The sequence below is a fragment of the Triturus cristatus genome, chromosome 8 (genome assembly GCF_964204655.1).
Source record: "Triturus cristatus chromosome 8, aTriCri1.1, whole genome shotgun sequence".
In the NCBI taxonomy this organism is placed as follows: Eukaryota; Metazoa; Chordata; class Amphibia; order Caudata; family Salamandridae; genus Triturus; species Triturus cristatus.
In genome coordinates, this window is record NC_140591.1 from 1,432,687,323 (window position 1) to 1,433,176,641 (window position 489,319).

At 45.6% G+C, this 489,319-nt stretch overlaps 1 protein-coding gene across 3 annotated transcripts; it reads right to left on the reverse strand.

Annotated features, from left to right (window-relative positions):
- Nucleotides 1-16,593: 16,593 nt before the first annotated feature.
- Nucleotides 16,594-411,466, reverse strand: ANKRD42 (ankyrin repeat domain 42). Of its 3 annotated transcripts, none has more exons than XM_085620564.1 (12): nucleotides 411,288-411,466; nucleotides 271,521-271,681; nucleotides 239,152-239,259; nucleotides 233,044-233,163; nucleotides 209,975-210,110; nucleotides 173,645-173,845; nucleotides 130,738-130,863; nucleotides 118,182-118,287; nucleotides 98,726-98,895; nucleotides 70,049-70,175; nucleotides 48,618-48,759; nucleotides 16,594-17,033 (listed from the first exon to the last, which is right to left on the reverse strand). In XM_085620564.1, the coding sequence occupies exons 1-12, from the start codon at nucleotides 411,313-411,315 to the stop codon at nucleotides 16,932-16,934; spliced, it is 1,527 nt and encodes a 508-aa protein (XP_085476690.1). In that variant the 5' UTR covers nucleotides 411,316-411,466; the 3' UTR covers nucleotides 16,594-16,931. The 3 variants fall into 3 exon arrangements, with proteins under 3 accessions (XP_085476690.1, XP_085476692.1, XP_085476691.1); XM_085620566.1 differs by lacking the exon at nucleotides 411,288-411,466 and adding an exon at nucleotides 282,184-282,271; XM_085620565.1 differs by having other exon boundaries at nucleotides 16,620-17,033; nucleotides 48,642-48,759.
- Nucleotides 411,467-489,319: the final 77,853 nt, after the last annotated feature.

A 489,319-nucleotide genomic window follows, 5' to 3' on the forward strand; every position in this document is an offset into this window, starting at 1 on the left:
GATGGGGCGGCATCACAACAGTCTCCCCTGATAATGGAAAAGCGAATTGCTGAATCATAGCTGCCCAATAGTAATAAACTAAATTAGGGACTGACCACCCGCCACGATCTTGCGGGAGGGAAGTCCATTTAGTGGCCCTTCTTGGTTTACGATATGCCCATAAAAACCTTTGACAAACCCTTTGAGCTTTTATTAAAGTGGAGTTAGAGATTAATAATGGGATAGATCTAAATAGATATAAAAATTTAGGAAGGACAAACATTTTAAGGACATTACAACGTCCATATAGAGAGAGGTGGAGATGATTCAGCCTTTCTAACTTGTTATGAAGCAGATCAATAACAGGAGAGTAATTCAAATCCGGAATCAGTTCAACCTCGGCCGAAATCTGAACGCCCAGATATGTTGCCTGTGAGCTAATAGGGACCTGGGAAGTTGGCATAGCCGATGTTTGGACAATTTGTGTTTTTGCAATATTTAACTTATAGCCCGAAATTGAGCAAAATTGAACTGCTAAAGTCTCAACTGCCGGGAAGGAGCCAGCGACACTATCTGTTAATATTACTATGTCGTCGGCGTATGCCAATGTCTTATATGCAATACCGTGAACTGAAATTGGAGAGATATTTTGTGATTTTTCTATCTGAGAAAGAAAAGGATCGATAAATAGAGCAAAAAGTAGAGGAGAGCAGGGGCATCCTTGTCTGGTGCCCCTACTGATGGAAAAAAAACCTGACTCATTACCCGAGATATGTATTTTAGCAATTGGGGAGATGTATAAGGTTTGTAAAGCCTTAATAAATTCCGGCGACAGACCCTTCCAGTGTAGTACGGCCCACAGATACCCCCAGGAGACCCTGTCGAACGCCTTCTCGGCGTCCAGCAGGATCAACCCGAGGGGAGAGTTTGACACTTTGGCCCAATCTAGAACGGCTTTAACCCGCCTGATGTGGTCGGTCGCGTCTCTGCCGGAAATAAACCCGTGCTGACGGATAGAAACTAAAGGAGAAATTATTTGTGCTAACCGAGAAGCTAAAATCCTTGAGTAAATTTTGCTATCTGTATTTATGAGTGCTATAGGCCGATATGATGCGGGATTAAGTTCGCCCTTACCCTTTTTCTTAAATAATACTATTGTGGATTGTCGCCAGGAGTCGGGGATGACCCCCATCTGGGCAAGTTGAAAAACTTCTAGTAGCTGACGCTTAAATAGATATGAGAACATCTTATAAAATTCAAGGTGGATAAGATCAGGGCCGGCTGCTTTGCCGTTGGAAAGAGATTTTATAGCAGCCTCAGCTTCTTCCCAACTAATGGGTTCTGCGAGAATTAGATTCTGATCGGTAGTAACCTTCTGGGTATCAAGAGATTAAAAAAATTGCGGTAAAGAGGTTTGTTGCTGCTCAGCTATGTTTAACTCCTCAGTATATAAGTTCGAATAAAAATCGACAAAAATATTTAGAACAGCTCTGGGTGAATCCTGAGTTATACCAAAATGGTCGTTGACCCGAAGAATTTGACTAGTGATGGCCCTTTGTTGCAGACGTTTAGCTAGGACTCTTCCGGCAGCTTCCCCCACCTCATACATTGAGGATCGAAATTAAAAATATTTAGCTGCAATGTCCTCATATAGAGGATCCAGAAAGTTAGCTTTGGCTAAGGCAACCGCTTTCTGACTAATTGTTAGATCCTGACCCCGGCGAATGTTAGTGCTTAAATCAAACTCAGCCTGTTGAAGTGCTACTACTCTTTTTTTAAGAGATTGTTGCTCGGTTACCCATCGATAGGATGCAATTCTTTTGGTTTCGCCGCGTAAAGCGGCTTTAAAGGTATCCCAGACTATGCTGGCTGATGAAGTGGGGCTATTAATTTAAAAAAACTCTGGGATCCAATGCGGCCAAATAAGCCCCGTAGATGCTTATTGCTTCTAAGTGCTATTTTTACTTTTAATCTTTAAAAATTCATAACTCCACTTCCACTTATTGGATTTTTGCCATTTTGCTCTTGTTTTTTTTTGAGAACCAATTTTATTTATTTTTAGACATGGTAACGAAAACCATTAATTTAGCACAGTACAATTGGATCGACAAGTCCCACTCAATTGAAAGATTAACCTTGTTCTGCGTGACCCCATAAAATCATACATGGTACGGACATTTTGTAGGCTACAAAAATTTAAGCGAATCTATGATGATACAACGCGTATCATCACAACGCGGTATGTTACATTGCGATCTTGACAACGCAAGTCATTACATCGACTTGTGTTGGAGGGCGCTGGATTTAGGAATAGTGTGAATTACTATTCCAACTCCAGTCTACGTACAGTAGGGAAGGTGTTGGAATAGTAATTCACATTATTCCTTAGTCTAGAGCGCCCTCAAGTGCAAGTCGGTGCAACGACTTGCGTTGTCAAAACCACGATGTAACCGCGTTGTAATGGTTGCGTGGTAAAGGATGTTTCCCATTTAAGCCAGAGTCCCCAACCATTTGCCCCACACTCTACAGTATTTCTTTGGGCATCCCCGCGCTTCCCACATAGGTTTTTCCTGTGTAGCACACCAGTCTACTCCCTCCCGCCATTTCCTGAGGGCATAGCGAAGTAGGACGTTTTCCAGTTGGCGGCTATGTCCCTCTTAGCTACAACCATAGCCGTGTTAAAAAAAACAGCTTCTCGTTTCTGGAACCATCCAGCCCATCTGTGATCCCCAGGAACGTATGCCATGGGTCATGGGGAGCTTCCCAACCCAAGACGTCCCTGAGTTCCTCTTCAATCCCCCCTCAGAATCCTGCCAGTTGGGGACATGCCCAGACCATATGGAAGAAATCCGCCTGGTCTGGTCTGCAGCTCGTACAGGAGGCGGATGGACAGAGGCCTGCCCTGTGAAGGCGTGCAGGGGTTAAGTAGGCGGCGTGCAAGTAGTACAGTTGAATCAGACAGAGTCTAGCAATGTAGTGACCGTCTTAGGCGCCATTGGTGCATCCCTCCAATCCTCTTCCTCCAGTGGACCCACCCATTCCTCCCATTGGCTTCTGAGCTGGTCTAGTGTGGATGGGGTGTTGTTGGTTAATGTACGGTAAATACGAGAGATACCCCCCCTTCCCCAGGTTCCCCAGCATAATCTGCGCCTCGGGTGGGTTGTATTCTGGTACTGCTGTGCCGTCCGATATGTGCAAGTGGAGAGCATGACGCAGCTGCAGGTACTTGTAGAATTGTGACAGGTGTAGGGAATACCTGGCTTGTAAATCCTGGAAGGAGCGTATGTGGCCGCTGGCCCACACATCCCCGAGCTGCGAGATCCCTATATGGTCCCAAGGCCGAAATCCCTTCAGCCCACTAACCTCCCCAAGCCAAGTACCGTGCCAGAGAGGATTGTGTTGGGTTAACTTATGTGTCCATTGGGTGTGGCGCAGTGATGCCCGCCAGGCCAGAAGCACGGTGTGTGTCAGCCCCGGTAAAGTGTAAGGTATGGACCCTCTGTACATCATAGATTGAATTCGGGGTAGGCCTAGCTCACTCAGCTCGAGCTCAGACCATCCCCCGTTGAACCTATCATGCAATGTGAGGAGGCGGGTCGCCAACTAATATAAATATAAATTGGTCATCCTCATGCCCCCATCGAAGGGCGGGATCCAGCAGCGGCTTAGAGCTATGTGGAGTCTCCCACCACCCAGAGGAATTTGGTGACTGTGCTGTCGAGCTCCCGAAACCAAGCCCGCGGGAAGCAGAAGGGGGTGTTTTGAAGGACCTAGAGGAATCTGGGGAGAATCATCATTTTAAACAGGGGGACCCGCCCCAGGGGATTAAGGGTGAGCGCCTGCCATTTGCAGAGGTCTTCCTTTGCCTTTTTCACTAGCAGAGTTATGTTGAGGGACCAGGCGAGGTCGGGAAGCAGGGCAACCCAGATCCCTAAGTATTTGAATGATTGTCGCCTGAGGGGTATTGCGGATTGCCAGTCGTAGCAATCCCTCGCTAAATGTAGGGGGACCAGGACTGAGCTACTGAGGTTAAGTCAAAGGCTGGAGGCCTGCCCAAAGGCATGTAGTATCCGGAGACATTGAGGGCTGGATAAAGCAGGCTCCGCAAGGAAAATTAAAACATCATCTGCGTACAGGGTAATTTTGTCCGCTTCTGAGTAGGGCCACTCCCATCCCTGGATGCGGTCCTCCGACCGTATCAGGCTCGCCAGGGGCTCCATCGCCAAGGTGAAGAGGAGGGGCAAGAGGGGGCATCCCTGCCTCGTTCCTCTACGAATAGGGAATGCATCTGATAGTACCCCGTTAACTAGTACCCGTGCTTGGGGCCGGGCGTAGAGAACCTTCACCAGGTTGTGAAAGTGTGCGCCGAAACCCATCTCCACCAGCATGTCGCCCAGGTACTGCCAGTCCACAGAATCAAAGGCCTTCTCGAAATCGACGAGAAGTGCCAAATAAGGGGTGAGCAAATGGCGGTGTGCTAAGGCCAGATGGAGACGACGGAGGCAGTGTCTAGCCCATTGGTCGGGGTGGACCTGTTTGGTGAGGTGGGGCTTCATCCGCTGGGCAAGAATTGTAGCGAATAATTTAACCTCAGTAGTTATGAGAGAAATTGGGCGGTAGTCCGCACATCGGGGTGATGGGGTTGTGTTTTAGGGAGAACGACAATAGTGGCCATGTCTGTCTTTGGCAGAAAGAAGCCTTTCTCTAGAGCCTCGTCAAAAAGATCTGCGAGGTGTGGGATAGGAGTCTCCTGTATGCAGCGTAAAATTCCTGCGGTAGCCCGTCCGGACCTTGGGTCTTGCCCGATGACGTATGTGCTATTGCTTCATTAATTTCCTCATGGGTGTTGGGGAGGTCCAAGTCAGCTGACTCGGCAGCGCTAAGGCGAGGGAGGTTGATACGGCCTGTGCCAAGCAAGTCAGAGAGGGAAGTTTCGGGGTTCTGCGCAGAATAAAGCTTGCGATAGTAGGAGGCAAAGGCTCGGGCCATTGCCAAAGGCGATCGGTGTGCTAGGCCATCCAGGTCCACAATCTCCGGAATAATGTGGTTGGCCTTAGGTATGTAGCTAATCTATGCAGGATCGTCCCATTTTCGTTGCCCCATCCGTACACCCGGGCTATAGATGATCTCCAGAAGAGCTTATCGGCCTCCAGGGAGAGTTGTTTGATTTCGGCCCGGAGGCGTGTGAGTTGCCTCTCTTGGGAGGCGTGCGAGTTGCCTCTCTCGGTCGTCAGAAGGAGATTGCTCAAGGAGCAGCTCTTGAGCCTCCTGCAGGATAATCTGATGTGTCTGGGCTTGTCGCTGAAGTTTAAATTGGCCCTTGGCGAAGCCTCTGATGGTTGCTTTGTCTGCTTCCCAGAGTAGGATTCATCACGTGATTTGGTAAATAGCGCGTCCTGAGGAGACGCCGTACCGGGTGTTTTAAATAAGAGGACCGCGTTCACTTTCAGGGGCGGAATGAGACAAGGCTCACCACGTTGAATTTATGTGGTAAGACCGTCGCAATTTGGAAATAAGGACCGGGCGGTTTAAGATTTGAAGTCACATTTGCCTCTCGATTGAATCTAGCGAGCGCTGATCATTAGCGGAAAAGATAGTCACACAGAGTGGATACAGTCTGGTAGTAGGGTGTGCATGTTGTAGAGTTCCTAAAAATGGGAATATGGCATGCTTGAGAAGGGAAGACACCGATGTATGGGTCTGTTGGCCTGGAGTTGTCCCAGGGGAAAAGGGGCATATGTGACCATTAAGGGGAGTGAGTGGTTGAAGCGACCTGTTTTTCATTTTGTGTGACATATGTTCACATAAGGAGGTGTTAAAACTTGTTTGTGCCTTACAGAATAATGACAACATAAGTGTCTTTTTAAGAAACAGGGCTACTCAGAAGGTATAGCTCCTGTGTGACGAGGTGGATAGCTGGTACGAGGGGCCTTGGCTATTACGGGGTAATTATTAATTTTATGTTGGTTTGCAAATAAGGTTATACAGTGGGAATGGTTAGCATTCTTTGATTTTTGTTCTGGCTGGAAGTGGTCTCTCTTTTTTTTAAAGACACCCCCTCACCCCCCCCCCTCTTTTCATCTACACAGTCACTGGTTGTTCTTATCAAGGGTCCAGATAAGGTGGACGAAGTCCTCGTGCCCTGATGAAATTGCCACTACAATAGACAGGCAATGAAACATGTCGGCCCAACATAATTTGGTCTGCTAACATGCAGTATGTTTTTAGTTTGAATAAGCCCACGAGTTGTGAATAAAGTGGTCTGCTGGTGACTGTGGGTATACTTCAATTTTAATTGTACGGGGTTGAAGTGTGTGATGCCGTCACATATTTTCACCAAGTTCACTGGTTTTCTGGACACCATTTTGTTTTGTTTTCGTTTTTTACAAGGTAGCGACCTATGATGATAAACGTGGGCATAACTGGTGATATTTAACCAGCAAGCTCACTGTGGTGGTGCGCACATGAGGTGCTACCTTGTTTTTGCACTTTTTTTTCACAATTTTACACACGGTTGTGTTATATATAATGTATGAGGTATTTCTTTGGGAAACCGGTGACTGTTGACTTTTGGTTTGGTTCTTTTAAAATAAAATATACGGCTATTGTGAGGAGGGACAATTCTCCAAAACCAGTGAAGGGAGATTGTTGAGGAAGAAAATAAACTTCCATTCCCACTCTCAGAGTAAACATAAAGAATTGACGTGATGCCAGATTAGGTCCTTTTTGTTATATTGGATGCTTCCCAGAGGGTACCCGGAGAGGGTGCTTAGCCGCTGTTGGCGAGGAAATACTGCTGGAGTTCCGTCCCAACCGTCTTTTTAAACTCATTTTCTTGGAGGAACCAAGCGTTCATCCGCCATGTTGGGCGTGTCGACGGAGGAGGATCCCCAATACTGAGAAGTACTGGTGAGTGGTCGGAGATGCCCCTGGGAAGTATACAGATGTCTTTAATCGTATGTCAGTCAGTACAGGGGACGAATATAGCATCTATACGCCCCTGAGTGTGGTGTGCCGCTGATGTGTGTGTGAGTAAACTGCCTGCTTTGAGGGTGCCAGATTCTCCAGGCATCGCACAGGCCCAGGGAGTCAGCCAAGTTCATTAATTGTTTGGCGTGGGCAATTCTGGAAGTGGATGGCGAGCCTGTGGTATCGACGTGGGGGTTAGGAACCCCAATAGAATCGTCCCCGACTACTCTGGTGCCCAGAGGCAGGGAGCTGTGGAGGTCAGTGGTGCGTTCCAAAGTCGTTGTGAGCATCGATGGGTGTGAATAGATGGAGACAAGGTTGAGGGGGTTCCCGCCCAACATCCCGCACAGAGCCACATATTCTCCCTGGGGGTCATGAGTGACCTGTGTGAGCACAAAAGGAAGATTACGCCTTAAAAGGATCGCCACCCCCCAGGATTCCCGGGCAAACCCTGAATGCCATACTCTATCATACCCGTACCGTGCCGGGAATGCGGGAATGGTTCCCCACCAGGTGAGTCTCCTGGAGCAGGAGTACCTCAAAAACAGGCGTTTGGCATAGCGGAAGGAAGTTCCCAGAACAGTTGTGCAGGTCATGGTGGCTGCTGGCGGAAGCGAAGTTTCCCCGCACCTTGGCTAGCAGTGGGCGCATATGGGGTTTGGCGCGGGCGGGGACAGCGATTATAACTGCGCTTTGCAAGCGGTACGTGGGAATATCAGTGTGCATTAAAAAGGCTGGTGAGGAAACACATCAAACGAACATCAATAATGGGACAACGGTCCCAACCCCCCTCCCACCACCCTATACTCCAAGAACAGAAGCATCTGTCGTTCCAACTGCGTCAAAATAGGAACCAAACTAAAACTCTCAAGTTGGGTTGCGTGGAGGACCCCTCCTTATAGACAGATGTTCAGTATCTCTGCAGAGAAACAGAGTGGAGCAATAACTCTGCCATGGCGCCTTCGTTGCTAGGTCGCTGAAGACGTGTCCTCAGATGGGGCTGTGGAAATCCCATGTTCGTCGGGGTGCTACAGGACTGGTCGTTAGGAAGGCCACGGTACAGTTCCATGCGGCTTGTAGAGACAGATCTTCGTGTTGTGCAGGTGGTGCTCCATGGCGCGCAGTTCATCAGCGCGGGCGGGTTCTCCGCCAGCACAGCCTCAGGAAAGCCGCTTGCCTGCACCCCAATTTCGCTGTTGAACAAAGCATCGATTATACATCAAACTGAGAGGCAGCGCCGACCTCCCTGATCAAGATCCCTCTTTCCATGGGTTGTCAGATTATTGGGCTACAGGACAAGTCTTAGTCCACGGCTGCCAAGTCCCGCTGTCCCAGTGGGAGAGGTTCCCCTGAGAAGCCGCTGGTTGAGTGGTGTCTGTGGTGAAATGAGGATCACGGGGGGGGCTAGGAGAGCCTCCGGGCCCGTGGGCTGCCAGGCTCTACGATTTGGGTGCCTCTGTGGGACTGACGCCCTCTGAGGGACTGTGTACGCCTTCAGCACTGCTGCCTGGGGGATCGAGGCTGCATGGATTGAGGGCCCGTAGGCGCGGGAGAGGAGTTCCGCCTGGTTCCAAGGACACGCTCTTCCGTCAAGCCTGGGGCTTAGTATAATCGGGAAATATCATGGTGGTGTGACTTTGGAACTTAAGGGGTCCTAGGGATCGCGCCTCATGCAGGATTGCATCCCTGTCCTTAAAGTTGAGGATCCAGGCTATGATGGGGTGGTGTGGGGCTCCAGGTGGTGGCTTGGCTTAGGAGCAAGGGACCACCGTGAACCATGCGGAGAGCATGTCCTTGGGCATCCAGGAGGAGAACCAGGATTCAATGAAGGTGGACATCTCGACACCCTCAGGGAAGCCCACCAAGCGAAGATTGTTGCGGTGTGAGCGGTTCTCTGCAGTTTCGGCACGCCTGTGGAGCTCCTTGGTATGGGACTGCAAGTGAGCCACCTGTTCTTTTAATTGGTGGATGTCGTCCTCAGCCGTGGAGAGGCGAGATTCGGCCTCCGTGATGTGTGCAGTGGCGTTGCGTAGGTCCTGCTGAATAAGGGACACGTCCACCCTGACCTCACCAATCTTTCTCTCCACTGAGGCCTGGGAAGCGCTGATTGCCTGCAGGATAGCGGCTAAGTCTTTACCCTGGAGAGGGGGGCCACCTTCGCCCTGCCCTGTGGGCTCATGGTCAGCTGTGGTGAATTGGTCAATCTTCGTTTGTGTATGGGTGGCCGAGTATTTAGAGCCCTGGTCTTTCCCCATGGCGGGCAATGAGGGGCGCACTAGCGGAGGGTCAGAGGCAGGCCAGATCTGATGTGATCCCTGTAGGCAGTGGCCGGTTGGGTGCCCCTGGCTACGAATCAAAAGTCCACCAGGGTCTGAGGACACGAACCCTGGAATGGGCACCTCTTCAGAAGTTGCAGCCGGTTGGTCAGTTGTGTGTGGGTACCTCCCAGGGCAAGTGACAGTGATCGGTGCTGAGGGTGAGCGGTGGGGAAACCTCTACATCTGTGTGCCAGGGTACGGGCCAGGATTGATGCAAGTCTGGCAGCGCGGGCCCAGGTGATCGACGGCCGGTAAGGCCCGGAGGAGGCACCGCAGGAGTGGGTGAAGAGGGAATGGTGGAGGGGCCCTCACCCAGGACCCCACGCTGCTCTATGAATGCAGCTGGTTCAGCCCCCCCAGCAAGCAGCCCACATTGCACAGGGAGTGCTGCTCCCCCTGAGTCCCAGCATCTCCCGCCGCCACCACTGCACTCACCGGGTATCACAGGAGCTGATGGACTCTCGCGAACCGCTGGGGCTGCGCCCGATGGGTTGGGGCACCACCGGTCAGCAGCCACGCTCTGGATCTGGCTGGGCTGGTGGGAGAGGGGGGAGCCAGAGACACCACAGATGATCTTTCCCTCTGCTGCCCGAAATGGCGGCCGAAACTGCAGTCTCGCCGCGGCGCGGCCCGTGGTCAGGCCCCCGTGGGGTCAGGCTTCACACCATCCGTCAGGCCTGGAGTCGGAGCAGGACCGCGGTGTCCAGGTCCCAGTCTTGGCACCGGTCGGGCCGTGGGAAATGGTCCAAATTTGGTAGTGTGCTTCCAGGTGATTGATGGCTGGCAAAGCCCAGAGGAGACACCGCAGGAGCAGGAGAGGGGCAATGGTGGAGGGGGCCCTCGATGGATGCAGCCGGTTCCACCCCCCAGCGGGCAACCCACAGTATACAGGGAGCACACTCACAAAGTGTTGCAGGAGCCACAGGAATCCCGTTCAGGATCTGGTAAAGCCGGCAAGAGGGGGGGCGGCGTGACTTCGCTACTCGAAATGGCGACCGAAACCACAGTCCCGCTGCAGCGCGGCCCACGGCCAGAACCCCATGGCATTAAGCTACCCCAAGCACAGGAGCTCTGTCAATGGCTATGTATCACACCTTCGACCCTCAGCCCGAGAGGGGCCTGTCACGGATCCCACAGGCTCCTCCCGTGGATGGCCAGCGAGCCACCGGGTCACCCGGCACCTCTGAGGGTCACTCCAACCGATGTTTAGCTGCCAGGCGGGGGGCAGGATAGGGGAGCTCCAGCTGAGGCCCGCAACACCTGCGATCCCAGGATCCCACTGGGAGAGAAGGCCTCCTTCATGTGCCGTGGAAGCGGCCAACCCGCCAGGCCACGAGGGAGCGGCAGCAGGTCCACTGCGCTTGAATGCTGCCTCGTGTTGTCGGATCTCTGGTCCCCACATTAATCCCTGGCCACCGGTTGCTCGGATACGGATCGCGGTCCCCCGTTGGTGAAGCAGGCTAGTGCATCGCGGTCTGGAGAGCGGGTGCCGCCATTGGAAGAGCAGTGGCAGCGCGATGACCCGGCTGGTGCAGGAATGGGGGCTTTTGAGGGGAATTGACGCCGTGGGTATATGCCCTCAGTTGTAGCACGGTGTTGGCTACCGGAATGGAGGATGGATGGCTGCCGGTACTAGTGGATTGAGGCGCAAATGACGGAGGGGTCCGGAGCACTCTTACAGTGCGACCGTCATCTTGACGCACCAAGCCACGCCCCTTTGGTCTTGTTTTATTTATAAAATCATAATCTATTTGTAAAAACGAGTGTGGAGTCTTTTTGTAGTGTTTTCAATGTGCTACTGTTTGAAGTGTTGCACAAATACTTTACACATTGCCTCTTAAATTAAGCCTGACTGCTCTGTGCCAAGCTACCAGAGGGTGAGCACAGATTAATTTATGGTGTGTATCCATCTTACCGTGACTAGGATTGTGGTTCCTGTATGGACAGGGTGCATACGTCTGCCAACCAGAAACCCAATTTCTAACATTGGTAATCAGCGGTGAGGATAGGACTTGTGTTTGTGCAGTGCAATACCGTGACTTGGTGTACACTACTACTCCATATCTATACCAATTCGAATCAATTCTCCCTAACTGACATCTTTGATTTTTCCAAAAGTCTTTTTGCCTAATTCCCATTTTTTCTACAATGCCTGTGGCCTTGTCTGGCAAGATGGAATTCAAACTGGGCAATCTGGAGAGCTACAGAGTGGTCCAGTTCAAGGGTTTCTGCCAGGATAAGAGGTTGTTCATGAAGGGGAGTGCCAAGAAGGCAGAGCTTCAAACAGCCTTTAGGGCATGGGCAGAAGCCCAACAGACCAATCCAGAGGATGAGCAGGAAGGGTCAGAGTCTGAGGAGGAATCAGAACAGGACCTGTCTGGAGGGCTTGCCATTCAGCCTACTGGTGGGAGGAATGGGGGCAACATCCTACCAGGGCTGGAAGTCCATCCAAGAACAGACTGTAGTGTGTCTTCTAGAAACCGGTCTCCAGAGCAGCTGAAGAACAGGAGGGAGGAGAGGAAGCTAAAATTAGAGCTTGCCAAGATTGAAAAACAGCTAAAACTTGCCAATTTGGAAAAGGAGTAAGCTCTAGAGGGAAAAAAGGTCGGCAATAGAGGACAGGAGGATGGCCCATGAGTTGACCCTGAGAGTGTTGGACGTCAGAGCCGTGCAAGTGGAGTCCAGCAGTAGTGGTGGCAGTGTGCCTACAGTGTCGACTGCAGAAGGGAGAGTTCACATCCCAAAGGATTTGGTACCCAGTTTTGCTGTGTTGAATGACAAAGACAAGTGGCTCTCAACTTATGAGGGGGCTCTAAGGGTGTGCAAGGTTCCTGAGGAGTCCTGGGGGTAGTCTATAGGGATACATGCCCACAGTGGGGATTGACACCCTCCTTACACTTGAGATAGAAGATCAGACCCAGTACGCCCCCATGAAGGCCATTTTACTTAATTAGTTTTGGTGGACCCCAAAGAGGTATAGACAGAATTTCAGGAGCAGCCACAAAACTTCCTCCCAAACATGGGTAGATTTCCTTGACTATGAAAGCAAGGCACTGAAGGGATGGGTGAGGGGCATCAAGGTTGATGATTATTCTGGGCTGTACAACTAACATTTAAAGGAGCACATGCTATGTACTTGTTTTCCAAAGCTGCGCCAAAACCTAGTGGCTAGCAAGCTGACTGACCCAGGAAGCTCGTTGAGGAGGAAAACATTTGGGTCAGCACCAGATTGTCCACTCAAGGGCTCCAAAAAAACTCACAGGGAAAGTGTCCCATTCTGAATCTGCCCACCAGAAGAAGTGCTTCCCTGACAAGTGGCAGCCAAAAAATCCAAATAGTATGAGTGTTTTGAGTATGGGCACAACAAGGGGGACCCCAATTGCCCAACAGGGAACAACCTCCCACTGAAGGTAAGACAACAGGGATGGCTACCATAGTGTTTGGGGAGTTTGTCCCAGTAAGTGGGGGGAGTTAAGTGATTACCATAGTGTCCCTGGGTGACGGTGAGATGGCTCCTAAAATGCACATGCCCTCAAATACTGAAAAGTATTGGCAATGGGTTACCGTCAATGGGCAAGGTGTTGAGTTTCTGAGACACACAGATGCCAGCATGACTATGGTAAGGAGTCAACTGGTGGCCGCAGAGCAACTTATACCTAATACATTCCACCAGGTTGTTGTGGCTGACAACCGGGAGGGTCACTATCCAGTGGCCCCAGTTCCATTTGTGTGGGGGTGGTGGGGGCTGGGGGGTGAGGGGGTCTCCGGTCTTCTGAAAGTTGCAGTGAGCCCTGCCATGCCTGTAGATTGTTTGTTAGGTAATGACCTTGAGCAAACTACCTGGAAGGAAATGGAGCTTAAGGCACACCTGGAAATATTAGGGTTGCCTACGTGGATATGTGCGACGACCGGGTCCATAGCTGCCTGGGAAGGGAGTCAAGGAGGGCTGGAGCTTGGAAAAATAGCTCAGCCAGCTACCATAAGAGGAAAAGGCAAGAGGTTTGGGAAACCACCCCCTGAATATGTCCCAGCTGAGATGGTCGCCTGGAGCCCACTGAGGAAGAAATGGTCTCTCTTGGTGACCTGCCAGAGCTTGCTGGATGGCAACTGGAAGGAGGACCCACTGAGAAGGGGTTCTGTAAGGTACAGAAAGAGTGCCCAATCCTGGAGGACATGAGGCAACAAGTCGAAGCCGAGGCAGCAGGTGATGCCTGATGGGAATCACCACAGTTACTGGGAGGGAAACCCCCTGCATAGTGAGCCAAAGGCTCCTGTGCATGGGGCTACAAGGGCCCTGGTGGTGCACCAATGATACAGGGCCTTCCTATTGGAGCTGGCTCACGAAATACCCCTGGCAGTACATCTGGGCCAAGACAAGACCTTTGCCAGGCTTGTCCTCCACTTTTATTGGCCTAGGATGAAGATTTCCTCGGATGCATTCTGTAAGACTTTTTTAACCTGCCAGGCCAGTGGGAAGACGGGGCAGAGGCTGAAGTCCCCCCTTAATCCCTTGCTTGTCAGGGGCACCTCCTTTGAAAAGGTGAGTATTGACATTGTTGGGCCTATTTATCCACAAACAGCCTCTGGCTGAAGGTTTATCCTTGTCAGAATCACTAACCTGAGATATCCTGAACCCAGCAGGAACGATGTTAGTGCTTGTCCTACCACACCCCTCACTGCGATGCAGACCGCATTTCTGCCGGCCCCTGTCACAATGGGGGAATGGGACAAAATAATAAAGAAAAAAAGATCTGGTCCGTTGGCTTCCTAGACACCCTCCCTCGTCTGTGGTTGCCAGGTAGGCGTCACCCTTGACGTAATACCAGGTGGGCGTGGAGGATATAAACAGAATTACCCACAGATCATCACACCTAATGCAAGGCCTCTGATAATCCATGGCTGTTCCAGAAAGTGAACTGAATAATGTGTCTGAGGGTTTTATTTTTATACCTGGTTCCTCCTTTATTGTAGGCTTGGTTTCTAGAAGATTCCCTTTGAAATATCTGAAGTTTCCTAGTTCCTGTGCCCTGCCTCCATGCTGGCTGCATGAACAATGGAGGGATGATAAGTCCTTTGTCTGAGGGCAGAGCATAGCCTATTCCATTGCAAGTGAGGCTGTGCCCAGCTCCGCCCCTCTCCCCCGCATGCTGCCAGTTGATGGCCCATCCAGGTACACTAAATCCCTATATGTGTGGCTCTCTGGAAGGAATAAACAAAGTCCAACTGCCAACTACACACAGTCATGTGACCTAGGACTGACTGCAGGCACCAAATTGGTAGGGTAGGAGAATGCCAACTTTCTAAAAGTATAATTTTCAGAATATTAACTAAAAATCAGGCTTTACCATTATTGAGGATTTGTATTACAGTTTTTCAGACACCAACCATGGCATACTAACCTGTTCCTAATCAAAGGTTAGCACTTTTTAAATGTAATAAGACAGCCCAATGTTATCCTATGGGAGAGGTGGGCCTCGCAGTAGTGAAAAACAAATTTAGGAGATTTTCATGGCAGAACATGTAAATCTTAAAAGTATTTTTTCAACCTTTTAATTACAATGCACCCTGTCCTATGGGCAACATAGACCCTAACTTAGAGGTGACTTATGAGCAATAAAAGGGAAGTTTGACAAGGGAGTTATTTTTCAAAATTGAATTGGCAGTTTAAAACTGCATTTAGTCTGCAATGGCAGGCCTGGGACATATTTGCAGGGGCTACTGAGGTGGGTGGCACAATCAACGCTGCAGGCCCACTAGCAGCATTTAATTTACAGGCCCTGGGTATATGGTATACTACTGTACATGTGACTTATAAGTAAACTGAAATGCCAATTTTACCATGTTTAAGGTCGTGAGCACAAGCACTTTAGCACTGGTAAAGTAAACAGATTCCTAAGGTCAACAAAAATGAATTTCAGCAAAAAGTGGAGGGCAAAGGCAAAAAGTCTTGGGGAAGACCACCCTAAGGCTGACCGGTCTAAATGTATATATTTTTCTATTATTTTTCTGAAATGCTGAAGCTGGCGAGACAGCTCTAGGCCAGACATAAAAATAGATTCTTGCTAATCCTCAAACACACTGAAATGTATGCCTTGCCTAACCAACTGCATGTAGTCTGTGCCTTTGTGGGCTGTAAGGGGCAGGAACGTAAAAGACTTGTGATACTTTTTAATTATTTATAAATTAATACTTTTAAAAGGGCAACAGTCATGAGGGTACTAGCTTGACACCATTCCAAGAGAAAAAGACTAGTCGTTGTTTTAACCCCTTGCATGTGCGGCAAATTCCGCCATGGTACGAGGGGGGGCGGGGCTGTGTGTGGCGCCCAGGTACTCAGAACGGGTCCCGGCCGTCATAAATCATGGTGGGCGTGTGCTCATGGCGGCTGGGAGCCATCCAAACTCTGCCCAGTAATTAATTCGCCCGCACAGGCGGGAAATTAGCCGCGCGTGGGCGGAGCGGCAACAATCGGACGGCTCCCGGCTGTCATGAGCACACGACTACCGTGACTCATGACGGCCGGGAGCCGTCATGAGCATGGAAGTGGTTAAGAGTTTGCTCAAAATTGAATGTATTTATTTGTAACTTGACTTTTTTTTTGCCTTTGTTTACTTTAATTATTACTCAGGGATTGTTAACAGAGATCCAGAACACATTTTAAAGTGGTGTTCTATTTATAATTGCTGTTTTAAGTGTGTACACATAAGGGTTAAAAAAAATACTGGCTTTGGGTGATTTCGCTAATTCTTGTACCGGCTGGAACATTAAAGTGACGGTGATGCCGGTGGAAAACAGACCAGGTGTAAACCTAGGTGCAACATGTAAATGCCAATGTAAACCCCAACAGTGATTTTCCAATTTTCCCAATGTTATGAGCTTTAAAATTCACCATATGTCTGATTTTTTAAATCATTTCACGGGGAGTTGACATACTTCCAGTACTTTACGATTTCACTGGTCCTATGCCACAATGTTTACCCGACATTCCTTAGGATTTAACTAAAATACATCCTTCTAAGGTGCCTTCAAGTTATGTAAAGTTTTGGCAGCCATTAGTGATGCACCATTTGCCACCCATTTTTCCGAAAATGAAACTGCCGCAAAAACACCCCAAACTCAAATAGTGACACTGTTATAAGTGCCTAGGCCTATTTTTTACTCCTAGTGCAAACCTTGTTAAAGAGACGAAACCACCATAGAAGGAGTACTTTTTTGTGACCACAGATTCCGCCGGGTTGCATTGACGTCCTGGGTAAAAGATTTTAGATAAACGGCGTTAGATGCTAAACTTACTTTCTAAACAGCACTGCAATTCAGTCAAACACAATAATAGGAAATATTTGATTTATTTAAGTCAATGGTGTACATTACATTTTTTCATGTGATACTACCACTATAAAGAGGCTTAAAAAAACGTCAGTTTTAAAACATTTACATTTTTTTAAAACTTATCAAATGCAAAACATTGCCGTAAAAAACATTAAAAGAAATATCTGTATATATTATTTAAAATGCAAATTTAACATGACCAACGTAGGAAAGTAGATATTTTCTAATTTAGAAACCACAGGTGAGAACCGGAACTTTAACAGAAGCAGAGGCCCAGAATCTATATGAATCGATCAATATTTTAAGGCAAATTTTCAAAAGGTCTTCAACGTCCTTTTATTTTTCTGTGACTCTTCTCACAAACACACCTCCAGGGATGACTTGCTGCTTTTTCTTCGGTTTCTTCTTTTCCTTGGGGGAATCTAGTGCTCTCGCTCCCTATTAAAACAAAGAAAAGAATGATATAGCATATGGTAAGCTATGTTTTTGTCTGTTCACATGGAGGACTGAATTGTCTTTAAATGCCTGTGTGAGGTTGAATTTTACATTGCGCGAAACAGCTCTAGCTGTCTGGTAAGAATTGTTGCCACCTCTAAACAAACCACACTAGAACACTAACCTTACCCCACTACGTACTACACAAAACAACACAAAATATGCAAAATCACATATAGGTAGGATTGGGTGAGAAAATAAGCTAGGGCACCACAGTGGCCCACATTAAGAACTGGGTTGTGAGAAAAATGTTCCACATCCCTGAATCGAACAGTTCCGGGCTTTTTAAGACATGCACTGTGGGCGGAGCATAAGGGGGGGCGGGAATATTCAGAGGATTGGGTCAGTGGGCAGAGTCAGAGGTGTGGCTAGAAAGAGCAAAACATCCCAATTTTTAGTATGTTTGGCATTTCACTGACAGCTTATAATGTTATTTAATGCAACCAATAGATACACGTGTATTTGAGGTTTAATAGATGAGTTATTGACATTAAAATACATTTACAATGTGGGATACGTATTCAATCACAGAATGTCCCAAATACGCATATAGGTGGAATCATAAGCCATTTGTGTCCGAGCCATGCAGTTTCTTTCATTAGCACTTCTCCTCCCTCTTTCTAACCATTTCTGAACATAACATTTGGCTTTAGATTCAATGACAGGAAGCCCCACGTGTTGGGGAGCACTGTTGATGACATCATTCTGTGCCCCACGGTCAATGCAAAATTGTATTTATGTGTTTTTACATGCTTCACGCAACATGTCATGAAGCCAGCATTAGATGCCTCTTAGTTTCCTGTTATTGTATCTAGACCTAGCACTCTAAAACAACCCAGACCTGTTGGTTTTGCAGATGCTTTTAGCAGTATCAGATGAATGAGATACAACTATTTTATGAGTAGTTTGTGTAATTACCACTCAAGTTAGATAGCAATCAGAATTGCAAATGCATAATTTCTGAAATTATGAGACTCAAACATTGGTAGAGCCAAAAATAGGTAGTGGTCCTCAGATTATTTCAATCAGTTATTTTCTCCCCTACAGGCTACTATCCTCTGCAATCACTATTAGGCACCTTCCTCCTTTGTCTCTCCATGAGCACTGTAGGTGTCTAGGAATACCACCCACCAGAGACTGCATGAGAGAAGTTCAAACATGAATGGCAAAGTATCCTAGTCTGCAAATGTTTTCCACATAATTATAACTCTGCCGTGTTTGCCACATAAAGCACCATCTGCTTCATAAGCTGATGGTTTTACCTAAAAATGTGTTTGTATCTCAAATGGATCAAAACAATGTGACTTGTGTTGCTGTGAAGTGGAGGGCCCTTTACAAAGGTTGACTGGTCACGTTCTCAGGGCTGCTATTAATGAGGCGAAAGCTTTGCAGAGACTGTTCGTATGTGTAAAAATGTCAAAATAACAAAGTATCAGAAAATGTACCACATTAAGCTGCAGTCTTTCTTTGCTGCATAATTTAGTCAACACTGCAACATCATTTTGCCCTCCATTACTGCGTAATTGCAGCGGCCCAAAAGCAGGCAGCACATGTTAAAAGTGCTTGCTGCTTGAAGCAAAGAGACACCGTGAAGTTTGAGAACTTAGGGACATATTTACGGGAATGGTGGTGCAACGCATCAAGTTATTTTGCTGTGCTGCCCTGCGTCACAGGGAAAGGGCAAAAATGCACCGTCTTTATCCAAGACGGTGCATTCCTGCCCTTTCCAAGTGTGCTGGTGCCGTTTCGTCTGCCTAGCGCCAACGCAGGCACCCTTGCACCATGGTGCAAGGGTACCTCCGTTGCATGCAGCATTGTTTTTGTGCACAAAAGCAAACCTGAGAGGCTTTTTCCTCTTTGTATGAGTGCTGTACATATAGAAAGAGGAAAACAGGGAGAAATAAAGATTTTTCTCCTTGTTGTGCCTCCCTTGGGGAGGCGTAAGATTTTGAATCAGTCCCAGGTTTACAAGTCCTTGTAAATCTGGGAATGCATAAAAAACGTGAGAGTTGAGTGGGAACACCCACTGCAACGCCTCCCTTGTGCAGAGTAAGTCAAAGCAGCAATTTGTGCTGTGTTGCATTACTCCATATTTATGAAACCATTCAAAGCCATGCAAAGTGGCTTTGCGTGGCTTCATAAATATGACTTGCAGATTTGTGACGTGCATTTACCACGTTCCGTGGTGCAAGCATGACGCAAGGCCCTTGCAAACATGCCCCTTAGTCTGGTGTGCATGCAAATCCTGCATTGCCAATCCCTGGTGAGTTGCATTAATACTGCTGGAACAAGGCCAATGGAGGCACCTATGTGTGAGGCGGACTGGCCTCAAGGGTCCTGTGACCTCAGTGACAAAGTCACTGCTGTTCTAGTGTGTGCTGCTTCGTAGGCCTACCCGCAAGACTGTAGGTGAACTTCAGTATGGATTGTGATGGACAGGCCTTCAAGGTTAACCCATACTGGCCACCGGTAGGGTCCACTTGCTGGTGCTTAGAGACCAGGGCTTCTATGGTCTAGTATGGCCTTCTAAGGTTTAGTAGGGGAATGTGCTCCCTCAGGAGAGTGGTCTGGTGGACTGGTCATGAAGCCCGATTCCCCAGTTCCAGATTTTGTAGCTCTGGCCGTAGTGCCACATCCTATCCTCCTTGAGCACCCTTCTGTCCCACTGAGAGACACTTGCACTGCCTTCAACTACAACCCAATTCTGCCCCATTATAAACACCTGGCTGTGACTCAATTCAAATTACGCACTGCCTGAAAAAAGTAACAACATCCTGGAAAAAGCAAACACTCATAGGCACAGGAAGATTATGTAAAGCGTGTGAAATATAAGCAGGAACGACATGGCTACTTTAGTTTTTACACTCCTTGTTTAGAAATCAATTAGTTTTTTTTGCCTCAAACGTTGAGGACATGAAAACTGAGCTCTTAGTGTACACAGGTGTGCCTTTGGTGTACTCGTGGACAGCAAGGAAGGGCATAAGCAGGGCTCAGAATATTAGGGATTCTTGAGGAAAATCTGATCTGACTCACAGAAACCCACAGGGCTCCTCCACATTCATGTAAGCCAGCTAGCTGCTCAAACATCGACATTATGTATTCAAGTGTCCTGCTAACTATACCTTTTGAACTGTCTGGCTTGCTAACTCTCCTACCCACAAAAAACTTGAAAGAGCTCTTGAGGGTAAAAGGCAAAACTATATTTTCATTTGGGAATTGAAGGATACATCCAACTTTATTTTTTGTGGTGACACAATCGTATATTAGTTAGGCTGTAATGCATTGCTAAAACAAAATCACAAACCTAAGAGGTCACAAAGGCAAGACCTATTGGCTTTGCCAATGCTTGTTTAGATATCGCATTTGCTAAATGGGGCACTTTTAATTTGGTGCCAGACAGGGCCAAACTGGGAACCCAAAGCAGCCCTGGCAAATTTGTGTCCATCCCCTGCACAGTGTGATGTATGCGAACGCAGCAAGCAAGCCTGATGGCTGCAAAAGGGACACAGGGAGAGGGTGTTCTCTCCCCTAGAAAAGTTTGGAAAAAATTACATAAATGGTGCATTCTACAACAGATTGTATTATGTATTCCATTGTATTAGCTTTTAGAGAACAGTAAATGATGACCTTACGGTGCACCAGGATACGACAATCTTGTTGGGGCCCTTCAAGGATTCCCTCACTATCACCCTCCAACAGCGCCCCTCATCTCTCCACTGCCCCTCTCTCACATGTATTTAAATTGTTTTATAGTGCCTGTCATACCAGTGAGGAACTTGGAGCACTTTACATCATGCACACATACAGAGACAATTAATCATACGTGTGTAATTCAATGTTTAGAAAATGTTTACAAGACAAAAGGGGCTATAAGGTGTTAGGATTCACATGCCATCAATTCTGGTTGGCATTTTTTAAAGATCTGGAACACAACCCGAGGGTTCAAAATGTAACACAGTAGTTGGATTTTCTAATAAGAATGTATTTCTTCCCAAATAAACCAATTTTAGCAGTATTAGGATAATGAATGACTGGGGAAAAAACATAATTTCCAAACCCTCACCATGCAATTTGCATGCAGCTCTCTGTGACAAAAGCAGTAACCCACTGAGCTTTGCCCATTAAATACAGTTCTGTGATTTGTATGGTACAGGTTCTTTGCAGCAGGCATTTTAACCCTCTGCACTACAATGGATGGGTCAAAACTGGCAATAGACAATACTCCAATCTGTCTCCAACAGGAAGATCAACCACCAGAGATATAAATCTTGACTCTTTTATTGTCGCCTGAAATCTGCTGGGCTTACAAGGAATCCTGCAGTGATTTTTGCGTTTTTGAGAGTGAGAAGTGAGTCATTGTGCTGGACAGCCCTGTGGGTTTTGTTACTGGGGGTCGGTTTTGCAGCCTCCAGTAATAAAATCAGCCTCCCTTCCGATGCCCAGCACACCAACCCGGCCTTGGATCCAGGGCTTATTTGTTTTCTCAGTCAGACCCTGGATGGGGTTCACAAGGGGCTCTGATGCTCGGGTGTCACAGAAATGGACACCTCGTGCTGCTTTTATGTTATATCCTTAGAAAAGGGTAAACAGTATTTTCAAAAAGACCACATCCCTGAACATAGACAGAGAAGCAGTACACATTTTATAAAATATAATACGGAAAACAGCAGATAAGACATTAAACATTTTCCACATTTATTTTTAAAAAGCGCCAAGGTTTGAGCACAGTGTACCACGAATTCCACATGAAGTCCTCTTCCTTTCCGTGTGGTATTGTCAGTCTGGGTGAGCTGGAAAATAAAGGGCAGATGAGGTCAAGGGTGGGGCCACCAATGCGTCCTAATGTGTCCATTGTATTGGTCACAGTGGGGGCAGGTGGGTGGCCTCCTCACTAAATGAGGTGTAAATTACTTCACAGCCGGGCCCATCAGAGGTAGCTGGTTTTCGTGCTGATTGATTGCTCCTCCAGTGCACCATGGCTCCTACAGTGTTGCTGGGCAGGTCCCTGCCCACAGATACAGTGGGGAAGGGGGAGGAGGTCCTGGCAACTGCAGAGGCCTTCTTCGCTATGCTGCACACCGGCCTGGATGATCCTGTAGTTTTTTGTTTTTTTTTAACTCGGAGCATTCCTGTCGTCCTGGGACGCATTTTTGAAATGAAGAAGTAGGGGAACGGACTTTGTTAAATTAACTAAGTAGGGGCACGCCGTGCCCTTCCGTTCCCGCCCACTTCGACCACTGCCTATATGCCAGTCCGACCCTGACTACATATAACATTTATAAAATGGCTGTGAGTCTGTGGCGGCCGGCACTGGGAAGAGTGGCGAGGCAGAGGGGTTGGGAGTCGACAGGTTACGGGTGTGGTAAAATTAAATTAAAAAACACTTACCTTGCGCTCACTGCATTGCCGACTCGGTGAGCGCAAGGTAAGTGGCTTTACCTAATTTATTTTACCTCTCCTGTCGCCCATCAACTTCCACATCCCCACCCCACCCCATGCCCTTACTTGTGCCGGTTGCCACTGCTGTGAGTCATTCCTCTTTGGTCACTGGCATATTGTGTTGAACCCCCCACTTTGGGAAATTGCGCAATGGGCTTTTTGGATCAGTCCCTGGCATTTCGCAGACATGAATCTTTTAATCTTCTACTTCGGGGGGGGTGGGGGGGGAAATTTGGGAAGGTTGGAGCATGCTTTACTATCTCAGCTTCGCCAGCACTTCTATATCCCCTCTCATCTCTCCCTGCTTTTGATGCCCCTGGACACGTGTTTTGTTTTGTTGAAGAGTCACTGGCTTTCGTAACTGCTTTTGTTGCTAAGGATGCCACAATGTTCGTACCTCAAAAGGCCAATGATTTTCAGCAACCAATACTGAAGAGATCCTCACCTCTGGCCTGCACTTCCACAGATTTTAATCAATACTACCAGGCACTCCTTTCTTTGCAGACAGCCCGGCTTCTGTGACTGCTGTGATTACCAAGAATGCCCAAAAGATCCCCACTATAAAGCTACATTTGGTTTCCATTAGAGGAACAATCTTTGCTTTGTCTAGCAACCACCCATGGCACCAGATGCTTTATAGGTCGAATCCTACCAGACAGCAGCAAAGACATATTAAGGACATGCTCAAAGCTTCCCATTGCTTACCATTGATTTTGTGTTTTGTAACTTACATTTGCTTGCTTTCTATTTACTGGCTTTTTTTGTTTTAAGCTGCCCAGCATGTCTTTGTCCCCCTCATGGAACAACGCCTATTTACCACCTCTCTGATTGGCTCCTTGTATTCTTCAATGAGTGCTCGGTTTCTGGGAACTCTTTATTTCTCTTTTGTGACTCACTCCACAAGAGTATATTTTTTTAGTTGTCTCACTTCTATGCTAGATCAGGAGGCAGTAAACAAGTTTTATTTCTTTGAAAAGGTTTCCCGCCTTCTGTCTTTCTGCTTGACTGATTTTCTCTGACACTACCAGTTCATCAATGTTGCACGTCTGTGAGGAAAAGGTTTCTGTATATTAGCATGGTTAATTTGGTCAAAGCTCTTTACTAATAGCTTAACTAACAATCCTCTTCGTTAATTTCACATCCATGCCATAGGTATAGGGGAGTGTGGGAGTGTGCTGAAGCACCCCCAAGATAACCAAGCAGGAGTTCAGAAGTGAATGAGCAATAAACAAGCCTTTAGATTTTTTTTTTTAATCTTGTCACTTTTGCTGCACATTTAAAGACAGAGGTCAAATGTTAGGCTCAATCTTCCAAGAGAGGTTGGCGTTTACTTTTCTTTCTCTAACTGCAAAGTGAGAGAATGTATGTGACAATCTTGCTGGGCACTAGTGGTGTGAAAGAAAATGCTGTAGGATGTTATTTTACTATAGCACACAACAAAACTTAAATGCCAAATATTTCAGAATGTATCAGAATTAGAAATGCACAAATGCTCTCCAACCCCGACGCCGGAAACAATGACTTCACTCCCTCGCAAGACCTCTGCGACTCCCTCGCAGCCTTCTTCCACGACAAGATCGCAAACATTCACAACAGCTTCGGCCCACCAACCACGAACCCCACCACCGAACCGATGCCCCCCACCGCCACCCTCCGCACCTGGACCCCAGTCAGCACCGAAGACACAACACGCACAATGAACACCATCCACTCCGGATCCCCTACGGACCCCTGCCCACACCACATCTTCAACACGGCTGACCACATCATCGCACCCCACCTCCGCGACATCATCAACGCCTCCTTCAACACCGCCACCTTCCCAGAGTGGTGGAAACACGCCGAGATCAGTGCCCTGCTGAAGAAACCAACTGCAGACCCCTCCGACCTCAAGAACTACCGCCCCATCTCGCTCCTCCCGTTTCCTGCCAAAGTCATCGAGAAGACCGTCAACAGACAGCTAGCCGCCTTCCTCGAGACCAACGGATCCCTCGACCACTCGCAATCCGGCTTCCGAGCCAACCACAGCACAGAGACCGCCCTCATCGCAGCCACAGACGACATCAGATCCCTAATGGACAACTGGGAAACTGCGGCCCTCATCCTCCTGGACCTCTCCGCAGCGTTCGACACTGTCTGCCACCGCACCCTGGTACAGCGCCTGAACAACACCGGCATCCAGGAGAAGGCCCTGGAGTGGATCACCTCATTCCTCGCCGGAAGAACCCAGAGAGTCTGCCTTCCCCCGTTCCGGTCAGCGGCCACCGGAGTCATCTGCGGCGTTCCACAAGGGTCATCGCTCAGCCCCACCCTCTTCAACGTCTACATGAGCCCCCTCGCAACCATCGCACGTCAACACAACCTCAAGATCATCACCTACGACTACGACACCCAGCTGATCCTCTCCCTCACCAGCGACCCGGACGCCGCCAGAGCCAGCCTACACGAAGGGATGAAAGACGTCGCCGAATGGATGAAGAACAGCCGCCTAAAACTGAACTCAGACAAGACGGAGGTCCTCATCCTGGGATCATCACCCTCCACCTGGGACGACTCCTGGTGGCCCCCCGCCCTGGGAGCCACCCCCAAGCCAACGGACCACGCACGCAACCTAGGCTTCATCCTGGACTCCTCCCTCTCGATGACCAGACAAGTCAACGCCGTCTCGTCTTCATGCTTCAACACCCTGCGCATGCTTCGAAAGATCTTTCGGTGGATCCCCACCGAGACCAGGAAGACGGTCACCCAGGCCCTCGTCACCAGTCGGCTGGACTACGGGAACGCCCTTTACGCCGGCACCGCCGCCAAACTCCAGAAGAAACTCCAACGGATCCAGAACGCCTCAGCACGACTCATCCTGGACATCCCCCGACACAGCCACATCTCCGGACACCTGAGAGACCTGCACTGGCTCCCCGTCAACAAAAGAATCACGTTCTGACTCCTCACCCACGCACACAAGGCCCTCCACGACCTGGGCCCCAAGTTCCTCAACAGCCGCCTGACCTTCCACAAGCCCACCCGCCAGCTCCGCTCCGCCAGCCTCGCTCTCGCCACCGTCCCCCGCATCCGCAGAGCCACCTCCGGAGGAAGATCCTTCTCCTACCTGGCAGCCAAGACATGGAACTCCCTCCCCATCCACCTCCGGACAACACAAGACCATCTCGCCTTCAGGAAGCAACTCAAGACCTGGCTGTTCGAGCAGTAGCATTCCGCCCCCCTCCCTCCCCCCCCCCCCCCCCCCAGCGCCTTGAGACCCTCCGGGTGAGCAGTGCGCTATACAAATGCCTATGATTGATTGATTGACAAATGAAGCACATTTTTTGTATTTCTGAAGTGTGGTGGAAACAAATATTTTAATATGATCTAAACAATCACTACACTAGATGATGCCAATTTCAGCGCATTATCATTTGTGCACTGTACAGTTTTATCAGTAAAACTGTATGTCTGTTCAAATGGAAGGGTAATTTCAATTGAGAATGTGCTGTTTGTAATGGCAGAGCACTACCACACCATGCAAACTCCACTCTGCACCACTCAACTCCAATCTAAACCACTCTACATCACTCCACGCCAATCTATGCCCCTCCACTTTACAACAGTCAATGGCACTGTACTCAAAATCTACACCACTCCATGCTATTTTGCTCTACTCTACAACACTCTACTCTACTCCACTCCATGACACTGCACTCTACTCTGATGTTCCATAACACACTATTCCACTCAGCTCCACTCTATGCCACTCCATGCCACTCCACAGTATGACACTACTCCATTCTATGCCACTCCACTCTATGCCCTTCCACTCTATGACACTCTCCTCCAATCTACCCCATTCGGTTCTACTCCACACCATGCCACACCACTCCACTCCACTCTACAACACCCCACACTGACACTCCATGCCAATTCACTCTACACCACACCATTCTACAACACTTTACTTCAGTCTATGCTACTTCACAACACTCTTCTCCAGGCTACAACAATACCCTCTACTACAATTCACTCCACACTACTCCAATCTACGCCACTCTTCTCCTCTCCTCTCCACGCCACTGTACTCCACTCCTCTACGACATTGCACTCCACTCTACAACTTTCCACTCCACTCTCCTCTATGCCACTAAACTTTGGCCATGCTGAACAGCAGCCACGCTGGTGTACAATATGGCTAAAATACATTGGCAAAGCCAATAGTACTCATATATGTGAGTCCCATTGGCTTTGCCAATGCCTGTCTTCTACTGCAGCCAGAATGCAACTGATTTTCAGCAGCCAATCGCCGAAAATTCCATAGCTTTTTAATGTAAATTTAACTATATTGGTTTCAAACAGAGACCTCAGGGGTCAACAAGATAGCTCAATTAGACTTGCTTTGCTGATGCTGTGTGATCACCTCTTTTGGTTTTTCTTCTGCATGATGCTTTTCAAATCCAACACTGATGACTAGTCAACTAGAAAGTCTATTTTTTTTAGTTTCACAATAGCCACTTGTTAGAATGGGGAACCTCTGGTTGGCACAGGTAAGCACTTGTGACAAGCAGTGGTCCCTTCTTCTATTCAGGGCGAGAGAATTACCCCTTCAGAACAACCCCTGCTCACCCTATAGGTAGTGTGGCGCGAGCAGTCAGGGCTAACCTTCAGGGCGCTAGTCAGTTAAGCATTTATGATCACACACAGTAAACCACAATGATCCCCCACAAATGGACACCAGGCGTAAGTTGTATCAAAAATACGGATGCTTTATATAAAAGATTCTTGGTTACGCAGGCATGTACAAGACCATCAATAACGGTTGTGAAATGGAAGCCACAAGATGATAATTAGGCACTGTTCTTTTCTTTGGTAACTTATTTGATCACGAGCGCTTCGCAGGGCTCGGTTGAGTCGGTCCAGTCACGATGATGCGCAATGCACCCGGGATACAGTGATACGGGGAAATCAGAACGTTGCGGACCCCGAGTCCGATAGAGTTCACTGTACCTGGGAACGTGCGATGTGCTTGGACGAGTCGTCAGGGGAGATGCAGGTTCTGCACCTCGCGGGTCTCCGGATCAAGAATTCAGCGGGCGGCTCTCGGTAGACAGGTGCGGCCCAGGGCCTCCGACACGGACTGTGCAGGAGGTCACTGCGGAGGGCGGCACGGTCAGACTCAGGCTGGGAGGTGAAGCGGGGCGGCCGGATACGTTACGACGTACGGGCGGCCGTCCGAGGCTTGATTTCACTTCCCAATTAGAAATCCGGCGGGAGGGCGAGAGGGCACCAGGCACGCTCCAGTGGCAGGCAGGTGACAGGGAAGCGGGGCGGCCAGCCTCGATGGGTCCAGAGCGACTCAGGTAGAGCGGGGCTCTCGGCGAGGGGAGGCGGCCAGGCTTCTGGGTGTCACGGCCCTAGGAGGGGTGGCAAGGTGCGCAGAGCACTCCGGCGGGAGAAAGCACACGGCTCGAGTTCTCAGACGAGCGGAGACACGGTGAACCCACTGGTCCTGGGGTTCAGTTCAGGGGGCAAGCTCTTCTTCCAAGCCCTTGGAGATAGTTGAAAAACAAAGTGCAAAAGTCTCTTTCAGTCTTTTTCCTCTCCTTCCTCAGCAAGGCACCTACTGCAGGCCAGTCCCTCAGGTCAGGGAAAGTTACTCCTCCTTCAGCTTCTTCCAGGTCCTTCTAGTCGGGCGGAGTTCCTTCGTGGTTCAATCTGGATCTGATTTCTTAGGAGCCAGTCTCCTACTTTTATACAGGGATTCTTTTGTTCTTTAGCGCCAGGGGGCCTGGGCCTGGCTCAGTCCAGTCTTGGAGCACTCTGTTGTGGTGACTCGGCTTGTTCCTTTCAGCAGCAGGGCAGAGACATCAGCCGCTCCACAGGGGGCGGCGCCGGCTTTGTGGTGGCAGAGCACAGGTCTATTCAAGAGTCAGGGTGTACTCCTCCCACCCATCCTGGTGTAATCTCTCTACCCACCACCTGGCAGCCAACCTGTCTCCTGGAATCCCCCAGCCCTGCTCCTGTACTGTTGCTAGGCAGAACACACACCCACGGCAGAGGCGGACTGAGATGGTCAGGCACGCAAAGGCTAACTTTCTAAAAGTAGCATTTGCAAACCCAGGATATTAAAATAACCTTTCCTAAAAGATGTATTTTATTATCCCGAGTTCAGGCATACTAAACATGACTTTCTACCATGCTCTCTGAGTCCACTGGGGTCACAGCGTGTAGCGATCCCAGCAGCCCATTCTGGCCTATGGAGAGCAGGTAGCCTTCAATAGTGAAAAACGAAAATGGCTGTAATTCACTATTAAGACATGCCACACACATCAGGGCATGTCCTACCTTATGCCTACAATGCACCCTGCGCTTAGGCCTACCAGAGGGGTGACTAACATGTAGTTAAGGGAAGGTTTAGGGACTGGCAAGTGGGGACACTTGCTCAGTCAGCGCGATGGTACCAGACCGCGCGCAGGTTCTGCGGTGGCAGACCCTAGACACATTTTACCCCGCTGCTTCGGTGGGTGGCACAACCAGTGCTGCAAGCCCACTAGCAGCATTTGGATATACAAGCCCTTGGCACCCCTGGTGCACTCTACTAGGGACTGATAGTAAACCAAATAAACCAAATGTGGAAGTCAATTCACATAACACATTTTACCATAGGGAGCACTTGCACTGTGGCACTGGATGGCAGTGGCACAGTGCCCTGAGCAGCTAACACCAACACAAAACACATTGAGGCACAGACAAAAATGGAAGGGTGACCCACGCCAATGGTGCCAGGTCTAACACGTGTCCCCTCCAGCTGAAAAGTGGGGAGAACTACCCTACCCCAGGGAGTTCTGCATCACTAAGGCGGAAAAACCTGGACAGACCGTCAGCATTGGCGTGATCTGTGCCAGGGCGATGCTCCACCGTAAAGTCCATACCCTGTAGGGAGATGGACCACCTCAATAGTTTTGGGTTCTCACCCCTCATTTGCATCAACCATCTGAGGGGCCTGTGGTCGGTCTGAACCCGGAAGTGAGACCCAAACAAGTAGGGTCTTAGCTTCTTCAGCGCCCAGACCACAGCAAATGCTTCTCGTTCTATCGCACTCCACCTTTGTTCCCGGGGAAGTAGCCTCCTGCTAATAAAGGCTACGGGTTGGTCAAAGCCCTCCTCAGTGATCTGTGAGAGAACAGCCCCTACACCATGCTCTGATGCATCCGTCTGCACCAGGAACTCTTTGGAGAAGTCAGGAGCCAAGAGCACGGGCGCCGTGCACATGGCAGTTTTCAGGGTGTCGAAGGCTTTCTGACAGGTGTCAGTCCATATCACTTTCCTGGGCTGCTTCTTCGAAGTCAGCTCTGTCAAGGGGGCAACGATGCTGCCATACCCCTTGACAAACCTCCTGTAGTACCCTGTGAGTCCTAAAAAGGCCCTCACCTCCGTCTGGGTCTTTGGGGGCTCCCAAGCCAGGATGGTTTCAACTTTGGGTTGGAGGGGCGCCACCTGGCCGCTCCCCACTTGGTGTCCCAAGTACACCACTGAACCCTGCCCGATCTGACACTTGCTTGCCTTGATCGTGAGGCCTGCCTTGCGCAGCGCCATCAACACTTCCCAGAGATGTTGCAGGTGTTCTTCCCATGTGCCGCTGAACACTGCGATGTCATCCAGGTAGGCGGCGCTGAACTCGGTCAGCCCAGCCAACACCTGGTTGACCAACCTCTGGAAGGTGGCAGGGGCATTCTTCATCCCAAAGGGCATCACCCGGAACTGGTAATGCCCATCTGGTGTAGAGAATGCGGACCTCTCTTTGGCCCCATCAGTTAAGGCGATCTGCCAGTACCCAGACGTTAAATCAAACGTGCTGAGGTACCGTGCAGCCCCTAACCGTTCGATGAGCTCTGGGGATGGGGTGCGCGTCAGTCTTCGTGACTGAGTTGAGTCCTCGGTAGTCCACACAGAACCGGAGTTCGGGCGTGGGACCCGGCGCTGCAGCCTTTGGGACCAAGACCACTGGGCTGGCCCAAGGACTGCTGGAGGACTCAACCACCCCTAGGGCAAGCATCTTCGAGACCTCCTCTTTGATGCAGGCCCTGACCCTGTCAGTTACCCGGTAGGCCTTGTGCTTCACAGGTAAGCTGTCTCCTGTATCTACATCATGGACGCACCAATTTGTGATACCAGGAACCAGGGAGAACAGGTCAGGGAACTGCCCCAGCAGCTGGCGACAGTCACCCTGTTGCTCAGGAACAGGGTGCTTGAGAGGTTAACTCCATCCACTGACCCGTCGTGCTCTGAGGCTACCAAGAGGTCAGGAAGAGGCTCGGACTCCTCTTCCGTCCCATCATCGGTGGCCAAGAGCATGCCCACTTCGGACCTCTCCAAGTGGGGCTTCAGTTGATTGACATGTAGGACCCTTAAGGGGTTCCTAGGAGACCGCAAGTTCACTAAGTAGGTGACAGAACTCTTGCGCTCCACAATCTCAAAGGGTCCGGTCCACTTGTCCTGGAGTGCACAAGGCTCCACAGGGGCCAGGACCCACACTTTTTGGCCAGGTTGAAGCTCAACCAGAGTGGCGTTCTGGTCGTACCACCGCTTCATTTCCTCCTGGCTGGCTTCCAGGTTTGCCTCAGCAAGTTGCCTGAAACGCCTAGTCTGGTTCCGGAAAGCCAGCATGTAACTGTATACATTCTGGGGAGGTTTCCTGGGAGATTGCTCCTAGCCTTCCTTGACCAGACTAAGAGGTCCTCGTACTGGGTGGCCATACAAAAGCTCAAAGGGACTGAACCCTAGAGACTTTTGTGGCACCTCGCGGTACGCAAAGAGAAGGCATGGTAAGAGGACGTCCCACTTACGCCTCATGGGTTCCTCGAGACCCATAATCATGCCCTTCAGAGTTCGGTTGAAGCGCTCAACCAACCCGTTTCCTTGGGGATGGTAAGGTGTGGTGAACTTGTAGGTTACACCACACTCTTGCCAAAGGGACTTCATATATTTCGATATGAAGTTGGTCCCCCTGTCAGACACCACCTCTAGAGGGAATCCTACTCGTGAGAAAATTCCCATCAGTGCCCGTCCCACCACGGGGGCCGTCACTGTCCTCAGAGGGATGGCTTCAGGGTACCGGGTGGCATGGTCCACCAAGACCAGGATAAACCTGTTGCCCATGGCTGTCTTGGGGTCCAGCGGCCCCACAATGTCAATCCCCACCCGCTGGAATGGGGTACTGACCACAGGGAAAGGTTGGAGTGGAGCTCTCAGCTTCCTTCCACTCTTGCCACTTGCCTGGCAAGTCTGGCATGTCCTGCAGTGGGTGTCAGAACTCCTGCGCATTTGGGGCCAATAAAAGTGGGTGACAAGCCTTTCAAAGGTCTTGTCCTGCCCCAAATGTCCTGCTAACGGTACGTCGTGAGCCAGCCCCAGTAGGAAGGCTCTGAACTTCTGGGGTACCACCAGCGCACGGGCTGACCCAGGTTCAGCAACCTTAGGCTCTGAGTATAGGAGGTCGTTCTCCCAGTAGATCAAGTGAGTTCCGGACTGATCACCATTGGCCTGGGCTGCAGCCTGCTGCCGCATACCCTCTAGAGAGGGGCACTCTTTCTGCTCCCTGCAGAATTCCTCCCTGGTGGGGCCTCCTTCCTGCTGCCAATGGGTCAGCTCAGGCAGGTCCCCCAGTTCGGCTATCTGTTCCCCGGTAGGCTCCAAGGCATCCCCCTCAAGGTCTGCTTCCTCCTGGGCCGTGGGAACTTCAGGAGCCGGATTCCCGTGCCTCCCTTGCTCTCTCTCTAAGGCCGGTTCCTGGGCCTCTCCCTCAGGCTCCAGGGTTCCTTCAACACCCCTACCGGCTGCCATCGACCGGGTGGTCACGCACGCCCAATCAGGCAAGCCCACCATCCGCAGGTGAGTTGTCTTCTCCACCTTTTCCCAAGGGGAGCTCTCCAAATCGTTACCTAGGAGACAATCAACAGGCATGGCCTCTCTCACAGCCACTTGCAGAGTACCAGAGACCCCCCCCACTCAAAGGGAACCTGAGCCATTGGACACTGACTCTCTGTGTTGTCGGCGTTGACAACACGGCAGAATGCGTGCGGGACAACCTGCTCTTGAGACACCAGGTGTTGCTTGACAGCAGTCACACTGGCTCCTGTATCTCTAAGAGCCCCCACCCTCTTGCCATTTATGGTCACCCACTGCTCATACTTTTGAGTATTGGGGGGCAGCTGGGCCTCAGCGACCATCTCACTGTCTCCTAATGAGACCAGGGTCATCTGTACGGGATCCCCCGCCCCTTGGACATCTATCTCCCTACCCAAGGCTACACTATTCACCTGCTTGGGGGGTGGAGCACCAGAGGGTGCTGGTTTACCATACAGGGGGCACTTGGGATCCACGGAAATGTGCCCCAGGTTGTTACACTTGTAACATCTGAGGGGCCCTCTTTGAACAGGGTTACCTGTCGGGGCCCCGGTCTGCTTCGGGGGTGGGGGTGGCTGAGAACCTTTCCCTTGGTTCCCTTGGGAATTACTTTGGGGCCCTCTGTAGAACTCACTCTGTTTACCCTTGTCCCCCCCACTCTTCTGCTGGGTACCCTGAACACCTTTGGCGGGGCCTCCCATGGGACTCTTGTGGACCCTGGTGCTGATCCAGCGGTCCGCCTCCTCAGCAAGCTTCCTCGGGTTGGACAGCTTGCTATCGATCAGGTGCTGGCGTAGCTCAGGAAAACAATTATCCGACAAGTGCTCCCATGCAATTAAATCAAACAGCCCTTGGTAATCATTCACTTTGCTACCCTTCACCCAACCATCCAGCGCTCTGCAAAAAAAGGTCACATATTCTACATAAGTGGTACCAGGTTTCTTGGTGGAATCCCTAAATCTCTGTCTGTACAATTCAGGAGTTAACCCATACCTTGTCATAAGAGCCTCCTTCATGTGTGGATAGGATGTGTGGACCTCAGAGGGGAGGTCTAGCAGTGTGTCCCGCCCCTCACTCAGGAACCTTCCCCACAACCCCGCTCCCCAATCCTTCTCAGGGACCCGGTGGGAGGACATGGCTACTTCATAGGCCCTGAACCACTGCCCAATATCATCCTGCTTATAATATTCTTTGACTACATCTTTAGGAATGTGCACCCTTGACTCTGTTGGATTGCTGCCACCAGAGGGTGAGTTGTCTAAACTCCTGGCCTTGAGATCCAACTCCCTCATTTTTACCTCATGCTCCATGGCCAGTTTCTGCCTTTCCATCTCCATTTGCAGTTTTGCCATCTCCACCTCATGTGCTCGTGCAGCACTCCTGTCGGCCATCTCCTCGGGCGACAGGCCTCTGCTAGGCTCAAAAACACCTTCTGGGGGTATCACCTCTCGTGCATTCTCTGGAAACTTTGATTCGTGCCAGGCTCTCAGCGCCTTCACGTATTGATCCTTGGTTGTTAGTCCGCTTTGCTTAATTCTGTACTTGGAGAGATATCCTTTCAGGACATCATTTGTGCACTTCCTCAGTGCCTCGGGCTCCCAATCGATGTCATCCACTCCAGAGAATACAGAGGACGATCCGCCTCCATTGACTGAGCTAGGCATGGTTTCTTAAGGGGGAGATTCTTCTTTAGCAACAACTGTCGATCAATCTGTGGCTGCGTTATAGGTCTGCTCTATGTGGTGATCAATAATTCACTGTATGTAAATCATAAATGCAAATTCGAAATCCCACCGCTGCCACCAATGTTAGAATGGGGAACCTCTGGTTGGCACAGGTAAGCACTTGTGACAAGCAGTGGTCCCTTCTTCTATTCAGGGCGAGAGAATTACCCCTTCAGAACAACCCCTGCTCACCCTATAGGTAGTGTGGCGCGAGCAGTCAGGGCTAAACTTCAGGGCGCTAGTCAGTTAAGCATTTATGATCACACACAGTAAACCACAATGATCCCCCACAAATGGACACCAGGCGTAAGTTGTATCAAAAATACGGATGCTTTATATAAAAGATTCTTCGTTACGCAGGCATGTACAAGACCATCAATAACGGTTGCGAAATGGAAGCCACAAGATGATAATTAGGCACTGTTCTTTTCTTTGGTAACTTATTTGATCACGAGCGCTTCGCTGGGCTCGGTTGAGTCGGTCCAGTCACGATGATGCGCAAGGCACCCGGGATACAGTGATACGGGGAAATCAGAACGTTGCGGACCCCGAGTCCGATAGAGAGTTCACTGTACCTGGGAACGTGCGATGTGCTTAGACGAGTCGTCAGGGGAGATGCAGGTTCTGCACCTCGCGGGTCTCCGGATCAAGAATTCAGCGGGCGGCTCTCGGTAGACAGGTGCGGCCCAGGGCCTCCGACACGGACTGTGCAGGAGGTCACTGCGGAGGGCGGCACGGTCAGACTCAGGCTGGGAGGTGAAGCGGGGCGGCCGGATACGTTACGACGTACGGGCGGCCGTCCGAGGCTTGATTTCACTTCCCAATTAGAAATCCGGCGGGAGGGCGAGAGGGCACCAGGCACGCTCCAGTGGCAGGCAGGTGACAGGGAAGCGGGGCGGCCAGCCTCGATGGGTCCAGAGCGACTCAGGTAGAGCAGGGCTCTCGGCGAGGGGAGGCGGCCAGGCTTCTGGGTGTCACGGCCCTAGGAGGGGTGGCAAGGTGCGCAGAGCACTCCGGCGGGAGAAAGCACACGGCTCGAGTTCTCAGACGAGCGGAGACACGGTGAACCCACTGGTCCTGGGGTTCAGTTCAGGGGGCAAGCTCTTCTTCCAAGCCCTTGGAGATAGTTGAAAAACAAAGTGCAAAAGTCTCTTTCAGTCTTTTTCCTCTCCTTCCTCAGCAAGGCACCTACTGCAGGCCAGTCCCTCAGGTCAGGGAAAGTTACTCCTCCTTCAGCTTCTTCCAGGTCCTTCTAGTCGGGCAGAGTTCCTTCGTGGTTCAATCTGGATCTGATTTCTTAGGAGCCAGGCTCCTACTTTTATACAAGGATTCTTTTGTTCTTTAGCGCCAGGGGGCCTGGGCCTGGCTCAGTCCAGTCTTGGAGCACTCTGTTGTGGTGACTCGGCTTGTTCCTTTCAGCAGCAGGGCAGAGACATCAGCCGCTCCACGGGGGGCGGCGCCGGCTTTGTGGTGGCAGAGCACAGGTCTATTCAAGAGTCAGGGTGTACTCCTCCCACCCATCCCGGTGTAATCTCTCTACCCACCACCTGGCAGCCAACCTGTCTCCTGGAATCCCCCAGCCCTGCTCCTGTACTGTTGCTAGGCAGAACACACACCCACAGCAGAGGCGGACTGAGATGGTCAGGCACGCAAAGGCTAACTTTCTAAAAGTAGCATTTGCAAACCCAGGATATTAAAATAACCTTTCCTAAAAGATGTATTTTATTATCCCGAGTTCAGGCATACTAAACATGACTTTCTACCATGCTCTCGGAGTCCACTGGGGTCACAGCGTGTAGCGATCCCAGCAGCCCATTCTGGCCTATGGAGAGCAGGTAGCCTTCAATAGTGAAAAACGAAAATGGCTGTAATTCACTATTAAGACATGCCACACACATCAGGGCATGTCCTACCTTATGCCTACAATGCACCCTGCGCTTAGGCCTACCAGAGGGGTGACTAACATGTAGTTAAGGGAAGGTTTAGGGACTGGCAAGTGGGGACACTTGCTCAGTCAGCGCGACGGTACCAGACCGCGCGCAGGTTCTGCGGTGGCAGACCCTAGACACATTTTACCCCGCTGCTTCGGTGGGTGGCACAACCAGTGCTGCAAGCCCACTAGCAGCATTTGGATATACAAGCCCTTGGCACCCCTGGTGCACTCTACTAGGGACTGATAGTAAACCAAATAAACCAAACGTGGAAGTCAATTCACATAATACATTTTACCATAGGGAGCACTTGCACTGTGGCACTGGATGGCAGTGGCACAGTGCCCTGAGCAGCTAACACCAACACAAAACACATTGAGGCACAGACAAAAATGGAAGGGTGACCCACGCCAATGGTGCCAGGTCTAACACCACTGTTGCGTGAAGCAACATGACATGATGCAACATGGCCCTATGTTGAAATCATGTAAGGTAATGTTTTCTTGTTTCGCGATGTCCATTCATGTTGCGTAATGTGCCACAAAGTGGAAGCCATCTTGAAAGTATGAATACATGTTTCTATACTTTCAAGATGGCCTCTGCGCTGTGTCATACCACACTGCATCACAAATGGACTGACCATCTTGAAAGCCTAAATTAGTGAATGTCATTTAGATGTCACGAGTGATGTCATAAATGATGTCATAGAACATGTCATAAGCAGTGCGTGGGTGGGTGCAAGTTACAGTTAGGGTTGCTAACTATAACTGGTAAAGTTCTGTGTTTTTTTTTAGTTCAAAGCATTAATGTTCACATTGACAAATTCACCTAACTTTAACCTTAAACATTAACTATTAACCTTTGTTTTTTTCAGTAAATTTCTAAGGTTTTTATTTTTAAACGAAAACAGATATTATTTTTACCCCTAACTATAACTTACTTTAACATTTGTTTATATTAGTGAATTTTTTGTTTTTCTTTTAAATTAAGTAAAATAATTATTATTGTATGGTAGAATGACTTTATAATATGTTGTGTTCTGACATTATTTTAGTAAAAGAATGTTTTTTATATTATAATAAAACAGGATATGGTTCATAGTTCGCAAACTCTTTGTAAAATGAGTGTGAGTATTAAACAGATAAATATTCAACAGAAATTGTTTATTACCTCAATTATTCAAACTCTGATATCAAGACATGTCACCAGCAAGCTTTTTTTGAGGTGTCATTACTCTAGCAATGATGGCTCTGCATAATAGGGTGTGTAGAGGGACTGGCCTCTCTGCTGAGACCTCCTCTCTCTGTAATGATGAGAGTGTGTGGCAAGGTGTGGAGAGGGACTGGTCTCTCCTTTCAGTCCTCTCTCTCAGAATACGGGTGTGCGTAGTAGGGTGTGTGGAGGGACTGGCTTCTCTCTTAATGATAATTGTGCATAATAGTGTGTGGTGACAGACTGGGCTATCTTTTCAGACCTCTCTCTCAGATGACAGGTGTCATAGTAGGGAGTGTGGAGGGACTGGCCTCTCTTTTCAGACCCCTCTCTCAGATGACAGATGTATGTAGTAGGCTGTGTGGAGGGACTGGCCACTCTGCTGAGACATGTCTCTGTAATGATAGGTGTGCATAGTAGGGTGAGGAGACTGGGCATTCATTTCAGACCTCTTTCTCAGATGATGGGTGTGCATAGTACGTGGTGGTAAGGCACCGGCTTCTTTGGTGAGACGTCTCTCTGCCACGATGGGTGAGTGTAGTAGGGTGTGGAAAGGGACAGGTATCACCTTTCAGACCTTTTTCTCAGATGACAGGTGTTCAAAGTAGGGTGTAGGGGGTACTGGTGGTCACCAGTAGGTAGTTATAGTTAGGCCTGCTTTTCTATAGACAGAGCGTTTTTGTGTGCTGATAACTTTGGCCCCGTTTGACGAATCTTCATGAAACTGTCGTTACTGTGAAAAATTGTAGGTGCTGTGGAATTGAAGTAAAAAAGTTATATAAGGGAGAAGCAGAATGGCATGCTGGCCTCCTAGATTTAGAGAGGAAGTGTCTATAGGATAACTACTGTGAAGATAATAAATGTACATTGTTTTGAAATAATTTTTACGATCCAGCGGGATCGTGAATAGTAAGAAGGAATAGATGAGTCCTCACTACACTCTATTAGTAGGAATGCATATTGTGGTGGTTGTTTTGAGAGGAAGTGTGTAAGAAATAAGTACTGTGATGATTAGAAGGTTAAATCTTTTTTTTTATGTTACGTTCTTGCGAGACTCTCGCGGGATCGTGAAAAGTAGGAACGAGTGATGTTTGAATACACTCTACTATGCACTCTTGTTACTTTATAAAGGAGTCTTACTGGAGATGGTGTTTATTAGACGCTACTATTTATGCTCATTGGTTTGAGAAGAGGCGTGTGCAGATTTAAGGCTCATCCAAACACCCTACTACACACACCCATCATCTTAGGTAGAGGTCTGAAAGGAGAGCCCAATTCCTCCCAACACCCTGCTACACACACCTATCATTACAGAGAGAGGTCTCAGCAGAGAGGCTATCCCCCCACACACCCTGCTATGTCCACCTGTCATCTGAGAGAGAGGTCTGAAATTAGAGGGCAGTACCTCGCCACACCCTACTATGCACACCCATCACCGGAGAGAGTTCTGAAAGGAGAGGCCAGTCCCTCTCCACACCCCATTACGCACACCCATCATTACAAAGGGAGCTCTCACCAGAGAGGCCAGTCCCTCCACACACCCTACTATGCATATCGATCATTACAGTGAGAGGTCTCAGCAGAGAGACCAGTTACTCTCTATACTCTTCTACACACACCCTTTAACTAAGAGGGAGGTCTCTGTGGCGAGTTCAAACCCTCTAAATACTCCAGCATGCACACCCATCATGCATGACAGAGGTTTGACTGTAGAAGCCAGGCCTTCCCTACATTCTAATATACACACCTGTGATCTAAGTGAGAGGTATAAGTGAAGAGGCCAATCTCTGCCCATACCCTACTGTGTATACTTGTAATCCAAGAGAGAGGTGTCAGCGGAGGGTCAAATCTCTCCCCAAACTCTAGTATGTGCTTTTGTAATCAAAGAGAGAGGTCTTAGCAGAGGGGCCAGTCCTTCCAGACATCCTACTAGGGACACCCGGCATCCAAGAGAGGGGTCTCAGTGGAGAGGCCAGTCCCTCCACACACACTACTAAGCACACCTGTCATCTGTGATAGAGGTCTGTGTGGAGAGGCCAGTGTTTCCCTACACCCTACTACACACACCTGTCATGTAAGATACTACTATTTCCCTATAATTTTGTTGTGATCCAGTGAGAATCTAGCAAGAGTAGCTCACAAACTTCAGAGAGTGAAGCATGCTATATGGACACGTTCGATCTCGCAAGAGGCTAGCGGAGACTTGAAGGAAAATTATAAGGTGTTTTACGATCTCCTGTGAGAGACTCAAGAAATTGTATAATGAGAAGTAAATAAAAAAAAAAAAAAAAAGGCAAAGGCTCAACCAATAGTTACCATTCCTATTACATGGTTGGAGAAGTGCTGTGATGTGATTGGATGCAGAACCACAGATAGCTGTTTGTCCTTGGTGCTTTGGAGGAGAAGGACGCCTCTATGAGTTGTGCTCAGAAGAAGTTAATTTATCTGGAGTTGAAAGAGACTGGTGTGGTCATTTGCATTTAAGAAATAACTCTGGTATTTAGCAATATACTTCAAAAACGTTATTGTGAAGTGTTCGTAATTGTACTAATGTTGGTACACTTATTCTACAGTAGGGGTACAGAGTGAAAAGTTGTTTGGGAGGTGTGGATGTGTTAATATAGGCTTTGAGAGGTACACATTAGAATGTAGAAAGATGTGAGCAAGGTTTGCAGATTTTGTTACAAAAATGAAATGTACAAACCTTGAGAACTTGTAAGTAAAGGAAGCAGTTTTTGTCCAATTATAAAACAAAAAATGTAATAATACAAGCTATACTGTTATGAATTTCATTGTACGTATATTTTAGCCCTATGAAATGTTTGAGTGGTGATATTGCTATTTCTAGAGTGAAAAGCTGGGGTGAGTGTTAGCAAAGGCGTCAAGAGAAATGTGTTACTTTATAAACTTTTATGAAATCAGGTTTGATGGCAAGTTATTTGTGAAAAAAGTGAACTGGGTGAGGGTGTGGAATTTTTCAGGAGAAAGTAATAAGTTACTGGAGCATTAGATATAAATATGTGATTGTAGGTTATCAATTATTGACTTGTATGTAACTTCTATCTTTTTGGTTATTTTGTCTTTTTTTAGGGAGGAAAATGGAAACTTGTCTGAGGAAATAATTATCTGCTTACATAAGCAGCAAAGAAGAGCCTTGTTAAGAGAAGCAGAATAATTGTGTTGTTCAGCAATAACTAAGGGGCTCATTATGATGGTGGGCAGACATGAGTCCGACTGCCATCTTTGCGGTGGAGGGACCGCCCGCCAGTAATGCGGCGGTCCCACCACACATATTAGGACATATTAGGACTGTGAATATGTTACTATATGTATAACAATGGTACTATGCTAATCTTTTATCCTATAGAGAGTTGGTAATAGAGGAGTCAATTATATGTCAATGCAGGTATGGTTATTTGTCAAGCAACAGTGATGTGTTGCATGCTGTAATATTGGTAACTGTAATGCTAGAGAGGGATCTTCGCACAGAGTTAAACGCATGTTTATACTCTAACACACACTGCTATCAGCTGCTGTGCACAACCTATTATGTATGAGTGTTGCCATTGGAAGGTGTTCAAAACACAAGTAAGTATCATTCCACAGTGAAATATGGACACAAATTATCCAAGAAGCAGTTCTGAACAGAGAGGAAACTCCATTTTATACTCTACTATGGACATTCATCAATATGAACAGAGGTAGGTGCAGGAAGAACAGTTCCTACTCACAGCCTACTTTGCACATTATTCTGAAGAGTTGTCTCACCTTAGAGGGCAGTGTTTTTCATACCATAGTCTCTATAGATGTTATGCAAGACATACTTTAACCATAAATGGAATTCAACTCCAAACGTTACTGGTACTTCTGTCATACTGGGGAGAGGTGTGACCACAATGGTCACACCCTAATTTGCTCAAGCATTATCCAAGAGACACATCACAGGAGAGAGGCCTGTCCCTACACACACTATTGCATGCAGAGTTATCATACCTATCAGCATAAGAAGAGGTATTAGTAGAGTGATACATTTCTCTCAAACTCTACTAGAGACACCTCTTACCATGGTAAGATGTGTTAGCAGAGAAATGAGTCCCTTCCCAGACAGCACTGCATATTGCTGTTGTTCTAAGTAGAGGTGTAAGGACAGAGGCCACTGGTTCACTACTCCTTACTGTACACCCAAGTTGTCCTGGAGATAGATGTTAGTGCAGAAGACAATGTTTTGGTACATACTACTGTATAGATTGTGATGCTGGGTAGAGCTGTGAGTGGACAGGGAAATCCATTCCCACATATTAATAAATATGGTTATTTCCCTGGGGAGAGGTAGGTAGGATAGTACTTATTATACTTAGTATGGAACAGTGAGGTCTTAAATGTGAGACGAGTACCATCCCCACCCTACTATGCAGACTACTAAACCTGGGAAAGGTGTGAATGGAGAGGCAGTGCCTTTTTACACCCTACTCTACACACTAGTTATCTTCATGCAAGGTCTCAGTGGAGAGGCCAGTCTCTCCCAATAGTCTAGCAGTGCGGGTTGTAAGCGGTAAGCATTGTAATGAAGGAAAATGTAAATTCTTCCTCTAAAGTAATTTTGATGATCTCACGAGAGTCTTGCGGGATCGTATAAAAAAGGGGGTATCTATAACAACAGGATATGTTCAGTGAAAATGCAAATTCCATTATAAAAGTACACTCTCACGAGAGGCCGGCTAGAGTCAACTATGCTATAAATGAGAGCATCATGGCTCCTGCAAGTGTCTTGCGAGAGTCATCAAGAAGGAAAACAAGCATTGGAAATGCAATCGCTCTCGTATTTGTTTGAGTTAGACCTATTGGCATTGTATACAGAAATGTCTTTTACGTATGTGTTATGGAATGTGTGTATGTATGTGTTGTGTAGTGGAATTATGTGGGTTGTATTGGATTAGTTAATTGAGTGGTGTGGAATTGTGTGGTGTGGAGTGGGTTTGTGTAGCAAAATTATGTGGTGTGTGTGCTATGGAATTATGTGGCTAGTAATTATGTGGAATTGAGTGTACTGGAATTATGTGGAGTGGGATTGTATGTTATGGAGGATAATTATGTGGAATAGTATTTTGTGCTGTGGAGTGGTATGTAGTGGAGTTTAATTATGTGGTGTGCTGTTGAATTTTGTGGCACCATGTGGAATTGTATGGTGAGGATTGGATGTACTTGGTGTGTTAATTGTGTTGTTGAGCTGTATTATGTGGTTTGGTGTCAAATTATGTGGTTTGGATCAGAAATGTGTAGAGTTGAATTGTGTGGCGTGGAACTGTGTGCACAGCTTTGCCTTTTTGGTGACAAAAAGAACAAATAGGTATGAGCTAAACTTAAGATCTGTGTGTTTAGGTGTTAACAAAATTAAAGAGAGTTAGAGCTATTGGCACTGTAAATGTCTCTTACCTATGTGTTATGGATTGGAGTGGATGTATGTGGTGTGTAGTGTATTGTTTATTACTTTGAACTGGAATTGTTAGTTGTGGAATTGAGTGAGGTGGAATTATATGGCGTAGTGAATTTTTGTAGCGTATTTATGTGGTATGGTGAATCGATAGGGGTGAGAGTTGTATTAAATACATGGAAAGTAAGATTGAGAAGAATAGGTAGTTTGTGTGTGAAGTGGTGACTGAAGTTTAGATACAGAACCAGAAATAGTGTCTGAGAGAGAATGGGAGAGAAGGTTATAGATGTATAAAGAGGCTGTGTTTGTGTATGGGTGCCCTCACTTTACTTCAGGGCAGGGAGTCAGAACCAAGCTTTCAGTAGAACTAGGATATTCTGAGCACCACTGCACGTTTCTGGACCACTGGTTTACAGCACCATGACACACTGGGATCTAGAGCTCAAATGTCCTTCAGCATTGTTCTATAAGAATTGAATTACTAGGCTAATATACAGTACTTGTTTTGAGAATTCAAATATTCTACATCACACTGAATGGGTGTTGACTGGGTGACTTACTGAGCCAATATACAGCACTGGGTTTTAGAACTCAAACAATCTACATTACACTGCACGTTCTGTAAGGGTTGACATACTGCGCCGGTATACACCACTGGAATAAGCATTCTGCATTACTCTGCACAGCTTTAGAATGGGTGACTTACTGTGCCAATAACAGCACTGGGTTCTAGAGCTCAAATATTCAGTATTACACTACACAATTCAAGAAGAGTTTCCATACTGCAACAGGACACATCAGGGGAATGGAGAGCTTGAACATGCTTTGCTGCATTGCAAGGTTCTAGACTAATGAATCAGCGAACTACCCAGAGAACACGTGGTGATCTGGAACCCTACACAGCTCAGGTACCTTGATAAGGTTCTAGATGGCCCGAGTCACTGTGCCAATGCATGTGAACAGGGGATCTACAATTGAAATGGTAAGCATTAAAGTGCTGTGGTTCTAGACTAACCTAGATATGTTGATCCAAAGCAGCACCTGGAATCGTTCACTCTGTATTCTGGAAGGCAGTTTCCAGAGTCTGCCTTCAGCAGACAGAACCCGTAGCACAGAGGGTTCGGGAGGACCTCAAATCCCTTTAATCATTCCAGACGCAGCTACTGGACATGATCCAAGTGGAACCTTCTAAAGTAGGCAACACCCTATTCGACCTCGGCCCAGTGTTGCACTAGCGCTAAACGATCCCCAATGTCATTCTTACGACCCAAACGATCACATACCCTGCCGCCTTTGCATGCCAGTGGACATAATTAGGTTAAAAAAGATTCCCAAATAAACAAATGCTTTGTGCCCGTCCAATACCTTCAAACTTTGTAGTATCCTTGAATGACACAAACTTTCAGGACTACTTCACCAAAGCAGCGTGGGTATCTGCGAGCCATGCCTGCATAACAGACCTGCTAGCTGTGGCCTCCTGCACTGCGATCTCCTTCCACTCACACCTTACATGACTCTGGCATCCCTGGGCATGGCCGCCGGCACAGCTGGTTGTTTTCTTCGTCCCCACTGTTCTCAGCCGCTGGATATGCAGATCATGTTGGGAACCCAATCTGCATGTCTAGCCACAACATCGCTCCATGCAGTTCCGTGTACCATACAAAAAACACTGTGGAACCACTCTAGAGTTGCATGCTACCTGAGGGGCTTGCCCCATGAATCCTATGCCCTGAGAGACACAACACAAGCCCACTTTAATACACTGTTTTGAATAGGTATCCCCGCCCCCTATGTTGACCGGCAATCACATTGATCCATTAATCTGCTTGAAAGAAACATTAAACAATGGGTTGGTCATTTAACCATGCTACCCTATGAGCCACACTCGAGTCATTTTTAAATGCCCCGATGTGCTACTAATACACTCTAACGTAGTACTCTATGCAGAATGTCCTATTCTGCGCTGGGAGAGAGCATACTCTTTGTGGGGGGGTCATGTGATTGTCCAGCATCACAGAACTCGACCCCGGAATCCGAACTCATTTTCCAGTACCAAAGGTAACTGCTCTGACTCTACTTGCTCATTCTGGGTGTTGCAGTCCTGTTTGGTATAGAAGTATTAATAAAACCAACACCCACTGCTTAAAGTGGGCCGGGTCCTGTCGTTGGTCTGCACCGGCAGTTCTAAAAAACACGTGCCGAAATGGGTCACTTTCAGGCTCTCCTTTAGTGTCCTCACCCTCGGGGTGAAAAAAAAAAGAATCTTAATTTTGAGGCAGTACTGCCCTTCACTGCCTTTCATGTATCTTTGAAGAGACTCGTTAGAGTTCTTTTAGTCTCATCATTTCAGACTTGAAGCATTTTACCTATTTTATACCACCATTGACAAAGCCAATAGTCCTGGTTTGCTGTAGGTGTAATATTGCTTGTTATATTTATTATATATCTGAACGCAAAGCCAGAACGAAGCATCAAAATATCAGTCGGGGGGCACATAATGCTAATCCGAGACTTCAAATTTAGTGTTTTAATCCACGCCCTTAATTATATCGCCCACGCCCCTTGAGAGACCCCCCAGTTTTTTCATCACACTTAAAGCCCCGCCAATACCTCTGAAATTCGTCATTTGCAGGTGAAACGTTTTAGGAATAGTAATGGTGCCCGTGATGACTTGCATGAAATGGTAGCAATGTTAAGTCAAAACGTGACTTTTCTTTTTGGTTCATGATTGAGATAAGGCAGGAGGAAACCCAAGTCACGGTTTTCAAAGAAAGGGTGGAATAAATTAACAACTCTACAAAACACAGGCCTCATCTAAAATAGCTAAAAATTCATCATCTGATGTTGTTCCGATGCCAAGGCTTGAACGTGGTTCAGCCGTTGCAAAGTCGTCAGTTCTAACTGTTATGCTGTGTCCACTCCTCCGAAGACCTTAACATAAACACGGGGGATTCTGTGCAACACATAAACCTCTTCCAATGGGACACAATTCTACAGTTGCTTGTACTTTGACCCTGAGTGAACAATGTTAAGCTTAAAAAATGTTCTTATGACCACAAAGTGGTGCTCATCGGCGATCCTGCCAATACGTGTGAGCCCAGCACACGTTTGAGAGCTTACTGAAGTAAACAGTCAATGACCGAGAAGAGTCAAAATACTTACGAAAATCAGACTTACGCAAATGTGTCTTTGTTACCCATTTACTAAGACGTTGCTACATCAAGGATGGCCCACAACCACACTAACCAACACTGCGAGGTCTCCATTTTAAGCACTGAAAAAAGAGACTGGGAGATGGCAGAAGCCCGATCAGACAGGCCCCTCCCCTTGCTGGAATGTTCGGGTGGGTGGGCAAAAGGGAGTGAAGAAGATAGGGCTCACGTGGCTAGAAAGAAATGGAAGCACGCCGTGACTGTTCCAGCTCCCTTCTGTAGTGTGGAGCGGAAGGGAGAAAATGGAGTCTGATCACAGGGGAGGAGCGACTGCTGTGAAGGAGCAGGCCGACTAAAAGAATCCATTAATGAAATCGCCATGGGGTGGTAACACACACAGAAAGAAGGGACTAACATGGACAAACACCAAAAACAGGCCACCATTTCTGAATGCCACAGTTAACAACCAGTGGCAACTGGTGGGTGTTCCAAAAGCCCACAAAACAGGTCTTGCAGGGCTCGACCTAAAAAGGGTAACAGTACAAACAACATACATAATGAAAGTATAGGGTAGCTCTGAAAAGAGCTTTTTTAATTCAGATTTTTAATAACAACTTTTTTTTAAAGTTTTTAACTTATTTTAAAAAAAGGGTACAACAAATACAAGAAATTGGGAGGAAAAAAAAACAATATCTTCAAAACATAGAGAAAAAACTAGTATTTCTTTTTTTTTTTTTAAACTACTGCCTAGGTGGGCATTTATGATCCTGAGCAAGTCTGTACCGTGCAGCCCTGCTTGTCTCAAAAGAAAAAAATACCCCCTTGCATGAGCAGCAAAAAAGGACTTTGTACAGATAGGCAGAGTTATTATCTGCTTGAGCGGTGCTTACCTAGTCAGGCACATTGTAACCAGGTTGAAGATGTGGACACCCCATATAAGTTATCAAGCTCTGCAGCACGGGGTAACTCAGCCCGAGCAAGGCAGTGAGGGTGCATAGCCCTCAAATGTTGCCACACCCCAGTGGTATTACAGCTTCAGCTGCCCCTACCGAACGCCCTTTTGCATATTTTCAAATCACATTTTTCTCAGGTACATTTTTCCTACCTGGCTTCATTTGAAAAAATTACCACACCAAGTACTTCTTGGGTGAATTAAGTGTCTGAGTTGCAGGAACAGCAGTAGGGTTCTCATCTGAATCTGAGTATGACATTCTGGGGACAGAAAATCAGCAATGTCATAGAGCTAGCCAAAAAGGTCTAACAACAGGAAAGCCCATTAGGTAAATGAAGCAACAAGGAAGGAATCGTTCTTTGCTAAATAAAGACATCCATATGAAACAATCACAATCCTTCCTTAGGATGCCTTTGCTCTCCCGGGCTTATCGCGGGAGGCCTGCGAGATCGAAAAAAATGAACTTTCTTAATATCTCAAATGCAATAATAAATTAACTATCTCTCAACTTTAAGCAACACTTCTCATGTCTTACTTTCTTCAAAACAACAAAAATACACTATTATCAACTTAATTCAAAATGTGTACTCTCACAAGCTGAATGTGAGAGCCAGACAGGAAGTACAGCCCCCGCATAGTCCATGCAGGAGATTGTGTGTTCAACTCCCGTGATCGTCTCAAGAGCACCGTAAGTTTGTAAACAAAATTATTAGATCAATATACATACTGTACTGACTTTATTATTAAAGATTAGCATTCAGTAATAACTGCGCACATGAAACACATTTCTGTACAATAGATTAGAATGAAATGTATAATTAAGATCTTAGAGAGCCTCCCTTGATCCACCCACAAGAGTGATCACACATCTTAAAAATGGATGTACATAGTGAAAACACTTAGGTTATGAAGTTTATGTAAAGATACATGCAAAGACTATGAGAACTATGATTGGAATATTTCTGTATATGTGAGTTACAAAAACTAAGAAGTTGAACATACCTAATGCAAACCATGTTGGAGTAGTTAGTTTCTGTATTTTTAGAGAGATTTTTATTTATAAAAAAAAAACCTTCAAATTCACCGAAGAAACCAAAGGTTAAAGTAACGTTATATTTAGGTGTAATAAAAATGTGTTTTTAAATATAAAAAAAAACTCTTCAAATTCACTGAAAAAAGCCAAAGGTTAAAGTACTGCTATAGTTAGGTGTAATAAAATATGTTTTCGATTAAAAAGAAAAAATTAGAAATTCGTAACGTTATAGTTAGCTAAATTTCTCAGTGACAACGTTAATGTTTTGAACTAAAAAACACACACAGAAATTTATCAGTTATAGTTAGCAGAACTAACTATAACTTGTGCTTATAACCTCACATATGACATCACTCATGAAATGATCTATGGCATCATTTATGACTGACAACTGCAGAGAACCAAGTCTAAATACGGTTATTAAATTTACGATTAAAATGAAGCAGCAGCAGGCGATGTGTTAGCTATGTGAGTGGACATCAGTTACTTTATCTATACTGTTATTAGTTACTTCATATTTATTGTCTCCAGAGATGTAATTGATGATGTCATATGAGGTCATGTGTGATGTCATAAGGAGGGTATTATGGGGGAGTGGAACGGATGCAAAACTAAAAATAATTGTGGAATTTTTCAGCTTTGGGTTGACACCATAATGTCATTGCTACAGAAGTTTTTTTTAAAGGTGATGTTCGTTTGTAATCTTAGCCGGCAACTGCCACATGACCCACATCACTTCCAGAACAGTACAACAAAACTAACCACAAAATTGGCCGAGGTCTTGACCTTTTCCAAGGACGCTCTGAGGTGCGCAATCTCTGCTCGATAATCATCCAGCTGCCCCTCCATCTTCTCTCGACGTAGGCGCTCATACTCTAGTTGAGCTTCAAGCTCTTTAATAACTCTGCAAAGAAAAATGTTCTACTTCAGGCTTTTGTACAGTATTATACTGTAACTGTGTTTATGTAGAGCTTATTAACTGTATTATATTATAATTGCATTTATTTAGCGCTTATTTGGTGGCGGCAGGCAAGTCACCCATGCATACTTATTCACATGCATTCATAGCAGGCACTCAAAAACACATACATACACACACACAGATGCACCAAAATAAAAAATAAAACATTATCAGACATTAGTGATAATCCAGTGTGGCGAAAGGGAAGCCTCATTGGTTCCGGACAATTGATTCTGCCCCGTTCTCTCATTGGCTGACCTTGTTATGGGTCAGTCAATGAGAAGAGGTGGCAGTCCCTCGCTCATCACAGTGTGGGATGGGAGTCAGAAAAACTGCGGACCATACCCGACTCTGTGACAAGCATCACTGATAGACACCTGGCCCTGGGCACTTCAAGGCATAAACCTGAAGCAACCAGGTTCGCGACTATCAGTCACGCTCCCCCTCCTCATGAGGGGGAGGACCACCAAGCAACTTGTTGGGCTGAGGAGGTCATACCCAAAGGGCTGTGACATCTTCAGCCCCGCAAAATTCAGCTGAGGCAGCCAGGCGCCTGTGCATTTAGTGCAAGTATAGCGTCTGATTGCCTGACTGAATATGAAGAGTGTCTGTCAGGCTAACTTTTGCTGAGCCTGACCGGCACGCTTCATGTTTGGAAAAAGATGGGGGCAGGCCCCCTCCGCCCTTAAGGATCAGCCGCTGCTGCCTTATTACCCCTAATAATAGGTGGTGAAGCACTTTATGAGGAGAACACACTACTCTCGGCAACCAAGGTTAGTGGTTAATCCTGAGGTGATTGTGAGTTGTTGGGATTAGTCTTGTGTTCTGAAGGGAACTATTAAGTGCATTTACTCCAGTTTTTTTGTAGTAGATTAATTTAATAGGAGTTAGATATGATCATTGGTGTGCAGTCACAGTTCAAATGGCTTATATATATTGAACTATGGAAAGAGTATCATATTATTTTGACATTAGTATATGTATTTCCTATTAATAATGTGTAGATATATGCTGCCTTAACCATTTATATGCAAGTACCAAATGGGGTGGAACTGATATTCAGTGTAGCAAGAGCACTGCTACTTTTATGCATTTTCAGAAATATTTTCCTTGGCATCACATTTTGAACTTGCAAAGCAATATTCGGCACAACTGAACTCAAAATTGGGTTTTACTTCTCCAAACTTTCTTATTCAAGCAATTGCCTTAAAATATTGTTTTCAGATGATATATTATTATTATATTAAGACTTAATTTTTCAGTAAAATACCTTATTTACATTTTGAACTGTAGACATGGGAGCTAACCATATACCCTACACCATATGAATCACCTGGCTAGAAGGTCGTCATGATTGTAAATCTGTAATTGAACCACCAGTTGTTGGGAACTATATTTCCCATACATTAGTATTTCAAGGCATGCATCAACTAGGCAAGTTGGAAATCTTATCTAGAGAATTCATAAGAAGTATCATGAGAACAGACAAAAAGTATCTAGGGAAAACATAGGAAGTATCTTCATGGGCTAATACAGTTAAAAATCGTAGCCACAAAATGGCACAAGTCAGGAAATTCGATGGACAAGTTACTTACCTTCGGTAATGCCTTATCTTGTAGAGACAGGATCTAGCGGCAGATTCCTTATCTTAGAATCCTCCCCTGGCGCCAGACAGGATCCTGAATTTTTTTCCAGCAGTATCTCTGCTCATCTGTAGAGGGTGTCGAGCGACTCCATAGCAACGTCGTCTCCCGAATGTGATGTCAACAGAGCCCGTATTAGCCCTCCACCGATACGCTGATGTCAGTTTCTTTGTGACTATTTTTACGCCAAACACACGGAGCCACTTAGAGAAACAATGTCTGGAAACAGTGTGCCAAAAAAGGAAAAAGTCTTGTATCAACTAGTACAGATGGAAAGAACTGTAGTAGTATGCAAAGAGGGGATCTTGGAGACAACAATGTCCTCAGTTCGCAGAGCGGGGAGGATGGGAGGGCCGATAAGGAAACTGCGGCTATATCCTGTCTCTACCAGATAAGGCCTTACCAAAGGTAAGTAACTTACCCCTCTGACAGAGACATCTACCTGCAGATTCCTTATCTTAGAATCAGATACCCAAGCAATACCATACTTGGAGGAGGGGCTGCAAACTGACCTCACCAAAAATTCCCAAATAGGAGAAGCCAGTCCAAAGATAGAAGGGACCAGACTATCCGAAAATGAAAGATGAAGCAAGATGCTGACCAAAAGGACTGATCTTCAATCAGGACTGTGGGGAGTCCATAGGGATTGGAAAGATATAAGATGATGAGAAAAACGGTACAGAACCAGTAAAGGAGGCAACCCCCAAAGGGGATGTAACCTAAGATCTGGGAATGCAAAGGGACCAAGGACAATAGTCCATAGAGTCCAGGCTCAAACCAAATGGATGGAGCATACACAACGTGCTCAGCTGCAACAACACATACAACGAATAAAGAGCACCCACCGATAATTGAGGAAACAATGCTGAGAAACAGATTTCGGAAAAAAAATAAACCTCCAGTGATAGAATGATGCAGAAAAGAGAAAGAGAGGAATGGATGCTGAAGAGCATTGCTAGGAAGCAACAAGAGCGGTAAAGAAAACCGGTCTTACATTGAGAAACTCCAAGGTTTATAAGGCATCCTCCAAAAAAAGTAACTGAGATGCCCGCTGAAGAAAATAAATGAAACAAACAAGTACAACCAAGAATGCTGAACCTGGTCATCAAGAAGAGTGTGGGTAAAATGCAGCGACATACACCGTATAGAAGGCCAGACGACCATATGTGCATAGCACACATATATTTATACCACAAGTAAAAGACATTTAGAAAATATTCATGCATATGATAGGTATATGCAAGCTAAGTACAGGGTAGTCAGTTCCTCTTATAAAGCATATATGGCATGAGCAAGGACACTGTCACTGCGTGCCACAGGATTCAAGTCGCTGGGGGATCTGAAATTTCAGATCATGTTGCCCTCACACACCTTTTTAGGGGTGTCATGCTTCATCATAGGGCGCTCCTCGTCGGACCGGCGCTGCAATGTCCGACGGGCCTGGTGGCAACTTTGGCGGAGTTCTTTCGATCTGTAGAGATGCCGTATGTGAGGTATGTATGTGGGCAGTCAGTGCTATGTGATTTAGTAATGTGAAAGTGAATTATTAAAAAAGGCTCCAGGTCTGTCGTAGTTTCTTTATTCACTCCTTGATCTGGGTTTAATAAAAGCAGTGGAACCACCTGTCGGGCTTAAGGTACCTTGGTGGCTTACTTAGTATCAGGTCGACATGTTTCGTGTCTTAAGGGCTCCTAAATCGAGCGACACTTCTTCAGGACCTAAGTATGACGAATCAGATTGAAATACGTTGAATCAGCTCCACCTCCCGAGTTGGGGGGGGGGGGGCGTGACTGTGCCAGTGGTGAGTCCCAAGTGAGGAGTCTCACCCAACCTTTCAACCTATGGTCGGCAGTGGGTTGTGACACATGGAGAGGGGGAGAGTCAGCTCAATACATTAAAGGTAGCCAACTGTGAGTTCAGAGGTCGAGTTCCCCTCTTACCAAGGCTCTCCCGCTTCCAAGTACGAACCGGGATGGCGGTGTCGCTGTCTTAGAACCTCCAAACCTGTATGATAGGTATATACATGCAAAGAGATATACATCCAAAGTATATAAGGATAAATATGCGTAGAAAAAACATAGAAATTCCTGTAGACGCACAAGTCATACAGGGGGGCGAAAGTATATGCACTCCCCCGGAGGTAACCCACATCCTTCGCCAGTGAGTGGGAGGACGGGATGTGGAAAAACGAAGGGTACTGCAAGAACAGAGGTAATCAGAGAGGAATGAAATAATACATCCTACCGTCGTAAAGAAGAAGGTACAACCGTAACTAAGGTGGATACAGAAAGACAAGGTTGGAAAACAGCAACACAATGCCACCTAAGAGGAGGAGGTGGAGGGTATTGCCCACTACAGGAAACAAGGGCAACAGTCTAAGAACCAATGCCATCGACTTAAGAAGGGTGACAACAGTTGGTAACAGGTGAAATGAAGAATAAACAGCAGGTGGGAGTCCACCATCAAGAAGAAAAGAAGAGGAAAAAGACCGCTTGGGTGAAACAAAAGGGCTGGCGGAGACTAATTGCAACAAGTTGGCAACAAATAGTTGATGTACATAATCACACACACTGCCCAACCCATGGAGGCTTAAAAAAACAGGTGAGAAACCTGACCAACACTCCATGGAAACTAACAGGTAATAAACCAAACTAAAGCTCAAGACAAAAACTGAGAGTACAGAGTGTGAGGAGAACAAACACCAGGAAGTGGAAGAAGACCCCAACATTGGTGGACAGTGCATAAGCAGCAGAAATACTTAGTTGGACAGAAGATGGCATATACCCAAAGGGAGGTAAAGGATCCCTCTAAAGGGAGAAGGCAAATAGGGGAAAGTAGTCCGCCACATAGAAAAACAATGCCACAAAGGCGGGAGTGACATAGAGAGCTGTGAAAAGAGAGCAGTATCTCCACCTGCAAGGAGAAAGGAAGAAACAGGAAAGAAAGGGAACCTAGCCTCCTGTGGAAGAAGGATACCAAGGCATAAATCCAACCACGAAAGGGACTGGTCCCAGGGGAACAGAACTGAAAAGAACAGCAGACACAACAGCTACAGTACGATGGCAGATATGAATTTTAAAAAATCCGCAGGAAGCAACAGTCGTGGCTGCGACCCAATTAGACAGGTAGGAACAACTAAAGGGTAACAACAATTTCAAAGAACACCAAACAGCAGAAGATTAATAGCAGCAGGAGCACAATAAAGGCAATAGCGCATCGCACAATGCAGCAAAATACCCCATATAGAGTAAGTACTCAGGTAGAGAAAATAAAGCGGCAAAAGGAAGCTGTAGAACAGGGCCTCACGAGGCCGCACAGTAAGATATGCTCCAGAGGGCTGGAAACTAAATCTGTCACTAACAGAATATGTAGAAGAAAAGCATCTGCAGCAAGCAGGAACATCACACTGGGTGTAACCCTAGAAGGGAGAGAAGTACTCCACCCTATGAAGGTCGAGAAGAGCTGAAACAAGGGGAAACAATTTGTCCCGACAACCTAGTACAACAACAGAGTTAAGACTCCACACCACCATAACTATCTCTGAACCGGCGTAAAGCCGAGTCAGGCGGTGGGACTTCAAAGGGAGGTGCCATCAACAGGCATGTCAATCAAAGTAGTTTGCACAGCCTCCGAAAACTTGGAAGTACGCAAAAATGAGCACCGACGTAGGGCTATGGAGAAGCCATAGCCCGGCCAACAGAGTCAGTGGTATCCATACCACAGTGGATGCGTAGCAGCTTGTTACCCATCTCAAACCAGTGGAACAAGAGCATTCCGGGCTTCCTTCGGAAGGGAGGGCAAGAGTTGTGGGAGAAGCAGGCGAGGAAACAAGAGGCGATATTTAAAAGAAAATGCTAGAGCACAGTGTTACGCCAAATTTGGCAACGCAGCGCTCCAACATTTTCAATACGCAGGGATGTGCCGCATTTACAAAAATACGGCGCACCCCTGCATTTCCGCTGGTGCTAAAAAAGCTGCCTAGTGCCAGGACCCTTGTGCCATGTTGCAAGGGTGCCTGCACTGCAGGAGAGATTTTTTATGTGCAGGAAGTGTTCAGAAATCGCAGGGCGGAGCGAGAAGAAGAGAAAATACGCCTATCACAAGCGTCAAGTTTCCTGATCCTCCGGGGCCGGGCGATGCCTGTGAGAAATAGAGCGATCCACAGGGAGCCCTGTCTCAGGCTTAGCTGAAGCACCCAGCAGGACATTGAAAAGACAGTCACTACAAGGAAGGACAGGCTCTACATTGGGCTGGTCAGGATGTAGTACGCCAAGCAAAGGGTCTGTATATAATTTCACAGAAAGATGGTGTAAGCCCAGTACAACCGAAACTCAATTGAGCATGTCCCCCAGAGCGGAACTCGCCTCTGTAGCCAAACCAGGAAGAGACAGAAGGCTGGAGAAGATTCTAAGCCACGCGTCACCCAACTCAAGTAACCAGCTAGACTGCATAGGGGCTGGAACCTTGTCTGAAATGGGAGGGAGACACATCACAACATCAGTAGTACTTCCACAACCATGGTCCACACAAGGAAAAAACAGAGAAAGGGAGTTTGAAACCGTTGGCTCTATTGGCACCATATCCAATCCTATAACTGAAGCTGGTCAATGCCGGAAAGGTGACGCCTCGATGTCGGAAGAAGTGTTGGTCGGCATCAAGGCACCATCATCGCAGCTGGCAGACAAGTGCCGATGCAGACATTGGAGTCGGCAGACCAGAAGGTGAAGGAGCCTCGATGGGCTGTGCACCGGCATCACTAAGGTGTTAGAAACAGGAGGCCGTCCTGAAGCCAAGGGAGAACCTATCAGCGGGGACGTAGGTACAACCTCACACACTTCCGCAGGGCCCAGGGGCGCTACCGAGGAAGGCGACAACCCAAAAATAGAATGAAGAGATTGAGAATATTTTCTTAGCTGGGTCAAAGACGCCCCGGCCCAAGGACAGTTGGTGAGACGTGGGTGGACTAATGCCCTGACACTTCAACAGAAGAGCAGGGACCAGCGGTAGGTGACGTAGGTGGGAGATGCCGCAACTTCAACCGCCGACGCGAAGACTTACCTCCGATGTCGAAAGAGAATGACCTCTGCGGAAACTGCTCCTAGAGCGGACACACGGTCGGTCCATGGAGCACGTAGGGGACTGAGGACGACGAGAAGACTTTGATGACTGGGAAATCACGCCTTTGGTCGGAGCTGATGACAAGAGTCACATTTGTTAGGGTCATGGTGCTCACCCAGACACCACATGCAAACTGAGTGAGGATCCATGGTGGACATTTGTTGTCCACAGGACTCACAAGGCTTGAACCCTGAGGACATCAAAAAGGGTAGAAAAAGGGCACACTGTTCGATCGACGAAAACATTTCGAATAGGCCAAAAACCAGCCAGAGAAACTGCAAAAGAAGGAACTGACATCAGTGCGTGTGGGGAGGGCTTCAAATTCTGCAAATTCTGAAGACTACGTTGCTCGACGCCCTCTACCGACATGCAGAGGTACTACTGAACAAATTACCGGAACCAGTCTGGCGCCTTTGGAGGATTCTAAGATAAGGAATCTGCGACTAGATGTCTCTATCAGATAGAAAAAATACATATGACAATGTTGCCACCTGATATGAGAGGCTCCAAAGGTACTGCCAAATGGTAATTGAAAAAAAAGGAAGATGATGAAACATTTGGTGACTTTTAGCTGAGTTGCTGCACTGATTGCTAACTGGGAAGTTCACATCAAACCTATTTAAAAGTAATAGTAATGGTTTATGTTCTTCATGAGAATGCATCAACGGTAAACATCTCCTACCTGATCGCACAGAAATCAAAAATGTTAAACTTCATAGAAATTATTCATGAAAATAGAAGAACCACAAAACGCCCCAAATACTGTGCCAGTCAACAATATTTAGCTTGTATCTAGCTTGTAGAGGGATACACAAATACTACAATAGGTGTGCAGGCAGAGAGGACTAAAATATCTATAAAATAAACTATGACAAAATGTTTTTGCCTCTGAAGTGAATTGGTGGTTGTACTACACACAACAGGCTCACAGTCAATGGATAATTTAATATACGACATGGGGTTGGCAATTTCTATCATAAACTACACCTACTTCCTCTAGCCAATGGCTCAAGGTTCACAAACATACACACAGCTACTTTGACACTGCTTCTAGCTTTGAACAAAGACTTTTCATATTTTGAGAATTTTGTTGCACTACTGCCAAACAAGGGATGCATAAGATGGAGATGTGAAAATATGGGAAGGCTGGAGTAGAACACTAACTAGTACAAGACTGGCACAAGGTCACAGATGACACTCATGGGGCACTGCAAGAAATAAAACAAGATGTTGCTCAAATAGACTAATTATTCAGATGATTCGAAAGGATACCAAAAAGGTTTTCTTTCCTCCCAAATAAAGCGAAGCCCAGATAAAAAAAAGTTGAATAAAGGCCACAAACATTCCTATCACAAAAAAATACCAGAAAGAACGTAATTAATTATAATGTCTTACATGCAAATGTGCCATTGATGACCATAAGGAGAATCAGAAAAGCATTGAAATACAGACAATTACTTACTTTGTGTGTAAAAAATTGTTTTTAGACATAGGGAATCCCCAAAATGTGCAATCTTGCAAGGATACCTATTAGGGAACAGAAACAAGCTAACAAAAGGCAGGAACGTAGAGCAGGGGTGCGTTTTACCAACACTCTTGTACGTGGATGGCGCTGTGCTGATGGCCAGCACACCAGAAGCACTGCGCTTATTAGTGTTTGCTTTTGTTGAGTTTATAGCCACTTGTGTACAAACTGTTCAAAGTCACATATCATGGCATGTGGGCTGCGATGTGGCCAGCTCCCCACCCTGTCAGTGGGTTTCAACCGGTTGTCCAGGGTAAATAGCTTCTCATATTTGGGAGTTATTTTTGCAGCCTCAGGTGTATGGACCCCTGGTAATGCACACCGCTGAACGCAATTATCTAAAGCAATTGGCTCCCTTTTTAGTTTCCCACAACCTTGGGGGGGTGCACAATTGGTACCTTTGTTACAGATATATAAATCTCAATGTGTTCCCATTGAATCATACGGAGCTGAACTATGGGGGATTGCGCCCTGCGAGGCCCTACAATATAAAGAAAATAGGTTTTGTAGACGGCTCCTCACAGTTCCAATTTCAACTTCGCATTCTATCTGCCATGAAGAACTAAATCTGCCTTATATAACTGACTATATTCGAGCCAGGCCGCTAATACTCTGGCTGTCAATTTGGAAAAATGAGAAGGCGGCTCTAACTGGAGATATCATACTTGACTGCCTCCCTTGTGATAATGGTCTCCAAATCCTGTGGCTGGCATATGTTAAAACTGAATTGGGAAAAATTGGTATGGAGAGGGCTTTTGTAGAGACAGATATATGCTCTAATCTTGATAAAAAAAGAAGTTGCATTAGCCTTTTATGCCTGTGAGAGGGCACGTCCTTTAAGTAGAATGGTCAGGAAAAAAAAGATCATTGCATACCTATATTTTTTTTTTTTTTTTTTTTTTTTTTAAAGTTTTTATTGAACAATAATTCGATACAAGCACGGGCCTACAACCACCAGGGCCGGCCGCTAAGTACAGAATGAAATATACATTTATCAAAGCTGCAGTCGGTTCCCGGGGCTCGGCCCCGTATTGACTCCGGATAGTTCTAAAGGAACAGGAGACTTAAATCCAACAAACACAAAAAACTAAAAGAAAAACAAAAGGCGAGGCATAAAGGCAAACAGTGCAGGTCAGGCTTCCTCCGGGGAACTCCAGTTCAGACCATTAAGCAGCACGCGAAAGGAAGGAGTACCAGGAGGCTGGGGACGGGGGGGGGCCAAGGGAAACAAACGTCCATATGTAGTCATTCCAAAAGGTGCCCGGAACCGTCAAGGGTCAGGGGGACATGGCGATATCGGTGTCCACCAGGGGGGGCGTACAGATACCCCCGCGATATGCGTTCCATTGCCCCCAGATTCTGCCCCATGCCCCCGGCTTACCACGGGCAACATACACAGTCTTCTCCCTGAACATACACCAGTCCATATTCTCCTTCCATACTGACACGGTGGGCGGCCGCTGGGCACCCCAAAGCTGCGCTATATCTCTCTTGGCAATCATGTTCCCCAGGGCCGCCCACCGAGTCTGAGCCGCGCTATAATCATTGGGCTCCCACACATTCAGGACACAGCGACGCACCTCCGGCAGCAGCACAACCCCAGTGACCTGTCCCATAACCGTATGTACCCGGCGCCAGTAGTCCGCCACCTCGCGGCACTCCCACAGGATATGGAGAAAGGTGGCGCTGAGCCCACAACCCCGCTTACAGAGCCCATCGTCGGAATATCCCATCGAGACCAAGCGAGGACCCGTCACATACACCCGGTGAAGAATCTTAAGCTGTACCAACCGGAGACGGGCTGGAATGGCGACCTCCTTGGGGGACGACAGTGCAGACTGCCAGTCCTCGTCGTCCAATTCCACCCCATCCCCCGTCCAAGCCTCCCGAAGGCGCACCAAGAGGTCAGCCCGATGATTAATCAGTTTCTTATAAATTAAAGAAATAGTACTGTCAGGGTCATGTCCGTCTAGTATGCGGTCCTCGAGGGGCGAGGAAACCGGGATCTTGGTCCCCTCTCCAAAGACCGAAAGCAGGGCGTGTCGAACCTGGGCATAGCGGAAGCACTCCCTGTCCGTAAGCTCATATTCGGCCTGAAGAGCCGCGAAAGTCTTAACCGCGCCCTTATGCCACAGGTCTCCCACTTTGCTGATACCAATCGTATCCCACTGGTCAAACCCCTTCGTAGTCCAGAGGCTCCCCAGGCGATCGGAGGCAAACAAAGGAGTAGCACATGTCAGTCGCTCACTCCAGCCCGTGGCCGCAGTGGCAGCCCTCCAGGTCCGCACCGCAATCTTAGTAGGACCCGTAAGGGTCCGGCCAGCCGAGCGGGAGTAAAGCGCCCTGTTATAGTCCCCGCCGGGAAGCAGGAACTTGTCCATCTCATACGCCGGATTCAGGCCAGGCGCATACGTGGCATGGTTGATGGCCGAAAGCTGCGCGGCCCAATAATACCTGCGAATGTCGGGAAGCGCGATGCCCCCGTCGTACCAGGGGAGAGTAAGCTTAGCAAGAGCAATACGCGCCCGCCCGTCCCACACCAGTCTCCTCTGCAGGCTCTCCACCTCCCGAAAGTAGGCCACTGGGATGACGTCAAAGGAATTCTGGAGTGCATAGAGGAACCTGGGAAGGGACATCATTTTGAACAGCGCGGCCCGACCCAGCGGGGACAGGGGCAGCCTGCACCACCGGGCCGTGTCCTCTCGCAATCGCCGAAGCGGACGCAGGAGATTCTGCTCATAGCAAGCCACCGGGTCCAGCGAAACGTATATCCCCAGGTACTTAAAGCCGCTCAGAGATACCTGGATCGGAAGCCGAGGCGGCAGGAGAGGAGGACCACCGGAGATCGGATAGACGCAGGATTTAGACCAATTGATCGTGAGACCCGAATTATTCCCAAAGGAAGTCAGAACGTCAAAGAGGACGTTGAGCGACTGCCGCGGTGAGGTGAGATATAGGAGAATATCGTCCGCATACAGCGAAACCCGATCCTCAAAGCCCGGGGCCCACCGGATCCCTCTAAGCGAGGGCTCCCAGCGGAGCCAAGCCGCGAGTGGCTCCAGGGCGAGAGCAAAGAGCAAAGGGGACAACGGGCATCCCTGCCTCGTGCCCCTGCCGAGGGCAAAGGGCCGAGAGACCCGCCCATTCACCACCACCTGAGCCATGGGTCCCGTGTAAAGAAGCTTAACCCAGCCAATAAATCCTTCCCCAAAGCCAAATTTAGCCAAGACAGCCCAGAGGAATGGCCACTCGATGGTGTCAAAAGCCATCGTGGCATCCAAAGAAACCAGCACGGCCGGTTCGGAGAGGAGCTCCGCCCTGGCAAGGGCGCCGTGAAGACGCCGCAAGTTAAGAGCGGTGTTACGATGCGGGATGAATCCGCATTGGTCCGGATGAATAAGATCGCACACGACGCTCAACAGACGATTGGCAAGGACTTTCGCCAGGATCTTAGGCTCCGCGTTTAGCAGTGAAATAGGCCGGTAAGAAGTACAGCGGTCTCGCGGCTTGTCCTCCTTGGGGATAACGACTATCGTGGCCAAACGCTGGTCGGCCGGGAGGGAACCCGCCGCCAGAGACTCACGGAACATGCGACTGAGGAAGGGCGCAAGCTTGTCAGGGCGCAATTTATATAGCTCAATGGGGAGACCGTTGGGACCCATAGCCTTGCCCGAGCGAAGGGAGCGGATCGCGGTCGCTATTTCATCCGCCGACAAGGGGGCGTCCAGCCGCTCACGGTCCTCAACGGACAGGCCGGGCAAGGCGATATCCCTCAGTAGAAGGCGAGAGTCGTCCTCATCCCTGTCAGTCACTGGGGAGTACACAGCCCGGAGGTGGTCGGCAAAACATTCCACAATCTCGTCAGGCTCCGTCACACACACACCATCCGCAGCACGCAACTCCGGGACCACACGATTCACTCTCTCCTTCCTGTCCAGCCACGCGATCAACTTTCCCGCCTTGTCCCCGGCATCGTACAGTCGACCCTGCTGCTCCCTATACATAGTTTTGGCCGCGTCAGTGACCAGGGACCTATATTCAAACTGTTTCAGGCTGAGGGCATGGAGCCCGTCCGGAGTGACATTCGCCTCCAAGGCCGACTCCAGCCCCAAGATGTCAGTCTCCAGCCTCACCACTGCCTCACTCTTGACCCTCTTAGCCACCACTATCTGGGAAAGGGCGTGTCCGCGGATCACGGTTTTAAAGGCTTCCCACAGGGACACTGCGGACGACACCGACCCCTCGTTATCCAGGAAGTATTGGTCCATAGCCTTGACCAGGCTGTCACGAGTCGTAGGGTCTCGCAGGTACCATGGGTTAATGGGAGCGATCCGCCCTGCAGACCGCGGCCCGGTGTCAAAAAGAAGCCACAGCGGAGAATGGTCGGAGATACCCCGCGCCAGGTGCCTGACCTCACGAATCCGACCAGTCTGCGCCGCGGGCATAAGGAAGTAGTCTAACCTAGAGAGACTCCCATGCGCCCCCGAGTGAAAGGTGAATTGACATTGGGTCGGATGCATTAATCTCCAACTATCCACCAGGCCGAAGGTCTCCAGCATCCCACCCAGCCATGCCTGGGCAGCGGGGAGGGTCCTTGGTGGGTGACGATCCAGTTCACCCGAAACCACAGAATTAAAGTCCCCGCCCATGAGCAGGAGGCTGTCAGGAAGGTCAAGCAGCATTCGACCCAAGTCAGTGAAGGTGGAGTTCTGGAGGCCCGGGGGGACGTAAACTGAAACCAGGGCAAGGGGCTGCCCCTCCCACCTCCCAATCAAGCACACATAGCGCCCTCTGTCATCCGAGACTATCTTAGTGATCTCCACCGGAAGTGAGGTTCGCAGGAGAATGCCCACCCCCCTGGAACCAGTTGTGAAACCAGAATGGGCCACGAGGCGGTAAGCATACCTATATTTGATAGCTCCTAACTGCCCCCCTAATTATCTTTGGCAGCCACGGGGCCATTGGGAACGCTCATTATTATTTTGACTAAGAGACAATTCTGTTAAATATTTGCTGTGTTTCCCTCTTGGCTAAGCAAAACCTTGCTGCTATGCCATGCTCATGTGATGGGAAACCAGGCCAAACGATGATGCACTGTATGTGTTTTTTGTACATTTTACGAAATGTGCACCAGGCTGTTTTTAATCCCATTGTTTAAAAATAAATGTTATAACATTAGTCAGTCTAGAGCTGCATTTACATTTCCCCTTCAATTACCTGATGAAGATGGAAGTGTTGGTTCCTTTTTAAGATATGCTGTAAGGGCTCGAGGTACTATGCTGTTATGATTTATACTGCTAATACGTGCTGTCTTTGTTGTCTCCCTTGAATCTTATTGACTTGTGCAATTTTTAACTGTCTTAAGAAATACTTCTCTTATCTGATGTATTTATATCACTTTTATGGGTGAAACTTCGTCCGAATAAAGTTATTTTTGATTTTGATAGAGCAGGTTGCATATGCCCATGTGGCAACACTGCAACATGCATTGAATGAGGAAACATATTTAAGGTTTCTCCTATATGATACATTTACCCAAGTGAGACGGGTAACATCCAACTACCAGAGAAGGTGAAAGGAAGGTGAAGAAAATGACACACATAATTAAGCTAAAGTGGTCAGTTTGGCTCAGTCCCGTTGGATTTGCATTGGCAGACGAAACACAGCAAGCCCAAGCGTTAGGGGCTGGTTTTAAACGACATACAATGACAGCCAGGAGATGAAACGCAAACTGCTTTCTTTTCTCCCAGACAAGCAAGGTCTTAAATTCTGATGGGCACATATCTCTCTTGGTAACTAGACATAATATCGAAAAAAAAATATCGAGTAGCCAGAATATCGAGTTTTTAATATCGAATGGACAGAATATCGACTTGCAAAAATATAGTGGTGAAGAATATCGAAAAACAGGTAAGAAATATCGATTGCAATAATATAGAAGTAAGTAATATCGACTGTCATAATATAGTTGTTAAAAATATCGAATTTTGTATAGTGTTTTAAGTGTTAGTATATGTGTTAAAAGTATGTATTAATATTGGAATGTATGTTAGAATATTTTTAAATTATTGAATTTTATGTATTTTGATTTTTTTGTAATTTAATTCCGTAGCGGGTTGTGGGTTTATAGGGGAGTAGGGTGGGAAGTAATTTAATTATAGTACATTCAATAATAATTTATAGGAATTATTAATTATTTTTAATTTAATTTTGCGTTTTACTTCTGTAGCGGGTTGTGGGTTTATAGGGGAATAGGGTGGGAAGTAATTTAATTATAGATTATTAAATAATATTTTATAGGAATTATCAATTATTTTTAATTTAATTTTGCGTTTTACTTCTGTAGCGGGTAGTGGGTTTATAGGGGAATAGGGTGGGAAGTAATTTAATTGTTATTAGTTAATTATTAATTGGTATTGCAAATTAATTGGTTGTTGATTAATTATTAATTGGTAAATAATTAGTATTAATTGGTAATTAAATTGTATTAATTGTTTAATTGATAATTATGTTAATTGTATTCATTTAATATTTGTAGCGGGCAGTGTGTTTATAGGGGAATATGGTGGCAAGTAATATAATTGTAAATAAATAATTATTTAATTTATTTGTGTATATTGTTAATTAATATATCTTTAATTTAATTTTGCATTTTACTTCTGTAGCGGGTTGTGGGTTTATAGGGGAATAGGGTGGGAAGTAATTTAATTGTTATTAGTTAATTATTAATTGGTATCGCAAATTAATTGGTTGTTGATTAATTATTAATTGGTAAATAATTAGTATTAATTGGTAATTAATTAGTATTAATAGGTAAATTGATAATTATGTTAATTGTATTCAATTAATATTTGTAGCGGGTATTGTGTTTATACGGGAATATGGTGGGAAGTAATATAATTGGAAAAAAATAATTATTTAAATAATTTGTGTATATCCTTAATTAATATATTATAAATTAATTATTAATTGGTATTATTTGCATTTATTAATGTTTATTATTAAAAAACAATTGTTTGTTAATTAATTATTAATTGTTAATTAATTAAACAAAAATGTATTGGTATTTATAAATAATCAGTTCTTGTGTGATTGGTAATTAATTGTAATACTTGTTTTTGTATTAATAATTAATTAATTTAAAAATAAAAATACATTTATTATTTTCTCTACTATTGCACTTACTTGAGTGGGAATAGTAATTTTTACCCCTACGCTATCCAATGCTTTCCCTATTATTGCACTCTCTGGAGTGTGAATAGTAATTTTTACCCTCCCGCTATCCAACACTTTCCCTACTGTTGTATTCTCTGGAGTGGGAATAGTAATTTTTACCCTACCGCTATCCAACGCTTTCTCTAGTGTTGCAGTCACTGGAGTGGGAATAGTAAATTTGACCCTCCCGCTATCCAACCCTTTCCCTACTGTTGCACTCTCTGGAGTGGGAATAGTAATTTTTACCCCAACGCTATCCAACGCTTTCCCTACTGTTGCACTCTCTGGAGTGGGAATAGTAATTTTTACCCTACCGCTATCCAACGCTTTCCCTACTGTTGCAGTCACTGGAGTGGGAATAGTAAATTTGACCCTCCCCCTATCCAACGCTTTCCCTACTGTTGCACTCTCTGGAGTGGGAATAGTAATTTTTACCCCTACGCTATCCAATGCTTTCCCTACTGTTGCACTCTCTGGAGTGGGAATAGTAATTTTTACCCTACCGCTATCCAACGCTTTCCCTACTGTTGCAGTCACTGCAGTGGGAATAGTAAATTTGACACTCCCGCTATCCAACGCTTTCCCTACTGTTGCACTCTCTGGAGTGGGAATAGTAATTTTTACCCCTACGCTATCCAACGCTTTCCCTACTGTTGCACTCACTGGAGTGGGAATAGTAAATGTTACCCTCCCGCTATCCAACGCTTTCCCTACTGTTGCACTCTCTGGAGTGGGAATAGTAATTTTTACCCCTACGCTATCCAACGCTTTCCCTACTGTTGCACTCACTGGAGTGGGAATAGTAAATGTTACCCTCCCGCTATCCAACGCTTTCCCTACTGTTGCACTCTCTGGAGTGGGAATAGTAATTTTTACCCTCCCGCTATCCAACGCTTTCCCTACTGTTGCACTCTCTGGAGTGGAAATAGTAATTTTTACCCCTACGCTATCCAACGCTTTCCCTACTGTTGCACTCACTGGAGTGGGAATAGTAAATGTTACCCTCCCGCTATCCAACGCTTTCCCTACTGTTGCACTCTCTGGAGTGGGAATAGTAATTTTTACCCCTACGCTATCCAACGCTTTCAATACTGTTGCACTCACTGGAGTGGGAATAGTAAATGTTACCCTCCCGCTATCCAACGCTTTCCCTACTGTTGCACTCTCTGGAGTGGGAATAGTAATTTTTACCCCTACGCTATCCAATGTTTTCCCTATTATTGCACTCTCTGGAGTGGGAATAGTAATTTTTACCCTCCCGTTATCCAACACTTTCCCTACTGTTCCATTCTCTGGAGTGGGAATAGTAATTTTTACCCTCCCGCTTTCCAACGCTTTCCCTACTATTGCACTTACTGGAGTGGTAATAGTAAATTTTACGCGCCCGCTATCCTACACAGAAAATATTGAATATTTTTAATTAATATCACGTTAAGATATATGTATTAATTTTTTTTTTTTACTTACTTTAATTATTCATTAAGTTTACTGTTAAAGTATTTTTAAGTATGTGTCAGTTAATTATATGTATTATTTCATTAATTTAACATTACTTTTAAAACATTAAAAAAATTCGATATTTTGACTAACTATATTATTTACAACGATATTTTGGATTCGATATTTTTGTAATTTCCTGTTTGGAGATAGGACTTCGATATTTTGGCATTCTATATTTTGGCATCGATATTTTTGTAAGTCTATATTTTTGTAGTCGATATTATGTCAGTGATCCGCATATGTGCAGATTGGGATAAAGTTCTCTTGTAAGAAGTTTGGATACAGTTTTCTTGTGAGAATTCTTATTTTTATGGGCTGAAGGTACACATCAGGTTTGATTTTCTTCAGCCTACTACCAGATCATGAGATGGACAGAGATGTTTGGCACTCAGATTGCGAGGCAGGACAGGTCCATGCAGACATTCTTTTTCTGGGGAGGTCTTTCACTCGGATGTATATGGTATTTCTAAAGCGTAAACCTAGCCAAAAGGCAGCGCAGTGGTGTACATGGTCAAAGGCATAAAGTCAAGAAAAGAGGAAGCTGGGTTGTGGATGGTTAATGCATTGTGGTGCAGTGTTCTTCAAAGAGGTGATTCGATAAATCTTTCCTAAATTGGAGCAGAGCTGGGGTAGTCATGATGGATACAGGGATGTTGTTTCAGATCCTGAAATATTTGCCTGTCATCCTGCTTATCTTGAAGTATTAAATAAGTGGCTGAGTAAACGGAGTGGCATCCGCATAGGAAAAAGCCTTCCATATCCACTTTGCCCTATGTTTGGTCCTCTATGGACACAAAGTGGGGTCTTTCTGGTTGCTTTGGAATGTTAAAAGGCAACAAAGTAGCATGAAATTCAACATTTTGACCCCTAGGAAAAAAGTAATTTATATGAGGTCTTTCCATAAGAAGATCCATGCACCTGCTCGTATGTAGCTGTCTGCAAGTATCTCTATCGATGTGTTATCGCTTTCATTCACTTGTATTGAGAAACATTGTATAAATATAGTAGAAACATTTACGGATTTTAGCATTACATGCTCCAGCTGTTCAAGGGCAAAGCTCTCATTCATTGAAATGGTAATTGCTTTGCTTAATTTTTTAATGCTTGCTGGCTAATTTTCATCAAACGCTAGTTGGGCTTCTATGCACTATCCCGAGTGTTGTGTTTTCTTTTACAGCATGGAATAGCCAATACTGGAAAGACAGGGAGGTGACCATTCCAATACTAATTGTGTAGAAATAAAAAAAAAGTCATGGTACGGGAATATATTGGAAAGCAGTGATAGAGTGCTACACCCTCTAGGGCACTATACCTACCACTGTCTTTGTTCAGTCCTGACGAAGAGCCTGTATAAATAACATACTCGCATAGAGCTTGAAACACCAATTGCCTCAAACCTTCCATATACTATATGTGTTTGCACATTTTAATTTCCATATTAGCCATTCATTAACCAGAACTATTATAATGTACCTCTCCAGACAACCAGTAGTGTATTTTTCTTTCAATGTGGTATTCTGTTAATGTGATATCAACATTATAAATAAGAGGCACTTGAGCACTGCACCATCACTTCATTGTATTGTTGTTGTTTTGCCTTACTATTATTTGCAATAGAATTTCAGTCAATAATCATTTTTGAATTATGCTCTTTGTTGGAGTAAGTCTAGCCTTAATTTGTTACAATAATTGTTATGGAGTTTTTCTAATGACTGATATTTTTCACAACTAGTAGTTTCCTTCCCTGGATCAGTCATTTGTTAAGTGTGACTACTCACCCGTAAGGGTCTCAAGGCGCTGGGGGGGTGGGGTTAGCAGGCTCCAGTTCTTTAAGGGGGGTCTGTCTAAGAGCCAGGTTTTGAGGTTTCTTGTGAAGGTGGGGAGCGATGTTGTCTGTCTGAGGTGGAGCGGAAGGGCGTTCCAGGCTCGGGCCGCGAGAAAGGAGAAGGAGTGGCCTTCCGATCTGGTCTTTCTGGTGCGGGGAACCATGGCATAGGAGAGCTGGGCTGATCGTAGGGTCCTCTGGGGTGCGTGGAATTTGAGTCAGCTGTTCGGGTATGCTGGTCCGGTGTCGTGGAGGGCCTTGTGGGCGTGGGTGAGCATCTTGAAGGTGACTCTAGCTTTGATGGTGAGCCAGTGGAATGTGCTGGGAGAGGTGGCAGTGTCTTGGCAAGTCGAGGACCAGTCTTCCGACGGCGTTCTGGATGTTCTGTAGCTTGCGGGTGAGGTTTTTGTTTATTCCGGCGTAGAGTGCCTTGCCGTAGACGAGTCTGCTGGTGAACAGGGCGTGAGTGACAGTCTTTCTGTGTTCGAGGGGGATCCATTTGAAGGTTTTACGTAGGAGGCGGTGGGTGTGGAAGCAGGAGGACGAGACGGAGTGTATCTGGCGGTCCATTTTGAGCTCGGAGTCCAGGATGATTCCCAGGTTGCGTGCGTGGTCCGTGGGGGTGGGCGGGCTTCCGAGGGTACGGGGCCACCAGGTGTCGTTCCAGGCATTGGGGTTTGGGCCCATGATGAGTACATCTGTTTTGTTGGTGTTTAGTTGTAGGCAGCTGTTTTTCATTCATTTGGCGACGGCTTCCATGCCTTCTCGAAAATTGTGTCTGGCGGTATTGGGTTTGTTGGATAGGGAGAGGATGAGTTGGGTGTCGTCTGCGTATAACACAATGTTGAGTCCGTAGGTTCTGACGATGGGGGCGAGCGGAGCCATGTAGACGTTGAAGAGTGTAGGGCTGGAGCACCTAAAATGACTACACTATGTGTACATATTGTAATCTACACAGGTCCCTAGTGTTTTGGATATGCTTGGCTTCTCTGTCTCTTTATCTTTCTTTCTTTCTCTCTCTCTCTCCCACACTCTCTCCCTCTCACACTCTCATGGTCAGTACTGAGCATAAGACCCATTCCCCCTTCATTTTTGATAACTGTAGGGTATGATGACCAATATAAATTTAAGGACCTATTTGTGTAGCTGCATTAAAGAAGGACTGAGACAGGAGGAACTAAATGTACCAAGGTTCCCAGTTCTCACCAGACTTCCTGCACCCAGTCTGAACTGCACAGTAATACATTTGTTTCTTGATTCATTAATGTGGTGAAGTGATGTTGTATTGAGAACCACCAGAAACCCTTTTCACTTTCCTGGCCAGTTCTGATCTGTCAAGTTGTGTACTATGGTGTAGGGGAGTTAACCAGAAGCAAAGAACAGATAAGAAACAACTCAAGTGGATCTTACCATAAGCAACCTATTTCTATTTGGGCCAGTGTGAGATTCATTCACACTTTTAGTGACACAAATAGTTCAGCTCCTAAAAAGAGAGTGTAAGCAGAGTAATGTACTTACAAACTGATTTTAGAACAAACAACATAAGAGAGACTAGTCATTACCTTTTTGAGTAAATTTACAAAAGAGGACTCAAAGATAATCTTCAAATGGAAATTTAAAACATGCCAAAGAAGTGTTTGAGTGGAAGTCTATGGTCAACTCTTTCTTTTCTCATTTCTCAATCTGCTATTCATACAAGACTTCAGGATCTTACGTTAACCTGAATGAAGAAATCATTAGTTTACAAAAATGTTGAGATCCCAACCATAGAGAGTAAGATCAGACAGAAATATCACAGTCACGTCTACCCTTCCCATTCATCTAACCACAAGAGGTGCACATCTTCATATTCCTTTTAGTGGTAGGTTTTCTCAACCTGAACATCTGGTACAAACTGCTGTTACTTTACGTCACCGGTCATTGTAAAATCACGGAGCTAAACCTCCTGTCCTGGTCCAGAACCCTTGTCTCGTGCCCTTTCTTCCCTGGTTCTGTGTTTCTGGGGTAGAGTCAGTGATTCAAGTAATTCCTAGCCCAGGAGCTCTGTGCAGTCTCCTAGTGAGTATTTACCATGACAGCTTTGATGTATTTTTGTTTTGGACTCTTTGAAATATAAGAAATGCATTAAAACATTGCCAACTAGTGGTCAATCGACTTCTGCATTAACAGTGTAATTAGTTTCTACATTTCAGAACCCGGTTTAAAAAAAAATTGTTGGGAGAAGTTTGCTTTGTTAAAAGAGGTTAAAAATTATATTGTTTTACAGCTTTGTACAAAGAAAAAGGTCCATAGTTTTGGTGTTTTAGTACCCATTTCCACTAATATTCTAAAAGGTTCTGATTATTTAAAATTGCTTGTGCACACTAATAATAATAGCAATTACAATATGTGCTTTGAAAATATTACTTCTCAGATGCTTTTTCCTCTTTTCTCTTTTTTCTGTCTTCTTCCATTATGCCTCCTAGTTGCTTGTAGTTAGCTTGAGCAATATTGAGAAGTCTCTGAAGTTCTCCAATCTTTTTGTATGCCCTCACTACAAAATATATTAACATTTATTTACAAACATAATACACATGTAGAAGAATGATACGTTTACCATATGATGCAGTAAAAAACATATTTTCCAGGGTTTCAATGCTTTTTATGTAATATTTTAGTAATGTTTAAAAAAATATACTATACAAAACTAAACAACAACAAAACAGGTCTGAAGTTCTGAAAAGCTAACACTCTCAGAATATACAACATCACTTTAAAACATCACACTTAAAACACAGCAAACGCACATTGGAACATAATCCGAAATTAAGCAGATATGTTAGCCTAGTCATGCTGTTCCACATGGAAAATGTGTACATCATATAGGACACCAATTTTCAAGCCACAGTAGTTATTGAGTATTCAAATTTGTAATGGCAAGAAGAGGAGCTGCAGTTGAAGCTACATGTAGGCAAAAGAAATGTATAAACATTGGCCTTATAAAAACCCAATATTCCCAAATGGTTTGTGATGATCAGGTTATTAATGTAGCAATATTGCATTAACCATATTAGTCCCATGCCTAGACAATGCATGAGGTAAAACTAAGTGCACTAATCATCTGGGTCGTCAACACCTATAACATTCACACTGGTTGGTTAAAATTAAATTAACTGGAAAAAGAACTTGGTGACTCCAAAGTACTGACATTTCTAATGAGTTGACCTGAGTAGGCAGAATCCCTCTCTGCCCTGCATTTACACAGAACTCATATCCATGACGATTATCTGAAATATTCTTTCAATAGTACAAGATGTTGCAAAGGGTAAGGATTGCATTACAGATCATGTTTGCCCAATGCACATTTTAGCGATCGAAACACAAAAAAATGGCTCAGAGAGACTGAAACAGAATAGAAATGTTTTTAAATCTTTCTTGAAAGAAAGACGAGAGCCAATGGCTTTTGTCCCTAAGGACAGGGAGTTATGCAGCTGTGATCAGAAAACAGAAAAAAACCTTCTGCCATCTTTAGAGGTTATTTGAGCCTAATTTTCCAATGAGTTGTATGGCTCACAACGAGAAGTAAAATGGGGATTTCTTGTGTCCATAAAACACCTTATGCAGAACTGTCAGATCTCGTGGTTTAGCTCAGCAGAAAAGACCAGGAAACTTCATATGTGAAGAAGATGGAGAATAGGGCAGTGGACACTACACTCAAGCAAAACAGGCACATTTGGAGCTTTCTTAACGGCATGCTGCTCCTAGCCATCACAGGGTCAGTTCCCGGACATATATTGTTTTCTCCTCCCTTGTTCCTCTTCGGTCTGCCTCTTTCAGTTCCCTACATTGACTCTGATGATAATATCCTCCAGTCCTGGTGCGGAAATATGAATTTTGTGATCAGTTATGTCCCCTATCGTAGACCCCAACGGCTCCATGTACATGCTATAAGTACATGTATGTTCCCTCCTGCTCCAGTTCTGAAGACGCAAATATATGTGCGTCCACCGTCAACATGTCCTCTTTCAGATCCGCCATGAATGGGTCAGATATTCCATTCCTAAGTATGAAAGGCCACCGACTTTATGTGGTTCACTTTCCACATTTTACAGATTCAGGCGAGTAGGCCCGAATTCTGTCATCAAGCCTTTTCTGCCTTCTGCCTCTGAAAGCTCCAGTCTGAACCCGCATCTGTGACCATGAACTTTGTCTTACTCCCTGCGCGGCTAACGGTGCCTGATCCAGCCCGTCGCCTGCCAAAAACTGTATTTCACCTTCAAGATTATCTCCCTCGTTCCTCATCCGATGCATTCCTGTCTAGTAGTTTAGGTAAACATTCCTCCAGCTACCGTGCACAGGGCCAGGCCTCGCTGCCCTCATGCAAGTAATTCATAGCCCCGTCACCATGGAATATTCCTACCCCCTCGCATCTAGTGTAGACACTTAGACGCTTGTACACGCACTAACAGTCAGTATAGTCAGTATAGAATAAGATTCTATCCTAAGAGACCTCTCTTTTTTGGATAACACTGTTCTTTAAACATAGGATATTAGATATGATTTGGGATTAGGTTGACATAACCCCAGACTTCTGTCTCCACATGTAGAGCTAAATGTCAAGTCCCCTTCACCCTCTAGTTGCACGTCAATCACACGTCATGCGGCTGCGCGCGCATCTCTGCCAACTATTTCTGCTGACATTGCAGGATTCTCTTATGGATCCACCCACTTATGACATCATGTATGATGACGTTTATTAAATTACGCCCTCTATTAGCTACGTATGCACCTTTTATCAGCTGTTACGCCTCCTGCATCTGTTTCATTGTAATGTATTTTCTATAAAACTGCTTATCTGTCAATAAAATATGTCCCTTCCTTCCTGAACTTTCGTGGTGATGGAATAGAAGGCCCACAATTCGAATTGTATTCCTTTGTATAGGAATAAAGCCTTTTTAAACCCTCTAATACCACGGATTCTGCCTCTCATTTTACTGAGTTATTCTTAATAGACTTTACCGCATAAAAAATAGTACCGGTAACGAAATATTTACCACATAAATTGGCGCCCGAATAGGGACACTTTCTCATCTCACGCGCCGGCGGTGCGTCGCAGGCCCGGTCTCCTGCCACAGCTGAACGGACAAAAACGCGTATCCGCAGGATTTCCTGTATCTCCCTCCGGCCAAGCGGGGACGACTGAGGCTGCGATCAACACCCAGACGAGGCGGTGAGAAGTGCGAAGTATCCCGACCAGAGCCTAGCTGAGAGAGCAAGATCCGAGGTATACAGAGACCCGCCAGGTTCCGAAGTTCCGAGTCCAGTCGAGTCGAATCCAGTCCGGTCCAGTTTCAGTTCCGTTCCGAGGCCTTCCGTTCCGAGCTACCCGGTGAGTACCATTACCAGGGAGGCATTTAACGTGCACATAGTCTGTGCCGGTCAAGACGGGTTTGGGTACACAAATCCGGTCTGCACTGTTTTAGCAGTGTATCTGTACTGTTTAGCAGTATATACAGTATGTTTTGCATATAAATAAGTATTATCTAGTGTCAGTATGATGTCAGTAACTAGTTTTCTATTAGTTATCATTGTTCGTAAAACTGTTAAGTGTTAAATGTTTTGAAATACGTTCTATATACTGTGGTGTGAATGACTGTTCATTATTGTGTTTTTATAAAGTGTGTTCTAGTAATAAGGTCTAAAAATGCCGCTCTTTCCGAAACTAAGACAGATCAAAACTAGAAAAGGGGTACTCGAAGAAGCTGTTCCCATCCCACCGAGGGACACTCCAGGGTACTTTATGTATCATAAGCATGGCCTAGATGCCGTATTATTTCTTGATTTATGGGTGGACTACACCAAAGAATTACCAGAGAGTCAGAGATGGCCCGCAGCGGGGACCTGGGATGCAGATTGCATCATGCGAGTAGAAGAAGAATTATGGAAAAAGAAAGCCAGACAGTCATAGAAAGATGCCATCGAATTATGGCGTAAAGAATCGTATAGACGTACGGAAAAAGCACTTAGACAGGAAGATAAGGGTAAGGAGAATTCAAATAAAATCCGAGAAAATCTGTTAATTGAGGAAGGTACCCGAGTAAAATCAGAACAAATAGATAGACAAAGAAACGCCCTTATGAATGGTATGTATCCACTTTTGGCCGAAGGGTTACCTAAGGCTACTCCGGAAATACCAAAAGACTTGCCACCCCCATTGTTTCCGATAAAAGCACATCCCAAGGGGCATCCCAGAACCGCAGAAGATGTTTTCCTTTCCCGCTATTTAGATGACGCAGCTCCCGAGTATGCTAATACCGCACCACATAGACCGCTTGCCGATGATGCTCATCGCCAAGATCTTCCGTCTGTACCTCCGCAACAACAAGCTCTGACACACATTCCGACAAGCACATCTGTTTCTACAGCTTTTCCCGCAACGACGGTTGCTGTCTCACCTTCAACAAATCCTTTCACGTCCAGCACCGCAGACGGTGCTACAGGAGGTACAACAGACATTTTTTCTACGCCACCCAGAGGAAATAAATTTTCCCTTAGAGAATTAGCACACCAACGTACGCCCAAACTAGCAACTCCCGACATGCTTAAGGAACTTCTAGTAGATTGTAGATATGATCCTGTGCCCGGTAAACGGGACGAAATGCTGCTGTCATCATTACGTATTAGACGAGCTGCAATATATTTAACGAAGCTACCAGGAATGGCTACACATTTAGAAAATATATATCACTTTGTCCAGTCAGGACGAGGTCCTGAAAGTATTAGCAGAGCCATGGAGTACCAGAAAGCGGAGGTACAGGGACAACTGTTACGTTTCCTCATAAACTGTGTAATCAGAAATCAAGACCGGCCTGGGGTAAATACGGAAGAAATGCAAAAACTTGTCACTTGGGGCCAGAATATATCAGACGGAAGACATGATAAACAGTTATGTATAGTAGCTATGTACCGAAAGATCCGCAAAGAAGTAGAAAGAATACACGAAGAAAGATTAGAGGTAGACGCCACTGACTTAAACAGAGAGGAGGGGGAGCAAGAATCAGACCAAGTAGATACAATAGCTTATGTAGGTAGAGGAAGATCCCATAATAATACCAGAGGTTTTAACGACCCAATACGTCCAATACGTCCAGAATATAATAGACATTTTCCAAACCCTATGCTAAATACAAAATCCCCTGAACACTTATTCCAAGCCGCTGATAAATTACTCCGAGATCGAAGGGGGTACCACGTGCTCGATTCCATGGACGAACAAGAATTAGCCAGGTCAGCAGTACAATGGGCTGACAGTCCCGGCGAATACAATGACGATGTACTTGCACACACGTTTCTGAATCTAGACCCATATGAACAGCGTTTAGCTAGTATATACATGATTCAACACCTCCTTATATTATATAAAAGCCAACACTCCGATCCAGGACCTTTACCTGACATATTAACAGAACTACTCACGAATATATGGAGAGGGTCAGGTACTGATTTGATTAAGGAAATTCTAGAATCCCGAAACCAATATTTAAATTTCATATGCCCGGAACACGTTCCAGTTCCCACCATAGGAAGAAAAATGTATCACATTGATAGACAGAACCCGTTACGCGAAGTACACCCAATTAGAGGTGCCGGTGATAACTTTACACGCGTGTTTGTGTACACGCCTATAACTAAACTGGAATTATTAGAAATGAAGAAAGTAGTACCCAGCCATGACAAGGACCCAGCAGGTTTCCACCGTGAGATAAAAGACATGTTACTCATGGGAGAGTATACTTACCCCGATATTATGAAAATACTAAAAGTCCTGTTACCCGCCGGTGTTTATGAGAAACTCAAAGAAAAAGAATGGGAGGTGGGAGACCAAAAGATAGATTGGACAGCATTAGAAAACGAAGAAAAGGCCCGAGCTGCAGGAGCAGGGCTTGGGGAAAAGACTACAGCACTAGCAGGATTACTAATTCAGGTACTGCCACGTTTATTAACTACGAAAAAGGAAGACTGGGGTGCAATCTCAGCCTGTAAACAAAAGCCAGACGAAGACACTAGTGATTTCTATTCCCGATTTGAAAAATGTTTTAGTATAAATAGTGGCATAAAAGCCAGTAGTGAGTCATATCCACATCTGTTTGTGACAAAATTAGTTGAAAATTCTCTGCTACAAGTCAAGAATAGAGTATTGAAATTCGAAAGTACCTGGCAAGGTAATACCCCATCACAGATGCTACAGATGTTACAATATCATCACAATAGAATTAGAGAAGAACAAGAACACGAACAAAGACGTATGAAAGATACAAAAATGAAAATGCTTGTTGCACAGTCAGTTCCAGCTGATAGTCATCAAAAGGGTGATTCCGCAAGTCCTGCAAAAGGGACATGCAATTATTGTAAACAACCAGGTCATTATATACACGATTGTCCAGTTCTGAAACATAATATAGCCACAGGTAGAACACATGAGAGACCACGTCCACCCAGACAGGATCAGAATCAGCAACAAACGCCTCAGCAGGCACAACCTAGGTTAGCTCCGCAACAATTAGCTCCGCAACAGGCAGCTCCACAACAGATCGTAGCACCACCACAAGCGCAGCCTGTCGCTGCAACACAAGCAACGACACAACAGATGTATCAGTACGCACAAACAGATTATCCCGATTATCAGCGATACTCATGAGATAGCCTAGAGAGGGAAGCTGGCTTACCCCTTATAGAGGTTCCTGTAGACCAAGAGGGACCTTATGTACATAGTGAACTATTAGGGGAAGACAGAAAGTTTTTACTTGATACAGGGGCAAGCAGAACAACTATAAGACGCAGTGAAGTTCCAGGGGCACCCCTCTCAGGCTCACAAAATATTTCCCTTGGATTCTCAGGAAAACCGATAATAAATGACGTAACACAACCTCTTCCACTTACAGTCGGTCCATTGACACGTACTACAGATTTATTGCTTACTAAATCATGTCCAGAAAACTTGTTAGGTATAAAAACATTGAAAGCTCTAGGAGCCATAATATGTTGTTCTCCGGAAGGAGTACGACTATTTTTACGTGACTTTAAAGGTCACTACGTATCCAGAGACATGGATCACCGACTGCAGAATTTACCTACACATCTGTGGGCACAAGGCCCAACTGATGTTGGTTGCATGAACATTACACCATATCGAGTCACACTGAAAACAGGAGTAGTACTACCACGAATGCGACAATACAAGTTACCACCAGATGCTGTAGTGGCTTTACTGCAAATCATTGACGAGCTTATTACCCAAGGAGTGGTTGTGGAAACTGACTCCAATGTATGTAATTCACCGATAATTCCGATCCTTAAAAGAACGGATCCAAAAGCACCACCAGTATATCGATTAGTTATTGATCTGCGCGAATTAAATAAATGTATTGTACCACAATACCCTGTGGTCCCAGATATCTCTTCATTACTCACAGCTATTGATTCAGAAGCAACGTTCTTCACTGTAATTGATCTCAAGAATGCTTTCTTTAGTGTCCCAATAGATCCGGAAAGTCAATATTTGTTCGGTTTTAGTTTAAATGGACGAAGCTTTAAATTCACACGCGCACCTCAAGGATTTACAGAAAGCCCCAGCATCTATAGCCAAGCACTGAAACGAGAACTTGACAGTATCCACATGCCAGTTAACACTGCCTTGCTTCAATATGTCGATGATCTGCTGATCACCGCCCGAAGCGAACCTGAATGTGAAACAGCGTCACTGACGGTTTTGAAATTTCTGGCTGACAAGGGGCACAAGGTGTCCCCTTCTAAGCTGCAATTCTGTGTCCAGCGAGTTGTTTACCTTGGGCACTCGCTGTCCAAGGAGGGAAGGCAGCTTACACCCGATCGCATCCAGTTAATTGCTAACATGCCACCACCCAAGACACAAAAGGAGGTGCGGGCTTTTATAGGCCTCACTTCATACTGTAGGCAGTGGATCCCTCAATATGCATTTCTAGCAAAACCACTCATCCAGTTGACAACACAGGAGGCAGCCACATCGACTGTCCTCCCTTGGACTCCAGAACATACACACGCCTTTGAAAGCTTAAAGAAAGCTTTATGTCAAGCACCTGTCCTAGCAACACCATGTTACAGTAAACAGTTTACACTCTTCGTTACAGAACGCGAAGGTACTGCTTTGTCAGTACTCACTCAGGAACAAGCAGGATCACACAAACCATGTGCTTATTTCTCTAGTACATTAGATCCAGTAGCTCAGGCACTTCCAGCGTGCCTGAAATCAGTGGCAGCAACAGCTTTAGCAATCAGACAAAGCGATGCCATAGTGTTAGGACATCAATTAACAGTACAAGTACCACACGCAGTAGAGGTTCTCTTGAACCGCACACAAACACAACACTTGACTATAGCAAGACTCACCGGTTATGAATTAACCTTGTTTCAACCACATATAGAAATCAGACGTTGTAATACGTTAAATCCTGCCACACTGTTACCAGTAGGCGGAACAGATCCATTGGCACATGATTGTGTCGAAGTCATTACTATCACGACGAAACCCAGACAAGACTTGACACATATCCCTTTGACAGATCCAGACTTGACATTATATGTAGATGGGTCATGTATGAGAACAAGTACAGGAGAGTTAGTGGCCGCTTACGCAGTCACAACAGACACTGAAGTCATTGAAACAAATTGTATTAACACTTTGTCAGCTCAAGCAGCAGAGCTCACCGCTCTGACACAAGCCTGTATTCAAGCCACAAATAAAAAAGTCAACATATACACAGATTCACGTTATGCATTCGGAGTCGTCCATGACTTCGGCGTACTGTGGCGAGAGAGAGGTTATTTAACTTCTCACGGTGCCCACATCCAACACGGACCCCTCATTCAAGCCCTATTGGACGCGATTCATCTACCTACTGCAATATCGATTATGAAATGCAAAGCCCACACAAAAATTACCGATATCATTTCTCAGGGTAATGGCCTAGCTGACAGAACAGCTAAACAGACTGCTCAGAATCAGACTCACACAACTGACATGACAAAGACAATAGTCCCGACACCAACACATTGCATGACAGTTAAGGATCCCGCCCTTGATGTAATTGACATACAGACACATGCTACACCAGAAGAAATAAAGAAATGGACTGAATTAGGAGGGATCCAAACAGATCAAGGATGGATGACGAAGGAAAAATCTATATGGTTTCTTCCCGACTCAATGGTCCAAGTCATCATTAACACAATACATAGCCCAGCGCACCTAGGAGAAAAAGCTATGCTAGACAGCATTCAACACATTTGGTTCAACAAACACTTGCGAGCCGCAGCGAAACAAAAAGTTCGTACCTGTATGATATGTTGTCAGTTTAATCCAGGTAAAAGCATCCCCGTAGAGCAGGGTGGATTCCAAACTCCCGATCATGCTTTTGAAGTCCTCCAGATGGATTATATCCAGATGGAACGATGACGAGGATTCAAATATGTTCTCGTAGTTGTCTGTGCTCTTTCCCGTTGGACAGAAGCATACCCGGTTTCAGATTACACTGCCCCGACTACTGCCAAACAGTTAGTTCGAGAATTCTTCCCACGGTACGGTTTACCACGTGTTGTCTACTCAGATAACGGCCAGCCGTTCTCGTCCGAACTAATGAAACACGTTTCCCTTCTATTAGGATACCAATGGAAATTCCATTGTGTCCGACATCCCGAGGCGGCAGGTCTCGTGGAACGCCATAATCAAACTCTGAAAATTAGATTGTCCAAAATATGTAGAGAGAAAGGAGTCGATTGGATAGTAGCCTTACCAGTTGCGCTCTTTTACATGAGAATGGTAGCACATTCTCGAACAGGGCTATCCCCGTATGAGGTGATCTTCGGTAGACCACCAAATATGTGGGGGACGCCTATACCTCGTAAAATCACTGATGTTGACTGTAATATGCTGACAGATTACCTGGCTTCCTTGATGTCTGCACTACAATCTTGTCGTTCACAGGTATCCGCAGCTTTTCCCGACAATACTGAGGTGAAACCCCATGACGTGGTTCCTGGGGACTTGGTGTTGGTCAGGAATTTTGACCGGAAGACCCAACTGGATCCTAGGTGGAAGTCACCGAAGTTGGTTCTACTTACCACAAGGACAGCCGTGAAAATCGAGGGAAGAAAAGGGTGGTTACACTCGAGTCATATCAAGAAATTTTATGGACTACCATCCAATGTAGAGACTCAACCCTGTATTCCCTCACAGACAGACTCAAAGCTCCCCTTGGTTGAGCGATCGAACTCAGAACTATATAAACTAAAATTGAGGTCTAGTAAGTCAGACAATTTGATTGTTTAAGTCCTCTCCAAGGTGAATCGGTTGAATTTGTCTCTGACATGTATCCTCTGGACCGGAATAGAGAAAGAAATAATCAAATGCTGCTCAAGAAGCATGCGTATTGTAAATCATTTCGTAGTCATTGTACAGTAACATTATTAATTTTGTTTTTTCTAAGTCTTCTGATCATCATTGTCAGCATCCTATTGCACATGTATTATCCCATTCCTAAGCGTGCTTATAATATAACTGCAGAACATTCTTTTAGTGAATTACCTCCACATGAATTGTCTTATAGATTTGCGCTGCGCAACAACACATTCATTAGTATGTTACATCATTCCCATCAAACCAGCAATGCCACAAATTGTTGGATATGTGGCCGACTCCCTCCCTATCAGAACTATAAGGGAGTTTTGCCCCTCTTTCCCTATCCGTTCACACACAATGGCTCCTGTGGAGCATGGTTTAGTTTGATTAATTCCCTAGATTCGAATTCCGCAGTTTATCAAGACAACTGGGTATGGGGAAACCTGAACTTAGTTTTGCTTAAAGTCTGCTACCCTAACAAGGAGGGACTTCCCAAAAGAACAGGAACTGATCTAGAAAATGAAGTATATGGATTAGGTAATTTTACACTTAACCTTATGATCCTGAACGTTGAATCTGAAGCTACACCAATCTTGCCCGCCATGTCAGTATTCCCAGTAAAAGGGGAATTATGTATAAGAAAGAATGGCTCCATACACATGGGCCATAGTAAATGCACCACTGTAATAAAATTCAGTGATCAAGGCAAGTCTACATTTAGAGCTTCTCGTCATTCCTACTTTATATGTGGCCAGACCGCATATATACGTCTACCTTTAGATTGGGATGGTACCTGTTACATAGCATTCCTTCTGCCACCTGTTTTCCTAGCCCCTCCTGATTATCATAGAAATACCCATTTAGTACACAATAGACAGCAGAGAGATCTCCCAATTGTCGATTACACTGAAACAGCATGGGAAAAATACACAGATTTCAATAAAGGTTTCTTTCCCTATATAGGTACAGTCACTAATAGTAAACTGATACGTAGATTAACCAGAACCCTTGAAGCAGTAGTGAACGAAACTATTTCCGCCTTAGGCAATTTAACAGAAGAGCAGTCTGCTATGCGGATTGTTGTGCTTCAAAATCGTCTTGTCCTTGACGTCATCCTGGCCGATAGGGGCGGAGCTTGTAGGGTCATCGGATCAAGTTGTTGCATTTTCATACCAGAAAATTCACCGTCAGTATATAAAGCCATAACCCGCCTTCATAAGATTGTAGAGAACATAAAGGGTCAACCCATATGAAGTCGCTGGGACCTGGGTAGGGAACAGTATAAAGACAGGTGGTCCCAGCATACAGTTCATTGAAAACAAAACATTCACATTAATGGGACATAATATAGACGGATGACTCAAAAAAGTTCGAATGTTATTTAATCACATCGAACATGTTACATTCTTTCAAATAGAATCAAAAGGGTTTTTAAGCAACAATTTGAAAAAGTAAAACATGTGCCCAAGGGAAGGATGGGGGGTGAGTGAAATAGTGCAGAATTTGGAGGGAAGTGAACACAGTGGTAAACGTTACTGAATTACACTCAAATTGGAAGGCATATTTGAGTCAATGCCGTATTTCGAACACAGATTCAATCATAATCACAATATTGACAATTCGGAATAATGCCATATAGAAACAATCACAGTGCAAAATGTACTGTTGACGATATTGGCCAAAGATGTTGAGTCGACGTTTCGACCCCTTGAGTGTTGTAGGTATTGGATGTAACCTTACGAAGTGGGGTCTTCATCAGGACTGGGATAGACAACGAGGGAGGGTGGGCACCTGAAGAAACAAAAGTTTAAATGAGTAGGGACTCATCAATCTTTTATTTAGGGGAGCTAAAATATATTAAATACTCAACAAGAGTTACCATGTCCGTTGGAGGACAGGCCTCTAAGACGTCCGCAGGTCGTCAGAGAGAGAGGGGGAATCAAAACTCCTCGGTGGTAACTGACAGGCGTAGAGAGTGGTGGACACCTAAAATATAATAAGGTGAGTCAAAAAGGTGAACCAGACTAGTTGGTTCAATGAAAGGTCGCTCCCAAAGTTTAGCGGGAAATAATTTACCATCGACCACAACTCGTGGGGGTTAAGTCTTGAGGTTTAATGAAAAAGCATTGCCTGGAGATCAATCCAGGTGTTGTGGATGGTCGAACTGCTGGAGTCAAATCACTGCTAGTTCACCAAAGGAAAGAATCTAAACAGAGAAAAAGACAAATCGGTTGGTGTGAGAGGGGGAGGAACTGCTATTGGAAAAGTGCTGGAGAAATCACTATTATAGGGAGGTATATTATAGGACTTGTCGTTCGTATAAGTGAGTCCCGTAGGATCTCGTGGACAGTGGAATTGATGTTAAGAGCATGGCTGGTGCTCGGAAGTACATAAATTACAAAGGGAGAGGAAGTGTCGGGAGCCGACACGGCATGTCACATAATACATGCGTAGAAAAGGATAACCCATTGGTGAATATTTCATCATACACATTAACTGAAGATGAAGAACGTATTCTCTCTAAGGGGCTCTCCTTCATACCGACGTCTCATCCTAACAGCTTTGATACTAGGGTCGAATTACATGCCTTCTTTAGAAAGATTTGTTTAAGATATTTTTTTAAACACTCAACTTCTGATGCGATACAGTCGGCCACTGGGCTGAGGCCCCCCTCCACTTTTGTCCCACCCACGAGTGCGATGTCCAACAAGATCTTGGCTTATGAGAACATGGTACTAACCGACGTAAACAAGCTATTGGGCAACTACAAACATACCATCCCCAACACCAGGAAATTGGAACGAACAGCGTTAACAAAATTGAAGAACAATAAAGACATTGTAATAAAGGCTGCTGACAAGGGTGGTGCGATCGTCATTCAAGACACAACGGCATATAAGGATGAGATCCTGAGGCAACTTCAGGATGGCGTGAGCTATTCCAAATTACGATCCGATCCAACTAAAGAACTGGCAGAAGAAATTTTACAAATTACCTCCGAGGCATATGGACAAGGTATACTTAGTAAACTTGAGTTTGAGTATCTCAATCAGAAATACCCTCGTTTACCTACTATATACACCCTACCCAAAATTCATAAGGATCTCCAGCAACCGCCTGGACGCCCGATTGTTTCGGGATGCGGCTCCCTACTGGAACCATTATGTAAATATGTCGATTTCTTCCTGAAACCACTGGCAGAGGAAACTGAGGCCTACCTTAGGGATACGATGCAGACGATCAACCTGGTCGACCAACTATCCTTTGATCCAAATACCCAGCTACTGGTGACCTGCGACATCGTGTCCCTGTATACCAGCATTCCCCAGATACCGGCACTGGAGGTGATGACCGAAGTCCTTAATACTAGACCAGCACCTATGAGAGTTCCAACAGAGTTTATAATTCAACTCTTGACTATTGCTATGCAAAAAATTTTTTTTATCTTCCAAGGAGAATTCTACTTTCAAACTAAAGGTGTTGCCATGGGAGCTGCCTTTGCTCCAGATCTAGCAATAATCTTCATGGATCACTTTGAACGTCAATTTATCTTCAGCAACAATCCTTTTTCTGGCAAGATCAATTTATGGAGACGCTACATCGACGATATTCTCCTGATTTGGAATGGTGATGCCACAGAATTGGCAGTTTTCCATGAATGGCTCAATTTACGCAATGACAACATCCAGTTCACGATACACTCGGATGCCAAAGAACTTGCCTTCCTGGACATCAAAATCTACTGTGAGGACAATAAATTGCACACAACGTTATATCGGAAACCCACAGAACGTAACTCCCTGCTTAGATACAGTAGCCACCACCCACGTGGTCTTAGGGATAACTTACCTTTTGGACAGTTTTTGAGGATCAGCAGAAATTGTACCAAAAAGGAAGATTACCTTGTGGAATCTGAGGACCTGAGCAATCGTCTACTATCAAGGGGATACCCTAGGAGATTGGTTAAGAAGGCTCGTAAGAGGGCATGGTTCAATCCCCGTGAAACTCTCCTAACACCCAAAGCTAAACAAGATACAGCGTTGCAGAGACTGATTTGTGTCACTACGTTCTCAACACGGAGTAATGAAATTAAGAAAGTGATCAACAAGCATTGGAAATTAGTAGCTGATGACATCAACCAACCGAACCCGCCGATGCACTCCTTCAAGAAAGCGAGGAATGTGAAGGACTATGTAGTCCACTCGTTTCTTGAAACAGCAACAACACAGACCATCCAAGAACTTTGGAGTCTACCACCAGTGATCGGACACTTTAAGTGTGGCCACTGTAAGGCCTGTGATTCCACTGACTCAACGAAGAACTTTACCTATAGAGGACACACGATAACTCTCAGTTCTTTTACGAACTGTAACTCCTCCAATGTGATTTATTGCATCAGTTGCCCCTGCGATTTACTCTACATTGGGCAGACACAACAAAAGGTGAAAGCTAGAATTTTGCAGCACCATAGCAGAATCCGGTGCAACGTGGCGGGAGCCCCCCTCGTTGAACACTGTACCTTAAAAAATCATAAACCAGATGATCTCAAATGGCTAGTTCTCGAGAAGGTTAAGCTGGGCCCCAGAGGCGGTAATCTAACAGCCATCCTCAATGTGAGAGAATCCAAATGGATGTCTATGATGGACACGGTGGCTAATGGGCTTAATGAACTTGATGGCAGTAACGCCCAATTAGCGGTCCTCCGTGTTTAATTAATGTGAGCTATATCTGGTTTCGATATATCTGTTTCTCTCCTCTCCCGAGGGATATGAGTCATTTTGTCTACCACCAATATGAGGAGCCCATCCGTTACTTCTCTCTCAAACCACAGGTTTACATATGACAAACATACTTTGTTCTATGAGTTGGGTTGGTTGTGCTAGGAGCTGCTGGCCACCATTCAGTATACACTATAATGCTTACATATTTACCGTGCTTAAGTGCTGCTAAACACTTTGATTGTGTGGACATTTTGCATATGGATACGTGTTTTCTTCCCAACAGGATTATCATCATGTAATGTTTTGTCGTTTCTCTGATTTTGTACTGAAAATTGCTTAACCGTATTGTTATACATTGTTTATACAAATCACAATGTTCTAGGTTGGGTAATCAACATCTTCTAGTTGTTCTGTTTAAACTCACGCGTTACATTTCTTCCGTGTCTGCAACTTTCCAATACGCTGTCCACTCCGTGACGCTACCGACCATAGTCTTTTCTCCATTACGGTTGCAAAACCGGCATCTAGCGCCAGCACGTTAACGGAGACCACGCGTTCACCGCGCGTCTCCCTATTTAATGATGCGCCCTGGGCAAGCACTTCCCAATCATTGATGCAGTAGACGCTGAGACGTAGGGTAAGGTATCTCCAACTTTAATGCTGGCTCCTTGGTGTTTGTACTTTGTCTGAGACACCCTGCTCTGCCTATTATGGTATACTTTTCTCCGCATGTATTATGTGACATGCCGTGTCGGCTCCCGACACTTCCTCTCCCTTTGTAATTTATGTACTTCCGAGCACCAGCCATGCTCTTAACATCAATTCCACTGTCCACGAGATCCTACGGGACTCACTTATACGAACGACAAGTCCTATAATATACCTCCCTATAATAGTGATTTCTCCAGCACTTTTCCAATAGCAGGTCCTCCCCCTCTCACACCAACCGATTTGTCTTTTTCTCTGTTTAGATTCTTTCCTTTGGTGAACTAGCAGTGATTTGACTCCAGCAGTTCGACCATCCACAACACCTGGATTGATCTCCAGGCAATGCTTTTTCATTAAACCTCAAGACTTAACCCCCACGAGTTGTGGTCGATGGTAAATTATTTCCCGCTAAACTTTGGGAGCGACCTTTCATTGAACCAACTAGTCTGGTTCACCTTTTTGACTCACCTTATTATATTTTAGGTGTCCACCACTCTCTACGCCTGTCAGTTACCACCGAGGAGTTTTGATTCCCCCTCTCTCTCTGACGACCTGCGGACGTCTTAGAGGCCTGTCCTCCAACGGACATGGTAACTCTTGTTGAGTATTTAATATATTTTAGCTCCCCTAAATAAAAGATTGATGAGTCCCTACTCATTTAAACTTTTGTTTCTTCAGGTGCCCACCCTCCCTCGTTGTCTATCCCAGTCCTGATGAAGACCCCACTTCGTAAGGTTACATCCAATACCTACAACACTCAAGGGGTCGAAACGTCGACTCAACATCTTTGGCCAATATCGTCAACAGTACATTTTGCACTGTGATTGTTTCTATATGGCATTATTCCGAATTGTCAATATTGTGATTATGATTGAATCTGTGTTCGAAATACGGCATTGACTCAAATATGCCTTCCAATTTGAGTGTAATTCAGTAACGTTTACCACTGTGTTCACTTCCCTCCAAATTCTGCACTATTTCACTCACCCCCCATCCTTCCCTTGGGCACATGTTTTACTTTTTCAAATTGTTGCTTAAAAACCCTTTTGATTCTATTTGAAAGAATGTAACATGTTCGATGTGATTAAATAACATTCGAACTTTTTTGAGTCATCCGTCTATATTATGTCCCATTAATGTGAATGTTTTGTTTTCAATGAACTGTATGCTGGGACCACCTGTCTTTATACTGTTCATAAGATTGTAAGCCAGATACACCAGAGTCCAGGCACCTGGACTTGGTCCGGTTGGTTCTGGGGCGTGTTGTCAGCCTGGGGATGGAGAATGCTCTCCTTCCTAGGTATTGGCTTTCTCATACTATTCAGTTGCTGCTTATGTCTACAATGTGGGCCAGCGATTTGTGGTCTGTGTGCCACCTCGTGTATCCCACATCCAAGTTTTCGCTCAAGATCCCGGAAGAAGAAAGAAGAACAAATGATGCTATATGAACAGATCGATGGATTGATGAAGATCGATATCTCCTAAGGGTCCGAAGGGGACAAGGAGGGAATGAGGAAATATGAATTTTGTGATCAGTTATGTCCCCTATCGTAGACCCCAACGGCTCCATGTACATGCTATAAGTACATGTATGTTCCCTCCTGCTCCAGTTCTGAAGACGCAAATATATGTGCGTCCACCGTCAACATGTCCTCTTTCAGATCCGCCATGAATGGGTCAGATATTCCATTCCTAAGTATGAAAGGCCACCGACTTTATGTGGTTCACTTTCCACATTTTACAGATTCAGGCGAGTAGGCCCGAATTATGTCATCAAGCCTTTTCTGCCTTCTGCCTCTGAAAGCTCCAGTCTGAACCCGCATCTGTGACCATGAACTTTGTCTTACTCCCTGCGCGGCTAACGGTGCCTGATCCAGCCCGTCGCCTGCCAAAAACTGTATTTCACCTTCAAGATTATCTCCCTCGTTCCTCATCCGATGCATTCCTGTCTAGTAGTTTAGGTAAACATTCCTCCAGCTACCGTGCACAGGGCCAGGCCTCGCTGCCCTCATGCAAGTAATTCATAGCCCCGTCACCATGGAATATTCCTACCCCCTCGCATCTAGTGTAGACACTTAGACGCTTGTACACGCACTAACAGTCAGTATAGTCAGTATAGAATAAGATTCTATCCTAAGAGACCTCTCTTTTTTGGATAACACTGTTCTTTAAACATAGGATATTAGATATGATTTGGGATTAGGTTGACATAACCCCAGACTTCTGTCTCCACATGTAGAGCTAAATGTCAAGTCCCCTTCACCCTCTAGTTGCACGTCAATCACACGTCATGCGGCTGCGCGCGCATCTCTGCCAACTATTTCTGCTGACATTGCAGGATTCTCTTATGGATCCACCCACTTATGACATCATGTATGATGACGTTTATTAAATTACGCCCTCTATTAGCTACGTATGCACCTTTTATCAGCTGTTACGCCTCCTGCATCTGTTTCATTGTAATGTATTTTCTATAAAACTGCTTATCTGTCAATAAAATATGTCCCTTCCTTCCTGAACTTTCGTGGTGATGGAATAGAAGGCCCACAATTCGAATTGTATTCCTTTGTATAGGAATAAAGCCTTTTTAAACCCTCTAATACCACGGATTCTGCCTCTCATTTTACTGAGTTATTCTTAATAGACTTTACCGCATAAAAAATAGTACCGGTAACGAAATATTTACCACACTGGATTTGACTTCTGCCTTACCGTGAAACCTCTCATGCAGTCTGTTCGTATCTCAGCTTCATTCACCATTTCCCTGAAGTGTTGGAGTTCAATCATCTTCGGTTCTTGGCGAGTTTTCAGGTTTACTTGGGAGGTAGTTACAGTGAAATTCCTCAGCCTCCAGGCTAAGCATTATGTCCTGTCGAGGTGTTGTGAATGTGAGACAATGTGCCACATGTAATCTGAGAGTCCAGTCCAGGTCCTCAACTAACCTACCTGCTGGCAAGAGCCAGTCTCTCTTTCACACCCCAGTTTACCCTTAGCTCTGGCTTTCCTTCACAGTTCTGGAGATTAGATGCGGGATTCAAATTAATTTATAAAGAGGGTTGGTGGGGTTGGGCCCGCTATTCATTATCCAGTGATGCATGGGTCGTGACAATAGTACCTTGAAAACAATCTTTTGTATAACTGAAAGCCTGTGTAATTCCCTATGTGCCTGGGTTAGGTAACCTTGTTGTGTTACCCACAAATGACACAGACCACAACAGTTTGAACTGTTTGCAACTGATACATAGCAGCACCAGGAAGACATAGATAAACAAAGTTACAATAGTTTAATCGGAGCAAAATGCCAGTTGCAATGACATGACTATGTAACTATTTAGAAAGGAAAGGGAGAATCTTTCAACTTACTTTAAGCCAAGTAGACAGGAAGAGGTCCTGGCCCTTATCTGGCTTAGCACGGAAAAATGGTGGTGCACGTTAACTCTAGGAAAATTCATACAGGTAGCTAGCTGGTGTTGGCGCTAGGCTGGTCAAAGGGAATTATGCCACCTATAGGGGTTTCTGCCCACTACTAACAGTTCAAGTTTATTTGTGATGAGTAGTAGAAAGTTTAAAGGCATCCATTGCTGAACCGAGAAGAGACAAGTTGAAAGGTTTGCAGACGAACGAGGCGCATCCTGATCAACACAAATAACAATCTGAGTGTCCAAATGCGTACAAAATGACAGAAAAGCCAAAATATTTAATACGAGTGATCAAAGGGTGGATATAGATATTGAGCAATGCAGGAGAAAGGGGAGAGCCCTGTTGGACACCACATGCACTTCTTTGCACCTAGGACCTAAAAGACAGCAAAGCTACCAAATGAGATCCATTCTCCAGAAAAGGGTGAAACCAGGCTAGCACTGGCCCCCTCAGACGAGCCTTTTCCAAATTGGCTAAAAGAATGTCATTGTCTACGGTGTCAAATGCTGTCATGAAATCAAGTAAAAGAAGAGCAGCAGACTCATTTGGTCAAGAACAGATCTGTTTGTCTAAGGCATGGGAGCAAGAGCTGCCTCGTGTTTATGTGTGACATAAACACGAGGAGATTGTAGCATGAGAAGCTCAAAGATGGACAACAGAATTGAGCATCAGGTCATGTTTTGCCTCGTATTTAAATTCAGGTAGCATACAGCCTTACTTAACTATTCTCAGTCGAGGCAAGTGCATTTTCACACACATCTCTTTTTTAGACAACTTCTTCTCTTGGAGATGGTGGGTGCATAGGTGATCCTTAGCAAAGTTGCACCTGTGCAGACTATGCCTGAGGTAGATTGAATTTGTTGTATCGTAATACAATGCACTTACAAACATTACCAAAGGGAATGGCATATCACATCAATACTTTGAAACTGAACATTTCAGGAGAAGCATGATTTGTCTACTCTAAAGAATTTATTTTCATTATGAATATACAGTGGTGATGTTTTTTAAAATTATATTATATTTGTATTTAGAAACTGCTTAATATTTTATACAGTAATGTTTGTAAAAAAAAGTGGCTATAGTGTTTAAAATGTGATTAAACAATTATTTAAAATGGAGTGGAAATAAGCATGAAAATTGGATCTCTTTCCTAGTAGAGTAATGACAATTGGGTTCTATTTCCTAGATGATTTGATTTCCCAGCATTCGTTATAATGCTCAGCTCAGTAAATACGCACCGACAAAAACTCAAACACTTCCAAGGTGAGCATGTGCTCATGCTTCTTGGGGAAAGCGGTGCACCTCACTGTGCACCGCTTCCCCCAAGAAATATTTTTTACACCAAAGTGTTAATTTCAATGTGCTTGGATGAATTCAAGAAAAGTTATATTAGTGTGTCACAGAAATGTGAAATCATGTGGATAAGTGTGTTAGATCCTGAAATCTTATTATATTAAGGGAATGAGCCTGTTCTCACCTACTGGAAGTTAAAGGCTTGACAAAATAGGACACTAATTTTTCATAATTCAAGTGCACAAGCTGAACAATGATAGGGAGGAGTGAAGGGTCAACCCTCCATTCTGAACTACCTGATACAGGGTCTGAAGAAGTAATACAAATGTGTTGTTCGGAGGGACAAGAAGTTCTGTTGAACATATCTGGACGGCTAAAGGGTTCTATCAAAATCGATACATCCTAGCAGCATTTCTTTATCTTCGGAAGAATCAGACAAGCCAGGTGAAATGGAAGAAATTTGTGAACACATGCCCCTGATCAGTTCAATCGGAGAGCCTCAACTAAGGACTTTCCTCTAGTCCCTGGTGGGTAGAGAACTCTAAGGGCTGAGAAATGTTTTCTGTTGCAAATAATTGATCCAAAGAAACCCCAGGTTCCAAACACCATCAAGAGAATTCTTTAGTTGATCTCTCACTCATGTGTAGCATGTGCCGTGCTGCTGAGTGGCTATGGCTTCATTTTCTAATTCCCCTTAAGATGGGAGACTGCCAGGCAAATGTATTTGAGCTGGGGTCAATCCAAGTTCTGAACAGCAAGGTAACAGAGATAGTTGACTGGGTAATGAGTCTTTCAGATGTACTATAGGAAGTCCACCACTGAAGAGACTGAAAGATTGATTCTAATCCCATGCAAGTTGTTGAGGAACCCTTACAATGCCAAAGAGGCATGCAATTGTAAAAATCTTCTAACACCAATTTTAATGATACAACCAGCTGAGGAGGTGGAAAACTATACCTTCTGACCTGTCTATCCCAGTTCCTACAAACACAAGTCAAGAAGATGAAACATGCTAGATTGAGAAATTTAACCACCAATCCAAAGATCCTCCATACAGTGAAAAACTAGTCCATGCCTATCCAGTCACCTAATAGAAAGCAAATGTAAACTACTGAAGACAGGTATGGGCACCCAATACAGACAGAACCTGGGTGAACACTGTGGAAGCTGATTACAGACCAAAGGGCACACATTGTTAGTGATAATGTTGATTTCCGACATTTGTAAATCTCAAACACTAGCAATGCTCTTTCTTGATGAGAATGTGAAAAACAGGTCAAGGAGGTCTGCAGATATCATCATGTACCCCAATCTGTATTGTTTTATAAAGATCTAGAATTGGTTGATGCCCTCAGTCATCTTGGGCACACAAATCTATGTAGAATAAAAAAAGAAATCTTTTATTTCTCCAGAACCAGCTCCATTTCTCCTACTAAAGGAGCATTTTAATTTCTTCCAGTATTTCAGACTATGAGCTCTGAAATTCCTGGAGGGAAAGAAAGCGGAGCAGAAGGAAGACCTAAGGCAAATCTTTATACTGGTCTTGAGTTATCTGCCTCCACTGATACTAAAAGGGCAATATGTTCTCTCCTACCCAGATACATGCACCAAAATGATTATTGATGATCCTTGCACCACTGCGGAAAAGCCTGTTTGACTTATAGGAAAAGTCTATGGTGGCAACAGAATAGGGATAAAAGAAAGAAAATAAACAAACAAAGTTAAGAATTATAAACATGTGTATGTACTTGGATTTTGTTTTGGTCTAACTTTATGGACGGGCCATGTTGAATTAATGTTGAATCACAGAAAAGAAATATAGGTCAAGAGGGAGCATTCTTAGATTGTATTGTTGTTTTTTCCCCTCCTCTCCCTGACCTTAAAAGTTTTCTCTTCAGAGAGGGTCCCCTTCCTTTGCATAACAGAATAGGGAGGACATGATTTTGGCTACAATGAAAGCTATTTGTTTTCTGTAAGCCTTTGTTTTCCCTTTGATAACTTGGTGACTATGAAACCAAATATATTACCCTTTTATCTAGGTATTTGCTGCAGATAACTGTACTAACTATTTTCAATTAGGATGAGATTTGATGCACTTATAGTGAGAATGTCCTCCGGTTAAGGAGATCATAATAAAAGTCTTTAAAATAATAGATAACATGGCAGACCTATTTAACTTTTGCACATCAATGTTGGGATATGTTCTAGATGTCCCTAAGGTGAAAATTGTGGCCACTGCTATTGGCCAGACGACAGTGGCTATTTCAAGGGCCATGGCCCGTGCCAACAGCAGAGACATTCATCAATTTGTAATATGTGTGAGGATTACACAATATGGATTGTCCTGACAGCCCTTCAAAAATATAACTGGTCTCCACTGAGTAGATAACTTCGAATTTGAGCAGCTGTTCAAACAGGACTAGATCAAATGAACCCTAAGGATAAAAATCAGTTGGAGTATTATAATATCACAGAGATTATATCCAGTAATATCCTGTGCTTGACAGTTGCGACAATTAGATTCTTATTAGTTTCTGGAAACAAGTTTTATGGTGTAATTGCAATAATTGTTGTATCAATCAATCAATAAACTTTATTTCGGTTCTTTTATAAACCATAGAAGTACAAATACATTATAAAATACATGTCACACATATAATAAACACATAACAAGTAAAGTGCCAGAATAAATATACTTTCTTCCACAAAATAGAATCATTACTAAAATTGAGGACAAAAATAGTGCAGAATACACAGTGAATTATTACTGGTCCAGACAATTTCTCAATTTAACAGTTAATTTTAAAAATTCCTTCATTTGGAGGATACTGTCACTGTGCAGCAGTTGTAAGTACATAAGTGCCGGTCTGATTTGTATAAAATCAATTTTTTATTAAAAGAGTTACCAGATAGCGCTTGCATGGGAATTCATAAAACTTACATAAAAATATAAAATGCAGCATATCCTTAATTAATAATTGTTGTAAATGCTGTTGGTTTATGAAGAACTACTTGTAATGATCTATTTTACAATGGTTTGTGGATGGTGGGAGGATCATGCCTTTTGCCAAAGTTGTATTGTGTTATTTTATCTTTCCCTTTTGTTATTTACTGGTATTATTGTATTTTTGTAAAGCTGTGTAAATTGTGTATGAAATATAAAAAAAACATGGGAGGGTAAAAAATCCACCTACATTTAGGTGCAGGAACTAACATGGTCAAATATTTAGCTAGTCCACTGATGAAGAGAAGAACATTTTCTCACCAAATACATTCATTACCTTATTGTGGGTCTCTTGCTGTATGAAAGATGTGCACATGCAAGCACCAGATATTTATTAATCTGAAGTTATTGCAAAGTTGTCTCCTGACCCAAAAATAATTTTGTCTGCAGTGCTCTAAGGAAGAAAGGCAGAAGATTTATTTAGGCTCTCTTGGTCCTGGACATTGTAAGCTACCAATCCAAATGCTGCATTGACCTAGTAAAGCAAACAGAAGGAATTTTGGAGATATGTTTTACTCTGCCTTTGCCAGTATTAAGTCACTTTGTATAAAATTGAAGATGGAGACAAGACAGACCTTTTCCTAAGTTAGGTGCTACTCAAACCACTGTACAAAGAACTGAAAGATTTCCCAAGATTACAAGTGGTGCATCTTTGGGGGTTCTATACCTTGCATATATTGACTAGAACCGATTAAATAGTTCCCTTGTTTCACTAAAGTCCTATCATCAACTGTCACAACCTTTGTAATTTGGCTCGAAGGATAGTGAAGGTATTCCCACCTTCTTCTCTTGTAGGAATCCCACTACCTGTAGCACACTCCAGAAGAGGAGGGAGTACCTGTTTCAAAAAGAGCAAGATCGAGTGAGGGATCAGAGAGCAAGATACCCTAGCTTCCAGCAGGAAAGTTGTTAGAAGACCAGGACTGAACTCTCTGGAGAACAGGATGGCACAGTGTTACAGAGGCACACTAGGAGTGTAAAGAGAGGAAAGCATAGACCGTGAGTATTTGAGTGACGAAAGAGGAGTTTGATAATATGTAAGTATCATCACAAAATTATGATGCTGTTTGCCTTGTATGAGATGGGACACTACTATAACTAGCCCCTAGGAAAGCCTAGAATGTTGCTTGAGAACTGACGATGAGCAAATACCTCTGTACCAGCAGGTAGAAAAGTAGTCAACAAACCAAAAAAGTGGGAAAATCAAATGCATGTCCAAAAAGCAGGGTTGTAGTCGCAAAAGCCTAATTACATGGGCAATCTGCAATTGGCACAAAAACTATAGTCGGGTCGAATACCAAACTTGGTCCAAGGTAAACAAGGGTCAATACAAAGAATAGGGAGGAGTAAAACCAAGGGAAACAATAAGGGAAAAAACAAGAAAGTAAGGGAATGGAATTTATGGTATGAACTAGAGCATCAAGCGATAGAATTGAAACAACGATGTTGTCAGACAAGGTGTTCAGCATACGCTAACATCTTATAAGGCTATGCCCACTTTCATCTGGAAGTCAACTTTGGTTTCTCAGTTGTTTCGATTAACGTATTTCAGACCCAACCCTGGAGGATAATGTCTTCCATAATTGTAACCTCCATTGCCCCATCTTCCATCTCCTTCATGTGCTAGGTTTCCTGACTCTCTTATGTTTCTTATGTGGTGCCTTATCCCTAAATCTGACATCAACTTATTACACTATTATGGCAAAAGCATTATCAATAGAAATTAGGAAAAAGAAACCAGCTTCCTTATTTTAAATCAAACGACAGCATGATATAAATGTACCATTGACCGGTAAAGACCAATCTGAGGAACAAAATGATGTAAAAATTAAGTTAGCACAATTGGAGAGACTAAAACATAAAGAAATTATTAAGTGGTGGGAGGAGGATTTTATCCATATTATATTGATAACATCATACCTAGGAAATTGCGCCTTCTACTTTGCCCTAATAATTCCAAAGTAAACTCTGCATTACACAGGGATTGGGAAATTGTTTTCCAATTATTTTCATTGGGACCACTGGAAACATTAGAAATAAATTTACCACTGAAATTAAATGACTATAGCAAATTCTAGATTCAATTCATTTGTGCCAGGAAAGCAGGATTTTTATGACAAATTGTCTAAAATCTTTAAAAATATCCAGACGAGATAAGTGTAAAGAAACAACACAGGTTTGAATGAGATGTCAGTGATTATGAACGTGGGAGAGTGTACACATTTCATAAGAAATACGATTATATTTATAAAAACAAAAGGTTGACAGCACAAACAACTATAATGTGTGATAAAGCTCCAATAACACAGCTTAACCATGAACCATCAGATAGGTTCCTGGTTTGTTTTTTTACAAGAAAAGCAATTCAGGCTTGCAGGGATGATTCAACAGGGCAGGAATTTGTATCCAAAAATGGAAGAAAAGAAAAAAAATTAAATATACTTTTGCTTTGATTTATTATATTTCACTCGCAAACTTCACTTCCAGAACTTTTATGCCTTAAACCTACATAGAGCTCTATTACTTGAAAAAACAATCTAGACTGAATTATTAATTTGGGACCTTGATAACTTGGGAGCTCTTTATGATTTAGAACATTACATTAATAACCGTGAATCTAGATTGGATGTGGATTTTTCTCTTGAGGGTTGGTTGAACTGAGTATTTCCAAAAGTTGAAAGTGGCCTTATGACTATGTGCACGTTTTGCCCACAGGTTGAGATTAGATATATTTTAACTTTTTAAGAGTCTATTTGGCATGACTGTCTCACCATGTTCACAGGTTCCTTTTTAGGTACGTCTAAATATCACTCCAGCTTATCTACTCAGAAGGTCCAAGCATTGAGAAACCTGAGAATGGAAACTACAGTGATGATAATGTATTCAGATAAAGTCAGACATGTTGTAGATCAACCTAAAGACAACTCAAGGACATGACATGCTGTTTGAAACTAAATAGAAACCCTATCTTTCATTTACAGAAAATGCTAAATGCCCTAAGATTTCAGGATACAAAAAGACACTATAGATGGAAAGCATGGAACGTTTTTACCCTACAGACATCCTGTTAAAAGTGATCTGTCATCCTGCACATAGGTAGGGATAATCTGTGTTCATGAATATCACTGAAGATCGCTTAGTGGAGAAGTTCAAATAAATGTTTACAGGATGAAAACTACAGCTTGGGAGATGAAGACCTCTTACCTGGATAAGGAAAGTGAAGGACCTGAAAGGCTACCAAAATTCTTACAATACAATTTTTGCTGACATCCTCCCAAAGGTCTCTTGGTTTGTGCCTAGGGGCGTGATATGAGATATTAATCAACTCTGCAGCCAAGAGGCATGTGTCAATGGTAGTGCCCTGCAACCAACTGATTTGGGGCCTCATTTAGATCCAGGTGGGTGGCCAGAAGGGCCACCTGGCTAGCAGAGGCCATGGCCTGCGCTTCCCTAGCACACCTGCCAAATTTAGACATCTCTGCCAGGCAGACAGAGGGACTCTGTGCTTTCAGTTGAGGTGCCTGCACAGTGGCTCCACTGAAGGAAATGAACATTGCCTCTCCTATACAACAACCGCTAAATTGTTCACATTTTTAGGTCTCGCCTACGCAGTGCACATGCCGTCGCTCTGCTCATTTTCAAGCACACACTCGTGCTTGTGGCGGCATCCACCTTGCGGGAGCGAGCAGCGGTGCGCCACAAGCACGAGTGCATTATTGTCTGCTGCTGTTGTACTGTGATACTACTTATTGCAGAACGTATTGCCCAAGGGCGGTTTCCTCGTGGAAGGTGCCACAGCCCGTCGACATCGCTGTGGTTTTCTCACGTGATCCTGTACTTGGCCGGATACGTTGATGAAGAGGAAACTCAGACGTTGCTCACGTGCTCTTGGTTAGTCATGAAACAATCATTCACGGGTTCCACCCTGTGTGTCCTCGCGGCGCGTCACGTGGTTGGTGCGAAGCTGCGACAATGCCATGATTATTTCGCACCGCCACTGGAGCTTTTCGTTTCGTTCCCAGTAAGTGCTGCCAGCCCTGGAGGCAGCCGTTGTCATGGCTTATGTTATATTGCATATAGAAACCGATGTTCGCAAAAGAAAGATAATTTAGAGGTAGGGAGACTACCCTCCCTCCCCGTGGCTGCAGTACTTGGAAGCCCTCCCTCAATGTCACTTCATTTGTTAAACATATAAAGGTGACTACGGTTTAATGCTCATTTCTTTGTTTATCGTGGCTCTGCAGAGTGTTTTAGCCCTCTCGGCTCGGTGTCACAAAACTCAGCCCGCTCTTCATACCATGGTTTGTGACAGGGTTTGTGATAGTGTTCGTACACTGCATCTGCTCTCTTTCAGGTCTCAACTACCTCTAAGTCACCTTACTGAAATGCATGTTTTAACTCTTTACATAGTTTGTACCACCACCACCACATCCGCCACCATCACCACCACCTCCACCACCACGTCCACCACCACCTCCACCACCACGTCCACCACCACCACGTCCACCACCACCACGTCCACCACCACGTCCCTCACCACCACCACCACCAGCACCACCACCATGTTCACCACCACGTCCACCACCACCACCCCCACGTCCACCACCACCACCATGTCCACCACCACCATGTCCACCACCACCACCTCCACCACCACCACATCCACCACCACCACCACCACGTGTCTCACCACCACCACCAGCACCACCACCATGTTCACCACCACGTCCACCACCACCACGTCCACCACGTCCACCGCCACATCCACCACCACGTCCACCACCACGTCCACCACCACCACCATGTCCATCACCACCACATCCACCACCACGTCCACCACCGCAGCCACATCCACCACCACCACGTCCACCACCATGTCCACCACCACCACATCGTCCACCACCACGTCCACCACCACCACGTCCACCACCACCACGCCCACCACCACCACAACATCCACCACCACCACAACGTCCACCACCACCACAACGTCCACCACCAACACCACCCATGACAGGTAAAGTGTCACTGGAGGGTAGGGGTAATAGGATTGTCAACCCCGGCTGTACATGGGACATTTAAGAATGCATTGCGTGCATTGGGGGCTAGAAGTATAACACCAGACCCAAGATACATTTTGAAGAGGCGTAATGTCACAGGAGCTCCTGTAAAAGCACTTGCAGCATTTCTACCTCACAGTGGCATACCTGCACAAGCCACTCACTCAAAACAAGCATTGGCATAGCCAATAGGTCTCGCCTTCGGGACCTTATAAGTATTTAGCCATGCAACACTTAATGTTGTTGCACCAAGGATATTGTGCTGGATAACAAAACACTTATAAGGACCCAAAGGCGAGACCTATTGGCTATGCCAATGCTTGTTTATATAGTGTTAGTCAATATGAAAACAAATCTGTGACTTTAATGAGGATCCAATGCTAAAGAAGGGTTATTGATCATAATAAAACTATCGTCAAACAAATTAAAAGATATAAAACTCTGAAAGTAAAACTCGCATACCTCGAGCCTCTTTTTTTTCCTCAGCAGTCAAGTTTACGTCATCCTTCTGATCAGTACTCCCTTCTACTCCATGTCTATAGAAAAAGCTTGGATCATCTTCATCTAACTCTTCGTCTGAATCCTCTTCCAGAGATCCTCCTAGGAGCTTTACTGCTGCTAGCTGTGCAAACCTGAAACAAATAATTTTATATTTTGTTAGTAAGTGATCAGTGCAATGTTTATATAATATCATAAAAAGCTGGATGAGAAGAGGTTGGGAGATATGAGGCACTAGGAAAACCCAGGAGAGAATGTTGTCAAGGTCCATCTTTCTCTCCTGTACCATATATTTTCACTTTGAAGGTATGGAATTGTTAGAATACCAGGATCCCTGGTTGGCGGAGGTAGGTACCTTAGGCAAAACAGGAACCCGCGAGCCCCAACGTTAGGGAAAGAAAGGTCACCTTCTGAGAAAGACCCCGCTCCACCCCCTTGGTAGCTTGGCACGAGCAGCCAGGCTTATCTTCAAGGCCAATGTGTAAAGTATTTGCAATTACGCTCACAGCAACCCAATGATGACATCACAAATGGACTCCACACGAGTTTCATAGAAAAACAAGTATATGTTTAGAAAAGATATACGATGTGACCACACAATCTTAAGCCAACATATGCGTCGGGGTAATGCTCCCCCTGGCCTATTATTATTGAGCTAAACTAAACAATCTTATGTAATCCTAATGTCGTAATATGCAGTTCGTTATGGAACAGTCAGGTACTTCACAACATAAGAATAATGCAGATCGTAATACGGCTATCTGGCGATTTGTACAGTCACTGTAATGCAGTGCGTAATGCAACAACGTTGTAAACTGTTATGACCTCATAATGCAATGCATACGGTCCCCTTCAGATACTCTGTTAGGAAAAAGTAATGCAACGTGTAATACAGTTATCAGGCAGTTTGTTATGCAAAACTAAAGCAATGCGGAACACATATATCAGGCTGTTCGGTATGCAACACTAATGCAATGTGTAATACGACAATCCGGCAGTTCGTGATGCAGGACTAAGACAAGGCGTAACACATCTATCAGGCAGTTCGTTATGCAAACCTAGTGCAATACGTAACCCACCTATCAGGCAGTTCGTTAGGCAAAACGAATGGAATAGGCAATACGACAAACAGGCAGTTCGTTGTGCAGAAATAAGGCAATGCGTCATTCAATCATCAGGTGCTCCGTTATGCAGAAATAATGCAATACATAATTTACTCCGGCATCGTTCACGGTGTCTCCAGCGGTCTCTCTGCCACTCGTCCTGGCTTGCGGTTAGTCTCCGGCCACAGTTGCCCACCCCCACATGGGTTAGATATAACACAGCAAATGCAGCTTCGCACTCCGGCCCCGGTGCTGCCACTCCCTTGGCACACGGGGCACAATCCGAGCCGAAGCAGAGGCTTGCGCTGCAGGACGGAGAAAGAGGCAGAGAGCGTCTCCCTCCGAGCCCCGCCCCGCCCCAGGAGTCCACACATGTTACCTGGGGGGTGCGAACCCACTCTCCTGTCCACGTCCAGCGACTTGGGTCTCCGATGCAATCTCTCTGAATTTCCAGGCAATGGGAAGATCCCAGGCTGCACACTACACCCGCACTCAGAGTCAATGAGACTCACTGGACTCCGGGTGCACGATAACCAGACAACTCCTCACGAGGGTCTCAGGCTGCACACGACACATGCACGCAGCGTCGCTGAGACACACTTGATCTTCTGGTGCCCCCGATCACAGGGCACAACTTGCACAGATCTCAGGCGGTAGAAGCACACACACTTCGCGTCGCTGAGATACACTTTATCCTCTGGTGCCCACGATCACAGGACACAACTTGCGCAGGTCTCCGGCGTAAGAAAGCACACGCACTCTGCGCCGCAGAGACACACTTTATCTTCGGGTGCCCCAATCACATGGCACCTCTTGCGAGGGTCTCAGGCTGCAAACATGACATGCACACAGCACCGCTGAGACACAATTGCCCCTCTGGTGTGCACAATCACGGGCCAATCCACGCAAAAGTCTCAGGCTGCACCAAGAACAGGCACACTGCGTCACTGAGACTTACTTGGCTTCCCGGTACACACGTTCACAGGACGATCCTCTCGAAGGACTCAGGCTGCACCGAATGCATGTACACCGCGTCGCTGAATCTCGTTTGGAACTCCAGGTGCCCAAGATCACAGGGCACAACTGACGAAGGTCTCAGGCTAGACAGAGCACACACACACAGCGTCTCTGAGAGTTTTCTTTGGAAACTTTTGTGTTCCTGTGTTTCCGAACAGGGAGCCAGCTCACCTCGGGTCCTTGGGGATCAGTTACTTCAGGACACAGCACAGTAAAGTCATTTCAAGCAGGGGGACACACCACATAGCAAAGTCCCTACAGCCTTTCCTTGGTTGAAACAGCAAACTGCAGACCAGCCCCCAGCCACACAGCAAGGGACCGTCCTTCCCTTCAGTCTATTCAGTTGTTTCTTCCTTGGCAAAGGTTCCTCTTGAACCACAAAGTAGCTCCAGTCTTGTTCATTCTTGATCAAGCCATTATACAAAGTTCAGGGACTTCAGCTGGCATAGTTATGCCCCTCAATGGCTTTGAAGTCTTTGTGCTTCAGGGGGCACTGACCCCTGCTCAAACCGGTTCTGGGTGCCTCCCTACCAGTGACACCTTCTTCCTTTGATTAGTGGGGGTCTGGATTCTAAATCACTCAGCAGGAGATGGGACAATTGTTTTATAGCACCAGCCCAGGCCTCTTCACCTCTAGGGCTACTCCTCCCCCTACACTCCAGATGCAGGTCAGCCTGTGCTGTCTCACCTCCTCCCCTGGGTCAAGACATTCCCCAGATCCTATCGCTTTCAAATCCAGCCAGTCAATCCACAACCAAGCAGAGAGACACAGAAATGTTTAAAGCACAAAAACCCAGCCACTTCTGAAAGAGTGGCTTACAAACACATAATGCAAAAACCATCTCCATAAAATGATGTGTTATTGCAGGGTGAGTTCAGGCATACTAAACTTCACCTTTCCATCTTAAGCCTTTGAGAAGATAGGCTGGAAAACATATTACACAGCCTTCCCATTCTATTCTAATAGGCAAGATGGCCTTGCAACAGTGAAAGTTAAATGGAGATTATTTCACTGCCAGGACATAGTACACACCTTGGTACATGTCCCACCTTTCACATGCACTGCACCCTGTCCAGGGGGTACCCTAGACCTACCATAGGGGTGTCTGATGTGTATGGAAAGGGAAGGGCAGGGTCTGGTAACTGCGTGCACTTACCAGAACAACATGGCAGTTTTGGAAACTGCGCGCAGGCCCTGCAATGGCAGGCCTGAGTTCCCTTTTCAAGGCTACTTGAGTGGGTGGCCCAAGAAGTGCTGCAGGCCCACAAGTAGCATTTGCATTACTAGCCCTGGCACACATAGTGCATTTTACTAGAGACTACACTAGTAATACAACATACCAATTATGGGCAACCAATTACCATTACACTGTACACAGGGAGCGCTTGCACTTTGACACGGTTTAGCAGGTGCAAAGTGTCCAAAGCATCTAAGTTGGCAACACTATATCCATCACAGTACCAAAAATAGAGGAGGTAGAGGCAAAAAGTCAGGGGTAATCACGCCACGAAATGCCAGGCAAAACACGAATCATCCAGGTTTTCAATGAACTTTGATGGTCTTGGTGCTTGATTAAGCATCTGACCTCCCAGGTCCATAACAAGGCAGTCTGTAGAGTTGCATAGATCTGATCGCTAATCAGCCAGCAGCTTCAGATGGGCAACATTACATTTTAACATTCAACAAGCATTGGCAAAGCAAATAGCTTGGGATAGTTTGTAAATAAAAGCACTCATAACTGCTACCACGATGCCAGGGCCAGCACTGCACTATAGGTAGGTACCTTAATCTCATAGAAGGCCCAACATGAAGTCAGCTGACATGTATGTCTTGTAAGATATCAAAACACCAACAGTGTGGTATGTTGTGTATAAGTAGAGTGATGAGGTGGCTCCGGATCATTGGGACACTATTTTGCCAGGGTGACCTTTCATTTTACAAACCACGTTTATCAGCTTGCTTGAGTTCAATTGATTCAATTAGAGTGAACCAAGACTTCAACTCCCTGAATGCACAGATTTAGTCGATGACGCCTGTGTCTGAAAAATCACTGTTCCAGGAACATGGAGCTGTCCAATCATCCTAAAAATGTTGTTTCAAGAGTATTATATCTTTTATTTTTTAGGCCTGTAGCTACCAGGTGCTACCTTGTAATGTGTGTTACCTTCAGTCAGTCCATGGCTTTAATGCAACAGCACTTTTCCTGCCTAGAGTGTAGCTTCACTTTCACCACTACATACAGGGGATTAAAACCCCAGGGTTTAAAGGTCTTTTGCTTAAATGTTAAGCACTGGCTGAAGGACTCACATGTGCCATGAGGCCACCAGCAACTGTGCAGTTCTTGGTGGTGTGAGTAACCTCTGTATACCATTAGAGTTAGGAGCAGAGATGTCCAGCTGGCTCGTAGTGCTTGGGGTAGACACAGTATGCATTCAGGGTCCTATTTGTAGAGTTTATTAATGAAAGAAATGTTTTGAATGGCGGCCAGTGAATAGCGTTGTGCTCTGACATGGTCATTAACTTTAAGGCTGTTATTAGCTAGGCTGCATTATTTTTTAGTGTCATGCAGACTTACAAGAATGCTTATCTGTGCCATGTACACCTTTAATATACAATGTTTACATTCCATATTATGTTTATGCAGAAAGATGCATTGTGTATGTGGAAGGCACTTAGCAATCATACATATATGCCAATTTGTTGTATACTTCCCAATGCAGCAATAAAAGTGTATTAATTTATAAGTACCGAACTTTTCCAATAGAGCACAGACAATACATCTGTTTTTGATGCTACTGGTTAAGGACAGTCTACCTCCACACTGCCATAAGACTGCTTCATGACCTGATTATGTCACACGGCTGGAAGCACACCCCTGATGCTTATGTTTAGTTAACAGTGGCAATGCCATTTATTCGGTTTTTAAAAGCGAGACACCGAGTGTGCTCTGTGGTGAGCTGCAGGACGAAAGTGATATGTAAAGGTGTTGGCACCTACCCTTTTGCTTGTGTCAGTGCCTGCTTTGTTTTGTCATCGTTTTTGCAAAACTTTATTGTTGGTAAAGCTACCTGGCCCTTGTCACTGTACAAAAAAGGACTAGAAAAAAATGGCTAGACGCAAAAATGTTTGTGGTCTCAAAAAGCACACATTGCCATAGCAGTCCCTGACACTGAAGTCTATTACTTAGGGTGTGGTTTTGCCTCTTGTGACATGGCAGAATGCCCACTTTGCCATAGCAGTCCCTGACACTGAAGAGAGCTACTTTGTGTGTGCTGTTGCTCCTTGTGAAATTGTCATTGTATTTATATAGAGCTTACTACCACAGATGAGACGTTGAAGTGACAGAATGCCATCAATCAGAGTGGTGTTAACGAATAACTAAAGTGTGCTGACCCATTGCTCCATTTGGTAGTGGGTGGAAAAGAATTTGAATGACATAGTAACAGACCAATGAATAAAAAGGGCTAGCTGACAGCCCCTATAAATAGGTATATTACACATATAGTTTTAGTAAAATCAAAAGGTATTGGCTAGTGCCAGAACTAAAAAGTCTATTGCCGTGAAAAAAAAAGACAAAAAAATAGCCCTTTGCAAATTGCAGTGCAAGCTCTTCCTTACAGGTTAAAAAGAAGCAATCCTCTATGAGGCAGCCAAAGTTCACTCTGTGTACATATTCAAATACTGGTATAAATAGACTGTGCGCAGAGCTGCACTGTCAAGCAAGACCTAAAATTAAGCAGTCAAATGAATGGTATTTCTAATCCTCCCAGGGGAAATGGTTCTTGATACCACATCTGCAGTCCTCAAACAAAAGAAAATAGTTGCCCTTGCAGTGGATATCCATGCTTTCGGTTTATGAAACTGTTAATATGGAAAAGAAGTCGATGCTGATATGAAAAACAATACAGTCATTTATGTGAATGAGATTGCAACTTGATTAACAAATTCGCCCGTTGTAAACTCCACATCAACCCCGACTCGCAGATACGTAGTCATTGATTAATAGGTCACAGCTGGGGTGGCACACAGCCGGCAGACAAATGCATGACAGGAAATTCCCAGATCAATCCCTCAGATAGGTGGAGCGACACCACAATGATCCAGGGAGATTGGCCCCAATACAGCACACATGGCAGGGGGAATGCACACGCTCCTAAAACACCACAGAGTCAGACGCAACATTAGTTAGGAACACACAGTGATCTCATGCCGGACATCTGCACACGTTACTCACTGGCTGCATTGTGTCCAGGCAAGGTTTAGGCCCACCTGCAATATCCATTAGACAATTATTTATGACTCCAAAGGCAGCAACTTACATTCCTCACTATACAAGGATCGCAGGAAACATTTTATTGCCTATGATAAACTGTATTCATGAGAGCAACAGATTGATTATAAATTGAGATAGTTCTTAGACCGTATGCATGTAACTGATCTCCCGGCCATAATGTTTAAAAAAACGAACTGTTCCTGTTTTGCCAAACGCCTCTTGTTTTTTTAAGGTATTTTGTAATCAAGCAACATTTTGGTGAGCCAGCAAGGAGCTGATTGGTACCTTGAACCAGACTGCAGCCAAAGGAAAGAGACCCCGTCCGGACTGATTCACATACGCACATCGAGGAAGGTGAGCGGACACCGCAATTCATTGAAAGTTCTGCTGAATCAGCGGGCGGAGGTCCGTCCTGAAGCAGCCGAAACAGAGGTTAAGAGACTACATCAGAGCCTAATTTAGAGTATTTGGCATACGGCAAACTAGGGTGAAGCATAAAAAGATAACCTGAGCACCCTGCCACTGACAGAATCTGACATATTGCCGATCTTATATGTCCTAACTGAGTAGTCGCAAGGCTGCCTCAGAAGCAATCTCACGGAAGTCACTTTCTTTCGATAGTCAGCACGCTAGGAAAGGTGAATATTTATTGTATAGCCCTTTATGGCTCCCAGGATGCTATTTTATAGAGCTATTCTGATTGAGCGGAGTTGGCACCTCAATCTCATATTCTTTGGTCTAAAAGGGTTTCTCGGTGCAACTAGTTTCTCAACACCCCTGGTAACTGAAAGGAGTGAGAGGTATTGGCGCTTGGCCCACTGGGAGAGACACCGATGGTACAATTGGCCCCTGGGTGTGATGCAGGTTGCGATTCAGACAGTTAGGGAAACCATTTGGACCTGGGAAGCAAGGTGTAACTTGTGTGTGGCCAAAAGGGGCCTGTAGTTCTCAAGCTACTCCTTCTTTCTGTATCTATTACCATTACCTTTTTCCCGGAGCCGATATTGGCAGACTATCAGGCACACTTAGTACCATGTAGAGCTTCTCCTAGTCACAGGATGACATGCGCTAGGCGCAGGCTAAAAGATTTTTGGACAAAACAATCACTTTTTTCTGTAAGTTTTTTGTTGAATTGGTAATATACATATGATGCTACTATTTATTGTAAGCTGTATATAGGTGATGCCATGCATCTACTGTCCTAAGGGTTCATGTTTTATCATCTATGTTTTTATACTTCAAATGAGGGTGTTGTTATTCATTAGAAACTGTATTTTGCAAAACGTTGAAACTGTGTAGATATTGTTTTAGTGCATCCTTTCCACCTACATTGCAACCCTTCATATGCATTGTCATCTGTGTTTTTGAAATGTTCCTATTTAATTGTTTGATGCATCTGTAGATAGTGCCAAGCTCATAGTACGTTAAACTGTAAGAGTGCACCACGTACCTTTGTCCCCACGATTAGATCAAAACAAATACTCCCAAAAAGATTGAGTAGCCTATTTGTCCACGTAAATCACTAGAATTATCATGGACTCCCCATTAAAACACATGGAAACCAGGTTCCCCACACAGGCAAAGAAACGTAAAAGGTTTTGTCAAGAATGGCACTAACACACGAAGGCACAAACATTTCAGTGGCCTAAAGAGGGAACATTTGACACTAACAACATTTAACATACAAGAACACACATACAAACTAAGTACACAGGTCAAAAGAAATGCAAGAGAGAGGCTTTACTAGAGCTATGGGCCATCTTCGAAAAGGCCCAGATCGACAACCCTACACCACCGTCAGCACCTCCCCCACCATATGCAGGAATGGAGGTGCTTACGCCAGCTCCCCCTGCATTAGGCTATTCCATTCCAACAATAGTAGGAGCCAGTGAAAGAAGGACAGTTAGACCCTAACATTAGGCATCAAAAAGCCAGCAAGCCCAGACAATTCCAGTGCAACCCAAGTCTCTCAGAAAAATCCCCTAAAACTCGACCTCCCATCTACCACGTCCGACACATACACCCTCACCAGCATGTAGAACATGCATTACCACTAGTTTAGGTGAACATACACAAGTGACAGGGAGGTTTGTGGTGGATCTAGACAGTTATACAGCAAGTGGGCGTGAGGAAGGAAGCCTCTGTTCCCCAGGAACCAATGACTAGGGTGAGGCTACAGTATTTGCCCTGGTGGCTGCGGAACCAACAAAGAGCAAGATTGAGGGTGAAAAAGTACAGCGCATAGCTCAGAGCAAGTGAGGCAAACTTGACGGGACGAGGAAGAAAGGCGCGAGTTAATGCTAGAAAGAAAAAGAGCACTCACTCAGGAAGCACAGAGAGAAAATAGAGCAGCGCGCCACTCATATAAGTGAGGCTGGGGTAGGCACAGTCTTCTGGCAGGAATCAGCCAATATAGAAGAGGGGCTGACCAGGAAATAAGCCAAGGCAGCCTGGTACTAATCCAGCCATGATGCAGGAAAAATAGGATGGCACCTTTGCATGCACAAGAGGAGAACAGCGACGAGGATGCGTGCTGCTCCACACAAGTGCACAACAAAGGAGAGTTAACCTCAAGTAAGATAGTAGCAAGAGAGTAAGGTCAGATCTTTGCACGTCTTTTCTGCCACCTACTACCCTGCTGGACTGAGGAAAGGAACCAATATGATAGACCTTGGCCACAGGAAGGATAATTTGAGCCAGAGAACATGGCTATAGCAGAAGATTGCATCTGGCATGAAGAAGGATACCCCAAGTGGAACTTCCCCTACATGCAGGAATGCCTAAAATGATGGGAACGTCATGTCAAAGAGAACCCATAGAGTAACCCAAAGTAAGAATGTAACCATTACTACAGAAGGGCACGTCAGGGACGATATATGCCATGGGCTCAGATGCATAAAGAGAGATTAAGGACAAAGTTACCGCCATTGCTGGATGGAGCAGGGAAATGGATCTCATGCTTTGAGAAGAACACAGCAGGAATCAACCTAGCGATAGGTGATATTAAGAGCCTGTTAAGTGGCCTTATTGGGGAACAGACCAATGCGGTCTTCACACAAGCTCACATGCCAGCAATCATGCTAACAGATACCGAGCATGCCCGGGCTGCATTCCATTCATACAGGCACTGGATATGGACAGCTCTGAGAGCTATGTTCCCTGACCACCCAGATGTAGGAGGATTAAAGGCAGAGACTATAAAGCCTGGGGAGACCATCACAGATTCTTGAACAGAATGGGGGAACAATGGGGACAAGAGACTACACAACTATGTATTGATACAGGCCCACAGGCTGCATTCTTTTACAATATTCTCAAAAAGGGGTTGCCCGCGAGATACAGAGTGGGCTAGACAACGTGGTTGGGTTGGATACCAAACCCTGGCAGAAAGATATAAGACCACATATTACATTTCCACAAAAAGAAACAAGAAAAAATTAGGGAAACACAAGATCAAGCCCAGAGAAGCACTGCTAAATTGGCCCCTAAACAATTTGAGAAAGACCGCCCTGAGGGGGGTTGTGTTGGTCGTAACAGTGCAAATGGCACCAGTCTCTAGGGGAATTCTACCGCAGACCCCAGAGGGTTCTAACATAGCTATAGTGGTAGAGGCCCGGGAGATTGGCAACAAATGGACCCTAGAGAGTGTTATTATTGCCACAGGCTGGGTCAACTGGCAGATATATGCCAGTTAAAGGCCTACAGTGAGCAAAGGTCGATGGGCCAGGGAAGAGCGCTCATCACAAAACACCCTGAATGTACATTCACAAAACCAAGCCCAGGGGAATCAGAATGCACCCAATATTCACCCTCAGGGAGGTCCACCATCTGCCGCACCCCCACAGCAGGGGTCAGATAGATGAACTAACATGTGGCAGCAACAACCTCAGACAGGGAATTCAGAACATCAGGGGACACAGCCCCAGCAGGGAAGGGTAACAGTATGGGGTGGCAGTGCCCTCAAGCAACCTCAGAACTAAATCTCACAATGGACGAGAAATTAATAACAATGCCACCAACAAAAACTCTAGCGGATGCAACCAATATTCCCCTCCCTCCTGAAAGTAAGAAGACAAACTTACAGCAATAGGGATCCATACATTTTATTGGGGTCCAAGAGCTTTGGGCCGCTACATGTGTTCTGTAGATCATGTATCCTCACTAGAGTTTGACATTTGGGGCACCTCAGGGAGCCAGGCCTCACTCTGCTCCTGATTCCCTAGGGCGGGGTTGTCTGGCCATACCGCAAAGGGAAGGCAGGCTATCGAGGGGGCAGAGCAGCATACCCCAAAGGGAGGGCAGGCTATCGAGGGGCGGAGAAAGTATCTAAAAATCAGACACCCAGATCCATGCATCCAAAGTCAGTACGGGTTCCAATGACCAAGTCAAACGGTCCACACTCTCGTGCATCTGGCCCAGGACCAATGTTTCCTTCATGGCATGGGGTTCTAACAGTGCCTCCTAGGAGCTAGAAGCCTCTGCCCCAAAGAGGCCCACTTTCAGTTCTAAAATGTAGCAGTCCTCAGTGGCAGGAGCCAGGATTCCTGTGCCACATGCCGAGAATTAGAGACACGCAAACATGAATCTCGGGGCATGTTGCAACCACCAGCGGCACTGAATAATGGCACATCCCCATCATGTACTCCTGCGCACAGGTAGACCAAAAAGACGCAACTCCCATCAACAGCACATCCATGCACACACCGAGTAAGACACACCTCTGGAAGAGCTAGTGACGCTATTGGAATTCCCAATAAAGCGTGATGTTATTCATCCCTATGCTCCAGAGACTACCCCACAAATATCTTACGCTAAACGAAAAATCCATTTAGGAATAAAAGAGGGAGGGGGACTAATGGCACATAAATGAGATTAAACTGCATGGATAACCAACAATCTATTCTCCCAAGTACTATCAAAAAAGATACCCAACTGGGGCCACGTTCCAGTGCCTCACAAAATAGCGACTATTGGAGTGTGAAAGACACACTCCTAGGGAAAAAAAAATACAGAAACACAGATTATGGCCACACAATTTTTTTTTAAGTTAACAATGAGCCAAGCTCTTATCCAAACAGGTCAAATGCCGAACCTTCAATTGCACCAAAACCCAGCTACCACAGCAAACACCCCAGCCCGGACAAGAAGTTTGCATTTAAGAAATTTGGGCTAGCACCACAAACATTTTGTTCGGACTAATAAGGGAAACAACAGCCACTGAAGGACCACAGACACCTCCCAAGCGATCCATACTAAGATCTGCAATGTACAGGTAACAAGTTATGTATTATTGCATTGTTATGTACCCTCTGTCTATTATGGGTGCTACTGCACCTATTCACTGCTAAAGAACTGCCTAGTAAAACGGAGTCCATTCAAAAGTTATCACAGCGCTTGCATAGGGACCTCTCCCATATCACCCACAATTACACCTATCAGAACATCATCATCCCACAAGCACTGCATAGCGCCCTCTTGCACAACACACAGTACCAACACATGACTGCAGTTGGCTCCCAAACATCTGCCAGGGCATGTTACGTCTGTTAGTTGATTCTGCATGCAGTAGGCGCAGACAGACTTTACATGCCTCAAGAGGTAGCCCCGAGAAAGCAAAATGCCTTATCCACCTATATCTGTACAGGATAAGGGCCAAGATCCAGTCAAACAAGGTAGAACCACACAGGGTTGTAGTAAATTTGACCTGATAAGAAACCAACCTAATGGATTTATACCTCTCCACTGAACCTAGTGATATCCAAACTGAGCTGGAGAGCATGCGCAGAAAAGGTACCACAGTGGATCATACTGTTTGGCCCAAGACTTCCCTGAGAAGAGATTCTTGGAGCTAGCAAAATTCCCAACTCAATGCACAAACACATCCGCTCCAGCATCCATCTGTGGACCGAGGGTGGCCCTTGAGGTATCTGGGGCAGTCTGTGTCAACAACAAATGGGCAAGGAGTTCCTGTGTAGGGCCGCCCAGCTTGAGGATAGGAAGGGGGATTCAGTCACAGGGGGAGAGTTGAATGAGAGCATACCACACCCTTCAGGAAACCTGGGATACCGAGGTGGGTGGATACACTTGGCTGGAAAGGAAGGAGCAACTCCTAATTGTATGGAGACTTACACTGTATTCCTTGTGTTTCAAAGTTAAACGAACGCTTCCACTGGGCAAAAATGAAAACTGCGTTACGATTATGTACATTCTGGATATGAAATAGGGCACCTCCATGCTGATAGATTTCTACTGGCAGTGTGGTGAGTTTATTCCTGGATTGCGCAGACTCTGTTTTAATCTCTACACACTACCTGACCATGGCTATTCTTGGAGAAGACCTATCGGGCTTATACCAGCACCCGTTAAGGAAAAAAAAGACAACCTGGTTGCACCAGGCTCGTGAGAAAAGAACTGCAGACTGTTTCGTGAAGAATTCAAACTGTTCACTGACACATAAGTTTTGACAGGAAGGTGGATACCCTTCTTCATTCTGCAGACAAAAGCCAACGCCCTCTGGTTGCAAATAAACATGTGGAAATTGCTTAAAATAATAAACAGCACTGAGCTCAGCCTTAATTTAATCAAGGAAGAACTGCGAGCAATCCGCCTTATCGTAATGCAGCATTGATATGTTTTTGACTTAATGACCGCGATGGAGGGAGGGGTGTGAGCAAAGATCAGTGCAGCCTGCTGCACCTTCATTCCAGGAAATGACGCAGACAATGGGACATTTACACTTACCATTTAAGCACTGCACCATTTACAAAAAGACATGCGTGAAGAGGGAGGTGCCCCTGAGCAGAAGTGGTTTTCGAATTTGGTTCTCCTGGTTCTCCCGGTGGAGCCCCGGTCTGTGCACATCCTTGTTGCCAGTTTTCATTGTGGTCTTGTTTTTGTGTGAGTCTGTACAATTGGGGATTTCCTGGTGTAAAACACAGTCCTCAAACTGGGAAAATTGCAAGTAACCAGGAAAGTAGTGGCTGTCGAAAGTGAGCATAAAATACAACTGGCTCCCAATAAAGTAACTGTCACGAAGTATGGGTTAGATAGTGTAGTTGAAAAATTAACTAGAAGTGGCAATGTTAATATGGGAAAAAAGTCGATGCTGATGGGAATAATGATACATTCATTTATGTGAACGGGATCGCAATTGTATTAACAAATTCGCCCATTGTGAACTCCACATCAACCCTGATTCGCAAATACGTAGTAAGGCAGGCTCTGAGACCTAGGCCAGAGGTCACTGATTGATAAGTCACAGGTGGGGTAGCACGTAGCTGGCAGACAAATGCACTAACAGGAAAATACCTGATCAATCCCACCGATAGGTACAGCGGCACCACAATGGTCCAGGGAAATTGGCACCAATAAAGCACACATGGCAGGGGGGTTGGGGGGTTGCACTCTTACAACACCATAAAGTCAGATGCTACATAAGTTAGGAATAATCAGAACACAGCAGTGATCATGTGCTCCCCATGCCGGACATCTGGACATGTTACTCACTGGCCGCATTGTGTCCACGCAAGGTCAAGGCTTACCTGTATTATCCATTAGACAATTATTTATGACTCTAAAGGCAGCAACTTACATTCTTCACCATACAAGGATCGCCAGAAACATTTTATTGGCTATGATAAACTGTATTTAAGAGAGCCACAGATCGATTGTAAATTGAGACAGTCCTCAGACCCTATGACTGTAACTGATCTCCGAGCAGCAATGTTTAACAAACTGCTCCTGTTTTGCCTCTTGATTTGTTTTTTCAAGATTTTTCATGTTCAAGCAACAAAACGTAAGCCATTAGCAGGAGGGTTTAACTTCTACACAGGTAAGCATTCAATCATGACATGAAAATATAGGTGTACAGCAAGAGGAATCAATAATTGTTTTAATCAGTATGTCTCACTCTTTCAAATGCTTAAAATGTTACATGTGCTATGGTTGGTTGCCATATTTTAATTCCAATGATATTTTAATAGAAGCTGTGAACCTTGGGCTTCTGTTTCTGCTAGTTGGTAAAGATTGGTCCACCACTAAATCCTCATGCTATGGATCATTAATAACAAAAAAAAAATACAAAACATTGGAATGCCTGTCAGAGTCAAGCTAGCACTTAATACGTGTTTAGGGATATTCCATAAAATGTTCACCTTTAAGTTTTGAGGGATTTCCTTCCAAAAAAATTAAATTAGTACATTTTGGTATAAATTCTGTGGATTTTTCAGGGAAATGGAGCATAACACATATTTATTCCCACGCTCCAGAAATTGGTCAGTAAAATATTGTTATTCCCCAATAAGTCCTGTATGGAATGTTGGTAAAATATCCCCGAGTCAGTCTGATTGGCACTTTGGTAGAGTTTTCCTTTACTGATGAGCCACTTATAGTCTGGCTACACATCTAGGGTTTTTTGTTTTATTTTAGACATATTGTGTATTGTGAAGTATGCTTTTTGGAGTAGTTTTAAGGCAGCATTACTGATAGAAAACCTCACAAAATCCTCTACGATCCCGAAACTACCAGGGGCATACACCCTAATGAGAATAGTTATTGCCTTTTCATGCAGAAGAATATTCCTTTCTGAGATTTAAATGTAAGACTTGTGTAAACCCAGGCCTGCACTATTTACACTTGGCAAAGGGCATATTGATCTTAAGACCGTGTAAATCAGGGTGGATTTATTCCAAACAGCGGTTACTACACAAGTCATGTATTGATTCTTTCCGTTACCATGCTGACTTCACATTCAAGTATCAGACTTTGCCCTTATCCATCCACATTTAACTTAGACATCCCTATCTGTTGTCATATGTATGGAAGCAATTTTGAGCCTCACAAAATGTGGAAATTAATATGCAAATGATGTTTTTATAGACCTGATCATTGAGCTATGGGTAGTTGACTGTATAATTGTTCAGATGGTAACTGCATTGTTGTGCTTGTGCTGGAATTCTAGGGAGAAAAAAATCCCAAAATACAAAAGACATCACTATCTACGCAAAGACATTTGAAAATCCTTCCAAATGTCTCATGGGGTCTCGGTGTATGCCTTGCGTGGGCTGGAGGAAGTGGTACGGGCTATCTGCAGTCTATGTAGATCATACGCAGGAGAGCTGAGCAGTCCCTGGTGTGTGAGAGGGCACAGGAATATCAGAGGCTCCTTCACTAAAGTTGAGCAGGTGAGATGAGCAGCCTCTGTGGGAGGGGGACTGGAGAGAGAGAGATAATCTATATATTCCTCTAGGGATGCACATAGAAGGGAATATGTAAGACTCTGTTGATCAGTAAAGACTGCAACCACTTTCACTCAATAAATAAATAAATGTGTGCCTGTCAATGTTCTGCCTTTGTGAGGGTGTTATGTGACAGCTTCCCCTTTTGCAAATCAGTCACCGCCACAACTTCAGACGTGGTAACCTTGCAACAGTTAGAGGCGCGACTGGGTTGCAAACAATTGGTGGATTCCTTTGAGGTTTGCAACCAGTAGGGTCATGCCTCCTTCAAGCTTCCTCCTGTTTGAGATTCAGATTTAGAAAGGTTGGCAAAACACCTTGGACTTCTCTGACTCATAAAAGCGGATTTCTACATTGTGAAAAGGTGTCTTGTGAATGCAAATTCTGAGTCACAAGGTTTGCAAGTGCAAATAACTTAAGTACATTGCCCAAGGAATGGTTCCTGTGTGTTTACTCTGCGTCTACAGAAACTACATGGAGAACTTTGTCCCAATGTAGAGATGATATGGCAGTAGAAACAGTAATTATACTATATACAAAAATCAATAATCCCCAGTGCTTTTTTTCAGGCTACATATTTCTTACGTCTGACAAATTATTAATTAAAGTTCTTTATAACTTATGATTTAGACCCAAGGATCTAAAATATGTCCGCCCAGCACAAGTTTTGAAAGATTTCTCATGTACAGATGATAGACCCTGGTGTTCTTTAAAGAAGTATTCCAAATCAGTGCTGAGCACAAAGAGTGCGTAGTAAAAAAAAGTGGAAATGTTCTCTTAAAGCTACCTTTACATGAGAACAATATGTGATGATAACACTAAGGAAGTGTCACAGAGGGCAGCCAATCATATGGAACTCAGAGAAAAGAAACAAAGCATCATAGTTCTAGAAGTTCAAGTGATTGCCATGAAAGGGTTAATTGGTAGTTTGTTCAAATGCAGCAGAAAAGAACGAAAGTAGAATCATATATACACTTAACCTATACAGGAATATTCTTTATTAAATGACCAGGAAGGACACATCAAACCTTGAAATTATGATTCCTATGAGAAAGTGCGTACATTTATTAACAGGCCATCAAATGAATAATGTCACAGTGCTGCTCTAAACCCAAGCTGACATCATCAAACAACGCAATATTTCGAAAAGTCTATTGTGGGTAACTGTTAGCAGGCAGGGCTGGATAAAGAGAACTGTGCCTCAGATTTACGAAGCCCATGCGTTGCCATTGCTTAACGCAAGGAGGAGCAAAGCAACACATGGGCTTCAGTGAGATTTACTAAGCAACGCAAAGCATCTTGCGTGGCTCGATGTGGCTCCGTAAATCTGGATTAAGACATGGAAGCGCACGTCGCTGCCTTGCGTTACTCTGCCCTGGGAAGGAGTTTCATGAGTGGAGCTTGAGGGTTCTCACGCATCCACCCATGGATTTTGGTGCATTCCCAGATTCACTAGGGCTAGTAAACCTGGGAATTCGGCAAAATGATAAGCCTTGCCAGGTGAGGCGTAACGAGAAGAAATATGTTTATTTCTCCTCGTTTTTTCCTCTTTCTACGTGTGTTTTTGTGCAGGAAGGTGTTCCTGTCTGCACAAAAACAGTCCTGCCTGTAACACAGACACCCTTGCTCAACGGGGCAAGGGTGCATGCATTAGCGCTAGGCTGCACTCAGTGCACCAGCGCAGGAAGAGAACAGGAATGGTAGAAATGGCACATTCCGACTTAACTTAGAGGCAATGAGTAAACTATTTGTGCAATACTTCAAACAGTAAGAAAGAAACAAAAAAAATCTAATCAGTAGAACCAGACTTATGAATTTTTAAAGATTTTAGGGTAAAAAAGCACTAAAAGGCAGAAAGTACCAACTGCAGCTATCAGGTCGTGTGAGATCATTAGAAAGTCACAAGTTGAGGCTGACTGCGATGGAGCGTAGGTCGGATACAGGGACCAGGTTAGTCCTGCTGGAATTTTACTTTTTCAGTCTAGCGCCAAGAGCCCTGTTCACGGTGGACGGGGCAGCGAGGAGCAAGGAAGCGTTGCAGATTGTCATCGATGTAGAGTGTACAGCAGGCCAAGCATCGCGGGAAGTAGGCGCTGTAGTGTGAGGATCCTGTTGCCATCACAAACGGTCAGGCTGGTGCTTTGCAGTATCGCTCCCCGTGAGCGGTCAATGCTGTATCGCGAAGGGTCGGGCTGATGAAGCTTTGCGTTGCCGGGCTGTGCGAGTGTCAAGGATTCAGCACCACCTGGCCCATTCACAGTTGTGAAGAGTCCAAAAACTTCAATTCAGCCTCTCTGAGGCCACACCACGGGTCGAAAAACTGAGGGTCACCACTTGGGGATCAGAGGCTTACTCCAGCTGGACCTGGGTACTGGTGCAGGTGATTGGGAACCTGTTATGTCCCTGGAGTTCAGAACAGGGGGCCAGTAGACTAGCCCTTGGAGTCACTCTGGGAGTCCTGAGTTCAAGAAGTGCCTTCTCACCCGGACAGAGGGCAGCAGGTCAGCACAGCAGAGCAAATAAGATCATTTCAAGAGAGGAGAAAAACCTAGAGTAAGGATGGCAGATGTCTGAGACCAGAGGGCAAAATACCTTAGTGGCTTAATAGGAATATGTCAGGGAAACATAAAAGCCCCTTTATACAAGCCAAACAAAACCTACATCTAATGCACTGCATCCACTTAGGAACCGTACTAGACATGGTTAAGTACATTATATCAGAAACTCCAAAACTCAGATCAGATTGTGGGGTGGGTCACTTGCTGTTGGAGTTATATAATATTGCCCCCACAACACCCCTAGAAAGTAGGCCCAAAGACCCAATAGTGCCAGGAAAAAGTAGGTCTTTTTGAAGCTATAATGACGTCAGGAGAAGGGAAAGCTCTGCCCCCTATTAAATAAGCAGGCCACTGGGATGTAGCTGAGCAGCTAATCCTCGGTGGCCTAAACAAGCAAACATTTAGGACCCCGCCCAACTGAGACTCTGTCTTGACACCTGACCAGCCAGTTGAAATTTCTACCTATTAGCACAAAAGTCTACCAAAGGGCAATCACTTTCATACTGGCTCTCATGCTCACATAATGCATGTGGAGGCCAATAGTGAACTAATGCAGACCAGTTAGAAAAGTAAGTCCGAGGTTTTCATGTTTCAGGGATTTTGCGGACACACTAGAACAATATCAGATCAAAAAAATCACAAGAAAAAAAAAATCACAAGAAAAACACCCCAGTGCTGCTCAGTATGAGGGAAGAAGGCAAGTATGAGGTTTGGACAAAAACTTTGTGTGGAGTTATATGTACCAAATGTTGCACACTGGCAGGTGCAGATCTGCAGACATGGCCCTGTGTAGCGCACTAGCGAGCAGCCCAGGCGTCTGGTGTTAGTGTAATGGCATAGGCCCCGTTACCATAGGGCCACATGTGGCTCAGTTTGGTGACAAGGGTACTTTCAAGCACAGACCAGTAAAAAGCTACAAATGTGTCCCCATAAAACAATGATTGAAAGATGTATAAAGATACTGTGGCTGAGGCCTGGGGTAAACCCCCAAGAAGACCTTTGATCAGTTACTCGGTGAGAAAGAAACGACAGAGAGACTTCGGAATTACTTCATGTGTAATGCATCAAGACTGTAAAAACAACAAAACATCAACAATGTCGCCCTTTGTAGCTTCTTCCCCTTTCTTAAACCATTCTCCTTCCTGGTGATAAGACCTATATGTCTACAGATTTCAGAAAAACAGAATTCAATTTTTTCAAAATTCATGCATTATTGTGCAATGGGCTACTACCTTTTAGCCACATCCAGTGGTGTTTCTCCTGCTTCATTTGTGATGTTATGATCAGCTCCCATTTCAATCAGCCATTGTAAGCACTCTATCCGTCCTTGTCCAGCAGCTGCAATGAGTGAAATAGATCATATAAAAAAAATATAAACAAGTAATCTGCACTTATCTAATTAAAGATTGGATTGCAATATTGTGCAAGGAATGTGATAATCCATGAGGATATGTCATTGGCGAACACTTATGCAAGAAGAAAATGTTCATCACGTGATAGATATCGGTGACCCCTTACTTAAATTCCTTCCTGCACATCCTATAAATATAGGTTATAGTATCAAGTTAATGCTACCTATAGGACCGGTGATTGTAATTTTTCATAGAATTTAAAGATAAAATGTCAAACCCCCACACATTGCTCAAAGAAATATGAATGTCTCAATATCAGTGTCAAACTATTTGTGCATTTCAGGTTCAACATTTTTACATAACACGTTTACTGTCTTAGTTTCATATTGTATCCAAATGCACCATAGTCTTTTTTTTTAGCAAAACAAGAATTTTATGTAGGTGCAATACTCCATATAAATATCTGGATCTACAACTAAGATATCAGAGGAAATGTGGAGGCTAAGCAAGCCAATATAGTTTCAACAGAATTTATTTGGTTGTTGGTTCTAGAGACTGGAGATAACAAAATTATAGAGGTACACTTTTCTCATTTACTACAGTACAACTCCATGGTTGTACAAGGAAGACATAAAATGTTCATTAAATCATTTACAGTTTTCTGCAGATTCGGTATAGAAATGAATTAAGGAGACCGTGAAATGCAGCGATAAAATAAAACTCCTATGCAAGAGCTTACAATTCTAATTTAATTAAAACAGTACAATAAATTATCAATTGAATAAAAATAAAATGTAAGAGTTAAAAAGTATTCACTGGGCCAAAAGAGTCAAAGAGAATGTTTCTCTCAATCTTATCAAGAATTGTAAAAAAACAAAACGGTTGAGACTAATGACCGTCCCAAAAACTACAAGACTGTGGTTGAGAACATCATAATGGAAATTCTTTTCTGTGTCATACAAAATTGGACCAGGTTTTGTTGGGTTTCCGTCACAGGAGGAATACATCACAGAAAACTACTAGAAGCATGTTACCCGAACATACCAGAACCTGGCAACATCAAATAGTATAGGATGTCATATGGATTTTGACCCAAAATTAGAATCAGTCCACAACAACCCTGTGATGTACTCCTCTTTAGACAATGGAATAAAACCAGAGGAAAGTAGAAAATGTTTTATGACATTACACACTATAAAAATATCTCATTGATCGACATTTCTTTGCCTTTTAAGTTGGCCTGGACCCCTTGGTGAGACTGGAGTTCCTATGTACTGAAATATGTATCCAGAAGTATGTAGATGTAAGTTTATCTAGGATTGGCTCTTCACAAGCAACTAAAGCAAAAATACCAGAACAACAAATTCTCACATACCAACCATAGAACTGTAAGGAAAAATACTTCGAAATTAGCCTTTGCTTCTCCTGAGTATTCCAAAGGACTAGAAGAACAATAGCCCTCAACAGAAATGGATACAAAAAATAGCAGATCAAATAAGTTTACCTGAGTCTGAATGCTTATCAATTAAATTGTTTGTTACTTTCAACTAGAGACATTACTTAGTGCAGCAAGACTTTTTGAAAGACTAACCCAAGAGAAAAGGGCTCATATTCACCAGAATTGCCATGGATGTTGTGAGGTAGAGGAATGGGTTTGGGGAAGCCAGTACGTCCATGAGGCAGAAAAGGAAACTGTTGGTGGTTGCATAGTTATACTACTCTCAGTTCAGAAGCTACCACGTTATACCCTCTACTGAAAATTAAGAAGGTAATAAATATACTCTTTGAGTTTGATGCTTTCCCCTGCTCCCCCTCAGAATACTGCTCTTATAAACAATGGCAATTCCACACAAAAAAAGTTGTATCCTCCAAAAATTGGGTACATCTGCCAACTGGGCAGAATGACAGATGCACCCGAAGCGAAAGGACATGCAAGAAACACAGACTTTTCAGAACCAGTGGCACTCTTACTTCTACAGGTCTGCACCGACGGCCTTCTATAACAAGGCTAGGAATGGATGCACAAGAAGCCAGGTTCGGCTCAGCCACCCTCCAGAGTCAACAAGCCACTGTTTATCTTAAAAATTGACACTGTTATGTGGTAAAGAGCTGCTTGAAACCCCTGCAGAACTTAGACTATTTGAAAATCATGTTTTGACAGGCTCAACTTTAGGCTTCAGGCTCATCTTTAGGACAAAGTGGATATTTGTGTGGTTACTATCATTAAGCGAGGGAAAATTTGTGATGAGTGGGAAAATCCTTCCTTTTATGATTATGTATACAAGACTCTGAAAGTATAATTAACAGGTATCAGTCTCTCTAACTGGTAAGACAAAGCACACAGAGAGACCTATGCAGTGACGCTATTCCCTGCCATACAAGTGTTCTATGAGAATGAGAAGAAACAGAGGCAAGGTGACGATGAGGATGAGAAAGGGAGTACAAAATGAGAGCAAGGTAGGCAGTAAAGGAAGGACACAGGTGAAGAGAAAAAAGAATATGAGACTGAATGTCACCATGCAGGTATGAGATGGAAAGTAAAGCTCCTACTATATATATAGTTATTAAGAGTGCTAGGAACACAACCTCACAGCCTCCCAGAGGACGCAGAAATGTGACAACACTTCTTTGCATTATGAAGAGGTATCAGATTGTTAAAGGACACAGGTAGGTGTTCAGTGCCTAAGCACTGGACATCCTCTTAAGGACTGTTCATGGCTTATTGAGGCTGGCAGTCATCCACATTTCTCCCTGTAACATTTCTAGGACAAAGTGTTGAGCATTACAACTCTGTGGACGTCAGCAAGGAAATGTTACATTTGTTATTGTATCATTGTCTGTACTGGCATGCTTAGATTCACAATCTCAGTAGCTAAATACTTATGAATGGATTTTAATCGACTAGATAATAGTGGGAATGCGATTTCCAGTAATGATATTGTGATCTTGGCAGTTTGAAAAAAAACTCCAAGCTTATTGACCAAGGCACTGTCATGAAACTCTATGAATGTATAATATTCTCACTGCCATGCCCATTGTTGTTGAGTATGAGCATAGATCTTATGCGTGAGAGACCCATTGATAAATGCTATATGCTGATATCAGTCTTTTCCTAGTCACGTGTCTGGACCGCGGGACTATGACATAGTAAAAAACAGTATAGTAATATAGAAACATCTTTTTTAATTCACAAACTCTCAGTGAATAAGATTATTGATGCATAGTTCAATATTATATATACACCTAGAGGTATCTCCTAGAATTCAACCTCCATTAGCTATCCATTGATATGTTAAACCAGTTGAGCCTAACCGACTGCTCTAGATCAGATGGTACTTACTAAAGGGTGGTTTCCCTAATTCTTTTCAGGTTCAAAAATAGCAAAAGGTGCATTAACTCAAGAAAGAGAAAAGCACAGGTTTCAGTAGCAAGTCACCTTTACAGTCTAAATAATTACATTGTCCTAGATTACTAGATCTGTTTATGTTAGATATTATGTCACATGGTTCAACAAAACACTCTAGAGAATTCAGTAAATGGCAAAGATTGCCATTCATCCATGCCAAGCGTTTCATTAGGCATAAGTGTACATAAATGCATGCTCCATTTGCTAGGTATACATTCATATAAATGCCTGCGCCTAATATTCAACAAGCCCTCAGGCTATAAAGAACTGTTATATATGCAAAAATGGGTGCGGGTAAAGCTGTTCCAAAGCATCATAAAAATAAGAATTGGCAAAGCCAATGGGTCACGCCTATGTAAGCTATTGGCTTTACCAAGGTTTTTTAGCCATATTGCACAGCACCGTGGCTGCTATTCAGCATGGATAAAAGTTAATGGTGTGACGTAGAGTTGAGTGGAGTGGCATAGAGTAGGTGGGCGTAGAGTAGGTTGGCACAGAGTTGCTTAGAGTGAAATGACATACATTAAAATGGCACAGACTGGAATAGCATAGAGTAGAGTGGCGTGGTGTAGACCAGAGTCGCATACAGTGGAATCATGCAGACTGGTGTAGAGTGACTTGGAGTAGAGATGTGTACAGTTCAATAGCCTAGAATAGAGAAGAGTGGGGAGGCATAGAGTAGAGTAGCTTATAGCAGAGTGGTGTGGACTAGCGTGGCATAGAGTGGAATGGTGTGGTGTAGAGTGGAGTGATGTAGAGCGGAGTAGCATAGAGTGGCGGGGCATAGAGTGGAGTGGCGTGGAGTGACGTAGTGTAGATTAGAGCAGTATAGAGTAGAATGGCATAGAGTAGAATTGCACTGAGTGGGGTGGAGTAATATAGGGTGTCATAGAGTAGAGTGGTGTAGAGTGGAGTGGTGTGGAGTGGAATGGCATATAGCAGCATAGAGTTGAGTGGAGTAGTGTAAAGTCGAGTGGTGTAGCGTACAGTGGAGTGGCATAGAGTAGAATGGCCTAGTGAGAGTGGCATAGGGTGGCCTAGAGTGGATTGGCATGGAGTTGACTGGCGTGGAGTGGCATAGAATAAAGGGGCATAGGGTGGAGGCGCATTGAGTGGGATGGAGTGGGATAGAGTGTCACAAAGTAGAGTGTCATTGAGTGAAGTGGCATAGAGCGATGTGGAATGGCGTATAGTGACACAGAGTGAAGTTGCATAAAGTAGAGCAGGGTGGCATAGAGTGGAGTTGCATGGTGTAGAGTGGCATAGAGTAGATTGTTGTAGGGTGGAGTAGAGTGGCACAGCGTTAAGCGGTGTATAGTGGCATCAAGTGGAGTGGTGTAGAGAAGAGTTGCATAGAGTGGAGTGGGGAAGAGTGGCATAGAGTAAAGTGGCACAGAGTAGAGTGGTGTAGAGTAGAGTGTCTTAGAGTGGTGTAGAGTAGATTGATGTAGAGTACAGCAGCATAAAGTAGAATGGCAAAAAGAAGAGTTGCCTTGACTGGGGTGAAAGGGTATAGAGTGTGGTAGAGTGGCAAAGAGTGGAATGGTGTAGAGTGGAATGGTGTACAGTGGCATAGAGTGGTGTGACGTGGAATGGAGTGGAATAAAGTAGAGTGGTGTAGAGTAGTTTGTAGTGGCGTAGAGTAGAACAGAGCAGACTGGCATACAATAGAGTGGGATAAAGTAGGATGGCTGAGTAGAGCGGCATAGAGTGAAGTGGAATAGAGGTGGAATAGAGTACTGTGGAGTAGAGTACAGTGACATAGAGTGCAATGTCTTAGAGTGGAATGGTAGATTAGAGTGGCGTGGCTAAGAGTGAAGTGGTGTAGAGGAGAGTGAAGTGACATAGATTGGAATGGAGTGGCCTATAGTGGAGTAGAGTTGAGTGGCATAGAGTAGAGAGGCATGGAGAGTCAAAAAATGGAGTAAAGTGGCATACAGTAGAGTGCGATGGAGTGGCATAGACTGGCATGGAGTGTAGTGTAGTAGAGTGGCGTAGGGTGAAGTTCTGTAGACTAAAGTGGAATGGAGTAAAGTGGAGTGGAGTGGCATGGAGTGATGTAGTGGATTGGAGAAGAACAGAGTAGAGAGGTGTGGTGTACAGTAGAGTGGCATATATTGGAATACAGTGAACTAGAGTAGAGTGGCTTAGAGTGGACTGAAGTGACAGAGAAGACTGAAGAGACATGGCGTAATGTGGTAGAGAGTGGCATTGCGTGGAGTATAGTGGAGTGGCATAGAACATATTGGAGTACAGGGGTGTGGAGTGGAACAGAGTAGAGTAGAACAGAGTAGAGTGGCATGGAGTAGAGTGGCATGGAGTAGAGTGGAGTGGCATAGAGTGGAGTGGCGAAGAGTGGAGTGGCGAAGAGTGGAGTGGCATACAATAAAGTAGTGGAGTTAGAGTGGAGTGGTGCAGACTGGAGTGAAGTGGTGTAGAGTAGAGTGGCATAGACTGGAGTTATTATTATTATTTGGGAACCTTGTATAGCGCACAGATACCCCAACGGGGTGTCCCGGCGCTTATGTGAAGGCAGAAGCTATGTCAGAACTCAGGTGGTATTAACAGAAGAGAAAGGTTTTCAAAGCTCTCCGGAATGGAAGTTCCTCCCGGATGGTCCGAATGGACAACGGTAATTTGTTCCAGTGGAAGGAAGCACAGACTTGGAATGTTTTTCCCCCAGATCGAGCTTTTTTGACTCCGGGGGTAGAAAGAAGATGTTTGGAGCTAGAGCGGAGAAGTCGGGTATTGCTGTAAGGACGAAGGCAAGAAGATAGATGAGCGGAACCTTTACCATAGATCGCGCGATGGGCAAGGGTAAAAGCCTTAAATTCCGCCCTTTTGTGAACTGGGAGCCAATGCAGCCTATGTCGATGGGGAGTGATATGTTCACGAAGTGGAAGCCCACAAACTAAACGGACAGCGGCATTTTGGACTGTCTGAAGACGACGCTGAAGGCCCCGGGAAAGACCAAGATACAGTCCGTTGGCGTAATCTAGATGGGAAGTGATTAAAGCCTGCACAATAGTTTTCCTAGTTTGGCTAGGGAGGAAATTAATGAATTTTTTCATCATCCTCATTTTAGAGAAACAGGCCGCAGAAACCGACTGGATTTGTTTCTGAAAAGAAAGATTGGTATCCCAGATTACTCCAAGATTTTTTACTGAGTCTTTAGGCAAGGGGGGTGAGCTCAGATCAAGAGGCCACCACAGATTAGGGTCCAAAGGCGAGGGCTGATGGAAAAATATAACCTCGGTTTTGCCAGCGTTAAGCCAGAGGGAGTTGTTATCCATCCAGCTAGCGATGTTACGGAGGCAGTTTTTCAGCGGATCAAAAGTAGATTGGGAGGGGGAATCAAATGAAAACAGAAGCTGTATATCATCAGCATAGGAAGTGGCCTGGATACCAGATTGAGTAATAATCTCGGACAACGGGGAAAAATACACATTAAACAAAAGGGGACTCAGTGAGGAGCCCTGAGGGACGCCCCACCTGAGGGGGCGACTGTCTGAGGTAAAAGGGGGAGTGAATACTGCCTGTGTCCGATTGGACAAAAAGGAGGCAAACCATTCTAAGGCCTTTCCTTGTATGCCTTTTGCCTGCAGACGGTCAAGGAGGACGGGGTGGGAGACGGTGTCGAATGCTGCCGACAAGTCGAGCAGCACCAACACCGCTCTAGATCCCTCGTCTAACTTCCATCTAATGGCGTCAGCCATCTCTATGAGGGCAGATTCGGTACTATGTCCCGACCTGAAGCCGTGCTGTGAAATGTGAAAAGAGCCGTTAGTTTCCAAGAAACCAGCCAGTTGTCGTTGTACTAGTTTCTCCAGCACTTTAGCTGGGGCAGGGAGCAGGGAGATGGGACGGTAGTTAGCTGGTTCAGAGGGATCTGCAGTTGCTTTTTTAATAATGGGGACCAATCTAGCATGTTTCCAGGAGTCGGGATAGATTAAATTTTATTTAAAAAGGGGTTGAGCAGAGGGGCTAGGGATTTATACTGTTTTGCCGGCCAGGGGTCCAAAGGGGAACCAGATTTACATTTAAGTAATTCTGCCAGCGAGTGTTCCGGGGTAATCACCTCAAAATTAGAAAAGACCTTGTCAGGATTAGAACTGATAGAACAGGATTTCAGAAGGGGAGGCTTAATTTTGCTGGCAAAGGAATTCTGAATAGTAGCAATCTTGTTGTCAAAGAAACTGGAAAGGTTGTCTCAAAGAGACTGGGATACCAGAGGTTGACGCTTGAGGGCCAGAGGGTCAGTAAAGGATCTGACAGTGTCAAAGATGATTCTAGAAGACCCTTGTGCCCGGGTGATTTTCTCCTCAAGATGGGATCTTTTATGATCTATGATTTTCTTCCTATACTCCTTAAGGGCGGTTTTATATTTAGATTTGCTGTTAGGAGAGTAAGCACGTCTCCAACTTCTCTCGAGCTGTTTGCAAACCGATTTACAAATACGAAGTTCGTCCGAGAACCACGGTGCAGAAGGAGTAACACGCGAGGATTTAATAGGTCTGACAGGGGCTAAGAGATCGATAGCAGAGGTGATCCAATGGTTAAAATTAGCCAATCTAGAGTCTAAGTCTTTAGCCTCCTCAGGGGCGGACTTTGAGAGGTGAGGCGTTAGATTCTCGGGGGAAATCACCCTCCAATTCCGACCCACAGAGTTGGACAAGGGTCTGGAGCGGTCCAGAAAGTGAAAGGAGATGGAAAAAGGGATCACAAAGTGATCAGACCAGATTACGGGGATGGGATTGCTTAAAACGGTATCTGTTAGGTTAGTACAGATCAGGTCCAAGGTATGTCCTGCCATGTGTGTAGGACCAGAAATAATTTGGTTTAACCCACCATCTGATAAGGTGGACAAAAAATTGGTGATGGTGGGTTCATCGATATTATCGACGTGAAGGTTGAAGTCCCCTAAAAGGGTAAAGTTGGCATATCGGAAGGAGGCTTGTAGGGCATAATCAAGATGGGCCAGGAGATAGGAGGAGTTGAGTGGCATAGAGTGGAGTGACACAGACTGGCATAGAGCAGCATGATGTAGAGTGGAGTGGAGTAGAGTACAGTGGCGTAAAGTCGAGTGGTGTGAAGTGGCATGGAGTGGCCTAGAGAGTGATGTGGCATAGAGTAGGGTGTAGTGGCGTGGAGTGGCATAACGTAGCATAGTTAACAGTGGCATAGAGTAGAGTTGCATGAAGTGGGGTAGAGTGGAGTGAAGTGGTATAAAGTGGAGTGAACAGACTCCTTACTGGATCTTTGGTTCCCAAGTCTTTTGTTTCAGTGTTTTTGTCTCCTTGGTTGCTTGTATTCCAGTTCAGGGTGGACCTGGCCTGGCAGTTCAGGTTGTACTGATCCCATTGGAGCGGTGTGAAGACTGATTTTCAAAAGGCTGGGACCAAGCTGAGGTGGTATGGTATGCAAAATAATGATGTATTGGGGTGTGGCCCAAATAATTACTAGTGGGTGAGATTAATTCAAGCATTCTATCCATCACTTGTTTGTATACTTTAGTGGGTCGCCCCCAGTGGGACGGGCATGTCCTGACGTGGGTCCTGTGCACACTGTATCACTGGAACCAAGCTATACCTGGCTGATAAGTGCTAACTAGGGTGAAACCAGTCCTGGGTTGCCTGTATTCTGGTTCAGGGAGGGCCTGGCTGTTCATGCTGGACTGTTCCCATTGCAGCAGGGTCAAGACTGATTTGCATATGGTAGATTGGGATGTGATCTGAGTAATTACCAGTGGCTGTGATTAGTTCAAGCCTTCCATCCATCACTTTTTTGTATACTTAAGTATGACGCCCTAAGTGAGACGGTTATGCCCAAAGGTGGGTCCCGTGCAGCCTGTCTGACTTGAAACAAGCTATACCTAACTAGGGTGAAACCTGTACAGGGTTGCTTGTATTTCAGGTCAGGGAGTTTGAGCTGGACTGTTCCCAATGGAGGTCTGATGTGCATATGGCCAGGTCGGTCCGAACAGAGGTGGCATGGTGTGCAAAATATCGATGAATTGAGATGCGGCCTGAGTAATTATCAGTGGCTGTGATTAATTCAAGCAAGCCATCTCTCGTTTTTTTGTGTACTACTGTATATACTGTGGGCAGAGGAAAAAAAGTATATTGTTAGAAAAAAAGGAAATTTGCTAAATGAATCGCTGATTAAGATACCTTATGGTTCTCTAGAAAGATTTCATGTTAATCTTTTATATAAAAGAAACCCTTTTACAACGTGGAACAAAACTTAATTTGAATAGGAATTATGGTTCTGATCCAAAACTTAAAATCCACAACAAAAACATACCACTACTTTTGTACATTTAAGACTTCAAAAATGAAATGAAAGATAATCACAAAAAATGACATTGATGACAGTATAAGTGACATAAAATCATAATTTAGCAGATGGTTTGAGGTACTTTGGCAGGTGGCCAGGTATCCGAAGGGCCGTCAGTCAAAGGTCTCTGTCGGTTGAGCCAAGACAGACTCCACCGGTGGAACCATGGCAGTTCCACTGACTCTAAATCAGGGGTCTTCAAACTGTGGGGCGCGACCCCCAGGGGGGCCGTGGAGTGATGCAAAGGGGGTCGCGCCTTCCCAGTCACACTTCTACCCAGGCCCAAGGGCTTCAGACCCTCCCCCTCTCCCCCCCCCCCTCCTGTGTCTCAGCCCAGGCTGCTGCAGTGAAACTTGAGCTGCTGGGGGCTCAGCTGGGCAGTGTCTGGGGTCTTATCTCCGGCACCCCTGTGTTTTTCACAGGTCTTTAAAGACCATTTGCATTTTTACATGCCTTTGCAAACTGGTTACAGAGGCTTAGGTTTTATTCCTGGTTCCAGTACCCCCTGGGTCCCCACTCAGCCTATTCCTTACATTTGTGTTTTACATTTACTGCTGTAGTGTGAGAATGCATTTCATGGAAAGGAATATAAAGTAGGCTTGCCAAAAGAAAAATGCCTGCCATGTTTTGTTTAAAGAGCCTGCAAAGATCTCCTCTAGGCACTAAATAGACTTAGAAATAAAAAAGTATGTATGCATTTGTTATGTGACTTTTCTGTCTTTGTTCTCTTTAATTATCAGTCATGGATCATTGAGGCAGCCCTAGAACACAATTAAAAGTGCTTTCTATTTAGATTTGCTGTTGGAAGTATGCACAGATAAGTGCTGAAAATACTGCTTTAGGTGACTGCTTTTTTTTGTACCGACTGGGCTATCAAAATAATCTGCTGGTAACCCTAACCATAGGACTGTAAGTTTGTTGCAGGATCAGCACATTATTTATTTCCTTCACCCTCGATCCCCGATTAATGAGGCAATAGTTTAACTTAGATCTTAAACTCTATGCCGCCGTCAATAACATGCTGGGTTACTTCAAGTGTCTGGGAATGCACCCTGCATTCAGACAACTCATTCCTCATTCTCGCCCTTCATTTTCACGCTCACCCTGCACTCACAGTGATCACAATGCACTCACACTGATCACCATGCACTCGCACCATTCACCCGCTCACCTTGCACTCACAGTGATCACTCTGCACTCACAATGCACTTGTGCTGCTCACCCTATACCTCAACCTGCAGTCACACGTGTACACTACTCAAGCTGCACTCATGTGACACTTCACTCACCTGTCCCCCTCACTACTCAATATGCAACTCACTCAAACAAGCCCATCAGTAATCATACATTAATTCATCCCATTCTGAACTTGCATCCGCGCCCAAATTCATACACCACCTCACTCACCCTGCAGTCACTCCTCTTGTCCTACTCTCACACTGTTGCATCGCTCACCGTGCACTCACAAGGGCACTCTTGTCACCCACACAGTGCAGAGGGTTAATGTGCCTGCTACAAAGAATATGTACCATGCAGATCCCAGAAATGAGTGAGAGTAAACTATGAGTAGCGCTATAAAAAAATGAAATGTTTGTCAGAAAGGTGCTATAGAGAGATGAGGTGCATTGTTGGTGAGTTGCAGTTAGGAATTCATGGAGAAGGAGGAAACGGGGGTGGGGCATCAAAAAAGACTGATGCACCGGGTGCGACCAGCGTTAGGACCAGCCCTGACTGGGAGTGTTAGCCTCCCCCCCTCTGAAGTTCTGGTCTAGTGGCTCCCCTGTTTCTGCCTATTATTATTTACATTTGTAGTGCACTACTGTTACAAAAAGATATCCTGGGGCTAATAACCATCTACTGCCTGAAGGACAATGAGAAACACACAGAAGAGATAAATGTGAGAGACTGTTAGAGATGAGGGCAGTGAAAAGACAGAATGGCAAGAGGTGATTAAAGGTGAATTGAGAGGTTGAATGGGGAGAATTCAGAAGTTGTAAAAAAGGGGTGAAAGAAAATGGCCTGCAAAGTGAGAGAGGGATCCGGGGTTAGGAGAGGAGAGAGGGATGGAAGGGAGGGGGTGAGAGGAAAGCTGCATGGGTAAACTGCCTAACTCTTCACAAAACTGCCAGGGTTTTAAGGGACCCCTGCTTCTCCCGGTCAGGGCCAGGTGAGCTTCTAATGTGGCAGCACGTATTGCTGCAGAGTGGAAGGCCCTTCACAAAGGTTGACTAGAAATCTTTCTGATGATAATTGCTGTATTTTGGTTATAAACGGGTACTGATTGGGTGAAATTTTTCCTCAGTGTTACTGTGTGTAAAAGATGTCAAAATAATGAAGCAATGCTATCCCAAAATACGCTGCATCACATAACCTCATTTACATTTTCATCCCACGCAATTTAGTCAACAGGTTTAGACATTTTTGTCAGGAGGGGGTCCTTACGCCTCAAAATGTTGACAGGGGGGTCTCGGCATCCAAAAGTTTGAAGACCTCTGCTCTAAATGGAGACTGGGAATAAAGAGTTTGGTCCACAGGATGTCCGCCACCTTTCTGATGGAGTATCCCGCCCGCCTATAGCTTAGATATGAGTTTCTAAGAAAACTGAAACTTCATTAGTTGCCAGGCTGATTCACAGGGTCATTTCCTCAAGTGCACAGAATGAGAAAGGAACATTAGCTGATTACACAGACTAACCTTTATGCATCGGAGTGGCTCCTTTATCATCTCGCTCATTTATGGTAATAATTCCACTCTCTACTAATCTTCGAAGAGTCACCAGATCCCCACGGTAGGCAGCGACATGAGCGGGAAATGATAGATCTAAAAAAGACAACATACATTTAGCTCCTTGGGAAGACATAGCAACATGAAGATAGAAAAGATACTTAGCTGTAAAGTTAATGGGGATCTTTCTCATACTTGTAATCTCTTGAAGTCTCTGGGCGATTTGCATACGTTCTTGAATACATTTTTATATCTCTGAACATTGTACTTAAGTGGAGGCGCTTACTATGATATTTCAAGAAAAGGTGCCTTGAAGACGGAACAGTAATGTTCTTTTGCAATTTCAAAATGTTCCTTTTGAATAGCATACAAACAGTAACCAGTTCTAAGGGAGCAAGCACTGGCAAAGCTAATAATAGCTCTTGGCTCTAAAAGATAGAGCTTTTGACGTTGCCAGCGCTTTATTGGCAATAACACACATGCCTCAAGACGCATGCACACATTGGCAGGCAGAGCTGAAATGGGTTTTCTATTCAAGAAAACCCATTAAAAACGGCCACACATGAGTACGTTTGAGTTTTGCCGAGCATGTGGATGCCTCATGATGCAGGGGCAATTTTTACTAATTTACTGTGTTCTAACAGAGCACCGTGCCACTGCCACTCTTCTAACATACTGTCAGTTTAGAAAAGTAAATTGAAGTTAGAAAACAAAATCACAACAAGTGCACGTGACGAGCAAAAAAGGAAGAATGCGACCCTGCATCACTTTGCTACTGCCAGGGCCTCTAAAAAAAAAAATACAGTTAACAAAAAATATTTTAACATGGGGGCAGGATGGGAAGAAGAGTTGGCGGCATTGGAGAGTGGGGGATGATATAGAGCACATGGGGGAAGAGACCTCGGGAACTCATGCAGGCCCATGGACTGCTAAATCTGAAATAAAGAGTCCCCGCAAGTGAATATGAGACGTTATTTCGCATGCCATTACTTCGCATGCTTTTACTACGCGGTTATTACTTAGCAATAACCGTTACTACGCAAGTTTTTACTTTGCATACCATTACAATGAAAGTGTTATGGTATGCGAAGTAAAAACTTACCTAGTAATAATAATGGTATGCGGAATAACGTGTCATACTACACTTAACCCTAAAACTCTACACTACACTTCACTAACACACAACACTACCCATAACCCTAAAACACTAACCCCCCGACACTACACTAAACCCTAAAACACTACCCTAGACTTCACTAACCCACAACACTACCCTAAACCCTAAATCACCAACCCCACGACACTACACTAAACCCTAAAACACTAACCTAGACTTCAATAACCCACAACACTACCCTAAATCCTAAAATACTAACCCAACGACACTTCACTAAACCATAATACACTACACAAGTACACAACCCTACACAGCCCCTACACAGCCCCACTTACCTCTTAACACACGTGGTTCAAATCTTCTCCCCCTTCATGCTTCCACCGGCTTCCTCCGTCAGACTCTCTTTGCAAATGTCTGCCGTGACTAGTACCCGCCCCCTACGCATGCGTTGTACAACGCATGAGATGTAACAGCATGCGTACTAAAGGGACGCGTTGTTACATCGCATGCGTACTAACGCTTGCGTAGTAACGGTACGCGAAGAAATGTCCGCGTACTAGTGGATGTTTCCCCCGCAAGTATGCAGTGCAAGGACACAACTCATCCAACAGACCACTAATGAGACCGAAATACTCTTGCGTGGGACACACACTAGAATCTGGGAGGAAAGGCATTAAATCATGAGCACACATCCGAGACAACAAAGCCATCCACACTTGAGCAAGAGGCTCAACTAGAGCGCACTTTAAGTGTCTGTTATGTATTGACAACAATAGGTCTGCCTGTAACGACTGGCGGGGGAGCACACTGGTGGGGAGGGTAGGGGTGGGTAGAAATAGTAGTTCTGGATTTCGGGAGGGTTGTGGGGAAAAGGGCTTAAGGGGGATGGTAGGGCGGAAGTTGGCGAATAATAGGCAACGAGACTGTAGGTAATAATGTAAATCATTGTGGTTGCATAATATGACAACTTTGTAGGGATGAAGGGTGGAGCACAATCTTTCGGAATAATGCTTACAACACCTGTGTAAGAGATGATGTGGAGATGGAAATGGAAAATAATAAAAAATGTATTTAAAAAAAAATAAAAAATAAATAGGTCTGCCTGTATTTAAGGCCTGAAAAGGTGCAAGAGGGGAAGAATGTCACAGCCCTTTAGGGAATCAGTGTCCTCAGAGAAGACTGTCACACTCTGCACATCCGCACAAGGACTGCAGTTCACACAAGTGGGACTACAAACCATGCACTAACATTTGCGTCACTGCTGGATAGATAGACCTCAGAACTAGTCCACAGTTCTGCAGCTGTTGAGGGTAGACTACTTATGAAATGACTTGAGCCATACATCACTCCAGTAGAACAATTCGCCATAAAATACCATTAGAATTATTTTTATCAGGTTTTCCTGAGTAAAGCAAACATAACAGTTACTGCAGTGTCAATGACACAAGGCACAGAGATAAAGATAACACTTATCATATAGCAGTATAAACGTCAGTGCTGGTAAGATGTGGCAAACCAGTATGTAAAGTTAAAGTCGACTTTCTATCATATCACCCTACACTAGCACACGGTTGCAGTTCATGTGTGTGCAAGCCCAGCAGTCCAGCTAAAAGCATCCATCCATAGAGTTCAATCTTAAAGGGGCAGCCCCCTACTTTCATAAACCCTCCTTTTATCCTTCAAACACCATCACAAATTATTATAGCAAGTTATGCCCCGAAGGAATTTGAGGCATCCCCATGTTTGCATCACATCCCAGCAGACCGCATGTCAGGTTGCGTTTTCCCCATAGTCACAAAAGTACCAATTTCGTGTGTATTTAGAAGTTTATGCTTTTTTCTTTGAGGAGTATTGCTACACACCCTACCAAAAAGGTCATAATCTGGGGGACACACAGGGGGTAGAGAGAAAAACGTGCCTTCACCCCACAATCTCTAAACCTAACCCATTAATTGCAATCTTAACCTTCTGCAGTACACTGTGCACTGTATCTTGAGTCCTACCAGTCTGAACCTGGCCTGTGGCACTACCTTCCACAGATGCAGCGGAGCTCACTCCCAATTGGAGTCCTCCCCTATTTGGACCTGAGACATCCTAATTTATTAGGGAAATTGTTCACCAGGATTCTGTACATCATTGTGATGCAGGCAGATCGTCCATCAGCACCTTGGATTTCAGTGGCGTTCACCTGTGGAGCATGATGAAGTCGCGAATATCTGAATGATTCTTTACCAATCAACTTGCTTTCTCCCTGTAGCTGTTCAAATGTTTTAATTTGCCCAGCCCAATCGCGTCTCAGTTTGCAAAACCTTGGAGTGCCGGAACATCCTATCGCTTATTTCCTACTATCTATGGGGTCTCACTATAAGCATTCCTTTCCAGCCCAAAAAATGATTAGCCACACACCCCCCATACACATCACCACTTCAGTGACCACAGTCAAGCTAGGAACAATCGATCCTCCAAAAAACGGGTGCAAAAAAGATTTGCCCAGGAGCACCATCATTCATAGTCTGTCCTTGCCCATGGTGCTGCTAATGGATGAAGCTGAGCACATCCAATTCGACTGTGACATGGGGGGGGGGGGGGGGGGGGGTTCATTCAAACAATGTGTCCTAACTTTTTCTGGGTGTGTAGAAGGCACTTGGGCAGATTGTCTATCAATGCACCCCAAGTGCCCCACCAGCGAAGTCTCCTCTGAGCTTTACCAGGGTGTGCAGCCCCAAGTCAGTAAGTGCACAATTCTTGCCAGCTGGTCATTCCTTATTACCCAAATTGACTTTTCGTCCCCATCTTCATCAGGCAGAAATGTGATTCGCCACCTGCATGAGAGATATTCAAAAAGTGCTGAATTGCAGGAAAACCATAAGTACTTTGTTGTCGAGAATCCTTTTCATGTTGTGCGATGGGTCTGCTTAATGCGTCCACTTCTGCATTCCTAGTACTTGAGCTTCCGTCGTTGAACTTCCTACGAGTCAATGCTCAATCATGTCTGTCTCTGCTTTAATGGTATATTACAGAGCTGAAAAATGTTTGCATAAGTGCAGACGTGAACGTTATCAAGGGATGAAATACTTTGAGGGCTAGGCAAACCTTAACTCCAGCAAAGTGATGGGTCTGGAGGGTTCATTCTAGGGCCAGGTGTCTTGTACTTCTAGGCACCTGTTAAGAAAGATTCTTTATCATTTGAGCTGGAGCATTTTGGTTAAAAGGAGGCCATGATATTATGTTGTGCTCTTACAGCTATGACTGAAAAATGCAGTTTCTCCTACCCTTTTCCTGATCATTGTGTGCATTACTCTTCCAAATAATTATTTAGAGCTCTTGTGCTGTGAAATGTGTGAAGAAATTGATATGCACAATGCCCTTGTGTCTTTAAGAGAGAATGCTTTGGGCCATGACGCATAGTGTCCTGAAGCGCAATGGGCTTGGGTGCCTGCTTTGTGCACTCCAGGGCACTATGGTTTTACTAAAGGGGGCGCAGACACTATTGAGGTCCCTTCTGTAATGCTGATAGCGCCAAAGTTATCATGAGAGGGCGGTCCCTCATTTCCACTTTGCCGCTGCACCTGTGCCCTAATACGGATGTGGGCGCAGAGGCTAAAAGGGCCTCAGGAGGTGGTGCACTGTGACTGCATCCCCTTAGGGCAGCCTTCTGGACCCCCTTAACATCCCCCCGCAGGAGGGTGAGGTCACCCACTGCACCCGCCTGCAGCGGCATCTCGTCCCTTTTATGATAGGCAGGCGGCAAAGAAAGACAGAGCGGCTTATTCAGTCATCCACTCCATATTTCACTGAATGCCCTGCCCCAGGCAGCGTGAGTTTCTGGCTGTCATGGAGGCATCACCTAACTTGTAGAAGGACGCACTATCTCGTTTGCACCCGGCTTACCTCTTTAAAGGTGCGCCATGACCAAACAGGGACAGTGCACCCTGTCTGTAACACAGGTCCCGATGTGCCTTTGGTCACAGCTTCTAGTAAGCATGGCTTGACTACATTACATTTTGGGGAACATTGACTGCTCTGAAATTGATCTACTATTAGACAAATTAACTATCGCACAGACTTATCACTAGGGCTGCAGACAACCTGCTGAGACCAGGACCTAATTTATTGATGTAGGCGAACCAACAGAGGCTCCAGGATAGACTCCTGTCATGAGGCAGTCCATCCGCCTCACACTACCAGTGAAACAGAACTTACCCAAGGATCTCTGAAGGTCTGAATCGTGGGTGTAAATACAATGCCAAGAATGTGCCAGACCACTCACCCTTGTGCATACTTTATAGATGGGCGCGAATGTGGAGCTCTTTCATGCATGTCTTGGCACTGAGGGATGAGAATTTTAGGCACACTATATGTGTGCAGCATATACAACACTATTTTGCCACATGGGCAGAGTAGCGTCCATAGAATGCTTTTCACTTATCTAGGAGGCTTGAATATTATATACACATGGAATCTGTCTTTCTTGCCAAACATGGCTAGTTGAGAGGGACAGGCCTACACCGATGGCTGCCATTACTGAGGATAGACTCACTTCTCTAAAGGGATGGAACATAATGACTAAAGATTGGACAGGCAGATATGCACAAGTATCTTGGGAGGGCAGTAAGGTGGATAGGAGTTTTGCCTGAATGACCAGAAGTGAGAGTGGCCTAACTCACTAACCAGCATTACATTTTGACAGTGATGGATTACTGGTTCAGCCCTTACTGATTTCTCATTCTGGAAATACTATGAGAAATGATATTCCATAAATCTAGAAGACACAGCTCACATGGACAGGATAATAACCAAATGTGGACTAACATATTAACATATATGAGTGGAGAGCAGACCGAGGTACTGAATTGTGATCTCTATTAGCATGGGGTGACATTGAGGGGTGTGACACAGGACAGGGTACAAGCTCATTATGGTTTCGGAATAGAATACAGGGGTTTGCTGATATTGCATTCAACAACACTCTATAAAAAGGTTATGGATGATGAGGTTCTGTTATTTTGCCCTTACTATACTCATTCCTCCTTCATGACACTGTCCCTATTTATATGTGACATGATGACCCTGGCAAAATTAAATCAAAGACAGTGGAGACGGCTGATCGTACATGGATTCATTCTAACCAGACAGAATTTGTCCTGGGCAAAAATCCAATAGTCTTGGATGGCTACACATGATATTGGTACAGAGCGACCTACACCAATAAGAAAAGTCCATTATCTCACTCAATGCAGAAAAGGTGACCAATAATTTAATTTGAAAATAGTTATAGAAGATAGAAGGAAGGTACTGACAACTATGAACCTCAACCCGCATAACCAAGCCTGCATCAGGGTTATATATGATAGACTGGCTGCCTTGATAGACAATATTGGACACCTGCATTCTCCATTGTCGCTATTGTGAGCGCCAGGAAACCCTAAAATTATACATTCCCAAGATATTACCTTGACAGCATGCTCACGGGTGTATGAATGGGAGACGGTGTTAAACCTCAATTTCATGAGGCAATGTGACCCTGCGATAAAGCACCTTACAGTACATCAACATACAGTCAATTTAGTATGGCAGACTCACTAATTGAGCTCTAGAGCAGAAATAGATATTTTACACATTTATCACAAAAGCTCAAAGGGTGCAGTATAGAAATTCTAAATGCAAATACATCAAGTTATTGACATTTAAGGCCTTATTAGGACTTTGGCGGTGTGGCTGCGGGCCGCCACGCCAGTGCCCCGCTGCCACACCGTTAAAGCCATAAAGAGTCCTGTGGAGGCAGGCCCACGGCGGTGCAGTGGTAAGTCTCATACATGAGCCTTAGCAAGGTGCTGCCATTGCACGTTCCTGCAGGGCATGGACTGTGAAGTCCATGCCCTACACGAACTGGGAGTGCATGCATCCCCTGGTGCTGAGGCAGTAGGCCCCCTTTGTTTCCTCACTGCCACACTTTTCATGGCAAACGCACCACCATGAAAACTGTGGTGAGGAAACTAGTAATATGCTTGGCAGTGCTGCAGCTGCACCACCAGCATATTACCCGCCTCACACCACTACAAGACCGCCAGGGATCGCCGATCACAGGCGGTAGCAGTGGTTCTTTGGTGGTCAGACCGCTATGATCGAAATATGGTGGGTGGACCGCCACCACTACTACGGTGGTGCTAAGGACCGCTGTAGTCATAATTAGGCCCTACGGCTCTCTGTAATTCGGTCAATACTGGCTTGGCAGTTCGGGCTGGGCTATTCCCAAGGGGAGCCAGGTCAAGACTGATTTGTATATGGCTGGGTTCAAACTGGGGTGGCATGGTGAGCAAAAAAACAATGGATTTAGGCCCAGATCTCTGTACTGGGGTTGAGTGTTTGACATTGTTCGGCATTCTGTCCATCAATTGTTCTTTTTGCCCAATCAAAAGTTAAAACTTATTCAACAACTAAATGTAATTAGGTAACCCAATGTTATCCAATGGGAGAGAAAGAATTTACAGTAGTGAAACTAATGCATGACCTTTTCACTACTAGGACATGTAAAACTTAAACCATAAGCCCCACTTTTTAAAAACAATGCACCTCATCCTATGGGCCTTTAGGGCTTACCTTAGTGGCGAGTTATATATATTAAAAAGGAAGGTGTAGGCTTGACAAAATGTTTTTTTGCCAGGTCAAATTGGCACTTTAAACTGCACTGCAGGCTGCAATAGCAGGCCTAATACATGTTTCAAAGTGCCACTTTGGTGGGTGGCACAATAAGTAATGCAGCCCCACTAGTACCATTTAATTTACAGGCTGTGAACACTTGCAGGACCACTTTTCTAGGGACTTACAAGTAAGTCAAATGTGGCAATCAGGTGTAGGCCAATTTTACCATGTTTAAGGGAGTGAACACAAGTACACTGGTAAAGTTCAGAGTCCTAATGCCAACAAAAACAAATTCAGAAAACATGAGGGGTCAGGGGAGAAGGTTTGGGGGAAACCCTTCAGAGAGGGCCAAGTCCAAAACACATTGTTTGAGAGTGAGTACCTAAAAAGCTACAGGGTATGTACATTTAACTGCATAATCCTGTTATGTTTCCTTTAGCTGCTCATCATGAAATATATCACATCTGGTAGAGTTGTAAGGCCCCATGTGACATTGTGGGATGCCTTCTGTTGTTAATAGATGTGACTATGCAATACTTTGCACATTAAGTCTGCCACCTGGGAAGATTTCTAATAACAAAGCTTCAAATTGGCACATTTCAGTCATTTTCAGTTTTTACATTGTAACTATAATGTTCTTTCAATTTACCTTTTGTAAAGGGAACATTCCTAAGTGCTATCTGAGGCTTAAGCCTTTTTTCGATCAACGTAGCCTAGCGGAACACAATATAGGGGCCGGATTTTCAAGATAGCTACTGACAATGTAAATGAATTCAGTTTAGACTGGCTGTATGTAAATGTAACTTCTGTAGACATCCTAAAATTGATGCATGGATACACCAACCGCCATGTGGTGTAAATTAATGAATTAGTCTGCTTTCTCAACTTTTAAAGTAATTGTAACCTTAGCATTAGCTCTGCTATGTTATCAGAGGATAGCTCTGTTGAGAGAATCTGAGAATGGATTAACAGTTTAACATATTATTTGCCATCCAGCCCCTTCCTAGGATACTCCCAGTCATACTACATGAGAATCTCCTTGGAAGAGGCAAATTCGGACATGTAAGGAATTGGCTGGTAGAAGAGACAGAACTTTCTTTAAACATGCTGAATATTGATTAGCAGTCATTTTTACATTGCATGGCAGATTATTTGAATTTCCTAAAGAATCTATGCATTTTAATTGATTTCACGCCGCCGTTTGGCTACAAAAAAACGGTCTTTTCATAAACTATTTCAAAAGGTTGTTGGGCGAGAACACCCCCAAACACTGCAGCAGAAAGGTAAGACCAAGACGACATGCATTTTTTGATGAATGTCCATCAGAAATGCTTGAAAGCATGTGGCTTTTTAGCCAATTTGTTGGGATTCATATTTTGTCCCACTAATGTCACCCACTCTCTCTTTGCATACCACCTAAAGCTGTACTTGGCATGGGTTTGAAACTCTACTAGTGAACAGTGAGATCCCATCTTGCAGTCATCCCTTCTGATGACCTTGTTCGGTGCATGTATGTCAGTAGTCTGCTTGTGGAAATGCTACAAACATCTCTCCTGGAAACCTGAAGAGAATACCGCCCTTTTACATCCAGAGGGACTGAATATCATGCTATAACTGCCTTGGGCCTCCATATACATTTTATTTTGCAGATATTGCTATAGTGCAGACCTAACTGCAGGAGGTAGACAAGTATTTTAGAGAGACCGGGGAATACATACCGCAGAATCCAGGTTACATTGAGGAACGTTTCCAAATTAAGATAAGGGCAATAGCATTGTTCTGGCAACAATGGTGCACAAAATATACACACTTCAATGGTTTGTAATGAAGTGGCATGAGAACGTTTTAATTTTTCAGAGAGAGCAGCCCCTGTGGTAGATTTATTTCTGATTATGAGCACAATTACGGTGTAGCTTTTCGCTGCGCCTGATTCTGGCTGGGCCACTGCTCCCTCACCCGGTTTTCCCAGGTGTTCGTACACTGAACCCAATTTTATCGGGCAGTATCTCCGCCGAGTAAAATCACATAAGGCTTTGTCTACAGCAATAGTCGAGCCTCTTTACACATTTTTTGTTTCTATCGAGGGGAGAATATAATGCTCCCCACCTGAAGTTAGCCTCTCTTGCCCTCACCCACTCCTCACACCCCCTCCTTCCACCCCACCCTCACCCCACCCAGAGGCTGCAGCATGTAGATGCCAAAAGGGAAAATAAGCATTTGCAATGCAATAGGTCTCGCTTTTGCGAAAGTTTGAGCTATTGGCATTGTAAATGACAATGCCTTTTATTTATGTGTTTTGAAAATCTGCAAGCGGTGCGTAAACATGCACTTTGTACTTATAGTCGTTGCTTACAAGAAGCAAGGCTGGCAGTAACTGCGCCTCTTTTACTGCCAGCCTTGCTTCTCGTAAGCAAAGACTATAAGTGCAAAGTGTGTGTTTACACACCGCTTACAGGTTTTCAAAACACATAAATGAAAGGCACTGTCATTTACAATGCCAATAGCTCAAACTCTCACAAAGGCAAGACCTATTGCATTGCAAATGCTTGTTTTTCATGCTGTCCGGTTTCCTTAAAGGAAATAAAACTGTGTTAAAAATAATCTTTCTTTTCATAAACATTTCACTGGTTCTAAGGTTCACTGCCTACTCTCCCTGACACATTCTTCCCCATTCACAAAGGGATCCAGAGTGAGTTCCTTTCTCTTTGCGAATCAGTAACCACCCCAACTTAACAGTCTGCAACTGATCAATGGTTTGGACTATATTGACACATCCTGGATAAGAAATATAATCTCGAAAGGTGGCCATACCACTTCCCTTCCAAATAGCGATTTTTAATTACTATACCAACATAGAAACACTTTCCCTACTCGATAGACCTGTTTAGTTAATACAAAAATGTGTTTTAACAATCGCAAGCCCTCTTGTTTTAACAAATCAAAGGCTTTGAACACAGTCGCGGCTCGCATACTTTGTGGGTGGGGGAGGGGCGGGTTTATGGGTCATGCGGGGGGGGTAAAACCTTTCTTTTTAAAACTTACCTGACTGGGTCCTGCGCCGCCTCCGCTCGTGGCTGGGTCCTGAGGTTCTGTAGCGATCCGAACCCGTGAATTCGGTATCGTAGTACTGACACGATTTCGGTACCAATGAACCGCAAATGATCCATTATATGCATGACAGTGTTTTCGCTACGCAACTAGCATGAATTCACAGAGAAATAGGGCATTCTGTTGTAAAGTCATGGCATCCATTTTAGTTAAGGCATCCATTTTGTTTCTTGCCCTCACATAGTCAATGAACGGGCGATGACCCCGGCAGAGTCACCTTGTTAAGGACATGTAAGCTCGAGCCCCGAGAAAGGCTGACGCTGCATGACTAGGCAGAATCAAGCTGCCTCCCTTGCCTGAGGCCAGTCCTGCTATACTGGTTCTCGTGTCCGTTGTCCTGACTGAAAGGCCGAAGACGGTAGCCATGCCCGTTTATGATCCATAAACACCTCTTATCCTACTTTTTCAATCCTTTGCACCTGGCTCTGCTCCTCTCCTTCTGGGCTTTTACAATAGGGAGGTTACGATTTTTATGATGGGGAGGATCGGGCAAAGAATGGAAAACTGTCAAGGGGACCTGATCGAATACCGAAAACCTACGACTAATTATTGTTTGATGTCTATTTACTGTTTGTTTGGGATACCGGGTTGTGCATGAGAAGTATTCGTGTAATGTTGCCTAAAGACATTTTTCGTGTATTTAAGGAACAACCCACTTAATGCAATTTGAACAGTCTCGTAGATTCTGCCTCTGTGTGGTTCCTATGACTTCTGTGTCCCTGCAGTGAATAAATCTTGGTCTCTGACGCCACCATCGAGAAACCCGCGTCTCTGTTTATTTGTGCACCGAGACAGGAAGGAACTCAGGGGTCTTCGGGTGTTGTTTTCCCTGACACCTCTGGACTCTTAAAAGTCCAGAACCTCAAATTGGCGCCCAACGTTGGGCGACGTCATCCGGTACCGGTCCAAAGCCTGAAAAGTTCGAGAAGTTTCGTGTGAAGATTCCGGAGGGAGGTACCCCGCTTCATCGATCCCTGCATGTCGTAAAAGTGGCCCGACGATCTCTTCCACGAGGGTTCCCGTTCCCAGACGGCTACAGAGGACCGCTGCCCTGACTGTCGCCCTGTCTTGGACCCGAGGTGCAGACCTTAGTACGGCGAGACGTAGACGGGTTCTCCTTGGTGACGTCTTCCACATTTCAGTTAAGTATTAAGTGGGTTACGCTCAGTTTGGTTGTTCTTTGTTGCTTTGGTTTAATTCGTAGATTATCATTGGTTGCTCTTGTTTAGATAATCTTTGTTTTGGTATTAGTTCATTTTGATAGGCCTAAGTTCTCTGCGCATTTTGGTTGGAATTTGTCTTTGTTTGTCATGACTACCAGTAGTAATTGTTTCCTGTCCTGGTTACGTTGCAACGGGGATTCCTGGTTGGAGGATTCGTGTTCGGTTCCTCCGATTGGAACTCCTACATATGAGCTCTATTGTAAACATGGTGTGGGTCCTATTACGTATAATGAAGTATGGGTCCGTTATACCAGGAAAGATGGTGTCCTTAGTTGGCCACCGCATGGTAGCTTCGAAACCGAAATACTAGACAATCTAGAAATGAAGTTGTTTAAGAGAAAAGCCCGGCCGGCAATGTTTGATTCTTTTCACGTATGGCGCAAAGAAGCCAAACAGAGAGAAATTAGGAAGACGAAGAAAGAACAGAAAGAGAAAGGGTTGACTTTAATGGAGTCTGCTAGGCAGCTGCATGTCAACGAGACTGAGAAAGCAATGGAGATGGCAAATAGAAAATATAATTTGGCAATTGATAAATGTTACCCTGTATTGCCATCTTGTCCTACTAAGCCTATGGAGGATCATGAAAAGGATCCTCTGTTGTCTTACCTGTTGAATTCACCTCCACCGTATGCACAGGGTATTACAGCACCACAGTTACTACCTGTTGTACAGCCAGCTGCTGGTCAGCCTGGAATAGTTGCTCCACTTCCTTTGATTCCAGCTCCTGTCCTTCCCGTGGTTAATGTTCCTTCGGCACCCCCTCTTCCTGGGTCGCCTGTTCTGCCTTTGCCTGTCGTTTCGCAAACTGCTTTACCTACTACTCCCACCCTTACTATTTCATCTGCTCCAGCTGCCCTGCTCCCGAACCCTGTGAACATTCTGACTCCGCTTTCCGTTCGTCGGAAAATAACCAACTCTGTAACTAATATCTTAACTCCTCTCTACAGGTCTTTAATTGGGACCCCCGTTTCTGACTCTATACAAAGACGTAGCCAGCTTCCTGGTCCTCAGGAACGAGAAATGTTAGATTCGACAGCTCTTAGGTGGATGTCGAAAGCTGTGAAGTATGATGCACGAAGAGTGTTAGATACCTTTATGCAATGGAATGAACCAACTCAACGTCATGTTTTTGACGTGATGTGTTCTCTTGTGCGTGAAGAATGGGAAGATGATGACTTAGATTCCGTCCCCTCTGATCTGATAAATGTTCAGCAGAAATTCGCCGCAGGAATGGTGATAGGTTCAGAAGTAAGGGGAGCGATAGAACGGATTTTAGCTTATAGGGATGATTCCCCTCTTCGAACGCCAAGGGACCCTGATGGTTCACCGATTACTAGGAAAAGACGAGGTCAATATCCGATGAGGGAAGTTCCACCGATATGGCGTGATGCAGTTCAAGCTGATGCGGCTCATGGTATTGCAGCTGCTCCGGCACAATTCCAGAGAGTGTGGATACACATCCCTTGGAAGCAGGCCGAAGTATTAGCAGTAAAACAGGCGTAGCCGGACCCGCGTAAAAATCCTGCTGGTTATTACAAAGAGTTAACGCAGACAGTTCAAGCGTGTGTCATGAATTTGGCAGACATTGAAATGCTATTTGGCAATGTAGTGCCACAGCCTATATGGGCCAAGATTCGGCAAGAGAACCACCCAGTCGCCTTAGGAGGTGATTGGCCAGCTATTGTAGCAGCAGATGGGCAACAAGTTGGCGGTGCTAAACCTGAACCTCTGATTGCTGCCTTACCTGGCAGAATAATTAATCTGATGAAAACGCTGATGCCAGCGTTACGAGTTAATTGGGATAAACTATCGGCATGCAAGCAAAAGAAGGACGAAAGCGTCTCTGACTTTTTCACTAGATTTGAAGAGACCTTCGTAGACCACAGTGGGCAAGATATGAGTACTGAGGGAGGCCAGAGGTTGTTTGTCGACAAGTTCGTGTTTAATTTACTACCTGAGTTTAGTAACAAGTTAAAGGATTCTGAAAGTGCATGGGCAGTGTCGACGACAGCACAGATACTTGCAACTGCTCAGTATTACGAGAATAGAGAGAAAGAAGAGAAGGAAAAGTCAGAAAAGAAAACGAAAGATTTAAAGACTAAAGTTCTATTGCAACAGGCGTATCCACCTCGCTCGAATCAGTCAGATTCACAGCAGCGACCCCAGTTTCAGCAACAGCCACAATTCCAGCAAGGGACGTCCCAAAGATTTAATTATGGTTTTTCCCGACAACAGTTAGCATGGAATCAGTGTGCCTATTGTAAAAAGGAGGGTCATTATAAGAATGAGTGTCCGGTACTGCACGCACAGACTAGTGGTGTCCCAGCTCAGAGAGGTAATGTTGGGTTTATGCAAACTCCTAGAGGTAGAGGACGTGGTACAATGACACCACAGGCTGATCGCCCATCAAATTATTTCGATCAGCGAAATGTACAACCTGCGCAACCAGGTAGATCTCCACAGTATCATGTTGAAGATTATTATGATCATAATGAAGAGATTCAGAGAAGCGAGTACTAGGACAGCCACAGGCAAAGAGAGGGAGTAGTATCAGTTCCAGTTGATCAGAGTGGACCTTATGTCGCAGTAGTTACATCAGGCGTGGTCGAACCGTTTCTGTTGGATACTGGTGCGGCAAAAAGTTCAATTATGCATGCGAAACTCCCTGGCGCACCTTTGTCTGGCTTAACGAACACTTCAGTAGGTTTCTCAGGCGCCCCTGTTCACAATCCTGTTTCTAGTCCTTTATCAATATCTGTTGGGCCATGCGAACTAGAAGCACCCCTTATTCTAACAACCGGTTGTAATGAGAATCTGCTTGGTTTGGATCTGTTGAAACGCCTGCATGCGACACTGTACTGTTCTCCTTCAGGAGTACAGCTCACATTAGGCAAAAGAGTCATCTCTCCAATGTATATGTCGATGGATAAGCTCCCACCGGAGCTGCGTTCTCTCCCTGATACTCTTTGGGCGACTGGTCCTAACGATGTAGGCCTCTTGGAAATTCCCCCTTATGTGGTAAGTCTGAAAGCGAATGTTAAATTCCCACGAATCCCACAGTATCGGATTTCGAATGAAGGTGAACGTGCACTCTTGCTGATTGTGAAAGACTTACTACAGAAAGATGTGATAGAGGAAACTAGAGGAAATGTCTGCAATAGTCCTGTTCTGCCGATTTTGAAACGCACTGACCCGTCCAAACCTCCAATCTACAGATTTGTGATTGACCTCAGAGAGGTTAATAAAATAGTGATGCCGCAGTTTCCTGTGGTACCAGATATCACTGCATTATTGACGTTGATTCCTGCCTCAGCTTCATGGTTTACAGTGATCGATTTGAAGAATGCCTTTTTCAGCATTCCGATAGCCGAGGAAAGTAGAGACATTTTTGGTTTCTCCTTAGTAGGTCGCAGTTTCAGATTCAAACGCGCTCCACAAGGTTATTGTGAGAGCCCTTCAATTTACAGCCAAGCATTGAAGAGTCAATTAGATGCTCTTGTACTTCCTCCTGGTGTTGCTCTGATCCAATACGTAGACGATCTTTTACTGGCTGCTGATGACAAGGAAACCTGCAAAATAGCTACAATTTCTTTATTACGTCATTTGTCTGACTTGCATCACAAGGTTTCACCTTCTAAACTGCAATATTGTTGCCAAGAAGTGACCTACTTAGGTCATCTTTTGTCAAAGGAGGGAAGAAGGTTGACCCCAGAGAGAATCAAAGCAATTTCGCAGATCACTGTACCAAGCACACAGAGAGAAGTACGTGCGTTTTTGGGTATTACGTCATACTGCAGGCAATGGATCCCAAATTTTTCTCTCATGGCGAAACCATTGGTAGCCCTGACTGGAAAAGGTGTTCCGAGCCCTTTGCCATGGTCTGAGGAATGTCAACAGAGTTTCTCCGACTTACGTGATGCGCTGTGTTCAGCTCCTGTGTTGGGTACTCCTGACTACAGTAAGCCGTTTACTTTATATGTCCATGAAAGAGAAGGTTGTGCGTTGAGTGTATTAACGCAACAATTTGGTGACAAACAGCGGCCTTGTGCATATTTCTCATCCACATTAGATCCGGTAGCCAGAGCATTGCCAAGTTGTTTGAGAGCTACAGCAGCAGCTGCAGTGTCTATCCGACAGTCTGCTGGACTAGTCATGAACAACATGTTAGTAGTCATGGTTCCACATGCTGTGGATACACTCATGAATCGAACGAAAACTCAACACCTCACCAGTGCTAGACTATCAGGCTATGAGCTGACGCTTTTGGCAAGTCACATTCAGATCAAGCGATGCAACATATTGAATCCAGCAACGCTGTTGCCGACTACTCAAGAGTCGAGTGATTCAGAGCCTCATGATTGTTGCTTCAAAACTGAGGAAGAGACAAAAGGTAGGATTGATTTAAAAGATACTCCGTTACTAGATCCAGACGGCACTTTATATGTCGATGGGTCGTGTTTCAAACTACAGAATGGTGATGTGACGGCCGCGTATGCAGTTACGACTTTGAGTACGATTGTTGACACTGCAAGAGTAAGTCAGAATTCTGCCCAAGCTGCAGAATTAATTGCATTAACAAGAGCGTGTGTTTTAGCTGAGGGAAAGAGAGTGAATGTGTTTACTGATAGCCAATACGCCTTCGGTGTAGCACAAAGCTTTGGACGTCTCTGGAAAGAAAGAGGTTTTCTCACGTCCCATGGGACTAAGATCCAACATGGACAGTTAGTCAGCGATCTATTGGAATCCCTGACCCTACCGAATGAAGTTGCGATTGTGAAGTGCAGTGCACATCGAAAGATTACGGATGATGTTGGCCGTGGGAATGCGTTTGCTGATGAGGTCGCTAAAGAAACGGCCAAGAACATGACGAGCCGAATGTACGTTGCAACGTCTGCGAGATGGATTGCTGAGTCAGGGATGTGTGAGAATACGATTGAAAGTGTGAAAGCAATCCAGAATGAAGCAACTGAAAATGAGAAGAATGAATGGAAGGAGAAAACGGGTAGAATGGATTCAAGTGGATGTTGGGTTGATTTGTCCGAGCAGCAGCGTTGGATGTTACCTGACGCGTATGTGCTCGCAGTAGTCACGATGGCGCATGGAGAGGCGCACATCAGTTCGAAAGGGATCTGTAAAATGTTAGCTCCAGTATGGAAGAATGATGGAATTACTAAGTGTGCGGAAAGAGGGGTAAAAAAAAGGCATGATATGCCTGATGCATAATCCTGGCAAGGGAACCCCAACCCCAACTGGTCATTTTGCTCCCCCTTCTTGTCCCTTTGAAGTGATTCAGTTGGATTTTATCCACATGGACAGGTGTAACAATCTTAAATATGTCCTAGTGGTAGTCTGTGCCTTTTCAAGATGGATTGAGGCATATCCATTAAAGGATAACACTGCTATGTCCACTGCCAAAATCCTCCTCAAAGAATACTTCCCCAGGTATGGTATGCCACGGATTGTTTGGTCGGACAATGGAAGTGAGTTTGTAGGGAAAGTCATGAAGAGTGTGTGTACGGGTCTGGGTACTACCCAGAAATTCCACAGTGCGAATCACCCACAGTCAGCGGGTTTGGTTGAAGGGTACAATGGCACCCTGAAGCTGAAACTTGCTAAAATTCAAGCTTCCACTGGTCTATCTTGGCCAGATGCACTGCCTTTAGCTCTACTGTCCACCAGAGCGACTGTACACTCTCGAGTAGGGCTTAGCCCATATGAGATTGTGTTCGGTCGTCCTGCTAATGTTTGGGGAGTCCCTAGGCCAAAGGAATTCAAACAGATCGAATACCCAATGTTGATTGATTATCTTTATGACCTCACTGCTAAACTAAGCCTTATTCATCAACAGGTATTCGAATCCTTGCCTAAACTGCCAGAGAGTCCAGGCCACACGTTGAAACCAGGCGACCAAGTAGTGGTGCGGAATTTTGAGCGAACTCGGAACCTCCAGCCAAGATTCGTGGGTCCGTTCCAGGTACTCCTAACAACGAGAACTGCTGTACGCCTAGCTGGAAGGAAGAATTGGGTGCACGCTAGCCATACGAAGCGTGTCCCTCTCCCACTCCCCTATGACAACTGGGTTAGACAGGGATTTGGTGTATCCGAGACAGAACCTGTTCCTAGGCACATCCCTTTCAGTGATGCAGAGTACATAACGGACCCACGAACTGAAACACAGAACTTTGACACCTCAGCAGGAACCGCTCTTTTGAATCCTGGACCGAGTGTTGTACAAAGTGAACATTTGTCACCTGTGGAGTCGAACATTTCCGCACCTGTAGACCAGCTATTTCAAGATCAGACAAGACCCGGAAAGTACAGATATAATCTACGTTCTCATGTTATGAACTTATGACATTGCATAATTACCTTTCTGTTTGAAAACTGTTTTGATCTTATTGCATTCCATTCAGTCAGGAAGTTTGCTCTAAATTTTTATCTTTTTGTTTTTGTTGTTTCTCTCACCTTGCCGTCTGGGTTACCGTAGGGTCGTAACGTGTGCCTTGTTTTAATTTGCAGGGAACCAGACACAAGGTCGGTTTCTTCTGTTTATTTTGGGAACTCCCAGGGTAAACAGAGGCAAGTTTTTAACAGGTACAAACCATCCGTTGCGAACGGTTGTAGAAGATGGAGCTTCCTGAACTGCGACGGGTTAACGTCATAAATGTGCACAAGACAAAACTATATGACATATTGTATAGCAAATGTTTTCTAATGCAATGTGCTCTGACACTTCTAATTGTTTTAATAACTTTGGTAGGCGGAATTATTTTTGGTATTCAGTTGATCTTTACACCTGTTACATCTACAGTATCTCCCCATGTTCCTGTTTCTCCGACTGTTGTTTCTCTTCATTCTTTCCATCCTTTTCCTGCCCACGAGCAAGCTCGACGCTCTGAGTTATAAATAACACTTTCATTCAGCTCTTGCACCAACATCAACTAGTGGTTAACACAACAAACTGCTGGGTGTGTGGCTTGATACCACATACCATGGACAAGGGCATCCCTTATCTGGTTCTGCCCTTTAGTTATAATGGATCATTCTGGGCATTTCAGACCATGTTCGCTTATGCTCTAGAGACCTATCCTCCACGACCTCCGCGTTCCACTAGGTATAACTCTGCTAATAGAGCCTTGGTAAAAGGAATCACTGACATGGTTAGAGATGTCAATAACACTCCGTTCATTCCCAAGGATGAATTGCGAGTTTACATGGGTTGGAATGTTACGGAATATGGCATTACTCTGGGTGAGAAGAAACGTAAAAGCTCGACTCCGATCTGGGTCGTACCCCACCAAGGTCAGGTCTGTTTGCAAGGAAATGGGAGGAATCCGAAAGCTCGACTAGGGAAGAGTGACTGTATCGAAACATATGTTTTCCCGTCACAGTCTTCCCCTGCATTCTTAGCTGCTAAGGGTACCTATTTTGTTTGCCAAGACAGAGCATACACATGGCTGCCTGCTGACTTCTCAGGCTCATGTTATATCGCTCAACTGTTACCTCCGACATACACTGCTGCACCGGACTATCACAAAACTAGAGTTGTGAGAGGTGTTTTCAGTAAAGAAGATACTGCTGGCCAAGAAGCAGGAGACTTCTTCAAAGGTTTCCTTCCATTCTGGGGGCCTATGGCCAACAGTAGAAACTTACGTCAACTAACACGGGTAGTTGAATCCACTATCACCGAAACTGCGGGTGCCCTTAGTAACCTGACAGCTGAGCTTCAAGCGGATCGCCTCATGACGTTACAGAACCGTATGGTCCTTGATGTGTTACTTGCAGATCGAGGTGGAGTATGTAAGATGATCCAATCGAGTTGCTGTGTTTTTATCCCAGATAATGCGCCAACGGTATACAAGGCCATCTCTAAGTTACACAAAATCTCTGACTCTATTCATGTAGAGGAAGGTGACTGGTCATTAATGGGATGGTTCTGGAGCCTGTTATCTGCGTGGGGATGGAAGGTTCTGATAGTCACTGGTGTTGCGTTGGTATTTGTATTTTCGTGCTGTCTCATTGTTCAGTGTGGTCCTGCCTTATGTAATCTCTGCGTTTCAACATGCGTAAGAAGACCACCTGTTTTTAGAGATACGCCACGGGATAGAGTAATGCTTCAACAACATATCAGTGACCTGATGAACATAGAAATGGACTCTGACATAGAGTAAGTTATTGCCTATGTAAGGGCAAAAGGACGGTCTGAGGTTCTGTAGCGATCCGAACACGTGAATTCGGTATCGTAGTACTGACACGATTTCGGTACCAATGAACCGCAAATGATCCATTATATGCATGACAGTGTTTTCGCTACGCAACTAGCATGAATTCACTGAGAAATAGGGCATTCTGTTGTAAAGTCATGGCATCCATTTTAGTTAAGGCATCCATTTTGTTTCTTGCCCTCACATAGTCAATGAACGGGCGATGACCCCGGCAGAGTCACCTTGTTAAGGACACGTAAGCTCGAGCCCCGAGAAAGGCTGACGCTGCATGACTAGGCAGAATCAAGCTGCCTCCCTTGCCTGAGGCCAGTCCTGCTATACTGGTTCTCGTGTCCGTTGTCCTGACTGAAAGGCCGAAGACGGTAGCCATGCCCGTTTATGATCCATAAACACCTCTTATCCTACTTTTTCAATCCTTTGCACCTGGCTCTGCTCCTCTCCTTCTGGGCTTTTACAATAGGGAGGTTACGATTTTTATGATGGGGAGGATCGGGCAAAGAATGGAAAACTGTCAAGGGGACCTGATCGAATACCGAAAACCTACGACTAATTATTGTTTGATGTCTATTTACTGTTTGTTTGGGATACCGGGTTGTGCATGAGAAGTATTCGTGTAATGTTGCCTAAAGACATTTTTCGTGTATTTAAGGAACAACCCACTTAATGCAATTTGAACAGTCTCGTAGATTCTGCCTCTGTGTGGTTCCTATGACTTCTGTGTCCCTGCAGTGAATAAATCTTGGTCTCTGACGCCACCATCGAGAAACCCGCGTCTCTGTTTATTTGTGCACCGAGACAGGAAGGAACTCAGGGGTCTTCGGGTGTTGTTTTCCCTGACACCTCTGGACTCTTAAAAGTCCAGAACCTCAAATTGGCGCCCAACGTGGGGCGACGTCATCCGGTACCGGTCCAAAGCCTGAAAAGTTCGAGAAGTTTCGTGTGAAGATTCCGGAGGGAGGTACCCCGCTTCATCGATCCCTGCATGTCGTAAAAGTGGCCCGACGATCTCTTCCACGAGGGTTCCCGTTCCCAGACGGCTACAGAGGACCGCTGCCCTGACTGTCGCCCTGTCTTGGACCCGAGGTGCAGACCTTAGTACGGCGAGACGTAGACGGGTTCTCCTTGGTGACGTCTTCCACATTTCAGTTAAGTATTAAGTGGGTTACGCTCAGTTTGGTTGTTCTTTGTTGCTTTGGTTTAATTCGTAGATTATCATTGGTTGCTCTTGTTTAGATAATCTTTGTTTTGGTATTAGTTCATTTTGATAGGCCTAAGTTCTCTGCGCATTTTGGTTGGAATTTGTCTTTGTTTGTCATGACTACCAGTAGTAATTGTTTCCTGTCCTGGTTACGTTGCAACGGGGATTCCTGGTTGGAGGATTCGTGTTCGGTTCCTCCGATTGGAACTCCTACATATGAGCTCTATTGTAAACATGGTGTGGGTCCTATTACGTATAATGAAGTATGGGTCCGTTATACCAGGAAAGATGTTGTCCTTAGTTGGCCACCGCATGGTAGCTTCGAAACCGAAATACTAGACAATCTAGAAATGAAGTTGTTTAAGAGAAAAGCCGGCCGGCAATGTTTGATTCTTTTCGCGTATGACGCAAAGAAGCCAAACAGAGAGAAATTAGGAAGACGAAGAAAGAACAGAAAGAGAAAGGGTTGACTTTAATGGAGTCTGCTAGGCAGCTGCATGTCAACGAGACTGAGAAAGCAATGGAGATGGCAAATAGAAAATATAATTTGGCAATTGATAAATGTTACCCTGTATTGCCATCTTGTCCTACTAAGCCGATGGAGGATCATGAAAAGGATCCTCTGTTGTCTTACCTGTTGAATTCACCTCCACCGTATGCACAGGGTATTACAGCACCACAGTTACTACCTGTTGTACAGCCAGCTGCTGGTCAGCCTGGAATAGTTGCTCCACTTCCTTTGATTCCAGCTCCTGTCCTTCCCGTGGTTAATGTTCCTTCGGCACCCCCTCTTCCTGGGTCGCCTGTTCCGCCTTTGCCTGTCGTTTCGCAAACTGCTTTACCTACTACTCCCACCCTTACTATTTCATCTGCTCCAGCTGCCCTGCTCCCGAACCCTGTGAACATTCTGACTCCGCTTTCCGTTCGTCGGAAAATAACCGACTCTGTAACTAATATCTTAACTCCTCTCTACAGGTCTTTAATTGGGACCCCCGTTTCTGACTCTATACAAAGACGTAGCCAGCTTCCTGGTCCTCAGGAACGAGAAATGTTAGATTCGACAGCTCTTAGGTGGATGTCGAAAGCTGTGAAGTATGATGCACGAAGAGTGTTAGATACCTTTATGCAATGGAATGAACCAACTCAACGTTATGTTTTTGACGTGATGTGTTCTCTTGTGCGTGAAGAATGGGAAGATGATGACTTAGATTCCGTCCCCTCTGATCTGATAAATGTTCAGCAGAAATTCGCCGCAGGAATGGTGATAGGTTCAGAAGTAAGGGGAGCGATAGAACTGATTTTAGCTTACAGGGATGATTCCCCTCTTCGAACGCCAAGGGACCCTGATGGTTCATCGATTAACAGGAAAAGACGAGGTCAATATCCGATGAGGGAAGTTCCACCGATATGGCGTGATGCAGTTCAAGCTGATGCGGCTCATGGTATTGCAGCTGTTCCGGCACAATTCCAGAGAGTGTGGATACACATCCCTTGGAAGCGGGCCGAAGTATTAGCAGTAAAACAGGCGTTGCCGGACCCGCGTAAAAATCCTGCTGGTTATTACAAAGAGTTAACGCAGACAGTTCAAGCGTGTGTCATGAATTTGGCAGACATTGAAATGCTATTTGGCAATGTAGTGCCACAGCCTATATGGGCCAAGATTCGGCAAGAGAACCACCCAGTCGCCTTAGGAGGTGATTGGCCAGCTATTGTAGCAGCAGATGGGCAACAAGTTGGCGGTGCTCAACCTGAACCTCTGATTGCTGCCTTACCTGGCAGAATAATTAATCTGATGAAAACGCTGATGCCAGCGTTACGAGTTAATTGGGATAAACTATCGGCATGCAAGCAAAAGAAGGACGAAAGCGTCTCTGACTTTTTCACTAGATTTGAAGAGACCTTCGTAGACCACAGCGGGCAAGATATGAGTACTGAGGGAGGCCAGAGGTTGTTTGTCGACAAGTTTGTGTTTAATTTACTACCTGAGCTTAGTAACAAGTTAAAGGATTCTGAAAGTGCATGAGCAGTGTGGACGACAGCACAGATACTTGCAACTGCTCAGTATTACGAGAATAGCGAGAAAGAAGAGAAGGAAAAGTCAGAAAAGAAAACGAAAGATTTAAAGACTAAAGTTCTATTGCAACAGGCGTTTCCACCTCGCTCGAATCAGTCAGATTCACAGCAGCGACCCCAGTTTCAGCAACAGCCACAATTCCAGCAAGGGACGTCCCAAAGATTTTTCCCGACAACAGTTAGCATGGAATCAGTGTGCCTATTGTAAAAAGGAGGGTCATTATAAGAATGAGTGTCCGGTACTGCACGCACAGACTAGTGGTGTCCCAGCTCAGAGAGGTAATGTTGGGTTTATGCAAACTCCTAGAGGTAGAGGACGTGGTACAATGACACCACAGGCTGATCGCCCATCAAATTATTTCGATCAGCGAAATGTACAACCTGCGCAACCAGGTAGATCTCCACAGTATCATGTTGAAGATTATTATGATCATAATGAAGAGATTCAGAGAAGCGAGTACTAGGACAGCCACAGGCAAAGAGAGGGAGTAGTATCAGTTCCAGTTGATCAGAGTGGACCTTATGTCGCAGTAGTTACATCAGGCGTGGTCGAACCGTTTCTGTTGGATACTGGTGCGGCAAAAAGTTCAATTATGCATGCGAAACTCCCTGGCGCACCTTTGTCTGGCTTAACGAACACTTCAGTAGGTTTCTCAGGCGCCCCTGTTCACAATCCTGTTTCTAGTCCTTTATCAATATCTGTTGGGCCATGCGAACTAGAAGCACCCCTTATTCTAACAACCGGTTGTAATGAGAATCTGCTTGGTTTGGATCTGTTGAAACGCCTGCATGCGACACTGTACTGTTCTCCTTCAGGAGTACAGTTCACATTAGGCAAAAGAGTCATCTCTCCAATGTATATGTCGATGGATAAGCTCCCACCGGAGCTGCGTTCTCTCCCTGATACTCTTTGGGCGACTGGTCCTAACGATGTAGGCCTCTTGGAAATTCCCCCTTATGTGGTAAGTCTTAAAGCGAATGTTAAATTCCCACGAATCCCACAGTATCGGATTTCGAATGAAGGTGAACGTGCACTCTTGCTTATTGTGAAAGACTTAATACAGAAAGATGTGATAGAGCAAACTAGAGGAAATGTCTGCAATAGTCCTGTTCTGCCGATTTTGAAACGCACTGACCCGTCCAAACCTCCAATCTACAGATTTGAGATTGACCTCAGAGAGGTTAATAAAATAGTGATTCCGCAGTTTCCTGTGGTACCAGATATCACTGCATTATTGACGTTGATTCCTGCCTCAGCTTCATGGTTTACAGTGATCGATTTGAAGAATGCCTTTTTCAGCATTCCGATAGCCGAGGAAAGTAGAGACATTTTTGGTTTCTCCTTAGGAGGTCGCAGTTTCAGATTCAAACGCGCTCCACAAGGTTATTGTGAGAGCCCTTCAATTTACAGCCAAGCATTGAAGAGTCAATTAGATGCTCTTGTACTTCCTCCTGGTGTTGCTCTGATCCAATACGTAGACGATCTTTTACTGGCTGCTGATGACAAGGAAACCTGCAAAATAGCTACAATTTCTTTATTACGTCATTTGTCTGACTTGCATCACAAGGTTTCACCTTCTAAACTGCAATATTGTTGCCAAGAAGTGACCTACTTAGGTCATCTTTTGTCAAAGGAGGGAAGAAGGTTGACCCCAGAGAGAATCAAAGCAATTTCGCAGATGACTGTACCAAGCACACAGAGAGAAGTACGTGCGTTTTTGGGTATTACGTCATACTGCAGGCAATGGATCCCAAATTTTTCTCTCATGGCGAAACCATTGGTAGCCCTGACTGGAAAAGGTGTTCCGAGCCCTTTGCCATGGTCTGAGGAATGTCAACAGAGTTTCTCCGACTTACGTGATGCGCTGTGTTCAGCTCCTGTGTTGGGTACTCCTGACTACAGTAAGCCGTTTACTTTATATGTCCATGAAAGAGAAGGTTGTGCGTTGAGTGTATTAACGCAACAATTTGGTGACAAACAGCGGCCTTGTGCATATTTCTCATCCACATTAGATCCGGTAGCCAGAGCATTGCCAAGTTGTTTGAGAGCTACAGCAGCAGCTGCAGTGTCTATCCGACAGTCTGCTGGACTAGTCATGAACAACATGTTAGTAGTCATGGTTCCACATGCTGTGGATACACTCATGAATCGAACGAAAACTCAACACCTCACCAGTGCTAGACTATCAGGCTATGAGCTGACGCTTTTGGCAAGTCACATTCAGATCAAGCGATGCAACATATTGAATCCAGCAACGCTGTTGCCGACTACTCAAGAGTCGAGTGATTCAGAGCCCCATGATTGTTGCTTCAAAACTGAGGAAGAGACAAAAGGTAGGATTGATTTAAAAGATACTCCGTTACTAGATCCAGACGGCACTTTATATGTCGATGGGTCGTGTTTCAAACTACAGAATGGTGATGTGACGGCCGCGTATGCAGTTACGACTTTGAGTACGATTGTTGAGACTGCAAGAGTAAGTCAGAATTCTGCCCAAGCTGCAGAATTAATTGCATTAACAAGAGCGTGTGTTTTAGCTGAGGGAAAGAGAGTGAATGTGTTTACTGATAGCCAATACGCCTTCGGCGTAGCACATAGCTTTGGACGTCTCTGGAAAGAAAGAGGTTTTCTCACGTCCCATGGAACTAAGATCCAACATGGACAGTTAGTCAGCGATCTATTGGAATCCCTGACCCTACCGAATGAAGTTGCGATTGTGAAGTGCAGTGCACATCGAAAGATTACGGATGATGTTGGCCGTGGGAATGCGTTTGCTGATGAGGTCGCTAAAGAAACAGCCAAGAACATGACGAGCCGAATGTACGTTGCAACGTCTGCGAGATGGATTGCTGAGTCAGGGATGTGTGAGAATACGATTGAAAGTGTGAAAGCAATCCAGAATGAAGCAACTGAAAATGAGAAGAATGAATGGAAGGAGAAAACGGGTAGAATGGATTCTACACATCAGTTCGAAAGGGATCTGTAAAATGTTAGCTCCAGTATGGAAGAATGATGGAATTACTAAGTGTGCGGAAAGAGTGGTGAAAAACTGCATGATATGCCTGATGCATAATCCTGGCAAGGGAACCCCAACCCCAACTGGTCATTTTGCTCCCCCTTCTTGTCCCTTTGAAGTGATTCAGTTGGATTTTATCCACATGGACAGGTGTAACAATCTTAAATATGTCCTAGTGGTAGTCTGTGCCTTTTCAAGATGGATTGAGGCATATCCATTAAAGGATAACACTGCTATGTCCACTGCCAAAATCCTCCTCAAAGAATACTTCCCCAGGTATGGTATGCCACGGATTGTTTGGTCGGACAATGGAAGTGAGTTTGTAGGGAAAGTCATGAAGAGTGTGTGTACGGGTCTGGGTATTACCCAGAAATTCCACAGTGCGAATCACCCACAGTCAGCGGGGTTTGGTTGAAGGGTACAATGGCACCCTGAAGCTGAAACTTGCTAAAATTCAAGCTTCCACTGGTCTATCTTGGCCAGATGCACTGCCTTTAGCCCTACTGTCCACCAGAGCGACTGTACACTCTCGAGTAGGGCTTAGCCCATATGAGATTGTGTTCGGTCGTCCTGCTAATGTTTGGGGAGTCCCTAGGCCAAAGGAATTCAAACAGATCGAATACCCAATGTTGATTGATTATCTTTATGACCTGACTGCTAAACTAAGCCTTATTCATCAACAGGTATTCGAATCCTTGCCTAAACTGCCAGAGAGTCCAGGCCACACGTTGAAACCAGGCGACCAAGTAGTGGTGCGGAATTTTGAGCGAACTCGGAACCTCCAGCCAAGATTCGTGGGTCCGTTCCAGGTACTCCTAACAACGAGAACTGCTGTACGCCTAGCTGGAAGGAAGAATTGGGTGCACGCTAGCCATACAAAGCGTGTCCCTCTCCCACTCCCCTATGACAACTGGGTTAGACAGGGATTTGGTGTATCCGAGACAGAACCTGTTCCTAGGGACATCCCTTTCAGTGATGCAGAGTACATAACGGACCCACGAACTGAAACACAGAACTTTGACACCTCAGCAGGAACCGCTCTTTTGAATCCTGGACCGAGTGTTGTACAAAGTGAACATTTGTCACCTGTGGAGTCGAACATTTCCGCACCTGTAGACCAGCTATTTCAAGATCAGACAAGACCCGGAAAGTACAGATATAATCTACGTTCTCATGTTATGAACTTATGACATTGCATAATTACCTTTCTGTTTGAAAACTGTTTTGATCTTATTGCATTCCATTCAGTCAGGAAGTTTGCTCTAAATTTTTATCTTTTTGTTTTTGTTGTTTCTCTCACCTTGCCGTCTGGGTTACCGTAGGGTCGTAACGTGTGCCTTGTTTTAATTTGCAGGGAACCAGACACAAGGTCAGTTTCTTCTGTTTATTTTGGGAACTCCCAGGGTAAACAGAGGCAAGTTTTTAACAGGTACAAACCATCCGTTGCGAACGGTTGTAGAAGATGGAGCTTCCTGAACTGCGACGGGTTAACGTCATAAATGTGCACAAGACAAAACTATATGACATATTGTATAGCAAATGTTTTCTAATGCAATGTGCTCTGACACTTCTAATTGTTTTAATAACTTTGGTAGGCGGAATTATTTTTGGTATTCAGTTGATCTTTACACCTGTTACATCTACAGTATCTCCCCATGTTCCTGTTTCTCCGACTGTTGTTTCTCTTCATTCTTTCCATCCTTTTCCTGCCCACGAGCAAGCTCGACGCTCTGAGTTATAAATAACACTTTCATTCAGCTCTTGCACCAACATCAACTAGTGGTTAACACAACAAACTGCTGGGTGTGTGGCTTGATACCACATACCATGGACAAAGGCATCCCTTATCTGGTTCTGCCCTTTAGTTATAATGGATCATTCTGGGCATTTCAGACCATGTTCGCTTATGCTCTAGAGACCTATCCTCCACGACCTCCGCGTTCCACTAGGTATAACTCTGCTAATAGAGCCTTGGTAAAAGGAATCACTGACATGGTTAGAGATGTCAATAACACTCCGTTCATTCCCAAGGATGAATTGCGAGTTTACATGGGTTGGAATGTTACGGAATATGGCATTACTCTGGGTGAGAACAAACGTAAAAGCTCGACTCCGATCTGGGTCGTACCCCACCAAGGTCAGGTCTGTTTGCAAGGAAATGGGAGGAATCCGAAAGCTCGACTAGGGAAGAGTGACTGTATCGAAACATATGTTTTCCCGTCACAGTCTTCCCCTGCATTCTTAGCTGCTAAGGGTACCTATTTTGTTTGCCAAGACAGAGCATACACATGGCTGCCTGCTGACTTCTCAGGCTCATGTTATATCGCTCAACTGTTACCTCCGACATACACTGCTGCACCGGACTATCACAAAACTAGAGTTGTGAGAGGTGTTTTCAGTAAAGAAGATACTGCTGGCCAAGAAGCAGGAGACTTCTTCAAAGGTTTCCTTCCATTCTGGGGGCCTATGGCCAACAGTAGAAACTTACGTCAACTAACACGGGTAGTTGAATCCACTATCACCGAAACTGCGGGTGCCCTTAGTAACCTGACAGCTGAGCTTCAAGCGGATCGCCTCATGACGTTACAGAACCGTATGGTCCTTGATGTGTTACTTGCAGATCAAGGTGGAGTATGTAAGATGATCCAATCGAGTTGCTGTGTTTTTATCCCAGATAATGCGCCAACGGTATACAAGGCCATCTCTAAGTTACACAAAATCTCTGACTCTATTCATGTAGAGGAAGGTGACTGGTCATTAATGGGATGGTTCTGGAGCCTGTTATCTGCTTGGGGATGGAAGGTTCTGATAGTCACTGGTGTTGCGTTGGTATTTTTATTTTCGTGCTGTCTCATTGTTCAGTGTGGTCCTGCCTTATGTAATCTCTGCGTTTCAACATGCGTAAGAAGACCACCTGTTTTTAGAGATACGCCACGGGATAGAGTAATGCTTCAACAACATATCAGTGACCTGATGAACATAGAAATGGACTCTGACATAGAGTAAGTTATTGCCTATGTAAGGGCAAAAGGACGGTCTGAGTTTCTGTAGCGATCCGAACACGTGAATTCGGTATCGTAGTACTGACACGATTTCGGTACCAATGAACCGCAAATGATCCATTATATGCATGACAGTGTTTTCGCTACGCAACTAGCATGAATTCACTGAGAAATAGGGCATTCTGTTGTAAAGTCATGGCATCCATTTTAGTTACGGCATCCATTTTGTTTCTTGCCCTCACATAGTCAATGAACGGGCGATGACCCCGGCAGAGTCACCTTGTTAAGGACACGTAAGCTCGAGCCCCGAGAAAGGCTGACGCTGCATGACTAGGCAGAATCAAGCTGCCTCCCTTGCCTGAGGCCAGTCCTGCTCTACCGGTTCTCGTGTCCGTTGTCCTGACTGAAAGGCCGAAGACGGTAGCCATGCCCGTTTATGATCCATAAACACCTCTTATCCTACTTTTTCAATCCTTTGCACCTGGCTCTGCTCCTCTCCTTCTGGGCTTTTACAATGGGGAGGTTACGATTTTTATGATGGGGAGGATCGGGCAAAGAATGGAAAACTGTCAAGGGGACCTGATCGAATACCGAAAACCTACGACTAATTATTGTTTGATGTCTATTTACTGTTTGTTTGGGATACCGGGTTGTGCATGAGAAGTATTCGTGTAATGTTGCCTAAAGACATTTTTCGTGTATTTAAGGAACAACCCACTTAATGCAATTTGAACAGTCTCGTAGATTCTGCCTCTGTGTGGTTCCTATGACTTCTGTGTCCCTGCAGTGAATAAATCTTGGTCTCTGACGCCACCATCGAGAAACCCGCGTCTCTGTTTATTTGTGCACCGAGACAGGAAGGAACTCAGGGGTCTTCGGGTGTTGTTTTCCCTGACACCTCTGGACTCTTAAAAGTCCAGAACCTCAGTCCCACATTTCGCGTTTTCCTGCTGCTTTCCAGGAACAGGCATCCTCTCTCCTCACCCTAAGCCAATCACAATACTGCAATGGCAGCACTGTGATTGGTGGGGACAGCGCCTGTAGGGAGGCCATTTTCTCTATGTAGGCTGCATGCAGCCTACATAGAGAAGAGGTAGAGAGGTAGAGAGTAGAGAGGTAGAGAGTAGAGAGTGAGTAGTAGTGAGCGAGTAGTAGGGAGTAGATAGTGAGTAGTAGAGTAGAGTGAGTAGTAGAGAGTAGTAGAGAGAGTAGTAGAGCATGAGTAGTAGAGAGTGAGTAGAGAGTAGTAGAGAGTGAGTAGAAGAGAGTAGTAGAGAGTCGTAGAGTGTGAGTAGTAGAGAGTAGTAGAGACTGAGTAGTAGAGAGTAGAAGAGAGTAGAAGAGAGTAGTAGAGAGTGAGTAGTAGAGAGTAGTAGATAGTAGAGTGAGTAGAAAGTAGTAGAGAGTGAGTAGTAGAGAGTGAGTAGAGAGTAGAGTATTAGAGAGTAGTAGTGGAGTGAATAGTAGAGAATAGTAGAGAGTGAGTAGTAGAGTGAGTAGTAGAGAGTGAGTAGTAGAGAGTAGTAAGAGAGTAGTAGAGAGTGAGTAGTAGAGAGTAGTAGAGTGAGTAGTAGAGAGTGAGTAGTAGAGAGTAGTAGAGTAGAGAGTGAGTAGTAGAGAGTGAGTAGAGAGTAGTCTGCATGCAGCCTACATAGAGAAAATGTAGAGTGCGCATGACTGGTTTGGTCGGCCCCAGAGGGCCGACCAAACAATCAGAGCCTACAATAGTGGGCAAGCCACTCCTTCCCGACCCGCTCACCCCAACCAGGCATACCCACCCCCAACTAGGCATACCATGGCTTCTGCGTAGAGAGTAGTAGAGAGTGTAGTAGAGCGTGAGTAGTAGAGAGTGAGTAGAGAGTAGTAGAGAGTGAGTAGAAGAGAGTAGTAGAGAGTAGTAGAGAGTGAGTAGTAGAGAGTAGTAGAGAGTGAGTAGTAGAGAGTAGAAGAGAGTAGTAGAGAGTGAGTAGTAGAGAGTAGTAGATAGTAGAGAGTGAGTAGTAGAGAGTGAGTAGTAGAGAGTGAGTAGAGAGTAGAGTAGTAGAGAGTAGTAGTGGAGTGAATAGTAGAGAATAGTAGAGAGTGAGTAGTAGAGAGTAGTAGAGAGTGAGTAGTAGAGAGTGAGTAGAGAGTAGTAGAGAGTAGTAGAGAGTGATTAGTAGAGAGCAGTAGAGAGTGAGTAGTAGAGTGAGTAGTAGAGAGTGAGTAGTAGAGTAGTAGAAAGTGAGTAGTAGAGAGTAGTAAGAGAGTAGTAGAGAGTGAGTAGTAGAGAGTAGTAGAGTGAGTAGTAGAGAGTGAGTAGTAGATAGTAGTAGACTAGAGAGTGAGTAGTAGAGAGTGAGTAGAGAGTAGTCTGCATGCAGCCTACATAGAGAAAATGTAGAGTGCGCATGACTGGTTGAGTCCGCCCCAGAGGGCCGACCAAACAGTCAGAGCCCACAATAGTGGGCAAGCCACTCCATCCCGACCCGCTCACCCCAACCAGGCATAACCACCCCCAACTAGGCATACCATGGCTTCTGCTTTCTCGCAGCATGAGAAGCAGAAACATAAAATGGTATTTAAAATACCATTTTATGTTTCTGCTTCTCGCGCTGCGAGAAAACAGTGGGTCAACGCTCCTCTGCTCTAATGGAGAAGCCGCCCCTTATTGAACCCTTTAGAAAGTTTTGTACATCCGGCCCCAATCGTACATAATATTCGACTGTTAAACATGTAGTGCAGCAAACAAAGACAAACGTGCACAAACACACATACACGAAACAGATTGGTGTGACACAAGCGTGCGTTTTCACACATAAGTGAACTTGTGAATCGAGTCTGTAAAGAGCTACTGGGAGTCAGCCCCCGATTTCTGTATTTGTCCACCGGCGCCTGTCTGAAGAACAGGAGAGTTGAAAGACACAAAATGTATTGTGAGATCCGAATGATATCGACGTGTCTCACTCTGATGATGCTAACCATGTACTGATACCAGATGTAACACAACATACCATACAATTTGTTGCTCTCCAGAAGCAAACGTGTAAACTTAGACAAGATGCAACAGTATGTGTTTCCGGACAGAGAGTCTGTTATACTTGAATATTTGCATCATGCTTTCGAAAACGAAAATGTACACGCACAGAAGGGTTGGATTCTGTTCACTTAACAGAGGATTTAATCATGGCTGGGGAAAAAGATTAGTAGATGAGTTTAAAAACTTCTGGAATGGCTGTAAAAGGCTCGACTCCTTGTTAACATCTATGTGAACACGAGGTTTTCAAGTGACTGAAATTGCAGACAGAGAACTGGAACATTGCAAGCTTACTAAACGAGAGGTAGCGCGAGAAGTAGAGAGGTAAGAGGTAGAGAGATAGAGAGTAGTGAGTAAGTAGTAGAGAGTAGATAGTGAGTAGTAGAGAGTAGAGTGAGTAGTAGAGAGTAGTAGAGAGAGTAGTAGAGAGTGAGTAGAGAGTAGTAAGGAGTTAGTAGAAGAGAGTAGTAGAGAGTAGTAGAGAGTGAGTAGTAGAGAGTAGTAGAGAGTGAGTAGTAGAGAGTAGTAGATAGTAGAGAGTAGTAGAGAGAGTAGAAGAGAGTAGTGGAGAGTGAGTAGAGAGTAGAGTAGTAGAGAGTAGTAGTGGAGTGAGTAGCAGAGAATAGTAGAGAGTGAGTAGTAGAGAGTGAGTAGTAGAGAGTGAGTAGTAGAGAGTGAGTAGTGAGTAGTAGAGAGTAGTAGAGTGAGTAGTAGAGAGTGAGTAGTAGAGAGTAGTAGAGTAGAGAGTGAGTAGTAAGACCGTAGTAGAGTTAGTAGAGAGAAGTAGATTGAGTAGTAGAGAGTGAGTAGTAGAGAGTAGTAGAGTAGAGAGTGAGTGAGTAGAGAGTAGTAGAGAGTGAGTAGAGAGTAGTAGAGAGTGAGTAGTAGAGAGCGAGTAGTAGAGAGTAGTAAAGTAGTACAGAGTGAGTAGTAGAGTGGACGTCTGCCAACCGGAAGCAGAAGGGCCTTGTGGTGTTTCTCTGCTTTCACCTGATAAGAATCTCTGTAAAATAGGAGCTTATCCCAGAAAGCGTAACCTTCTCCTGCACCCGCCGAGGCACACGGTCTGCTCTGTTTATTGTGACTGTCTGTACTTTCTGAATTTCACTAAACATTTTTTGTATTTATATATATTTACAGTGCTACAGGGCTGTTTTTTAAAGTGGCCCGGCGGCACTGTAGTCCTATATAAATCATCTAAGCAAACAGACAAACGCGGCAAGGCTTTTAATATACTGTTTAAACTAAACTGTTCCAAGAAGCCTCAGATATAAATCGTAGGGTCACATTAGCACGGGCAACGAGCCATCTGGCTACTGTTTTCTGGAAAGCTTTCACAATTGTAGTAAGGTATTGGCTGGCTTCGGGAGGGGAAAGAGAGCATTACGGTGTGAACCTCACGCTCAGAAGTGGCCTTCATTTGCAATGTGCTGTACTAACATCTACATACCTAACCATAAGTAAATATTTGTCCTATTATGGCAGTCGGCTCAACCCTTAAAACAAATATTTCAAATCATAAACCAAACTTCGTATTATTATCCAGTGTTAAGGCACTCCATTTGTCTCCCAGAGAAGGATGACAGGCTGAGTTGGACTCACCGGGATTCAAAATCATGCCATTCGGTTCACCGCCGATGTCAGTGGCGAGCGTTCTAATTACCGAGCTGTCTTACAAGCATCAGTCTGAGAGCACAGCGTGAGTTCGGCGTAGGTCTGAGTAGTGTCGGGTCCATGGAATGCAGCCCTTAGCTCTGGCATATGAGTGGACGTCTGCCAACCGGAAGCGGAAGGGCCTTGTGAATGACACAATGCCCATAAATATAACTGCAATTAAAATGCAATCAAAATCAGGCGATCGACTTGACAGTGATAGCTTCATTAGTGGATCTGGGGGCAGTGGCAGGAAAGCCCAATGAAATGGCTGATATTGCTTTACTAAATTGTACTTTTAATTGATTTTCTTGTGCAGACGAAGAACAACTCTGCCCGTGCTAATCATTATTAATTGCCCCCATCTTCTTGTTAACTATTTTAATTAATTGACTGCTTTCCCATGAGTGCTCTAAGAGCCTCTTAGGTTTTAATACAAAAACTGTCAATTTCTGCTCTGCATTCATCAGGACACAAAGGCGGGCCCGTTTTTGTGGGCCACGAGAGCGCAGTTATAAGAAGGCCTCGTAGTCCTGAAGACAAGTGCCAAGGGAGACCTGCCTTTTGTGGCCAGCTTTTAAATATCTCTCAGAGGCACCTGCCCGTGCTTCTTCCATACAATGGCCCTATTAAACGCCCCTAAATCGAGTGCAGCACCCTTCAGTCCAGCACGGGTCTAGTCCAGAGGCTCTCCAGGCTCTGTTCAATGGCCTCCACCTTCTAAAGGAGACAATGAGCAAAAGGAGGACCGGAAATGGCAGCTTGGGCAACCGTGAATCACCATGTGTCCCTTAAACTAATATTTGCAAAAAGCCCTAAACTGGTTTTATGTATAATCAGTATACCTTGTTAGGAGGACTTGACAAGACTGCCCACAGAGTCCCTCAAACGTGAGCTATTTGATAAAGGAGCTCTCGAGACATCGGCTCGCAATGAGCCTGTCCGTGAGTGTCGTCACTTCCTCTGCTACTCCAAAGAGTTAGGAGCCAGCGAACATGTAGTGTCTGCACTTCATACTTCTTCACATTCTCTCCTGCTTAGCCCAGTAGAATGTTGCCATTCACATCATGCAATAGAATGCTGGCTGACTCCCTTGAGTCAGTTGAGAGTTAGGGCTGAGCTGGTACCATCCTGCTCCTGGTGGGGGCTTTATTAGTTTTATTTCCTTTACTTTTACTTAATTAATGTACTCTTATCCTGTACCATCTACTTTAAATAAATATACTTCATCATCTACCTGGATTCCTTGATCATCCTTCACTACAGAACACAAAACCCACTAGTCTCCTCAACATAAAGATAAGAAACCTTTTGCGACAGCAGGAAGGCGGACGAGGCCGTCCAAGTGGGCCGGCCGAAAAGTGGAAAAGTCTACGTCACGCAGTGCTCTTTCCCAATGGCTGGCCAGCATTTAGCATAAACGGTGATGCTGGCCAATGGGAAAGAGGGATGGGGCTTGAAGCCCTTTACAGAATTCCCTCTAAATCATTAGATTTCGCCAGCGAGACGGCGCATGTGCGCAGCCCACGCAGGCGAGACCTAAAGAAAGGAATAATGACATCTGCCAAACCACTAAATAGGTGCATAATCAAAGAGGGCTGGTCCTGATGAAAGCCCAAGGCACCCTATTGGGGAATGAAATAGGGATGAACATGTTGATCTCCGTTGAATAATTAATTCCCTTATTCTTTTTAACCCTACCCACTGGGGACCTTTTAATAAATGACACTTGGGCCACACAGAGGTAGTTGTACCCCTTATCCTATACCAAGTCATTGAGTACTTAGTTATTTGTACCATCCCCAAGAGCTTCCCTGATTTTCAAGGTAGAAGTCCACTCTGATGTGGGAGCCCGATGATGAAGCATACCACGCCTGGGTAGGTGAGGCTTTTCCTTTAAGGCACACTTTTCCAGATTTAACCGCCTAGGTGGGATTTCTTCTTTAGCACAGAATAATTGAGGTGATATAACAGGTGTCATTCTTTCCTTTGAACATCTTTGTCAGTATAGTTCAAGTGGAGGACATGCCCTGAGGTTTCCTCCCATTTCTATGTATGAATATATGGGTCAAGGGTGACGTTCAGCAAGCGACAGTCAGGTGGCTCCATGTGCATGTGAGAAATCACTCAAGTGAGGCAGAAGTCTTGGGAAAAACTGAATCTTCTTAATATTAAGGGTGATTTGGAAGTGCTCATTTGTCTGTTTGAGAGAAATTATATGAACCATTTTAGATGGTGTCAAAGATGTCTATGCAGGTGTAAGGATGTAAATCAAAGCCTGGCTGTCAACAGCTTCAAAGATAGACGAGGAGTCAAGGAGGACCAGGAGGCAGAACTGTATCTGTCTTTCAGAGTGGATTTTCTGCATCTTGGAGGGTTGCAGTCACTATGTTGCAGAAGGGACGGGCACCACTGATTTCCTTCGAGCCAGTTTAGGACACCCGTAGCCTACTTGCTTCATGTAATGTTTTACTGTCTGAAAAGCAAAGCCTTATCAAGTGCCATCGATGCTAAATGTCTTTGCCCTTGTATTGGACAGAGGGGCGAAATAGTCATGCAAATTGTTATGAAAATCAAGGTGATTTTAAAGTTGGAGTGAAACTGCTTTTTCAAGAACTTTGAAGTGGGCTGGTGATGGGGGAAGAATTTGTAAAGTTGGAGGGAAGAATCATGGGTGTCTTTAGCATTGGAAGTATCTGGATAATTTTATAGGAAACATCTGTAGAACATCTGTAGGCAACATTCCTAATGGAGTTCTTTGCTTGTCCAAAAAACACACGTTTATTAAGGGACCTTTCATGTAGACTGCTTTGCCTTTGTATGGGCGATCGGGTGGCAAAAAGAGTGTTCAGTATTTGTGGGGATTTAAACTACAGTTCTAGGAAAGGGGAAAACGGAAACCCATGATGTGGAACATCAGGAACGGATCACTGCTAATGTTGAGGGTACTTGTTTAGGTTCAGGTGGGGTGGGACAGTCACATGGTTCAAAACCCAAGAGACTTTCTTTGAAAACGTTTGACAACAGGCAACTTTATGAGGATTTTCTAAAATATGTATTTTTTATTTCATAAATCGAAAAAATAAATGAAGACAGACAGTGTGGCATACACGTATAGGGCTAATGAGTTCTGTAGCTGACAATAAAGCTAGAATAACCACAGGGGGTAAAGAGGATGCTAAAGTGACACCAAACTCCAGGGCACCACACCTTTTTATTCATAGGTAGTCTAATGGAGATGTTCATAAAAATACATGCATAAGTATGACATTTTGAAATACTCTTTCCCTAGTATGATATTCATAAACAACCAGCATTGTGTGTGTGTGCAGTGCTTAAATTAAGGCCTCTCCATCTTTATTACCTGGGAAGGCATGCTAATTCTGCTTTGCTGGAAGGAGTGAGGACCCTTGATGTGTTAGAAAGAATTCTCTTCAGTGAAGGGATCCAAAAAGCTGCTAAAATATCTGACTAAACAATCATTTACACTCAACAAGGTATGAGACTTCTTTTTTATTTCCACTGGGATGCGACAAAGCCCAGAGAACCACAAAAGTGTACCTTGCAGTAGGCCTTTTTTCCTGTTTGAAAACCGATGAAGTTGTACCTCTTCTTCGTTGTATGGATTTCTCATTTATTGAGGGTTCTCCTTCTAACATTTAGTTTGATCAGGAAATTCATGGTTCGCCCAGAAAAGGACTGGTCTATTCACTCTTTCAGTCACCAGGAACAAGAGCGAGCGAAGTCGGAGACATTGAACTGAAAGTTCAGCATCAGTTCTAAGATACAGTGCCTTAAAGCTCTCTGTGTCCCAGATTATCTTCTCCAGGAGGTGTGAGAAGTTGAGAGCTATTCATAAAATATGTGCTGTTGCGTTCAAAGTAGCCCTGTGTGGTTTGCTCCATGATAGGAGCTTGGAGGAGCATTAAGTGTGAGCCAGTATTGTGTGGTACTTTTGAGTTTTATAGATCAATCCTTGGCTTCCACTAGAGTGCATATCCTCCTGGAGCATTTTTGTTTTCGCAGGACTTCTTCACTGAGAGCCTCTTTAAAGTCGAGCCAAGGACCCCGAGGATTAATTGGTCTCAATCTACCGATTTTTCCAGCTACATGGAACCACGATCGCAAGAACCAACCAAACGAGATTATCGAAGAACCTCATCTGATTTAGGTCTCATGAGTACTGTTCTCTCCCAGAGTCCGTCATCAACTCAGGAAAATTCACTGGGAACAGCCAATGAGCAACCTCGGCGTCACCGGTCAGTGCAAGAGCGAAACAAGGTCCAGAAAGACTTGTCAGAATGAAGGTAACTTTCTTTTCCTATTCTACAGTCCTCACAGGAGGGTCTCTGGACAACAGACATTACTAAAAGCACATGCCCTAACTTTTAGAAATGATTTCTCCTTTGACCACATCATTTTATTTTTAGCAGGTGCTATCAACTTTGCAGCCACAACATTTTGACAACACATTGTCCTACACAGTGCCCTTTTCTAAACATAAACGCATATTCTAGTAAAGATGATCATAAGCCATCTACAGACTCTTGAGGCTTGAGCCAGGAGTCGGATCCTAGCTGATCCCGCATTCACCAACCTTGCACATCATTTTTATGCTTATAGCTTTTAATTGTTGCTCGTGCACTCGCGCTTTTAAAACCTCGTAGTTCGAGCTTTTTAAATAGGTTCTCTAAAACTGTTCTGACCTCACATTTATTGTATTGCACTTACGATTGCTGCTGGGGGAATTTGGATTTGTTGGTTGGGGGAAAGGATCTCAGTGCTCTGCGAGGCCGGTTCTGGAGCGGGACTGCCATTTTGGGGGTAATGTAGGTTAGCGGGCTAGTCTTTTACCCCTGACACCACTTATGCACGCCAAAACGCGACCGCGCAGCAGACGCGTGCAGCGGATGCATGCAGCGGGCGTGCCACCAGCGCACCGAAGGCAAGCCCATCTGCGCCCGTCCACGCACGACCGAGCCTAGAGGCCAGGAACGCTAGTTCATTTGAGGCAATCACCCCTAAATCCACTCGTCTATCATACTCCGCTGACTTCCTGCGTATGATCAGGGCCCGGGAAATCGCAAAGCCTTCCCGGCAGGGAATGTGTTTACATAATTTTCCTAACTCATTAGAAGGTCCGGTAGCTTGCAGAACCTGTCACTTTCAACATAACCTCGAGCTGACCACTCCCCCAGAGCTAGGAAATAGCCAGAGCTTTAAAACACATGGTCTAAGCTGCATACTTTGCAATGTTAGGTCCCTAGCAAAGCACCCAGTTGAAATATGAGATATGATTTCATCACAATCCCCTGATATCTGTTTTTTTACAGAATCTTGGTTGAATCCTGCCAACCTCCCCTTGATTAATATAGCCATCCCGGACAGCTATAAAGTTATCCATCTTGATAGGGAAAGAAAAATAGGCGGTGGTATTGCAATCATTTTTAAGAACTCCCTAAATGTGAACTGAGTCTCGACCATAAGTAGCACCAGTATGGAAGTAGGCATTTTCAGAATAGACATATCCACGACAGACAGCTGGAACGGAGCTCTGGTTTATCGCCCCCCCAGGACCTAGGTCCAACGTCTATGATCAACTGATAGAGCAAATAGCCTTGCATGTATTAGCATCAAATACATTTCTCTTGCTCGGCGACTTTAACTTCCATGGGGAAGAGCACTCTAACCCAGAAGTTAATAATCTTTTTCTTAACCTTGAATCACTAGGACTTATCCAAGAAGTCCAAGGCCCTACGTATGTGGCAGGCCACACGCTGGACTTGATTTTTTCTAATACTGACCTTTTGGTCTGTAAATCACCGATCCCTTTAACGTGGTCAGACCATTTTATGATCATGTTTACCATCCAGCTCACATGCCCTGTGGGACTGGTAAGGAATAAAGGTAAACGACTAGAGGTACGTAGACCATGGCACAAACTCACTCTTGAATCCTTTAGGGAGGTCTTTATCCCCCAAACCCCCAGATGGTAACTCTGATGTATTGAGAGATGCTGGAAGTCTTTAACTCTGCCTTTACAACAGCACTGGATGCAACAATCCCTTTTAAAAACCATGGCCTCTCACAGCGTCGACCGTCTGCCCCATGGTACTCGCCAGATCTAAAAGCTGAAAAATCCAAATGCAAAACTTTAGCGCGACTCGGGCGAAGAAGAAAAGATCCCCATGACAGGGACCTTTATAAACAGGCCCTGTCCGAATACCATCAGAATATAAAAACAGCCAGACATACTTTCATTATAAATCAAATAGAACAAGCCAGTAACTCTTCGAAGGCCTTGTTCAACATAGTGCGGGACTTCACTTCCCCGCAAGCTTGCACTCAATCCCCGGTAGAATCTCAGGAGCTCTGGAATTCACTGGCTGTCTATTTCCAGGAAAAGATCAATAACATATATGCAAAGTTCCCAGCGGCCACTATGCAGGACTTAGGAACAGCTATTAGACCCAATGAGCAAGATAAAGCGTCCCATAGTACCCTGAATTGTTTTTAGACAGTCACATTAGAGGAGATACTCAATTCCTTGGTCACGGCTAAATCCGGCTCACCCCAGGATCCCTGCCCCACCCCCCCCCCAGACGATGACCTCTCTAGCCACTTGCTGTGCCCCAATGATTCAAGATATTTTTAACTGCTCTATACGTACTGGAGTAATTTCCTCTGCATGGAAGGAAGCATACGTTCGACCTATTCTGAAAAAAGCTACATCTGACCTACGAGTATTCAGTAACTATTGCCCAATATCACTACTACCTCTGTTGAGCAAGCTACTTGAAAATTTAATAAATAGGCAGTTGGGGTTGTATCTTGAAACTAATAACATCTTAGATCCTTCACAATCAGGGTTCTGATCTGGTCTTAGTACAGAGACTGCGCTCCTGGAAGTTACTGACTCGCTTAGACAAGTGATGGACGCAGGAGGTGTGATTGTTTTAATACTATTGGACCTGTCTGCAGCCTTTGATACCATCTCACACTCAAAGCTGCTGGAAAGATTGCAGACTTGTGGTATCCAGGACACGGCTTTAAAGTGGCTGCAACATTTTCTAACAGACAGGCAACAGACAATTATACTGGGGCCTTACTGCTCAGACAAAAAGCAGTTGGACAAGGGTGTACCCCAGGGGTCCTGTTTAAGTCCGACGCTCTTCAATATATATATGGCGCCACTAGCAAAGATCGCTGATCGGTTTGGCTTCGAGATAATTTCATACGCTGATGACACTCAGCGTATGTTCACTGTTGGCCCCAACCTAGAACTAGAGAAAATGCGCTTCGCGGCAGGAATGGTGGCAATATCAAATTGGATGACTGAGAATTGCCTCCAGCTAAACCCGGGAAAGACGGAGATCATGCTAATGGGGAAAGGCCCTACCCTCTGGTCGGAGGAATGGTGGCCTCATCAACTTGGCACAGCTCCCGTGCCCAAACAAAGTGTCAAAAACTTGGGGATAAACCTTGACCGGACCCTAACCATGAAAGATCATATTGCCACCTCTACCAGTTCATGCTACTATAATCTTCGCCTTCTACGTAGAATTTTTCCCTTTTTGCCCATAAATTCTCGCAGGACTCTCATGCAGGCCATGGTGATTAGTAGATTTGACTATGGGAATGCCCTGCTGGCTGAAGTTGGTGAGACATTGATCTCTAAGTTACAGGTGGTCCAGAACACCGACGCCAGACTCACTCTGAACCGTCCCGCAGGTACTCCCTCTGCCCCATTGTTGAAGGAACTGCACTGGCTACCTACCGGTGAAGAAACGGTCCTTTTTCAAAATCCGTTGCCTCTCATAATGCCCTGAGAGGCAAAGGTCCACTCTACCTTAGAAACAAAGTTTACAGACCGCCCCGAATCCTCAGATCCAGCTCACAGGCTCTCCTGCATGTGCCTCGCATACGTCAAACGCGCACCGGGGGCAAGGCTTTCTCTTACCTGGCCCCAGGATATTGGAATAAATTACCCATCACTCTTCGTGAGATCCCCAACTATAATATTTTTAGGAAACAACTGAAAGCTTATCTGTATTAATTACTCTGGTGATCCCCCTGCTCAGATGCTCCTCTACAGCGCCGAGATGCCCCCGGGTGATTTGAGCGCTATAAAAGTGGCCATAACATAACATTACATAACATCCAAAATAAAAAAGTTCGTAGCTAGTAATAATACAACAGTACTGCTGCACAAATAAGTGTTTATATTTCAGGTCAGGATCCCAGCAGGTTTTTCCAAAGCCTGTAAGATGAACAATTATAACATGAACAATATTAATTTCAGTCATGTCACCATATCAGTGTGGGGCTTAAGAACTTTCTTACAAACATGTTACAATTCTTATAACAATACACAAAGGCAGAGATTACTCATGGTCCTGAATAATATAGTGATAAGGTTATGGAAAACTTGTAAGGGGTATAACATGCACGATACTTAGGTTGAAAAAAACTCTATTGTCTGATTTGAAAGTACTTCCCTAACCCTCCTGGACACCAAGGACTATGCAAAACAGGTCAAAGAGACCATGACTTATGATTGTACGCTTAGATCAAGAAGAAATGGAAAAATGGTTAACACCTACTTCCATGTTCTTCTGGGTGGTCCCGCTCATATTCTACTCCTTCTATGTACTGTACAATGTTGTTCTTGTAGAAGCGCCCAGCCAGGTCTTTGGGGGTTTCTCCCTGGTGATTGGTGGACCTCAGGGTGTGAGTGATGCTAATTCCTTTACTGACCAAGAACTTCAAGCAATGAAGATGGCCCTCCATTGCGGCAAAATGAGCTGCACGGGACAAGAAGTTCATTCACTGAGAAATATACAAAATGCCATTGTTTCAAATGAAGGAGGATGTGAGTGAATGAAGAAAAGAAAGCATGAATCAATTCATCAAATCAATGATGGACTTATAAAGGTTGTGGCTACTCATGGAATACCGTGTCCCGGCTGCTACACTGAAAAATGCATACAATTGCTAAGCCAATACACTTCCAATTTTTTTTAATCAAATATGTACCTTCGCTGAAGCCTTCTGCAAAACAACTACAGCAGAACACTGTCAGAAAGTATAACATATCATATTAAGCGAAAGCAACCAAAACACATTTAAACTACAAATAAAACAATGTACCAAAAAGCACCCGTTCAAAGACAAAGCACAACAAACTCCTCACCTCCCACCCCATAAGCGCTCCCTACAAGAAAGACGTTTTGGTTATTTCAGAAAATGTAAAAGGGATGTAGAGAATGAAATTATGGAATCTTTAGAGAACTCTTCTAAATATTGAGACGTTTTAACCCTTGATACAGTAGTACCAGTGGCATTCGTAATCCTGGTCATCCGTTGGTGTGCTGAATTTCCACAAAATGCCCCTGTGTGTTTATTAGGCCCGGGCGGTAAATTTTGTTCCGCTCGCGGTATTTGCGGAATTTTGGTAATTTCGCTTTCCACGGAGAACGCGGAATTGCCCAAAATTCTGCGTTCCGCCTCTTCTTGGAATTTTTTGCTTGTTCGCGTTCTCAAAATGCGTGTTCGCGAGATATTTCCCCCCGAGCACGCAAACAGCGTCCGCAAACAGGAAAAAAGCATCGCGAACAAGCAATTCCGCGTGTTCGCGGAATTTCTGCGTGCTCACGGAGATTTTTTACCATTTCGCAGAGTTTTGTGTAGCGTGACTACGCAAATTCCGCCCACCCCTAGTGTTTATCCCCTTTGCCTCCTATATCTTAGCGAATTAACCCTTTCACTGATCCCCTTGTTCAGGGTGACTGTGTTGCTTTATAACCATCATCTGACCTTGGACTTGTCATTGGTTCCTGCATCTGTTGTCCAGTCCTTGACCTGCTAATGAGCCTACCTTATATTGGTGTTCTCTGGCATTGCTCTTTTATTAAATCATAAAATCTTTGCCATCCCCTTAAATATTTCGAAAACAATCATCAGTTATCTAAATATAAAACGTGTCAGCGGAAGTGCGCAAGCTCCGCATTTAACTATATAATATTGGTTAACAGAATGTGTTTTGGAATATGGATGCTTCTTATATGCTGCACTACTGTTGTCAATACCTTCTAAACAATAACATACAACAGATGGAATTCAGAATGGGTGACAACCCAGTGTCAAGGCACTATATGTACTAGGAATACAAGCGGATGTGGCTTAACATCTAGAGCGGCTGACTTTGAAGATGAGAAGCACGGTTGTAGTCTGGCAGAAGGCACGAACATCATGTGATTCTGGGGAAATCACTTGATCTACCCATGCCTAAGGAAAAAATGAATGTGTCTGTCTGTAATACAACTAGTGCTCATGTAAAGCGCTCTGATGCCTTCGGGTCGAGTTTGCGCTATATAAAACTGCAACAACAAAAAAAGTAAGTAATTTTCTTGACAGGAGGTCTTTTATGCTTTCAGATTCATAACCATAGAACAGAATGGCACTTCATTCCAGAAATGTGGTATAGACAAACCAGCAAAATAGAGTAAAACTGTGAAAACCGGTAGCTAAGCAGTTTTCACTGTGAAACTTGACCTAATTGTTCATCTACTCTGGAGTCAAAATCCCAGCTTGAGTGCTTGGTGCAAATGCACACAGCAGGTCATCACTCACAATTAAAGCAACAGTAGCTGCTTTGATACTCATGGAATAGGGTTATAAGGTTTATAGCTGACCCACAAGCATACGTAGAAAATGGCCAAACTGATCAAAACACAAATCCTCCTATAACTTAGCTCTGGACACCGCGACGTGAAGCTTCTTTTGTAATAAAAAGGTGTAGTTGAGGGATCACACTACTGATTGAATATTTCTGTGCTCACGTCACATTGATGGAGCCATTAACATTCACCTAGGAACATTCTTCTGAGCATCTCCTGTTTAAAAATATCCACTCATGGGAAATGAAACACTGTGATCTGTATGATTCCTACTGTAAAACATTGCCTGGTTATTTGCCATGCTGCACCGCACGCCGCCTTCTCTTTTTAGGTCTCGGCTAGCGATGGCTGCGCTTGCGCAGTCTCGCTCGCGAGACATAATGACTTGGGAGAAGAGGGGCTTGAACCCGCCCCTCTTCTTCCCTGTTCTCCATTGGCTGGCCTAGTAAATGCTGGCCAGCCATTGGAGAAGAGGTCCCGTCACTCTAATCCTGCCCCGTCCTTTTCGGATCGGGGGGCGTGTTTTTTGCGAGAAGTCTCAGGGAGGAGACAACAGCAAAACACGCCCCCAATCCGAAAAGGACACTCCCTTTCTCCGAGGCATTTTCTGCTGTGCCTCGGAGAAAGGCGGTGGTGTCCCGGCGTTGCTCCCTCACCTGATCTCCTACTGTACGGCAGGAGCTCTGTGCTTGGCCGCTGAGGTGACGGACCCGCGTCATGGGCAGCGTCCGTGCTCATTCCGTAACCCGGAGCGGAGGGGCGGGGCACATCCAAGGTATCCACACAAAGGCGCTGCCCCCCACACCTGACCCCAAGCACAAAGAGCCCTGCTGAATGGGCAAAGTTTGCACTTTAATTTATATCGCCGTTTTTGACTCGGCAGCAAAACATTTAGCCAACATGGCGATCTCTATCAATTAAACAAGCAGGCGTTATCAGGACTCGGTTCGCATGTAACACCAAGTTCACAATTTTCTGTTTCAAAATTTACCTGACACAAAACAAGAAACAACCACTTTTCATCCAGCAAGAAAAAAAAACGCAAACCTTTCGGTTTAATGGTGGGGACGAGAAAGCTACTCCTAAGTGATATGGCGTAGCTACGGGTTATGGTATTTTTTGTAACTTGTGCCTCAACAGGACAATATGGTGAGTTCTCTTCGGGATTACTCAGTAGAGTGAAGCACCCTTAACACTCTTCCAGACACAGACCCCCTCTCTCGTCGCAGATCGGACCTTTCGTCGAGCCCCTCACACAGCTTTCCTCCCTCCATTTCCACTTTCACCAAAGCACGCTCCTCACTCAGCACGGTCTCGGTTTGTCCGTCACCGATGTCCCTGCCTTTCCTTCCCAATGGTTAGCGGTGCTCCCGGGCTTGTATATAGATAGAATAGGCGGGAGAGGCAGTGGTATGAGTTTAGCACCCTAAAACACGAGGTGGACACTAGTTGCCGATCCTTGGAGTGGGTCTAGGCCTCCAAAATATAGAATGGTGTCCACAGCGCCTCTACATACCTCAAATCTGACGGGCGCGTGCACCTCGAAACGCACCTATCCGATGTTTCAGATCAGACCGCTCCTGCGACTTCACTCCTCTAGAGGGCGCTGTTCCTTTGTTGTTTGATCCTAAGAGCTACAAAGCTAAACATACACTTATGTGCATTAGGATAACAGTTAAGTGCCAGGGCCACGGAAATTATGCGACAGGGGGCAACCAAACTATGTGTCGGGAATTACTTAATTATGCGCCAATAAAAGGCAAAATATATTGTGGCACATTTTGTAAAAGTATTGCCTCACATATTTTACATTGTTTATATATGTTAACACTTACGGTTTCATTCACATCATTAGAACCAGTCGGACACCCAAATACAGCAACAAGCAACGAATGACGACCAGTCATACTTTGCAAGGGCCTTCCACTGAGCAGCAACACGGGTTGCGGCGTTTTAGTAACCTGATCCGTTTGGCCTAGAAACAGGTTTTTTTTTTAAATCAGCAGATTATGCAGCAGGTGATGAATTATGTGGCAAAACCATAATTACGTGGAAAACGCTGCAGCCGCAAAATCCCAGCATTTCAGTGACCCAGATTATATATAGCACGCTTCATAAAGTGCAGACTTTGAATGAAGATATCATTGTAAACTAGCATAGTGAATTAAATAGTTTATGCCGAGATCTATGTAGAACTGCTAGCGCAAAGTTTTCAGTTCGAGAAAAGAGGATTGGGCCTTTCATCTATCCGAAGGTCGATATAACGAGCATCCATTTTGATTCAAGGAAATAACCCTTTACAAAAATGTTAAAAGTTAAGTGCTTTCTATAAATTATTTACACTCCTAGAAATCTATTTTATCTCCTACATTTAAAAGCAAATTAGTAAAATGCACCCATTTCACAAGTACATTTAAAACCCGCCTGTTTTAGAGTACCGAAACAGCAAAAGGAAAGGCACCGACCTGAGGCTAAGCAGAGGCACTTTAATAGAATTTTAGTAAAATTATATATTTATAGAAAATTTCTATATAACCAGTCTTAAGGTGCTAATCACTAATAGACCCCACAGATCCATTCCCATGGACATAAAATAAATGACAGTAAGAAGTACGAGCGCGCCTTTTCTTAGTCCTATGCTAAATGCCTCAGGTGAACTCAAAATTATTAGTTTCAATGTAAAACTGTAGGATTCTTCACAAGGACCGGTCAGCTCTCACTGTCCCCGCCCCAATTTGTGCCGGAAACATGCTGCGCATGCGCACTGAATACAGCACTGGACGTTGGTGATCTGCCAGGAACGATAGTGATCGAGACAATCAAACTCCCTCCACGTGACTTTGGATTGGAGGTTCTTCAACTGAGGACATTCTACAGCACACTTTACACTTTTGAAGCACAAAGTGCCCTGTGAGGCGAGAATAGAGATGAGGGTGCACTATTCTCCCACACACGACACCTGGGAGGAGGGTTGTTATCTCCAGGTATATGGCACCTGAGTGGGGCTCACTTCGTGCACCAGTCCAACAGACAGTGAACCTAGAAGGACAAAGGGCTCTAGAGTGGCTGCACTTCGAGGGGCCTTGGGCGTCCATGCCTAGCAGCTTGATACCACATGTCGAATTAGCGGGCATTTCCCATCATCAAAGTCATCTCTAAATGTACATGGCGGTCTACACTCCATATTATTTTTAAGTTCATTGTATGTCTTTCCTTGCGATGCTCTACAAGTCAGCCCCACAGTACGCTTTTAAAAGAACAAACCACGTGCACATGCACCTCAGATAGATCTTAAACAGTTGTAATGGTTCATCAACTATACTCAAAACTAAAATTACCTTCTACAGGACACATTAGACAGAGCTCAGTGCAGACAAACGAAACCGTCCAAACATACCATATGGTTTCCAAAAGCGCTTACCACCACCAATGACTACCCAAGCCTTCAAAACACCGTGTTAGATACAACACCTCACACACATCCAAAAAATGTAAATGTGAACGGGTGTAGAACTTAGGTGGATATCGACGTGCCCACAGCAGCATTCACCCATTACCCTGTACCATCCATCATCAGAGGTGGCCAAGAAGTACACGGGCAGAGCCGAGAGTCTGGCTCGGCTCTGAGAGCCCTGGTATGAGTAGAGCCATGAAAATATTTGGCAAGTGAACCGTGCCACAAACATCAAAAACTGACATAAAGTCTCTTCAAAGTTCAAATAAATATACTTCTTTAGCCTTCGGAACCGTTTCACTTTACTACATCAGATTAGATCACTGCATTGAGAAGCATTTATTCAAAGTTTATAAACCTGAATTTGGTAACATTCACTCTCTCCGCCCTGAGGACAGCGCCACCAGTGAACTAAGAGGCAAGCGCATCTTCATGTGCGCCCAATATGTGGCCTAGAATCTTATTATATACATGGAGAAAGAATAGAGTACATTAAATCAAACACGAGGGCTTTTGTACAGCGCACATCCTGAACGCATATATTTGAATCTGCTTTCATATGTGCTAATTAAGAAAGAAGGAGGCTTCGTGGAATACGCAATTTGCTACAGATCACTATTTGGTTACGCAGGGAAGCCGGGACTCATCCTAGGTTTGACTCTTCCATGTTGTGCAGTTCAGCCTCCAAATGAATCTCTTTCTTTCACCCATTGTTACATCAAAGGTTACTGCTTTGTCTTTCTTGTAATTCTTGGCAGATGGGGTTAGAGCACGAGTGGCACCCAGGGGCGTAGCTTGGTCAGCAAGATTAGGGGGGGGGGGGTGAGCTTCAGGTTTTCTGACAACCATGCGGGCATACCATGTTAAAACACATTATAATAGAAAAGGTGCAAAAGAGGAGTTTAAGTGACGGTGGAAAGGAAGCGGAGTGCAGACTGTAAGGAGCGCTTAAAACACAATATTTTGTAAAATAACCAACACTTTTGTAAAACAGACGAGAGACAGTGTTTGTGTGGGTGTGATTTGTCTGTGTGGTTATGTAAAACTTCCAGGTGGAATCCGACAGACTACTCACCATACCCAACTGAAAATACCTGTACCCAACTATTTTACTAGAGAATAGAATTATTGGCACCCCAATCACCCCCTACGCTACGCCCCTGGTGGCACCATGTGAAAGGCTGGCACGTTTTTGGTCTGAGGGTCAAAGAGGACCTTGAGCTGAGCTAAAGCCCGGCATCTGACTCGAGCTTACAGGGACTCGCCCAACTCGAACCATCATACAACTGTACATCATACAGGACACTTACCACCCACCAATCCCCATCATACAACAGTACATCATACAGGACACTTACCACCCACCAATCCCCATCATACAACAGTACATCAAACAGAACACTTACCACCCACCAAACACCATCATACACAGTATATCATACAGGACACTTACCACACACCAAACATCATCCTACAACAGCGTATCATACAGGACACTAACCACCCACGAACACCATCATACAACAGCGCGTCATACAGGACACTTACCACCCACCAATCCCCATCATACAACAGTACATCAAACAGAACACTTACCACCCACCAAACACCATCATACACAGTATATCATACAGGACACTTACCACACACCAAACATCATCCTACAACAGCGTATCATACAGGACACTAACCACCCACGAACACCATCATACAACAGCGCGTCATACAGGACACTTACCACCCACCAATCCCCATCATACAACAGTACATTAAACAGGACACTTACCACCCACCAGACCCCATCATACAACAGTGCATCATACAGGACACTTTCCACACACCAAACCCTCATACAGCAGTGCATCAAACAGAACAATTTCCACCCACTAAACCCCATCATGCAACAGTACATCATACAGGACACTTTCCACCCACCAAACAGTGCAGTTACATCAGCAGGTGTAGATCAGGCTAGAACTGCATCAGCAAATGCCTCAAATTAATTAACTTACAAGAAATCTAATGGGCAACGCACAAGCCAAACAACCAAGTTAGCACGTAAGCACCTACACCATAACCCTGGCCACACCCAACAAACTTATAAAGGGAGACTCAAAGAAAATCCAATGCTGCCATGGTTTGGCTACCTGCTAAAGTGTGGCGAGTTCAACAGTCCCAAAGAAATGATCGAAAAAAAGTATTTTGTCATCACTATCAACCGATAAAACATCAGAAAAGCAACAGATGATGAAGGCAATTAATAAAATGCAATTTTGCATGGTGCATCACTTTTCATAGCATCCATTTTCCTTTATACCTTTTGCTTAATTTCATCATTGCATCCTGCTCGTGGCAAGTAAACCGCCATACGTCATGGCGAGTCTCCTTAGGATGAGAGAGGGTGGCAAGAGTCCACACAACTTCAGTCTCAGGCAGTATCACTACAGAGCCAGGAATATTTTGTAGGCTTCTACAAGAATTACGAGCACCTTAGGTTCAGAACGGCAGGTACATTACACCAATGGTACATGTTAGACACTCAGACTGCGGCCATAATTATCACTCAAATATCAGCATTACAAATATATATTTGGAAATGCAATCTATATCCACTAGCACCATCTTCATATTTTATGGAAGTACCGACATTTTGCTATTGTATTAAAATCCAGACCTTATAGTTTATTAAAAAAACATAAGCCATGAAATAGCAGCTTTTCGTTTTTAGTAAATACATTTGGTTCCCAAACAGTCGTTCAAACACATGCAATTGAAAAATGTCCACATAACAGGATAAAATAACCCCTTACGTAGGAGTTTGCGGAGTTCCGCGAAGTGACCAAAAAACGCAGCTGCGCTAAGTGAAATTCCGCTAGTGGCAGAGTGCATTAGATCGTGCCGTTTATGCTGATTTTTAGCGTCAGGTGTTTGCCCAGTGCAGGAAAATCAGTGCGAATGTCACCATGCACAGCGGAAGAGGGCACTGTTTTTTCTGCCACTACAGTAGATTTTCTACTCTTGCGGCAACTTCGTCAACACGAACGGATGGTTTTTCAACGCGAGCAGTCGCGACCATCCGCGACCACCTGCTTTGAGAAATCTTGCTGGGTGGTGGCCTAGTGTTGGATTTTCCTCGCTCACCAACTTAACATTGGCGATCGTGGAAAAAACTCCACGCCGCAAACGGAACGCTGCGTGCTCCGCGGAGCGAGGAAAACTTCACTAACGAAGGAGAATTCACTGCCCAGGCCTAGTTATACCTCCAATGCCCAGCTACAATTATTTAACAAGCATTTACAATGCAATGGTCTCGGCATTTGTAAAGTTAGAGCTATTGGCATTGCTCATGACATTATTTTTGTTTATGTTTTTGTTTTTAAAACATTTCAAGAAACGGCATTGTTATTTACAATGTCAATAGCTTAATCACTCTCCAATGCGAGACCTAGTGCATTTGCACCCACACACAGATTAAGCTATTGACATTGTAAATAACAATGCCGTTTCTTTACATGTTTTAAAAACATAAACAAAAATAATGTCATGAGCAATTCCAATAGCTCTAACTTTAACAATGCCGAGACCGTTGCATTGTAAATGCTTGTTTAAGGTGAGTCGCAAAGTAAATCATGTCATCCATAATAAACATAAAATCTGATTCACTATTTCAAACAGTAGATGGCACTCTTGTATTAGTTAAATTGTACAGATTTTGTTATTGAAATTGTTAAATTCATGGCTTGCAGCCTTTCACCAACTATAAATCACTAGCTATCTGATTATGTGCCCCCTGTTTATGGGAACCGAAACCAATCACCGGGCCAACTGGAACAGAGGACAAAAAGTGCCAATGCTGCATCAGCTTTCAGTTTACGTCTGTCGGTATTGTCGATCAACAGTCAAAGTTAACCTTCCTTAAATTGCACAATTTGTAAGGATTATGGGGCACATGCATCAATCTCACATTTTGCGATTTCTAAATAGCGAATTATACCGATTCGCTATTTAGAAATCACAAAATGCAATGCATGAAGGATTCGCTAAAAAAATGTGATTCCTTAAAATTCCTTGATTGCGACTCGCAAATTGCAAGTCGCAATCAGGAAATTGATTCCCATTCATTCCTATGGGCCTAGAGGCCTATAGGAATCAATGGGAATTGCAAGCGCAATTTGCGAGCACTCCGTAGGTACTTGCAAATTGTGCATGCATGCAATTTCAAGGGTGCAAGGGTTCAAAAAAGATACCTTGTTGCACCCCTGACATTCCTGTTATTCCACATGTTGCGCACACACATGCCCCAAAGGCGTGTGTGTGGAAAAGGTGACTTTGAAAAATGCACTTTAGTGCATTTTTCAAAGCAGTCGCAAATTACCATCAACTTTAGTTTGATGCTAATTTGCGATTCCTAATTGCGAAATCGCAATCATTTTTTGCTTGTTGCATTGCATTTAAGGAATCGCAATTTGCGATTCCTTAAATGCAATCGCAATTTAAGTAATCGCAATTTTAGCTATTCGTTAAGTTGCGAATTTTGCATTTGGGATGATGCATCCCAAATGCCAAAATACTGGTCGCAAAGGGGCAGATTCGCGACTGGTTTTCAGTTTGATGCATGGGGCCCTTAACCCTTTTGCTGCCAGGCCTCCTGTGTCCCCCCCATGCCCCCTCCTCCGAACCCCTGCTAAGCCTTTTTTGGGCTGTTTGGGGTAGTACACCCTTAGGCCCCTATAACTTTTTGTCCACATAGGGTATCCATGCAAAATTTGTGTCCTTTTCGTCCAACATGCTGTGGATTCTAAAGGTACCCAGGGTTTATGAATTCCACTGGAGGGAGCTGAGTAATTTAGGCAAAATACAGCAAAACTTGGGGTTTTTGGAGAAAAAAGGAGAAAAAGTGCTGCAGAAGTCTGTTTTTTCCCTGCAAATGGTATCAACGAACGGTTTGCGGTGCTAAAATCACAATTTTCCTAGCTTTAAGGAACGGGCAGACTTTTGTCAGAAAACCAACATTTTCTACACAGTTTTGGCATTTTACTACGACATAGCCTATTTTTCCTAATTTTTATGCTTTCAAACTCTTTCAAGTTAGTGGCAGAAATGGGTGTGAAACCAATAATGGATCCCAGAAAGCTATACATTTCTGAAAGGTAGCTAAAATACTTAATTCAGCAAGGGGTCCTTTTTAGGTCTCGGCTAGCGAAGGCTGCGCTTGCGCAGTCTCGCTCACGAGATTTAAAGTTTTTTAGTACGGGGCTTGAACCCGCCCCTCTTCTTCATTGGCTGGCTTCCTAAACGGAAGCCAGCCATTGGAGGAGAGGGGCGTCTGTCCGTTTAAGCCCCGTCTTTTTCGGATTCGGGGGCGTGTTTTTTACTTTCTCCCCTCTGGAATGTAAACATTCCAGCCAATGGCAAGAGGAGAGAAAGAAATACACGCCCCCGAATCTGAAAATGCCGCTGCGTTTCTCCGAGGTATTTCTGCTTGACCTCGGAGAAAGGAGGTGGTGTTCATGGCTCTCGCTGCCCAGGTGCGATCCAGACCGTTCGCCTGCAATACCACAGGGACTTTTTCTGGGGCCCACAAAGAACCCCACACGAATGAACCGTGACTGGAAATGAAAATATCAAATGTCAGGCCCCGAAAAACACTGCCTGCCACGCACTTCATTGCTGAACTACAGCACACATCTCTCACGGAGACTTCAGACTGTCAGTGTGCGTGAAGAGCTGTGTGCTCTCTGCAAATACTCGGAGGCTCAAATGGGATCACGGAACCGGACTACCTTACTTGTGAAGTACCGGACATGCAAAGGAAAAGAACGAGATCTACAGTCCGAAGGACGAGACCAAAACCGTCTTCAATGTCGGCAGCGACTTTCTATGTAGTGGCAAGCACTGCTGAGTAATGTCCCTCAGAAAGTGTCCTTTTGTGCCGTATTCTCGGCAGTTGCAGTCAATCTCCACACTCAGCTTATCCCTGCACAGAACAATGCCATAGTTTGACTTTTGGCACCCCTACAACCTACCGTACCCTCGCCAGCTCCCTTGCCTGCCCTCGCCAGCTCCCCAGCCGAATTGGTTTAAGGATTAGCGAGCAGCCACGTGATCATTTAAAAAGATCTGGATAATCCCTGTTTCACCTTCACTCTCGATAGCCTAATACTTGTCGGGTCAGAGTCGCAGTTCGCGCCCCGCTCTGTGTCAGGCCGGCAGCTGGGGGACGAGGGATGGTATGGAATCAACAACCTCTCTGATGGTGCAACTCGTTTCCAGGATTCCAAATCTGACTTTGGGATTTTACATTTGATTTGCTGTTTTCCCTTTATAAATGTGAGTTTGGTCCCAGAGGATTGAGGGGACGAAGACACAGAAGGTGCAGCAGAATGAAGCGTTCTCCGGCAGCTGCTCACCTTAGCCGCTTTCAGGATGAGCACTTTGACTGAAGAGGAAGTGGAGAAGTTCCTTGATGCCAACCTGGCCTTTACTAGGCAATACTACAACTGTAAATTACGGCCTGAGGTCATTGCCAAACTTCTGAGCAACCGCAAGGCGGATGTAGACTTCGACACATTCCATTCACTGACCAGCGTGGAGGAAAGTGAGATTGTCTTAGACCTCATACGGGACTTCCAGGACAATGTGCAGATGGAGCGTTGCTGCTTCAACATCCTGAAGCGTATGTGCTTCATAATCCAGGCTGACCGCATGAGCCTCTTCATGTACCGTATGCGCAACGGCACAGGCGAGCTCGCCACCCGGCTTTTCAACATACATAAAGACGCCACCCTGGATGAGTGCCTGGTAATGCCTGATTCGGAGATTGTCTACCCATTGGATACTGGTGTCCTGGGGTATGTGGCACAGTCCAAAAAAGTCGTCAACGTCTCTGATGTGGACCAGGTAGTGGGGGGGGGGGGTGGCTCTGTTTGTGGGTGCAAATGCAATAGGTCTCGCATTTGAGAGTGATTAAGCTATTGACATTGCAAATAACAATGCCGTTTCTTTAAATGTTTTAAAAACAAAAACATAATCAAAAATAATGTCATGAGCAATGCCAATAGCTCTAACTTTAACAATGCAGAGACCATTGCATTGTAAATGCTTGTTGTAGATCCTTCAAGGTTTTCTTATAGAAAGTAAAAGATGAAATAAAAAAATATTGAAATTGAGTTGAACAAAATAGCCATTTGTGCCTGCATTTTCACCTGTAACTTCTTCTAACTATGGCAGATTTTTTAAAGCAATATACCGTTACATCCGCGGGACCCTTCTGGTTGCGGGGATATATAGGGCTTGTAGGTTCACCAAGAACCCGAGGTACCTAGAGCCAATAACTTGAGCTGCACCTTACAATGGTTTTTCATTGTGTACCGGGTATACAGCAATTCATTCAGTAAAATATAAAGAGTGAAAATAGGTATCAAGGAAACCCATGGATTTCCAAAATGGGATCAAGACATGGAGTTTAGAAGCAGTGGTTATTTGCATATTTGCACATCTCTAAATTTGTGGCTAGCCATAGTAGAATATGAATTAGAGTGCATTTTTCAAAATGTCTTCTTTTTTAAACACTGTCTTACATATTTAAGGCAGAAGTGCATAGAAAGACAACTGGTAAATAACACTTGTTCTACTATTCTGTGTTCCCCTAAGTGTCCTAATAAAAACAATACCTCACTTGTGTCGGTAGGCCTAGTGCCTGCGACAGGAAACTGGTCAAACCGCAACATGGACACATCACATTTTTCCAATGAAAACTGACCCCTTTTTGCAATGTGCCAAGCTGTGGATTTTGAGCTCTAGCTCAGCCAGTACCTAGAGAAACCTCCCAAACTGGTACATTTTTGAAAACTAGACACCGAGGGGAATCCAGGATGGGGTTACTTGTGTGACTTTCACTAGGTTATGTTACCCAGAACCCTTGCATACCTCAAACTTTGTCAAAAGAAACACATTTTCCTCAAATTTCTGTGATGGAAAGTTCTGGAATCTGCAGGGAGCCACAAACTTCCACCCACCCGGTATTCCCCCAAGTCTCCCGATAAAAATGGTGCCTCACTTGTGTGGGTAGGCCTAGTGCCCGTGACAGGAAACTGCCCAAAACACAATGTGTAGACACCACATTTGTCCATAGAAAACGGACCCTTTTTTTGGCAATATGTCTAGCTGTGGATTTTGGGCCTTAGCTCAGCCGGCCCCTAGGGAAACCTAGCAAACTGGTACATTTTTTAAAACTAGACACCAAGGGGAATCCAGGATGGGGTTACTTGTGTGACCTTCACCAGGTTATGTTACCCAGAATCCAATGCAAACCTCAAACTTTGTCAAAAGAAACACATTTTTCTCACATTTCTGTGATGGAAAGTTCTGGAATCTGCGGGGAGCCACAAACTTACACCCACCCAGAATTCCCCCAAGTCTCCTGATAAAAATGGTACTTCACTTGTGTGGGTAGGCCTAGTGCACGCGACACGAAACGGGCCAAAATGTACTGTGCAGACTTGAAAATTGTCAATCACAAAAAGACCTGGTTTTGCGAGGGAGTCACCTGCATTTTTGGTCCTGGGCTTGGCGGCCATGTAGGGAAGCCTACCAAACCCAGACGTTTCTGAAAGATAGACACCCGGAGGAGTCCAGGGAGGAGTGGCTTGCATGAATTCCTCAGAGTTTTCTTAACCAGAATCCCCTGCAAACCTCAAATTTTGCTTAAAAAATCACATTTTCCTTACATTTCTGTCTGGGATCACTGCGCAGGCACACATTTTCTACCACCCAGCGTTCCCCTTGGTCTCCTGATAAAAATTATACCTCACTTGTGTGGGTGTCCAATGCAGAGTGAGGTATCAATTTACTCGGGAGACTGAGGGGAACGCCGGGTAATAGGCAATATGTGCTGGCGCGGTGATCTCAGACAGAAATGTGAGGAAAATGTGATTTATTTTAGCTAAATTTCAGGTTTGCAGGGGATTTTGGGTAGGAAAATATTTGTGTATCCACGCAAGCCACACCTCCCTAGACTCTCCCAGGTGTCTAGGTTTCAGAAATCAAAATACAAAGCAGGGAGTGAAGAGATATATCAGTCATGGACTCAATCTCCTCTGTAAGTTATGAAAAAACAAAAAGAGTCCACTCAGAATTTACAAAATAAAGTGACACCCTTCCAAAAAGTGACTAAACCCAAGTAAACCGTTTGGTTACTAGCTTGGAAAAGCAATAACGTTTTTAAAAATAACCCTCACTGACCTCAACACCAGGACAGATAATCATTTCTTTGTACCTAGTTTCTAAATCAAATCTTTTTCATTTAAACCAACAGTGTTTGACTATAAGCGCTCCTCCCCTCCCGTGTTGAACAGTTACGTCCAAGGTACAGGAGCACCATAGCCTTGGACATAACTATTACGTCCAAGGCATAGAACGGGTTAACACAATGTTCAGGACGATCATGCACAGCGAATGCGGTCTCCACCCGGCCACTGAATTTGTAACTTGCAGTGTGGTGTTATGTTTTCTATAGGCCCTGTCTGGCCTCGAGACTTCAGCTGGTGCTACGATAGGGTTCTTTTTAGGTTGAGCCTCGACCTGTTGTATCTCTTCTGTGGGCTTTGGTACACCCACCGATTGCCATTAGTTGTTATCTGTGGCATTCAGAAATGCTGGCTTGTTATTGGTGCATTTGTGTAAATGTCCCTCCTTTGTGTGCTTAGCTCCCTTCCAGGCGAATTCACTAAAATAAAATTTTGGTTGGGCATCACACTGTACAGCGTGTTATGGCTCCTTCTCCTCCGTACTCGCTCTCCCATTGGGGTCCCCCGAATGCACATGACATTGTCAAAACCTATCAGTGCTAGTGTTCGGCGATGTGCATTCCCCCCACAGCACTGATGTTTATGTTGCATCGAGTACTGTTGCGGTATGTTGTTTCTTCCCCTTCGACTGTTCCTTGCCATTAAAATGAATTAGTAGAAGCAAATTGTTGGCTTTGCAGTGCTTGTTGTAATTTCAAAATGTTGGCGTGTCTGTTCTTGCTGCCTCGTACCTTCCAACAGGCACTGGCAGCAGAGAGGCCTGACCAAGCCGAGACCTGCTGTAACTACCAAGTGTTTTAAGTTTACTGCCTGGTTTACAACACACTGAGCTAAAATCATCCACAAACGAAGCACACTCTGCTACGATACGTTTATCTCCTAACATTCTGTGAAAGACAGTTTATATTCTGTTGATATACCGAAGACGAACATGCAGACTCCACAGCCAATGAGCACTTCAGAATTTTGTGGAGCGCTTTAGGATTGGCAGGGGTGCCGCATTAAGAGCTCCCCCAACCCTCTTAGATAATTCACTGAATATGTTTAGCAATGGAAACATTAGGTTGCATTTACCGAAGGTCCATGTAATTAACAAACGATTGGGCACCTTATATGGCGAACCCACTTGAATTCCCCATAAATCAATGCTTAAAACAGTTGTATTCTCCTTAGGGGAAATAGTCGTAGGAACGTGTCATTTGAATATTGTTTAATAGAGGACCTTCTTAGGCTGTTTAAATGCTATTGGAATATAACCGTTAATACACAAACCAACTCGAAGTGCCCATATTGCCCACCTGTACAATACTGAGCACCGCAACTACTGCTATACATGTTTAATGGGCAAAATATTGTGATTTCTCATGTTTGAAAATGGAAGCCCATTCAAATATTGTCTAGCTGCTCCATGGGTTGTTCTGATACTGTCAAGTGATTTTGACCTGTCTATCACTGGCAATTAGAAGCGTGATACTGTTCTCTAAAAACCGTTTAGCAAGAATATGTGAGAGAAAGTGTACACAACAGCAGAAATGATCAAGGATTCCATGCCTAGTTTTACAGTTTTACTGCATCTCATATATGTTTTTGTATTTTATTTGCTGTAATTTGTGTAGGACAGATATAGCCATGTAAGACAGTGGAGTGTAATATCATGGCATTAGCATTAACAAATAATGATCAAATCTTTTTATTTGAACACTATTTTTAAACATTTTGATTTGCCACCATCCAGTTTAAAAGCATTTGTCAGCACCGCAGCCTACTAGCAGCGCAAGAGCAGAATGTGTTTAAGAGGTTGCCTTAATTACAAGCCCACGTGGTCACGTAAACGATGCGAGGTGGACTTCTTTGTATTTTACAGCTTTCCCGCTCTTTCTCCACTTCTCTTTGTACCCGTCTGTAAAAGTCTCATTGTTTCTGCCCTAGTCTCTCCTTTCATTCCTTTTTATTGTGAGCATATCTCCTCAGTGCCAGTCTCTCTTTCTCTTTCTCGCTCCCATTATTTTTTCATCTCAGTTTATCTTTATTCCTCCTGTCTCTCCCTTTCTCTGCAGTTGTCCTTTCCTTTCTTTACCAGTCTTTTTTATGTGTCTTTCCTACTCTCTCTGTATGTTTCAGTCTCACTGCACCTCTCTGTCTACCTGTCTCTCACTTCCTCTACTCATCCCTACTCCCCTTCTCTCACACTCTTCTCTGCCCTCCCCCTCTACTGAGCTACCATAATAAGGTAAAGGCTCCCTAGCGACTAACAACCCCAGCAGTTGTATCAATGCTCTAGTTTTGGACCGGTGCCAGAGAAATGTTGCCAAATTGAAATTTGCACAACTCTAAAATGCCATCGTCCAAGACATGACTCACCCACCTGCATGGCTTAATGGGCAGGATGGATCTCGATAGAGGGCACCTCAGGCGCTTTGCAATTAGTTTTTTCTGGACTACCAGCTGGTTCCACAACAGACTCAGTTATTGCAGTGAATGGCCAAAGGGAGGGGGAACTGGATACATTTTAAAGCTTTAAATTTCAATCGATTTTCTATCATATTGATTTTGTGCATTGGCTGCTTTCCCTACAGCTTGAACAATCTTAAGAAATGAAATGTTTTGTTAATCTGTGAGGGGGGGGGGGGGAATTAGAAACATGGATTGGCAATCCACACCTTTCTGCTCTATTTCGTCCACCTTGCTTTTTTCTGTTTCGCTCTGCTTTCATTTGTTATTTTCTTCTCCTGTTTCCTGCTTTCTTTAATTCGTTAATCTTTGCACACTTATGCTTTCTTTACTTCACTTTTTGATGATTCTATCTTTAATGGGCCATTTCCATCTTCCCCTATATTTTCTTTTCACCCCAGCTATCCCCTTTCCTCAGATTCATTCCATCTCTGTTTCATTTTCCTCCTTTCTCTAGCATCCTTTCGGTTTCCATTTTCTTTCCTCTTTCACTCCTTTTGTAGGTAAAAGACATTGTCATTTATAATGGTAATACCTCTAACTCTCACAAATGCGAGGTCATGTTACCAATTTTGAGGCCAGCAAGTAGTCAGGCACTTGCATGGATGTCCATTAGGAGTGTCCAAGAGTAGCAGCTGCGAGACATAGAAACTTCTAAAATAACTCATGCTTGTTCATTAGTAACCTGGCAATGCCCTTGTTATCCCTGGTCCCAGAGCTCACTCTTTGCCATCCCTTTAGCACCTCAGCAGTAAATAGTAGGTTGCTGCAGGATAGGAGAGTAAAAGAGTTCATCTCTGTGATGTTGCTGACAGTCACAGGGTGTGTGACATCACTTCTGCTACTGAGCACATTTTGGTGAACCTATGTCCCGTGTTTAGATAAAATATCGAAAATAGAAATATCATGGGACAAAATATCAAGGGCAGAAATATTGTGAAGGAAAGTTTCTACAGGTAAGCAACATTTTACTTTATATAAAAAGCCAATCAATCAATCAGGGGGTTTTAAGCGCACTACTTAATCCGTGAGGGTGTCAAGGCGCTGGGGGGGGGGGGGAGGTGGGGGGCAAACAGCAGTTCCGGTCAGTCGAAGAGCTAGGTCTTAAGGGCCTTCCTGAAGGTGTCCAGGGAGGGGGCACGTCTGATGTCGATCAGGAGCTCGTTCCAGGTCTTGGCCACGATATAGGAAAAGGCTCTTCACCCTGTTCTGGCTCCGCGGATGCCTGTTTTTTTTTTGGCGAGGGCAAGGTTGGCAGACCTGAGGTTTCTTTTGGGTAAGTGGAAGGTGATTCTCTCGTAGAGGTATTGGGGTTCTGTGTTGTGGAGGCATTTGTAGGCGTGGGTATCTTGAAGGTGACTCTCTTCTCGACGGGGAGCCAGTTGAGGTTCTGTAGGTGTTGGATGATGTGCTCATCAGAGGACGAGTCTGGCTGCGGTGTTCTGTATCGTCTAGAGTTTGCGGATTAGGGACTTGTTGATGCCAGCGTATAAGGCATTTCTGTAGTCCAATCTGCTGGTTATGAATGCGTGGGTAACTGTCTTCCTTGACTCGGGGGGATCCATTTGAAGGTCTTTCGGAGGATGCAGATGGTATTTAAGCAGCTGGATGCGACGGCGTTAACCTGCTTGTTCATGGAGAGGGAGGAGTCGAATGTAAATGTAAATGTAAATGTATGTGTCTTGTAAAGCGCACTGCTGCCCTGAGGCGTCGTGGCGCTGTAGACCGCTGGGGAACCCGTCCTGGCTATCCCTGTGAGATGGTCCCTCCAGGGTATCTCCAAGGTGAAACCAGGCATCCCCAGCGAATGTGGGGGGCCGTTGTGGAGATTAGGCAAGCTAATGCCCAGAGTTGCCGAGTGCGTTCATGGTTAGAGTAGGTACCGAGGCGAGAATTATCAAGTCCGTTTTGACCCTGGTCCACAACCCTGCCGCGTCGGGAATTGAACCCTGGTCCCTGGCCGATTCTCTGCTTACGGATCTGCCGCCTCTAACCAGTGAGCCACACCTCGAATATGATGCCGAGGTTTCTGGCGTGGTCCATGGGGGTTGGAGAGCTGCCAAGTGTAGTGGGCCACCAGGTGTTGTTCCATGCTGACAGGTTGGCTCAGAGTACGAGGACTTCTGTCTTCTCCGAGTTGAGCTTCAGGCAGCTGTTGCTCATCCAGGATGCAATGTACTGCATTCTTTCCTGGAAGTTGAGTCTGGTGGTGGTGGGGTCCTTGGTGAGGGAGAGGATGAGCTGGGTGTCGTTGGCGTACTATGCTGAGGCCGTGCTGTCTGACGATGGCGGCGAGGGGGGCCATGTAGTTGTTAAAGAGGGTAGGGCTGAGTGATGATCCCTGGGGTATAACTCCACATATAGGTACCCATACATGACAACATTTTGGAAGAGGAAAGTGGGAGATTTTAAAAAAATAATCAGGAGAATGTATTTCTCCTACTGATTTCTATTATGGCATACATTGGGTCTATCAGCGTGTATGGGACTTGCAAGTGTGCTGCTGCAGGATCAGAAATCAGAAATTCAAATATGTTTTTTTTTTCCATACCTGGCAGGACCAAAGAGAAATTGTGACAAAAATGTTGTGCACTTGCTTGCAGGAGCAGGTTTCTGGCAGTGCATAATCTGAGCCAAACAAGACCAGCCCCTGCTGTCTGAAGCCTGCAGAGGAACTGGGTTTTTGCATGCAGGAATCGGGAGGCAGGAGACTCACCTTGAAATCAGTAGTCTCCGGTCTGAATCAGGAAGGTTGGCATGTATGATGTACCTTGACGATATGTATATTTCGTCAAGGTACATAGGTGTGGAGTTAAGAATAATACATCTATACTCACCTATTTGCATTTACCTTCTCGATAGTTTTGTCCTCAATGTTCTTGACATGATATTCTGTCCACACAATATTTTTGTTTCCGATATTCTGTCAGTGATACCGATGACCATGGTTCCATGGCCATCTTTTGGTCCTCTGAGGATCTCAAGGTGGGGGGAATCCCCCCAGGGCACTTGTAGGGTCATTTAGAGTTTTACAGCACGGGAACACCACCCTTAATCATCGCTGCTGCCTTACCAAACTTGCAATTCCATGCTTTATTGAGAGTTGGTGGAGCTGCTAGGTTTACACCAGTAAAGCAGCCACTGGCTCTGCCAGTGTATCGGCCTAATGGTCCATCCGCCCCAGGGCCATCAGATCAAAGGTCATTAATATGTTTTCATGGTGGCTATCACTCCGTTTTCCCTGCTTAGGGAGACATTGCAGTCCTGAAAGGTGAAAACACATGACGGCTGTTACAAGCAGGAAGAATACTCCCTGCATGTGAGGGCCATTGTGTTTTTTTGTTTTCAGGAAACGAACTTTTGCTTGGAAAGTTTGTTTATTGAAAAACAAAAGAATGTTGCCAAGTGAGCACAGCAAACATGCACCCACTTGGCAACGTTCAGGGCTTTCAGTGGAGCTGCGGCAGCCGCTGGTCCGCTGAAGGCACTGACGTGGAAGCCAGGAAACATAGGCAATGGTCTTACTCTTCACTAACCTTGCGTGTCTTACTCTCCACTAAACTCGCGGGCGTGATGGCCACCCACCTGGGTCCACGTGACCTCAATGATGTCTTAATGATCAAAGAGGAAAAACAGAAGAGGCTTGGGTCCTGTCACTAACCGGCCTGGACCTCTCGAATATAATAAAACAAAACATTGACCGGCTAGGTTATTACTGGATTATCATATATGAGCTTAGACAAGCAATTCTAAGTTCATGTGATTTATTTCACATCACTTGTGTCTTATTTAATGCACATGTAGAAGAAAACATTCATTGATGTCACAAGATGGATAACACATCATTCAGTAAACCCTGCTTATGAAAACATCACAGAATTTAAACATTACAACAAAACCACATAGATGATAAACATAACAAGAAACATAAACGCCAATAGAATTGTGAGTGTCCTACAAGTGTCCTAAAAACAGCCAGTCCATGTTAAACACATAGAGCACAGGCGGACAATTAACAGTTCCAGAGGTCCTGAAAGGTGAAAACACACGACGGCTGTTACAAGCAGGAAGAATACTCCCTGCATATGAGGGCCATTGTCGAGGCACAAATCGAGCCCGTCAGCACTAGGAGGCTCTGCTCGAGGGAAATCGTGCCCTCTAACTGCAATCGGCGCCTCAAATGGTTCAAGGTTGCCGAACGAGAGTTGTCTTTAGACGGTATTAGGAAGATTATGGACGCCAGTATTGTAATGCTTAATGCTGTCTCCGATTCTCCCCCCGCACCCGTCCAGTCTTCAAAGTTCAAAGAAATATATCTTCTAACCGTGGATAAGGTGGGGGAGTTCTTCCAGGTTAAAGATACTGGGGGCCGTAAGCGATTTCCCCCAAAGGTCGAAAACCTATGCTACTCTGATGATTGCAGGAAAAGGAGGCAGGACCTATCAAGAGCCCTAAAATCTAAGGTCTAGACACATATTGTCATCGCAAGGAAACTTTACTATAGGTCTATCGACATAGCAAAGCGAGTTTGGGAAGAAACCCACTGGCAAGAACTCAAATCCGCTGCACGTTTGAAAGATGCAACTTTATTCTGGGACCTCATTATTGCCAGTACGAGGAGGGGGGTAGATCCAATACCGAACCATATAGCAGGGCGAGAATGGCACGACCACTTCCAGGAATTGTACGCGGGTGGCGAAGGGCTCGTACCAACGGAGCAAGGGAGCGATCTTGAGCTAATCGTACCCCCAATCGAGGGAGAGCAGTTTGGGATTATCGAGGTACAAGCAGCCATCGCTATGATTGCGCCCGGTAAAGCTGCTGGACCTGATGGTCTCCCAGGAGACCTTATGCTCCGCGAAAAAGATCTCTGGGCTCAATTTATCTGTAGAACTCTGAACCTTATAGCGAACGGCTACCCAGTACCAGATTCCTGGAAAGGGGCGGAGGTGGTGACAATGTCGTTCAAAAAGTGGTCGGCAGGGTCCTCTTAATGAGGATGAGAAAATGGATTGATGAGGAGGGTGTGCTGTCCCACTTTCAGGCAGGGTTCAGATGTGGCATTGGAACGATGGACCAGGTATTTAGACTTTGTCTGATTTATTGGAAATCAGTAACCATCAAGAAGGGTAGCCTGTATTTGGCATTCATTGATTTAAAAACGGCCTTCGATCTGGTCCCTCGTTCCAAGTTATGGCAGGTTTTGCTAGACCTTGGAATTCCTCCCCTGATCCTAAACCTTCTTAAACGCCTCCACAAAGACAATTTTGCTAGAGTGAGGTGGGGCGGCCAGGGACAGTTGACTGAGAAAATAGCAGTCCAGAGAGGGGTCCGCCAGGGTTGTGTATTGACGCCGACCCTGTTCTCTCTTTTTATAAATGGGGTGGCGGACCATTTGAGAGAGGACTCGGCCGATGCCCCAACCCTGTGTGGGGAAAAAACACTGACATTACTCTTTGCGGATGACACCCTCCTGATTTCAAAAAGCCCTATGGGCTTGCAGAAACTTCTGGACCGCTTTACTAAGTTTTGTGAAGCCAGAGGCTTAGTAATCAATACATCCAAAACCAAGTCAATGGCTTTGGCACCATCAAAAAACTTCAGGAATAACATCACGCTGAATGACTGCCCACTGGATCTTGTGGAAGCATTTGACTATTTAGGGGTTAGGGTGAACAACAAAATGAAGTGGTCTCCCCATTTGTCAAAAATGCTTTTAAACCACCAACGGATTTCAGGGGCCATAGCCAGGCATCAGAGGCTTTCTTACAGTCGGCCTGTAGCTCCAGCCATTAAAGTATATGAGGGCAAGGCCCTGCCCGCGTGTCTTTACGGGGCGGTATTGTGGGGTTTAGAAAATCTTACCGAACTAGCGAGATCTGAGAATAAATTCTTCAGAGCTCTGGTCTCGCTTCCTCCGTCGACCCATCTAGTCCCGCTCCGTTACGATTTTGGGAGACACCCAATAAATGAAGTGACAAGGCTGCGTCCCCTGTTGTATTGGACTCGGCTCAGGAGGTCTCCTGACCTGAGCCACTATACCTCTGGCCTGAGTGAATTATTACATCTGGGTGCAGGACACAAAATTGGTTGGGTATCCAATTTGAAACAATTGGTGGGTGAAATCGGTCTGGACTGGGCATGGGAGAGCCAGATGCCACCGCCAAAACAGCTGGTAAAAAAATTGTACTGGGATTGGGTCTCTGCCACTGTTAATAGGAACCAGAATGGCATTTTGACAGAGAGATTCCTAGATGTCAAACCTGTCCCCAGACTGGAATCTTTCCTGGACCTTATTGAGTCTCCGGGAGACAGGGTGCTGTACCTAAAGTTCAGATACAGCACACTTCCTCTCCGTGATTTTCAAGGAGGGTGGAGCAACCAGAAGGAGAATGCCTCGGGCTGCCGGGGCTGTGCCTCCCCCATGGAATCTATTGCACACTTTATGTTTGCCTGCAGGGCATATAGCCAAGTGAGGTCAAGGTGGCTAAAACAAGTCTGTATTAATTTGGGCTGTACATCCTACAGGGTGGCTCTATGCATTCTAACCTATGAGTCACTTATCTTCAGTGCAATCTGTGGTACAGCAAAGTTTCTTGGCAGTGCATGGAGGATAAGACAAAAGCTCATTAAGATGGAACAATCGCTGAATAGTTTGCCATGAGCTAGCCTTCTTTCAATTTGGCCGACACGGCTGGGATATTAATGCAATGAATTTTGTCCATTGTTTTACCTTAATTATGCACCTTACACCTTTTATCAAATGCATAGTCTGGCCAAACTGGGGAATGTGGAAACTTGTTCACTATATCGTACAAAAGTGTGTAAATAATGAAGAGTTTTTAATACCACTGATTTTAAAAAATAAAAAAAAAATTGTTGTGTACTTTTATGATATTTTTTATATCGAATAAAGTTTATAAATAAATAAATAAAGAGGGCCATTGTGTTTTTTTTGTTTTCAGGAAACTAACCTTTTCTTGGAAGGTTTGTTTATTGAAAAACAAAAGAATGTTGCTAAGTGAGCACAGCAAACATGCATCCACTTGGCAACGTTCAGGGCTTTCAGTGGAGTTGCGGCAGCCACTGGTCCGCTGAAGGCACTGACGCGGAGGCCAGGGAACATAGGCTATGGTCTTACTCTGCACTAACATTGCGTGTCTTACTCTCCACTAAACTCGCAGGCGAGATGGCCACCCACCTGGGTCCACATCACCTCAATGATGTCTTAATGATCAAAGAGGAAAAACAGAAGAGGCTTGTGTCCTGTCACTAACCGGCCTGGACCTCTCGAATAAAATAAAACAAAACATTGACCGGCTAGGTTATTACTGGATTATCATATATGAGCTTAGACAAGCAATTCTAAGTTCATGTGATTTATTTCACATCACTTGTGTCTTATTTAATGCACATGTAGAAGAAAACATTCATTGATGTCACAAGATGGATAACACATCATTCAGTATACCATGCTTATGAAAACATCACAGAATTTAAACATTACAACAAAACCACATGGATGATAAACAGAACAAGAAACATAAACGCCAATAGAATTGTGAGTGTCCTACAAGTGTCCCAAAAACAGCCAGTCCATATTAAACACATAGAGCACAGGCGGACAATTAACAGTTCCAGAGGTCCTGAAAGGTGAAAACACACGACGGCTGTTACAAGCAGGAAGAATACTCCCTGCATATGAGGGCCATTGTGTTTTTTTTGCTTTCAGGAAACTAACCTTTGCTTGGAAAGTTTGTTTATTGAAAAACAAAAGAATGTTGCTAAGTGAGCACAGCAAACATGCTTCCACTTGGCAACGTTCAGGGCTTTCAGTGGAGTTGCGGCAGCCACTGGTCCGCTGAAGGCACTGACGCGGAAGCCAGGGAACATAGGCTATGGTCTTACTCTTCACTAACCTTGCGTGTCTTACTCTCCACTAAACTCGCAGGCGAGATGGCCACCCACCTGGTTCCACATGACCTCAATGATGTCTCAATGATCAGAGAAGCAGTACACAGGAATGGGAGCAGCTACTCCAGTGTGTGCACTGCTTACAGATGCAAAAAACTCTGACAAGATACTAATAAATCAGCAGCAGGGGAGGAACACCCTGTTTATGTTTGTGATAGTCTTGACTACAGTTTCAGGGCAAGCCCACCCTGATTCTAGGAGGGGCTCCTCTGCATCCTGGAGGGGCTTTGCAGGTGCTTTAGTTGCTGCTGTGGTATGGGGAGTACAACTTGCATGTGGGATCTGTCCAGCACTGTTGTAATCCATCCGTAGTTCTACTCTCTGATTGAGTTACAGTGAGGAATGCAAATGAGGATCCATTAGTAGCAAGCCTGTTAGCCATTACATTTACAGTGCTACAAAAACCGGAAAACAATAATCTACGGTAGGAAGTGCTGTATATAAACCAAAAAAAATATTAATTTCAATGCAGTGTGAGGAAATGCTTGGAGTAGAAAAGCATTCCCTTATTTCTTACCTGTTACTTTTAGTCCAGCAGCATCCCCATGGATTTGAACAATATAAAAAGCTGATGCCTTATTTATAACAGTACTTTAGTGGAGGGCACTCTGACTTTAGCAAATACTTCTAAGTAGTGATCTGGTAATTAAAGGCTTTCCAGAGCCAGGTACGTAATGGGGAATTTATTTTTTAAAACCCTAATATGTGTCCACTTGAATAGGCCAAAAATCTCTAACAATCAAACCTGACTTGGTCAAGCAGGGGAAGTCGATGTCAATGTGGTTGTTCTTTTGCTGTCACAGCTCAGTTTATGGTGAGAATAAGAACCAAGTGCAAGTGAATATTCACCCAGCATCCAGCTTAACAAACACAATGATTCTAGTGCTTTCAATTAAAGAGAGACTGTAAGCAACATGTAACTGGTATACAAACAGGGACCTTCCACAGTCCAAACTGAATAGAGAGTGGAGGCGGAGTAAGAGAATTCCTTTGGTGAATGACCTACACAAGGCTGGTTGGGAGCCACGCTTCTATTTTGACTATATATGCCAGAACTTCAAAATGTTCAAATCCAATGTTCTCACTTGAACATCCATGGCGAATGTGTTATAGTACACACTTCATTCTCCAGTGTCTGGCTCACTCTAGTCTAGAGCAATCTTCAACAGGGAAAATCTGTTACAAGGACAAGTTTACAAGACAAACACAAAGGGCTTTTGGGCAACAGCACTGCTTATATTCCTGGGAATAGAGGAGAACAATATTGCACATTAAAGTTTATAAATACTCTAGATACCCTAGATAGATACTCTAGATATTCTAAAATATGTAAATACTTTGGCATTTGTCTTATTATACAATATACAACAAAAACAGGATTCTGAAATGATCAGTGAGCACATCAAAGCAACAGAGCACGGATGGAAACTGTAAATTTGTGTTAAAGTCGTAATTTCTTAACTCTGCTTTTAGGGGCTTGGAACTCATAAATGCATCCACGGATTAAAAATGCTGTCTCTGAAGGGTCAGGAAACGCCAACACATCTACCTATAAATTGGACCAGCAATCTATCTGCTCTCTTTTGGACCCAAGGTAAAGTGGACTGCAGGCTATCATCAGGCTTAAGGTGGGAAGGAGGGTGGGTGTATCGGTTGACCAGTACTTTTCTACTGTAACTGTGTACGTAGACTATTTAAACTTGGTTTTAATCAAATACAACTTGGATGGTAAGGAAGCTATATGGGAAAATAACTCTTTATCTAAAAGTAATATTTTATGGACTTTGGGTTTAACTGTCTACCATTGAGAATAGTTGAAGTAATTTGTTAAGTTTTAAAAATGCTTTTATGCAGGAAAAAAACATAGTAGCTGTCAACAGAGGTCCATTTTAATAACCCAATATTACATCGTGAGCGTAACTGTTAAGTACCTTACTCTACCCATTCCCATTCTTTTCCCTTATTCTACCCTCCGACTCACACATCCTATTTTCCACCTTTACCATATATTTCCCAAACCTTGGAATTAGAACATTCCAGTACCATCTATAAATATGTGGGGCTAGTCACAAAGGTAACTTACACCTGAGAGTAAGTTACACGTGTAAGCTAACTTTTACACTTTTGTGTTCCTTTACTGCTTTTGGATATTCACAATTTGCGAGTATAAAGTTACTCAACAGTGTAGACTTACATGTCTCCACTGCCCCTGAAACAGAGAGTTGAGCCAAATTTACAGGTATAAGTTACTAACCAAAAAGGAGCAGTAGTAAGTCCAGTACCAGACATGGCCTACCTTTGATACTACAACATTAGCCAAAAGAAAATAATAGAGATCGGGACATTAAATAGAATCCCATCGAAAATACTGTTAAATTAAATTAATTTATTTCTACTTTTTCAATATATATGTATAAAATTAATTTAACGTTAAAAAAGGTAAACATAATTTAAAATATTATTTTATGATAAAGATGTTATTAAAATACTTTCTTTTAAAAATAAATGTACCTTTAAACTTTTTTTTTTTAATTAACTCATTTTGAATTAATTTATAGGTTTTTGTAATTTGTAATAATATAATAAATACATATAAATGTTTAACTTTAGTATCATTGTTGGCTACTGCTAAAAGTCATGTGTTATGCATAATATTGTTCTTGAATGATAAAATAATAATGGTTTCAAAAATCATATTACTTTAAGAGGGATTTTTTTAATACATCTTACAAAAATGTTAATTTAATTCAATACATTTAAATTAATTAAATATTAAACCACAATTAAGTGAATACTGCTGCAACATGGTTTACATAAATTATTGCAACTATTTTTTAAGTTTAATAAACATTTTTACTTTTCACCATATTTAATTTAAAATGTTATTATTTTCAATATATTAAATTTAATTATTTCTCTGAAGATTAATTTAAAAATATATTTCCACCTAAAGTAAAAAATAGATATTATTATGCATTTAAACTATTAAAAGTGAGATATAGAATTAATTGAAAGTAATGTAATTACATTTACAATTATGTCGCATTACATTTTAAATGCAAAAAGTATTAAAATATTTTAATGTAAAATAATAAATGTTTTATTTTTAGGCTTTACGTTTCTTTAACATTAAATTTAACTAATTGATATGTTTAACCAGTTTGAGTAATTTATTTAATTTAACATTATTTCCTATGGGGTTTTATTTAAAATCCCCATCTCCATCATTTTCTATGGTATGGTGTTGCAGTATCAGTAGTTGGCCAAGTGTGGTGCTGGTTGTTTCCCAGCTCTGAGATGGATTACATTTAATACTGTTTTGGGTCCTTTTTGGCTGTAATAACTTGTGTGCCATCTGTCAATATCATTGGGCATATTCTTTTGTGTACCATGTCTCTGCCTAACCTTTCCCTAACTGTCCCATGTCTTACACCTCCCTAAACCCCTCCAATTTAGTAATAATTTTGTGCCTTTATCCAGCCACTACCTGTATTCCCATTGAAAAGATAGGATAGGTGGAGGTGAAGATTTACACTCTTAGGTTTGTTAATTGCACTTTCTAGTAAGTAGAACTACTCTAGTACTACTTTACGTACTACAAAATGCAGTTTGTGAATCTGGCCCACAGTATGTTGAGTCAAAATCAGATATAGATAATAAGAGTAGAATAGTGCATTCTATGTATTCCACTTTTGAGTGTCAACTTAGTAGTAGCCGGATGTCAGATTTTTACTCGCTCTCCCACTGAAAGTCACCCGACAGTTAATGAACCATTTTCAATGTCCCCATCCACTATGTACAGGGACCCACTTCCTTTGAAATACCCAATGTCCTCTTATCTTATAGGAAAACTACCCAAAATCTTTTCAAATATCTTATCTAGTTAATCAATCAATTAGGGGTTTGTAAGGGCACTACTCCCCCGTGAGGGTCTCAAGGCGCTGGGGGTGGGAGGGGTCCGCAGATCTGCTTAGCTGAAGAGCCAGGTCTTGAGGATCTTTCTGAAGGTGCTAAGGAAGGGGGCGCGTCTGATGTCCGCTGGGAGCTCGTTCCGGTGCTTGGCTGCAATGTGAGAGAAGGATCTTCCGTCTGCCCTGGTTCTGTGAATGCGCGGGGTTTCGGCTAGTGCGAAGTTGGAGGATTGGAAGTTTCTTTTGTGTATGTGGAACTTGATTCTGTCATTGAGGTATTTGGGTCCGATGTTGTGTAGGCATTTGTAGGCGTGGATGAGGATTTTGAAGGGGACTCTTTTCTCCACATGGAGCCAGTGGAGCCTTTGTAGGTGTTCGCTGATGTGTTTGTACCTGGGATGCTGAGGACGAGTCTGGCGGCGGTGTTCTGTATGGTCTGGAGTTTGCGGAGTAGTGATTAGCTTATGCCGGCATGGAGTGCGTTGCTGCTGGTGATGAGTGCGTTGGTGACCGCCTTTCTTGACTCGGGGGGGATCCATTTGAAGGTCTTGCGGAGGATGCGGAGGGTGCTGAAGCAGCTGGAGGTGACGGCGTTGACCTGTCGGTTCATGGTGAGGGATGAGGTATGAGTTGAGTATGATGCTGAGGTTTCTGGCATGGTCCGAGGGGGTCGGTGGGCTTCCAAGGGTGTTCGGCTACCAGGTGTTGTTCCATGCTGAAGGGTTGGTTCCAAGGACGAGGACTTCTGTCTTCTCGGAGTTGAGTTTTAGGCAGCTATTGGTCATCCAGACTGCGACGTCCTGCATTCCTTTCTGGAAGTTGAGTTTGGCAGTGGTGGGGTCTTTGGTGAGGGTGATGATGAGCTGGGTGTCGTCAGCGTAGGATACGATGTTAAGGCCGTGTTGTCAGACCATGGCGGCGAGGGGAGCCATGTAGATGTTGAAGAGGGTCGGGCTTAGTGATGACCCCTGTGGGACTCTGCATGTGATTTCCGTGGGCTCGGAGATGAAGGGTGGCAGTCCGATTCTTTGCCTTCTTCCGGTGAGGAATAATCGGATCCAGTCTAGGGCTGTTCCTTGTATGCGGGCGTCGTGTAGTCTGGTGACGAGTGTGCACTGCAGTGGGAAACGGTGTCGAAGGCTGCTGATAGGTCGAGTAGTCTAAGGGCTGCAGAGTGGCATTGGTCCAGGAGGGTGCGGATGTCATCTGTGGTGGTGAGCAGGGCGGTCTCGATGCTGTGGCTGCTTCGGAATCCGGACTGGGACGGGTCGAGGACGGCGTTGTCTTCGATGAATCATGTCAGTTCCCTGTTGACTGTTTTCTCTGCGACTTTGGCTGCGAAGGGGAGGAGCGAGACGGGCCGGTAGTTCTTGAGGTCAGTAGGGTCAGCTGTGGGTTTCTTGAGCAGGGGCCTGACTTCTGCGAGTTTCCAATCGGCTGGGAAGGTGCCTGTTTCGAAGGTGTGGTGTTGATGATGCAATGTAGTCCGGATGCGATGGTGGTGGCAGCTCTGTGGTAGATGTGTGGAGGGCAGGGGTCGGTGGGGGCCCCTGAGTGGATGCCTTTCATGGTCGAGGCGGTGTCTTCGGTTGTGATAGGCATCCAGAATGAGATGGTGGGCTGGCTGGTGTGTCTGGGCCGGCTGTGGCGTCCGGTGGATGGTCGATGAAGTTGTCATAGAGGTTTTTGATCTTGAGGTGGAAGTAGGTTCTGAGCTTATCGCAGAGGTCTTGGGAAGGGGTGATGTCTGTGGCTTAGCTGCACTGGTTGGTGAAGTCCTGGATGACGCTGAAGAGTTCCTTGGAGTTGGCGAGGATTTTGTTGTGGATGAAAGTCCTCTTTGTGGTTCTTATTCGGTTGTGGTAGTCTGTCATGGCATCCTTGTAGGTGGCATAGTTTTTGGGTGTCCTGGTGTTTCTCCAGTTCTTCTCCAGGCATCTGCAGGTGCGTCTGGCTTCTTGGAGATCGGTGGTGAACCAGGCGGCTTTCTTGGGGTGCTGTTTGTCGGGGTTGCGTAGTGGGGCAAGCTCATCTGCGCAGTTGGAGATCCAGGTGTGGAGTTCCCTGGTTGCGACGTTGGTATTGGATGCCCAGGTTGTCTCGAGTGAGGGCAGAGTTCAGTTGCTTGTCGGTGATCTTGCTCCAGTTCCTTCGTGGTGGGCGTGGGGCTGGTTTGGGTGCCTTGGGTGTGTCGAAGTTGAAATGTACGCAGTGGTGGTCAGTCCACGGGGTTGTGTTGTGTGGCTGAAGTGAACCCTGTTTCCTGCTGCGAAGACGGGGGTCAAGGGTGTGTCCTACTCTGTGGGTCGGTGTGGTGATGAGTTGTTTGAGTCCGATGCTAGTGATGGTTGTCGCGAAGGGGGTCGCTATGGTTGTCGAGATGGAAGTTCAGGTCTCCGATGAGAATGTAGTTCATTGAGGCGATAGCGTGGGGTGCGATGAGGTTGGTGATGATGGCGGCGAAGGGGGCCCGTAGACGAGGGTTCCGTGGAGTGTGGAGTTGGGGCTGGTCTTGATCTGGAGGTGCAGGTGTTCGGCGAGGGGAAGGTTTCGCTGGAGGTGGTGAGGTGGAGGGTGTTGTTATGGGCAATAGCGAAGGAACCCTCTGGGGTGGCTGGGGCAGTCCTTCGTCTGGATCTTGTATGCGTCCGAGATGGCGGTGTTGATGTTGGGGGCAGAGGAGGCGTTCGTCCAGGTCTCCGTGAAGAAGGCGATGTCGGGCAAGAGAGTCAAGTAGGTTCCAGATCTCAACGGCGTGTTTGTGCACGGAGCGCACGTTGAGGGGGATGCATCTTAGGGTGTCACCGGTGTTTGCGTCAGTGGTGCGGGGGCCGGGGTGGTGGTGAAGGTCTGGTTGAAGTCGAGGCAGGAGAACTGTCTGTGGGTCGTGTTCAGCATGGCTTGTTGGCAGTCTCTGAGTCTTCCGGGGTTGAGTGCGTGGAGGGCGGCTGTGCTGTAGTAGTGGGTGGGTCGGGATGTAGGATCTCTGGCGCTGGTCCCGGTCGGGTCACGGATGGGCGCAGAAGGCCTTTGCCTTAGGCGCGCCCTCAATGTGATTTGGACTTGATGAGAATAACTGGTATGCACACTACGACCTCAATGTGGGAAACCACATTGGTAATGCCGCACTATAAATTATCGATACTGTGGGGAAGGATAACTCAGGATTGTGGTATTACTGGCCCATTATGAATTTTCACTAAGGAATAGGGAATAATTTATGGAATCTGTGAAGTTGAACTGAATCCAGCATGTTTTTCCTCCTTCTGGGCTTTTGTTTTTCATCTGCAAATTATGTTAATTTTTCCTTGTGAAATCTGCATCAGAAAAGAAATCAGGCGCCTAGTGTTACATCTACTCTTGTGATCCTGATTCTGGCAGAATTTCCTGATTCTGTCCAATATTGAACTACAATGAAACTTTTATTGGAGGGATACATCTTGAAAAGACAGAAAACATTTGCTGTTTTATGAGAAATGGATAAGTGCCCTATTATTTTAACTTTTATTTTCAAGATTTGGAGCATGAATTAAACGGAATTTGTAAAAACATTGCATATTTGTTAGGTTTCTTTGAATGGCCTTAAATTCAGTTCTAACATTTGACTGGAGTATCATTTGTACTGTGAGCCATCTTTTTGTTGAGTTTAAGTATATATATTACATTTTGGTTTGTTAAACAATATACACTTTGCATAGTAAATTCAATTGGGATTATATCAAATATTAATTTGTTAGCTCTCAAAGTTTTATAATTGCTCACATAGGTAAATGCGGAAGCTGCATCGGCTAATGTGATAAAGATGTCTGCGCCCTCTTCAGTGCAAACAGAATACCACAGTTAATGTATTAATAATATAATTTTTTAAGTTGTCACTGCTACAGTAGTATTTCTTACACAGGCAGCTTGGGCAAAGATGTAAGGGGCGTAATTAAGTTCAATGTTATGCAAAAGACAGTAAACTCTTATAAAATAGATCAGTAAACTCTCTGTCTGAGATTAACTTTCGTTCGAAAGAGAACCGTGGGTAGAGATTTACCCAGCGATAGTTATCGGACCAGTGACCTCCATCTCCTTGACAAGTCTTTGATTACAGAAATGTCTCCTGACTTTATATACAGTACCTTAGTTTTGAAAAATGCTAAGTGGAATGTGTATGTTCTTGAAATAAAAAAAATAAAAAAAATAGAGTGTCACACGGTTCGGTGGGTAAGGAATTCCAGTATTTTTCTGAATGATGTCTTAAAGATAGAGGGGGTCGGAGATATATAAGGGCCGATAGGAAAAACACAGAGATTTGTGTCTCAAATGGCTGGATATTGGTTCACATTTCCTACTTAAGAGCAAAAGATAGGCAGCTGCTTTTTAGATCATGTGTAACCGGTGATTTGTGTTTTTTGGGGAGATCAAGAAAAACAGAGTTACAGTGATCAAGGCCCTGATTACGAGTTTGGCGGTCTTACCACCATTTTGCCGCCAAAGCAGTTCAAAGTACTCCATTCAGTCGACGGTCTTTCACTCAAAGTATTCCGATGTCACCGCTGGGCCAGCGGCAGTGTTTCTAACGGTGGGGACCGGCACGTGATGCAGTCAGCAATTTAAAAATATTTTTTCATGTGTTGATGCAGGTGTGTACATTTTGACTAAATAAGTGTAAAACTTAGACAAATGCATGACACATCTAAAAAAACATCTTGTATGGGTACTTTTCCATTGCTGGAATGGACCATATGTGCCCCGTCCAGTCAATGGGAGAAAAGTGTAAAACTGACTTACCTGGATTTCCGCACCAATGAGCTTGTGTTCTTCGGGGTAAAGATGCAGCTGTGAAGAGGGCCCCGGACGGAGGGGTCCACATCAAAGACTGAAGGGAAAAGAAGGAAATGGGTGAGTTTGCACCCCATTTCCTCCGATTCCGCTGACTCAAAGGAGGCAGTCTCACCACCACAGTTGGCTTGACGGTGAGGTACATCATAATCCGAATGGTGGAAACCTTGTCTGTAGCGCCCTCTGACAGCTGTTTTTCCCATTCTGCCGTCGAGGCGGTCGCAAACAAGATGATGGATGTAGTGCTGAAACTTTCAACCACTCACCCCCAGTCACAGATTTAATCCATTGTTCTTTTGCTCACTATGCCACCCAATAGGGGTGGTCGGCAAATGGCTGGCGGGATCGGCGGGGCTCCGGTATTCTTTCATTCAGCAACCTGCCAACATTGTAATACAGCAGGCAGACCGGTAACTAGGAGGGTGGGGAATCCTATGCCATTTCGACAGCGGGACCCCTTCCGCCAAGATCGTAAGCCGGCCCCAAGTCTTGCCACAAAAGTGGCCGGGACAATAGTTTTCTCATAGTCAGCAGATATAAAGATAAGAACCTTTTCAAAACTTTTAGCAGAAAGCAACAATTGGCAGTAGTTTGAGGAATATGTCTGTGGAAAGTCAAGCTACTTTTTAGGATGACTCCAAGGTTTTTAGCAGACTGAGTAGGAGGGGGGCCACCACAAACTCCTCAGTCCATCTGTTTCAGTCCTGTACAGATCTCAAAAACCAGGATATCAGTTTTTGAAATGTTCATTTTAAGAGAACTGCAGGTTCATGAACTGTTTGAACTTTGACATATTGGATGTGTGATCTCCAGCGTAAGGATCAGTTGAGTGTCATCAGAAAGATGCCAACACAAAGCTTCCAGAACCCACGCAGGGCTGCATCTCAGGGCTGTAGCTGTTACATAGCAGGGTTGATCTCACAATGCAAGGGAAGGGCCATATTCCACCAGGACAAGAGCAGACAACACTCACCTTTCTTATTAGAAGAAAAACAAAGCCTATTTTATCTCTGAGAAAAAATGTGAAAGCATTATATAAATACCCTTTGAAATATTAGGAAATGATCCAAGAACGAGAAAATAGTCAAATGAATACTTACTTCTGCCATTTTACTCTCAGGACCAAATCAGCATTTGTAAATCTTAAAGACAGGTTTATAATCACAACATAAATATTCATTTAAAACTGAATTCAAAGAAATAAATGTCACAAAATCAAAGGTGAAACAGTTACTATGAAAAATTATAACTGCAGGCACCAGGAAGAAGAGTACAACATGCAGAACAAGTTATATTAACATCAAAATAAAAAGCTGATGAGAGAATTAGAATGGCTCAATCACACTAAAGAGCAGATAAAGATATTCAAGGGATCCTTTCATCACAGCAGAAAAAAAAAATTCAAGTTGAATCATGAGGAGTGTATTGTTTGGAATATTAATGGTCTCATAATGTGTATATAAAATGGAGGACACAATGGTTTGGATAATAAGCATTTTAGGTTGTGAAGGAGTGTGCATCAGGGTGTCGGTATTTATCACGTAAGAAAACACTAATATTTAAATTACTGCAAATCCTACCCAGATGAGAAGAACATTCTAATACATTTGTCATGAATCCCAACACTGCATTTGCCAGGCTAAACATAAAAAAAAACATTTGGGACCTTAAGGTGAAGAGCTTAAACAAGCTGATGAATGCATTCCACAAACCTATTTGTAAGTAGCTATAATCTAAATGAAATGCAATTGTAAATGGAATCATGGCATTTTTATCGCTCATTTGGATTCGTTAAGGATGTTTTTCCGATAACTCCTCATCAGTGGACTACCAAAAGGAAAAACTTTATGGAGAGTCTTTCTTTCAACAATCATAAACACAAGAAAACCCCACGTTGATGATTGGGGAGGGGAACTAGAGGCGCAGGGTTCTAGGAGCTTGCAGCCTCCAACAACAAATGTTAACAACAACAAGAGCTGCTCCTAGTGTAGTGACCACTATGAATTTATGATTGAAATGTGAGTGTAGGCATCTCACAAAATGTGACTGACTGGTGTCACACACCACCAGGTGTCATGCTTCATCATTGACCAGTCCTTGCCCTCTAAAAACTTGGCTTGTTAGAGGGAGGGCATGCACCTGACGCCAGGGATGCACTTCTAAACTAAGTGGGGGCCCGTAAAAAAGTGAGTGAAGGTAAAAATCATTATAGTTATCAAATTATGGATTTTAATATGACTGGTAACTATATGATATTAAGATCAGTGGACGGTATGTGGGGAAATAATTGTCCCCTAACCGTAGTGAAAGTGGTTTCTTTGAACAATACCTGGAGTGTTCCCATTGAGATCCACATCGTCTATGTTTGCACCCCATCTAACCAGCAGCTGCAAACATCCAAGTCTTCCATGGAACGCGGCATAGTGAACTGGCCTCCAACCATTCCTGTCTGGAATAGCGGCATCCTAAAACAAAAATGAGTTAATTCAATTCACAAACTAGTGAACAACTTCCAGTATTCAAACATCTGTACAAAGACGTATTCAACGACTTGGATGTAGAAGATTGCTCCCAGAGGATGTAACAATATTGGAATACATGAAAGGAAGTAACATTTATACTTAGAACCTTGAACCTCAGATTCTCCTACATTCTGAAAAGAACGGCTTGGCCTCTGTTGGTTAATATTTAGCTTTGTCAGACTGTTCTCAAAGCCTAATTTCCAAGATTATAATCGGCCACAACTCACAGCTATACAGGAGACAATTTAGATTTTTCACAGCCTGCTGGGCAGAAAATCTGGATTTTATTAAAGACACGGAGGCTAATATTATGCAAATCTCCTTTATTGCGCAGCTCACAGCAGCAACAATGAAGAGATCTAGAACTTCAAAAACATTCCAATAGGATATACAGTCCATGACAACGCAGACATCTCCCTTCTTTGTGCGGCGAACAAGATAGCAACTTCGTAAACTCCTTGAAGATAGCAACTTTTATAAACTCCTTGAAGAAACTTTAATGAAGGCAACCGGAAGATCTCTTGAACAATCTAATCTGAAAAAACAGAAACAAATAAATTATATTCCCAGGGAGGGAACAGTAGAGGAGGGATAATATTAGCCTCCGTGTCTTTAATAAAATCCAGATTTTCTGCCCAGCAGGCTGTGAAAAATCTAAATTTTATGGCATGACACGGAGGCCAATATTATGCAAGTTCAAAGTGAGTTCAGAACATTGTCAATAACATTTGGAACAGGCTTAAAATAACATCTTTTGAAAATGCATTCATTTGACCAATCGGCAGCCTTAAGGATATCTTGGAGGCCACCACCCAAGATAAAAGCTTTTGAAGCTGAGGCTCCTCTAAGGGAGTGAGCACCAAAAACAGAGATATCAATCCCAGCTTCTTTCATAACATCCTTAACCCATCTGGCTAAAGTGGGAGAGGAAACTGCTCTATGTGGAAACCTGTGAGAAATTAATAATTGATCCGCACAACCCCTTAAATTTAAGGTTCTCTTTTCGTACTCCAACAAACACTTCACCACACATAAACCTTCATTCTGGGGAAAGAAGGGATAGAAGACAGAAGAGGACATAGTTTTAGTTCGTCTTTTAAGGAAAAAACAAACTCCCTCAGGTTGATAAGCCCTAGAAGAGATATCCAAGGCTCTAACATCCGACGTACGCCTGAAGGAAACAAGGCAAAGTAAAATAGTGAGTTTATAGGATAGCTTCTTAAGTGAGAGGATGGAGTTCTCACCCCAACCGGCAATTAATCTAAGGACGTCCCTTACATCCCATAGTTTAGAATATTTGGGTAAAGGTGGATTTAAAACGCGCATGCTTCTCATAAGTTTTTTAGTTAGCAAGTTCTGACCTACTGAGGAACCATCTATCAAGCAGTGACCTGCTGCGATGGCCGATCTATAGACATTAACGGTTCGATAAGCCAGACCTGAGGCAAAGATTTCAGCCAAAAAATTGAGAACTTGAACTATATCAGTTGAAATGGGATCGTAATTCCGTCGAAGGCACCAACAAACCCATTTACGCCAAGCCAATCTATAGGCTTTCCTAGTTCCAGGTGCCCAGGATTCAGACATGAGTTTGAAAGCGCTCTCCGAAAGTCCCGGGAGCTGCCATTGTCTCCTGAAATCTTCCATGCCATCAGAGACATGAGTCCCTGAAGAACTAGGGGGTGACACGCGCCCTGAGGATCTGTGATAATTTCGTCGAAGGTAGGAATGAGAATTGGAAAATCCACACTCATTTCCAACAGGATGGGGAACCAAGCCTGGGATCTCCAGAGGGGGGTTATTACTACCACTATTTCTTTGTTTCTCTGAATTTGAAGGAGAAGGCGTGGAAGCATGGCAAAGGGCGGGAAAGCATAAGGTCTCAGACCAAGCCAGTCTTGAAAGAAGGCGTCTATCCCCAAGGCCATCGGGTCCGGTCTCCAGCTGAAAAAATTGGGGAGTTGAGTGTTGACTCTGTCCGCAAAGAGGTCTATTCCAAAGGGACCCCATAACGACTGGATGGTTAGAAAAACATCCCTGTTCAGTTTCCAGTTGCTCGAATCTATGAGATTCCTCGAGAACCAGTCTGCAACCCCATTGTTCAAACCTGGAATATGTTCGGCAATGACTGAAATGCCCTTGCTGAGGCAGTAAGCCCAGAAATTCTTGGCCAGATCGGAGAGGCCTTTGGAATGTGGGCCTCCCATCTTGTTCACGTATCTCACGGCAGAAATGTTGTCCATGCGAAGCATGACAGAGCATTTCATCAGACCCTTGGTAAAACTCTGGATTGCAAAGGAGCCTGCCAGAAGTTCCAGGCAGTTGATGTGAAGTTCCTTCTCCTTTGGAGTCCAAAGTCCCCCTGTTGAAGAGTTGCCACATGTGGCACCCCAACCTTGAAGGCTCGCATCCGAGTCTATTACTAAGTCCGGTTCTTCCCCAAAGATTGCTCTGCCGTTCCAGGCCTCTGCATTCCTCAACCACCAGAGTATTTCTTTCCTTGAGTCCGAATCTAGGCAAACAAATTGGGAATAGGATGAATTCCTCCCGAGGGCTTTCGCCTTGAGTCTCTGGAGGGCTCGGTAATAAAGTGGGCCCGGGTAAATGGCTTGGATAGTCGAAGACAGCAGACCCAAAATCCTTGCTAAAGTCCTTAAAGGAAACGAGTGCATCTTTAGAACTCTTCTTAACTCCTTCCTGAGTTTCCTGAGTTTTTCCCCTGGTAATTTTAATACTGCCTCGACTGTGTTTACTGAGAATCCCAGGAACTGAGTATCTTGGGATGGAGTTGTCATAGATTTCTTGGTGTTTATAACGAAACCTAGGTGTTCTAAAAGTTCTATGGCAAGGTTTGTATGTTGTGAAGCAACTTCCCTGGACTGAGCCATTATTAAAATGTCGTCCAGATATATAATTAATCTTACTCCCTTGCTTCTCAGCCAACCCGCTATGGGACGAAGAACCTTGGTGAAACACCAAGGGGCCGATGAAAGGCCGAAGGGGAGGCTGCAAAACTGCCACAGAGTTCCTTCCCAAAAGAATTGGAGAAATTTCTGATGCGGTGGCCAAATTGGGATGGTTAAATAAGCATCCTTCAGGTCTAAACGGGTAAGCCAATCCCCTTTTCTTAAGATATCTCTGAGAAGGTAGACTCCTTCCATTTTAAAATGGCGGTAAAGGACCCATTGGTTCAGGTCTTTTAGGTTTATGACAGGTCTCATCTTTTTGTCCTTCTTTTCTACTAGAAAGACATTGCTTACAAATCCTATTTCCTGAGCTACCCGGATAGCACCTTTTGCAAAAAGGTCTTTTACTTCTTGGGAGACCAATTCGGAGTCTCTCTCCAAGAAAAGTATTTTTCGTGGGGGTCTCTCTTGAATAGGAAAGTCTATGAAATCTATCTTGAACCCTCTTACAGTGTCTAAAACCCAAGGATCTTGAGTCACCATGCTCCAGTTTCCAGAGAAAAGGGCTAGTCTCCCTCCCACCTTTATAGGGATATCTGAAGGGTCTTTGGGTGGACTTACCTGTTGAGAAACCATTGGGCTTTCTTTCCCCTCTGAAGCCTCTTCCACGAAATCTTTGCCTCTGGGGAAAGAAGGAGGACTGGGATGTGTAGCCAGATTGAGGGAATCTCCCTCCTCGTCCAGCGAAGGGTCTGGATGAAAAATTTCCACGGCCGGGGAATCGACCCCGCATCCTCCCGGCCCGGGTAAAAACTCTGTTGTTAAAGACTCTCTTAATGTCCTTTTGGGACTTTTGAATGGAGTTGAAGACTCCAACATACTTCGCCATATCTTTAATAAATTCCTCTCCGAAGAGAAGGCCTTGAGAGGAAGCTCCCCCTTCCTTGTTAGCCAGTTCGACTAGCTTTGGGTCGATTTTCAATAAAACACTCTTTCGTCTTTCGTTGGAAAGTGCAGTATTAGCATTGCCCAAGAGGCAAATCGCCCTTTGCGCCCATTGACGCAGCTCTTTTGGGTCTATGGGATTATTATTCAAATATGCCCCTTCGGCTATTTCGAACATTTTGGTGAGTGGACCCGTAATGTCAAGCAGTCTGTCTTGGCAAGACTTAAGACCTTTATCAAGGCCTTTTCTCGGATCTCTACCGGTTTTGGCAATGAATGCCACTACCTTGCTGTCCAGATCAGGAGTTGCGGTAATTTTATCCGGTAGGGAAGGGCGAGGACACTCGGATCTAAGTCTAGATCTGACTTCTTTGGGTATTTCTTTACGAAGCCAGAAGGACAGGTATTCTCCGATGTGTTGGGAGGGGACCCATTCCGGAGAAAGAGGATGTTTGATGAGGAGGGGGTCAAACATATATTCCCCAAAGGGGTCAAGGATTCCCATTTTAGACCCTGAGGCCCCTGAAGCCTCACCCAGACTATCTCTGGTTTCGCCTTCCTCTTCAGAATCGAAGTCTGAGGAATAAGAGAGGTCAATCTCATCCTCTAGAGCATCATCACTATCGACAGGGATAGGAAGGTTAGGGCCTTTGAACTGCCCATCTGTTGTGCCCGAGGCACAATCATTGTCACCGCCAGAGCGTGAAGTCAGGAGAGTAGGATTGGAGCTCCTCTGTTTTTTTGTACCTTCAGGGTGATTCATTTTAAGTTGTCTCTTCCTCTGCGCTGTCGCAGTCTTAGTGGGCTCTTCCTGAGAGCTTGTGGATGGCCATCCTTTTTTAGTTATTTTTTCTAATTTCTTATTAATTGTATCATCTAGGGATTCCATAACCTTATCCAAGGCTTTGTTGATAAGCCCCTCTAATTTATCCTCCATGTTCGGATGAGGATCTGAGGACATAGTTGAGAGAGATCAACTGCCAAGCAGAAAGGACAAAATGGTTGTTAGGTTGTTATGGCAACTCAAAGGAGTGTTAAGGGTCTTTCCTTTAATGGACTTAGATAGGAGAGTCCTTTCTCTATTGGTAGGAATGGGGTTAGAGTCCTTCTTTTCTTTCACTGAATCTGGTTAGGACCCGGGAGATATTGTCCTACCTTAGTGTCTTTTTTTTTTTTTTTTTTTTTTTTTATGAAATTTATTTTATCCAAGAGGAAATTAGAGCGATTCGCTGAAAAAACCGGTAAGATTTAGTGTTTTAATTAGCTTTACTCGGTATTTAGAAATCTCGCCGGCAGAGCTTCACCGAGAGGCGTCTCCATGGTAACCCTGCGCGGCCTCCCCAGCCTCGGGTGAAGCCGCGGAGTCGCCACGGAGACCGAAGAAGCGGCGTGAGATTCAGCACGGGACCAGCATCTGAAAGACGCCGGTCCCGTGCAGCTTTCTTCGGTGGAGTTCAAAGCGGGACCGGCGTTTGAAAAATGCCGGTCCGGTTGAGTTTTCTTTGATGAAGCTTTCCTCGATGTTAAAGCGCAGAGGCAGGGGAGAGAGGGGGGGGGGGAATTGGGTGTGAGGAAAAAACACGGTGAGAGTCTGCCTCCGAGGACAGTCTAAGGCATTGCGAGGATGGTACGCGAGTTGTAAAAAGGAAACTGTAAACCCTATCTAGCGCGATGTGCGAATTGAGGCAGGAGTCAGTCTGCAAATAGGCATTAGCGCGATGTGCGAATTAAGGCAGGAGTCAGTCTGTAAATAGACATTAATAGAATTAAAAGAAAGATAAAAGGGGGTAAGACACAACCAGTCGTCAGCCAACCTTAAAACTGGACAGAAAAATCCAGAACTAGTATAAGTCCAAAACAGATAAATTCATACTTAAAGTAGTAAAGGTCAAGAGAAGATAAATGTGTACTTATCTTGTGAGCAGCATGATGTCCCTGAGCACTGCTCTGACTGATTAAGGCTCTGTTAGTAGCCTCCATCAGGCTGAGCATGATAGCTCATAAAGTGAGTATTGGTGCAGCCAAAATACGACTAGAACACAGGCAGGCAGATAACTGAGGCTAAAGAATATACACAAACAAGCCATGAGTAACAGCACAAGAAAAAACGAACCTAAAAACAGTCCACACAAAGCAAAAATGCCCTGTCAAACTGAAATGGCATGATGAGCTAAAAAAACGATGGGATTTGGCCCAGATCTCTATACTGTGGGTACGTGTTTGAGATTCTTCGGCATTCCTCCATCATTTGTTCTTTTTGCATCTGTCATTGAGCAACAGCATGGTGAAACCCAAAACTGTTAAAAAAAATAAAAATATTTTCCATGTACTGTGCATCAGGGAAATAATGCCACTCCACCGGATTCGGCTTCCTCAGCCTATAAATTCTATTACACCACAACAAACCAGTTTTGTATCATTCTCAGCATAATCAAATTGTCAAAGAATATAAATAAAGACCTCATTAAGATGTGGTTGTAACAGATGTCAGCGCAAACGTTGGCAGAGTCTGTCACCCTGGCAGTCCATCTCCCTTCTCTAGAGAAGGCTTTTGTGAAATACCCTACCATAGAGGCCATCTACCAATTCCGCCAACATCTCACCAATGTGCCGGCAGACACCTCATCAGGATGTTGCAGTGGACTACTAGAAAACATCATATTAGACCTTGCCTTGTTTCGAGTAAGAAATCCACCAAATGATGCACAGTGGAAATTCTACCAAATCTGAGCTTGAGGAAACAACTTAACTAAGAAGCCACTGGCCAGCACCACACCTCAATCTGCCTTCTTAGTATGGCTCTGATGAAGGAATTTAAATGCAACTCAGGAGACTGGAAGGTAATTATACAAGCATAACAGCAACTCATACATAGCCATACAAACCGCTCATATGAGCTGCACACTTACCATAAGCTATTTTGTCAAAGTAAAGAACATGTACTCAACCCAAACAATCTCATGATAGCCTAAAGCATTAAAAATACAATTACCAGTAAAAATGCTGCTAATGAAACATAGATCTTCAGCAGTTGGGTATGGCCTGCTTTATCCCTGGATAATCCTTGAACATCCACCATGCCATTTGCGCATGTAAAGAACAATGATTTCACCGCCATACACATGAAATTGAACAGCAACGGATCTTTTGTGACCTCATGTCTTGAACACTTGAAGGATTAGTGCCTCTACACTTCAGAACAACACACACCCAAGTGAGTTGAAGGATGGCACACACAAGTATCCAGACCAGCTTTCATCAGAGGTGCCTGGGCAAAGGCTCCATCTTTAAGGGAAAATGCATAGTGAGTAATGCTTACAAAAAGCATGGGGAGTAGCCCACATGGCTGTCTTGTAAGTCTCTACAATGCGTACACCCTTTTGGGAAATCACTGATGTAGGCTTACCTCTGGAAGGATGAACATGATACCTCAAAGGAAGATGATATCCTCTCGTGTCATAGTATTTAGAGATGCACAAGACTATCCAGTTGACAGTAGATGTCTTTGTAGCTTTATTGAGTAGTTCAATTCCACCAAACATAATAAAATATTTTTCACCTCTTTTGATATTTGTTAATATAGTTCTCAGTTAATAGACAGTAAGAATTAGTTTCTGATGTAGAATAAATTATTTCAGAACCTCTGTTATAAAAGAGGGCAGTGTTATGCAACGCCTCTCCATTCTTACGGAAAACTGAAAAGATATATTTTTGAGAAAGACCTCGAAGTTTTGAAATCCTACTTGCTACTGTGACAGTGCCTGAGAAGGTTGGTTTCCTTGTCAACAGGGCACTATCATAAGATGCCACAGAACTGAATTGTTTGTGCATCAGAAAGGTTAGGAGTAAATCGAGACCCTGCTGATTCATACACATTCGTGGGAGCACTGTATAACCTGATCGTGTCAACTGGCATATTGGTTTGCCCCCTGCAAGTAGAAGGTCATAGGAAAGAGGTCATTTTAAAACACCCAGTCAGCACCGCAGCTGAACTGGCAATGATAACTAGACCAGGTCCCTCTCTGTTGAAATAGAACATGGCCACTGTGTTACCTATTGGAATGGGTAGGCTGTCCCCCAAGACAAGAGGAGAAAAACTTCAGCCATCGAAATCTTACTTCTAGGTCCAGATAATTTATGCACAGTATCTGTTGGGGGTTGATCACAGATTCGGCACAGACTGTTAGGACTTCAAAAATCGTAAAGAGATTTACTACAACTGCATTCTAATATGATGTGGGGGAAAAACAACCTCACTAAGGCACACTAGGGAACTTTTGGAAAGGGAAGCTCCTCAGTAGGAACATTTTCTAAATGCAAATTATTCCTTGAGAAATACTAAGACCATAGAAGTACATGTTGCCTGACTTAGCGGAGCCAATCAGCCATCATGGAAAGGGCAGAACAACTATATCTGAAACTTAATGATTTTCTCATAACTACCTTGAATACTGTGCCTCTTTTTGCATGGTCAACCCCATATTTTGTGGACTGTTCCTGCTGGTTCCCCAGTTCATGTATTCTGACCCCTAAAATATGGTAAAATTGGCTAATCCCAATTGCCTTTTTTAACTTTCCGGTAAGGCCATAGCATATGTTGCAAGAAAATACACTTATGGCATACAAAGTTAAATGTCACACTGGCAGTACTTATTGTCCAATTTACTAGGCTGACAAGTAAAACATTGCTTCAGGACAACACATGCAGCCTGACTCCAGTAGTTTTAAACCTTCAGGCAGATCTATCAAAATAAAGCTTTTGACAAGAGGGAAACTATTAAGTAAATCACCTCTAAGTAAACCTGTGGCCCACAAGGTCAGCTGCATAATAGTTAAAAGTGAAACATGTAATAATTTAATTGTTGCATGTCCCTGCGGTAAACTAGCCCCCAAAAGTTATTTTCACTGTTAGGACTGTAGCTGGTTCTGAGAAGAAAAAGTCAAAGTACAGTTTAATGTGTTCATCACAAAGATTTGGTTTGGAATATGGAACAGAGATGGTTGAACCAAGGTGTTTAATATTTATTAAAAATCAAAATCAATGGTGAAGTTGTATTTTTGATAAATATACAGGAAAAGCTAAATAAAAAGTTATACGTTTCCTGCCCAAAGCCCTTGCAAGCTAACTAGCATTGACCTGCCTCCTTCTGGCCTATAAGTGCTGCTTTGATGAGGTGTGAAATACTACTTTTAGAGCACAGACAATGGTGTTGGCCTGGGAAGAAGGCTCGGGGGAGGAATGTGACCCATCTTAGCCCACACAGGGGAGTACAGGAGTGTCCAGGAACTTCACTAACTTAAAGGAATCTAAGGGGAGACCTGTATTTCTATAGGTAAACAATAATAAAGGCCTGCAGAAGAGGGGTTTTTGATCACAAAACTCACTTTAGCCTCCTAGCTTTTATCTCAAGGTAGGAGGTAGCTGGCCCCGGAACCAGTTTAGAGTGGTTGAGTTGGAGGGGACCTAGAGCACACCACTACGTGTGCCATAAGCTCCCTCCAGGAGCAGAAAGAGTTTGCTGTCTTAGTTTTTACTGAGAATGGTTTACTTGGGGATAGTTTGCAGTGAGGCAAACAGATGTCCTGCACACTTATGAAGGTCTGAACTTGGGAACTTTTTGCCCATTAGTTAGGGAGTATATCGTAGAAAACCTCCACCGAATGACTAGTGAACTGAACAAAAGTAGCACCTCACCCCCTTCAGAACACTTCACAGCAAAGGTGTCCAATTTTGAGAGTACTTCATCTAACACAGATTCAGGCTTGCCCCATTGGAAGATTTTTAGCTCCAAAAAAAGGGACTAATTCTGAAAGTAGAAGTTTTGACCGAGCGAAGGCACGAACAGTAACCACTTGATGAGAGGACTTTGGCAACCACGAAAGCTGAATTTTCCCACTTAGAGCTTTTCATGTTAAAGCCAATATGTCAGTGGGACCTCATCCAGTGGCTATTCAGATTCGAAGGGACTTCATCCTTGCCCTACTGGAGAATTTTGTCTTCCACATAAAAAAACTATGTTTGAAGGTAAATACGTTGACCCAGACAACCTGATTGGTGCATTTAACCTCTGCTTCATCGCCGTTGGTGCTTTACTTTTCCTGAGCACTTATTGTCTTTGAAAAATTCATATTCCCGGGCCATCTTATTGGATTTTGGCCATTTTGGTAATTTTTCATATTAAATTGTAATTATTTTTATAAATTGATTGTGTTTGTATTGCCTTTTGACTGTTTTAGTGTTGCTAAGTACCGGACACATTTTCCTAAGTTAAGCCTGTCTATGCTGTGCCATAGCTACCGGTGTTGAGACAGGCTTAATTTAAGGAAAACTGTTTGACCCAACAGGATTTTGGGACTTATTACTTGGGCAGCACTCACACCCTACCCAACTAATAACCCATTTTCTTATAAATACCGTCTTTATGGCATACTTATTTCTTTGGAATTTGACCAGATTCTTTCCTCCTTGTTATCTTCTCTTCAATGGCTCTCCACTGGAATATTTTGTGCCCCATCTTGAAGTATTATCACCTCTACAAACTTGTACATTTTGTTTACTGCTTTTACTCTATGTTTGTTGAAATATTAAGATTTTATCTACAATGTGAACCCAAGGGTATTCAGCGTAAGAATATCCGAAAACAACTTTAAACATCAGTGATATAATAGGAACAACTTACCTTGATGAACCCATAATAGCTACTGAGATTGCAGCTGTAACATGAGACTTACGTTCATGTGGATCACCAGGACCCAATGAACTGTGCTAAGAACCTCATAAGCACTTAGGGGCCTATTATGATGACAGATGGAAGGCCATCCTTGCAGTTGGCGGTGGCGGAAAACTGTCATGTGATCAGCCCAAGGTGCGGACATTGCGACCAACAAATTACAATGGACCCACAGAGGCCATTTTCCGTCCACCGGCGTCTGTCAGGCTCCGCACGTTTCTAGCGTACGCAAGGGTGGCAGATGAGCCAACAGGGCAGCACCAGTGTGCGGAAACACGTTCCGTCCACCAAGCAAATCACGATGTTGCAGACAGCCCTTCCCACCACCGCGTAAAAACCACCACGTTGCGGATGGCGGAAATACAACATCGGAGAGGAAGAGCCGATACAGTACCCATCTAAACCCATGGACCCACCATGGATCCTGCGCCACAGGCCTTCCCGCTGCACTACCGGCTGCACCTCCGGCAGACAAGACACCGCCGCGCTCAACAGCAGAGGTACGACCAAACATCTCCAAGTATGCAACCCCTGAACAACTACAACTCCCAGCAAGCGTGGCGGCAACGCTATGAATGTGGCAAGCTGCCAAATGCAAAGTGCGAGGCTCACCCAATCCCCATGAGTGACCCTCGGTGCCCCCGAAGGTAATTGGAACCAATGACGAGCCTCACAGTTGCAGAGCGCACACACCGCAACACCAAAACATGGACGCCGAAGGCACCCATTGGCTGATGGCTCATCCGCATTGTGTGTGCCACACCCTGATGGCACGGTAGCTGCGAAAGCAACCCTGCAACTTTCAAGTGTGGTCAATGCATGTCATCGTTGCGAATGCCAGCTACCACGCATGCGAACACATACTGCATTTGCATCTGCGCACTGACTATTATATAACACATCACAACTCATTTTCCCAAAGTGACTGGTGCACCCCATGTGTAATGTTGTGGGGCACGAGGGCCCCATGCATATCGAGTAACCACACAGACACCGTACATGCATAGGAGAACTGGCCCAGGGCACGTGCGTAGGGACCCGTTTGTTGGCAGGGTCACATGTCCAGTGACGCCTGTGCTGGGTGGCTGTGGGGCGAGGGGGGTAAGTTAGCTCTCTGGGAGTGGCTGGCACATCAGAACAACTAGAACAGTGACCAGCTGGTCACTACACTGTGAAGGGATGAGAGAGTGGGACCCGTGAGCCAAGTCTTCACACACATGGAATGTCCAAGGAAAGGAGAGTGAAATTACATACATCCCCATGCCTAGTGGCCGGCATGGACTGAAATGAGGGCAGTAGTAAAAAAGGACAAAGGTCTCCCGCACCGTACCAATGTTGTGTAATGAAACATCTAACCTGTGAACCACGCTTGAATATCCCTTGACATCTGACTGGCGTCTCTTGGCCAGGGGTCAAATTATGAAGGGTCAGTGGCGTAGGCAGACAATCATAGGTGTCCACTGTCTGCAAATCAGACATACTTGTAATCCCTAGCACACCCAACACACGTACTGGTGTGGCATGCAGCATGCCTAGCTGCCACTGCCTGTAAATGTCCCCACACACGTCAGTCAGTGCTTCTCCAGACCAAACGCCACAAAAATTCTGCCCACCAGTATGGATGACATGTGATTACCACAACTTGAAATCCTCATTGGCTCACGCGACATTCCTTGTTGACTGATGTACTTACATACTTGCATGACTGATTGACTCTGTACAATGTGTGCGTGATGTAAAGCACTGTTACACCCCACACTCATATCAGTAGCGCCATACAACAAATAAAATGCACATTACATGGAGAGATGAGGGGCGATGGACGAGGGTGGCAGAGACGGATTCTGAGGAGGAGGGCATGAGTGAGAGCATGAGGAGTGTCAGTTGCCTGATACTCACACCTCAGGAAACCTCCTCCTCCCATCAGGAGGACCTTCCAAGGAAAAACACACTTCTTGAGAGTGACAACATCTAGCAAGAGAATCTGGAAGGAAAGAATGTGTCTCCCTGGCCCTTGTGAAAATGAGGAGAGACAAAGTGGGGCCCTGAAGCAGGCCCGACGAGAGACATAAGTGACAACTCGGGCATGCAGTGGACCACCCAAATGCATCGTTCAACCACACAAGTAAAGATTCCTGGAGCTGGCCCTGCCTGGGAGGCATCTCAAATGTTGGTGGCAGCCATCGATGGCACACACATTGGCCTCGTACCACTACAGGCGAGTGAACCCGTCTCTAGGAACCAAAACTACCACCCCATCAACGTGCCAGTGGTCTGACAGGTGGAACAGATCATTGCACACGTGTGTGCAGAGTATCTGGGGTCGGCACATGACCACTACATCTGGTGGACGAGCAACATCACCCACACATGCCTAGTGACGATGACAGTGGTGAGGAAGAAGGCCTTGACCAGCATCTACAGCTCATTGTCAACTACTTCCGTTGAGTGATGCAACAATGAGCTACCATGACTGTGTCTGTTTTCCTTGCTGTCGTCTCACATACTCAGACAAATTTGCCTGAGATTCCGTACACATACTGGACTATGCGCCGGATTTGAAGACACATGCAAGCAGGGACTGAGCACCCAGAAGCACCACTATGCACAGAACACCACTGCCATACTGCCTCACTTGCTCCTGTACTCACTCTGAGCTATCCAAGCGCATGTACACAAACAGACAATTAGAAGACAAGAAACGTTTCCAAATCACAGTGTCAAAGCATCCGAAATACATGCCACAACCAGTTGTTAATGTATGAGTACTTAACCAGTAACCACAGTGACATATCCATTTCACAAGAAGCAAGATGTGGCATCAATGACCCCTCTGGACGTCGAACCACAAGCATATCCCCCCCACCCTTTGCAGGAAGGAGTCATATGGGATGTCCCTAGTCTACGGCCTTTGTCAGCAGAACCCAGTACCCAGACAATACATGGTGAGATTACACAACATTGGCTGTGTCGCACTCATCAATGGGTGGATGACCCTCCAAGTGTGGGGCATCTGGCCCGCATTCCCATGTCAATCAAAGGGGATCCATGTCCTCTAGCAGCTGTGAGACTTTGCTGATTTGGGGTACTCTGGCCTGAACAGAACAGAATGACAAGGGACAGGCTTTGACGACCATGGCCAGAATGTTCAGACAGTACTCCTGGACCGTGCAGTGAACAAGCTCTGCGGACATCTCTCATGTGACAGACATGTACGAAGGTACCTGCAGTGCACAACTCCTAAACAATGAAGTGGACAAACTGACCAAGTAAGACAAAATGAAATTGACCTCACAACGCCCCGACGTAGCGCTATGAAAGAAGCTAAATAGTGCGAATACCATGATATGTGCAAATACTGGGACAGACCTAACAGTCTAACAGTGTCTACATTGATATTCAGGGACTGTACAACAGCAAAAGCATGCCTGCCCTAGGTACCTGTGAAGAGCCGGAAAGCTATGTGCATATGTTTCCCTCTGTGGCATCTACATCTAAATGTAAGGTCCAAGGCTGGGCCCAGTCAGCATGTACAAACAAAAGGAGGCCGGATGGCCCCTTTACCTCGGCCAGGCTGGAAGTGAGAAAAGGCTCACTCGCTGCCTGCACATTGCTTCTGTGAATGGACAGCAGTCAACGTGCAGGTGCTGCTGAACGTTCCCAGGTATCTGGAGGGTACAGCGGGACAAGTTAAGCATTTCCATGTGGAGACCAACGTCCTGGCAGGGGGGACGGCTTCCACCCCGTGCAAAAAGGGGGGCGCCGTGTACCTTCGTGCACCCCCGACTCGAGCCCTGTGTACTTGCAAAACAACAACGCCATGTACTCTCTGTGCGCTACAGCTACATCATGAAAGCCAGACGACAATGTCCACGACGGTCAACTGACAGCCTTCCCTTGCTCCGGTCTGTGGTACTAAGATAAACAGACCGCAGAGCACAGCACAGTCCAAGCCAATGCAGACAGGTCCAAAGTCTGAGAGCTGGTTGCCAATCCCTGTCAAGAGGCGTGAAGAAGGGAAACGATGATTGCATTAGTCACCGACAGTTCCGCTTGCTGTGAAGTAGTTACGAATCCAAGAAGGCACAGGCAGCTTCGAAGGCAATCAGTTCCAAGAGACGATCCAGTTCATCTTCAGCGAAGAGGACCGCTATCCATTCCAGCAGAATGAAGGAACAGATGTGCTCCTCGCACCACGAGGTTGCAAGGTGCATCCCATCGCAAACTGGGAGAGGTTCGATGTAGGCATTGCACAGGTGCCATTGCGCAGACGCACAGACGCAGCTGTCAGCCTGTCTGGCACATTGTAAGGCATCCCATAAACGTGTCTCACCAAAGCAGTCTTGCATGTGGACCACCAAAGGAGTCATCCACAGCTCATGATCCAGTTCAGCAAGGGATGTTACTGAAAGGCAGACATCCATGGCCCCCTCAAACAGACATCTTCTGCAGGAGAAGACGGGTTGCACGCAGGTGAAATATGTATGGCCGAACGTTAGCCTATAACTGATGCCCAGCACAGCCAGTGGGACACATCCAAAGAGAAGCTGCATGCGGGCACGGTACAGTTGCAAGTGACTGGGCTCTGCCTGCCACACTGGATGGTCAGAAATGGAGTGAGAGCAATCTCAGAACCTGCGCTCAGCTGTACAGCCAAACTTATGACCAGAAAGAGCGAAATGCAGAGTGCTAATTGAAGGACTGACGTCCGGAGGTACTCCCGGTAAAGCATGGGAGGAAGGGACAAGGCCAGAGCCCACAAATATGATAAAAGTGTGCAATGGCCTTCAGTATCAGACGCTATCAATACTCTGTGTCTCAGTTCACCTTGGAAATAGTGGGCGAGTCGTGTTCAGCATTGGCTGAATCGCGCGAGTTGGTCAAGACACCTGGTATCCGAAGGTCTTCGGGCTGGTGTGGGAGCGACTACTTGTCCAAACAGAGGCCCATTGTGCAGCTTTGCTGGTATATACCGAGAAGAACATTGCCGTCATCAGAAGCAAAACTGGTCTTAGTTCCTGTTGCGAAAAAAGTCAATTGGGTTGGACGAAGGTTTCTAGTGGGAGCAGCCAAAGCGTGGAATGACCTCCCTTTACATCTCAGATGCACAACAAAACTTCTGGATTTTAGGAAGGCCTTGAAAACATGGTTATTCACGCATTAAAGACCAGCTGAACCCACCCATGCTCAGGCCACTGCAGGACATCACATACAGCGCCAGGACACCTTCGGGTAGCAGTTGCGCTCTATAAGTGCCAATAACATTAACATGCACACTCATGGTACTATGCTTTAGCTGTGGGAATGTGAGGCCACGATTGACTATCCACAATCACTTTTGGGGGAGTTAGCAGAACATTGGCACAGAAAGAACACGTTGTGCAACTGTTACCATATGCATAATGCCTGGCCTGTGCACGCAGGAGGGGCCATGTAGGCCCTCCTCACCTGGACAGACCAGGGACTGTGCATCCGAGGCTTCACCTTCCGGGGAGTGGGGGGGGGCTGGCTGGGCTTGTCCATGGCACGGTAGCCTTCTGTTGCTATCGAGTCACCTTTCGGATTTAGGTCACTTTTGTCAGCATGTTCTGCACACAGCATAACTTAGCTGTTCATGTTTGCCACATTTGAATTGAGGTGACATGAATTTTGCCTTTGCTTTCATGTCAGTAAGTCATCAGTCGCACATGCTGTTGGTGTACATACAGGCCTTTCAGTGGGACGGTTCTCACCGGTGCAGTGCACCATCCCTTTTTCTGAGTGTGCCTCGGTACGGGTCTCTTTCATGCTCTGTTTTTTGCCCTACAGGCGGTCTGTCCTTTCTGCTGAAATGCATAGCCAGCAGGCACATTGATGTGCGCATGGTCACACGCCTCACTTCCCACTGGTGGAGTAGTTACGCATGACGTCATGCCAGGTGAGCGTTGTGGGGAAGTGTAATCAATTGTGGATTAGTTTTGTCTCGGGAAATCACTCCTTTGGAGACTCATGAGCAGCATCATCCTTGTGGTGTAGTCTGGCTTTTAAGTGTAAGATTGTACAACTTTAGATGCAAGCCATAGTTGCAGCTTCCTTATCTTATGCAACTGACAGACATTGCCAAGGCCAGTAGTCCAGAGTTGTAGTAGGTATCATGTTCCTTGTTGTCTCATGTATCTGGGTGCAATGGCAGTGACAGGAAAATGCTAGTGCTGTAGCCCAATCTGCTAAGACCAGATTAATGTCTGAGGTTTTTGGGACATGCCCTTAATTATGTTGTCCAGGCTCCTTTGAGGGACAACCCCAGTTTTTTCCATCCCCCTTAAAGCCATGGGTACCTACATTGCTCGTTATCGATGTGACATGGATAAAGGACCAAATTCATATGTGCTGATGTAGAATTTTCGAGGACATGTCCTCTAGTACTGACATTTTGCTCATCCGATTCAGTTAATGCTTGGACATTTATGTCTTTTCTATGTGTATCTGACTACTCTGCCACCACTTCATGGTTTGTATTATGCTTTTTGTGGTTGCCTTCTGTGTTTTTGTGATGTTCGACAGAGTTTCCATGCATGTGTTGTGTTGTTCCGAGTTTTTCTGCTTTGAGGCAATGGGATTTACACATAGTTTTTTTCTGGTCGCGTCCTTGTATTCTGCTTTTCCGTTGCATGTACCTTCATCAATGATACTGTGAATCATGTGGCCTCTGGATGGATTTCTCTGTATGTGCAGGGCCTAGTAACTGATGGGGGTTTCCAGAGTTGGCTACGAAGTGCGGGATGTGGGGTTCATTTGGCTCCATGCTGTTTGTGAGGGGAGACAGAGGGCCATGTGGGGGTTGTGGTGTTGCTGTCAGGGCTCGGCATCCGCCTCCCCAGTCAGATGGCTAGCTACCTGTTGGGAGGCACAGTCAACGGTGTTAGCTGCCACATGGCTGTGGGGTGGGGAGGGTGAGCCATGCTGTTTGGGAGGGAGGCCAGGGTGAATGAGCTGACCACCTACCTGTGAGGTTGAACTGATTGAGGAAATGCTGTTCTTGTGACTCATTCATATTGTAAGCGTGCATTCCACATGAGTTTGATGTGGTCAGGCGATTGGGGCTTACATGTTGTGCGCAACGGTGTATTGTGATCATTTTGTTGGGACTTACCAGCCTCCAGCCACCCCACGATTCCTATGAGACTCGCTGGATGCATTATGGCAGGCACCTTCTCATCCCAATACAGGGAAGGTTGGTGGTGGAATGGGAGGGCCGCCACTAGTACTCTGTGCCGCCGCGTGGTTCCTCTGGGCCGGAAGCTTGTTCCTGATGTCACGCACAGTGTGTAAGGGGGTCCCTACAAACTTGTATTTGCTGTGGATCCTTGCCCACATCTGATTCTTGCCCACAGGTGGGGTGTGTTGGACCAGGTGCAAGGAAAAATGTGGTTCTGCCCTGATTGCCTCTTCTACCATCACTTTCAACTCTGAGTCAGTGAAGTTGGGCATTTTCTTGTGGGTCATGGTGCAAATGAATGAGGGGAGCAGGGTACAAGGTAATGGTGGAGATATGTGTAGTGTAGTAGATGTGTAGTGTGTGAGGTGTGTGGGTGTGAGTGGTGTTGTGTGGAGATAGGTGGGTGTGATGTTGTGCAGAGTGAGTCAATTGTGGTCAGCTTGTGGTCTCGGCTTGTGGTTTGCAGAGGCAGAGGATGCTGGTCCAGGTAGGGGTTTGTTGTCATCTGTGGTGTATGGGTGTGTCCACATGGGTGACGACCTCTTCCATGCTGCGCATGGCTTTCCTTACCAGGAGAAAGTTGCGGGGTGTCATTGTGTCGTGTGTGTTGTGATTGAGGGTGGCAGGAAGTACAGGCACACTTCGGCGTTATTGTGGGGTTGGTTTCGCCCGCCATTCATTTGGCCTGTGTGCGTGCGATGCTGTCAGATGGCAGTGCTCGGTCCGCCAGCTCCGCATTCTCATTGTAATTGGCCGTGCGGTCATGCCGCGGCAGGAGCGGGGTTTTCGAGCTGCTTTCCCCGGCCGCGGTGGTCGGATTTGCAGCTTTTCCGACCGTGGTGAACGGTGTTTTGTGACATCCATCCGCCGCGGTCTGATTTTGCGTACGTTGCATCGTAATTTGACCAACGGACATGCTGCGTCCCACGTGGGGTGATTTTTTCTGACACTATGGCAGACGGACGGCTTTTCTGTCCGTCATCATAATGGCCCCTTAATTGCTAAACTATCCCCTAGAATAGTGGACTTCTACAATGCTTAGCCCTCCTCTACCCCATACCCTGGGGCAAAATGTTTTGCAGTCAGGCTTCCCTCCTACTTTTGAAGGATGGAGATGGAGTTGAGGGTAAAAAAGGTTACTGAATCGTTGACACATTGGGAATTGCATTACAGGAAAAGCCCCATCCAGGTCCCCTCATCAAACCTCCATCCAGAACTCCTCATCAAAGTTACATCCTGACCCTTCTCAGCAAAGTCCTACCCAAAACTCTCAGCAAATTACCTCAAGAGTCACTCTGTAAAGCGCTCACCTAGACATACTCTACAAAACCCCATCGCCCTCAACAAAGCCCTTTCTCAACTTACTCTGCAAAGCACCTCCCAGACCCTCCTTCAAAGACCTGCCCAGATCTCATTGTAACAGCACCATTCAGATATCCTTTAACAAAGTCCTATCCAGGCACCCCTCCACAAGAGAATATGTAGGCCCTCTTAATAATAAAACATCCAGAGCCCTTTTTCAAAACCCCATCTAGATCTCCTTTTATAAGCCCCATCTAAAATAACCCACTTGAATGTTTTTTTTCAAAACACTGCTGAAAAGTCCCATTGTTATGCCTTCTTTAAAGCCGCAACACATCCTCAGACCCCCTACAGACACATATGAAAAGACCCCTAGACAGCTGTATCATTGCACCCTTACAAATCTCTATCCACACACCATTAACAAACTCTCATCCAAATAGTTTTCCCTCCTTTCTCCTTCTGCAAAGACCCAGCCAGACATACACTCCAAAACTCCATCAATATTCCACTACAAACCCCATTCAGACCATCTCTGCAAAGACCTCTCTGGACTCATCTAAAAGTTCTAACCTCTCTACCTTGTTCTGCAAAGCCCATTTCAGATATCCTCTCTGACGCCTGAATCCATCACTTCTGCAAACATCCATCGAGGTAACTAGTGTCCCCTTTATTAAAACCACATTAAAGTGCCTTTCAAATCTCCCTCTAAACTCTCATATCTAGAACCCCATTTTGAAATCGCAATACCCCTTTTCCTCTGGAAAGCCTCATTGGTTCCTATTCTTGAAAGACAAATTATGTACCTCTTTAAAGACCAGTAACCCTTTAACACCCCTACCCTGTCTCAGTCCCCAAACCATGGGCCCTCTCGAAATTCCTAACAACCCCCCTCCTTACAAAAGTCCTATCAAATCCTCTCTGAACAAGTCATAGCCAGTGTCCCCTTTTGAAGCCATAGTTACCAATGCTTCCCAGGCCCATGTATGACTTGCAGCACAATTCAGTTTTTTTATTTTGTATTCTGGGACTTGTAGATTAACATTAATCCCACGTGCTAGTGAATAAGGCCTGAATAGGCATGTCCTAAGCATTGGAAAAATATGGGATTTACGAACTTTCAGTTTTAAAAAAATGAAAAAAGATGTGATGAATTTATGGAATGAACAAATGATTTAAAAAAATGGAATACTGGATAAAAAGTGGAGTCCTCTGCACTTTCTTGGCTGTGCTGTTGGAATAATCCCACAGATACCATAATGTGCTGTGTTTTACTGCAAAATAGTCTAAGAATTCTGCAGACAGCTAAAACAATGTATTGCAGTGATGTTTCTTGCGAGAATGCTAGGGCTTCCCTCAACGTCCTTGCTTCCTCACTGAGTTTCTAAGGATTTTCATGCACTGGCGATTCGTTCTATAATTAAGAGCGAATCATCTGAAATATATGCCCAGCTACTTTCAGAAAAAAGACAAAAACACACAACGCCAAAGGTAGGCTAAATAATCAATAGAAACCTGAATCACGTTTCATTTTTGTGGAACTCAAGCACCCAGGTGGTGGGGGTACACCTGCACCCATGCCCTCACTTTAGGTTATTCCCGACATTCTCACCGGAGGTAAATGCCACAGTCGGTTTCAGATGTATAAGGAAACACTGCTAAGGGGGGAACTATCACAAAGTCCTCTGCCAACTAGACTCTTTATTAGCAAATATCTTAATGGTGACTCAGTGGGGGGGGATCTACCATTTTTTCAAACTAAATCCTAGAAAAGAATCTGACATTCTGCCAAATTCTTTAAGAATTAAAGTGAATGAGCTGAAATGTTCCAAAGTAAAAGGTTCACCCTGATAGCCCACCCTCTGTGCATGTGACCATGGGATTTTTATTGACTCACATAGACCTTGAATCTCTAGTTTCTAAAAACAATTTTTAATTTTTTTTATTTAAAGATCCTGCGTAAGATTCTTTTTTATCTCGATACAAAATACAGAAACCTAGAAGTTGTGGCCATGATTCAATCGAGGTTGGATTACACCAACACCATTCTTTTAGATGCATAAAATTGCCCACCTTCATCTTTTCAAAATGCAGTAGCGTGTCTGCTCTGCAGGCCAAGGAAATTTGATCAAATGTCACTCATCATCAGGAAACTGCACAGAAATGTCATGCCTTTAAAGCCCTGAGGATAATACACAAATCCTTCTTCTGCAATAAACTGGACTTCATGGCCAGAAATAGTTTTTCCAGATAAGTCAAGAAGATAACTATGTTCCGAAAACAAGTTTTTACTTCAGATCCCGAGAGTGAGAACTTTTACTTTCAGATATAGGGCCGTCTCAGTGACATCGGCTAAGCTGTGGAATTCTATTTCCCGTTGCTAATGGTCAAGTATCTTTACTAAAGTTTAAGAAGTCTGAAAAATGTATCTTTTTAATGTGTAATTGTGGTTTCAGGTATTACAAGCCAGCATTTTAAATGCCAGTTTTCCAGTGATTAGTTATCACCAAGAACATTTGGTGATTGAACACTTATATAAATACTATACCAATATCCAGAATCACCTTCTCCTAAAAGAGAAGTGAGGTTTTGCTACCAAGATTTCTATAGCACTATATTGCCAACAGAATAGCTCTAAAGTGCTGTTGTGTGTGCCTTTCAGACCCTGGTCTCAACGATTCTGTTGAAGACCAAAGTTTGTTTTCTGAGCAGTTGAGCTGAATGAATAGTAGTAGTGTGTGGTTAATATGTTGCTGTCATGTATAGGTGTGGGGTATGTGTAATGTAATGGTTATTGTCGTTTACTGTGTAGTCTTGGACGTCTGCCAATTCAGGCATGCACCATGTGGGAAGATGCGTCTTTGGCAATTGAGAGTATAACACCTTGTTGAGTCCCACAGTATTGCTTCAAACAAGACTTGAGGTGTAGTGTTTGGTAGTAATTACAGTGATGCTAAAGCCCAATACAGACTCTAAAAGCATGATTCATATAGGCCTCGCTTACTAATTTGGATAACAAAGTACTGCTAAAAGTAATTGGAAATATGATTGTTCCTACTATGTGAACATTTTGACCTGGCAGGATTTATTCCAAATAGATCCACCTGCTACAAATCGAGGAGATTGTTCCACGCACTACATGGAGTAACTGAGAAGTTGGGGGTAGTAGTGGCAACGCTTGATGCTAAAAAAGCAGTTGACTCTATCAACTTCTGCAGATGTTATCAGAGTTTACATTTGGCCCCTGACATAATCAAAATGATAAAACTGCTTTACACAAAAGCTGACCCAAACATGGATGCCAGTGGTGTCCTGTGTGCTGAACTCTCTACGCAGTGTACTTCTTTTAGTGCACTGTATAGCGAGACAACTTCCTTCAATGAATTCCTGTAATCATGTGGAAATTTATGGAGAAGTTTGCAGATGTAATAAAATTGATATTGAAAGTAGGAAACAGTCTAGTTAGAGGCAGGGGCAATGATCACCACAGTACTATAGATGAGGACCATTCAAGTCCTATAACTTCTCAGGTCCTTGTGCTGGATACAGCACCACTCCCGCAGAGGGTTCAAACTTCAATATAGAGAAAGGATTGATGCGGAGGAGGTGGAATCGGGTATCCCACTCTGTGCAGAAAGTATACTGGTATTCCATGGAACAATATAAACCAATTCTGGATATTACTGATTTATTTGGTGCAGTCGTAGGCCTCAAAACCAACAAGGCTTAATCAGTTTAAATGCTGAAAAAGAAAACCTTTACAATGAACTGAAAATAAACAAATTAATACTTACCACCCCACTGCGAAGAATGGTCTGCAAAGTGAATGAATGTCCATGAGCGGCAGCAAGGTGTGATGGAGTGCAGTCCCGATCATCCTTTGCTGTTAGGTTGGCACCATTAGTTATAAGAGCCTACAAAAAAGAGCATTTGTACGGTTTTTCTTAGTGCAAACTACAAACGAGCCATTGCTGTACAATACTGTATGTACTACAGGCTATAACTCAAAATGTGCCGCCCTGCATCTAACGTAGACCTGGTCTGTATGATGTTATGACAATGCACACATTTAATTGGAAACTAAAAATCTAAACGTTTTAAATATGTGAACACCTGTTTGGAGTTTTATGTCTTTCAAATCATTTTCGAAATTTCTTCATGCCATATTTCAGTTTTTGACATTTTCTCACAAGACTCACAGTCCACAGGCAAAAGAAAGCCAAGGAGATACCGGACAAGCAGTTGCTGAATTGTTCGTGCCCTTGAAGCAGAGTGGTCAGCATTTGATAATATTATTATGGGGACCCACACTTTCTTATGACTGCTTCATATACATCAAATAATTAATCGTGAACAAGTAGTCATCCTCTTATGATAATGTCTAAAAAGACTGAAACATACTGCTAAGATTCTGTGTAAAAGATCCTGGAAAGTCCTACGTTTAGAATCTGGTATAAATGCATGGATTGCCTAACAGGTACATTTGGCATGCAAATAATATTTTTTTATGTTAAGAGTGACGCCTAAAAATGGAGGATGGGTGGATTACTTGAATTAATCTTAGGCACTGGTAATTACTCTGAGCCACAATCCAGTACATTTTTTTGCCCACCATGGCAGCTCAGACAGGAAACAGCCATATGAAAATCAGCCTTGTTCCTGCTCTGATAGGGATTCATTTTGATTGAGCATAGACTCATTGCTAAGCCTGGGACTCATAATCAATGGCTCCAAGTCAGACCTAACTAACCCCAGTTCAATTTACAGGCCTGGATTCCGAGGTGCACATTACTGGGACAATTGTACCATTACCACCGGATAAAATCACCCCAGTACTGTGCAATGATGAGTACAACCCCATGGATGGGAAATTACTGTGCAGGGCTGATTCCTACAGTCGTAAAACTACAAGTAATCCTCTATTCCATGTGGTTCTACCACATACATTTACCACCTGCTTTGAGCAGGTGATAAATATAGTGCAGGTCTGCAGACGGAGAGTGGAAGGAGGGGTAAAAGGTGAGTTAAGGGCAAGGTGTTTTTCTTATGGGGTACATCACTGTATGGTCCCCACAGTTAGAAAACAAAACGTGGAATCTGGCTGAAATTACTGGCCAGAAAAATCATGTTGGATTCTCTCATACTCTGTAAAACTGGGCGAGTAAACCAAACTTCTTATAATCCTGAAGAATGAAAATTAACTCATTAAACCATGCATAAATGTTGTTCCACATTACTTATACTTATGGCCTTGAAGTTCCCGGGGTTCCAGATCAACTTCCAGTCTGAAACCCCTCAGTTAGCAGCCTCCAAAATAAAGTGGACCAAAAAGGAGCTGAGTTCAAATCTGACCAAGGACATAATTTCTTCGAGGATCATTGCAAGAATCATGGGATTACTCTCATCCTCTAGTCAAGCGATATCTTTTGGGCCCATGTACTATAGGGCCCTCAAGAGATTGAAGATCCAAAACCTCAGGAATGGTCTATCATAGTCAGGCCCTCTTCCTGTTTCAGAGGAGGCCAGACAGGAACTATGCTGTTGGCAGTCCCACATGAAAACGGGGAATGGCTGAGCCATATTTGCATCAACTCCAAACTTGGTGATAGAGTCTGATGTCAGCAGTCTTGAATGTGTCCAGATGTGGTATTTTTTCCGTCAGAGGAACCTGGTAAGAAAAGAACTGGAAATGCACTTAAATTGCCTAAAACATTTGTTGGGGTTTTTTTCTAGTGAAAAAACTGAATTAATTGTTGTGTGTTGCAGAAGATGGACATCTCAGTAGGTTGTTACATCAACAACTTTGGGGGCACTAATTCAAAGGTTCTGGTGGGCCGAGTGATAGACTTTTGGCATCATTGCCTTCGTTGCAGGATCTCCATGGCAGTGGAATATTTACCTGGGAGGAGCAATCTGGTAGCAGACTAGACCTCCAGGAATCTCAAGAATTTGCAAATGAAAACTGGATTGAATTTGGTTTTATTTTCTGATGAAACTTTGAGGTCCTTAGTTTGTTTTGTTGCTACATACCTGTTTGCCTCCCAGCTGGCATATCAACTGCCTTGGCCTTGCTTTTACAGTTGGAGACCAGATACATCAGCAAAGCAACTGATGTTTTTGTACAGGATTGACTGTCTGGTCTCCATTCTTTTTTCCCCTTATTTGTTGTGACTCATGTGTCATATATCAAGCATCAACAAGCAAAACTAGTCATAGTAATTCCCTAATGGAGATCTCAAGTGTGGTTCCTGGTCTTTCTGAAATCAACATGTGCTCATCCAATCCTATTTTCCTCGTCTCAGTACCTTCTAATAAGTCAGTTAGGCCTTCCTCATCCCTTTGTGCTATCAGATAAACTTCATTTGATAGCATGGAGACATTTGTGGAAAGACGATAAGTTCAGGGACTTTTGAGACAATCTTTGGAGTTCATTCTACAAGCCTGGGCCTCTGGTGCCAATCATATAATGAATCTGCATGGACAAGATGTACCAGTTGGTGTTGTGAATAGAGATTCAATTCTTTATGGACAGATGCGGTGAACATTACCAATTTCCTGACTGAATTAACTTCTTCAGGTTTCGCTTGCAGCACTATTAGTTCCTACAACTCAGCATCTCAGTTGGTGACAGTTTGGGTTAGATGGTCACCAGATTGGAGAACACCCCTTGACCCATCCTCCTGCACCTAGATGTTCATTGGTATCAAAAGTTAAAATGGATTTTAAGATTTTTGGCAGCTTGCATGGATAAATCTAATCTAACTTGTGAACAACTGTCAGCCAAATTGGCTATGACATTATGGGCCACATGTATCGAGCAATTTTGCGTTTCTTAAACAGGCTGATTCACAGAATCGGCCCGTTTGCTAACGCAAAAAAGGCTTTTCCCATGTAGCAAACCCTATTTTGTGGTTCAGTAACCTGTTACTGAATCGCAAAATGGATTTGTATTTCGTTATTTGTAAGGGGCATGTTCAAGGTGTCCCTTCCAAATACTGAATGTAATGGTATGTATTAATGTTTTGTGACAGTGGATGCAGTTGCAAAACATTTGCATTTTACCACCAACTTCGAGTTGGTGGTAACCCATTCGCAATCGGGAAGGGGTTCCTATAGGACCCCTTCCCCTTTGTGAATGTTTGCAAAAACGTTTTTTAAGAGCAGGCAGTGGTCCCACAGACCACTGCCTACTCTTACAAAATGAAGGAACAGCAATTGGTCCTGACGTGCCTCTATGGGCAAACCAAAGAGGGGATTACTGATGAAGTGAATTCACTAGGTCAATGGAAAATTCATGAATATCCAAATAAGAGAGTAAATCTCTTCAACAGTACACCAGAAAAAGAGACAGAACAACTGAAATTGTGTGGAAACGAATTATCTTTATAATATTTTAACTCATGAGGATAATATATTCAATGAAACACAAGGAAACTATTTTCACTATTGGTTAACTGGTTCAAGAACTACTGACAGTATGCAGCAGTGAGGTTTATACAGTGAGTCCCCCAGCAGATGTTTTGATTTTTTTCTGCTTTCTGCAGAAAGTCGCGTCCTCTCTTTGGATGAAAAGTGGAGGCGTGACACTCTACCATGAAACTGTCCTCCCATTGCTGTAGAAACTGTCTGCTGACCCTTCAACGCTTGCCAACTACAGATCAATACACCTGCTACCATTCCTTGCCAAGGTCTTAGAGAAAATCATGAACAGACACCTCACTGACTAACTTAATGACCACCAACTCCTCAACACCACTGAGTTTGGTTTCAGACCCAACCACAGCATGAAGACTGCTCTCATTACTGCCATGGATGACATCTGCATGACTCAGGGCAGAGGAGACACGGCAGCCCTCACCCCCCTGGCCTTCTACGCAGCATTTGACACAGTCTCACACCCAATCTTCACCCAATGCCTACATGACTTCAGAATCCAAGGACACACACTCTGATGGATCTGCTCCTTCCTAACTGGAAAGACCAAATAAGGGGACTTTGCACCGGACACGTCAGATGCCCACAACCTTATCAGCAAAGTTCTGCAAGGATCCTCCCTCTTCAATGCATACATCATCGCTCTAGCCAGCATCATCCGCTCACACAATATTAACGTCCTCTCCTATGCCAATTACTTATAACTCATTGTCTGCCTCACGGACAAGATGCCAAGTACCCGAATCAAGTTCAAAGCCAGCATGACTAAAATTGCCCACTGGACGAACACTGATGACAGAATTAATTATCTTGGGGAAGAGCACATAATCACCTGGGGGCCTACAGAGCTGGGACCAACACCCATGCCACCACAGACACCAAGAACCTTGGGATCATCGACAGCAAATTAAGCATGAACGCCCAAGTCAATGCCATCACCACCTCAAGCTTCCATACACTGAAGATACAGAGGAAGATTTTCTAATGGCTCCCAATCAGTGCCTGGAAAATTGTCACACATGCCTTGGTCACAAGCAAGCTGGACTATGGGAATGCTCTCTATGTAGTGATCAATAAAAGACTCACCAAAAGGCTGCAGACCATTCAGAACTCAGCAGCCAGAATCATTCTCAACTACCCATGCTGTACTCACATCACAAGCTGGGGACCTAGGTTTTGGAGTGGTCCCACTAGGCCCTAGGTGTGCCTAGACTCATACCTGCTCAGTGCCAGGAAACCCTCCTGGGTGACAGTGCACTCTACACATCTGAATAACATAGCATAGCATAACATAGCATATCATTAGCTCTGCAGAGCATCTCCATGGCTTTGGCCAACTAATTATCTTTTCTACCTGTGCCTCACCCCAATGCATGTATTCTTTTTTATACAAAGTGACCAACCCAACCCTTGTTTTTATCTCCCTTTGTTAACAAAATATGTAATGAACAGTTAGCCCTCTAAACCCAAAGAGATCTTTTTTAAATGCAGGTGGAGCTCAACATGTCGGTACCTTTATTTATATAATTATTATTATTACGCTACTCCTCCACCCCGGTGTGTGCTTCCATTGTATCCTCCCCCGGCACCTGGCATGGTGTATACTGTCACACTGTGGTCCAGGCAGAACAATGTCCAGCAGGGACAAGTCAGTAGTAATGATTCTGCATACCTGGTACACATAAATGAGGAGTTCCCTCTCCTATATTCTAAGATAAAACTCTAACTTTGGTGAGGTATTTAAACATAACTTGTGAACAATAATACAGAGCTCTGCTGGGACTTGCGCTAAAGTATTTGTGGGTCTTGTTGTCTCTTTATACTCATTGCCAAAGTCGTTCGCGATGCTGAAGTCAGTGTCTTCTGCTATAAAATAATTTAAGCTGAATGGGCCTTTTTCCTGAATCTGTATCACATGTGACTTGACTGACAGTCTCTTCACCCAGACTCTCTTCTTACATTTAGATTTTTTCTGTTTTTACTATCCGTACTAGTTTCATTTAATTCTGCACATAAAGTAACCACTATTATGACTGATTTTTAAGGCACACAGATGCCCCTTGAATAGACATCCTGAGATACAGTACACACAAAGTTAATTGAGCTAAAACTAAACCGAATGTGAATATAAATAAGAAACAGAAAATGTAATCCTATAAGGAAAATAAGTCCCATGGTAGAGACAAGTTATCAAATGACTTTTTTTTTGGCGATTCCACCACTCTTCCACCAACAACTGTTCCTTTGAGTTAGCCTACTGTCACAGCCATTACATTTATATTTTACATAGCAATTTATCTGGGCACTGTGGCTTTCCAAAGCTATCGTTTAGTCCATTTCAGGATCTCCATTTAAAATATCTCTATCTCGCATCCAAATAGTAGAGCAGTCTGCTGGTTGTCTCTCACAAGGTCTATTCCACTATGGATCCTATATGAGTAATATATGTAAAAAGGAGTAATGTTTACCTGCATGCAAGCATCTTGCCCTCTGATTGCCGACAGGTGAGCTGCTGTCCAGCCTCGGGTAGTCACATCAGTTATATCAGCCCCGTGCCACAGCAACCAGTGAAGGCACTGCAGAAAAACAGAAAGCAATCACTTCAAAATCCACTGCTGAAATTAATCATGAACATCAGAAAGGCACTAGAAACACCAAGAAATGCACTTGTAATCCAAATTCAACATTTTCTTAGAAACTCAATGTTGATGGCTATCATTATGCATCAGAATCTGGTCTCTGCAGTAGCTTCAAGCCTACCTGCTCCTTATTGTCTCCGTTACATGGACTTAATGAAAAAGGCCCAATGAACATCAGGAAGCAGGTGAAGTCTAAACTGGTGAATCCTCTTCTAGACAAAGTGATGTCAATACATCCATCTGGACGGGATTGCCTCCTGTACTCCTATTAAGAAGATCCTTTTAAGAGTGTGGTTTTTCCTTGTTTCATCGGTTGCATTGAGGGATATCATATAGTGCCGGGGTCTTCAAACTGGGTGGCGGGCCCCCCATGTGGGCCTCAAGTTATTCAAGGGAGGGCGCCAGACTCTGGCCAAAAAAAGCATCATGCTAATAGCAGTGCTTTGTTTTAAGCGGAAAAAAATGAGGGGTAATAAGCTGCTCTGTAAAGGGCCATCACTAACATCTTTTGTCATTATATCCTGGGACTATGTGTCAAAAGGGAGTTAGCAGTTGTTCCAACAAAGCAGGTTAATTCACAGGCAAGCTACTGGGTTTAAAAATAGCATCTTATGTATGTTCTTTCTGCTTGTTTTGTAATTCTCTGCTGAGGGGCGCTGTCATTCTGTGCGCTCGCTTGACGTAAAATTATAGTCCTTCTATTTTTGCCGACCCTCTCCAAAAACCGGGACATGAGCTAAATTTCTCAAAATCTGCCCAGACAGCTGATGAAAAACGGGGACCGTCCTGGCAAATCCGGGACGCCTGGTCACCCTCACTTTATGTCCCACTCAATCAATCAATCAAGGCATTTATATAGCGCACTACTCACCCGGAGGGTCTCAAGGCGCTAGGGGAGGGGGGTCCGCTATTGCTCGAACAGCCAGGTCTTGAGCTGCTTCCTGAAGGCAAGGTGGTCCTGGGTCAGGCGGAGGTGGGTCGGGAGGGAGTTCCAGGTCTTGGCGGCCAGGTAGGAGAAGGACCTTCCTCCTGTGGTGGCTCTTCGGATGCGGGGGATGGCGGCGAGGGCGTGGCCGGTCGATCGAAGCTGGCGTGTGGGAGCGTAGAAGTTGAGGCGGCTGTTGAGGTATCCTGGGCCTTGGTTGTGTAGGGCTTTGTGTGCGTGGGCGAGGAGACGGAAGGTGATTCTCTTGTTGACCGGGAGCCAGTGCAGATCTCTCAGGTGTCCGGAGATGTGGCTGCGACGGGGGATGTCCAGGATGAGTCGTGCTGAGGCGTTCTGAATCCGCTGGAGTCTCTTCTGGAGTTTGGCGGTGGTTCTGGCGTAGAGGGAGTTGCCGTAGTCCAGACGGCTGGTGACGAGGGCCTGGGTGACCGTCTTCCTGGTCTCGGTGGGGATCCACCGGAAGATCTTACCTAGCATGCGCAGGATGTTGAAGCATGACGAGGAGACGGCGTTGACTTGTCTGGTCATGGAGAGGGAGGAGTCCAGGATGAAGCCCAGGTTGCGTGCGTGGTCTGTTGATTTGGGTGCGCTGCCCAGGGCGGGGGGCCACCAGGAGTCGTCCCAGGCAGAGGGTGAAGATCCCAGGATGAGGACTTCCGTCTTGTCCGAGTTCAGTTTCAGGCGGCTGTTCGTCATCCACTTGGCTACGTCTCTCATCCCTTCGTGTAGGTTGGCTCTGGCGGTGGCGGGGTCGTTGGTGAGGGAGAGGATCAGCTGGGTGTCGTCGGCGTAGGAGATAATGTTGAGGTTGTGTTGGCGTGCGATGGCTGCGAGGGGGCTCATGTAGGCGTTGAAGAGGGTTGGGCTGAGCGAGGAGCCTTGAGGAACGCCGCAGATGACTTCGGTGGCTTCTGATCTGAACGGGGGAGGCGGACTCTCTGTGTCCTTCCGGTGAGGAACGAGATGATCCATTCCAGTGCCTTCTCCTGGATTCCGACGTTGCTGAGGCGCCGCACTAGGGTACGGTGGCAGACAGTGTCGAAGGCCGCGGAGAGGTCTAGGAGGATGAGGGCCGCTGTTTCTCCGTTGTCGAGCAGGGCTCGGATGTCATCGGTAGCTGCGATAAGGGCGGTCTCGGTGCTGTGGTTGGCCCGGAATCCAGATTGCGAGAGGTCGAGGGATCCGTTCGTCTCGAGGAAGGCAGCCAGCTGCTTGTTGACGGTCTTCTCGATGACTTTTGCAGGAAACGGGAGCAGCGAGATGGGGCGGTAGTTCTTGAGGTCGGTGGGGTCGGCTGATGGCTTCTTTAGTAGAGCGCTGAGTTCGGCGTGCTTCCAGCTCTCCGGGAAGGTAGCGGTGTTGAAGGAGGTGTTGATGATGTCCCGTAGGTGGGGTGCGATGACAGCGTCGGCTTTGTTGAAGACGTGGTGAGGGCAGGGGTCGGTCGGAGATCCGGAGTGGATGGAGTTCATCGTGCGGATGGTGTCTTCGGTGCTGATCGGGGTCCAGGCGAGGAGGGTGGTGGTGGGGGGTGGTGGTTCAGTCATGGCGTGCGTCGGTTGAGTGTTGAAGCTGTTGTGTATGTCCGCGATCTTGTTGTGGAAGTAGGAGGCGAGGGAGTTGTAGAGGTCTTGCGAAGGGATGATGTCGTTGTTTCCGGCGTTGGGGTTGGAGAGCTCTTTAACGATGTTGAAGAGTTCCTTGCTGTTGTGTGCGTGGTTGTCCAGTCGGTCCTTGAATGCAGTTTTCTTGGTGGCGTGGATCAGTTGGTGGTGTTTTTGGGTGGCGAGCTTGAGGGCAGTCATGTTGTTCGGTGTTGGGTCTCTGCGCCAGGTTTTCTCGAGTGCTCGGCAGTTCTTCTTGGAGCTCTTGAGTTCATCGGTGAACCATGCGGCTTTCTTGCTGCCCGGTCTGCTGGGCGGGGTCTTCAGAGGGGCGAGGTCATCTGCGCAGTTGCTGATCCACTTCGCGAGGTTGGTGGCCGCCTGGCTTGGGTTCGTTGCGCTGGTGGGAGGGTTCATGCTCAGGGAAGTCGCGAGCTGGTCGGCTGTGATCTTGTTCCAGTTTCTGCGTGCAACCTGTTGCTGGTGGTGGTGGATCGTGGTCCTTCTGAAGCTGAAGTGGACGCAGCTGTGGTCCGTCCAGTGGAGTCCGGTGGCGTGGGTGACGGCGATGTCCTTGCTGGATGAGAAGACGGGGTCGAGTGTGTGTCCGGCGTAGTGGGTGGGGGTGGTCACCAGCTGCTTGAGACCGAGGTTGGCGAGGTTGTCCAGCAGGGTGATGGTGTTGCGGTTATTGTTGTTCTCCAGGTGGAAGTTGAGGTCCCCGAGGAGGATGTAGTCCGCGGAGAGGAGGGCGTGCGGGCTGATGAAGTCGGCGATGTCTTCGCTGAATTGTGTGCGTGGGCCCGGGGGTCTGTCACAGCCCACAAACGAGATAACAGCATGTTATCGGAATATTCAGCGCTCGCGCACGGGCCAGACGAGGATGCCCTTTGGTACCACTTTTATTTCCGTTAGCAATAGAACCTCAGCTGATTGCTATAAGGCACAATCACACAATAAAAAAGCACAGCCTTTTCTTCTTGTACCCGAAGGTAGCTGCATACACAGGCGACATTCTGATCTTCACAAAGGACACCATACAAGTCTATGTATATGCTTCCAGGCATCCCCTCAATCTGGACAAAACTGAAGTTGTCCCCCTGAATAATCTATACACCCTGGATATACTCCGCAAAACCAGCTTAAGATGACAGAGCAAACAAATTAATTTTCGAGGTATCCTATTCAATCAGACACTAAAATACTTCATTCTTCAAAATGATAAATCAATATTTTAGAAAGTTACAGATTTACTTCAAAACCGCCCCCAAAATATATTACATGGTGGGTACAGTAGAGTGCATTAAGAGACGGTCACTCCGCAAATAAGCTTTATTACCAGTATGTTTCGAATACATATTTCTGATATCTTCTTCAAAACAACAAACATATCACATTTTATTTGGATGGTGAAGAGGTAAGAATTCCTTAACCCAAATTACGATTAAACAAAAAAATTAGGGGCTATTAACCGACCTAACTGTAATAACTATCAAATAGCGCTGGCTTTAAATACCTTGGTACACATGACCCACATGTGGCATTGGAACCTAGCCTCACTCCACTTCTTATGACTGTTACAGCCAATCTGACAAAGTGGGATTCACTGCTAATCTTCAAAACAGGGCAAGTTGCATTATACAAAATGGTCTCCTTATGTAAACTGCTTTATGTAATCCAAAATTGCCCTCATCAGATACCTGAACATTGGCTCCAGAAAACTCAGGTGGAGGTCAAGGCATTCATATGGGGACACAAAACACCTCGAGTTGCATTAGAGAAATCCATATGTCGTAGTATGAAGAAGGCGTTGGTTGGGCAGACATAACAGTATTGATCACAAGGATTTTTGGAGGCGGTATGATCATGCCACTACTGTGGAGAGAGTGGAATTCATGAACGGAACCAGTCCTCATGAGTACAATATACAGGGGGAAGCTAAGTAGTAACATGCTGCCAATTATTCGGGTGGTTTTAGATAGCTGGAACAAATCATTCAGATGGGTGAAATGGACGAGAAAGATAACACAAGAAACACCACCCACCATGCACAGTGAATGGATGAAACAGGTGAACCAACTGGAGGGTTCTGTAACTTGGGATGTCATTGGCATTGCCAAGGTATACAAGAAAGTGATGGATGCAATGCTTGAAATTAATCTCAGCCACTGGGAGCTACATCTAAATCTATCGATATTTTGCACATCATGCCACCTCAGTTTAGATCCAGCCATATGCAAATCAGTCTTGACTCTGCTCCATGTGAACAGTCTAGCCAGAAGTACAAGGCCAGGTCCTGCCTGAACCAGAACACAAGGAACGATGGACGCGGCGATGTATGGGGGGCAAACCATATGAAAGCCTCAGCTGAACTGACCTGAAGATTTTGATCAACACGTAACACAGCACAAATCTACAGATATCTCCAAATAAGACACACTGACTTGCCACATTAAGGCACCTGATAAAGTCGCTGACTGTAGCCTGCTTGAACTCAAAATAATAGAAGACCTGATTGAAGGAGGGAAATGTATTTCTCAAAACTACCGCTCCCTTGTCAACAAAGGTCCAAACAGGCTTTTGGACCTTAACCCCTTCGCTGCCAGGCCTTTTCCCCTCCTGTGCCACGCCCTTTTTTGGCTATTTGGGGTAGTGTGCGCTGAGGCCCCTGTAACTTTTTGACCACATAAGGTATCCACGCCAAATTTGCGTCCTTTTCTTCCAACATCTAGGGGATTCTGAAGGTACTCAGGGTTTGTGGATTCCCCTGGAGGGGTCACAGAAATGAGCCAAAATACAGCAAAATTTAGTTTTTTTGGGGGGAAATGGGAAAAACGGGCTGCAAATGAAAGCTTCTGGGTTTTTCCCTGCAAGTGTTATCAAAAAAGGGTATGTGGGGCTGAAATCACCATTTTCCCAGCATTTAGGGGATACAAGACTTTTGTCAGAAACCCAAACTTTTTTACACAGTTTTGGCATTTTTCTGGGACATAGCCTATTTTTGCTATTTTTTGTGCTTTCGACCTCCTTCCAGTTAATGGTAGAAATGGGTACAAAAGCAATAATGGATCCTGGAAAGCTATACATGTTAGAGAAGTAGAAACAATTCTGCATTCAGCAAGGGGTCATTTGTGTAGATCCATCAAAGTTTCTTTATAGAAACTAACAGTTAAATATAGGATAAATTGAAAATTTGTTGCAAAAAAGCGCCTTTTGTGTCAACGTTTTCACCTGTAACTTCTTGTAATTATGACAGCTCTTTGAAAGCAATGTACCGTTACATCCGCTGGACATTACTGGTTGTGGGGATATATAGGACTTGTAGGTTCACCAAGAACCCGACGAACCCAGAGCCAAAAACTGAGCAGCAACTTGCAATGGTTTCTGTAAAAATGTGTACATGGAAAAATCGGTATGAAAGACACCTATGTATTTCTAAAATGGGAACAAAATATAGAGTTTAGAAACAGTAGATATTTGCACATTTCCGAATTTGGGAATACTCATACTAGCATGAGAATTATCAGTCATTTTTTAGAATGACTTCTTTTTTACACAATGTCTATCATTTGGAAGGCAGAAATGCATCGAAAGTCAATAGGTAATAACAGTTCCTTTACAAATCTGAATTACCCTAAGTCTCCCAATAAAAATGGTACCTCACTTGTAGGGGTGGGCATAGTGCCCACGACAGGAAATGGCTCAAAACCCAACGTGAACACACCACATTTTCACAATGCAAAATTACCCTTTTTTAGCAAAGTGCCTAGCTGTAGTTTTTTAACCCTAGCTCTGCTGGCACCTAGGGAAACCTAGCAAACCTATATATTTTTTAAAACTAGACACCCAGAGGAATCCAGGATGGGGAGACTTGACTGCCTCCCACCAGGTTCTGTTACCCAGAATCCCTTGTAAACCTAAAAAAAACAAACGTTCTCCACATTTCTCTGGTGGAAAGTTCTGGAATCTGGGTGGATCCACAAATTTCCACCCACCCTGCGTTCCCCAAAGTCTTCCGAGAAAAATGGTACCTCACTTGTGTGGTTCGGCCTAGTGCCCGCGACAGGAAACGGCACAAAATGCAACGTGGAAACACCTCAATTTCGCTGTGAAAAATGATCCTTTTTTGGCAAAGTGCCTAGCTGTAGTTTTTGAACCATAGCTCTGCCGGCACCTAGGGAAACCTAGCAAACCTATACATTTTTGAAAACTAGACACCCAGGGGAATCCAGGATGGGGTGACTTGACTGCCTCCCACCAGGTTCAGCTATCCAGAATCCCTTGCAAACCTAAAAAATTGCCAAAAAAAACACATTTTCCCCACATTTCTGTGGTGGAAAGTTCTGGAATCTGCGTGGATACACAAATTTCCACCCACCCCGTGTTCCCCAAAGTCTTCCGATAAAAATGGTACCTCACTTGTGTGGGTCGGCTTAGTGCCCGCGACAGGAAACGGCGCAAACCGCATCGTGGACACCCCTCAATTTCGCAGTGAAAAATGAACCTTTTTTGGCAAAGTGCCTAGCTGTAGTTTTTTAACCCTAGCTCTGCCGGCACCTAGGGAAACCTACCAAACCCACACATTTCTGAAAACTAGACACCCGGGGGATTCCATGGAGGTATGGCTTGCATGGATCCCCCAACGTTTCCTTACCCAGTATGCACTGCAAACCTCAAATTTAGCAGAAAAAATCACCTTTTTCACACATTTGTGTGTGGGAAAGTTGTGGCATCACCGGGCTGACACAAATTTCCAACCACCCAGCATTCCCCCGGGTCTCCCGATAAAAACGGTGCCTCACTCGTGTGGGAGGCCCAAGTACCCGCGACAGGCAAGGGCCCAAAACTTATTAGGCGACATGAAAATTGCCTACATCAAAACGACCTGGTTTTGCAAGGGGGGTCACCTGGGTTTTTGGCCCGGTGCTCGGCGGCCACCTAGGGGAACCTACCAAACCCACACATTTCTGAAAACTAGACACCCGGGGGATTCCAGGGAGGTATGGCTTGCGTGGATCCCCCAACGTTTCCTTACTCAGAATGCCCTGCAAACCTCAAATTTAGCCAAAAAAGTCACCTTTTTCACACATTTTTGTGTGGGAAAGTTGTGTTATCAGCGGGCTGACACAAATTTCCTACCCACCCTGCGTTCCCCCGGGCCTCCCGATAAAACCAGTGCCTCACTCGTGTGGGAGGCCCAAGTACCCGCGACAGGCAAGGGCCCAAAACGTATTGAGGCGACATGATAATTGCCTACCTCAAAACGACCTGGTTTTGCAAGGGGGGTCACCTGGGTTTTTGGCCCGGTGCTCGGCGGCCACCTAGGGGAACCTACCAAACCCACACATTTCTGAAAACTAGACACCCGGGGGATTCCAGGGAGATATGGTTTGTGTGGATCTCCCAACGTTTCCTTACCCAGAATGCCCTGCAAACCTCAAATTTAGCTGAAAAAAATCACCTTTTTCACACATTTTTGTGTGGGAAAGTTGTGGCACCACCGGGCTGACACAAATTTCCTACCACCCAGCGTTCCCCCGGGTCTCCCGATAAAAACGGTGCCTCACTCGTGTGGGAGGCCCAAGTACCCGCGACAGGCAAGGTTCCAAAACGTAGTGTGCCTCAACAGGCAAGGGTCCTAAATGTAGTGCGCCTCACTACGTTTTGGGCCCTTGCCCGTGGCGGGTACTTGTGGTAGGAAATTTGTGTCAGCCCGGTGATGCCACAACTTTCCCACACAAATATGTGTGAAAAATGTGATTTTTTTCAGCTAAATTTGAGGTTTGCAGGGCATTCTGGGTAGGGAAACGTTGGGGGATCCACACAAGCCATACCTCCCTGGAATCCCCCGGGTGTCTAGTTTTCAGAAATGTATGGGTCTGGTAGGTTCCCCTAGGTGGCCGCCGTGCACCGGGCCAAAAACCCAGGTGACCCCCCGTGCAAAACCAGGTCGTTTTGAGGTAGGCAATTTTTATGTCACCTCACTACGTTGTGGGCCCTTGCCTGTCGCGGGTACTTGGGCCTCCCACACGAGTGAGGCACCGTTTTTATCGGGAGACCCAGGGGAACGCTGGGTGGTAGGAAATTTGTGTCAGCCCGCTGATGCCACAACTTTCTCACACAAATGTGTGAAAAAGGTGATTTTTTCAGCTAAATTTGAGGTTTGCAGGGCATTCTGGGTAAGGAAACGTTGGGGGATCCACGCAAGCCATACCTCCCTGGAATCCCCCGGGTGTCTAGTTTTCAGAAATGTGTGGGTTTGGTAGGTTTAATGAAACCAGCAGAAGGTGCACAGTCCGTTCAGAACAAAATAGCAAAACAATAGTTATTGTAGAGAAATACAAGAGATCCTGCAAATAGTTGGGACAACCCCTCACAGGAGGTAGGAGTCCATCAGCCCACCCTTATTGGCGGAGCATCGTCATCTGGTACTCCTGGGAATCACTGTCTAGGCCCGGGGTCGCAGATCTCCAAGGACTCTGCCTGGTGCGCAGACCAGTGATACCCAGAAAGAAAATAAACTCCTGCCAGGGTGTGTACCCAAGTAGTCGAGGGCTCCAGTGATGTGCAGTGCAAGAAAGTGATGTGGAGTTAAAAATGAATACTTGGTCAAAAAATGTGTTTAATGTAGATCAACCAAGTTTCATGTCTAAAAGAACCTATAGTCTGATATAAATTTTACAGGATAATTATTGGTTCGTGTAAAAGTGTGGTCGACATGTTTCAGCCGCTACGGTGACTTAACCCGGCTTTCATCAGGACCGAAAGAACAACAAAAAACAGCTACTGCCAAACTAATTATAAAGTGATAGAGCTAGACCCATGCAAACCAAATGTGAGTGTGGGGTACCAGCGTGGCAATTGCCACCCTACCAGAAAAGGCTCAAACTTGAGCGTAAGAACAATGTCTTCATTCCTGAAAAAGAATAAAAACATGAACCTCATGCATATCAAAACAAAACTACTCATTGCCAATGGGCAGAGCTGATTCAGCATCGCCTAGATTAAAAACTCAAAATGATGTTTAAATACACAGTTGTATGGAAAGATGAAAAAGACTCACCCAGCTTTGTGTGGGAGAACAGCCTCACCTCACCCGGCTGACTGCTCGGAGAAGGAGGCACCGCTCTGTTTAAATGTGGAGAAAGAAACCAGACAGATTGCCAGTTGATACCCATCTGCTCAAAGCTCAACACACATATTTTTAAACAAATCAAAAAAGGACCAAAATTGATTAAAAAAGTCCAAAACCTCGTGACTGCCAAGATTGGTCTTGTATTGTTAAGATGATGTCTCTTTAAAGCAACCTATCAGTCAAATAGTGTGAACCAATGACAGATATAGCTATGAATGATTGTTGTGGAAATGAATTAGGTAGATGAAGACTAACTCTAGTCATAGAATCTGTCCCCAATACTCCACCAACCAATTCTGGGTTAAGGAACATTTCAAACAAAGAAGTGAGCAAGAACAAGCAGCCTTCCACCTTACCTGTCCGTCGATACCTCTGACTGACTCGCAAGCTGTCTGGGAGGTATCGGCAGGAAGGGGAGGATGCTATTAATAGCGCTCGTGTATGACGTGCGCGTCTTTGATTGAAGTCAGCTGTGTGTTCGCATTAGGAAACACAGGTGTGTACACAGTAGAGCGCATGCGCCTGGAAAAGACGCTGGTCAAGTGTTAAACGCGCATGCGTTAGTGCTAGACACTCTGTGGGTGTACCGTGTATGCAGAAATTTAGGTGTCTTAAAAAGTAGTGGATAATGGTGCAGGTCGCCACATAATGAAACCGCCAGCGTTTGAGGTGCGGTGTATGATATAAATTACGCCGTAAGTGGGAACCTCGTGTGTCTAGTGCGCATGCGCCGGGGAATGATGGAATCTATCCACGCATGCGCGAGACACCGTAACAGAGTGAAGGAAGATGGACAGCCAAATCACAAGAGCAGGTCAATCGGAGCACTCTAATATTACAAATCAGTGGAGTCGGGAAAGGACAAGGTGGTCCTGCCATCTAACAACTGAATCTAACTGGGTTAGACAGTTTGGTATTATTCATAATTCAAACTTGAAGAAGTTGAGTCCTGGAGAAGGGACAAGGAGTAGTTGACACACCATGACCAAGGGACAAATAAAAATGTATATAGTCCCAGCTGGATCTCTTGTCGTGTCCGTATACCCGAGGCTGCAGAAATAGATCTCGTGTTAAAGCAATACCACAACCTCGTCATTATAATTGATGGCCAGAACGGTCCATTGATCGGTCCTCTATGAAAGAATATTAAAGAGTGTTCACTTGAACCCCTGTGTTTCCAGTTAAGGACAGAGCTAATATCACGGTTGTGACAACGAGGGTTAGAAAGGTGGTTACTCCCATCAGGCGGTCCAACCCCCAGATAGTATACCGGTCAAAAGTTGTAATCCCTCTAAGACGGTCACACTATGTCCCCGAAGTTGACTGAGGACAAAAATAAGCACAGGATCGAGACGGGTGTAACTGAAGCTTAACATATCAGCACGCCGTAGGGTGTTGTAATAGCACCGGTTCAGTTGACATATGGCGATGTCTTGTTGAGGAGAAATATGACGACTGAACCCTGGAATACCCACAAGGGGTAAAGGAGCTTATCCCTCACAATGAGAAAGACATCTCGTAGTGATAAAGTGACTGGACTAAATCAACCATCAGTGTTCATTTGAATGATTTACAGTAAGACAGTCTGACTGATTCAAGTGTAGACAGAAGCCCACGGTATGTTGTCGTTCAGTCCTTTAGTGTCAGTCTTCAACTTAAAAATCCATTTTTGTTCTTTGGAAAATAAGAACTGGGAGACGTCCGTTATGTGTTGGGGAATGAACGGGCGTTCAAGTACAAGCCACCTAAGGTCCTCAGCCTTGTGTTTTTTGGCTAGGAAATGCTCCGTCATACAAGTGGATTGTCTCATGCAGCGGATGGTGCTTTTGTGCTCGCTTATGCGGAGCTTCACTTTACGTGTGGTGTATCCTATATAGTGTAGGGTACACGGACACGTGATTCTGTAAATTACGCATTCTGAATTACAGTTCGTATGGTTGCGTAATATCCAGGGACGTTCTGTGCCTATGTCCACTGATGTGGTCTTAATGGTTTGTGGACAGACACTACACGTGCCGCATGGAAAATGGCCTCGAACTGGAGGTAGTGACCACAAAGTATTGGTCTCACAAGTGGAATGTGACAGTGGTCTCGTGTGGACCAAACTGTCGCGCAAACTAGGACCCCTCTTGAAGGCAAATAAGGGAGGCGAAATCTTGCCATCCGCTATGTTCAATATCTGCCAATGTCTCCGTATTGTTTTCTGTATTTGATTGGACACAGTACAGAAAGTGGTGACAAATGTGAGTCTCTCATTGGTAGTCCTAGACACGTCATCAGCCATCATCCGAGGGCACTCCGGGAGAACCTTCCAGTTGGCCAGTTTCTGCGGATTCGCAGGAACTGTTCGACCAGACAGTTGTTCGATAAACATGCTGAGGCACTAGCCACACAATTACAATCACGACAATATCCCAAACGTCTGGTACGAAAAGCCTGGAAACGGGCATCAAACAATAATCGTGATGCACTACTGGACACTGACGTGACAGTTTGGTCCACACGAGACCGCTGTCACATTCCACTTGTGAGACCAATACTTTGTGGTCACTACCTCCAGTTCGAGGCCATTTTCCATGCGGCACGTGTAGTGTCTGTCCACAAACCATTAAGACCACATCAGTGGACATAGGCACAGAACGTCCCTGGATATTACGCAACCATACGAACTGTAATTCAGAATGCGTAATTTACAGAATCACGTGTCCGTGTACCCTACACTATATAGGATACACCACACGTAAAGTGAAGCTCCGCATAAGCGAGCACAAAAGCACCATCCGCTGCATGAGACAATCCACTTGTATGACGGAGCATTTCCTAGCCAAAAAACACAAGGCTGAGGACCTTAGGTGGCTTGTACTTGAACGCCCGTTCATTCCCCAACACATAACGGACGTCTCCCAGTTCTTATTTTCCAAAGAACAAAAATGGATTTTTAAGTTGAAGACTGACACTAAAGGACTGAACGACAACATACCGTGGGCTTCTGTCTACACTTGAATCAGTCAGACTGTCTTACTGTAAATCATTCAAATGAACACTGATGGTTGATTTAGTCCAGTCACTTTATCACTACGAGATGTCTTTCTCATTGTGAGGGATAAGCTCCTTTACCCCTTATGGGTATTCCAGGGTTCAGTCGTCATATTTCTCCTCAACAAGACATCGCCATATGTCAACTGAACCGGTGCTATTACAACACCCTACGGCGTGCTGATATGTTAAGCTTCAGTTACACCCGTCTCGATCCTGTGCTTATTTTTGTCCTCAGTCAACTTCGGGGACATAGTGTGACCGTCTTAGAGGGATTACAACTTTTGACCGGTATACTATCTGGGGGTTGGACCGCCTGATGGGAGTAACCACCTTTCTAACCCTCGTTGTCACAACCGTGATATTAGCTCTGTCCTTAACTGGAAACACAGGGGTTCAAGTGAACACTCTTTAATATTCTTTCATAGAGGACCGATCAATGGACCGTTCTGGCCATCAATTATAATGACGAGGTTGTGGTATTGCTTTAACACGAGATCTATTTCTGCAGCCTCGGGTATACGGACACGACAAGAGATCCAGCTGGGACTATATACATTTTTATTTGTCCCTTGGTCATGGTGTGTCAACTACTCCTTGTCCCTTCTCCAGGACTCAACTTCTTCAAGTTTGAATTATGAATAATACCAAACTGTCTAACCCAGTTAGATTCAGTTGTTAGATGGCAGGACCACCTTGTCCTTTCCCGACTCCACTGATTTGTAATATTAGAGTGCTCCGATTGACCTGCTCTTGTGATTTGGCTGTCCATCTTCCTTCACTCTGTTACGGTGTCTCGCGCATGCGTGGATAGATTCCATCATTCCCCGGCGCATGCGCACTAGACACACGAGGTTCCCACTTACGGCGTAATTTATATCATACACCGCACCTCAAACGCTGGCGGTTTCATTATGTGGCGACCTGCACCATTATCCACTACTTTTTAAGACACCTAAATTTCTGCATACACGGTACACCCACAGAGTGTCTAGCACTAACGCATGCGCGTTTAACACTTGACCAGCGTCTTTTCCAGGCGCATGCGCTCTACTGTGTACACACCTGTGTTTCCTAATGCGAACACACAGCTGACTTCAATCAAAGACGCGCACGTCATACACGAGCGCTATTAATAGCATCCTCCCCTTCCTGCCGATACCTCCCAGACAGCTTGCGAGTCAGTCAGAGGTATCGACGGACAGGTAAGGTGGAAGGCTGCTTGTTCTTGCTCACTTCTTTGTTTGAAATGTTCCTTAACCCAGAATTGGTTGGTGGAGTATTGGGGACAGATTCTATGACTAGAGTTAGTCTTCATCTACCTAATTCATTTCCACAACAATCATTCATAGCTATATCTGTCATTGGTTCACACTATTTGACTGATAGGTTGCTTTAAAGAGACATCATCTTAACAATACAAGACCAATCTTGGCAGTCACGAGGTTTTGGACTTTTTTAATCAATTTTGGTCCTTTTTTGATTTGTTTAAAAATATGTGTGTTGAGCTTTGAGCAGATGGGTATCAACTGGCAATCTGTCTGGTTTCTTTCTCCACATTTAAACAGAGCGGTGCCTCCTTCTCCGAGCAGTCAGCCGGGTGAGGTGAGGCTGTTCTCCCACACAAAGCTGGGTGAGTCTTTTTCATCTTTCCATACAACTGTGTATTTAAACATCATTTTGAGTTTTTAATCTAGGCGATGCTGAATCAGCTCTGCCCATTGGCAATGAGTAGTTTTGTTTTGATATGCATGAGGTTCATGTTTTTATTCTTTTTCAGGAATGAAGACATTGTTCTTACGCTCAAGTTTGAGCCTTTTCTGGTAGGGTGGCAATTGCCACGCTGGTACCCCACACTCACATTTGGTTTGCATGGGTCTAGCTCTATCACTTTATAATTAGTTTGGCAGTAGCTGTTTTTTGTTGTTCTTTCGGTCCTGATGAAAGCCGGGTTAAGTCACCGTAGCGGCTGAAACATGTCGACCACACTTTTACACGAACCAATAATTATCCTGTAAAATTTATATCAGACTATAGGTTCTTTTAGACATGAAACTTGGTTGATCTACATTAAACACATTTTTTGACCAAGTATTCATTTTTAACTCCACATCACTTTCTTGCACTGCACATCACTGGAGCCCTCGACTACTTGGGTACACACCCTGGCAGGAGTTTATTTTCTTTCTGGGTATCACTGGTCTGCGCACCAGGCAGAGTCCTTGGAGATCTGCGACCCCGGGCCTAGACAGTGATTCCCAGGAGTACCAGATGACGATGCTCCGCCAATAAGGGTGGGCTGATGGACTCCTACCTCCTGTGAGGGGTTGTCCCAACTATTTGCAGGATCTCTTGTATTTCTCTACAATAACTATTGTTTTGCTATTTTGTTCTGAACGGACTGTGCACCTTCTGCTGGTTTCATTGTGTCTATTTGGGATTGGAGGTGTTTCAGTCCTTAAACCAAGTCCCCTCTGTTTTTGACCCTCTTATAAATTTGTTGTTTGGTTTGGTAGGTTTCCCTAGGTGGCCGCCAAGCCCGGGGCAAAAAACTCATAGGACCCCCTTTGCAAAACCAGGTTGTTTTGTGGTAGGTAATTTTGATGTCTCCTCAATAGGTTTTGGGCCCTTGCCTGACGCGGGCACTAGGCCTACCCTCGCAAGTGAGGTACCATTTTTCTCTGAAGACTTTGGGGAACGCAGGGTGGGTGGAATTTTGTGGACCCACGCAGATTCCAGAACTTTCCACCACAGAAATGTGAGGAAAATGTGTTATTTTGGACACATTTTTAGGTTTGCAATAGATTCTGGGTTACAGAACCTGGTGAGAGCCAGTGAAGTCACCCCATCCAGGATTCCCCTCGGTGTCTAGTTTTAAAGAATGTACAGGTTTGCTAGGTTTGCCTACATGCCAACTGCGCTAGGGCCCAAAATCCACAGGTATGCACATTGCTAAAAAAAATCCGGAGCCCAGTGGCCTTTCTGCCGCACTGGGGGGGGAATCGGGGAAGGGGGTTTCCTCCTGATATGCCCCTAAAGGGGCAGAAAGACTGTGGCTATTTTTTGTGGGGGTGGGGGCACTGGTATGACCATTTTGGGCAGCCCCCACGCATAAAAAAGCCTGCGTACTCGCTGGCACCTAGTGGGCTTTCTGCCCCCCGAGGGGGCAGATCAGGGGCCACTGCCACCATCTGCCCTCCCGGGGGGGCCAGAAAGACTGGAATTTCTCTGGGGGTGGGGTATTGTCATGCCCATTTTGGGGAGCCCGTACCCCATCACTAATAAAACAAAAAAATCCATGGTTTCTAGTGGGCATTCTGCGCCCCCCAGGGGGGGCCAGATTGGGGGCTACAGCTCCCATCTGCCTCCTTGGGGGCAGAAAGACTGTCATTTTTGTCGGGGGGAGGGTGGGGGCATTGGCGTGCCCGTTTCAGGCAGCCCACACCCTAAAAACAATTGCGGAAAAAAATCCCTGGTGTTTAGTGGGCTTTCTGCCCCCCCTGGAGGGGCAGATTAGGGGCCAATGCCCCATCTGCCCCCCCAAGGCTGTAATGGTGGCAGGTGGGTGGGGGCATTGGCGTGCCCATTTCGGGCAGCCCCCACCCTAAAAAAAACTGAAAACAAATCCCTGGTGTATAGTGGGCTTTCTGCCCCCCCGAAGGGGCAGATTAGGGGCCAATGCCCCATCTCCCCCCCGGGGGGGGGGCAGAAAGACTGTGATAATTGGGGGGTGGGGTGGGGTGGGGGCATGGGCCAGCCCGTTTTGGGCAGCCCCCACCCCTATTATTTTTCTTTTTTACAATTCCCTGGTATCTAGTGGTCTTTTTGCCCCCCCGGGGGGGGCAGATTGGGGGCCAATGCCCCATCTGCCCCCCCAAGGCTGTAATGGTGGCGGGTGGGGGGGGGCATTGGCGTGCCCATTTCGGGCAGCCCCCACCCTAAAAAAAACTGAAAATAAACCCCTGGTGTATAGTAGGCTTTCTGCCCCACAGAAGGGGCAGATTGGGGGCCAATGGCCCATCTGCCCCCCGGGGGGGCAAAAAGACTGTGATTATTGGGGGGTGGGGTGGGGGCATGGGTCTGCCCGTTTTGGGCAGCCCCCACTCCTATTTTTATTCCTATTTTTATTTTTTTGAAAATTCCCTGGTGTCTAGTGGGCTTTTTGCCCCCCCGGGGGGGGGCAGATTGGGGGCTACTGCCCCCATCTGCCCCCCAGGGGGGCAAAAAGACTAAATAATGCCCACATTATTTGGGGGGAGCAAAGGCCCTTGCCCAAGGGGCCGCTCCCCCCTCCCTGGTGTCTGGTGGGTGGATCCCTGCTTGGGGATCGCCCTCCTGTGGCGATCCCCAAGCAGGGATCCACTGGGGAGGGGTACCATTGGAAAGGGGAGATTCTCCCCTTTCCAGCGATACTGCTCCCATCTTTCTACGTGCTCAGGGGGCTGAGATAGCCCCCTGAGCACGTACAAAGTGAAACCTGAAATGAGCCTCTTGGCTCATTTCAGTTTCACTTTCACTGTAATGACGTCGGCGCGCCGATCGTCATTACAGTGAAAGGGGGGGGGGGGCCTCGGGAGCTGGGGAAGCTCTTCCCCAGCTCCCGATGCTATTTGCAGTAAAAGGGAATCCCTCATGACGAGCTGGACTCGTCATGGGCACAGCGCGACTGTGCTCCATGACGAGTCCAACTCGTCATGGGCACACAAGGGGTTAAGCTGGTATGGGAAGAGGATGTTGGCATGCTGCATGAGGACTACTGGAGAGAGTCACAACCTAGGCAGAGGCGGGACGAAGCCCAGGACTCCGCAAATACCCTCTCTCAAATAGCTGGGATGTACTAATAGAAACTTTCTGAGACAAAGCGATCAACGATTCCACAACATAACGCACAACAAAAGGTTTGCCTCCTACTCCTCCCCCCTGGTGCTCGGGCAGCCCCCACCCTAAAAAAAACTGAAAACAAATCCCTGGTGTATAGTGGGCTTTCTGCCCCCCCGAAGGGGCAGATTAGGGGCCAATGCCCCATCTCCCCCCCGGGGGGGGCAGAAAGACTGTGATAATTGGGGGGTGGGGTGGGGGCATGGGCCAGCCCGTTTTGGGCAGCCCCCACCCCTATTATTTTTCTTTTTTACAATTCCCTGGTATCTAGTGGTCTTTTTGCCCCCCCGGGGGGGCAGATTGGGGGCCAATGCCCCATCTGCCCCCCCAAGGCTGTAATGGTGGCGGGTGGGTGGGGGCATTGGCGTGCCCATTTTGGGCAGCCCCCACCCTAAAAAAAACTGAAAACAAATCCCTGGTGTATAGTGGGCTTTCTGCCCCCCCCGAAGGGGCAGATTAGGGGCCAATGCCCCATCTCCCCCCCGGGGGGGCAGAAAGACTGTGATAATTGGGGGGTGGGGTGGGGGCATGGGTCTGCCCGTTTTGGGCAGACCCCACCCCTATTGTTTTTTTTTTACAATTCCCTGGTGTCTAGTGGTCTATTGCCCCCCCCGGGGGGCAGATTGGGGGCCAATGGCCCATCTGCCCCCCAGGGGGGGCAGAAAGGCTGTAATGGTGGTGGGTGGGTGGGGGCATTGGTGTGCCCGTTTCGGGCAGCCCCCACCCTAAAAAAAACTGAAAATAAACCCCTGGTGTATAGTAGGCTTTCTGCCCCCCAGAAGGGGCAGATTGGGGGCCAATGGCCCATCTGCCCCCCGGGGGGGCAAAAAGACTGTGATTATTGGGGGGTGGGGTGGGTGCATGGGCCTGCCCGTTTTGGGCAGCCCCCACTCCTATTTTTATTTTTTTGAAAATTCCCTGGTGTCTAGTGGGCTTTTTGCCCCCCCGGGGGGGGGCAGATTGGGGGCTACTGCCCCCATCTGCCCCCCAGGGGGGCAAAAAGACTAAATAATGCCCACATTATTTGGGGGGAGCAAAGGCCCTTGCCCAAGGGGCCGCTCCCCCCTCCCTGGTGTCTGGTGGGTGGATCCCTGCTTGGGGATCGCCCTCCTGTGGCGATCCCCAAGCAGGGATCCACTGGGGAGGGGTACCATTGGAAAGGGGAGATTCTCCCCTTTCCAGCGATACCGCTCCCATCTTTCTACGTGCTCAGGGGGCTGAGATAGCCCCCTGAGCACGTACAAAGTGAAACCTGAAATGAGCCTCTTGGTTCATTTCAGTTTCACTTTCACTGTAATGACGTCGGCGCGCCGATCGTCATTACAGTGAAAGGGGGGGGGGGCCTCGGGAGCTGGGGAAGCTCTTCCCCAGCTCCCGATGCTATTTGCAGTAAAAGGGAATCCCTCATGACGAGCTGGACTCGTCATGGGCACAGCGCGACTGTGCTCCATGACGAGTCCAGCTCGTCATGGGCACACAAGGGGTTAAGCTGGTATGGGAAGAGGATGTTGGCATGCTGCATGAGGACTACTGGAGAGAGTCACAACCTAGGCAGAGGCGGGACGAAGCCCAGGACTCCGCAAATACCCTCTCTCAAATAGCTGGGATGTACTAATAGAAACTTTCTGAGACAAAGCGATCAACGATTCCACAACATAACGCACAACAAAAGGTTTGCCTCCTACTCCTCCCCCCTGGTGCTCGGGGGAGGCACAGTCCTGCCCATACTACTTTAGTAGACACAAGTGGACTTGCCTGGACTTCCAGTGTCCCCCATACCCAATGAAACGCTCGGTGCAAACCCCATTCCTGGCTCACCACCATTGCTCAGGTTCTCCGTAGCACTCTCGTATCCCACCCTTGTCTCTCCAGCAGTATTTTTTCTTACTCCAACCTATAATGCTCTACCAAAATAAAGTACCTCGTGTTACTGCCCCATGCATGTAACACTTCCACCATAGCCCATACAGTGACTATGTTCTTTTATTCCCTTCTTATTTCTATTGTTACTGCTAAACTTTATTGTTTCCTTTCTGTACAACATTCTCCTGGCACACAGTAATGTGTGCACGGCTGGATTGCAACAAGGACGACAGAAAAGTATTCCTGTATTAACACTGCACCTGAAATTGCCGCTCCCTGACTACATTATCAACCAGAGTAATACTTGTAACTGTTCATTGATTTGCTATGTACACTTTGGAATGAGGACTACTGAAGAGAGGTCACAATGCCTGCCCAAACAATAGCAATATCTTCAAAACTCTGGCTACTTCAATTTAAATATTTCCATAGGATATATTACTCTATAAGGGACTCTAGAAGATGTCCAACAGCCCTCTCTACTGGCCCAGGTGCCTGACTGGCAATGGGAACTACTATCATGTTATCTGGTCCTGCATGATAATACAGAGGTACTGAACATCAACCACTCAGACCCTTACCAACGTTACACAGTTACACGTGACTGTGTTGACCAAATTGCTGCTGTTGAGCTGAATGATGAAGAACGGGTTCCCTTGACATATGAAATCTTTATTTGGGTTGTGGTGTTTGATCACATCAAGTGATATCACCAAAGACTGTCTCTCACCTACTGAACCAATGGTATAGGAATGGCAACAAGGGATGGACAGATGAGAAATATTAGAGAAGTCCGTTAAAGAGAATCAAGGCAGCCCGCATAAACACCGTAAAATGTGGGAACCTTGGCCCAAGTTTTCTAACCTAGACATTGGACTATATACTACTGATACCTACTACAGACTTGCAAGAGTATACAAACACTTTTTTATATATTGTGTACCAATTCCCTTTGCAAACACTGAATAAAACGAATTAGAAAAAAACTCCCAAATAGTTTTTCTCATAAGACAAGGCACTCATGGGTTCCAACTAGATAGTTACAAAACATCCCTGTGACTGGTAACAGAGAAGCAATTTATGCATCCCCTGCCACCTCTAGCAACTGTTACAATGAAAACTATTAAGGTCAAACATTTTCTTACCATCCTCAATAACAAAGCAATAACTCTCAAAACACTGGACAGGAAATTACAGAACAAAGTTAAGAATTTACTATATGAATCTCTTTGGGTCAACCTGATGAATAAATAGAGCTACACAAAACGAACAAGTCACTTACTTTCGGTAATGCTTTTTCTGTTGGATACAGTATCTGTCTGTGGATTCCTCACCTTTTGAATTACCCCATGTGCAGCATTCCACTGAACACTTTCTCCATAGCTCTCCCACGTCGAAGAGAACGTCACAATGGGACGGCTCCGCTCGCAGCCCTGCACACAGTATCAGAGCCATAAGAAGACCCCGTTGGCGTGCTGATGTCAGTTCTACCCATTTTTTTCGTGCCTTCGAGGCAAACAGGTGAACCGACAACATTTCACAAGTATACATAGTATACGACTTAAAGAAGAAAAGATACTGGAAATTCTAAAAATATAGACATTTCCTAGTGACAAGCATCACATATTTTCGAATAACAATGAGACACATGGATTTCATGCCAGTAAACTATTTGGTATAAGTAAGCAGGCATCAGGGAGGCAGGTGGGTCAGTGAGGAATCTACAGGCAGATACTGTATCCACAAGAAAAAGCATTAACGAAGGTAAGTAACTTGTTCTTCTGATGGAGAAATCTGGCTGTGGATTCCTCACCTTCTGAATTGAAGCCACAAGCAGTCCCACTCCCGGTGGAGGGTGCCCTCCTACCTATACCAAATAATCTTGCAGCACAAAACGTGCAAAGTGGCAGTCCCTCCTCACCTCTGAGTATAAACAGTAATGCTTCAAAAACGTGTGGAGGGAGGCCCAAGTTGCCGCCTTGCAGATTCATACAACAGGGACACCTCTAGCCAAAGCCAAAGAAGAAGACTTAGCTCTGGTGGAATGAGCTTGAATACCTTCAGGAGGCTCCTTCTTGGCCAAGGTGTAGCAAATCTTGATGCAGAGGATGATCCACCTGGACAGCGTTCTCTTGTGGACAGCCTTGCCCTTCATCTTGCCCATGTAACCAATAAAGAGTTGGTCGTCCAGCCTGAAGTCTTTTGTCCTGTCCAGGTAGATGCTGACCACCCTCTTAGAGTCCAGGCGGTGAAGTCTCTCCTCCTCCTTAGAAGGGTGAGGGGGAGGAAAGAAAGTGGGTAAAAGGATAGATTGCCCTAGGTGGAAGGGAGTAACCACCTTAGGCAGTAAAGCAGCTCTGGTCCTAAGAACCATCTTATCCGCAAGAATTGAGACGAACGGAGGCTTAGAGCTAAGAGCCTGTAGCTCACTAACCCTCCTGGCAGAAGTAATCTCAAGCAGAAAAACTGTCTTCAATGCTAGAAATCTCAATGGACAACTATGCAGTAGCTCAAAGGCGGACCCCATCAAGAAAGTAAGAACTAAATTCAAATCCCACTGAGGCATGATAAATGGAGTGGAAGGAAACCTGTTAGTGAGACCCTTAATGAATCTCATGACTATGGGAGACTTAAACTAAGAGGATTGGTCTGGTAAGCAAAGAAAGGCCGACAAGGCAGGCAAGTAGCCTTTAACAGTTGCTACTGCACAACCCTGTTGAGCCAAGGAAAGAGAGAAACTCAGAATATCCGACAAATGGGCCTGCAAAGGATCAATTGCTCTCCCGCCACACCATTTAACAAACCTGGCCCACCTACCAGAATATACAGATTTGGTGGTGTCTTCTGACCGATAATTTAACATCCACCACATCTGGGGAGAGAGAAAGAACTCAGGTTGCCCCATTCAATCTCCAGGCATGAAGGTGTAGGCTCTGGAGGTGGGGATGTAGAACCTGCAACTCCGAGAGGAGGTCTGCCCTGAAAGGTGAGAGGTGAAGAAGGTCTGTGTACCACACCCTTCTCGGCCAATACGGGGCGATCAATATGACTTGGGCTCAGTCTTGGCGAATCTTCCTCAGAACCAGAGGAATCAAGGGTGTGAGAGGGTCGCGTAAAGAAGCTATGAACCCCAATCTAACTGAAACACATCCCCCCAACGCTCCCTACATCGAATACTGGAGACAAGAGAATGACGGGCAGTGTGCGTTCTCTTGAGTGGCAAACAGGTCCAACCGAGGAACCCCCTCATCCTAAAAGTGCGATGGACCACCTCCGGATGAAGACGCCACTCGTGATTGGCTGAGTATTGCCGACTGAGACTGTCCACATGCACATTCAGCACCCGGCCAGATGATTTGCAATTACACAAACCTGATGGTCCTGAGCCCAAGACCAGAGTCGCAGAGCCTCTCTGCAGTGACGATACAACCCTACTCCTCCCTGTTTGTTTATGTACCACATCGTGGTAGCGTTGTCCGTCAGGACCTGAACTGACTGACCGCAAAGGGAGGGAAGAAAAGCCTTGAGAGCCAAACGTATTGCCCGCAATTCCAGAAGATTGATGTGGACCAATCTTTCCTCTGGAGACCAAAGGCCTTTGGAGCAACAGATAGCCCTCCGAACACCAGCACAGGCGAGGGGGTAAAGGAGGAGGAAACTCCGGGAAAGGAACGGCGTATCCATTTTCTGCAAAATCCAACATCCAGATATGTAACAGATATCCAATTTTGTAGAAAATAGGACACCCGACCTCCCACAGAAACCAACTTGCTCTAAGATGGGGGATCTAGAGTTGCTTCCCTGCTAAACCAATTGGGGGAGGAGGAGGAGGAGAAAGAAACTTGTTGGTGAGCCGAGCCGAGCAGGAGACTTCTACCTTTCCCTCTGTACAACCTATACATTAGATTCACCTGCTGTTGTTGCTGCTGCTGCCAGGCCCGATATGGAGTAGCCTTGCCAAAGGCCCGTACTCTACGGTAACTAAAGCCTCTAGGCTGGGACTGCAGGCCTAATGATCTAGCAGTGGTCCTACTGTCTTTAAAGCGCTGCAGCGCTGAGTCCGCTTTGGTTCCAAAGAGTCGAGAACCATCAAAGGGTAAATCCAAAAGGATGGCCTGCACATCCAGAGAAAAACCAGACACTCTTAGCCAGGCATGCCTCCTAGTTGCCAATGAGGCAAATAACCTGACGGGCCCAGACTAAATAACCTGATGGGCCGATGCTTGAGTGTCCGACAGAACCTCCGCAAAGTGGCCCTGGACATCCTCTGGAAGTTTAGGGATCACCTCATCAAATCAGGAATATAGTTACCCAGTAGGCACATTGCATTCGCCAATTTTAAAGCCATACTGGCTGATGCAAATACTTTCTTTGCTGATTGTTCCTTCTTTTTTTAATCCCCATCTACAGCGTGGACGGAAAAGAGCCAGAAGATTGTTTAGAAGAGCATGACGCCTACACTACCATGCCCTTAGGAGATGGATGTGCAGATAAAAAAGCTGGATCCCCAGGCACAACTTTGTACTGTCTTTCCACCGATCTGGACACAGCAGGGGCAGAGATAGGCTTTTGCCATACTTCTAATATGTACAAAAGGGGGTGGTGATGGACGGAGCATCAGAACCAATCAAACACTCACACCCAGTCAACAGATCTGGGTTTGATCCATCACCGTTCTTTAGCCCACTCTGCCACCTCAGTTCAGACATGGCCATATGCAAATCAGTCTGACCCTGTGCCTCATGGGAACAGTCCAGCCCGAACCACCCCCTTTTGTACCGCTTTGTTCGCCATAAGTTGGCAGGGTATGCTCAGACGCGAGTCCCTTGCTCACTTTGCCACTGGATTCAAGCAAGCCTGGCTGAAGACGGCTGAAATGCCAGAAACCGGTCCTAGGAAGCTTGTTTCCGGTCCAGGGAAGGCATGGCTTGGCAGTTCGGGTTTGATTGGTTCTGATGCTCCGTCCATCACCACCCCCTTTTGTACCGCATACTTCTAATATGGGCTCCGTCAAAGCCCCATAAAATGGGAGCAGAGGCTCTGTCACATATGATGTAGAGTGAAGAACCTATGTCAGCATGTTGACTTATTATCCGCAGTGGGCAACTGCAGGTCCAAAAGATCAGCAGCCTTTCTTATAATTGATTGATAAGAAGAGACCTCCTATGAAGAAAGGCCTTAGGAGAAGAGAGTTACCACTCTAGAAACGTATCTAGCCCACTAGCTTCATGAAGCCCCTCAAACTCATGCATGAGATCAACAATCTCCCCTTCTTTGGACTCTTCCTGTTGCCACTGGAATTCTTCCTCCTCCAGAAGCCTCTGTGCCTCCCTTCTTGATCTCATCTTGGGTATTGCCGTCGGCGGCGCCAGATGCGGCGCCGGTGACTTCGGGCCCCATTGATGGAGGATCTACAGGGATGGTTGAAGGCGCCATACGAAGTCGAGACAGTGCTGGACTGGAGCCTGACTGCCCCAGAGAATATTCCATCCTTCCCTCTTGGGATTGCACCGGCGTGGAGAACCTCGGCGTCGGGAGAGGCCAACTCGGTGTCATAAGCAAGAATGGCATGAAAGGTGCCTGAGCAAAATTAGGTGGTAAGCCTCCCAAGTTGTAAGATAGCGGTCCCATGGGGCCAACAGGTGCACCAGAAGGGTTAGTCGCCCTGGCGAACATGCCATACATTGCATTTAAGAAATGAGAAGGATCCGTACCTGGAGCCGTAAAAGGTGGGTACAGATCAGGCTGTAAGGCTGGTTCTGGCTGCAGCGCCAGAGACACTGGAACCGGAGGCGGAGTGGTCAGAGTTGAAGGCGTTGCGTCCCTGGGTGTCGGAGAGCCCCTCGGAGTCGGAGCGGGAGCCAGAGTCACCTTAGGTGAAGGGGAAGGTGAGACTTCATCCTTCCTGTGACGCCGTAGAGCTGGGGACCCCGACTTCGGCGACTTGGCTTTAGAAGAGCGACGTCTGGAGCCATGACACCGCTTCTTCCTCGACGATTTCAAGGTGTGAGGAGTCGGTGACTTGGACTTCGATCTCGTTCTTCTTCGGCCCCTCTTAGCCCTGGCCATGAACAATTTGGCTTCCCTCTCTTTGAGGGCCTTCGGATTCATATGCTGGCACGACGAACATCCCTCGACGTCATAGTCAGGTGACCGGCACCAAAGACAATCATCATGGGGGTCCTTGATGGACATATGACACCCGCATTCCCTACAAGGTTTAAAACCAGATTTCTTCTAAGCAGCCATCACACTGCTACAAATACAGATGAACCTGTAACAATGAAACACTCAGAAATGGAGAGCCCTGGAAAAAACATTACGTGTTGATAGTGCGAAAAAAAGGAACGGACATCCGCACGCCGACGATGTCTTCTTATGTCTCCGATGACGTCACGCGGGGCTGCGAGCGGAGCCGTTCCATTGTGACATCCTCATTGATGTGGGAGAGCTATGGAGAAAAGTTTCTGTGGAATGCTGCGCAAGGGGTAATTCGAAAGGTGAGGAGTCCACAGGCAGATGTATCCATCAGAAACAATTCTACAGATATCTCTCATAAAGATGGTCACAGACTTTCCACATTAAGACACTTGATAAACTCACGGGTGCCTTTTTGGAGTAAGTGGGCAAAAAAGTTATCATTATTATAAAAGACCTAGGGACGCCAATTTCCGCTTGCTTATTCTAAGAGCTACGATAGAAATACAAATTAGATATTAACTTTTACAAATTCCCATCCGGTAAACCAATAAGCTGAGGAAATACATTTTCCTGACCTACCCAACCTGATCCAGAAATCAATCCTATAAGGACACCTATCTTCAACATTTTATAAACGTCTAGCTCCTAAAAGAACTACAATCTGAAGACACAGAACAAATGGAATAATATCTGGTCTGATCTCAAGCTCCCAAGGAGTACAACAGTTACTTGAACCAGGTTGTGAAAGTAAACCACCTTCACCAACATTTCACCCATTCTAGCTCAAAGTAAGTCTGCTTCATTCAAGATGTATTCTGGACTCCAGTCAAATGCTGAAAGCAGGGTATTTATTCCTCCAGTTTATACAGGAACTGTAAGGATTAGAAAGGTGGCATGGAGCATATGCTAGTCTTACTAAGTATGTCAAACCATTCTGGCAAAATATCCAAGAATCCTTACATAAAGTCTTTCAAAGGCAAATCACGCTAAACTACATTATTTGCTTTCTTGACATATTACCCAAGCCTCTAAACATCAATCAAAATGACCTGTTGCTAATAGATATTCCCCTAACTCAAGGGGTGAAAGCCACATTTTGCGACCGGAAAACCTTAAGTAACTTGTCTCTTCACTCCAATGGGGCCAGGACCTGTTTCACAAGAAGCTCAGATAACTCAGTATGGACTAGTGATTTTAGAGGATTTTGTAGGAAGGAAGGATCCTTCTGCATGGTTACCCCCACTTTTTGCCTGGTGCTAAGCTGTTATTGACTAGTCTGACTGGGATCCTGCTAATCAGGACCTCAGTCTCTCTGCTTTCTCCCTTAAATTGTTATGTTCAGTACTTAGGTACATCCCAGATTGGATACTGGGGTACCTTTATCAGTCCCTAGTATATGGTACTAAAGTACCCAGGGCATAGATACCCCAGAGGTCCCCCATAGGCTGAAGCATGTATTATGCCACACATGGGAGACCATTTAAACTGTAACTACAGCCATTGCAGCCTGTGTAAGCTGGTGCTAGCACCACTTACAAAAGATATAGGTTTCCTATATCTAAGGTCACTGCACTTAAAACCTATAAGTCACCACTATATCAGGCCTTTGCAATCCTGAAAGCAGGGTACTTGGTTCTAAGTGTGAGGGTGCCCTACAGAGTCCATTCTCCCAGGTTGTAAGTGAATCAGCAATATACGATATAGAGGGGCACCATGTAATTACGCGATAACCATCCCAAAATTGGCTGCAATGAATCCTATCATGTTTGGTAACAAACATGTTGGAATCATACTCCCCCACTGTAAACGGTGTGGGATGTATGATTCCAAGCACTGGAAGAACCTTCCGTTAGGCTCTCAGTGTTCCCGGTGCCAGTCTTCTAGACCCAGACAGCACAACATGGGTGCTGCAGACCAGAGACACGATTCTGCCCTCCTGCTGCTGAGCCAAGCTTGAGCAGGGGAAGGCAGAACAATAAGTATCCTGTCACAGGGAGGTGTGACCACCTCCCAGACGGTATTTAGTGTATTGGGGCCGGGTGGGTGCACTTGCTAACGCCACTCAGTCTGCATGAGGGGCACATTTGGTGTCCTCCATGCATAGCCCACTTCAAACCAGCTCTGGGAGCTGTTGGCTCCCGATCTGATGCGCAACTGGACAAAGGACATGGGAGTAACCTCCCCCATCCAAACCCTCCCCTGGGAGGGTCCCCTGAATCATCCCAACCCTTTCTTTAGGATACTTAAGGGCTTACCTGGGTGTAGGTTCCTAGATTCGTCGAGGGACACAATTCAATTCAGACAACACTTCTACTTCTACCGTCTGGGCACTCTGGACTACGCTGGACTTCGTTTGGGCTCGACTTTGTCCGCCTTTCAGTCTGCTGCATCGTCTGTGCCTGTGCACTATACAGGAACCTTCCAAGGTCTGTGGGCATCTAAGGCACTTGAAGGAATAGTTCTTTCTGGTCCCAATTTCTTCACTTTCTCTTTAACTGCACATTCTATGTATTCCCTGCAGGGATATATTCGTGGTTCAGCTATCCTATACCTTCTTATAATCATCATAATAAAACATAAGATTGAAATCAATATATTGTTTAGAACGGTAATTATATTTATGACGTGGAGTTGAAGCACTTTGCAGCAAGTAGCACGCTGCTCCAGGACCCAACGTGGATTAGTATAGGAAAAATAAGATTTTAATTTGAGTGGTGGATTGAATAGGATAAAGGGTGGATTGATGGTGTTAATACTGGTGTCAAATGTTGAACCCTGAACGATGGCTGTGAAAGGCTACCTGTGTTATGAGCAATTCTCACCTCTGTTTACGATGTTGTACCTTTAAGCTGGGCCTTTATTAATGCATTAATTCTTTTATGACCCTGCTGCAATTTGTTAAATAGATAGGGCACCCTATTAGGAAGGGTTCTCGCCCTGTTTTTAATGTTATAAGTACATGATTTTCTCCCCTTTGCGTTGCCTTCATTTCTTTTACCAGCATCTATCAGGGGAGATTGGCGAGTGGATAGCGGGGTAGCTGGAACCTGGTAAGTTTATTGTTTGACCCACATGTTTTTATGATTGCTCTGCAAAGCGGGGGCTCATGGCCACGCCCACCTTTTCTTGAGGGGCATTTAATGCGCCATGAAGCACGTCCGTGCCACTGGTGCTCCAAAGGAGCGCCTAAGACACACCCATCTGCACCCAATGGTGGTCCCCCTGCTGGTTTTGGACCCCAACCCCCTTCAGGGATCAGATAGACGAGGCTAGAGCTTCGTGCATACAATATTAAAGGTAAGATATTAAATTATAAAAGATATTAAATATTAAAGGCTGTCCTTGCCTGGACCTCCATACTCTCGCTCATTACTGTTTGTGTAAGCGCTTGTAAATGCTAGATCTGTAGTTAAACATCATGTTGAATTTGCAGACCGTGTGGATATTCACCAGCTAAATATGGTATGGGTTACCGAAACCTGGGTGGATCAAGCCTCCGACACTGACCTGGTGGCAGCCATTCCCCCTAATTACGTCATGGACAGACTTTAAAAATGCGGTGGGGGACTAGCCATGATCCAGAGGGATACTACTGAATTATCTAAATACCAATACTTAAAGGGAGTGCTCATTTATCATCCTCCAGGCCCCAGGAGTAGTTTTGTACAGACAATAGGCACTCTTTTGGAAGAAGGCCAATAGAAGGCCAGGAGCTCGGGCATTACTGAGATCTCAATGCTGGTTTGGTGTTGACTGTGTCTTGCTGAACAAATGTGGAAGTGATAGTTAGAAACAGTTGATGAGCTTTGAAGTGAAGCGAGGATGAGGCATAAACGCCAGAACTCCTGATGGGGCAACTGGGGAACCAGGTTCGAATCTCAGGGACAGCTGAACAGTTTGTGATTCTGGGCAAATCACTTCATCTTCCTCCTGTGTACAATAATGAATATGTCATGGTGTAATGTAACTGGTGAGCACTAAAAGCGCTCCAATATCATCGCTGGTGTTAGCATTATGGCAAGATGGGGGATGGAACAAGCACTCCATTACCATCGGCTCATGTTCGTGCTATGGCAAGATGGACAGAGTGAGCGCTCCAATACCATTGGATCGTGCAAAAAAAGAAACAGTTGCTGTTCATGTTTTCACAAATTTTTAAGAAATGCATTTGTATGTACACATGCATTGATTTTAGTGGTATGTGTGTACATGTACAAGAGAGACTATAGCAAGACGGAGGGCAGAACGAGCACTCCAATACCATCAGATCATCCCCAAAAAATAAAAGCAGCAGCGACGAGGGAGGTAGTGGGGGGACAGGTGAAGCAGGTGAAGATGGGGCGATGGGCAAGCAACAATCGGAGACGGCGGGAGGAAGCAACAATAAAGGGGTATGAAATACCTTGCAATGCACTCCAATACCTTTGGGTGCTGTTGGTGCTATATAAAACTGCACAAAAAAGTAACTGGTGCTTATGTAAGGCACTCCAATACCTTCAGGTGGTGTTGGCACTACATAAAACTGCACAAATAAAATGTGAAAAACAAAGATGTGGAGGAGGGGATCTGTGCAACGGATTTCAGCAGGGGCAAGCAGCGACAGGCGGGAGGTGGACAGGCAACCAACAACAAATACCGGCAGGCACAGGGAGATTGCCCGTAATCACAAAACGTGGAACTGAGGCTGAGTCTAGGGAGACAATGTGGTGTCCTCTTTGGAGAGGACACCACATGGGAGAGGGAGAGGATGTGGCATAAGGGTCAGAGCTGCCAACTATGGAGCTAGGAAAATGTGCTTGAGTTTTGACGTCGGTTTAACATCCTTGATTCTGGGCAAATCGCTTAATCTCCCTGTGACTACAAAATGTAATGTGTCCTTGGGTAAAGTAAAGGAACTGGAGCTAATGTAAAATGCTCCAGTACCTTCGGGTGGTGTTGGCACTATAATAAACTGCACACAAAAAACTGAAAGAATCACAGTATTAGACTGGTTTACAGTAGTGGACATGAGGAAATACACTGCATCAGCAGCCACATTAAAAGAACTACTTTTGTCATGGACATTGAGGGGTAACAGACCTTGATGACATCAAGACTGAGCCTGGCTCCTTTGAAGAGAAGTCAAGTTAAGCAGCAATGGCACACGGAAACACTTCAACAGTGAATGCAGAAAAAGTAAGAAAGTGTCCGTACGGAAGAAATTTGAAGAAATAGAGTCCCACCCTATGAAATGAGAAGCAACAAGGTGAGACACGAACAGTTCAATCATTTCACACAGGAGAAAAGTGGCTATGCAATTACGGCAGAAGGCATAGGTACTTTAGAAGCTCTTACTTGCCCGTTGATAATATGATTCACTTGGGATCTGATTTTCCAGCTATAAACACCATTGCCGAACGACCACATTTGGTGTAAACAGACACACACACCCCTCCACCCCCCCCGAGATTACACGAGTGCCAAGTGATAGCAGCCATGCACACATGCTCCAATCAGCACGTCAGCTATACACTAACAGGACACTAAAAGGCAGAACACTATCACTCCCTAGAACAAAACAGACTACAATGAGGGTTTTAAAGCACTGACTGGGTGGTGGTGATTTGTTGATGGGGCAAGCCCCGGGAGGTGCAAGGGAGCAAGCAGAGACAGGAGGGAGGAGGTGTGGAAAACAGAAAGTAGCAACAAAGGGAAAAGTAGTGGCAGGGGAGGGGTTGATCTGTGGACGGGGCATGAGGGCGGGTGGGAGGAGACGGAGCTGGTAAAATCACAAGCACTGTGTACAGTGCTGAAATATAAAGAATAAAGTGGGTCCTAAAATGGTCGTCAAAACTGGAGCAGTGAATGTTTACAAGTACTTGGTCCATGCTCTGTGGGAGAGGGCTAAACGCTAGAAGAGGCATGACCATGCCTGCCAGGAATAAATGGTGACAAAGAATATGAGACAGATGATGGAGCGAGCAGATGGGAAGCCTGTGAGCAGCTGAAGCCCACAGATGAAACACAACATGTCTCTTGGAGACAGTGCATGCGCTGTCTAACCTAGACCTAACAAGATGTCTCTTCGAGACAGTGCATGTGCTGTCTAGCCGAGACCTAAAAATAGCTTTGCTTCACATCACGTGAACCTTTTATCAGAACATAAATGATGCATTCTAAATCAGCATGCTCTGAGGAAGCCATCTTGAATTGGTGATCAATATATGTAATAAGTACAGAGTTCATGATTTATACAATACAAACCTAAAGTAACAGTAATGAAAATTCCAGAAAAATGTAATCAAATAAAAAATTAATTGCACAATCTAGCAGTATGCGTTTGTTTGTATAGATTAGTTCATCCAAATCATGTATATCTCAATCTGCACTGCTTTCTTTCACGTCACATAAAACTTCCGTAAAACAAAAAAAATTTAAAAGCAGTTAATAATCTAAACTACTTTCATTTTTTACATGTTTCAGTTGTTCTAAACCAAATGATTCAAAGTTTCTGAATTTCCATTTCGATCTTGCAAAACGTTTAAATAGTCCTTACCTCCAAACTACCAGAGTGGGCAGCCCAGTGCAAAGGTGTAAATTTATGAATGGAGTCAACCTCATTTACGCTGGCTCCACTTTTCACCATAGCCGCAAGTTGTTCTACATCCCCGGCTTTCACTGCTTCGTGTATGCTACTAAAAGTCTTTGATTTCTTACCTGTAAGAAAAACGCAGAATGCCTCTTTAGCCAAGATAATCGCCCAAGTGAAAAGAGGCATAAGATTAATACCTAGAACCCGTCCTCTTTCTGTGTAGCCTATAAACTCCTGCACATTATTCACTTGTAAGCATTAGTATTTAAAATATGACATTCAAAGAGCCCTGATAATTCTTTTTTTTAATCAAGCATTTTACCATTTCAAACCCTATAAAACAATATATTGCCAAATCATATAAACAGTAAGTATACTCGTATGCTGCCTAGGACTGGCATGGGTGCAAATTCAGGACGGTCAGTTTAAAAATTCAAGACAAAGGGTCAAAATTCAGGGCAAAAATTCAGGACAGAAGGTCAAAGTTCAGGACAAAAATTTGGGACAAAGCATACGTTTTACAGACACATCAGAGGAGGTCGTAAATCAGTATATAAGTAAATAGACAATCAAAATAAGTACAAGTCAAAATAAGTTTATATAAGGTTGAGACAATCATGCACTTTTAGGTCTCGCCTGCGTTGCAGCGCATGTGGTGCTTGCTTCCGAGATATATATAGTCATTGGTTTTCTGTTCGGCTTCTTTGGAAGTGGGGTTGGTGCACACCCTGTCTCCCCTAGGCCCCGCCCACCCGTCATCGGCTGCATTGAAATGAAAAGCCCGCCCTCCAGGGAGCTCTCTACAGTCCATCTGTTGTAAATGCCCTCTTTTATCTTTCTCAGTTGGCATTGCTAGCTGGCATCCCCTCTCTGCTCTTTAACACTCACTACTTTGTAGCAGCAGATACTGTTTTTGTGTCTTACAGTGCCAGTGCTATTAAGCAGTTTCTGTGTTGCTGACTTTTTCCCAGGACCTCTTTAAAGTTGCAAGATTGCATATCCGTTGCATGCTTACCTAGCTGAGAATGATTTGTTGAAGGGGAAATAAAGTGTAAACACTTTGGGAACAAATACTGTGGAGTTTGCTCCGCCGATGTCCAACGTAAAACATAAATGGTTTCTAAAATGCTTGTCCTGAGCTTGGTCGCCGTCATCACCGTGTTGGGGTTACTGACGATGCTGTGGGCGGTATGTGACTAGACTGATGTAGGAGGCGTTTAATTTCACTGCTCGGGTACAGGTGGCGATTTAAATAAGTGTGCACCTACCTGTCTGCCTGCCTTCACTATTAAATGCACCACTGTGCATTCGTATGTTGTGTTTTTTGTACACAATTGTAAATGTCAGGAATTGCTGGGATGTTAAGCATAAGTTTCACACAGAAAAGGTAAGCACAGCGTTAGCACAGTTTGAGGATTCAAATCCTTCACTCGTTGGTAGTTGAAAAATATTAGACAACCCGACATTGAGACGCCCAGATGTTGCACTGCATATGTTTTCGTAATCAAACTACTCCTGATTTGGTGGGATGCTATGCTAAAAGGGTTACGAAGCTGCCTCTGGCACGGTTTTTCACACAGAAGAAAACTCATACATCTTTACAAACTCGGCTGCCAAGTCTGAGAATCTGAGGTATGAAAGGCATTTGACCTGGCTGGACTTCAGGTCTTATCTCACCGTCGTAAATTTAGGAACAAAACACTGCTGAATATATGGTTGGCGAAGGCGTAATAGGCAGTCCGTTTACTGAAGGAAAAGTGGGCATGGTATTTACAATTGCACAATTTCCAACTACCAGTCGCTTTTCTACACACGCACAAATACGTTGTGTAGTCGTTTAACCCCACAGCGCCCTGCGGGCCTACAGGTCTTAAACAAATCTTTCTACAAGGTTTTGGCAGATGCGTTGTGTCGGTTGAATGCAGCACATTCTTAAGGGAAGTCTTTATGATCGGCGCTGTCTCTCCCACCACCTCCCCCCCAGCTGTCTAAACAATGTGTAGGAATGATGTCGACAAGAAGGAAAAAAGCCCCCGTAATTAGTGCTTTAAATGGGAAAAAAATAGTGCAGGTACTCATTTAAATGTGGCGAGTGGGCGGGGATGGGGGCGGGGCTAAAGCAAGACGTGCAAAGTTTATTGCGTATAAACTAGTTGCAGTACACACGAGAAATATCTTTCTATAAACAAATCAGGTGAATTCTTTATATAAAATGAAAGTCAAACAATGATATTTTAACCTTTCCTTATTTTGTAATATTTCTCTCACAAAAACAGGCACACACAAGCAGGCAAACAGACCCACCTAAGCAGACACTCACACAAAAGAATCAGGTGGGATTAACGCCCTTTTAACCTCCCATGGCTTTTCTCATTGTGCTGTTACTGGGCTGCCTCGATTCCTTGCAACACAGCATGACGGCAATGCTGGGATATCCTGCAACTGAGCCCACGCGGAATAGTTCAGCCGGGGCTCAGCTCAGGGCTATAAAAGTGATTTGGCTGAAGAGACAGGCTACTACCACTAGAGGCCAATGCGCCTACCCTCCATGAGTACCGGTACTCTCCACGGCCGCAGAGAAGTGCCGGTACTCAGGGTGATAAAAATAAGAAGTGCCATTACTCAGTACCGGTGAGTACCGGCCCATTTAAAGCACTGCCTGTAATCCCACAATAATCTGTTCATTGCTCCGGCTCTTTCCTGGGGATTACAGTGCAGCAGTGTGCAGCACGAGCTCACAGGGGAACAAGTGGAAGGGTTCCATGTAGAAGACAAGTTCAGAGTTCAAGCCTGTGTGACAGATCAGCCAAGGCACACTCCTTATAATTGGTGGCTAGGAATAACGCATTTAAATGCTATATAGAAGACTGTCTGATGATACGAGTGGTGTGATAAAATATTGCATGTTAACTTCCCTTCCCAAGGCATTAAAAACAAGCAAATGCAGTGACAATACGCGACGGGGAGCTCCAATAATACTCAAATAACAAATGGTGCCTGGTCATCCCAACCTCAGGCCTGAGCCCAGGTTACTAGCCTGAGCTCTCAAACCCTGCAAGGCCTCTAGTGCTCCCCCATCAAGAATAATAGTGTGCGCTATTACTTCGACCATGTCTCCTAAGGAGTATGTAGGTTGGTTGGATGGTAATGGAACATCACCTTTGTGGTCTATGGCATTACTTATTTTTTGTACTTTAGAGTGCTTATGAGGTGGTGTTCGTATGTGGAGGGTAGGCACAGTGCCATAGCAAGGGTACCGTGGTCCTTGGTGGAAGCAGAGAACATTGGTGTCCAGTCCTCTGGTTGCGAGTAAAATACAGACGTAACTGTGGTGAGTTGACCTCTAGCACCAGTGGTGTTGGGAGCGCTGCATGTCCTCCTCTGTTATTGATGGCTACATCCCATGCGGGTCGTAGTGGGAGGTCGCCCATGTACCGAAGTTGTGTCTTAGGACTGTTGACTTTCTAAACTAGGCCCTTCTAGTGCTCGAGAGTTTGAGCTCCATAGATGCGTGCCTTGATGAAATAGATGTTTTGTGGCCATTAAATCTTGCAGGAGGTAGGGTCTCACCAAAGTTGTTGTGGTTGCAGCGGCCGTCCTTCAAGAAAGCAGGGTCTGACTTTGCACTATGTGGTTATTGCGATGGTGCAGGGCTGGTTGTTTAGTGTCATGGATCACACATCGCTGTTAAAGCATTTCTTTTTTTTTGTTGTTTGTTTTTTGGTTGCACACCTAACCCTGTGCCTCTACACTCTGTCATTGTGGTAGCTCCTAGGATGGTTTCAAAGAGATGTCCACCAGCTCAGAACTGCCTCAGGCTCTTAATTTTCAGAAAAACAAAACCTTCGTAATTCCAAGCACTGAGTTTCTCAGGATGGAGAAGGTGTTGGCTGATGGATGCTTGTGTGTCTACAGGTAAGTGGCACAGGTCATTCTGTGTCCAAATCAGCTACCTGTAGTTCAAGAGGCCTCGTCATGAGTACCGGCCCTATATGGAAGGTATTGGCCTGCAAACTTCTGACTTGGCAGTGCAAAGAGGCAGCAGTAGGTAATGTAGGTGCTGTAACAAAAACATAACTGTTGCTTTGAATTTTTTCGTCCAATCTAAACATGCTTTCAGCTGCAACCTCATTTTCACAAACTCTGGTCTGGGATTCGAAATCAAAGGTGAGGGTGTTTTTGTAAAGTTGTTTTTCCCTTTTTTTAATGTATCTTTTTTTTTACTTTCGCTTTTCTAAAACTGTTTAAGGGTTGTGGTTCCTTGCAGGTTGCGTTTTTTTAAAAGCCTGGCATGTCAGGATCGTGTTTTCTATTGCAAAATGCACTTCCCAACCTTCCTTTGTCATGTGCACAGATTCAAGCCCTTGAAGCAGACTCGAGTCTCTCCCCCCTGGCCTTAGTTGCTATTGTGAGATGTGCTGTTTGCAATGGTTTTATATCACAGTGGTAGATTTAGTCCTAGACACTTTAGTTTTTGACTACACAGCACTTGATAAATCTCTTCTAAACAAAAAAAAATCATCTTAAAACAGTTTTGGACATGTGCCGGTCCATTACGTACTATTGGTTGGCTCCTACATCACTCTCGTTTCCTTGCTTCCTACTGGTCAGTGCCTCCTCCACACCTATGTCTTTCTCCTTTTGGCTTCTTGTGTGTCTCTGCCGTGGATCAAGTACAGCTTCCTGTCTGCTGCCAGTGTCCTTCCACAGGCTGAAGCCTCAGTGCCTCCTCCACACCTATGTCTTTCTCCTTTTGGCTTCTTGTGTGTCTCTGCCGTGGATCAAGTACAGCTTCCTGTCTGCTGCCAGTGTCCTTCCACAGGCTGAAGCCTCAGTGCCTCCTCCACACCTATGTCTTTCTCCTTTTGGCTTCTTGTGTGTCTCTGCCGTGGATCAAGTACAGCTTCCTGTCTGCTGCCAGTGTCCTTCCACAGGCTGAAGCCTCAGTGCCTCCTCCACACCTATGTCTTTCTCCTTTTGGCTTCTTGTGTGTCTCTGCCGTGGATCAAGTACAGCTTCCTGTCTGCTGCCAGTGTCCTTCCACAGGCTGAAGCCTCCTGCAGGTACTTTTTTTTTGTTTGTTTTTTAATAACACTTTGGGACATGCACTCTTAAAGAATGCATGTCTTTGCAGTCCCTCTCCTCCCCTCCTACAGCGGTTTCTGCTCCCTCTGTTCGCTGTCCAATATTTCCTCCTCCACCCTCCTCCTGCTGTCTGTTGTTTCATTCTCCTGTTGTGTCCTTTCTGTATCCCACCCCCTGCCCTCCTTCCGCTGTTTACTGTTTGTTGTGTGTCCCCCACCCCAACCCCTGGGCTGTTTTTAGACAGACAGCAAAGCAGCACGTGCTGCTGTCCAACATCCATTAAAAGGGGGGAGGGGGGAGCCCTATAATGTGGTCAACCTTGGGCACATCTTTAAGCTTCATTTTTTTTAAACGTTTTTAACGTTAAGATATGTTGCACAGCAGCTTCCGCTGCTGTGAAACTTGCACAAAAAAATTAACAAAGCCAATAGATCTCGCGGAGGCAAAACCTATTGAATTTGCTAATGCTTTTTAGACTGCATCTGTATTTACTCCCGCCCTCCGTATGTTCCTCTGCAGTCACCTGGAGGCCTGATTCTTCCTGCCCCCTCGCCGCCATTTGCACAGCTGCCCCTTCAATCTCTGTATAGGGATTGGGTGTTCCGGTGATACTTTCACATGGAGGGCGACACACACGACTGCCGTGATTGCTAATTAGCAGGGGTTCATTTCCCTCGTGGTCTGTATGCTCACACCATTTACTACCTTCTTGTCAAATTTTTTGTTTGTTTTTACCTAACCTTCCACGTTCCTACTTAAGCATCTTAATAGTATGCCTCGGACTTCAGCGTCTTACAAAAAGCCAACACTTGTCTATAAGTACATGCGTTATACTGTTACCTAAGATATTTGGTAACCACAGCACAGCTTCACGTTAAGAGTTTGTTATACAGCCATTGCACCCGTGTATGTCATGTTAGTTGTTTTAGCAGTGCAGAGTTCACATCTAGCCCACCCCAAAACATAGTGGAAGGAACGCTGGAGAGTCCACAGTGGTGCATGAAATAGTTCAAGTTCATCTTACATTTTCGTCTGCTTCCCAAAGGTGCTTTCCGCAAGGATTCTGAAAGATGTGTTTTGCCCTGTATAGAGCACACACACGGGGATGAATTGGATGGGTTTGGAGCTGGTGCTACCCCACTCAGTTCTTTCAGTTTGTGACCATTATTTTTGGAGAGCGCTTGTTACAGATCCGCATAGAGCAGACTTGACCTTGGAGATAAGTTATGAGGGTTGATGTTGCTCTATTGGCTGACTGATTAAGTGTTAATTATGTGGTGTTGTATTTGTGCTGACTGTGTTAATTCTTAACCCTATTCTCCATGTTTTTTGCTTCCCTCCCACTATCCTGTTCGTGTTGCCTCCCATTAAGAAAAACAAGCATTTGAAATGCAATAGGTCTCGCATTTGCAGAAGTTTGAGCTGTTGACATTGTAAATGATAATGCCTTTTATTTACGTGTTGGTTTTTAAAACATAAATAAAAGGCATTGCCATTTACAATGTCAATAGCTTAAACTCCCGCAAATGCGAGACCTATTGCATTGCAAATGCTTGTTCAGTATGCGCGCAGCTTTGCAAAGTGACATCAGGCCCTTTCTGCAATCAAGATTTGTGCAGGAGAAGGCACACCACCTGTTGTCACTATTATAGGACCCATTGTCATTCTATCTGTGATAATTGTCTGCAGTCTCAGAATGACAATGGCCAGTCCACAATCTTTGCGAGGTCAGGGAGGGGCTGCTGTAGGCAGCCTCAGTCTACACATTAAAAGATAAGTGCGAGAGGCCCCGAGTGGAAACTTTTAAACTCATGGGGCCTCTCACAGGCGAACAGCATACCTTCCTGAAATTCCCCAATTTGATTTTAGTATGATGTTTGTAAGGTGTCCGTAATTTGGAGACCCCAAATTACGGGCGCCTTACAGACATCATACTAAATGAACAGACGGTCCGTGAAATTTACAGATGGTTGGTCAGTTATACACAAATGAGGCCGCTCCCACTAAAAGGACCTAAATGGTGCTCAGGGGTGTTATGTGTATGTGATTGTAGGCATCTCACAAAAAGTTTAGGACTGGCCTCACACACCACCTGGTGTCATGCTTCATCATCGGCTGTCCTCGCCCTCGAAAAACTTGGTTTGATAGAGGGCGGGCATGCACCTGATGACAGGGATGCACTTCTAAACTAAGTGGGGGCCCAAAGTGAGTGAGTGAAATTAAAAACCATTACAGTTGCCTCACTAAATTTTAATGGACTATGTAAGTGTATGGTATCTAAAAACAAGTGAACAGCAGTATGGGGAAGGTTATTAACCCCTCGCCATGTAGAATTGGGTTGACATGTTTCTGCCTAGTGTCAGCAGTGGTACATGGCATTCATCAGGACCTATCTTTATATTTATAAAGGGCTCCACTCTTACCAACAATGTGGTTAGAAAACCAAAGGTGGGGTGACCTTTGTCACTCTCCACTACCTGAGGGTCCTTTGTACCCCCACAGACTTCACCCTACGTACTTCATGGGAGGGGGAATAAAGGGAAAGCCCCTGTAGTCAAACCTTCATCAACGTGCGCTTTCCGCGGCATCACCTAGCAGTATTCAGCTCTCCTTCCCGCTGCCCTAACCATGTCTAACAGCGCGCATGAACCTCTTTCTTCCCCACAGACCCCCCTCACAGCCCATGGAACCAGCCAATCGTCAACCTTCCAATCATTGACTTTTTTGGTTTTTTTTTTAATAACACTTTGGGACATGCACTCTTAAAGAGTGCATGTCTTTGCAGTCCTTCTCCTCCCCTCTGGAGCCACTTTTCACCGAAGATCGTGGGCCTCGCGCCTCCCTGTGCTGTGCCCATCGGGTCAAATTATCAGCTATTTTGTCAGACATCCTCTGGCCTCCAACTCCGCCAGCGCACATCTGTCCATGCCACCTTTCCATTCGCCAAGATTCGGAGGGGCTGCATTTTGCCAGTTGCTTTGCACCATTTGGCGATGAGGTATTCAATTCTGACCAGCAAGCGTGCATTCTGGCCACCCTCCCAGACCTCCATGATTCGCAGCAGTGAAACCCTGGGATCCAGTGGAAAAATCGCACCCCAGTTCCCTCTCCAGGTGTGCGTGTAAAAAGGCTCCAAAATGTGGCACTAACTGGGCATTCCCACACAGCATGCAGAAAGGTGTGCTCCATAACATTATAGCGCCAGCTTGCGGACTATGGAGCTCTGCCCATCTACCACAGCCTAGCAGGACAGTAATACACACGGTGGAGGTATTTGAACAGTATAAGATGGAGTCCAGCTAAGACTGCCAGAAGTCTGGGGGCCATTGTGGCCTCAGTACACTCATCGTCGTCTAAGACACCAAGATCTTTTCCCATCCTTCTATGAGACTATAGGTTTGTGATATCCCTTTCTGTCTAAGTGTCATGGTGACCTTAGCCTCTAGGGAATGGAACTCCGGCAGTGCCTGCAAGTCATTAACATGGACATAGGGGGCATGCCATAACTGCAAGTACTGGAAGAATGGGGTCTTATGAAAGGTGCAGTCGGTTGCCAATTGATGGAAGGATGTCATGCAGCTATTGGACCATACATCCCCAATTGTGAAAATGCCTATGCATTCCCATGTCATGAATCCTTTTAGATTGGCCATGTGCCTGAGGTATGTGCCGTGCCAGCGTGGGGTTATCAAAGTCAGTCTGCCCTGCCATGCAAAGTGCCAAACCGCTGCCTTCCAGCTGGGTTCTGGTAAACATGGGCAGCATGTGAGGAGTTTGGGCACCATATAATATGGAGTATAAGTCGTGAGGTAGTAGTTGGAGACAAAACATTGTGTCCCCCCATCACAGAAATGCCAGTCATTCAGAAGAATAAGTTGGAATGCCCCGTAGTAGAATTGTAGGTTGGGGATCCCCAAATCAGCGTCGTATAGAGACTGTGTGAATTTGGCAAACAAAACCCGCAGGATCCCACCTGCCCATGAGAAGCATGTGAGAGAGTGATGCAATGATTGAAAAAATGGTTTGGGGCAGCAAATGCGGGTTATTCTGGATTGTATATAGGATTCATGGGAGGGCCACCATTGTCAAAAGCGCACCCTGTCCCACAAGAGTGAATGGCACTTTGGACCAGCTGTCAAGATCCCTCTGGAGGCCGGCTTGCAATGGAAGAATGTTAAGGTTCTAACTTTGGCCTGAGTTGTCCTAACCATCATGCCCAGATACTCAAAGTGACTGTAGTTGCGAGATGCAAGCATGCCGTGGTGGATTGCCTACAACCCTCAGTTCACCTGGAGTGTCGAGGCATCACCAAAGACTCATTGCATTTGGAAGTCTCTCGGAATAGTAGCTGTAGGGCATTGGATAAAGAGAAGGTCATCCATATAGAGGAAGATTTTGTCCTGTGGCCATTGAGCAACAAGAATTCCCAGAAAATCACATCTCACCTGATCCATTCAGGCTAGGGCTCCATGTCCAAGGCAAATAGAAGAGGGTAGAGGGGATACCCCGGTCGTGTGCCACAGTAAATTGAAAAGGGGGATGACAGGGCACCGTTCACGCATACTTAAGGCTACAGGAAGAAGCAGAGTGCCCTAACAAATCGGAGAAAGCACCAGTCGAACCTACCTATTCTAGAACTGCTAGCATAAAGGGCCAGTGTACTAGGTCAAATGCTTCCCAGTAGTTAACGGAGAGCAGGGCAGTATTGTCTTGCAATCTGCGAGTCTGCGTCAGGGCCACCTGCAGCCTACGCAGTCACTGCCTGATGCTTCGTCCCGGCATAAAGCCGCTTTGGTCAGTGCTAACAATGGTGCCGAGCGTCTGGATCAGTCATGACGCGAGGAACTTCGCCAAGATTTTTGTTTCAATGTTAATGAGAAAGAGTGGTCTGTAAGATTTGCAGAGGTGCAATGGAGCTGCAACTACAACAGTGGCCTTGATAAGGCCGGATTCTTGCCTACCTGGTTATCTCCTAGAATCCTCACAAGTCGCCAGGATATTTTTATCTGCCAGATAGCGTAGAGGGGATGAACACAATTATCAAAATATATCTACCACAATTTGATTTCATTTGGAAAGGACCACTGACTCCAAATCTAAAATGTATAAGATTTTATTACAATCAAAAAAATCTGAACGTACAGACACCTCAATACAAGGTGCAAAAGGTAAATGGGCACTAGCACAAATGCAAGTCTACGCAAAATTCTCATTCGGCTTAAAATAAAAAGAATTACAGATTCTAGAAGCATCAAAAAGATAATTTTTATGCTGATGTCAATTTTAGGAATCATTAGTCAAGAAAACATTTCTATCCCTACACTAATTCTAAGGTGACATCCCTACTTAGCATACCCTCCCAGGCAAGAGAATCAAGGAAAAGGTGTCAGAAGTGAAGACCTCCTAAGAAGTTCATTCACTTAGTCAGAGCTCGTTCTAAGATGCTCTTTCTAGCTTCCCATCTAAACCTCATCTGCTCAACCCACGGGGCACTGTCCCTAATACAAAACCCCAAAATCGTAGAACACGCCCCTTGGCACACCTCTTCAACCGGGTCTTCCTTCGGTAGTTTTCCATCAGGAGTTGTCTGTCGTCCAACGTCCGCTAACTCGACCTTGGGTCTCGGGCACCTTTCTCGGCAAATGTATCTGCTTCACATTCCAATACACTCCCCTGTTGGCTTCTCACAGCATCCTAACTACAAAGACCTATTCTCACTAACGAGCTAAATGTCCTTGCACCTGCAACAGAAACATGGGAACGAGAGAAGAAACATTTCATGTCTCAAGATTTTACATTTCTCTGCAACCCAGGCCTTTACCAAGAGAATCGTTTTCGGCCTACACCATTAGCTAACATAAGGAAATGAACAGGCCTTCTCTTCTAACGTATATACGATCGGGCCTTTACAAAATTAACACACTACTAAATCACACCCTAAATATGGATTCATTATTCTCATTTAAGTAAATAAACTGCCTACGCATTTAATACTAACATAGCACACGTTTAACCTGATACATTGCATTATACGAAAATAATTATTGTGCTGGTTACTAAATACGTTCACGATAGCTTGCAACGTTGATCCTCACAAAAGCGTTATTACATTTCTAATCACCTCTATGTTAAACAATTACAGCAACACATTTCTATGGCACTTCTAAACATACATTGATTAATATGTGGGTGCTGACTAACGGTGAATATGATGCACTCCTACAAATTTCAAAATCTCATGACGCGCTATCAGCCTCACTAAGGTCATAAGGTAGCCTCTCTATGTCCCATATCTCTTGTAAGCAGCTAGGATATGTGGGCCTACCTGAGAATTCTAAAACTTTCAATTCTTTCACAGTTTTATAGAAGAGTGAGCCATTTTGTCGTTTCTACAAAAGATCTCAGCATTGCTGACTGCAATGGTGAGTAAGCCTCCTCAGTGGCATCTGGTGATCTTTGATAACGGGGCATAAGTATCTGCCCGAACTGTAAAGAGCAAGCAAAGTGACCAAACCTGGATTCATCCAAAGTGTCTGGGGCAGTAGTTTCCACCCAGGAAATATTGAGAAAAGTGAGCAACCAGTACATGTTGCTCCCAAATTTGCTAAAAGGCCATAGGTCCTGTAAGTAACACTCATTAAATGTTTCAATACTTTCAGTGTGAACCAAGCAATCATGAGAAAAGAAAGCGCTGACTCGAACGTATGAATTAATCTCAGCCACTGGTAAATACTCGGACCCACATTCCAGCCCCCTATGCCACCATAGATATTGGCTAAGCATACCACGCCCCTTTAAATTGCACACATGCAACCCTAGAACCGTTTCAGCATTATTGATGCTGTCAGTGAATGCAGCCTGATGGGCGGGCACTGTGAGCTACAGACTCACGTCTGGGCATACTTGTTGCAATTTGAAATAAAGACCAAAAAAGTGATTTGTGGAATGGTTGAATTAATCTAAGCCACTAGTAATCATTTTGAGTAGCATTCGAGTAGGTCATTCTTTTAATCACTGTGTCTACAGACAGGGCTAAGCCAGCCTTGGGCCTGTTTGAGGCGGCACAGAAAGCAGAAGAACAAGGGCCTGGAATGGTGTGCAGTCATTACCATTGGCTGAGATTTCTTAACGAATTCCACCCATTACTTTTTTTTGCAAGCAAATGTGAAGAGTTTAAGACTAACTTTGGGGAATGTGAGCCTATTTCTGCACAGTTTGCCTAAAAATGAGTGAAAAGTCATAATATGTTCTCTGACCTTGCTTCTAAAAAAAGTTTCATAAACTCACTCTGGAATCCCCTGCACCTAACGTGATTACCCACCCCTCCCCTGCACTGCTAACATCTATTTTGCGATTTTTCGTTTTATTGTGAGTAAACAACAGGATGTCTTGACTACATATCTACTCTACCTCCAGAGGTAAACTTTATGCCTGGTTCTCCGAAAATTGAAGAAATCTGAAGTCTAAGATGAAACAGACACAAAGACTCAGGAAATGAAGCTACGATTATAATGCTTAAATCGTGTATCAATGTTCTCTTAAAGCTTTCAGATCGTAGTTCAGTAAGGGTCGTAGCACATTATAGTCTTTGTCAATTACATTTACCTACAATACTCTAATGATTTTTTTCAGATCATTACATAGATCTTGGACCCAAAGCTACTATAGCCTTATAGCCCGCTATAGCGGCTAATACCGGCCATTAAAGGCCTGCTCCAGTGTTAAAGGCCCGAGCTGAAACGCTGGAGCGTGTTTTTAATGGCCGGTATAGCTAGCTCACCTATGGAGGGCTATGAGGCTATTAGAGCATTCTGCCACTAGAGGGCAGAATGTTCTTACAAATCCAACAAAGGCATCTCTGAGCCCGCAGGGATTTAAATCCCCTTGGGCTCTGACAGGCATTTGTTCACAGCAGCAACTGTGAATGAAAAAAAAAACATTAGAATGTTGCTATGCGGGCTTCTACCGGCTCATAGAAGCCCGGAGCACTCCATTGCCTGCAAGGAGTGCTCAACATTCTAATGTTCTAATATTTCTTCTGTTCCTACAAATTATTATTTTGTGGAGACGTAGTCTAGTAAAACTGAAATTATTGGAACAGCATTGCCCAAGAAAATCTCCCCTCCCCTTATCACACATTCTTTGTGATCTATTAACTATTTCTCCTGTCTCCTAGCAAAACTTTGACAAGTCTGCCTTCGTCTAAGTCCGGATCACCAACGAACCCCTATTTCAACTCGTCTCCAAAGCTCACCTTACCATTATAACCCTGATGTGTTCTCTTATCCACTGTTACCTGGCAGAAGGAATAAGTCCATCTCCACTGAGTAAGCATGGTTTATTCCGTCTCTTAAAGAGCTGGTTTTGTTCCAGCCACCTCAAAAACTGCCCCTGCATCTCTCCGCTACTTCCAATAGAAGGCAAAATCTTGGAACACCATGGGCAGTATTACAGAAAGTGCCCTGGGGGCACAACAGACCTATGGTGCATAGGTCTGTTGTGCCCCCAGGTTTGTGGGCCCCTGGGGCACTTTGGTATTACAGAAGGGGCTGCAGACAATTGTGCAGCTCCTTCTGTAATACAAATAGCGCTATCTCAAGGGGGAGTTCCCTCATTTGCATGGGGGTATAGACCCCTGATGGCACCCCTCTGGCGGAGGAAAAAGGGAATCCCATGGATCATCACACCATCCTCTTGCAGGCGGGTTTAGACACTCACTGCACCCGCCTGCAAAGGGATCTCTAATCCCTCTTTAAAGTGCAGACAGGCTGCCGCCTGCACAGTGAAACACAGAGCGACTTTGAAACAGCTGTTCTGTAATTTACTTAAATGAGCTGCACCCAGGGCAGCAGGAGTTCACGGCTGCCCTCGGGAGGGGCATTCACTATAATAGGGTGCTCTTTCCCTCTTTGCGTACAGAGCACCTACTTAAAGGTGTGTCGCGGCGCAAAACATAAAAGTGTACCGTATATGTTATACAGTCCAACGTTGTAAAACAACTCAACGACTTATCGGAGACCAATAACATCTTATTTGATGACCAGTGGGTTTTAGTTCCAGCTGCAGCACAGAGGCCATGGTAGCCACCATTTTTTAGATCTGCAACTGATGTCCTAGAACTACAGTGTCTACACCTTCAGTCAGTTAAATCTCTCAGTAGCATTTGACGCTGTCGACCACTGTCTCCTACAGCACTAACTGAAGGCTACTGACTTGAGAGCTGTTGCCTTGAAAGCAGCTCTTCTCTTTCTTAAATGAGCATGCTGAGAAAGCTGCTATCGGCCCATTTTGGTCCATGGCCTCCACCATCACCTACAAGATGCCACAGAGGTCTCCACTTTCCTATTTCCTGTTCAGTGTTTAAAGGGTTCCTCTAACTTCCCTTGTGCATGATTTCAAGTTTCATGAATAGACCAATGACACTCAGCTACTTTTGCACCTGAGCGGCCATAACTCCAGAATCACTGTGTATGCTGGCAACCAGCAGGGGAATCAGCCAAAGTTGGGGAAAGCTTAAGGACAAGAAAACTGTGATACTTGGTACTGGTGGAGCTGTAAGCTTCTGAAATCCATTCTTTTGCCTTTGGAGTTGGAACAGCCACGCACCTCCACATCCTCCACTAAAGATGTTAGAAATGTGGGGGTATAAACTGAAAGCAAATTGCAAATGGATGTCCAGACTTCAGCAGTAGTTTCAGCCTTTTCGTTCTAGTAGAAAAGGCTGCTGGACGGTAGTCACATGGCAGTGATGGCCCGATCGTGTTACAACTGGACTACGGCAATGGCATCTAACTGGGGAGGAATAAATTCCTCCTTATCGTCTCTCAATTATGCTGAAACAGACAGACAGAATGGTTAATTCTGTCCAGATATTCAATCATCCATGCACCCACTATTAGCCAATCCTTCCAGTGGCTTCCAGGGCATTCCAGAATCTCTGTGTTTGGTACACAACAGTTCTGTATTTGGTATACCGTTCAATCTATGGGAGAACTCTGGGTTTCCTTCAATCCAGTCTAATCAAATGTGTACCAAACATGCATAACATTCTTTTCTCTTTCAGACCTTGAGGATTCCCTGCTCTAAGAAAGCCAGACTTGGTGGCCTCTCCTTTTTTGTTCCTGGTTCCCGCTGTGGGGGAAACCTAACTATTGAGCTGAGAAGAATCCCTCGCCTTATAACTAGATGTTTGGAGCAAAGATATCAATTTGTCATTTTCATCACAGACTCAAATGTTTACTGCCATAAATGGAAACATTCGGTCTTGTAACACTAATGCATGCCATGGAAGTGCCAACATGTTGGTATTGTTTGCCAGGCTAGCATTATTCCAGGGGTGGGTGCAATCATGCCATAAATGTGCAAAATATGGCGAGACTTGCACGTGGCAAGATAAAGTGCATGTCCCCTGTTTTGGTTCTACCTGCCCTTGAACCTGTGGAGACCACCGAGCACTTTCAAAGGTGGCCCTCCGTATGTTCCCTACTGATCAAAGATAAGACAGAGAGGAGCATCTCCAAAACAACCTTGACTCTTCCAGATAGTTTGTTTGGACAGTCAAGACCAATCATATGTATAACAACAATAAAGAAGGAATGCCCAGATAGGGTTACATTTAAAAAAAAAACATTAACTCTTATTAAAGAGCTAAAACACCTTAAAGTTATCACCCAGTAAAAGGTAAATCAAAAAATAAGAAATCACAAATCATCAACACACAAAGCACTATGAAGTTATAATTCAAAGAGCTGCTGCCCGTAATAACGGGGTTCTGTTCCAGGTATAAAGGAAAGCTGGGCCTCAAAATCCTAATTGACACACTGGGCTAGTTGTCAAGACCAATCATCATTACATATAGTCATCTTTACAACTCCACTAAAGGTAGAATCCAAAGCCAGTCTTATTCATTTTAAAGAAGAATTAACTCTTTAATAACATTTAAGGAAATGCCTCTTTTTGCATGCAAGGCAGACCACTTTCTGTGCATAAATATGGCAACCCTATCACCCTGAACCTCAGAGAATGCCGGAAATGGAGAAAGGACTGAATAAGGACTACCCTGCTGTCCAGATTGGTCACCCAAGAGGGACCTCAGCCTCCACCCAAGGATATTGTTGGGACCGCTGTGGATGGAGGGAAAAGTCACTCCCCAGCCCAAGACCAAAGAAATTGCTCCTAGGGTCAGTCGGCTGACCCCTGGAACCAGGGCCAACAAAGTTGAAGTAGCTCAATTCGGCAAGTCAGTAGACACTTCAGGAGAATCACTGCTGATTGCTGCTGGGTGCCCCAAGAAACCGATCCTCGATTGCCAAAAGTTGCACCCGAGTCTGCTGGATCCGGGAGTGTCATCTGAGTCCAGATTGGTCACCCAAGAGGGATCGCAGCCTCCACCCAAGGATATTGTTGGGACTGCTGTGGACGGAGACCGGTAGCCCAGACACAGCTGGCCTTCTACTGTATCGAAGAGGACTTCAAGGAACCCCGACCTCTGTGGCCAAAGTTGCCCCACCCGACCCGTGGACCGAGGAATAACCGCAAAGGCACCTCCCCCAACTGCACAGCACCCAGCACATTCTTGAGCATCTGCCATCTCCTTCATCCGGCGCATCAGGACTGGTCCAATTCAGTCTATCGCGGTTGTGTTGTAAAGTTTGGAACTTGACTGGAAAATGCTTTGGTGGCCAGGTAACTGACCAAATTCTTCTTAATGGCTCCCAGACCTTCTCCCTGTCAGATTTGGTTGCCCCAATTGGGCCGGAGTAGTCGAACTCAACTCTTACCAACCTCTGAAAAGTTTGTAAGAGTTGAGTTTGACTACTCGTTACCAATGCTTGTGTACGGTTTTTGTTTTAAATCTGTATTTTCTGAAACCTCTGGAGGATTCTAAAAATTCATAAAAATATAATCTATTTCTATAAATTGGTGTCAGGTTTCTTTTGTGTTTCGTGGCTTTCTGATTTCGTTGTTTGGTACTGTTAAATGCTTTACAATGCTTTAATTTGTAAGCCTTGCTACTCAAAGCCATAGCTACCCAGGGTTGACCTTAAGGTTTTACAAATTAACCTGACTCAACCCAAGACAGTTTTTATGAGTGTATTACACGGTACAGCCGCACAGCCATACCATACGATACACCCAAATCATCACAACAATTCGTACGTTATCACTGAGAAAACTTGAAAATAAATAATATAAAATACTAACAAATCACAATTTAACAAAACCCAAAAAGCACTAGCAAATGAAAATTGTAATGTTCACGAACATTATGCTGTTTGTAATCAAATTGTTCTATTCACAAACCACTTGCAAAATATAAGGATTGCAATCCTCTCATAGGAAACACTGGAATAATGTTATCCTACTGGGGCGATTGACAAATGATGCACCTGACAAAACCTTTGGCTCTTTATGGCAACTTTGCAAACCAAATCCAATGCAGAACAGTACATTCATGGTTGATTTAAAACTTATCCAAAACTTATATATGTTCATTCTCAATGTTTACAATCTTATTATGGCCTACTAGGGTGCCCCAGCTCTTTCAGAAACAATATCTTGAGGCCCAACTGTATTGGTCAAAAAATTCCAACAGCACTTTGATGTAAATGTAAAAGTAAATGTAGTGCATTTATATAGCGCTCCGCACACCCCCGAAAGGGTCTCTCAGGCACTGTGCACATACCGCTGTGGAACCCTTCCTGGCCTTTCCCTGTGAAGTGCCCACTCCTGGGCGCCCACAAGGTGAAGCCAGGCATCCTAGCGCTGTTGGGGCCGTTGTGGAGATTAAGCAAGCTATTGCCCAGAGTTGCAGAGTGGGACCCATGATTAGAATAGGCACCGAGGCGAGAATTATCAGGTCCGGGTAAATTGAGCCCAAGACCCGCCGAGGCGGGAATTGATCCCTGGTCCGGGCCAGACCTCTGCATCAGGGTCTGCCGCTCTAACCATTGAGCCACACTTCTCCACACACACTGATCAGAGAGACCATAGCTAACCTCAGGTTTAAAGAACTTAAATCTTGAATATCTTCGGATTGGTAGTGGCTAATGACATTGGGTCAATATTTTAGGCCCAGGATCAGCCAATTTTGCAGATGGTGGGGTCGAATGGGGACTGACCCTCAGACACAAAGGGAAGGTCAGGGAATTAGCTAAGGGGTGCGGGGCATTTGAAGGCCAGGGTAGCCTATATTAAAGTTAGAAACCACAACCCTCCCACTGACCCATAGAGATGGTAGAGTTTTGTGAGAACGCTGTTTAAACAAACTGCATTCACCTTTATATGCATATATGTACATCAAAAAGAACACGTTACTGTCATCATAATATTTGTGCATTTGTTATCTTTTCCTCCAATAAGCGGAGATAATTTTAAGAACGCCACTAATGTGGGGCTCACATTCTGCCCCTTAACAGAGAAAGAAAAGGGCTCAGGGAAATGTATACACTAGTTAAAATAAAAGGTATTTATACCGATCAACTTGTAGTTTCACTTACATTATATTGGTTGTTTTTTCTCTTCAACATAAAATATTTTTCCAGTGGAGAAACCTCTCACTATTTCCACCCAAATTTTGAGGGTGTTCTAGGCTTCCACCCTTAAAATGCATGTTCTCCTGTCTTTTATAGGTGTAAATCAGTGATCCCTTCCCAAATAGGAATGGGTTTACGCTTGCACAGTTTAATGCCATCATTGTATGATGGTCTCTGGGAGTAAATGGAGAACAGGATTAGCATTCACATGTACATTAAGTTCATAAATTGAACTTACATGTGCAAATCAAAGAGAGCGAGCTTAAAAAGAGGTTGGTCTATTGGAAAACGTAGCTAATGGGTTAATGTCACTTCCCCAGAAATCTTTATTTTGTTTTCTGAACTAGGTTTTAATCATGATGACAGGGTTAGTTATGTTAATGTGCCTGCTGCAGAGGCATGCAAACACCCTAAATATCAGTAGTATGAATATTAATTGACACAACTATCTTTCAATGTAATCAAAGCGCTGCTATTTAAAGCTACTGCTCTTTTAAAAATGTTTTAATATCTAGATAACTATTTGAGGGGCAACATACTGATGATTCATCTCCTTGGACTGAACAATGTGGGAGCTATCATCTGGGCTTCTGATGCTGGAAGCAATGGCAATATAATTTACTCAACAAGATGCACTCAAAAAGCACTGATGTACTGTTTGGGATTTTTAGGTCATGCATGACCTATTCTTACCAGTTTTCCTCTCAGGGGAATATTTCTCTCACATCTCATGCGATTGGCTGTTCATTCCACCTCCTCCCCAATATTTGCATTGCAATGCACAAGGGACTATTTTACATTTCAAAAATATGCTGAATTGTCAGACATTATCTTTTTCTATCTCATAGATGCATTTTATACAGAAAGCAATTGTTTTTTGTTTTGCTTCTCACTGCAGCAGGGGTTTATATTGTTGTAGTTGGGACTCAAAATGCAAGACAGTGCTATTGGCCTTGCCCATATTTGTTATATACTATAGTTGAAGATCTATAAAGTATTACTGAAAGGTCAATAAATGGACATGTATGTATGTGTATGAGTTTTAGTTAGGTCTGCTTTTCCACAGAAAGAGTGTTTTTTTGGTTTGCTACTAACTTTGGCCTGTATGAGGAACTTTCACAAAACTTTCCATACAAAATGTTCATCCACCTCACCTCATTCCAGAGAAGTTTTGGGGTGATCCATCAAGCATGGGTCGAGAAAAAAGGGAGAGTCCCAAAATGCAAAATCCCCAAGCGTTTTCCAAGGACTTCTTTAGGATGGGCTAAAGCAAAAACTACAGAAAGGAATTACACCAAATTTGGCAGGAAGCTAGATCTTGGTCAACAGACTGTGCTTTGTGTTATTCGGTGTAAATCCGATGAGTAGTTTTGGGGACTTTAAGGTTAAAAAATAATTGTATAATAGAGATTTCTGATTGGCCCAGCGAGCTTTTTTTCCCATAGGCCATCTTGCTCTTGCGGGAGCAGACTCCAACAGGAGTGAGCACTCTGATTGGCTGCCAGGAACAAGAAAAAATATTGTTGGGAGGCATCACAGTACTTTGGAACTTATTCCCCACAGGAACCGGACTTCAGTGCAGGCAGGGAAACTGTTCAAAAGATTGCTCCAGGGAGCAGCATTAGGAGCTGCTCCCTGCAGGAAGGAGCAATGCTGGGTCTCACAGTATGTGGGGAGCTGCCTGGGGACATTGGGACTCCCCTGGTGGCCCCCAACAAGACTATGGTGGGTGCCCTGGGTGTTGGCACCTGGGTACACACCTTTTACTTATTGTTTAGGGCCCCAGGGATGGGGTCCCAGGACCAAAATCAGCCAGGGGATGTGTGGCCATGCACCCCCCTCTTTATTTAAAAGAGTGGCCTTGGAGGACGGGGTCCTCAGGGCCTAACCAGACTTGAGGAGGGAGGAAAACACAACCTCCCTCCCCTTTATTTAAAGAAGTAGGCCTGGGGAGTGGGTCCCTGGGGCTGATAATGGCTCCCCTCATCTTAAAAAAATACACAGCCCCGGGGGCTACGGTCCCTAGAGCCTAAAAAAGCTGGAAGAGGGGGGCTTTTTCAATCAAGGTGGCCCTGGGGGATGGGGTTCCCAGGGCCGACAATGACTCTGATAAGTATATTGTATAGAGTCAATGTGACAAATAACACAAGCTTGCTTTACCTATGGGGGTTGTATGTATGATAATTGTAAAGATTCATATTATTCTGAGCTTTTTTGCACTCACTTTCGTAGCTCTAATGGTGTACCCGTTTAAAGAGAAATGTGTCCAAAGACCCTTGGATGATGTAATCAGTGATGGTATTTGCAATGTCATCAGTGATCTCATTGAACATGTCATGAGTTATGTTATATATGATAAGCAGTGCATGGCAGGAGTGCAAGTTATAGTTAGCTCTACTAACTATAACTGGTGAATTTCTGTGTTTTTTTTCAGTTCAAAATGTTAAAGTTGTCACTGACAAATTCATCTAACTATAACGTTACTTTAACCTTTGTTTTTTTTCAGTAAATTTCTAAGGTTTTTTATCACACCTAACTATAACATAACTTTAACCTTTGTTTCAGTGCAACAACACATTGACAAAGCCAATAGATTTCGCAGAGGCAAAACTTATTGGCTTTGCCAAAGCTTGCTTAAAAACTGATACCAGGGGGTGTGGCTTGGCAGGCCAGCATGCCCAGCCTCACATTAATCCTTTCCATATCCTGCCTCTTCGGCGTTCTACTTGGTCCCTGGGCTGCTCCGCTAACATCGCCCGCTGAGGACTACCTCCGGAGCCGATTTTTGAAGCCACTGGAGGTTCACAGGCAGAGGTGCGGCGATTGGCGGCAGCGGCAGCCTACGTGCGATACGGCCGTATCCTGAGCCGCGGCCACACAGGGAGTGCGCCCTGCACAGGCAGCTGTGTGAGTCTCGGCTTAGGCTTGCGGGGCTCGCCCTGTAGCATTGGTGGTCCTTTGGTCCCCAGCCAGAGGAGCGGATACTGTCGGCGGCCTGATCGGGTCGTTGTGCCGAATAGCGGAGGCATCGGAAGTGCAGGACGCTGCTGGGTGGCCGCCATCTTGGTGCCGCAGCTCCAGCCTGAGCAGTTCCTGGTGGAGAGGGGGCCTCCTGGGACAGCCGGGGTATCTTCTAATCAGATGCCCAACACGTGAGTACCGCCGCACTGTCTGGGAGGGTGGCCCGGTGGAGCATCGCTGGGGTCGGCACTCTTGAGTCCTCGTTTGGGCCCCGGCGCTCCCACCCCCTTTCCCCCCCCCCAATTGTGATCTCTTCGGGGGTGGCACCACTAGGGGTTCGGTGGCTGTGTCGGGCCGCAGGGGGAGACCATGTACCGGGGTACCTCTGGGGGGCTCAGCTGGGCCGGCCAGATGAAAGGCAGTTTGGGGGGTAGCCTGCCTCCACCTAGACGCCGTCGGGTGTGAGACCCCGACCTCCGTCGGAACGGGTGCATATCCACATCTGGGAGGTTTTCCGGCTGGGGTCGGTGGCAGTGATTGGTCCACTATGACCAGAGACAAGCCCGGCGGTGGCTCAACTAAACAGAGTACCGTGGACAAATTCACGGGCCAGTGGGCTCCAGCGACGCTGCCCGGGGGGGGGTCTCAAAATGCTATACAAGATAATGCGGCCCTCATGGCTGCCATTACGCAATCCAGAGACGCCTTGGAGGCCAAGATCGGGGTGGTCGGGTCCGACGTAATGCTCCTACGCCAGGACCTGAGGAATGCGGTAGCTCGCATTACAGAGACAGAGACAAGAATCTCGGGCGTGGAAGATGTGCTTGCCACACTGCAGCAGAAAATCTCATCACTTGAGACTACCCAACAGGGCCTGGCATTGAGAGTGGAAGACACGGAGGGGAGGGCGCGACGCAACAATGGTGCTTTGTTGGTTTTGCGGAGGACTGCGAAAAGGGGGATATGGAGAGGTTTCTTACGGACTGGCTCGAGGGCTGGCTCCCCCCTGGGGATCTCTCGACTTGCTTTGTGGTGGAGCGTGCACACAGGGCTCTGATGCAGAACCCCCCCCCCCGTGTGCCCGTCCTCGGCCTGTCATCGCCAAGCTCCTCCATTACCATAACAGGGACATCATCCTGAAACGGGTCCGGGCTAAGGAACCATTGCTGTTCAATAACTCACGCATCTTAATCTTTCCGGACTATACTAAGCTAGTGCAGCAGTCGTTCCTAGCCGCCAAGGCCCGCCTCCGTGAACTCAAGCTCCCTTATGCTCTACTTCATCCGGCCAGGCTGCATGTAGTATACCGGTCCCGCACCCACTTCTTTGACACACCGGAGGAGGTGTTTCACTGGACAGATGAAACTGTGCGGCTGCGTCCTCACTCTCCCCGGGAAGAGAATCCAACTCCTCTTTAGGTGGGCCTGCCCGGAATCAGCACGGGCCGAGGGGAAGAGGGGGCAGACGCTTCAAATCCAGGCGTTGCTCACAGTCTGCATGGGCCACAGCCCGAGAGGGATCCGTTTCTTGGCCACGTGTCTCAGCGGACTGACACCAGGATGACCATGCAACTTTCCAAATTTGAGCATTCTTTATAGACCGAAGAGGTGAGGCCACTGGAAAATGGTCTGTGGCTTGGGGATCCGTAGGTGGGTGAGGGGTGGGAGCTCCTGTTGGGGTCAGCCTGCTTGGCCTGCCGCGACAGGTACTTCATTGTTCTGGAGGTACAGGGTGGGGGGGGGGGGGATGTGTTGGGTTGTGTTTTTGGGGGGGGTTTGTGGGGTTGCTGCACTGTCTACCTGTGTTCTGGACTCTGTTACGTCTTGTGGAAGATTCTTGCTGCTGCCATGGTACTGTATAGGGCCTACACGGAGTAGGAATGTCTGTTGACGCACAGGAGGCCCCTGGTCTTATTAGGGTCCTTAGCTGGAATGTTAGAGGTGCACTCGACAAGATCAAACGGGGGCTATTCTGAAGTCGGCCTAGCTCGCCTGTGCAGATGTATTATTGTTGCAGGAGACCCACCTCATGGGGACTAAGGCATTATGCTTCCAGCGCTTCGGATTTACACAGGTCTTTCATTCAGAGTTTGTGAGGGGTTCCAGAGGGTTTGCTATTTTAATACACCGTAGGGTTGCATACACACATGTTAAGATGTGGGGGGATCTTCAGGGCAGGTACTTGTTTGTACAGGGCACGGTAGGGGGTGAGATTTTGGTACTGCGGAGCGTCTATGCCCCACCGCCTCTTTCCTGGGTGTTGGCAGAGAAAATTCTGACCCTGTGGACAGATATACCCGAGGGCCTTGCAGTGGTAGGAGGGGATTGGAACGATGTGATGGATGTGGCCAGAGATAGATGGAGGTCGGGGGGACTATCTGAGGCCCGCCATCCTACTAAACTGTACTTCTTAGTGACAAGTCTTGATTGGGTCGACCCCTGGCACAGGATGCATGGTAATACACAGGGCTAAACGTATCTTTCGGCAGTCCATGGTTCCTTTTCCCGCCTAGATTATCTGTTCATCCCACGGGTCTTTGACAGCAGAGTGGTGGCGGCGGACATTCTCCCGCGGGGACTTTCTGACCACTCTCCAGTGGCACTTACTATACGAGCCGGGGGAGCCTGTGGGCCATTCCGATGGCGCTTATCGGTCTGGAACCTTCAGAAGGAGGATTACAGGGAACGAATGAAAGATGCCCTAGATCAATATTTGGCCATTAATTTAGGTTCGGTCTCAGCGGCTGGGACTCTTTGTGAGGCCTTCTTGAAGCCCACCATTCAGGGGGTGGACATCTGATTTTGCGCTGCAGCCCGAAGACTGCGTAGAGAGGCCCTGGTTCTAGCGGAAGCTACTATTCTTGAGTTGGAGGTGCGCGGCGAGGAGGAGGGTGGGCGGCAGGCTCGACAGCAGTTACTGCTAGCGCAGCAGGAATATTCTCATATCCTCTTAGATGAGGCTCCACAGGCTTGGCTCGCTACTCGTAGTAGGATCTACCAATGGGGCGACAAATCTGGTAAAATGCTGCACCGATTGTGTCAGGGTTCGCTTCGCCCCAGGCCCTCCCGGGTGTCGTGGGATCGGATGGGCTACCTGTGTCAGGCGCGTCGGCTATTGCGTGTAGTTTTGTAGAGTAGTATGCTCAGTTATATGTTCCTACAGAATGCCTCCCAGCGGAAGAAATTGATCGCTTCTTGGACGATCTCCCGCCGAAAGCACTCTCGGATGCGGTTAGGGAAGAATTGGAAGGCCCGCCTACTGAAGAAGAACTGGGGGCGGCCCTGGGAGATCTTAATTCTGGCAAGGCCCATGCCCTAATGGCTTTCCATGCGAATTCTTTAAAAAATATTTTCTGCAGCTCGGACCCCACTACCGCAGGGTGGTGGAGGAGGTCAGGGACCGGGGGTGTCGCCCAGTGACTGGAGACATGCAGAGATAGTAGTCTTTCATAAGCCCGGTAGACCGCCGGAACACCACGCCTCGTATCGCCCTATCTCCCTCCTGAACGTGGAGGCCAAGATATTAGCTAAGGCATTGGCAAATCGCTTCCACCCTCATATAGCCTTGCTGGTACACCCGGACCAGGCTGGGTTTATGCCCCAGCATGCAACCCACCATAATATTAGGCGGGCGCATGTGACAGTCTCGATGATCCAGGGACTAGGGGAACGGGCTTCGCTTCTGTTGGTGGATATGGACAGGGCGTTCGATTCCTTGAGTTGGGTCTATTTATTTGCGCTCCTGCGGCAGCTGAATTGCGGACCGCGTTTCCTGTCCTACCTCACCCTGTTATATACTGACTTAACGGCCTCGGTACGAGTGGCGGGCTTCGTTTCTTCTGTATTCTCTATTGGGCGGGGCACCAGGCAGGGGTGTCCGCTATCCCCATATCTTTTCACTCTGGCAATGGAACCCTTGGCTGCTTGGGTGCGAATGGACGCTCAGGTGTCTGGTTTTGAATGGGCGCAGGGACTGTCCGATCGCATCGCCCTTTATGCTGACGAGGTTTTGTTCTTTCTTACCAACCTGGAACGAACGGGGCCCTCGGCTGTTGCGTATCATTCAGATCTTCGGGGAAACGTCCGGTTTATATATGAACCCTCGGAAGTCCACCCTGTGGGTTTTGGGAGGTCGGGCGAGCTTGGTTCTTGGGCATCATCGGTACAAGTGGTACATGTGGGCATAAAATATTTGGGGGTGTATTTGCCCGATACACCCACCACGGCCTGGGAGCAAAATCTTGCACCTGTATGGGAGCGGGTGCATGAGGACATTAAGACCTGGTCCCACAGGCCCCCGTCCATCTACGGCCGGTCAGCCATTTTTAAGAAGGTGTCGCTCCCGCGACTACTGTATCAATTACAAAATCATCCCTATCCCATTCCCCCACGGTGGTTCTGGCAGGTGAATTCTGTTCTGTTGAGTTCCTTTGGGACGGTGGGGCGGTGAGGGTGGCGGTACAGACGTGCTTCCTATCTACGTATAGCGGGGGGCTGGCAACCTCCGATATTTGGTCTTATTATGTTGCATCACATCTACTTGTCTTAAACGAGTGGTGGTATGGAGACAGGGCAGACCCAGTGTACGCCGTGGAGCGGCGCTGCACGGGGGACCAGTCCCTACACACTATTCTTTATTCTGCTTCGTTGAGGAGTCTCCTTCCGTCTGTCACACGGATTTGTTTTTAGATTTGGAGGCAGGCATTGCGGAAGATGGGCTGGTGGACTAGATTGACTCGGGAGACCCCATTATGGCACAACGGCTACTTTCCGCAGTTCCTGAGTCTCTCCGGGTTTCGCTATTGGGACAACACCGGGATATCTACTCTGGGGACGTTATGCTCAGCACGGTTTTGAAATCCTTTCAAGACATCCAGATGGCTTTCCAGATGCCAAAGACTCAGTTCTTTAAATATTTGCAATTTCGGCATGCTATCGCTCCCAGCTTGGAGGGTCTGGACTCGCCGCCAGAGTTTAGCCTGGTAAAAGCTAAGGTATTTATGGGGGACCTCCTAGACCATAAGATCTCCAAAATCTATCAGTCCCTGGTTATGCACTGTTCCCCCTCTTTGCAGCTTCTAAGGGAGGCCTGGGAGGGCGATGTGGGTCAGATGGAAGAAGAGGACTGGGCAGAAGCTTTGGCTTCCCCGCGTGGGACGGCTATTGCAGTGCACCTGCAACTTATCCAATTTAAATACCTCCACCGGGTTTATTTTACCAGGGTTAGGCTCTGGAGGGCGGGCTTGATGGCTTCCCCGGTGTGTCTCCGCTGCGGGCATGAAGAAGGGACTCTGATACACACTATATGGCACTGCACAGCGCTAGCACGATTCGGGAGGGGGTTCTGGCCTGCCTCTCTGAAGTTCTGGGGAGAGAACTTCCTCACTCACTGAAGCTTGTTCTCCTTCATGTGATGGAAGGGATCGGGGGCAACATCTATAAGCGACATCTCATGCTCCTAGGATTTACCTTAGCGAAGAGAGATATAGCTAGAGCCTGGAAGGCGGTGGTTGCCCCCTCGGTCTCGATTTGGAAAAATGGTCTGGACTTCTGTATGGGCCTCGAGCTCCCCATTTTTTAGGCTAGAGGGTGCCCTCTGAAGCACTATAAGATCTGGAGGCGCTGGGCGGATTATCGAGGCCTGGAGCTGGAGCCGCCACGGGGCGGTGGGGGGGGGCGGAGCCGAGACCCATAGTAACCTGATGGCCTCTCACATTCCTTGCACTTCCTTATGTGTGGCTCACAATTCCTCAGCAGAAAATGGTATTGTGGATGTTGAGCTCTTGTGTAGATTGATGGCAGCCTGGGTGGGTGATATGTTGTTCCGGAATAAGGAGACGGTGCGCTGAGGGGTGGGGAGGGAGGTGGGGAAGTTGGTTGTTTCCAGGGATTGATTTTATTTGTATTGCCTTTCATATTCTCCTGTCTTTAAATATGCAAAATGGTCAAAGTCATTTTTTGTATCTTACATACGGCAGCTGTCTCTGGGATTCAGAGGTCTGCATCAAATGTGCTATTTTGACAAATAAAATCTGTTTAAAAAAAAAAAACTGATACCAGCTACACATTTAGTGTTGCTGCCAATTAAAAAAAACAACCTATGTGATGTTGCGGCTGCCAGCTACCACATCCAGAAAAAATGTAATCTGTAGTTGTTAATATTAGATAAGGGAGAATCCAACTGGACTGTATTTTGGAGAACACAAGGACTTCTCAACAAAACTGCAATTACATGAAAATACCAGGGCTGGACTGGCCATAGCGGCACCAGGTGTTTCTCCAGTGGGCCGCCAGGGTGGGGTCCGGTTTTGGCCCCTGTGGGGCCGTTTTTGTTACCGGTGGGCAGCAATATATGCACCCGTAACAAAATCGGCCGAAACCGGCCGTAGCAAACAGCTCGGCCACACACCCTACTACCCTCTAGGAGGGCTGGCCGAGCAGCTTGCCAGGGCCGGTTTCGGTTCCCAGTCCGGCCCTGGAAAACACTTTGGGGTCGATTCCGATCTCGCTCGGAAAGCCCTACGGCCGACTTGGTCCTGTAGAGCTTTCCGAGCGACTCGTGCTCCAAGGGTCTGAGCAACCGAGTATGATGCAATTGAGCACTGACAGACTCGGGTCGCTCGGAGTCCCATTGAAGTCAATGGGAGCCTGTTGTACATTGCGTACACAGGCTTTCATTGAGAAAAAAGTATGTCGCGGGAAAGGGCGGCCCCTGTCGAGGGGACGCATCGGTGCCCCCCGCACGGTACATGCATGTGTAGGGGGACCCTTGGGTCCCCCTGTGACGGAGTCGTAGGGCCACAGGCTCGCTTGTGCGGTGGGACGAGTCAGTCGGAAATCGCACTTGTGACTCGGACTCACTCCTGACAGATGCAGTCAGGAGCCCTTCTGAGCAAGATCGGAATTGGGCCCTTAGTATTAACGCTGTACTGGGAAGTACTAGTATAGAGTATAAGAAATTGACAGTTTAGGTTTGTTTGTTTTCCAAACTGACCACACCTCCAGATTAATGAGGTGCTGCAGGTTTGAATCCAGGATTATGATGCATCATCACTACTACATCAGTTGGTGTCTACACAGTTGGATCGGTGTTCACCCTGACCACACCTTTGGAGGATCCACAAATCAACATGCAAAGTGATCTTCAAAGGTCCATTAAGGTCTGACCAATGTTGCTTGCCCCAAATTGTGTTTTGCCAAATCCCTCAACAGTGGCACGACATCCCCTTGTTATTTGGTACTATGGCGCTTGGTGAGGCATGCTGACATTTTCTCTTGCAATGTGTCAATCATGTTTCCAAGTCCTTGAACAATCACTGAAAACTACAGGAAACATGTTGAGAAATGCATGATCTATTATGAAGGTAATATGGGTTTCAAGAGTACACACCCATGGCAGCCTCTTAAGTACTTCATACCAAGAAACCTAACATTTAGCTGCACCTCTAGTGATGCACATTAATCCCTCTAAAAGCAAATACTTTCCATTTCCAGTACAAATGGCAGGGTCCCATGCTTTACACATTCATCACTCAGAAAACTGTCCAAACAATGTTGGCCACTTAGAGGATGCCACCATGACGAGTATATGCAAACAGTCTGTTTTAAGTGAAAGAAAGGAGGCTGTCTGTAATCCGAACAGCTGAGCCCTCGCCGACAACCAAATTAAAAAAACAATGCCAGCATCATCAAAGAGAGAGCATCACAGAGCAGAATGTTATATGCAAACCGCATAATTAACACTTATTAGCAGTCTTAAGGGCAGAGTTGCAACCTGACCAACCGTGGCTCTGTGATTGAGATGGAACTAGTGTACCCAGCCAGGCACAGGTCTCATAACCAGCTACCCCATTCACCTAGCCACTACCATGAATGGTGGTTGATTGAGCACAACCTGTCTGTAACTTTGCACGATGTATGCTGATGTCTGTGCATGATTAAAGCCTGTGCAGTTTTTACTGGTGCTTTGATCACATGCAATTTAACTATGCAACATTGGCAATACCTTTACAGTGCAATTCATTGTGGGGCATTCCCACCCCAATTCCCATCAAATTGTGTTTAAATTCCATTTAGTGTTTACCAGCACTAAAGTGTTTGAAGCACTTTGTTTACCACTAACTTTCCCAAACATTCTTAAAGAATATGCTCCAAGCTACCTATAAAGTAGTTTTTAAATTAGTGGCATGTGAAGTTAGAACTTCACTCATAATGTTGGGAGGAGTTGAGAAAATTCCTCCTTCGTGAATCCAGATGAAGTTTGAAGTTTCATGAATTTAATTAAACAGTGGTGTAGCAAGGTGGTGCAGTTCGCCCCAGGCGGCACGAGTTTTGGGAGCGGCAGTGGCTCACCCCCCCTTACATGCATTTGTCGACGTGGGCGGCAAGCGCAGAATTATCGCCAGCACCCACTTCCCCCTGGTTCTTCAGCGCAGCCGCAGGCAGCAAAGGCAGGGACCGCCACGGGCAGCAGAGTGCCTAGCTATGCCACTGTATCTAAAGTGAAGTTTATCCCAACTGGCTGTTGATGGATGATAATTTCCTGATGCAAATGTCCCAGACAGAACATCACACAGCAGAAAATTGATCATCTACCATCTCAGGTATGTGTGAGGGAGGAGGGCACCCAGTAGAGGGTAGCTTCTTTTGAAAAAGAAAAGAACTTTACAAGCTTTGTATTTCACTAGGCTTGAAAACTTTAGAAAATGCAAAAAGCTGTATGAACGTAGTGTTTATATAGTGCAAATCTAGCCAAAATGCAAGAGGAAACTAGTTTGTGGACTGGTAATGCATTGTGATGTGGTGTGGTGCGTCTTCAACTCCTTCCTAAATTGGATCAGCATTAGGAAGGTTTTGGTGGCTATGAGGATGTTGTTCTAGATCCTGGGGCATAGATGGAAAAAGCCTGTTGCTTTTTTTTTTTGTTTTATATTTCTTAGTCTGCAGTCTGATAGTGTCCTGACTATGTGTGTGGTAGGCAGTGTACTGATTGTGATGGCTTTGTAAATGATGCTGCTGGTTTTGAAGTTGCAAGTTGGCTGAGAGTCAGCTGACTTGCAACTTTCCACATGCCACCTTAAAATCCCATTTAATCAATAGGATTTTAAGCAGGGGGGTTGGAAGGTTGATCAAGTGTGCTTTAAGACTATTTTCAAGACAATTTCAAAATAGAATAGAAGCAATAATAAAAGAAACACAAAAAATATAGGGCCAGTTGTACAACCCTTTTTAGCAGTTGCAAACGGGCCTTCTGGGCTCATTACCTATTTACTTACTTGTATATTTATATGTTCTTGTTACCTATTAAGAGACTTAAGTCGTATCTACTTTTTATTAATTTATTTATTTACTGTACAATTTGACTGAAGTCATTGTTTACATGATAAACTTTTATGCAAAAGTTTTAATAAAGAATTACAACCCAAAAAAGGGTTGTAGCATGTACAAACCCTATTTTGCAATTCAGTAAGCTATTACCGACACGCAAAATCCCTTCCTAATAGCAAGTCGCAGGGGGATGTACGAATATTTGCTGTTTACTACCTACTTCAAGTAGGTGGTAAGCCAGTTGCAAATGGGAAGGGGTCTCTGTATGCGAAAATATTTTTTAAGAGCAGGCAGTGGCACCACGGACCACTCACTGCCTGCCATTAAAAAAAAATGTTTTCAACTTTTCATTTTTTTCTTTTAAACGCATCCCGTTTTCCTTAAGGTTACTTTATTTAAAAAGCAAACACAGACATGATGGTCTGCTGTCCTCAGCAGGCCACCATCCCTGTGATTGTAGCCCATTCCCAATGGGTTGCAAATTGTGACGTGCCTCATTAATATTGATGAAGCAGGTCATTTTTTACCCCATTGGGAATCACTAAATGTGTCTGAGACACATTAGTACATTCCATTTTGCGAGTCGCAAAAAAGAAAAAATACCCAATTTGCAACCTGCAAAACGGAATGCTTGTACCTCTGGCCCATAGTCTGTATTCAAGCCTTTTATACTTGATCAATTTCCCCACAAAGATCTGGAAGAGATGGCACCCTCAAAGCTTTTCGTTGATGCTGGATCGTTACTGGGGGCCATGCCTCCCTAAACATATACTTCTGGCTCCAGGTCTGGCAGGGTAAGCCAACAAGGACAAAGGGCAAACACAGGACCTCACAGGTCTTTGTCTCGAGCTGTGGACCTAACTAAGGTGTGAGCCGACCGGGTGGCGGGCTGCCCAGTCAGGGCATACGAAGTGTGTTTCTGGGACCTTTTCTTCGATACACAAGGCAGAGGTGCTGGTGAAGATCCAAAGCTCGTGGCGCATCTAGCAGGCGTTATGTGCTGGGGATGGGCAATGCGGGGAGGGTCGCACATATCAACAAATGATTGCTGGGGCATGTTAGCCTGGCTGTATCACTGCTTCTGAATGATCACATGCAAGAGTTGGAGTGTGTCTTGAGCAATCCTCCTTCAGTCTCTGGTGAGGGGTAGGTAGAACTAGGGGCTCCTGTCAGCTTTTCTAGGCTCCTTAGACAGGCTGGCACGTAGCTAAAACTGTTGCAAGGCAGGCCTCGCCAGGCCTTCAGGCTTGATGTTGGTACTGAGGGGCTGGATAATGCACAGTTCCAATGTCTCCAATGTCGAGGAAGAATTACAGCTGGTCCATGCAGATCTAGAGATGATTTTACTCTTCGAAGTGCTGGAGTCGTCTTTTAATTTAACTTCACAGCCTGTGGCATTTGGCCAGATGTCCTCTGAGAAGCTTTTCATGTGCACCCTTTAACTTTGAAATTCTAGCCAATCAGGTGGAATTTCAGTTCCACCTTCTGGAAAGGTGAAAATGTTGCTGGCCAGAAAAGGTTCGTTCTTCTCCCAGCATGCCTTGCAGTACTTGGTGGCTAAGGGCCACCACAAAAAGGTAGCTGCTCAGGATGCTTGCTCCAGCAGGAAACTACGTGTATCCAACTTATACAACCACTTCGAAAGGGAGAAAGGTGCAAAAATGGGAGCTGGACTGACACTGTTACTTGGTAGTGTCTTTCCTTCATTTAAAAATAATCCCAACTCCTTAAAACACGTGGGATACACTAATAATGTTAGAAATGTGCACACAATTAATCTACACATCGCATTACCCCTTTCACAGTTTGTTTTACGACCGGTGCACAGTTGATTATTTTAAAATGTACAGTTATACCAACTAATTCACATGCTGCGTGACAGTTTTCCAACTGAATGGACCTCTTTAAAATCCACATGCAACCACAATAACTCAGAAACACAGCGATTGAGTAATGACACTGACAATGGTTTATTTTGTTGCCATTAATAGTCAAGTTCCACCAATAATTCTAAGATGTACAGCAAATTCCAACTGTAATTACCAGGAAGCACGGTGACTGCCTTAAACGTACAGAATATTTTATAGGAACAACGGTCCTGAACAAAGAAAAAATTTGTAGAAAAAAATCATATAGAGAGACGGTATAGCTGGCCTAACTGATTAATTGTTTTTGGCCACGCTACTCCAAACGCCTGTGTTCTCTCTTCTTAATGTTGTATATGTTCCCAGTTGTATGTTGTTCTTTTAATTTCTTACATTAAACAATCATGTCCAACGCCTACTCTTTCTGTGAAAATGTGGCCGAAGCAAATATAGTAATTAACGAGACTGCGCTAAACTGGTATCCGACTACGTTCAGATTCCTTGGTATTTATATATACAGGTCCCCAGGAGATGTACTGGAGGGTAATCTGGTACGAGCCATTTCCTCAATAAGAGCACAGATGCAACTCTGGAAGACGCTGCCGCTCAATGTGATGAGCCGCGTCACCTTAACTAAAATGATAGTACTGCCCAGACTCCTGTATTATTTTGCGAATCTTCCGGTATATGTCCCAGTGAGATTGTTTAGAGACTTGGAGAGGTTAATCCGAGGCTTGATCTGGAATACGGGGCGCCCTCGAATTGCATTACAGAAACTGTATGCACCCTCGGAAAATGGAGGGCTGGCAGTGCCAAATTTGGAGCTCTACTACATAGCCGCACAATTGCAGTGGGTCGCAAAGTGACTAAGTGGGAAAAATCTAACGGACACGACGACGGCACAACAACCTGGACACAGACTCAGATATACAGATTGTTTGACCCACTGGCAAACATTCCCGACCGACGCAGATACATATCGAACTGGCACATAGATGCTACAGGAGAAGCCTCCACCTCACGAAAGACACGCTCCCCTATGCACCGACACTAACACTTATAGGAACGCCTAGGGGCAGAGATTCTATAACCGACACGACATTGATGCCTTGGACTGAGGCGGGAGTAGAAACGCTTGGAGACCTGTATGCAGATGGTACCTTGTTGTCTTTTGAGACACTAACAGCAGATACTGGTTTACCAGTGGGCCAATTTCTCACATATGCAATTATCACGCGGACGTTTACTCTAGCATGGGGGGACATGACAAATGAACCGCCGGTGCATCAATTAATGCAGTACCTGCATGTAATGGGGGAGGGGTTGCATGTAATACACTGGCTGGTGCAAGCCCTTCTCAGTCATACATTGAAGCCGCTGCAGAGGCTTCGCACATATTGGACTGAGGACAGAGGCCGTCCCTGGACAGATAAAGACTGGGAACGACTTTTAGCCGGTGCCACACATGTACAGCGTAACTCAAGGTTCAAACTAATACAAACATATATTATACATAGGGCGTATCTTTCACCAGATAAGATTAACAAATATTTTAATATCAACACCTCTGAATGCCCAAGGTGCCACCTCCTAGGTGCTAACCTGCTGCACATGCTGTGGTCTTGCCCTAGGCTTCACACTTACTGGCGGGCAATATCGGAAACGCTCACTACTTGCACTAACATGGAAGTCCATGCCAATTGGGAGGTCTGTATCATAGGGTTCTATAAAAGAAATAAGGCAAATGAAGCGAGCTTCCGCTTTCGAGACTTAGGTCTCATAACAGCGAAACGACTAATAACCAAAAGATGGAAGCACAAGGATCCGCCAGAGGTATTACATTGGAAGAGGTCCCTAGAGGTGTGGGCACAGGCAGAGAGCACCACCCTACACAGGGAAGAAACGGCAGGGTTGAGGAAATACCCCATTGCGCAGACCTGGGATGATATGCTCAGAATGCTAGTGCGCTCCAATGCCTTACTGCAGCCACCGCCCGCACAGCAGGTGGGGCCTAGCACCTGATGTATCACCAGAAAGTAGAAGATGCGCTGCGTTAGTATGCTATCCTAACCGCAGGGATTGGATCAGACAAAGCCTCGCATTCCTTGAAGATGTTAAACGGAAGCAGAAGTAACCTTGGTGACCATACTCCCGCATAGGCACTAGGAGTGGTAGCCCACGCTTAATAACGACACACTAATCTAGACATCGCAACACCTACAAGAGACATTTCAGGCACTGGATACATATTCCCTCTGCATATTGACATCTCTCGTTTGCTTAGATTTATTATTGGTTGTTAAAAGAATATGGTTGAACTGTTATAAAAAAGAGAAGAACAATAACCAGTGAGTAGATGCGACATTCATATATATATATATATGGATCTGTTTGTTCTAGGCATGTTCTAAGGCTATAATTCAAGAGTTGAGATCCACAATGAATAGCATTCTCACATAAGCGTTGTTCACTTTTTCTTTATTTTTCTTTGATTCTCTTGCATCTGTTGCACTGAGGATTACTGTCAGGAATAGGCATACCAAACACTCTTATGCTAGCGCTCGATTGGAGATGACAGAATGTGCGGGATGTAAGTGCCCATTACGATTAACAATTAGATGAGCATCCATACACTGTAAATACCAATGACACCAAGATTATGTGAAGGAAATACGTTGATTTCTCTGCACAGCGCCATAGAAAAAGAGATGTTACAGTGGAAGTGATGCTGATTAATGCTTGATAATGGATGTATCGTACCAGGAATAAAAATGTAATAATAAAGATATTCAAACAAAAAAATTAAACAATCATGTCCAAATGGACAGATAAATATAGACATCCCTGCATCTGTATATGTATTTTGTTTTACAAATTGTTTCTTTGTGGGGGACCGTTGTTCCTCTAAAATACTTTGCACCCAAGGTCCCTGACCATAAAAATTGGGTTTCCTTGTTTTTGTAAAATATGTTAAAAGTACAGAGTGCAAAATTCAAAGAACGGTTCTGCGTTTTTCTCAGTAAAATCCATGGCCACTTTCAATGATGAGGATACATGGGGTGATTGGGAGAAGAATACCGAATGAATGGCACTGGAGTGGTTTGCGACCTTTTAAAACACAAATACAAACTTCAAATTAGGATTATTATTGTCGAGTTCACGGCTGACCAGAAACAAAAAGTGAGGTATGAAGTCGCGGACGCAGACTATCTGGACCAGGCACCGGGGTGTGGGATGTGTTCACAGTTGGGTTGGTGCTGCACCTTGGGCCCTTCAATCCCTGTGTGCATCGATCATTCACAGGGCACTGCTCTCCTCACCTGCACGAAGCACACATTCAGGAGGTGTGGGACACACATGACAGAGGTGGCCGATACATGGATTGCAGGGCTTCGTTCTATTATGAGCGTTGGGATTCTGTGTCGCTGCTTATTAATGCAAGCTGAAAATATCAATAACATGTGTTTAACAAAAAAAGGTATGATGCCACAGCTTTTCCAAGCCTGGACTTTTGTCCCAAAACTTGCAGAGGGTGTCCACGAAGCAGGACACTGTACATTGCATTAAAAAGAGACACAGGCCTGATGGGCAGGCGGTGTGGCAACAAGATGTACTAACTAACAGCTACATGGCCGAGCCTAATGTATCCAAAACCACTGGCCCATAAAGAAGCGGCATAGGTGCACAGCACCTGGGTGCTGCCGAACACAAGCGTTCTAGACAGCCTGATGCCGCACTCGAGTTTATACTAGAGTGGACAGCGTTATGTGTATGCTGAGCGGACAGCTTTATGTGTATGCGTAAAGCTGTTCTAATGAGTGGCACACGTCTAGTTTTAGATTTCGAGAGAAGACCCTGGAAGAAACTATGTCAATTATGAGGGATTGAAATCCTACTTGCTCCTTTGGATATACCTGCCTCCTGTATTAGGAAAGAAAGCCTGCTCGTAATTAGCACCAGTCATAATGGGGATTATGAGCGGCTCATTAGAGCAGCAGTGTTTAACCTGTTGTGCATGGAGCCCTGGAGGTCCATAGTGCTTATTCCGGGTCTCCACAGACCCATAGGACCCCTAACCATTATTTTCTGTCAATAATCATAAGCATTCTGGGCTAAATAATTGTATACATGTGGTTCCCCCTATGAGGATAATAGTTTCATCAAGTAGAAATAATACATACTTGAAGTCTAATACATTGTGTCGCGATGTATTAGATACATGTATAAATCAACTGAATAAAAAAGATGTTTTATAAGCATTTTAAAAACGTTTTAGTCAGAAGTTGGTTACTAGTTCAGGACACAGCATGTGTGAATTTGCACAGTCACTGTTCGCATTCAAACACACTTGGACCAGAACTAGCAATCAGATTCGGAAACACTTTTGAATTGCTTATCATATGCATCTGCGCGCTTTGAGAGCCAGTGCTCTAACTGATCAAAGATCAATTTGTGTAAACACAAGCAGACTGCCAAAAAGGCTGCTCCAGACTTCATATTCTCCCTTCCACTTCTTTATTTGGGCAGGTGCTTACAGATTCCAAGCACCTACACCTCTTGAATTGAAAAGGGAGCATGCCTGCATTATTCAGCAGAGCTAAAATACTTCCAATAGGCAGAGTACCATTTTCTAGCCAGTACCATGTAATCTACCATAATGAGCACCTGGGGCCACATTACAGAAGGTGCCCGGGGGCACAACGGGCACATACGCCTGCTATGTGCACCCCTGGGGCACTTTGGTATTACAGAAGGGGCCGCTGATGCTTGTGCTGCCTGGAGCATATGTAGCGTGACCCCCATGCATATGAGGGAATCACTTAGCCTCTGCACTCACGCTGTATTATGGATGCGGGTACAGAGACAAAAATGACATTAGGAGGTGCACTGAAAGTGCACCACAAAAAGGTGCCACACTTTCAGTGAGCCTCCTAAAGGCAAACCTCTGAAGAGGAGAAAAATGGTCCTATGGATCCCCTAGGCATCCCCTTGCAGGAGGGTGCAGTTACTCACTGCACCCGCCCGCAAGGGGCTCTCTAATCCCTCTTGAAAGTGCAGGCGGGTGCTGCCTATACAGTGAAAGATGGAGCGGCTTTGAAGCAACCGTTTCGTATTTCACTTGAATGAGCTGACTCCAACGCAGTGAGAGTTTGCGGCTGCCCTGAGGGCAGCGCATTCACCATAATCGTGCACACTTTTCCTGTTTGTGCCTGATGCACCTACTTTAAGGTGCACTGTGGCGTTTACAGGGAAAGTACCCTTATCGTAATATGGGCCCTGGTATTTTAGCATTTTATATAATCTGTCTAAGTCCAATATCAGTCCAGGTCCCACCACTTCACTGAGAGCTCTGATTTCACATCATCTCCTATTGATCTGTGAATACAACAAGGGTCTTCTACTGGTGTGGTGTGCAGTCGCTTTCATATTTAGGCATTCAGTTGCAAAGGAGAGTAGATGTGCTGAGTTCATATAGTTTGCACTTGTATGTGTATTTCTTGTGTAGTATTGGTGAGGTTCAAATTGTACAAATGGCTTGTAGTCTCACCACCATTGAAAAAAATAAGGATAAACCCAGCGGATCCCACTAATTATAGACCAATAGCATTCCATGGTTAATGAAAGTCACAGAGAAAGCTGTTACTATGCAGCTGCAAGATAATATAGAGTGCAAAGGTTACACGGATGACAAGCAGCCAGGATTCTACAGACACAGGGGTGCGGCAAAAGTAATGACTGACATTCTATCCTCCATTCTAGACATGGTTGACTCTGGAAATCCAGCTCTTTTGATTCTGCTGGATATTTCTGCTACCTTTGACACACTCACCCACCAAAATCTACTAAAGAGGAAGGAGAAGGTAGCAAAAGTGTTAGGTAGGGTGCCAAACTGAATGCAGTATGTTCTATTGGGCCGGAAAATCAAAGTGAAAGTTAGACACAATTCATCAAACACAGTCCCTGCTGCTCTTGAGTGACGCAAGGCTCATGTCTGTTCCACTTTCTATTCAATATAGAAATTCAACCTCTTGTTCAGTTGCTAAGAGATGTGAGAGTCAATTTGCAAAATTATGCTAAAAAAACTCAATTAGTGTGCCAGTCTACCTATCCACTGCTTGACTGCAAATAAATCTTTTAGGTCTTGCTTTAGCCAAGACCTTTTGATTTTAGTAAAATCATATATATATATTTACTTGCATGGGGCTTTCGGCCAGCTCTCTTCATCCATTGATCTGTTGTTGTGTCAATCACATATACTCACGCCCACTACACCATACATCATTGGGCAGTCTACTTGAGCCATTGGCAAACTGCACTTTGAGTGACTGCATTTTGCCCTTTCACAAAGAGCATATCCACACACGAATTAGCTCTCTTCCGTGCCTCGAACTCCTTTAGTGACACATATTTTTTGAGACCACAAATCTTTTAGCTGCTGCTGGTGATGGCATCCTCCAGCCATTATAAAGCGTGAAGAAGGAAACTTCATTTAAGCGAATGCGGTGGTAAACCTCATAAAACTCCTTTGATGTGGCCAACGGATGTATACATTTCCAAAAATAACAGTTCATAATCGCAGCCAGGCACGCAACACCAATAGGGCTGAAAGGCTTCATCCCCTCCCCCAAAATTTCCCCACTTCCCACCTCGCCCCCTCTATCCCCCTACCTCCTCCCCTGTTGTGCATCTCAGCCTAGGCTGCTGCAGCTCCAGCTCCCGCTGCTGTGGGCTCAGCTGGGCAGTGTCTGGAGTCTTATCTCCGGCACGCCCTAGTTCTTCACAGGTCTTTAAAAGACCATTTTCATATTTACACATAACTTTGTAAACTGGTTACCGAGGCTTCGTTTTTTTTTCTTCAGTCCAGAACTCCCTGGGCCCCGGCCCCCACTTTACCTATTCCTTAAATTTACATTTTACTTTTACTGCCTTAGTGTGAGAATGCATTCCATGAAAATAAATATAAGGTAGGGTTACCCAAAGAAAAATTCCAGCCATTTGTTGTTTAAAGAGCCTGCAAAGGGGGGCGTGGCTTAGGCGTCTTCGGCGATGGCCGCCGATTTCGGGAGCTCCGCGGTGCCGTGATATAGTGCACCCTCTCCAGGCTATTTTCGCTTGTTTTCGGAGCGCGGAAACCACCTCTATCATCGTCGGAAATGTGGCCATATGCAACGCGCTATCATTTCCATCATTTGGTGAGCTTCAGAAGGTTTTTTCTCCTCAAAATGGCCAAAATGCACTCGCGGCTGCCATTTTGTTTTGTTTTTCAGATGGTTTTCGCATTTCCTGCAGTTTTACCCCAGAAGATGCATATTTTTTCCTGAAATGACTGCCTAACCAGAATTTTTCTATTTTCTATTTTTCTATTTTCTATTTTTCTATGTTTCCATTGATTTCCTTTGCTATGGTGCGCTTGGCTCTTCATAGTTGAACATTACGGCTGTACTATTTTATTTACTTCACGTTCTTTGGCTTGCTACTTTTGCCCTTGGACCTGGATTTGTGGGACATAAAACCAACTTGACAAGGCTCCTTATTTCTGCCAGCTCGCTTTACGTAACAATACTCTCTGGGTCAGAATTTTTTGGAGTCGTCACCGACATTTCCTCTCCTATAGTGGTATTGTGTATGTTCCTGCTTTTGGAAGCTTCCTACAGTTATTTTGTTCTCTGGAATTTTGCTGACAATCACCTTCTTTCAGTTTGAGGCCATGGCGACATCTCGGACCAATCGTAAAGAAGCACCGCAGCCCACTGGTGCCTCTTTAGAAGACTTCAACCCTTTAACCATTTTACAAGAAAATACAGAAGATGCCCTCAGTGACTCTGTGGCCATAAAGGGCTCCTCTTCTTCTGCGACTTGACTAGGCTCCAAACAGGGGTCCGAAATTCCATCTTCAGCTCCCTTTACACCTAGAAAACGAGGGAAAACGAATCCCCCATCTCCTACTAACTTCTCTACGCCTCTTTCGTTGGAACTTCTTCTTGATGAGATCCATGCCCTCATACCCTATATGGAGGAAACCAACACTCGTTTGCTGAGCTTGAAGGATAACTGGTCTCACACTGCACAGCGGGTTGATGTTCTGGAGAAGGGAGTTGATTCTGTTCAGGAGGTCGCTGAGAAGGTTCCTCTTATTCATAAAGATGTTGAACGTCTTCAACAACAGGTTGAGCAGTTGGAAAATCGTAATAGGCGTAATAACTTACGCATTTATGGTCTGGCTGAAGGTCTTGAAGGTTCTAATGCCATATCCTATTTTCAGTCCTTTCTTCCGACTCTTCTTGGTCTTCCGGAATCTCCACCATTAAATATCCAGCGTGCACACCGTTTGGGCCTATTACTTTCTCATCTTTATCTCTGGCTTTTCCTTTATGTTTCTCATTTATCTAACTTCTTCTCTTATCCTCATTTTGATTTTTCTCTGCTATTTCACGATCTTCTGTGTTTCTCACTGCTATTTTTTCATAATAAGGATTCTTTTTCATATTTTGCTGTATTCTTTGATTGCTTCTGCCTTTATGCATGAAATATTCTTTTACGAAAGTTTTGACTATGTTTAAATAAGATCTAAATGTCGTTAAACATTATATATTGGAATGTTAAAGGTTTGAGTTCTCCTATCAAACGTCAACGAGTTTTGTCTCATATTGCAAACTTAAAAGGAGATATTGCTCTTCTACAGGAAATTCACATACCAGACACTGAAATAACTAAATTGAGGCGAAGTTGGGTGGGCCATGTTTTCGCATCACCAGGTTCAGGAAAACGCAATGGCGTTGCTATTCTCTGTCATAAACGCTTGGATGTCCAACTCATAGGACAAGATAATGACTCTGAGGGTAGATGGGTTGTGATCTCCTTACTAATTAACAAGATTCCTCTTACTATTTTTAATGTTTATGCCCCCACTTCGCAGGATAAAGTGTTTTGGCCCCAAATTCTTTCCCGTTTAATGCAATGTACTGATGACTATTTGCTTTTTGGTGGGGATTGCAATATGATTGTTGATCCCTTTATTGACAGGAATTCCAGCTCCAGATTTGTCCCGTCGTTTATGCACTCTCAATTCACATCCACTATTTCTCAAAGAGCTCTTGTAGACTCTTGGAGGCTTTGTCATCCCACACTACAAGAGTATACTTATTATTCACCTGCTCACTCCTCACAATCCCGAATAGATTACCTTTTTATTTCCAGGGCTCTACTTCAGCACATTTCTCATTCAGACCTAGGTTCTATTCTAATTTCTGATCATGCCCCGGTTTCCTTGAGTTTGGATTTACTTTCTCCCATTAAAGGGACTAGACGCTGGAGATTCAATAACTCTTCTATTAGACCCTAAGTTCACGCCAGCCTTTCTCGAGTTTGCCTCCTTATTCTTAGAAGAAAATGAATCCCCTCAATTATCTCCTCAACTTGTATGGGATTCCTTTAAAGTTGCTTCTAGAGATTTTATCATATCCTTTGTTGCCCGAAAACGACGTGCAGCTTTTCACTCCTCTCAAACTCAATTTACAAATTAAAAAACTGGAACACCTTTATTATCTATCGAAAAGCCAGTCTACCTTGAAATAATTAATTAATGCCAAACTCTCTTTTATTAAACTTTCTACTGACTCTGCAAATCTATATTTACTCAAATCTAGCGCTAAATTCTATAGTGCGCAGAACAAATCTGGTAATCTTCTTGCTAAATATCTCAAGATCAAAAAGGAACGTACTAAAATTGAATCTATCATATCTTCTGCGAATACCATGCTTCATAAACATGAGGACATTCTTTTGGAATTTTCTAATTTTTATAAATCTTTATATACTCCTGAATCTCCTCCCCTCTTATCTGACATTGATCGGTATTTAGCTTCCATCCCTCCACCTCCTTCTTTAGATGTAGATTTCTCCTCTCTAAAGTCTGATATACAGACTAAAGACATTCTTAGCGCTATTCAGTCACTTAAAAAGGGGAAAGCTCCAGGTCCTGATGGTTTTACCATAGAATTTTATACCCACTTTTCCAAACTACTTATCCCTAAATTGCTTAATTTATTCTTGTTTTTTATATCTTCCCGAAAATCTGAAGGTTCTTTTCAAGAGGCTTTGATTTGTCTTCTTCCAAAAGAGGGTAAAGATCATACACTATGTAAAAACTACAGACCTATTTCTTTAATCAATTTGGACTAGAACATTTTTGCAAAGATTCTTGCGCTGCGTTTGGATAATATTCTACCTCAATTAATTGGTAAAGAACAATGTGGTTTCATTAAAGGTCGTCACCTCTCTGATGACACTCGTCTCTTTTTCAATGTCCTTAGTAAGTCTCATTCCCATAAATCTTCATTAGCAGCTGTGGAGTTGGATGCTGAAAAAGCCTTTGACAGGGTTAATTGGCAGTTTATCTTTTCGACTCTTACTTGGTTTGGTTTTGGTCCTCAATTTCTTTCCTATATTTCTCTGCATTATTCTTTTCCGAGGTCATTTATTTTAGCTAATGGCCTTGTTTCTTCTTCTTTCCCACTTCTCCGAGGTGTCAGACAAGGTTGTCCTCTTTCTCCCCTTTTATTTATTTTGACTTTAGAACCCTTTTTTATCTAAAATCCAGATGAACAAAAATATTACTGGTTTCCCTTATGGCGATAAACACTTAAAAATCTCGGCATATGCTGATGATATTCTTTTATTTTTATCTAATCCTCAGACCTCTCTACCGGCTTTTCTTTCAGAAGTTTCTTCTTTTTCTTCAGTTTCAGGTTAGAAACTTAACGTAGATAAATGTGAAATTATTCCGTTAAATAAATATTGTTTCCATGCTGATTTTGTATCTTCTTCTTTCCACTGGAACCCTACTAAGATTAAATACTTAGGTTTATGGTTCACTCCTTCTATTAAAGATACTGTATCACTCAATCTTAAGAACCTCCAGTCAACTTTAATTAGCTCCACAACGCGATGGCATCCCTTGTTCTTATCTTGGTGGGGTCGACTGGATTCTGTAAAAATGATGCTGGTTCCTATAATTTTATTTTTCTTATCTAATCTTCCCGTTAACATTCCTAAATCCTGGTACAAAAAAATATATACTATTTTATCACAATTTTTGTGGCAAAACAAAAAATCTAGGATGTCTTTTTCCAAACTTAAACAACCTAAAAACTTAGGTGGGGTTAACTTCCCAGATTTTGCATCATACCATACTTCCTTCTTTCTTAAGAATTCCTCTTCATTATTATCTCAGAATGCGACTGATTTGTTATCATTACCTTTGTGGGTAGATATTGAATCTTCCTTCATTTACCCTCTCTCATTTGAGGACTTTATATCTATTTCGAATACCCCTCCGAAATTCTCCCTTCCCATTCTTAAGCATACTCGTAAAATTCTGCATCCTCTTATGCTAGAGGGTTTAGATGACCGAACTAGTTTCTTACAATCACCGATTTGGTATAATAATCACATTAAGATAAAAAATTGGACTCTTTTTTGGAAAGAATGGTTCAATCTTGGTTTTAAATGGACTCATCAACTTTTCCTAGGCGATGCTTGCATACCCTTCCCTATATTGCAACTGCGTTTTTCCTTCCCTCTTCATTTCACTCTAAATATAAATTATTGACCCTAGCTGCCCAAAGTTCCTATGATAAACTCATGACTTCCTCTACACAGATCATTTCTTCTCCGGTTCAGATTTCGTTCTTAAAATTGAACCCTTCAGCTTCTCAAATTTACAATAAATTGAGACACATTGGTCAGACTCGGGACAAATCTGCAGTTGAATCTAGTTGGGATTCCGATTTAAGCACTTCCTTCTCCACGTCAGTATGGGATAAAATTTGGACTAAGCTAAGGAAGTCTTCTAGGGCAGCAAATACTACGCAAACACTGTTTTTCATTTATAATAGACTTTTAATTACTCCAGCCAAACTGCATCAGATTAATCCTCTCTCTCCCTCTACTTGTTGGTCATGTCCGGCCCCTATTGCAGACCTGAAGCATATGTTGTTTACTTGCCCGGTTATTCATCAATTTTGGACTAGGGTTTGGCAACAAATTAACAAAATATTTCGCACACATATCCCCTTTTCTTTTTCTCATATTTTTCTAGGTAGTGTTGCGGAGGTTTGGTCCTCATCCACTTCCCTTAATACCCTCATCATTGACTTACTTGTTGCTGTTGCTTTTCAACAGATCACTAAATCGTGGAAAAATGCTTCTAATGTTTCTTTTCTGGCCTGGTGATATGGTGTTTGTTAGAACCTCAGATTAGATAGAGCTTATGTTCACCCGATTACTCTAGCTATTAAACGTGACCTCTTGTGGCTACCTGTTACCAATTTTCTAGATATGTCTGCTCAAGCATTACCATCTCATGTTTCAGCCATAGAAGAAGTTTCCAGACCTCCTTAAATTAAGGTTACTTAAATGTTATTATATTATATATTTACTCTCAATGTATAAGTGAATTTGTGGTAGTGAGTTCACTTTGATATACCTGTTATATGCTGTGAACAATATTTTTTCTGTTGTATTAATATAGGATATACATATCTTTCTATTTTCTCTCCCTCCCCCCTTTTTTCTCCCCTCCCTTTTCGTTCTTCTTTCTTTATTATATATAGCCTATTTACTATTTTTATTACTACTATATGCTATGTTGTATTATTGATGTATCTTCTACTTATATTCAATAAACTTTCTTTAAACTCAAAAAAAAGAGCCTGCAAAGGCCTTGTCTTGACACTAAATAGGGTTATAAATAAAATAGTATGTATTCATTTGTAATGTGACTTTTCTGTCTTTGTTCCCTTTAATTATCAGTCATAGATCATTCAGGCAGTCCTAGAACAGAATTAAAAATGCTTTCTATTTATATTTTCTGCTCCAAGTATGCACAGATAAGTGCAGAAAATAGGCTTTAGGTGACTGCTTATTTTTCTACTGTCTGGTACATCAATATCATGAGTTGGCACTCCTAATCATAAGACTGGAAGTTTGATGCAGGATCAGCACATTATTTATTTCCTCCACCCTCGATGCCTGGACCCTGAATAATGCCATAATAGCAATAGTTTAACGTAAGTCTTAAACCCTACGTCAGCCCTCAATAACATGCTGAGTTACTTCAAACGTCTGGGAATACACCCTGCGTTCAGACAACTAACACTCCTAATTCTTTCCCTTCACTTTCACACTCACCCTGTACTCAGAGCAATCACAATATACTCACATTGATCACCATGCACTCACACCATTCACCCGCTCACCCTGCCACTTGCCATGAACTCACACCGTTCTCCCTCCACTTACCCTGTGGTCACATGAGCACACTGCTCACTCTGCACTCACAGTGATCACTCTGCACTCACAATGCACTTGCGCAGTTCACCCTGTACCTCACCCTGCAGTCATACGAGCTCACTGCTCACCCTGCACTCATGTGACACTTCACTCACCTGTCCCCCTCACTACTCACTCTGCAAACTCTCTTAAACAAGCCCATCGCTAACCATACTTTCATTCGTCCCACTCTGCACTTACATCCGCACCCAAATTAATTTTGTCACCTCACTCATCCTGCAGTCCAGTCACTCCTCTCACCCTACTCTCACATTGTCCCACAGCTTACCATGCACTCACATTGGCACTCCTGTCACCCACACAGTGCAGAGGGTTAATGTGCCTGCTACAAAGAACGTGTACCATGCAGATCACAGAACTGAGTGTGAGTAAACTACGGGTAGTCCTATAAAAAAAATGAAAGGTTTGTCAGAAAGGGGCTATAGAGAGACGAGATGCATTGCTGGCGAGTGGTAGTGAGGGAATTCATGAAGAATGAGGAAATGGCGAAGAGGCACCAAAAAAGACTGTTGCACCGTGCGCGACCAGTGTTAGGGCCAGCCCTGGCTGGGAGACGTAGCCACCGCACTTGCCCTGAAGTTCGGGTCTAGTAGAGCCCCTGATCGCAGCTATATGCGGGTGAGCCACTTAAAGCACGCACGTCCTTAAACTCTGGTCAATGCTGAAGGACACAAGATCATCTTTGTTACTTTTCCTCTCAGATCGCTCGTGTCTGACAAGGGCAGAGATGCCACCTGGCGTTCAAACAACAGACATGTAGTTGTGAGATAGAATAGTTTTGCTTTAAGAAAGTGTTGGCACTGCCAAGGAGAGTCAATGGAAGTATCTCGCATTTTCAAATGTGCCCCAGCTTCCCCTGCTGATACTGTGACGCCCTCTTCCCCATCGCCGCCCTCAGTACTGCTGCTGCCGCCCCGGCTGCTCATGCTGTGCCTGCCCCCCCCCATGCCTGTGCCTGCCCGGCTGCCCATGCCCATGCAGTCCTGGCTGCCCATGCCTGTGGCTGCCCCGCCTGCCCATGCATGTGCCCATGCCTGTGCCGCCCGGCCGGCTGCCCATGCCGTGTCTGTCCCGGCTGCCCATGCCTGTGCCGCCCTGGCTGCCCATGCCTGTGTCTGCCCTGGCTGCCCATGCCTGAGCCTGCTGCCCCAGCTGCCCATGCCTGTGCCTGCTGCCTCGGCTGCCCATGCCTGTGCCTGCTGCCCCGGCTGCCCAAGCTGTGTCTGCCTAGACTGCCGCGTATCGACCGTCTAGGATTCTTGACATCTATGTAACCTTACCCCCTCTCTGCATGGATGCGTGCCTGTTGGCGCCCACTTTGTTCTAGATTTTTCACTGTGCATGGGGTGGTATTTTGTTATATTGTCTAGGTGTGCAAGCACCAGTATGTGGTATACACAAATACAGTGCACTACTGCACATGTGTGAGCGTGTATAGCTGTGTGTATGTGCTGCGAGTGCGGAAGCCTGTGCCTCTGTGTTGGTCTATACGCTCGCATGGATTCATGGTGGTCACGTGTCTGACTGTTAATGTGTGTTTATGTATGCTGGTTTGTGTGAACCTTCTCGTGTGACCCTCTGTCCCTTTATCTGAGCGCCTTTGTTTCTCTGCGTGCGGTCTTATGTGAGTGTTAACACAGATGCGTCAAATCTAAGCCCCCGGGTTTTGACCCTCCTTAGTGGCTCTTAGGTTGTCCTTCCCAGCGTAAAAGAGGATATTTAAATGGGCAGTGCTAGGTACGTCTTCAATGAGCTACGACTGGTGGGAGCTAAGGCATTGACTCTGTGCAAGAGCTTCCTTAGGCTTACACCCATGATATCCTGCAAACCAACCCGCCAAGAAGCCTTGTGAGTGATAGCAAAGCGCTGAACAAACAAGAAAGAACAATATGGTTTGTTTATGGGCTCTGTGAGTACATAGTCGGCTGTTTTTAAACAGCGTGTAAGTCAGAGGAGACTCTGGGGACATTGACTTTGTGCAGGTAGCAGAAACGATACCTAATGAATCTCACTTCATCATAAACAAAAGCACTAAAAAAATGCTTGAATTCCTTACATATTACACTAAATTGCTTAACGTGAGAAAACGTAATCTATTCACTATGTTTATAGATAGGGCTATTCCCCACTGTAAAATGCATTTCTGATTTTAGGTCAAAGTGGGTGTGATGGTTTTACTGGAATTGTTTTTATTTTTTTTTGTCCTCATTCGCCATTAATCACACTTCAAATTGCGCTCCAAGTGTCTGTACTTACTCTCAGAAACTGAGGAGTATAGGCTGTTAGAAATGGAACCCCTGCCTACTAGTACCAGGAACACCATGGAGATCAACAAAGAAAACTGCTGAGATATCTCTTCTCCCAAGCTCTTAAAGCAAGATGACATTCGCCAAAAGAACCACCACTATACCTGGTAGTACACGGCTTAGCCCGAAGATTTAAATGGCTTAATCATTGGATTCTAGGAGAAAAAAAAAGGGACATCCACGATTTTACTTTGCCATCTAGGCCGCCCATATAAGTTGCAAGGGCTTCCAGAAAGCCTTCTTCTTGCCACTTCCTTGTCTGGCCAGATCCAATTTGGAGACTGCCAATACTGAAGACTGCCAGTCCAAAAAAGTGGGAGGACTTGATTCTGTCCATTTTATACAAATTTGCCTCCCAGCTATTAAAATGGAATAGAAAAGGAGCAGTCCAGCGGGGCCAGTGATATTTTCTGCGAGGCCGAATATTATTAAAGATAGGTTCAAGTTAACAGTACAGCCCAAAACACTTGTCAGAAAATCACCGACCTCTCTCCAGAAGCTGGCAAGGGCAGGACATTCCATAAACATGTGTATATCAGAAGCTGAAGCCTGGCCACATTTTTTACAACTAACTGGCGGCCCTTTGGACATTAGTGACAACTTGTAAGGAGTAAAATAGGCCCTATGGATAGTAAATAGATGGTTCCTTTTTAACCAAGCTGGTTTCACAACTTCATGTAGTATCTTGCATGATTTCTGCCATAGTTTAGCCCAGTCCTGTGTGGGTAAGGAACCCCCTCATAGTTCCTCGGCTAGCTTAAATTCGCCATCTACTTCTTCCAATACGGTTTGATACCAGAAGGAGACTTCTTTCCTGCCCGGGGGCTTATTCACAAGCTGGTGTTCTAAAATACTGCCACAGCCTGTAGGATTTTTTCGTGGACGGGATTGAACCCAGCTTGCGATTTTATAATGTTTGAACCGAGAGAGACCTCCCCCAACCTTATCCTGGAGATGTTCCCAGGAAATAAGGGTGCCTCCAAGGAGGAGGTCTCCCCAGACCGCGAGCCCTATGTCTTTCAAGGGTTTTGCCAGTCCATCCTTCAGACACTCTGGGGTGCCAGGGGAATCCTATAGGGGGGCCAAGCTGGAAAAGTAATCAAGCCCCACTGCCCCTCTCACCTTGGCCCAAGTTTTGGCTACCCCTTGCAGAACCTTCAGCTTAATTTTTTTTTTAAACTTCGGGTCCCCGAATTTAAACAAAAAGCCCTCTTCTGCCAGTTTAGCACCCCTGAGCATGGCCAAGAACATCCCTCCGATCCCAGTATACACAGGCATTTTCAATAACATGCGTGAGTGTGAGAGTTGGAAAGCCCAGGCATACAACTGGAGGTCCGGCAACGCCAGGCCCCCCTTTTCTCTTCTCCGCCTCAACTTTTTCCATGCAATTCTCGAAGATTTAGATGCCCAAATGAATGAATTAATTTCACTCTGGAGTTTATCAATCGTGGATTTTTCAAAATAAAGGGGAATACAATTAAAAAGAAATGTAATCTTTGGTAATATTGTTATCTTGATCAGATTGATTCTTCCCACGATAGTCAAAGGAAGTATGGCCCAAGATTTCAATAGCCTTTTACATTCCTTTACCGCTATATCCAAGTTAATCGCAGAGATTTTTGTAATATCCTGAACCACATAAACTCCTAGATACCTCATTTTGGAGCTGGGCTGGTGATGCTGCAGAGTCTCTGTTACATTCCAAGTCATAATTTCCGTTTTTGCCGCATTGATCTCATATCCAGAGACAGAACCAAACTCCTGAGCTAAGCCAATGACTGTTGGGAATGCTGATTGTAAGTCAGCAGAGAGGATCAAGATGTCATCGGCATACAGGGCTACCTTCCTCTCCCACTCCCCATACTTAAAGGGCTGGATATTAGAATCTGACCTAAGACGTTGAGCAAATGGCTCAATGTAAAGATCAAATAAAAGCGGGGAGAGTGGGCAGCCCTGTCTAGTGCCTCTTGTGATTCTAAATGAGCCTGTGATATTCCCATTAACCAGTAACCTAGATGGCCTGCTCGAGTTTTATTTCCATGCTTGGTGCCGAGTGGAGGTTCCCTGCCTTGTCGGCGGGCGTACAGATTGCTGTGGCATTGCCGCCCTCATATATTGAGACCCGCTGGACTGGAAATGCTTGCTTCGAGATTTGGCGAGACTTGGCCGGGTGACTGGGGGGTAGGTGTACGCTCGATGCTTGCCCGAACTCTGTTAACACGCCAGGTGCTGTGAATAGCATCAAGTGTATTACCTGGAATGTACGGGGCATGAATGATAGACGGAAAGTGAGACTGATACAGGCCTTTCTGATTAGGAAAGGTGCGGACATTTGCCTTCTGCAGGAGACGCACCTGACGGACAATGCTGCGCAGCTGCTCAGACACAACCGATGGGGTGAGGTAGTTCACGCTCACTATTCTAACTACTCTAGAGGGGTGGCGATACTTATCAGAAAAGGGCTTCACTGGAGGACGCATGAGGAAATCAGGGACGTGGGGGGCAGGTATGTTCTGTTGGTAGGTTCGCTGTGCGGCGCGAGAGTGATTCTGGTGAATGTGTATGGCCCGAATGACGACAATCCATATTTCTACGAGGGATTGTGGCATAGGGTGCGGAACTGTGGACCTGCTGCGATACTATGGGGAGAAGACTATAATGTGGTACTGTCAGATACTACAGATAGGCAGGGCACCACTCGGGAACATCACCCTAGGGCGTCGGAGGCGCTTGGCCATATTATGCAAGAGGCAGGGCTGGTGGACTCCTGGAGGACACTGCACCCTGAGGCCCGCGCCGGTACGTGTATCACAGCTCATCGTGCGGCCTGGTCCAGATTGGACTTCTGGCTACTGTCCAGAGATCTGCACTCATCGGTGTTAGAGGTGACTCACTTGCCGCGGTCTCTTTCTGATCATGCCCCGGTTTGCTTAACGCTATCCACCCCGCCGCAGTACATTCAGCCGTTTAGTTGGAGGTTCCCATCCCGGGCTCTGCGCGACCAGGTCTTCCAGCACTCTTTGCGGGAAAAACTGGAGGAATACTTCGCACTCAACGAGGGCTCAGTGGATTCACCTGGCGTGCTCTGGGAGGCCTGTAAAGCTGTGACAAGGGGTCACTGCATGGCGCTCAAAACTGGGGTTCTGCGCTCCATTAGAGCTACTCTCGGCAGGTTGGAATCTGAACTGGCTCAGCTTGAAGCTGCGATGGTGGCGGCCCCTTCTGGTGGTGCGAGTGCAGACTTCAGGACGAAACTGACCGAGTATCAAGAGGAGGCTGAGAGGGAAGTCAGGTTCTTGTCCAAAGATTCTCAGGCCAGACGTTACGGAGAGGGTGATCGAGCTGGCCGAACACTAGCAAATATGCTGCGCCCGCCACGTGGGTCGGAGCATATTCTTGAGCTACAGGAGTCGGGGGGTGTAGTGATTCGAGATCCTCCGGCTATACTGACGGTGATGACAGACTACTATAAGGACTTGTACACCTCTAAGGTGTCCCCTGACGACACTATTATTAGTGATTACCTGGACACCATAGCTCTTGCGTGGTTCAGTAATAATGCCCGACAATATATGGACCTCCCCTTCACGCAGGAGGACATTCGAGCGGTCATAGCCGCTATGCCGCTCAGCAAGGCACCAGGCCCCGACGGGCTGACGGCAGCCTTCTACAAGGAATACGCAGACCTACTGGTCCCGCGATTGCATAATGTTTTTGAGGAAGCGATGGAGGTTGGCATCCTCCCTGCCTCGATGCGAGAGGCCCTTATCATTACGCTGCTTAAACCTGGCAAGAATCCTGTTACCCCGGACTCATATCGCCCACTCTCGCTAATTAATCTTGACGCCAAAATCTACGCGAAATTACTCGCTGACCGCCTGAAACTTATGCTGCCTCAGATAGCGTTGTCCGATCAGTCGGGCTTTGTGATGGGGCGGTCCACTTCCCACAATCTTAGAGTGCTGTTTGGGCTCCTGCATTATTTGGATCCCAAGGTACAAGCCGCGGCCGCATTGCTTGACGCCACTAAGGCGTTCGACTCACTAGAGTGGAAATTCCTACGGGCGTTATTCACTCGCATGGGTTTCAGCCCCTCCTTTGCCAGGCGTATTGGAATACTCTATAACCACCCGACGGCTAGGGTGCGGGTTAATGGTCAGACGTCTGCCCCGATCCCCATAACAAGAGGGACTCGGCAGGGCTGCCCCTTGTCGCCATTGCTGTTCGCTATTGCGACGGAGCCGCTGGCGGCTCGTTTGCGCCAACACCACACTCATCGCAGTATCGGCTTCACGTCGCGTGGCCTGCTGGTCTCTATGTACGCCGACGACATAACCATATATATGATGAATCCATCGGAAAACTTCGACCCACTGATGCGTGAGGTGACAAGGTATAGCGGCCTCACGGGTATCGATATCAACTGGTCGAAGTCGGCGATGTTCCCGCTGACGGACGGTACGAGTCAATGCCACACGGAATTCCCGATTGACTGGGTCACTGATGAGATTAAATACCTGGGCATACGGTTTAGCCGATCGGTACAGGACATATGGCTGGCCAATTTTGGGGTGGCCGTGGAATGGCTGGAGTGCAAAGTGAGGCGCTGGAAGGCGCTGCCGCTATCTCTGATGGGCCGCATAGCAATTGCTAAAATGGTGGTCGTTCCTAAGTTTCTTTACTTATTCGTAAACATCCCCGTGCCACTCACTAAGTCGTTCTTTCGCCGGCTCCGCTCCGCCTTGATTGAACTGGTCTGGGCGGGTAAGCAGCCCAGAGTGGCCTGGAACCTCCTCACACTTCCCTTCCGTCAAGGGGGACTCGCGGCCCCGGACATGGAGCTATATGCGTACTGTGCTCAGGCCCAATACCTGCACTACTGGCAGCACCCGATTCCTTACCAGCCGCACGTGGCTATCGAGATGGATGTTGCGGCCCCCTGCCCCCTTCGTGCAGCGGTATATCAGAGATACAGACGCTCCAGAGACGACATTGACACTGTTGAAATGGTACGCTGGGCCTGGTCAAGCATTGCTAAACGTGCAGGCGTTGATGACTTATATGCGCCGAGTATGCCCCTCGCGGATAATCCACTACTGGGGCCATTGACGGACGCGGCGGTGGTGCGGCGGGCGCAGGCCTGCGGCCTGAAGGTGGCGGGAGACTTGTACCCGGACGATACCTTCCTTACAGTGCGGGACATGGCGGCAGCGCCGGAACCGACGGCCTCGGAGCTTCTTCTCTATTATCAACTGCGGTCTGCCTGCAAGGGCAGGTACCCCATGTTTCCAGAGGCTCCGCCGACGATTGCGGCCTTGGAGGACGTACTTTCGAACTCCTCCGCGCGCAAACTGATCACACGGATCTATAGAGCTACTCAAAACACGGCTCCGGTTGTGCACACTGACTCTAGATCCGCGTGGGAACATGAAGCGGGTATATCCATTACCGAGAAGCAGTGGGAGTACTGTTGCTCCCAACTTGAAAACCTATCCCCTAATTATAGGCTGCGGTTGGTACATTTCAACTATCTGCACCGGACTTACCGTACGCCCATTCAATTGTGTAGGATGGGTCTGCGGGCTGATGCGCACTGTTGGAGATGCGGTGAGAAGGATGCCGCGTTCTATCACCTTGTATGGGTGTGCGGCCCCATACGCGACTTCTGGATTGCAGTCTTCAATACCGTGGGGCAGATCGCGGGGATGGCACTGGAGCCGGACCCACTTGTGGCCCTCCTGGGATTCGTTAGAAATGTGCCTAAGGCCTCACGTAGGCTTGTAGCCATTTTATTATTACTTGCGAAGCGTCAGGTGGCGCTACACTGGAAGAAGGCGATGCCGCCAAACGTGAAGGCCTGGATAAGATCGGCGGTGCACTGTAGGGAGCAGCTGACCTCATACTGGGACCAGCTGCCGCAGCGCTCGCGGCCTGTAGATATCTGGCAGCCACTGGTGGATTGGTTGGCTAGTACGACGGCGTTTGAAAATGACCAAGCGGGCTGATTGTGGCTTAAATGACGTGGCGAGGTTGGAGTCCGATTGTGGTGTGCTGTAAGTGGTGATCCGCCTGGCATAAGTGATCTGGGATATGGGGTTCGCTCTCTGTGGGGGTTTGTCTGTCGTTTGCTCTGGCTGGGCGGGCTGTGGGCGCAGCGTGAAGATGATTATGTCATTTCGATCATTTACTGTTTGCTTTCCTTCGACTCGGGCTCTCTATTAGTTTTGTTCTGTTTGTTCCATTGTAAAATGCTGTATTGCTGTTTGAAAGTACGACCTCAAATGCTTGGGCGGAGTTCCGCCTCGTATACTAGCTGCCTGCCTCCGGGTTGTTGGCTGAATAGCGGTGTACTCTTCGATGGAACAATAAAGGTTTTGGAAAACAAAAAAAAAAAAAAAAAAAAAAAAAAACCAGTAACCTAGCCATGGAGCTATGATAGATCAACTGGACTATGTGACAAAATCTATTCCCCAAGCCGAACTTCCTCAAGACCTCCGACAGGTAAATCCAATTTACTCTGTCGAAGTGCTTGGTAGCATCCAATGTCATGGCCACTAATGGGAGGGACTATGTAGAGGCAAGGTCAACAGCACCAATAAGATCATACGTGAGGTCTGAAAGCTGTTGGTTCCTGACAAAACCCTTCTGATCTAAGTGAAGAACATCTCCTATCATAAGACCCAATCTCGCTGCCATAATGGAGGTGAAAATTTTATAGTCTACATTTAAAAGCGAGATGGGTCTATATGACCCACACCTTGATGGAGGTTTCCCGGGTTTCAATATAAGAATTATTAAAGCGTCATCCCATGAAGCTGGGAGCCCTAAACCGACTTCCAGCACATAATTAAACAACTGCGTTAGAACGGGAACAATCTTATCTCCCAGCAACTTATAGATCTCCGCCGGAAGGTCGTCAGGGCCTGCTGTTTTCCCTATGTTGCAGCGTTGAATGGCTTCTCTAACCTCAGCTTGAGTAAAAGCTTGGTCCAAATATTTTTGTTGATCCAGTCCAAGACAAGGAAGGGGAATATCCCTCAACCAATTCTGAACCCTGACTGGGTCCAACCTTTGGTCCTCACGATAGATCTCCTGAAAATAGGTCTGAAAGACCTGGCTGATTTCTCCATCTGAACAGAAGGTTACATTTCTGCTGATAATCTCTTTAATGTTATTTCTTGCCCGATCAGATTTTGCTTTCCAGGCAAGAAGCTTACCTGCCCCCTCCCCATATTCAAAATGGGCGATTTTACTAGCCTCCCATCTGCGGATAAGCCTAGATTGGAGAATATTCTCCAACTGCCCCTTTAAACTATCCCATTTGGCTTTCCGTTCTTGCTGAATCTCAGGAGAGGCTAGAAAAGATAATTCAGTCTCTACCTCTATCAATTTTCCATCAAGAGATGATATCTCCTCCTTATATCTTTCATTTCTAAAACTGGCTCTACTGGTGATTTGACCGCGTAGAAAAGCCTTGAAAGAGTCCCATACATTAGTTATTAAAGTCGACCCCAGATTTATTTTAAGGAACCATTCAGTTTCCTGCAGTAAGAAAACCTTTTCTTCTTCCATCAAAAGTAAAGAACGGTCAAACGACCAGGTGCGAGCGGGCGCTACTGTTAGACCATTCAGACATAACAGAACCCCGAATGATCTGAAAGATGATTGACCAGGTATGAAATATCTCTGACTCTTTCTCTCAATGAATTACTTATTAATATGTAATCTATTCTGGATTGATGTTTATATTTTTGATTTCTAAACGACACACCTGGTTGCAAACCCGCTCTTTCTCTCCAAATATCTAATAACATAAATTGTTCCATAACCTCCAAGAGGAAATCCCGGGATTTCAAAGGGGCCACAGCTCTACTATTTGGAGTTTTGTCCAGCACAGGATTTAAAACTATATTAAAATCCCCAGCTAGAATTATCGGCTCAGTGAAATCTAATAGATGGGAGAAAATAACCTTAAGACTGGAGGGTCATCAAGATTCGGTCCATAATAGCCGACCAAAGTGTACAGAGTCCCTCCTATCCTAACTTTAACAATCAACCATCTACCACCTGGATCCACCACTTGCTGTAAGACATGTGCTTTGGATGATTTCTTAAAATTTATAAGGACTCCTCTTATGTTAGCTGTCTGGTTCGTGCAAACATATGAACCCACCCATCTTTTATTTTTAAGAAGAGAAGATATCTCTTCTTTCAAGTGATGGGTTTCCTGGAGAATCAAAACCTGAGCCGATGAATCTTGGAGATACTGTATTATCCGATCTCTTCTCGGCCTGGTTCGCAGACCATTAATGTTCCAGGACAAAATCTGTATGGGGCTCATATTAAGTCATCTGGGGATTTTAAGATTAAACTAATGTCGGCATATAACTCAGCCCAGCTCCAAACTTTATTCGTAAAAATAACATAAGTACTAACATCAAAAATTGGAGAATGAGGATTTTTTTTAATTTTTTGTCTTGCTACACCCTAACCCTAACCCTACCCAGTGGCCCCCCCAGTCCCTCCCCCCCCTCTCTGGGAACCCATACCCCAATTATCTGGACAGATGGAGTCTAGGCAATTGCATCCCGGAGAAAACCACCCAGTCACCTCCCGAGACAAAGGATTAAAAAAAGTGAGAAAGAAACCTCAAGAAGAGAGAAAGACACGAACAAAAAAAAAGGAGAGAAAAAAAGACAAAGCATGAAACTTTAATAGTTATAATTTCCATTCTGCTTATTTTCATATCAAACCTTCTCTCACATACAATCTAGAATTATTTTAATTTCTCTATATGGGAAAAAGTGGAAACAACGATTTCCCCACCAGCCTACCTGCCTACCTCCTGTGATCAACTATGCTGACCCTGCTTATAGACCTACTATGACCCCCCTTTACTGATGTTATTAAGCAGCTCATCTGCTTCTTGCACCGATCTTATGTTGTGCATTTTATTGTTGTACATGACTTTTAAAAAGGCCGGGAATTTTAATTGCGCTACTGCCCCTAGCTTTTTTAACTCTTCCAGCCTCTTGCCCAATTCCCATTGCCTCTCCACCGTGCATCTTGAGAGATCTGACCGTATCTCAAAGGAAAACTCCTTTGCTCGCACTGATTTCAATTTTAGTGCAGAGTTAAGAATCTTGTCCTTTAAGGCAAATGTGAGAAACTTAATGAGAATTTTTCTGGGTTTGGGCCTACTAGGGTTCCTATGGAAGGGGTCCCTATGTCCCTCTGTATATCCCGACTGAGTTCTTCCTCCGAGTCTTCAAGCTGTAACGAGGTTTTAAGTAAAGAGACAATATAGGAGCGTATATCGGAACCTTCACAACCTTCAGGTACATTCAATAAACGTAAGTTGTTTCTGCGGGCATTATTTTCTAACATCTCCACTCTATCTCTAAGATCCCAATGTTCGGTCTTCAGCAGTTGAATATCCGATTTGGCCTGACCCAGGTCTTCTTTCAATTCTCCCACTTTATTCTCAAGGGCTGCGGTCCTGGAATTTATAAGATCTACTTTTTATTCCAGAGATTCACAAAAATTCCTTATCTCCCCTTGATTCACTGTGGATGCAGCAAACCCCCTTTTTATGTCTTCTGATAATGTAGCGAAAAGGCCCTCCAAACCTACTGGAGAAGATAGAGATTGCAGTCCCGGCAGAGTGACTCTGTCTCCCTCTCGCTCCTCCTCCGTATTGCTGCTTAAAATATCGACCAAAAGGTCATTGCTCGGAGCACTTCTACCCTTTGAGGGCTTCCCTAGTTGACTTTGCTGGGGGACCAAAACTGACCCTTGTTCTAATGTTGCCTTCATCATACTGATAGGGATAGTGCCCAAGCAAAAATCTGATGCTATAGGAGTTATATCTGCCGAGCACTGCTCCAGGGGTTCAGGTTGCACGCCAACAACCAACACTTCTGGTTGAATCCTAAAATAGGAACGTAGCGAAGGAGTCACTTTAACGAGACTAGGAGTTGCCCTGGTCTTTAATCTAATCGACTTCCCCTTCACTGGACAAACCTGAAAGGCAGAATCCCCACTTAGGAAATTAACCCCCTCCCTTGGGGAAGCCTCTACTTCACCGGAGGGAGGGCTGACAACAGCAGTGGGAATTTGCGGTAAGTCGGTGTCCGGGGTATCTTTCCCAGTATCTGCTTTACCGGAGGCGGTTTTAATATTTACTTTTATCTTTGCTTTCTTATTATCCACAGTGGCCCCCTTTTTACTTTGCCTTTGTACTCTCTTAATCACTATGGATGATGAGCTTGCAGCAGCAGGGGGGAAATTTCCTTGTAGGTCTTGGAGGGCCTGAAAGCGACCAGAAAGATGCACTAATGAGGGACCTGACCCCCTCACCTCCAGTTCACCTCCGATACCTTGTTCTGGATCACCAGCCGCCTCCCATCCCTCTCCGACCTTACCGGTGTTGCTGTCCTCCTCCTGTTCCACCTCCTTCACAGGGTCTTCGTGAGAGACATTAAAATCCCTCACACGCTGAAAAAAGCCACATATGCTTTTCCCACTCCCCCTAAGGGACCCTCGTGCAACCGCCTTACGCCCTCTCCGCAGCTCCAGAGCGGCTGCCAGCAGGCGGGGGGGCGAAGGAATGCGTGTCCCCTCCTCCTCTCCGCGCATTCCAGGCGCTTCGCGTCTCACGTCTCGCGTCCTGCCCCCGCCGTCAGAAGAAGATACTTGCCGCGGAATCAGAAACAGACATCGAGGATAGGCAGGTAATTTACATGAAACTGAGTTTCCTGCTCGATTCTCTCCCCAAGTTTACGATTCCCACTTTATCGGTGACTGGCGCGGGAGCTCCGGGAGCTAGCGGCTAACGCGACTGACGCACGACCGCCATGTTCCCAACCACTGGAATTGTTTTTGTGTGTGCAGATTTATATAGTACGAACTCGGCCTGAAGGTGCTGGAGCGCTTTACATGAGCACCGGTTACGTTACACAAGGAAACATTCATATTTTTGTTAGGCACGGTGAGATTAAGTGATTTGCCCAGAATCACAGGATGTGGAGTCGACCCCAGGCTCAAACCTTGGTTTTGCTGCTCCAAAGTCGATAGTCTAGCCGTCAGACCACATCCTCTGAGGCCCCACGGATCTACTAAAAGAGAAGCAGTGTGTGTAGTGTAGGTTGTAATTGAGGTAGATTACAATCCTGTTTTGGGTCTAAAAGGGACCTTCTACCAGGCCACCGTGCCGGCAGTCGCATAAATTGATTCAGGATTTTTTTGCAGTAAAAAGTGCTTCAGGATTAACCTGCCTTCATCCGCTCTTGATAAAATGTCACTCAACGTGTCACACATAGCGTACTGGAATGCCGAACAGGACAGAGAAAAAAAGAAGTGTCACACGAACTGAGAACGTGGCAGCTATGCATAGTTGATCTTGGTTACAACTTCACTGGAGGATTTGAGGGAAAATTCAAATCCCTTGATTATAATATTCTCCTGGTATCAGCAGGTCATGTGGCTTTAAAAGGATTCTGTTATTACTGGCAGCGATGTTATATAAACTACTTTGAAAGCATGTGCAGAAGTAATTATCTTGCCCCACAGCATTGAGCACATTACCTCTTTTATGTAAAGCACTGCCTGTCAGGTACTGTCTCAGCAAGAAATTAGCAAGTAATGAGGTATGAATTATTGTCCCAAAAGTGATAGAACAAGTGTTAGAAATGGGGTTTCTGGTTGGCTAGGCAATGCATCTAAGCCAGCCCGAACCCACCACTCTAGTCAGGGTAAGGGAGTTAGACCCCCAAGATAACCCCTGCTCCCCCCTTGGTAGCTTGGCAGAGCAATCCGGCTTATCCCAGAGGATAAGCCGGAGTTTGTGCAACACACACACACACACGTCAGTGACACAACAAATAAACCACAAAAGTGACTCCACACAGTAGTATATAAAACATCTTATATATATTGTATATTAACATAGACCAAAACCACATAAACCATAAATCACTTTGCCAATTAAACAATTGTCATAACATCAAAGGTAGTGCAATAAGCTAAAACTTATATGTTACACATGTCATAGAGATACCAAACACCATCACTGTACATACTATGCAGGTTCTGAAATAATACTCATTATCTCATCATTGCAAGGCATAAAACGAGACATATAACACCCGGGCTGTAAATGCAGCAGTTGTGTTATACCCAGAAAAACATATGAATCACCATATGTGTTTATGTATGTCATCACAGTTCATCCTAAATCACCCCAAATTTATTTTTCACACGGTAAAGCGCAACTGCGCTTCTATTACCGGTGACGCAGTAAATAAAATCCACAACGTAGGGCACAGGAGCACCCGTGCACCAAATATGGGGAATACAGTAATTTCAAGGTCTCTCTATTTTTATGAAGCGGGGCCTTCGTCGAGGTCCAGTACTGCAGGCGGCGAGTTCAGACCTTCCCTCAGTGGTAGACCGCAGGCTGGAGTGCAGACACAAGTGCTCTTAGGCACAAACAGAGTGCTTCAACCTGTGCCATGTTCACAGGACTACCCAGGCACTGACTGGTGGGTTTAAGGAAAACCAGCACTCGCCCTTCAAATATGGGCCGCATGAAGTGATCACCACACACTCATTTTAAAAACAGGCAGAACACGGCACTGGGAATTACAGCTTCTCGCTACAACAGCTTTTACTCTAGCACAGTTTCTTTTGGGATTCCATAAGGATCTTTCTTGAAGTCTTTGATTTCCCTGAGACTTCCAACAGGAGGCAAGCACACACAAGCCCGTGGAGACCTTCCCAAGCAAGATACCACAGCAGGGCAAAAAGAGTCAGTTCCTATCATCCACCACAGATAGAAGCAGCAACTGCAGGCCAACCCACCCCTCGCACAGAAAAGGCAGCGCTGCTCACACAGCTCTTCAGCTCTTCTTCTTGGCAGGGTCCTCTTGTTTCCAGAAGTCATGGGGTTAAGGTCTAATACTTATAACCCATTTTCTCACTGTTCTCTTTGCTTCAGAGTCTCTAAGCTCAGTACAAACTAGTTCTGTATCCCCTGGTCCAGCTTGACCACAGGCAGTGGAGACAGCATTGTGCACAGGAGACACAGCCTATTCAACAGCTAGCAAAACTTTTACTCACTACTCTAAATGCAGACCAGGGCTATTCAGGCTAGCGATGAGTCACCAGGCAAGGCAGGTCACAGCCCTCTGTGGCTGACTAGAGTGAATGCATCCTCAGCTCCTGTCACTCCAAAACCAAATGGTGAATACACAAAGGGGCTGAGACACACAGAGTGATAAAGCAAGAAAATGCCCACTTTCTAAAGGTAAAAGAAACAAATGATGAACGGGATGCTGAACAATGCAACATTCTCCCCCAGTCACAAGGATCCGAGTTTAATCCATCATTCTTTTGCTCACCACGCCACCCCAGTTTGGACCTATCCATATGCAAATCAGTCTTGACCCTGTTCCTCATGGGAACAGTCCAGCCCGAACTGCCAAGCAAGGTCCTCCCTGGAACGGCAACAAGCATCTTGGGACCGGTTTTGGGGAATCACCCCGCATCAGCCAGGCTAGCTTGAATCCAGTGGTGCAGTACTAGGGACATCTATACATTAATGGACAACCCGAATAAATATTCCAATCGAAGACAAAATTTGACAAAAACTGAAAGGTTTGCCTTAGATGGATTAATGAAGGATAAGTCAATTGTTATCAGGGAAGCGGACAAGGGGGGCAATGTGGTAATTATGAACTCAGTTGACCAGAAGGCCGAAATTGACAGACAACTTGCAGACTCAATCTGCTAAGAGCGGATAGTCACTAATCCAATTGCCCCCCTTGCAATTCATATGAACTCAAGGTTACATGACTGGCGTGAAAATGGCCTTTTATCTGAGGAGGAACATGGCTATCTCACAGTAAATCATCCTGTGGCACCCTGTATTTATTTTCTTCCAAGGATTCATAAAGAGGGCACATTGCCACCTGGAAGACCCATAATTCCGGGCATAGACTCACCCACAGAACGCCTATCTCAGTATGTAGACACATTTCTTCAACCTTTTGTAACTAACTTGCCATCCTACATACAGGATACCAGGGACATCCTTCAGAAATTTGAGGGTCTCTCTTGGTCAGATGATATTATGTTTGTTACAATGGATGTCACCAGTCTATATACTTGTATTCAGAAGCAATTTGGTAGCATGGCGATACAGTCATTTTTTAAAACTAGAACAGTGGATCACATGGAACATAACGAGATGCTAATGGACATGATTCAGATTATTCTCTCTAAAAATGATTTTTTGCACAATGGTTTATGGCATCACCAATTGCAAGGCACTGCGATGGGCTCCAGGTTTGCTCCCTCGTACGCCTGCCTCTTCATGGGCTGATGAGAGAGGGAGCATGCCTGGGGCAAATATGCCTCCCCTTGGATAGACAAGATTGCCTTCTGGGAGAGGTATATTGATGATATTTTACTGCTATGGAAAGGCTCTGTCAGTCAACTACTTGAATTCCATACATTTCTTAATGACAACCCTTATAATGTCCATCTTACAATACAGTATAGCTCCACTGAGATTGAATTTCTTGACGTACAATTTTACTTGGAGAACAGCAGTATCCGTAGTACTATTTTCAGAAAACCAACATCATGTAACAGCATACTGCATGCGACGAGCGCACAACCTAACTCTGTGGTTAGAAATATACCGTACGGGGAGATGGTGCGGGTTCGCCGCAATTGTAGTACTGAGGTTGGATTTGAAAAGAACATGGAGGAAGTCAAAAGTAGGTTCAGATCACGATGATATAATGAGAAGACCCTCTCAAATAATAGCAGTAAAGTATTCAATATCCTAAAAAAACATTGGGGCCTTCTATATGCCATACCTAACCTTAGAGACCATCTGACCATAAATCCCAGGGTCACCTTCCGTAGGGGGAGAACGTTGAGAAATATGTTATGCCCCAGTTACATTAAAAGAATTGTGACAAATACATGGTTGCCGACAACACCGGATGGATTTTCTTAGATGTCATGCATGCAATGTATGTGCCCTAGCTAAGGATAAAATGAAGAGGTTTACCTACAACACCAATAAGGAATATACCATCAAACACTTCATAAATTGTAATACAAAATATGTTGTATATATACTGGGCTGTGAGTGTAACAACATTTATGTGGGTAGTGCTGTGAGGCCCCTGAAGATACGTATTCAATAACACATACGTGCACTCAAACACAATGACTTAAGGTATCCCATGACATACCACATGGGGGGGGAAACATGGTGTCTGTAAAGTGTGGTTTCATGTGATAGATCACATCCCGGTGCCATTACGTGGTGGGAATCGTGAATTGGCACCAAGACGTAGGGAAGCCAGTTGGATTTGTCGTTTGAGATGCACTGAAATGGGACACAATACTGATGATGAGATGCATTACTATTTATGATTCTGTATACGAAGGGCTCTTCGTATATCATTATTCTCATCATTGGATTTCTTTTTTTTTTTTTATTGAGCAGAGCAAGAGGTACAAAAAAACATTGCAAAATACAATTAGCATTCATATCATAGATAATATGGCTATTAAGATATAATAGTACAAAGAAAAAGAAGCACTAGCAGGAAGTGCGATGTGCCTAGTGCAAAACAGCAAAAGTATGCATATACGCAATAACCACTAAAGTGCAAGTGCTAAGCATGAATAGTTGCGATAGTATTGCAATGAAGAATATTCATTAGCATATAAAAATCGATACAGAAACATACATTGAAACAATTCACCACTTCAATAGTATAAAATCTATAAAGTGCTGAATGCGTTCTTAATGAAAGCCAATCAAGACAGAAATTCACTTCCAATCGAAAGTGCAGTGTGCCATGTACAAACAGCAAAAATACAATACTCCAAACCACTAAAGTGCAAGTGCGAAACATAACTAATTACGGAAGTATTGCGATCAAGGGAATTCAATAGCATAAAAACATCAAAAGAAAACAAGTTTCAAAACGATTCACCACTTCCAGTTTTTGAAATATAATTACTAAAAAGTGCTAATGCATTCTTGGCAGGCATTCAAAAAGGAGATTCACTTTCATATAGAGATCGAATATGGAGAAGACTACTGGGTATATCACTTCCAAAATTGCATTTTCTATTAAGTCTTCTCCAGTATTTCAAAAAACTTCCAATTTCGCTCATATTTTTTTACTGCTCCTACCCTCCTAGCATAGGCCTCCTCAAATTTTTTAACCCTTTTCATTTTATTAATCCATTTCAGATGAGAGGGGGCTTCATTAGATCTCCAATTTTGCAAGATTAATGAGCGTGCTACCGCACTAGCGATAAAAATAAAAACTCTTTCTGGGTTAGACAGTTGTAAGCCTCCCTTGCAATAGCCAAATAGTACAGTCTCTGCTGCGATCGGGATTCTATTTTCGGTTGCGCACTCGATGTCTAGAAAAATGGCTTCCCAAAAAGACCTCAGACCGGGACATACAAAAAAAAATATGGTGCCAACCACCTTCCCCAGATTTGGAACACCGAAAGCACTTATCTTCTACGTCTGGAAACCTTTTACTTAGAGTAGAAGGTGTTAGATAGGCCAGCCACCTTGAAAGAAAAGCCATCCTCTTATAATTGGCAGCACGCAATGCTCTGCCACCTGAGTGGCTGATCCACTCCCACTCCCTTTCGGATAAACTGCAGTCGGTCTCCCGATTTATTTTTTCCAAATGGTTCTGGATCAAAGAAGGATGTTTTATTTTATGTAGCAACTTATACCAGTTGCCTATTCCGTGTAGTTTGGCTCCTTAAAGGGAAGTTGTCAAGTGATTGGGAGATTCGGTTATACCACCATTACTTCTCAACCAGGAGACTAACCGCAGATATTCAAAAAAGGCCGGTTTCCAATGGGTCCCTATCCTGGCCGATATTTCCTGCCAGGAAATCAGCCTATTCTGTACTATGAAATGTCTCAGTTCGGTTAATCCAGAATTCTCCCAAGCATTAATATGACTAGCTTGTATCTGGAAACCGAGGCTGGCACATTCTCTTATATTGAGATATTGAAAGCCCATCAGATTCATGTCCCTAAAGATAGCCTGAAGTCTAAAAAGGGAGTCCTTTATAGTTTTATACCGAGTTTTTTTTAGGAAGCTTAGCAGTTTTTAAAAACACTGGAGTGGATGAACCAATTTCTAGCAACATTCTATCGATAAAAAAAGTATCTCTACAAGAGCAAGATCCTAACAGCCCAGATACTAAATCAAGAAGGACAGCTTCATAATATGATCTTACATGTGGGAGCGCAAGTCCCCCCTGATCTATTGGTAATTGTAAGGTGTTCAGTTTAACTCTGGGGGCTTTCTTCTCCCAAATAAATTGTATAAAAAGCATATCCATTTCCCTAAAAAATACCCGATTGATTTTGATAGGAACATTGGAGAATAGGAAAATCAATAGAGGTAGTATAGACATTTTGATTATCATTATTCTCATCATTGGATTTCTGTTTACAAGATGCTTGGGGTTCAGTTAATTTGATCTAAAATTGCATATGGTGCTGAAGTACCTAAATTAACTTCAAGTGTTCACATCATTTGAATTATTGTTGCCAACACATCAACTAATATAAATACACTTTGAATGATGAAAAGTTTTTTATAAATAAACAGTTGCATGGGTCCACTAAGATGGGTACCCATAATTGGACGTATAGTCTCTGTATCTGTAAATGATTAGATAGGCACATGTGTTTTCTTCTTTTTGTTAATATCAGTTTGATTTTATGTGACAATTTGAAGAAGCTAAATACTCTCTGTGTGCCCCATCCCTTTCATCCCTTTTTCTTCTTTCTCCTATCTCTGCACCACTCATCTGTGTCTTTTTTTCTTATATACATACGCACTCTTGCCCTGGCTGTTATCACATTTCGTGTATTATCTTTCCGATCCTTTTATCTCTATGGGGTAGAATATCTAATGAATAGAGGATATTATTTCTAAGTAACTTTCAACTTGAGCGCTCTTGGGTTGTTACATTTTTTTCGTATTGTCAGCTATTTTACTGACCATACTCTGTTGGTTTATTAAATATATACAACTTACATCTCATGCTAAATGGATCAAAATATACAATATGATATTGAATTATTCACTAATATCATATTCTGGTTAATACCGTGTCGGTTTTACAAACATATTGACACTTTTCACACCGTTTAAATATGGCGCCCACTTTTTGGATAAGTGGGTTTAGCCAAAATAGGTAGAATATGACGTTACCATGTCTACATATACTTGAATGTTGTACTCAAATAGTAGTATGCCAAAAAGGTTTTATAAATATAATGATACTTTTTACACCACTCAAATATGGCACCTACTCTCGAGATAATGAAGTTTCAGTGGAAATGGGCAGGATATGACGGCATCGCGTTCACACGTTTCCTGAGGTTGTATTCAAATAGCAGCGCGTAAAGGAGACTCGGTGTTTATCGACTTTTTTACTCATAACCGGGCGACGTCGCGGTGTGTCACGATCACAGGTGAGCAATTTCTGGGGGCCTTATGTATGGTGTTTATATGGAGAGTAAATGGGACGTAGACCCTAGTACGAGGGGCGTATTTCTCTTATGATATGTACCCCACTGTGTATCACGTCATGTTGTGATACATACTTTCAAATAACAGAGATTGTGAGGGCTCTTTGAGTTAGCGTGCTTCGTTCACAGTGCAATTTCCACAGTGTTACTTGTTTTTTTGTTTTATTTTGGGGGGTTTTCTCTGGGCTATTCTGGATGCTGATATATGCAATCTGTTTTTGGTTGAGTGCATTGTCCCAATGGTATGATTTTTACTTTTCATCGCGTTGTGCTGTAATACCTACTATTAGACAATGGAGTTTGGGAGCGCTTTTTGAATCAGCGTTTGTCTTTTGGTGGCGCCTTTACTATGGCGTTACTGAGCTCTCCCATGTTGGTTCATATTGAGTTTTGATTTGTGCACTTCACTTCAGTTTGTGTGCACCTCGGCTGAGATGTACACAATCTATTTGCCCCATTTGGGAACTGAGTCAGCCATTGTTTTGATTGGTGCCCTACGTGAACAGATTTTCCTATACAGATCTGGCTCATGCTTGCTCACTGTGCCTGACATATAGATATATATTATGCTGACAATTGGGTTCTAAAGAAGTATCCCCATTTTAGTTTTATTGCTATTTTCGCCATTTTGTAACAAATGGTGGGTTAACCTTACTGCGGCCACTCGTTGATTGTGTTTGGGTTCTGTGTTACTGGAAAACCGCGTGTAACGGTTGGTAACACTCATGTTCTCAATATATAATGCTCCTGATAACGTATGATAACTAGTAGATTGCTATATAAAAAAAACTATATGATTTTGGAAACTTTTGGCTTGCCTTTCATGTCCTGACTCACATCTCTTGTCCTTGTAGGACCTCATCCTTTGGGTGGAGAATATCCATCAATACGTTCATCAAAATAATTTTTCTTACACGTTTCACTATTTTGCTGCTACTGGCTATTATATCGGATAACTTGGGACTGGAGAGAAGCCACCCTTATTAATTATGCATTTTGGATTGCTCTAAATATATCAACATATGAAACAGCTGAGGTAGGCCCTATGGACCCGTCTTGTTCGTCACATGTCATATATTATAACCCAGCAGGAGTTTGATTCTATCAACTTGGCTTATATTACAGAATTATCAGCTTTTGAAGATTATTGGTTATTTGATACCGGACGGTCGTTCTCAATCTGAATGCTTTTGTACAAACAATACAATTGGTATGTAGATTTCTGATTTAGTAAGCATGGGCGCTTTTTTCTATGGTGTGGATATATTTTATTTAGTACACTGTGGGTGTTTTAAGACTGTTTGATTGGTTCGGTCAGACTTTCCTTTACTCTAGGTGGTGTGCTCTCTCCCTGTCCTCTTGGTGATGGTTATCTTATACCCTATTGAATATAACATTCATATCTCTGAAGTTGCTCAAGTTATTATAGGATTGTCAGCTTTAGCAAAAGAATGCCTCAATAATTGATGCTTGTTGAACTAAAGTTCATTTTAATTGGAGGATTATCGAAAAGTAGTCCGTTACGTATGTTTATAATTGATTTTAACTAGACAGTCACTTTGGAGTTGGTGAACTGTGTATGTGTTTATGAAATGAATACTATATTGTGCAGTAAATGCAAAAATATAGAATTTAAGGTAATATGTGGACTTGTGTCTTTTAATGAGTTTGTAAATATGTAATATGGTCGGTAAAAATTATTTTTAAAAGAAAATTTGTGATTTGTTGTTTTATGTTTTGTATATATTAGAATGGAATAAGTGTTTTATGTGTTCATTTTAAAAAAATTTCAGCCCTGAAGAAGTCCCAGTTGAGTGGGACGAAACGCGTTGGCTGAAAGTTGTTTGATTGAAAATAAAGGAGATTACAAATCTACTGTTGGGACAAGTGAATTATCTTGCATCATCTGTATCTAATTGGATTAACGTGGACATTTAAGTTTACTTGCATATGTGCCAAGAAAGGTGGTGCGGTTCTGATTTAGTATTGCAATACTCCAAATGTGTTGAAAACGTGATCTGAGGCATTTTTTATTTTTTTACTTGGCTTGCTTTTACAGCCAGAACAGCACATATACCGTAGTGCCAGACACAGCTGGCAGCATGTACAGATTGCCTTTTAAAGTCTGGTGTTAGCCAAGATCCTTTGATTTTACTAAAATTATTTGCATAATATACTTACTTAAAAGGGCTTTATTTAGCTCAGTGACTGCTAGTGAGATCTGAAAGTGGTGGGCGAGCAGGTTTCAGAGCTCACGGAAGCCAACACATACATGCCATGGAGACAGAGTAGGTTTGGGGGATAAATCCCCATTTGCATTAGTTTTCTGGGAGCCGTTCAGTTTGGGTAACGTTTCTCATCATATTAGCGAATAATATATTTAAATCACAAATATGATATCTGTGGAACGCGGCTCTCAGGCTTAGTCTCGTAAACAACAGAGTATGCAAGGCAATAGATCATTTTAAATGTTGAAATTAAGCCTACTTGGCCGCAATCAGTGAAAGCAATAAATAAGATTGTTGCATACTCTGTTAATTTTTTCCTCATGCACAATATCAGCTGCAACATAATGAATCGTAAATTGTTTAGCGACCTGCGGCCTCTCGTAAAGAGGTTGACGAAATCCTCAGGAGAGCTTTGATTGACTTCAGAAAAGGGGCCCACCTTTGACGTTCACGTTGCCACCACAATTAAAGATAGTTGCCGCGCAGCTATAATAATTGCTGGGTGCTACAGCCCTGATACACATCATAATAAAGGCAAGGTGCAATGGCAGTAGTCCTGCAATTAATGGCTTTGTTTGTATGTACCATATATCACCATGTTTCAGCTGAACCTGTTAAAAATAGTTTGCATCTTCCCTATTCTCGAGGGTCTATGAAGTAAGACGTAGCAGAAAGGGTCTGAATGTAATTGCAGAGTCATTACAATTGTATTCACTAATTTAAGTCTCTAAAATGCAACGATGGAAGCACATGCATCACATACTCCAAGCAATTGGAGCAACTGTACAACTCCATCACACACAATAACTTATAATCAACTTGTGCTGCAGCATCCCACATAAATTGACCACTCCAGAAACATTACCCCACAGCACAGCAGAGGCCACTAACCAGTGTATTGTTAGTTAATACACAATATAACTGCACACGGGAAGGGCACTACCATAATGGAACTTTGCTGGTAGTGGTAATAAAAGAAGAAATAGTGTAAAGGTATGGGAATGTTGCAAGACTACGTCGAGAGGGAAGAGAAGTACGTGATAGGTGAGCTGAGCAAGAAAGGAAGAGAAGAGGGACAGGACAGGAGGACCTTGAAGATCAAGGAGTGTACATGAAAGAACAAAAGTGCCACTTACCGAGGTCGGTTTCCACCACTACAGTTCCCCATACAGTGCCAGTCAATGGAAATCAGAGTGCACCTTAGCACACAGACACAGTACTTCTTCATTGTAATTTGAAGACAGGAAGAGAACCAACGGACCTAACCAATCATGGAGCTGCTCTTTTGCATTTTTCAGCATGAGTAGCTCCATAATTGGTCAGAGCAGACTAAGGCAGTGCTCTTTTTCAGACTAGGAGCCTGCGTCTGCATTCTGCCCACTGTTAATACAGCTAATGCTTGCTGCAGTCTGAGTGCGCATGTCTGGTTGGCCGGTGCAAGCAAGCCGGCCAATATGACATGCGCACTTTAGGCAAATGTGACCTGCCTGCAATTCAAAATGGTAACGCTCTCAAACTCGAAGACGTGCACTTTTAAATGGCAATGACCAATACCATTTTTTGTTTTCTGCAGCCATTGTGCTCACAACAGGCGAGGCGGAGCTCCCCCGTTCTCAGGGAGGAACTGCCACTGATTTAGCTTCCCCCCAGTAGAGCATACTACATAGGGCAGTGGGTCAGCCTATTTCAGCCACTGGGTAACGGCACTTTGAGTGATTGCATTTGGCTCTCTCCCATGGAGGACATCTTCATTAAAGTTCCCTTCTGTGCATGCCAGTGATTTTTTTTTATAATTACTTTGGTGTTGTCCTTTGGGTTTAGAACCTTATGTGATAGCAGGATGCTTTTGATATGAGCACATTCCAGCTTTATTTGTTCCTGTCTCCTGCCAATGTTGTTGTAAATTCATTTTGGAATGGCCTTTGTTTATTCGACTGCTGCTATTTCACAGGATATCAGGCTGTTTCCATTTGAAAGTGTTTTGTATTAAGTTATCCACTTTTTACTATGCATTCAATGAAGTGTAATTATATCTATATATTCCAATATAATACACTAACCAAATGCTTCAATATTATAGGATGTGAATTTATAAGCGGACAACTCTGCGGAACATGTTTATCCTGCACTCAGTTTCACTAATGGTGCTTAATAGACTTTGCCAGGAAGAAACAGCACAGTTAATAACACCTTTATATAAACATAGGTGGGGTGTTATTTAGGTTTCAGTATCCAATATTTTATACTGAAAACCCTAGAAAAAAATTAGAAACCCATGGGAGCCTCAGTATCTGAAAATGGAATTACAGTTAACTTCATGCGGCGGTTAGATAGCTCATTTAGAATATAATCATTCATACATTTGAAGCCGGTGAAATAATTAATTAACAGCATAATTCTGTACACATTCATGAGCCAGGTAGAAGGCTCATTGCAGTGGAATCAGTGAAACCTTCACGTGCAGCTGGGATAGCTCAGCGAGTTTATTTTATGCAAGCTACATGACCTGCAATGTTATGTTATGTTATTTAGTTTTAGAGCACTCGAATGCAAGAAGACGGGGTCTTGGCGCTAGCTGATCTCACAGATCAGTGCAGAAAACCAGACAAAAATTTAACCAGAAGAGAAAAGCCATGCCTTTAAAGTTTTATAAATGCCAGAAGATTAGAAATGGCTCTAAGATGTAGCGGCAGAGAGTTCCAGGCCTTCAATGCCCCAACCACAATGTCTCTGCCACCCCAGTTCATACGCTTAAATCTGGGTGCTACTACCAATTTGGCATGGCAGAGCGTAACAACCTACCAGGTGTATACCAGGAAAGACTGTTTCTCAAGAAAATTGTTCCTTGCTCGTGGAGTGCCTTATACACCGGACAGAGTGCTTTAAAAGCAATCCTCTTACTAACCGGAAGTCAATGTAGTTTCTTAATTTCATTAGAAACTGATTGGATGTGCATGCAAGTATAGAGCATTGCAATAAACAATCTTCGACAGGACCAACACTGATCACTGGTCTTCTGCAAGTGACCAGGGATAAACGGCAGAATGTTCTTGATCATCTTTAGAGTAAGAAAGGCAGAGGAAGTAGCTGCATGTACCTGGTTAACATAGGATAGCTTGTCGGTTAAAACGACCCCCACATTCCTTGCCGACTTAACTGGGGAAGGAAGTGATCAAAGTTCTGATGGCCACCTCAGGCCCTTCACGGATCGAGAGTGGCAGAGGGTTAAACGAAGCCCTAAGAAGGTGTCTAGAAACACAGCATTTAAGGTGTTACAATTTAATGTGCTCCACAGGACATACCTGACCCCTCATAGGCTGAATACCATCTACCAGCAGACAGATATCTCCTGTGCTAGATGTGCAGTCCTAGATGCCGATTTTGACCACATGATATGGTCTTGCCCCCAGCTAGTTGGGTATTGGGGTGAGGTCTTGGCACAGGTAAATAAAGTGCTGGAGGGAACACTGGCTTGTACCCCAGAGGTCTGCTCATTGGGTCTTTATCCTAGGCCAAAGTCTCGTAAGCTAGGGCACCGGTTTGTAGATTTGGCGCGTGTATTGGCGAAGAGGCAGATAGCGCGTGGGTGGAAGGCTGCGATTTCCCCGTCTATAGTGCTCTGGGGGGAGGAGGTCGCACGGTGGGCGAGGGCTGAGGAGACAGCACTTATCTCTGAAGACAGAATCACCAAGAGGCGCAAGCCGCTTGCGGAGCGCTGGGGAGCCATTGTTCAGGCATGGGAGTCTAGGGAGGAGCCTGAGAGGAGTGATACAGCGGAGCTAGGGTCCCTGGAGGACCGGGAGGGGGTCAGGTGAAGGGGCAGAGGCAGAGGGTTGGTTAGGCAGACCCTGGGCTTGAGTCGGGGTGCGATGAGGCTTTCCCTGCCTTTCTCTCTCGGGCTGGGTTACTTCCCCCTCCCCGCTTGGATTTTGATTTTTTTTTGTTTTTCCTGTCTTTGTTTTGTCTGGTTTTCTGCCCCTCCCTGTATTACCCCGCCCTTGGTGACGGGGATCCACACTGAGAGTAATGCATGTCTCTAGAGGTCTAAAGGATAGGGGTAGGCCCCTGGCGGGATCTAGTTTTAGTTTGACGGTTTGGTTACCCTGTAAAGGGATTGAGTTACACAAGGAACGATTTGAACATATACGGAGGGTTTGGCCTAATTGGACTTGTTGTGGGGAGGTGTGAGTTGCGGAAGCACTGGGACCTCGTCGATTGCCCTTGAAAGTATGACTGGGGAGATTTTTGACACGGTTCCCTACTTAAAATATATGAGGCAACAGAATACTGGGGTTTTTCTTGTTTGTTCTTTTTTTTTTTCTTTTTGAAACTGGACTTCAGGTAATGGAGACTTTCTGTGTTTACTTCTCCTTCGTCACCCCGGGTACGCGGCAGACACTATTGTATTCTGAAACTCCTCTCGTATTGGTGTTGTCTGATAATATGTGTAAATGCCAATAAAAAGAAGTTTAAAAAAAAAAAAAGTTCTGATGGCCACCACAAAGAAGGCTGAGTCCCAAACAACAACACCTCCGTCTTACTGGCTTTGAGTTTGAGGCAGTTCATGGACATCCAACAACCTACTGCCTTAATACAGTCACAAAAGTTGCTGGCAACACCTTTGTCCTGCGAAGAAAATGAAATGACAATTTGTATGTCATTGGCATAGGATGTTAATGCAAAACCGAAAGATCGGATCAGATCTGCCAAAGAAGTAACATATATATTAAAGAGAGTTGGACTGAGTGGGGATCCCTGAGGGACCAAGCACGGAAGAGAGAAAAAAGGAGAAGTAAAATCACCAAGTGTTTCCGACTGCTCACATGCAGCAAGGAAGGAATTCAGTAACTTCCCTGCTGAACCATTCACCAAAATCCTGCCCAAGCGATCCATTAGTAGCCCATGACTCACAGTATCAAAGGCTAAGGCTACTGATAGATCGAGCAGGACGAGGGAGGCTCTGCCCCCAGATCAAGTGACATCCTGATCTCCTCAGTCACCTTGATAAGGGCAGTCTCAGTGCTGTGCCCAGCACAAAAACCAAACTAGGTGGCATCCAAAAGATTATCGGTTTGGATATACTCCACCAGTTGTTCATTTGGAACCTTTTCTCGATAATCTTGGCTCGCGGTGGAAGACAAGAACTGGGCCAGTAACAGTAAATACTTGTGTCCTGTGGATCAAGCAAAGGTTTATTTTTTGATTAAAGGTCGCACTGACACGGTCTTACAAACTGATGAAAACGTCCCTGTGTGGCACATTAGTTTAAAAATATCAACCAGTTCAGGTCCAATAACTTCAGCTACCAAAATATTTAGAAGATTTAGGGCCACATGTATGAAGCCCTTTTGAAGTTGCAAACGGGCCGATTCTGCAAAAAAGGCTTTTCACATGTATCAAACCCAAACTGTGATTTGGTAACCTGTTACCGAATCACAATTTGGGTTTGGTCCCACGGACCACTGCCTGATCTTAAAAAATGAAAGGAAAACTATTCATTTTTCTTTTTGTAAAGCATCCCGTTTTCCTTTAAGGAAAACAGGCTACTTTACAAAAAAATAAAAAAAGATAGCTTTATTTAAAAGCAATCCCAGACATGGTGGTCTGCTGACCTCAGCAGCCCACCATCCCTGTGATTTTTGCGATGGGGAACAACCTTTACAACGCAACTTTTACAACGCACTGCCATTACAACGAAACTGTTACAACGCAAATGCATTGACAATGCATGCCATTACAACGCAAGTCTTTACATCGACTTGCACTAGATGGCGTGCTAACATTAAAAATAGTGTAGTTTACTTTCCAAACACCTTCCCTACTGTTACGTGGACTGGAGTTAGAATAGTAAATTACACTTTTTTAATGTTAGCACGCCATCTAGTGCAAGTCGATGTAAAGACTTGCGTTGTAAAGACTTGCGTTGTCACTGCATTTGCGTTGTAAAAATTTCGTTGTAACAGCATGCGTTGTAAAAGCATGCGTTGTAACATCATACATCCTTTTGCGATTCCTAATGGGTGGCAAATTACAACCTACCTCATTAAGATTCATGAGGTAGGTAATTTGCGACCCACTGAGAATCAAGGAAAGTGTTCAACACACTTTCATATATGCCGTTTTGTGATTTCCTAATTGTGAAACACGCCCATAATTAAAGAGGACTGTACATACCACACGGGCTATGCGTGCAAGCACATTAGTGCTGTAAAACTTTTAAAGCATGATACCTCGGGGCTACGCTGGGCACTTCCTGCATCGAGGGCTGGTGGCAGCCAGACTGGTGTGGGCCGGGATCCGCAACCCAACTCGGACCTCGGTCTTTCCAACGCCGGCTGCTGGTTATGACTGAGGATCGCAGCAGGCTCAGCTACATAGCTGCACATCCAAGAAGGCTTTTTGAGCAGCTGCAAACCACTTTGGCTACCTGTTTGTGGATGTCAGCAGCCGGTGGGCTCGGACTCGTTAGTATTGCTAACAAGATCATGATTCCTAGCGGCTGCGCTAGCCTACATGATTGCCACCAGCTGAGCAGCCAAACTTCTAATTCAACTGCTGCGGCGGGCGGCTGCAGCAGGACCTAGCCCCCTACAACTTTGAGTCTCAGAGACTCACACCTAACCTCACTAGCTGACTGTCCGTGCCTATACATAGCCATTGGGCACTCACTGACTCCTCCCACGTCAGTGAAATGTATGGTAATGCCCGGCCCCACAGCAAATCTTTGCAATTTCACAAAGTTCAAACAAGACCCAAATGGGTATGTGAGCCCCTTAGGTAAAGACAGTTCCTACAGTATACACGCAGTTATGAAAAGAGCCGTTTCATAGGGTTCATTGCATAAAAACAATTTACAGCAACATTAGTTTAACAGACTTCTCTCCCTAAGTTTCCACTCCACGGTCCTGCTCACTAGAGTGAACAATTAGCATATTACAGATCATCAAAAGCAGGTGCTATTTCCACAGCATGAAATGAAGGTACAACCATTGACACAACCATTGTGACATCTAGTAAGCACATCTTTCACCTGCGCCACGCAACCAATAAAGCAACTCAGGCATCTATTCCCATACTTCACTGTACCTTTAAGAGATTAACATAAAATCACAGATAAGCGGCTTGTTTCAGTCGCAATTAAAGAAAATACAAAATGTTCTGTTTAATTGGAATTATCCAGAACTTCATATATCTGATGAGGGTTCGAAGAGCTACTGTCCACTTATGCATTACCTCCTAGATGATGGATGGATAGATGTGTGTGGGTGTTTGGTGCTGTGCATTTATGGCAGAGATTGTTTTCTTAAAAAAAAGTTATTTCAACACTATAGTACTGTCATACATATCTTATGCATAAACGTATAACAGATCACAGATATGTAAGCGCATTTCCATCAGCTTATCTTCAATAGTGGGAACCGAGCAGAGAAGGATTCCAGAGCTTGTGGGTGCCTACCCCTAAAACGCAGCATAGTTTCTAAGTGGCCTATTCTCACGCTTGAACTCCAGTGACCCTTTCACCTCTTTCCTAGAATGTAAGGTTTTGCCGAATAAAATCCACCTTGCTCCCTCTCTTCACCACCCCTTATGGCACTCATCGACGAGCCAATGCTATTAGACAACCACCAATAATATATATATATAAAAACATAGGTTTCAGGCACGTTATAGTTAGAAATTAGCATTTAAAAAACCTTAGAAATTCACTGAAAAAAACCATAGGTTTCAGGGACGTTATAGTTACTAGGACATTTGACTCATATAAAACCAGAGAAATTTGCCCATTATAGTTAGTTGAGCTAACTATAACTCGCGCGCCCGCAATATATAACGTGCCTGAAACCTATGTTTTTTCAGTGAATTTCTAAGGTTTTTTAAATGCTAATTTCTATCTATAACGTGCCTGAAACCTATTTTTTTCAGTGAATTTCAATGTTTTTTTAATGCTAACTTCTAATTATAATGTTCATTTAACCTATAGTTTTTCCGACACCCAAGAAGGAAACAACACCCACTGCCACAACCCTCAGGACCTCCCCCCCGTACAACCCCTCTCCCTACTACCACCAAGGCAGTGCAGAACAGGAGAGCGAACCCTCCAAAAACGGAATGGTCCCCTAGCTCAATGTTGGGAAATGTGGCAATCGTTTTTTCAGTAAATTTGATTTTTTTTTTAAATACTAATTTCTAACTTTAATCTTCCTGAGACCGATGTTTTTTGTGAATTTAAAAGGTTATTTATATACTAATTTCTAATTATAATGTTCATAAAAAATCTATGTTTTTCTCAGTAATTTTGAAAACAAAAATTGATATTTTGTAACTTTAACATTGTTTTTGTATTTTTTGTATTATTTAATGTCTTCCCGTTTTTTAAATATTAAACTACATATGAAAGGGAGCCCAGCCCAGAGCCACATCTGAAGACCAACACATGTCATAGACCTACTGATCAAGCAGCTCCGACACCCAAGAACGCCACAACACCCAGCACCACCCCCAGGACCCCCCCTACCACCGAGGCAGCGCAGAACAAGACAGCGGACTTCCGGAAAATGGCATGGCCCCTCAGCCACACAATAGCTGAATATTGGGACAGGTGTGAACAAACTATATGTGAAGGAAGCAATTCACCCATGAATAACAATGCACACAATGCAAAGTGTAGCGGTGATGTGCTGGACACATCTCAGTATGCAGAACACACACCTCTCCATGTGCACAAATACTACTGGTGCTTGTAGTGTTGTGGACAGTGGACCCAACCATGTTATGTCAAACACTAGGGACGATCTCAGTCATGTAGCTATATCGTACCCCCCTGTAAGCATAAGCGTAACCGGAGTGGACTGGTCCAACATACGCCACTTCAGCGTAGGAGTGTGAATAAATAAGCTGGGGATCTGGGCGTGGTTCACTTGTGAACTGTGAAGACCAACGACTGTACGAGAGCGGCGAGCCTCACCCTGCCATGACCGCGGGTCTCCTCAACCAAGGCCCCCTGCGAACCAAGCGGCACAGCACTGCAGACTTATGTCTGTCCAGACTACTGCCTTCGATCTACACTGCGGACAGCAGGCCTCACAATTCAGATGGAGTAGCGATTGCAGATGACGCAGTGCAGTACGCAAGATACATTGCTCTCAGTGCAGCCCTCTCGGACCACGCATCATGACAGGGTGCGCACACGCTGAGTACTTCAGATGCCACTAACTCAGTGCACCACAAGTCATCGCCATTTGGCCTTACTGGGGCAGAATTCAATAGACAAAAGACATTGTTCCGTGTGCGGCCCTCCCGGACAACGCATCATCGCAGGGTACGTACACGCTGAGCGCTAAAGGTACTACTAACTCAGTGCACCACAAGTCATCGCCACGTGGCCTTACTGAGGCAGAATTCAATAGACAAAAGACATTGGTCCGAGTGCGGCTCTCCCGGACAACGCATCATCGCAGGGTACGTACACGCTGAGCGCCAAAGGTACTACTAACTAAGTGCACCACAAGTCATCGACACGTCGCCTTACTGAGGCAGAATTCAATAGATATTGGTGCGGGTGCACCCTCCCGGACAACACATCATCGCAGGGTACGTACACGCTGAGCGCTAAAGGTACTACTAACTCAGTGTACCACAAGTCATCGCAAGGAAGAGAGAACAGTTTTATGTCAGCAGTGAGACATACTATCACTCGAAAATCACCCAAAAATACTTATAATATAAAAAGAACCGAAGAATCGAAGTACATTAATGATTACAATCCAGTAATTTTGAAGATGTGGAATGCAAATATGGACATACAATATGTTGCAGATAACTCAATTACTGTAACTCGCATACTATCCAAATAGAAGCCCATACCTGGAAAACATATGTCTATATGAAAAACTGCAACATTATAGTTTTTGAAAAAATGTTACAGAAAAAATAAATGAAGGGAAATATGCTGTAATTGGATCTGATGGATGTTTCTTAAAGAATGCCAAAGGAAATTTGATTAATCACAGGAAATTAAGATGTCATACTCCAGATAAGAGGGAGTTTTTCTATTTAGCTCTTCTGCAACTCTTCAAACCTTGGAGGACTGAAATGGAATTACTTTTGACTGCTATGAAGATTCTTTCAAAGCAGTAAAGACATTGCTACCAGTGAGGCCCGCCCGGACCACGCATCATCGCAGGGTACGCACACGCTGAGTGCTTCAGGTGCCACTAACTCACTGCACCACAAGTCATCGCCACGTGGACTTATTCAGGCAGGATTCAACGCAAGCCGCAACACATGGTGCCACTAACCCTGCTCAACACAAGCCGGCGACACGTGGTGCCACTAACCCTGTTCAACACAAGCCGCGACAAGTGGTGCCACTAACCCTGTTCAACACAAGCCGAACAATCCCACATGGGGAACTGTGTCCTGAGTCCTGAATGGCAGTGACCCCAAGTCTGTGGCAGCGACCACAGCACCAGACTCCCTTTGATCAGTTAGGCATATTTCCATATGCAAAGCCGGCAACATGTGGTGCCACTAACACTGTACAACACAAGGCGCGACACGTGGTGCCACTAACCCTGTTCAACACAAGCCGATCCCACATGTGGAACTGTGTCCTGAGTCCTGAATGGCAGTGACCCCAAGTCCGTGGCAGCAACCACAGCAGCATACTCCCTCTGATCAGTTAGGCATATTTCCATATGCAAGGCTGGCGAGACATGGTGCCACTAACCCTGTTCATCACACAAGCCGATCACACATGTGGAACTGTGTCCTGAGTCCTGAATGGCAGTGACCCCAAGTCTGTTGCAGTGACCAGAGCACCAGACTCCCTTTGATCAGTTAGGCATATTTCCATATGCAAGGCCAGTGACACGTGGTGCCACTACCCTGTACAACACAAGGCACGACATATGGTGCCACTAACACTGTTCAACACAAGCTGATCCCACATGTGGAACTGTGTCCTGAGTCCTGAATGGCAGTGACCCCAACTTCGTGGCAGTGACCACAACACCAGACTCCCTTCGATTAGTGACGCGTATTTGCATATGGAAGGCCGGCGACACGTGGTGCCACTGAACCTAAACTACGCAGGCCGGTAGGGCCACCAACCTATGCATGTGGCTGTGGACCCTTGCTCACCGCTACCTCTGGCCTACACTGCGGTCAGCAGGCCTCACAATTAAGATACAGTCGCAATTGCAGATGACGCAGTTGGCAACAGACATAGCTCTCACTGCGGCCCATCTGCACCAAGCAGCATCACAGGCTCATACACTTCGACAATGTATTCTATACACATTTCATCTTTTCATGATACGCCTACACTGCGGTCAGTAGGGCTCACAATTAAAATTAAATCTTGATTCATTAATTACAGATTCCACTAGGCAAGTAACTATCACAGGTCTAAAACCTCCATAATATCCTTTTAGTATCCTTGATTCAAGAACTTTTCAGTTATAGCTTTAGTACAATCAACAAATTCATCTTCAAGTGCAAACAAACACTCAATAACACTCTACACTGCGGGCAATAGAGCTCGCAATTCAAATTTTTGGCAAGCGGTGCCACTAACCCTGTTCAACACAAGCCGCGACATGTGGTGCCACTAACCCTGTTCAACACAAGCCGATCCCACATGTGGAACTGTGTCCTGAGTCCTGAATGGCAGTGACCCCAACTTCGAGCAGCGACCACAGCACCAGACTCCCTTTGATCAGTCAGGCATATTTCCATATGCAAGGCCGGCGACATGTGGTGCCACTAACCCTGTACAACACAAGGCGCGACACGTGGTGCCACTAACCCTGTTCAATAGAAGCCGATCTCACATGTGGAACTGTGTCCTGAGTCCTGAATGACAGTAACCCCAATTTCGTGGCAGCGACCACAGCACCAGACTCCCTTCAGTTTTATTTGTTGTGGTTTTGTTTAAATAAAATATTTTATAGGTAAATCTATACATGACTAAGATTCTTGTTTGTCCAACAGTACAGGGATATTTCTGGGCCCAAGAAGGTTGTTGGGGGTATGGTGGTAATGTGGGAAGAGGGTGCATTACCTGCTGATGTGTGGAGAGGCAGCGTGAAAGGGGTATCTCTCACAGAAAGAACTCCAGTATGTTTTCAGAAATGCCTCGGACAGATGCCAGCTGACGGACTGAATCACAAAATGGCTTTTCAATGCTTATGTAGTGTGACTTATGAACAGTTCGCACCCGGGCTCGCAGAGGGACAACTGCGGCCCGTCCGCTCGACTCACAGACGCAGTACTACGAGTCATCTGCTCCCAAAGGAACAGCAGCGTAGTAGCTCGCAGAGGTACAGGCACAGTAGCGTACTAGCTTGCAAAGGTAGAGAGCCGACGGACTGGCTTCTAATGCTATAGCTGTGTTGGGAAGAGGGAGCGTGAAAGGGTTATCTCGCACAGACAGAGCTCCGGTATATTAAATTGCCCCCAGGACCTATCTTTTATATTTTCACTCGATGCAAGAAAGCGCGCTTTCTGGACCATGACCTTTCTCCCTACCAAACTTGGCGTAATTCCGTTCAGCAGTTTGACCTGTAGCCTTGTCTAAAGTTTCCTATGGAAAATCCATTTAGAAAACACGTTTTCACACCCCCACATAGCTACCTGACGCAGGCGTACTCGCTGTTGGTGTGCAGTTCAGTGCTCTAGTTGCCAACTTGTCATGGCCACTCCCTGAGGGCACACACACCTCACCCATCCGGCACATGCGTCACAGGCCATGTGACCACGCAAATATAATCCATCGACAACGTCACATCCTTTATTGCCGGTGGTGACTGGATGGCGGACGCTCTACGGGTCTCAATCATAAAGAGTCCATGAAAAGTTGCGCAGAGGGTTAGTCGCACCCTGAGCTGTATGGCCGTCAGCGGCCTACCACCATGTGGCGCTCACTTGCGTTGCACAGGGTTAGCGGCACCCAAAGCTGATGTGGTCTCCGCCATTGATGACTCAGGATTCAGCGACATGTGTGGGATCTGCCGGGCCGCGGAGAAGCTGATGTGGTCTCCGCCATTGATGACTCAGGATTCAGCGACATCTGTGAGATCTGCCGGGCCGCGGAGCTTTGACGGGCACGTGGAGTGCCCACTGGTACACACTCCGGTGGCAGCAGGTAATTATTTGGTCATGGATGCGCAGGGATGGCAGTATCTCTCTCTCACTTCCCTCTCTTCACTCTCTCTCTCTCACTCTCTTCCTTCCTTTTCTTCTCTTTCTCAATCTCCCTTCTCCCTTTCTCACTCCCTTTCTTTCCTTCCCTCTCTTTTTCTCTCTGGCTTTTTTATCCTTCTGTGTGTCTCGCTCCTTTGATATGCGCATTACACACGTCCTTATTTTGTGCTTTATTTTCCAGGCTGTGTCATCGACATTCATGGTCCAGACAGGAGTCTTCCGTCTTGTTGTTTTGTGTTCATTTTGTTAAATTTACTTTAGTAATAAAGTTTGAAGAAAAAAAAAATCAATAAAGTTTTTGGTCGTTACTTAAGTGCTGTGTGACTCTTTCTCATTCTTATTACTGTTATTTGGTGGTGTCCAACATGGTGTTAAATTTTGGGGCAGTTATCGCGGGAATACTGGTGATGTCTGCAGTTTGCACCAGCTTCTGAATAGTGTGTTAGATTTATCTCAAAATAAGTTGCATTAAAGTGCTGATAATGAGATGCAGAGTAGGCGTTCCCATGCAAAAACACACGAGGTGCACCTTTGCGATTTATTCTAAATACTAAAATCCTCTATTGAATTGCACTGTGGTAGTGGGTGCATTTACAGTGTACACACAAAATCAATGAAGAAATCTCATTGTATTTATATTGATTGGGAATAGTGGGTCAGGTGCTGGATCTTGATGGGATACACTGCCCAGTTAATTTATTTTTCTGTACACGAAAAAACCACATCACTACTTTTACAACGAAAGGCAAAAACTGCGATGTGAAACAAATTCCGGCGATAAGCCGCGTTAGCACCAGAGATTTTACACCTGCTTTCTGCTGGTGTTAAGCAGGACCACTACCTGCAGCATGAAAGGGAACACAGCCAAGAGCCACACCTGAACACCCACAGGTGCCATAGAGTCAATGAGCATGATACACGGATACCCATGAGGGCCACAACACTCATCGCAACAACCCCAGGACCGCCAACACCCCCCGAACCGGCATCTGAGCAAGTATGTCCGTATGGTCATTGTGTTAGCATGATAGGCATGGCCCCTGCAACATCAGTGTGCTGTCTTCAGCGGACGGTACCATTTCACCTCAGCGTTGGCTGTGAGCCTGGAGATGTAGCTACGCACGCATCCTCCTGCATGCACAAGTGGCAAAGGGAATGGGGTGTTTCACACATGTCCGTGTGCAAGAAGTGCGGTAAGTGTGTCTCTGTGTTCTGCTGTGGCCGCCACAAGGGCGGCAGCAGTCGATGTTGTAAAGTGGCATGCACCACCTCCAAACGGCAGTGTCATGCGCGAATAGCCATTACAAAGGTGTGCCTTAGGAGTGCACGGGATACAACAGCGCAGCGCACAAAAGTGTGGGGGCTCGTGGGAGGGAGGAGCAGCTGTTTGGCAACATAACACACAGTGAACCCGCCCATGTGCCACGTGCTGGGCATCTCACCCATGATGACCAGGGTCACAGACATCCCACAACACCCTCGACCGGCCTTTGTACACATCCTGTATGAATGCAGCTGGAGAAGTTACTGTAAGGATGAAAGGTTCTTTGTCCTAGCTATCTTGCGCTAACACATCTGCTGCTCCGAGAAGGAACTTGCAAGTGGCCAGCCCCCCCTGACAGATACGATAATATTTGCATCCGTCTCCCACACTACGCACTGCCCGATTTGAGTGGACATCCCACACTCAAAAGTCCTTCGTCGTAGTTAGCGTGCGTGAAATGGCCTTCACACGTACTCTCACCACAACCCTGCCCTGCACCCATTGCACACAGACCCGGCTCATTGCACCAAGCTGTGCCATTTCACCCACAAGACTGGCACACGGCAAGCCAGTGCAGCTACAAGCAGAGCCACTTACGCATACTAGGGCAGCCCGAACACATGGTTGACTCCATTCACGTACACCTATACCTTGCACGTCTGCTGCATGTCCTGGGTGCACTGCCTTTGGCAGTGCTGCGGATCACTTACCAGCACCATATACAAGTTACCGTGTTCCAAACAAAACTTACTCCTACTACATATAAAATCTTGCTGACACTACTTGGACAGGTGTGGCACAGCGCCCAGAGCACATGACTTCACAGCATGAGACACACAGTTGGGGCTCACGCTTTAATCCCCGAGTCCCGCAGCAGCTCACCTTAGCAGCATCAGACTCTAGGCAATACCTCACTTAATTTCCATAGCCCAGCACTTTCAGACCGGTAGGGATGAGTAGTTTGCTTCGCACCCCTGTATACCACACCCTGAAAACACCCCACAGAGGTTACAGTGCTCCCACCCTTCTCTTTCCTACTTTTTTCACCCTTTTTTGCCCTTACTCGCTTCAACAGAACCACAAAATGGCTGCCAACACTTCCTAGTTGCAACCGCTCGCACCGCTCGCAGCCAATAAGGAGCAAGCTCGTGCTCGTAACGCCTCAGCCATTCAGATGGCAGAATTCCCAAATATTGATATCTGTAAATTTCGATATTTCTCCAAAACTACTGAATGGATTTACACCAAATAAACAAAAGCGTGCTTTCTAGACCAAAACCCTTCTCCCTGCCAAATTTGGGGTAATTCCGTTCACCCGATCGACCTGTAGCCTTGTCTAAAGTTTCCTATGGAAATTGCATGGAGAAAACACATTTTGGGACCCCCCTTTTTTCTCGGCCCCCACTTGACGAATCACCCCCAAACTTTCAACATAGGAGCTGATATGAACAAAGAATTAGTTTGGAAAATTTCATGAAGATTCATCAAACAACGCCAAAGTTATAAGCAAAACAAAAAATGCTCTTCCTATGGAAACTTGGTCCTAACTATAACTACCTACTGGCGACCGCCAGTAGGTAATATATGTATTAGAAGTGGCCCCGCGAGTGCAGTGTGTTTCCTTTTGGAATTGAGCATGATGTTTGACATGGATCCACCTCCATGTATGGGTGCACCCGTCATGAAGAGTGCAACAGACGTCTAAGGTGGAAAGTTGAGTAGAATATATATATATATATATATATATATATATATATATATATATATATATATATATATATATTCACAGAAAAAACCATAGGTTTCAGGGGTGTTATAGTTAGCTGCCCATTTCACTCATACAAAACCATAGAAATTCCTCCGTTATAGTTAGTTCTGCTAACTATAACTCACGCGCCCGCAATGCACTGCTGATGATGTCACATATTGCATCATTCATGACATGGTCAGTGACATCACTGATGACATCACTGAGCCATAGAACTGGGTCAGCGGAGCTGCTTTAGAGCCAGAGAACCAGGTCAGCAGAGCTGTTGTAGAGCCAGAGAACTAGATCAGCAGAGCTGCTCTGTAGCATAAGAACTAGGTCAGCAGAGCTGCTCTAGAGCCAGAGAACCAGGTCAGCAGTCCTGCTGTAGAGCCAGAGAAACCAGGTCAGCAGAGCTGCTTTAGAGAGAGAGAACCAGGTCAGCAGAGCTGCTTTAGAGCCAGAGAACCAGGTCAGCAGAGCTGCTCTAGCTGACACTGACTGACTGACACTGACTGACTGACACTGACTGACTGACACTGACTGATTGACACTGACTGACACAGATTGACTGACACTGATTGACTGACACTGATTGACTGACACTGACTGACTGACACTGACTGACTGACACTGACTGACTACTCTCTACTACTCTACTACTGACTCTCTACTACTGACTCTCTACTACTCACTCTCTACTACTCACTCTCTACTACTACTACTCACTCTCTACTACTCACTCGCTACTACTCTCTACTACTCACTGTCTACATCTCACTCTCTACTACTCACTCTCTACTACTCACTCTCTACTACTCTCTATTATTCACTCTCTACTACTCACTCTACTACTTTCTACTACTCTCTACCACTCACTCTCTACTACTCTACTACTCACTCTCTACTACTCACTCACAACTACTCTCCACTACTCACTCTCTACTATACTCTCTACTACTCTCTCTCTACTACTTATTAAAGTTGAGAAAAACCGTGCACGGAACGAACTGCGTTAAGTGGGCGCGCACGCCTCGAATGGCGTAAAGTAACTTAGCATTTAAAAAACCGTACAAATTCGCTGAAAAAACCATAGGTTTCACACACGTTATAGTTAGGAATTAGCATTTAAAAAACCTTGCAAATTCACTGAAAAAACCATAGGTTTCACACATGTTATAGTTAGCGGAAATTTTACTGATAAAAAACCAGTGAAATTCCCCCGTTATAGTTAGTGCAGGCAACTATAACTCACGCGACCGCAATCCTCTGCTGATGCTAATACTGTATTTAGACACTTATTTGCCCATGTCTTCTTCCATACAATTTTAGCTATACATATATTACAAATATTTTTTTTTCATAAAGACACATATGTCATCAGCAGAAGATTGTGGTCGCGTGAGTTATAGTTGCCTGCACTAACTATAACGGGGGAATTTCACTGGTTTTTTATCAGTAAAATTTCCGCTAACTATAACATGTGTGAAACCTATGGTTTTTTCAGTGAATTTGCAAGGTTTTTTAAATGCTAATTCCTAACTATAACGTGTGTGAAACCTATGGTTTTTTCAGTGAATTTGTACGTTTTTTTAAATGCTAAGTTACTTTATGCCCACTTAACGCAGTTCGTTCCGTGCGCGCACGGTGCGCTTCGCGCACCGTGCGCGCACAGTAAGCACGCGGTGCGCTTCGCGCACCGCGCGCCCACTTTACGCAGTTAGTGCCGTGCACGCACGGTGGGCACGCGGTGCGCTATGCGCACCGCGTGCCCACGTTACGCTAGATGGGCCATGTAGATGTAGATGGGCCATGTACGCACGATGCGCTTCGCGCACCGTGCGCACATGGAGGACATATGATGCACTTCGTTTTGAAAGGTAATATTTTAATTTTTCGTAATTTTTATAAGCCATGCACAAATGGGCACCATTTGCACACGGGGTGGAGAGAGTGTGGATAATTTTTTCTTTTATTATTTTTGTTTATTATTTTTGTTTAAAATATTTTAGTTTATCACACCTCTTATAAGCCACCAATTGCACACGGGGTGGGGAGAGTGTGGATAGTTTTTTTTTTTTTATAATTTTTTACCGTACGCGTACGGTAAGCGTAATCGGCGAAATTAGCGAAAAAATAAAAATTGCATTTTTGGCCTTGGGGGGTCTTTGGGGACTCCCTCAACATGGCTATGTGTGTGGGAGCTGTCTAAACAGCCCCTTTACATGTTTTTTGGCTTTATTTTACAACCTAACTCTCAGTGCGAGAGAGAAAATGGCGGCCGCCGCTTCCTGGTTTCGGCCGATTCGAATGTTTACTAAGATCTAAGAGCCAATCAGAATCGCGCTCGCGCACGTCACCGTACGCGTACGGTAAGCGTACCGTAAGCGCACCGTAAGCTGGCTCAGATATATATATTGATTTAAAGGCTATTTTCTCAGAATCTACTGAACAGATTTACACCAAACCTACAAAAGGCACTTCCTTGACCTGAGGACTACCTCTGTGCCAAATTTCTAGTAATTCTGTTCAGCCGTTCGGGCTGTAGCCCTGTCTAAAGGTCCTATGGAAAAATGCATGGGAAAAACGCGTTTTGGGACCCCCCTTTTATCTCAGCCCCCGCTTGACGAATCCCCCCGAGACTTTCAGGGTAGGAGCGGAGCGTAGCGCCCCACCTATTTTGAAAAATTCGCGAGGATTCGTCGACCGGCGCCAAAGTTATTCAAAATAGAATGTTGAGGATTTCCTATGGAAACGTGGTCCTAACTATAACTACCTACTGGCGACCGCCAGTAGGTAATATATATATATACACACATACACACACACATATATATATATATATACACACATATATATATATATTCACTGAAAAAACCATAGGTTTCACACATGTTATAGTTAGCGGAAATTTTACTGATAAAAAACCAATGAAATTGCCCCGTTATAGTTAGTGCTGGCAACTATAACTCACGCGACCGCAATCCTCTGCTGATGCTAATACTGTATTTAGACACTTATTTGCCCATGTCTTCTTCCATACATTTTTAGCTATACATATATTACAAATATTTTTTTTTATAAAGACACATATGTCATCAGCAGAAGATTGCGGTCGCGTGAGTTATAGTTGCCAGCACTAACTATAACGGGGCAATTTCATTGGTTTTTTATCAGTAAAATTTCCGCTAACTATAACATGTGTGAAACCTATGGTTTTTTCAGTGAATTTGCAAGGTTTTTTAAATGCTAATTCCTAACTATAACGTGTGTGAAACCTATGGTTTTTTCAGTGAATTTGTACGTTTTTTTAAATGCTAAGTTACTTTACGCCATTCGAGGCGTGCGCGCCCACTTAACGCAGTGCGTTCCGTGCACGGTTTTTATCAACTTTAATAAGCCCTGTACATTTGGTGGCCTTCGGCCACCAAAAGCACAGGGGGTGGGGTCAATGTGGATAGTGTTTTTTTTATTTCGATTTTATAATTTCATGTTGCCAAAATATAGTTTTTTTACTGATGTAATAAGCCCTGTAAATTTGGTGGCCTACGGCCACCAAAAGCACAGGGGGTGGGGTAAGTGTGGATAGTGTTTTTTTTATTTATATTTTTTACCGTACGCTTACGGTAAGCGTACGGTAAGCGTACTCGGCGAAATTGCCGAAAAAAAAATAATACCGTTTTTGCTCTTGGGGGATGTTTGGGGACTCCCTCAACAGGACTATGTGGGAGGGAGTTGTCAAAACAGCCCCGTAACATGTTTTTGGGCATCATGTTTGATAAATAACACTCAGTGCGAGAGACAAAATGGCGGACGCCGCTTCCTGGTTTCGGCCGATTCGAATGTTTACTAAGATCTAAGAGCCAATCAGAATCGCGCTCGCGCACGCCACCGTACGCGTACGGTAAGCGTACGGTAAGCGTACCGTAAGCGGGCTCAGATATATATATTGATTTAAAGGCTATTTTCTCAGAATCTACTGAACAGATTTACACCAAACCTACAAAAGGCACTTCCTTGACATAGGGACTACCTCTCTGCCAAATTTCTAGTAATTCTGTTCAGCCGTTCGGGCTGTAGCTCTGTCTAAAGGTCCTATGGAAAAATGCATGGGAAAAACGCGTTTTGGGACCCCCCTTTTATCTCAGCCCCCGCTTGACGAATCCCCCCGAGACTTTCAGGGTAGGAGCGGAGCGTAGCGCCCCACCTATTTTGAGAAATTCGCGAGGATTCATCGGCCGGCGCCAAAGTTATTCAAAATAGAATGTTGCGGATTTCCTATGGAAAAGGGGTCCTAACTATAACTACCTACTGGCGACCGCCAGTAGGTAATATATATATATATACACACATACATACACACACACATATATTTTTCTATACACACATTATCTACTGGCGGTCGCCAGTAGATAGTTATAATTACAACCTAGTTTCCATAGGAAATCTCAAAATTCTATTTTGAATAACTTTGGCGCCGGTTGACGAATCCTCGCGAAATTTTCAAAACTAATGGGGCGCTCCGTTCAGCTCCTACCCTGAGAGTCTCGGGGTGATTCGTCAAGCGGGGGCCGAGAAAAAGGGGGGTCCCAAAACGCGTTTTCCCCATGCATTTTCCATAGGACCTTTAGTCGCAGCTACAGCCCGAACGGCTGAACACAATTACGTGAAATTTGGCAGAGAGGTAGCCATAAGGTCAAGGAAGTGCCTTTTGCAGGTCTGGTGTAAATCTGTTCAGGATTTCCTGAGAAAATAGCATTTAAAAGCATATCAATATCTATACACGCGCACCGTGCCGTGCGCGAGCGCAATTCTGATTGGTTGTTAGATGTCGGTAAACATTCGAATCGGTCGAAACCAGGAAGTGTCGGCTGCCATTTTGTCTCTCGCAGTCTGAGGGGGTGAAAAAAAAAGGTGGAGAACGTGAAAAGGGGGCAGAGTGGACAGCTCCTGACCCCCTAGCCTTGGTCAGGGGGTCACCGAAGGGCCCCCAAGGGTAAAAAAAATTTTTTTTTTTTAAATCGCAAGGTGCGCGCACGGTAAAAAACCTGGAAAAAAAAAATTAATAAATACATAACTTAGCATTTAAAAAACCGTACAAATTCACTGAAAAAACCATAGGTTTCACACACGTTATAGTTACGAATTAGCATTTAAAAAACCTTGCAAATTCACTTAAAAAACCATAGGTTTCACACATGTTATAGTTAGCTGGACATTTCACTCGTAAAAAAACCAATGAAATTCCCCCGTTATAGTTAGTGCAGGCAACTATAACTCACGCGACCGCAATCCTCTGCTGATGACGTCAGATATTACATCACTGATGACATATGTGTCTTTATGAAAAATAAATATTTGTCATATATGTATAGCTAAAGATTAATGGAAGAAGACATGGGTAAATAAGTGTCTAAATACAGTGATGTAATATCGGACGTCATCAGCAGAGGATTGCGGTCGCGTGAGTTATAGTTGCTTGCACTAACTATAACGGGGGAATTTCATTGGTTTTTTACGAGTGAAATGTCCAGCTAACTATAACATGTGTGAAACCTATGGTTTTTTAAGTGAATTTGCAAGGTTTTTTAAATGCTAATTCGTAACTATAACGTGTGTGAAACCTATGGTTTTTTCAGTGAATATATATATACACATATATATACACATATATATATATATACACACATATATATATATATATATATACACATATACATCCATATTATATATTATCTACTGGCGGTCGCCAGTAGATAGTTATAGTTAGGACCGTGTTTCCATAGGAAATCCGCAACATTCTATTTGGAATAACTTTGGCGCCGGTTGACGAATCCTCGCGAAATTTTCAAAATAGGTGGGGCGCTCCGCTCCGCTCCTACTCTGAAAGTCTCGGGGGGATTCGTCAAGCGTGGGCTGAGAAAAAAGGGGGGTCCCAAAATGCGTTTTCCCCATGAAATTTTCCATAGGGACCTTTAGTCCAAGGTACAGCCCGAACGGCTGAACAGAATTACTTGAAATTTGGTAGAGAGGTAGTCCTCAGCTCAGGGATGTGCCTTTTGCATCTATGGAGTCAATCTGTTCAGTAGTTCCTGAGAAAATTGCAGTTAAAAGCACATACATATCTATACCCGCGCGAGCACCCTGTCGTGCGCGAGCGTAATTCTGATTGGTGGTTACATGTTAGTCAACGTTCGAATCGGTCGAAATCAGGAAGTGTCGGCCGCCATTTTGTTTGTTTTCAGTGCGAGAGTGAAAAAGGAAGGTGGCGAACGTGAAAAGGGGGCAGGGTAGAGAGTTCCTGACCCCCTAGCCTTTGTCAGGGGGTCCCTGAAGGACCCCGAAGGCAGAAAAAAACATTTTAATTTTTTTTTACAAAAATCGCGGGGGTGCGCCCACGGTGAAAACCCCCCCAAAAAAAAAAAACAATTTAATTTTTGGAATACATAGTTGATTGTAAAATAAATATATAAAAAAATAATAATACATACATAACTTAGCATTTAAAAAACCGTACCAATTCACTGAAAAAACCATGGGTTTCACACACGTTATAGTTAGGAATTGGCATTTAAAAAACCTTGCAAATTCACTTAAAAAACCATAGGTTTCACACATGTTATAGTTAGGTGGATATTTCACTCGTAAAAAACCAATGAAATTCCCCCGTTATAGTTAGTTCAGATAACTATAACTCGCGCGGCCGCCACTCTATCACAAGGATGATGTCATCAGTGATGTCATGAGTGATGCCACTGACCATGTCATGAGTGATGTAATATGTGACGTCATCAGCAGCGGATTGCGGGCGCGCGAGTTATAGTTATCTGAACTAACTATAACGTGGGAATTTCATTGGTTTTTTACGAGTGAAATATCCACCTAACTATAACATGTGTGAAACCTATGGTTTTTTAAGTGAATTTGCAAGGTTTTTTAAATGCTAATTCCTAACAATAACGTGTGTGAAACCTATGTTTTTTTCAGTGAATATATATATAAATATTATTTTTTTTCCCCCAGAGGTTTATATAGCACAAACTCAACCTGAAGGTATCAGAGCGCTTTACATGAGCACCAGTTGCTTTACAGACAGACACATTCATAATTTTTAGGTCTCGCCTAGGTAGCGCTTGCGCTATCTCTTCGAGACATACTGTATTCAGGTATGGACTGTAAGCTCCACCCACTCACCAACCATCTTTTTAATTGCCTCCCGTCACTGTCCTTTGTAAAGTTTGGCCTTTGATTTGTAAATAGGCTTATTAGTCCCTCCTCAGTATCTCCCTGTCTTGTGTTGTTACCTCCCATCAGGACACCCCCTGTTACATGTGTTGTTACTCAGTAGCTTTCAATTACAGCCTCAAGCACTCTTTTGTTAACGGTCTTTCTCAGGACACGCTCTCCTGCAATGTATTTTTATTTTCATTTAACTAATGCCGCCAACACTAATAAAGGCAGCAGCATGCCTCTTTAAAAAGGTATTTTCTTTTTTATACAATGCATTCACCTGTAGGCGCATGCCTTTTTTTAAATGTATTTTTTTTACAATGCATTCACCTGCACTTTAGCTGTAAACATCGTAAGCGCGGGTGCCGCGATTGCTTAAAAAGTAAAGAAATAGACAAACAAAATCTATTTCTTTACTTTTTTAGCAGTCGTGGCACCCGTGCTTTAGCTTACGATGTTTACAGCTAAAGCACGAGTGCGGTGGTTGTAACAAAAGTAAACAAATAGAAAAAAAAAATTCTATCTGCTTAATTTTGTTACAATCACCGCACTCGTGCTTTAGTTGTAAACATCGTAAGCTAAAGCAGGGGTGCCACGACTGCTAAAAAAGTAAAGAAATAGATTTTGTTTGTCTATTTCTTTACTTTTTAAGCAATCGCGGCACCCGCGCTTACGATGTTTACAGCTAAAGCGCGAGTGCTACAAATGTCTAGCATTTGCAAAGGTTGGAGGTATTTAAAATGCCTTTTATTTATGTGTTTTGAAACCCTGCAAGCGGTACGTGCCACTTGCAGGTTTTCAAAGCATATAAATAAAAGGCATTGTCATTTACAATGTCAGTACCTCAAAGTCTCGCAAATGCGAGATCTATTGCATTGCAAATGCTTGTTTTTTTTTATAACAAACTTCATTGAGCCATTATTCAGAGTAAATTACATTATACCAAATATTCATGGCATTTTCATTTAGGTGTAGCATTGACCCATCTTTTTCCGTAAGTAAATATACATACTTCCATTCTTGTATCCATCATTTACACAGCATAGAGATTATAATGCAATGAATGTAACAATGTGGAATCATTCATATGAATTATTAATGTCTCCAAAGTGCCTTGGCATGTATTTGTACTTTTATTCCCTAAACTGAGTTAACTACCCCCTCCCTCTCCCTCCCCCTCTTCCTGGTCTGTCCGTGTGCCGCCACCTATTCCGTCTCATATCCTTGAGAGATCATGTAGTCCAACCTATACCTCTGGTGTACTATGGGCATTTCCTCATAGTCTACCCTAATTGTCGCTGGCTATGTGATAAATGGCGAATTGAATCAGGAGAGTGGATCAAGAGATGTAAGTGGGATATCCAATTGTGTGAGGTCCTCTAACATGATGTCCCATTCCATGGAGATGGGACGTTTTCTCAACCCCCTCGCCGCCTCTCGTCTAAGTGCCGCGCTATCCGCGCTGCCCCATCTGAGTACCTCCTCTTTCCATAAATGCAGCGGGGGGCTCCTTGGGGATTTCCACCTCATTGTAATTGCTCTAATCGTCAATATAAGCGCTAGATTTAGGAAACGCAGGTGAACCATCTGGGCTTTGGTGCGCTTGCGTAGGCCCAAGAGGCCCTCCAAAATGTTGTCTGTCATTGTGAGATGTGTAATTTCTCCCAGCAGATTACGAATGTGTCCCCAATATTCCCTAAGGCGCGGGCAAGCCCATAACATATGGACAAATCCAGCCTCCTCCTCCCTACATCTCGGGCAGTAGTTCTGGGCCTCTGGGAACATACAGTGTATCCACTTCGGGGTTAAGTACGCTCTATGGAGAACTATATACTGTATAAACTTGAGTTTGGCATTTCGGGAGACCCGCTTGGGGTGTTCCAAAATGCTTTCCCATGCTTTATCTGTGATTACCATGCCTGTAGTTTCTGCCCATTTCCCACGGAGGTCCGCAAGGCAGATGGAGGCCTGTGTTCGGATGCCGGTGTATAGCCACTTAGCTAAGTGTCCACCCCTCCCCTTGTAATAAAGTAGACGTACCAGGTCATGCTGTGGAGGCTTGCTAATCTGGGGTGCCCATGTCGTCTAGATGTAATGCACTATGGTTGCATGTAGCAAGTAAAGGCGGTTAGGAGCCCCAGTGTTCCTCACGAATGTATCATGATCTAGGAGTACCACACCTCCGAAAAATGAACCCACCTCTGCTCCTCCCACATCTATCCAATCCTGTAACCTAGCCATTGTAATCCTACCACCTATGACTGGCAGCCCTAGTAGTGGGATATTAGACACGTAGGGGATCGTGGTCGATGTGTATTGTAGGGCCTTTTTCCAACATTGAAGTGCCGTTTTTAACAGCGGTGGGCCGTCTGATGATGGTTTCGCCTTTGGGAGCAGCATACTGTTTAGTGTACCCCTTTCGAGAGCTTGTGCATTATAGTTTATTTCTTGTAAGTTCCTGCCTGCCGTCCAGAAAGACAGCCATTGTAATTGGGATGCATAATAATATGCTCGGAAATCAGGGACTCCCAGCCCTCCTGGGATCGATGCCAACTGCAGTTTCTTGAGACCTACTCTGCGCATGCCTCCACCCCATAGGAGTTCCAACAAGAGTGTGTCTAGAGTGCGAAATGTGGCCTAGGGCACCATCAGGGGCAGATTGACAAAGAAGTACAAAAGCGGGGTAGCATCACCATCTTGGAGATGGCTATCCTCCCCATCGTAGATAGCGGCAGGGAGGTCCAGAAGGAAATGCTAGGGCGCAGCGAAGCAATGGCCTTCATTAAATTACCTTCTAGTTGGTCTAAAGGAGCCCTGTACACCTTAATGCCTAAATACTTAAATGTATCTGGTGCCACAGGTATCTGGAAGGTACCGAATTGAATAATGTCTGGACGAAGACCCCCTTGGAAATAAAAGGCATGAGAGTTTCCTGCGTTAATCGCCAGCCCCGATATAGTCTCGAAGACGGAGAAGACGACAGGGAGCGGGCTTGCCTCACTTTCCAAGTCACACAAATATATGAGGATGTCGTCTGCGTGTATTGAGACAAGGTGGGTATCATCCTGTATGGGAATTCCCGGAGCTCCAGACGACTGACGCAAAGCTATGGCCAGCGGTTCTAACGCAAGCACAAACAGGAGAGGGGAAAATGGGCACCCCTGCCTAGTACCTCTGTGTACCGCATATTCCTGGGAGATATACTTTCCAGTATGTGCCCTTGCAGTAGGTTCAGCATAGAGTATACATATCCACTTCAGAAAATCTTGAGGGAGACCAAACCGCAACAGGGCTGCAAACATGTATTCCCACGTTATGGAGTCAAAAGCCTGACGTAGATCCAACGCCAAACATCCTGCCCTGTCGTATTCACTGGGAATGGCCCTCATTATATGATGGAATCTCCTAGTATTGAGTGAAGTGCTACGTGCAGGGATAAACCCACATTGATCACTGTGTATAAGAGTGGGGAGAGCAGGGACCAGGCGGTTGGCTAGGGCCTTACTAAGTATTTTGTATTCGGTAGCCAGTAACGACAGCGGTCTGTAGTTGGACATCTCAGTGCTGTCTCTTCCTGGCTTGGGGAGTGACACCACCATAGCTTGCATCGTGGATTGCGGTAGTTTACCGGTTTCCCAAGCCGTCTTATATAACTCCTCTAGTTTAGGCGTTAGAACCTCCGAGTATGTTGCATAAAATTCAACGGGCAGGCCATCTGGGCCCGGGGTTTTATTGCGATTAAGGCCTATGATCGCTGCTCTTATTTCATGTTGGGTGATGGGACCTAAAAGGCTCTTCCGCATAGCCTCCGTGATCTTGGGGAACTGTAAGCCATCGAAGAAGGCATCTATTAGGCCATCGTCTATATGCGTTGATGGCACATACAGAGTACTGAGGTGATCACAAAATGCTTCATTAATCTCTATTTGAGTATGTATCAGTCCCTTCTGTGGTGAAAGTATACAGGTGACCAAAGGCGTTTCTGGGTTATCCCTTAGTATTCGTGCTAGTAATGTTCCTGATTTGTCGGCGTCCAGGTGTTTCAATTGTGTATACGCTCGGTAGTCCATGAGTCTAAGTGTTTCCAGAGTCTCTGCATGTCTAATGCGAGCCTTCAGGAGAGATGCTCTTTTGTCATCATCTGTCACTGCGGCTGGTTCTAGCTCTATCATCAGTGATTCTGTAACAATAAGTCTTTTGTGTGATTCTTGGCGCACCCCAGCAGTAGCACTAATTGCCGAGCCTCGAACCACCACTTTGAACGCGTCCCAATCTATGAGGTTGGAGGAGGCTGTCTGTGACGTAGTTATTAATGATATCTAATAATGTGGTCCGAAAGGGGGCATTCTCCAGAAATTGGGGCCATAGTTTCGAAGTCGGTACAGGGGTCGGGACCCTGCCCCACGTCAGAGTAACTTCCAGGGGATTGTGATCTGAAAATGTTTTGGCTAGATATGTCGATTGATGCATTTGTGCAGCTATTGTGTGGGAGCAAAGAAATCTATCAAGTCTGGTATAAAGCTGATGGACTGGGGAGTAAAAGAAATATTCCTTACGTGAAGGATGAAGCATCCTCCATGCATCTATGAGACCCCAGCCCTGCATCCAAGTGTTCAGAAGTTCAGCCTGTTTGTGTGCACTGGCCCCGTGTAATGGAGGATGGGATCTGTCTAATTCTATATCTAGGACCGCATTGCAGTCTCCCCCTAGGATCCAGGGAATGGCATCCCACCCCGTCAAGGCTCTGCCCAGAGCAGAGAAAAATGTGTCTTGATCGAAATTCGGCGCATATATACAACCAAGGATTACGGGCAGCCCATCTAAAGTGCCCTTCAAAAGTATATATCGCCCCTGATCATCTATACGCCGATCCACTTACACAAAAGGGACTCCATGCTGGATCCAAATGGTCGCCCCTCTATCAAAGGCCGAATAATTAGTGGTATATAGTCGGCCTCCCCATTTTTTTCGAGTTTTCACCGCCTCTGCCTCCATCAGATGGGACTCATGTAAAAACACAATCTGTGACCTCCTCCTAAGAAGGTAAGCGTGTACTCTGTGCCGTTTGCTCACAGCCCCTAGCCCCTAGCCCCCGTACATTCCAGGTCAACAGGTTGTATGAGCCTAAGCCGGGTTGTTTACGAGACATATATTTACTAATTGCGTTGTTCTCCGTGCAGTGTGGAGCCCACGAGTATGCACAGACCAGGAAGTCCCCATCCCTTGCAAACTAACTATATACGGCGCAGCCAATAAACAATGCTGAACCACACTAAAAACAAAAACATACAAAAAGCATAGAACAGTGCATGCGCTTTGTGGGGGGTAAGCGTAGCCGACCATACTGCTGTCTGTATGGGTGTAGAGCTCCGGTGACCCTACTGGGCCCGGGGGGGGGGGGGGGGGGGGGAGGGGTTTACCTCTCAAGTTATACTCATCAGTGCAGTTTATAGTAAAGGTTTACGTGTTTGAGACCAGGGGTTCCGCTATAATTGGCTGTCTACAAGTACCTGGTATTAGTTACAAACCTGTGGAATCTTACTAGTCTAAAGTAGTGATCATTGTGCAACTAATGGGAAAACATAACAAAACGGATCATAATACAAGCATCATCTACATTGTTAAATGCACAATTCCACAAGTTCAATAAAAAAGAATACTGTCTAACGTTTGATATTGTGACCATGTTCAAGCAGTCAGCCCCATTTGAGCCTGGTGTGGGAATAGTTCATGACTGTCCCTCAGGTGTCCAATAGGCCATCTCCCGATTGGGGCGTCGCCGAGGGGAAAAGATTAATGCTATGTTCCGAATCCGAGTGTATGGTACTGTCCTCTGAGTCCGTTGAAATCTTTGTATTATCCTCTCGGAAGGATCCAGCGACTGCCAACGCCTCCACTCTGTCCACCATCTTCTGGGCTGTAGTCGGACCCAGTCTTGCAGAGTTCCTCGAGCCTCCTCCCCGGCCTCGGGGCAGCTGTTGTTGTGATTGCACGGGGCTGTGTCTCACCGAGCCAAACAGCCTCTCCTAACAATGGTCCAATTCCATTACCTCGAGCCATTCTTCCACATCATTGGGGCTGTCAAAAAAAAATAAGATTTCTTACTGTGCATAACTTTGAGCCTGGCTGGGAACAATAGGGCATACTTAAGTTGAGCCGCCCATAGTTTTTTCTTCACTGCTTGGAAAGAGGTCCGCTGTCGCTGTACTATGATCGTGTAGTCCGGGTACAATGAGATCAGCTGATTTTCAAATTGGATGTTCGTCTTTTTCCTTGCTTTTCGGAGTAGCATATCTCTGTCCCTGTAATTCAGGATTTTGACAATCAGAGGGCGCGGGGGGCACCCACTTTTGATGCGCCAGTTGGAATCCGGTGTGCCCTCACCACGCAGAAATATGGGTATAGACCTTCAGGGGTGACATGTTCTCTGAACCATGCTTCCATAAATCCGCTGGTCTCGCTCCTTCTCTTCGTTCCGGCAGTCCAATAACGCGTACGTTATTACGTCGGTTGCGTCCCTCCGCATCCTCAATCCGGTCCTGGAGGCCAGTAACTTGGTGTTGTAGTAGTTTTATTTGCGTCGCCTGTTCCTTGAGTTGGGGGTCTATACTTGTCAGTGCCGTTATGTGATCCTGCACCGTTTCAGCGAGCTTCCCGTGATCTGCCCATAGCAGAGTAAGGCCGGTCGTGAGGGCTCCTATCTTCTGTTCCATTATCTTCTTCGAGTCCCGGATTTCCTTCAGTATTAAGTCCAGTTTCTCCGACTGGGACTCAATAGGGTCGGTGGTAGAAGTGCCCAGCGCCGGTTCTTTGTCGTTAGAAACGTACCCCCCACCGCTGGCAGGTCAGCGTCCAAACCTTTGACCTTAAGCCTGCCCATCGCGAAATCCAATCAATCGCAAGTTTGGGTACTGGTGCTATGGGCACCAGCTGCGCCCAGTAAGTCCACCAGGTAGTGACCAAGCCTGCAATCTCCACTCCTCACCAGGCAGTAATCCGCTGTATCCTCAAGTCTATGGCCAACGTCTTTCACCTCCGTATTACCACCCTCATTGTCTCACAGTGCCCTAGTCTTCATCACAGCCCCCGGGGGGGGGGGGGGGGGTCCGTCTCACAGCAGGCTATCTTCTGCGACACAGCGTCCCGATCCGCCTCAGCAATCGTCCCCCCCACACCCTCCGATCGTGACCCGATCGGCTCCGGTGTAGCTCAGTAAATTGCAGGTGTGCTGTAAGTCGCTCCCTTTAATGTGTGTGTGGGGGGGAAATCCGCTCTCATCTCCCAGTCCGGCATCACCGCCGAGAAGTCTCCTACACGCTGTATCTTCAATTCAGGTCAGCCTCCATACTCGGCTCCCCCGCCGTGTAGCCCCACTAGATATTGGCAGGCCTCAGAGAGTAAATAGAAGGTGGAGAGGGCCGCCTGCACCTAGCCCGATTCACCGCCTTCGCGCCTCCCGCCGCGCTGTGTTGGTGCGTCGGTGCTCAGCTCACCTCAATCCGCTCGTGCTCCTCCGGAGGTCTAGACGTAAGTAATCCGGAGCTGTTTCCAGCCACAGTTCCGCCCTCCACGAACGTAGCCGAGCAGCAACGGTGCGGGCCGCAGTCCGTTACGTAGCCCTCCCAGAGCTCCACCATCAGGCCGCACGTCTCGCTCTCGGTTTTTGGCATCCGCGATGACCTCTCCCCAGCCGCCGCGTCGGAACGGGGAAAAATTCTGGTGCCGGAAGGCAGCAGGGAAGTTTCGGAACCCCACAGGCCCCACTGTGAATCTGCAGCACGGTGATTTTATAGGATGTTTCCCCCCCAGGGTCCAGAGCCTCACCAGGTCACGTCCGCCATCTTAGGCGGTCGGCCACGCCTCCCCCCCCCCCCCCCCCCCCCCCCCGCATTGCATATGCTTGTTAAACGATGGAGCTGATTCTTTATTTTGACACTTTAAAGCTCAAACAGAAATGCATTTTCAAACTTAAAGACAAACGTAAGACTGTGCATCTCGGTTGGTGTGATGGCATCCTGCTTCTAGCCACTCCAGCCCACCTCATGACAAGGAGCAGATCACATGTTTTACTAAAGTGTGCACATTAACTCTGCTTACCTGTGCATCTCTATACTCGCCGGGCACGAATGCATGTTTCATCCGCAAGACCAGGTTGCAGGATAATCTGAATTACTGTTTGTTACGAGACAAGAGCTACCTAAGGAGGACAACAGGTGGTTTTTTGCGAAACTATTCAGGCCACTGACCTGAGAAACTGCAGAATACCGTCCCGGAAATGGGTCACAATAAAAAGGAAGCTCAAGAAACCAAGAGCAAAAGGGATCATTGAAAAGGTTCAAGAAAAAATGCTGTGGGCTTCCTCGAAAGCAGTGCCTATAAACCCAATCTGATTGAGAAAGGTGTTAATACAAAAACATTCTGTGAGAACGACGGCCGCCGTACCTAGACACCTCCGGGTATTTGTGCGCGTTATAAATCCAAATTTCATTTCATTTCAGAAGACACAGTACTAGCTGAAAGGCCCAATCTGAGAGACTCACAGGAGCCATGGCAGAAAGTAATCGCTGTCTCCTCTTCACTTCCGAATGGGCATTTGCATTGACAGTAATGAACGAGGCCTCAAAGAATATGGGGTAGGGTTTCCAAGGAAATGTGGATTCCAAGGAAGACAGTGCAGACTCCTTTAGTGAGTTCTCTGCAAATTCCAGAAAATTCTGGCAGAGCACAAAGTTACTGAGCTACATGATTCCACTGGGAGAAGAAAAAAAACACGGCTAACCTGGCACATTTCAGGTAGTGGTTCTCATAATTTATGACCAAAGAAAACATGCTATTACCTCTGCACCCATATATTATTCCCTACATTGTATTACCAGCAACACTTGTAAAAAGTAAACAGAAGTTAATCAGTCGCAACCTGTTGCTTTAAAATGGAATGTCCTGTCAAAACAAGCACCGTCTATGATGTATTTTAATGTTGTTTCCATTACCTAGATAAAAGCTTTCCCCATACAATAGGCCCAGCTGGAATCGAAATCTGAAGGTCCAGGCCTGTCAAGTCACTTGCAATTTGCCAGTATCACCAGCATCCTGGGGTAAATACCCACACTCCTGCAGAACTAGGCTCTCAGCCGCAGAAACACTGAGGCGTGAACTTGAGTGTAGTCTCAGGAATTACTTCTCTTTTCCCATCGTGGCTCATTGGTGTGAGAAAATGAGCTCTTCCCATAGAGCTACAGCAGTATCACTTCATGTTGGAGCCACACAGTGATTTGCAAAATTGACTGTCACACACTGACAGGAAGTATCAGTGCTCATGCTAAGAACTAATCTGGGGCCTACAAATAAATACAGCCAAAAAATGTTTCCTCCAGTTCGAAAGGTGTTGCACTGGAAATGTACACTCTGGGGCTAGGAAACTAACACTAATGTAATGTGTGCACAGCTAACTGGAGAGGAACACATTGACCACTGGGAGGGAACAGCCAGTGACTTACAATCACTCAAGCAGTGGGACTCTTCTTGGATCTGTAACGCAGCAGAGGGGAATACAGAAGCTGGGAGAGGCCCTGCCCCAAGCAGACGCTTGAGGCACCAGTGGATATACTTGTTCTCTGGAATGCTACTGGATAAGAACACACAGACCTGCTTTCCTAGAAGTAAAGCTCATTTGTATGCTTCCCGACCAGATACATTGATCACTGTTCTATGTAAACGTGCAAAAACTGCATACAAAACTAGGCTATTTCTATCCGTAGCTCAAAACTTGGCAAATATGTCTTTATTTTGGATCAAATGTGACCTAAAGTAATCAAATGAGCATGTTTAATCAACACAATCAACTGTTTAACTGACTACAGCCATAAACCGTGACATGAAGCCCAACACGGAGCCCTCCAAATTTCAACACCAGGGTGCCGATTACGATCCTGTAAAAAATTTCCCCGTACGACTCGTATCCGGTCTTTTTACCGTACGAATCGTACAAGTGCCGTACAAACTGCCAAGTACGATTCGCATGGGAAAAAGTCCATACGAATCGCATTGGGAATAATTCCCCACACGTCCTCGGGTCGGAAAATGTGTCCGACACATCCTCGGACGATTTACCGTACAAACGTGAAAAGTGAAGTCCGACCGCGCAAGTACGATCCAACCCGTGCGTCCGATGTTACAACCGTATGGAAATAACACCGTCCGCACCGAACTCCCATAGCAACCATGGAGACATGTGCCCACATATGCGCCGTACCCCCCCCAGCCCCCGTGAGTATGTGCCGTACCCCCCCAGCCCCCGTGAGTACGCGCCGAACCCCCGTGTATGTACACCCGTGTACGTACGGTGCGTACCCCCACCCGTGTATGTACACCCGTGTATGTATGGTGCGTATCCCCACCCGTGTATGGACACCCGTGTACGCACGGTGCGTACCCCCACCCGTGTATGGACACCCGTGTACGTACGAGTCGTACCCCCACCCGTGTATGTACGGTGCGTACCCCCAGCTCTACGCGAGACAAAGCTTTCACTGATTGCCGCATTAGTGTGAGTCGCGCTGGGATTGGAGAATTACTGGTGTGATGTAGACGCCCAGGATTTGTGCGTTAGTGTGAGTCACGCTGGGATTGGAGAATTACCGGTGTGACATAGATGCCCCGGATTGGTGCGTTGGTGTGAGTCGCGCTGGGATTGGACAGAACACGGAGAAACCGCAAAGGAAGTAATTTGCAAAGCCTAGTGGTTAAGAACTTTGAAAATAAAAATAATGTACTACGATCCACCTGAGAAAGAGAAAAAATCATGGTTTGAGAAAATTAAAAACCTATTTAAGAAGGATAAGCCGAGGGATGTGTCTAGGGAAGGACAGATACTTCCTCCCCCGAAATTGCTTGCATCTTTTATGGTAGCGAAATATGGTTATCATACATGTATATAGGGCGTGGCTTGGATGCCGAAGGGAATGGCGGCGTGAGCTCTGAGCTCCGCTCCCGATCCCCGTCAACATCCTGAAAAGAGTAAGGAATCCAGCGAACACTGAGCCCCTGTGGCAGCGCTGGGTGCGCAGCGGGTAGCAGGGACCCGCGGGACACCAGCTGGTGCTCATCCGGAGGCAATTGACCGGAGCGGGCGAGCGCCGGCCGGACGAGCGACGGAGCCCAAAATGGCGGCCGCGACTCCGGCCCCGAGCAGTTAGCGGCGGCCGAGGTTGCGGGGACCCGGTAAGGCCGGAGGCGGCGTGAGGAGGACCCACCCGGGCTGCCTGGACTGCGGGAGGCAGCTTGGGCACTGCGACCCTGGGCCCCGCTGGCGAGCGCTGAGCGGGCGGCAGATCGGCAGTCTTGGGGAGAGGGGCGGGGATCGCCCCGGCGACCGCTCCGAGAGCCGCGACCTCCTGGTGCGGCGAATTGAGGACGCGGAGGCTGCCCCCAAGTGAGCGCGAAGATTGGCATGCTCCGCCTGTGGCCCCGGAAAAGGATTGCTGGCCTAGTCGATTGAGAGGCGGAGACGCCGGTGGAGCTGGCGAGAGGGGGTCGGCGATCGAGTGGCTGAGGAGGCGGCCGGAGCCTAGGAAGGCGTGCCGAAGGTGAGCGACCGGGGGGTCTCCAACGCTGAGCTCCCTCGCGCCGAGGGGACCCTGAGGCCCGGAGGAGGACGCTACTAGCTGGCAGCTCGAGAGGAGACGCGCCCTGGAGGGCGCTGGCGCTGCTGCGGCCCCTGGACCGGCGCGAACGCGGCTGAAGACGGGGACGAGGAGGGGGTGCCGGATTGCGTCTCCTGTGAGTGGCGGGGCCCCCGGCAACTGCGGAGGAGGTCGGCCGCGTGGCGCCGAGCGCCCTAGAGGTGGAGCACCGCGCCCAGCGGAGTGAGGGAAGAGACGTTTACCGGAACGCGGTCTCTGAGGGGGAAAGCGGGGCTGCGCCACGCTGGCCCACGCGCTTGGGTGGTGCCCTGCCCGGGAGCGCTGGTGGCTGGAGGGCGCAGCGGCGGCCCCCCTGGAACCGGAACGGGCCTGCAGGTAGGCGGTGAGCGCCCGTGAGGCCCCCCTCTGGCACGCATAGAGGGAGACCCACCTGGAGAAGGCACCCCACTGGGAGAGCAACGCGGCTGGCAGAAGACCCTGCGCCATGGGAAAGCCAAGGGTTAAAGGCGGTGACGCGGCACCAGAATCGGAGTCGAGAGATGGAGCCACCCAGAGCCCTGCGGATCTACAGCAGATGCGCGATTGCATCCTGGAGGCCATAGCGGCCACAAAAGACGCCTTGCAACAGGACATTGCACAAGTGGCATCTGGCCTGGGACTCCTGCGAGCCGACCACGGCAAGCTGAGGGACAGGGTCGTGGCCGTGGAAGATACGCTGCAGGAGCTGGCTCCGGCGCACAAATCTGTGGAGGGGAGGCTGGTACAGGCGATGGACCGCATACAAGTCCTAGAGCGGCGGGCGGAGGATGCAGAAAACCGCAGCAGGCGTAACAACGTCCGCCTGGTAGGCTTGCCGGAGAAAACGGAAGGGGACGACATGGTGCAGTACCTGGACGCCTGGCTGCGAACGGAGGTGGCTCCGGACGGACTCTCGTCCTTCTTCACGCTGGAGCGGGCGCACCGGGTGCCGGCCAGACCCCCCAGACCAGGCCAACCACCGCGCCCAGTAGTGATAAAGTTGCTGCATTATAAAGACAGGGACTGGCTACTGCAGCGGGCACGAGATGTGGGACCATTCCGAGTGGCTGACAGCAACGTTACACTGTTCCCGGACTATACCTTCGAAACTCAGAAGCTGCGCGCCTCCTTTTTGCCGCGCGAGCTGCGCGCTGCGGGGATCCAGTACTCGCTCCTCTTCCCGGCAAAACTGCGAGTGGTGGCCAACAATAAGTTGCTGTTTTTCCCCACAGCGGAAGACGCCTGGGCGTGGTGGGAAGAGTACAAGGCGAGAACGAACGGTGCGGCACCCCGGGAGGCGGAGGAGCAACGATTCCAACCCGTGCGGAAATCGCGGAGGCTCCGGCAGAGGAAGCGAAGAGACGGACGGCCCACGATCTCGCAAACTGAGGAAGAGAGGAAGGCGGCCCTGCAGGCAGTGGTGGCCTTGTCGGGCACGGCGGCGACCCAGTCGACCCGAGGGTCGGGCTCGGAAAGCCGTGTCACCAGCTCGGACTCGGACCAATCTGAACTCACTGGGGCCAAGGGCCCGGTGGTGACTCCGCAGACCTCGGGTGAAATAATTGAAGGATGAAGGAGAGACCCTCCCGCATGACTAGGGTGAAGGGGTCGGAAGGTCCGGCTGCCCCTGAGGAGGAATCTGGCTGCCGCAATGTCTGGATTCTCGTGAGTGACACTGGGGGGATTGGGGGCGGGGGGACGGGATTGTGACTGCCGCCCTTGGTGCCGGGTTGCACCCTAGAGGCCCTTAAGGCCGCCGCAGTGTCGACTGTGGCTTCGGTGGGAGGTCGAGCGAGGTTGCTCTTCCTTACAGTTTGGATGGGAGCTGCTTTTTCGAAGTTAGGTCCTGTTCTGGGGGGGGTGGGGCCGAGAGTAGTTGGGGGGACTCGAGGCGGGGGAGTTGTTGGGGGGGCACGGGGATTTCTTAGGGGAGGGAGGGATAGTGCTACGGACTGCGACTGGACTTGGAGGGGCATGGCGCCCTGGCTCTGGACATGGGACTATGGCTAACACTGGGATGGTGAAATGTGTGACATGGAATGTACGGGGGCTGCACACAATGGCACGACGACATAAGATACACGCTTACTTGCTGCGCAGGGGGGTTCAGATAGCGTTCTTGCAGGAGACGCACTTAACAAAGCAAGAGGGCGTGGCGCTGCAGCGTAGGTGGCGAGGACAGTTATTTAATACCACGTACTCAGCGTTCGCGAGGGGCACTCTGATTTGGATTCGAGCGGGGACCCCCTTCCAGGTCACCAGGCACACGATAGACCCCGAGGGCAGATATGTGGCGGTTGAGGGCACACTTAGGGGCCGAGACATAGTGCTATGCAGCGTGTATGTACCTAACGTGGACCAGGGACCATACTTAGCGAGGCTCTCCGGAGTGCTGGCCAGCTACCTAACGGGTCCTCTCCTACTGGGGGGAGACTTTAACTCCATAGCGGACCCCGTACTAGACAGATCCCACCCGCCCCTAGAGACATCCCCGGTGCACCGGCTAGCGAAGCGCAGGCTTGAATGGCAGGGGAGGTGGGGCCTGGAGGATGCCTGGAGAGCGCGGCACCCGACACTGAGGGACTACTCCTATTATTCATCACTGCATGACCTTCATGTTAGGCTGAACACCTTTCTGGGATCCCCAACTGTGCTACCATCCGTTGCACACGCAGAATATTTAAACCGTACACTCTCCGACCATAACCCCTTGCTACTGATGCTAGACTGGATGACCGAGATCTCGCGGGTCCCGACTTGGCAGCTAAGGCCTGAAACACTAGACGACCCGCCTTACCGGGCGGCACTGGATGACAGGATTACCCACTACTTTAATGAGAACACTGGGTCCACGGCGCTCAGAGCAACGGAGTGGGACGCTTTCAAAGTCGCGGTTAGAGGGCATTGCATAGGGAAATACGCCGGGGTGAGACGGACTCTGTTGGAGGACTTAGATAAGGCGGAAGGGACATTGAGGGTGGCGGAGTTGGCGCAGCCTGGCCATCCCGAGCTCCAAGAAGCGGTGAATGAGGCGAGGGAGGCGGTGGCAGTAGAGGTGGAGAGGCTCCGCAGCTTCGACCATAAGAACTACGTGGTGAGGGCGCACGCGGAGGGGGATAAGGCGGGAACGCTGCTGGCTTGGTTGGCCAACCCCAACAAACGTGGTCAACCGATCGTGGCCTTAGACAGGGAGGGTGGCGGAGTGGTCACGGCCCAGATGGATATCGTGGAGAGGTTTGGCTCGTACTACGAGACACTCTACACAAGCGCGCCGGAGGGACGGGAGGGGGACATCGACGATTTCCTAGAAGGATTACAACTCGCGAGCCTTGACCGGGAAGACGCTGAGGCCCTAGGCGGTGATATTGACCTCGGGGAGATCAGAGGGGCAGTATCTCGGATGGCCCGCAACAAGACCCCGGGCCTGGACGGCCTGCCAATAGAATTTTATGATAGGTACTTGGACAAGCTAGCCCCGCGGCTTCAGGAGGTCTATAAGGAGGCCAAATCGAGAGGTAGGCTGCCCCGATCCATGTGTGAGGCCCTGATGATCCCACTTCTGAAGCCGGGGAGGGAAGGACAAGACCCCGCTTCTTATAGGCCATTGTCGATGTTGACGACGGACTATAAAATACTGAGCACCATACTGGCGGCTAGGTTGTTGCGGCACATGCCGAGACTGATACACAGGGACCAGTCGGGGTTCATCCCCGCGCGAAGCACCACGGCTAACATCCGACGCCTTATTCGCCTGATGGGAGAGCCGCAGGAGAACGCTCGAACGCCGCTCGTCTTATCTGTAGACATTGAGAAGGCCTTCGATAGCCTAGAGTGGGGATATTTATACAAAGCCATGCGGCGATTCGGCCTTGGCGAAGGATACATCGGGTGGACGAAGGTCCTATACGCCTCGGCGGTGGCAAGGGTGCGGGTGGGACCCCTAGTGTCGCGCCAGTTCCGCGTGGGCCGAGGCACCAGGCAGGGATGCTCGCTCTCCCCACTATTGTTCGCACTAGCAGTGGAGCCCCTCGCAGAGGAGGCCAGGACAGGCCGCTACTACAGGGGATTGGATTATAGAGGGGCCCCGCAACTCATCTCCTTGTATGCAGATGATCTGCTCCTGTTCCTGGAGAACGCAGCGGAGGCACTGGACGGAGCGGAGCGACTCCTTGCGCGATTTGGCGGGCTCTCTGGACTGCGGGTGAACTGGTCCAAAACCTGCTTATACCCGTTGCGACGCGGCGAGCCACGCCCGGTGCACCGGCCACTGCTTAAATGGGAGCCTGACTGCCTGCAATACCTCGGAGTACACATATACCACTCTGCAGCGGATATGCTGGATGGCAATGTGGGGCGGTGTATCAGAGCACTGAGGGGCAACATGTCCTTCTGGTCCACCCTCCCGCTCTCGGTAGCGGGGCGTATCTCGCTGCTAAAAATGATTGCACTACTGCGGCTTCTGTATTATTTTCGCACGCTCCCAGTGTTGATTCCGTGCTCTGTTTTCCGACAGTTGCGTTCGCTGGTGGTCTCTTTCTTGTGGGGCACGGGGCGGCGCAGGGTGGCGCTGGCGACCTTGACCCGGCCAAAGGACGATGGAGGCCTGGCGGTGCCTGACTTCGAACTTTATTACCTAGCAGCGCAGTTGCAGATTTTCACGCAGGAGGTGGCACGAGTATACCGGGGGCCAGAGCAGGACAGGGAGGAGGGCACCCCTCGCCATGTACTGGCGTATATTACGCTGCAACAGCGGCTGGTTATCGGGGACCTCTCTCTGGAGGAGCGGACGTTCCGGCAATGCTGGAACCGATCGCAACGACGAGCCGGGGTGCGGCGTCCGTATGCGCCGGAGATCCCATTGAGAATGGTGACGGCGCTCCCGCACGGCGGAGACTGGTCGGGACTGCAGATGTGGGAAGAGGCGGGCCTCCAAATGCTGGGTGACTTATACGAAGAGGGAGCGCTGATCCCTTACCGAGTGCTGCAGGAGCGCTTCGACCTCCCGCGGGGAGATTACCTGCTGCATGCGGCAGTGACAAGTGCGATGCAGGCGCATTGGGGAGCGGGGCTCCTGGAACCCGCCACATCCGCGGCCTGCCAATACACCATGATGTCTGCTGGTACTTATAAGGCGGTGACTTGTCTGTACTCCAGAATGTTGCGCGAGACTCTGCGGCCGCTCACGGCACTGAAGGAGAAATGGGAGCTGGAAGTGCAGACTGAGATCCCTGACGCTACATGGGCGGGACTGGTGCGGCGCGCTCGGAAAAGTACCAGGAATGCGCGCTTCCAGCTGATACACTTCTATATTCTCCACAGGGCCTACCTTACACCCAGTAACCTTGGGAAGTACTTTGGGGTGGCAGACGCGGCGTGCCCACGATGTGGAATGGTGGGAGCGGAGCTGGGGCATATGCTGTGGGACTGCCCTCACCTACAGGACTACTGGAGGGCAGTTGGGGAAACGCTGACCGAGGTGACGGACAGAGACTTACAATACACTAAGGCGGTTTGTGTCCTACACTGGTTTCCTCACACACCCAAGAACAAAAATACAAGCAGATTTATTGACATGGGCCTCCTGTTAGCTAAACGGGAGGTGACGAGACTCTGGAAGTCAAAAGCGGGCCCCACGCACGGGAGGTGGGCCAAGGAGCTACAGAAATGGGCGGCGAGCGAAAGCACGCTTCGATACCAATTGGCAACCCGTAAGGCTGATGACAGGGCGCTAGAGGCGGCCGCGGCATGGGAGGGACTGGTGCAAGCCCTGCGAAATAGTATGCTGGAGGAGGACGAGACGCCGTCCGAGCCCGAAGGGGCCCCCCGGAGCAATCCAGCCACACAAACACAGTGAATAGCTCTGTACTTCTGAACGGCGCCCAGTCTACAAGTAAAGAGCCGGGATAAGTCGCAGTTGCGGGAGTGAGCACGGGAGGTGGGGAGGGAGGGGAACGGGGAATGGGATGGGGGAGGGGCAGTGTTGGGGGCGAGGGACAGGGAGGGGGGGAAAACTCTAAAGCGGAACGTAGTTACCCTACCTTGTTAGCAGCAAACGTAAAGCTCGCACTACAGTTCAGTCTGATGATCCCTGACCATCGCTGCCCGGCCTCCGGGATGTGGGCTCATGAGCTGTGTACGGCTGTCTGAATGGCCAGCGCTGCAGGCAAAGTAATAATGTATGCTGCTGCTATTATTGTTCTGCAATAAAAACGGTTTTACAAAAAAAAAAAAAAAAAATCATACATGTATATGGCTGGAGAATTGGGCAAGGTATACAAAAGAGGATGGAGTACTAGCGTTTCCTGAAAATGGTTCGTTTAGTTTGACTGTATTACGAAATTTAAGATAAAGAATGATGAGGTTAGAACCGAAACCCAGACCTACCCAGTTCGAGGCTTTGACTGAATGGGAAGAAGAGATGTATGAAAGGGAAAGGCATCGGAGTGGAAGAAGGTATAAATACATGTTTGGTAGACATTGTGGTCAAGAAAGTCATGATGACAGAATGAGAAGATGGCGGAATGCGAATATGACTGATGGTATGTTTCCTCTGAGAAATGCTGAAGAGACGAGTGGCAGGAAATGTACAGAAAAGAGAAATAACACAGGGTCAGAAGGTTATAGATATGGAGTGAGTGAATCAGAAGATGAAGTGCTGGAGGACATGTTCTATAAAAATCCACCCCCATATCAACCGAATTCTACGTTACTGACGCCGAGTGCGCCGGTAAACGAAACTGTGACGAATAAATATTTTGAGCAAACGCTTAATGGGAAAAATTAATCCATTTAAAGATTCTGAAATGCCACAACCCGTTCGAACTGGAAATGAAAATTCAGCCGAGTTAGCTAGAACTACACTGGAATTAACTGAGAAAATTAGAGAGTTAACTAAGAATATGGAAGCGGTGACCGTACCTGTAACTATAGGGTCGGTGATGCCTGTCTTTGATAAACAGAAAGATAGTGAGCATTGTTTAACAGTTCCTTATAATTGTAGTAGGCAAAAAGAGACAGGAAGAAGCGGTTCCGGAGGGAATGAATGGAAAAATATGGCAGGAACATCAGGTTTAAGTACTCCTAAAAATTTGACTGTAAATCAAAGTCCAGCGAGTAAGACACTTATGACAACAGAATCTGCAACTGAAACCCCAGAGAGAATAACGGATAAAATAAGAATTTAGAAAACCCCTGTAGGACCCACATCTGAAGAATTAAGTGATTGGTTAAGAAGCTAAAAGAAGAAAAGATACAGAACCACAACCTTTAGATGTTGCAAAATTAAAGGTAACATTAGAAGAATTAATCGTATGAACCATTCCAACTGTAAAATTAAAAGCATATCAGGATGAGGAGCTAATGTTCCTCTGCAAAAGTATAACTTGGAGAGCGAGGACTTTACATGAAAATTAGAAGAGACAGCGAGTGAAATGGGAATTGATTTTGAGAAAATAAGGTCATTACAAAAACCATATAGGGTAGATTTTTCCGAAAAGGATATTGAAAACTTGAATACTGCAGGAAAGTTGACCCAAATTAAAGAGCTGATCGCCTTGCTAAGGAAATGGGGAGATGTGGATCGGTGGAAAAGTAGATGGTTTCGGAAAAGAGAGGGAACTACAGATAAGGCTTTCTCAGAATTCCCGGTGAGAGAAAAAGAGCCAGTGGTAGTAGAATGTCCCATGAGAGAAATCCCAGGAGGAGGTTATGTGCATGTCCCTTGGACTAGACAGGATATTTTGACGTTTACCAATGATTTACCCAGGTTAAGAGAAAAACCAGTTAAATGGTACTGACAGGTAGAAAGGTTTGTCAAACTTTCAAAGGTGTTGTGGATAGATCTGAACGATCTTTTTGATATAATTGTACCTGCAGATTTATGGGCAGAATGTAAGATTACAATAGATTGGCCAACGCAAGAATATCTTAGGGATCATAAGACGGGAGCCCCTGATCCGGAGGTAATGAAAAAATATGATCAGGTAATTACCTTTTTGAAAAATAAAGTACCTCCAAAAGAAACTGACTGGGTAGCAATTGACAGAACTCACCAAGAGGCTAAAGAATCTGTACATGCATGTTATGAGAGGTTATTGTTAGCCTTTAAGCAATATAGTGGAGATGAGGAATTAAGCGAAAAGGATCTGAGTCATTTTGTGTACAGATTTGTTTATGGTTTAAAGCCCAAAGTTAGTGAAATAATCAAACAACATACAGTAGATTGGCAGAATAAAAAGGTAGATGAGGTGTTACGACATGCAAAATATTTTAGTGATGAAATCGAAGCCAAACAACGTAAACTGAAAGAAAAAGCAATGTGGGCACAGGTTAAGGTAGCTGAGCGACAAGAATCCCAGTTGATCGAGCAAGCTAATGGTATGGGTCAGGCAAAACAAAAGCCTAATATTGGAAAAGGACAGGTCAGCATAGAGGAAGCTAAGAAGAAGTGGCCATGTCATAATTGCGGAAAATTAGGGCATTGGAAATTAGAGTTTAATTTGCCACCAAGAGATAATGGTAATAATTCATATTTGAATCCACAGGTGCAGAATGAGGTGAGTTGCCAACCGCCGTGACAGCAGCAGGTTGTTACCTAACAGTGTCAGGTGCCAAAGCCACCTTTTCCACAGCACGTAAATCCTCAGAGATACAGTAATGAGACAGGATTCTACACCGAGGAAAAGGTAACAAAGCTACCGCGCGCTAGTGCTGTTTCGCAGTATTGGCTGCAACCTGATGAGAGTGAGTCAGAAGAGAGTTATTGACGGTGCCTAGGAGAGGAAGAGGAGTGCGTACTTGGGGCAACTCTAGAGGTAGACCAGACAGGACCCTTTGTGGATGGAAAGGTGAATGAAGAGAACATTACTTTCCTAGTAGATACTGGTGCTACTCGTTCAACTGTTAGATCAGCTGACGTTAAAAATCTTCCTCTCTCTGGTGAAACAATCCAAGTAGTTGGAGTCTCAAACAAACAGATAAAAACTTATCTTAACTATCCCTTTAAGGTTAAAATAGGGAAATTCACCGACATGCATCGATTTGTCGTGTGTGACACTAGCCCCGTAAATCTGTTGGACAGAGATTTGTGGTGCAAAATGAATTGCACTATTTTCTGTACCCCTGATGGCACAGCTTTTGAAAAACTCCTGATGAAGACGTACTGTATAGAATGACACTGGGAAACTTAGAACCTGAAATCACTGAGGCATTCATTGTATTTGATCCGGAAGGATTGCCTCAAGAGTTGAAGAAAACCGTAAAACCCGAAATATGGGATTTCACAGGAGAGGATATTGGATTGATGAAAAGAGTAGATCCTGTGAAAATGATTGTAAAAGAAGGAGTACATTACCCGAATATTCCTCAGTATAAACTGACACCAGAAATATTTGCAGGAGTAACGACTGTAATTGACAGAATGATTGAACAAGGAATTCTGAGAGAGATAATGAGTAGTCCATGTAATTCTCCGATCATGAGTTTGAAAAAACCGAATGGGATTTTTAGGATAGTACAGGATTTGAGAAAAGTGAATAAAAACGTTGTTCCATGCTGTCCCATTGTACCGAACCCTTCGGTAATCCTATATCAGATTCCCCATGATGCAGAATGGCACACAGTCATTGACTTGTGTCATGCTTTCTTTTCTATCCCATTGCACCCTGATAGCTAACAAATTTGTGTGTTCCGGTTCGGTGAGCGTATTTTGGCATGGTGCCGTATCCCTCAAGGGTATACAGAAAGTCCATCAATATTTAATCAGATTATAAAGAAATCCCTGGAAGATTTAAAAATGCCTGAAAGTTCAGTGCTCGTGCAGTACATCGATGACCTATTGGTGGCATCGAAGACACGAGAGGCATATGTGGTGGACACAGTTGCACTGTTAAATCATTTGGCTGATGGAGGACTCAAAGTATCCCCATCGAAATTACAGTTTTGTCAGAAAGAAGTACAATACTTAGGTCATAAGATCGAAAAGGGTCTGAGAAAGGTGACTGTGGACAGGATTAGAATATTAAAAGGAATGAGAGCACCAATGACACAAAGAGAAGTCAGAATGTTTCTTGGGATGGTAGGATATTGTCGCCAGTGGATCAGCAACTTTTCGCTGATTGTAAAACCATTGGTACACTTAACAAAAAGTGATGTAAAAGATCCCCTTGAGCTGAATAAAGAAGAGATGAAGGCTTTTAGACAATTGAGAGACAGCTTGTGTGAAGCACCAGCTCTTGGAATGCCTGATTACGAAAAAGAATTTGAGCTTTATTGAAGTGAGAGAGATGGATGTGCACTTTCTGTGTTGGTACAAAGGCATGGAAGATTGAGACGACCGATTACCTATTTTTCGGCTGTATTAGATCCCGTAGCTGTAGCTTTACCTGGTTGTTTGAAAGCTGTGGTAGCCACGTGTAAAAGTTTGGAACAGAGTGAAGGAATTGTGATGGGATATACTGTGAGAGTGTTTGTGCCCCATGATGTGGCAATCCTTTTGACAAGGAGCAAGACTCAGTTCATGACGCATAGTCGTCTAACCAAATATGAAAAGGTCATTTTGGGTGCTACAAATGTGAGTCTTGTAAGGTGCACTAATGTGAACCCATCGACATTACTAGTATAGGTCCATAAATGATTTTTCTAATAATGTTTTTTCAAAGTTATTATACGAGTATGTAAAGACTATGGGGGTTAGGGACTGTTACGTCTGCATGCAGTTACCTGCATCTGTGTCAGAAGGTGTCACTTATCATCATCTTCCTTTGACATATGGGATAACTTGTAGTGTTTTAGCTAGTTTGTTTTATAAAACAGGGAAATTAGAATACTATTACACTGATGTAGATAATGTTTTCTCACAGATACCTGTAGTTCCTGAACTAAACAAGGTGATTCCTGGTAGAATCTTAGGTGAATTTTTCTTGGAAACAAGGGAGTTGACTTTAGAAGAAGTGTTTAAGAATAATCTTACTTGTAGTTTGAGAAAAGAAGAGAAAACCTTCCTGAACATGGTAGAGGAGAGGAGAGTTAAGATGCAAAGAAAAGTGTCTGGGGAAACGATGGAAACAACATTTTGGGATGTTAGAAAGGAAAATCATTTAAAGGGAGAAACAAATCCCGCAATGGCTTTAGATTGGCCCCAGAAAGGGAAATTGTGCATCAGTAGTGATAATACTGTTTATGATAATTATTTTTTAGGTGCAAGTGAAAGCCATGACTTATATAAAATCATGGGAGGATGGGGATTTAAAGGAGGAAATGATCCGGTATTCCCTGGAATATATTACATCTGTGGGATCAGAGCTTATTATAGGTCACCGGACCACTGGTATAGAGCATGCTACCTAGGCCTGGTCGACCCGAAAATATTTCATGTGGGAAGGGGAGAGGACGGTTTGCACGAAATAGGTAGACAACTAACACGTAGAAGGAGGGAGAGTTGGTCAGAAATTATAGGGGATATTTTTGGAGCACTGATACCAGCAGTTGGAATATCTCTGAATGCCCATAAAATTAGAAAACTGTCTACAGTTGTGGATCGTTTATCATCCAGCACAGCTGGAGGGTTCCTAATGGTGAATACCGAAATGGTTGCCATGAGAGCTATGATTATGCAAAATCGACTTGCCCTTGACATTATATTGGCCAAAGAGGGAGGAGTCTGTGGAATGCTGAAAGTTCAACATTGTTGTACTTACATTCCTGACGAAAGTCAAAACTTAAAGAAATACATTAAGAATATAACTGACTTGCATGAAGAAATTGTTCCACTGGAGGTTGAAAGTGTTTGGGAGAAACTTGGTTGACGTTTTCCTACTATTAAGAATGTATTAACAAAATTAGGTAGTTCTTTTGTGGGTAAAATACTGATACCTGTGACCTTTGTGATTATAATAGTGTTAATATTGAGACTAGGATGTGTGTGCATAAAAAGAAGAAAATTACAAAACAAGATAAAAAGAGAAATTAAGAAAAAAAAATAGACGGAAATAAGACAAAGAGAGATAGAAGCTATAGAATTAGAAGAGTTGAAAGAAAACATGTACAAGAAAACAAGAGAGAATGATATGGGAAACACTATGATGTAACCTAACAAATGCAAGGGAACTAAGTAACCATTTCCGTTGAAAAAATGTGAAAATTTTAGTGATTAGTGGTGATGTTAAAAATCAGGGGAGATTGATGGAGCAGGTAAAACAACATTTTGTATACCTCCTCTATTTTGCATGAAACTAATTAGGTAATCATTATAAGAATTAACTCGTGCTAATTAGTTTGAAGTGAGATATCATTAACCAACCCTTACACCTTGATAAACACAAGATACAAGTGGGACTAAATTGCATGGCAGAACAACTCATTAATTAACTGTGGTACACAAACTAACTTTAGATTGTGGTGAAATAGAGAATTGCATGATTCATGTTGCTTTTGTGATGGTTTGTGCTTTCAGCAATGCAGAATGGTGAGTATTATTGCCTTAAATGTTGCTACAAGCTAGGAAAATACTAATATACATTGGGTTTAGAGTGGGATTAAACATTAGAATCTTCATTTCTACATTCTAATTACTGTTATGTCAGTTTTTGCTTAAATTGGCATTCGGCCTGCTAGGTCGCAGTACTTAAAATGGAGCTCCTGTGTTGCCGCCGTCATGTGAGCGTGATGACTACTGCGCAGAATCGGATGGCTCTGGAGATCTCCAAGTGACCACAGCCCCTGTACCATCGTGTTCCTTGTCAAGGATAGGAGCATGGAAGGTTGCCAAGTGATGAACGGTGTGAACTACCAATCCGAACAGTTTCTCCCCCTAAATTGTTGCATATTGATCTGAAGTAAGCGGGAAAAGGGTATAAAGACCCTCATCCGACCAAGGGGGGTGGTTCACTGGGCTGATCTTCCGTGGCGTTGGGTCTATCTTGAGCTGATGAAGATTTCCATGGTTTACCTTGGGTTTCTTTGATTTCTGGGAAAGGTTATTTCACCTGATGGTTTGATTATTGCTGTGTGTTGGAGAAGTTTATCCTGGAGATTGTAGCCGAGACTTTGAATAATACTCTGTGTGGTCTGAGGGTCGCCAACGTTTGATATTTGGTAAATATAAAAGCATTTCTAAATCTATTCCTATGTTCCAAAGATTTGATTTCTTCTTGAAATAAACCGAATAATGTTATATTCTGTAGCGCCTAAATGCTAATGCAGAGCAAATTAATATTAGATAATTTGGATTTGGATTAATAAGAAATGAGTTTGTGATTCTTTAATTGGGAACTGAAAATTAATCAAATGTTTCCTAGGCTTTAATTGTGTTTTAGCTGGTTCTAAATCACCATCAACCAGTCCAACTAATTTGTCCGTCAACCAAGTGGTGGTGTGCCTTGATGTTAAGTTCAGGATTCTATAGGTGCAGATGTATATAATGTGTATAATGTAAAGAAATTTTAATCCTGATAGGTAAAAAGGTACCCACATGTCCAGCGCTTTTTCTCCTGTGTACAGATTCGTGTAAGACGAGTGTGTGTTGGTGTTATGGACCCACCAATGAATGAGTGTATGGATGAGTTAGTGTGATGACGAGTCTGTGACATAGGGAGAATATGTAAATTTGCCTTTTCCGCTGGAGCACAAGTGTCAGGATTGGGGACTATCTACCAAATTATTTACAGACCCCTGCAGGGGAGCCTGGACTTCACAGGCAAGATATGTTTAAGATCATCTCAGATTGGTATGATAAAGACCACGTTATAAAATTGTGAACAAATCAGTTATTCTGGGCTCCTGTCAGGGCTCAGCACCTAGAGCAATTAAAAACTAACACTGAAACTAGACACTACTTACATCTGAGTTAAAGGCTTTAGGGCTGTAGGTTAAATGTTTTGGTTCAAGTAGTGTCCGCACTGAGAAAGCAATCATAGCAAAGGCACTGTGAGGAATGGAATCTGACCCTATGCCCCCCCCCCCTTGACTTTTAGGTCTCGCCTGACCCAGCGCATGCGCTGGTCTGGCGAGACTTTTTGAGAGGGCTCCAAAAAGTGCTACCAGGCCAGCCTAGAGCTACAGTGCATGTGCGCGGGCGCCGCGCTTTACCGCGATTACTTTCACTTTAGCGGCCGCTTTGATGTTTGATCGTGATCCCGATCACTTTTACTTTCGAGGCCGCAGGGTCGCTTTGCATAGTCAATAGGTCTCGCTTTTGGGACCTTATAAGTATTTAGTTATGCAACTGTTGCATGGCTAAACACTTATAAGGTCCCAAAGGCGAGACCTATTGGCTATGCCAATGCTTGTTTCTTTTGGAACCACTGAGTTTTAAAATACGGGGCCAGATGTACAAAGGTTTTTGCAGGCGCAAATGAGTTTTAGACCCGTTTGTGCCTGCAAAAATCCAGTGGCCCCTGTACTAATCCTAATTTGCGAGTCGCAAATCAATTTGTGACTCGCAAAATACGATTAGCGACTTGCAAAATAGGATTAGCAACTAGCTATTAGGAAAAGGTGTTCCAAGGGCGTTCCTTTCTAATAGCGACTCCTAAAACTATGTAAGAATGTTTTGCGACCCCAATTGGGGGTCGCAAAACACTTGCAGTTTACCACCCTTCTCAGAAGGGTGGTAAAGCACTCGCAAACATAAATGTGAATGCATGTGCAAATATTTTTTAAGGGCTGGCAGTGGTCCCAGGGACCACTCCCTGCCCTTAAAAAATTAAACTGAAAAGTTTCATTTTTATTTTTAAAATGCATCTCGTTCTCCTTTAAGGAAAACGGGTTGCATTTAAAAAAAACTGCTTTATTTAAAAGCACTCCCAGACATGGAGGTTTGCTGACCTCAACAGGCCACCATCCCTGGGAGTACCAGCCATTCCCAATGGGGTCGCAAATTGTGATAGCCTCATTAATATGCATGAGGCATGCAATTTGCGACCCCATTGGGAATCGCAATCAGTGTCGCAGACACTATTGTGCATCCCAATTAGCGAGCCGCAAATGCGATGCACTTTGCGAATGGCTAATTGGCTGGTCGTACATCTGGCCCAAGGTCAGCTGCTGCACAGCAGGTATAAGAGGCTCTCGGCTGGTTGCACGTGATCCTGTGTACACCTGTGGGCACACATGCATGTGTGGACTCAGTGAGTGAGAAAACTGTCTGTATCTGGCCACAGGTAGCCCGTTGCAGATGGGACCTTTAATACATTGTTTGCAGCCTCTACATTATAATTTGAGTGGGCTTTCCAAATGAAATATTCCCATTTGTTTTTGACTAAAGTGTACCTCTGTAGTGCTTCAATGAAAGTCTCTAGTGCTTAAATGCATTTATACTGTAGGCGAAGGCTACACTAAAGTATACCTTCGCATTGGCTGGGCCTAGAGAGAAGTTCAACATGTACTTCCCTAGGTAATGCTCTGAGTGTAAATATAACATTACTTTAAACATATCTGCACTCCTTCCTAAAATATAAGTTAGGTTATAGTTTTCTAAGTCAGCCTCTAATTAGATTCAAGATTTGAACTTTTCGGTGGGGCCAAGTTAATTACTTGGCTAGCAGCAAGTAGATAAAAGCTTTCCCCATACAATAGGCCCATCTGGAAGGATGTAGCCTCTTCCCTGAGAGCAAGAGGGTGGAATCTGCATAAGTTAATTACACTTGTACTGCCTGCAAACCTGGGCTTGCCTCTGTGTCTTGTATACCACAAACGACCAAAGTTGAAATACCAAAGTGATATTTGTTACAGCCCTGATGTTTCTTGAGGAACAGAATAGAAGTGGGTTAAATTCCTCCTCAGAAAGATTTGGCATGTATTAATTGAGAACTGTGAGCCAAAAACTTCTCGGAGAAGAAGACAGGAAGATAGCGGTAAGTAATACTATAGGAGGTGCTTGGGTGTAGGATAGGCACTAATACCACACAGGGGAATGTCCGTTAGGAGGGTATCTCAAAGGTGACTAGGCGCTCTCTTTTCCCTCTATTTTAATTATGGTGGTCCTCTGGGGAGATTAGAATAGAGGTGTAATGTGCACAGAAACTAAAACAAGTGTGGCTTATCAGAGACTATATCTCTTTCTGCCTTACTTAGTAGCCCAGGCATTATAGTCCTTCTACAAGACCTTGTCACTGATGCAGTCTGTTGCAGCACAGATTATTTGAGCACACACACAAAATAATCCAAACCAAAGTGATCAAAGAAAAGAAAACAAAAGAAAAATTTGCCTTTCCCCACACCCATTTTCTACCCCTTTAGACTCTGTCTCGCTGAACCCCTATGGTCCTTTTCTCAATCCCACCCCGGTCCACGTACCGCGTAAGTCGCAACTTGTAGGAGGGTGGAATCTGACTACATGGTTGCCCCCACTTTTTTCCTGGTGTTTTGATGGTTTTTGACTAGTCTGGCTGGGATCCTGCTATCCAGGACCCCAGCCTATCTGCTTTCTCCCTTAAACGACTTGGTGTGCATATTAGATGCACTAGTGATTGGATACTGTGGTACCTTATGAGCCCCTAGTATATGGTACCTTAGGTACCTAGGGTATAGGTACTTCACAGGCCTACCAGGGGCTGAAGCATGTATTATGCCACCCCTGGGAAGCATACTCAATCTGACACCACAGGCCTGCTACTGCAGCCTGGGTGAGGTAGTGTTAGCACTCCTCACTGAGGTATAGGTTCCTATATCTCACCATACACACACATATATAAACCTATCGGCCACCCCTATGGCCGGCCCTATCAATCCTGAGGGCAGGGTGCTTGGTTTACAATGGGAGGGGGTGCCTCTGCCTGAGCAGGGCCCCTCTGCAGCTGGCAGGGTCTATTCCTTGTGGCGGTTTGTGTATGCGGTTAAACCATATACTCTTAAGTGCATTATAACCTCCCGGTAAATGCTAACTTTGGAATGACTGCATTAAACATGTCGTGTTTGGTGTCAAACAACTTGGAATCATACCCCCACACCAGTAACTGGTGTGGGAGTATGATCCCACCCTTCTAGAGGGAACGACATGTACCTACTGTGGTAACACTGTAGAAATCTGAAAGAGCCCTGGCATCACAAAATGGATGCCACCAGCACAGACACTGGGCTGCCCTCCTGATGCTGACTGAAACTCGCAGTGGAAGAGGCCCAACAATAGGCATCCTGTCACAGGGAGGTGTCACTACCTTCCAGACAGGATTTAGTGTATTGGGGCTGGGTGGGTGCACTTCTAGAGTGCTTTGAAGTCCTGCACTGGGGGAGCAGTAGGCTTCTCTGTGCATATGCCAGCTCAAACCGGTTCAGGGGCTACCTGTCCCTGCTCTGGTGCGAAACTGGACAAAGGGAAGTGGGTGTAACCACCCCCTACCCTGACCCTCCCAGAGGAGTGATCCTAGAGCTAGTCCCTCCCCTTTCTTCAGTATAAGATAGGAAACCTTGCCATTGCAAAGTAGATAACCCTGGACGACGCTCTACAAAGAAGAATCCTGGCCCTTCGACGTTCCACTACCTTTGGAAGACAGAAGAATCTCCCTTAAAGTCAAGGAGTGACTCCTTGCTTGGCAGGCACCAGAAACTCTAATCAACGGTCGCAAACTTTCCCGCTCCCGCCGGACTCCGAAGTCCCTGCAGCCCAGGAAGTGGATTTCCTGACTTCTCAACGGCCATTGTGTGTCCCCAGCAGAGCTAAGGCGAGTGGACCCCACGAGTGACGAGGAACAGCAATTCCATGCACTATTGTCGAGTGCAACCCCTTCACGACGTTCTATGAACTTGTGCTTTGGATCATTTGTGGCCCAAGCCCCCAGCAGGTTTTGCAGTGAAAATCAGAGGCCTACCCCGTCCCGAGTGACCGTGGGCTCCTGTGAAGCATTTCCTCAAGAGGCGTCTTCGCGATCCCTTGCCCATTGGCTTGTGGGTCCCCCGAAGACTTTCTTATCGACTCAAAGGGCTCCCCTGGTTGCTCCAGGCCTGCCCTCACTCACCCTCGCTGGGTGAGTCCCTCAGACCTTGCTGGTCTGCACCATTGACTAAATTCACTTTCCACGAGACTTGCTGGTGCCAAGACTTGTTGGCTCCAATCCGGTTGCCGACACCGCAGTCAGCTGCAGACGTCATGGGACACTCCGAATCCAGCTTCTGGTCATCGTCGATCTCTCCTGGACCTCGTGAGGGAAGAGTCACAACACCCTTGATCACCTGAAATCACCCAACTTCCGTGGGCATCCATCTTCCTGGCCCCGGGTCACTTGCAAGTGACTGTGAACACTGTCCCTTCAATTTTCAGGTCATCTGCATCTTGAATCCAGCCTTGGATTCCACCGGACACTTCTTCAGTCTTCGCAAGCAGCAAGCCTTCTTTGGTCGCCATAGAAAACAGCGACGTGATCCAACACCAAAAGACACCTATGCACCCGGCTTCCCTGGGTGAGGTAACTCGTGCACTCCGGTGCCCTAGTGTGTGTTGGCCCTCGAATTACTTACCTTGTAAGTGGCTTACTTGTAGACTTCCTCGAAGTACCCTAAAACTTTAAAAATCAAACTTCACACACTGCATTCGTCTCCCGTGGGTGTGTTACTTACCTGCTTTCAGTGCAGTAGTGAAGCCCCAGCGATTCTACAGGCCCTAGGCCTTGTCATTCTGCAAGTCGACTTTCCTAAACCTCTTTTTTAGTATATGGTCTGGTACGCCCCTAGGGCCCCAGCCATATTTGTGCATAACTTATTGTGAAACGTTGATATTTGAATGTGTTCCTGGCTTCTAATCTCATAAAGAGATTAGTAGAGTGTGTCTAGATATAAATACATATATATTTGATATATATACCTGTGTGGTGTCCTTTCATTTGGTAATTCAAGAGATTATAAGGTAAAACAAGCTGCTTTACATTCCTCTGAGACTTAGCCTGAAGGCTGCTCTCCACAGCTACCACTAGGATAGCTTTCTTTAAAAGGATGTCTTAAACCTATCTACCATAAGAGTCGAATTGGACTGGCGCAAGGTGGCCACTATAACTAGTGACCAGCATATGCCAGTGATAAGTTTGCTCCCCTCAGGAAGTCCCACACACCCCGCCCACATGACGCTCAAAAATGGTTCTCAAATGAATTAAAACTCCTTAAAACTAGCTCTTGGGCAATTAGAAATGAAATGGCGCAGCCATTACAAACCTGAAGACAAACAGTCTTACCTTAAATTTTGGAACTCCTACAAAAAATCCATTTCAGCGGCCAAAGCAGCCTACTTCTCTACAAAGATTTTGTCTGCAACCAACCGCTCTAAGGAGATCTTTCGCATTGTTGACGAGCTCTCCAACCCCGAAAGAACACTGTGTAGGCCCCCACCTTCTCAAACCTTTTGCAATGCATTAAATATCTTCTTTATTGATAAAATCAAGAAAATTAAGTCCAGCATCCCGGTAAATCAAAATTTGTCTCTCACTCCCCTGAACACCACCAACACCAGCTCCTTTAAGCACTTTCTCTTACTAGCTGATCATACCTTCTCTAAACTCCTCTCAAAAATCAAATCTGGCTCACCCACTGACTGTTGCCCCCCTAGCATTCTGAAGGAAATCTTTACTGTACTTCCAGGCCCTGCTCTAAATCTCTTAAATTAATCCTTACTTCAAGGCACCGTCCCCGCAACCTTTAAAGAGGCCATTGTCGTACCTCTCTTAAAGAAGATAGGCTCCGATCCATCAGCCCTGACCAACTATCGGCCCATCTCCCTTCTCCCTTTCCTGGCCAAGTTACTGGAAGCCCATGTCACCAGCTACCTCGCTGACTTCTTGGAGAAATCTGAATTCCTTGATCCTCACCAAGCTGGCTTCCGCCCGGCACACTCTACAGAGGCGGTTATTCTTACTGTTCTGGACACCCTCCGCAGTGAGGTTGATAAGGGCTCTCCGCAGGCCCTTGTCCTGCTTGACCTCTCCGCTGCTTTCGACACGGTCGACCACCGTCTCTTGGTCGACCGTGTCAGGGAAGCCGGAATCTCAGGCCCTGTCCTAAGCTGGATCAACTCCTTTTTGGAAAATCGATCTCAGGCAGTCCGCACACCTCAGTTTACCGCCCCCAGTGTTCAAATCTCTTGTGGAGTCCCCCAGGGCTCCTCTCTCTCCCCTTTGTTATTTAATCTCTACCTTCACCCACTTGTCCGAGCCCTGAAGGAGCGCAAAGTTTGCACTTTTAATTACGCCGATGATTTCCAACTCATCTTTCCCATTAGCAATACCCCTGAGTCGATCCATGCTTTTCAACCCACCATGTTGTTCATCAGCCAATGGATGAACAAGAACCACCTGAAACTTAATCCGGATAAAACGGAACTCATTCTAAGTGGTGGTATTGCCAAAAACCCACGGGGACCTCACTTCTGGCCCGGAGAACTAGGTCAGCCTCCCGTTCCCTCCAGCTCGGCTAAAAGCCTGGGGATGATTATTAGTCAAGACCTCACTCTGATGCACCAGATTAGCTCCGTAGTATCCACCTGCTTCTTCCAACTCCGGAAAATAAAGAAGATTTGTAAATATCTCACTCATGACGCTCGTATCCAAGTAGTCATTCCTATGGTCATGTCACATGTCGACTACGCCAATTCCCTGTACTTTGGCATCCCTCTCCATCTCTCTAAACGGTTACAGTTAATACAAAATCAGGCAGTGCGTTTGATCACTCATTCACCCAGGCATCACCATATTACCCCCATTTTGAAGCACCTTCATTGGTTGTCAGTTGCACAGCGGTGTGCCTTCAAAATCGGATGTCTCATTTTTAAATCACTCAATGGTTCTAGCCCTAAATTTGTCAATAACATGATCAAAAAATATGCTCCCACCTGTCATCTTCGCTCAGCTCGCAAAAATCTTCTCTTGACCCCCTCTTTCAGACTCAAACACACCGGCGGAGTCAGGTTCTCAACCCTGACCCCCCCGTTTTGGAACTCTCTCCCATCTGAAATCCGTCTCTCCACTACTCTCCTTGCCTTCAGAAGTCTTTTAAAGACCTGGCTTTTCCGACAGGCTTTCTAACTTTTCCTCTGACCCGGACTCCTGCCAAACTAGCGTCATGAAACGTCCCCGGTGTACGTGCGCTCTACAAATTCCCATTGACATGACATGACATATGCCAGGCCAACTTCTCACACAACTCTACTGAGTTGCGGTGGCGTCTTCATTCCTCCAAGGGTGACTACCACTCTTCAGTCCAGACCTCTGGAGCTTTGTCCCCTGTCTCGACTCTCGACGAAGGCGTCGCCTCTTCGGCACACCTTTCCCCGCTCCAGCTGGGCTCTGGGTCCGTCGCAGTGAAAGGGGCTTCCTCTCCTTGGCGTTTTCCCCCTGTCCCGTCGTGTTCTTCTGTGTCTTCCGGGTTTTCCTTCTGGGTCCGGCCCTCAGATCCTGTGACATTCTTCTTGTTCTCCTCTCTGTCACCTGGTTGGTCTGAGGTACTGTTCAGTCTGCCCCCTTCTGATGACATTGGATCCAGGACTGCCGAATTAACCCTTGCGGTTGCCTTCTTCCAGGGTAGGGGCTGTCGGAGTTGGTCGTCACGGTCGTGCTGGGGTAAAAGAGGTAAGTGAGGGGAGGTTACGGGTATTGGGTCATAGCCCTCATAGGGTGCTGGGGCGGGGTCCTCTTTACATCTCCTCTTTCTCAAACACTCCATGGGAATCCCATGACCACCCCCAACAACAAACTATTTGCCCTTAAACTCCCAGTAAGTAGTCAATCCATTGTCCATACAGTTCTTCATATGCCATCTACCCCCCGATATATTTATTCACAATCAATTTTTGTCTTACAGAAGTCTGTTTTTCCTTTCAGCCTGGCTGACACAATGGATTTCTTTCTCCCATAACCCTGCAACATAAAACTCATCTCACTTATTCCTTGGCACTCCTTAGATAGGTTCGACTTAAGAAGTCAGCAACATTGTTTTTCACATCACACACTGTATTGAGGTAGGATCCTTCTGTATGGTTACCCCCACTTTTTGCCTGGCTGTGATGGTTTCTGACTAGTCTGACTGGGATTCTGCTAACCAGGACACCAGTCTCTGTGCTTTCTCCCCTAAATTGGTATGGTACTTCGGTACATCCCAGATTGGACACTGGTATACCCTTATCAGTCCCTAGTATTTGGTACTAAGGTACCATGGGCATAGGTACACCAGGGGTCACCAATGGGCGGAAGCATGTATTATACCACCCATGAGGGACCACTCAAACTGTAACTACAGGCCTGCCATTGTAGGCTGTGTAAGCTGGTGCTAGCACCACTTACGAAAGATATAGGTTTTCCTATATTTAAGGTCACTGCACTTAAAACCTATAAGTCACCCCTAAAGCAGGCCTTTTCAATCCTGAAGGCAGGGTGCTCAGTTCTATGTGTGAGGGGGCCTCTGCATGAGCAAGACACCCCTACAGCCTTCGGAGTCCATTATCCCAGGTACAAACCTTTTCATGTTTGGTATGTTGGAATCATACTCTTGGTGTGGGAGTATGACTGTAAGGCTCCTCCGAGAGGCCCTCAGCGCTCCTGGTACCAGTCTTCTAGACCCGGACAGCACAACATGGCTGCTGCCGACCAAAGACACAATTCAGCCCTCCTGCTGCTGAGCCAAGCTCGAAGCGGGGAAAGGCAGAACAATAGGTATCCTGTCACAGGGAAGTGTGACCACCTCCCAGACAGGTTTTAGTGTATTGGAGCCGGGTGGGAGCGCTTGCCAGTGCCACTCAGTCTGTTTGAAGGGCACATTTGGTGCCCTACTTGCATAGTCCAGTGCAAACCAGCTCAGGGAGCCATTGGCTCCCACTCGGGCGCAAAACTGGACAAAGGACATGGGAGTATCCTCCCCATTGTCCGACCCCTCCCCTGGGAGGGAACCATGAATCGTCCCAACCCTATCCTTAGGTTACTTAAGGACTTACCTGCTCCGTCGTGGGACAAGATTAATTTCTTCTTCAACCGTCTGGGCACTCTGGGCTTCGCTGGACTTTGTTCTCGGTATCAAAGCTGCAACTGGACTTCGTTCTAGGCATCAAAGCTGCAACTGGGAAGACTCCTGCTGCTCCTGATCTCGTCGCCCTGCACGTCTGCTGCAACGTCCCTGCCTTTGCTCCATACAGGAAGCTTCCAAGGCCTGTGGGCATCCAAGAAAACTGAAGGGATCTCCCTTGAAGTGAAGGAGTCACTTTCCTGCCTCTGCAGGCACCGCAACTAAGCTGACCAGTCTGCTGATCCTGGGCTCCCACGGACTCCGAAAGGCTCAGCAACACAGGTGGTGGTTCTTCATATCCCTCGAGGCCTGCCCTGTCCTCTGACTGAGTTTGAGGCCAGTATCCCTTGTTGGAGCCGCAGGAACTGAACCCCTGTTGTAGAAATCAAAAACCTTTTTATGGGGTTCACTGATGCACCTAGTCCTTAAACCAATAAAAAAAAGATTGGAACGGAAGCTGGAATAGTAAAACACAAGTTTATTAACCTCACATGAGGGAGACTAACCTCACATGAGGGAGACTGCGTCGATACGGTACCCTCGGGCCACTGTAATGAGGCAGTCTAAGGAGTACAGAGAACATGAGTCTTATATATACATTTGTTGCATAGTCAACATGAGACCAAGGGGAGGTACTGGCACATACAAGAATAGATATTGACTAATATGGGTATACAATAATTGCTTGCGCAACAAAGTGGGAGGGGAGACATTTCTCCTTACATCAGTAAAAACAGCCTGACAGTTATGCACTAAGAGCAGGTGCATTCTGGCAGCTACAGGTCTTTCAGAGCATGTGCAAGGCTCTGGCTCAGTGCTGAAGGAGTTAACTAGACCACATGACACAAGCAGAATACAAGGGCAGCCAACAGTAAAGAGGGAGAAAGCACATGGCGAGCACATGGCTAACTAAAATGACTGCCACAAACAAAATGGCTTCAGCAGATGCTAACAGCCATTGCAGCTAGTTTCCACTCTGTGCACCGCTTTGACTTGCCATTGCAAAGGCTTGTTGGCTTCCTTCCATCCAGATCTCCGGGCACCAAGTCACCCTTACCTCAAGCATCTCCTGTGACCAAGATCTTCGTCCTCACCGAATCACTTGCACCGTGGGCCTGCATCTTTGGTGAGCTGCTAGAGGTCCTCTTGCGACTCCAGTGCCTCTGGCCTGTGAGTCCTGTTGAGGCTCCCCTTTGATTTCTGTGGGCTCCCCTGATTGTTCGGGCCTGCCCTGACTCCCTTGCTTATGGTGAGTCACCTGGACCTTGCTGGTCCCGACACTGCACCTTCTTCGCTTTCCACGTAGTTTGCAGTTACCAAGGCTTGTTGGTGCTCCCAACGGACACCAACCCCTCATGTCTCGACAACCAACGTGGGACAGCTCGTGAATGGCTCCTGATCTTCCACAGCATCGCCTGGTCCTCACAGCTGCAGTTCCAAGGTCACCGTCATCTCTCCTGCAGCACCCGACATCGGTGGGCACTCGTCTTCCGTGCCTCCTCTCCTGGTCACTCCTGAGTGACCTAGACTCTGTCCCCTCTACTTCTAGGTACTCTTCACCTCGAATCCACCTTTGGGTTCCACCGGATACTTTCACCTTCTCCAGCAGCGGCATCTTCCTGAAGTCTCCCATTGAGTTTGACGATGGATTCCTACGCCGCTTCACACCTATGCACCTGGCTTCCCTGGTGTAGGTATCCTGGTTCCTAGGGTATCCAACCTCTTGTCTTCCACGGGGTTTCTTCAGGGTCCACTGGGAAGGGTCCTTCTTTAAAATTTCAACTGCGACTTGCCCGTTGATTTGTACTGTGGACGTGGTCGTGTTCCCACACTGCACATGACCTCCGTGGGGTTCCTAGATACTCACCTTGGGTGGTTCCTTTGGTCCCCGGCACTTCAACGTCCTCTGGATATAGTCTTGAATTGAGTTGTGGGTCGCATACCACTATTTTAGTATACGGTTTGGTCTCCCCCTGGGGACCACTGTGTATTCTGTGCTACTTACCTGTTTCTATTGAAAAGTATTGTGTGCATTGTGTTTATCTCTGGCTAGGAGATATCTGTATGTGTTAGTGAGTGTCTTATGATAAATACATATTTTTATAAATACACTGTGTGGTTCTTTTTCTATACCAATAAGATTATGTTCTGGTAAAACAAGCTGCTTTCCACTCTTTCTGGACTAAGCCCGACGGCTGCTCTCCACAACTATCACTTAGAGAGCCTTCTAAGGTTGTCTAAGACCACTAAAATCACCATAAGGGTTGTCTGGATCGGTGCAGGGTGCCCACTTACATAAGTGTGCATCATATATCAAGCCAGCCTCTCACACACACAAATTGTATATTGTAATTATAGTCCTCCTAACTCATGGACATGCAAGTTAACTGAGGTGAAGCATTGAAAACACTACTAGTGGTAAGCACTTTTGTGAGGCGCTTATGATCACATCTCAGAATAACTGGGTTCCCGGCAGAAACTGGTGAAAATGTTCAAATCCCCACACACACTCTAACGTTTCTCTCTCTGCCAGTGAGTACTTTTTATCCGCTGATGAAAGACAGCAAGGTGCAAAGGCAGTCACCTCTTCTTCCTCAGTCTTAACCACCTGGGTTAGAACTTCTTTTACTACTCGCATCAGTGGTTATTATACTGTTGCCTTCAGGAGAAACTATAAAGAGGTAGTGCACTACAAATGTCCTTTAGTCTACAAAATGCATCCTGACACTCTGATGACCTTTCAAATGTAGGCTTGTTCTTTAGCAATTGCCTGATAGGATAGGTCTATTGTGCATAAACTTCTGTGTAACCTAAAAAAACCCTCACATCATCTTTTGCATGGTGGTTCATTGTTAATTGCCGATCTCAAAACTTTCTTCCATCCTTGCCAACTTTGTGCCCCTGATACATCACAACATCCCTTGCAAATGTGTACTTGCTGTATTCAACAGTACAACCTTTTATTTTCAGAATTCATAAGATCTTCTTCAACATTTTATCATCTTCTGTTTTTGTTCTCGCCGTCACCAATATGTCATCCTGGAGGAATATGACATCTTTTACACTGTTAAAGAGTTCAAACATTGATCTTAGTAACATGACTGCTGGAGACACCAGACCAAAACAACCCTCATACACTGAAAACACCCCATGGGAGTAATAAAGGCAGTGAGCTTCCTATTTCTGAGATGCAATAGGATTTGGTGAGATTCCGCAATTAAGTCTATGATGGAGAGAGAACCAACTCACTCCTTCAGTCATGAAAAGCAACTTGTTTATTTTAACTTTAGGAAACCTATCAATGAGAATACTTTTGTTTAAGTCGCTAATAACTTATAGATAACTAATAGTTAACAACTACATCCTACCATTAGCACATAATCCAAGACCAGAACCAATGTTCCTTTGAATGCCTCATATGATTCTATTATCTCATCACTTATGCACCTGGCTAACTTTATGTACACAAGGTCTAGTGTTGTCCTTGAAAACAATACTGTGCTTAAAGTCTTTGAGGTTACCAATTGTCCCAGAAATACTGTGGGAAAAGCTTTTAACATCCCATTCCTATACTCTCTCTTTCATCAATTAATAACCAGGTTTCCCAGCTACTGGAATTTCGTATCATGCCTAGTTCTCCCTAGTCTATCCCTCTAAGCACAGATCGGACTTTCTCTGCTATGTATTATTTCCTCCCAGCTTTCCTACCTTTAACCTCAAACAGCAGTCTTCTAAATCCTAACATCTTGAGGGGTTCCCCAGTAAAGTTCTCCGGCCTTATATCTGATTCCTCGAGATCCTCTACCGATTTAGAGAGGACTGTGCGTCTCCACACATCCTTATTACCTATAGTTTAGGGAGAGCCCGAGTAACCTTCTATGTTCGTACTGGCCCCTCCCAAAACTATGTTACATAAGGTTTTTTTGTCCTGCTCATACCTCTACCACTAAGACCTTACCTTAAACACTGAGCCCACATTAGTCTGGCTTGCAAAAAACTCACTACCTTTATCTTACCATTCATCACTCACACACTTGACTCGATGGTCCTTCCTCTTGTGACATCCTATAAAAGTGTCTCAGGGAAACACAACCTCAGCCTTTATGGGTTAGAGCAGGGCATTTTTTTTACTAAAAGTAGGATGGTCAGAACTTCAACATCTGTAACACCTGGTGTGTTCTCAATGTCCATTTCCACTTTCCTGGCCATTGCCACAAAATTTTCAGTGATGGGTGCCCATCCATCCACAGTCTATCTTAAATGCTGGAATGGTTTGTGTGCATGACAATGTGATCCATAATCAATTCCTCATGTAACAAATAAACTAAAGTGACAAATTATTGCCAACTATTTCAAAACAGAAATGTAATCATGCATCTATTCTTTTTTCCTGTTTTCCATGAAACAACTTAGAAGAATCAATTGCTACAAACATATTTGCCAGAGAATAAAAATGTCAACATTTTCAAGAGCATTAGTGAGCATATCTCCTTGTCCATGATGCCTTTTTTCAACGTGGTTAGAATTTTTAAGACTCCTGCCCGCACACAATGAGGGAATATTTTCTACTTTTTCTTTATTGTAATTTCATACTCCTCAAACATAGAAATAAAGGTGGTAAAGTAGTCTACTGGGTACTGGAGACACCCATCACAATTTCCCTTTAACAGGATGCACTTCTGTGCATTCTTACAGAGGTTGGGGATAACCGAGGAGATCGATCTCACATTGAGATGACGATGCTGGTGGCAAACCGGGACATTGCTCAAAAGTAGAGATCGGTCACGCCATCAACACTACTTGAATGGACTGGTGGGCACAATTGAAAAACACCATATGCACTGAGGAAATATGAATTTTTATGGCCAATTGTGTCCCCTATCTTAGACCCCAACGACTCCATGTACATGCTACAAGTACATGTATGTTCCCTCCAGTTCCAGCTATGAAGACGCAAATACATGTGCGTCCAACGTCAACATGTCCTCTTTCAGATCCGCCATGAATGGGTCGAATATTCCATTCCTAAGTATGATTGGCCACCGACTTTATATGGTTCACTTTTCACGTTTTACAGTTAAGGCGAGTAGGCCCTGAATTCTGCCATCAAGCCTTTTCCTGCTTCTACCTCTGAAATGCTCCAGCCTGGACCTGCATTCGTATCCATGAACTTTGTCCTACTCCCTGCGCGGCTAACGGTGCCTGACGCGGCCTGTTGCCTGCCAAAAACTGTATTCAGCCTTCAAGTTATCTGCTCCGCTCCTCATCCAATGCATTCCTGTCTAGTAGTTTAGGTAAACATCCTTCCTGCTACCGAGCAAAAGGGCTCGGCCTCGCTGTCTTTATGCAAGTAATTCATAGCCCCTGTTACCATGGAAGATTCCTGCCCCCTCGCATCTCATGTAGACACATAGACGCTTGTACATGCACTAACAGTCAGTATAGAATAGATTCCGTCCGAGAGACCTTTCCTTTTGGATAAAGCAGTTCCTTAAACAAAGATATTAGATACGATTTGGGATTAGGTTGACCTGACCCCCAGACTTCTGTCTCCACATGTAGAGCTAAATGTCAATTCTCCTTCACCCTCTAGTTGCACGTCAATCACACGTCATGCGGCTGCGCGCGCATCTCTGCCAAATATTTCTGCTGACACTGCAGGATTCTCTTATGGATCCACCCACTTGTGACATCATTTTAAATGACGTTTCTAGTATACGCCTGTTATTACGCCCATTTTCATTACGTATGTGTATTCTTATCTGTATTATCAGCTGTTACGCCTCCTGCATCTGTCTTAATGCAATGCTTTTCATATATATATTGTTACTTGTCAATAATGTATTGCCTATCCCTTCCTGAACCTTCGTGGTGATGGAATAAGATTGCCTGGTTCGAACCATAATTCCTTTGTAAGGAATAAAGCCCTTTCCAGAACCTCTAATACCACGGATTCTGCCTCTTATTTTGACTGAGTTATTCTTACTAGACTTTTCCGCATAAAAAATAGTACAGGTAATTTAAATATTTACCACAGCACTGCCAGGGTTGCCCACAGAAACATTCCCAGCTATGGGGAAAATGGATGGACTACTATGGATTAGGCATGACCCCTATTATGAGGGACAATGTAAGGCCGCGGAGACACACTTGGGTGTGCAGATAGAAGGTGCGAGTATGTGTTTTACATCAGTGGTTCCCAACCTTTTGACTTCGGGGAACCCCCACTGAATAATTATTGGAATCATTGGACACCGACGAGCCATTACAGGAATCCGAGGACCCTGGCCTAAGCATGGCCAATTATTTGAACCACAAAACAATCCACAATACCGAAAAAAAATATTCAAACAAATACACAAATGATGACACATTTTATTTAATTTGCAATACATATTAATTTTAAAAAATCTAAAATTTGTTTAATAGAAAGTTTGGAGCTTTTCCACAATCAATTGAGGCAACTCATCCTCCATACTATATTCTGTTTGATGCATGTTATGAGTTTGGCGGTGTGGGAGCGTGCTGCAATGCCAGCACAACACTCCCACATCGCCAACCTACTGCCAGATTAGAAATGTTCTCCTGGTCTGGCGGGAAATACTTTAGCAGTCCTAGGCGGTGAGCCTTAGTAAGGCATCGCAATGGGAATGCCAAAGCATGTTCCTGCATGGTATGGACTGTTAAGTCCATGCCGTGCAGGAACTGGGGGTGCATGCATACAGGGGGGCACAGCATGTGCCGCCCTGCATGCATACCCATAGTCCTACGGCAAGGCCCCCTTAGTTTCCTCACACCACACTTTTTATAGCAGCCTCAACGCCATGAAAACTGTGGCGTTGAGGAAACTTGTAATATGCTTGGCAGGGCCTCAGACCGCTGCAGGACCGCCAGGGATCATGGATCCCTGGTGATGGCAGCGGTCCTATGGTGGTCGGACCGCTGGTGCAGCTGTGCTTAGAAAACCACCGTGGCTATGCGGTCCATCAGACCGCCGTAGTCATAATCAGGCCCTATGTCCACTGTGGTTTCATACTGCGGGTTATCTCACCAAACACAATTAAGAAAATGTTCACTTCTAGTTTCAATAACACTCGATTTTGAACTTTAGTAATCAGATTTCCATTACTGTATTTGTTTTTGGTTCAGATTTCCATTACTGTATTTGTTTTTGGTTTACAGCCTTGGAAAACCCAAAGGTATACTTACTTGAGCATTGGCTGTGGCTAGTTTTATGGGACCCAACATATGAATAAATAAGGTAATTTGCAATGCAACCAAAATCTTGAATATTGTCCTTTCTTGACCACAACAAAGGGTATAGTGTCATGATACTACTTATGCTTCACTATATGGATTTACTGGGCTTAGGGTCTTACCCAGTCAACTATCATTTGCACAAATATCAACAATTCTATGACAAAATCATTGCTAGATCTCACATTAGTTTAGACCCTTCATTAGGTGCACATAAAAGCTAAACTCCTCAAATCATAGGGTTCTGGCGGGTAAAACCCACACTAGGGGTCTTATACACGCTGACCCACCAGCCTCTCTTCTTCGCCCGCCTAGCTGGAACAGCAATCTTCATACAATGTGTTTTTATATAGCACTTATCCATTGTTCATACACTGTAAACAGCAGATTGCTGCTGTTGATAGGCTCCACAAATTATGGACCTTCTGGCGAGTAAAAGGCTGAGTCAACAAAGGTAATCACATTTTGCAGCTTTCCAATTTGTTGAAGAAATAAACGCTCAGCAGATCAGACGACCCTTTGGGTGAAGAGACTCCGCCATAGTGCCACCGCCCACCGAGGGAGCATCAAGATGGACCGTGCGGCCAAATGTGGCAAGAGCGTCCAACATTGGTGATATAAATCACTCAGGGCAAGAAGGGGAACAGGGGAGAAAGGAGACGGGAAAATGTACCTGCCTGAGTGTTAACTGCGTATACATTACCCATGTTTGTGTAAAATCAATCAAAAAGATTTAAAACAAATGAATGTTGAACTTAAGCAATCCCAACAACATGCTAACAGACAAGGTCACAGCTGGGCGAAGAGAACAGAAACCCATGTAGAAAGATAATAGTACTAAGTTAACAAGCATTTGCAATGCAATAGGTCTTGCATTATAAAAGTGTGAGCAGTTGGCATTGCTAATAATAATGCAACACTAGCTATTGGCATTGTAAATGATAATGGCATTTATTTATGTGTTTGTTTTATAAAATAGATTTTAAAAAAGTCATTGTCATGAACAATGCCAATAGCTTAAACTTTTGCAAATGCCCACCAACTATATCTCCTCCAACCACATCACTCTGAATCATGACATTACCGATAAGAACATTGCACGCATTACATACAATTCTATTAAGGAGGAATATCCTACATTTCTATTAAGGTAGATCATCATTACGACAGAACATAATATCCTTACACCCTTCAGAAATATTAAATTATACAATGGAAAATAAAAACTTTACCTTAATCGCAGTGCTGGGTCTTGGTCGTAAACAAGCAATAAAGAAACGAGCACATACAGGCTACTTCAGTTCAATAGTGAAGTGGATGATGTACACAGTTATGGTAGTGTGAGATACATGACATCATTTCCGCATCCATGTATGGTAACTTAAGGTAATTTCTGGGATACAGTGGCAAAGATACAAGTCAATAAAGCATTGTTTATGAGGTAGGGCGACTCCTCACCTCTTCTCTATGGAGTCGATGTTGGCATGTAGCAGCCACAGCTCCTCGGTCTTGTCCTGACGGGAGGACAGGATGAGGTGATGGCCAGTCAAGCACAGGGTTCCTTCTACAGGCGGGTGGAAGGGCCGGTGCAGCTGCATGTTATCCACCGTGGGAGTCTTGATCAACTCGGCGAACTCCATCCTCAGCCCCCAAGCCAGCGAGCACCGGCCCTGTCCGAGCGGCTGCGGGGCTCAGGTCCGTGCACACCCGGTGAAGCCGTATGCTTGAGGTACCCAGAGTCCAAACCAAACAGCGGCAAATTCAGGTGCAGCATGTAGATATTGAAGACGGACACGCTCCCTAGCGTTCTTCCGATCCGCATATCGCAGATAGCGGCAGCCATCTTAGAGTGGTACAGCCAGCTTCATTTACCGCAAGAAATTGGGCAAATGGATCGTAGGGACATACCTTGTGCATGCGCCTAATATTCGTACTCGCTCAATTGCACTAGTTAATTTGAATATTGTTATTTCTCAAGTATTGTTAAAATGTTTAAGTAAAATAAAATAAGAACATTTGAATACATAATTAATGTAACATAAGGTGAAATCTGTGCAATTTCCCTATGTGCAACAAAAAATTACGATTCGAATGTGGCACTGTAATTGGCAGTGTGCGTGGTGCAGGTATCCGAAACAGTCATAATAAAAACGAGGCATATGTTTTCAATTATCGCTTTGTGAAAAACAAAGCCGCGAGTGGTGCGCGCGCGCCCATATGCTTTCAATTATCGCGCCCGTGTCTGGGCACGATAATTCAAACTATATGGCAGGAAATGCGCGTAATAGACACCAATAGGCCAGGGGCGGAGCTATGCGCCCGCCTCTGGCCTATTGGTGTCTATTTTACAAAAGAACACGCACGGAAAGGCCAATAGCAGGCCGCAAAGGTAAATTCACACGCACGAGCGTGTGCATTTTCCAGGTCGATTTTCAAAACCCGGACAAAAGGACTCTTGCCTGCGCAAGCACTGCTGGGCAGTGCAACGCAGGTCGCGAGACCTAAAAATGGCTCATATTTGTGTTTATTGTTTAAAAAATGAAATGGAATTGCAAATGATTATTTTCTGCTAAAATATTTCAAAAACATTTCTTTCTGTAATTTTAAATAAATAATATTAACATTTTACTTTAGGTGAGATTTTCATTATTTATAAAGCTTTACAAATAATTATGATTTAATATATTTAAAATAAGCATTTAATTCAAAATTAATAGTGCATCCGCTTTTATTTTTTTCTATATTTAAAATAAAAATCTAAAATTAATTTACATTAATATAGAACATAAAAATATTTCACTGATTGTTTTAAAGGATAATAAACTATTTTAATTTTCCCTATACTTTACCATGGAGAGATCTCCACCCCAGTGGCCCCTAAGATCTTACTCCAGGATAAAACCTCAGTATCTCTGTGACCGCAGATGGTAAAAGCAGCACCAGACAAATATCATTCTTGTTGTGAAAAAATAATGATAAAACAAATTTGCTAACACAACGGGTACAGGAAAGTATCAGTTGACTGTATTATCTAAACCAAGTGTGCTTCAGTAAACCTCACACAAAATTATACAAACTTCTTAAGACTGAAACACAATTCTGAACATATTAAGATCAGAAACGCAGAAACCACGAATTTTGAAGATCATTTTTAGGTTTCGCCAGTACAGCGCTTGTGAAATCTATTGTATTTAATATATCTTATAAGGCCCTTACTTCTTATTTGTCCATGTGCTTGCCACTTTACTTTTCCTCCGCTTCTGTTGATTGTAGCGTTCTTTTTCATGTTATTCCATGTGTGTTTCTCTTACCAGTCTCCCGTGGCCCAAGTACTCATTTTAATCCTCTTTGGTGGGTGGAACTTATTTTATTTGCTTTCACAGCGTTTAGCCTCAGTCACTCTAAGGGTTGTCTATTTACACCTCCTGCCACGCACACACACACACATACCAGACGGAGAAAAAATGTAATTTGGAAAGCTAGCAGAGATTGCACTCTAAAGGTATTTGTGTACAGGATAACAATTGTTCTGCTCTTGAATGTATTTTATGGAGTTGTCAAATTGACTCATGTCTAGAGTGACCGAGCATCCCGGTTTTTCACCTGCTGTCCCGGCAGATTTCAGGAAATTTAGCTCGTGTCCTGGTTCTTAGGGAGGGTTGACTGAAAAGGGCGAGAGGTGTTTTTTTATGTTTTACAAAGCAGGGATAGCTATCAGTTATTTCAAGAAAGCAATTTATTTTACAAGCAAGCTACTGGGTTTAAAAATTGCATTTTATGTATGTTCTCACTACCTGTTCTGGAATTCTCTGCTGAGGAGCACTGTCATTCGGTGTGCTTGCTTGAAGTAAAATTGTAATCCTTGTTCTATTTTTGTGATATGTCCCGATTTTTGGCTTTAACATTCTGGTCACCCTACTCATGTCCTCAGGACGCCATTTCCAAAAGCTCTGTTATCGGGAGTGTATGAAGAATAACAAGTAGACCACAAGTCCCAGAATGCACTAGTTTGTTACACGCAGCCTTTCCAAGATTCTCAGGTTCATGCACGGGAGCTTATTCAGTTAGGTTTTTCTTTGGCATTAAAAGGACTGCACAGCCCAGAATGCAAAGTGAGGAAGCCTTGACTTGCAGATCTACTTGCACATAAAAACTGTGAACTCCAAATTGTGTGTCCTGTTGAAAACATATTTTTGCAGCAAACTCGGTCTGACTTTTCAATGGTTTGGATACGGGATTGTGTGTTCTGTTTTCTTCTCTGCAGAGTGCGTGCACCAAGTGTCCTTTCACTTTCGGCCTAGTATTTCATTGTGCACCATAGTTCTAATCCTGAGCAGACTTGAATAATGCAGCCGGTAACACTCCTTCGCTTTAAAATAAACTAAGTGTGGGGTCGCCGCTTTAACCCCACTGGCACTCTTTTATTGCATAGCGATATATTTTAATATTTTGTATGCGCTGCAGGTCATTTAGATGTCACGTTTTTGTGAAATTGTATGCCCACGAACAAAGATGTAAATGTGCACTATTGAATTCACATTTGCTCACAAGTATAACATATTACAGCTGATACGAGAGCTCCCAGGTGACATCTGTTCATAATTTCGACAGCACGATGCATGAGTATCACACGTTTGTGTCCAAAAATATCATCAACAGTATTATATCGGGAATGGATGCAGGTAACCTCTGCCTACTTATATCTATATAGTGAAACAATTTCATGTCCCACCCTCAACCCCAAGAATTGCCAAAGCTAATAGGTTTCACCTATACGAAACCGATTCGGCTTTGCCAATGTTTTTTGCATGTTGCACCACGTACAAAAAGATTGACAAAGAAAACAGATTTTGCATAGGCGAACCCCATTGGCTTTGCCAAGCTTGTTATTTGTGCTTCCGAGGTGTCTGCCTTAACCACCTTGGGACGCGACATCTAATTGGTCACCACTCAATTTTACACCAATCCTCTTCTTGCTAAGGTGGGACCAAATCGTACATCTGAAACACTATCACGTAAAATGCTTGCGTTCAGATAGGGGCCATGTTAGGCGTAGGTCGTGTGCAATGTAGCTCATTATCTACAACGAAGGAAAGAAAGAGGTTGCATCGCAAATGTACGTCTCCTTACCAGAGAGGACGAGGGAAGCAGCGGGCATTGTGTGTGTGCCGATTTCCCACCGAATGGAACCTCTGCTTGTAAATTCGCTGAGACGCTTGTCAGCCAGCCCAGTTGTGTCCACAGCTTCAAGAGCTGTTGTTATGGAGTCGGCGTAAACTTCCGGTATGGATTGACGTCACTTCTGGTAGACGATGGTACTGTACATGGGCTTTTTAAAAAAAATATATATATTTTACTGTATTGTTTGTATTCAAAATAAGAGGTATATAGCGTTTTGGGGAATATACAAAAACAGAAATGCACAGCTACAACTGCTTATTACCTGCAGTAGAAAGTTACTGCTATATTTCAAAACTTTGAAGAGAACCGGAGACTGATGTGCATAGCTGCCAATTTTTCGGATTGGTTAAGTGTGATACCTGCATAGTTTCTATGCACTTATGAGTGACATTCATCTGAAAATGAGTGACACTTTTTCGCAAGTAAAAACTGTAGTGTCCTGATGGACACGTTCTAGTGTTCCACCTCTGTTTCCACCCCACACTGCACACCCACCTATCATAGGCGTCACCGGTCAGGTGACCCTGCAAATAAAAGGGGCAGGGCGCGAACATGAGACATGTAGCAAGACGCCACATCCGAGTGACGAACCTGGTCAGAAGAAGAAGAGCGTGGCATGACGCCACTCCACTTTGGGGTGAGGATGTGGTCCGTCGGCTAGACTGCCGACTTTGGTACTGGAAACCAGGGTTCGAGCCTCGGGGTCGCGTCCACCTCCTGTAATTCTGGGCAAATCACTTAATTTCCCCGTGCCTGAATGTGTAACTAAACCGGTGCTCATGTAAAGCGCTCCAATACCTTCGGGTCGAATTTGCGCTATATAAAATCTGCAACAAAAAAAAAAAATCAGCGAAAGAGGAAAAGAGAGTGGCACAACGCCACAGGGCAAACAACCACCACAAGCGCGCAAGAAGGAAAGGAGAAGAGCGACCGGACAGAGGACTCATGCCAGCACTGGAGAAGGTGTTCATCAGCACAAGCCAGCCACCAGGGTGCAGCGACGTCACTGGAGTCAAATGTAAGCCTCTAGCAAGCACGATCTGCATCCAGGCCCCACGCTTCACAGTGCGACCGTCTACTCACCTGTCACCGGCTGCTTGGCATCGATGGCCCCACATCTAGCAAGTGCTAGTGCAAGACAACAGTAAGTGGGCACAAAGTCCCTCCAGTCCTCCTCACTCCATGAGGTCACCGAAAGCAAGAGATTGCTGCCTGTTGCCCAACCAAAAGAAAATGATTGTATCCATCATACAGGTGCATCATCACCAAGAACATCTGAGGAGCATCGCACCACCAAAGTGGATCCAAACACTCGAGACATCCGGAGTTCAACGAGGCTAGCCACCCAAGAACCTTCTGTGTGGCCCCATAAACCTGAAGCCTGCCGAAGAAGAGCATACCCAACCTTTGGACTATCCACCCTTGGGGTTACACAAGGCTTGGCCGTGGCTCTGTTGGGAGTTCTGCAGCGACCCCTCAGGACGGCCTACGAAAGGCCCGCACAGCCCATGCGGTCACGTGGCAACCAGGGTCAAGGGCCTCAACGGAGTTCCTGTGAGATGGGAATCTGATTCGGAGAGATGCGTCGGCAGCAGCTCCACGGGAGGCACCGGGAAGCATGGAGTTCGCGGATGGAGACTGGTCACCCAAAGACCATTTGAGGAAGGCATAGAACCCGAGCCTGCCGGCGAGAGCACACAGACTGAGACACCACCCTTTGCGGCTACATGAGCGATTTGGATGTGGTCCTGTTGGCAGTTCCTCATCGACTCCTACACGAGGCCCGCACAGTCCACAATGTCCCGTGGCAGCCCAACAGGAAGGCCCTCCAGGAGATTCCTGAGAGAGGGGAGTCCAGGCAGGAGAGGCAAGTCTGAAGTTGCTCGGCTATCGGGAACTGGAAAGCATCATCGCCTCCAAGGTAGGCCCTCATCCACCAAGGTCATCCTCTGTGTTTGCAGGTTGGCCGCCCACCGGAGCTTGAGTTGCTGCAAAAAGATCTGCAAAGTGGACTCCACCACTGCTACAGATGCACCGCTATTTGAACTTTGTAAATAGACTCCAACACAGCAAGACCAGGCCGGTCTGAACTCCATAGTCGAGGCGGACCAAAGCCTCCTGACCGTGTGGTCCAGCGCTCCAGCACTGCCCAATAGATGGCCTGAAGAGACTCATTGGTGCTGTGTATTGTTGTTTGTTTTCTTCATAGGTTGGACTTTTGTTTGTTCCTTTTCATTAAAGATTTGGAGGGATGTAGTATCCTGCTGGACACGTTCTAGTGTTCTATCTCTGTTTGCACCCCACACTGCACACCCACCCATCACAGGCATCACCGGTCAGGTGACCATGCAAATAAAAGAGGCCTGGCGCACCTGCCCTGGCCAGTTCCAGTACTCAACTACAGCGTGTCAGTGTGGTCATTTGCATAGCATGTGGGCCTAGGGCCCAAGACGCCACAAAAACGAGCAATCAAGTGCTTTTAAACAGCTAAAATATAAGAAACTTGAAACTTTTGAGCCCTGAAAAGTTCTAAAAATAACTTGAAACTAATGCAGAACTACTAAAGTCAGTAACCTATAACCTCTTTCTAAGATGTCATTCTATAATTCATAATGAGCTGCAGAGAGCACAGCTCAGGAAAAGCACTGGCTGCTTTTGAGCTGAGCTGAATAAAGCTCATGAAATAACTCAGAGAAATTCGGAGATAACAGTTTGTACTTTACAGTTAGTGCAGTTTGCACATTTATGATACGATCAGCATGTAATCCTCCAGAAGTGAAAATGTGAGATGCTCACAAGCTCCCTGAACTTTGGTTATCAGGCCTCAAGTATTCAGAAAATGATGCGGCTTTCTCAGTGGGTGTTTCTAAATATAAAATGCAATACAGACAATAAGTAGCTTGCTTACAATAAACGGAAAAATACTGGATAAGCGTCTCAGCTGTGCTACCGTATTTACTGAACTGCTTTATGTGCGCAAAACCACACATCCCAGGTTGGCGACAAATGTCACATTCTCTATTAATTGGCATCAGGAGAGCGAGGCTGAGTTAGGAGGTAGTATAGCGTAACACGAATGCTCCTTCAGGGAACTTTCTGCCATTCCTTCAGCATGCTCACTGACAGAGTTAATGCACACACCACAGAAGTGCAGCAAAGTTTGGGGCACAGGCAGAGTGTAAAACGCGCCTTCTTCGGATGCCGTAGGTGCGATGAGAGATCATCAGGCCTCGCCTATGGCCACCTCAGCTCATCTGCTTTAATCCCTAAGATGTTCTTTTTGTCAGGCATCGCCGAGGTCAGGGTGCAGCTGAGAGAGCTCACTCAGCTGCTAAATAACTTTAAAACCCCGGTCTGGCTGCAGGCGTATGTGACTTTCAACAGCACACACAGCCAGGGGCGCAACTAGGTCTTAATTTCGGGGGGGGCTAACATGGCAAATGAAGGGGCGTGGTTAATGTTAATCGATAGGGACGGGGCTAAAATGGCAGATAATCAGGATCAGTTAATGCTCAGGTCAAGCTGGGAAAAAAATGTGATGAATTCTGCATTTGAAACTGGACAACAATTAGAGCACACATTTTTGTTAATTTGATGCACTTATATGCTATTGTCTTATGAAAAAGGAACAGAATGTACTGAATTAAAAGGCCAATTTAATATATTTTACTACAAAGCACTTTAGGAACACAATATAACCAATTTTCACAATGCCATTTCAAGGCGACGACCCTTTTTCGGCAGTTTATCAACAATTGCTTCTATAGGCGGACAATGTGCTCGTGAAATGTTTATCATTGCAAGTCCAGAGAGTCGTTCTTGCCCCATTGTTGACCGAAGATGGGTTTTCAGTCTGCGAAGACAACTGAAGCACCTTTCTGGGGATGCGGTTGTCACTGGCATCACAATGCATGCCTTTACAACGCGGTTGTAACGACTGAGCAACTCAAGTGCTGCTACAACACGTTACCATTTCAACGCAAACGTTTACCACGCATATGCCTTTACAACAAAGGCATATGCGTGGTAAATGTTTCGTTTTAAAATATAACTACTTTACAGGTAAATATAAACCTATATATATAGGTGACAAGTAGCAACAGCGTGATTTAAAACCGGATTCCTCACCAATACACCCACTGGAGGGTAACAAAAATGATTGCACGAACGTACTGTTGACGACAGAACCCACTGAAGGGCGAAAAAACACGAGGGAAAACTCCAAGTTCCACAATGCCTTTTGAATGTCTGCACCCGAGCAAGCCCACCAGGGGGCAGGTAATTGGTATTTAAATGAACTGACTTGGCGCCCCTTGTGAATCTGCCAGAAACCAGTATGCTAGCCCGTGAACAAGGTGCAGGAGCACTGAAACGCGTAGGGCTTTTGTAAAGAGATTTGGAAAGGCATGCCGGTTTCGCTAAATTAAAGGACTCTGTTACAAACGATGGGGTCCTGCTTGTTTACTGAGTGCGTCTCCAAGCGAGGGATACACAACTGTTAAATATATAATACGGCCAGTCCTTGGTCGTGGAGATTGCACCGCCATTAAAGAGATATGGACTGCAGCGAGGCACCTGAGTCTCAGCAAACATCAGAGTGACAAGTAGCAACAGCGTGATTTAAAACCGGATTCCTCACCAATACACCCACTGGAGGGTAACAAAAATGATTGCACGAACGTACTGTTGACGACAGAACCCACTGAAGGGCGAAAAAACACGAGGGAAAACTCCAAGTTTCACAATGCCTTTTGAATGTCTGCACCCGAGCAAGCCCACCAGGGGGCAGGTAATTGGTATTTAAATGAACTGACTTGGCGCCCCTTGTGAATCTGCCAGAAACCAGTATGCTAGCCCGTGAACAAGGTGCAGGAGCACTGAAACGCGTAGGTCTTTTGTAAAGAGATTTGGAAAGGCATGCCGGTTTCGCTAAATTAAAGGACTCTGTTACAAACGATGGGGTCCTGCTTGTTTACTGAGTGCGTCTCCAAGCGAGGGATACACAACTGTTAAATATATATATATATATATATAGGTTTATATTTCCCTGTAAATGGGTTATTTTTTTTAGTAAAGTGTATGTATATATATATATATATATCTATATATATATACACACCCACATTTCCTTAAAACCCAACAACCCTTCAACCCATACCAACCCTAAAATTGCCCCCCTGGTACCCCAAAGCCCATACCCACCCTGAACCCTACAATTACCCCTGGCACCCTAAAACCCATTACCAGCCCTGAACGCTGAAATTATCCCCCTGACACCCCAAAACCCATACCGAACCCCAAAATGACCCCCCGGCACCCCAAAACCCATACCCGCCCTGAACCCTAAAATTGTCCCTGGCACCCCAAAACCCTAACCCGCACTGATCCCTAAAATTACACCCTTGCCCCCAAAACCCATTACCACCCTGAACCCTAAAATCACCCCCCTGGAGCCCCAAAACCCATACCTGCGCTGATCCCTAAAATTAATCTTGCCCCCCAAACCCACACCCACCCAGAACCTTAAAATTACCCTTGGCACCCCAAAACCCATACCCTCGTTGAACCATAAATCCCCCTGGCACCCCAAAACCCATACCCACCCTGAACCCTAATATTGCCCCCTGACACCCCAAAACCCACACCCACCCTGAACCCTAAAAATTTCCCCCTTGCACCATAAATCCCATACCTGCCCTGAACCCTAAAATTATCCCCCTGACACCCCAAAACTCATACCCACCCTGAACCCTAAAATTACCCCTGGCACCCCAAAGCCCATACCCACGCTGAACCTTATTACCCCTGGCACCACAAAACCCATACCCACCCTGAACCCTAAAATTACCCCTGGTACCCCAAAACCCATACCCACCCTGAAACCTAAAATTACCCCTGGCACCCCAAAACCCACACCCACCCTGAACCCCTAAATTACCCCCCTGGCCCTCCAAAACCCATTCCCGCCCTGAATCCTAAAATTACCCCCTGGCACACAAAACCAATTACCACCCTGAACCCTAAAATGACCCCTGGCACTCCAAAACCCATACCCACCCTGAACCCTAAAATGATCACTGGCACCCCAAAACCCATACCCGCCCTGATCCCTAAAATTACCCCCCTTGAACCACAAAACCCTTACCCACTCAGAACCCTAAATTTACCCCCTGGCACCCTAATCTGTAACCCACCCTGAACCCTAAAATTACTCCCTGGCACCCTAAAACCCACACCCACCCTGAACACTAAAGTTACCCACTAGCACCCCAAAAAATGAACGCTACAAACTTACACTACGTTTGCAAATACGGTGGGGACTGTACTCTTTGACGTTTCCATGTATGTAAGTCAAGAACAACATTCACTTATGCAGGCAGTACGTAAAGCTGTGCTGAAGAATGCATTAAAGTCACTGGAACTTACATAAAAAACTGCTGCCTGCTCTTCTGATGCTATTCTGTGGAGTCGGGCTGATCAGCAGCACTGCGCCCTGGCATCCAGCCCCTCCCGAAGGTGAGGGGCTGGATGCCAGGATGTGGGTCAAATGTCTCCTGGTTTCTCCTTGCCTGGGCCTCCTCTGCTTCTTCCTTGGTGCCCTTGGATGCAAAGAGAGAAAGATCCATGGCCCTGTTCACCATTTATCTGGTGAGCAGCGCTGTGGATGTGAATTCCATACAAGTGCACAGACAGCAGGGGCAAAGGGATGGCAGTGCAGGTGACGCTTTTCCTTTGTAAATTAATTCCTGCGGGAGTCATAGCCCAGGGCTTGCTGTCTGTGCACTTGTATGGAATACACATCCATACAAGTGCACAGACAGCACACCCTGGGCCATGACGCCAGCAGATATTCCTTTACAGAGGAAAAGCGTCACCTGCACTGGCCATCCCTTTCCCCCTGCTGTGCACATCTTCCCACCCCATCAAGTGCTTAGGTGAAATCCCTGACTTCAGGCAAGGATTTCGCCTCGGTGAAGCCAGTCTAAAGGAAAACAAGAGGTGGGGGCATGGGGCTTCACTGAAACTGTTCAGAGGCTGGCTGGGGGCTGCTGGGCCTCTCAGAAAGGATCCGATGCGCAGCCTTCGTTCATCATTTCAGCGTGTGTAATCTTAGCCCGGGCTGAAGAAGACGACGGGGGGGGCTGAAGCCCGGTGAGCCCAATGGGTGTTGCGCGCCTGCACACAGCTGAGCACAGCACCAGCAGTGGCGCAGTACAGTCACGGTATGCATTTAAACACCTCTCTTTTTGATTGGTTATGTGTCTTTTTATTTCTTTCCTAAAGCAGTGGCCGTGTCTGTTGTGTTTGCCTCTTTTTAGTATTTGCTTGTTACACGCAATGTGTTCCATCCCTCGCTCTACGCCTCACGCCCAGCTCCTAGTCCACGTCAGCTGAGAGATTCTGGATTGCTGGTAGTGGACGTTGGAGCTGGACGATGGATGGAGGGTTTTCCTGCTTTTGCTATACAGGTGTTTCTATACAGATTAAAGCTGATAATTACATCACTCGTGTCCGGCTCCACTTTACAAGTGGTGACGAGTGAAACACCGGCGGATCTACGCGTGTCTGCATGCTCATTCAGCATATGTTTTTTTGTTACGTTTCTGGCAATACGGTTAAAAGTTCAGCAGTTGAAGGATCTTAACTTTCAAGCTAATGGAAAAGTAGCGAACATGTCACTGCTGGGATTACAGGGCGTATGACTTTTACTTTACTTCATACTGTTTGGCATGGTACAGTGGATTACCGTTAAGTTTACGGCCGTTTGAATTCTATTACAGGACCGGAGGCTTCGGATTATGCTTTCTCCTTCTTTACTGTATCAACTCACAGCAGCCAATAAACATACAATTAGTAACACAACTACATTGTCCATGTGACTTTGCGTCAGCCACGCCTCCTTAGCCCTCCATAAGAGCCCTGGTCACTGTCCCAGCCTCCTCTTTCTTTGCTGCTTACAGCATGAGATAAGTACCCCTCGTTTTCATTATTTTATATGAGACGATTTAGTCGCAATATTGCTTCAGCGCGCTGCGCTTTGCCAGGTGTCATTGCTTACTTGTAATGGTTGGTAGCGAAGTTTGTTCATACGCGATTTCAGCGTTGGTGGAGGGGCGCACTGCGCCGCTAGCGGGGGATCGATGGTAATCCTCTCCCGATGTAGATTGCAGCGTTAAGGAGCGCGAGCTTCACACGCTTGTACCGCGCCGCTGGGCGGCATAATTTCGGACCGTTTAAGGCCCAGCGCGTTCAGCGCGGTGTCGAGGGCTTCCCTCATCGCCAGAGGACACGCAGAGCCGGATGGTTACCGGCCGACGTGTGCAGCTCACGCGAAGCCCATTTGGGCTGGTTTTCAGTAGGATTTGGGCTCGCGTTGGGCTGCACACGCCGATCTCGGCTTCCGGGGGGTTTCAGGAGCGCATTTTCGCTCCGTGCTTGTGACGCCTGACTGGCTGGAAGAATAGTCGCCCTAGGAGTGAGCACACACTCCAGAAAATCGATAAAATTGGCTCTGACGCCTGAAAAGGCTGTAAGAATATAAAATACAGCATCTGCTGAGGGGGCTAGGTACAAGATTGATTGTGTGCACCTGGGCTGGCCCCCCCCATTACTCCTCCAGGAATATATAATTATTGGCTCTTCTACCGCTGGTGGGTTGGTTCAGTTCCTCCACCTTGCAAGCATGAATGAGTGGGTACGGTACGAGGAGGATGAGGAGGATGTCTATTATGAGGGACAGCAGGAGACTGTCCTTGAGGAAGATATTATAGAGGCTCTGGACGCGTCGGTCCAATCCTCTGTCAACAGGGCACTGGAGACTACAGTTCCTTCGACTGTACATCAAGCATTGGCAGCTGCTTTAAAACCAATTACCAAGCAGCTGGAGAGTTTTGCTAAACGCCATGGTTTCACCAAAGGGAAACACGGGGGACGCTCGAGCACAGAGCTGGCAAAAGTGCGCCGCTGGCCACATGCCACGACCCTGGATACTCTTCCTCCACCCGCGGGGGGGCGACCACGCGTATTCGGCTGGCGGAAAGGCCAAAAGCAAGCAGAGAGTCTATGAAGACACTGATTCCACCACCACTGATACCGATACCAATACCACGGACGAGGAGTCTCCCCCTAAGAAGAGGGCTAAGAAGGTGGTTCCGGCTCCTCCGGAGACGGCGTCCACTACTCCTTTCACTTTCAACCCTAGCGAGATAGTGCACCCGAGGTCTACTGACTGGGCACCAGCACCGGAGGTGATCGACTACCTACATGAGAATATTCGAAAAGGGTTTGACAAGGAGGTCAGGAATCGACTTCGGTCGGAATGCCCTCGGCCGGATCTTCCGGATAAGGTAGCAGAGACACCGGAGATAGACGTAAGCTTGCTCACGTTTTTGAAAAAGTTCGCAAGAGACCCCAAGAAGGGGATAGACAGAGCCTGGAGAGGGTGTCAGGATAAGCTGCTTGACGTCGTGGGTCCCCTCGCGAAGATTCTAGAAATGGCTTTGGTGGCCAAAGAGTCGGCAGCTCCAGTGGATCCGGATATCTTAGCCGGGTGGGCACAGAGAGCAATCTGCCTGCTGGGTAATGCCAACTGTGCCATATCAACAGAAAGGCGCAAGTCCCTGCTCATGCGCATGGACACTAATCTCACTGATTTAGCCGCGGCTGAGCCAGGCCCGCTTGCGGAGGGCAATTTGTTCGGAGACCGTTTCGTGAAGGACGTGTCCAAGTATGTAGGGACTTTCACGTCGCTGGACAAGGCCCAATCGGGGATAAAGAGGGTGTTTACCCAGGGCCTTTTCACTAGGGCCGGACGAGGTAGGGGACGCTCGTCAGGCCGCTTCGCCAACCAAGGTCCCCCGAGAGGTGATTTCGGACGAGGAAGAGGTGACTGGGATTCTACCAGAGGGGGTACCTTCTACCCCACCCGCCGCCGCTTCAACAAGCGCAGATTCCAAAGTGGCGGGAACAGAGCAGGCTTCCACGCACAAAGTTCCACAGGTGAGTGTAACAGATTTGTCTCTTCTGCCATTGGGGGGTCGCACTCAGTATTATCTACACAATTGGCGCACTCTGACCCAGGATGCGTGGGTGCTTCAGACGGTTCAGGGATTCCATCTGGAATTTTACGAGCCTCCCTGTCAGGACACATGGCCCAGGCCTCTCCATTTTTCCCAACACGAATGCAATTTTATAGACGAGGAAATAGAGGCCTTGCTGCAAAAGCGCGCAATAGCTTTGTGCGATCACAAACCTCACGGCTTTTGCAGCAACGTGTTTCTGGTCCAGAAAAAGGGAGGTGGATACAGACTAGTCTTGAACCTGAGGGATTTCAACCATTTTCTAGTATACAAACACTTCAAGATGGAAGGGATACACCTTTTGGCAGACCTCTTGAAACCGGGAGATTGGCTGGTCAGGCTGGATCTAAAAGATGCTTACCTGTCCATCCCTATTTTTCCTCCACACCGCCGTTCCTACAATTTCAGTGGAAAGGTCGGTGGTTCGAGCATTTGGCCCTTCCTTTCGGGCTTTCCTCGGCTCCCTGGTGCTTCACCAAGGTGATGAAGCCGGTGGTCGCGCATTTGAGAGAGCAGGGGATTCGCATGATCATTTACCTGGACGATATCCTGATCATGGCTCACAGCCCGACTCTAGTTTTGCAGCACTTGCAAATGACAATGTCTCTCTTACAGAGTCTAGGATTTGTAATCAATCAGACCAAATCTGCTCTCATTCCGTCCACCAATACCGAATTCCTGGGGTTTGTGATAGACTCCAAGAAGGCGCAGTTGCACCTTCCCAAAGCGAAACTCAAGGATCTCAGGAAAGAGATAGTAGCCATGTTAGACAGGCAGATGGTGTCCCTCAGGACCATAGCCAGAATAGTGGGCTTATTGGCATCCTCCATACAAGCAATATTTCCGGGACCACTGCATTACAGGGCATTGCAGAGACTGAAAATTCAGCACCTTCAGAAGGGTCTAGCCTATTCGGCCCTGGTACCGATCTCTCAGGAGGTTCGAGACGAGATGCAATGGTGGCTGGGGCACGTAGAAGCGTGGAACGGCAGGGCCATCTTCGGCTCCTTACCGGAAGTAGTCATCGAGTCCGACGCCAGTCGTTGGGGCTGGGGAGCGCGTTGTGGCGACATCTCCACAGGCGGAAGATGGTCTCCCCAGGAGTTAGAGTTGCACATAAATTGTCTGGAGCTCCTAGCGGGCTCCTTTGCAATTCGGACGCTGTCGCCCAAACAGACAGCTTGCTGCATTCTGTTACGAATGGACAACGTGTCGGCCGTGAGATACATAAACAAGCTGGGGGAAACGAGATCGCCCCTGTTAGTGGAGATTGCCAAGGATTTTTGGCACTACTGCCTGCGTCACCAAATAACAGTAATAGCGGAGTATATTCCAGGGCAGTCCAACCTCATGGCGGATTGGAATTCCAGACATCTGAGGGATTACAGCGACTGGAAATTGATGCCGAGCATGTTTCACTGGCTACAGAGGCTTTGGGGGCCGTGTCAAACGGACCTGTTTGCCTCCAGGTTGAATCGACAGATTCCCCACTTCTTCAGCTGGAGACCGGATCCAGTGGCGAAAGCCACGGACGCGTTCCTCCAGGATTGGTCGGGAGCAGGGAATTATGCCTTCCCGCCATTCCTCCTCATTCCGAGAGTAACCTCTCATGTTCTCAGGCAGCAAGCGGAGGTGATCTTAGTGACACCACGGTGGAAATCGCAACCATGGTTCCCGATACTGCTGGAAATGAGCTGCGATCTTCCCAGGAGACTCCCTTGGTCGGAGTCTCTCCTCCTGGGACCTCACGGGGAGCAACATCCTCTGATCACATCGGAGAGGTTGTCGCTGATGGCATGGAGAATTTCCGGCAACAGTGGGAAATGCCGGGAATTTCGGAGGCAGCTTCAGGCTTCATCAGGCAAGCGTGGGCTCCTTCCACCAGGAAGCGATACTCATCAGCCTGGACAAGCTGGATGGGTTGGTGCGTGGAACGGAGTCTGGATCCCGTGGGGACCGGACTATCCGATATTGTGAATTTTCTTTCGGAAAAGGCTGCGAGTGGCCTTGCCTATCGCTCTGTAAATAATTTCCGATCGGCCATTTCGGCGGGGCACGCACCGGTGGATGGAAAACCGGTGGGCATGCATCCTATGGTATGCAAGCTTCTTAAGGGTATTCGGATGGCAAATCCTCCCAAGCCCAAATATTCGGACTTATGGGATGTGTCCTTAGTCATTTCTTTGTTCAACAGTTGGCCAGTGAATAGTCAGTTGTCAAGAAAACAGCTTTTCGCAAAATTGGCGATGCTGTTGTGCCTATCGGCCTGTAGGCGTTCATCGGATGTGCGGGCATTGGATATTACAGGTAGAGTATTTACTCCGGAGGGAGTTTCCTTTACTATCACGGGTCGTACTAAAACACTGTCTAGACACATTGAGTATAATGCTTTTCCGAGTAACGAAAAATTATGTGTGGTCCAATGCTTGAAAACCTATGAGGAATGTACCCGACCTTTGAGATCTGAGGGTTCTATGCAGCTCTTGCTTGCAATACAAAAACCTTTTAAACCAGTGACTGCTGCAACTATAGCCAGATGGCTGCGTTATGTTATGAAAGAAGAAGGTGTTGATGTTCAAATGTTTGGCGCACATTCTGTGCGAGGTGCAATGGCTTCAAAGTCATTTATGCTAGGTTCTAGTATTCAGGACATTATGCATTGTGCGTATTGGTCTTCAGAGTCAACATTCAAACAGTTTTATTATAAGCCGGTGGGAGATATAACATCTGTGGTATTTAATAAGCGTTAAACTAGCATAATCCGAAGCCTCCGGTCCTGTAATAGAATCAAAAATTAGCTAGCATTCGCGCCAAGAATTTTCAATTCTATTAAGGACACGGAGGCGAGGATTATCCCACCCGGCTATGTACAATATGATTGTTCATGTTTACCCACCCGTTGATGATTATATGAACCTTTGTGGTAAATGGAGTTTATGGGTTGTTCATGTTTGGTTTTTCCTAGGTGCAGACAAGAAGTCTGAATGAAGAGGCCTTCACATTGAAGCTTTTTGAAAGGAAGTTGTGTTCCGGTTAATCGTTCAGATCAGACGGAAGGTCTGGAAGCGGATATCTTCACGTTGAAGACTGCGCGGAGGACTTGGGTTCCTGTTAAACTTCCAGGTTGGAAGAGTTTGTGAAAGTTGTGGATTATTAGACTTTACACAGTTCGAGCAAAGAAAGAGGAGGCTGGGACAGTGACCAGGGCTCTTATGGAGGGCTAAGGAGGCGTGGCTGACGCAAAGTCACATGGACAATGTAGTTGTGTTACTAATTGTATGTTTATTGGCTGCTGTGAGTTGATACAGTAAAGAAGGAGAAAGCATAATCCTCGCCTCCGTGTCCTTAATAGAATTGAAAATTCTTGGCGCGAATGCTAGCTAATTTTTGATTCAAGAGTGCTCGTGCTTACCTGGAGGTTCCTTGCACGTCAGCACTGTTTCTTGTGGACTCTGGAATCCTGCTGCGGAACGCATTCCGAAGTCTTCTTGCGTCTTTCTGGTGCACTGTGGGACACATTCTCATGTCCCAGGTCACATTGCGTGTCCGTGCGTGCCACCATTTTGAGAATCTCCTCCTACTGTTTTAAATGGCACTGTTAGCGTGTGAGGAGTCCGTGAAGTGCATCATTAGCACGGTGACACGGACACCACTTCTGCATTTAACATTGTAGGAGCGGTGACGGGCACACCATTTCTGCATTTAACATCGTTAGCGCGGTGACGTGCACACCATTTCTTCATTTACATCGTTCTGTCAGGTACATTGTCAGCGCGGTGATGCGCACACCCTTCTTGCATCAGTTCTATTTTCACATTTGTCATGTGCACATTTAGAGTATTGATTTAAGAGGCTAGTTGCAGCACTATTAGTGCACACCTTTCTGTTCTTCAAGTGCGTGTTGTTAACACACGGTGATACGCACACCTTGTTGGAGACAGCAATTATAACTTTTATTAATGTAGAGATAATTTTCCTGTTATCCTCAGTGAATTAGTCCTTTGTTGGTGAAGTAAGAATCTACATCTTTTATTTTTGAAGTATTGCCTTCCAGTTGCCATGTCTAGTCATCATTTTTCTCTTCAACCTCCCCAAACTTTTTGGCCAGCTGGAGGTAATCCCTGCATGAAGGGGACTGAGTGGAAGGCTTATTTTTAGGTCTCGGCAGGCGATAGCAGCGCACATGCGCTGCTCTCGGCATTCGAGAGCTTCTTGGAATCAATACAGATTTGAAAGTTGTGTTTCTGCTCCGCCTGCAGTTTTCATTCGTGCGTGTCGTTTGGCGTCACAAATTATGCAAAAGCGGGTGCAATGATTGCACCGGAGGTATTTTAATCTCTACTGGTTACCACCCTGTCCACTTTTGGCCCCGCCCCCGGGACTGGATCTTTTACTGGCAGCAGAACACGGTGGGTTTTATAATGACTGTTGGCACTTTTCTTTACCTTTGTCTGCGTGTGGGCTATGCGTTTACTTGTGAGTGACATTTAATAATGTGCTTTACATGAGTACCAGTTATCTTACATTGGAGCTCTTTACATGAGACCCAGTTACGTTACACAAGGACATATTTGATTTTGGTAGGCGTGGGGTACAAAAATAGTCGTGCCACGCTGTTGGCGTAGTTTGGCACATTACCCGTACCTTTACTACGAACGTCACATGGTTCTTGACCAATTGGAGCAATCCGCCTGAAAGAGGCACAAAAGCACCAGTAAACACAGCTCGTATATACAGCGTGACATACATCTAGGAAACGAAAGCACTCACAGCGGTCATACGGGCTCGCAGGCAGCCATACAATCGGCGTCCAGTGATACCAGCAACATAACAATCCATAATAGATCGCGCTCGGCCTCTGATGGTTACTCTGGGCGCCAATACCGCACTTAGAAACTGAACCATTTTAACAAATTTATAACCCTATTCTTTCATCCCAACCACCACCACGTCCACCACCACCACGTCCACCCACGTCCACCACCATGTCCACCACCACATCCACCACCACATCCACCACCACCATCAGCACGTCCACTACCACCACGTCCAACACCACCACATCCACCACCACCACGTCCTCCACCACCACGTCCACCTCCACCACCACCACGTCCACCACCACCACCACGTCCACCACCACCACGTCCACCACCACCACGTCCACTACCATGTCCACCACCACGTCCACCACCACCACCACGCCCACAACCACCACGCCCTCCACCACCACGTCCACCACCACGTCCACCACCACCACCACCACGTCCTCCACCACCACCACCATCAGCACGTCCACCACCACCACATCCACCACCACCATGTCCACCACCATGTCCACCACCACATCCAACCCCGCCACCATGTCCACCACCGCCACCACGTCCATCACCACCACGTCCACCACCACCACAACCACCACCACCACAACCACCACATCCACCACCACCACCATGTCCTCCACCACCACCACCACGTCCACTACCATGTCCACCACCACAAGCGTGCAAATCGCTGAAATTTGTAGCAAATCGATTCACAAATGCAGCAAAAGTGTGCAAATCACTGGTTAGCAGACATGCACAAATGATGAAAAGCGTGCAAATCGCTGAAGAATAAAGTAGATTGATTGTCTGCACATCACAGAAAGAGAAATGAGAGAAAGAAAGAAAAATAATAATGTAGAGTTGAAGAAAAAAAACGTGCACATCGTTGAAAAGATTGATTTCCACTTGATGAAACAATTGTGTGCACATCACAGAAGAACGACGTGAAAAGACCGCAATTTCATGCTGAGCCACTGGAGGCGCTGTTTAGACGAGTAATTCCTAGTCTCTATGACCTCCTTAATCATAGAGAGGAATTGGAAGAGTGAGAAATCCTAGTCAAGCTCTCGTGAATATAAATGCCCAAGGAATACGGCTGCAAGTGGTGAGAGACGTTTTACTTTCTTTTTTATAAATACGTCATATCGCATAAATATAGAGTTCGAGCGCTTACAGATGCAGGGAGTGCGAGTTGGAAAGAACACGCGAGCGTGTGATGATTTGAATACACGCTTGACGTGCGTTAGAAGAGTCCCTTGATGGTTAAAGCTGTCGATTTTATTTTCTTGAAGAAGACATGGCAGAATGGTTACCAACTTATTTCAATAATGCGTTGTCGCTGGTGCAAGCTTAAATTCTGTCACGCTTCTATACCCAATGTGTTGCCTTTAGTACAAGCGGAAGTTCTGCCACGCTTCTATACACGACTGCTTGGAATAATGTCCATGGCGTAATTCACACCTGTCGCATGAAGTAAATATTAGCTTTCACAGCTTGATTCCCTCGAAACGTTAATTACTTCAAAGTAATGTGCGCTCGCTGTGAATTACGTACTAACAGTCACATTGGAAGTTGCTAGGCAGCAGGACTAACGTTGAGATGGTTCAACAATTAGTGTAGGTTTGAGGATAATTACGTGAGGTCTGAAACGACGAGAAGTGAATGAAATTAAATTGTTCTCTCACCTTGAGCGTTGACTTACTAGTGAAAAGTCCCGTCCAAAAATGATTTAAGTTGTCACTGGTTCGTTCTCTGGCCCCTTGTTTGAGAAATTCGAAATTCAGTTGAAAGGTGGGCATCCAAAATGATCCCATCCTCGTCGCCAATTTTGTAGAGACGACTCTTACCAATGTATGTTTAAGGAAGAGGGTTTATTAATACATGTACATCCGTATAAGAAGGGGCTCTGGAGCAACTGACACAGAAAGGAATGTTAGAGAGAGAACACTCATCTCCTGCTCCACGAGCTCTTTGCATTCTAAGCCAAAGGCTTAGTGAATACACATTACCACAGAAATCTTACCCTCTGCTGGTCGCGGTTGGAGGGGTCCCTGGGTCTGAGGCTGCAGGCGTCGTCAGGAGCATGGAGGAGGGTCCTTGGGCGCTGGATTCTGGGTCATAGTCGCCAGGGGACGTCCTCGTGGTCTTTGTCCACTCCGGCACAGGCCAGGCTTGGTGGTTGCAGAGTGTGCAGGAGTCGCGGTTCCTGGCTGGCACCAGGGGTTTGTTACTTGCTTTTAGCAGAACCACTGCTCGTGGGAGTGCCAGTCGTTTAGAGTCACAAGGCAGTCAGGTCCTCCAGGGTTTTCGAGGTTGCTGACCACTTGAGATGCCGGGTTTTAGCTGGAGCAGGTTCGAGGGTTGACAGACCTGTAGGGCTGGGGCCAAGTCAGTTGGTGTCTTCCTCTTGTTAGCAGCTGTACGGCAGGTCTTCTTTCTTCTTGTTCTTCTTGCTTGTTTCGAATTCGGGATCTGAGGAAGGAAGGTTCAGGGTGCCCCTAAATACTAAATTTAGGGGTGTTACAGGTAGGTAAAGGGCAGGGACTAATGGGTCCCTTCCCTGGGGTGGGTTCACCCCCTATCCTGCCACTCTCCTGTCGGAGGGGGGCAGTAGCCTAGTCCTGATTGGGCAGGGCTTCCCATCTTCAAGATGGCGAGAGCCCGGAGTTGTGCTTCACCTCGCTTCCCCCACCTGAGGGGTGGGGTTGGCAGAGGCTGGCACACCCCCTTTCCTCACTTGGGCTTTCCCGCCAGTCTTCCCGCCAGAGTGGGGGCTAGAACCGATGGGGACCAGCTGCTGAGTACAGCAAGTGGTCTGGGGAGGCTCACAAAGGCGGCATGCCTTTGAAGCTTCCCCTGCCCATCCTGGGGGAGGAGACCTAGCACCTCACCCAGGATGTGCATTGTTGCAGGACCAGGAGAGCGGATGGCTCTCTACCCAGTGTTCCGGCAACATGTCTGCTGGGTGGCAGCCTAGGCAGCCTCTCGGGCAGGACGTGGATTGTGGGTTAGGTTCAGGGGGCAACTCTAAGTTTCACTCTGTCGTGCATCTTACATTAAATCCCACACTGGCATCAGTGTGGGTTTAATGTGCTGAGAAGTTTGATACCAAACTTCTCAGTCTTCAGTGTTTCCATCATGGTGCTGTGGAGTTCGTGTTGACGACCTCCCAGCACCATATACTCTTAATGGCAGCACTGCACTTACAGTGCCTAGGAATGGACCTGGGTACTGTAGGGGTACAGGGCTCATGCACCTGTACCCTCACCACTGGCATAATGCACCCAGCTAGAGGGGTGACTGAGGTATGCCAGGGCAGTATGTTTGTGGGCATGGCACACAGGGACGTGTGCCATGTCGACTTTCTGTTTTATTGTGCACCAAGACACTCAGCCTGCAAAGGCAGTGTGTGTGTGCCAGGGTACAGGACCTCTAAGGGTGGCACAATAAGTGCTGCAGCCCTTAGGGGCCTTGTCTGGTCACAGTGCCCTGGGTACCCATGGTACCATTTACCAGGGGCTGACATGTGGCCAGAGATGCCAATTGGGTTTAGGCTTCAATGCAGTTTCAGGGAAGGAACACAGGCCCTGGGCACCTGATTGGCAGGAGCCCGGGGCGCCCTCAGTCAAAGTACATCAGCAATTCAGCAAAAAGTGGGGACATATCATGCAAAAAAGATGGCACTTTCTCACACAACCCCCCCCCCCAAACAAAAGGTGATGAGAATAACCTTGCCCTATGGAGTCTTCATTGTCTAAGTGGAAGAACCTGGAAAGTCCATCTGCATTGGCATGGGCAGTCCCAGATCTGTGTTCCACTTCAAAGTCCATTCCCTGTAGGGAGATGGACCACCTTAGTAGTTTGGGATTTTCCGCTTTCATTTGCATTAGCCATCTGAGAGGTCTGTGGTCAGTTTGAACCAGGAAGTGAGTACCAAACAAGTATGGCCTCAACTTCTTCAGGGACCAAACCACAGCAAAGGCCTCCCTCTCAATGGCACTCCAACGCTGCTCTCTGGGAAGACGCCTCCTGCTTATAAAAGCAACAGGTTGGTCTTGGCCTTCATCGTTGGTCTGGGATAGGACCGCTCCTCTCCCTAGCTCAGAGGCATCAGTCTGCACTATGAACTGCTTGGCATAATCTGGAGCTTTTAGAATTGGTGCTGAGCACATTGCTTCTTTCAGGGTGTCAAAAGCCTTTTGGCAACTAACTATCCAGTTAACCTTGTTGGGTATCTTCTTGGAGGTGAGTTCTGTGAGGGGAGTCACAATGGACCCATATCCCTTCACAAACCTCCTGTAGTACCCAGTCAAGCCAAGGAATGCCCTGACTTGGGTATGGGTTGTTGGAGCTTCCCAGTCCAGGATGGCCTGGATCTTGGTTGTAAGGGTTGTACCTGGTCTTCACCGACAAGGCGGCCCAGGTACACCACAGTGCCCTGTCCCATCTGGCATTTGGATGCCTTGATAGTTAGGCCTGCAGTTTGCAGTGCTGCTAAAGCCTTCCCAAGGTGGATCAGGTGATCCTGCCAGGTGGAGCTAAAGACAGCAATATCATCAAGATAAGCTGCACTAAAGAACTCCAACCCAGTCAGGACTTGGTTCACCAGCCTCTGGAAGGTGGCAAGGGCATTCTTTAACCCAAAGGGCATCACAGTGAACTGATAGTGCCCATCAGGTGTGGAGAATGCTGTTTTCTCTTTTGCTCCTGGGGCCATGCCAATCTGCCAGTACCCTGCAGTTAAGTCAAAGGTACTGAGATATTTGGCTGACCCTAGTTTGTCTATCAATTCATCTGCTCTTGGAATAGGGTGAGCATCTGTCTTGGTGACAGAGTTGAGCTCTCTATAGTCCACACAGAACCTCATTTCTCTCTTTCCACCCCGTGGATGAGGTTTGGGGACCAGAACCACTGGGCTAGCCCAGGGGCTCTCAGAGGGTTCAATGGCCCCTAACTCCAGCATATTGCAGACCTCAGCTTTGATGCTTTCCTTGACTTGGTCTGACTGTCGATAGATCTTGTTCTTGACAGGTGCACTGTCACCAGTGTCCACATCATGGGTACACCAGTTTGTCAGACCAGGGGTCAGGGAAAAGAGGCTACCGTACTGCTGCAAGAAATGCTTGCAGTCAGCCTGCTGTTGGGCAGAGAGGGTGTCTGAAAAGACAACTCCATCTACTGACCCATCATTTGGGCTGTAGGAGAAGAGATCAGGGAGAGGTTCACTCTCTGCTTCCTGTTCCTCATCAGTCACCATCAGCATGGTGATGTCAGCCCTGTCATTGTAGAGCTTAATGCGGTTTACATGGATAACCCTTTTGGGTGTCCTGCTAGTGCCCAGGTCAACTAAGTAAGTGACCTCACTCTTTTTTTCCAGGATAGGGTAAGGGCCACTCCATCTATCTTGGAGTGCCCTTGGTGCCACTGGCTCCAAAACCCATAGCTGTTGCCCAGGTTGAAATTCAACCAGTGCAGCTTTTTGGTCATACCAGTGCTTCTGAAGCTCCTGGCTGGCCTCAAGATTCTTGGATGCCTTTTCCATGTACACAGCCATTCTGGACCTTAGGCCAAGCACATAGTCCACAATGTCTTGCTTGTGTTCTTGGAGAGGCCTCTCCCAACCTCTTTCACAAGACAGAGTGGTCCCCTAACAGGATGACCAAACAGAAGTTCAAAGGGGGAAAACCCTACTCCCTTCTGTGGCACTTCTTTGTAAGCGAAAAGCAGGCATGGCAACAGGACATCCCATCTCCTTTTGAGTTTTTCAGGGAGCTCCATGATTATGCCTTTCAATGTCTTGTTAAACCTTTCAACAAGGCCATTGGTCTGTGGATGGTATGGTGTAGTAAACTTGTACTGCACTCCACACTCCTTCCACATGTGTTTCAGGTAAGCAGTCATGAAGTTGGAACCTCTGTCCGAAACCACCTCCTTAGGAAACCCTACCCTGTTGAAGACACCCAGGACAGCCTTGGCTACTGCAGGAGCTGTAGTAGTCTTAAGTGAAATTGCTTCAGGGTACCTAGTAGCATGATCCACTACTACTAGACTGAATTTGTTCCCTGAGGCCATGGGAGGTTCGAGTGGACCCACAATGTCCACACCTACCCGTTCAAAGGGTACCCCCACCACAGGCAGTGGTATGAGGGGGGCCTTTGGGTGGCCACCTGTCTTGCCACTGGCCTGACAGGTTACACAGGAGCTGACAAACTCCTTCACCTTTTGGTGCATCTGGGGCCAGTAAAAGTGACTAACTAGCCTTTCCCAAGTTTTGGTTTGCCCCAGATGTCCAGCTAGGGGGATGTCATGAGCCAAAGTTAGGAGGAACTCCCTGTTCTTCTGTGGCACTACCCCCCTCCTGGTGGCTCCAGGAGTGGGGTTTCTTGCCTCAGTGTACAGTAATCCCTCTTCCCAATAGATTCTGTGGGTACCACTGACATCTCCCTTTTCTTCTGAAACAGCTTGCTGCCTCAGGCTTTCAAGAGTGGGACAGTCTTGGTGACCCTGGCACAGCTCTTCCCTAGAGGGTCCCCCTGGGCCCAAGAGTTCAACCTGGTAAGGGTCAAGCTCCATAGGCTCAGTTCCCTCTGGGGTGTCCAAGTCCTCTCCCTGTGGAGAGGGGTCCTGAGTTGTTTGCTGTACAGAAGCTGGTCCCCCAGTCTTCTTACCTTTTCTCTTGGTTGGTTGGGCCATATTTTCAGGCTCCAGATCTACCTTTTCACCCTTCCTCGTGCTCTAGTTTGCACACACACCAATTCAGGGATACCCAGCATGGCTGCATGGGTCTTTAGCTCAACTTCAGCCCAGGCTGAGGTTTCCAGGTCATTTCCTAGCAGACATGCAGCTGGTAACTTTTGAGAGACCCTACCTGTTTCAGGCCAGTAAACCCCCCCCAGCCTAATGCCACCAGAGCCATTGGATGATTAGTGGTAACACTGTCAGCATTGGTGACTGGGTAGGTTTTCCCAATCAAGTATTGCTCAGGGGAAACCAGTGTGTCTCTCACCATAGTGACACTGGCACCTGTATCCCTCAGGGCTTCTATCCTAGTTCCATTGACCCAGGGGTATTGTAAGTATTTCTTTAAGTTGGGTGGCCACACAGCTACAGTGGCAAACTCAACTTCCCCTTCTGAAACTAGTACTGCTTCAGTGTGCATCCAGATTTGCTCTGAGGCACACTGTTGATCCCATCTGTAGACTTGCCACTCCAGGTGTAGCTGTACTGGTTGCCTTAGGGGCCTTGTTGTGAGGGCAAGATTTATCTACAGTTAAGTGTCCCAACTTCTTACAGTTGTTACACAAGGCCTTTGTGGGATCAAAGTTTTTCCCCCTATAAGGTTGAGGCACATAGCGAGTAGTTTGGGACACACCCCCCTGTACAGGATGATTTTGGGGCCCTTTAGAAGACTCAGACTTTTATCTTGGGGATTCTCACCACCTTTCCCCTGGAGAGGTTTTGTAACCACCTTGTTCTGGTCACCCCTAGTGGTTGTCCTTGTTACCCTAGTCTTGACCCAGTGGTCTGCCTTCTTTCCCAATTCTTGGGGAGAAATTAGACCTATGTTTGCCAAATGCTGATGCAACTTTTCATTTGTGCAATTACTTATTATATGTTCCTTCATAAACAAATTGTAACGCCCGGTAAAATCATGCACATTATGTCCAGCTTACCAACCATCCAGTGTCTTTACTGAGTAGTCTACGAAGTCAATCCAGGACTGGGTCTGGGTTTTGTGAGCCCCCCTGAATCTAATTCTATACTCCTCAGTGGTGAGCCCAAATCCCTTAATCAGAGTCTTCTTCATGAGATCATAGGACTCTGCATCAGGCCCAGAGAGGGTCAGAAGCCTGTCTCTGTAGTTACCAGAGAACAGTTCCCACAGGAGTGCCCCTCAGAGAGGTTTCTTTACTTTTCTCATTTCACAAGCCCTCTCAAAGGCTGTGAACCATTTGGTGATGTCATCACCTTCCTCAAATTTAGGGACAATCCCTTTTGGGATTTTAGGATCAGAAGTTTGCTCCCTATCCTTAGTTTTAGTGTTGCTGCCACCATTGATGGGTGCTAAACCCATCTCCTTTCTTTCTTTCTTTCTCTAGAGCCAAGAGTCTGGACTCTAGATCCAATCTTTTGGCCAGCTTTGCTAAAAAGCTGTCCTCTTCACTGGGGAGTCCCCCAGTGAGTTCCCTGGTACCTGATCCACCTATGTGGTCTCTAGGTTCCCAGAGGTTGATTCTTGGAGTCAAGGGAATGGGGGCCCTTTCCTCCCTAGGGATTATTGGAGGGGGACCATTATCCCCCTCATCCTCCTCCCTTTCCTCCTCTGACTGGTCATCACCATGTTCAGAGGGGTGGTCCTGTGCATACTCAGACAGGAGCTCCTGGAGCCCTTGTTTGGTTGGATGCAGGCCCATTTGTAGATTTTTAAGTTTGCATAAGGACCTCAATTCCTTGAAAGACAAGTGTAAGTAAGGTGTGAGGTCGAGCTCCTCCACCAGGTCCTGCATGGCATTAACTTCACTAGTAACTGGGTTCTTTTGAGACATTCTAACCTGACAGTTCTAACCCTCTACCCTTGACTACAGTGACTTGTATTTTTCTAAAATTCTAAATGGGACTTAAGCAAGGCCCTGACAAGACTTTTAGTATTTTGGAAAGCCCAATTTAGGAATTCAGAATTCTAAAGGCAATTTTAAGAGTTCTGTCGTGTGATCAGATGGTAACCAAGTAGTCCAACAAATGCAAGTTTGTATCCCACCGCTGATCCACCAATGTAAGAAAGTGGCTCTGTATATACTGTCCCCAAATAGTTACAGGGTGTACAGAGTCCACAGTCCCCAGAGGTTTGGCAGGGGCTAAAGTTAGATATAACCTTACTCTCTAAAGTGGTAGCTTGTTCGAGCAGTAAGGCAGTATCAGAGTGTAGAAGTGGACCTCAGCTAGGCCCACCAGTGCAAGGGGTTCGCCCTTCTCTGCACAGAGTCCTCAGACCAATAGGAAGAAGTTGGCACATAAATTGGAATAGAAAATACAAAGTTTAATAAACCTCATGAGGTGGAACTACATTCACACAGCACCCTTCGGTATTGAGTGAAGTAGCACACTGAACAGAAAGAGCATGGTCCTTTTATACCCACACAGGGGCTGAAAAAGGCGGTACAAGTACACATGAGAAGAGTTATGCACATAGATGGTCATCCAGAAACTGCACAGTCAACAAGTAGGAGGAGTAATAAGTTGCTGAAATCAGTTAGAACAGCCTGACAGTTCTATACTAGGAACAGGTGCACTCTACTAGCTAAGCACATCTGCGCATGTGCAAGACTCTGGGAGAGGGAAACAGCAAATGTCCAGCACATAGCTAACTAAAATGGCTGCCAAGTACAAAATGGCTTTCAGCTTGAGATTAATGCAATCTTCAACAAGGGGGCAGCAAAGTTAAATGTGTGGATGAAGGCGAATGTAGTTCCAGTGAGTATGATTCCAGTATAAAGAAACTTAGCATAAGAGATTGCAGTGATGGAACTCCCAACATTGATCCTAAGGAATTGTTAATTTGGAATATTAATGACAGGAGTGATTCATGCAGGAAAAAACCTTTGTGTTTCATGTCCATTGGTGGTATTATTGTACACATGTATGCAGACTCAGTTTCTCCATACACCATTGTCGAAGAAGGGACCTGGAAGTCCTTGTTTGCCAAGCGGTTAGTTGACAAATTACTTGAACCGGATAGTCATCCGGAGGGTTTTTCCAGTGAAAAAATTGATATGGTTGGTTACAGGTCATTGGTGTTCAGGTTTAAGAACAGGGAAGCAATTGGCAAATTATATGTTGCTAAGAAGGGACCTGCTGTTCTGGGTTGGATGGACCAAGGAAATTTAGACATCATTTTTAACCCCAAAAGTCCTGATCCAGTAATGGTCCTAAATGATAGTGAACTACTTTGTAACGAGATTTTGAAGAAATGTTAGTGGTGGTATTGGAAATCTCAATGATTTTGAGCATTCTATTGTTTTAAAACCTGATGCATGTCCCAAGGTGCATAAGGTTAGGCATATTCCTGTTCTAGTTAGAGATGACGTTGAGAAGGAGTTGGAGAGATTAGTCAAGGCAGATATTATTGTGCCGATTGAATCGGTTGAGTGGATTTCTCCGATTATGGTAGCCAGACGCACCAATGGCAAATTGAGATTATGTATTGTTCTTAGGTACCTTAACAAGAACATTGTCGTGGACAAATTTTCCCTTACTAAAATATCAGAGATCTTATCCCTTTTCAAAAATGCAAAGGGTTTAAGTCAGTCATTTATGTATTGAGAGGGGACTTTCCGGTCTTGCCCAGAGGATACGATATAACAGAGGCAAAAGAAGGGTTTAAATACCTGGGTATCTTCATAACTCGAGATCCAGCTCTTTATTATAAGTGCAATTTCCTCCCCCCCATTGTCAAAACTCAAATGTGATATTCAACATTGGAGATCCCTCTCACCTGCTAGGGCGTGCCACATTATTCAAAATTATGGCACTGCCACAATTCTTGTACATGCTGTAGAACTCTCTAAGACTACTTCAAAAGTATAGCGAACGCACAGAGGGAACTGTTGTGGGAGGGGAAACCACAAATAGCGACCCGAAAGTTGACAAGAGGGTTGTACGACAGTGGTATAGGGCTCGCTGACATAAGGAAGTATTATTGGGCAGCACAACTGACACCAATTAACCAATGCATGTATAGAACTAATGACGACCCCAGCTATAGGATGGATAGGTGGCTTCTCCCTGAGGGGCACTACCCCAGGGTGCTTTATACGACCTCAGCGAAATTAAATTTAACAGGCCCAACCGAACACACAGTCCAAGTATGGCGCAACGCGAATAAGAGTATGGGATGAGATGGGAAAATAACACAAGCAACCCCATTGTGGGATACAGAAAAATTAGGCAACTTAAGGAACTCAAAAGGGTTCGCGGCTTGGGACATGATTGGCATCTCCCAGGTTGCCAACCTTTGGAAAAAAAGGGAGGTGATTCCATTTGCCCAGTTGCAAAAAGAGTATGAAATGGCTGAGACAGAAAAGTTTAGATATTTACAGATCCGACACGCACTGCAAGCGGCCATTCCGCAGGGGCAGCTGCTTCCTGAATCCTCCCCACTTGAAGATGGAGTCCTAGAAGAGTATATGCCTAATAAAGCGATATCACTGGCGTATAGGAAATTAATAAATAACATGCCCGACCCCCTTTTGCAACTTCGAGGTTACTGGGAAAAAGGCACAGTGGATATGGAAGACGAGGAATGGCAGGAAGCTCTATCATCCCCTAAGGAGGTTGTAATTTCATCAAAACTGCGACTAGTGCAACTCATGATATTACACAGAACATACATAGCAAACACTGTCCTTGTAAAAATGGGCTACAGGTAAGATCCCAGATGCAACAGAGGGTGTGGTCAAGAGGGAACCTTTATACATACCATCTGGGGCTGTGTATATATCCAGCGTTATTGGATGAAAGTGACTCAGTGCATGGCAAATGCACTGTGCAAACAAGTAGAGCCCAAGATGAAACTATGTCTTTTGAACATATGCGACCCCATACATATGACAGGGAAAGAAAGAACTTGGGTGGCCTTGGGAATGATGTTAGCCAAGAGAAACATTGCCAAACTATGGGGAGCGATGGAGACGTCTACATTGAACATATGGAAAAATGATATGGACTTGTGCATGGTGATGGAAAAAAACATGCATGTGTCACACGGCTGTCCCAAGAAATGGTCACAGATCTGGAATAAATGGAACATGTACAGAGGGAATATTTGTGAGCCACCCCCAGACACATGGGCACTCGACACTAGACGAAGAGTAACATAAGGTTGGATAGCATACAATGAGTTATAGATAGAATGTATGATAAGACGAACTGTATCACGTGGTCTCAGTAATGTGTAGAAGGCAAGAACACAACACGATTTTAATGGAGGTCCTAGGTGTTTTGGAAGCTAAAGGTTTGACTGTTGAACATTCAAAATGTAAGTTTGCTGTTAAATCCATTACATATTTGGGCCATGTTCTTAGTGGTGAAGGTGTCTCACCTAAACCTTCTTTGATTGATGCTATTTGTGACGCTCCCAGTCCAAAGAATAGGGAGGAGGTTCGGTCCTTCCTTGGGTTTGTGGAATTCTATTCCAAATTTGTCAAGGACTTGTCTAGTAAAGTGTTTTGTATTAGGCAATTACTTAAAAGCAGAGTAAAACTTTTGTGGGATGAGAAATGCCAATTGGAATTTGAAAACATCAAGAATGCTATTGTTAAAGCTCCGGCACTCAAGGGGTTTGATCCTGAACTGGAAAATGTGGTTACTGTGGACTTGGTGGCGTCTTATCACAAATAAGTGCTGATGGTAAGGAAAACATTGTAGCATACGCTTCTCGTGCTTTATCTTCTTCTGAGGAGAAATTCTTGGTAATTGAAAAAGAAACCCTTGCATGTGTGTGGGCCATTGAGCATTTTTGCTCTTTTGCGTGGTAGAAACTTTGTGAAGTACAAAGTGACCACAAACCTTTATTCAAACTGTTGACTACAGAAGGGCTTTTCAATGCCTCTGCCAGGATAGCGAGACTGTCAATGCGCCTACAGGATTTTGTTTACAAAGTTGTCTATGTTCCTGGTAAAAAGAATGTCATTGCTGACCTTTTATCAAGGTCACCAGTTGATATGCAAGAGTGTAAAAATTGTGGTTTGAATTGTGAACAAATCACTTTAATTCATGATCAAGGGCTACTTAATGTTGATGAGAAAGAACGGTTGAAACTTTATAATTTAGACACGGATCTGCAAAGCATGGTTGGATTTGTTGAACGTGGTTGGCCACGGAAGACTGGTGTGCCTGATGTTTTGAAACCTTTTTGGGAAATCAGGCGTGAACTTTTTATTGTCAAAGTATCCATTTATAGAGATGACAAAATTATTCCTCCTTCTTCTTTGAGGTCTGATATAGTCAAATTGTGTCATGAGGAGCATTGCGGGATTGTTAAGACAAAACAAAGGGTCAAACAATGGTACAGGTGGCCTGGAATTGATGTGCTCATTGAAAGGAATGTACGAGACTGTGTATGATGTGCTAATTCGGATAATCTCTTTTTACTCTGAGACCCGAAATGTGTGAATCCATTGTACTCACTAACCCATGGCACACTTTAGCTGTAGATATCATGGGACCTATTGGTATTTAAGCAAAGTAGATCATTGCTCTCACTGATTTTTTTCCAGATGGCCTGTTATCAAAATAGTGAATCAGATTACTTCTGATGAAGTTTTAAAATTTCTTGACAGAACATTTATTGAGGAAGGACTACATGTTCAAATTGTGTCTGACAACGGTGTTCAATTTATGTCTAACATTTCTAAGGAGTATTTCAACAGAGCAGGAATTATACACAGAACGACTTCCCTATACAATCAAAGAAGTAATGGCATGATCGAGAGGTTTACCAGGATAATAAAGAATGCCATTCAAATGGCTGTACAGAATGGTTGTGATTGGGAGGTTCAAGTTTTCAAGACTTTGTGGATGTATAGAACTACACCACATGACGCCTTAGAAATATCTCCTTTTGAAGTTATGAGGGGGCGTGGCTCCAGAACTAAGTGTAATCCTGAATGGATGTTGGAAGCTGCAACCAGTACTGTGCCAGTGGATGTAGTGAGATCTAGAATTGTGTAGAAGCACAAAAAGTATAAAGAATTGTATGATCCTAAACGAGGTTCAAAAATGTTACCATCAAAGTGGGGTGTTGGGTCGAAATTAGAAAACCTTGGAAAGTGGGGAAGGGCGAAAGTCAATTCTCTGAACCTTTGAAAGTTACTAAGGTGTTAAGAAATGCGATGCAACTTAGTGATGGTAAAGTTTGGAATTTGAGACGTTTGACTGTTTTCCGCCATGGTACTAATTCCACGAGGAGGTCTCCGGTGTCTTCCAGCGCACATTCTGAATGGTATGTAAACGTTGACGGTGCTGGAGTGAATAATACTGTTAATAATAACGACAAAGATTCCACTGGTACCGAGAATAATAGAAGTACTGACAGAGATGGTACCCTTGTGGAGAGTAGCATGGTGGTTGTTGCTGACAATAGGGTCAATAATGAAGACAGTGCTAAACTTTTTGTTTATATTAGATATATATATATATAATGTGTTGTATTTGCCCCTTTTTAGTATTTACTTGGTATACGCAATGTGTTCCATTCCTCGCTCCATGTCCCTTCCCAGCTCCTGGTCCACATCAGCTGAAAGATTCTAGATTGCTGGCAGTGGACGTTGGAGCTGGACGATAGATGGAGGGTTTTCCTGCTTTTGCTGTACCAGTGTTTCTATACAGAATAAAGCTGATAATTACATCACTCGTGTCCGGCTCCACTTTATAGCGTCGCATGCCGAGTTGTGCATTAGATATTGTATCACACATGCAGAGAAACAAATACAACTGTCCTGGTTCTCCAACGCCGTGCTGCTGTACCCGGCGGTCGTGGTCACTACCTGCTTAGTTCACCAGGCTCAGCGTGTTTGCAGGCGCTAAAATGCGTGATAATGCAGTGATGCCGACCACCACATTAAAATGTGTTGTACGTTTTAAGATTCTGCAAAGGCTGATATTTAAGTAAAACTTTATATGAAATCGTCTGTATTTATTATAACATGACCTTTCTGCCTTTACTTAGTTTAATTATCAATCACGTATCATTAAGACTGCCATGGAGCACGTTTTAAAGTGTTTTCTTATATTTAATGTTTGATATGTGTACTGATAAAATACAGGTGTTAGTTGATTTTCTGTACCAAAAGGGGCATTAAAATACTGGTCATGCTGATATATAATAATATATATAATATATAATTGAGGCGGGGAGGCGCCTCCGCTAAGGCGTAGGAGCGTCACCCCACTGCTCTCAGAGCAGTGAAAACAGGAAAAATAAAATGATAATAACATTCATATTATCATTTTATTTTTTGTAGCTGCTGGGTTGGGTCAGGGTAGGGTGGAGCTGGTGTCACAGGGGGAGGAGTGGTGGCACTCTCTAAGTGCGCATGACGGTTTGGCTGGTCATCTTGGGCCGGCCAAACAGTCATGAGCACTTTGCATGTTCTCCACCGGGCTGTAATACACAGCCTGGGTGGAGAACATGCACAGGCTGCCAGTCCCCCACCGAACGCCGAACCACGGCGCTCAGACCAATCACAATGCTGTATTGCAGCGTTGTGATTCGCTTAGAGGAGCCTGTGTGTTTCCTCCTTCTGTGTCGAAGCAATGATGGAGGAGAGATGGCGTCGGGCAGCTTTGAAAAGGTAAGTTGTTTTATTTTTGATATTTTGTCCGCCCCGCCACCCCCGTTCCCTGCCAGCTGCCACTGAATTGAGGTAGAGATAGTATATATAAATAAGCCGGCATTAGGGGTAGTTGCATTTTAAATATACATAGCGCCTTACAGAGTTAGCACATCAGTAGGTACTCGAGCTACATGTGGGGTAAATAAAATAACATAAAAACAATATAGAAAGGATATTTGCAACAGATAGTGAGATCGATGGACGATATACCTTCGAAAGGTTTCTAAAATAGCGTATTGTGCAGGTGTGTATGTAGAGGCAAAGTTTTCCCCACGGTATTGATGTTCAAAGTTATTCATAGGGTGAGGGGTGGGAGCAAACAGACCAGTCGGATGGTTTAGGGTGGAGGGTTTAGATATTTGTTGAAGAGAAGAAGTTTCAGTTTCTTCTTGAAGTGAGGGAATAAGTGATTGTCATGTAAAGCCTGAGGCAGTGAGTTCTAGATTCTGGTCGCATTACTGGAGAAGGAGCTGGTGCGAGATTTCTTTTAAAAATTTTGGTGGATCAAGAGAAGACTGTGAGAACTTCAGAGAAGCCTTTTTTGACCGGCCTTTGATAATTTATTTGTGAGGCAGATTGGTTTTTCCATGTAGAGAGCAATGTGAGTTATGAAAGCGGTTTTGAGTATAGCTCTCGCCTTGATTAGTAGTCAGTTAAGCTTCCTGAGAGTGGGAGTGATGTGGTCGAAGTGGCCTTCCCCGAAAGTAGTCTAGCTGCTGTGTGAAGTGTCGCTTTCAAAGGGGGTAGATGTGTTTTTTGTGGTGCCCATAATCATTGCGTTACTGTAGTCTAACTTAGGGAGGACTTAGGATTGCACCACAGTCTTTAGGTCTTCGATGAGGATAAAGTTTTTGACTTTTTTAAGGTGTTTCAGGGTGCAGAAGGCACTATTCGCAGAGGGATTTATATGCTCTTTCATGTTCAGGTGACTTGTGAGTGTAATCCCCAGAGATTTAACAGAGTTGAAGATGGATAGTCTGCTACGGGAAGGTTTTTCCTTTGGGTTGGATACACAGGAGTTCGGTTTTGTTTGGGTTGAGCTTAAGACGGTTGATGGACAGCCAGATTCAACTATGGAGAGAGTACTATTTAAGAGCTGGATGTCTGTGATTGACTAAGCGTTCATGTAAAGTTGGATGTCATCTGCATAGAGGTGGGTGGAAATACTGGCTTGATTCAGGATCATTACAAGGGGTTCTATTTAGAGGTTGAAAAGTGCAGGAAGCAGTATTGACCCTTGAGGGACATGTTTATGTTGGCGGACTGAGAGGATGCCGGTGTGATAAGTAGCTCTATCTGGACGGTGTAGGAGTGCCGAGGTGAAAGTGATTCTGATAGCAAAACCATTGCGTAGGGGCACCTGGTAATGGAGGGGGCTGTATGGGGGGAGGAGGTGGAGATAGTGCAAAAAAGATAGGGAGTGGAAGGACCAACAAGTGGAGGTGAGGGTGCATAAATTAGTTCTCTGGGAGAAGGTGGGGGGGTTTATTCTCTGAGGAGGGGTGGAGGTGGAACCAGATGGCATGCTGATATAAAACCGGACAGATGGCTGTAAAGCGGGAGGCCTCACAGGGATGTTAGTGTTCACACTCCAGCCTGACTGCACCCATTTGTATTCGTCCATGGTCATATAGCAGTAGTCTGCTATAAATAAACAGGCAAGCTTCGCAGAGGCAGTCCAGCACCAGAACCCTACCATTGTGGTAAATATTCTTTTTTACCTATACTGAATTTCATACGAAATCTAAAATAAAGAAAAACAGCTCAGAATAACAAGAGGCAGAATCCGTGGTATAAGAGGTTTTCTGAATGGGCTTTATTCCAAAATGGCCGACTCGAGTGGCGGCCTTCAGGTTCCGTCACCACGAGGGTTCAGGAAGTGAAGTACAATACTTTATTGACAAGAAGTAACTTTTATAGGTCATACATTACAATGAAACGAATGCAAAAGGCGTAACAATTGATAAGAGAAATGACATGGTAATACGTAATCGAAACTAGGCGTAATAAGGAGCAAAAAGAAACATGATTGGCTCTGGTTATCATACATAGGTGGATCTATAAGATAATACTTAACATAGATGCGCGCGCAGCAGCATGACGTGTGATTGACGTGCAACTAGGGGGTGAAGGGGACTTGACATTTAGTTCTACATGTGGAGACGAGAAGTCTGGGGGGTCAAGTCAACCTAATCCCAAATCATATCTAACATCCTATGTTTAGAGAACTATGTTATCCACAAGGAAGGACTCTCGGACAGAATCTATTCTATACTGACTGTGTGTGCGTGTACAAGCGTCTAAGTGCCTATATGAGATGCGAGGGGCAGAAAACTTTCCATGGTAACAGGGCTATGAATCACTTGCAGGAGGACGGAAAGGCCGAGTCCTTTGCTTGTGAGCTAAAGGAAATGTTTACCTAAATCACTAGACAGGAATGCATCGGCTGAAGAGCAAAATAGATAATTCGAAGGTGAAATACAGCTTTTTGGCAGGCGGGTGAAACTGGCCGAGGCAGGCACCGTTAGCTGCACAGGGAGTAGGACAAAGTTCATGGATACAGATGCGAGCTCAAGCTGAAGCTGTCAGAGACAGAGAGCAAGGAAAGGCTTTGAGGACAGAATCGGGCCTACTTGCCTGAACTGTAAAAATGGAGTAACTTAGCCATATAAAGTCGGTGGCTTTTCATACTTAGGAATTGAATATCCAGCCCATTGATGGCGGATCTGACAGAGAACCTGTTGACGGTAGACGCACATATGTTTGCGTCTTGGAAACTGATACAGGAGGGAACATACATGTACTTGTAACCTGCATATAGAACCGTTGGGGTCCAAGATAGGGGACATGACTGATCAGGAAAATCCACATTTCCACATTCCCTCCTTGTCCCCTACTTGCCCTTCAAGAGATATCAATCTTCATCATTCCATCGATTTGTTCATGGAGCATCATTTCTTCTTCCTTCTTTTTCCGGCGTTTTGAACGAGAACTTTGATATGGAATGCATGATGTGGCACACAGACCACAAATCGCTGGTCCACATTGCAGGCATAAACAACAACTGAAGAGCATAAGAAGGCCAATACCTAGGAAGGATAGAACTCTCCATCCCCAGGCTGATATCACACTCCAAAACCACCCGGACCACGTCCAAGTGCCTGGATTCTCGTGTATCTGGCTCACAATCTTATGAAGGCGTGTTATAGCTTTATATACAGATGGCGAATTTTCTGGTATGAATATGCAGCAGCTGGATCCGATGACCCTGCAAGCTCCGCCCCTATCGGCCAGGATGACGTCAAGGACAAGACGATTCTGGAGAACAACAATTCTCATCACTGATTGTTCCTCTGTCAGATTGCCTAGGGCGGCTATAGTCTCGTTTACTACAGCTTCAAGAGTTTTGGTTAGTCTACGTATCAGCTTACTATTTGATATTGTACCTATATAGGGAAAGATACCTTTATTGAAATCTACATACTTGTCCCATGCTGTCTCAGTATAATCGATGACTGGGAGATCTCTTCGCTCTCTATTGTGTACTAAATGAACATTTCGATAATAATCAGGGGGAGCTAGGAAAACAGGTGGCAAAAGGAATGCTATGTAACAGGTACCATCCCAATCTAGAGGCAGACGCATATATGCCGTCTGGCCGCATATAAAGTAAGAATGGCGAGAAGCTCTAAATGAAGATTTACCTTGATCACTATATTCTACTGTAGTAACGCATTTGCTATGGCCCATATGTATGGAACCAACTTTTCTCACACATAATTCACCCTTAACTGGAAATACTGTCATAGTGGGCAGAATTAGTTCAACTTCGGATTTGACATTCAGAATCATAAGATTAGGCGTAAAATTACCTAATTTATACACTTCATTTTCTAAATCAGTTCCTGTTCTACTGGGGTGACCCTCCTTATTAGGGTGACAGACTTTGAATAAGACTAGATTCAGATTTCCCCATATCCAATGTTGTTGATAAACTGCTGTGTCTGGGTCTATGGAATTTAGTAAACTGAACCATGCTCCACAGGAGCCATTATGTGTGAACGGATGCGGAAAGAAAGGCAGAACTCCTTTGTTATTCTGATAGGGAGGGAGTCGGCCACACACCCAACAATTGGTGGCATTACTAGTCTGATGGGAATGATGCAACATACTAATGAAAGTGTTATTGCGCAGCGCAAGTCTATAAGATAATTCATGTGGTGGTAGGTCACTAAAAGAATGTTCAGCAGAAACATTTAAAACATGTCTAGAAATAGGATGATATATGTGCAAAATCACACTCGTAATAATTATTAAAAGACTCAATAAAAACAAAATTAATAATGTCCTCATACAGTAGCTACGCAGTGATTTACAATACGCCTGTCGTTTCAACATTTCTCGGGTATTTTCTCTACTCAGGTCCAAGGGATACATGTCAGAGACAATTCAACCGCTTCACCTTGGAGAGGACTTAAACAATCAAATTGCTCGACTGTTTGGGCCTAAGTTTTGATTTATAGTTCTGAGAGTCATTGTTTTCAACAAAGGGAAGTTTTGGATCAGTCTGTGAGGGAGTGCAGGGCACAGTGTCTATATCCGAGGGTAGTCCATGAAATTTCTTAATGTGGCTGGAATGTATCCAGCCCTTGCGGCCCTCAACTTTCACGGCTGTTCTTGTGGTCAGCAGGACTTGCTTCGGTGCTTTCCACCTGGGCTCCAACTGGGTTTTCCGATCGAAATTCCTCACAAACACCAGATCACCCGGAGCAACGTCATGTGGTTTCACCTCAGTGTTGTCAGGAAAAGCTGCAGCTACCTGTGAACGACAAGATTGTAGTGCAGACATCAAGGAAGCCAAGTAATCTGTCAGCATATTACAATTAACATCAGTTATTTTACGTGGTATAGGCGTCCCCCACATATTTGGTGGTCTTCCGAAGATCACCTCATACGGGGATAGCCCTGTTCGAGAGTGTGCTACCATTCTTATGTAAAATAGTGCAACTGGTAAGGCTACTATCCAATCAACACCTTTCTCCTTACATATTTTAGACAATCTGATTTTCAAAATTTGATTATGTCGTTCCACGAGACCTGCTGCCTCGGGGTGTCGGACACAGTGGAATTTCCACTGATATCCCAACAAAAGTGAGACATGTTTCATTAATTCGGATGAGAAAGGCTGGCCGTTATCTGAATATACAACACGTGGTAAACCGTACCGTGGGAAGAATTCTCGAACTAACTGTTTGGCAGTAGTCGGGGCCGTGTAATCTGATACTGGGTACGCCTCAGTCCATCGGGAGAGAGCGCAGACAACTACAAGAACATATTTGAATCCTCGACATCGTTCCATCTGGATATAATCCATTTGGAGTACTTCAAAAGGATGATCAGGAGTCTGGAATCCACCCTGTTCTACGGGAACACTTTTTCCTGGGTTGAACTGACAACATATCATACAGGTACGGACCTTTTGTTTAGCTGCTGCTCGTAAATGTTTATTGAACCAAATGTGTTGAATGCTATCTAGCATAGCTTTTTCTCCTAAATGCGCCGGGCTGTGAATTGTAGCTATAATGGCTTGGACCATAGAGTCAGGAAGAAACCATACAGATTTCTCCTTCGTCATCCATCCCTGATCTGTCTGGATCCCTCCTAGTTCAGTCCATTTCTTTAATTCTTCTGCAGTAGCATGTGTCTGTATGTCAATTACGTCAAGTGCGGGATCCTTAATTGTCATACACTGTGTTGGTGTCTGAACTATTGGCTTTGTCATGTCTAATGTGCGATTCTGAGCAGTCTGTTTAGCTGTTCTGTCAGCTAAATCATTGCCTTGGGAAATGATATCAGTAACCTTCGTGTGTGCTTTACATTTCATAATCGATATAGCAGTGGGTAGGTGTATTGCGTCTAACAAGGCATGAATGAGGGGTCCGTGCTGAATGTGGGCACCATGGGACGTTAAATAACCTCTCTCTCGCCACAGCACGCCGAAGTCGTGTACAACTCCGAATGCATAACGTGAGTCAGTGTATACATTAACTTTTTTATTTGTGGCTTGAATACAGGCTTGTGTTAGAGCAATAAGTTCTGCTGCTTGGGCTGACAAAGTATCTATACAGTTTGTCTCAATAACTTCAGTGTCTGTTGTGACCGCATACGCGGCCACTAAATCTCCTGTACTTGTTCTCATGCATGATCCGTCTACATACAACGTCAGGTCTGGATCTAACAATGGAACGTCTGTCAAGTCTTGTCTAGGTTTCGTCTTTATTTCAATAATTTCAACACAATCATGAGCTAGTGGGTCTGTTCCAATTACAGGTAATAGTGTAGCGGGATTCAATGTATTACACCGTCGGATCTCTATGTGTGGCTGAAACAATGTCAGTTCATAACCGGTAAGTCTTGCTATGGTCAAGTGTTGTGTTTGCGTTCGGTTCACAAGGACTTCTACTGCATGTGGTACTTGTACTGTCAATGGATGTCCTAGCACTATGGCATCGCTTTGTCTGATTGCTAAAGCTGTTGCTGCCACTGATTTCAGGCATGCAGGCAAAGCCTGAGCTACGGGATCTAATGTACTGGAAAAATAAGCACATGGCTTGCGTGATCCTGCTTGTTCCTGAGTGAGTACTGACAAGGCAGTACCTTCGCGTTCTGTAACAAAGAGTGTAAAATGTTTGCTATAACATGGTGTTGCTAAAACAGGTGCTTGACATAAAGCTTCCTTTAGGCTTTCAAAAGCTTGTGTATGTTCCTGAGTCCAAGGGAGAACAGTCGATGTGGCTGCCTCCTGTGTGGTTAACTGAATGAGTGGTTTTGCTAGAAATGCGTACTGAGGGATCCACTGCCTACAATATGAAGTGAGGCCTATGAAAGCCCGCACCTCCTTTTGTGTCTGGGGTATTGACATGTTAGCAATTAACTGGATGCGATCTGGTGTAAGCTGCCTTCCCTCCTTGGACAGCGAGTGACCAAGATAAATAACTCGCTGGACACAGAATTGCAGCTTAGAAGGAGACACCTTATGCCCCTTGTCGGCTAGAAAATGTAAAACTGTCAGAGAAGCCTTTTCACATTCGGGTTCGCTTCTCGCGGTGATCAGCAGATCATCGACATATTGAAGCAGTGCAGTATTGACTGGCATGTGGATACTGTCAAGTTCTCGTTTCAGTGCTTGGCTGTAGATGCTGGGGCTTTCTGTGAATCCTTGGGGAGCGCGGGAGAATTTAAAGCTGCGCCCATTTAAACTGAATCCGAACAAATATTGGCTTTCCGGATCTATTGGGACGCTGAAAAAGGCATTCTTGAGATCAATTACAGTAAAGAATGTTGCTTCGGAATCAATTGCTGTCAATAATGATGATATATCGGGGACCACAGGAAATTGTGGCACAACGCACTTGTTTAGTTCACGTAAATCAATAACCAATCGGTATACTGGTGGAGCAGTAGGATCAGTTCGTTTAAGAATCGGAATTATCGGTGAATTACATACATTAGAGTCTGTTTCTACAACTACTCCCTGGGCAATCAGCTCATCAATGATTTTCAGCAAAGCCACTACAGCATCTTGCGGTAACTTGTATTGTCGCATTCGTGGTAGTACCACTCCTGCTTTCAATGTGACTCGGTATGGTGTAATGTTCATACAACCAACATCAGTAGGGCCTTGTGCCCATAGATGCGCTGGTAAAGTCTGTAGTCGGGGATCCATGTCTCTAGACACATAGTGACCTTTAAAATCACGTAAAAACAACCTTACTCCTTCCGGAGAACAACATATTATGGCTCCTAAGGCTTTCAGAGTTTTAATTCCTAACAGATTTTCTGGGCATGATTTAGTAAGCAATAAATCTGTAGTTCGTGTCAAAGGTCCTATCGTAAGTGGGAGAGGCTGTGATACTTCATTAACAATAGGTTTTCCTGAAAAACCAAGGGAAATATTTTGAGAGCCTGAGAGGGGTGCCCCTGGAACTTCACTACGTTTTATAGTTGTTCGACTTGCCCCTGTATCGAGTAAGAATTTTCTATCTTGACCTAATAATTCACTATGTACATAAGGTCCTTCTTGATCTACAGGAATCTCGATAAGGGGTAAGTCAACTTCCCTCTCTAGGCTGGTTCATGCGTAACGCTGATACTCAGGATATTCATACTGTGCAGTCTGATACATTTGTCGTGTTGTGGTTTGTGTGGCAGTAGCAGGCAACGGTGGTGCAGCCGGCACAAACTGTATTGGCTGCTGTGCGGCTGGCATGGCCTGGGGATGCGGCATAGCTCCTTGTTCATTCTGATCTTGTCTGAGTGGCCGTGATCTTTCTTGTGTTTTACCTATGGCAATATTATGTTTTAAAACTGGACAATCGTGTACGTAATGACCTGGCTTTTTGCAATAATTGCATGTCCCTTTTACCGATCCTGCTGAATCGTACTGTGTCATACCCTTTTTATGTCCTTCAGCTGGTACTGTCTGAGACACTAGCATTTTCATTTTTGTATCTTTCATACGTCTTTGTTCGTGTTCTTGTTCATCTCTAATTCTATTGTGATGATACTGTAACATTTGTAGCATTTGTGACGGAGTGTTACTTTGCCAGGTACTCTCGAATTTCAATATTCTATTCTTTACTGGAGGTAATGCATTTTCTACTAATTTTGTCACAAATAAATGTGGATACGACTCACTACTTGTTTTTATACCACTATTTATTCCAAAACATTTTTCAAATCGGGCATAATAATCACTTGTGTCTTCATCCTGCTTTTGTTTACAGGCCGTGATTGCACCCCAATCTTCCTTTTTCGTAGTTAATAAACGTGGCAGTACTTGTACTAGTAAGCCTGGTAATGCTTTAACTTTATCCCCGAGCCCTGAACCTGCAGTTCGGGCCTTTTCTTCCGTTTCTAATGCTGTCCAATCTATCTTTCGGTCACCCACTTCCCACTCTTTTTCTTTCAGTTTTTCATAAATGCCAGCAGGTAAGAGCACCTTTAATATCGTCATAATATCAGGATAGGTATACTCTCCCATCAATAACATGTCCTTAATTTCTCGGTGGAAACCCGCTGGGTCTTTGTCATGATTTGGTACTACTTTCTTCATTTCTAACAATTCAATTTTTGATATGGGTGTGTATACAAATACACGGTGAAACTGATTGTCTTCGCCTTTTATTGGGTGCACTTCTCGTAAGGGATTTTGTCTATCTATATAATGCGGCGTTCTTTCTCTGCGAGGCAGCGAGAAAGAATCCGGACTTACAAAAAGGACATACTGTTTACGTGACACTAATATCTCTTTAATTAACTTGTTACTAGAACCTCTCCATCTGTTCGTTAGTAGTTCCGTTAATATATCAGGTAAAGGACCAGGGTCAGCATGTTGGCTTTTATATAATATAAGGAGTTGCTGAATCATATAGATTCCAGCTAAACGTTGTTCATCTGCACTGAGGTTAAAAAACGTGTGTGCTACGGTCTCATCACCGTATTTTTCAGGACTGTCAATCCAGTGAACGGCTGATCTGGCTAATTCTTGCTCATCCATGGAATCGAGGAGGTGGTAACCCCTTCGTTCTCGTAGTATTTTATCTGCGGCTTGAAACAAATGTTCAGGAGACTTCAGATTTATTACGGGCGTTGGATACGTTCTGCTATTATTTGGACATACAGAGTGTATGGGATCAGAAAAACATCTAGTATTATCACAGGATCTTCCTCTGCCTACATAGGCTATGGTCTCTGACTGTCTTGCGGAATTCCCTGATTCGGATACTTCATCTTGCTCGAACTCGTCTGTTTCCAATCTTTCTTCATGAATACGCTCTATCTCTCTACGGATTTTTCGGCACATGGCTATTATACAGTTTTTCTTATCGTGTCTCCCTTCTGATATATTCTGGCTCCATCTTGTAAGAATAAGCATTGCATTCGGGTCTACCCCCGGACGGTCTTGATTTCTGATCACACAGTTTATGAGGAAACGTAACAGTTCCCCCTGTATCTCTACTTTCTGGAATTCCATAGCTCTGTTAATACATTCTGGATCTCGCCCTGTTTGAACAAAATGATATATTTCATCTAGATGCGTAGTCATTCCTGGTAACCTCGCTAAATACTCTGCGGCTCGTCTGATACGTAATGATGCCAGGACCATTTCGTCCTCTTTACCGACCACCGGGTCATATCTACAATTTATAAGGAGTTCCTTAAGCGTACGTTCACTTACGAATTTGGGTGTACGTGAATGCGCTGACTCTTGAAAAACAAGTTTATTTATTCTAGGTGGTGTAAAGGTATTGCTAGCACCTCCCGTGGCCCCATCTGGGGCATCGGGTGTGAATGGATTCGTCGAACGTGACACAGCAACTATAGGTGTCGATACCACTGTAGGATCGATTGCGGGGACAGATGCGGAAACAGATGTGCTTGCCGAAGCTTGTGTCGGGACTTGCTGTTGCACGGGGACAGATACCTGATCCTGACGCTGAACCCCTCCGCCAGACGGTCTATGTGGTGCGGGGTTAGCATACTCGGGAGCTGCGTCATCTAGATATGAGGAAAGAAAAACATCTTCTGCGGTTCTGGGATGCCCTTTTGGATGTACCTTAATTGGAAATAATGGGGGTGGCAAGTCTTTTGGCATCTCTGGAACAGCCTTAGGTAGTCCTTCGGCTAGGAGGGGATACATACCATTCATAAGAGCATTTTTTTGTCTATTTACTTGTTCTGATTTCACTCGGATACCTTCCTCAATTAATAGATTTTCTTGAACTTCCTTTGAACTTTCTTTACTCCTCTCTTCTTGTCTACGTGCTTTTTCTGTACGTCTATGAGATTCTTTACGCCATAACTCAACAGCGTCTTTCTGTGACTGTCTGACTTTTCTTTTCCATAACTCTTCCTCTACTTTCATGATGCACTCTGCATCCCAGGTTCCCGCTGCGGGCCACCTTTGACTTTCCGGCAATCCCTTGGTATAATCTACCCATAAATCAAGAAATAATATGGCATCTAAGCCATGCTTGTGATACATAAAATGCCCTGGAGTGTCCCTAGGAGGGATAGGAACTGCTTCTTCAAGCACCCCTTTTCTGGTAGTAATCTGTCTTAACTTCGAGAAGAGCGGCATATTGACAACTGATCTGATACTTACTCTTGAACTCACTTAATATGAAAAAACACAATAATGAACAGTGAACAATGAACAATCATTCATACCAAGACATTTGAACACTTTAAACATTAAACATTAAACATTTTAACAATGACCGACAATGATGACAGTCTGCATAACTAATCATCAAGCTGAATTCTTGACAATAACTGAATACTTCGGAATACTTGATATACTGCTAAACAGTACATATACACTGCTAAACAGTGCAGACCGGATTTGTGTACCCAAATCCGTCTTGACCGGCACAACCTATGTGCACGTCAACACGCCTCCCCGGCGATGGTACTCACCGAGTAGCTCCTTGAAACGGAAGGCCTCAGAGAATGGGCGGGACTCGATGACTGCGGACAGCGGACCCTCTGGACATCGGGACTTCGGAAACCTGGTGGGCCTCTGTATACCTCGGATCTTGCTCTCTCAGCTAGGCTCTGGTCGGGATACTTCGCACTTCTCACCGCCTCGTCTGGGTTGATCGCAGCCTCAGTCGCCCCCGCTTGACCGGAGGGAGCTTACAGGAAATCCTGCTGGTACGCGTTTATGGTCCGTCCAGCTGTGGCAGGAGACCGGGCCTGCAACGCACCGCCGGCGCGTGAGATGAGAAAGTGTCCCTGTTCGGGCGCCATTATGTGGTAAATATTCTTTTTTACCTATACTGAATTTCATACGAAATCTAAAATAAAGAAAAACAGCTCAGAATAACAAGAGGCAGAATCCGTGGTATAAGAGGTTTTCTGAATGGGCTTTATTCCAAAATGGCCGACTCGAGTGGCGGCCTTCAGGTTCCGTCACCACGAGGGTTCAGGAAGTGAAGTACAATACTTTATTGACAAGAAGTAACTTTTATAGGTCATACATTACAATGAAACGAATGCAAAAGGCGTAACAATTGATAAGAGAAATGACATGGTAATACGTAATCGAAACTAGGCGTAATAAGGAGCAAAAAGAAACATGATTGGCTCTGGTTATCATACATAGGTGGATCTATAAGATAATACTTAACATAGATGCGCGCGCAGCAGCATGACGTGTGATTGACGTGCAACTAGGGGGTGAAGGGGACTTGACATTTAGTTCTACATGTGGAGACGAGAAGTCTGGGGGGTCAAGTCAACCTAATCCCAAATCATATCTAACATCCTATGTTTAGAGAACTATGTTATCCACAAGGAAGGACTCTCGGACAGAATCTATTCTATACTGACTGTGTGTGCGTGTACAAGCGTCTAAGTGCCTATATGAGATGCGAGGGGCAGAAAACTTTCCATGGTAACAGGGCTATGAATCACTTGCAGGAGGACGGAAAGGCAGAGTCCTTTGCTTGTGAGCTAAAGGAAATGTTTACCTAAATCACTAGACAGGAATGCATCGGCTGAAGAGCAAAATAGATAATTCGAAGGTGAAATACAGCTTTTTGGCAGGCGGGTGAAACTGGCCGAGGCAGGCACCGTTAGCTGCACAGGGAGTAGGACAAAGTTCATGGATACAGATGCGAGCTCAAGCTGAAGCTGTCAGAGACAGAGAGCAAGGAAAGGCTTTGAGGACAGAATCGGGCCTACTTGCCTGAACTGTAAAAATGGAGTAACTTAGCCATATAAAGTCGGTGGCTTTTCATACTTAGGAATTGAATATCCAGCCCATTGATGGCGGATCTGACAGAGAACCTGTTGACGGTAGACGCACATATGTTTGCGTCTTGGAAACTGATACAGGAGGGAACATACATGTACTTGTAACATGCATATAGAACCGTTGGGGTCCAAGATAGGGGACATAACTGATCAGGAAAATCCACATTTCCACACCATAAGCGTAAGTGTCCTGATTAATGTCCCCATGCCGCGTGCGGCCTCACAGCGTAACCAAGGCTTTGACGCTTACCAGTGCAGAGGACACAACAACTGGTGATGGAGGATGCGATCCATGGTCCGCTACACCGCAGTTGGCAGGATCTGGTTCGCCGACACCCTCAGTGGCAGGAAACAGTGTCACCGGTGTAAGCGCAACTCCGTCCATCGACCATACCTAATCCTAGTAAGATTAGTGGCAGATTGCAGCCCTGCAGCTAACGTCCCATAGCCCACACTGCATCCCAAGCCTGTCTGAAGACATGTGTTTGACAAGCACAATTTCTGTAAACGCCAAAGGCCTGGGGAGTGGCTCAAACGCACACCACTGCCTCCCAGGATCCTGGTCCACAAGACAGCAACCAAATAACACTCAACATATACACTAAAGGAGGGGAACAGTGCATAGGCCCAATCAAAGCCTAAAACTATAGCAAAAGAAGGCCCTACATGCATCCTGTCAGGCCGGTCAGCACACAGCCCACACCTGCACATAGCCTGCACCCGTCAGTGCCACAGCCAAGCACAGTAAAGGAAGACACAGCACCATCTTCCTCTCCACCCATGATGCCACCTGCAGGTCTAGTAACTTGAATAATCTACTCGACCTAACTGTAATGTACTTGACACATGAACTGGTCTAAAATTGTGTAATCCTAGGCAAATATTTTGTCTTATGGAGCCGCCTTTTTCTTCATTATCACATAAAAGAGCACCTTCAAATATACAAGTTCACTATTTCTGCTGTACAAAAAAGCTCTATTTATTTACTAGACTAAACGTTTGCTCCATGTATAATAAGAATCAAGCCAACATATAGGGTTCAAAAGATCCTTAGCTTGCCTCTTAGTTCACTAATAGCATTGTCATCTGGGCAGGAATATTTGCCAGTTGATGTTTAAAAACTCACCTTTCAAAACTATATTACTAAAGCATGATGTGGTAGTGCACTGTCATTTACAGATAGCACATTTTTCCTTTAAAATGGCCACAAACCTTTCCCACTAACATGTAGTTTTACTGATAAAACCATATAGCGCATAAACAATGTTGGGAAATTGGGTTTCAGCAAAAATATTTAAAATTTACACATCACTAAGTAAAGAGTTCTGATTTGTTTAGATCCTATAAAAATATTTTTTTTAACCACAGAATTACAAAAATGTGTTTGTATGACGAGTGAAATATATTTGAACAGTTCACTTATTAGCTCTTTCAGTGTTGTGTTAGAAAAAGAGCCTGACATCTAGCCTTTCATTTCAGATGCTTTGCACAGCACGATTGTCACACAGTTCACCTTACAAAATCCTCTAACTTTAGTCACAGAAAGAAAAGTAAATGCAGGAAGAGAAACTGACTTTTGACCTCTGTCTTTGAAAGCTGAGGAAATGTGACAAGATAACAAGATTTAAAGGCATCTTTATTGCTCATTCACTTTGTGAGCAAGCAGAACACCTGTTGTCAGCTCGCCCGAAAAGGTGAGTAGGCCCAAAAAATACCTAGTCCTGATTAAATCTGGCACGCCATAGCAAGTGGATTGTTTGACCTCTGCTGTCAAACTGCCAAAAGGGCCATGTGGGCAGACCGTCTATAGAGGTACTTCGCAGCGGTCGTACTTGAAGAAGAACGGCAATGACCAATGCTTCTACATCCACAAACTGTCTGAGAAGGTACAAAAAGCAGGACCCCACACACCAACACCACCTGCCTCCTGCTGGCAGGAGACTTCACCACTACCATCAGTCACCAAGATGAAAGTCTATGTCACAAAAGGAGGGACAGTCATGTTGCTTAGCTGCCACACGGCTGAACGATTACTGCTGGTCCAGTTCACCTTTGGGGTCCACGTCAGTGCCGTTAACTCCCTGCTTGACAAGTTTGAACTACTCTTCCAGGGCATCAGATGCCTGAAAGACCAACTAGTCCACCTCCACATTGATCAGTCAGTGCAAGTGGCCTTCCAGGTTTGCCCCAAAGTGGAGGGTGAAGTGTTTAAATTGGAAAGAGCGAACACCATCAAAAAGGTGGAAGGGCAGACGCCATGGGTGTCACCTATTGATGTTGCCCGCAAGCCCAAGCAATCGGGATCCCAAACACTGCAATCAATAGTGAATACCACATAGCACCTACTGTGGATGACATAGTGGGGGAGCTGGCAGGCTCCTGGTGGTTCACAAAAATGCACCTACATTTAGGATACCACCAGATGTTCCTCGCACCTGAATCCTGACACGTGGGCACGTTCTCCACTCACCTGGGGTTACGCCGATATAAACGCCTCAACTTCAGCATCTCCAGTGCAGCGCAGGTGTTTCAGGACATCAGAGGAGTGCTGGTGGGCATCACGGGCGTCCTGAACATCAATGATGACATCCTAGTCCATGCCCCTACCCTGAAAGAGCATCTCCATAGGCGAAGGTCTGTATTTCATCGACTGTAAAGCTGTGACCTCACCCTGCACAAAGAAAAGTGTCTTTGGGTGCCATTTTTCTTCAAAGGAGCTCACCCGAACCTGCTAGGGTCTATGATATACAGGACGCGCTTGCCCCCTCCACCATCACATGAGTGAGGAGCTTCTTAGGAGTGGTCAAGTACTGTGGCCATTTCATGCAGAACACAATTCACAAGGCCACTACAGGAACTCACCAAGGCATCAACTCCCTGGAAGTGGGGTCCTGAGCAGGAAAAGTCATTCCAAGACATGAAGCATGCTAGGTCCGCCGACACCACCTTCGCTTACTTCGACTCTCAGCAAGGACACAGAGCTATCCGTTGATACCAGCCCTACAGTTCTGGGAGCGGTCCTGTCCCAGAAGCAGCAGTGCGGAGAATGGACGTCCATCGCCTATGCGAACCATGCAAAAAAGATAAACAAAACTTAGTTTTGGCTTTCTAGTTTCCCGTGTATCTCACCAGGACCGGGTCACCCTGAAATACGAATGGCAAGCATACACCTCCTTGTCTGCATGCTCTTACTTCTTCCCTGTTGCTCGTCTGTCCGCTTCATGTACACATGGTCTTGGTTATGATTGTCCTTTATGTAAGCTTTTCATGGGCTGCCACCCACATCTCCTTCTCTTAAGCATTTTTTATTCACCCTTTGTGTATAATCATAGTACTTCTTAGTTTTATCTTGAAGACATGAAACTCTTTCCTTGATAAATTTGCGGTCAATTCTTACATCACTAGTGCCACTCAACCGCACAGGACATTCTTTCTTTCCCGGCTCTCTTCCATTCAAGGAAACAAAAGGTGACACCCCAGTCACTGAACATGGTGTTGTCCTATGTGCCCACACAATCTTTCTTAATTCTTTTTTCCACAAAAGACGGTTAACTAATGAAGGTTGAATATTCTCGATAACCATCCTGTTAACCCTTTCCACCAATCCATTGGCTTGCGGCCTGAACAAAGCCACCTTTTTATGAACAATGCCCATCCGGTAAAGATAACTAGTCATTACAAGAGAAATTAATTGGACTACATTATCTGATACCAAGGTCTTAGGAATCCCTTCGTCCATAAAGACTATCTCTAAAAACCCAATTACATTAGCAGTTGTGCTCTGCTCAAAAGTTTCCAAGACAAATCATTTGGTATGATAATCTACTATTATCAAGACATATCTGTTTCTCAGACCAAGTCTGGCTAGAGGACCAATAAAATCAATGGCCAAACTTTCCCACGGTTTCATGGGAAATTCCGAACAGTCCAAGGGTGGCTGCCTGACCACTTTAGTCTTGTCACTATTCGCACGCGCCATGCATGTTTTTACCACTTCTTAAATATCACAATCCATCCCAGGCCACGAATAAGATCGACGCACCCTCCTCTTTGTCATGTTCCTTCCTGGATGTCCCTCATGAGCTAGAGCAACAATCCGACTCCGAACACAAACAGGAGGAACAATTTGATTCCTTCTCAACACCTTACTTCCGACCACTCAACTTATCCCTCAATTTTTTTAATTTTTTTTAAAACTTTTATTCAAATTCAATACAACAATACAGATCTGCATTTGTTATTGTATAATCGTAATGTCATTTCCGTACAGTCACTTGTTAAACATTCCTGCTTGAAACATAATTAATTCACAACCTTACATATCTTCACCCAAATCACTATCCTCTTCTGGGCGCGAGCAGATGTTTCCTCTGTGCACGTTCCACTTTCCCCACACCCTAGCCCATTTGCGAGGGCATTTCGTATTTATGAACGTGGCCTTCTCCGCCACCATGACCATATCCATGTCCCTACACCACTGTAATAGTGTTGGTACCGTTTCTACACCCCACTTTTGCGCTATGTTCCGTTTAGCTATCGTCATGCCAGTCTTGGCCCATAGGCGTTCAGCGTGTTTAAGATCCGTTGGCCCCCAGACATTAAGAATGCAGCACTGAGGCTCAAGCGGGACTTGTTTCTCGGTGACGTCTGCTATTGTGCCTACCACTTCCTCCCAGTATGGCGCTAGTTTGGGGAATTCCCATAAGGTGTGATAATAGGTACCTATGTCCCCGCAGAGACGCAGACAACTTGGGTCAGGGGCCCTTCTCATCTTATGTAATACCGTTCTTGTGTAATAGGTCCTGTGTATTATTTTGAACTGCACCAGACGCAGCCTAGAGGAGATTGCCACCTCTTTGGGCGAGGCTAGCACCTCGCGCCAATCAGGGTCGTCCATGTCTCCCACTTCGGACTGCCAAAGTTCCCTGAGTCGGGCGAGTGGGTCCGGTCGGTTGTTAATGATTTTTTTATATGTCAGTGAAGTCGCTTTTTTATGGAGATAGTCGGTCTTCTAAGGGGAGGACTCTGGAAGTTTATCATCTGGGGGAGGGCTGTTTAATTTTCAAATATCTGAACCGTTCGCCAGGAGCCATTGAGTACTGTTCCTGCAGATGGGTGAAACTGACAACCTGCCCATTATGCCAAAGATCCCCGAGCCGGGAGATGCCGATCAGATCCCACTTCTGAAACCCTTTGCTATTGCCTAGTGTGCCTAATTTGCGTGTGTCCCACAAGGGTGTGTGTTTCGTAAGTTTGTCAGTCCAACCCAAGTGTCTGTTCACTGTGTGCCAGATGTGGATGGTGTGCGATGCTGGGCCTATAAGGCTACGGGCTGAGTGTTTTATAACGCTCTGTTAATATCACCTTTCCCTACAGTCATTCTGTCGAGGTGGTAGGCTGGGTCTATGTCCGGCACATGAAGCTATTGATTAATAACCGTAAGTTGCAAAGCCCAGTAGTACGCTTTGATATCAGGGAGGGCTATTCCTCCATCGTACCAACTTCTCACCAACTTAGTCGCTGCCACTCGTGCCGGCTTGCTGTCCCATAAGAGAGTCGCCACCTCCGAGTTAACCACTCTAAAATATGAGTCAGGGGGGGGGGGGCGTGGCCAGCAGCATGGCGGAGTAGACGTGCTCCACGAGAGCTCCGCTGGCCCCGCCTGTGATCCTACACATATCCTGGGTCTTTTCGCCGTTGGGACGGCCGTTCCAGTGGCTGAGCACCGGCGCAAGACACTGGCGCCGCCGCGACAAGCTCCAAGCCTGCCCTGCCTGAGCCCTGGGTGATTACTGGCACCCGAGGAAGCGACCGCATTCAAGATGGCGGCGCCGAAGTAGGGTGGAGGAACCGGCCCGAGGCGGCGCGCAAGGACTGCGGTGCGGCCGAAGGTTGCTTCTCGCGCACAAGACCTTGGCCCCCCATTAGCTGGGAAATCCTGCCGGGCGTGAGCGGGGCGGTGGGGTGTCCCGCCGGACGTCGCGGTTGCATCGAGGCAGGTGAGGAAGGAAATGCCTTTGGCTGCGGGGGAGATCTCGGCGCCCCGGTGACGGCGGAAGCTCGACCCCGTCGCAGAGCCCTGACTGCAGAGACGGCAGCCGGCCCCTCGTCGCTTCCCCCTGAGGGGGGGTTTGTTTGCATCAGCGATGGGCTTTCCTGCCCCCCCTGACACACGCAGTGACTGTCCGGCACCCGGCCTGCTTCGCCCTCCTGACCTGGCGGTGGGGCTGACCTGCTCTCCTCCCCCTGCTCTGCTGACATAAGGTATCGGCGCCCGTGTTGTGGTGGTCAATTTTCCTGTGGGACGCCTGGACACAGGGGGCTGTCAGTGTGCCTCGCCCTGCGTGTCTGGACGGCCTTGGTACCCCTGTGAGCATCGAGCGGCGCCTCCCATGCCATTCTGAGCAAGCCGCATTCTCCTGGCAACCGGCTTGGGGGACGCCAGGCGGACAGCGTGCGGGTTGGCGACTGGACTGCGGGACTGGGTGTGCCATCCCCTGGAGAGGGGTCGCCCCGATCAGCTCTCTGTGGGCCCTGAAGGCTGATTGCAGGGCAGTGTTGTGCAGCCGGAGACAGAGTTCTTTGGGAGAGACGCCGCGACCTCGGAGTCGGCGTGTCCAGTGAGGAGCCCGTGAGGGACACCGCCTGCTCCGACTAGCCCTACTGGCTTTGATACACTGCGGGTAGCCCACCCCTTGTGGATCTCTCTACTGGCCCCAGTCTATGTCCCTTCTCCCCCCCCTCGTGTGGACTGGGGGACAGCATGGGCGGAGGCTTGGTTGCCTGATCGCGGAGCCCTCCCAGGGGGCCTACAGGGGCGCGGTAAGAGGGAAGACCCGGCTGCCCTTCCCCCACTGCGACCCGGCTCTGTTCCTACGCTCTTGGACGAACCTTGGCGCCCACCGGGCCTCGGCTGCGGTCTCCGCTGTACTGCCCTTCACAGGGTGGCATCCCATCCGCGCCCTAGAAGAAAGCCCAAAAAACGTTGTTTTGGAGCCAGCTGAGAGGTCCTGCCTCGTGTCTGCCTACCATGACAAAAGACTAAGAGAAAGACAGAGCTACTCGTCCGTCCCGGCAGGGCAAAATGGATCGTTTCGCCAAAGCGTTGCCGCCAGCGCAGGGTGCGGGTGGTGCGCCTGCTCCCCTCTCAGAGACGGCGTCCATTCTTCAGGCCATCCGAAAATCCAGAGAGAGCTTGGAGGGGAAAATAGCAGAAGTCCGCTCTGAAGTGACATTGTTGAGACACGACCTCCGCAAGGTCTCGGACAGGGTGACCGAGGCAGAACATCGTATCTCGGAGCTTGAGGATACTTCCCAAGTTACGCGAAAGGACGTTGCTGGGCTTCTCTCGTCTGTGGCAGAAGCGGCATGGAGAGTGGATGATGCAGAATATCGGGCCCGGAGGAACAATCTAAGATTTGTTGGATTTCCTGAAAAAGTGGAACGAAATAACCCTGAACAATTCCTTCTGGCTTTCCTGAGGGAACGACTGCCCCAGGCGCCATTCTCGATCTGCTTCATAATAGAACGAGCGCACAGAATGCCTGGATTTGCTCCGTTGCCGGGGGCTTTCTGAACTTTCACGATAGAGACTTAATCCTCAGAGAAATTCGGAAGAAAGGAGAGATCCGATACGAAAATGCCAAAGTGATGGTATTTCCGGATTACTCTCAGGACGTGCAGAAAAAGAGACGGACTTTTGATCAGTTTAAAATTAAACTGCGTGCCATGGGGATTCAATACATGTTGCTGTTTCCAGCTAAATTAAAGGTGATTTTCCAAAATAACACGCTGTTTTTCCAGACTCCGGAGGAGGCCTGGTCCTGGGTGGAAGAGTGGCCGCAACTTCAAAGGCCACTGCCGTCAGGCTCTGCTGCGTCTCCACTCAATTGGCGGATGCGGTCCCAGGACAGGCTTGGAGACAGGCGGCTGAGACGGGATCTGCGGCCCAGGTCATCGGCTGGAGCAAGGCCGGGCAGGACCCTACGTCCCAGTGGCACGGACACACTGATATCGGATTCTGGGGAAGAGCCGCATCGCTCCAAATCAGCAGATCCTTTGCAGGGCCTGGAAGATGTGGGCCGCACCGACTTGTCTGGGGAAGACGACTCGGACGGGACGCCTAGTGTCCATCCGCTCTTGAACAGTATCCAGCGTCTAGAGGGGACGGATCAGACCCCTCGGATTCTGGATGACCAGCCCCGCCATCCTCCTGTGGAAGGCGAACAGACCTGAGAGGCGGGGCCGGCTGGCCACTGCCAGACAGTAAGACTTTCCTGAGTTCCAGTGGCTCTCCACTGGTTTCTCCTTGAACTGAGAAAGTGATTGACGTGTTTTTGTGGGGGGGTGTTTTGACAGTGGGTAGTTAATTGGGGGGAGGTGGGGTAACAGACCTCTTACCGGACGATTCGCTCCAAAGTTTGTCATGTTGATAGATGGGGAGAACGTCAGAAGAGAGTAGGGTGGGGGGGTGTTTTCCTGCTTTGACTACAGTTTTGAGATACTTGATGTGAGGGGAGGGCGTCTGACTCTACTAAGTGCTTACACTGATGCGCAGAGTGGAGGAGGTTGGAAGGGGAAGGATTTCTCATCGAAAGCTGACACGGAGACGAATTTTGCGATACTGCCACCATGCCGGAAGATGAACTCGCAATAATGATATGGAATGTTAATGGCCTGGGTAACAAGGTGAAACGGGGATTAGTAACCAAATATCTAAAAAGACAGAGGCCCGATGTAGTATTTCTACAGGAGACGCACCTTTTGGGTACCACATGCTCCTTCTTGGGACGGGGGTGCTACACTACTCTGGCACACGCGGGATTTACTAAGGGCTCCCGGGGGGTGGCGATTCTTGTTAGAAAGTCCCCGTCTTTTCATGTTACGCAGACGTGGGTTGACGCTGAGGGAACGTATGCCGCAGTCAGGGGAGTTTGGAATCATAAGACCTATTTCTGAGCTAGCATCTATGCACCACCTCGCCTCCAACAACGCACACTCAATAGACTGACTGACCTCCTCTTGCACTCCGGCCCCACTATACACACCCTTGGAGGAGATTTCAATGATGTAGTGAGTCCCCTGCTGGATCGCTCCCTAACCCGAAAAGACACCCCAGATACCACACCTTTGGCTGCTTTTCTAGAGTCGCTGGGCCTCTCTGATTTGTGGCGACGTCACCACCCGCTCCGGCGGGCATACTCCTTTTTTTCTGGGGCCCATAGGGTGTTCTCCCGTTTGGACTATCTTCTCGCTCCGGCGGGAGAGATGCAACGAGTGGCCAGCATTGATTACCTGGCTAGGGGAATTTCAGACCACTTCCCCTTGCTCATGAAAATGGGTGGTGGGGGTAGGCGAAGACTTCCGCAATGGAGGCTCAATGCATGGGACCTACGAGACAAGACGGAAGCTGAAGAACTCCGTGTTGCCTCCCAATTATACTTCACTGAAAACAAAGGTTCTGTCCCTTCTGCTATTACTCTGTGGGAGGCCTACAAGGCAGTATTGCGCGACAGGGCTCAAAATATACTGGTACACAAAAAGAAGCGTGTGATTCAGGAGTTGGAAGAGCTAGAGCATGTCCTCCTGGACTTGGAAGGGAAAAGTCAGACCGTGATGACTGAGGACGACTTGCGCCGGCTTGAAATAGCCAGGCGCGAATACTTAGCACTTGCTTCTAATGAAGTTAAAACATGTCAACTTGCAACCCAACATCGCCTATACGAACAGGAGATCAGGCAGGTAAACTATTGGCGTGGCTGGGGCGGAAAGAAATTGAGTCACGATGGGTAGGGTCGATACGTGATCAAGGGATTACCTACAAGGCTCCGGACGATATCGTGGGCGCTTTTGAGCGCTATTATAGGGCTCTCTATAGAGCCCACATACATGCGGAAGATACCCAGATCCGTCGGTACCTACAGAACATTGACATGCCAGCCCTTACACCTGACGAACAAGATAGTCTGGAAGGCGATTTGACACTGGCGGAGGTTACTGAGGCCATTGGTCATCAGAAAGCAGGCAAGACTCCGGGTCCTAACGGCCTGCCAAGTGAATTCTTTCAGGTGAACGCCACACAAATAGCACCCCACCTTCTAAAGCTGTTCGTGGAATCAAAAGAGCAAGGGTGTCTCCCCCAAGACCTCCGTTTAGCCACAGTAGTGGTCATTCATAAAGCTGAAAAGCCACCAGAGGACTGCGGGTCATATCGCCCAATATCCCTCCTTAATACTGAAACAAAAGTCTTGGCTACGATTCTCGCACGTCGCCTTCTCACCGCGATTCTCTCGTTGATGCATCAGGACCAGTCTGGCTTTATGCCCAAGTGGGCCACCCGTCTCAATCTGCGCCGTCTAGCTAACTGGATGGATACAATCCGGGGCCCCACTTGCTTCTCTCACTTGATGCGGAGAAAGCATTCAACACGATCCACTGGCCCTTTATGTGGCATACTCTGGAGGCGATGGGCTTTGGCCCAAGTTTTTTAGGATGGCTGGCGTTATTATATGCCGCACCTGAGGCCCGAGTACGAGTTAATGGCTCTCTCTCCGCTTGTTGGCCGATATAACGCGGTACCAGACAAGGCTGCCCCCTCTCACCTTTACTATTTGCCCTCATACTGGAACCCCTAGCGTGCGTGGTCCGCTCCCGCCCTGATCTGGGGGGCTTCCTTGATGCTCCCGGTTCGCTGGAGGAGGAAAATATGCGAATGATATCCTGCTCTACGACACGCGGGCTGCTGACACCCTGCCCTGTCTTCTCCACATCTTTGAGGAGTATGAAAGCTATGCTGGATACAAAATTAACTGGACTAAGTCCATCCTTTATCCAGTAAGCGGAGATCCCACATCTTATACTTACCCCAGCTGCTTACGACTGGCCGAAGAGGGCTTTCTTTACTTGGGTATGTTTATTACCGCGGATCCCGTCCTTCGTGTAGAGCGCAATATACGAAGGGTGTTGCTGACTTTTCAGGCCGATGGGAAACGATGGAGGAAACTACCTCTTACCATCATGGGCAGAGCCGCCATGTACAAAATGGTGACCCTCCCTCAGCTCTCCAGAACACATACCACAAACTACCGGACACGATCTTTACTTCCATTGATAGTGAGCTGTGCCTCCTCCTCTGGGATGGAGCTCATCCACGAATAGCTCTACAGACTCTGCAAAGGAATCCGTATAACGGGGGGCTGGCAGTCCCTGATATCAGAGCTTATGACCGGGCGTCTCATCTTATTGTTATTAATGAGTGGATTCATGCAGCAGGAGACCATCCGGCATATCGGCTGGAACGGCTTCAATTTCAGGAACTCTCCCACCTACACTACCTATATGGGGGTGCGGGCACGGTGCGGCTCCTTCCCGCTACCCAGCGGGTGATTGTGGCCTGGAAACTTGCTGGAAATTGATGGGCTGGGAAGGGAGACCTACCCGAGAGACTCCACTGTGGGAGGGAGCGCAACTGCGTGAGATCAGAAAGCTAAAGGGTTTCAAACACTGGAACCTCATTGGTATCTCTAGAGTGGGAGACATCCTGGAGCGCGGCTCCCTAGCATCCTTCTCATACCTTCAATACAAATATCAAATGCATATGTCCCAAACTTATGCGTACCTTAGGCTTCGTCATGCGTGGCGAGCGGAGGGGCTAGACAACGAGACGCTTCCGGAATATGCTCCCCTTGAGGGCAGACTCCTTCAGGAGGAGATCCAGACGCAGGCAATTTCACTGACATATAAAACACAGCTCAATAATATGCCTGACAATCTCGGCCCACTTCGTACGAGATGGGAACTCACCACAGGAGCCCTTGAGGATAGACTGGGAGTTGGCTCTTACGCATCCACGCGAGGTGGCGATTAGGTTACGGTTGAGGCTCATCAAGATCCTACATAGGGTCTATTATGACAGGGAACGATTGCACAGGATGGGGAGGGTGGAAGACCCTACATGCCTTAGATGCCACACGGAACATGGTACATACATTCACATACATTCACACCCTTTGGGGGAATGCACCCACATCTGACCCTACTGGTATACGGTTGTGGACGAACTGAATAAAATACTTGGGGCCACACTTGGGATGGATGCGAAATTCCTGTTATTGGGCATCCCCACTGATATCGATCTCCCACGCCACAGGCTGTTACTGGCTAATCTGGGGTTGGTGGTGGCGAAAAGGGACATAGCCAAGTACTGGGGGGTACAACACCTTCCTACACTTTTGGAATTGAAATCCAATATGGATTTATACATGGCTGCAGAAAAGGTAGTCTATAAGGCGAGAGGCTGCCCACGTAAATTCAAGAAAATTTGGTCCCCATGGCTAAAGCACTACAAGATCGATTTAGATGTGGAGCAGGGAGACCTAGTATCTCCTACGACACCTGGCCCGGACTCATGAGAACTGTCTTCTCACCCTGTGTTTGTAAAAAGGCTCTTTAGCAAAAAGGTCCTATGTATTAATTGGATTGACACTGCTGCTACTCATGAATGTTTTCGCTTAAGTAACCCTGTTGCGAGATTTCCTAAGCATTGCTGTGTCTCCGCGCTTAAGGTTTATTATGCACTTTGTACTGATGACTTCTTGTCCCATCTGTCAGCAATATTGTTATTAATTTGTGTAAAATCAAAAATAAAGTTATTAAAATATGAGTCAGGGACTGGGTAGGGGGTATTGTGCAGGACATATATAAATCTGGGCAGGGCCATCATTTTAAAAAGAGCCACTCTACCTAGCAGGGTGAGTGGTAGTGCCTTCCAATGCCGAATATTACGTTTCAGTCGAGCAGAGGGGCTTGTAAATTAAGTGTTAGGAATGTGTCACAGTCTTAGGTTATATATATGCCGAGATACTTAAAACTGTCCGTGACTATTCGGACCTTACAGCCTCTCGGGAGACGTGGGGGTAGACCATGTCATACGTATAGCACTGACTTATCCCAATTGATTGCATAACCGGAGACGAAGCCATACATAGCGCAGATATTAAATAGCGCATGCAGTAATCTTGTAGGTGAAGCGATATACAATAATACGTCATCCGCGTACAGAGAAATACGATCTTCCCATTCCTCTCTCCACTTTAGACCGCGAACCATGGGGTCCCATCTTATCCAAGCTGCCAATGGTTCGAGAACTAGCGCAAACAATAAGGGCGACAATGGGCAGCCCTGTCTTGTTCCTTTGCCTAGGGTGAATTCCCTAGATATGTGACCTTTAGCCACTACGTGTGCAACCGGATTGGTATATAATAATCGTATCCAAGAACAGATCTTCGGTTCAAACCCCAAGTGTTGAAGGACCGCGAATAAGAAGGCCCATTCCACCGAGTCAAAGGCCATACGCGTATCCAAAGAGAGGACCGTAGCGTCTTCCTGAATAGTGTGTTTTTGACCTATTATGCCATGAAGGTGTCTAAGATTCAGGGCAGTGTTTCTGCTCGGCATAAAGCCGGATTGATCCGGGTGAATCAATGTGTGGAGATGGGGGGTAAGTCCGCGTGCCAGCATTTATGCTAAGATTTTCCCCTCAGCATGGATTAAGGAGATTGGGCAATATGACGTGCAGTCCTCTGCCGGTTTACCAGGCTTATGGATGGCCACAATAGTTGCCAGCCGTTGATCTCTGGGGAGTGTCCCTATTTCACGACTAGTTTCGAACATTTGTAACAAATATTGGGCTATCTTCTCTGCTGTGTGTTTATACAATTCTATGGGGTTTCCGTTAGGACCTGTGGCTTTTCCTGATTGTAGTTTAGTAATTGCCATTTTAAGTTCGTCTACCGTAATTTTGGCTTCTAGGCTTTCGGCTTCTTGCGGCGTAAGCCGTGGCATACAGATGTCATGAAGGAACACAAGCGCTTCTCTTACAGTGGTTGTGTTTGTGGATGTGTATACTTGCTCGTAGTGTCGTGCCAGTGTATCCACAATGCGTTGTGGGTCTGATGTGAGAGCACCATCGTCAGTTCTAATCTGCGCTATCCATCTACGCGCCCGTTCTTTCTTGTCAAGCCAGGCCAGAAGTTTGCCCGCATTATCTCCAGACTCATAGATCCGATGTTGGACCGCCTGCAGACAGGACTGAGCGGCAGCCCAGAGGTGCTCTTTGTATTCTTGTGTTTTCACGCATAATGCATGGGTAGTCTAGTCAGTGGGTGCAGCCGCATGTTGGGATTCTAGGTGCTGAACTTCCTGCTCTAAGGTCTCTATTTCTTCCCTTTTTTCCCGTTTGTGCCCCTCTATAAGGGAGATAGCCTGACCCCTTATCACTGGTTAATAAGCTTCCCACAGTGTTATAGAGGAGGAAACTGAAGCTTCATTTTCTAGGAAGTATTGTATGGTTGCTGTAGTTAGAGTTTTCCTGATCTTAGAATTCTGGAGGAACCCTGGATAAATGGGGTATACGCGTCTCCGGATAGCGCAGTGTGCTCGGATTTCCGTCCTTACTGGGGAGTGATCAAAGATTCCTCTGGGCAAGTGCGGGAGAGGCTATTATGCGCTCCCGAGTGGAATGTGTATTGTCTCTCTGTCGGGTTTTGGAGCTTCCAGACGTCCAGTAGGCCATGTGCCTCTAAAAAATCAGCCAAGGGGGAACTGGTGTGATGTTGCGGACGACTTGCTGTGCGGTCTAGTACGTCATTCACAGTCATATTGAAGTCTCTCCCTATTAGTAAGTCTGCGCCTGGTAATGTGAGGAGGAATTTGCCCACATCTTGAAGGGTGGGGGAGTGTAGAGCAGGCGGGACATAAACGGATATGACATTAAACATTCTACCTTCCCATTGAAGCGTTATAGCCGCAAATCGGCCCTGGTCGTCCTTAAAGGTGCGGTGAATAATGAGGGGGAATCGTTTTCGCACCAAAATCCCCACTCCCCGGGACCCTGTAGTAAATTCCGAGTAGACCACTAACTGAAACCCCGACCAGTCAAGGGCCTTACACGTGGAGCCCATCAGGTGTGTCTCCAGGAGCAGGATAACCGCCGGGGAGATGCGTTTGAGATACTGGAGCACTAATCCTCGCTTTATCTTATTCCCTAAGCCATTGACATTCCAGGAGAGGAGTGATAGTGTCGGCACTTTGGTGTGTTGGGTCATTGGGTCAGATGAAGACATTGGGGATACAAATCTTCGTGACCTGTCGGACGTCAAAGGTCATTGGGAACCCCTTACCATAGTGACTGTACTTCGATATGTGCAGATCAGTAATTAAAAGAACATCAACAAGTAAAACATTCCCATGTTGCGAATAAGCATCTCTTGCAGCCAGAATCTGCATTCTGCCACCCCTGCTCAATCTGTACATCTGCATATTCAGAATAATAAATTTCACGTCTATGTTAATGGTACAAGCAGCAGCGATCACTATAAGTTCAATTAAAGTCCATACCCTCCCACCCCCTCTAACTGAGAAACTCAACACCCCTCCCTGCATCCCTACCTAGTAGGTCTAAAACTACCCACAACCCCAATAGCAGAGTACTTATAATCCCCAAAATCCATTAACGTAAGGACATGCGACGTTGTCGCCCAGTAGTCTCTTCCTCCCGGGCCCCCAGCAACACCAATGTACATTGAGGGACAATGATAGTCTTCAAAGTTATACTGTTCAGGAACTTGCTGCCAGTGCAGCTTTAGTCTGGCAGAGGGGCATCTGATATATTCCTACGAGTGGGAAACTCCCACCCCCATCTCCACCCGCCCCACACAGAAACAATAAGAGATGATTACTGACCATCACAGTCATGCGGTCTTTCATTTTCCAGCACGTGTAGTGTCGCTGCCAGGTCTGGCAGAGTGGGAGCTTCTGGATCTCGATGAAGAGTGCCACCCGCCCCCACGCCTGTGGGAAGAGTCCTTGAGGTGACATTCAGCGTTCCCGCGATTCATTTCTTCCTTACGGCGCTGGGACTTGAGCGGACCCCCCTCCAGCCATTGTTGCGCTTCCTCCAGCGTTGTGAATAACCAGGATTTGTCGCCATCTATGACTTTCAGCTTAGCTGGGAAGAACACCATATACTTAAATCCCTCGTCTCTAAGAGCCCGTTTGATGCCTTCAAAGGAGCATCTTTCTCGTTGTACCTTCAAAGTGAAGTCTGGAAAAAACCGGATCGTCGCATTGTCATAGGGGAGGTCTCCAGTGACTCTTGCTGCTTGCAGGATCGCATTCCCGGTCACGAAAGTTCAAGATGCATGCTATAATGGTGCGAGGTGGCGCCCCCGGCTTAGGCTCCCGGATCGGGGCTCTGTGTGCCCTTTCAATAGAGAATAGTGGAGAGAGTCTCTTGGGCTTTAAATGGTGCAGGATAAGATCTTCAAGGAAGAGGTCCATACTGGGCTCCTCCGCCCCTTCAGGTACTTGCGGCGAGCTCGTCCCTCTTGATCATCCAGGTGCAGTGCCATTTCTTTATGTTGACGGACTAATTGTTTGACCTTTTCCTCCAATTTACGCGTCACAGACTGGAGCTCTTCGACATTCCCCTCCGTGACTCTGTCTGATGTTTTCTGCATGTCTGCTCTCATAAGGTTCATCTCGATTGTGACTTTACCGATTGTTGTCTCTAGGTTGGTGCCGACTGATTGCATCGCCACCATAATTGATCCAAGAGATGGTTCCCCCGTGGGTGTGGCTTCTTCGTACGTTCCATCCGCTGGCGAGGGACTGCATATTTGTCCATCTTGTTGAGTTGGACCGTTGCCGTAGTGCCTTTAGGTTTCGTCATAGTACCGTGTGGGCCTCAGGTCGGACTGCACGGTTTCAATAGGGAGAGCTTCGTTAACTCTATTTCGTGGTGGGCGTTAACTTGGAATGTCGTGCAGTTGGAGGGTCCCGCTTTCTCTCATCCTGTCGCCTACTTAAGTCCAGGCCGTATCAAACTCCCCCGTGGCACCACCCAAGTTCAGCTGGGACGCGCCTAAATCTGCTCCTCTCTCTCCGCAGCTTCGTAGTCTGGCTTCCGATATGCATGTGGCGCTTGTGGAATATGGTAGCAGTAGCACAAAGTGCCGGGATTCATGCCCTGGCGGTCAACTGCTGGCCAGATCTGTTGTCGTGTTTAAGACCTCCCTCCGAAGACTTATTAGCGCCCGTTCGTAATGTGCCAGACCTCTCCGCACCAGTGGGTTTATGTAGTGCCGGGGGGGGGGTGTGGAAAGAGGGGATGCTCGTTTGGGACTTTTCTGGAGCACGGCCTCTCCTAGTTAGTAGCCGCCCCTTCCCCTACAACGCTCACTCAGTGGCGGTACTCCAATTCCACCACACCAGTGTCTGTAAATAGTCCTCCGTTTGCCTAAGCGCCACTTTGCCACTGTCGTGCCTTCTAAGGCCGCTCTGCCAGTTACGCGCCGCCGGTGCCTCACAGGACAGAGGCCGCAGGGCCGCGCGTCTGTCTTACCGCACACACAGGGGAGATGGGGGGGGTCTCTTGCTGTCCTCTCGGGGTCCCACCTTACAGAAGGCCTGGCGGCACTCCCATGAGACCGTTAGTCCATATCCCACATCCCGAAGGAATAGGACATCCGCCGCGGCTCTCACGCAGATTTGAGTCCCGGCCCTTGGTTATTATTGCAGGCCTTCAGATTGCGCGACTCCACCCACCTCCGTCGCGGCCGATACACCACTTTCGATTTCGGCACTGCTGCGATATCGAGACAATCGCGGTCAGCGGGAGGCTGAAAGACGATCCCTCTCGTGCTCCGTGGCTTTCGGAGCCTTATCCTGGTGTGTTCTGCCCTCGAGATGTCGGATGCTGGACGGATTTGTCCGGAGCTGCAGGCCCTGACGGAGCCCGGGAACTACACCGCCATTACTATCGGCGCCAAGCCACAACCCCTCAATTTTAAATATTCCTTTAAATCTCTGTACAAAACATCTTCCTCGAGCTAACCTTTAACTATTCTACTCCTCACTTCCCCTCAATACCAAATCCTCATTTATGTCTAACCTCCATTCATCACAACCTAGGGCCATTCCACTATCCTCACATTCTGCAATTATCTCGCTTTCTCTAGATTCTTTCACCAACATCTCTCTCTCCTTATATTCTCCATCAACCACAGGCAACATGGACAATCTACAATATTTTTTTTACAACCTTTAACATACTCTACCTCAAAATTGTAATTGAGAACACACAACATTCACCTCGATATCCTCGGAGTAACATTACCTTCTAATCCTCGACCTCCTTTGAACAAGTGAGCAGTTTATGGTCAGTTTTTATCTTAAAAGGAATACCCCACACATAGAACTTTAGAACTTAAAATGCTTGATGCCCCAACAACACACTAGAGCTTCTCTCTCAATGACCGAGTAAGAAACTTCCGCACCTTTCAACCTCCTCAATGCAAATCCTATCACCCGTTCCTCACCATTCACACTCTGCATCAAAACTGCTCCCAATCCGACGCCACTCGCATCAGTTGCAATGTATGTCCTTCCCGATACTTCAAAGTGTCCCAATGTAGGTGCTCATGCTATACACTCCTTTATCTTACTAAAGGTCTCCTTACAATCCTCATTCCACTCAAACACCGCATTTTTTGCCATGATCACTCTCAAAGGTTCTACAATTTCTGTGAAATTCGGAACATACTTTGAACAATATTCAGCAAGTCCGAGAAAAGAACTCAATTCATCCTTATTTGTTGGTTCCGGTGTATTTTCAATAGCCCTTACAATACTCTCCTTGGGCTTTACTCCTTTTGCATTTAACACATGGCCCAAATATGTCACTTCCCTCTTCCTCAACTGACATTTCTCTTTTTATAATCAAACAATGGTCTTCCAACCTTCTCATTACCTCATCAAACACCACATAATGATCTCTTTCATCTTTCCCCAATATGAGATTTTCCCCTTTCCTTCGGTGCTACTACTACATTGGCCAACCATTCTGATGCTGTAATTGGTTCAATTATGTCTTGTTCCAATAATTTATCCAATTCCTTACACAGGGGCTCTCTCATCACATTTGACACATTCCTTACCTTGTGTACAACAGGTCTGACACCTTTCTTCAGTATTATCTTGTGAGAAAATCCTTTCAATAACCCCAACTCATCCGTAAACACATTAGGATACCTTGACATTATGAGACCTTCTTCAACATCAAAGGCGGCCACCCTTTTTATAGGTTCCACCACAATCACTGGTTCTTTCGCATTGGGGTTTATTATAATGTTCAAATCTCTTTGGTGACGACAGCTGTGAGAAAGTGGCTCTGTATATACTGTTCCCAAATAGGTACAGTGTGTACAGAGTCCACAGTCCCCAGAGGTTTGGCAGAGGCTTGGTCGAGCAGTAAGGCAGTATCAGAGGACAGTGTAAAGCATTTGTTGCACACACTCAGTCAGCAAATGGTCTCACACACTCAATAACTGAACTTTAGGCCAATGGTTTATATATAAACAAATATATGTTTGTTTTTATTTTAGAACCAACAATAGGTATCAAAATATACTTTCTCAGAATGAGATGCTTTAGGTAAATACTTTTGCAATATGCAATTGGCTTTTGTAGAAAGTTACAAGTTGTTGCAATAGGCAACACAATTTCAAACACAATGATGCATTGAGTTCAATGGAAGTTTTAAGTTATTTATAATAGATTACTTTCAGGATTACTTTTGAAATTCCAGGACTAGATCCTAGATTCAGTCCTGGGACCGTTCTTAGAAACAAGTGATAAAAGTCGACTTAGTTGCGGTTATGATTTTTAGGCAATATTTTGCTATTTTAAAAGTTGACAGAAGAAATTTCATAGAAAACAGTCAATGATTCCCTATGGAAGAAAATTCAAGTAGCAGGTATAGTATGTTCTCGTTACTTTTGTAATCCAGTACTGGGTGCCTAGACTCAGTACTGGGTCCTCTATCTAAAACAGGTAAGTAATTACATTTTCACAGTTTGTATGATTTTTAAAGAATATTTGAAGTTTGCAAAAATCGACACTTAGAAGAAATTTCACAGAAAAACAGTCAATGATTTCCTATGGAAGAAAATTGGGTTACTGGTAAGTACGGTTGTGAATATTTTTCAGGGTCAGTGCTGGGCACCAAGATCCAGCACTGGGATCTCACCTAATAGCAGGTGAGTATTTTTGTTTGTTACTCGGCTGATTTTTGGTGAATATTTTAAGTTTTGAAAACTCCACACTTAGAAGAAATTTCAGAAGAAACCAGTCAATGTTACCCTATGGAGAAAATGGAGTTATCGGCTTTTGGGTAAATACTCGACTGGCAAAGTTAAGGTTCTGGGCACAGACCATGGGGTCTCCCAGGGTCAGGTAGGTACAGTTGTTACACCCTCAGCGGCACAGGGGCAGCCGGGTGCAGAGTGAGTTAGGCCCAATGTTATCCTATGGGAGGCAGGGGGGCCTTGGTTGGTGGCTGCTGACTAGCAGGCCACGCGGCTGTGGGAGCTGGGCTCCTGGTCACTTGCTCAGGGCAAATGGGGAAGTAGATAGGTGTAGAGGTTACACTGCCAGGGCACTCGGGCGGCTGGGTGCAGGGTGCTTTTGAGCCTTCGGGCGCTCAATTGATTTCAATGGGAAAGCTCCTGGTTGGAAAAAGGCTGCAAGCTCGGGGACCAAGATTCTTCAGGTGCCACCACCACTTCGAGAGGTAAGTTGGGTAGTTGGAGGATAGGTAGGTACCTAGGAGTTGGGCACAGGGGGCCGCAGGGCGCCAGGTGCAGGGGTGCCTTTTGGTGTCGGGAAATCTTACCCTCTGTTGATCGCGGTTGGGGGGGGCACCTGGTTCTGAGGCTGCAGGCTTCGTCAGGAACGTCGAGGGAAGTCCTTGGGTGCCGTACTCTGGGTCACAATCGCCGGGGGGTAGTCTTTGTGGTCTTTGTTCACTCCGGCACAGGCTATGCTTGGCAGGTGCAGAGTGTCAGGAATCGGGCACAACGGCGCCTACCTCGCTGATTCCCGAGACTAAAACTACATTTCCCATGATGCTAATGCGGAAGTGTGGATAAAGGCGCTCGGAGGACGAGAGCCGGCGCGCGTAATTCTGTTGTTACTTCCGTTTTGACCTGTGAGGACGCCAGCCCTGTATCCGTAGGACTTTGGCCGATAGGAGACTAGTGAGGACTTCAAAAAGCCGGATTCGCTGAGAATCGTGAGTACCGCAATAGAGCTGGTTAGCTCTCGCGGTTTCTGGACTTGGTTTTCTTGGAAACCCCTGGTAACGGAATCCGAAAGGAGGGTTCCGGTTATGAGCCTGTGTTAGTAGGAAGCAGAGACTTCTTTTTCGTTGTGTTTTCCTTTGGGTTAGGACGCGCCGCGGAGCGGCGCGGTGATTCCAACTGCACGCTACCGGGTGTGCTTTGTGCGTGACATTTGCAACTCTTAGGGTTTGGATACCGTTGGATACAATGAGCTCTGAAGGAACCCATACATAAAAACCTTTTGTTCAGGGAATAGCGGTGACGAAACCGGTAGTGACTATTAGAACCCCAGGAGGGGGCATCGTGGCTGCTACACCATTCTTTTGTTTTTTTCCTGAGTTGTACAAGGAACAAGCATCTCCCCCAAGCAAGGCAGAGGAAGTTGAGTCTGGGGTACGTGTGGAATTAATAGTGCTGGTGCAGAGTGTCTGAGAGAAGGTGGGGAAGATAACGCCATTAATGCTTGTGGTATTGTATTGCAGAACGGTATAAAGGCTCCTGAAGACTTCTGGGGGGGAGTTTCCTTCTTTCATCATTTTCAGGTATCACGAATAACATCTTAGCGAGAATTCATGAGAGTAGAGTTGTACGCACATGTCTAATGCCTTTGTTCCTTTGTTGTTTTGTTGTTACAGGTCCTAACTCCCTTGCTGTTCCTTTCCTTACCCTTCCCTCGCCTGATCCCTCGAACACCCTGTTTATTGCTCCAGGGTGTTGGTGATATCAGGAGGTGGAGCCTTTTTCCTACCGCCGCTGGATTCCGTGGAGCGTACTCTGACACAGAGTGTGCAGGGTTTGCGGTTCCGGGCTGATGCCAGGGATTAGAAGCTGATTTTGAGCAGAGCCTCTGCTCATGGGAGTCCAAGGTGCTTAGAGCCAAAAGGTAGCCAGGTCCTACGGGGTTTGTGCGGTTGCTGGCCACAAGAGGTGCCGGGATGTAGCAGGAGCAGGTTCGAGGGTCGACAGGCCGGTAGGGCTGGGGCCAAAGCTGTTGGTGTCTTCCTCTTCTTAGCAGCTGCACGGCAGGTCTTCTTTCTTCTTGCTCTTGTTTGTATTTTTGAATCTGGAATCTGGGGAAGGAAGGTTCAGGGTGCCCCTAAATACTAGATTTAGGGGCGTTACAGGTAGGTAAAGGGCAGGGACCAATGGATCCCTGTCCTGGGGTGGGTACACCTCCTATCCTGCCACTCTCCTGTGGGAGGGGGGCAGTAGCCTAGTCCTGATTGGTAAGGGCCTCCCATCTTCAAGATGGCGAGCGCCCAGAGATGTGCTTCACCTCACCTCCCCCACCTGAGGGGTGGGGTTGGCAGGCTGGCACATCCCCTGCCCTTATTTGGGGTTTCCGGCCAGGCTTACCGCCAGAGTGGGGGCTGCAAGTGGCCTGGGGAAGCTCACAGAGGCGGCATGCCTTTGAAGCTTTCCCCTGTCCATCCTGGGGGAAGAGACCTAGCACCTCGCCCAGGATGTGCATTGTTGCAGGCCCAGGAGAGCAGAGGTTCTCCTACCCAGGGGTCCAGCAACATGTCTGCTGTGGGGCAGCCTAGGCAGCCTCTCAGACCAGACATGGATTGTAGGTTAGGTTTCAGGGGGCATCTCTAAGATGCCCTCTGGGGTGCTTACTACATTAAATCCCACACTGGCATCAGTGCGGGTTTAATGTGCTGAGAAGTTTGATACCAAACTTCTCAGTGTTGCCATTATGGTGCTGTGCAGTTCGTGTTTGACGAGCTCTCAGCACCATGTACTCTTAAATGGCAGCACTGCACTTACAGTGCCCAGGAACGGACCTGGGTACTGTAGGGGCACAGGGCTCATGCTCCTGTGCTCACACCACTGGTATAGGGCACCCAGCTAGAGGGGTGGCTGATGTATGCTAGGGCAGTGTGGGTGGTGGTCATGGCACACAGGGATGTGTGCCATGTCGACTCTGTTTTGTCTTGTACCCAGACACTCAGTCTGCAAGGGCAGTGTGTGTGTGTTAGGGTACAGGGCCTCTAAAGGTGGCACAATGAGTGCTTCAGCCCTTAGAGGCCTTCCCTGGTCACAAGGCCCTGGGTACCTAGGGTACCATTTACCAGGGGCTGACATGTGGCCAGGGTTTCCCAATTTGGGGTTTTTAGGGAAGGAACATAGGCCCTGGGCACCTGATTGGCAGGAGTCCAGGGTACACTCAGTCAAAGTACATTCAGCAAAAAGTGTGGGCATACCATGCAAGAAAGATGGCACTTTCTCACAACAGCCCAATAAGTCTGACCCAAAACTTACTTTTTGTGCACCTGACTATTTGGTCTCGGATGAATGAATCAGCTAATTGTTCAAATTTACAAGACACTGCCAATCCCCTCCATGCAGCTTCATAGGATGCAATGTCTTCGTCCACTAGTTGTACCCTGGTAAAGAACTTATGACGTTCGAAAACCATGTTGGTTTTTGGCATAAACTGCAAGTCCAACATTTTTAAAGACATTTTGTACACAATACATGGATGACCATTCCCCATCCCCAAAGAAAATTCGGGAAGTTCCTCATACATCATTTAGGTGTGGAGGGCAGAAGGTTGTAACAAGATTGCCTGCCTGCGCAATGGTCCATATTTATCTCCGCCACTAGATAATATATATGTTAAAAAGTTTCTTCCATTGTGTTCGAAACAATACCGTCGAGCGGCGAGGAATTGCGTGTCAAAGGGGGATAGAGTACGGCACCAACTCGGAGCGCAGCAATTTACATCCGAACCCGACGGCGGAAAAAAACAATCAGAGGATGGAGTCGATGCCCATGCGCACTATCGTCCCTACGAGTAGTCACCTATCTCGTGCCTACAAGGAACTTCTACCAATACAACAACAAAGTGCAAACATCCGAGCCCAACACCAGATGGCGATCTATGCACAAGTATATATTCTGCGGCTCATATGCCTCGAACAGCAACAATTTAGGAAGCACAGGAGCCATTTGAAAACATGGGCGGGGAACTGGGCAGAGCTTATATTCCATACTCAATACAGCATGCCTCGCAGAGTGAGCAGCCCATGCGCACTGCTGCTAGGCTCAACCTAAAAATAACGGAGGTGTTAACTGCCATTGCAGTGCATTGTGGGCTACACTGATGTGTGGCTGTCTACAGTGGCAGTGCTCTTTTGTTTTGTGTAATGTTGTCTGCCTCAAATGTAATGCTTCACTAGGTGATTTTCATCTAATGTGTTGAACTGTTAGCTTAATGAAGGCAGGTAAGCTTTATATTTAAATATAAGCAATATGTGTTTTTCTCTATCAAGCTACTGTTTAGAGATGTAATGAAAGGGCAGAAATATTCAATATTTCATGAACAGCCATAAATATTTCATAACACAGAATTCAGTTTTCAAAATGATATTAATTGATGTGTAGAAAACCTTTGACCATGTGGCTGTGTCAGTTTCAAATGCCTAAAGATGTTAAACTTTATTTCCATACCCATCTTACTGTTTCAGGATTACTTTCTCAAAGATTTCCAAATCCTTGCATCCGATAATTCAGAGGCAATTTTGCAGTCGTAGTTTTTGGGGTATCAAGCAGAGGCTTTGAGCGGAGGAGGGTCACCCCACAAGCCCAAGAGCTGAAAAATAAAATGGTAATCAAGTTTGATTATCATTTTATTTTTTGGCAACCCGTCCTTAACTAAGGGCCAGATGTACGACAATTCCATTTTGCAACTTGCAAAATGGAATGTACAACAGTGTCTGAGACACTGTTTGCGATTCTCAAATGGGTCGCAAGGGATCTGCCTCATTAATATTCATAAGGCAGGTCGTAAGTTGCGACCCATTGGGAATGGCCTGCAAACACAGGGATGGTGATCTGCTGGGACAGCAGACCTCATGTCTGTTTGATTTTTCAATGAAACAACTTTTTTTCTTCAAATGCAGTCCGTTTTCCTTAAATGAAAACAAGATGCGTTTTAAAAAACGAAAACATTTTTTTATTTTTTAAGGGCAGGCAGTATTCATCACTGCCTGCTCTTAAAAAATATTTTCGCACCCATTCACAAAGGGGAAGGGGTCCCAAAGGGACCCCTTCCCGTTTGCAAGTGGCTTACCACCTACTTGAAGTAGGCAGTAAACGGCAAGTGTTTTGCGACCGTAAATGCAGTTGCAAAACAATGGTACATACCATTTTGACTCGCTATTAGGAAGGGACGCCCTTAGCACGCCTCTTCCTAATAGCGACTCGTAAACATTATTTTGCTAAATAGCGCTAGTACATACCACCACCCTTTTTTGCGGTCCCAAATGGGCAGACTTCCCATTTGCGACCACAAAACACAGGGAGCAGTGCACTTTAAATTGTACATGCATCTTTGGCGGTTCGTCTTGGATGGTCAGCCAGACATGCGCATTTTAAAGTTCTCTAACCTAGCTGTCTTAGACAGCTGGGTTAGAGAAAGCGCAGGCCTCAAGTGCTCTTAGGAGCGCTGGGAGAGCCTGCTCTCTCAAATCCTCGTGCTGCTTTTATGTTGTGAGAGCAGGATTGGGTAGTGCAGCTTCCTGCATCAAGAGCTTCCTGGAAGACACCAGAGGGAGGACATCGCTTCGAAGGTAAGTGAAATTGTTTTTTGGTGCCGCCTCACCACCCTCGGTAAAAGCCAGCTGCCACTTGCATCAAGCCTTCAAAGCATGTACCCAGGCCAAAATCAGATTCCATTGTATGCCCACTGTCTCTCTGCAAAGTTCAGAGTAAGCTACACTGCTGTCTGTGCAGTAAGATATACATTGGAGTATCCTCTCACAAATCAACATGTCTGAGCCATACATAGTGCCACATCAAATATAAAACTACTACATGTGTCAGGTCACACTTCCATGCAGGGCAAAATGAAAGTGTAACATGTATTTATGGCTAACTGTACAATTTACAGTGGCCACACACCATTTTATTCAAATCATGAAACCTCTAAAGGAGAATTTATCTAAACATGATATGCATGTTGCAACAGAACTTTACATGATCACAGGTTCATCTTCTGCTAGGTGCATTGGTAACAGCGGACTATGCAACACAACTCTTTGATGTCACCCAGTCAATCAACACACCCAATTGCCTACAGCTACTGAGAAGGATGAGCGTGCTCTGTCTCCGTGCCTCCTCATACCCTTGGATTGGGTGCCTCTCCTTACCTCTCAAGCCACCCAATGGAGTTTTGAGGAATCTTAATCTCCATTTCTGGTCTGGTGGCCTCATTTTATCAGTTGAAAGAAGTATCATGGATTCCAGAACTGCTGCTGTGCTCCTGATGTAATATAGAATCAGTCTACCCAGCAGTTTTAAAAAGCACATTTATCTGGCTTTTTATGAAAATGCATACTAAAACGATCAGATCTGCCAATGCTTTTTAGGGAAATGCTACTTACCAGTATGCATCTGTTCTTGGCATGTAGAACTGCAGAATCACATACTTTTTTTTTTTGGGGATATATTTTTATTAGAAACCGTTAGCACACAATAAAAGACATACAAGGGCCTACAACCACCAGGGCCGGCCGCTATACAGCCCGAGGGCCCGCAGTGTAACGCCATACATTCAAACGAACCAGAGGCAAAGCACCCGGTAGTCCGTAAGCACCTATAACAGGCCATGGCCATAGGCCAGGAGCAGTTTACTGAATCACATACTTGTGCATAGATCGCCACCTGGTGTTGGGCTCGGATGTTTGCACTTTGCTGTTGTCTTGGAAGAAGTCTTTGTAGTCACGAGATAGGCGACTCCTCTTTTGGACGATAGTGCGCATGGGCATCGACTCCATCCTTAGATTGTTTTGTTTTTCACCATGAACGGAAATGATGGAGTTTGTAAGAAACACAAAAGAGGTCCATGTGCAATGTATTGAAGTAAGATAACTCTAGAACAGATAGAGGTACTGGGGAGGCGGGTGGGCGTATGTGATTCTGCAGCTCTACATGCCAAGAGAAGATGCATACTGGTAAGTAGCATTTTCCGTTCGAGGCATATGAGCTGCAGAATACCTACTTGCGCATTGACTGTATATTAGTGCTCTCCCTTAGCGGTGGTCACCTGTATCTGGTGCAGTGGTCTGAAAAAGTGTTTTTAGAACAGCCTGGCCCATAGAAGCTTGTTTTGCCTGCACATCGACACAATAGTGTTTGGTGAAGGTGTGTGGTGTAGACCATGTTGCTGCTTTACAAATGTCATCTAAGGGAATGTTTCCTCATAATGCCATGGAAGCCCCTAGTTTGCGTGTTGAGTGCGCTCTAGGGGGAATTGTTAATGTGGGTTTTGCTTTGTAGGAGCATATTTGAATACATTTGACTATCCACCTGGCAATTACAGCTTTGGAGATGAGGTTTCCTTTATGAGGAGGGGAGAAAGCTATAAACAGTTGGTTTGTGTTTCTAAAAGGTTTAGTTATGTCAATGTAATAAAGTATAGCTATTTTGACATCAAGTGTGGGAAGGGCTCTCTGCTACAGAATCTGGTTTTGGGGAAAAACAGGTAATTCCACAGATTGATTGAGATGGAAAGCAGAGATTACTTTGGTAAGGAATTTTGGATTTGTTCTAAGAACCACTTTGTTATGATGCATTTGTAAGAATGGTTCTTGTATGGTTAAAGACTGGATCTCACTTACTCTTCTGAGACAGGTGATTGTTACAAGGAAAGCTACTTTCCATGTAAGGAACTGCAGGTCGCATTTGTGTAGAGGTTCAAATGGAGGACCCATGAGCCTAGTAAGGACAATGTTTAAATTCCACACTGGAGAGGGTGGGATTGTGGGAGGAATTATCCTTTTAAGGCTTTACATAAACGCTTTGATGGCAGGTACCCTAAACAATGACAAATGTCTGTTATGTAGATAAGCAGCAAGGGCAGCAAGATGTGGTCTTATGGATGTGTATGCCAGATTACATCTTTGTAGCTGCAGTAAATAGCAAATAAAGTTTTGAAATGAAGCATCTAGTGGGTCAATTGTGTTATTGCAGTAAATGACAAATCTTTTCATTTGGCTGCATAGCAAGCTCGAGTAATAGGGCGTCTATATTCTTTAATAAAGTCCGGTGGGAGGTTGAGATAACCGAACTCTAGGACTTCAGGAACCAGATTGCTAGGTTTAGTTGAGCTGGATCTGGATGCCTTATCGCTCCATGGTTCTGTGTAAGAAGCTTTGGGGAGAGATGTCGTTTTTGGTGTTCCAGGAGTGTTGTGAACCATGGTTGCCGGGCCTATGTTGGAGCAAGTAGGATTATCGTGAGACTGTTGTTTGAGCTTGCACACTACTATGAGCGGAAGTGGCGGAAAAGCGTACGCAAATCTGCCTGACCAGTTCATCCATATCGCATTGCCCTTGGACGATGGGTGTGGATACCTTGCGGCGAAGGTTGGGCATTTTGCGTTTGCATGTGTGGCAAACAGATCTATATCTGGGTGGCCCCACATCTGAAACAAGCATTGGCATAGCCAATAGGTCTCGCCTTTGGGACCTTATAAGTGTTTAGCCATGCAACAGTTGCATAACTAAATACTTATAATTTCCCAAAAGCGAGACCTATTTGCTCTGCGGCTGCGAAAGTGATCGCGATCAAACATCAAAGCGGCAGTGCGAAAGTGAAAGTAATCGCGGTAAAGCGCGGCGCGCGCGCCCGCGCACATGCACTGTAGCTCTAGGCTGGCCTGGTAGCACTTTTTGGAGCCCTCTCAATAAGTCTCGCAAGACCAGCGCATGCGCTGGGTCAGGCGAGACCTAAAAACAGATTAAGAACTTGTGGATGATGTTCCAATTTGTGGATGTCTGTGTCTGAGCAGATCCGCAATCCAATTGTGTATCCCTAGATGTTCTGCTAGAAGGGATATCTTTTGTGGGATGGCCCATTTCCATATGCTTTGCTCTAGTTGAGAAAGTTGCAAAGAATGTGTTCCTCCTTGTTTTTGTATATAATACATTGCAGTCAAATTGTCCGTGCTGGCGAGGACAGTTTTGTTGATGAGATGTGTTTGGAATGATTTTAATGCTAGAAAGATTGCCAGTAACACCAGGTGATTGATGTGGAGCGCTTTTTGTTGAGGGGGTCCACCTGCCCTGAATTGTATGGTTTAAGAGATGGGCTTCCCAGCCGGTGAGCGAGGAGTCTGCTGTTAGCACCATCTGTGGAACTGGGTCTAGGAACAGGTGCCCTTTGGAAAGGTTGTGTGTGTTCCGCCACTGCAGAGAGCGATGTGTGCGGCTCTTCACCAACACCAGATCTGAAAGTTGACCTTGAGCCTGGTTCCACTGACGTGCTAAACATTCCTGTAAAGGGCGCATCTGTAGTCTTGCATGAGGTACTAAGAGAATGTAAGAGGCCATCATTCCTATTAGCTGCATAAACACTCGAGCTGGTAGTGAGTGTTGGGGCTGAAATTTTGTTATGAGGGTTTGCATACTGGCTATTCTTACTGGATTGGGGTATGCAAGGGCTTTGGAAGTGTCTATTGTGGCCCCTAGATACTGATGTATGTGGGACGGTTGAAGATGTGACTTGGTGAGGTTTATTGTGAACCCCAAGTTGTGGAGCAGCTGAATTATTTGGTGAGTGTGGTGAACACACTGGTTGTATGACATGGCTTTTATGAGCCAGTCGTCCAGGGATGGAAACACATGAATTTGTTGTCTTCACAAGTGGGCGGCTACTACTGCTAGACAGGAAGACTGTGTGCTGTGGTCACTCCGAATGGGAGGACCTTGAATTGATAGTGCTGACCGTCCACTACAAACCTTAGATATTTCCTGTGAGCAGGGTGTATAGGAATATGGAAGTAGGGGTCCTTGAGAGTGGGAAGGAAATCGCCTTGTTGGAGCAGAGGGAGGACCTGTTAAAGGGTGACCATGTGAAAGTGGTGTGTATGTATATATTCAAAGGTCTGAGGTCTAGTATTGGTCTGAGAGTACAGTCTTTTTGGGGGATGAGGAAAATAGAGGGAGTAAATCCCTGTCCCTTGATGCTGAAGGGGAACTGGTTCTATTGCATGCTTTTGAAGAAGAGCGAGAACATCCTGTTTCAGGAGCGTTAGATGTTCTGTGGACATTGGACGTTGTTTGGGCGGTATGGTTGGGGGAGTTAAGTTCCAGGCAGTAACCATACTGGATAATTTACCCACCAGTCTGTAGTGATGAAGTTCCAGACAGGTAGGAACTGTGAGAGTCTTTCTCCGACTGGAGTGGAATGGTCTGGAGGGAGAGGAGGGAAATCATTGTTTGGTAGTAGGGGAGGTTAGTTTGTTGTTACCTCAGACTCTACCCTCGTTATTATTTCCTCTGTACCCACCACGAAAATATGCCTTGTTGGGGGATGTTTGTGTGGGACTCTTGGAGGAGGAAGTAGTGTATGTGCTAATGTTTTTGGATGCGCCCCTATAAAAGGAGCGACGAAAGGAACCTCGTGGTGTTTGAGACTGTAATGCTCCCATGGATTTTGCAGTGGCTGTGTCTTTTTTCATTTTCCCCAAAGCTGTATCCACAGCTGGGCCACAGAGGTGTTCTTGATCGAACGGCTGATTTAAGATAGTTGCTTGCACTTCTTGTTTAAAACCAGAAATGGGCAACCATGCATGTCTGCGAAGTAAGACACTGGTGTTGACAGATCTAGATGCAGTGTCTGCTGCATCGAGGGCACATTTGATGGATGCATTTGTAATTACCTTGCCCTCTTGGACCAGATCGTTGGCCTTTGCTTTCTATTGGTCCGGTAAATGTTTAATAAGATTTTCAAGCTCATTGTAGTGAGCACTGTCATATCTGGCAAGCAGTGCTTGTGTATTAGCTATTCTCCAGTGATTGGCTGCTTGGGAGGCAACTAGTTTGCCTGATGCATCTAGCAGTTTAGACTCTGTCTGGAGGTAGAGCATCACCAGAGGTTTGGGATTTAGCACGTTTTCTTGCATTTGAGACTACCAAAGAATCTAAAGGGAGTTGTCCTTTAATGTAAATTGGATCGTTAGGGGCAGGTTTATATTTATCAATCCGTGGATTGAGAATCATGGTCCCGACAGGGTCTATAAAATATGTCTGGTGCATGTTTAATGACATCTTTAAGCATGGGTAATGTATGTATTGATTTTTGTGACTGAGCAAATGTATCTAGTAGGAAATCTTCATCCATGGGGTCTGAATGTAGTTCAACCCCATGATATTGCGCAGCCCTAATAATGAGCGGACTAAAACCTAGATTGTCATCTGGAGGGGATGGCCTAGATGGATATACATCCAGATCAGGAAGGTCTAGAGGATCTGTAGGATTGTTGTAATCTTCCCATGTATTCTGTGGTGGTGTAGTGGTGTCCACCCCCGTCCCCTATATCATCCTCATCCTGTGGTGGTAAAGGTGAGTATGTAAGTATTGGAGAGAGTCTAGGAGAGTGTATAGGAGAATTTGTAGGAGACAAAGGTTTGGTAGGAAGAATAGGAGAAGAGGGTCTTGGGGGGTGAAGTTGCAAAGTCTCTTTTCTTCACAGGTACCTCAGGAGAGTGTGAGGTATCCAATTTCCTCTTCTTTGCTGGGATATTGACAATATGGCCTGTTTTAGGGTAATCGTGTAATGTCTTTTGTTTCGGATCGATAGGATCCGGCTGAAACCGTTCTTCTTGCTTGTTGTCTCCTTTTGGTGCAGATTTTTTCCGGTTCTGAGCGTGGTTTTGATTTGGGCTCTGGAGCCGTAGTAGGAGTCTTGTGCTCCTTTCGCTTCGATATCGAGCCGAAATCTTTGGATCCGAATGTTTTTAGTGTTTGTTCAGTTCCGAAGCCTTATGGTCTTTCGGTGCCGAGGATTTTGATACCGAGGCCTTTTTGGGTGTAACGGGAATAGGGTGTGTCCCTGATTTTGGTACCAAAGGTGTTTTATGGGTACCAACATGCGGCTTGCTCAGTCCTGAGCCACCGGAAGGCTTTTCCCTTGTATCCAGAGCCGGGCCCGGAGGCTGGGCTCCTGAGATTTTCCCTCGGTCTCAACCTAGGCACTCAGGCAAAGTTTTGACCGGAGCCTTCTGTTTATCGGATGGGGCAGGGACATGGACCGTTGTACTCACTCGTTGATCTAGAGTAATGTGGTCATCAGAATCGGAGTCATCAGCTTCAGAAACTAGGTCGTGCTCCTCCGAATCCTCTGCCTCTGGAACATCAGGGCCTTTGTCGAAAATGTCATGTGGCACCGGTGTAGACTGTAGAGCCATGTGTCGTCGAGCCCGGCGATCACGGATAGTCTTTTTGGAGCGAAAAGAGGCGCAGGCCTGGCAATCCTTTTCCTCGTGTTCTGGTGAGAGGCAAAGGTTGCAGACCTTGTTGTGGTCACTGTGTGGAAATGTAGCACCACACTGGGGGCATTTTTTGAATGGAGTCCTTTCCATTAGCCGTAGGGTGCAGATAGGCCCAGCGGGGGCATGCAAACAAAACAATACAGTTGAGTGGTGATGGGTTGCGCGTCGAAAAGGGTTGGAAACACGGTACCGAACCGGAGCAAGTCACATCACAATTCGATGGCGGAAAAAAAAAAAAATATCTTAGGATGGAGTCGATGCCCATGCACATTATCGTCCAAAGGAGGAGTCACCTATCTCGTGACTACAAAGACTTCTTCCAAGACAACAACTAAGTGCAAACATCCGAGCCCAACACCAGATGGCGATCTATGCACATGTATTCTGCAGCTCATATGCCTCGAACAGTGTTTCTTTGTACGATACCTGAATAAGTGGATTATAGATATTTGCTGCCATTTTATCTTGGTTGTACAGTTAAGGCTTTGATGAATGTGAAACGTACATGTTCAAAAGAGTAGTATTAGTTCTATGAATATCAAACAAATGAATGTAATACCGGTTAATGTTTTGTTTCTATATGCTAAAAATGAAAAACCTGCTAAATCAAAAGATAAATCATGCGAATTAATTGATTCATCCTCTTTGCCTTATTGCAAACTATCCCACAGTGCACTTTTGGGGAAATCCCAACACAGCAGAACCCTTCTGTCCCTGGAGGAGGCTAGGGTGCCGTGGGAAACCAGCAGTCCTCTCCCCCTCAACCACAAACTGGTTCTGGCACCAGCTCCTCCTCCCACTGGAATAGGCTACAATGTGCCCTGAGAAAAATTGTCTTCACCAAGTCTCACTTTATACTTAACTATGAATGGGCAGGCCTCACCCTGGTCCCTTTCAAGCCTATTAAGTTCCAGAATTCTATCCAACTGCCCTTCCTCAGCTTAGAGAAATCACTTACCATACACCCTCCTCGGCCTGTCAAAAGGTCTAAGCCATTTTTGCTGCTCTGGAAGCCCTCAATAAGGTAAAAGCACGGACAGTGATTGCTGCTGGCAGGCTAATGCAAATTAGCCTACTGGAGCTTCAGGCACCTAAACTAACTTATAAAAAGCTACTTTTTGTGTATGTTATTCAAAAATACAACTTCAGTATTCATTTATATTTGAATATTAAAATCAGTGGTTGAATCATTTCTGCATCTTATCCACAACCCAAGTTAGTAACAAGCATTTGCAATGCAATAGGTCTCGCATTTATAAGAGTTTGAGCTATTGGCATTGTAAAATTACAATGCCTTTTATTTATGTTTTGGTTTTAATACAAATAAAAGGCATTGTCATTTACAATGTCAGTAGCGCAAACTCGTATAAAAGCAGTGTGCGGCGTGCAGCAGTGTGAGGCGTGCAGCAGTGTGCAGGCGTGCAGCAGTGTGCAGGCGTGCAGCAGTGTGCAGGCGTGCAGCAGTGTGCAGGCGTGCAGCAGTGTGCAGGCGTGCAGCAGTGTGCAGGCGTGCAGCAGTGTGCAGGCATGCAGCAGTGTGCAGGCATGCAGCAGTGTGCAGGCATGCAGCAGTGTTTTGTGTAGCAGTGTGAGGCATGCAGCACTGTGTGGCGCACAGCGGCGTGCAGCAGTGTGTGGCGTGCAGCAGTGTCGTGCCGCATGCAGCAGTGAGTAATGCAGCAGTGTGCAGCAGTGTGTGGCATGCAGCACTGTGTGCCGTGCAGCACTGTGTGCCGTGCTGCACTGTGTGGCGTGCAGCAGTGTGCGGCGTGCAGCAGTGTGCGGCGTGCAGCAGTGTGCGGCGTGCAGCAGTGTGCGGCGTGCAGCAGTGTGCGGCGTGCAGCAGTGTTTCGTGTAGCAGTGTGAGGCATGCAGCACTGTGTGCCGTGCAGTGGCGTGCAGCAGTGTGCGGCGTGCAGAAGTGTGCTGCGTGCAGCAGTGTCGTGCAGCAGAGTAATGCAGCAGTGTGCAGCAGTGTGTGGCGTGCAGCAGTGTGCGGCGTGCAGCAGTGTGCGGCGTGCAGCAGTGTGTGGCGTGCAGCAGTGTGTGGCGTGCAGCAGTGTGTGGCGTGCAGCAGTGTGCGGAGTGCAGTAGTGTGTGGCATGACGCAGTGTGTGGCGTGCAGTAGTCTTCGCCGTGCAGCAGTGTGAGGCGTGAAGCAGTGTGAGGCGTGCAGCAGTGTGCGGCGTGCAGCAGTGTGCGGCGTGCAGTAGTGTGTGGCGTGCAGCAGTGTGCGGCGTGCAGCAGTGTGCGGCGTGCAGCAGTGTGCGGCGTGCAGCAGTGTCATGCAGCATGCAGCAGTGAGTAATGCAGCAGTGTGCAGCAGTGTGTGGCGTGCAGCAGTGTGTGGCGTGCACTACCTGAACTATGGTATTCAGCTACTTGGCATGAGCCATAAACA

Excerpts from the sequence above, each read along its gene's own strand:
- ANKRD42 (XM_085620564.1), bottom strand. The coding sequence starts at position 411,315 with ATGCCCGCTGCTTCCCTCGTCCTCTCTG. Across the intron at positions 271,682-411,287 it reads TGCTTCCCTCGTCCTCTCTG|GTAAGAAATCAAAGACTTTT; the intron begins GTAAGGAGACGT and ends TTTTTCTTACAG. Across the intron at positions 98,896-118,181 it reads CCACTGGATGTGGCTAAAAG|GTTTGCACAGCTAGCAGCAG; the intron begins GTAGTAGCCCAT and ends TATTTGTTTCAG.